At 46.7% G+C, this 576,716-nt stretch overlaps 3 protein-coding genes across 3 annotated transcripts; all 3 read left to right on the forward strand.

Annotated features, from left to right (window-relative positions):
- The first annotated feature begins 8,703 nt into the window (after positions 1 to 8,703).
- Positions 8,704 to 309,549, forward strand: LOC138579492 (killer cell lectin-like receptor subfamily G member 1). The gene is made up of 7 exons (XM_069649814.1): positions 8,704 to 8,971; positions 55,908 to 56,003; positions 132,587 to 132,682; positions 161,967 to 162,083; positions 257,838 to 257,992; positions 290,149 to 290,261; positions 308,765 to 309,549. The coding sequence occupies exons 1-7, from the start codon at positions 8,932 to 8,934 to the stop codon at positions 308,895 to 308,897; spliced, it is 750 nt and encodes a 249-aa protein (XP_069505915.1). The 5' UTR covers positions 8,704 to 8,931; the 3' UTR covers positions 308,898 to 309,549.
- Positions 309,550 to 434,212: 124,663 nt separating this feature from the next.
- Positions 434,213 to 435,163, forward strand: LOC138579758 (taste receptor type 2 member 40-like). The gene has a single exon (XM_069649992.1). The coding sequence runs from the start codon at positions 434,213 to 434,215 to the stop codon at positions 435,161 to 435,163; it is 951 nt and encodes a 316-aa protein (XP_069506093.1).
- A 17,020-nt stretch (positions 435,164 to 452,183) lies between these two features.
- LOC138579759 (taste receptor type 2 member 40-like) lies at positions 452,184 to 453,134 on the forward strand. Its single transcript, XM_069649993.1, has one exon. It carries the CDS (start codon positions 452,184 to 452,186, stop codon positions 453,132 to 453,134), a length of 951 nt encoding a protein of 316 aa, XP_069506094.1.
- The last annotated feature ends 123,582 nt before the right edge of the window (positions 453,135 to 576,716 follow it).

The raw sequence follows: 576,716 nt of genomic DNA on the forward strand, positions 1-576,716 counted from the left end.
ATGGCATTTCCAACAAAAAACTAAAAGAGAACTGCGAAGAGTGGACTGATTTGATTTATGCCCTTTTCAAAAGAATAGCAAAAAAAAAGCAAATTCCAACATCATGGACGGAGGCGTATATAGTTCCCATTTTCAAAAAAGGGGATCGATCTAACCCCAAAAATTATAGGCCAATAGCCTTGTTAGACTCTATTGGGAAACTCTTTGCGGCCATCCTATTAATGATCCTAAAAAAATGGGCCACAAGAATCAACATCCTAGATGAAAGACAATCCGCCTTTATAAGCGGGGTGGGGACATCTCTAAACCTGTTCTTGTTAAACCTTTTGAAAGCTAAGGCTTTGAAAGACAATGTAACAACTTATCTGGCTTTCATTGATCTTCAACAGGCATTTGACAGTATCAATAGAGAGCGACTATGGTCGAAATTGAGAAACTGGGGATGCCCGAACTCCCTGTTGGCAGCAATTCAAGCGCTATATACCAATACCTCAATTCAGGTCCAAATTACTACTAATGGAGGGCTATCTAGAAAAATCTATACCACTCGGGGAATCAAACAAGGATGTGCTCTGGCTCCCTTTCTATTTGTTCTCTATATGGCGGATATGAAGACATCCCAAGAAAGGATCCGTGCGTTCCCTCCAAAAGTGAACGGTATGGATGTCCCGTGGATGTTATACGCAGATGATGCGGTATTTGCAGATCAGACCCCTATTGGTCTGCAACGGAGAATTGAAGCTTTTAACAAATATCTGAAAGAAAATGACATGCAAATCAATGTAAAGGAATCAATGATATTGTGCATGAAATCAAGTCGTGGGAAAAAACCTGCAGGGAAACGACAGATATGGATGCTGGATCAAGAGAAACTTGAAGAAGTGGATACTTCCATCTACCTGGGTATTAGGATAAATAAAAATTGCAATGAACAAGCACAATACACCCTTATTCGAGAGAAACTCGCAGCGTTAACTAATCAAGGAATCCTACTGCACTATAAATATGGAAAATTTTCGATGCAGCCAATTATCACATTTTATAAGCAAAAGGTGGTTGCAATGTTAACATATGGAGCAGAGGCACTCTTGTGTTTGGGATGGGAAAGCTGGAATCTGTGCGAGGCCTACTTTTGGCGAAGGATTCTACATCTTCCGAATTCATTGCCCTTAGTCCTGATAAGATCGGAACTCAGACTACAATCTATGGTTTCAATTACGGTGTGGAAATCTCTTTCATTATTCCGGAAGTGTATTTTGGACAATCCGGCACAGCCATTTAATGTATTAGCAAGACCTGGGCTGCCCAATGAAGATATAATTTTCCAGGAATGGAAGAAGAGATGTGAGGATACCTTAGAACATCTAGGTATCTCACTGGAAATCCTAAAGTGCAATCCTGACAAGGCCAAAAGAATCCTGCGGGAAAAAGACTGGGAGGAAACCCAGGTCACTAAATTAGCAGGAAACTGGGCTCACAACATCGTCTGGGAACGCAAAGCATTAAATATTCTCCCACCATATCTTCAGAAATTTCCATCTAAACATTACAGAGATCTGCTATTACGATGTAGATTAAATATCTGGCATTCCCGAGAGGTTAAGCTGAGAAGAAAGCTCATTGGAAAAGCATCAGCAATCTGCAGGTTCTGTAAAATGAAGGACCAACTTGAATCAGTGCGACACGTGATGCTAACATGCCCGGTTCTGATACCAAAGCGATTAGCGTTTTTGGGCAACTATATAAACAACATCACGAGGGAAACAGAAGAAGAATACTGGGAACGCCTTTTAACAGCAGATAAGGTGGGTCGTACAATTGACGCACTAAAGTTTGTCGAATCCCTAAATCTGGACCAGGAAGAAACGGAATTGGAGGAGAAAATAAGAGCCCAAAAGACTACTGGATGCATCTGTTATGATAAAGGGCTTCCATTGGAAGGATAACTAAACCGATTGGAACTCAAATAAAACTTTAGAAGAGGAATTTTTGAACTTTGAACTTTGAACTCTTGTTTCTTGGACTCCTATTTGAGGCTATTTGAGGCCTGTTAAAGGTTTACCACAATTAACCAATAAAACAATAAAAAAAAAAAAAAAAAGATATGAATTAACCCTTTCCAGTACTCCATGGAAGATGGGGTGTACTGGATCTGTGGTAGATTGACTAAGGAAAGTTAATGGTAACTTTACTCTTTTCTGGGGGACTGTAGTCACATCAGAAATGGAGTCGAGGGAACTCTCAAAGACAACCCTGTGCCACAGAACTGAAGATGCTGTGTGACACAAAAAGAAGGGGGCTACTGAAGTGGTGTACTTCAGAGACCACAATCACAAAAACAGCTAGAAACACATAGCAAAACACAGGAAAGAGTGGGGGAAAAGCTCTCACTCTTACCAAGTGGAAAAAAATAAACTCCAGAAGTCCAGCAAAGCTGCTGGGGGACTCACTAGGTGAGGGAAATTAGCCATACATGAGAATTCTCCCTAACAGTTATGAAAAGCCAATTTAATGAAATGTGCATATTTCACCTTGCTATGCTAATTTCTGGCAATGTCACATCCCATTGCGTTTGTTGATTACTCCCCCAACTTTAATTTTTAGGACTTCACCCCGGCTCTATCCATTATAAAATGATCTGTCTATCCCAAAATCTTGCCGTTCCGGGACCCCCCCACTCTGCTCTTTCGCGATGGCTTGCAAATTTATGTAACAGCGAGGCACCCCCATTCAGCAACCGCCGGCTTACTCACTGTTCCACGATTCAGACAGGTCAAATGGGGTGCCTCCCCTTCTGGGTAAGGGCCTGGGCGGCCAAACTCTGGAATAGAAGCCTCTAGAACTACAAATGATTCTACGTCAAGACTGAGGCAAGCATTATGCTTCATCTTCTTATTTATTAGCTCTCCAGCAGTTTCAACAAATCAAATAAAATGTCCATCTTTCCGATGAAAACCAAACATTTGTTTTTTTTCTTTTAAAAAAACTTCATTTCCCATCAACCCTAGGCCTTGTTCCCAGTGTCCTGGTCATGTGACCTAGTCCTTCCTCTTCCTGTAACCTCCTCTTCTTTTCCTGCTCTCCAGAGATAAGTACCCTTTCACTTAGCATGCGTATTGAGTCAGCATTTGTATTAGGGTTTTTGTGGTAGATTTACAAATAATTGTGTTTACGTGATAACTTAATATTAGGACAGTGCGCAGGGACCGCGCAGCGTAGCGAGGATTGCGTAATCCGTGAGTGATACGATTATTCGGTGGCCCCGTGCTGCAGTATCAGCTCTCCAGGGGCTGGCCGGAGGCCGCGTCAGCTCACTCACATTACACGCAAGTGAGCAAAGAGCCCCCACCTTCATGGGGGCGGAGCAAGGGACGCGAGGAAGCCTGCAGCTGCGGCTTCAGTCGCGGGCTGCAGGCGCGAAGGAGCGTGAGCCCCCACCCTTGTGGGGGCGGGGACAAAGTTCAGACGCGTACGAGCGTCGGAAGGAGAGCCGATCACCCGGCCCCCACCCTCACGGGGGTGGGGCTTAAAGCCGGAGAACCCGGCGAATCAAGTGGGAGAGCGCGAGGCCCCCTCCATTGGGAAGGAGGGGCTAAACGCTTCGCGGGCATTGCGCTCCGGTCTCCCTTCAGTGACAGATCGTAATAAAGCACCGGAGAAGCAGATTATACGCTTCTATGAGAGAAAAGTGCTTAAATACACCACAGCTCAGATTAAGAGCGTAAAGTGAACTCGGTGCTTGCACTGAAAGGAAACAGAAGCTGCTTAGCAGCCAGGTGCAGCCTCAAGAGAGGAGAGAGAAGAGTGGACGTGCCACTACACCTGTTCAGGTACTATCAGGCACCTCCCAGCACATAACATGGCTGAATTTGAATGGAGTGAGGAGGAGCAAGAAGCCACATATTCTGAAGACTTGGCTCAAAGCTTCAAAGACGTGCTGGGCGAATCTCTCGTAGAGGCAGTGGCTCTAAGAGTTAGACCCCTGCAGGAACGCCTGCAGACGATTGAAACATTCCTGAGTCAAAAAGACAGAAGCACCACACCACGAGCAAGCATGTCCACCAGGGCCGCGCTAGAGGGCCCTCAGGGGTGTATCAAGGCCCGGAAGAGCGCGAACTCTTCTGACCCCCCGGGCCTATTTGAAGAGGTGAATCCAAAGGCCCCAGAGGCGACCAACGCTTTCATTATGCTGAAAGAAGCCTTTATGTCCAAGTCGGGGGTGCTGAGCCTCATGACCCCCTACCCAGGGGAAGAAAATATGGGAGACACAGAAGAAGAGGTTCCCCAAGAAGAGGAACCCGCAGAATCTCCGACATCCTCGCAAGAGGAGGGTGATAAGGAGGGAGATGAAGGGAGTTTACCGCCTCCGAAAAAGAGTCTGAGGAAATTGAACCATATTGAGGAGGAGACCCCAGATATGTTTCAACCGGAGGAGATCAGAAACCCAAGATCCTCAGAATGGGTGCCCTCCCCAAGAGTGGCACGATAGACGCAGAGGCTGCGCAAGGCACTGGAAAAGGAAGTGAGGCAAAGGATGAGGGCGGAATGCCCCAGACCGGAACTCCCAGGAAAGGTTGCAGAAGCACCAGAATTGGATCCTAAAATGCTGGCTTTTGTGGCTAAATCGAACAGAGATCCTAGGAAAGGGATCTACCGCTCCTGGAGGAGTTGCCAGGAGAAGGTCCTGGATCTAGCAGGCCCACTGGCCAAGATTATGGACCTGGCAGAGCGGGCAAAAGATACTGGGGAAGAAATTGACCCGGAAGCATTAGCGAACTGGGCTCAAAGAGCAGTATGTCTGTTAGGTAATGCAAACTGTGCGATATCCTCGGAGCGCAGAAGAGGACTAATATTGAAAATAGACCAGAAATTGGGAGACCTATCCTCTTACGAGGCAGGCGAAGCTGCGCAGGGGCTACTGTTCGGTGAAACATTCGGAAAAGAGATGGGGAGGTTCGTAGGGACCTACACCTCATTGGAGAAAGCACAAGCCTCTATAAGAAAGATCTTTCCCGGAAGGGTTTTTGGAGGGACCGGTCGGTTCAGAAGATAAGAAGCCAGACACTTTCTTCCAACCCAGAGGTCGCTTCCCCAGAGGAAGGCGAGGCAGAGGACAAGGAAGAGGACAGTGCGTCCCCACAGGTGAGAGCATCCGCATATCCTGCAGTAGGGTGGAGAACAGCGAAGTACTGGAAAAACTGATGCGCGCTTTCCAGCGACGCTTGGGTGCTGCAGGCAGCCAGGGGCCTACACATACAATTTACACAGATCCCAATTCAGTACAATGCCCCCAGACCGATAGTAGCAGCGCGAGCAGAGTTAGATTTGTTGCAAACAGAACTACAGAGTCTAGCGGAGAAACGGGCCATCGAGCCATGTTTAGCGACGAAGTTCATAAGCAATATGTTCCTCGTCCACATAAAAGAGAAAGTGAGACCAGTCATACATTTGAGGGACTTGAACAAGTGGGTAGTTTACAACCATTTCAAGATGGAAGGGACTCACCAGTTGAGAGACACGCTCAGACAGGGCGACTGGCTCGCAAGAATAGACCTGAAAGACGCATATCTCACGATCCCAGTAGAACAGGAATACCGGCCCTTCCTGGCGTTCGACTGACACGGGCAATTATGGCAGTTTGCCACGATGCCGTTCGGATTAGCGTCCGCTCCCTGGGCGTTTACAAAACTGATGAGACCAGTAGCAGCAACGATCAGGGAGAAAGGAATACGGATCATCATCTATCTAGACGATATCCTAATAATGGCAAGCAGCGAAGATGCACTTCGCTACCAGACCAGCTGGGTAGCGAACCTCTTGGCCTCTCTGGGATTCCTGGTGAACCGAGAGAAGTCGGAGACGGTACCAGCCAGGAGGATAGAATTCCTAGGCTTTATCATAGATACCAGGTCAGCGACCCTGGAGCTGCCGAACAGGAAGATCCGGGATATTCAAAGAGAAATAAGGAACTGCCTCGCCAGTCCATCCGCATCGCTGCGAATGATCGCACGGATTGTGGGCCTGTTAGCTGCATCAATCCAAGCGATATTCCCAGGGCCCCTACATTATCGAGCACTTCAGAGGCTGAAAATAAGACACCTTCAGCAAGGGCTCAACTACCATCAGCTAGTGCCGCTAGACCAAGAGTCTAGAACAGAGCTAGAGTGGTGGCTCCAGAACATGGAGGCATGGAACGGCAGAGCCATTTTTGGCGACCGCCCGGACATGATAATAGAATCGGACGCCAGCAGAGCAAGCTGGGGAGCCCGATGTGGAGAACTCCAAACGGGAGGCAGATGGAGCTCGGAGGAGCTCAAACTGCACATAAACTGCCTGGAACTATTGGCCGGCTCTTTTGCAATCAAGGCCTTCACCAAGGACAAAGTAAATTCATGTATACTACTGAAGATGGACAACATCTCGGCAGTCAGATACATAAATCACTTAGGTGGGACGAAGTCCAGATTGTTAGCGGAGATAACCAAGGACTTCTGGCACTCCTGTCTGGAGTCAGGAACGGCAGTGACAGCAGAATATTTACCAGGCGCTAAGAATGTAGTGGCGGACTGGAACTCCAGACATCTAACAGACTCCAGCGACTGGAGGCTGGACAGAGCAACCTTCCAACAGAAGAGTACATTTTTCAGCTGGAGGCTAGACCCAGCAGCAGCAGGGACAGATGCCTTTCTGCAAGATTGGAGAGAACAGGCACTATATGCGTTTCCTCCATTTATAATGATAAGCAGGGCTCTAACGAAAGTTCGCAGGAAGGCAGCGAATCTGATAATAATAGTCCCGATATGGAAGTCACAAGTCTGGTTTCCAGCACTGATGGAACTGATAGCCAACTATCCAAGAATGTTGCCGCAAAGGGAAGACCTTCTCACAGACCCAGTTGGGTCGTATCATCCTCTGAGAGTGAAGGGGACGATGCCGCTGATGGCGTGCAAGATAGCAGGAGACGTTTGAATCTCCCGGGAATTTCGGCACAGGCTGCGAGTCTCATCGCAGAGTCATGGGCTCCGTCAACTAGAAGGAGCTACGACGCAGCATGGAACAGATGGTCAAGGTGGTGCAAAAGGAGAGGTTTTCATCCCGTTTCTGCCCCTCTAGTAGAGATTCTGAATTTTCTAGCAGAACATTTGCAGGACGGCAAAGCCTACCGCACGATAGGAGTATATAGATCCGCAATATCAGCAGGTCATACGCCTATTGAAGGAGCCCCGGTGGGGTAGAACGTGGCAGTGATCAGACTCCTGAAAGGGATAAGATTTAGAAAGCCACCGCAGCCGAGGTATAAATCTCTATGGGACGTAACAGTCGTGCTACGATTATTGGCAGACTGGCCCAGTAATAGATACTTATCGTTAGGCAGACTGTCGGAAAAGTTAGCAATGCTTCTGTGCATGATTTCATGTAGAAGAGTGGCGGATGTCAGAGCATTAGAAATAGACAGAATGGTATACGGACCAGACGGAGTGACTTTCCATCTGGCCAAGAGAACGAAGACAGATTCCTCATCAATAACATACCAATATATGCAGGATCATCCTAAATGGTGCGTAGACGCATGTATAAGAGAGTCTGTAAATAAGACGGCTGAGCTGAGACCGATGGGGACGACGCAATTATTGATAGCACGCAGGAAGCCGCATAAGGGCGTAGCGACAGCCACTATAGCGAGATGGGTTAGAGAAGTTATGACCCTAGCAGGGATAGACATGGCGAAATTTGGAGCACACTCTGTGCGAGGAGCAGGGGCATCCAAAGCACTGCGGCAGGGTACGACCTTACAAGATATACTGAAAGCAGCCGATTGGGCGAGTGATAACACGTCCAGAACGTTTTACTTTAAACCGATTAACACACTGGCAGAAGCTATGGTAAGAAGCTTTGAACAAGCATAATGCTCGCCTCCGTCTTGACATAGAATGAAGATTCCCCCTGCTAATAGCGCAGGGAGCTCTTGATTCTATTAAAGACAAGGAGGCGAGCATTACTTTCCCACCCTAGATCCACGGGAGAGTTATAGATGATGACAATGTAATGTTCTGTGATATGTACCTGAGTGAATAACAAGTTTTCCTCCTGGAATAGGGTGTGTATCCGCCGCCCTAACATGTACTGTTGTTTCCGTCTTAGGAGAAGATCAGAAGAACGGATGAGTACGTTCAAGAAGAGAACAGGGCACGTTGACCAAGATCGCAAGTTAGAATGCGAGGGATCTTTTCCGCAGAGTTCTACAGTTCAGAGAATTTTCGGAACAAGTGGACAGTTCAATAATGGTTACGATTGCAGTTGAAAAGCAGTCAAAGAAGAGGAGGTTACAGGAAGAGGAATGACTAGGTCACATGACCAGGACACTGGGAACAGGGCCTAGGGTTGATGGGAAATGAAGTTTTTTGAAAAAAAAAAAGAAAAGTTTGGTTTTCATCGGAAAGATGGACTTTTTATTTGATTTGTTGAAACTGCTGGAGAGCTAATAAATAAGAAGATGAAGCATAATGCTCGCGTCCTTGTCTTTAATAGAATCAAGATCTCCCTGCGCTATTAGCAGGGGGAATCTTCATTGGCAAGCACAGGCCCAGATTAAAAACATTGTGGTTTCCTGAGTGGGCCACCTCTCTGCACAGGAACACGCACTTGTCTTTTCACAGCCGTGGCCTTGGCTCGTGCTTTTTGGTGTTGGGGTTTGGACTTTCTGAAAAAGAGGTTGCTGTTTCAATTCCTGAGCGCTCTGAGGTTTTTCTAGACCACGCAAGCCCCCACATGGCATCCTGTCCAGCAGTCTGTGCAGAGAGGGGCCGTCTGTAGGCGGAGTTGGAAACCAAATGGTGGGGTCCTCTTCCTGTCACAGCATCAGAGGCCTCCGGCTGTAACCAGGCGTCCTATGCAGGGCCCCTGCACGTTTCTCATCCCCAGAGTGAAGTCATGGCGCGGGCAGGAGGGGACCCCGAATCGCAGGAGCAGGGTGAGTTGGGGAATCATGACAGGAATGCACACTTCTAAGAGCTTCCGGTGACTGGTGCCATGGGCCTGCTATCTTAAGAACAAGGGGTGAAGTTTCAGGCAGTAGTCGAAGTGTACGAAACGAAGTAGTGGAACTATGTTCTCTGCTGGTCTGCCCCGCTCCCCACAAACCCCATCCCTACACTCCCTCCCACACACAATCCAAACCCCCAAACAAACACACCTGCTATTTATGGGAATGTGCAGTGCAGTGCACTGAAGTGCTAGCTTCAACTTCCTCCCACACTTTTATTTTAAAACAAAAGCATTCCAGAACGGTTTCCTTTTAAAATAAAAGTATAGGAGCTGTACAAGGTAATTAAAAAAAAGTATGGGAACACCGCTCCCGACCGCTCCTGCTCACTTCGACCTCTCGTTTCAGGAGGTCCTGCAGATCCACCCCCATGTGCAAAGCCGGCCATCTCGTGAGTCATGCAAGACAGTTAAGGCAGCTAGAAAGCTTTCCTGGGCGTGTGTGCAGTGCTGCAAATGGAAAGGATGTACTGGCGGAACCCTCTCCTCCTTGGAGGTGCAGGCCACAAGGGGTAGATGAAGAGACGCAGTATCTCTTTAATAGAACCCAATCCTGGCGATTTGCATAAAAGGATCCCGAATTTTACACTTGAAACGTGTCTTATTGTGATCCAGTAAGAAACCCTTTAGAGCGAATATTGAAAGTTGGGCTCTGCAGTTTTGATTGGTCACACTACTCACTTAAGTAAAACAAGCGTTGGCAATGCCAATAGTTTGGGCGTTTACGGTTGCACTTTGCATTTATAGGCACAAGGGTGCAAGGAGGAGAGTGCAAAGTTTAAAAGGAGAATGCGATAAGAATTGTAAACAAGGGATAATATTTTCCTTGGAAGATTATACAGACAATTGAAACTTTGTAACTAGGCATTTGCAATTATGTTGGATAAACTTGCATGCATTCAAAGTGACTGAGTGATATTCAGAGCACTCCCAGTGGTCCCATTTGGATTCAGTTAAAGGCTGTGTGATATTCTTTTGTGTGATGGGCGTTTGACATCAATTCTGCGCCTCCTGTGATTTGGGTGAAATGCTGCCACTGGCAGTGGAAGCATCCTTTCACCCTCAAACTGTGTGCTTTGAACTTGCCCAGACCGATGATCACGCAGCTGCGTGCGTTAGTCATTGCCCCCCTCTTGTTATGCAACATAGCACACTTACACCACACACCGCAGCCTGACCTGCCTCACTGGGAGACACAGTTGGGGGGGGTCCAACATATGGGGCTTCAAAAACAATTGTGTTTTGGAGGCTTAGGTGGTATGGCATTTGAATCAGCAGAGCCAGTCTTTCCAGAATCTAAGTCTGTTTAACTCCAAGTGACTTTCCCCAAAACACCAAAGAAGTGTCAAAAAGTTAATATTAAGGAATTTTGCCGACTCAGCCACAGTGACGTTTTATACCGCCTTCCTCACCAAACTCTTTATTTTTAGGACCACGCTGCTGCTCCCCCTCGTCCCCATCCTCCCCATCCTCCAGGGGCGTCTCTTACTGGTAGGTCCCAGACTAGCGCCTTAGAATTGCTCTGCGTAGCAGCATCACTAGGTTAAATGGAGGAAACTAGAGCAAATCCGAGAAGAGTTTGGAGCGATTCCCTGCCTCATCGCCCACGTGACTGAATCAGTGGTCGAAGTGAGCAGGAGCGGTCGGGAGCGGTGCTCCTCTACTTTCTTAAATTACCTTTTACAGCTCCTATACTTTTATTTTAAAAAGAAACTTTTCAGGAATGGTTTCTTTTTAAAATAAAAATGTAGGAAGAAGTTGAAAACTTGCACTGCACTGAACGCATGGACGTCATTTCACCAAAATGCCAGGGGTAGCGGAAGTGACATCACATGACCCTTGACCCCCTGATGACATCATAGGAAGTGATGTCATTTGACCCCACCCAAAAGTGATATCGCGGGAACCGATGGAACACAACCTTTTACCGTTGACAAAACAGGAAGTAGCATAACATAGCATTGTACACTATGAAAAATATGGTTACGATATCATTATAATGTGATGTACATTTCATACAAGAATGGATCGCCATATGTATCGTTAAGACGAGTGTGTATAGGCCCATATTACCAAATGTGTTATTATATAGCGCTTAAGCGCTTTACATAGAAGAAATATACACACAATATCACCCAACCTGTGTCGGTACTCATTTATGGACCTCAGAAGGATGAAATGCTGAGTTGAGGCGTTTGAGAACAGACTAAATCCGTGACTCACCCCCTGAAGTGTGCCTGCAATAAACCTTTAATGAGTCTAGCAATTATTGTATAGAATTCCAGAAAGACACATTTTTTGTCATTCCTATTCATTCTTATTTAGGTTTAGTGTGGAAAGTGTTAGGCCTGTGGCCCTCATGTTCTTATTTTTCTTCTTTTTTTAAGGGGCCTGAACAAGACAGCCAGCCCCTCCAGAAGTAAAGAGCCACATGGTGCTGGCCACAGCCCAGGAGCTTGCACTGCAATAAATAAATAAATAAATAAATAAATAAATGGTTCTTTCTTTTTTTAGAGGTCCCAAGGGAGACCTCAGAGGTTGCAAATGACGTCCCTGACTGAACATTCCCTTGAACAGCAGGTGCAAGTGTTTGAGGGGGGTGTATTGCGTGTGGGAGGGGACTTGGTGGTGGGGTTTGTGGGGAGTGGGTGCAGGCCAGCAGGGAACATAGTGCCACTACTTCTTTTCGTACACTTCGACCACTGGACTGAATAGTGTATGACGTTAAAAGCAGCTGAAGTTTACCAGGGGTCTACGCTTGATTACATTGGCCAGTGGCCTCAGGAACAGACAGCACTGCAACAGAAGCTCCGTTCCACATATAGAAGCACAGAAGAAAAAAATATCTTGTGTCTATGCATACATGTGTGTGCACACATGCATGCGCATGCGCATGTGTGTTGTGCGAGCATCAAACCTCTGAGAGATGTCAGAACTCTTGATTCCCATCAGTGGATTAGACAGGCATTCTGGCAAGAGGACACTGTAGTAGAGGTAAAGGTCAGAGCACACTTGCCGTGGGGGGGCCATTCCCTGTCCCATTTTCTGTGACGCGCCCAGAGCCTTTGCTGTCTACCATGAATACTGATAAATCAATCCGTCAAACAATGTCCTTACTAAAACTCAATCAAGAAAGGTCATGTCGTCCTTAGAGGAAAAGAGTAAATTAGCATCAAATTAGACATGAAATCATCACAGCGCTCAGTCAAAAATGATAACAGCGCTCAGCACAATTAGAACATGTTAATTGTGCTTTTCATTAAGGTAGTGCTCTTTGAATGTGAGATGAAATGTCACTGGTGTAGGCTGTTAGGGAGAATTTTCATTTTTGTGCTAAATTCCTCCCACCTTAGAGACACCCAGCTCTTTTGCTGCTGGGCTTGGGACTTTTTAATGTTAACTCCTGAGTGAGTGGGACCTTTTTCTCCCTCTCTCATGTGTTTTTACCTGATTTGGATTTTGTGTTTTTCACTGTTTTTGGAGTCTGACAAACTCCATAGGCATCTACTTTTTGTATGGTGACACAGTGTGACAGAGAAATCCTTTAGATTTGAACTACAGTTCCCAAGAATAGTAAAGTGAAATTGACTTAACTTACCTTTTCTCTTTGTAGGTCCAGCACAGCCCATCTTATGTGGAGTGCTGGGGGTTACCTAGTAGCCCCTTATCCTACTCTCTCATGTAACATTTTTATCTTGCCCTCACTACTTTAATTGGCTGGTGGCAGTGGTTTCATTTGTCCTACCCTTGTGCTTTTCTACCACAGGATGAACCATTAACTGCAGTACAGCACCCATGGGTAACCATTTTGTCAAAATGGCTCCTGTCTTTTTTTCACCATTTTCTGTTTGTGCGGTCTTTCTTGGGTTTTACTCTGTGTGTTGACACAGGTTTGAGCCCTTTGTTTGTTCTGCCTTTGGCAGGTTTCAGCCCTGAAACCTGCCCTGTCTCCAGTGTGTCTGGAAGGACAGGATGTGAGAGAGGGTCCCGAAACTCCCCTGTCCTTTTTCTCTAAGAATGCCTGAATGAAACTAGTCCTGATTGGCAGGCTAGCTGTCCTGAAAGGACAGCCACCCTGCTGTGTGATTGACAGCCTAGGCTGTGCATTAATGGGAGAAACCTGCTCAAAAGGCAAGGGTCTTGGGACTACAGGTAGAGGTGACCACTGGAAGAATGAAGAAACTGAGAAGAGAAGCCGCAGCAACCTCCTGCACCTTAAATTGCCTAATGAAACCCTTCTGCTGTGCTGATCTCCTTTTTCACCAAGACATGAGAAGCTCCTGATGGAACAACTTCTCCCCTTTGGTTATTGGGAACAACTATTCCCAAGACAAACTTCTCTAGTATACCATCCCTTACTTGCTGTGCCTCTCCATTGTTGTGGAAGCCCAATGGCAGGGGTCGAGTGCAACTTCTGCCGCGAAACTAATCTTGCTAAAAGCTCCAGGAGCCTCCTAAGGATCTTTCAGAAGCAAGACCTCTAGATCCAGAGTCCCCTCACCGGAGTGCAGGACTGAAGGGGCACAGAAAGTCCAACCAGTGTCTTTTGTTCCGCATCAGTGCTGTTTGCTAAGCGCTGAAACTGCAAAGTGCCACTGACCAGAAGAATACCTGTAGCTACCGACGACGATCCTGAGTACCGCTGCAGTAGCCCTCCAGACATCCTGCCTCTTGTCCCCAGACTGAGGCTCAGGAACCAGGGCCTACTTGGCTGTAGCAAGTCGAAATCCAGCTGGACTCAATTCTTCTAACCAAATGTACTTTTTCAGGCCTGGGGTACTTACCTCCCCGCCATAAGTCATGTGGTCTCACTTGAGAGTTTCACCTGCTTAATTTTTCGAGTTGATTTCCACTCCCTTTGCACAGGCATCCCAGATTGTGTCACTACAAGTGATTTTCCTGAACTCTCTAACTTTGTGCAAGACTTTTATCCAAGAAGTGCATCAGAATCATAGACTTGGTCCGAATGAGTTTGGCTGCACTGCCTCCCTAAAGACACTCTTCTAAATCCATTGACTTTGATATTGCTTGTCCCTCATTGGTTGTAGCTTGTTGTGTACTGTTACTGCTAGAATAGGCATATCTAGACTTCATTGGAGGATTAAGTTGTTCTCACCTGTTTTAAGAAACTGTTCTAACGGTTTGTTACTTCCCTTAACCCTTTCTTCCTGAAACTCAGAATATATAAAAGTATTGGTGTGATATATAAATGCAAATACTATCCTTGTGACTGAAGTCACCTCGCGGTGTAGGAAAAGTGTGTGAAGCATATCCAAAGATTATACACTAGCTTCACTAATTCTGCAAATTAATTCCAAAGTTTACTTGAATTGTTACAATCAATTGCCTTTTTAAAGAATTCTTCTTTAAAACTGATGTTAGACAAATACATAACTATTTATAACTGAAACCTTGAATATAAGTGTTACCTGGCTACCTGTATTGACTGATTTCATCTGTACAGCTATACATCCTATATTTACACCTCTTGAGATATGCCTGGCTGCTCAGTCACACTACCAACGTGTATAGTACAGGCCTATACCAAACGTGGGTTACCTAATACCAAGCAGATTAGACTCGTGTAGTCTCACAGAGTGTGAATGCACCAATTCTTACCCAACACAGGCATCCGCAGAAAAGAAGATTGAACAACTTTCAGTAGACAATGTGCGACACCTTCATTAACATCAAGTATCGCAAGATTGCCGCAGCTTTTTCTTTTCTCACATGAAGTATCAAAGCCATTAACCATTTCAAGTCCCCTCACACTCATTGGCGCTCATTGGCGCTCTCTCTCTCCGAACTGGCCCTTTCTGTGTGATTGATGCTCACGCAGCCAAGGTCCAGGAGAGCTGGCGGGTGGGCCCGGTGAGCATGGAAGAGATAGTGGAAGGTGGCTTTGTACAATATACACAGAACTCCACCCGCCTCCCAGCCCTCAGATAGCAGTTCATGTGATATGCCCACCTCACCTTTTAGAGAGATGATCTCGTGCTGGCAGTGCTTTAAATGAAAAAAATTAAGCTGCCTTATGGAAGCCGCCCGACCAGGCTCCGGTTCCCATTTAATGTTTGTGGCCAGGGGGGCTTCGGCTCTGGATCGCCGATCAGTAGAGATGGGGAGGGCTGCGTCCTGCCCCGGACAATGCTTGTTGTGTCAAGCGGTGGGTGAAGTTACCGGCTAAGTGCGGCGTGCAATGGCCTCCACCCCCTGGTTCGCCTGATGAGCTTCTTGTCTTTATTTTCACGCCAGGCGTGTGCCGGGGATGGCGGCAGTAGCGCCAGGCTGCAAAGATCGCTCCCCGTCAGACAGACATTAAAGATAGTCTGACAGGAGTTCAAGTAACAAAAATCATTACTGCATGAAAATGAAAATATTAACAGGCATATAGTTAAGTGTAGTAAATTTGCTCCTACTTCGGATCATTCACAGCTCCCCAGCAAAAGCAGCAGTTTGGCAGACGTGAGCGAGAGGGTCAAGCCCTAGTGCTTTGGCCATTTCATCTCCCAGGTGTCGGCAAGTTGCCAAACTCCCCTTTACAGTTTTTTTCTACATTAGCAATGTTTTGGAAATATTTTGATGGTTACACCACCAAAAAACGCAAAACCAATAAGTCTCTACATTGAAGGACATATATACCAGTCCGGACAGCTACAAGAAATATGTGAGGCTTTGGCTGTTTCTGTACTCTGTTTCTCATGCCAAGTCTCCTGAAATTGTCTGTTTGTTGAAATGTGGGTTGCTCGTGCATGTGATAATTCGGCTTCAGGACAGATCTTGCTGGGAGTTTCCTGTTCTGAAGCCGAGTTGTCACATGCACGAACAACACGCGCTTCATTGAGCAGTCTGCTTTCAGAAGACTAGGCAATGCTGCAGAGTCTTCTGAAATCCTCCTGCTCCTTGGGTGTTAGTGTGGTGGGCGAGCCCCTGGGCCTGGGGACAGGTTGCCCACGCTGCCGTGTTACAGCCCATTACCTGCACTATGTGTGTGTTCATTGAAGTCTATGGAAGATGAGGGGCTTGTTGCAGGGTGAAAATATCTCAGAAGCATGTAACATCCCCTGGATGAGGGTGAGTTGAGAGGTATGGGAGATTTACAGTGATTTATAATGTGTAGAATACATACAGGACACACAGAGCCTAAACAATTCCTAACTCACTCATGTTGTCAGGATTTAAACATATAGGAGCTCATTTTGCTCCAGGACGAAAAGCAGCATACACAGGTGTGTGCTGCCTTTTCCCCTTGACTTTGTACTCCGCCACCTCATGTCAGGCAGCATTTACTTTTAATTGTGAGCACCGCTTGCCATGGAGCGCTCACAATTACAGTTAACCACTGCCCAACACGCTCACATTTTGGGCAGTGTTTAATTTTCATTGTGAACACTGCTTAACAAGCCTGGCAAGCACTGGTCACAATTACAAATAAACACTCTCTGACGTGCAAACATGTCGGGCAGCGTTTAATTGTAATTGTACACGCTGCCTGCTATGCCTGCACAATGGATCATGTAAGGGTGCAGAATGAGGCGACTGACCAGGAGATGGCATTTCAGGGCTATAGACTTTTATTTCTTAATATCCAAAACCTATCTATCCCTAATTCTATGAGGGGACTCCTGCCGCAACCTAAAGATGAAAGGACACGTCAGAATGTTCGTCAAATCAAAATTCACACTCCTCAGTCAAAATCCTACTCATATCCCTTACATTTTAGCCAAAGTATTATAATCCAAAGTAAGGTTCTGTCACCAGGTGAATGACTCCCTTCTCCTGGTGGGTAGAAAAGTATTTTATTATTTAAAAATTATTGTTATAATTGTAAACAACTTTTCAATAAGAATTTATCAAGATTTACAGAAATGTGAAAATAGAATTACAGGTATGTTTCAAAACAAGTCATACAATAATAACAAATTTAAAAATAACGTATATGTTAAAATGGAAAATAGAGAAATAAATGTCATTGGACAATTGGAAGTTTCAAAGAGGCAAACAATGATGACAAACGAACATAGCACTTAGTAGCAATACAATAGCTTGATCATACATGGAAAAATATGGTATCATTGTTAGAAGATCTTGCAGTGGATTTTATAGGTCGGTTTCTAATTCAGATATCTATTTTAAGAGAGGTTATGAGTTGTGTAATTGCAGTTTGAACAGCAACCATTTTAGCATGGTAGAGTCTTTTCCATGGATTCTATTAAGTTAGTATTTTATACTGTTCACAGTATGGTTTAAACAACATAATCCGCAGATTGAACAAAGCAGGGCATTCAGATAACAAATGTTGGAGCGTTTTGTGATATTCTTGATTGCAGCAAAATGTACAACATTTTTCCTGTTCAGATAATTGTTGACGGACGTCAAGCTTTCAGATCTTGAGTTTTGCAAAGATTTAGGCGGAATCAAAGAAAAATACTACGTAATTTAGAGGTTGGAAATTTAAGAAGATTGGGTTCTGTAGATCTCAGTTTATTTTCTACAATAGGATTCTCTTTGCACACTCTAAATTTTACATAATTCCAACGTATTAATCCAATCGGATTGCCATAGTTTGCATTTGGCTCTTATTGGATTTGATATTAGTCTTTTCTTGAAACAACACATGGTCCAGGGGCATTGACTCCCTTCTCCTGGTTTTCTCTCACCCCAGACCCCTGATAATGTTCAGAGTTCTTTTTACCAGATTAATGACTCCGTTCTCCTGGTATATGTAGCAACTACACAGTTCCTCTTGGAACCACGGGTATGACTCCCTTCCACTGGTCTCTCCACAACACCTGTACTTGAAAGATTATAATCCTTTTACCAGCAGAATGACTGCCTTGGTGGTATTGGCGAATATGATCTGACCCACGGGGAATGACTCCCTTCCCCTGGATGCTGCTTCACAGATGTGACAAAGTTTACTTCATAATAGTCCTCGGCTTTTCTCAGCCACACTTAGTGTCCATTTTCCAAATTCCAGATTTTTCTCTGGGCTTTTTTTGATTATCTCTTTAAGGAATACTTTCTTGAACATTCCCATTTTTCAGGTACGGGTCCCGATTCTTCCAAGGTGGTCAGTGGGCTTGTCTTGGCGACTACATCGAGGGCAATCCCCTCCAGTATCCCCTGTAAACCTTCTAGGGTTCGAAACCCTTCCCTGGTGGCCAGTGGACTTATTATTATATTTATTGAGCCACAGACCTAGCTTTGAGAAGCAACAGAGCGCTTTATAGACGTATACAACAGTACAGATGCATAACAGAGGACTTTTCAGAGGTAACAACAGAACAGATATAAAGTGGGGGGTAGGATACAGAGAGGCACAGAGGAGGGTTATAGCTGTACCGGGATGCGAGGAGGAGAGTGGCGGGCGTCGAGTAACAAGTCAGGTGGCACAGGGGGAAAAGTGATGGCCTAGGTGTTGAGGAGAGACTCCTTGAAGAGGTGGGTCTTGATTTATTTTCTGAATTTTAGGAGCGTGGGGGCGAGTCTGATGATATGATATGGCATTTATAACGCACCTATACACAAGTGTTTCTAGGCGCGACAAGACAAGGAGGGGGAAACAAAAGGGAGGACAAAAGAACGATCTTACTAGGCCATCTGTCATTCAGAACGCGCACGAGCAGGGAAGGGGGGAGGGGAGAAGTGCTGAGGGTGGTGGGAGGGTGGAGAAGGGCAACAAAGGAGAAAAGAGTACAGCCAATGGATGGCAAGTGGAGGTACTCATAAGTGCAGCCAACGGGTGGCGAATAAGTGCTACAGAGGGGACTGGTGGGTTACAGATACAGATCACAAGTGCAGGGGAGCCAATAGTCAGTGTGGGATTGCAGCTGCGCAGACAGGGGCCTGGGCCCGAATTCAGAGGGAACCAGGGGACCAGTGCATGGATCAGGCAGGTGATCAGCAAGGGAGAGGAAGATAGAAGGCAGAAGCAAAGAGAAATGTCTTGAGTTGCTTCAGGAACAAGAAATGGTTCTGCTCAAGTTTCAGAGAGGCAGTGAGGCTGTTCCAGAGGGCGGCCCATGCCGAAGAAAGAGATCTTTATATATAATAATAATAATAATTATTATTATTATTATTATTATTTTTATTATTATCTGCCACCAACTCTTTGCTTGGAAAAGCGACTGACCCTCAGAGAGTTGGAGGTTGAAGAGTAGAGAGCTCGAGAAGGCAGATATTTAGGAAGAGGGAGTTGTAGGTAGTGTGGTCCCATACCCCAGAAAGCCTTGTGGACAATTCAAAGGGTCTTGAACTTGATCCTTGCCGCCACTGGGAGCCAGTGAAGGGATTTCAGCTGGAGAGATACGATCCCTGGGCTTGAGGCCAACGACACGTCTCGCAGTCCTGCTCTGGATGAGTTGTAGAGGATGGAGAGTAGAGGCAAGAAGATTTAGAAGAGGCTGTTGCAGTAGTGATTATTATTCACTATTGGTCCTGATAGTGCCTAATTTATCAAACCAGTTTTAGAATAGTGTTTGGGATTCACTATACAATATCATTTTCTCAATGGCAAATTTTGCACATTAAGGGTATTTCCACTTTTATTTTTTTATTTTATTTTTTGGGAATTTATAATGCACCAAAAAGGTGTTTCAAGGCTTAACAAGACAAGATGGGCAGAGGGAACAGGGATGAAGAAAACAAAAAAAGGTCCTACTAGGCCTTGTGCCATTTGGATCGTGCAAGTGCATTAACGAGAAGTGCAGGGAGAGCTGAGGGGGGAAGTGTCGGTCAGGGCGGAAGGGTCCATGGGTTATGCGAGTGCCATGGCTAGGTCAGGGATATGCAGAGAGTGTGAGGGAAAGAAGGTCCACAAGCAAATGCGAGGGACAGTGCTGGAAGAGAACAGTGGCATGCAGTCCCATCCAGGCTAGTGTAGGGGAGGGACCCCCCTAAGGGGAAGTGCAGGTTGGGGGTACGGGGATGGTCAGGGGACACCAAGTGCAGGGGTACTCATTATCATAATATTTTGAGTCTCATTTCTCTCTTGTAAATAGGTTTAATTATTAATCTGGTCCATATGTTGCGGAGGTGAAATGAAAGGTCTGATACTGCAGGTAAGGGAAGTGAACTTCTTTACTAAGTTCCAGTGGCAAGTTACATACATCAGGTAAGTCCAAGGGTAAGTAAGTAGGAAGATACACTGGAGACATCCACCGGCCTCCTCTCAGGCTGCTTCACTCCAACTGACCTTTATGGAGCTTACAGGGGCACTCACACCCCAACATTGCACAGGCATAACATTCCATCAGGCATTCTCTCAGGAAAGCGTTCACGCAGGACAAAGCAGGTAACACAAGACACAACACTTTGCTCTAGGTTACTGTATGTATGTATGTATGTATGTATGCATGTATGTCATGTGCTACTGTCTTGTATTGTGAGTGTTCTGTCGTGTAGGTTGTCTTGACAGCGATGCAATGACTACTTCCGGCGTGTGCTGCCCTAGCCAAAGAGAACTGCTTGCTGAAGATTTCTCAAGCACTTGGCAAGCAGTTGAAATGTTTAAACAACGTTTCCTAAGCAGTGACACGAATGTCTCTGTTGATTGGCTGTTTATTTAGCTAATTTACATGCTGTGTGCCCTATGCATGTCTGCATAGGGCTCAGTAAATGCTTGAATAGGACATTTTGGGAGCAGTTTGCTCGCTTAGTTAATGCTCAAGAAATGCCTTTCATTTTGACTAGGGGGTCCCCTCTTTCTTTCATGCTGTGACAACATTACAGATAACTGGTATGTGGCTTGTGTGTCAGTATGCACGTCCCCCAATATCATCATATTGATCTTATGCTGTGTTTCAGTGAACACCAGGGAATGCCAAGGCTCTCATTAGTTTGGAAACTGAAACTGCACTGGTTACCTGGCCACCCTCTGATCTCGGGCCCAGGTCTCCTCCCCCGCCAGTTGCACTCCTGCACTGCCTCCCTGCCAATCCCCGCACTTGGGGACTGTCTTCTGTATCCCTACAGTCCCCTATCAGCTCTTGACTCCTGATGTCTGCACTTACCCTTGCACTTGCCACCAGCTGGCCACACTTTCTACTTATTGCTTTTATTTATTCTATTCATCCCTTGTACTGCACTGTCCCCTCCCCCTCCAACCCCCACCCCCACCTTTCCCCTTCCCCTGCACTTGCGTAATCTGAATGACACCTGGCCTAGTAAGATCGTTGTCTCTGTCCTCCCTCTGTTTCCCCCTTCCTTTCCTCGTCGCGCCTTGAAACACTTGTGTATAGGGCAATAAAAATGCCATATCATATCATATCAAAAGATGAAGGCCTTCTTAGGCATATTTGGAGAAACCCACCTTCCTGTGATTCAGTGCTGGAAGTTAAGGAGGTAGTGGGTTGAGAGGCCCACATCTCTCCTGCTGAGGCGAGGAAAGAATAGTTGCCATCACCAAATACAAAGGTCTAGAAGCACGGACTAGGAATCAATTTGTTGTACACCAAGGCAGAACCTTGGTTTATTGCTCCAGGTTCTAGAAACCTTCTAAGGTTACTGGAGAGAGCTTTCAGGAAAAAGCTCATCATTATCCTAGTAGACCTGAAACAGCTTAAGAGCTTTATTGGTGCCCCACAATGAACAATACTTGGGTATTGGAGACTTTGGAGTCTGAAGTATACTGACAAAAAGATGTTCACCCACAAGAGAACCCTGTGCTCATGCGTGCCTTCCAAATTGGCAGAACCATGGGAATTCAGAGTCTGACAAACCTTCTTTTAGCTGCTAACGATGACGGGAAGTTTAGCATGTTTATAGGAACTGCTTACGTGCATCACAACTACTGTTCCAAACACAATCTATCCAAGATAAACGGGCCAACCTGTAACCTTTTGCCGTTCCCGAAGACCTGTACTTCTTAATGTACAGCTTGATGGCAATCAGAACCAGGGATCCATCCATTGAATGCGATTTCTCCTCTGGATCCTTCTGCAGGAATCCATGCCAGGCGCAACGAATAGGAGAATTCATTGACTGGTCAAGAAGAACGGATCTACGTGATCTCTGCGCGCCTCGTATCGGATCCGAAAATGTTGAATCCGAAGAAAATGGTTGTGCGCAGTGAGCACATGGATCGCACTGCGCCGCTTTTCTGTACTTGCGACCCCCTCTCCCTACTTACCTTTGCCTCCTCACACTTACCTTCATTCCCAACTGTTTGTAGTCTCTTCATCCGTCCCCCTGCAATATAAGTCTCCTTCCCCTAAAGTGGGTAAAGTCTTCCGTCGCAGGTTCCTTTAAAACGCGCTGCAGTCGTTGCATTGGAAGCGGGGGACACCCCTGAAACCGCCTAACCCATTATACCAAACACAGGGAGTGGGAGACACCCCCGGAACTCCGGTTCGGTATAATGGGATTGGACATATTCGATCGGGCCGAATGCGCACTAAACGCGCATTCAGCATTTTTTGCCTGGTAGTTTGCAGCAATACCAAGAAGATCTAGAAAGCATGATTGCATCGTCCAGTATTGTGTCACCATAGTTATCCCCATCCCTTATCTTCTCACATTTGACAAAGTTCTTGAAATCATCATAAAGGGGTGAAAAGAAAAGTCCACTCTTGGACCGCTGAATTACGTAGCAGCATACGCCATCACTGCCTCCAGTGTGATGCTGGAAATGCATCGGAGGGACAGGGCCTCCGTATCCTTGTCCTTTACTGCCTTTTTTATCGTGTGTTCTGTCGTGTTTTCCACGCAGGAGTTCATGTGGGACTCCTGGCGGTGCAGCTCTCTCTCTTTTGGTTTGGTGAACAGACCCATGGGATATCCTTACAGCACCCATGGGTGGGGGTTACAAGCCTTTGCCCCTAGTGTATGTTTTTGGGCACCTGTGGGTGGTCCGCAGAGCAGGGTATGGGCTGGTGGCAGCTCCATGCTGAATTTGACAGGTGCTCTGAGTATCCTCCATTTTGGGATACCCAGGCCCTGCCATTGGAATCAGTTGATTCCTGATAGAAAACAAGATGGCCCCTGTGGCCTCTTGCTTTCTATTGCCTGTTACCTTGTTTTCCCAAAGTCCTGGGAAACCCTGACTCTGTCCCTTCCCCCTGACTGGCTGTTGGGTGGAAGTTCCATATATGGTGTTGTTGTGAAGTCCAGTCTAGACTGGCTGGAGCCTTCCCAGTGACTGTATGTTGTGGGTACACCCTGTGGGTGGGACCTGGGTGAATGGAGTGTGTGACCAATATGCACTTCTTGTTGTGGCTGTCTGGTTTCTGGTATGAGAGACAAAGACTGAGACAGCCCTGCCCGAAACTGGCCTGAACAGTGTGTAGTGTTGAATGGCTGGGTACTTGTCCCAATCCACATTCCTTGTTGTGAGTGTCTGAGAGGGAGGAGGATGGCCTGAATGCGCTGTGTGCCTGATTGGCTGATTGACTACATGAATACCCTTCTGTATGATTGGCTGCTGAGTGCGAGCCAGCCGTGTCGATGAGAGACAGTATAGAATATCTGGGGACCTCTCACCACTGGAAATTGTTCAGAAGCTGTGTCTACACTTGAAGAGTAACGAGAACTGCTGTTCCTTGACGCCCATCCGGAAGAAGAAGACTTACTGTTGCATTTGCTTCGACCTGATCTGAAAGCTGCCGAACTCATCAAGGACTGATCCGAGAGAGGACCTGGTAAGGCTCCCTCTTCCCGTGCTCCGAGGGACCATCGAGCACTGCTAACCTTCGCCGAAGCTCCCTGGAAGTCAGACCCTCGGAAGGCTGCCGACCCAAGACGGGACCGCTGAGGAGAACGAAGTGAAGCACCCGGACTTCGCTGCTGTCGAAGTCCATTGCCGACCAACAGGGTTCGCAGGTTTGTGTAACCGCTGAAGGCCCGTCGAAGTTGTGTTGCCCAGACGCAGGGACCGCTTGACGCCACCTGAAGGTCACAAAGACTTCAACGACTCGACGCCCTTGCTGGGCCACAGTTCTTCTGAAACTCTTTACAGTCCTCAACAATCAATCGCCGAGGTGCCCCGCACACCTCATCCTCGCAGGACGTCGCTGACGAGCACTGCCTGGATCGACGTCATGGTCTCGGCACCCTCGAACTTTTCATTGACGCAGTCGACGCCAAGTTCACCCTCTTTGACGCCTCTCGATGATCCCTGGCTCCTGCTTTAAAGGGAGTCACTCAAGAAGGATCCGTCGACGCTTATTCAAAGAACTCTACTCCACCAGGTACATTGGGGGGGTAAAAACATTATAGGAGAGAACAAGACTATTGAGCAATATATGGACTGGGCTTGTGCTATATATCTTTATTTTACAGGTTGCCCAGGTGGGGGGAACTCCACACAGAACTGTGCTTAGCGGTTGAGGCTAGTATTCTGCCTATTGTGTCAACCATCTTGCTTTCCCTCCTATCTCTATTGCTGGTTTCCTTGTTATTGATCTGTGTGACATTCTAACAGTACAGTTGATGCACTTTAATGAGATCCGATAATATTGGTGGTACCACTTTAGAATTGTACATATTTACCATTGTTGATTTCCGAGTACAAAGTGCGTTATTGTGATCGTGTACATACCTTTGAATATTAATTATATAAAGACTGTGTTTTCAGTAATACAGTGTGTGGACATTCCTTTGTGGGGGCTTGGGGACTACACTGTACTTAAGAACCAGCCTGCATCACCTCCTGAGAAGCTAGGCCTTGATTGCTCGACTATGTTACCAAAAATAGAGAATCTTGGCTGGGGTCCTCTGTGCCTCTTCTACCATATAGAGAGCAGAAGTACAGACACCCCCCTCCAGTCTTTACATCCAGGTCTTGCCTTCAAATGCAAAACCTCTTCAGGTACATGTTGAGCCTGGCAGCAAAAAGTCTGTGCCACAGGGATACCATCTGGAATCCTGGGACTGAAACACCCCCTTGTCTGGGTGCAAGTCCCTTCAATCAGAAAGGTATTTGAGTCTTCCCAGGCAAAAATGTAGGACCCGTTTTGCCAACTCTGTCAAAGGCCATGACCATGAGGCTCCTAGAGGAATGATATGTCGCACAGCTGATATACTGCCCATCCCAAGAAGCACAAAACAATGACCGCTGCTGGCCATCAAGCCTTGACTGCGTACAAGCCCGCTAGTGTGGTGAAGGCCCTACACGTAAAGAATCAAGGAGGCTACCAGCGCCACATGTCTGGCCAGCTCCCTCAGAGAAATCCGATCTCGTGCGAGGAGCCAGTCTGACTCCTTGTTTATGGCCAGGACCCCCAAGACTAATTTTGTCTGTCCAGTGTCGGCTATGACTTTTCCAATAGATAAGGACTACTTAAGCAAAAATCCCTCGTTCTGCGGGCTACACCAGCTGGTAACGGCCAAGGCCCAAATTACATGCCCGGGGATGCATCATGTGCTTTTGTACCAACTCCATGACTTACATTCTGAATCCTTCTCTGAAAAGAGGAAGGGAGAGGAAGGTTGCACTTGCGCAGGCACTCTGAAACGGGCTAGGTAAAACTGTGAAATCTCATGCTACCTGTCCAAAAATAGTGCCACCATTTCTCCCACTGCAGGTAGCTTACTCCCTTCTTCTGCTCTCTCCTGCAGTGACATCGAGTTGTTTCTGAACTCCTGTCCACTCTCTGGCCCTGCTTCTCACAGCAAAGAAGAGCTCCATTACCTCTCATAAGGGCCCGCTTTGTTGAACTCTTTTTTACCCTGAAACCTGTTGCTGTGGCCGTTCTAACATCTAAGGGAATGACCCCCGCTTAGCATAGCCCTGCCAAAAATGATTGCTTGTAACATTTGCTGAAGAGCAAGGCGTCGGCTAGTGGGCTGGCTTCTGAGGGAGCTAATTCCCCTAACCTGGGGTCTATTCTTACTAGGATACTTCTCCCTCCTGGGTGTTGGTTCCAGTGAAAGAAGTGATGGCCATCAGGTTTCTCCCATGACTTGTCCTCGGCACTATAAACAGATTCTGTAAAGGTCAGCAGCAGAAGCATCACAATACCAATGGAGGAATAGACTTACTTCCGGCTGCATTGTGTTTACTTTAGAGGAGGTGCCAAAAGTAATTAGTGATCTTTAAGTGGGTAAAGCCCCCAGGCCCTGATCTTATTAGTCCAGAGGCCTATAAATGGTTCCAAGGTTGGTGGGCTCCTATTTTATTGGGCGTTTTAATGTGATTGCCCACATTCAGGTATTTCCGGTGTCATGGACTAAGTGTGTGGTTATTCCTGTGTATTGTGTTGTGACCCTCATTGGTATCGTCCTATATCCCTCCTGTTTACGGCTGGTAAGATTTTTGCAATCTGCCTCGCGGTAAGACTGGAGGAACGGTCGAGGTGGAATAACATACGGCCGATCTACCAGGCCGGATTCAGGAAGGGCTGTTGGGCAATAGACCATTGCTTTGTTTTAAACACAGCGCTAGCGGAATATGTGGGAATTCAACAAGGCAGGAGTTCCTGCTGCTTTTATGGATCTGGCAAAGGCCTTTGACACACTTGATCAGGTAACCCTTTGGAATAAATGATGCAAACTGGGTGTCCCACAGGATTTATTCCAACTGATTATTTGTTTATACTCCAAAACATCGGCATTTGTCCGCAGCCAGTTTCTCTGGACAACCAATAGTATTTGGTACTAACATGGGCGTTAGGGCGGGATGCCTGTTAGCTCCCCTGTTATTTATAATCTCTCGGTCGGATTTTTATCCCAGGGTTCATTAGATCCACCAGTATTAAATGGGTGTAGTTAGCTTGCCCTTCTGTATGAAGATTTATTTATTTGGCTTTTGTAAAGCGCACCTAACCCGTAGGTACCTGGACGCTGGACAGACCTTTTTGCCACAGTATTGCTGGACCTCACATCAAGGGGACTTGGTTCCAGCTTGAGTTACGCTGCAAGTTACTTTGAAACTCATGGCTTGAGTGTGGATTTGTCTAAAACCAAAATAGTTGTTTTTTTTGCTAGAAAAAACCTCAAGCATGTTTGGAAGATCAACCATGTGAGTATTGAGGTTACACATACCTATAGTTATCCAGGGATGGTCTTCGCCAAGAGTTGTAGCTGGGGAGCTCATGTGAGCATGGCAGCGAGTAAGACACGAATGAGACTAGCGGCCTGCCTCATTTCTATCGTAGGTTTGGAGGGCGCAGGCTAGATACGTGCCTTGAGGTCCTTCAGTCCAAAGTTAATGCCGCGGTTCTATACGGGGGTGAAATGTGGGGCCACTCGGACCTCAAAGCACTAGAAGGTACTCGATGCAGTTTTTTAAGCAAGATACTTGCACTTGGCCCCAGCACCCCACATGAAGCGCCGCGGGCAAAAATGGGTGTTCCTACTATTAGTACTCTGGCCCAGCATAAATATTTTCACTATGCAGCAAAAGCCTTTGGTAGTGGTTTAATAAACACGAATATGTGGTCGCCAATTCCCCAGGTAAAATACCCCTGGCTGAAGAATTGTATATATTTGTGTAAATTCTGGGGTTTAGATGTTATGAAGTTGTTTAATAAGTAAATGCATATGTCGGTTTTAAAGAAGAGGTCGAGCCACCTCGAGTATGAAAGAGTGATAAGTTATAGTACACATTTCTCATTCATAAAAATATTTGATTGCTGCTTGATGTGTGGCCCTGGCTGATAGTGTGATTGTACAAATGTGGTCCCCTGAATATCAAAGGATTGTTCTAATGCTGTGACTCAACGTCTTACTTTTGAGGGGGCGCATGAGTTTGCTTGCAAACACTAAGCTCTGTGTGTGTGGATCCGGGGATCCCTGTTGCCCCCCACCCCAAAATGACCCGCCCTACACTTACCTGCGGGACCGGAGGGCAATGCTCCGGTCCCAGCGCTCATCCCGTCTGGCTGCCATAGACATGGTTTCCCATATGCCGGCGTGCACTTTTTTTCTTTTCATTGGCTGCGCCAGCAGCTCGTATCTCAAGATGAAAAATTGTGAAAGCCATTTGCAGCCCGGACGAACTCTGGGGTGTGAATGGCTTTCATGCCCTGGCAGGAGGGCGACATGGCCTTTAACGGCCCACAGCCCAAGCTGAGGCCCTCGTTTCGCTTAGGCCTGCCTTAGCTCAGGCTGGCAGGCCGTTAAGGGCCACATCCGCCCTCCTGGCAGGGCATGAAAGCCATATTCCTTACTCTGCATGTGGAGTGAGATATGAACTCTACGTTGAACCTAGTACCATCTGTCAACCTCTTCTTCTTAATTGAGGAGTTTTCTCTTGCACTCATCAGGGTTCCTGTAACCTCATGTAGAGCATGTACTAAGACCGGATCATCTCGCTTTGGAGGTTACTCAGGAAAACCGAGCCTCGGAATCCTGAACCACTTGAAGTGTCCCGATAGCACAGTTTGGGAACAAGGCATAGCCTGTACTCGGAATAATCCTCTTCTTTTTTTGTGCGGCAGCAGCTAGTATGCTCCAGTCAAGCTAAATATGTGAGCAGGTAATTGAACTTACCCTTGGTGATGGTGCGAAACGTTATTCTGAAGGCAGCTCCTAAGGTATTCATCTGATGAGAGATGGTGTAATCAAGTGAGGTGCAGGGGTTCCCAAATCAGATGCTCACCAGATGTGAAAGTGGAAACAGCCTTCAGTGAACACGCAAAGAATCTCAGTACTACTCAAGAGCAAGGGCTATACTAATGTCTTCTTCACCTAATTTGATCGTTTTCAAGGTAAGCTTTGTTGACTAAGAAAGTTTGTGTATCTGATGACCGGATGTGCTAATGACTTCACTATGAAGTTCACTTGACGTTATTTTAACTGTGCACTGGATTCCTAACTAGGCCCAGGTGTTTAGTTAATTGGAAGTGAATAGAAAATGTTTTTACATACATTAGATGGCCATCCTGCACTGTAGATACTAGAATGAATACTTGCTTGGATTTTTTGATTGTCAGAGGTGTTTTGGCCACTCCCCTGGTTTTGCTTCTGATTTCAACTCTTCACGCTTTGAAGTGTGGTCGAATGTGTTGCTCAGAGATCATGGTTCCAGGAAACAGAAGCCACTTCCATTGCACGCCTTCACAGCGTCTGCAGAGGTGCGAAAAACAGCCCTATCGTATACAAGACACCAAGTGCCCGATTATATATGCTATTTTAGCATGAGCAATATTTTTCGGTGATGGTAGTTGTATAGAATTCCAACTTTGCGTTATGTTATCATTATGTTTCACCATGGCTGTCCTACTCAGACATACACGGTCCATTTCAGGACATTTTCAGTTCTTCTCCTACTCAGGCATACATGGTCCATTTCAGGACATTCTCACTTCTTCTCCTACTCAGGCATACACGGTCCATTTCAGGACATTCTCAGTTCTTCTCCTACTCAGGCATGCACCGTCCATTTCAGGACATTTTCACTTCTTCTCCTACTCAGGCATACACGGTCCATTTCAGGACATTCTCACTTCTTCTCCTACTCAGGCATACACGGTCCATTTCAGGACATTCTCAGTTCTTCTCCTACTCAGGCATACACCGTCCATTTCAGGACATTTTCAGTGCTTCTCCTACTCAGGCATACACGGTCCATTTCAGGACATTCTCACTTCTTCTCCTACTCAGGCATAAACGGTCCATTTCAGGACATTCTCACTTCTTCTCCTACTTAGGCATACATGGTCCATTTCAGGACATTCTCACTTCTCCTACTCAGGCCTACACAGTCCATTTCAGGACATTCTCACTGTTGCAGTAGTGATTATTATTCACTATTGGTCCTGATAGTGCCTAATTTATCAAACCAGTTTTAGAATAGTGTTTGGGATTCACTATACAATATCATTTTCTCAATGGCAAATTTTGCACATTAAGGGTATTTCCACTTTTATTTATTTATTTTATTTTTTGGGAATTTATAATGCACCTATACACCAAAAAGGTGTTTCAAGGCTCAACAAGACAAGAAGGGCAGAGGGAACAGGGATGAAGAAAACAAAAAAAGGCTCTACTAGGCCTTGTGCCATTTGGATCGTGCAAGTGCATTAACGAGAAGTGCAGGGGAGAGCTGAGGGGGGAAGTGTCGGTCAGGGCGGAAGGGTCCATGGGTTATGCGAGTGCCATGGCTAGGTCAGGGATATGCAGAGAGTGTGAGGGAAAGAAGGTCCACAAGCAAATGCGAGGGACAGTGCTGGAAGAGAACAGTGGCGTGCAGTCCCATCCAGGCTAGTGTAGGGGAGGGACCCCCCTAAGGGGAAGTGCAGGTTGGGGGTACGGGGATGGTCAGGGGACACCAAGTGCAGGGGTACTCATCATCATAATATTTTGAGTCTCATTTCTCTCTTGTAAATAGGTTTAATTATTAATCTGGGCTATATGTTGCAGAGGTGAAATGAAAGGTCTGATACTGCAGGTAAGGGAAGTGAACTTCTTTACTAAGTTCCAGTGCAAGTTACATACATCAGGTAAGTCCAAGGGTAAGTAAGTAGGAAGATACACTGGAGACATCCACCGGCCTCCTCTCAGGCTGCTTCACTCCAACTGACCTTTATGGAGCTTACAGGGGCACTCACACCCCAACATTGCACAGGCATAACATTCCATCAGGCATTCTCTCAGGAAAGCGTTCACGCAGGACCAAAGCAGTTAACACAAGACACAACACTTTGCTCTAGGTTACTGTATGTATGTATGTATGTATGCATGTATGTCATGTGCTACTGTCTTGTATTGTGAGTGTTCTGTCGTGTAGGTTGCCTTGACAGCGATGCAATGACTACTTACGGCGTGTGCTGCCCTAGCCAAAGAGAACTGCTTGCTGAAGATTTCTCAAGCACTTGGCAAGCAGTTGAAATGTTTAAACAACGTTTCCTAAGCAGTGACACAAATGTCTCTGTTGATTGGCTGTTTATTTAGCTAATTTACATGCTGTGTGCCCTATGCATGTCTGCATAGGGCTCAGTAAATGCTTGAATAGGACATTTTGGGAGCAGTTTGCTCGCTTAGTTAATGCTCAAGAAATACCTTTCATTTTGACTAGGGTGTCCTCTCTTTCTTTCATGCTGTGACAACATTAAAGGTAACTGGTATGTGGCTTGTGTGTCAGTATGCACATCCCCCATTATCATCATATTGATCTTATGCTGTGTTTCAGTGAACGCCAGGGGATGCCACGGCTCTCATTAGTTTGCAAACTGAAACTGCACTGGTTACCTGGCCACCCTCTGATCTCGGGCCCAGGTCTCCTCCCCCACCAGTTGCACTCCTGCACTGCCTCCCTGTCAATCCCCGCACTTGGGGGTGTTTTCTGTATCCCTACAGTCTCCTATCAGCTCTTGACTCCTGATGTCTGCACTTACCCTTGCACTTGCCACCAGCTGGCCACACTTTCTAATTATTGCTTTTATTTATTCTATTCATCCCTTGTACTACACTGTCCCCTCCCCCTCCCACCCTCACCTTTCCCCTTCCCCTGCACTTGCGCAATCTGAATGACACCTGGCCTAGTAAGATCGTTGTCTCTGTCCTCCCTCTGTTTCCCCCTTCCTTGCCTCGTCGCGGCTTGAAACACTTGTGTATAGGCACATTATAAACGCCATATCATATCATATCAAAAGATGAAGGCCTTTTTAGGCATATTTGGAGAAACCCACATTCCTGCGATTCAGTGCTGGAAGTGAAGGCGTTAGTGGGTTGAGGCCCACATCTCTCCTGCTGAGGCGAGGAAAGGATAGTTGCCATCACCATATACAAAGGTCTAGAAGCACGGACTAGGAATCAATTTGTTGTACACCTGGATGATCTCATTCAGGTGTGCAGCAAAGAAGTTGGGCAGGCGGAACCTTGGTTTATTGCTCCAGGTTCTAGAAACCTTCTAAGGTTACTGGAGAGAGCTTTCAGGAAAAAGCTCATTATTATCCTAGTAGACCTGAAACAGCTTAAGAGCTTTATTGGCGCCCCACAATGAACAATACTTGGGTATTGGAGACTTTGGAGTCTGAAGTATACTGACAAAAGGATGTTCACCCACAAGAGAACCCTGTGCTCATGCGTGCCTTCCAAATTGGCAGAACCGTGGGAATTCAGAGTCTGACAACCCTTCTTTCAGCTGCTAACGATGACGGGAAGTTTAGCATGTTTATAGGAACTGCTTACGTGCATCACAACTACTGTTCCAAACACCATCTATCCAAGATAAACGGGCCAACCTGTAACCTTTTGCCGTTCCCGAAGACCCGTACTTCTTAATGTACTGCTTGATGGCAATCAGAACCAGGGATCCATCCATTGAATGCGATTTCTCCTCTGGATCCTTCTGCAAAAATCCATGCCAGGCGCAACGAATAGGAGAATTCATTGACTGGTCAAGAAGAACGGATCTACGTGATCTCTGCGTGCCTCATTGTATCGGTTCCGAAAATGTTGAATCCGAAGAAAATGGTTGTGCGCAGTGAGCACATGGATCGCACTGTGCCGCTTTTCCCTACTTGCGTCCCCCGCTCCCTACTTACCTCTGCCTCCTCACACTTACCTTCATTCCCAACTGTTTGTAGTCTCTTTGTCCGTCCCCCTGCAATATAAGTCTCCTTCCCCATAAGTGGGTAAGGTCTTCCGTCGCAGGTTCCTTTAAAATGCGCTGCAGTCCTTGCATTGGAAGCGGGGGACACCCCTGCAACTGCGTAACCCATTATATCAAACACAGGGAGTGGGAGACACCCCGGAACTCCGGTTCGGTATAATGGGATTGGACATATTCGATCGGGCCGAATGCGCACTAAACGCGCATTCAGCATTTTTTGCTCGGTAGTTTGCAGCAATACCAAGAAGATCTAGAAAGCATGATTGCATCGTCCAGTATTGTGTCACCATAGTTATCCCCATCCCTTATCTTCTCACATTTGACAAAGTTCTTGGAATCATCATAAAGGGGTGAAAAGCAAGGTCCACTCTTGGACCGCTGAATTGCGTAGCAGCATACGCCATCACTGCCTCCAGTGTGATGCTGGAAATGCATCGGAGGGACAGGGCCTCCGTATCCTTGTCCTTTACTGCCTTTTTTATCGTGTGTTCTGTCGTGTTTTCCGCGCAGGAGTTCATGTGTGACTCCTGGCGGTGCAGCTCTCTCTCTTTTGATTTGGTGAACAGACCCATTGGATATCCTTACGGCACCCATGGGTGGGGGGTACAACCCTGTGCCCCTAGTGTATGTTGTTGGGCACCTGTGGGTGGCCCACAGAGCAGGGCATGGGCTGGTGGCAGTTCCATGCTGAATTTGACAGATGCTCTGAGTATCCTCCATTTTGGGATACCCAGGCCTTGCCATTGGAATAATTTGATTCCTGATAGAAAACAAGATGGCCCCTGTGGCCTCTTGCTTTCTATTGCCTGTTACCTTGTTTTCCCAAAGTCCTGGGAAACCCTGACTCTGTCCCTTCCCCCTGACTGGCTGTTGGGTGGAAGTTCCATATATGGTGTTGTTGTGAAGTCCAGTCCAGACTGGCTGGAGCCTTCCCAGTGACTGTATGTTGTGGGTACACCCTGTGGGTGGGACCTGGGTGAATGGAGTGTGTGACCAATATGCACTTCTTGTTGTGGCTGTCTGGTTTCTGGTATGAGAGACAAAGACTGAGACAGCCCTGCCCGAAACTGGCCTGAACAGTGTGTAGTGTTGAATGGCTGGGTACTTGTCCCAATCCACATTCCTTGTTGTGAGTGTCTGAGAGGGAGGAGGATGGCCTGAATGCGCTGTGTGCCTGATTGGCTGATTGACTGCATGAATGCCCTTCTGTATGATTGGCTGCTGAGTGCGAGCCAGCCGTGTCGATGAGAGACAGAATAGAATATCTGGGGACCTCTCACCACTGGAAATTGTTCAGAAGCTGTGTCTACACTTGAAGAGTAACGAGAACTGCTGATCCTTGACGCCCATCCGGAAGAAGAAGACTTGCTGTTGCATTTGCTTCGACCTGATCTGAAAGCTGCCGAACTCATCAAGGACTGATCCGAGAGAGGACCTGGTAAGGCGCCCTCTTCCCGTGCTCCGAGGGACCATCGAGCACCGCTAACCTTCGCCGAAGCTCCCTGGAAGTCAGACCCTCGGAAGGCTGCCGACCCAAGACGGGACCGCTGAGGAGAACGAAGTGAAGCACCCGGACTTCGCCGCTGTCGAAGTCCATTGCCGACGACCAGGGTTCGCAGGTTTGTGTAACCGCTGAAGGCCCGTCGAAGTTGTGTTGCCCAGACGCAGGGACCGCTTGACGCCACCTGAAGGTCACAAAGACTTCGACGACTCGACGCCCTTGCTGGGCCACAGTTCTTCTGAAACTCTTTACGGTCCTCAACAATCAATCGCCGAGGTGCCCCGCACACCTCATCCTCGCAGGACTTCGCTGACGAGCACCGCCTGGATCGACGTCATGGTCTCGGCACCCTCGAACTTCTCATCGACGCAGTTGACGCCAAGTTCACCCTCCTTGACGCCTCTCGATGATCCCTGGCTCCTGCTTTAAAGGGAGTCACTCAAGAAGGATCCGTCGACGCTTCTTCAAAGAACTCTACTCCACCAGGTACATTGGGAGGGTAAAAACATTATAGGAGAGAACAAGACTATTGAGCAATATATGGACTGGGCTTGTGCTATATATCTTTATTTTACAGGTTGCCCAGGTGGAGGGAACTCCACACAGAACTGTGCTTAGCGGTTGAGGTTAGTATTCTGCCTATTGTTTCAACCATCTTGCTTTCCCTCCTATCTCTATTGCTGGTTTCCTTGTTATTGATCTGTGTGACATTCTAACAGTACAGTTGATGCACTTTAATGAGATCCGATAATATTGGTGGTACCACTTTAGAATTGTATATATTTACCATTGTTGATTTCCGAGTACAAAGTGCGTTATTGTGATCGTGTACATACCTTTGAATATTAATTATATAAAGACTGTGTTTTCAGTAATACAGTGTGTGGACATTCCTTTGTGGGGGCTTGGGGACTACACTGTACTTAAGAACCAGCCTGCATCACCTCCTGAGAAGCTAGGCCTTGATTGCTCGACTATGTTACCAAAAATAGAGAATCTTGGCTGGGGTCCTCTGTGCCTCTCCTACCATATAGAGAGCAGAAGTACAGACACCCCCCTCCAGCCTTTACATCCAGGTCTTGCCTTCAAATGCAAAACCTCTTCAGGTACATGTTGAGCCTGGCAGCAAAAAGTCTGTGCCACAGGGATACCATCTGGAATCCTGGGACTGAAACACCCCCTTGTCTGGGTGCAAGTCCCTTCAATCAGAAAGGTATTTGAGTCTTCCCAGGCAAAAATGTAGGACCCGTTTTGCCAACTCTGTCAAAGGCCATGACCATGAGGCTCCTAGAGGAATGATATGTCGCACAGCTGATATACTGCCCATCCCAAGAAGCACAAAACAATGACCGCTGCTGGCCATCAAGCCTTGACTGCGTACAAGCCCGCTAGTGTTGTGAAGGCCCTACACGTAAAGAATCAAGGAGGCTACCAGCGCCACATGTCTGGCCAGCTCCCTCAGAGAAATCCGATCTCGTGCGAGGAGCCACTCTGACTCCTTGTTTATGGCCAGGACCCCCAAGACTAATTTTGTCTGTCCAGTGTCGGCTATGACTTTTCCAATAGATAAGGACTACTTAAGCAAAAATCCCTCATTCTGCAGGCTACACCAGCTGGTAACGGCCAAGGCCCAAATTACATGCCCGGGGATGCATCATGTGCTTTTGTACCAACTCCATGACTTACATTCTGAATCCTTCTCTGAAAAGAGGAAGGGAGAGGAAGGTTGCACTTGCGCAGGCACTCTGAAAAGGGCTAGGTAAAACCATGAAATCTCATGCTACATGTCCAAAAATAGTGCCACCATTTCTCCCACTGCAGGTAGCTTACTCCCTTCTTCTGCTCTCTCCTGCAGTGACATCGAGTTGCTTCTGAACTCCTGTCCACTCTCTGGCCCTGCTTCTCACAGGGAAGAAGAGCTCCATTACCTCTCATAAGGGCCCGCTTTGTTGAACTCTTTTTTACCCTGAAACCTGTTGCTGTGGCCGTTCTAACATCTAAGGGAATGACCCCCGCTTAGCATAGCCCTGCCAAAAACGATTGCTTGTATCATTTGCTGAAGAGCAAGGCGTCGGCTTGTGGACTGGCTTCTGAGGGAGCTAATTCCCCTAACCTGGGGTCTATTCTTACTAGGATACTCCTCCCTCCTGGGTGTTGGATCCAGTGAAAGAAGTGATGGCCATCAGGTTTCTCCCATGACTTGTCCTCGGCACTATAAACAGATTCTGTATAGGTCAGCAGCAGAAGCATCACAATACCAATGGAGGAATAGACTTACTTCCGGCTGCATTGTGTTTACTTTAGAGGAGGTGTCAAAAGTAATTAGTGATCTTTAAGTGGGTAAAGCCCCCCAGGCCATGATCTTATTAGTCCAGAGGCCTATAAATGGTTCCAAGGTTGGTGGGCTCCTATTTTATTGGACGTTTTTAATGTGATTGCCCACATTCAGGTATTTCCGGTGTCATGGACTAAGTGTGTGGTTATTCCTGTGTATTGTGTTGTGACCCTCATTGGTATCGTCCTATATCCCTCCTGTTTACGGCTGGTAAGATTTTTGCAATCTGCCTCGCGGTAAGACTGGAGGAACGGTCGAGGTGGAATAACATACGGCCGATCTACCAGGCCGGATTCAGGAAGGGCTGTTGGGCAATAGACCATTGCTTTGTTTTAAACACAGCGCTAGCGGAATATGTGGGAATTCAACAAGGCAGGAGTTCCTGCTGCTTTTATGGATCTGGCAAAGGCCTTTGACACACTTGATCAGGTAACCCTTTGGAATAAATGATGCAAACTGGGTGTCCCACAGGATTTATTCCAACTGATTATTTGTTTATACTCCAAAACATCGGCATTTGTCCGCAGCCAGTTTCTCTGGACAACCAATAGTATTTGGTACTAACATGGGCGTTAGGGCGGGATGCCTGTTAGCTCCCCTGTTATTTATAATCTCTCGGTCGGATTTTTATCCCAGGGTTCATTAGATCCACCAGTATTAAATGGGTGTAGTTAGCTTGCCCTTCTGTATGAAGATTTATTTATTGGGCTTTTGTAAAGCGCACCTAACCCGTAGGTACCTGGGCGCTGGACAGACATTTTTGCCACAGTATTGCTGGACCTCACATCAAGGGGACTTGGTTCCGGCTTGAGCTACGCTGCAAGTTACTTTGAAACTCATGGCTTGAGTGTGGATTTGTCTAAAACCAAAATAGTTGTTTTTTTTGGTAGAAAAAACCTCAAGCATGTTTGGAAGATCAACCATGTGAGTATTGAGGTTACACATACCTATAGTTATCCAGGGATGGTCTTCGCCAAGAGTTGTAGCTGGGGAGCTCATGTGAGCATGGCAGCGAGTAAGACACGAATGAGACTAGCGGCCTGCCTCATTTCTATCGTAGGTTTGGAGGGCGCAGGCTAGATACGTGCCTTGAGGTCCTTCAGTCCAAAGTTAATGCCGCGGTTCTATACGGGGGTGAAATGTGGGGCCACTCGGACCTCAAAGCACTAGAAGGTACTCGATGCAGTTTTTTAAGCAAGATACTTGCACTTGGCCCCAGCACCCCACATGAAGCGCCGCGGGCAAAAATGGGTGTTCCTACTATTAGTACTCTGGCCCAGCATAAATATTTTCACTGTGCAGCAAAAGCCTTTGGTAGTGGTTTAATAAACACGAATATGTGGTCGCCAATTCCCCAGGTAAAATACCCCTGGCTGAAGAATTGTATATATTTGTGTAAGTTCTGGGGTTTAGATGTTATGAAGTTGTTTAATAAGTAAATGCATATGTCGGTTTTAAAGAAGAGGTCGAGCCACCTCGATTATGAAAGAGTGATGAGTTATAGTACACATTTCTCATTCATAAAAATATTTGATTGCTGCTTGATGTGTGGCCCTGGCTGATAGTGTGATTGTACAAATGTGGTCCCCTGAATATCAAAGGATTGTTCTAATGCTGTGACTCAACGTCTTACTTTTGAGGGGGCGCATGAGTTTGCTTGCAAACACTAAACTCTGTGTGTGTGGATCCGGGGATCCCTGTTGCCGCCCACCCCAAAATGACCCGATTGCCCTCCTGCCCCCTACACTTACCTGCGGGACCGGAGGGCAATGCTCCGGTCCCTGCGCTCATCCCGTCTGGCTGCCATAGACATGGTTTCCCATATGCCGGCGTGCACTTTTTTTCTTTTCATTGGCTGCGCCAGCAGCTCGTATCTCAAGATGAAAAATTGTGAAAGCCATTTGCAGCCCCGACGAACTCTGGGGTGTGAATGGCTTTCATGCCCTGGCAGGAGGGCGACATGGGCTTTAACGGCCCACAGCCTAAGCTGAGGCCCTCGTTTCGCTTAGGCCTGCCTTAGCTCAGGCTGGCAGGCCGTTAAGGGCCACATCCGCCCTCCTGGCAGGGCATGAAAGCCATATTCCTTACTCTGCATGTGGAGTGAGATATGAACTCTACGTTGAACCTAGTACCATCTGTCAACCTCTTCTTCTTAATTGAGGAGTTTTCTCTTGCACTCATCAGGGTTCCTGTAACCTCATGTAGAGCATGTACCAAGACCGGATCATCTCGCTTTGGAGGTTACTCAGGAAAACCGAGCCTCGGAATCCTGAACCACTTGAAGTGTCCCGATAGCACAGTTTGGGAACAAGGCATAGCCTGTACTCGGAATAATCCTCTTCTTTTTTTGTGCGGCAGCAGCTAGTATGCTCCAGTCAAGCTAAATATGTGAGCAGGTAATTGAACTTACCATTGGTGATGGTGCGAAACGTTATTCTGAAGGCAGCTCCTAAGGTATTCATCTGATGAGAGATGGTGTAATCAAGTGAGGTGCAGGGGTTCCCAAATCAGATGCTCACCAGATGTGAAAGTGGAAACAGCCTTCAGTGAACACGCAAAGAATCTCAGTACTACTCAAGAGCAAAGGCTATACTAATGTCTTCTTCACCTAATTTGATCGTTTTCCAGGTAAGCTTTGTTGACTAAGAAAGTTTGTGTATCTGATGACCGGATGTGCTAGTGACTTCACTATGAAGTTCACTTGACGTTATTTTAACTGTGTACTGGATTCCTAACTAGGCCCAGGTGTTTAGTTAATTGGAAGTGAATAGAAAATGTTTTTACATACATTAGATGACCATCCTGCACTGTAGATACTAGAATGAATACTTGCTTGGATTTTTTGATTGTCAGAGGTGTTTTGGCCACTCCCCTGGTTTTGCTTCTGATTTCAACTCTTCACGCTTTGAAGTGTGGTCGAATGTGTTGCTCAGAGATCATGGTTCCAGGAAACAGAAGCCACTTCCATTGCACGCCTTCACAGCGTCTGCAGAGGTGCGAAAAACAGCCCTATCGTAAACAAGACACCAAGTGCCGGATTATATATGCTATTTTAGCATGAGCAATATTTTTGGGTGATGGTAGTTGTATAGAATTCCAACTTTGCGTTATGTTATCACTATGTTTCACCATGGCTGTCCTACTCAGGCATACACGGTCCATTTCAGGACATTCTCACTTCTTCTCCTACTCAGGCATACACGGTCCATTTCAGGACATTCTCACTTCTTCTCCTACTCAGGCGTACACGGTCCATTTCAGGACATTCTCACTTCTTCTCCTACTCAGGCGTACACGGTCCATTTCAGGACATTCTCACTTCTTCTCCTACTCAGGCGTACATGGTCCATTTCAAGTCATTTTCAGTTCTTCTCCTACTCAGGCGTACACGGTCCATTTCAGGACATTCTCACTTCTTCTCCTACTCAGGCGTACACGGTCTATTTCAGGACATTCTCACTTCTTCTCCTACTCAGGCGTACACGGTCCATTTCAGGACATTCTCAGTTCTTCTCCTACTCAGGCATACACGGTCCATTTCAGGACATTCTCAGTTCTTCTCCTACTCAGGCATACACCGTCCATTTCAGGACATTTTCAGTTCTTCTCCTACTCAGGCGTACACGGTCCATTTCAGGACATTCTCACTTCTTCTCCTACTCAGGCGTACACGGTCCATTTCAGGACATTCTCACTTCTTCTCCTACTCATGCGTACACGGTCCATTTCAGGACATTCTCACTTCTTCTCCTACTCAGGCGTACACGGTCCATTTCAGGACATTCTCAGTTCTTCTCCTACTCAGGCGTACACGGTCCATTTCAGGACATTCTCACTTCTTCTCCTACTCAGGCGTACACGGTCCATTTCAGGACATTCTCAGTTCTTCTCCTACTCAGGCATACACCGTCCATTTCAGGACATTTTCAGTTCTTCTCCTACTCAGGCATACACGGTCCATTTCAGGACATTCTCACTTCTTCTCCTACTCAGGCATACACGGTCCATTTCAGGACATTCTCACTTCTTCTCCTACTCAGGCATACACGGTCCATTTCAGGACATTCTCACTTCTTCTCCTACTCAGGCATACACGGTCCATTTCAGGACATTCTCAGTTCTTCTCCTACTCAGGCATACACGGTCCATTTCAGGACATTCTCAGTTCTTCTACTCACGCCTCCTTCTCATTGCTCAGTGTTCATTCCTATTCCTAAAATCTTACTCCTCTTCACATGCTACGAATAAGAATGGAAAATGAAGAGCGAGGAGTGAGATCAAGGTGTGGGAAAGAGAAATGTCCTAAAATGTACTAAGGTGGTATCCATTGAGGACATTCTCATTTCTTCTGCTCGAGCCTCCTTCTCATTGCTCAGTGTTTATTCTTATTCCTAACATCTTACTCCTCCTCACGTTCTAGGAATAAGAATGGAAAATGAAGAGCGAGGAGTGAGATCAAGGTGTGGGAAAGAGAAATGTCCTAAAATGTACTAAGGTGGTATCTATTGAGGACATTCTCATTTCTTCTCCTCTCAACTCCTTCTCACTCCTACCTCTTCTACTTTAATTCTTATTCCTAACAAGTGGGAATGAGTAAGATGTTAGGAAGGAAAATGAACACCGATGAGTGAGGCATATGGAGGAGGAATGAGGATGTCTTAGAGTAGACACCACTGTAGTTTATATTAAGGCATCCTCATTTCTGCTCCTCACACCTATTTTTCACTCCTCACCCTTCAGTATTTGCTATTATTCCTATTAAGTGACCAAAATATGTTTTCAGGCATCCTCCTTGTACCTCCTTGCACCTCGTTCTCGCTCCTTAGTCTTCCTTCTCGCTCATCAGTCTTCATTGTTATTCCTTTCCTGTCAATGAAGTCACATGACCTTGGCCTCACCCATTTGCTAGTCACTGCTAATTCTTTGGTGTCTTTTTTTGGATAACTTGTTCTTAGTCACTGCCCTTGCTTTCCCGGTATTAGCATAATTGTTCGTTTTTATTTGATCGAATGATACATTTAATCAAATTTGGCCAGTACCATTCGATCGAATAAAAACAAATAATTAGGCTAATACAAACTGAACATGGGTAGAAAGGGTTGCGGGGGTGACCCGCTCCCTATGAACGGTATGTATTAGCCTTGGGAGGTTGCAAGGGTGTCCCCCGCTTCCTCAATATTGGAGGTGGGAACTGAAAAAAACAAAAATAAGAAAAAGGGTTCCTGCGGCGTCAGATCCGACCCGCGTTAGAGGGACAGATCTAACGCTGCAGGGCTGAAGTGGACCAGGTGGCAAGCAGACAGGTAAGTGGGGATGGGGGTGAGGGGTGTGGGTTGGTGTGAGCGCGGTTGATCCTCTGATAATTGATCATATGCGGGCTGTTTCTTCTAACAGTTTGCCGCAATCAATTCTCAGACGATCAAACACAACCAAACCGCTTTCCCGCCTTAAGCTGCATTGCAGCCTATTTTTGTTTGCAGTTGGTCAGCTGCTGCAAGTATATCTAGATTGCCCCACCCACCTGCTTAGCCCTTCCCCTTTCTTTATCATAGAGTGTTTCTGACTCAGCCTCTGGACTGAACAGCAGACAAAGAAAAAGGCAATCCCTTTTGGGTCCTGTTAGGGCCTGTAAAGTGCTGGAACCCCTGCTTCCCGCATCCCATAGAGCAAGTCCATCTAGGTTCTTATTCTATTGGCTGGTTAGGGATTCAGGTATTTATCACATAGCTTGTGTGTTCAAAAACCAGCTCCACTAGGCTGCAGTTCAGTCCAGTCTCCATTGGTCATGTAATCATGGATGCATCACTCCCCCATATCTGTTGGCTTCAGTTTGTTCCTGCCTAGCTTGGGTGTTCAAAAGCCCACTTCACCAGGCTGTGGTAGGGTCTGGCTGCTTTAGTCACTACCGCCCTTCCTGCCTCAAGCAACCTATTTCATCATTCACATCTATGCATCCTCATCGCCAGTGTCATCAGCCAATGATTGACAAAGACAAGAATGTTACCTTTTTAGCCTTCCCACAGAAGCCAGTAAGACATCACCCTGTGTCTCCTACAATGACATATCATCCCCAAGTTCGCTAGGGTTTGTTCCTGCGAAAACAAGCTTGTACATCCAACCTGGCAAACCTCATCCAAGAGCCCCTCATCACCACCACTCCATCCACCACACTCCACTTGCATCCCTTGATGCTTATTAACGCTGACTCTGCCATCTGACATGCAGCCAACATTGTAGATCTCATCACCACTCAGAAGCCAGACACGATCTTCATCATTGAAACCTGGCTCTCCTCAACCTCTTCCATGCCTTTGACATCATCACACTCCCCCTTGTTCACCTTGCTACCATCGGTGAGTGTCTTCTTGTCCCGGACCCTCCTGGGCCATTAATTGGACCAACATTGCTCATTTGTTAATCTCAGAGACCCGTGCAACGTAGATGTCTCTTTCTTCCTCATCCTGACTAGAACCTGCCATCCCGCCCTCCCACCTTCCCTTATTGGTCCTTGCACAGTGTATTCCTGACCTAGTTGCCAGCATTGCAGCCCGCTCCCCCTTGTTCACCTTGCTACCATCGGTGAGTGTCTTCTTGTCCTGGACCCTCCTGGGGAGTTATGCTGATCAAAATTGCTCATTTGTTAATCTCTGAGTCCCGTGCCACGTAGCTGTTTCTTTCTCCCTCTTCCTGACTATAACCCACCTTCCCGTCCTCCCATCTTCCCTGATTGATCTTTACACAGCGTATTCCTGACCTAGTTGCCGGCATTACAGCCCGTTCCCCCTTGTTCACATTGCTACCATTAGTGAGTGTCTTCTTGTCCTGGACCCTCCTGGGCCATTAATCTGACCAAAATTGCTAATTTGTTAATCTCAGAACCCAGTGCCGCGTAGCTGTCTCTTTCTCCCGCTTCCTGACTAGGACCCCCCCTCCCACCTTCCCTGATTGGTCCTTGCACAGTGTATTCCTGACCTAGTTGCAGATGTTGCAGCCCGCTCCCCACGCTCCCCACACTCCTGGGCCATTAATCTGACCAATTGCTCATTTGTTAATCTCAGAGCCCCGTGCTGCATAGCTGTTTCTTTTCTCACTCTTCCGGACTAGAACCCGCCTTCGCCCCCTCCCACCTTCCCTGATTGGTCCTTGCACATTGTATTCCTGACCAGGTTGCCGGCGCTGCAGCCCGCTTCCCCTTGTTCTCCTTGCTACCATCAGTGAGTGTCTTCTTGTCCCAGACACTCCTGGGCCATTAATCTGACCAATTGCTCATTTGTTAATCTCAGAGCCCCGTGCTGCATAGCTGTTTCTTTTCTCACTCTTCCTGACTAGAACCCGCCTTCCCGCCCTCCCACCTTCCCTGATTGGTCCTTGCACATTGTATTCCTGACCAGGTTGCCGGCGCTGCAGCCCGCTTCCCCTTGTTCTCCTTGCTACCATCAGTGAGTGTCTTCTTGTCCCAGACACTCCTGGGCCATTAATCTGACCAATTGCTCATTTGTTAATCTCAGAGCCCCGTGCTGCATAGCTGTTTCTTTTCTCACTCTTCCTGACTAGAACCCTCCTTCCCGCCCTCCATGATTGGTCCTTGCACAGTGTATTCCTGACCTAGTTGCCGGCATTGCAGCCTGCTCCCCCTTGTTCACCTGGCTACCATCGGTGAGTGTCTTCTTGTCCCGACCCTCCTGGGCCATTAATCTGACCAAAATTGCTCATTTGTTAATCTCAGAGCCCTGTGCCGCGTAGCTGTTTCTTTCTCCCTCTTCCTGACTAGAAACCTCCTTCCCGCCCTCCCACCTTCCCTGATTGGTCCTTGCACAGTGTATTCCCGACTTAGTTGCCGGCGTTGCAGCCCGGTCCCCCTTGTTCACCTTGCTACCATCGGTGATGTCTTCTTCTCCCAGATCCTGCTGGGCCATTAATCTGACCAAAATTGCTCATTTGCTAATCTCAGAGCCCTGTGCTGCCTAGCTGTTTCTTTCTCCCTCTTCCTGACTAGAACCCTCCTTCCCGCCCTCCCACCTTCCCTGATTGGTCCTTGCACAGTGTATTCCCGACTTAGTTGCCGGCGTTGCAGCCCACTCCCCCTTGTTCACCTTGCTACCATCGGTGATGTCTTCTTCTCCCAGATCCTGCTGGTCCATTAATCTGACCAAAATTGCTCATTTGTTAATCTCAGAGCCCCGTGCCGCATAGCTGTCTCTTTCTCCCTCTTCCTGACTAGAACCCGCCTTCCTGCCCTCTCACCTTCCCTGATTGGTCCTTGCACAGTGCATTCCTGACCTAGTTGCTGGTGTTGCAGCCTGCTTCCCCTTGTTCACCTTGCTACCATCAGTGAAGTTCTTCTTGTCCCGTACCCTCCTGTGCCATTAATCTGACCAAAATTGCACATTTGTTAATCTCAGAGCCCCGTGCCGCGTAGCTGTTTCTTTTCTCCCTCTTCCTGACTAGAACCTGCCTCCCTGCCCCCCACCTTCCCTGATTGGTCCTTGCACAGTGTATTCCTGACCTAGTTGCTGGCGTTGCAGCCCTCTCCCCCTTGTTCACCTTGATACCATCGATGCGTGTCTTCTTGTCCCGACCCTCCTGGGCCGTTATTCTGGCCAAAATTGCTCATTTGTTAATCTCCCAGCCCTGTGCTGTGTAGCTGTTTCTTTCTCCCTCTTCCTGACTAGAATTCGCCTCCCCGTCCTCCCACCTTCCCTGATTGGCCACATAGGTGCCTTTATACCACCTTCCCAGGGCAACCCTCTGCCCATGCATCCCCTGCGGCTAAGGGCTTAGAGGCAAAGTGCCGCTCCTACAGAGGCGGCTCCAGAAAGTGTCATCAGGTGTCGGCAGGGGAAGCCAGTGAAGCCAGCAACCAGCCGTCAACCAGCAGCAACCAAAAAGTAAGTGTGGCATGGGCGGGGACTAGAGCAATTAATCTACTCCAGAAAACCCTGTCACTCAACATTACCTTACCTCAGAAATGTGGATGTGAGCAATACCACACCTTTTATAACTGTGAACATGCCCTGCAATGCCAAACTTGGTTAGAGTTGTGAACATAGCCTGCTCCAGACCCAGACAGGATTGTGAATGTTAGCAATGCCAAACTTGGTTAGAGTTATGAACATGGCCTTCGACGGACCCAGACAGGATTGGGAATGTTAGCAATGCTGCACTTAGTTAGAAATGCGTAGCATCCCACCCCCATAACCAATAGTGCAATGACAGTTTACTGTATCGAACTCTGTCTCTCAAGACTGTGTCACATCTAGGTATTGTGCCCATTAGCTTATCTCTTATCTAGATTGTTCACTGAAAGTTGAATGTATTGAATTGTGCCTCTAAAGACTGGGTCACATCTTGATAGTATGCTCAAGTGATTTGTATTACATTCCACCCCTTCGCCTATATTACACTGAAAGCTTACTGTGTTGAATCCTGCATCTGAAGATTGTGTCACATTTAGGTAATGTGCTCAAGTCATATTGTGTTGCATTCCACCCCTATATTACACTGAAAGTTAACTGTGTTGAATTCTGCCTCCCAAGACTGGGAGTTTACTGTGTTGAACTCTGCATCTTAAGACTGTGCCACACCTAGATATTGCACCCAAAGATTACTGTGTTGTACTCTGCCTTTCAAGGCAGTGTCACAGCTTGTCTGTGCCCGAAATGGATCACATTCCACCTCCTTAGCCCATTCCAAATCTAGATAGTGCACTGAAAGCTTACTATGTTGAATTCTACCTCCCAAGACAGTGTCACTTCTAGACATTGCTCCCATACCCATAGATTACTGTGTTGTACTCTGCCTCTTAAGACTGTGTCACATCTTCACTGAGCGCTGAAAGGTGTCACACTCCACTCCCTTATCTCAAATCTAGATAGTGCACTGAAAGCCTATCTACAGTTGTACATGTTTCTCTGTGCCCGTGTATCACTGTGAACTCTGCTTTCTTACCCCATGCTGCTACTATATATCCGTGTGCCCCTTCCTGTCACTGTAAACCCAGCTCACAGTCACTTTGTGTCTGTGTGTCAATAAGATGAACCATCATATCATAATCATATCTCGTCATTACACCTACTCTCCACTATACACCATCACTCAACTAGAACACATCTATACCCTTGACAAATTCAGCCTAGCTGTTCACATACAAACACTACCCCATGAACACATCAACACCCTAATAAAACACAGCTATCCGATGACTTTCCTGGCTAGCTGCTCACATAAGAGTCCTTCAGGCCTAACGCAGCCAATCGCAGTCTGGCTGTCCACCCACCTTACTGCACACATTCCAAATAATACCTTCAACACCACACCTAATGCTAGGATGCAGCTACCATACAGCTATTACATCAGCTGCACACAGAACTGGTGCACCCACGCACCCTAAGACACCACCTCTCTCTACTGACCTGAACTGCGGTTCCCAAGGGCGTTCAACCTACCAGCGATTTGAGGTCATACAAATGGTATATAGAGCACTATATAAATGCCAAGGAACATAACATAACATAACATCATAGTACAAGCCAGACACAGCTTCCTACATGTTGACCAGTCAGGGAAGATTGGGGAAGGCATGGCGGTCATGCATAAGATCGAAAGGCCCTGCACAACATTACAATCTATGGCGCTCCATACATGTCAATTTTCACGATTGCATAAGGAGTCCAGCACTTTCTACTTAAGAAGCCAACCATCACATAGGTGTAGCATCTTCATGGATGAAACCACTGACCTGCTCTTGTCTGATTTGGCTGCTCATTCTACCAACATCTTCCAGTCTTTAGTGTAGCAGAATCCCAGCATATACCACAATGGGGCTCATTTTGCAAGTCCCCGTAAATTTGGCAGCGGGCACCTGTACGCATGCACTTTGGCGTGAAAAGGTCCCAGTTGCTAAATGTTCGTCATTTGCACTGCAGGATGCAAAAGTGCAGGCAAAATGTGCATGCACGCTGCCCTTTGCCCTTCAAATTTGCACTGCGCAGTGCAAATAAAGCGAATGCTACCTGACATTCTGGCATGTTGGGCAGCATTCAATTGTAATTGTGAATATTGCTAACCATGCAAGGTAGGCAGTGTTTACAATTACAATTAAACACTGACCGACATGTGAGCATGTCAGGCAGCCTTTAATTGTAATTGTACAATGGATCCCTATGGGGTTCACTTGCTTTATGCTATTGTATAAAGCAGGAGGACCCCATAGGGACCTCCAGCTTTTGCACCGGCATGAAAATCCATGCCTGCACAAATGCTGTAGCATTTGTATATCAGAGAGGAAGGGAGACGGCAGAAATGCAAGTTGCATTTGTTAGGCAGAATCATATGCAGTACCCTTTGGGAACACCATGCACAATTAAGACTACAAGTGTAAGTACACATTCACCTTTGGTACAAGCCCGTACTACACAGTAAAGTGGTAGCGATGGCTGAGCAGCCAGATTTATCTCAAGAGTAAAGTGAGCAGTATCAGAAGTTACACAAAGGACAGCAAAGACTATGGTTCAAGCAAACACTGATTCAAGGTTTCTGAGTAAAAGAATATACATTTATTTACACAATGGGCCTTTTTACGAGGGTGGAGGCAGCCATGGCGCTATTAGCAATTACCGTCCATTCCAAGGCTGGCGGGACCAGTAATTCCCCATTCACCAGGGCCATTCCCCATTCCCATTTGAGCCCCAATAGGACTCGCAAATTTCGGTACCGTTATTAGCTCCAGAGTCCCTTTGCGGGTCCCGTCCTTAACGCCTGGAAAAACCAGGCGTTAAGGGAGGACCCGCAAAGGGAACTCGTAGTAGGGCGGTAAGGGATCACCAGCACCGGTGCCCTTACCGGTGCCGGGAATCCCTTACCGCCCACCTCGTAATGAGGCCCAATCAGTTATAAAACAGTTCACTAATGTAAAGCAGCAGAAAATCACAATCTTAATATACTACACAACACCCAATCAATTCTGGACAAGTTAATCTCAAAATGAAGTGGGAGCAAAATGGCACTCCAGCAATTTAAAAAGGGAGGGAAAGACAAGGTTATTCAAAATAAAGCTGCACCAACAAGTAAGTAGGCAGGGCAATCTAGAAAAGGTTTGCTAAAACTAGGATTCAAATCAATAGGCCTGGGCCAATGTTAATGGTTCAGAGTCTTTGCTTAGGATCACACAGTTCAGAGTAGTTCGCGGTTAAGTCTTTGCCAAGAGTTCGAAACGAAGTTGGTCAGAAGAAAAGTTATTTAAAAGAGTAGACAAGGACAAGCCCTTGGATTCGCGAAAGATTTCAAACACTTTCACCGCAGTCGGACAGAACGAACGACTGGATTTGAACAGTAACTTAGTAGAAGAAGAATGCACATCCGGTCATCATGATACTCTGATGGAAGGACATCCTGGCATTGCCAAAACAGAGGAAAAAATTAAACGACAATTATGGTGGCCGTCCTGGTGAAAGGATATTAAATCTTTCGTGATGTCCTGTGGAGTTTGCGCCCAAAACAAAGGTCAAAAAACAAAACCCGCCGGTCTTCTTCAACCCTTAGACATTCCACCAGCACCTTGGCACACCTTGCCACTAGATTTTATCACGGACCTGCCCTCTTGTAATGGATACAATACTATTCTGGTTGTGGTGGATTTATTTTCCAAGATGGCCCATTTTATTCCGTTGAAAGGATTACCTTCAGCTTTTGTTCTTGCCAAGGAATTCCTCGAAAATATCATCCGTCTGCATGGATTCCCGTCCATACTAATCTCCGATCGGGGAAGCCAGTTTATTTCTCATTTTTGGAAAAAGTGTTGTCAACTGGCACAAATCGACATAAGACTCTCAACCAGCCACCACCCACAGACCGATGGTCAGACGGAGAGAACGAACCAGACCCTTGAACAATATCTACGATGTATGTTGCACCAATCGGAGGGTAATTGGAAGGATATTTTATGGGTGGCTGAATATGCATACAATAACTCGATACACTCTGGAACTGGTCAGAGCCCCTTTTATACCCTATATGGACATCACCGTCGTACTTCAGACTTGGACTCACCTTTGAGCCTCGAAATGCCCGCAGTGGACCATTTGCATTCTACGATTACTCAAGCCTTCAAGGATGCTACTGCACACTTACAACATGCGAAAGGGAAATACAAAAAGAATGCAGATCTGCATCGAAAGGAGGCGCCTCCATACCAAATAGGGGATCAAGTATGGTTGGCTACCAAACACTTATCGCTCAAGGGACCTCTGACTTTTAATCCAAGATATTTAGGCCCTTTCTCGATCAAAGCTATAATTAACCCAGTGGCAGTCAAGCTAGATCTACCAGCTAACATGCGGATTCACCCCGTTTTTCATGTGTCGCTTTTGAAACCAGTGCAACCAGGAACCAGATTAATAAAGCCACCAGAACCAATCCAGATAGATGGGGAGCCTGAATTTGAGGTGAAGAACATTTTGGACTCTAAGATCTCAAAATCAAAACTTTTCTATCTACTTGATTGGAAGGGGTACGGGCCTCAGGAAAGATCTTGGGAACCCAGCGACCACGTACATGCACCTCGGCTAGTAAAAAGGTTCCATCGGAATTTCCCGAACAAACCGAAACCTCCTGGGGAAACGACCTTGGGAGGGGCCTTGGGGGGGAGTGCTGTCATGATGCCTACCCCCAGAGCACCAGGCCAGGCCCAGCACCCCCGGGAGCAGGCATCATGCCCCCGGGTAAAAGCCCAGCGGCCCTTTATAGGGGCTCTTTGGACTCATGTTGGACATCAGTCCTGGCGCCATAGGCGCCAGGCTCATAAGGGGAAGTGTTTGGTGCACTTACCTGAAGCAGACCATGCCGCACACTCACCAGATGCAGACCATGCTGCATGAAGAACCAAGCCAAATGAGGCTTAGGAGGGACTATTTTTCTGAAGGAACTATTTTGTTACTTGGGTGGGGCTGTGGAAGAATACTCACCTGGAACTTCTTCCAAAGCTATTTAAGCCATGCCCGGACAGCCACACGTGCTTCGCGTTGTTCTGCATCCCAGCAGATGAACGCTCACCGTGTCTGCTCCTGCACCTGGACTCCAGCCACGCCCGCCTCGAACCTGGAACACCTGTAAGGGAATGAGAGAAGAGAAAGGTGAAAACCAAGAACTTATTCAATCTTCTTACCTGCATCCAGAATCTTCACTACAGCATTCCTGAAGGAAGACTTCCATTTAAAAGCACTGCGTTGCTCGCTGCAGCGCCGCGCTTCACTCACCTGTTCCCGAGACGCCGCCCGGCTCCATCGCGGCTCTCAGCACTGGTCGCCACATCTCTGCACCTAGGGGAGAGAAGAAGAGACAAAAGGTGAGCAAGGGAAAACAAGAGGAAAGCCGAATTTTCAGCCATATTACTTACCGGCTTTTCTTGGTGAACCATTCCACATCTCGGGTCGGCGGCGTGTCTTTGGCAGGTACCGCACCCCGGCCCCTATGGGGAAAGGACAAAAGACATTACTGGGGAATTATAAAGACATTTAGAGGGGTCGCCCTCATCACTAACTCACCTGATTTTACCACCGGAAATTTAACCCCTCAACGCATCGCCTTTGTTCTGCACCTGAAATAAAGGACAGAAAAAACAACATAAAAGGAGGCTCACACTTGAACTTTTGCATCTTCATACTTACGGCGTATCGCTCAGAAAAGTCAAGTGGATGTGCCAGCGCCATTCTGAAAACCAGTGAAGTAACTGGACGAACGCGCGCCCCTGCACCAGAAGCAGGATGGAGAGTTCATCCTACCAAACCTTAAGGTGAGCTTAAACCAGGGGTTTTGGAGGAAGTCAGAGAAGAACGAAGAGGGAAAGGGGGGAGCAAGCATACTATTCAGCAGACAGTTAATCCCCTTTTTCATCTGCAGAATGATATTCCTACGGGCTAGACAAGCAAGATTTGGGGGTCATGTTCAATCGGTGGTCCGAATTCTGCGCATCACGCTTGAAGAGGCCACAGCAGACCAGACCAGCGCCTCCGTGGGAGCCAGGTGAGCGTTACAGTTTCACCCTTCCTCTCCACCATACAAATGCATGAAAAAGGGGCGGAACATTAATGGAAGGCGTGAAAGCCTTACTCCTCAACATCCAGTCTATCATGTCGCCCCCCAGACCACCTGACTCCCTAGAGGCCACCTGCTCCTCTTCTCCCGGCCACCCTGTACAGCTGTACCCCTCCTCTGTGGCCCTCTGTATCCTATCCCCGCTGTAAATCTGTTCTGTTTCCTCTGTAAAGCACTCTGTTATGAATCTGTATTGTTGTTTACCTCTGTATAGTGCTCTGTTGCTTCTTGAAGCCAGGTCCACGCTCAATAAATACAATAGTAATAATAATAAAAATAATAATAATGATTATAAAATAAAAGGCACTGGACACCTTCCAGTAATGTTACCCTTTGCACCAAAATTAGGCTCAATATGTGCAAACCCCAACTCACATCAGGGGGAAACATTCTCTTCTTCTCCCCTCATCTAATGCTTTGATCCCATCCCACTCAACTGCACAGAACACTGCAGTTCCTTTCACCTTTTCACACACCATTCCTTCCCATGAAGGAGAGGGAAAACCAGCTATGTCTGCACGTCACTCCTTCAAAGGCTTCCTGGGGAAGCATTGGAAATCAGCCTGAGATCCCCCCTGTTACTACTTATTTAAATTCCCTAATGGAAACCTTTAATTAAATCTCAAAGGATCTGCGCCATGCTGAGGCTCCCCAGGTGGGAGTTGTTTGAAAGTGTAGCAGCAGTGCTGTGGGCCGCGCCACACGGTCTCTCCCCCAGGCAGGAGTTAATTTCAAATTAATGCAATGGCATATGCCTTCGCTTCCTTTCTTCTGCTTGTGACTGTGTTGATGGCGAGGCTAGGCATGTTTCTCTGAGGGATGGATGTTGTCAGCGGGCCGGGAGATACCCTGCAGCATGTTGGTGGTCTGCAAAATGTTGGAGATGCTGGTGGCTGTTATCCCGCGTCCCTTGGCTGCTAGACGAGGATAAAGTGTCAGGGAGCTCCCCATCACGCTTGTAATAACCCCGGCCGCTCCAACACTTCCCCCCCTCGAAAGCAACGGCCTGGTGTGCACTTGCCTGGTAGAAAAGCCAGGCCGTGCTGTTAGGGCCAGTTGGTGTCCACCCTCTGGCGAGGGCAGAAGAAGGCAGCAATCCGAGCCGTGCCACTAGGCTATGTAGTGTGAGCACCCAGGCTCTCATTCATACCCCTATCTAGTAACAAACACCACATACCATTTTGTGTGGAAAATAATTTTTGGCCGTAGGCATTTATTTCTTATATACAACCATAATAAATCAAACAATAAAAATCAGGTGTGCTTTTGGGCACACCGTGTCCAAGGTGAGTGATGTCTTGCTTCCGTCGGCAAGTCCTTTCCTTTGCGTACCTGCAAGCTGGACGTTTGGCTCTTTTTTTTGCTGGTTCCTTTCTTTCAGTCCAATTGGCATCCTCTCCTTAGACACGTGCTGCCACACCTGAGTGGATGCCCCAGCTGCTCAGGTTCCCCCAAAAGTAGCCCTATCTGCCGCACCCTATTTTCCAGTGCCCTAAAATAAAATACTGTCTGAATCCACGTGTGATGCATCTGGGACAGTGGTCCTTCTCTTTGATGCACTTTAGCTCTATTGACCTCCCTTGACCCATTTGGTCGGTTTTAGATTTTCTTAAGAATCTAGTTGTGCCCCCCCACCCTGCTAACATCATCCCCTGCTAGGTCATCCCCCGCTGCTGTGTTTCTTGGTACTAGTTCCCCAATTGTAAGAGCCCTGAAGTATGCCAAATGCTATTGCCCCCAATAAACTAAGCTCCAGATGGCCCGCCTCCTCCTTGTTCCGCGTCTGCTGCATCAGCCCTCTTTTCTTTTCTTTATTTATTTATTTTTATTTTTGAATTTTTTTCTCATTCTCCCGGTTGCTAGGTGTATGCCTGATAACCGCCCCATGAATTCTTCCATCAATTCTCTCTTTTTATTACTCCTCTCTCCCAGTTGCTAGGCGTATGCCAGATAACCGCCCCATTGAACTCTTCCAGCGATGTGCCTGGCTCTAAAACATAAATTTAACGCTTTCAATGTAATGGCCCTCTCAACTTGCCACTCCATGCACAACCTGCAGCCATTTTTCCCTTCTGTCCAACCGTACTGGCGATCTACCCATTTTACCCCATCCCTCATGATCGCTCGCCCTCGCTATATTTTGTGTTGGCCATTGCTGCCCTGGTGCATTTTGTACTGCTGTGTTCACCGCTGCATTTGCTACATCTGTGACTTAATCTGCAATCCTTTTGCGAACTACAGAAACCATTCTTGAATTTCCAGCATGCCGCTGGTGGCGCCCGTGCTGTCCATGCACCTCTGTCTCCACCGCCCTGCGCTGTAGGTGGCATTCTACCCTGCCAGCCTCGCTGGTTACCAAACTGCCTTTCCAGAAAATAGTGCTCGCTTGCCCGCTGGTCCCCGTTGTTGTGGTTCCTATCGTTGTACCCGTGTTCGCTGCTATAGCTCTTCTGCCAATATGCCTTTGATAGCCCCCTGAGTTCTGTTCCCACTTTTCCTTTAGTACATTGAACATGTATATATTATAATCCTCCTCATCCATTCTATGTCCGGGTAACAATCCATTTGCATTCTGAATTCGTGGTCGTATACCCGCCATGCATCTCCCCCAAATGCTTTGTGCACCTTAAATACCCTCTGCTTGTATGCCACCAGCGCAGTCCCCTCCTGCGGTTATTTTTGTAATATAATAGTGGACAGGATGTGCCCCTTATATCCCCCTTGCCTTTTGTTATGCTGCCAGGGGCCAGAACCTCTCCCTGCCCCCTGCTGCTTTCTCACACCTTTTCCCTTTTGTCCTTCTCCCCGGCCTGGCTGTTTGTTTGCCATGTTACCATGGCAATGGGCGTGCCAGCGCCTTGCTGCTGCCTTCCCCCTGTGAGGGCCTTCCTCTGCCCCCACCCTATGCCTAGGTCCCCATGCCATCTATCACTCCGTCCCTTCGTGCCGGCCCAGGGCCTGTGGCCTTGCTCTCTCTCCCCAGACGAGAGATGACCCACTTCTTGCCACATTTCAACTCCACGCTGGTGTGACTATAGGCTGCAGCACGCACCACACCAATTGCAAGTTCCCCAAGTAGAAGTTTACTGTTTCTCCAACGGCAGTTCATGCCACCTAGTTTCTGGCTCCCCAATCGGGTGTGTGGATGGCAGCGTCTGAGTCCACGAAGGCCTGCGGTTAGCCGTCCCCTTCGTGCCCTGTGTGGGCTCCCCCATGCAGGAGGTTTCCTTCCAACCAGTGCGGCTGCAGCAGAGGCTGCACCGCTTCTTACATGGCTCCAACTTGTGGGAGCAGACCCAGGCTGGGCAGCACTTCTATTCGTGCCCGTGTTTTACTCCTTCCACTCTTAGCCGACCATGGCTGGCCGGGTAGACCGTCACAACAGGGAGGCGTCACCGCCTAGATGCCATGCTCGAACTCCCCTATCACAGGAGCAAGCTTCACCGTGCCCCCAGTGGCACGGCAGGAGCAGGCTGTGACCCTGGGTATCAGGGGCCCGCATCCCACCTTCATCAGCCGTTGTAATGGGTTCCGGCACCTCCGGGGCCCAGAGCTAATCAAAGCGTCCACACAGAACACAAGGACTCCATTAGCGGGTCAGCAACTGCCGAGTGGGAGACCGCTCGGCCCTTCTATTGGGTAGTTACATGTGATCACAGTCGTTCATGTGGGTGGCGTGCTGTAATTACTTCAAACCATAATCATGTGACCTGTCACGAGCCCTGGCACAACGCTCTAGTAACAACAGCGACTAACAAATAATATAGTTATCATCAGTGCAGGGAGCCATAACCCAAGTAATGTTCAACCTCACAGTTGTGGAAATTACTTTACACTGGAAAAGCAGTTCTAGCGTAATGTCTAATATGACCACATAGTGTCTGCTGCTGCCTGCCGTGTAAGGGGTATATGCTGACATGTACTGTCTGATGGAGCAAACAAGGAGGGCACTGTGGGCTATATTGCACTCCATAGGTGTCAGATGGTGTGTGCAGACAGACGGATGGATGAAGCAGTGATACATTGAGTCCAGACATAGGAATGCGTAGTCTGAGGAAACTGGAGGAGGCGTGGAGTATGATGGACACGTTGAGTGGGTCTCATCGCTGGACTGTAAGTCATGATTGGTGGAGATGCAATAGGTAATATGGGACATGAACTTGACTATTAGATTTTTGACCAACGACTGTCTTTAGGAAACACAAGCCTATTGGTGAGAAGCCTGCAGCACAGCGTGGTACCAGGCAGTACACCTGTTTGTGGGTTTACATCTGACACTCTGATCCTCAGCATCTCCTTTAGTTTCAGCGCACTTGGGGAATGGGTGCATCGTGCAGGCTGGGTGCATCATTTGCTCTGACTGAGGACTGAGCTCCTGCTCCCTGAAGAGCTGCCTGCACCCTTGAAGCCTTGTTTCTAACCTATATTCTTTCAATTTCCAGGGTCCTCAAGGTCTCCAGGCTGTGAGTTGTCTACTACTGTGATGGAGGTTGTGGCGCTTCTGTTGATGGTGACAGCGATAGCCCTTGGGATACTCAGTAAGTTTCTGGATATCGGGCTTGTGGAACACTGACTTGCTTTAGAAAGTTTAACATTTGGATACTGGGGCTTTGCGTCCTCCTGATCCCACAGGGATTGCTGCGGAGAGCTTCCTTAGGGTCACTGAGCAACAATTATTGCCTATTCATCCAGGCACTGAGAATGATTTTGATTTACTGCTTTGAGTCGCTGATGATTTATTTGTTTATTTTTGCATTTGTAGGAATGTGATAAACCTGTAGGCTCCAAGGTGCTGGTTACAGTCCGAAAATCAGGTAGAAAGTAGCAACATTAATAGTCGAATCGGGTAGCAAATAGTAACGGTAATGAACAAGAAGAGGCAAAGGAGTACAGGTAGTTTAAAAGCTAAGTATTTAGTTCTCTTCTGAATTGCAGGGACAAGGGCGGTGAGTTCGAGAGGTGAGTAGCAATGACTGCTCTGCTGCGTTTGAAAGAACTTTGAAGTTGATGTGTTCTCAGATAGGGAGCCAATGAGCTTTTCCGAGAGGCAGAAATGTGATCTCTTTTGCAGAGGTCCATGGCAGCACGGAGCGTGTTATGTTCGATGATCTTAAGTTTGTTGAGGTTGCTTTCAGAGGTTCTCACAAATAAAGCATTGCAGTAATCAAGTCTGGAGCTGATAACGACACAGGCTGTGATGAGGTAGTTGTGGTAGGAGAGGAAAGGTTTGGTGGCGTTTTAACGTGACATGTTGAGAGTGGAATCGAGGTAGACTCCAAGGGTTTTGACAGAGGGAGACAGAGGGATGGTGAATGAATCTATCTTGAAGGCACGATAGGCAGGACCATGCTTGGATAAAAGGGACTGAGAGACAACAATAAGGATTTCTGTCTTGTAGTTATTTAGGCAGAGTTAATGAGATGCCACCCAGGTATGGATGGTGTTGTACATTGTGTTGAGAGTGGTGATGTCTTGGAGATAGTTGCCGGAAAGAGGGAGGAGGATTTGTGTGTCATCAGTATAATTGGTATAAGTGATACCAAGGGAGTCCAAGTGGTCAAAGAGAGGTTTTGGATACATGTTGTAGAGAGTGGGTGAGACACATGATCCTTGTGGGACTTTGCAGGAGACAGGTGTGGGGCGGGCGACGGCGAAGCAGTTCTGTCAGTGATAAATGAGGCAATCCAGTTAGACGCTTCAGAAGAGATGTTTGCAGCGCTGGTGAGATGATGGTGCTTTGAAACTCTGTCTTGCTGTATAGGCGCCTTATAAATGCCCAATAAAATAAATAAATGAAAAATGACAAAAGGGTCTGGTGGTTGACAAGGTTGAAGGCAGCAGAAAGTTCGAGCAAGAGGAGGAGGGCAAGGTTGCCTGTGTCTCGAATGTCATCCAGCTGGTTCTTCAGATCTAGCAAAGCAGATTCAGTGCCATAGCCGAGGCGGAAACTAAATTATCATGGGCTAAGGATGCATTGATGCTCAAGGTAATCTTGGATCTGAAGATATGCTGCATGGTCCAAGATTTTTAAGAGGAAAGAGACAGTGGTAATAGGGCAGGAGTTGGTGTGAATGGATGGATGAATCAAGGGTTTTTGGAGGCTAGTTGGGAAGGGGCAGGACGCAAAGGAAAAGTTGATGATAGCTGTGATTATAGGTTTGTTCACTTTGGCGCAGTCTTTGACGAGAGGGGCTGGGCAGATGTCTCTTGGCAGATGTCTCTTGGCAGTGAGAGGGTGTGAGGCCCTTGATACAGCGTTTCATTTCGGCTTTGGTGGCGGAGCGAAAGCTGAAAGGGTTGACGGAGGTAGGGAGAGTGGGGGCAGGTGGGGATCCGGTTGCTGAGATTTAGTGCGAAAGAAGGCTTGTTTTAATTGGATTTTTTCTTGCAATAAGGGGATATTGTTCAGAGAGCGTCCTGTATTTTGCCACACCAGGTATTACCTTTGATGACGTTGGTGGGAGGAGTGATGGGGCTCTCATGCTCTCGTATTATATTGAAGAGCTAACGTGAGTCTGATTTGGCATTGGAGATTCTGTTGCTAAAGGCGGTGGCTTTGGCGTTGTGAATGGCTTGCTTGTATTCATTGAAGACAGCGATAATCCAAGCTTTGTTGACGTTGAAGGGGGTTTTGCGCCATTCAGACTGTATATCCTGTTTTTTGAATGGAAGATTTTTAGGTCAGGGGTGAGCCAGGAGTTTTTGTGAGAGGATGGTTTGGCATGGCACAGTTTTAGTGGGACAAGTTTGTTAACAGCATGGGCGATGATGTTATTATTTAGATAAATAAGTGTAGTGGGGTTAGTTGTGTGTGGAAGGAATGGAGGGAGGACAGAGGATAGATGAGGGAGGAGGTGGTCTTTGGTGAGGTTTGTAGGTTCATTGTGAGAGTGCTGGGGGCATGGATAGTGGAACGTTGGTTGACTGATTAGTTGTGGCGATGGTGAAGGCAATGGTATGGTGATCAGTCCAAGGGCAGGGAGTTGTAGAGGTGATTAAAATGTTGCAATTGATGTCAGCAAGCCAGTCGAGAATCTGACCGAGTGAGTGGGATGAAGCAAGTGTATGTTGAGTGCAACCCAGGGTGATAAGGGCAGTGGCGAGAGAGAGAGAGAGCATCGTTGTCAGTTGGGTCATTGAAACATAGGTTAAGATCACCCAGAAGGAGAAGTGTGGAGCATGGCTTGAGGTTGGTAGCAAGAAGGTGCAGGAGGTCCTCTTCAAATTAGTGGGATGGCCCTTGGGGGGTTACGGATGATATTCAGGGAGATGCTGGTTTTAGGGGAAAGGGACGGTTGGGTGGTGGGTTAGTGTCAAAGGATCTGATAGAGAGGGTTTCTTTGCAAACGACAGCATAGGCCACCGCCTTCTTTTGGATAAGCGGTCCCTGCAGAGGATGGAATAACCAGGGGATGGCTACAGAGAGGGTAGGGCTGGTGTCTACATGTAGCCATGCTTCTGTAATGGCCAGGAGGTCAAGGTCATTGGATGTGATGAGCTCCCAAATATCGGGTGCATGTGCTATGATTGATCTGGCGTTGATAAGTGCGCAGATAAAGGGGGGTGGATAGGTGAGTAGGGAAGCAGCTGCAATCCGGGTTGGCAGTGTGTGCTGGTGAGGTGTAGGTGAAGACGAGATGGTGATAGAGTTATTGGGGGATGTGGTTTGTGCAGTGAGGGAGAGGGAGCTCTGGTACGGGACAGAGGTGCCCATTCCTGGTGGAGGTGGAAGGAGGGATGGAGGCGGCAATGGCATGTGGGTGCGAGCAGAGAGCCTGCTGAGTCTGGTGTAGCCTAGACACGTGGTCAGGGTAGGTTTAGGGCTGCAAAGGGGTGGGGAAGTGATAGCAGTATGCGTTGTGGTGCGAGCACACAGAGCTGTGAGACTAGTTGGGTCAAGAGAGGGGAGGAAGGCTGTGGGGGGGACTGATGAGGTAGCAGGTAGATGTCTTGGTAGGAAAGGAGTGGCAGGTGGTAAGGGTGGAGAAATAGCCATGTACCTGTGAGAGAGGAGCTTGTTGTGTATGGTACCGTCTATACCGGACAGGGCCACACAAGTGTGGGCCTTATTTGAGGGGCTTGATGCAGGGCCGGCTTTGCCTGCCGGTAATGTTTGCAGTCAGTTCATTATGATCAAGGACCCAATCATGTTCATCAGGGGATGGTGTTCCAGGGCAGACTGGACCCCACTGGCCTGAGGCTAGAGGGAAGGAACAATGTCAGTGGCTGCGGCCACGTTGGTGTGGAGCGCAGGCTCCGGTGTATCTCTTTGTGTCCCAATGTGGCTGAACGCGGCACAGGAGTGAAGGAGGCAGACTTAAGTCTGCATGTGCTGTGGCCATATGATTAATGCAGCTATTGTAAATGGTATGTGTTGAATGGCATGAGACTCTTCCTGTAAGACTATCACACTCATACTTAAACTGGAACTCCTTACTTGGTGGAGGAAGATGTAAGGAAATGACTCAAAGATTTCCAAGCAATAAGTATCCCGCTTTCCAAGAACTCTCTAGGGTTAGCACAGTTCCGTCTTGTACAAAAGGTAACGCAGAGCTTGTGACCAGGAAAGAAGGCTGCATCAGATAGTTTTTTCCTATTTCTTTTGGGAGGTGGCTCCGAAACATCATCTGGCCATGAACCTATGATGTATTGTGAAGGGGAATACATCCTATGTTGTCCTGCATGGAGAGTTTACCTGCGTTGCACATTGCTCAGGATGTTTACTACATTGTCACACAAAGTGTGTAAGACTCTATTGTCGACCGGGAGATGCTGCAAATTCACGTGCATCATGCCTACACACTGCTAGAGCTCACCATCGGTCCAACAAGACATAGGTTTCGACACTGGCACATTAGTTTGAGGGCTCTTAGGAACCCAATAACAACATGGCATTGAGGGTTCCAGAACGTACTATTTCGAGATGAATGAGGGCTCCATTTGCTCAGATGATGCTGTGTCATCAGTCAAAGCTTTTATGAGAGACACAATGTCATAAGAAGCATCACCCAAGAGAAAGGTGTTCAAGGGAGATCAGACTAAGCTGGAGGAAAGCATTAAAACAACTAGAAAGCAACGAAGGCAATTTTGGAATGATCCAGACATTGCAACCAGTGAACTACATATGCACACTTTTATGCTTAGGCACTACTCTCTGTGCAATGTTGATTGATTTCATGAATAGGTGGTAATTCTGCAAGGGAAACCAGGCCCACCCAGGATTCCACATGGTTTTACATCCAGGGTAAAAACCTATCATGCATACTGCCCACCATGTCCGCACATGATTCCCTATGGAATCAAGTCCCACTTCCTACATGTAAAATATAGACAGGCAGAGGCCCTTATATCTGCACATTGTTTGCACTGAGCATATTTTAGAGGCAGATACAAATCTGTCTGCACCTCTCCCAATCTGCATGTAGGAAATTGATCAAATTCACAAAGATCAAGTCTCCGACAGTAAAGTATCCCCTGTCAGCTCCTCGGCATAACATCCAATGCCTTTATAGGCCATGAAAACCGCATTGCACAAATAAATCAAAGCAAAATCTGAACCTAATTAGATCATTTATGAACCGACAGACAAATTATTATCTCCCCCTCAGGCATAAACATTATGAACAAGGCTTTGTGAACCACTCCAGAAGTAGCATGCACCTGAAGTGATGAGGTCTCTTCTCATCTCCTAGCCCTACCCTAGCCGAGCAGCAGCGCACCTGAAGTGATGAGGTCTCTTCTCATCTCCTAGCCCTACCCTAGCCCAGCAGCAGCGCACCTGAAGTGATGAGGTCTCTTCTCATCTCCTAGCCCTACCCTAGCCCAGCAGCAGCGCACCTGAAGTGATGAGGTCTCTTCTCATCTCCTAGCCCTACCCGAGCCCAGCAGCAGCGCACCTGAAGTGATGAGGTCTCTTCTCATCTCCTAGCCCTACCCGAGCCCAGCAGCAGCGCACCTGAAGTGATGAGGTCTCTTCTCATCTCCTAGCCCTACCCTAGCCCAGCAGCAGCGCACCTGAAGTGATGAGGTCTCTTCTCATCTCCTAGCCCTACCCTAGCCCAGCAGCAGCGCACCTGAAGTGATGAGGTCTCTTCTCATCTCCTAGCCCTACCCTAGCCCAGCAGCAGCGCACCTGAAGTGATGAGGTCTCTTCTCATCTCCTAGCCCTACCCTAGCCCAGCAGCAGCGCACCTGAAGTGATGAGGTCTCTTCTCATCTCCTAGCCCTACCCTAGCCCAGCAGCAGCGCACCTGAAGTGATGAGGTCTCTTCTCATCTCCTAGCCCTACCCGAGCCCAGCAGCAGCGCACCTGAAGTGATGAGGTCTCTTCTCATCTCCTAGCCCTACCCTAGCCCAGCAGCAGCGCACCTGAAGTGATGAGGTCTCTTCTCATCTCCTAGCCCTACCCTAGCCCAGCAGCAGCGCACCTGAAGTGATGAGGTCTCTTCTCATCTCCTAGCCCTACCCTAGCCCAGCAGCAGCGCACCTGAAGTGATGAGGTCTCTTCTCATCTCCTAGCCCTACCCTAGCCCAGCAGCAGCGCACCTGAAGTGATGAGGTCTCTTCTCATCTCCTAGCCCTACCCTAGCCCAGCAGCAGCGCACCTGAAGTGATGAGGTCTCTTCTCATCTCCTAGCCCTACCCTAGCCCAGCAGCAGCGCACCTGAAGTGATGAGGTCTCTTCTCATCTCCTAGCCCTACCCTAGCCCAGCAGCAGCGCACCTGAAGTGATGAGGTCTCTTCTCATCTCCTAGCCCTACCCTAGCCCAGCAGCAGCGCACCTGAAGTGATGAGGTCTCTTCTCATCTCCTAGCCCTACCCTAGCCCAGCAGCAGCGCACCTGAAGTGATGAGGTCTCTTCTCATCTCCTAGCCCTACCCTAGCCCAGCAGCAGCGCACCTGAAGTGATGAGGTCTCTTCTCATCTCCTAGCCCTACCCTAGCCCAGCAGCAGCGCACCTGAAGTGATGAGGTCTCTTCTCATCTCCTAGCCCTACCCTAGCCCAGCAGCAGCGCACCTGAAGTGATGAGGTCTCTTCTCATCTCCTAGCCCTACCCTAGCCCAGCAGCAGCGCACCTGAAGTGATGAGGTCTCTTCTCATCTCCTAGCCCTACCCTAGCCCAGCAGCAGCGCACCTGAAGTGATGAGGTCTCTTCTCATCTCCTAGCCCTACCCTAGCCCAGCAGCAGCGCACCTGAAGTGATGAGGTCTCTTCTCATCTCCTAGCCCTACCCTAGCCCAGCAGCAGCGCACCTGAAGTGATGAGGTCTCTTCTCATCTCCTAGCCCTACCCTAGCCCAGCAGCAGCGCACCTGAAGTGATGAGGTCTCTTCTCATCTCCTAGCCCTACCCTAGCCCAGCAGCAGCGCACCTGAAGTGATGAGGTCTCTTCTCATCTCCTAGCCCTACCCTAGCCCAGCAGCAGCGCACCTGAAGTGATGAGGTCTCTTCTCATCTCCTAGCCCTACCCTAGCCCAGCAGCAGCGCACCTGAAGTGATGAGGTCTCTTCTCATCTCCTAGCCCTACCCTAGCCCAGCAGCAGCGCACCTGAAGTGATGAGGTCTCTTCTCATCTCCTAGCCCTACCCTAGCCCAGCAGCAGCGCACCTGAAGTGATGAGGTCTCTTCTCATCTCCTAGCCCTACCCTAGCCCAGCAGCAGCGCACCTGAAGTAATGAGGTCTCTTCTCATCTCCTAGCCCTACCCTAGCCCAGCAGCAGCGCACCTGAAGTGATGAGGTCTCTTCTCATCTCCTAGCCCTACCCTAGCCCAGCAGCAGCGCACCTGAAGTGATGAGGTCTCTTCTCATCTCCTAGCCCTACCCTAGCCCAGCAGCAGCGCACCTGAAGTGATGAGGTCTCTTCTCATCTCCTAGCCCTACCCTAGCCCAGCAGCAGCATTCAAATGCCTGCTCCAGTGCTAGAAGGTAGATAAAGGATGTCCTTTTATTTATTTACTTTATTTCTAAAGCACTGGAACAGTGGCCCGGAGGCATGAGCGCACTGACAAATACAATACAAAACACGTAGATCAGAATAGGCTTAGGGAAACACCCTGAGAGAAGAAAATCAAAGCAAGAGGAGCATTTTATTCACAAAGAAAGGTTTTCAGGTTATGTTTGAACCTGAGAAGACTGGGGTAGAGCCTCAGATCAAGTGGAAGGTTGTTGCATAAATGACGAGTTGAGACTGGGAAGCATCCATTTTGCACCTGCACCAGTTGGGCTTTGGGTGTTAAAAGCAGCCCAGTGTTGTCAGATCTTAGGGGATCTCAGGTTACATCTGTCCTGTGGCCACTTCAGCTGTGCTGCTAGATAGGTTGGGCCCTTTCCATACATGCAAGAGTGTGCAATGCAGAGGGTACGAAACATGACTCTCTTTGCTATGGGGAGCCAATGTAATGCTATCCGAGCTGTTGAAGCATGATCTGTTTTACGCAGACCCATTACGACTCACACTGCGTTGTTCTGAACCACTTGCAGGTGATTTAGTTCTCCTTTTCCCACACCTAGTAGACTGCCGGCACAGTAGTCCAAACGGCTCCAAGTGATTGCCCTGGCCAATGTGGCACAGCTGGAAACCTCATGGAATGGTCTGATTTGTGCCAGAGGTTTGCTGTAGTTTGTTGAGTTTGCCACTAGACAACTCATATGGGGCCTCATTGATAGCTCTTGGTCAATAGTGACTCCCAAGGATTTTACTTTTTTCAGGGTGGGAAGAAGGCAGTCTGCAATTTGAAAGGATGAGAAGGCCTGATCTAAAAGTCCCAGCTTGGAGCCAGTGCCCAAGATAATAATCTCAGTTTTAGAGTTGTTCATCGCTAGGCCGTTATACAGCATCCACAGATGGATTTGGTTGTATGTGGCATTGATAACCTCAGTGTCTTTAATGTGGTCACCTGAGAGAGGGCAGAGATACTGAGTATCGTCAGCATAATTGGCACAGCAGGTGCCATCAACATTAACTTGTTTAAACAGTGTGAGCGTAAATAAATTAAACAGGGTAGGAGACAGACATGAGCCCTCTGGTACTCCACACTACAAGATGAAGCCCTCAGACATGGGGTCTCCTGGGAAGACCTTTGCCAAACATTCTGACAGAAACGAGAGCACACAACTAACTGCTTCCTTAGAAAAGGAGGCCCTTTCTAGCAGTCTGCTGGCTAAGATGGAATGATCTACCAAGTCAAACGCGGGGGTCAGGTCGAGGAGCATCAGCAATGATGTTTTACCCTTGTTCATAGATTGCAAGATGTTAGTCTTAAGGTTCAACAGTGTGGACTCAGTGCTATGTGCACTCCGAAAACCTGATTGTTTAAGGCCCAGAATGCTACGAACACTCATAAAAGTCTGAATCTATTTGTGTGCTATTTTGTCCAACACCTTCAGCAGGAAGGGAGAGTTAGTAATGAGGCGATAGCTGCCAGCCAAGCATGGATCCATTGAGGGCTTCTTCAAAAGAGGAGTGATCCATGCTTGGTTGACATCAATGGGCACAGCCATGTCTCTAAATGATGTGTTTATAAACTTTGTAATCAATGGGGCAAGCACCTGGGCACAGGGCTTAACTATTTTGGCCAGGCATGTATCACCCTTGCAGCTGGTGGGATTTAACCTGGTTGGTAAATCTAGGACCTCAGCTTCTGTCACCTCCGCAAAAGTAAACGGTTCGAACACCAACGAGAGAAGGTGGACGATTCAGATGGACAAGCCTATATTTAATATATATCCTCTCTGATTACGGAGATCTTATTTGACATGAAATCTCATCTTGCTCCCCTCAGCACATTGGCAGGCCATTGCAGAAGCGGTTGCAAGGTTGTGGAAATCGATATAGAATTGTGACCCCAATCGCATTGTTTGAATATATGTTGGCCTACGCCAAGCCGCCAAAAAGAATACTATGTACATAGGTTCCGCGGCAAGGTCTTGACCTTAATGTATCGTGAAAGCCGCCATCTTGGATTTAGCCGCCATTTTAGGTACTCTTGCAGTGTGGAAGTCACCTCGAATCACAAAATGGAGGCCGAATGACATTTCGAGTAAGACTTCGGCTATGGTGACCTCCGCACACGTGAATGAATAATATGTCCACAGGCTACCTGTTAGGGTCATGAACTAAGACCCTGTCCTCTGTTTAACCTAGGTGTAAATATGTAACTGTATCAGCGGAACTGATCTAATACATGGAAATTGCGTGTTCGACCTGGCTACGAACCCTAGCCGTTGTTCCAAGAATGGTTAACTTGCAAGAGGGCTGGCCAATGCAGCACAAAATGTATAAAAACCCGAGCATCCCGATGATCGGTCTCTCCCACTTTCAGTGCGAACCTAACGTTGAAGGTTCGTGTGTAAGTCAGAGGGCCGAATAGCTATTCGCATGTCAATTGACTTTGGTAACTTTGTAACTTTGAAATAAAGCGCTTTGTGTGTCCTTTGTAACCTGTGTTGGTGTGTTTCCTTTTGGGCTTCCCGGCCTCATATCAATTTCTCTGTTTCCACAAGGTAAGAGGAAATGAATGGCAAGAGAAGAAGTACAGCTGATCTGGGCTACTAGCCCACCTAGGGGGTATGTTTACATGTGTGTGTGGGCGGGGCATGATTTACCCGAGAGGCAACATCTGCATATGTTTATTGTACCCTAGATATGGTGGCATGGAAGGTGTGTGTGGATTGGGGCAGAGCCGGGGGCCTCCACCCTCCATGTGGTGTCTGTAACAGGTATAGAAACTATTAATTGGCAGTAGCTGGTATTTTGGAGGCATTTGAGGCTGGACTTGGTAGACGATGGCAGTAGCTGGACATTTGAGGCTACAAGTTACATAGGTGACAGTACCATGCACATAGATACATTATTAACTGGCACTACTGGGGTCTCTGAGGCTGCATTTGGCATGATGGCAGAAACTGCATATGTGTGGGTGTACTATACACATATATGTCACTAAAAAAAACTTTGTGATGTCATCTTTGATGTTCTGGGTGTTAGTGTTAACAGTGCAGAGTGGTGCGGGCAGTTATGGTTGCTTAGGCTACCATAACTGGCAAATTTGAGGGGTTTTTCGGTTTTACTGCAAACCATAATGTCACGTTTTTTTGTGTGAATTTCACAGGTTTTTAGTAGTGCAACTTAACCATAACGTCCCCTTAACCACATTTTTTTAGTGAATTGTACAGGTTTTTTAAAGGGCAACCTAATCATAACATCGCGTGAATAAAGTTTTTTTGCTGAATATACACTATCATCTGTGATCTTGGGAGATATGTAGTATAATTTGCTTACTTTATATACATGTAACATAGAACATACAGAACCCCCTCGCTATTGATAGTGGAAAGGCACGGACTGAGCGCATGTCTGCCAACGAGGTCAACAGTACCCGAAAAGTCAGGGGGTATCTGAAATTGTACTATTGTCTTACACAAAAAATGCTCAACTTTGAAAAAGGACATAAAAAGACATTTAACTACTAGTAAATAAATGGGGAAACCTAAACGTCTGAAACAAAAACCATGCAATTAATGACTATTTAGAATGAAATGGATTATACCATAAAAAAAGTATGACTCCAACGTAATTACGGCACAGAAACTCTGCAGCCAGCACCGACAGTAGACGCACCCACTGCAACGAAGACAAATTACAACAAAATAGTAAGTGAACTTCATTTTTCTTATGTGTGTGTGTACCTTTGTTGGTATGAGAAAGAAATAATTTCTTTCTGTTCTTTTGACACAGAAATGTGCAGTACTTTGCAGTGGCTCGAGGAGAATTTTCCGCATGGGGAAATCTCCGAAGATAGCAATAGTAATGGCACACAGTGCTGTGCATAAGGAAAATAATGATCAGTGTTTTATGGGCATTTAACATATAGATATTTATTTTTAACAGACCAGGAAAAAAAAGAAGAAAGGCCAAGAAACGACACAGAGGAAGACAGGCTGAAAAGGATAGAACTGAAAATGGACACACTCAATGACAATTTTAACAGTTTAAGACCATTTGTGGAGGAATCTGTGAGAGTAAAAATACGTTATCACTGTCCCACCTGCACCTGCCCCCCTTCTCCATTTCCTAGTGAACCGTCCCCAAACCTTCAAGAAGAAAATAGACATTTTGATGAAACATCCATCCCTTCTTCCCCACACAAATCATCTCCTCACAATCAGCCCGTTTTGAACCCTAATTCCCCTATATTTGTGTCAGTATCTGCATCCCCCCATATTTCTCTTGATTGAAGTGTGTGTGTGTTTTTAGAAAGTTTTTGTATATTTGTTGTAGAGGCAGGGTTTTAGGATTTTTTTTTTTAAGAGACTTAAAATGTTCGCAAACAGCGCACCTGTTCGAGCTAGCCGTAAGAAATAGAATATGGATGATCTAACAGCAATACACCTACCCGTACCAATGCCAACCAAGATGGAACTGATGTTAGAATGCACCATCTGTGCAAGTTGTGCGTAAATGAAAAGAATGGGCCTGCTAAGGACATTATACCTCTCCATACCGCTCACAAACGAGATAAAACATGTTCGTAGAACACACTAGGTGTCCGTGATATCTGTAAATGTGCAAAATTGAAGTGTCCTAAGGACACTATACCTGCCCGCATCGTCCTCAGCCAAGATAGAACCGTCCGTAGAACAGGCCCGGTGGTCGGCATGTTCGTAGTCAAACAAAATGGAGGTGTCCTAAGGACACTGGACCTGTCCGTACAGTTAGATCAGGTACGCACATGCACAGTACACCCATAAGTACTGCGAACATCGCGCCTCTCCCTAACTGTCCGTCTCACTTGTGTTGCACTTTTAGTTAGTTGCAGGACCCGAACACTGTCCGTAGAACACTTGCTCGCATGCGCACGTTTGTTAGTCTGCATTTGCTGTCCAGCGGGCACGCATTTCCCTCGCGGATGTGTTCAGGACGTCATCATGTGACCGCACCCACGCTGAGCATGTGGACTAATTTGCGCACTTTGTCTGCTTCCGCAACATTGCAAAATAACTTATACATACATGGGAAATTAATTTTCCGTATAAAATCACCATTTGACATATCCCATACAATAGCTCTACCTGCGAACGTGTTGTTTATAATTTTTTCAGCGCTTTTGAGTGATCAATATGGTCACAAGTCACACCCCTCCACCCCTATAAATGGCCACATCCCCGAGCTCATCTTCATTGTGCTACTGGCTATTGCAGTTAAAGTTGTGCTGCCTTTACTGCTGCAGCGACCATTAGGCAACTAATCCTTATGGCATCCACGGCTACTGTTGCTTCATTAGCCTCAGCACCACCCCCAAACCCTCCACCGCCACCACCTCCCCTAGGGCCTGCAGAGGGATATACGGGCGAGGATGTAGAGATCGAGGAAGAAGAGAAAGAAGAGAATGAGGTGGAGGAACTCCGCAGTACAAACACTCGGCGGGAGTCGTGGGTGTGGCGGTTGTTTTCCGTTTTTGGGAACATACCGAAAACACGTGCAAACCTGGTCAAGTGTAACCAGTGCCAGTTGGTGCTGAGTCGCGGGAGACTAGGTGCGTACAGCTTTGGTATGACAACCATGAAGCGACACCTAACTTCGTTCCACAGTGCAGACATTCGCAAGGTGGAGTTCCTCCACAGCATCCTCCGTGTCCGATCCTCTCACCACAAGAGACACTCATGTAGGGGAGCGCATCCCTTCAGCTGTGATGCTGTTGACCCTTACCTTTCGAGGGTCACAATATTGTGTGTGTACTGTGATGCAGTACTGTGCAGGTGGGAGAGTCTTTGAAGTGCTTTTGAGGCTTTGGTCACTGAGCATCAGAAGAACTGCTCCCTACCTAAGTAAAGCCCACCCTATATCTTTCTCTCTCTACCTGGCTCTTCTTATCCCCGTGGTTTGTGTCCCTTCCTTACCCTCCTTTACCCTCCTCTCCTAGTGTGTCATGTCCTTAAAAGCAGTAAACTGGAAAATAACAAAAATTACAAAAAAGGCTCTTTTCAGAGCCGCCGTTCTCAGTTTAACAATAAAACTATCAAGTGACCGTCGTAGGCCCCCGTGCATTTTTGGAAAAGTCCGTGGACAGTCGTAGGACACACAAAAATGGAGGGTGCAAGCAAATCAAAACCAATGGACTTTTCGCTGGGAGTAAGTGGTGGCTCTGAAACGAGCCTTTCGGGGGTGTTGTGTGTGCTTCAAAAACTGTAGGTTTGAAATAATGGATAGCCAAATAGGTGACTATGATTCTAAAAAAAAGTTGCAATGCATGTTGTACATTGCGAAGAAAAATCTGATTGCTAGCATATGTGAGATGGACTCCATCTCTGCGAAAAATGAAAGAGATGCGAAACAAAATGTTTTCATTGTGGACATGCCAACATCTCTTAGAAAGGTACAAACAGCCTTATTCACATTGTGCCTCGCTTTCTCCATTTGTGGACCAAATGCAGAAGAACTCACCACTTGTGTCTTTGTGCAATACGGGAAAAAACTATTTCGCAGTTTGGAAACATGTCCATGACCTTCGCAAGTCCTTCCTTCATTGCAAATTGCAAAGAAATTCCAGAGACATGGCCTAAACTGTTTCCTCCGCAATGAATGATAAGTATATCAGGATGACGCTCTGTCTGTAAAGTAGCACAGAGAGGTACCAAGTCCAGCCACCTCATTCCACGCACGCCATGCCAGTGCACTTCCACATGAGGAAATCCAAGATCTGCAGATAGACCGCAACGTTCTGCATGCACCTTCAACCAATGTATCCATGAGTCTCCCAAAATCTAGACAATCTGTTTTTGAGCACACAGAGCCATTGCTGTCTGGTCTCCTGTCAGGGAAAAGATGTTCTCACTAAATTTCTCCATACAGAACACACCCACTGACCTTTATTGACCAATCCCTACCTTCGCACATTCTCATTTGCATGTGTCTCCACCCCAGAATCCCTGTTGGTATTATGTGCTGCCTGCAAACTACCGCCATGTTCGCGGACACGTACAAGATCAGAGCGTGACGACTGTACATTTAAATATTATTCCCCTTTTCCCCTTTAAGGTGGGCTCTGAAAAAAGCAGTTTATTTTTTTTTTGGGCAGATGCCTTACAGACACCTGTTGTTATTTTTTAAAATATTTGTTATTCTTACTTTACTCCTACAACCATTACAGAACCTTCCCCAAAAAAAGCCTCATATTCCAAAAGAACATGGCATTTCCCAAAGAAGATAACGCAACACCATCTGCTTCAAAATAAGCCGTATTACTGGGAACAATGTTCTCGTGGCTGCAGAAAAACATACCAATGCGTAACATAACAGCACGCATGCCGCGATTGATGTTACACCTTCCAATACTTTGATCAGGACAGAAAACAGAACTGTTGTCCCATTTTCCTCTAAGGAGTAACCCAGAAAAAAATATTTTTGCAGTTGGAAAGATGTTCATCACTGCTTGAACCAACTGTTCCAAATCGTTCAACAAAGTATGTGAACTCATGTAGCCCAAATGGCAAGCACCATAGTGCAAAAGTACCACATGAGGAGTGGTCATTGTGCGCATCTCGGTGCAAACTTGCAGAATTGCCGCAACATTGCGATCAGTCTCAGCGCTCCACACGACCTCCACTCCTCTCACATCAAAATGATGTGCCACATGCCTACTTTCGGCATAGTGCTGTAAACCGTGCACAAAAATATCTCCAAGGACCAAAAACCTGACCCTCTGCACCTCTGCCATCTTCAGTAAACGCACCGTCTTTCGACACAAAAGAACAATGTCAACATCTGATTGGCTGATGCCCACAGTCCCCTTTCCATGCTGGATTTGCTGTAGAAACCCGTATGTGACACGCCCTACCCGCGGACAAGCGTTGCCTACGTGTGGCATGTAACTCTTAGCCAGTCCTTTTACCCTTTCCACATCACTCGCAAATCCCTTTCCTCATTGGACACAGCTAAGCAGTCACACAACCATCCACCAATCACATTAAACATCCCTACATCTAAGTCCGTCATCAAAATTTCTCACTTCAAATGTACTATTGATCACTCAGAATACAAGTCGCATATCATTGCAAAGTACCTACTTCAAAAACTACTGTGCAAGTGTCGCGGATTTCTACGTACAGCTCCATGCATACCCACATGCATACGTACAAAGTACAGGTATGCATATTTTATTCAGATAACATGTGCAACCCTCATGATTTCATTTAAACAAATGAATGCCACTAAATCTGCATAGCCAATACATACCACCGCTCCCCCTTTAAGTGCAAGATGTCCAATTTCTCATTGACAAACCGCACTACTTCTTACTGTCTCCCGCATAACCTATACTTACGTTACAACCCTCCGTATTTAGTGCAAAACTAGATTTTCCATTAGAAAATGGCATAATTTTTACTGTGTACCGCCTACATAAATTCTACTTCCAATGCGATCGTATGAGAACAAGTAAACGCTCCCGATTGCTGTGGTGACATCTCCCTCTGAGGGTCTCCTGATTTTTCGAAACCGTACTTATATTAAAGTACAGACATTTTTCCCATTTACTATAATGACCTATCGCTTACAAACCTCTCTGCTATAGATAACACAGCTTAAAAGAAACAAGGCATTTTCAAACCTAAAAATTGTACTAATTTCTAAAGCACGTGCAACTGACATACTGCAAATAACATACAAAGGCAGCACATAGTGAAGTGAAATGCACACATGCACTGTGTTGAAATATCAAAGGAGAATACTTCGACAAAAGATGCAAAATTAACATATACAGTAACATCACTGCTTTAAACACACAAAGTTACTAACTTCTTCTTTTTACAATCGCAGTGAAGACTACTCTCCTGAAAATCTACAGCATCTACACTGCAAATGACATATCCGAAGAAACCTGGTCATTCTGCAAAAAAAAAAGTAAGTACAGTACGACCTTTATATTCTAACTATTCCTCAAACAGACTGTGTGGGTTATGTATTTAATTTGCGCACCAAAGCAAACAGTGATTTCTGAGCCATTCTACCCACAAATTCCCTTTTTATTAAACAAAGAACAACAGGCAGAATGGGGCACAAATCCCTGTGTGTTTGGAACTCAAATAACATACAGAACCCTTAGAATGTTAGTACTAGAAAACAAATAGCTGTTCCTATTTTATGCCATTACGTTCACTATTAATGCTTCTCCTCACCACTAGCCCACTTAGTACTCTCATCTGAAGCACATTGTAGTAGTATGCAAACAGAAAAATAGCCTTCCCAAATCATTGTAAGAGGCCAATGCACATTCACACACCACCACAAAGAGCTTCCCCATCAAACTCATGCACGCATGCACACAGCACACATACATTGTACAAAAGAACAAACCACGCCTTCTTTTTTTCAACAGACCCCAAAGAATGCCTACCAAAAAGCAAGTCCGTAGAAAGGAACGCCGAAGTAGAGCAAATAGAAATAAAAGTGTCCAACCTAAGCATCCATCTGTAACAGTGTTTGTAGAGAACGTTGGAACAAAACAGCTAATACAGTCGTTTAGCAAAACAAAGGAAGCTTCAACTACCGAAAATGTTCCTCCTCCAACAAAATGTGGCACGAAACACAAAACTCTTCACAAATAAGCGGCTACCAGTACGGCTAACAATGCTCCTATTAATCTTGATATAGTAACAAGAACCTATAGTAAAAAAAGTATTTTAGCAAAAATGTTTTGCCACAGAGTCCTTCAGAATCTAATAAGAAGAGGACTGAAATCATCCTCAACCCTTAAAACCTACCGTAGAAAATTAATCCTACAAGCTCTCCTGGACAGTGCAATCATTCTCAAAAGGAAGTTGTTCATATTAGTGTTAAATAGAATGAAACCACTAACAAAAGTAAGTACCAAACTACAAAAGAAACTTATCAATAAATGGAATGTGAACAAAAATAACTTCTTACATATTGTCACGACCCGTGACCCAGAACCCCACTGGCATGGTCACATTCTAGGTAGGGTTAGGGCTCGGGGTTCATTTGGGGCCCCAAGGGCCTGGCATTTTCACAGGGGACTCTCCTGGAGTCAGTCCTGGCGCCTTTGGTGCCAGGCTCATATTTGGAATGGGACTTGAAGGGACTACTTTTTATGTGGAGGCCTGCAGCCAACATGGAGGCACCCACACAGTCTAGTGCCTAAGAACCAGACTGTGCGGTGCAGTGTTTTAGGGTGTGGTAGCCGGACTACTGTACCTGGACTACTTTACAGGGTAGGCTATATAAACGACACCCAAGCTAAAGAACGTGCTTCGCATTATTCTGCAGCCAGAAGCGTAATGATCACCATGTTCAGAGACCAGCACCCGGCGTTCCTGGAATCGCGGACCTGCAGAGGAGACAAAAGAACATCATTAGCAGTTCCAGCTTACCTGCAGTCTTCCATCCTTCGATCCCAGCTGCTTGCGGTCTTCCATCCCGTTGGCAGCATCTTCAGGACATTGCGCTCACATAGGAACGAAGCACCTGGGGAGGAGAGAAAAAGGGACAACGTTAAACATTTACTCAAAGCAATCACAGCAGCAACCAAAATCTCCTCACCTGGCTGGGCATATCTTGGCCGGTTCCGCTCCGGAAATCACTGCACGCCCAGAAAGACCATCGTAACCTGAAAAGGAATAAAGAATACAGGTTAGCCCAGAAAGACATTAGCGCGCCGCACTTCGCGCTGAACCTACCTTTATTCATACGCTCCGCGTCCATAAATCCCATCAGGAGCCGAACCCAAGCAGCGCACCCAGCGAACCTCCGCATACCTAAGGGGGGAAACAATCAGGGCAAGACATTAATAGCCCGAAAGAAAGCAAAGGCCCTCAAAGACTACTATAATCGAACCTACCTCTTTAAAGACACTTGAATGGGCTGGCATCAGTGAAGTTAACTCGGTCGCTTCAACCCGCAGAAACTACGTGCCCCTGCGCAGAAAGCAGGACGGAGAGTACGCCAGACATCATAACAAGGTGAGGAGGGAGGCCTTCAGGTCGAGTCCAAGTGGCTGGTGGGAGGAAACGAAATCTGAGCCTAAGCCCAGTCCTCCTGTGTTTTCAGGCCCACCTGTCATAGAAGACATCATCCCGAATTGAGTACATCTAGGGGGAATCCGGCAACCAGGGCATACAGGGTCCCCGTGGATATCAGGTGAGCGTAACACATATTTGTGGTGGTGAATGGAGTAACACAACAACCACAGAACCATATTTTAATGAAGAAGCATACAAACAAAATCAAACAAACACATTTGCCATCCATAGTAGTGGACGAGGGTATGAAAAAATCAATAATAGCATCATGGAACAAGAAACACTGCTTAGAAAATTATCCCCTCAGAATTACCTCTCGATTCGACTGAACCAGACAATCCAGTATACATATGGATGTGCAGGTCAATGTGTGCCATTTCTAACAAATCTTTCAAATCTTTACGTCAGTTCCTCAATCAGTATGTGAAAGGTAAAGACAAAATTAAAATGAAAGTGCTGCAAAATAGGGATATCTGTCCAGTGCGCAAATACACAGGACTACAAGGACGTTCATTAGCCTGCATTTCTGGACCTATTTGCAAAAGCACCTTCCATGATATCAAAAGGATATCAATACATCATTCAAATGTAAGAAATCTAGTTTATAAAATATACTATGCTAAAAGTCCAGCTTCAGAATTAGCCAATTTAAATACCACTCTTCTGCATGGTACACCCAAATATCTACAAGAAGAAATTGACCGTATCCAGAGAAAACCTTTTGGAAGTGAAAGCCACTTACAAAATGCAATAGTTTTAGAACAGACTAGCAACATTTCTGCACATAGCAACCTTCTATTACACACATACAAAAAAGAAATGGTTGCCAGTCATTTGGTCGAAAAAAATTGGTCGACCAGACAAATGGTCGAACCAATTTGATCGAAAACCAAATGGTCGAATTTTTTTATTTTTTTATTTTAACCCTTTTCAACCCCCTTTTTTATATTAAACGAAAACCCGGAAAATAAATATATAAATAAAAAAAAAATTCGACCAAATTGCGTCGACCAAATTGCAGTCGACCAGTTTTTTTTCGACCAGTTGACTGGACACCAAAAGAAATACTAGAATTTAAAAGTGCATCCGCTGAAATACCAAACCATGTGTGTGTGTGTTGCCGCAGAACGTTTTACAAAATGAACGCAAAAAATATAGACATACAATACAAAATAGAAGACAATGAAGATTCCAAATGGTTTGAATTTGCTCTCTATCTTTTAGCCGAAAACAAATATCAAATAAGTGAACCCTTAATATGTTGTAGACAATAATCAAACTCCTTCACGTGCTATCACAAATAATTTGGAATTGTTCCCACTCCCAAACACCGTGCAACAACTCAATTTGTATGAGAGCATCATAATTCAAACAGTTCACCCATTTCAAGCAATTATACGCCTTCACCCAAAAACAGCAAAATTACCTCCCTCTGAATTGGTGAAAGGCATTCGTGGCAAAGTAGTTTCAGTAGTTCAGAAAATGAACACACTCTGCAACGTTCAATAGAGCATTCTTTAATTATCTTGGTAAATGGTGTACCAACAAAAGACAAAGAAATTTGCCAACAACTGGTGGACTTACATAAAGTTAGACAAGCCTTGCAATATCTGAAAGACAATAACGAATACTACAAGGAAATAAATATTGAAGAAAGCTTAAAGGAAACAACTGAAATAATTGAGGAGTCATCAGAAACTGGACAATTCGAACTTCTGGATCTTGCTGCAGTATCCACTCTTTTGGACAAGTACACAATTCAAATTAACAAGGGGGGTCCTGGGAGTCCCTCTGCCAGACAATAGTCCTGGTTACGAGAGACTTAACCAGAGTCTTAAGCTCACTATCTTTCACATTTCAGGACCCCCCCTTGTCAATTTGCATATATAAGTAACTTTGGGTCTCACCCTAAATTACTAGGGGAATCCAGACGTGGACCCCTTGCTCACTATTCTTAGAGAGGCACAGCTCCTCCCTACTGATGAGGTCCAACCAGACTGAAACACGTGTCTGGGGATGCTGTTGGTACTCCTGTTCAGAGGAGAATTGTCTAGCATTTCGGAGCTGGACTGCCCCAAGGCAGGACAAAGACTGATATGTTTGGGATATTTCTTCTCTGTGAAAAGATAATGAGCTAAAGACTCTGGGTAAGTCTCTTGTAACCAGGACTAATGTCTGGCAGAGAGACTCCCAGGACCCCCCTTGTCAATTTCCAGTACACAAATCATCCATTGCATTCCAATGAAAGCATAGATGATTCACTAGAAACTTACCAAATGTGACAAATCAAAGGTTCACCAAAGAGCATATTGGAAAAAATATAGAAGCACATGCTTTTCCACTGCTATTTCCTACTGGCAAAGGAGGAAGATACGATGATAGACCCACTCAGATTACGGCATCAGAATACCGCTCATTACGAATGTATTTGCAAGATCCCAGGTTTAGACAAAATGTGGAATACATATTCCACCTACTCTTGAAAGTGAACTAGCAACCCTATGTTACGGAGTTGCACACACTTTGAAATCTGGAAATCACTTACAAAATATGTCAGCTGCGCAATTAATACAAAAAGTACAAGAAAAAGATAAGGTTTTACAATCAAGTATAACAAATTTGTTTGCAAACATGCGTGGTTCAAAAGAATACTGGTTCAGACGGCACGGAGACGTACGTTGTATGATCAGAAACCTTGGACCACCAACTTGGTTTGTTACACTAAGTTGTGCAGAATATGCATAGGAAGAATTACATGAGTTCCTACGCATATCAAACAACAAACCCAACATACATTTATGAACACCTGGAGAAATTTGCTCTCTAGATCCAGTTATTGTGTCAAGATATTTCCATCCTCGTTTCATTGCTATGCTACACTTAATTTGCAATAAAACTGTTCCTCCCCTCTGACAAGTGCAACACTTCTTTTGGAGAAAAGAATACCAAGCGAGAGGAGCACCACATATTCACATGCTTTTATGGATCAAAGGTGCACCTTAATTTGGTCACGACACTGGTGCCACTGTTTTGGAGTTCATCCAAAAATATGTCACTTGTTTAATCCCTTCACAACGGACACATAGTGACCTGCACGGGCATATTTTACAATTTCAAAGACACAAATGTGGCAAATATTGTCGACGCAAATACAAAAACAAAGCGAAATACTACACCAAATGCCGGTTTGGTTTCCTTAGACCAGTTACATAAACAGGTGAAGTGAACAACTTCATGCCTTCAGTTCGACATAGTGCTAAAGGTAAATCACCTATGAACACGTATTAAATAAAAAGAACCAAAGAATCTAAATATATCAATGATTACAATGCAATCATTGCCCTCTTATGGAATGCAAACATAGATGTGCAGTACATTTCAGACAATTCCACTGCTTTTGCACGATATGTTACAGCCTACTTAACAAAAGCAGAAAAAACAGAGCTTCAAGACCTCTGGGATGACTTATCAGACAAAACACTATCTCAGAAATGGTACAACATAGGAATAAAAATGCTCTCTCAGAGAGAATGTGGCGCTTATGAAGCGGCAGGTCGTTTAACCGGTACTGCTGTGTTTGGAAAATCCAACAATATAGTATGACTAAGTCTTGGTCCTGCTAAATCTAGAAAAAGAGTTCTGAAATCATATGAGGACATAGAAACAATTGCCAGAAATGATCCCAACAGCCAAAACATTTTAAAAAACAATTTAGTGAACACATACTATCCTAACAGGAGTAGCACTTTGGAAAGCATGTGTCTATACCACATAGCTCAAAACTTTGCATACAAAAATAATATAAGACCCGATGAAAGCAAAGCCAGATATAGAGTCACAGATTGTGAAGGCAGTTTAGTGAAACTTACCAAACAAAGCTTAATTAATCATGTTAAATTGTCATTAAGAACTCCTCAACAGAAAGAACTATATTACATGTCTCTGCTACAACTTTTTAAACCATGGAGAAAAGAAGAAGAGATACTAGATAACTATGACTGCTATGAAGATGCTTTCAAAGCAAATGAAAGCGCTATCACCAATGTGAACTTTACGCAGTACAAAACAATGTTGCACAATGAACAGCAACACGAAGACGAACTTCAGGCCCAACTAGATAAGGACTCTTCTGACAGTAGTCATCCTTCTGTAACAGGAAGTCAAGAACCACTAGGACAGCCACTAATAGCAAATGAGGCAGAATTAGCTATGACAGAAGTGGAAAACATCAAGGGCCTGATTCATGGAACGTTTTCCTATGGGCTTGCGCCATTATAAAACACTTCCATGAATCAGCCCCCATGTGTCACTATCAAGAAAATAAAGAAGACTTAACTGTACAACAAGCAAAACTTTACAAAGATCAGCACACCATTTTTGAATACGTAACAAAACAAATAGCACATGGTGTACAACACGAAAATAAAGAATGTACCTGCCAAAATTACAAACCAATACTGCTGTACGTCAGTGGTGAAGCTGGGTCAGGAAAAACATTCTTAATCAAAATCATCAGCAAGTTCCTTCAGCAATTGACAAACAATAAACTGTCAGCTGTTGTAACTGCCCCCACAGGTTTAGCTGCCTACAAATAGGGGGTGTCACTTTACACCGATTACTACTTCTTCCAGTAGAGCACCAAAACAAATTAGACTATTACAAACTTTCTGCAGAAGCTGCAATGGAACTACGCAGAGTATTAAAACAAATGAAAATGCTACTAATAGATGAAGGGAGCATGGTCTCCAACCTAATGTTGGCTTTGATTCACCTAAGATTGCAAGAAGTACTTAAAACAAACTATGAAGAACTCTTTGCAGGGAAACACATTATCGTTTTCGGAGATATTCTACAATTGACCCCAGTGAAAGGTGAACCTATTTTTAAAACTGTAGGACACAAACTCTGCCGTAAAACTGTTAGCAGCATAGGAAATGTCAACCTTTGGCAGCATTTCCAATACAGAGAATTAACAGAAAACTTGCAGCAATCTGCAGATCTCACTTATGCCAACATCCTAAAAACTATTAGAGTTGGTATACTTTCTAAAGAAGCAGAAGGAATATTGAAAACCTGGCACATTCATGCACTTTATGGCGATAATGCATGTGCTACTTATGTTATGGAACAATTAGCGCACAAAAATTTCAATTGTATGGCTTTAATGTCAACTCTTGCAAGCTGTGTTAAATTTAATGAAACAATGTCAAATAAAGAAATGCAACCAATAATTGAAATTTGCGCCACAGACAAACTGGACATACATGGTCTGACACTACCCATGTGTGAGCAAGCCACAACAAGACTAACTAGCTTAGAAAATTCAATCTCCAAAACAGCTGTGTTGGAAAAAATATTTAAATTATCCTTAAATTGTAGAGTAAAGCGTAAACGTAACCTTGACATAGAGCAAGGGCTAGTTAATGGGGCACTGGGTACAGTTGTTGGCTTTCAATCATACCCAACTTGGACCTGTACCCATTCACCTTGTCCCAACCAGTCATCCCTATGTGACCACACCCACGTGGCGAGACAGAAGTGTTCACGGACAATGTCCGTACCCCCGGACAATTTAAAACTGCATTTTTGGCCAATCTAGGGTGTTTCAAGCTGAACGTTTACTCTTGCAGATCTCGTAGACCGTGTCTTAGTGGCTCCATAATCCGTGGAAAGTTGCGCAGGCAGCCTCTCTGAAGGTACCCACCCATTACTGCCCCTCATTCTCAATCTGGCTGTCCAGGAGAGAGCACCTGCTGGTTTTTCTGTGCTTGTTGGAAACCACAATGGCATCTGCTATGTCCACTGCAGCTCCCCCACCACCACCACCACCATCTGGAGGGCCTGAAGAGGGGAACAGGCGTGGTAATACAGAAGAAGATCAAGAGGTAGATGAAGATGAGGTACTGGAAGGCCCTCTCTCCAGCTCCCGTCGTGAGTCCTGGGTGTGGCAGCTCTTTACCACCGTTGGGGGTGTACCAAAGGCTCGGGCAGACATGGTTCAATGCACTGAGTGCAAGGTTGTACTCAGTTGCGGAAAACCAGGTTTGCACTCCTACGGAACCACCTCCATGCTGCGCCACCTCAAGTCCAATCACAAGGCAGCAGTGCGAAAAAATAATATCGTTCGAAGGGACGAGAAGGCTGATGCCCATCACCTCATCCTCATCATCAGCTCCTCCCACCACAAGGGACACACCTGTGGGGCAGAGAACAATGCATTAGACACACACTATCCAAACAGAAGTACTGCTTTGGAAAACAGGTGCTTATACCACATAGCCCACAACTACTCCTACTAAAATAATTTCAAACCAGATGAAAAAACAGGAAAATGCATAGTCTAAGCTGGTGAAGGAAGCCTCATCAAACTTACCAAACCCAGCCTAATGAATCATGTAAAATTATAATTTTAAACTCCTCAACATAGAGACCTTTATTTATTACATGGCTCTACTGCAACTTATTAAACCATGGAGAAAAGAAGAAGCTTTATTAGGTAACCATGACTCATTTGAAACTGTATTCAATGCAAATGAAAGCTGTATAACAAATGTCCATTTCAACTAATACAAAAACATGTTGGACACTGAAAGCCAACAGGAGGAAGACATTCAAGCACAACTAGATGAAGACACTCCTGAGGGCAGTCAACCTTCTCTTACAGGAAGCCAAACACCACCTGGAGATCCACTTATTCTAAATGAAGCAGAAATAGCCATGACTGAAGTAGAAAATACCATGTATCAATAAGAAAAATCCGAAGAAAACTTGTCAGTGCTAAAATCACAGCTGATTGATTAGCAACTTAGCATTTGCTTAGAAGTGACCGAATAAACTGAACATGGTTTGAAGCATGCAAGTAAAACCTGTAGCTGTCAACATTATAAACCTCTGCTCCTCTATGTAAGTGGTGAAGCTGGTTCTGGAAAACATTCTTCATTAATATCATTAGCAAATTCCTCCAAAACCTAACATATAACACCTTTCAGCTGTTGTAGCAGCCCCCACAGGTTTAGTTGCCAACAACATAGGAGGTGTTACTTTACCCTGACTACTGATCCTTCCAGTAGAACACAAAAACAAATTTGAGTACTACAAACTATCAGCAGAAGCTGCTACTGAAGTATGCAGAATCCTGAAACTAATGAAAATGCTTCTAATAGATGAGGTACACATGGTTTCCAACCTAATGTTGGCTTTAATTCACCTCAGATTGCAAGAAGTCCTTAAAACGGACTACGAAGAACTCTTTGGAGGAAAACACATAATTGTTTTTGGAGATCTCCTACAATTAACACCAGTAAAAGGTGAACCTATTTTTAAAATCTTAGGACACAAACAGTGCTGCAACACACTTGGCAGCATAGGAAATGTAAATCTCTGGCAACATTTCCGATAAAGAGAACTAACTCAAAACATGTGTCAGTCTGTAGACCTCACCTATGCTAACATTTTAAAAAGCATTATAACTGGTCTTCTCTCTATCTAATCCATCTTAACTAGTAGAGTCATCCATGAGCTATATGAGCATAACACATCTACTCCTGAAGTCATGCAACAATTAGCACAACAAAATGTAAAATGCATGTCTTTAATGCCAACCCTAGCAAGCTGTACTCAATGAGACAATGTTAAAAAAATGATTGCAACCAATAGTGCATATTAGCTCCAAAGACAAACTGGAAGTGCACTCCCAGTGCACATGTCACTCCCTATGTGCCAACAAGCAACAGCACGACTAAATAGCTTAGAAAAATGTATCTCCCAACACAGCTCGTTTGGAGAAAATGTTATGTTGTGTTTAAATTGCACAGTAGTTCTGAAACGTAACCTTGACATGGAGCAAGGTTTAGTCAATGGAACAATTGGTACAGTTGTTGTTTTCCAGACATATCCACATGACAAGAACATTCAGTTTGTCAACATTCACTTTGACAAACCTTTATAAGTTAAAAGGATAGGATGCTAAACAGTACGATTCCTTCTTTTCAAAGACATGTATGTACGCAGAGAACAATTCTCTCTGTCTCTTGCATATGCAGTCACTATTCACAAATCGCAAGGTCTAACGCTACATCAGGCATTGATTGACAGTGGCAGCACAGTCTTTAAAGAACGTATGAGTTATGTAGCACTTTCACGTCTATGTACACTTGAAGGACTATTTCTAGTAAATTTTGATGCAAACAAAGTCAAGGCTGACATTCCTTGCATCCTAGAGTACAACAGACAACATGCACTCTACACACCCCATCTAGATATGTAACCTGTTCCTCAAAAAGTTACAGTTTTAAAAAGAAAATTAATGCAAACAGAACTTATAAGAGATCTCCCAACAGTACCACCAAAGAAACAAAAAACAACTGCTACTCCATCAAGAAGTACAACCACAAAACTATCTAGTGCAAACACAACTGCGCATCCATCAGCAGATATAAAGACACATATTTCTTCTAAAAAACAAGTGGAGCTCCAGCAAATGACACAGAGACAGAACTCTCTGGTCCATTTACATTTTCCAGCACAACCAATGTAAATTGCTATGCAAATGTAGCAATCAATCTTCTGTTCCAATTGCCACCAATTGTTCAAAACGTTTACTTGAAGGCTCAGACCAGTTGTGTTTGCAAATGCCCATCTTTCATAGAAAAGCCACAAATAATCCTGACAACACATACAGTGTCTCAGGAATAAGGCAAGAATTTGGACTACTGTGCACTTTTTGCAATTCAGACAATCGTTTAATCTTGTAACATAAACTCACACAGCCAATATCTGATACTAATGCTTTTAAGGTACCAAAAACAACTGCAAGCTTACTAGCTTCACACACGGGCAAGTATCACTTGGCAAGAACACCTTCACAACAGTAGGCATAATCTACCACTCTGGTGCCACAACCGCTGCAGGTCACTTTACTGCATACATTTAAAAAATATGTGATTGGTTTGAATGCAACAACACTTCCGTTACTGTAAAAGAGAGATTACAAGAAAATCTAACAAATTCCTACTTAATATTCCTTAACCTTAAATTTAGTCACTGACCTGTGAAACTATCAACAGTTTGTGCACTTTAAATATTCCCTTAAGTACTGCACACTTCAAACAAACATACTGTGAAAGTTACAGTACATTTTTTTTAATGCTGTATAGAGTTTATTTCCCATTGACCCAATGATTATGCAAACAGAAACACAAACTGTGCAGAACACACAGTTATGTTCTTTCAAACATAGTAATTAGACTGTACTGATTATGATGGTCTACAAAGTTCAGACACTGACCTGCAGAACTATCAACAGTTAGAATACGCTAACTCATACATAACTGCATCCATAGTACTGCAATGCTACTTTTGAATAGCAAAATAGTTAGACTATGCCAACAGGTATCTATGTGCTTCAAAAAAACTATAAAACTATCAACAATTAAAATACACCAACTGGTATCTAACTACTTCCAACATATCCTTCATTAAACCTCATTGCAAATACACCATTACAATTCTTCCTACTGCAACACTGCTTGTAACAACAAATACACTTATTTCTGCACTTTAAACTTTCCCTTAAGTACTGCACACTTCAAACAAACATACTGTGAAACTTAGTCACATACATGTAGTAGTTTTTCTTTTTAATCCTGTATGGATTGTTTTTCCCAATGACCCAATGATTATGTAAACATAAACAGCAACTGTGCAGAACACACAGTCATGTTGTTTCAAACATAGTACTTGGAATGTACTAATTATGATGGTCTAAAAAGTACATGGATATGTGACATTTTACGCAATGAGACATTGTACACTATCCTGTCTAACACTGTGTTTTTTTCACAGAGATAGACGCAAATATTCCTCCTTCATTACCATGTACAACAAACACAACCTATACCCCCAATGGTACAGCAATCATAAGTACTATTTGCACTTCAATTGTATTATGTCACCATGTTACAAATACCATATACTGCCCATACACTATCTGTAATTACTATACACATATTGTTATAATGGTTGTATCCAGTGGCCAGATTCAATTTCGATAAACCTATTATTATAATGGTTGTGGCCAGTGGCCAGATTCTTGGGTGCATGGCCGTATTATGCTGTGGTGGTTGTGGCCAGTGGGCAGATTCTTGGGTGCATGGCCATATCTGTAATTACAATACACATATTATTATAATGGTTGTATCATATGGCCATGTACCCAAGAATCTAGCCACTGGCCACAACCACCACTGCATAATACGCCCATGCACTCAAGAATCTGGCCACTGGGCCAACCACCACAGCTTAATTCGCCCTGAACCTCCCAATTGATATGTCGGCAGACATCAAAATGGACCGTCGACCCTATTTTTCACCTATGAAAACATCCCCATATCATCTAGATTGAGCTCCCTTACTCTGTCCAAGCCCTCTTGCAGTCACAATATAACCCCAAATGTGTGTCTCAAGCTGTCCGCCCATGCCCTTTTCAGTCACCAAATAACCCCAAATGTGTGTCTCAAACTGTCTGCCCAAGACTCTGCCCACGAATACCGTGCCACCCATATGCTCTTTTTCCACCTATACAAAGACCCCCATATCATCTTTTGTCCACTCCCCCACCCTTCCCAGCCCCTCTTTCGAACACCAAATGACCCAAAATGTGTTTTCCAGACTTTTCCCCACCAATCTGACCGTGGTCAGTGCGGCTGTCCGTGGATCCAACATGGCTGGCGTTTCGGAAAATATGACGCACCTCACATTTTTTATTGACCAATCAGTGGGTGCGTTTCATGTCCGCGGACCTCTCCCCTGAACCAATCCCCTTGACAAAACCTCACCAAACTTTGCAGAATAAATCTGACGGGGCTGTATACTTTTGTTGCAGGGTTTGGTAAGCATTCGTCCAGGAGGGACAAAGTTATAAACTGGCCAAAAAGTGCTCTTCCTATGGGTTGAGCAACTTAACCATAACTACAGGGCCGCTACCGCAGGCCCTGTAATATATATAGTTTTTATAGCATGAATATGAGACTTTGTCTGTCATTAGGTGGCATTACTAGGGTATTTGAGGCTATGCTTGCAATACACTGGCAGGAACCTGGACACAAGAATCTGTACCTGGCTTATGATGACCATGCCATGCATAAGAGACATTAACAGTGTAATGGATGTAAAGCTGCACTTGTCATATGGTGGCAGCACCTGCACAGGAGGCTGCAACGTCCATATCAACTACACGTCATCAGCAACTTGATCACGGGCAACCGTTAGTGCAGCCGTTACCATATATGAGTACCTGTTCGGGGCCTCGGCAGGCTCCAAATTATACATGGACACCAGCGGTTAACAATGCAACTTCTTTATTTTACTTACAAACTGGAAGTGCCTTTCTCTGCACCCCGCTCCTCCTCTCCACGTCACCTCCTCCCGTGATGTCTCCCTCAAGCGTGGCTTGACTTAAAGGGGCAGCCACTCATAACACCACCCCCGGACGAAATGTCCTTACAAGTAACTTAACCTGGCCAAACTGGCAACAGTGTCAACACTCCTCCACTAGCCTGGGAGGCCTCCTAATAATTCTCTGGGGTCTTCCTCGCGGCTCTGGGTGTGGGCCGCCGTCAGCATCTTGCTTAGGGTTGACCTGACGTTGAACCTGCGGTTCGAGGGGGATCCATGTTTCATCCTGACTGTCCATGCCTTCTGGGTCAGGGTCTTCTGGCGGTAGCTCCTCTTCAACCGGTTTTGTGACACGCTTGAACCTTGAACTATTTCGAGTCACTTCCTGTTCTCCATTTGCCGCTGTTATCATGGTCCCTTTTATTGCAATCACTCAAAGCGGCACAGGAGAGAACTGTGAGGGTTCTATGTGATTTCATCGACAGACTTTTCATCGCAGGGTTTTTTGCAGCAGATTTTTTTTTACCCCCCAAATGCCCCATCCGTTTAATTATTTTAATATTCCCCTCGACACACACCAAATTAATTTAATTTTTAACCCCAAAAAAAAATCAATGCGGCAAAAAACCCTGCGATGAAAAGCCCGACCACTGTGAGTTTGTCTTTTTTGTTGTGGTTCTTTGTACCCCCAGCTCATCTCCTATTTGGAGGTCTTTTGGCTGGTCTGTTCCCGCATCTTCTCTTTGGTTGCTCCTTCTCTTTTGATGACTTCTTGGTCCGCTTCGGGCCGCCTTGTTGGATTGGTGACGAGCCTGGTCCTGACCTGATACTTCATCATGAGCTCTGCTGGAGTTCTGTTCGTGGCTTTGTGAGGCGTGTTCCTATAGTCTCTCATCATTCTGCACAGCGCTTGATGGGGGTCAGTCCCCTCTAGGTGTGCTCTTTGTATGGTCTTTTTAATAGATGCCATAAACCTTTCTGCCATGCCGTTAGCTTGTGGCCATCTCGGTGTCACTCTTTGGTGACGGAAACCCATGTGTTTTGCAAACACCCCGAATTCATGACCACTGAAAGGGGCACCATTATCTGATTTCAGCGTGTCTGGTATCCCCCACTCGCTACAGTCACTCATCAAATGTTGCAGCGACATGAGCAAACACTGTCGATTTGACCCGTTTCACTATGGGGAACCTGGAGTGTTCATCAATAAACAACAGTAAATAATCTCCTTCCTGCCCTGGCCCATAGAAATCGACCGCTACTCTCTCCCATGGATGATCTGGGATCGTGGTTATCCTAAGCAGTACTGGCGGTTCGGGTCTTGCTGTGTACTGGCATGCCGCGCAGTTCTTGACCCACCGGTCGACCATATCGTCCATGAAGGGGAACCAGACATTGCATCTTAACTGTTGTTTCGTGTTTTCCGTTCGACGGTGTCCTTAATGGGCTGTTTTGATGACTTCCACGCGCAGCATGGCAGGTATGACAATTTTGCAACCCGGCACCAAAATGGCGTTGTCTTGGACTGCCAATTCGGTGTGTACCCCCGCCAGTCTTTCAATCTGATCGCGGCACGCACCTTGGTGTCTTTGTACCGCTCTGCGGAAGTCTTTCCACTTGCTGTTTTCTGTCAGGGTGATTGCCAGGGCCATAGATGGGTCTGCAGCCGACGCTACGGCAATTGTCTCGATGGATATGGCAGGCGGTAACCCATTGGCAGTGACGTAGCTGATATATTCCACGTCTCCTTGTCGAGAAGTGGGGCTGCCACCTGGGTGTCTAGAGAGGTAATCTGCTGGGTTGTTTTCACCCCCAGGCCGGTGAACAATGTCAAAGACATATTCTTGCAAACAAATTCCCCACCTCTCGATTCTGGGTGGCATTTTCGTGCGTGGATTGCCGAACAGTGAAAGTAGGGCTTGATGGTCTGTGATCAGGGTGAACTTTTTCCCAATGACAAAATTATGGAAGTGCTTGCACGCCCAGACAGCTGGCAGGCTCTCCTTCTCTGCTTGAGAGTACGCAGACTCTGGTGCGGCTAGGGCCCTATTGGCATAGGCAACTATGTGCCTCGGATGCGTGTCTTGTCCACTTCTTTGCGCTAGGATGGCGCCTAGGCCCATTGGGCTGGCGTCCACCACTATCTTGGTATGCCATTCAGGGTCAAAGTATGCCAATTTCCTCACCTCCGTCAGGGACTGCTTTATGTTGTCGAATGCGGCTTGGCACTCTTCAGACCAGACAAACGCGACCTTCTTTTGAAGCAGGCGCCGGAGAGGTTCAGTGATGGAGGCGAAGTGCGGAATGTACCGAACACAGTACCCAGCCATGCCCAGGAATGACCTGATGTCAGCAACTTGGGTGGGGCGTGTCAGCTGAAAAATGGTCGATACTTTATCGGGGTCAGGGGTCATCCCATCAGCTGTGAAAATGTGACCAAAGAATTTGAGGTTGGCCTTACTGAATCGACATTTCTCGATATTGAGTGTTAGGCCGGCTTCTTGTACTGCCTGACATGCTTCACGAAGAGCAATATCATGTTCCTTGCGTGACTTTCCAAAAACCAAGATGTCGTCGCTGTAATTGAGAGTCCCTTTTACAGGACGTATGACCTGTCTGATTGTTTCATTAAATATTTCAGCTGCCGACGAGATCCCAAAGTTTAGCCGCTTGTAGCGGAATAATCCGTCGTGTGATGCGAAAGTGATTATGGGTCGTGAGTCCGGGTGAAGTACTATTTGATGATACCCTTGCCTTAGGCGACTACCCTCCTTTGGAACAATTACGAGGGGAGAAACCCACGGTGTCGGACCTGTCGCCGGCTCGATGATGTCACTTCGCAGTAGTTGGTCCAGCTCTTTCGACACCGCCTCCTGTAAATGAAACCCTACCCTGCGCGGGTGTTGTGGGACTGGTGTAACTGCTGGGTCTATGTGCAATTTAATCGGTGGGCCCTTCAACCTGCCCAACCCTTGGCATAGTCGTGGGAATTCTTTGATGATGTCATCTTTCGTGATGGCCGGGGTGTCATGAGCGACTATGCTGTGTACCTGTTCCTGCTTGCCGGCTTGTGCCTCCGAAGACTCAATGATGTCTCCGGCTCGGACAGGTATGTTGATTAGGCCCAGGTGTGATGCCGTCCTGTAGCTTAGTAAACATCGACCTTTGGTGGGACATTTTATGACATGGATGGCAGTGTCGGTCGCCTTGCCGTCAAACGTGAGTCTCCTTTTGAATGTCCCTATGCACTGCAGCGGGGCATCTGCTACCCATTGATACATTTTCAAGATGGATGGGCTCAGTGTCGGTTTATCATGAAGTCGCTGAAACTCTGTTTCTCCCATAATGTTCACAGTTGCACCTGAGTCAATCAGAAAACAGAACTGTTGATTGCAAATGTCTATCAGGATCCTCGGTGCTTCTTGGGCTTCCTTTTCATCCATGATGAGATTAAAAAATTCATCCTGGGCGTGTAGGTCATAAGTGTTACCATATTCGGAGTCTCCATGAGCTTCTAGTGATGGGTCATGGCGTGTTGGTGGTGGTCCATCATACTCATCTCTCAATTGTACTTGTTGTCCTTGTGTGACATATCTCCGTGGCCCTTGCTGGTAGGGTCGTGGCTGGTAAGACTGGCTGGAGAATGTTCTTTGGGTTGGTCTGGTTTGCAGGCCTGTGTTAACCCTCGGAGTGGGGAATGGTTTTCCTTCCCTGCACACAGACTGAAAATGGCCTTCTCTGCCACAGTTGCCCCATTTCTGGGAGAGTGCAGGGCAGGATCCTGCATGCGGGAATGCCATTCCACATCTGTAACATTGTCTTTGCATGCGAGGGACCGCTGTGACGTTTCTGTCGTAGTTTTTGAAATGGCCGGCCTGTATTGCCGCTATCATGTCACCCTTGTCAAGCTTTGTAGTGGCGTTGATGGCCATGTGAGTGGCCTGTTTCTCCACTCTCTCAAGTATGCGTGCCATTTCCCTCACTGTTTCAATGGTGACAGGCTTCTTCAGAAGTTGTTTCTGTAATGTGGCTGACACACAGCCCTCGATGACTCTGAGTCGGATTGCTTCATCTAGTGAAAATTGATCGAGCAGACAGTGCGTCCCCTTGACTCGAAGTCTCGTGATGAACTCATCCACTGTTTCTTCAATGCGCTGGGTGCATGGTTAAAGATGTATCTCTCATAGGGCCTCATTACACGGATGGCGGTAGGGATTTACCGGTACCGGTAAAATACCGGTACCGGTAAATCCCTACCGCCTTACTACGAGGTCCCTTTGCGGGTTGGGGGATTTAACGCCTGCTTTTTGCAGGCGTTAAAATCCAACCCGCTAAGGGACCTCGGAGCTAAGTACGGCACCGCAAAATTGCGGTGCCGTAATTAGCGCCTTCCCCATTCCCATAGAGCCCTATGGGGCAGAAATGGGAATGGGGAAGGGCAATGGCGGAAGGGGGATTTACCGCCCCTCCAACCTTGGAATGGGGCGGTAAATCCCCTTTCCGCCAAGGCGGTGCCGGTATTTTACCGGCATGAGCCATGGCGCTAACAGCGCCATGGCTCACCGCCTACCGGGTAATGAGGCCCATAGTCTCTATTGGGGGCGATGACAAGGCGTTTGTTTAGGGCTGTAATGGGACTGTTGAAGTCAGTAATTTCTGTGGGTGGTATGGTTTTAATAAGCGTTTTTATCTCTGTGTCGGCTGTGTTGATGAACATACTGCGCAGTCGTGGAGATGTTTCTTCCCCGGGTGCCTCTATAAAGTTGTTAAAATCCTCCAACCATTCCACCCACCTTGCCCCTTTGTCCACTTGAGGCACCTTGGAGAAGGGGGGCGGCATGCGCCATGCTGTGACGGTGGACCTCGAGGCAGCTGGCGGTGGATGTGAGCTGGACGATGCCTGATCTGGGGTGGTGCTCATGATTAATGTAGTTGACGTTATTCGCAGACTGCAAACTCCTCATACGATTTCACAGCAGACTGACCCGTACCTTGCGTGGGACTAAGTGTTCAGGCGTGCACGTGCTAAATGATCCACAGTACCGTGGTGGTGAAAAGAAGAGTACTGCGACGAGGAAGAAGGCTGCCAGAGGAATGAGGAGTAGTACAATAGAGGATCACCAAAACATTTTTTTTTTCTACTTTGTCCTTCTTGTTGCCAGACACCTCCGTATGCACACAGGGCGTCTCTGGGGCCTTGCGCGTGTCTCTAGCGCTGTTCTTTCCTCAGGCGCCATGTGTTGGCCTCTGACCAGCAGAGCCGCACCTGCGGCGATGCACACAGCGGGATCGCGTGTGTAGGTCTGATGGCTGTGGAGCCCCACGTGGCGGGATCGCCCACGTGTGGGAGGAAGAATGCAGGAGAGCGGGGATCTGCGGGAGGAGGAGGATGTGCGTAGGGATCTCCGTCACTGGAGCGGGAGCCGCTGGCGGTAGAACTCCTCGTCGCCAAATGTTTGGGGCCTCAGCAGGCTCCAAATTATACACGCACACCAGCGGTTAACAATTCGACTTCTTTATTTTACTTACAAACTGGAAGTGCCTTTCTCGGCACCCCGCTCCTCCTCTCCACGTCACCTCCTACCGTGACATCTCCCTCAAGCGTGGCTTGACTTAAAGGGACAGCCAATCATAAGAGTACCATATCTTCTTGCAGGTCCATATCTAGTTGTTACACTGATTGCTATACTCTCTCCTTACATGACTTTGAGATGAAAGGTTTTTCAATAATATTAGTAATGTATTACGTAGCTGCTACTCTGCATCGCTGCAAGTAGAGCGAGAATGCGAAGCAAGCAAGAAGCCAATGCTAAATAATGTACAGATAAAGAGTTTGATGTGCAGGTAATGAGTATACCAGAATGTACCAGAAACTATCAATAATATGCCTATGTTGGTCAATTTATTTTTTGTAAACATCACCTATGGAGCAAATTTGGGCTGCGAAAGAAGACAGACTATCATCCAATATCGGTTTATGAAGGGGAGCCATTGTGCTTAGTCCAGATTGAGCTCAACAACGTCAGACACAACCTTCTGAAGTGTACCTCTGTGGCAGTTTTCCTGCGATTAGAACATTGTCCTGACTTTCTCTTCATCCACCCTGTCTTTGTGAACTGCTACATGTTCTGCACAGTACTAAATGTGCCCCTGTGAGGTCTTACACCTCAGAGAGAGACAGTGCCCAATATGAGCCTGGTTCCTATGCAAGCCTCCTTGCAAAAATGGCTGTGTGGTCTCAATTGTTTAGGTGTGAGAGTTTGCACATGATTATAGTCAAGTGGAGCCTGCTGTCCCCTGGTGGCCCTGTTTAAATCCAGTATAAAGTCCAACAGCATAACAGGGTGTTATATGAGAGTGTCTGGGAGGTGGATATTCCCATATATGGTCAAGGCTTCTGCCTGGCTTACAGAGTGAAGACTGCATTGGCTCAAACCAGATATTGCAGGATGCCACAATCAAGTCTGGATCCAAACCCAAAATCAGCACCTAAATCAAAGCTGGGAATCTTTGATTGGTGGCACCAACTAGTTGCATGGCTGGCAGATCTTCAAATAGATTGAACTCTACAATGATGATCTGAGACACCCTCTCAACTCCTGATATCATATTTAATCTGAGGGTCCACAACCACACAATGTCAATTCTGGCATTGAGTCCCAAAGACTGAAGAAGAAGATACCCAATGAAAAAACATGGATAAGACATGCAGGACTGCATTTTTCCAGGACCGCTTCTGGTGAAGAAGCACTGCCTGTGTTCCATCTTGAGCAGAGATAGTACATATACACGGTACTCTCTTGCCTCGACCCAGATGGCATAGCAGAGTTATCCATTCCCTGAACCTTTGCTTGCTGCTCACACCTTAGATACTTGTCATGAAGTGTTGAAAGCATCACGGCCAAAAGCATTGGTTACCAGAAACGCCGGCAGCTTGCGATTCCTGAAGAAGTAGACTCAGATGAAGTGGGTCAGCTCAGCCCTGCTGCGCCCCGGACGCCTTGTGTGCACCGTACACGGGTGAGGTATTCTTTGTTTTGTGAAGGGGTTCAAGCTAGCATGGAAAACCCGCAATCACCAGGATTTCCATGTCTGATATAAGTCCCTTCACAAAGATTCACACAGAGGGATGCAGACATGCACATTTTACTGGTCACGGTCCTATCTGTGCAATTATCTCCCCATACAAAATGACCCCCACTTAACGAATCCTAAATATATTTCACCCTCCAATATATGTGCATGGACTGCTATTATGTTTATTGTCATTTCGCTAACTGGAGTGAAGCCACCAATTCGTACCTATTGCCATGTACTTGACTGTGAAAATATTCCATGTTGTGTATACCCTTATGGACCCAAAGTACTGCATTGCAAAAGCATGCACAGAGCATGGACTGGTGGGATTGCATTCCCCCAATGCAGTGGGAGAAATACATATACCCTGATAGCATTAACGGTGGAAGTTCACGTATGTATGTATGTATGTATGTATGTATGTATGCATGTATGTATGTATGTATGTATGTATCTAAGGATTTCATAAAGTGCAAACCAATTGGGAATTCAATGGAGCACTATACATGGGGGTGCACCCAGGTGTTGCCAAAGTTGTGACAGCCTGTCAAATGCACAACCTGTCTTAGGCTTCTTTATTGCTCACCAAGTGACTCGTTTTGTCAGCACCTGCACCTTTATTTAAATATCATTATTGGTCACTGGCTAGATTTCAGTTATTGTTGTCACAACCATGCACTCGAACCCGAGGGGCGCTCTTTGTGGACTAGCTGGTACTCACAATTCATTATCATAGCCCGCCCTGAACTATACCCATTAATATTTCTAACTTTACATTCCCTCTGGAACTTCCCTTTTACATTTCACATCAGGAATGCGAGGCTTGGCTCTCGCCTACATTACACCTCAAGAACACATTCTACACCACGGCACTGCATCACCTCTTACGGATACCCCTCATTCCTGCCTGACACCAATAGGCCTAAACCCACAGCAGATGAACCCTCATCGCCAGGCCTATCTAGCTGTTTAACCCCAAGGCTACGTAGCAAACCATGCGTCACCTCAGTTCGTAACCTAAGACTAGCAACCAGATGTCACCATTGGTCCTATCACGTGAACACAGACAATAGGGACAATCCGGCTAACTCCATCAAGAATAATACCTCTACCCTAGCAGCCCCTTCAACGGCAGAGGCCCCCCCAGCCAACACCCCCAATACCCAAGCTAAACTCAAAGGTGCGCTCATGAATGCCCGCTGTGTCCCCGCTCACGCGCTAGACATCGCAGACTTCATTGTGACCGAAAACCTTGATTTCCTGGCAATCACAGAAACCTGGTTACATGCGGCTTCAGGTCCGGCCTTGACCCTTGCCATCCCCTACAACTACTCTATCATTAGGTGCGACAGGGACACTAATCAAACCAAGGGGGGAGGATTAGCATTCATATTCAAGAACTCTCTTAATCTGAGAGCTGTGAACACCTACCAGTTGCCCTCCGCCGAACTGCTCTCAATTAAACTCCCAATCTCACCCAACCATACCGCTTCAGTGCACCTCATCTACCGGCCACCTGGTCCCATTTCCACATTCGTAGAGGACATCTCTGCCATATTAGCAGCTAGCATCAAGCCTAAGTCCCAAATCATTATACTTGGAGACCTCAATTTGGGCTACCTGGATACGAACGATATCAAAGCCTGTGACCTAGCAAGTGTCCTCTCTGACTTTGGCCTCACCCAACATGTCAATGAACCTACTCATATCAAGGGACGCACACTAGACTGGGTTTCAGACTTGAATTGCGCATTAAATATAATCTCAGTGTCACCATATGCATGGTCCGACCATCATAAAATAATATTCTCTATCAACTCCTGCCAACCCATAGACAAACCCTGTACCGCGCCACCTACCTTCACTCGCAACAAGAAGGACATCACTATTGAGAAACTACTCCCACTCATCCTCCCTTTACTGAATTCGGTTTCCTCCACCTGCACCGACCCCACTGTCCTTGTGGACACTTACAACCGAGCGATGTTAAAAGCCCTTGATTCCATTGCCCCTAGCACTCCTCTAAGGCTTTGCTGGATACAAAAGCACAACTCCTAACAGTGCAAAGCCAATGTAAGCATTTGTTAGAGCGTCCCTTGCCTCTCGCTTGTTTAAAGACAGTTTGGGAACCCCATGGAGGAATACCATGGCTCTTCCTGGGCCCCCACACTTAATCATGCTCACCCTAGGATAGTGGCTCCACTTTCTAGGGCTCTTCGCTCTGAGGCATTGGCCTCCCAATATCCTTGGCTCACAGGCCTTCCAATCATCATACTTGCCAGAGGAATTGGGGAATCTACTAACCATGTTGTGCTGCAGCAACTCCTCGCGCTGTGGCTGCAACTGGGGGTGGGTACCTTCTCTTCAGACCTCAATGGGCCAAGGGTAACTAACTTAGTGGGGCATTCCAATGATGGATTTTGGGACTTCATGGTGGCAGATGAAGCACTAGGTGACTCCACCTGGAAGCCCCCTCCTCCACCCTCCCCTGGACCTCTATCAGGACCAGTAACAGTTTTTCTATAACTGCCAGATTGACAAGTACCCTTTCACAGTTACACCCCCGGGCAGTATGATCTTCCTTGAGGGATGAGTCAGAAATGTGTCTAGTGCCCGGGTTGATTAATTTAAAAGCCCTGAATGGGGTCAATCGGAGGAAAGAACTGGATCCTGAGCACATGTGCTGCATGTTCTCACTCCTGATGCTACTAGGGCTAATGGCGAGACTGGCAAGGCTGGGGCAGGGCTTGTCTTCAGGCACAACATCTGTCTCCGTCTCCATGTCTGTCTGATCCAAGAGACTTTGAGCGAGTATAAGCAGAGCAGAGTCTGGGGTCGAGCCGGAGACAGGCAGAGGATCAGGAGCCGAACAGGTGTTCACAAAGGGGGACTTAAACTGCAACCCCCCCGGGTCTAAGAAGGTAACAACCAGCCATTGGGGGGGCTATAGTGTCATCTGCCACTGATGGCAGTAATTTCTCCATTCCAGCTGGAGTTGGGAGCAGGAGACCATTTCCACAGACGGGAGCATTGGCTTTGGCGGTATCTGTGCAAGCAAATTTTCCAGCAGCAGTTGGCAGACTTTCCTCTCTGACTGCTTCTGGTTATTTACCAATGAGGCTTAATTCAGAACTTGGGGCAGGCAGGTTACACAGGTTATTGGGTGTCCCCCCCCCCACGGTAGCCACAGACTGTGGTTGTTGCCCCTCGCAGGACATCTTGGATGGGCCCCAGGAAAGAATGAGTATCTTTGGGCAGGGAGTAATCCTCCCCCGTAAGGTTGAAAGTTCTGTTGTTTTTCCCTCCAAAAACAGAATCAGCATCAGGGGCACATTCCCTGCCATGGCCAGCCCCCCTTTTTTCTTCTCACAACCAGAACAATGATACTGTGTACCAGAGTTCTGGGGACCCAGACACCCACCACAACAACCTCAGCAACCCCACATCCCAGCTATTTCATGCTCTCACCTCACTTCCACCTCGGTCCGGGTTTTTCAAGGGCACACCTTTCCTTGCAGTGCAGCAATCCAATACTTGGTCTCAAACTTTCCGTCACATACCCTGCTGACTCGGAACACCACTGCAGCGCGAAACACCCCACGCCCTTAGGTCCCCAGTGGGCTTAGGACATGGCGGCCATTATTACAGTTTTAAAGAGATAGTGGTGGTAGGGGGTGTGGCCTGGAGCTCTGGTGAAGGCGCCCCAACTGGGACAAATTCAGCAGCACCCCGCGCCCTTATGTCCCCCGCAGGCTTCGTCCCTAGCAGGCCATGATTGCAGTTTTGAAGAGGCAGTGTGGTAGGGGGCGTGGCCTGGTGCTCCGGTGATGGCGTTCCTGCTGGGACAGATTCAGCAGCACCCTGTGCCCTTAAGTCCCCCGCGGACTTTGGCCCTGGCGGGCTATGATTGCTGTTTTAAAAAGGCAGTGGTGGTAGGGGCGTGGCCTGGCGCTCCGTTGACATCGTCCCTCCTGGGACAGCCTTAGAGCACCCCGTGCCTGTAGGTCCCCGTGGCTTTAATTCTCTCCAGACACACCTTTTTATTACGTCCAAACATTTGATCTTAGTAGGCGACTGCTATCTTTGACAAGATGATACCTTCATCTCCTCCAAGGAATTCCGCAACATCTTGACCATGGCTTCCTCTCTCGCTCTCCCTCCCACACCAAAGGCCGCTGCCTCAACACCATCACCACTCACAGCATTCCCTTTACTCTTACTTCCACGTGTGCTGTCAGCTAATGCAATCATTCCTTGACCCTCTTATACTGTGCTCCTTTGCCTCACCCAGAACCAGATGCCTCCATCAATCAACTCCTTTCTCTGATCAACAATAAATTGATGTCATGTATGTTTAAGGATGAAATTGCCAAGGGCTTCCTGAACCTACTCCGATCCCTTCCCCTGAACAATAACATTCACAGCACATTCCCCTCTTCCATCACTAAAATTACTGAATCCTGTGTTCGCCCCAAAAGGGGAAGTAAAGACCTTCCAAAAATGTCTTTGCAGATTTGCTAATAAACATGGAAAATACTGCTGTAAACTAGTACTAGCTTGACATGAATCTACAATCTGTCTACCAAGGAAGAACTTGGGAGCCTTGCTTCATATCATCCCTGCACCCCATTTATGCTGGCTCAGTGTGCTCGTGGGTAAATCCTGCCAAATCCTCCTGGTGAAGATATTTGTGTACTCTGTTGCTGGCTGGGCACTCTCGGATCCAATTAGCAGTGATCTTTCAACTAATAGGAGTGTCTGTCTAGGATAAGCATAAGATTCTTGAACAATTGTTAAAGGAAAGAAAAAATGTGATCAGGAAAGTAGGGCCCACTCTATGGCTCGTGGTTTGCTAGGGGCTAGGGAGAGAGGCAAACAGGTAAAAACCCATTGGAACTAGGCAGCCGCTCACCCTGGAGACAGGCTGGAGGTGGTATTTTACCCCACCCATGTGCATCACAATCTTTGTATATTCTGTGGATGTCTGTTGCCAAAACCGGAACCATCAATCACACCACACAGGAGTATTCTGGCTTCCAGCCTAGCATCACTCACACACAGGGACCAACATTTATTCCCTGTGGAGCATATGAAGGCCTTATTCATGAAATTAGAGAGTTGGACATTCAGGCAAATGGATTGAACCTTCAGGTGAGGAGATGTCCACAATGGGACAGATGCGGCGTGAAGCTAACAAGTGTATTTATCCTCATCTAACCTGGAGAGGTGTGAAACTATGTGTCATTGACATAGAAGCAATACTCAACAGATCACACAAAGAAGAAATGTAATGAGCCAGTATGGCAGGAAAGTGGTTGGTGTCTCTCTGCTTGCAAGCTGGTTGGACACTATGCAAGGTGGTCAGCGGAAATAAATGAGGAATGCTGTGGAAAACCGCTACATGTCTTCTGCATGTCCGCAGATAAATACACAAATGCAATGAGAGGAAGAATATTGCTGCCAGGCAAACATACAGCATGTGTTGATCCCTCAAATGCTTCTAAAATCCCAGAGAAGGCAACAACAGAGGCTAAACTGCCAGGTCTTGAAATCACACACTCTTCGCACATCTGAGGTGGTGTTGGACTCTCTTGGACCTTGAAAGAGGTCTATGCATTCATTGCCTCTAATATGAGCAATGCCACAGGTGTTTTATCTCTCGAAGTAGCATTCTTTCTCTGCAGAAGAAGGGCTGCAGAGCTGAAGGTTTTTCACAAGCAGCAGATACCCCAGAACCCCCGCCTAAGACATGTAATTCGTGCACTTGCGCATTCTCAATGTCACTGGGCCTAGTAAGATCGCTGTTTGTTCTGCCCTGTTCCCCTCTGTTGACTTGTCAGGCTCTGAAACCCTTGTGTATGAGCGCGATAGAAATAAAATATCAATATCAACATCAATAATCAATTATGTTGCCCAATATTGAATGCCTATCTACCCCTGTCCCTAAATGTTCACCTAACAACCAATATTCATAAAAACGAACATTCCTGATAACAGTTAAAGTCAATAATGAGCCTGGAGGTAGGCGGATTAGAAAAGGACTACCATTGGAGGAAGAGGACAAAGAGATACTTGAGAGAAAGAAAGCAGAGAAAAGGAAGAGGATACACTGCCGTTAGGGGAGAAGAAAGGTGGAGGAGAGAATTGGAGGGTGGGAACCAAAGAAAGGGTGGTCATGGCAAGTACAAGGTGAGGGACAAGTAGGAAAAGAAAGCAAGTGGCATACGCCCCGCCACCTTAAAATAATAATTCAATTAAAACGAAAGAAATGAAGAGTAAATTGAAAAGGACACTACAATAATTAAATAATTCATACAAAATTTGGCATGAGCTTAAAAAGCAAATGAGGAACACATGTATTCAATTTGCATTGAAATCAGTTTGAATATAGAAGTGTGCCTAAATATCCCCTCTGTGCAAAATCGAATCTAGAAGTGTGCCTAATATCATCTCTGTGTAAAGTTGAATTTAGAAGTGTGCCCAAATATCCCCTCTGTGCAACATTGAATTTAGAAGTGTCCCTAATATCCTCTATGCGCTAAACTAAATTTAGAAGTGGACCTAATAGCGCACATTGCCCGAATTTAGAAGTGTGCCTAATAACGTGTTCTGGTTGAGTTCAGAAGGGTCCCTAATACCCTCTCTGTACAAATTGAACTTAGAAGTGTACCTAATATCCGCTCTGTGTGCATAACATCCCTCTCTGTGCAAAAGCGTGCCTATTAACGTTGAGTTATTAATTGAATATAGAAGCATCCCTAATATCCCCTCTGTACAAAACTCAGATTTAGAAGTTTGCCTAACAGCGCCCCTTGCTTGAATCTAGAAGTGTGCCTAATAAGCGCGCCCTGAATGAATTTAGAACTACAATTAGAAAGTCCTCCTAAATTCCACTTAAAAGTCCACCTAAAACCATACCTGTGGCGTTGTTACATTTTTTAAAACATTTTTTATTGTGTTTAACCATTTAAGTTTTTTACAACTTTTGACGTTCAGCTTTACTAGTTCATCTATGGTACTTAGAACACCACTTTCGTCTTCTTTAGCGTAGCCCTTTCTCTAAGAAGGCCTGTCTTAGTTCACCGGTATGCTGCTATCCGTTAGCGGAATTAGCCTTTTTGAGTGCTATATCCAAAAGTTTCGCGGCGGCCCTAGACCATTTAGCTGAGTCGCCTGCAATTAGTCGTCTCCAACCGGTCTCTTCGTTTAACACCGACAGGTAGGATATAAGTGGTGCCAAGTACGCCTCTCTTTCCTTGATCATTTCAGGACAAGTCGTAAGCAGGTGTCTTAAAGTTTCTAATTGCTCTTGATTTTTGCAGAGCCGACAAGTGGCTGTGGGAGAGAGAGATCTGATAGCCAAAATTTCCCCTTGTATGGAGCAGATTTAAGCTGGCTCTCATAAAAAGGTTTCTCAGCGCCTCTTTTCATTGGTGGCGATCCAGTCTTGCTGCTCCATTTTGGTTTTCACTCTATCCGGATTGGTAATGAGATGATCTTCGGTGCAGGCTATCTCTCCCAATTTTCCCTGGAGTTTTCTTACCCAGTTGTGAAGTGGTTTGCATCTGCCGTTCTTTAATTCATCAGCTACCACCCGAAACACTGGGAGAGTATTGGTCAGCATGGTCTTTCTATACAACTCCTTGGCACTTTGCTCCACCACTGACGCTAGAGACACCTGGCCTAATTCTCGCCGGATTGCTGCCATAGGTGTTGACTTCAGAAGACCAGGACCGACTTCCACAGGAAACCTTCAAGTTGAACACATATTTCCGGCGGCAAGTTTATATTGACGCTCATTCCGTAAGTCAATGTTGGTACAACTTTGGATTTGTAAAATTGCAGTGCCGGGATCCACTAACATTTTCCAAATGTTTTGTCCACGGCTCTGGTTTGTGCCGTCAGGTTTCTTGTTTTATCCCATAGGGATTTCTGCATGTTGTTTTCTTTCAGGGAGTTATCGATCCATACACCCAGGTATTTATATTCTTTAACTGCTTACATTTTTGTGTTTTCTATGAACCGCGCAGGGCAAGCTTTGCCTTCATTTGTTGATTTGGAGAAGAGGAGAACTTTTGTCTTCTGTTTATTGATTTCCAGGTTGTTGTTTTTCATGTAGGATGTCAGGTTTGCTAGTTGTTGTTGAAGTCCTATTTTGGTCTGATCTATAAGTATCAGATCGTCAGAGTACCACAATCTGGAGACTTTGTTCAGTCCAACCTTAGGAGGGAAATCTCGGATTTTATTTTCGGAGACTTGGAAGTCTCCAATGAAGGCGATGAAGAACGCCGGGGCCAATGGGCAGCCTTGCTTGACCCCTCGTTCTGAATAAATGGTGTATGAAAGTTTCCCTTGTTGGCTCAGTCGGACACGCATTGATGTTGTTGTATGCAAGGCCATTATCGGTTCGAGCACTGGCAAAGGGCAATTCCAGGTTTTGAATTTTGCACAAAGTTTGCTGCGGTCCACCATGTCAAAGGCCTGAGAGAGGTCCACTAGCGCCAGATGTACCTTTTGGCGTGCCTGCTTTCACTTTAGATTTTATTATATTTAAGACTAATAAGTTGACCGCCGTATAGGCTCCCTTCTGAAATCCTGTCTGAAACACATCAGCGGAAGGCGATCCTCTGGCCCATTTTTGAAAATGCGAGGGCAGCAGTGTCGCGAAAATGTTACCAATGATGTCCAGCAGGGCAATTGGCCTATAATTGACCAGATTTTCTCTGCATCCTTTTTTGAAGATTGGGACAAGTACTGCTTCTGTCCACGATTCTGGAATTTGTTTTGATTTTTGACATCGTTTGAAAATTTCACTGATCACTGCCGCCCATTCTTCTGGGTGCCTTTTGAGATCAATGTTTGTCAGGCCATCGGGGCCTGGGGCTCTCGAGGACTTAAGTTTGGTAATTGCTCTTATGATGTCGTCTACATCTGATAGAGATATCTACATCTGATAGAGATATCCATGGTTCCTGACTCATTAGTATTTCCTTTACTTCAGGGGGTGAGGGGGGGGCGAAACAGGTCTGTGAAGTGGGTGACCCATTTTTGTTCAGGAACAGCGTTCGAGAGTGGTGGAGCCTTCTGGCCGTTTATGCTCTTTAGTAAGGTCCAGAAATCTCTTGTGTTTCTAGAGGCCCAAGTGTTTAACATGGCTTCAGCATCGTTTTGATACAGAGTCAGACTGTAGTGTTTAATCCACGATTTATAGTGCTTCGCCCCCTTGTAATATGCGGTCCAAGCCTCTTCTGTTTGATGGCGGAGTGCAGTACTTTTCAAGTTTCTCACTACACGACGCTTGGTGACCACCATGCGATCAAAGGTGTGGTTGTGTCGCTGCTGTTTCCGTTCGTTTCCTGTGTCTGTTATTAGTTTTTCTTTTATAGTTCTTATATTTCCTGAGGTAAGGCGAAGATGGGTTTGCCGCTTGTTTGATTCATCTGCCGATGGATAGAATGTTTTTAAAGGTCCCGGGCCCCCCCAAGACATCAATAGGAGGTTATGGTCACTCTCAATTGTTTTCTGGACCTCAAATGAGATTATGTGGGGAATCAGGCCTTGTGTTATGAAAATGTAATCCAGAGTGGCCGATGCTTCTAGCCTTTCCCAAGTAAGGATCTGGGGGTCACTTGATTGAAGCCACATTGTAGAAGTTTCTGGATTTCATTAGTTTTGACCACGCCAGACCTCTTTAATCAGCTAAGGGGCGAAGAGATGATGCAATTGAGGCTATGTTCGTCGTCCTGCATTTGGCATTCAGGTCTCCACAGATGATGATGTTGTCCACGTCGAAGTCCACGTTAATTGCGTCAATGGCGTTTGCGACAGATTTGAAAAATTATTTTGTGGTTGTTCTCTCGGGATTCCAATAAAGATTGATTATGGCCAGGTCCGATGTGGTCCAAGTGTTGCATTCTGGCTCGAGATGGTGCCATGATGTTCTAGTTCTGGTCGCTCTGACTGTGAAGCTTATCGTCGACTACACTGGTTGATAACTCTTCCCTCACTGGAGAGTCCGAGCCCCAGACCCACTCACCTGATTTCACCAATTAGAACCCACTGGAGACCAGGAATGCCTCCCAGTGATCGCAGATAGTGGTATCCAGTTGAGAGCCAAGCACACCCCAACATCAGACAGACTTTAACTAGGAAGAGGATTGTAAATCGAGGGGGACCCCCCAAGAAGACACATAAGAAGAAGTCAGCCTGTAGAAGTGTATTCGTTTTGAAGGTTGGACCCTAAAGAAAAGTGCGATGGGATCTCATTGAAAGCTGACCCCGCAAGAAATTAAGTCTACAAGAAGACTGATACGATTGTGCATTTAATTGAATGTTGTGTAAATTTAACCCCTGAAGAATTTCCTTGTCAATAGTGTGTAAGTGTGTAAGGAATGAACCATGTCGGGTATGGTATGGATGTGGTATGAAAGTAAGCATGATTTTTAGGAAGAATAAGTGAAAGGTTTTTATGGACTGGGTTGCTTGTCTCGACGATAGAGGTGAGCAACTTGTAGATCCAGGTTAAGAGATGAATTTTTGTTAATTGTTAAATGGTCAACTGTTACATGAGATTAAATGTACACAACGATATTGCATGGTAATGGTGCAGGTATTGTGATTTGCATACTATCAGAAATACTCCTTTTTAAAAAAGATTAAAAAATTGCAACTGTGAAGAAGAAAAGATAAAAGAAAAAAAGTTTTTTACTGTTGAAATATGAAAAATAAAATATTATTTTTTGATACAATGTGGTTTAGTATGAGAATTTAATGGCTATTAACCTCATACTGTAAGGTTCAATCAAATATGGACTTGGGGAAGCAAGGGACCGAGTGAGCATTGTGTATTGTTTAAGAGTTCTGTTTATAGAGGGCTGTTCACTATCGGTCATAGGAAATATTACCTCTAGTCTCTCTTAAGTTTATTGTGGGTGCCATGATGTTAAAATGGCGAGCATGCCGTAGGCTTCCATTATTTGCTGTTTTCGGTGTTATGCCTGAGCCTATGCGAATTGCAGTCAATAGGCCCGAGGTCGGTCAGGGACCTGGATGCAGGAGACAGTTCGATAAAAAACCTATCCAGGGAGGGTTTGTCGGATAGCCAGGTTTCCTGTAAGCATATGATATCAAAAGTTCCCAAATTTACATCGCTCGGGCGGGTTAGATGTCTGTACCCTCTTGTATTCCAGGAAGCCATCGCCGTTGGATTCTTGGAGGTCTTTGCCGTTGATCTTAAAACCTGATTAGCATGACGTTGGGAACTCAATGTTTGCTGCTATCTCTTCTGGTGATGACCGAAAGTGTCTGCTAGCCACTTCCATGGACCTTTTGTTGATTTTGCAGTATATTGTGTCTTCGAATTTTCACTTTCACGGAACTGATCGCTCTTCCATTATGTGTGCCTCCTGAGGTTGAGTCTTCATTTTCTGTTGCCAAAATTCACGCCACCTTGGGGTATCCTACCATCGGTTTTGTTTGAAAAGTGCTTCGGTTCTAGGTGTACATTGTGATTTCCTCGGCGAAACCCTCTTGAGATTTCCCAGATCGATTTGATCTGATTGAGGCTTTTGTATTGCTTGTAGTTTAAAGCCCAAGTGGTGCAGATCTTTTGTGACGTCTGTAGAGATTTCGCGTATTGCTTTGTTTCTTATATAGAGATATGCCTTGGCTCTATGTTCCCGATGGTATGGCTCAATCAACTGAAAATCTTCGGTAGTCAAGCGTCGACGCGTACTGACCTTAGCCAGGGTTTTTAGCACCATTTTTCTGTTCAGCACCATGTAGCCTTCCTTAGATGAGATTTGTTCCAACTTGAAGGTTGAGGTTCCTTTCAGTTTTTCGTCCCACTTCTTGCCACCCGGTGGGTGTTGTTGCTCGATAAGTTGTAGTTCGATGTTCTCCACCGGCACGCATTGCATTTTCCCGATCTTCTCTTTGGCTATGTGGCCTCGTTTGATTGGGACTTTTTTTTTCCGGAGTGGCGACTCCGGCGGTGTTCTTCCGGGACCTCTGTTGTGGACTCTTGTCCGCATCTTCTATTTGGATTGGATCGTCATATTGACACAACAACGGTTTCTTTGAGGCAGAGGAGGTGGCTGCCTTATCATTGATCATTAGTTTTTTTGGTGAGTCCGGAGACTCCTCTGATGTGTCCAAATGCTGAGACAGGTTCATCAGTTCACTATTAGCCTGGAAATCTTCTATAGTTTTTGGTGATTGATCATGTCCGGGATAGGCTATCCTAGTGGCATTTGGATCTCTTATCGGTTCTGTCATCCTTGTTGCTTTGTCTTCGCTGGCACCATTGATAGGTACCAGAAGTACTTGGGCTAGATTTTCCGGGGTTTTTCCACTACATCGGCCATCTCCGATTTTTTCCTCTGAATTCGTTTCTTCAGTGATTGCTTCTGTTGAGGGTCAAAAACCATAGGCCCTTTTTTTGGTCTAGCTTCCGACATTGCGACTGTTTGTCGTGATGTTATTTTTGTAAAGATGGGGGCCAAGTCCTTCTGTTTATGCTCTTCAGTGGTTTGTGTGGACTTGGAGGATAACATGATAGAGTTTCGTGTCGTTAAGATCCTTTCCTTAAGCAGCTCTTCAAGTTTGGCAATTTTTACCTCCATGGAAGATTGAGTCCTGTTGGAATTTGATTCAAGAGATGTTAGGGAGCCTTTGATGAAAGTCAATTTAGCGGTCATTGAGGCTATCATTGTGGTGTTGTCTTTTAAGGCCTCATTGATTGACTCATAAAGTTTCCCGAAAGGGGCTAAAGCGATTGTTACTGCTGACATTAATGAAAGTAAGTCCAGTTTTTTGCTAGGGGAGTCCTTTTGAACAGATGCTGAAATTTCACTTAGCCGGTGTGTGTATACCCCTTTTGCTTGATTGCTGGGAGAGTCTGTCTGGACAACATCTCTCTGGGGGTTATCAGTGGCGTAACACAAGCTCTGGGGGCCCCCCTGCAAGCCATGCTGAGGGGGCCCCCCCAAGTCGGCAACAAATCACGAGTCGCGCCACACTTTGGGCCGCCCTAGATTACCACGCTTGTGCAAAACGCACAAACGTGTTGATGAAGCGGTATGCCACACACTGCATTAGGAGAAAGATATAAATATGTCATTTAATGCAATATATAGCACACTTTCTGAGAAAAATTGACTAAAAAGCCACAGTGTTTGCTATTGTTTTGTACGGTAACAGCAATCCAAAACATGCAAGTCACCAACAGTGCACATGAACATTAATGCTTTGCTATTAAAAATGCCATGCCACAATAAAAACATGTCCAACTGGCTGCACAATGTAGACCAGTGTAGACACGTAACAACATTACAGTAAAGCATGCCAGGCCACATTTAGACATACCTAGACTGGTTGCACCAAAATGCCAGTCGAAGCAATAAGACTCAAAGAAGAGAGCACACATTCAAGCCTGCGTCTCTGCTGCCTCTAACAACACGGCCAAACTCTTTAAAATCTGCAAGGAACTGGTCAATCCTGTTGCGGTTTCTACCTCTCCTGTTCCCTCTACAGGCCCTCTGTACGGCTTTGGCCTCTCGCTTCTCCGCTAAAACGCAGGCCATCCTGTCCACTATTCCCTCTTCCTCTCTCAGAACACTTTGGCCATCTCTCCGTCTCCTCCTCCTTTCTCATCGTTCTCTCTAACACCTGACAAGGTTTCTAGACAAGTCCCATCTATGGAAGTGTCATCGAAACAGGTGCTCGTCTGCTCCTCCAGAACCATCAAGGACCACATTGACACGATCCAGCCTTGGCCGAATTCTGTAATCACTCTTTTGCCACTGGAACTTTCCCCTCTCCCAAATTCTTGGAAAAGCTGGCCAACTGCCAATTTACACTTCGCCCTGAATCTGTTGGTTCTCTCCATGACCATCAGTCTGGCTCCAGAGCTGCCATAGGCACGGAAACTGCTCTCCTGAACACCTGTGAAGATCTGATCTCTAACCTTGATTCCAGCATTGCTTCTGTCCTCATTATCCTGGAACTTTTCTCTGCTTTCGACACGGTCAACCACGCCATCCTGATCAATTGACTCTGTGAGAACCTGGGCATCATGGATCAGGCTCTGGAGTGCCTGACCTACTTCCTCTTGGACCGCCCCTCCCTTGTCCAACTTTGTCCCTTTCACTCTGCCACCTCTCTCTACATGTGGCGTTCTCGAGGGCTCTATCCTCTCACCCTGGTTTTTCAACCTCTACTTGGCCCCTTTGACCCACCTGATCTCTACCTTCTCCTCTAACTTACAGTGTTATGCGGATGACACTCAGCTTTCCTTCAGGCTCCCCTCAGCCTACTCTCCTCTCTCGCTCATTCCTGGTGTCATATTCAACTCCACTCTCTCTTTCTCTCCTCACATCTCGGACGTCGCCAAGAAATCCCACTACCAGCTGCACCTCCTCAAAGGGACTCTTCCATTTCTCACTTTTCCCCAGAAGCTCACTGTCTCCAGAGCTCTGGTTCACTCTAGGCTGGACTACTGCAACAGCCATTTTCTCAATCTGCCTTCCTCTACTCTCCACCCTCTGCAACTAATCCAGAATAGGACTGCAAGACTTATCCTTGGCCTCAAGCCCAGGGACTGTATCTCTCCAGCCATGAAATCTGTCCACTGGCTCTCGGTGGCTGCAAGGATCAAGTTCAATACCCTTTTCATTGTCCACAAGGCTTTCTGGGGCTGGTATCTGCACTACATCCAACACTATCTTCCAAAATACCATCCTTCTTGAGCCCTAAGGGTTAGATACTTCTCCAGGCAGAGAGTGGGGGGGTAGATCCTTCTCCCTTGGAGGCGCCTCCCTCTGAAAAGGCCTCACTGACCCTTCCAAACGTGAGCCGGACCACCTGAAGTTCCGTAAGCAGCTGAAAAAGTTCCTCTTCTCCTCTGCTTTCTCTCTCGCTCCCTAACCTGCTGACCTACCTGTCCGCTGTACCAACTGGTTGCTTGGCTACCCTCTTTCTCAGTGAGTCCAGGATCTTTCTTGATCAGTCACCCTTGCACTGCCTCCAGCCCTACCATGCAGTTATGGTCTGTAACTGTAACCCTACAGTCCCTTGTTCTCCTTGCACTACCCAGATCCCGCTGCCCTGGCGGCACTTACTCAGAGCATTGCTGCCCTGTTTTCCCCTCCCCTCTCCCATGCACTCCCCCCCTCCCTTTCCCCTTGCACTTCTCGTTCTCACACTTGTACGATCTGAATGACACAAGGCTTAGTAAGATCATTTGTCTTGTCCTCCCTCAGTTTTCCTTCTCTTTTCTTGTCGTGCCTAAAAACACTTGTGTACAGGTGCGTTATCTATGACTTATCATATCATAACATATCATTTTATCACAGATGCCCAGAAAAATGTACAGTGCCGCAGTAAAAAAAAGGCTAGACTGGCACAACACAAATGCCAGTCTAGCCAGGTAAATACACTTAGCAGGACTGCTTTATCAGAAATGCCCAATAAACAAGTCATACCAAACTGAGGAATGACTAGACTGGCTGCACCAAAATGCCTCTCTAGCCACTAATACCACATTTCATGCCTGCTTAGCATGGACATGGACGTCCATTATGATTTATTGCACAACCCCACCCCCCACACATCCCTTCTTCCTCCCATCCCCTACTCCAACCACCAAAGTCAGCTCATTGGCCCAGAATTACCTCCACGTCCCTCTTCCTTGTCCCAGTGCTTACGTATGAGGCTCCTTGCCTCACTGGTAAGTACTGGAGGAAGAGTGGGACTAGGAGTAATGAAGATTACAGGTAGCTAAGTCAGGCAATACCTTCATGTACCTCTACCTTATCCCAGTACTTGTGTATGAGGCATAGTTCCTCAAACACAAGTACTGCCTCATACACAAGTACTGGGATTATGAAGAATAGGGCTAGGTATAAAAAAGATTACTAATAATTAATCAAGGCATTAAACACAAGTAGTGGTGCAACACCATTGAGCTGACTGGGCTTCAGCACTAAATTGTGGCCTATGTTGTCTTGACCAGGTTGACCTTCAGAGCAGTTGCCGGACAGAAAAGGACACAGATGTTAAACGGCACCTGGGTTTTGCCATTAAGAAGGGCCCGGCCCAGCATTTACTAATGTACATCATTTCACTGTTAGTACCTGCATTCAAATGCCAAATTTTTTAAGCAATTGAAATTGTGATGTGGGTTTAGTACTTGCATGCCAGGGGAGTGATTGGAAGGGTAGAGCGGAAACAGGAGACAAGTCATTCTTACAGCAGCCCATAAGTGGGTGCTTTCAGACCTAAAGCAGAAAGTTAACTGATTGTAACCTTGAAACTGCACTAGAATAGTATCATTAAAATGTGTAAAGAAGTTAGATGACCCCACACAAATAAGTTTGCTCCTCCCCACCACACGTGAAGTTAGCACCTCTCCCAACATTTGAAAAGTTAGCCCCCCTGAAATGTAGGTTTTGTTGCGCCCCTGAACACAAGCACATACACCATTCACCATATATACACACGCACACACAGCCATCCATATATTTAAGTGTGCACCCTTTCACCATACAGACATACCCAGGCAGCCACCCATACATTTAAGTGTGCATCCTTTCACCGTACATGCACACCCAGCCATCCATACATTTGTGTGCACCTTTCACCATACACTCACACAGGCTGTCACCTATACATTTAAGTGTGCACCTGTTCACCATACCCTCACACAGTCACCTATACATTTAAGTGTGGACACTTTCACCATACAGGCACACCCAGGCAGCCACCCATACATTTCAGTGTGCATCCTTTCACCATGCACTCACACATGCACACGTCATTGGTTGAGGGGAGCCATAATACTTCAAAAATACATTGGGGCTCATTAGGACCCTGGCGGTGATGGTATGAACGGTGCCGGTAAGGCACTAGCACCGTTCAAACCGTCCCGCCGCATTACGAGTTCTACTCTCGGGTTCCTGACAGCCCACCAGGTCTTACCTGGCGGGCTGTTCGGCACCCGCAAGCATAACTTATAATTGCGCCAGCACCGTTATCAACCCTGCTCCCCACCCCCATTCTGCCCTATTGGGCAGAATGGGGATCGGGCGCCCGGCAATACCGCCACCCGCGAATGGGCAATTACCGGCCCATTCATCTTGTAATGGGCCGGTTATTGCCCAATCGCGGGAGGCGGTGCTGTTAGCGAGCATGGCGGTAGCCATGCCTGCCATACAGGCCCGGCTACCGCCATGCTCGTAATGAGGTCCATTGTTTCTTTTTGAAGTCACTCTGACTTCATAAAGAAATTATTTCCTTTAAGCACTGAACCTTTCCCTGAAATAATTTCTTTATGAAGGTAGAGTGACTTCAAAAATAAATAGTTTATTTTTGAAGTCATAGGGCTTCCCCCACCCCATGACATGGAGGCCTCCAGCCTAGGATCTTCATGTCATGGGGTGGGGGTAGCCACCGGACTTTTTGTATTCACTCTGCCTTCATAAAGAAATTAATGATTTCTGTTACAGAAATAATTTCTTTAGAAAGGCAGAGTGAATTCAAAAAGAAAATGTAAAAAAAAAAAAAATCTTTTTTTAAATATTTTTTTTACTCCAAGTGGGGCCCCCTTCAAGAACATGTGGTGGAGGGGCCCCCCGCGCCGCAGGGGGTGCGGGGGCCCCTGTTACGCCAGCGGGGGTTATTGCTTGTGGCTGACCTGTGACCGCAGATTGAGCCAACAAATTTCCTCGGTCGCTTCCCTGTATATGAGGTCGGGTCCATGCATAACGTTCATCAACTTGTTCCTGACCTGTTAGCAGCTGGGCCTGGCCGAGTACAGGTATTGTGGTACCTGACTGATGCGCTGCGCCTTGGTCCTTTTGTGGGACTGTTCTTTTTTCCATTTTTCGATATTTGGGTCAGGGATGCACTTCGGGACCAAAGTGCAGGAAGCTGGTTGCTTAGGAGTAGCTGAAAGTTGGTTCGGGGGGACTATTTCCGATATGACTTCGACTGCAGGAGCCTTCTGTGCTCGGACGTTTTGGTTCGGCCCCTGACTAGATCGGCTTTAGTCTGTTTTGCGTGATGTATTCGCCAGAGGGGACTCTTGTATAGCCTCCAAGATCTCTGCATCTGATAGCTCTGAGTCTTGGTCCAGTTTCTGTTTGTGCTGTTTCAAGAAATATTCTTTTAAGGTGGAAGATATCAGTGGAGTTGGAAAACACTTAGACCCCACCTGTGGTTTGGAGCCTACCTTGCAGTGTTTTTTTATGAGCATTTTGTTTGTTGCAGTTTTTGTTTTGAAGTTTCATTTTGAATTAGTTCCCGTCGATGGGAGATTTACCCTCCCTGTAATGCTGCCAGTGTTCCCTTTTTCGTTGGACAGAAACTCGGCTGGCACGTTTAGAGAGTGTGTCGCAATCTTTGTGGTAGTCTCTGAGGTGTTTCCGAGATTTTCCGGCCCCTCAATGGCGTTTCCCTGATCTTTCGACCCCACTGACTCCCGTGAGGTATCCAGGTGATCGGCCTTTTAGCCATCGCATGTTTCAAAAACTGCGTCATCTGTGCCCCGTGATTCCTGTGCGATAGACTAGTCTTCCTGATCTGAGTTCAGGGAGTCATTTGAGCTGATCCTTATAGGCACTTCCGTGGTGGTATTCGGAGGCGGAGTGACAGTGGGTGGGTTCATACCACTGTGGATCTGTGCTATGGTTGAGTTCCTTGGCAAGAGAGGGGCCTGTGCCTGCATGTCTGATCCCACATCTGAAGTAAGTAGTGGGTCAAAGGTAAAATGTAGATTCAATTTTCCAGCGACTGTCGCCTCATGCTGGTTGGTAGCCTCCGGCCATTCAGGAACCCCGCTGAGGCTGTCCTCCAACAGACTCAGGCAGGGTGCCACTCGTCAAAACGGTGGAATGGCCGGGGGTTGAGGAATGAGTTGGCGTTACCCATTCTTGGTGAGGTGGCGCTTTTGATGGTTCTATGATTGTTAACGCCGGGACCTCATCTGGCGTTGTTGCGGGGCCCGGATCTCCCTCAACCCTGTCCTCGGGTCTAGTACATGGCACAATCAGCGCTGCGATCCGTGATGGATTAGGGGGTAGTAGCGCTTGAAGTTTGTTGTTCATGACTGCGGCCTCAGGGGTTTCTGTGCCTGCCAGGGGCACTGCTGGTGACAGTAACTGGGCGGCGGTAGGCCGTGATGGCTGTGAACCCCTCCCCACCCCGACCTCTGTTGAAGATTTGCAGCTTCTCAAGCAGCGTTTCCCCGACTAAACCTCACTGGGGGAAAGCAGGGCCATCTTGATTTAGGTCAGTCCAGCGAGTTGATGGGAGGAGGTGGCTGAAAGAGAAATTTGTGTGGCCTTTTCCTGAATTCAAATTATACTTGATTAGATACTGGGTACTAGGTAATGAAAGTCACACACGTAGTACAGATCCCTTAATGGAGATCTGGAGAACGTAGTCAAGGGGGGGGGGCTTACTGCTCCTCGCGGACTCTGGACACCAGACACACTGCTCGCACACCACGCATGCGTGGTGTATATTAAGTGTTTTCTAAATGGAAGGCGGACTGAAGCGGACTGAAGCAAGAAGATAGGAAGGCTTCTATGTCAGCGGGTCCACGTAGAATGATCTGTGAAGCTCAGAGAGAGCATTGAACCAGCAGTGTGTCCTCACGTCCTCACACCAGACACACTGCTCGCACACCGCGCCACATTACATTAACATTTCTCCCTAATAGCCTAATAGCCTACGTGTATTCTAGCTTGCTAGAAGAAAGTCTACCCAGCAGCGTAACTGTGCAGTAGTTCCAACTAAATAGGCCGCCGAACAGCATATCCTAGTTACAATGAGTACATTAAAACCTTGAATAAGTGAATAATATCACCCTGCTTAGTGGAACCCAGAAACAAAGAATAATCTCACCCAGCGATATAGCCGAACTTATAAAGTCCAAATATAAAGTGTAATTTGCATCTGAACATATACCTAATAGCAGATACTAACCATGAGTGCACCCAATCCACCAAGGTCTACTGGAAACGACCACCGTGGACCGCCTCTGCCGTCCGGCCAGCCCTGCCTCCCGTCCACCCTCCCCAAATCAACCCACCCTCCACCTCATCCTCTACCCATCCAAACACAAAGCCAGAGGGGCACGATGGCGAGCCAACCACCCTAAGACCACTGCTCCCCCGAACCCACCGATCAGCCTACTTTGATCATACCCACTCCCCTCACTAACATACCGGGCACACCCTGCCCAGCAATCATGCACCTCCCATTTTCCCCACTAACCCCCACCATCATCCGCCCCGACCACACCCCTTCCCCTCCCTAAAAACCACACGCCTGGCCCTAGAAAGAACAGAAGCCCCATCCTGCTTCCCCTCAGACCCCCCTACACTCTCGCACACACCAATCGCAACTAAGACACTAAAGAGGAAACGTACCTGGTCCCCCTCATTCTCTCAGCACTCATCGCCTTCCCTGTCTCGCCCCACCACCTCATTCCCCCAATCACCACCATCCCCCCTTGCTTCACTCTTACTGAAACCCCTCTTCCTCGATTTCTCAACAACCGCAACTGAAACTCCTAACACCCCACACCCCACCATCAAATCCCCCATGCCAAACCCAATCACCCCAACACACGCATCCATCCACTCCCACCCGAAACCCGCCAACTTTCTGCTCGCCCACTTTTCCCATTGATCATCAACCACCCCAACCCTCTCGCTCTCCAGTTTCCACCCTCTCCCCCACACCCCCCATCGCTGCAGCTCCGACACCATCCTCACCTACCAAAATGAATTGCATCTGATTTAATGCCCGGTCCGTAGCAAAAAACAGACACAGCATCTTTGACTTGCTCGCCTCTGACAAACCAGACCTAGTTTTCATCACCGAAACTTGGTTCTCTGACGACTTCGCCCCTATCGCCAATGAAGCCTTCCCCCCCGACTACTCCCTCATCCCACTGAACCGTCCCTCTAGAGGAGGGGGAATAGCATTCATCTACAAGTCTCGCTTCCATGCCTCACAATCATCGACAACCAACCTTCCATTCCTTCCTGCGAATCACTCCTCGTTAAACTATCCCTTTCCCCGTCGTCCTCACACAGCTTCCTAATAATCTACAGACCCCCTGGCTACAATAGACAATTCTCAGACAACCTCTGCGACTTTATTGCCACCTTTCAACTAAACCATCCCAACCTCACCCTTCTAGGAGCCTTCAAAATATGGCTAGACATCCCCACCAATCATATGACACACTCTCTGGTTGACGGTCTACACGCGATTAACCTCCAACCCCACATAAACGGCCTGACTCACTATAAAGGACACACTCTTGATGCCATCTTCAGCTCCCACAACCGGATACATCTAAATCCCCCCACCCCTATCATCTGGTCCGATCACTTAATTGTTTCTTTCGCCATTTTCTTACCCGCTCCGCTTCCCGTACTCGTACTCGAACCTGAGCCTCAGAATCTACGCAAATGCTGGAAAAAACGAATAATCCATCCTGACCTAGCCGACGCACTCCTCCAGTCTCCTCCATCCTGGATCGTAAGAGATCTGATCACATCTCAGATGCTAGAAGGAACCTTCATTGACTTCCTATTAAGGAAGGAATCCTTTTCCGGCTTATGGCGATCTCTTTTAATTGTATGCATAATTCTGACCCAGGGTACCTTAAAGAGGTGTTGCTACCGAAAGCCACTAAATACAATCTGAGATCAAATCGTGTCTCCCTGTTAATTACTTCTGCCTGTGGACTCACGCAAGAAAAAACAGGAGCCTTCTACTCAATGGCACCCATCTCCTGGAATGAATTGCCCGTCAATCTCAGGGAAGAAACCTCCATCAGAGTCTTCAGAAAGGGCTTGAAACCCTGCTTTTTAACTAAAGGCCTCTGTTGTGATCTTGGAACCCTCTGCCTTCTGTTTTGTCGTGATATGTGTAGAGTCCCCTTGCTGTTATGTTCCTTGTTTTGTTTAGTTAGTGCCCTTAAGCCTCCGGGTCAGTGCTGCGCTCTACAAAGCAAATAATAATAACGATAATGATCAACCTGCTATAACCCAGGGTGACTTAAGGTTCACTGAACTACTGATAATAGGGGGTTTCTTTGACGCTTGGGGTATGCGTGCCAGACTTTCACCTTCTCTCTGTCTCCACATTCCACTCTACCCCAGCTTCAGCCTGGCCACTGCATGCATCACCTTGGTTAGGGACCAAGAGGTTTTCTAAGGCCAGGGTTGTGTGGGCCCCATTTACTGTAAGCTTGTGTCCTATTCCCTAGAGACCAGTGCCATCCTGCATGAAGTAATGAGGGCCGATCCAGCATGTGCTGGAACTCCAGATGTCGTTGGACCTCATGTCATCGCGCTGGACAGTTTGCTGTGGGAGTTAAGGCTGTTCTTAAATCTGCCAGATATAGGTTAAATAGCATTGGTGCCCGGATGCATCCTGGCTTTAGCCCATTTAAGGTTTTCATGCTTCTGCTGAGTCCAACCCTGGAATTGGGGCTTTCCTGGACTGGTGTGTCAGTGTGCAAAGCAACCATCATTTTAAGCTGTCCCATTGGAATGCCCCGTTGAGCAAGCCTATTCCATAATATAAAATAAATTGGCAAAGGGGGACTAGCGAGGTTCAGCGCAAGGACCTATTGAGCTTGGGTGTAGTGATGAAAGCTGCAGGTGAATGCAGGGGGCGAGATCTGCCAAATCTGACGCCAGGTAGGTTAAATTGGAAACACATTTTTGCAAGCACTCTGCGCACAGACACTAAATAAAACTAGTTGGTGTAGTGATTTTTTAATTGACAATGAGGTAGCCTAACACGTGTTTCGGGCACTTGCCCTTCCACTGAGGCTGTAGTCAGATGTAGTTCAAAAGTGAACCTTATTGAAGGTAAGTGATTTGAAGGGGATTTCTCATGGGCTCCAATGTCATTTGCAGTTGCAACAAGAAGATATGGAAGCGTTTCCGCGTGTCTGCAGCGTTTCCGCTGAGGATTGAATTTGGAGCCTCTGCCCAAAACATGTGTTAGGCTACCTCAGTGTCAATTAAAAAATCATTATACTATATTTAGTGTCTATGCGCAGAGTGCTTGCAAAAATGTGTTTCCAACTATTCCATAATATGGTTCATACCAGTGAAATAGAAAAGGAAAACAGACTTACCATGAGGTTGTAAACATGTCAAAGGCATGTGAATGGAAACAAACAGCAAATGATAATTGGTTTGCAGCTTATCAAAGCTTGGAGGTGAGATCCAGTGTCATCGTTAGCTGGTCATCGCCAAGATCTTGGCGGTGTTGGAAGAAATCGTCAGTGTTCTTTGGTGTTGAACAGTGTTTCTGCACAGAGCGGTTGTTAGCGTTCCTTATCTGGGACAGGGACGAGGACGAGGACATTTTTCATGTGGATGCAGCATTTTTTATTACTGTGGTAGAAAGCGTGTGACCCCTCACCCTTCAGACTTAAGAAGATTTGAGGAGAGGTGATCAAATTGTGGAAAAAAGGCAGGCAAAAGGTGAAGATAAGATCTCGCAGGTTGTGGAGACAGGTGAGGCAATCAAGTACCTCACACCTGTATTTGGCTATCCATCTGGTACAATCCGATGTCTCTTGTTGGTAGCAGGAGGGATATATGGCAGGCCTGCCAAAAGCTGATCGTATTGCTTTCAAAATAATGGATCACACAGACAGAGTAACATTTGCGAGTGGCAACACCAGTAATGACCTTTAGTTTATGGATGAAAACGATTAACTCAGCTCTCATTTATAGTATGAATCTATGGATTTTTATGTAGAATACTAACAATGGGCCTCATTCCGAGTGGGGCGGTAAGGGATACCGGGCACCGGTAAGGAGACCAGTGCCGGTAATCCCTTACCGCCCTACTACAAGGTCCCTCCTTTAACGCCTGGTCTGACCTGACGTTATGGACGGGACCCGTTAAGGGACCAGGGCGTAAATAACGGGCTTGACATACGCAAGCCCGGTATTTTCACCCTCCCCATTCCCATTTGAGCCCTATGTGGGCTCAAATGGGAATGGGGAATGGCATTTTCAATGGGGACTTACCAGTCCCGCAAAGGTCAGACTACACCGGTAAGGCCCCATTGAACTAGACCGGTGCCGGACCCGTTATTGGTGGCAGTCATGGCGCAAATAGCGCGATAACTACCACCAACCTCGGAATGAGGTCCAATGAAATTATTTTTGGGGATGCCATTTGCAAAGGACAACCTGTTCCCCGTAGTTTCAAGGAACACGATAAGTAGTTAGAGTAAGCTACTATTTGTATTATCTCATAGGGATTCCCCCAAATTGGATAATCTGTATTAAATAAATTAAGAAGACTAGCAATATAACCCACATCAACACTGTTATGCAAGCAACATATGTTCAACACATGGGAAATGCAAAATGTGGCTTTCGGTTGAGCCATCACTGCTGCATAGTGAATAATACTGTTATCTCCCATCCTCCATCTTGTTTCAAACTGTCATCCTCCATCTTGCTTCAAACTCGCATCCTCCATCTTGCTTAAACTGCCATCTTCCATCTTGCTTCAAACGCACATACTCCATCTGGCTTCAAATGGTCATGCTCCTGACAGAAAATGTAGAGTGGGACACCTACAATTAGTTCTTTGTGCAGGAATGTGCCATTTATCCTGAAATAAATTACTAGGCATTGCCTATGTTGTAAAGTGAACTGAAATAACAGAGGTGATGGCTGGAAGATTTAGAATTAATGGTAACCGCTGGACAACCCTTCAGACCATCGTTCTTCACCTGCCAAGCCATTACAAAAGGGAAAAGACCATATGCAAATCAGGATTGGGCCCACCCCAACTGCTAGGTCACATCCCTTCTGCACGAGACCACAAGCATCCCCAAACATATTTCGGTCTAGTTATGCCTCATCAGCGAGGAGTAGCTTGGGTCTCTAGGCCCAGCAGGCACGGGACCCACATCTCGGCACACCGATCCCATTCGGGGTGACTACAGCAAAACAACATAGGTGATGGCTGGAAGGTTTTGAATTAATCCTAACCTCTGGCATTTCTCTGGGCAACCCTCCAGACCACCATTCTTTGCCTGTCAAGCACTTACAAAAGAGGAACAACCATATGCAAATCAGGCTTAGTCACGCCCGCAAAGGAGCAGTCCATCCCAAACTGCTAGATCACATCCCTTCTGCATTAGACCACAAGCACCCCCAGACATGTTTCATACTTTTCAGATATTGGGATAAAATAGTGCTTTTTGCATCACACTTTCCAGTGAAACATTGGGTAAAATGCCACACAATGTGTAAGCGGTTTTGTATGGTAGCACATGAAAAAAAAGAAAACAATAGATTTAAGCCACCAACAGTGGCAGGAGCATTTTCCAATGCCAATTGGAACTTGTGCAATTGAGGACAGTTAGGCATTCAGGTCACTCATGTGTCCATTATGTACCTGCCAAGATTCTAATAGCATCCCTATTTCACACCACCAGGGTGCAGAAATGGGAGGTCTAGTTGGTTACAGTGCTTGCTGGACAAATTAAGTACCTGCTCACTGCAGTGCTCCTGCTCCAAGTGGTGGAGCGGTGGTGGAGTGTTGCTAAGGTAGGCTAGTCTTGTAAATGCAGGTCCAAAGGACTGTTTTATTGATGATTACAGCAGCAGTAACCTTGTTATTCCATGTGCTTACCAGGTGTGTCTAGTTTTTGGGTCTGAGGCTCTCCTGAATGGCCACCTCATTAGGTCAATGTACAATGCACCTCCACATGGCCCAGGCAGTGTGGGTGCAGCAGAGCGTGGCTACTTCTTCTGAATTTAATAGATCTTCATGAGGCCTCCCTAATCTACAGCCTAAATATACACATCCCGAGCTTCCTACCAGGCTCCCCCTGCTGTGCAGAGGCATGTGACCATCCAACCCCAGCCCTTCAGCCTACCGCGATCATGTGCTCACAAGTAATATGTCATGTCTATCTGTCAGAGCAGGCTGGATAGCTAGCTTTTCCTCACTTTCCTGGCTCATCCTACACTGTCATTCTTCTCGCATCTCTTCAGCACCTCCTCCTTCGTGGCCTCCACACAATAGCGCAGAGCAACTGGCGAGCAACATTTTAGGGTGCTGTGAGCAACATATTGCTCCCGAGGTACACGTTGGTGATCACTGGTTTACAACCTTCAAGCCTACCCAGAGAAAGGTAAGAACACCAGAGACTCAAGAGTGCTACGGAAACTCCTGACATGTGAGGCCCACTGCCTACAACCCAAACAAGAAAGACAAAGTGTCTGCCTAATGAAAATATGACAAGAAAGCCAGCCAGAAAGCAAACCAGACAAATCCAACTGCTCTAGCACGACAGAGCTGGAGAATAAAAAGGACATCATAAAACCAAGAACCAACTCCACTCTGTACGGAAAGGTGCATGAAAGCTGGTAAAAAAGAACTCTCAGAGGTCTCTGTTGAAGATGAAGTTGCTGAGCTTAGACTCCTCAATCCAAAGGTCATTGTTGCTAAATAATTTGAAGCAACATCAACAGAGAACTTACAAAAAGCCATTCCATTGTGGGTGGTTGCTAACGAAGCCAGATGTTAAGCAGCAATGCAGAGACAAGCATTCTATATTCAGAAAGCTTAACCCTAGGCCCTCCGCACGGTTGTGAGTTGCTATAACCTTGTGACCACAGCAAGGCCTAATAGATGCATTGCAATAGGAAGCCAATTGACCAATCAATTTAAATGTTTGCCTCAGTCACAAGGAGAACAGCCAGGGCTTTAAAGCTGAGGATAAGCAACACAGACTGTCCTTTGTGCAGGCATGTGAGGAGAGGAGTTTGTTGAGGAATCAGGAGAGCAGCAGAGCAGGGGAGCCTCTTGAGCCCAGAAGAGGAGTGTGTTGCAGTAAGGGGTGAGAAAAGCCCATTGAGCCCCATGCGAGGGGTGTGCTGCAGCAAGGGGAGAAAAGACCCTTGATACTCAGTTGGGGGTTTACCCCAGTGAGGAAGAGGTGAACCCATGAGCCCAGAAGAGGCGCAAGCTGCACTGAGGAAGTGGTGAGCCCATGCTCCTAGAAGAGGGGTGGGCCGCAGTGAAGAAGAGGTAATCCTACGAGCCCATGAGGGGGGTGGGTGCAGTGAGGAGAAGGGTAGCCCATAAGAGGGGTGGGCTGCAGTGAAGAAGCGGAGGCTCTGGGACCCCATCAGATGGGTGTACCCTGGTGAGAGGGAGGTGGTGCCTGTGGTTCCAGTAGAGGGGTATACTACAATGAAGAGCGAGAGAAAGTGGTATGATTCCCAGGAGAGGGGATGTCTCCCTGGACGAGGCACATAAGTACTGGAGAGAAAGAGTGCAGTAAGAAGGGGAGGACTTTTGGGACACTTGGAAAAGGGAGGAAGGCTGAGCTTTAGAAATCGCTGAACCTGAGACCTCCTGCATTAAACATGATGTGTGCATTTTGTTTTGCTGAACTTCACATATGATCCTTAGTCCCAGGACTATGTTTTCGAAGAATCGTTACGTTACAGCCCCCATGAAGCAATTTCCATGCAAAAGTCTTATATTTTACTTTTGTTTAATAATGCACTTTACTTTAAATCTGGTGGCAGCAGTTTTCTGTGATACAGTCCCAGAAAAGACTAAAAGCTTTCATCTCCTGATCCCAAACGCCTGGGATTTCTCGCATTGCTCCATAAAGGGTCACAAGCAAGCAATCCGCGCTGAAATGTATGTGTGCAGAATCCTTGAATGACCATCGCACTCCTTCCGTATTGGTTCTTGCTGATGATATGATATATGATAGTTTATTATAGCTCCTATACACAATGTGTTTCAAAGCGCTTCACAGCAAGGGAGGAAACAAAGGGAAAATACAATGACATTCTTACAGGCCATGAAGAGTAAGGATGTGAAATTAACGATCGTACTCAGATAGTGCAATAGCTAAGACATAGATAAAGAAGGGGGGGAGAGTGGGAAGGAAATAGAAACAGACAGGCGACTACCGTGGTAGAGCCGGAGAGTTACAAGAGGTGAAGGGGGGGGAGGAGAAAGGAAGGAGAGGAACAACACAAGCGACTATCGTTCTAGGCCTGACAACATTTCAGTTAGCGCTGGAAGGGGGGGGACAAGTAGCGGGAGGCGGGAGGATACAAACATGTGCTACTATCATACTAGGTCCAGGGACAATTCTGATAGAGAAAGTGCATAGAAAAAAGTAAAGGAGGGCGGGAAGAGAGAGGGAGAAGGGAGAGGAGGAGAAAACAGAGAATAAAACAGTAAGAAAATAAATAAATATATAAATATATAAAACGCAGGTGCCAACCTTGAAGCTGTATTTCTCTGAGGTTCCAATACATCTGAAATTCAAAACTGCAATGTTCAGCCAGTGGGTCTGCATCACTGTTCTCATCTGAGGCTCTTCCTGGTATGGGCACTGTGGAAGAAGTGCTCGACTTTTTATCCCTTGAATGGCCCTCAAGGCACCAAACCATTAAGTAGCTCCTCCCACATTTTAACCACTCTTTTCTGAGGTTGTCCAATGTCTTCTATTGCACTTATCTGCTTGACTATAATCTTGTACTTGGTTATTACCCTGACCATTTCCAGAGCAGTTGGGAAATGTTGTCAGCCTGGGGTGTGAGGCCTACCAGGAGGTAGATAGTGTAGGGTCAGCCTAGGTTGTCCCTGAGGGAGGAGGTTAGATAGACGAGGCGTTTGGCCTTCAACTTATAACCTGGGGCTCCACCTCTCCTAATGAGAACTTACCTGATCTAGACTGCTCTAAGATTGGCAATGATCAGGACCCCCCTTCATCCCTCACCCCTTTTCCTTTTTTCCCTTTTGTGGCGATATGAAGTGACCTTGTTTGCATTTGATATGAAGTGACCTTGTTTGGGTCTTTTAAATCACCAATAAGTAAACAAAAAAATTAACTTGTGGCTCTGGAAATGAATCCTAATTAGGCTGTGCTCTGTCTTCCTTTTGTGGTTTTGGCAATTTTTTGCGGTGCTTGCGCCACAAAATTGCTGAAACCATTGTTACAGAAGAGAGAGAAGGAATGGGGGTTTCTGAACAGAGACTATCTGGTTGGCATAGGACTTCCAAATAACCAAAATCTCCTTTTCCAAACTCATCCTCGGTACTAGCCAATGAAAAGTTCCCAGCCATATGTGCTCCAATCAGTAGCTTTGTAAGAAGCAAGTCATGTGACACGCTTTCCATTTCCCAGCTGCACAGTGATTTCATATTGGGCTTTTTTGGGGCTATTTTTAGCCCAAAGATCTGTTTTTTTATCTTCCTGTGGCTGCCTTTCTACAACACACCAACCTGCCCCACGACCACTCTCTCTAACCCAAGCCCCACTCTCTCTACCCCCACCCACCCTAACCCCTACCCTCTCTACCCCACCTACCCACCCTAACCCCTACACTCTCTACCCCCAAACCACCCACCCTATCCTCACTCTTTCTACCACAACCCACCTGCCCTACTCCCACTCTCCCTACACCCACCCATGCTACCCCCACTCCCTCTATCCCCACCCACCTTACCCTAACCCCACACTCTCTACCCCACCTACCCACCTTACCCTAACCCCACACTCTCTACCAGCACCCACTGACACTAACCCCAATCTCTCTACCCATACTCCTACCCATCCAGCCCAAGCCCACTCTCTCTACCCCATGCACCACTCTCTCTAACCCCACCCACCCTAACCCCTACCCTCTCTACCTCACCTACCCACCCTAACCCCTACACTCTCTACCCCCAAACCACCCACCCTATCCTCACTCTTTCTACCACAACCCACCTGCCCTACTCCCACTCTCCCTACACCCACCCATGCTACCCCCACTCCCTCTATCCCCACCCACCTTACCCTAACCCCACACTCTCTACCCCACCTACCCACCTTACCCTAACCCCACACTCTCTACCGGCACCCACTGACACTAACCCCAATCTCTCTACCCATACTCCTACCCATCCAGCCCAAGCCCACTCTCTCTACCCCAAGCACCACTCTCTCTAACCCCACCCACCCTAACCCCTACCCTCTCTACCCCACCTACCCACCCTAACCCCTACACTCTCTACCCCCAAACCACCCACCCTATCCTCACTCTTTCTGCCACAACCCACCTGCCCTACTCCCACTCTCCATACACTCACCCATGCTACCCCCACTCCCTCTATCCCCACCCACCTTACCCTAACCCCACACTCTCTACCGGCACCCACTGACACTAACCCCAATCTCTCTACCCATACTCCTACCCATCCAGCCCAAGCCCACTCTCTCTACCCCAAGCACCACTCTCTCTAACCCCACCCACCCTAACCCCTACCCTCTCTACCCCACCTACCCACCCTAACCCCTACACTTTCTACCCCCTAACCACCCACCCTATCCTCACTCTTTCTACCACAACCCACCTGCCCTACTCCCACTCTCCCTACACCCACCCATGCTACCCCCACTCCCTCTATCCCCACCCACCTTACCCTAACCCCACACTCTCTACCGGCACCCACTGACACTAACCCCAATCTCTCTACCCATACTCCTACCCATCCAGCCCAAGCCCACTCTCTCTACCCCAAGCACCACTCTCTCTAACCCCACCCACCCTAACCCCTACCCTCTCTACCCCACCTACCCACCCTAACCCCTACACTCTCTACCCCCAAACCACCCACCCTCTCCTCACTCTTTCTACCACAACCCACCTGCCCTACTCCCACTCTCCCTACACCCACCCATGCTACCCCCACTCCCTCTATCCCCACCCACCCAACCCTACTCACACTCTCTTTACCCCACCTACCCACCTTACCCTAACCCCACACTCTCTACCCATACTCCTACCCATCCAGCCCAAGCCCACTCTCTCTACCCCAAGCACCACTCTCTCTAACCCCACCCACCCTAACCCCTACCCTCTCTACCCCACCTACCCACCCTAACCCCTACACTCTCTACCCCCAAACCACCCACCCTATCCTCACTCTTTCTACCACAACCCACCTGCCCTACTCCCACTCTCCCTACACCCACCCATGCTACCCCCACTCCCTCTGTCCCCACCCACCCAACCCTACTCCCACTCTCTTTACCCCACCTACCCACCTTACCCTAACCCCACACTCTCTACCGGCACCCACTGACACTAACCCCAATCTCTCTACCCATACTCCTACCCATCCAGCCCAAGCCCACTCTCTCTACCCCAAGCACCACTCTCTCTAACCCCACCCACCCTAACCCCTACCCTCTCTACCCCACCTACCCACCCTAACCCCTACACACTCTACCCCCAAACCACCCACCCTATCCTCACTCTTTCTACCACAACCCACCTGCCCTACTCCCACTCTCCCTACACCCACCCATGCTACCCCCACTCCCTCTATCCCCACCCACCTTACCCTAACCCCACACTCTCTACCCCACCTACCCACCTTACCCTAACCCCACACTCTCTACCAGCACCCACTGACACTAACCCCAATCTCTCTACCCATACTCCTACCCATCCAGCCCAAGCCCACTCTCTCTACCCCAAGCACCACTCTCTCTAACCCCACCCACCCTAACCCCTACCCTCTCTACCCCACCTACCCACCCTAACCCCTACACTCTCTACCCCCAAACCACCCACCTTATCCTCACTCTTTCTACCACAACCCACCTGCCCTACTCCCACTCTCCCTACACCCACCCATGCTACCCCCACTCCCTCTATCACCCCCAACCCAACCCTACTCCCACTCTCTTTACCCCACCTACCCACCTTACCCTAACCCCACACTCTCTACCCATACTCCTACCGATCCAGCCCAAGCCCACTCTCTCTACCCCAAGCACCACTCTCTCTAACCCCACCCACCCTAACCCCTACCCTCTCTACCCCACCTACCCACCCTAACCCCTACACTCTCTACCCCCAAACCACCCACCCTATCCTCACTCTTTCTACCACAACCCACCTGCCCTACTCCCACTCTCCCTACACCCACCCATGCTACCCCCACTCCCTCTATCCCCACCCACCAAACCCTACTCCCACTCGCTTTACCCCACCTACCCACCTTACCCTAACCCCACACTCTCTACCGGCACCCACTGACACTAACCCCAATCTCTCTACCCATACTCCTACCCATCCAGCCCAAGCCCACTCTCTCTACCCCAAGCACCACTCTCTCTAACCGCACCCACACCACCTCCATTAACTGTGTTGGTCAGGTTTTGTTTGGGCTATATTGGGCTACTTTTGACAAGTCCTCCTGTGTTCTTCATGTCTGTTGCCCCCAAACATCTGCCATCCACCACCCACCCCACCTCCACTCTCTGTAACCCCAACCACTCACGCATGACTACCCGCCCTACCGCCACCCTATCTACCCCCACTCACCCAATCCCTACCCTCTCTAGCTTCACGGATCCAAGCCCCACACTCTCTGCCCCCACCCCACCCTGTGCACCAACACCCAGCCACCCTACCCCCCACCCTCTCTAACCAATGCATGCCAACATTTTACCACAGCTGGAAGGGAGATTTTTTTTACCTAAATTGGGAGATTTGAATTTTCCCATTGGATTGAGTTCGGGTTAGAAATATTTTAGGGAGGTGAAAGTAAAAAATAGCACAATTTTTGATGAAACAATCGGGAGTCTGCCTCTCTAATCGGGAAGAGTGGCATGTATGCTAACCCCACCCTCTGTACCCTTACCCACCACCCTACCTCTTCTCTCTCTACCCCTAAACCACCCACCCTACCCCCACTCTCTTTACCACAACACACCTGTCCTATCCCCGCTCTGTCTACCACCACCAATCCTACCCCCACTCTCTCTACAACCCTAACTCTCTCTACACCCACCTAACCCCCCTCTCTCTACCCCCACCAACCCTACCCTACCCTCACTCCCTTTACAACAACCCATTCTCTCTACCCCAACCCACCCACCCTAACCCCATCGTCTCTCTACCCCCAAACCACCCACTGTACCCCACTCTCTTGACCACAACCCAACCTACCCCCACTAGCTCTACAACCCCAACTCATTATACCCCACCCACACACCCTAACCCCTACACTCTCTACCCCCAACCACCAACCATAACCAAACTCCACTCTCTCTATCCCACCCCAACTCTACTCTCTCTACCCCAACCACACTTCCCCCATTCTACCCCTGGCCACTGTACCCATACTCTCTCTACCCCCACACTCCCACCCTATCCCACTCTCACTACACCCACCCTCACTCTCTCTACCCCCAACCACCCACTCTACCTCCACTCTCTCTATACCCACCCACCCTACCCAGAATCTCTCTACCCACACCCACCCTAGCCCCATTCTCTCTACCCCACCCACGACTTGCTACCACCACCCACACTACCCCCACCTCCACACCCTACCCAAATGCTCTCAATCAAACCACCCACCATACTCCCACTCCCTACCCACCCACCCTTCCCCCATTAGCTCTGCCCCACCCACCCTAGCCCAATCTCTCTTACTGCACCCACCCACCCTATCCAGAATCTCTCTACCCACACCCACCCACCCCCACTCTCTCTACCCCACCCACCTCTTGCTACCACCATCTAAATTACCCCCACCTCCACACCCTACCAAACACTCTCAATCACACCACCCACCATACTCCAACTCCCTACCCATCCACCCTTCCCCCACTAGCGCTGCCCCACCCACCCTAGCCCAATCTCTCTTACTGCACCCACCCGTCCACCCCCACACACTCTAACACTCTCTCAACCCCCACCCACCCACTCCACCTCCACTCTCTCTACTGCCACCCACCCTAGCTCCCCTCTCTCTACCCCCACCCTCCCACCATAACTCCATTCGCTATACCCCCACCCATACGACCCCAACTTTCCCCACCTCCCTCCACTACCTCTACTCCTACATGTCCACCCTATGCCAATTCTCTCTACCCCACCCACCCAACTTCTTTCTCTCTTAAGCCATCCCACCTACCCTACCTCCAACCACTCAACACCCACCCTCCTCAAATCGCTCTACTGCCACCCCAACTCCACTCTCTCTATCCCACCCCAACTCTACTCTCTCTACCCAAACCCCCCTTCCCCCATTTTACCCCTGGCCACTGTACCCATGCTCTCTCTACCCCCACACTCCCACCCTACCCCGAATCTCTCTACCCACACCCACCCTAGCCCCACTCTCTCTACCCCACCCACCATTTGCTACCACCCCCCACACTACCCCCACCTCCACACCCTACCCAAACACTCTCAATCACACCACCCACCATACTCCCACTCTCTACCCACCCCACCCTTCCCCCACTAGCTCTGCCCCACCCACCCTAGCCCAAGCTCTCTTACTGCACCCACCCACCTACCCTACCCCCACACTCTCTAACCCCCACTCTCTCAACCCCCACCCACCCACTCCACCTCCACTCACTCTGCTTCCACCCACCCTAGCTCCACTCTCTCTACCCCCGCCCACCCTATCTCTGCTCTCTCTACCACCACCCTCCCACCCTAACTTCAATCTCTATACCCCCACCCATACGACCCCAATTTTCCCCACCCTCCACTACCTCTACCACTAACCACCCACCTACCTCCACTCTCTCTACTCCCACTCTCCCTACCGCCACCCACCCACCCACTCTACCTCCACTCTCTCTATCTCCCATAGCTTCACTCTCCATAGATCCACTCTCTTTACCCCACCCACACACCCTACCTCCACTCTCTCTACACCCGAACGCTACATCCACTCTCTCTACACCCACCCACCCTACCTCAACTCTCTCTACACCCTTACACCCACCCTACATCCACTCTCTCTACCTCCCATATCGCCACTCTCCATAGCTCCACCCTCTCCATCCCCAACCATCCACAGACCCTACCTCCACTCTCTCTACCCGCACTTACGCATCCTACTTCCACACTCTCTACCCCACCTATCCTACCTCTACTCTCTCTACCCCACTATCCTACCCTCTCTTTCTCTACCCAAACCCAACCTACCCCCACAATCACTAACTCCACCCACCCTACCTCTACCCCACCCAACCACCCTACCTCTACCCTCTCTACCTCCAAAAATGCATCCACTCTACCTCCACTCCCTCTACCCCCAACTTTCCTCCACTCTCTCTACCCCCACCCTCCCTACCTCTACAATCTCTACCAACTGCCAACTCCCTCTGCTCTCTCTACCACACCCATGCTACCTCCACTCTTTCTACTCAGAGCAACCTTACCCCTGCTCTCTACCGCCACCCATCAAACTCTCTCTGTAACTCCCCCACCTGCGCCCTCTACCCTCTCTCAACCTTCCTTGTACACTCTCGCTTTATTTCTTACCCTCTCATTCTCAACCTTTCTCGTTCATATTTCCTCTTGCTCATCATCAATGGCACCCTCTCTCAATCGATTCCCCCTTACTCTATTTCCCTTCCTTTCATTCTCTTGCACCCACTTACGCCCTTATCGCATGCTCCCATTTTGCATGAACCATAGCTTTTGCTAAACTGGAGACCGTATTATTTCTTTCAGAAAGAGAGTGGGTTGAGATCAAGCGCACGGGAGGTATCCCCGAAGTTATCATTAGTTTACTTTATATATAATGAACACATTTAAGGTGGGCACAAATCTGTGTTGGGTAGTGCACAGCTGAACAGATCATTGTGAGGCCATTGGATTCGGAAGCTAAGATGACGTGTATTTGTATAGCAGCTGGTGTGCCAACTGAAGTGGATCCTGTGTGTGCCCGGAACAGGTGACAGAGATTGGAAGAGGCTGCCAGGTGTCCCATCACTGTTTTGCAAGATGTGGTGTCTCCTATGAGTCACATTCTCCCTGAGACTGCGACGTATGAACTCCCTGATGCAATGCATCCTCTAATTGAGGTTATCATTCTCCCTGAGACTGCGATGTACGAACACCCTGATACATATGCATCCCCTATTTGAGGTTATCATTCTCCCTTAGAATGCGATGCACAAACTCCCTGATGCAATGCATCCCTTAATTGGGGTTATCATTCTCCCCGAGACTGCAACGTACGAACACCCTGATACATATGCATGCCCTATTTGAGGTTATCATTCTCCCTTAGAATGCGATGCACAAACTCCCTGATGCAATGCATCCCTTAATTGGGGTTATCATTCTCCCTGAGACTGCAACGTACGAACACCCTGATACATATGCATGCCCTATTTGAGGTTATCATTCTCCCTTAGAATGCGATGCACAAACTCCCTGATGCAATGCATCCCTTAATTGGGGTTATCATTCTCCCTGAGACTGCAACGTACGAACACCCTGATACATATGCATGCCCTATTTGAGGTTATCATTCTCCCTTAGAATGCGATGCACAAACTCCCTGATGCAATGCATCCCTTAATTGGGGTTATCATTCTCCCTGAGACTGCAACGTACATGCTACTTGTTGGAATTAGTGTAAGCATGAATTTTACTGCAGCTAAACCCCTTATTGTTTTCAAGGCCAAGTATTTCCGGTGCTTTCAATATTCTCTTTTCGATGCAATGCCTCTTCTGCACAGGTTTTCACCATGTGGGTCTTCCCTGTGCTTGCATTTATGCACCTGCATTTACTTCATTGAGGTTCTTGTCTCGCACTGGTTTCCCTCCCAGAAATGTGGGTCCCCTCCTTCACCCCGATCCCTCCATCACATTCTCTTGGAGGGGGGACCCGATCAACCCCCATGACCTCCTTGACCTCCCCTCGCTCACTGCAAGGATCCACCTGTGCCCATTCTCTCAACCACCATCCCAGCTCTAGCAGAATGGAAATCTTGCCACCCACTTAATCCGCACTCCCCTCATGCCCACTACCCACCCCGCAATCCTAACCACGCTGCGGTGGTGACCCACAGTAAAGATTGATACTGCAAATGCAATGCAGCAAAGCCATGTTTCCTTCCACCCCAACACTGTTCTCTTTTACAAGCATTCTTTTGGCTGTTTCCCCAGTGATGTGTTTTATGCAGTTGTTACAGCTTTTATATTGGGGTTCTTAATAAATGGAGCACCCTGAAACTGGTAAAGGTGTCCTTACCTCCTAGTTCCTGGGGCCGTGTGGGCAAGGGAAACTGGTGCCCTTATTCTTTAATAATCTCAAAACCCGCACAGAGGCTTGGTGCCATCACATCGTGTTAGGGAGAATTTTCATTTCTGTGCCAATTCCCCTCAACCTGAGAGACCCCCGGCACGTTTTGCTGGGCTCTGGGATTCCTGAGTGAGGGGGACTTTTTCCCAATCACTCATTCTTTTTTGCTCTGACATGGGAACCCTGTTTCACTGCCTTTGCGGTTCATGTTTACTTGAATGGAGTCATGTTTTCCTCTATGCATGTATCTACAGTCATCTATAAATTAATTGCTGCAGCACCCAGCACCCTATGTGCAGTGTTGCTGGCGATTTCCTTGGGCTCCCCTTTTTATTTTATTTTATTTTATTTTTCCATGATGTTCTAAATGGGTAGTAGTATACTTTTTATCTTACCTTTTCCTTTGTGGCCTCAGCACACACCACCTCATGTGCGGTGCTGAGGGGTTATACTGTATGGCCTTTCCCTCTGCTCCTATAACTTTCTAGTTACAGTAAGAGGCAAACCTAAATGGCTGTGAATGCATTTTTCTACCATTTGTGTGCAACCTTCTCGCAAGCTGTTTCCACAGCGGCAGTATGGCACCCGTGGGTGACCATTTTCCCCAAATGGCCCCTGTCTTCTTTTTATGCCATTTGTGTTTTCCTTCTTGACCCTTATTCTACTGTTCCGGGTGGGGTTGGGTCTTCTTTGAGTTTTGTCTTCGGCAGGAATCCTTTAGGAAGCCCACCAAGGCTCCATTGTGTCTGCTCAGGCAGGAAGTGAGGGAGGATCCTGAAACTTCCCATGCCTTTGTCTTGTGGTATGCCTGGCTGGAAAGAGTTTGAACTGGGAGGCTGGCTGTCATGCAAGGACAGCCACCCACAGTTGATTGACAGCTCCACTGGGTTGAATGAATGGGTTCCTGCATAAATGGGAAGGCTTTTTGGGCAGAAGGCTAAGTTGTCCACTGGAACAGAAACTCTTATGAAGAAGACAAATTAAGATGCCTGCTGCAACTCCAGCACCTGCAGAAGCACTGCTGAAGTACTGCTGCTGTCCTGACCCCAGTTTTGCATCGACAGGGTAGCTCTGCCAAGGAGGAATTTCTCCTTTGGGCTGGTGGGCATAATTATCTTCAAGACTACCTTCAATTTCAGCCATCCCCTGATGTCCTTTGACCTTCCTGGGCTTCAGAACCCCAATACCCAGGGTATCTCGGCCATCTTGGAGTGCATCATCTTGCAGTGATTGAATCTTGCTGGAACTTCAGTCGTATCTGTGTGCACCTCCAGAAGCAAGAATCCTCTCCCCGAAGTCCCCTCGCCAGAGTGCAGGAGCGAGTAACCAAGAGGATTCCAACTGGCAGTAACTGTTTGATCCTGGGTCCTGTAAAAGGGGCCAAAAGCACATACTGGCATGGGAGTATGAAGAATCCTTTGCTGGCTTGTCCCTCTCTCGAGTGCTGCTGATGTGTCCCATCCAAAGCCCCTCCTACCGTCACCACAACCAAGGAACAGGAGACCAGGTCTGCCTCTGTGCATCCATCTGCATCATCTCCATCACTCTGCAGGTACTGTGGGGGCATTGGTAAACCTACCTTGGGCCATTTGTGTCGCTCCTTTGTCATTGGAATGCTGTTTCTACTGTTTGGGTGTTCACCCAATTTCAGTCGCTCAAGCCTAACAGCTTGAGCACCTACAGTGGGGCGTCTCTGAAGTCTCTGTGCCCCTTTTGGACCTACAACTAGTTACTTAACACACAGAGAAGATTTTCACTCTAACTACTGAATTTCCTATTGGCTTGGGCAGTGCGTGTTCCTCTTCAGAAAGCCTTCCTCTTCCTATTGACTTTGGCATTCCGTGTCTTCCACCTGAAACTGAACTGAGTGACTCTTGCTCTAACTAGGGAAGGACAGCCTAAGCCTTCTAAGTCTCTGTCAGAAGTAGTTCTGTGCTGCCCACCTGTGAATGTTGGTTCTTTCCATTCTTTACCGACCTACAACAAAGTATTGCTGAGTTATTCCAATACGTGCTTTTACCTGCCTTTTGAAGTCATTATTGGCAGTTTGAAAGAGTATATTGAAGTTTACTCACCTGTTCTATTTTCCTCATAGTATACTGATGTCTTACATTGAATCTTATTAGTTGATACAGCTTTCTTAATCTTGTGTATATAGAAAATAAATAATTATTTTGATATAACCTTGAGTGTTTCTTTGGATCTATGCATGTTCTAATTTCTTTGTACTGACCTACAGCTCACATTCCTCCTCCTAAGATAAGCCTGGCTGCTCTGCCACTCTACCAACCCTGGGTAGTGCAGGCCTATATTAGAAGTTGGGGCCCCGAAACCAAGGGTATGTCTTGTAAAGTCCACCCATAACTGGACTTTAGAAAAACTTACCTAACACATTGTTTTGACCTCCTCTTGATACATTCTCAGGTTTTTCATTTGACTCAACAGGAGCATCTCAACTGGCCTCCAATGACAAGCCCGCTTCACTGATGATGGGAAGTCGGAAGGATCATGCAGCTGTAAGGCCAGATTCTGAAGAGGCAGGTGAGGGAGAGCTCATGATCTAAAAGGTAGTATAGAGGGGATGTCAGTAACTGGATGAATATTTGCCGTCAAGTCAATTCTTTCTAAATATGTTAACTGCATGCCACATAAATGTTCCAAGAGGATGCAACAGGATGTCTGTCATCCTTAAGAGTGTGACTTTGCATTAACTCTTGACTAGATACTCCCAACAAAGGACTGTGGACTGGAGTGTGGTTGGGAAGTGGGGGAACAGGTAGTACTTTTCATATTGGACAATCTTTCCAGTTGTTACTTTTATTTATTTTATTTATTTATTATAATTGTATATTAGTTCAACAAATGAACTTTTACAATAATAACAATTTACCCAAACCTTACAAATACTTCACATAATTTTTCCATATATATCATTTTCCAATTTCATATACAAAACATTTATCAAAATATAAAATGAAAACAATACATATCAATTTAAAATAATAAAACAAAAAGAAAATTAATTCATTTGTCTGCACTGAACCACTGTCATAATCATCGCAATCCTACACCATGTATACATCAGTCTTCTTCAACATCATAACGACCGAACTCTAAACTCTATAGAGGGCTAACAGTGCAGCTTCTGAAGTACAATTAAGGCAAAGCGTCCAAAACGCATCACTTTTAATATAGTCTAAATTGTGGACAAGATGTTACAGTTGTTGCATGGCGACATAGATTGATTGAGCACCAAATGCCAATCATTCCATAAATAATGTACATGACGTGTTGGCGGTGGTCGGTCAAAATGTCGAAAATAAAAAGTCGAAAGACAAAAATGTCGAAAAATAAATGTCGAAAAAAAGAAAGTCGAATTCCTCTTTTTTAAATTATATATTTATTTTAGGGTCCGGGAACAAAAAAAAATGGGTAAAACAAAAACATTTTTTAAAAAAGGGGGGTTAGGGGGGAACCCCTCCATTTCGAAAAAAAAACCGTCATAAAAAAAAAAATTAACTTTTTTTTCGACCTTTTTTTTCGACATTTTGACTTTCAACCTTTTTGTTTTCGATTTTATCACTATAAACCCGTGTTGGCCAATGTTTGAAATGGGGCAGAGCATTAAATCGAGGCGTAGAAGCGAGGCAAGATGCTGTTACACCTCCATTTAGCGCACTACCCTCTTTTGGAGCACATCTGCAGGCGACGTTACTTTTTCACTAGATAGAGGGGAACATGAAAGGAGGGTAAAAGCCAGTTGGTGGTCCACTGCAAACAATTCACGTTTAATGGAAAAGGAGGCTGTCTGATTCTGTAATATAAATTTGAGCTGCTTCGCAAAATGCATCCGGGTGTCTGTTTTGAATGAAAGAGCTGCATGAATACCAATCTGCAGCAGGGGGATCGTACAATGCATCATTTTGGGAGACGGGCACACAATACACTTTTTTATGCTTCAACTTAATACCTGACCCGCCTCTTACCTGTCTCCAAACCCTGCTTACCTGGGCTTGAGATCACCTTGTTGAGCCTTGAGGTGACATTGAAAGGGGATGGAATTCAAAGGTTAGGGCTGGATGGATTTTCCCAGGAATGCTGGTGTACAGTTTTTTAGTTCTTTGGTTATCTATACTTTTCTCTTTTGGATTTTTGTATTCGTTTTGTAGAAAAAGGGGAAATCACAAGATACTATATGCAAACAATAAAAACCTAAATCTAAGCAGCTTCGTAACTAAAAAACCTTTAACAGTATAAAAGAGTCCCTTTAGCTATATAAAAACAGTGCACTAAAAATATAAAAAGTCCATGTACAAAGTCTCTACAAAGGGCACTGTAAACAAATCGATATATATGCTCCTTATCTGGGAGACAGCCTGTCTAGGGCTGCCTGAAGTTCCTTGCTGCTACTTTCTAATGTTCATCTGTGGATGGAGGCTTCTCTGGTTGTCAAGCCGTTCTTTTGTATAGGCAGGCAGCAGCAGTGTGTGGGGAGCCCCAAAGTCTTGACTTTGGCCGGGCTATGTATGCTATGAGCCACTCACTAAGTGCGAGCAGCGTGCGGGCGTCACTTGTATGTATGTTGACTGGGCTGCGTTGTTAATGACTCCAATCAGATCCAACAGAATTTATATTTCCTGTCAGTTAGCACATCGTATTAATCTGCACAAGTAATAGATCTAATCCAGAATCCCCGGCTACGAGCCCCCACTCTGTCAATGACTCCAATCAAGCATTCCCACTAAGTCAGTGCCTTGTCTGGGATTGCTCAAGGGAAGCCCTTATTTATATATTTTTATGACAAGTTATAATCTGGATGATGAACCCTTGTATAACGCCCCTCTCTTTGAATCCCCCTGTCCTCACTGAGCCAAGAAGTAGGTTTGTTTTGCAATTTAAAATATTTATTGAATAATTAAACAATATATATATATCACACTTTTATAATAAATTAATATTTGATATCACACTTATGAGTATAATGTCGATCAACAATGGATAATGTTATACTAGCACACTTATTTTATTACTTAGGAGTTGGTACGGAAAGAGCAAGGTAGCTGGGAATGCTTTATGGTTTCAAGGAGATGCAAAGATGAATAAAAGGCAGTACAAAAACAAACCTGATATGATTTCAGCAAAAGATAATATGATCACTTTTTCTCTGACAGTTCACTCCCCCCCTATGCAATGTAAGGAGATGGAAGTAACACACACAGTCTTCAGGAATACAATCACAGTACAATCCGAATTCAGTTCCCCCCTAGCAAGCTTAGAGAAACAGGGATGATTTTTAACACAGGCAAAGTACTTTAAAGGTGGTATGCAAAGAAGGGAAAAATATGCTAACAATGATTTTAATTCCCTATAAGAGATTCAGGGTGCGTGATAGCTACTTTAAATTAATTCAGGCCAGCCCTATCAATGATTCAGGGATGGTTATCAGGTTGAAAACGGAATTCTGTAATGGAAGCAAAAGACAAATATTTTACACGTGGCTGAAATGAAGCAAAATGTCAAATCGCGGCAATTTAGTCGCGTGCGTCGAGCGCAATTACGGAGGAACTATAAGGAGTAGCAAGTCGGTTTAGAGCTTGTTGGAAAGCTTGGAATCTCAGCTTTAAAACAAAAATCTTGCTTCTATCACTAACGGTTCAAGAGATACGGACGATTTCGTGAAGGTAGATTTTCAGAAATTAAATAATGATTCAAAATGGCAAAATGACACTTTTACAGGTTTAAAATCGGAGAAGGGACACACGATTCCTATGATGCAGTTCGGGACAGGTTCAAATGTTTTGAATCAGATTATTTTAAGCTAAGAGATTGGTTTTGCACAGTTCTGGCTGAGTACTCACACTATGAATTTGAAATAGGCCGTCAGGGTCTGGTCAGGTTGGGACTGGACTCCAGGCAGTTGGTTCTGAAGTCACAGCTATCTGGGTCAGCTCTGCCCTGCTGGTCTGGTCTGGATCTCTGGTTCTGCTCACAGCGATCTGGTCTGGTCTCTCTGGATACAGCACTGCTTTCTGGATCTGCTACCGGCTCTGGCAAAAGTTCTTGGCAAAGAATCCAACAGCTCGCCCGGCTGTAGAATAGTTTGGTTGGATTGCTGGGTTCTGAAGGCCTGCTGAAAAAGGATTTAGCTGGTGGTCCAGGCCTCTCTGCTTTAAGTTCTGGAGTGAAGTTCTGGATCTCTGGAGTTCTGGATTCTGGAGTTCTCCGTCAGAGTGCTGCGCAGGAATTCAGTTGAAGGTTGGAAAATGAATGTCCCTGTCTGGCTTCCAGTGGCTCTTTTTATGTCTTTTGGGAAGTGGGTGTGAAGGCTATCTTTCTATGCCCAATCCACTCACGATTTGATAGGTCAAGCATTTCTCTTTGACCTGATTTGAGAAGGGAGCAGTGAGTCATCAGGTGTCATCGTTATGGCATACAGAAAGAACACTCCCCTTTGCTTTTACCTTAGAAAATAATTTTCATAACTAAACACATTTCCCAGATACACAGGTGGTTGACATTACATATACACATAATATATCACATAAGGTAGCTTCTGTTCCAACCCTGATGTTTCTAAGAGCTTGGATTAAGAAATGACAACATTTTGCGCTTTTTGGTTGGTTTACCAATATTGGATTTTTACCAAAAATGACACAGATTTACACCGCCTTTCTACACATATTCCAGTAAATTTTCATTTTTCTAGCGTGAACCCCGTATCTGCAATCTCCATAATTCATGGGGTTTTGCCTCAGAACATGGTACAGAGTTCTAACACCTCTTAAAATGTGCACAGAAAAATCACAAGAATAATGATAGTAATTATATAATTTTGACAAGTCTGTACTATGAATTATCCATCTTTTTAAAATTATGCTCTAGCCCAGAGGGGTGTGGTTTCCCAAAGCACATGGTGGAATTTCTGGTTTGTCCACTTCCTCCAGCTCAGGTTGCTCACAGAGGCACTGCCCCTCCCAGTTTCTCTCAAGAGGAAGCCATTTACGACCCCCACCTAATTTAACATGTTTGAAATATGCATTTTGAGCTTGCATTCAGAGAAACAAAGGTGATTTCAAAGCGCTTTTTGAGCCAACCGGCACTGCTGTTGTTCCTTTGGCACACATTTCACTCATGGCACTCCTGGCCCATCACGCTCGCACTGGTGGGTGGCAGGTTAGGCAACCATTTTGGTGTGCGCAAAAACTGTGCGGTTTTCCTGGATTCTGGCGCAATGTGGGCTTTTCGGCCATCTTGGATTTTCTAAGCCCACAGCACCAAATGTTGCAGCATAATAGTCCAAACGTGGGTCAATACCCCTGACAAGCCCCCCCGCCCGACTGCACTTTGATTTCGAGTCGAGGGGGAGTCGGGTGCAAAGGATGTTTTGATCCATGCGCTGGTATGTCCGCATCATCTTCTTCCAATTCCGTAGATGGCACAGTTTAGCATCTTTTCCTCCATCCAGATGGATCTATCGGTTCTCCTCGCCGTTCCTGATGAGAATATTGGGCGGTACCCCAGGCCCCTCGGATCTTTGCTCCCGGTCCCCGGGTCGTCCTCCTTGGTCAGTCTCCATGGTTTCATCTCTCCTAGGATGATAAAGCAAAGCGGCAATACACATTCCTAGACATTTTTCCACCACTATTAATGGTGTGGCGAACATATACATTTTATACATCAGGATACATTTTGTAGTTTTATTTTAAAAACAAGATATAATCCTGAGACATTTTCCTTCAAGAATCATAATATTTTAGAGACCATATGTGGGATATTTTAGGGTTGGAACTGAATTACTCTGGAGCGGCCCCTCTGGGATTGCAGAGGACTCCTCCAGTTGCTGCAGAGTGTGCCTGGGATGGCAACACTTTAGCTGATTGATGTGGACCCACTTGTCTTACCCCTCTGCCAAAATGCCTTAGGGGAGGCGGATCTTGTATGCAACTGGGGAGATCTTGTCTATAATTTCAGAGGGTCCCTTCCATGTAGGCAAACATTTTCGCTGTTTGGCCTGGTTCCTTTGGAAATTGTATAGATAGACCCGGTGTCCAACATTATATTCCTTCCTGGTGGTTTTCAAATCATAGTGCGTCTTCATACTCTCGGCTGATCTTTCTAGATTCCGCTGAGCATAGGCAAAAGCATGTTGGAGGTGTTTCCTCAAATTCTCCACATACTCATGAGTTGTGGAGGCATTGATAAAAGTCTGCTCTTGGGTCCTGTAGAGAAAATGCTGGGGAAGCACCATCTTGCGTCCAGTCATCAACGCAAATGGTGACATTTTGGTTGCAGATGAAGGGGTAGATCTGATGGCCATTAGGACCATAGGTAATCGGATATCCCAACTTGGCCCAGAATCTGCCACAAACTTTTTTAATATGCTCACAATGGTCCGGTTGTAGCGTTCTACTGCCCCAGAAGAAGCTGGCCAGTAAGCAATATGTAGCTTCCTTTTGACCCCCAGTATCTCCCTCATCTTTGTCATTACCTCGCTGGTGAAATGGCTACCTCTGTCTGACTCAATCCTTTGAGGTAGACCAAAACGGGAAAAGATGTGGTTAATCATCAGGGCAGCTGCTGTTTCTGCCTTGCAGTTTGGGGCCGGGAGACATTCCACCCACTTGGTAAACAAGCATGTGACCCTCAACATGTACTTGTTTCCCCTAGACGAGTGAATCACGGGGCCTATGAAGTCGATTTGTAAATCTGCCCATGGAAGTGTCATCCCCCTCTTCTGGAGAGGCGCACGGTGTGTGAGGGATGTTGGCTGAAATTGTGCACACACAAGACACCCCTTAAAGTATTGGCCGAGGTCCTGCCCCATGTGTGGCCAGTATGCAACCTCTCTTAAGATCTCAAGTGTTGTATGAAACCCCCTATGACCGGCGGTGGCCGCATCATGGGCGTGACTTAACATCAGGCTTCGGAATGAGATAGGAATCACTCACTGATCATGGCCAGCTTGGGATTTCCTTACCAACAAACCATCTTGGATTCAGAACATCTTTGGACATTTCATCAACACTCTAAGGTCCTCTTTCCCAATGTAATCGGTATCCGTCAGGGGAAAGTTCTCAGGGTCCTCAATGTGTTGTTAAAACTTACCAATTATTGGATCCCCCTTTTGAGCCGTAATCAAATCAGCATCTGGGGTCTCCTTACTCCATTGTGCAGTTGAAAGATCATTGTGAGCATTTGTCTGGGACCTAGTGATAGCAGTGACCTGGAGTTCCCCCAACAGGGACTCTATTTCTATTAGATCCCCTTGGATGGCCCCAGTTTTAGTCAGCTGATCAGCTAAGTCATTTCCAGATTTGTCTGGTCCCTCTACTTTGGAATGACCCTTGATCTTCTTCCAGTAGATGGTCATCCCATTCGATGTGACCAGATCATCAATATTTTGGATTAACTTCCCATGTTTCAGGGGTTTGTTATTAGCACATAACATGCCTCTGGTTTTCCAGTTAACCAGGTGCTCCACGAACCCGTTCTGTACATAATCTGAATCTGTGATTATGACCAGTTCATGGAGTTGATGCTGGACAGCAGTGAGGATGGCTTGATGCACAGCCATCAATTCTGCCACCTGACTACTTTGGGGACCAATTTTGTACCCAGAGGATGGTTCTGGGGATTCCTTCACCCATGCATACCCTACGCTGGCCACCAGTACTTTCTCCCCATTGTTGTCAACATGCTAAGTGGGCATTCCCTCACACTTGTCTTCTTCAAATACTTTGTGTGGGGAATTAAGGTATGCCTCCATGTTGTCCTTGATTTTCAGACTTTCGTCCTCGAGACAGTTTTCTCTGGCACAATCATGCAAGTCAGCCAGACCTTGTGCGAGGGGACTCTTCTTGTTTTGGCCATATCTGACCTCCACAGGAAAGCCTTGCATTGACAGAATCCAGGAAGTAATTCGGGAATTACTCACATTTCCGGCTCGGATTCTGTCACTTTGGAGGTATTGCAGAGGCTGGTGTGGAGTCTCCACTATGATGTGTTCCCCCTGGATGAACGGGCGGTAATTCTTCAATGCCCACACCGTTGCCAGGAGTGCCTTCTCACAATCGTTGAATTTTTCTTCCACAGAGGATAAAGTTTTGCTCGCATAGGAGATTACTTTATTGACCTTGTCATGCTTTTGGTATAATACTGCCGTGAAGCACGAGTTAGAGAACCCTGTCTCCAGGAAGAACTCCTTGTTTCTGACAGGGTAAGCTAGGAAAGGCGCTTGTGAGAGGCTTCTTTTGAGTTGTCTTACTGCCTTGGATTGTTCTGGACCCCATTCCCACTTGACCCCCCCCTTCAAAAGATGAATCAGGGGTCTAGTGATCTCTGCGTAGCCCTCAATGAACTTTCTGCTGTAATTAGTCAGTCCAAGGAGGCTCCTTAGTTCCCGCAGAGTTGTGGGATCCTTCAGTTTCTGAAGTGCTTCCACTTTCTTTTCTTGGGGACAGAGACCCTGAGGAGTAATCTCATGCCCCAAGAAATTAACACGGGTTCTACACCACTGTGCTTTCTGAAAGGAAAGTTTTGCTCCGGCGGCCCTCAACTGTGTCAGAACATAATGGATCTCTGCTATGTGTTCCTCCACAGATGAACTTTTGATGAGGACATCACCTACATAAGCCAGGTTACCCCTCGCACCCAGGTCGGGCATGGCCTTATGTAGGAAAATGTTGAATTCATTGCCGGAGTTGAGGTATCTGAAGGGAGTTCGGGTCCATGTGTACTGCTGGCCCCCGAAGGTAAAAGCCAGCTTGTATTGGTCCTCCCTACTGACAGGCACGGACCAGTATCCATTGGTCAGGTCTATTGCAGTGAATACCTGTGACCCCTGAATCTGGGCCAGCCCTTGGTCAATGTAGGGCAGAGGCCATCGGGAAGTATGGAACCGTTTGTTGAGCTCCCTAAGGTCGGCGCAGAGTCTCCACTGGCCGTTTGGCTTCAATATTCCCAGCACCGGATTATTGAAGGTGCTGTGTACTGGACAGATTATTCCCCGGTGCTCAAGGTTCTTAATTATTTCAGTAAGGGACTCCATTGATGCGAGAGGTAAGCGATATTGCTTCACAAACACTGGAGTCATGCCAGGGTCCATGGGAATTGTTGTTGTGTGGATGTCGGTGCGACCACAGTCATATGAGTGTACCGCAAAGAGATCTTGGAAACCCAAGAAAACTTGTTTCAACTTTTGCTTCTGTTCCAGAGTCACACAGGCATCAGCTAAGTTGACTCTCTCTTCCACCATCTGCCTGAAGCCTGGAAAGACTTCTGGTTTTTCTATCTCAGCGGCCTCCTCCAGCTGGGTGGAGAAGTCCCTGGTCAGAGTGCTGATTTGGACCGGAGGCTTCGGGTAGGAAAGGCAGCCCTCATGGACCTGGAAAATCACCTCATCCCCTCTGAAGTCACAAGTCACATCTTCCTTACCATAAGGGCAAGAAGTGTACACCAGGAAGTTCCCCCCATGCCGGGTAAAGATCCTGTCTGGTGTTGTATTGTCATCACTGTCACTGTCAAAACAGTCCTTGGGGATTGGTCCTAACAGTTCATTTCCTAAATCAATGGAGAAATGTCGGTCTTCAACCGCCATTCCAATAATGGTGCCCGCGGCTAGAGTAATACTCTTTAAGTTGCTGTTATCCACCTCTATTGGAATGATGTCATGTTCTATGTTGACTAATGGTTTTGGGTTTACCCCCAACCCTTGCTGTTGGAGAGAAGCATTTAGATGAATATAAGCATCACGGTTTTTCAATTTTTGTCCTCTTTTAACTTTCACTTCCAGGGAGAATTGTCGGGTCATTTCTGGGATGGTGACTTACTCTCCAATCTGAATTTCAACTGCTTAAGGTAGCAATTGAGCTGACCTAAATGCTTTTTCTGGATCATCAAAGCACATGGGATTATCCGCTAATCGGAACCAAGCTTTGAAGTTTATTATGTCCAAACTAATGGCAAAGCGATTGAGAATGTCACTGCCTAAGTAAAAGGCGGCAGTGAAGTCTCGCAGGACCCAACAATTATGGACTATGCTCTTGTTGCAATGGAGATTTTGAGCATACACCTGCTTGGCAGGAGATGTTTGGAATTGGGTGTTTCCAGATCCATTTCCCATTTGTCTATCAGTTTGAATGTGGGAATGGCTGGATCTTTTGAGAGTTGGCGGAACATGGCTTCGCTGATGAAGCTCTTACCGTTGTTCACACACACTCGGGCGAAAACAGAGTCCTTCCCATCATTTAACTGAACAGGGATGAACAACTGCTCTCCAATTTGCTGAATATCAGCCAAGCTCTGACCTGATTTCACATCTTTCTGGACTATCGGAGTGGGAATGTCTGATTGTGGATTAGTAAAGAATTTCAGAGTGTTTCCTTCCAGTGTGGAATACCACCTTAAACTGGAAGGAAGGTTGATTTTCAGAAATAGAGAGGACCCCCCCCCCCTCACCATTCTGTTGTCCTACTGCTATTACTGTCATGTCTGGAATTTGGTTGTTCTGGAAGTGAAATTCTACTTGGTCAGATTTTTGTTCAACCATGTGGCAGGTGCCGTTTAAACTAACATGGTTGACACTCTGTTTTAATTTTATTGGTTGGCTAGTCTGGGTCCAGAGGACCTTGTTTACGCAATCTATTAGGGGTGACAACCTTCTCAGGAGGTCATTCCCTAGTAAACAAGGGGTACCCTCTGGAGTCACTACTATGACCGGGTGCTTCACCTTGTGTCGCCCAATTTTGATGTCAAAATCTGCAGTCCCCTCGATGGGAATTTCCTTCCCGTCAAAGTTCTGGAGTTGTCCAGGAAGAGAGGTGAGAGGAATACGGTAATTCTCCCACCTTCCTGCATTTAGTTAATCAAAGGCCCTTTTGGACAGAAGGGTAGCTTGGGATCCAGTGTCCACCAGTGCCAAAATTGTACCCTGCCCCTGTACTTGTACTGGGGCATAGTATCTTCCCTCCTTCTCCTCAAGGGGGCACAGATAATGCACATTTTTGGACAACTGGTGGGCTAATTTTCTGGTTTTGGACATTGCGAGAGAAGAGATTTGGGCAGAATTCTGTGGAGAGTCATGGGAATCTGCAAGAAAAAGTTGGCAACTTGAAATGGTTTTGGGTTCCCCTGGTTCCGGTTCTGGACCGCCCCCCCTTTTGGAGGCAGTCATCAGGATGGGTTTGACCCATGGGATTTTGGTATCGTTGGTTCTCGGATAGAATGATGGGCGGCGATAGATCAATCCCCACATCTACCCAGTCTATTGATGTGGTTTTGGGTTCCCCTGGTTCCGGTTCTGGGCCGCCCCTCCCCCCCCTTTTTGGAGGCAGTCACCAGGATGGGTTTGAACCAGGGGTTTTCGGTCTTGTTCGGGATAGAATGATGGGCGGCGACAGCTCAATCCCCACACCTACCCAGTCTAGGTTGGAATCCCTTGGGACCCATTTTTCCTTGGGAGGAGTTCCCCCATCTCTGAAGGAGAAGATCCTTTTCCCAGGATCCTCTGAGGATCCCTCTCCCTCAAATTGGAAGACCTGTACCTCCTCCACAAAATAGGTCTGTTTGGGTCCTTTGTTTCTCCTACCTCCTCTCTGCTCCCTGGGTGGCAGACTTCCAGGGGTAGGAGATTTTGTCTCCGGTTCCTGGGTTTCCAGGGGTTGTTTACAAGTGGGGAAGGAAGCTTCCTCCGAGGCTTTACACCCCCTTGCCCTTGTGCCTCCTCCCTGAGAACCGGTGGGTTATCGGGGTGCTGCCCCCGTCATTGTTCTGGAGCACCAGGCCCAGAGTTTGGGGCATTCTGTGGTGGCATGCTCATCTGAGGGTTCTGTTGAGCCCTCAGTATGTGACCCAGATCCCGTGCCATATTTTGGACCTGGCGCTTTAGTTGGGAAACCCGCTCAGGCTGATACGGGGTTCTATTTTCTCCCCTGGGCTGATCCCGGGAAGGGTAGCTATCCCTTCTCTGGTAGTACCCTGGGTTGGGAAGATTTGGGTACCCTCCACCCTTGGCCTCCCCTCTCCTGGATTCGGTTGTCTGGGCTCAGGGAATTGGGAAAAGAAGGATGGATGATTTTGGGGCTGGAAGTTGGGTGGATACCTGGGGAACAAGTTCTGCCCAGGATTTGGTGAATTTCTGCCCTCCTGGGGGAAGTGCGGAGGGAAGTTCCCTGGGTTGGGCGCTTGGTTGTATCCCCCCCCTTGGGCCGGAGGAGTCCACACATAACCCAGTATTGGACTGTTTCCCTTATAGCGGGGACTTACATAGTCAGGGGAGCGAGGGACCCCATTTGTGGGACTACCTCTTTGACTCCCTGTCTGTGACTGGCCCGAGGGCCTTCTGGGCTTAGAATGATTTGGTGCAGGCAGGTTTTTAGGCCCCCCATCTCCAAATCTAAAACGGGGGCAACCTTTACCTCTGCCACCTTGGCAGCAGCAGGGGTGCTGTTGGTTTTGGGGTTTTTGGGCAGATTCCTATTTTCCACCGGTTTCTGCACCTCATAGATGCGGGTGGCTTGCTCAATGACCCAGTCTAGAGATCTTTTCTCGTGAAAGTCTCTCACGAGCTGGGCCATTATGTATTTGGCGAGAGCATGGAAAAATGTGTTGATGAATTCTCTGCTGTCCGTGCGCACCCTTCTGGTGGTCTGCGCAAAGGCACGCTTCAATTCTTGCACAAATTCTTGCGGGGCCTGATCCTCCCCACATTGCAAATTGTAGGCTGCCTTGCGAGCCTCTTGGGGATTCCGGTGAACAGAAAAATGTTTCAAGATGGCCGCCCTATATGTGGGCCATCTTGAATGGTTTTGGTCCTCCAGCCCCGCAAAGAAACTGGAGTATTCTGGGGAGAATGTCCATTTGACATACTGAATGCAGCTACTGCTGTCCTTCAAATGGAAAGTCTCCATCATTTTCTCAAAGAGCTCCACGTGTTTCCAAACAGAATACTTGGAGTTCTTGTGATAAGGCTTGATGACACTCCTGATTGCCTTAATCTGTTTTAAGGGGTCCTTAAGCAAGGCCCTTTTTTGCCTTATTGGCCTTTTTGGTTCGGGTAACCCTGGTCCATTCATCCTCTGACTCAGAAGCACTGCTCCCAGAGGTGCCCGTCTGATCTTCCAGGCTCCCCCGGATTCTGCAAGCCTGGGAATGGCTGGCAGAATGTGGGGACCTGGTCTCCTGTGTCCTGGGCCGCTCAGAGGAGTCTTCAGATCCCTCCTTGCTGCCAGGATTTGATGGGTACCCCCCACTGACCTAACTGGGCAGAGGTTTTTAGGATGCCCTTAGTGGGCCTACTCTCCTGGGGTTCCCCACTAAACTGCACTGTACTTGGGTGCCCATACCCGGATGCCCGCCAATCCATTCCTGGGTGGTACTGGCCTATGAGCCCCATACCTTTGTCTGGATAGTAATCTGCCCTCCCTGTGGCCCTGTGCTCATGTGCGCCAGGGGACATGGGGGTGGCAGAGTCCAAGGACTGGGAGAGATGAAAGCCTCTGGTACTAGGGCTCCTGAGGTTATGCTCAGGTGTTTCCCTTTCCCAGCGAACTTCATCTCTATCAGCCCCTGCTCCCTTTTGCAATGCAAGAGTCTGCGCTTTCAGTTCCTCAGTTAAGGCCTTACTAGACTCTATCAGTCTCTCCTGCATGGCTACCTGTTGCTGGAGCCTATCATTGTGCTGACAGAGAGCCTCATTCTCTCTCTGTGCCTCCTGATTGGTCCTGGAATACTGGGCCAGTCTTTGCTGCAGGAGGGTTACCTCCTGAGTCCCATCCCTACTGGCCTGCTCCTTTCTTGCCAGAGCATCTTCCACCCTCCTGGTGTGCTCTAACAAGTTCTGATGCTCTTTTTGGAGGTCACCCAGCCCCTAGAGGGCCAAGTGATTTCCTTCAATTTTTTCTTTTAATTGGCAGACTTCCTGGCCCAAGGTGTCCCTTTCCTGACTAAGAGCCTGCATCTGTGCCGCCAGGTCGTCCCTCTGCCTTTGAAAGGCACCAGCTTTCTGCCGTTCTTGATCAAACTCTGCCTGGATATCCAGGTCTTTCAAAATCAATTTATTGCTGTCCTCTTTCTCTCTGTCCAGTCGGATTTGCAGGGTGGCTACCTGCTCTGTGCATGCCCTGTTAAAGTCTAGTTGTTGCTCCAGCTTTTTCTGGCTCTGCAGTAGGGAGTCCAAACCTTCTTGGTACTCCTTCTGCAAGGCCAGAAATCTGGTATCCTGGTCAGCCTTTTCCTGTTGCAGGATATCCATATCCTCCTTTATTTTAATAATATACTGCCTACTATCATTTTCTGACTCCTGGCTCCTCTGCAGCCTCTGCTCAGAAGAGACCAGGTCAGATTGGGCCTTCTCTAATGCCATCAGTTGCCTATTTGCCAGATCTTGGCCTTCAGCACATTTGTCCTATATGGCTCCCATATGTAAATATAAATATGCCGCTACCCTGGCAATCTTGTTGTGCTCATCCTTGGCCTTAGGGGCCATATATAGTTCACTCAGGGCCACATGTAAGGGACCCTGATCTCTCCATATATCTGACCCTGTTTCGGTGATCTGGGGTGCGATTGCCTGCAACCAGACCGCCTGGTCCTGATGAGCCCACTCACCTCTCACAAATAGCTTATGTAAGAGGTGTTCTCTGGCTATTTTCATATCTACCAAGGTCGTCATTCTGGAACTTGATTTCCTTCCTGACTTACGGAAGTTTGTGTTTTATTTTGCAAAACAGACCGTTTTCTTAGAGCGTTCCTTTGAGGGGTGTTTTTACAGTGTAACACGGCGTGGTGATCCAACAGAATTTATATATCCTGTCAGTTAGCACACCGTATTAATCTGCACAAGTGATAGATCTAATCCAGAATCCCCAGCTACGAGCCCCCACTCTGTTAATGACTCCAATCAAGCATTCCCACTAAGTCAGTGCCTTGTCTGTGATTGCTCAAGGGAAGCCCTTATTTATATATTTTATGACAAGTTATAATCTGGATGATGAACCCTTGTATAACGCTCCTCTCTTTGAATCCCCCTGACCTCACTGAGCCAAGAAGTAGGTTTCTTTTGCAATTTAAAAGATTTATTGAATAATTATACAATATATATATATATCACACTTTTATAATAAATTAATATTTGATATCACACGTATGAGTATAATGTCGATCAACAATGGATAATGTTATACTAGCACACTTATTTTATTACTCAGGAGTTGGTACGGAAAGAACAAGGTAGCTGGGAATGCTTTATGGTTTCAAGGAGATGCAAAGATGAATAAAAGGCAGTACAGAAACAAACTTGATATGATTTCAGCAAAAGATAATATGATCACTTTTTCTCTGACAGTTCACTCCCCCCTATGCAATGTAAGGAGATGGAAGTAACACACACAGTCTTCAGGATTCCATCACAGTACAATCTGAATTCAGTTCCCCCCTAGCAAGCTTAGAGAAACAGGGATGATTTTTAACACAGGCAAAGTACTTTAAAGGTGGTATGCAAAGAAGGGAAAAATATGCTAACAATGATTTTAATTCCCTATAAGAGATTCAGGGTGGGTGATAGCTACTTTAAATTAATTCAGGCCAGCCCTATCAATGATTCAGGGATGGTTATCTGGTTGAAAACGGAATTCCGTAATGGAAGCAAAAGACAAATATTTTACACGTGGCTGAAATGAAGCAAAATGTCAAATCGCGGCAATTTAGTCGCGTGCGTCGAGCGCAATTACGGAGGAACTATAAGGAGAAGCAAGTCGGTTTAGAGCTTGTTGGAAAGCTTGGAATCTCAGCTTTAAAACAAAAATCTCGCTTCTATCACTAATGGTTCAAGAGATACGGATGATTTTGTGAAGGTAGATTTTCAGAAATGAAATAATGATTCAAAATGGCAAAATTACACTTTTACAGGTTTAAAATCGGAGAAGGGACACACGATTCCTATGATGCAGTTCGGGACAGGTTCAAATGTTTTGAATCAGATTATTTTAAGCTAAGAGATTGGTTTTGCACAGTTCTGGCTGAGTACTCACACTATGAATTTGAAATAGGCCGTCAGGGGACTGGACTCCAGGCGGTTGGTTCTGAAGTCACAGCTATCTGGGTCAGCTCTGCCCTGATGGTCTGGTCTGGATCTCTGGTTCTGCTCACAGCGATCTGGTCTGGTCTCTCTGGATACAGCACTGCTTTCTGGGTCTGCTACCGGTTCTGGCAAAAGTTCTTGGCAAAGAATCCAACAGCTCGCCCGGCTGTAGAATAGTTTGGTTGGATTGCTGGGTTCTGCAGGCCTGCTGAAAAAGGATTTAGCTGGTGGTCCAGGCCACTCTGGGATAAGTTCTGGAGTGAAGTTCTGGATCTCTGGAGTTCTGGATTCTGGAGTTCTCCATCAGAGTGCTGCGCAGGAATTCAGTTGAAGGTTGGAAAATGAATGTCCCTGTCTGGCTTCCAGTGGCTCTTTTTATGTCTTTTGGGAAGTGGGTGTGAAGGCTATCTTTCTATGCCCAACCCACTCACGATTTGATAGGTCAAGGATTTCTCTTTGACCTGATTTGAGAAGGGAGCAGTGAGTCATCAGGTGTCATCTTTATGGCATACAGAAAGAACACTCCACTTTGCTTTTACCTTAGAAAATCATTTTCATAACTAAACACATTTCCCAGATACACAAGTGGTTGACATTACATATACACATCATATATCACATAAGGTAGTTTCTGTTCCAACTCTGATGTTTCTAAGAGCTTGGATTAAGAAATGACAACATTTTGCGCTTTTTGGTTGGTTTACCAATATTGGATTTTTACCAAAAATGACACAGATGTACACCGCCTTTCTACACATATTCCAGTAAATTTTCATTTTTCTAGCGTGTACCCCGTGTCTGCAATCTCCATAATTCATGGGATTTTGCCTCAGAACATGGTACAGAGTTCTAACACCTCTTAAAATGTGCACAGAAAAATCACAAGCATAATGATATTAATGATATAATTTTGACAAGTCCGTACTATGAATTATCCATCTTTTTAAAATTATGCTCTGGCCCAGAGGGGTGTGGTTTCCCAAACCACATGGTCGAATTTCTGGTTTGTCCACTTCCTCCAGCTCAGGTTGCTCACAGAGGCACTGCCCCTCCCAGTTTCTCTCAAGAGGAAGCCATTTACGACCCCCCCTAATTTAACATTTGCCTGAGCCAAGGAAGGCTCATTGTTCAGTTTCCTGCAGTCCCCAGCTGCTCCTCCCCTAATCCAATCAGAGAGGTGTCATCTCCCTTTGGTGAGGGCAGGAGAATGCAGGCCAGGCCTGGGAAGAGTGGACGAGCAAGTTTCAACTCCTGTCGGGGGTAGTTGCAAGGCAGAATTCAATCTCTTTAAGCCAGGCTTCAGCTTTGTTCACTTTTGTTCCCAGTTTTTCTTCATCCAAGTCAAACTTACAATTTTTACACATTGTCAGAAAGCACCAAAGTATTAACTGAAAAGGATACGGTACTTAAAAGGATACAGGTGGTAGGGTCTTCCGGATCCCTGTTCACGCGTTTTGATAGTTGTGAAGTCAAGTTAAGACCTTCCAAATGATACAACTCTCTGACTGGTAAAATAGGCAGAGCGATGGATCACTGGAAAGGGCGTGGGTAAGGTATAAGAAGTCAGCCTAGAACAAAATAAAGTATCATGAATAACTGTCCCAACCTGGGTATGATGGAATAGGAAATGTTATGGATGCACACACTGACCTTGAGTCTAGGGCAGATGAATCCAGCAGAGTCTCTTGCGGAATCCAAGGTAGAACAAACGACAAGGAAGGGAAGGTTAGTAAGGGAGACTTATCCCGAACGGAACGAGGCTCACGCTCGATACTGGGTTGATGCACCACAGGATAGCGTCCAAAGTACTGTTCACTGTCACCTTCCACTTATCCTTGAAAGTTTCCTTCCCACGTAGTGTAAAGTATAGAAGTGAATCAATCCCCCTGTTAATAACACAGGTGCAGGAGTTGGAAATAGCGCTCCTTTTAGGGTATAAACAAAGTACACGCGGTTCTGGACAGCCGCGACGAAAAGAGCGTGTGCGTGTGGATTTACACGCGATTAGGATTCAGGCAGTCCAGGCCAGCAGCGCTTGAAGACAACATATGCGTGTGGAGTTACACGCGAGCAGGATCCACGCAGTCCAGGCCAGCAGCGCTTGAAGATAGCATACGCGTGTGGATTTACACGCGAGCAGGATTCACGCAGTCCAGGCCAGTCGTACTTGAAGATAGCGTGCGCGTGTGGATTTACACGCGAGCAGGATTCACGCAGTCCAGGCCAGCAGCGCTTGAAGATAGCGTGCGCGTGTGGATTTACACGCGAGCAGGATTCACGCAGTCCAGGCCAGCAGCGCTTGAAGATAGCGTGCGCGTGTGGATTTACACGCGAGCAGGATTCACGCAGTCCAGGCCAGCAGCACTTGAAGATATCGTGCGCGTGTGGATTTACACGCGAACAGGATTCACGCAGCCCAGGCCAGCCGCGTTTGAAGATAGCGTGCGCGTGCGGAATTACACGCGAACAGGATTCACGCAGCCCAGGCCAGCCGCGTTTGAAGATAGCGTGCGCGTGTGGATTTACACGCGAACAGGATTCACGCAGCCCAGGCCGGCCGCATTTTGAAGACAACGTGTGGATTTACACGCAACCAAACAGCTCCAGGAATCAGCGTGTGGCGGAAAACACGCTATAGAAGGCCAAAAGGTAGCTGTAGTAATCAGCAAGGATGCAGACCGGAGGTTCAGCTACACAACGCCAAATGATTCGATCAGAAGCAGCGAGTGAAGTTTCCACGCTCCTTAAATACGCAATGCCGTAGTTCACGTGACAAAGCAGAATACACGTGAGTTAGCGACGTGAAAAGTGCAAACGTCGTTTTCCCGGCAACGTGTCGAACAACCGCCATTTGGAATAGAACGGTCTAGCTGTTCTACGAGCGTAGGAGGTAGGACCACGTCCAGCATGCATGACACACATGCAGCTAGAATGCTGATTCTAAGTTCAAAACTATGACATTTAACAGTTGCAAACTATGTGACACTCAACAGTAGGTCACTCATTTATTTTAAACATTTAGATTTTAGTGTCTTTCAGTCCAATTTAACTTAGGCTGCTGACATGCACAGCTCAGCCAGTTTCATTATGTACATTATTTTAGGCTCTTTCTTTTCCCAGATTTTGTATGCACACAAGTCTCCCTTCTGCCAAATGTCTGCTGGTGTTCAGTGAGATTTTTGAATATCTTGCAATGTTTGAAATAGGCATTTTGAGCTTGCATTCAGAGAAACAAAGGTGATTTCAAAGCCCTTTTTGGCCAACCGGCACTGCTGTTGTTCCTTTGGCACACATTTCGCTCATGGCACTCCTGGCCCATCATGCTCGCACTGGTGGGTGGCAGGTTAGGTGACCATTTTGGTGTGTGCAAAAACTGTGCGGTTTTCCTGGATTCTGGCGCAATGTGGGCTTTTCGGCCATCTTGGATTTTCTAAGCCCACAGCACCAAATGTTGCAGCATAATAGTCCAAACGTGGGTCAATACCCCTGACAGCGTATGTGGGAAGCATCCCGGCATTGACGGCAGCAATGCATACTTGCCAACCCTACAGATTTAGGCAGTAGGCTACAGCTTTTTAAGCGGTCCTACCGCTACAGATTTGGATGACAGATCCTACTGCTTTTTACAGTGGCAGGTAATGTATGTGACTCTAGGGCAGGCTGCAGGACAAAGCATGCAACCCATTAAGGTCTGTCTGTACAGTGGGCTGGTAGGTGATTACTTTGATTGAGCTCAGACCAATCCACTGACCTGACAGCTACATGAATCTGTCCTGTACTCTTGCCGGTACAACCATTAGGTGAACCTCCAGTGAAGGCAAGTGGCAGAGCATAACACCATCACACAGCATCTGCCTATGAGACTGAGGGGGGTATCAGTCTCCATGTCATCCAGTGTTCAACTTCCACTGCAGGAATACATATGTACTGCCCATGTTGCTGCTACAGAGCAGTAGCAAACGTTGCCTACCAGCTCTGTGTGATTACCTTCTGTGGAGGTAGGTAATTGAATTTGGTGCGAACTTACCATTCAGAATTATACATTTTTAACATTCGAACATATTTCCATGTTATAATATTTGATGGGTTATGTAGTTTAGAATGCTTCAAAGGTGCCAACAATGTATGTTTTGTATTTTCCTGTGATGTCATTGTTATGCAAATTATTATTTTTTTAAATTTGAAAAATCCTACATCTTTTTGGTTACAGAATGTTGGCAAGTATGGCAATGGGGGGAACCCCACAACTCTCATCAACCTGGGTTGTGTCTGCCAGCAGCGGCAAAGGGAGTCTTCTGGAAAGGGACAGCTCCTTTAAATAAATAATATGCAGCCTGGGAGGCGGTCAATATTGGGGCTCTCTGTTGTGGGGGTGGGTGCTAGTAACTAGAGAACCCATTGCTGTGCTGTGTACTACAAAAGTAAAATACAGATGCCAGAAAAAGATGGAGGAAAGCATGACTACATCATAAAAAGACCAAAGGCTTAAAAAGGGTTCCCAACAATAGAGTAAAGGCCTGCGTCAGTGTGGAAAAGGGTCCCACTCACGGGGATCAGACTAAAAACCAAGAGTCCAGCAAAAAGTGCTGTGGGACTCACAGGTGGAGAGAATCGTGCGCAAGGAGTGAATTCTATCCTAACCAATACAAAGCATGATTATGCTACGTTTAGTCCGACCGCCACCTTGCACTCCCTCCCTCCCTCCCAAACTTCCATTGTACACCCCAGAGACTCTATAGCCCCTAACTATCTACAGGATATCCTTCCTTGTTCTGGTTCTTCAGATGTCAGCCTCGTCCTCCCCATCAAACTGCAGAGGAGGCTTCTGTGGAGAAAATAGCTCTCCCTTCTAATGAATTACTTAAACTACATTAAACGACACATTTAGCCCTGGTGGTGTAGGCCATCATGGAGTCTCCTTTGAGAGTTCTAGCTGCAGCTCCTGGGAACACTGTGTGCTTAATAAAAAAATAGTTCCACTATGAAACCTTCTTATTTTAAAAAATATATAACTTCACCTCTTTTTCTTGTCATCTAATGCAGGTTTTGTATGTGGAGGATTGTTAATCACATTTATTTTTGGAATTAATAAAGCACAGAGCTATATTTTGAAAAGGAGCACAGCGGTAATTTTCTATTAAGTGCAAATTGCATGCAGAGGACCGCCAATGCATGCAATTTTCATCTTTTTGCAAAATGAAGTGGAAAGTAGACGGTATAAACAAGCCAAATCACCTTTCCTTTTTACTGTTACTCTCTCTCAGAGATGTTAACTTCTCCCCATGCCTCTGCCATTCTTTGAAAGTAATTAAAAATGGGGCAGAGAGGTCAAATTAGGCATAAAAACATTATGCCGTGCTTTTGCACCCCCATTCACTACTCCCTCCCCCCATTACTCCCCCCTCCCCATTTGAAATGATATTGGCATAAAAGCAGATAACATTCAACCTCATTCTGAAGGGGGTTGAGTGGTAAATTAGGGTGTGAAATGTGACGAGGTCCACTCCGGGGAACATAATCTGTGTGACTCAAGGGGCCGGGTTCCTAGCCAAGCCAGCTAGCACAACATATACTTCCCATAATACCCACCATGTATAGAAACACAATAACCAGACTGGATCCATGAAGCAGAATTAGGGACAGGGGAGAGAGCAAGTCTTGCAAAATACCCAGTCAGGACACTTAAGCCAGGGAGGACATCGGGAAAACGTTCTCAGGGCTCAGCCACAGAAATTGTAAGGGCATACCAACCTCCGATGGACTTCATCCCCCACAATGCCCTTCTCTCTCAACCAGAAAACCTGGAATGGATCAGGGAAATGAATGTACCATTTCACCAACATGATACAATAGGAAAACCCTTGCGAGACAAGAAGATCACGAGGGAATCTTTAACACCCCTATAGCCTCCCTAACGCACTTGCCTCTACCTCTCCAACAACAGCTTAGCAAGATATCCTGAATCCAAGCAGCTTCTCCATGTACACAGAGTTTCAAAATAGCCCCCAGGGCTTTCATACACCTTAAGCCAGCCCCCTCTGTCAGCGACGGGCCTTACCTTGGGAGCTTTCCTGGCTGTAGATGAGAAGAGGTAAGGCCTGTCTTCTCCAAAAGCCACCCTGTTTCCTGAAAAAGTGACAGGAGTAGAAGGGGCTGCCTAGAAGATTGGTCCCAAAAGTATAGGAGGAAAAATCCCTTGTCAAAGGGATGACAAATAAATCCTACAATTGCAGTGGTTGACGATGAACAGCACAGCAGAGAACATGAAGTCCAGTTGAAGGCAGAGAGCAGCTTAATCCCAAATGAACTGCTAGGTGAAGCACAGAGTCCTGGAGAACAGGGAGTTCACAGTCAGCGTAGATGAAACAGGAGGAAGATCAAGGAACAAGAGGAGGAGATTTGCAGGGTAATGCGGCATAGAAGGAGCATGGAAGTCATGCATAAGGCAAAAGGGCTCACAAGGTGCGAGGAGAGACGAAGGAACAATGTGGAAAACAGTAGCACTGTAGCGACGGGAAGGAGACACGTTGCGACGCCCCGCTCATTATACAAACTGCGTCTTTATCCTCACAGAAGATTCCATGCCGGTCAGATCGGCATCATAACAGCTGAGCCGGCATTCCGACATTCATGTGACTGCAACACGTGTAGGCCATCTTGGTATGGGCTTCCAAAGCCTCAAGCGTTGCCATAGAGACAAAGGGCGAACGTGTTTCTGGAGCCCCGTAATGCAGTCAGAAACGCTGACACCCTTAGCATCAATATGACCATCAAGAAGTGAAAGATCCTAGCCAATCCCACCAATCGCACGCTTAGGCTCATAGCTGCAGATCATCACTCTAGTTCTAGTCATGGGGAGGGGGCATGCTAATGTATAAGCCAGGCAGCCAAGTCTAGATTTGTGTGTGACAGGAGCAGATGGCTCTTGTTTGGAGAAGGTTTGCAGTGGAAGACTGCTGGAGAGGTGAAGGGGTTCAGAGACTATGGAGAAGACTGGTAACAGAAGAATGCACTAGAGGGGAGCTGGAGAGGTCACAACAGAAGAGAGGAGGAGATGATGTCTACAGGAGACAAGACAGTGTTGAGAGTTAAGGCGGTCAGAGAGAAGGGAGCAACATCATATCAAAAGAGGGAAGGATGTAAAAACCGGTGTGGATTGGCAGTGTCACGGCTGCTGTCTTCAGGCTCAGGAGTGGCACGAACCAACCATCCCCTCCGCAGTCTGGGCGCTTGCAAGTCTGACCTTACACAAGACACCGATACTCCAGCGGGGAAAGAGGGTTAGGAACACGATGGTTGGATGGGTTCAGCAGTAGGGTAACCAGTGAGAGGATTAGGAGAGGGGAGGTGGATAGGGAAGGGGACAATGGATAACACAATAATCATACACTTCACATCATACAATGCACATCAGAGAGTTAGAAAGAGACTTATCTCTGGGGGTGAGTACTGACCTCCTGCCTGCATACTCTCAGGTCCGGTGTCTGTCTGGAGCGTGTTACCGCTGCAAGAGAGCAATGAGTTACTATATTGTGTGTTACTTCACACACTCCAATCAACAATTTGCCAGCATACAATTGGTTAATTTCACCCTGTTGTGTGCGCTAAGCAGTGCGGAGCACTATGAGTTAGTGCGCAAGTTTATGCCTATAACGAACTGGCACATGCGGAATTAAGCCGCATGTGGCTCCGCACTGTACTGGTGGATTCACTAGGTCATGGACCCTTGAGCGATCCTGTTTATGAGCCTTAGGGTGTGCGGTCTGCCGCACGTGACGTGTGGCGGTATAACCGCACTGTTCTACGCGGCTCCTCCACATGGCTACCTGTCATGCAAAACACATGCACTGCTCTGCGCTCATGGCCTGCCAAGTGTTTATGTGCGCAATTTGCCAGGAGCGTGCTCCGGTGCCCAGGTATGAGACTTAGCTGTCTTGAGGCAGGGGGACAGTGGACTGTGGGTGGGGCCCCCCAGCGCGTGCCCCAGGCTGCCTTCACTGGTCGTGTTGGCACTGCGGTGTGGCGTCACTGCTTTGCGCTTTCTCCCCTGTGCAGCTGGAGTTCCCCTAGTGCGAGCACTACTTAGCTTTCTCCGGCAAGGGGCCTGGGCAGAGGATGGTTGGGGCGTGGCCCCCCGTGCTGATCCCTGTATACGGAGCTCTTCAGGACACGTCCTCTCCCATCGAGAACTCAAGCACAAGCCCCGTGCTCTGGTTGTTCTTGCGCGCATGCGTGCTTGATTCCCGCCCCTTTTGGGCTTGTCCATGTAGTTCTTGGCCCAGAGAAGTCTAGGTAATGTAGTTTCTGTGGCCTTTTTCCTGCAAATAGGGCATAAGAGTCTCCTATAAGGGTGGATTCTGTTTCTTGCGTTGTTTGCCCACATGACCTTTGTGTTCTTCAGGTTTTGGCCCTTTACTGGGTCCCGAATAGAAGTGTTTACACCCTGCCCCATGACAGGCAGGATGTAAAAAGAATACAGTGAATGAGGGAGGAAGTAAAACTTAAGGTGGAGTTGAAGGAAGGCATACAATTAGAAGGCTGAAGGGAGGAAGTAAGACACAGAATGGAGTGGGGGATGACAGTAACTAAGAAAGTGGAGATGACAAGAGATGGGAAGAATGCTGTAAAACCAAGAGAAAAGGAAGAGGCAGTGGGAAAAGGCAAGGAGGCAGTAAGGAGACAGTGAAGGATCCGTAGGATGAGGAGGTAGGTGAGCGAGGGGAGACTGGGGACGAGATGTATTCAGAAGAGGAGAGTGATGAGTAACGGCCAGAGGCTGATGAGGACTGGAGAAGAAATTAAGTGATCAGAACTTTAACAAGGAATTGGTTAGTGAGGTGGAGGGCTGGAATGAGTTAGACAGCTAGTGGTAGGGTATTCTAAAGGCCAAGATCAGACCCTAGGCAGGTCTAATTGGTGGGAGGATGTTCCAGTGGGGGTTAGCGATAGTTTATGGAGGAGGTGGGGAGAACAGAGTCAAAAGGGAAGAGGTTGGTAGGGGGTGTCTTTCTGCCTCTCTCCTGGGTGACCCCAAGACCACTTGTAAGAGAACCCTGAAGGCCCATCAGAACAGCAAGGACTGGCATATTCTTGGAGTATGGGTCCATGAAAAGCGCACACCTGGGCTCAAAGCAGCAGAAGTGTAGGCACTTGCCAGAATTGATCAACTCCACCTCCTATATGACTATCAGTCAGGGTTCCACCCCATGTGTAGCATCAAGACAGCCACCATCCAGGTGGTGGATGATGCCGTCCAAATCATGGATAAGGGTGACTCATGCCTCCTTGTCCTCCTTGACCTCTCAGCTGCATTCCACACCGTCGACAACCGCATCCTTCGCTCCCTCCTTGCTGACAGGATGGTATTTTCTGGCACTGGCCTGAATTGGTTTACATCCTAACGCTCAGGCAGACACCAGGCTGTCCAGATGAACCTGTTGCATTCTAACTGAATCCAGGTCTCTTTCTGAGTCCCCAATGCTCCATCCTCTCACCAATCCTTTTTAACCTTTTCATGGAGCCTCCGGGCATTCGCCTCAAAGATCCCAATATAGCCATCCACCAATACACAGGTGATAGTTGTACATGAGAGTAAATAGCACACAGTACATTATTCATTCCCACGATTACCTAGTCATCCTCCAGTCCTGGATGTCTACCACCTACCTCAAACAAAACCCATCCAAAATTGAATTCGTCATCATCGGTCCGCCCGCAAAAAACAACTTGTCCAACAATGGCTCAATGATATGCACCTAGAAGGATTTGATCTATAACTCTCAGACTCAGCAAAATCCTTTGGCTTCACCATTGACAGCAGCCTGTTTTTCCAGAAACACATAGGCAAGAAGGCTCAAATAGCCTAGCTCAGAATCTCTACCCTTCTAAAAATCAAACCCTTCATCCCACTGCAAAACATCCGGACCATAGTTCAGGCCCTGGTAATCTTGCACATTGGTGGGGGAAATGCTCCCCTGACAGGGCACCCAGCTACTCTCTTGGCTCCCCTTAAAGCAGTCCACCATGCTGGAGCAAGTCTTATTACGGGAGCATGGAAATATGAACAAATCACCCCCATGCTACACAAACTACATTGGCTTCCTCTCCAGGCCAGGATACTGCTCAAGACTGCATGGATCATCTACAAAGCAGTCACCAGTTGCACACTATAGTACCTGGCAGCTAACTAAGCTTCACATATCTGGTGGCACACATTTCTCGTGCAGCAAATCGACCAACCGGCTTGAATCACAACTCGTCTGAAAAGAGAGGACCCGCAGTAATCCTTTTCTTGTCATGCACCCACCCTCTGGAACTTGATCCTGGTGTCGACTCGGAATTCCCCCACAATTCTCCAATTTCGTACATCTCTCAAAGCATGGCTCTTTCAACAACACCTGACTAAGGACTAATTCTAATGGACGCACATACTGATGCACACACCTCACAGTACTACACTAATGTTAAAAGATGCCAGCCAAATGTGTTCCTCTGCTCTCAAGCTAGGTCTGCGCTTTAAACAATAAAATACAAATTTAAAAAGAAGAGCTCAGGACAGCCAAGCGCCTTGTTTCATTAGCTCAAAATGAGGGAACGTCTCTGGGACTTTAGAACAGTGACTGCTGAGATCCGAAAGCCTGACCACTCAAACTGAGAAGGGAAAATCCTGAGTAAGAGCTATTTGTGGAAGAAGGCCATGCTGTGCATAGTTAGCTCTTTGGGGGAAGACCCTGGTTATATTTACCTGGCCCACCCCTGTATGCAGCCCCTAAAAAGCATCTTGAACTTTGAGAACCTGGGGTTGGTGTACTTCTTAATCCTGAATGTCCATTCTGTGACAAAATTCAAGGCCTTACGCCTTGATTTACCTCTCGGTCCCATCCCATGTCCAGCACTGACAAGGCAGTGGCGGGGCACGCATCGTAAATACGATCTCTGCCGTGCTGACCTTCTCCGTCTCGCCAGTAAGCTTTGTTGTACACCTTCATGACATAGACTTTTCATGGAGGTGTACAGCAAATGCATACTTAACAACCCTGCGGATTTAAGCGGTAAGCTACTGCTTTTCAGGCAGACCCGCCACCTCCGGATTTTACAATCGCATCCTACCGCATTTTTAAACTGGTGTGGTCTGTGGCACATTGCATCATGACATTACCCTCTAGTTTCTGGTAACTCCTGTTAGTGATTGATGGGGCCGCACTCTGACAGACGGAGCAACAAAGGAATTGTCATGTATGCACAGAAGCACCACAACCCCTCTAGCTCTCACGTGCTGGCTGGATCGTCTCATATCCGCATCCGTGTTTTCTGAGCGAGGTGGGTTTAAGTGACACCCACTTTTTTCGACAAGCTGACCAAGCTTTCGTTATTGGAATGTAATTACCCTACCTAGTTACCAGGGTCGGACTGGGGCATAAAAATAGTTTTGGACACCAATGAAAAAGTGGCCCACAGTTGCAAATGGCAATTCATTCCTTTTGTAACAGACTGAATCGTACCCCAGGGGAAGTTTATAGATAAAGGGTGCTGCAAATGGTGCTTTTTAAAGAATAAGTATTCAGCAACAATGGCCACTACTACTAGCCACATAGTGAAGTAACTTATCAAACTGGCACACATGGGCCAAGAAAGTGGCCCACTTTAACCCAAAACACTGACCCTCAATAGCATGTTCAGTTTTTGGTTCGAGCAGCGCCCTATTCACCTAAAGGCCAGTTGGAGCTTGCTAGTATCCTGCAAGAAACACCCTGGATGTTGTTTGCAGTGATGGAATGGCAGGGCCTAAATAGCATGCAACAGGCTTCTTTTTTCACAATGACTGGTTTATTGTGGCGCTCTTGATTTTTAGGCTGAAAGGTAAGCGCATCAGTATTAAGGAAGGAGGACATTTGGCATATTTATTTTATTTTGTCTATATTTGTTAAATTCTAGATTACCATGTTTAAAAGAGGCGTGTTTTATACCGTGTGTGTGTGTTTGTTTGCTTATGTGTTAGCGTGTGGATGGAGTACATATTTTATGAATTAGTATGAATTAATGAGGTTACGGCCGACCACAGTAAACTGAATGCCCTGACACTATCCTCTGTGATGACATCTGTGGCTGATTAATAGCACCCACTACCTCTTACTATATATAGTGATGTTTATTCAGTCTGTTGGTTAATTATTTTGCTTAAACTTCTGATAGTCTAATTTTCTTTTCTTATGTACCTATCTTTGGGTCTTTATTCTCTCCGCTTGTAAGGTTTGTGATCTGTATTCTTTTAAGATGTTTGCATGGCTCTATAACGAAACATCCTGTGCTTACATCCATTTCTGTTTAGTGTTTGTATATCGATTCCCTACTAAATGTTTAAAGAAAAGCACTCTAAGGGCCACATGTTTTGGCTTTTCTGTAGGCAGGTGACAGGCACTTTTCAAGCGCTCCCATGATGGTACTAGCACCCATTATATGTCAACAGTTGGAAAATATTAAGAGTGTGGCACACTATGGCTGTGCCTGGCAAATACCACTAACGCCTACACAAAACTCAAAACTGTTAGAAGTGCTTATAAGCAAATGTGTGTCCCAGAATATCTGTGCATTGCACCACACTCCGGCCGAAAACGAGCAATGGCAAAGCCAGGCGTTCTCCCTGTTGCATGCCATAGGCACCCTCCAGGCATTTCCACAATGGTACTGCTGTCTACCATAAAACGTTAACGAGCAGATCGTTATTTTAGTAACCGGGTACATTATGCCTGTGCCTGGCAAATGCCCATAAAATGCCCACAAAAGATCCAACAGTTTCAGCCTTGCCAATGCCTGTCCCCAACAGGAATATAGTGCAAGGAACAGACGCAAGGACACACAAGTCCTTATAAATCAAGTAACTGAAGGCATACTTCGTCAAGACATTTTTCTCAAACTAGGAGCTTATTTACAGCTGCAACTATTCCATTGACTTTCAATAAACTACTTATTAATAATTTTGGATTCACCGTAAAAACACAAAGCTTGCTCGTACCAATTCAATTGATGTGTATTGTGCACAGGGAGGGCACACAATGGGTGTGAATGGGTGGGTATGAAGTCAACCCCGTCGCCCTAACAGGCTGTGCTTCGTCATAGCCCATGTGTCTCTTCAATCTATCTGCACTTCCCTTGCCAATGGTTGACTTATAGGCAGCGCTCACAACACTCTTAATAGCTACTACTAAGAAGGCTTACCACCGTGCTCACAGTCACGCCTTCATTATGTAATTTCTCAAGAAATCCGACGATCCCAGTTAGACATTTCTTGTAATCTGATCAGGGGCACATGTCCTGCGATGATAACATTTTGCTAATGACTATTTTTGAAGCTTGAAACAAAATCCTACCTCTTTTCGATCACAGAATGTTGGCAAGTATTCAAATGGATTCCTACGTAATCCGCCTTGGTTTTGCACCTGCTCCAGAACTGGCACGGTTTACTTTTTACGGTTTACGTTTGCTTAAGATGAATAGGAAAAGGAAAGCGTAAAGGCGCGTTTTCCTCCCCCTACTCTTTCATTTTCACACGCACTTGGTAAATGTTTGCAAATACATGGAGGGGACCCCACAACATGTATGTGCAATCGTTGCTGGTCCCCTAAATCCAATGGATGTTCATTGCAACATGAGGCTGCCAAACAGCAACAGGGAGGGGAGAGACCATTTGTATGTGCCTTCTGTGTCAACATTCATAGCATTTGTGTCTTTCTCTATGGATCTTCACTCTAGGATTTGCCACTAACTCAACAGCAACCTCTCAGATGCCGCTGAACTGCACCTGCCCGAAGAGCAATTACTTGCTGATGCTGGAGAAACTGAGGGAGCATCTTTGCAGTGACCCAGAAGGTGAGGAAATGGGTGCACTGATATTGAAGGTCCCGATCCACTCCACTTTCAGACCATCAGCCAGTTCTTAAGGAGTGCTTAGGTTCTGCTGCACCTTTCTGTCAAGCTCTCAGTATTGGGATTGCTACTAACATGACCTTCTGCACACTGCTTTTCATCAGAAACCCCAAAATTCAGAGTGTTTCTGAACAGGAAACTAAGAAACACGCGTCGCTTTCCGAGTATGGGCAGAGAGAGTTATTAAGTCCAGTATGAATTGCCAATGTTATGCTCTGACACAATGAAACAGGCATTGGCAAAGCCAAATAGATTCGGCTTTTGAATAGGCACTGTATAAGCATCTTTTAGGTATTACCACCTTGTGCTCAGCTACTCACACCTTTTGGCAGTTATTGGCCCCATATTTCCAAGCTCTTGCATCATCACCACAGATTGGCTTCAAATGTCCAGGTACACAAACCAATGCCACGAATTGCACTGAAATGACCAAGTACTCAAAACACTGTTTTGGGTGTGTGTGTGTGCATGAGTGGGCAGTGTTTGGGTGTATGTGTGTGTGTGTGTGTGTGAACAGTGTATGTGGGCAGTTTTTGCATATGTATGAAGTGGGAGTGTTTGCATGCATGTGTGGCGTATCTGGGCATTGTGTGTGTTGTATGTGTGCAGCCAATGTGTGTGTGGGCGTATATTTGGGGGCAGTGGTGTGGGGGCAGTGTGTGTGTGGAAGATGCAGTATTTCTGTGTTTGCGTGAGGCAGTGTCTTTGCAGGGTGATGTGTATGTGGGGCATGGTGCCTGATGTGCAGTCACTGTGTGTGTGTGCGTGGGAGCAGTGTGTCTGCTTTGGGGCAGTTTGCAGTAGCAGTGTTAAATGTGTTTGGGCAGTGGCCTTGAATGGGGGCAGTGTGTGTGTTTAAAGTGTGTTTGGGGGAAGTGTGTGGGGTCAATGAGTGTGAGGGACTGTGTGTGTGTGTGTGTGTGTGTGTGTGTGTGCGCGCGCATATTGGAGGACAGTGTTTGTGTGTGTGACAATTTGTGGGGAGAAGTGTGTGTGTGGGTCTATGCTAGAGGGGGGCTGTGTTAGTGTTGGGGCTGTATGAGTATTGGGGGCTGATGTAGTGTGCATTTGCGGGGAGCAGGTAAGTGTGGTTTCAAAGGTAAGTGTGTGACACATTTTCTGATCATAGTAGACCAGTGGACAAGCTACCCCAAGGTTGAATTTGTAAACTCCACGGCCCTGACATATGTAATACCTGCGATGGAGAACGTTTTTGCGACTCATGGTTTTCCAGAGGTGTTATGCTCTGACAATGGGCCTCCCTTTTAGGGGAGGGTTTTCAATCATCAATGCATGCCTGGGCATCTGCCACAGAAAGATATCTCCAGTGCGGCCTCGAGCAAATGGAGGAGTGGAAAGATTCATGAGGACTTTGAGCATGGCATTTAGGATTGCACGTGGCCAAGGTGCGAGCTTGAAGAGAGCACTCTACCAGTTTCCGTTTGAATACTGCACCACTCCTCACTGTTCCATGTGCACCACTCCTCACTGTTCCACGTGCGTCGTTCTGACAGAGGCGTTATTTCAGTCTTGTCACAGGGGCCTCATTCCAAATCACGAATCTCGTGTTCCAGAGGAAATAGATGACCAAGTGGTCCTGGAAGAAAGGAAGAAAGCCAATGAGAAAGAAAATGAGCAAAGAAGATTGCATGAGTACCCGTTGACAGTAGGTGATGATGTTCTAGTGTAATCTCGTCCTCCCGCAGGGAAACCTTCTACGAAGGACGATCACCAGCCGTTCCACTTAGTTGTTGTTAAGGGTTCTATGGTGACAGCATACAATGGACAAGAGACGGTAACTAGAAATTATTATTTCTTCAGAAAATTAGAGTATGTTGAGACACAAGAAGTGGAGTGGCCAGTGGTCATACATGGGGGGGGGGAGAGAGAGAGAGAGAGGGAAAGAGAGAGAGAGAGAGAGAGAGAGAGAGAGAGAGAGAGAGAGAGAGAGAGAGAGAAAAATGTTTCGTTTGATGTATTGTTCAACTTTATGAATCAGGGGGGGTGTTGTGGTCTCTTTAAGACCTGGACGCACTGAACAAGTCTGTACGCAGGGAGAATAAAAGGAGCGTCACGCCGTGCACGTTCAGTGTGCACAGGGGATTCCGGGACACGCAGAACTGTCTCTTTTCTGATCTCTTAGAACCCGTGGCCACGGATTCACAGCACAGTAAAGCAGAGCTGGCGTGTTTTCATTTTGTAGATGAGTGGCATATCCCACGTTAGCGGTTTCCTTTTGTGTGACACTTGCATGTCTTAAGCGTGACCCTATGAGTGACACTTTTCTCGGAACTGAACTGAGCCATACTGTAGTAAATTCTTATAAAGATGACAGGAGGCTGTCGGTTAGCTTGATGTCCTTTATTAACTTGGCGACATCTGCTGCAAACATATGCACATAAACGTGCCAAAACAACCAGGCAACGTGCCTGTTAACAGCTGCAGGGCTGGGGGGCTGGGGTGCCTTGTGGTGCAGGCCCCAAGCCCAAATCTCGGAGGAGCCGTCCGGACGCGTCCTGATGCGTCCTCTGCCGCTCCCGTACTCGCGCGGCGCACGCGGGGGCGGTCTTGGTGCGGCCGCGAGATCTCACGAGAGTGGGGCTCTCGCGATATCTCTACACACCTCCCCTGGGTAATGCAAAGGAAGTTCATTGCAAGACATAGTCTTTGTATCTCACCGGTCTTCTGTGCTCTCTACTGGGTCGGCCACCTTCTCCGGTGCGGACTTCCGTCTGCTCCTGTTCTGGTTCAGACCTAGGTGTTTCCGGTTCCATCTCTGTTTCTTCCCTCTCTCTGTCGTCCCTCTCTGGCTCGCGTTCTTCCCTTCGCTCATAGTCTAATCCTCCTTCCGCATGTGATCTCTCCGGGGTCCTCGCTCTTTCTTGTCTCTTCTGATAAAGGGCTACTCTTTCCAGATTCCACGTGCGCCCATCTTCCGTGCGAACATGGTTGGTTCTCCTGTGACTCACTTTTATGGGTCTGCTGAACCGCGAGCCTGTGATTTGATCTTTTTTTTGGCAGTCTTATTTTGACCCAATCTCCCCTTCCCATGTCTGATGCTTGCTTGGTTCTTCTTCTTCGGTGACTCCATGTTTTCATGCGTGCCTTGCTGTTTTCAATTCTCCACACCACCTCTGACATGTAAACTGCTTCATCCTCTCTTACTTTGGACAGCCATGGGGGTATGAGCGTGGAGGCTGCACTCCTCCCTCTCAACATTCGAAACGGGGATATTTGCGTGATCCCGTTGGGAGTGAGCCTGTGGGCCGCTATGGCCGCCTTGGTTGTTTTCAGTGGGTCCATTCCAGAGGCTGTGGCTAGTTGGATGGCCCCTTTAATGAACCTGTTGGCCCTCTCTACGAGCCCATTGGCTTGGGGATGATACAAAGCCGCTTTCTTTTGGCCTATATGGTGCTTTCTCAGGAATTGTTCCATGTCTCGTGATATAAGTTGGGAGGCCTTCCCTTTGAAAAATTTCAGTGAGGACTTCGATTACTGTCGCGGTGGTGATGTTCGGGACGAACTCCGCCTCGACCCACTTGGATAGGTAATCTACCAGCACTATGCCGAACCGATGTTCTGGCGCCATCGCCTCCAGGGGTCCTATAAAGTCTATGCCCACTTTTGACCACACCGCTTCTGGTACTTCTGTGGGAATTAGAGGTGCCTGTCTGACTTTTAATCTTTTGTCGCTATTGAGGCACTCATGACACCGCTCTATCATGGTGCGAATCTCTTGGTCCATGGAAGGCCACCAGTAGGCCTCTCTGACTCTGCGACGGGTCATCGTGTTTCCCAGGTGACCCGCATGGGCTCTGCAGAGAATGGTTCTCCTCATGCCTACGGGTTTGATTATCTGGTCCGTTTTAATTATTATTCCGTCCGTTTCAGATATCTCCTCGGCCACCTTCCAATAGGGTCTCATGCCTTCTGGCATTGCTTTTTTCATCGGGCCACCCTTCCTTGATCCAGTCTCGGATTTTTGTCATGGTCGGGTCTTTTCCGTCTTCTTCCAACCAGTGTTTTTCACTGAGTTCCAGGTAATCAGGTGCTTTTATATCACGATGGATGCCACGATGCACTCACCTTGTGGAAACGTGGTGGCCTTGTCTTTGCCCTCTGGCAGTCTCGACATGCAGTCTGCCTGTGAGTTCTTCCATCCTGAGAAGTGCTGCACTTCAAACGTGTACTCCTGCAGTTTTGCTGCAATGCATGCCAGTCTGGGTGTAGACACTTTTGTGCCTCCCGGGCTGAGCATGTGGATGAGGGGTTTATGGTCTGTCACCAATTTGAATTTCGTGCCCCACACATATGTTCTGAAATGTTCTACTGCCCATGCACATGCCAGCATTTCCTTTTCTATGGTGGAGTAGTTCTGTTCCGCCGAGGACAAAGCCTTCGAGGCAAAGGCTACCACATGTTCCGTGTCTCCTTTCTTCTGCGTTAGAACAGCTCCTAGTCCATACGCACTGGCATCCCTGGTGATGACTGTCTCCCACTCTGGGTTAAATGGCTGTAAACACGGCGCTTCCATGATGTGCCGTTTTATACTTTCGACCGCCTTCTTTTGGGGTTCTTGCCACAAGAATTCCGAACCTTTTTTGAGGAGGTCACGGAGTGGTGTCGAGGTTTCTGAGAACTTGGGGATAAATTTGGCGTAATACTCCGCCAGTCCGAGAAATGATCTTACTTCATCTTTGCTGGTGGGTTCCGGTGCTTTAATTATGGCATGCATCAAGTTTTGTTTGGGACTAATCCCTTTTTCTGAGATTTTGTACCCCAAGTACTTGACTTCTTTCGCTTTGAATACGCATTTTTCATGGCGTAGTCTCACACCTGCTTCTTGCAGCTTGGTCAGGACAGTTCTCAGTGTGGTATCGTGTATCTGTTCATCCCCTGCGTACACGAGGATGTCATCCTGAAAATAGGCAACATTTCTGACCTTCCGTAGCAGGACGTCCATCATGCGTTGGAAAGCTGATGCTGCTGACGATAAGCCGAATGGCATCTTGGTGAACTGATAGGTGCCAAACGGTGTGATGAATGCTGTGAGAGGTTTCGACTCTTCGTGCAATTGTATTTGGTGGTATGCGTTTCTCATATCCAATTTTGAGAATATTCTGGCTTCTTTCATCAACAGAATGAGTTCGTTTATGCTCGGTAGTGGGTAGTTGTCGGTGATGACTTCTAAGTTTAAACTGCGAAGGTCAATGCACACTCTCAGCTCTTGTCTCTACACATACATCCATGAAATGTTTATTAGATGTCATGCACCATTTCTTCCGATACAAGTACATATAATCAGCTCTAAAAAAGACCTTCTTACTCCCCTCATGCAACAAACATTGCTGATGATGATGATGGGTTATTTATAACGCGCTTAATACCCAGAGCGCGGACCGAACCTGTGGAGCTCCATGTCACCTTGCTTCCAAGGCGAGCGCATTGCCACTGAGCTATTCTCCCGAGCCTTACAATACTTTAAATACGGTACTGGTAAACATTCATGTATAATGATAGTTTGTAAAGCTCTTCATTTGCTTGCATGTAGGCTTTATAAGCTTGCAATAAATAGCTTTGGGGCCTTCCTATAGTGGCTATCCTATTCCTTTGAAGTCAATCTGTAGCTCTTGGAATGTGACTACACATGGCCCTTGTGGAAGAGGGAGTTTAAAGCCAAATGACGTGCTGCCAACGTTGCTGAAGCGGAAGGCAGTGTTGAAGTTTTGAAAATGTCCCAAACAGACGGCTGGCTCGAATTGGTGCATGCAATTATGGCACTTCCTCCAACTGGAGTCGGCAATTGCCTGAGGAGTGTAAAGGTTGCATGAGTTATTGGGGTTTGTGAGTCCCCATTAAGATTAGAATGTTGGTGCACTGGCAACCTCCCTCTACTTTGCAACCCTATGCCCCCAACCGATTAATCACACATGCACTGCAATTGGAAATATAAAACCAAACTGAGGACGTACCTCTGAGGTCTGAAGCAAAAGCTGCTGGCTAATCTGCGCCGCTCTGTACGAGTCTTAACCTTTATGGAACGTGTGACCGTAACATTCTCTTCCTCACTGTAGCCATTTCTGCTGAGAAAAATGATGAGAGGTTTCGAGACCCGATTTTTGAATGAATGTGTAAAAAATAAATTGATGTCTGAGCCTATCTAGCTGCTTCAAAAACAATGGTTGGGGGGTTTCAACTTGATGGTTGGGGGCCCCTGCTTAGAGTGAAAACAGCCTGAGGCACCCGTGCACTGCATACAGTAGAATGGCGAGAAAAATAAGGTTAATAGCCGCCGATTATCACGAGACGGCCAGCCGGCAGGGAGCTTAAACACTAAGGGGGTAATTCATAGAATCCAGCGCACAAGTGGCGCACGCGGCTGGCGCACGGTGTGGGTGTGCAGCAGCCTGCGCCAGCCGCATGTGCCAAAATCCATTTCCACGCACAGCGTATTCATGGATTTTAACATCTGTGGCATAGAGTGGCGCAGCGACCCTGCAGCAGCGCCAGTTACGCCCCCAACCCCTCCCCATGCGCCATGAACAGTGCACAAATCCCGTACATGGCGCACAGGCCAGCGGACCAGTATACAGCCCCCCAACCACGAAAACGTCTGTCAAACTCCCCGTACACCCCTCCGAATAGACGTACCCCGCTGCGCAGGGAGAATCACACGCAATAGGCATTGTGTGAGCGGGGTACGTGTATTTCGGGGGTGTGCAGGGAGAATCACACGCGATAGGCCCTGTGCGAGCGGGGTACGTGTATTTCGGGGGTGCCCGGGGAGAATCACACGCGATAGACCCTGTGCGAGCGGGGTACGTGTATTTCGGGGGTGCCTTAACACGCGATAGGCCCTGTGCGAGCGGGGTATGTGTATTTCGGGGGATCGTGGGAAGTTTTACAGGCGTTTGGCCTTGTGCGAGCGGGGTACGTGTATTTCATGGGCGCGCAGGAAGGTCAACACGCGATTGGCCCTGTGCGAGCGGGGTACGTGTATTTCGGGGGTGCGCTGGAAGTTTTACACGTGATTGGCTTGTGCAAACGGGGTATATGTATTTCGGGGGTGCGCCGGAAGTCTTACATGCGATTGGCCTTGTGCGAGCGGGGTACGTGTATTTCGGGTGTGGGCGGGAAGTTTTACACACGATTGGCCTTGTGCGAGCGGGGTACGTGTATTTCGGGGGTGCGTGGGAAGGTCAACACACGATTGGCCCTTTGCGAGCGGGGTACATGTATTTCGGGGGTGCGCGGGTAGTTTTACACGCGATTGGCCTTGTGCGAGTGACGTACGTGTATTTCGGAGGTGCGCGGGAAGTGTTACACCCGATTGGCCTTGTGCGAGCGGGGTACGTGTATTTCGGGGGTGCGCAGGAGGTTTTACACGCGATTGGCCTTGTGCGAGCGGGGTACGTGTATTTCAGGGGTGCGTGGGAAGTTTTACACGCAATTGGCCTTGTGCGAGTGGGGTACGTGTATTTCGGGGTACGCGGGAAGTCTTACATGCGATTGGCCTTGTGCGAGTGGGGTACGTGTATTTCAGGGGTGCGTGGGAAATTTTACACGCGATTGGCCTTGTGCGAGTGGGGTATGTGTATTTCGGGGGTGCGCGGGAAGTGTTACACGCGATTGGCCTTGTGCGAGCGGGGTACGTGTATTTCGGGGGTGCGCAGGAAGTTTTACACGCGATTGGCCTTGTGCGAGCGGGGTACGTGTATTTCAGGGGTGCGTGGGAAGTTTTACACGCAATTGGCCTTGTGCGAGTGAGGTACGTGTATTTCGGAGGTGCGCAGGAAGTGTTACATGCGATTGGCCTTGTGCGAGCGGGGTACGTGTATTTCGGGGGTGCGCAGGAAGTTTTACACGCGATTGGCCTTGTGCGAGCGGGGTACGTGTATTTCAGGGGTGCGTGGGAAGTTTTACACGCAATTGGCCTTGTGCGAGTGGGGTACGTGTATTTCGGGGTACGCGGGAAGTCTTACATGCGATTGGCCTTGTGCGAGTGGGGTACGTGTATTTCGGGGGTGCGCGGGAAATTTTACACGCGATTGGCCTTGTGCGAGTGGGGTATGTGTATTTCAGGGGTGCGCGGGAAGTTTTACACGCGATTGGCCTTGTACGAGCGGGGTATGTGTATTTCGGGGGTGTGCAGGAAGTTTTACACGCGATTGGCCTTCTGCGAGCGGGGTACGTGTATTTCAGGGGTGCGCGGGAAGTATTACACGCGATTGGCCTTGTGCGAGCGGGGCACGTGTATTTCGGGGTAGCACGGGTAGTTTTACACACGATTGGCCCTGTGCGAGCGGGGTACGTGTATTTTGGGGGTGCGCGGGGAGCATCACACGCGATAGGCCTTGTGCGAGCGGGGTACATGTATTTCTGGGGTGCGCGGGTAATTTCACACGTGATTTGGTAGTGTGGGTCCTCCCAGGTGTGCCCTGTACCCCCTACCCAGCCCCTGCAGCCAGCCCACACCACAGGGGAATACCCTGCACCCCTGGTCATGTCCTGTAGGCAGCCCATCCACCCTGGCCATGCCACCAGCAAGCCCACATGTCACCATGCACCAGTGAGTACCGACTCATGTCCCCCTGCAACCCCATCATTGACGGGCACCTGCCAGCAGGCCCCGACTCATGTCCACCTGCACCCCCACCCCGCCAGCATTGACGGGCACCTGCCATAAGGCCCCGACTCATGTCCCCTAGCACCCCAACACCCCATCATTGACGGTCAGGCCCTGACTCATGTCCCCCTGCACCCCCACCCCCCAGCATTGATGGGCACCTGCCAGCAGGCCCCAACTCATGTCCCCCAGCACCCCCACCCACCCAGCATTGACGGGCACCTGCCAGCAGGCCCCAACTCATGTCCCCCAGCACCCCCACCCACCCAGCATTGACAGGCACCTGCCAGCAGGCCCCGACTCATGTCCCCCAGCACTCCCACCCCCCAGCATTGACGGTCAGGCCCCGACTCATGTTCCCCTGCACCCCCACACCCCCAGCATTAACGGGCACCTGCCATAAGGCCCCGACTCATGTCCCCCAGCACCCCCACACCCCATCATTGACGGTCAGGCCCTGACTCATGTCCCCCTGCACCCCCACCCCTCAGCATTGACGGGCACCTGCCAGCAGGCCCCGACTCATGTCCCCCAGCACCCCCACCCACCCAGCATTGACAGGCACCTGCCAGCAGGCCCCAACTCATGTCCCCCAGCACCCCCACCCACCCAGCATTGACAGGCACCTGCCAGCAGGCCCCGACTCATGTCCCCACCCAACATGTCATCAAGATGCACATTCATGGGCCTCATGTCCACCAAAATTCCACTGCACGCCACCCCAGTCTTGAGACACAATCAAGTTTACCATCCACCCCACACTGAAAGGCCTATTTCTTGTCACACACCAAAAGTCAACTATGCACATCAACACATGTCAGTCACACGCACACACTGGGTGCCAGTGATTGTGTAAACCCACATTGTGACATGCAGTAAACCAATGAGTAAGTACCACACATGGAAGTAAGAAATCAAAATGTATTCTGGACAAAATTAATCCAATGGAAACAAATTATGAAAAGAAATAATGATGTCACAATCCAAAGTAATCCAAAATAAAGTTAGTCAAAACTCCTTCTCCAACAAAGCAAATCCAAAGGAAACCAAAATTAAATAATCCATTGATCCATGGTGATGTTCAAAAATGTTTTCTTCCAAGAGCCAAATTACAACTATGTACACAGATTGAAACCAGGGTCCATGAGCCCAACAAATGAACTGAAACCCCTAAATAAAACCCTACCTAATTAAAAACTATATACAAAAATGTGGGGCATTGTCCAAGCGTCCCAAAAGAAAAAAAAAAGAAAGGAAACCTAACACTATCTAACTATATACAATGGCGGCGGGCAAGTCCTGCGGCTCACTCTGTGATGTTGTGGGCCAGGGCATCATCGAACTCCATGTTGATGTCCCGGAGGCGGGCTTCTGCCCTGGCCCCGAGGTCTTGCAGGGATGCACTCCTGGCCTGTTCCAACTCCCTGCGAGTTGCCTCGAGGCACTCAGCCGCCTCAATGCCCGATGCATGGAGAACTCCGCCCTGACCATGGTGAGCCGCGCCTCTTCCGCCTGCCGCCACTCCGCACCTATCTGCTGGCCCAACCGCAGCCACACGGAAGACACTCCCATTCCAGGGTCCTCCTGCCCTCTGGCCGATGCCTGCCCCTCTGATGTTTTTGGCCCCGAGCCATCATCGCTCCCACCTAGAGCCTGTTGCTGCTGCTGCTGTCCATGTGCCCTGTCCAATGATGCCTGCACATCCTCCATGTGCTGGTCTCCAGTTTTTGGGGTGTCCACCCCTGCTGGATCGCCGACTCCCGACTGTGGCAGGGATGGGATCTCCACCAAGCTGGCTGTGTTGGTCAGGCCAAATCCACAGGGGGCCCTGGTGGAATCTGGGCCAGAAGACGGCAGGGAGAACGACTGGCACATAGTCTACACAGAGGAGGAGAGGTCCGCCAGAGTGACACATGTAGGAACCCACTGACCATGGCCCCTCCCAACTGTGCCATGTTGCCACGCAGCTCTTCGTGATGGCGTGTGTGGTCCCCCCAGGAAGCACGCACGTCATCATGAATGACACGCGTGCGCAACGCAACACCAATCAGGACGGAGCCCATACAGTCATGGGACTCCTCGTCTGCAGGTAGTGGAGAGGCAGATGACGTGGACCTCCCCCCTACCTGCAGACGGGCCTGGGACGGGGCATTCCTGCTGGTGCATGGTGGTGCAGTCACAGGGTCAGGGACAGCAACATACACAGGCCCCTCCGTGGCGACCTGTGCTGCCTCCTGACCCTGGCCCCGGACTGCACAACTTGCACCAGTCGTACTTCCACCACCAGGCCCCATGTAGCGGGCTCCTCCTCCTCTGTGGAGACCACCATCCTGGATGTCTCCGCACCGTCTTCCGCCATTGCAAGCCCCTGTGGGGGCTCACCCAGCCCTTCCGCTACAGCCGTAGTGGCAGACGCGGCACCAGTCCCCTTGCTCCAGGATGATGGCAATTCCTGGGAGGGTGGCTGGGCATTGCGTCACCGCCCGGTGGAGGCATCCCCGCCGCTTAGCTCCACGGCACCGTCTCCGCCCTCTTCTTCACTCGACGCTGCGTAGAGGGAGACATAGAACACAAGCATCAGGGTACTGTACAATAGTCCCCTAGACAGGAAGCAATAACACATGAGTGGCACTGTCAATCGTCACTTCCATCCTGTCCCTCCACAACACATGGGTCAATGCAGGCAACACACATACAGAAACAGGCATGGCGCATGCAATCAACATCAGCATCCATGTACAAGGGCCTCTATTAACAAAAATGTTGCCTTAAAACTCACATGCATCATGGCTCACACTGATCCCATGCACACACATCACCGGAGGGTCATGCATCATGGCTCGTACACCACAGACACAGTAGATACAACGGTGACCACACTGCATGAGTGAATCTACACATCGTCACAGACATGTGTCATGCATCCATGGCGTTTCAAAGTCACACACACACGCTTCTCAGACACACAGACATGCACACCATACATGTACATGAGAGCAGCACCCATCCCTCACCCCCCATCCATGTCCAAGAACAGGGACTGCCATGCATTCATGTGTGCATTCCGCATGCAGCTCACCATGTCTCATCGGAACACATGCACCATCCATGTGGTTGACGCATTACTGGTCTCACATGCATTACCATGATGTCCCGGCGCACACACATCCATATATGGCCTATGTTACACATACAGGCAAGTAGCTGACTACCAGCACACTGCAACATGCCCTGTTTCACACAGCAATGCACGGCCACTTACTGCTCGACTCCAGACGGGTCTTCCTCCGAAGGATCTGGGCGTGGAGCGCTGGGCTTATGCGTTCCAGGACCCTCATCTGGATGTTGCTCAGGTCGATTCGGCACCCCTCTGCATCCTCTGCCTTCACGAGGTGCCGGGCCTTCTTGACCACGACTTCCTCCCAGATCCTCTCCCGACCTTCCTTGTCGGCGCGTGATCGTGTGAAGAGGGCATCATAATGCCCCAGGACATGCTCCACCAGGACACCAACTTCCTTCTCACTGAAGCTGGTGGCCCTCTGTCTCTCTTGCTGGGGGTCGCCAGTGGTCTTGGATGGTGTTTGCCCCGACATGGCGACCCCCGATGCAGGTGTGGGTGGGCAACTGGGTCTTGGAGCTGGGCTGTGGAGCGATGGTATCCCAGTCGGGAGTCTTCTGTTGCAGTTGGGGTGGACACAGCAACTGGACCCCTGCAGATGGCTGACGTGCAGGCACCAAATAGCAGGGCACATGGACAGCAGGCATGCAGCAGCAGATGGCAGGTGGGAGCGTGCTCGGGGCTCTTGGGGGCAGGAAAATGGCCTTTTGGGCAGGAGCGTGGTCTTCCGTGTGTTTTTGCGTGGCCAGCTTGATACGGAGTGATATGGCACGTGAAAAAAGTGCACGTCAGCACGTAATTCGAGGAAAGGCCCTTAGCACGTAAGTGCGGCTGTGACGTATCGCACACGGGCGTTTCCCTCAACACGGGTGCATAGTGGATCAGCACGTGAAAAAACCACACGTCCGTGTGGGAATGCGTGTAATTCGAGGAAAGGGCCTAAGCGCGTAAGTGACGTGTTAAAGCCTCAGCACGGGTTAAAGGTGAGCAGGGCCAGCAGTTCGTTGTACGTGCCTTTCGTGGAGACCGACGTGTGTGTGGCTACTTCGTGTTGTATCGCTCACCATCACTACTTCACAGCGGATCAAGGACGTATCTCTTCTTTTGGCGGGGGTATTGGCTATGCATGTTTTTCATTATCATGCTAGTCTGATGGTGAGTCGCCCAGCTATTTTTCCCACTGCGGGTGCCCCTGTGCATTGCATACCCATTTTCGAGGTCGAGGTCATAGTAGCCTGCATGTCCCACGCGTATGCGTTTTTCGTGTTCCTGGGTGCCACCGCGTACTGTGGGAGGTTAATTCCACGCACGTAGGCTGCAGGGGTTGCATGCACAGTTTTACAGCAGTTTTGGGGTGCCTGAGCGTTGCGTGACCCGTCACCTCATCACCGGGGTCACATGCAGCCTTGCAGGTGCAGGGGTGCTGATAAGATCTTGCATCCCACCCCAATTGCCCAGGACAATTGCTGTGTACACCTCCCATTGGCACTTCTCCTTCTGTGCCGGCACTACTCCATTTGTGCCATGGTTGGGAGGCCACCAAAGGTGAGGGGCGCCTCAGCTGGGCGTACTCCTCATGGCGGGCATGGTCAGGGACGTGGCCGCTGTGACCAGGGAGTAGGGGGACTCCAGGGTGTCCAGGGTGGCTGCAGATGGGGAAGAGGCAGTGGTGCGCCAGCTCAGGATGATGTTGTGCCACATGTTGGTGCAGTCATGCCACCACCCCCTGCGGCTTCACAAGATGCAGTTCTCGCATCTGGCACTGGCCCCTATGTGACCCAGCAGTCCGTTTCATCGGCTGCCACGGGCCCAAGGGTAGTGGTAGCTGCAGGTGCAGCTGTGGACACCACCACCCAGGCTATGGGTCCGCCAGCGCAGGCTGCGTTGGCACTTGAGGAGTCCATGGAAGATTTCCAAGTGTTCAGGAGGCACACCGTAGGTGCACACAGGGATGCCCAGACCGAGGCCCGTGTCCCTGGGTCAGTAATTCCATCTGCTGGCCCGACCAGCCGGGTGTCGGCAACTGCAGGCGCAGATGCAGCCAACATGACGCCGGTTGTGAGTCTGCCAACCAGGACAGTCCCGGTCAATGACCCTGGCCCAGTGGATGTTGCTGTGCAGGGTCCATTTCAGGGCACCCAGCAGCCACTGATGCAAGTCAGGGCCTCACTCCATGTTCCACCTGCCACTCCCTCGGCTCATTCCACCAGCGCCACTGCCAGCTAGGGTCCGGACCAGCGTCCAAGAGGAGGAAGGTTGCACCTGCAGTACAGGCTGGGACCCCAGACACAGCTACAGCCTCCTGCACGTCGAGGAAGAAGCCTTTCTGCAATCAGGAACTGGACTACTTCGTGGACTACGTGCGGGACCACAACCGTGACATGCTAGTGGGGCCGAATTGTCAGACTATGGCTGCCCATCGTGATACCCACTTGAAGCAAGTTGCGGAAGATGCGGGTGCATTTGGCAATGAGGTGCGCACAGCCCAAGAGTGCAAAAAGCGTTGGAATGACCTCAAACGCAGCACTAAGGCAAAGCGTGCCTCAAATTACAACATGACTGACTTTGATGCTCAGTCTAGTGAGTGTTGCTGCATATTTGTCGAGGCCATGGATGTTTTACTCGTGTCATGTGTTGGGCATGACTGCCACTACATGTCATGTGTACATGGTTCTCATGGGTGTCCTGTGGAAGATTCAACATCAAAAGGATTGAATGATGCAAGGGTCGGGGTAATTGGACCAAAGACAAAAGGGTCAAATTTGTCATACATCATATGTATATGGTTAATGCTTTTTGTATAGTTAAAAATAGAAGTGCTTTTTGCTACAGTAACTGGGGTTGTGGGGGGAAACCACAAACTATTGGGTCAAAAAAATCGACCCTTTGGTCATTCGATCCTTTGCATTCGAACATTTGCCCTAGAACCGTTTTCATGTGCAAGTCATGCAATGCTTCACTGATGCGTGCCTGGTGTGCAGGATGGTGGACATGTTGAGCAGACAGGGACTGTCCTCATCACCTACTCACATGCTAGTCACCCGGATGCCCCTCCGGTCCATGTTCCAGCTCACTGGCCCTTCTGCATGTAGCCTGTGTTGTCCTTCCTCTCAGCACTGGGACTATGTCATTGCATGAGTGATGTGCATGTGTCCCCTGCCTCCATGCAGGTACTCCACATTGGCATGCTCCCTTGCCCCTCCACCCCTCAGCCCCCCAATTTCACCATTCCACTGTTGTGCATCATTTTGCGGTACTGCAATGGCCTGTTCAAGCCTCCTGTGTACATGCTAACTTCCACCAGCCAACCTGCCAGTGTCACAACCACAGGTAGTTGGCGGATATGGAAAAGGTGGAAACTTGGCCGCCATTGATCTGCGCCGTCATGTCTCATTCGTGTACGACGTTTACGGTCTAGTCTTCCTAAACATGGCTGCCACCTAGTATATCACCACTCTGTACTAGGCGGCTTGCTGCGTTGCAACTTCGGATTTCCCTCTGTTGCCATCGCTCCGTTTACGTTTTCCTCTTGGCGGTGTTCCGCCCACTTTCCTCCTTTTCTCCTATTCTGTTTGCGTTCCCTCCTTCCCTGGCATTTTTGTTTTCCCTTCTCTGTGTCTCCCCGCACTCTGATCGCTCCCTGGCTCTGTCTCCCTCGTTCTTGCTGATTCTCCTTCTTCATTGCTACCTGTGCGGCTGCCGTTCATTCCCTTCGGCTTGTCTCACTACGCTCACCATCCTCACTTATCTCAAGTGGATCTGCAGAGTTACTTCATCCTTTCTTGGTTCCGGATCAGTGTGCTTCTTTGCTCCGGAGGGGTTTTTCTGCCACTGGCTTTTCCCCTCACTCCGTTTAGTCCGTCGTGGAGGGGGGTCACCGTGACTCCAGTTTAGGAGCCGCGGTGGATTCCTTTCGAGGCCGACCTTACCTTCTTAAGAAGAAGAGATCACCTGCTCTGCACACCAGGAGAAACAAACTTAACTACTCTTCAACGTCAGGTGAGGAGGAAGGGGTATCGGGAGACGATCTGTGTTCCATCGAAGAGGAGGACATTACCGACCAGCCTGATAAGGTAGTGGGTCAGCCTGTTAACGTTGATAGCCAGACACATGCAGTGGGGTACATCCTCTGTCCTTCATGCAGGGTGTCTCACTTGGACTGTGCACATGGCAGATGCTCCACAGGGACCTGATTGCCCATTCATGCTCCATGTGCATCCCATGCGTCCCCCTATGTGTCCTTGACTGGATGATCATTGTAGTACGTGTCCAGGGTGACCTACATTTCATGGCATTCCACCATCCATCCCATGGCCACTTTGGCCCAGTCCTACATCACACACATGTTTAGGGTTTCACAGTCTGTGTGGGGCACAGTCCTTCCCCAGTTTCAGGCCCACTGACTCTGTCCAACTGGTGTAGTGGGTTTTGCACACATGGGTGTACTACTCAGGGTTCGTCATGTGTCCTGCTTACTGTCCCATCATCATCTGCTGTGTTGTCAGTTGCCTCAGATGATGCCATTGATGCTAGTCAACACTGGCTGCCAATACACAGGTCTCTGGTCACCCTTTTGCTACCATTCAAGGCATCCCTGGATTTTCACTCAGGGGGGGGGGGTTGCTTGTAGCCATGCAACCCATTGCATGCACATTGCACGTGATGCTTGAACTTGCCCATGCACTGCCTTCACGTGTTTTGATACACATCATGAAGTACTTGTTCATGTAGCTAGTGAGTAACGTACACATGTTCTGCACTGCATAAACCCACTTCTGAGCCATGTAACACATCAACATGCTTACTCACTGATGCAATGTCAAAATGACCAGGCATGCATGGCAGGTTCTCTTTTGTGTGTGACATGTCTGCTTCATGTGTTCGCTGTCTGTGTGATGTCCATGTGTGACTGTGTTATGTGCTTCTAACATGTGTACTAATGTTTTTTCTCTCCACTCTTCAGATGATGACGCAATGGAGGCAGAGGATGGTGTTGTCATGCCAGGCACAGGGTTGTTATCACAACCGCAACCCGGCACAAGTGGGGGTTGTGGGGTGGTAGACCACAGGCACCCATGTGTGCTACAGTCCATCGTGTCTTTGGCTGGCCCAGATGACCACTCTGACGACCATGTCGAGTTGGATGTGCGTCAGGTCCATATGTCAGGGGTGAGTGATTCTGATGTGGACACTCCTCTTACCGCGACACCTGCACTGAGGGGCCAGACAGTGGTGGGACCTCTGCCTGTGGTGAATCGGGACACAGGGTCACCCTCCACACTAGTCGCTGATGTGCCTGGGGCATCACGTAGACGGGGGCATGTATTCGTGTAGCCGCGGGCGGTGCCAACCCAGCGAGGACGCCCGGTCCATGGGTCCCGCAGGTGTCAAGCCCAGCAACGTGGTGGCTGTGCGCCACCGAGGTATACTGAGTGGGAGCAAGACATGACTGCCAATTCAGAACGTCAGGGGGCAGCACTTGATAACATCGCTGTGAGCATGGAACGTGTGGCCCAATACGTGCTCCCCCCTGCTAGGCAGGTGCTTCTCCAGCGGCAGGCGGCGCAGTCCACGGCCCGCTCGCTCAGGCTGGGCATGGTAGCCTCTGACAGGTCATGCCAGGCTGAAATGTTGTCTCTGCATCAAGCAATTACTGCTCAGACAGAGGCACACATGGAGGCCATGAGGGCTGAGTATCAGTCCCTCAGATCAACTCTGGGTGCCCTCTTGATGTCCCAGAGGGTGCGGTCGGAGGAGAGGTTTGAGCAGCTTGAGCGTGCCATCTCGGCTGAGCTACGTGCTTGCCGGGAGGTGCATCAGTTGTCCAACCAGACCACTCAGGAAGAACTCCGTGTTACATGTGTTACCTTGCAAGAGGAAGCACGTGTATCACGGGAGGTTCTGCATGCAGACCTGCGTGTCATTGCCGCACAGAACTAGACTCACCCGTCTGGCAGAATTGCTGCCGACGAGGGGCAAGCTGCGCTTAGGCGTGGTCAGGCTCCTGGCCCATGTCCTCCTATTCTGGATGAGGCAGACTTGGGCGACGAAATATCTCCAATACAGGTCATGCTGTGCAGGCGTTGAGCCCATGGAGTTTTTTTTTTTTTGCCTCAACATCATCGCATGTGGGTGTTGAGGTGCACCCTGTACCTCCCCCCTCCTAGGTGCCCGCCCCGGGTCGTATATGGCCATTTTTGATTTTTGATTTTAGTTTAGTTAGTTAATATCAACTATTTGATAGTAATTTTAATTAGGTTATGTAGGTTGTTCATTGTTAGTTTAATTAGTTAATATAGTTTAATATTGTTTGTCTATTGGGCTTTCATGTGACGGTGTGGTGCTTTGTGGCTTTTGAAAGCATCCACTGTCTGTTCCAGCTGGGCCCTTCAAGCTTGTCTTGTGTATGTGTTTGCAGCTTGGGGTCCTGACTCACAAAGGCCACTTCTGCTTCCCTTATCCATGGGCTCGCTAGGATGGTTCGGTGTAACAAAATATTACACAAGGGCTTTGGACTTGCCTCATAACTGTGGCCTGTCTGCTGCTGTACTACTTGTGTTAACACCCCTAATGGGATTGATTGCATTTCATCCACCTGATGGCTGTAATGAATTTGGGTGAGTATGTGATTGTTTTATCCATTAATTGATGTGGATTGTGATGTATGTAATTTTCTTGCCTGTATATGTGCTTGATGCACTTCATGCTGTAGACAGTAGCCTGCACCCTTGGCCTGTCAAAGTGACACTGATGGTGGGAGGAGTTTGGATGTAGCTCTGTAACCTGGCCCTGTGACAACCAGCATGTAGACACACACACAGGGAAGTTTCCAGCCTTATTGCCTTGTTTAATGCCCTTTCTGCAGGAAGATGAGCCTCCAGACTACCTTTGGCAGCAGACACAGGGACCAGTAATCCAGGAAACTGGCCATGTTCGTTGGTGCAGACGTGTGGATGTGTGCGCAAGCAGATGCAAAGGGCTTGTGCTCAGACGTCCGACAGAAGCAGACGTGTTTCCAGGAGCTCCTGGCAAGGTGAGCAACACAAGGGCCCACGCCGCAGACTACCTTCCACCAGGCCACTTGCACATGGATGCTAAGTAGCACCTGTGCTGGGGAGCTTTGCCAGGCATTGTTGGAGAAGCACACAGTACAGCTGACATGCGTTGAGGGCCACATGGCAAGTGCCTTTGCAAGTGTTCAGGGGCACAGGCAGGGGCCATCAAACATATCCTCAAGTACCCCCTGCTCCATTGAAGCAGAGTAATTAGGGTAGCAGTGTTCCTAGCCAGGAACTGATACAGTGCACAGGGCCGACCAGCGAGGCTCAGACTCATGGTGAGTGCACGTCATTTGTATGTTCAAATTGCCATGTGCACTACCTATTTGAATCAATGGCAGCCAGAACACAACTTGTACTGAAGTCGCACCTTGCTATACCCGTCTAGCAGCTCACCCAGGGACCATTGTATCATGTCAGATTATTTACCCATTGGTCTTCCATTTCCAGCGCGGCCACATGCGCCGGTCTTACTGCATTGGCAGTGTATGTGCCATCGGTGGGCCAAGCTAATGTATGGGTACATGGCAGCAGACAGGGGTGTTTGTTTGTGGAGAAGTCACTTACTTTGGGGCATGGATGGGGTTGTGTGTGTGTGTTGTAAACACACATTCAGATTAGTAACTCACGCTCTCTTTGCAGCATTGAAGTGCTCCTGTTACCGAACCTGAGAGTGCACAGGCAGGAGGCCAGCACTCACCCCAGAGATAAGTGTCTCTTTGGCTTGCATTTGACTGATTTGGTACAATGTGCATGATGAACATGTTTGCTGTAATTGAGTATGTGTTTTACTGAATAGTTGTATTTTGCCTACTTTCCCTTACACATCCACATCCACTCTCCTGCCCCTCTTTCTGGTTATCCTGAATACCAATGCCTGTCCATGCAACATATCCCTAACCCTCCTTCCCCGCCGTATGTAATGTACCGTAAATGGTACCCATCCTGTTGGACCATTGTTCAACTGTGCTACCTTGGTTGTTCTATCATTGTGCTTGTACATGTGCTTTGACATTTCCTGCTCCTTCAAGTCATCTACTGGACACTCTTACAGGGTTTTTTGGTGCTTACAGCCTTTTTCCCTGCTTTGTGGGTTTGCTGACTTGGAGTTCTCTGCAATTTGGTATTTTTACCAGTCAAGGTGGGCTCTGAGGGGGCGGGACCCTATTTACACGCAAGCTGGAACATGGAGACCAAGGGGTAGGGTGATCCTGTAGCCAGGTACACTTGAAGAAAGAAGGCTACATACCCCAGAGACAGTTGTTCAGAAGGTCACGGTGATGTGTAACGGAGGGACTTTTGTTGTTGGACAGTTGGCTTGGCCTACAGTGTTTTGGGCACTCTGACATTGTAATTGTGGGGTACTATGTACATGGTGTGTTGTGCCTGTTCCTGTGTTGTCTTTACTTTTCAGGGGATTGGTGTGGTTTGACATGCTGGGGGTGTTCACATGGGCAATGTTCACATGTGATGTGTACAAGGCACTGAGGGTCACTTGATTTCACATGCATATATTGAGTGCATGTCCCTAATGACTCACACAGTTGCACGATGATCTACCATACGTACATCCACCCTTCCATGGCCACAGGTGCACACAGATTGCATTCTCAGACCCGCGGTGTCCATGCAGCACACAATCTATTTCCACTTGGGTACCCTGTGCATGTGTCATTTGGTGGTAGATTTCATTGCTCATTTTCATGTGATGCTCAAGGTGTATCTGCAACACAATGGCTGCTCACTGTGCTGTGTGCTGAGCAGTGTGTTGCAGGAGACACACACAGCACACAGGTTCGGGAGTCGGGATTTTGCCATGCCCAATGTGCATGTGAATGGGCATTAAGTGTTGTGTTCATGCTACGACCGTTGGAAAGCATCTGTGTCTGACTTTGTATGTGTGGGAGGTTGTTGGTCAGTCATTTCATCTGATTCCATGTCCGACATCATTGTCTCATGCCATTTTGTCATGTATGACATGTCACTTTGTATGTTATTGGTCATGGTTTGGCCTTTTGCTATTGCATGCAATGTCATGGTGTAGCAGACAAGGGTGATGTGGTCTGGGAGGGTTTGGGTGACATACCAGGGATTGTGATGGACTGTTTTGCAGGCGTGTGTGATACACACCTTGCATGTGTTCCTTTTGGTCACACAGGATTGGTTATGTTTAAGTAGCTAGGGATGCACACAATGTAGCACTTCCATGGCAACATTCTCAGGGTGGTAAGGTTGTGAAAGTTGACTGTCTCTTTGTCATCATCGATTGTCACCTGGTATGTGCCAGGACTGTGTGCACTCCGCAAGGGTGAGAGTTTAGGTGAAGAATGTGGCCACAAGCTGGGTCCGGGCTGCCTCGTCACGTGCCCTGTCGCCTCCCATGGGCAGCACCTGTGCCTGTGGTTGTGGATGTTGAGGCACCACCATGTCCACCGGTACCTCCCTCCATGTTGCAAAATTGTGCAGGACACATGCTGCCACAATGATCCTGCACACTACTGGGGGTGCATACACTAGCTGCCCAACAGAGCGGTCAAGGGAGCGGAAGCGTGACTTGAGCACTCCGAATGTGCGCTCCACTATGCCCCTGGTTGCAATATGGGCATCGTTGTATCTTACCTGGGGTGGTGTGGTGGGGTTCCGGATTGGCGTCATCATGTGGTTGCTCACAGGGTAGGCACTGTCCCTGTGGAGGTGATAATAGTTGAGATTATTAGGGTTTGGGTATTTGTCTGTGTGTGACTGGCATGCATGTGCACAGGCATTTGTACTCACCTAGGAGCCATGTGTCGCCATGCTGCCCAACTTCCAGGGCCCGGATCAGGGCAGACATTCAGTATATGAAACTGTCATGGGTGGAGCCAGGGTAGTTTGCATAGACAGAGGTGATGATTCCTTTAGCATGGCATACAACCTGCACGTTGATGGCATGCCAGTGCTTGCGGTTTCGATAGATGTGCTCAGTGGCCCTAGGTGGACGTAGGCCACATGGGTGCAATCTATGGCACCAAGCACTTTGGGGAAGTGAGCCACCCTGTAAAAGTCCTGGACTATGGCCTGCCTTTCTGTGGGTGTTCTGGGCATGTATATGTGCCTGCGGACTGAGGGGCATGCAGTGATGCTTGCCAACACCTGGTGTAGGCAGCATGACTGCGTGGCCTGTGAGACCCCACCTACTATGGAAGTAGTCCGCTGAAGTGACCCAGTGGCCAAAACATGCAGGACATTGAGCACCTTCTCCAAGGGGCTCAATGCTTGGGAGCACAGGGTGGGGGATGTAAGGTCATCTTCCCACTCCCTGACGAGGTCTAGGATTATATGAGGTGGAAACCTATACCTCCCATAGACGTGGTCGTTAGGCATCCCAAAAATGCTGGTCCGGGGAAAAAATGCAGGCCCTGGCTATTCTCATCCTCCTGCGGTGTCCCACGATCAGTGCTGCGACAAATGGGGCATTCATTGTAGCTGTATATACGTGTTTGTTGTTTGCGCACACTTTTATACTGTGTGTGGGGACGCTTCCGCCTGCCTTCGTGTGGCGGACGCATTGACGCCTATGCCCGTCTTTTGCCGTGCGCGGGTTTCCCGTATTCGAATCCATGAATATGGGTTGTTCGTGTGCGTGTGGGCGTTCTGTGTATTTCCCTGCAGTACTTCCCCAGTTACGCCTTCTTTTTCACACGTTGTTCCCCATTCCGCGTGTTATGCCCTGTGTCCCGCCCCATTTTTGGTGTGTGCGTGGACATTGTGCACTTTCCCTGTGCGCGTCGTGCACGGCGTTCGGGATGTTGCAATGACGGGTCCGCGCCACGCACGGTTTGGCACACATCCCAAGAAAAACACGCACAGGGACTTCCATGAATCGCACGCACGAATCGTGCACTTCCTTTTTCACGCTTGCGCCTGCTTGCGCCAGCCTGCGCCACTTTTTGTGGCGCACGTTTGCTCCATGAATCGGCCCCTAAATGCCCACTGAAGAGCTATTAACCCTCCTTTGTCAGCAAGGGGCTGATGTGGATGAACAAGTGTTAGATTAGAAGGCAATGAGGAGATAACACTTCTGTATATCCTGTGGGAAGAGAAAATGCAGCTTGTAACACCGCAAAGTGCACATTTTAAGCACCAGAACAAAAATAGAGAAATTAAAATTTGTGGTAAAAAAAACCCTGTTAAAAACATCCTGTGACGAAATGACATGGAGCCATAGTGGATACATTCTTCTTCTTGCCATTTCTTGTAAAGAATCCAGACTTGTGTGAAAAGTTTATGTTTGTTTGTAAACTGTAACACACAAGAAAGAAAACAATAACAAAATTGTGATAATTTGGTTTTTAGGACGGTATGAAATGTCATTCTGGCATACATCCATGTGGTACTAGCAGGCAGGACACTTTCATGATTACCTTTTGAACCAGCTTGTGCACTCCAGGGATTTGGAAAATGGGGCCCTATGTGTAGGAAGAGCCACCTTATGTACACATACACGTGTAACTACACGCTATATATACATTAAGTCACTGTGCAGTGTGGTGAGGGAGGGATGACTGACTGTGCAGCCGCCTATTGTAAGCCCTGAAGTGTACTCTGAAAAGTGAACTTAACTTAGTAATGATGGATACTGTGTCATTTGTATTTTATTGAATTTATATAGCCCTTTACTCCAAAGTGCTGTACATGAGAACAAGTAACATACAGCAAGCATGCAGCAAGCGTAAAATGACAATTGAACCACAAGTCATAACCTCGGTCTTGGTTATCTGTGGTTGGGACGCATGTAGCTGATACAGGGCACGTTGGGGGCTTGAACCCTTTGTGCGGAGGGGACGGACTGTTTTGCATTGGGCCTTCCCTAGAAATTGCAACATTGTGGACTGTGCCTCAGTCCATCTGTTTAAGAGGCAGAGAGGTCGAATTTAGCTTGGAGCGTAGCGCAACAAAATTGGCTAAACTCTGTTCATAATGTGCGCCATAAACAGTTGAAAGATTAATATGAGAACATTTACGTGATTCGATAGAAATCACACATTTATTTGAGCACTTTGGTGATGGCATATATTTATTAGAAAATGTGTGTACATTTTTGAAACCATATAGATGGAATAAGAACACTATTATCTAAGTTACATTAGAAATGTCATTATCACAATGATGTGCATTTTAAAAATGATGTCTCTGTCACAGGAAAGCTCTGCCGACATGGGACCCATGTTTCTTGCGAAATGCATTTTATCAAGGCATGATATTTAAATATATACAGGGCTAAGAAAATCTGCTCACCCTCTATCATAGTCAAGTAGTTTTAAGCAAGTCGAATACTCAGCCCTGTGGTCTAGTGTCCCTTCTGAAATGTTTGTATGGACACATCGCACTGCACATAGTGGCCCTCTAGTTGGCAGCACTGCACAAGGTTCAGCCCAATGTCCTGGAAATCAATCAGTGGCATTCCACCCACCACTCAAGTCCATTGGTTAAGTTGATTAGGTAGGCTCTGGACCAGCTCTGAAGTAGATGTGTATTGAGAACTAAGGAGTGTGCCTGCCTGGGACGAACCTTTTTCTGCTTTCTCTAAGAAGAGGTCATAGAGGAGCACAAGTAAAAGACATCCATGTGGCCTAGAACTTGTGTGATACAGTAAAGAGCTCACATTGCACTGACAGTATGTCAACATACTCCACATTATACCTCCCCCAATATCCACATTAAAACTGGCTGATGTTTTTGACTGCAAACAATGGGCATGCAAAGGATTACCCAGAACCCTCGTAATAGTCTTGCATAATAGTACTTCACATGGAGGGGATCCTGTGTGCTCTGATTGATAGGAAATTGGGTTCCACAATGTCCAGAAGGAGTAGAATATTGGAAAGACACATTAACATTTCTGGTAGTGTTTCTTCATGTGCTATCATGTGCCATCAAGCTCGTGGGCCGAGCTCATTTCTCTTGGGTGGAGTAGATAAAATAAGTTACTTGACCTGCGATCTAGTAGGATTTTAAAGTTTTTTAGAAGCCTAATATAGTAACATGAGAACCTGACTTAATGAAATGAGACATGATAATTGCATTCTGTTCACAGAAACAATACAAATGTGGAAGAAAGGATATCCAAGCGTTGGCAAAGTCAACAGTTTGGGCTCGTGTATTGGTATTAAAAAGTCATTTGCAAGGCTCTGACATCAGATGCCAAGGTACGTACACCCTTTTCCAGCTGTAGCCATCTTATGCCCAGGTAGTACCATTATGCAATGTCTGACAAATGCCTATCTCATTTTTACACACAAGCCATACATTCCAGGATGGTCCAGGACACTAACATCCATATCCTTGTTACCTTCTATATGTATCCGCTGTTAAAAATTAAGGATGAGCCCGCAATGTACTAATTGACTGGGTACTTTTACACTATCACCTACCTATTGCTTGTTCCTTTGCGCAGTGCCACCTCGCGTCTGACTGGGTTTTACCAAACAATTCAAACCCCCTCACACAACCAAAACTAGCCACACATCCAGCCTAACGCAGCAGATCACAGCCAGACACTGCCATTACATATTTTATGATAGATTACAGACTACATGATAGCCAGTTAGAGCATCAGTGCATACACTAATGACATGCAGAGTTGAGAGATCTCATCTGTGTCAGCCTAGTGCTTTACACATATCTGGGTAACATACATTGGCATTTCATGGTCTGTCATCTATTTTCTATAGTCAGTAATTCTTTTACTTTTTTATTTATCAGCATTTAGTTTAAAAATGCTAACCTACCTTTTAGCTTGTATGATCATCAGAAAAAGTTGCAGACCGCAAGTTAAAACAGACATGATATACAAAATAGAGAAAGAAAGGCGATGGAAGAGGAAAAGAAATAACAAAGCCTAAGAGAAGTGCCCGTTGGGTCCGACATTAAATATTATGTTTCATCATATCACAAGGGGTTTTGTCAACACCGAGTGACCCCACATCGTACAACAAATGACCAGTTTCAAACACCTTGAGCACCTTTAAAGTTCTCCCTCCATTCCTTTCACTTGTCAATCAGCATAAACGCGTCTTTTAAGAAAGCTAATAGTGCCAAAGTTACAGACACTTGTTTGCCCAGCATTAACTTTGACCACTGTTCTATCGCTGTTAAAGTTAAGGCCTGGTTAATATATTTTCCTAGCCATTTTGTCCTTGAATGTCTTAGCCCCAGGCATAACAGCATCAGATGGTACAGAGATTCCCTCTTACATTTGCACAATCTGCATTGAAAGTTCTGCTGCTCTTTCGCATTGGTACTTTGGTGAATTTTTTGGTCGGGAACAAATTTAGTCTGAAGTGTAAGAATTGACCACACCTATATTTACACAGATATTTGGAGATGTAGGTTCGGTACCGATCCCCTGGCTCTTATGTCCGGAACGTTTAAGCCATATAACTTGGAGCTGTGTTCCAGTGAACCGATCCATTCCAAGTCATACAACCTCCTCTTTACCGGTACTGGATTAGACCAGAGAGTTGATTCGGACTCATTTAGGTCCGTCAGAATCGTCAGGCAAGCCGACATCCAGGTCTGTAACAGTGAGTCTGGGTTACCAGACATTGCATTTCCTATAGCTTCCAAGCCTCCTTCTCTATTTTCTTCACCACATTTTTGGAAGAATGACAAGGTATTCCTTACTGTGATGGCATAAAGTGAATTTAAGCCCAATTCGGCTTTATGATTTGAATGGGTACACAGTTGGGCAGAGATAAAACTTTTCCCCAAAAGATCCCTTCTAATTTGGCCAGACCTCGGCCGACAGTGTGAAAGAGGCTTCTGCCCCATACGTCAAGATGGGCATCACCGTTAGGTGGTAGAAGTCAATTATTGGGGTCAAGGAGAATTTGCAGTATCTCTTAGTATAACTCTAGCCTCTGCAGCTTGGTTCTTGGCTTTGCTTCACAACACCACTTCCCTCTGTGCATCTACAACACTGTCATTCAAATGTCCAGGTAGGATAGAGATGTCACCTCCAGGATTTTCTCACCCTTAATGTACCAGGCTTTTGTCTTGGGCACCCTTTTCCCTTTTTTTTACGGTGGAAGATGAGGATTTAAGATTTGTGTACAGTCATTCTTAGACCGTTGGCATCCACATAGCTTTCCAAGGCATCCAATTGTCTCTGAAGCCATGCCAGGGTTTGATCCAAAAGGATCAAATCATCGCCATACAGTAGCCGACTGATCGCCACACCTGCCAGGGGGGAGTTGAATCGAGAGCTTTGTTAACATCGGCGATGAACAGATTGAAGATAGCTGGCACCAAGGGGCAGCCTCGTTTTACCCCATAGAATGTTTGGATTGGATCAGACAAATTTTCCTTTCGGTCGAGCCTCACACACAAGGAAGTATCATCATGGAGCAACTTCAGGGCCTCTCTCAGGTCCTCAGAGCATTCCCAAGATTTTAGCCTCACCCAGAGGAGTTGTCGATTGATGGTGTTGAATGCCTGAACTAAATTGATCGAGGCTAGATACAATTCAGTCCCATTCTTTGTTTTTGCTCTTGCCTTTAGAATGTTCAGCAAGAATAAGTTCAGGGTGATCCCCACGCCTTTGACGAACCCTGCTTGCTGCTGGTCATAAGGCTTTGTGGATTTGCTCCAGGCCATAAGGGCATTCAGGATGAGAGTGCCGAAGTACTTGCCTGTCACATCTAATAAAGCAATTGGCCTGTAATTAGTTGGATTTAAGCTATCACCTTTTTTAAAGATGGGAACGATTATGGAACGCTTTCAGGAGTCTGGGATACTTCTCTCCCTTTTGATTTCCTCAAACCAGGCCCACAGCCGACCAGCCCATTTTTCAGGTTCTTTCTTCAGCATGAGGTTGGTAATGCCAGCTGGGCCGGAAGCCCAGTATTTGCTTGCCTTCTGGATTAAATCTTGTATGGCACTCTTTTCCGATGGAAACGTCCATGGCCCTTCCCTTGGCTTTTCCCTACACAATTGACTATTGTCAGGCGGTGCATACAAAGCTGTAAAATGCTTAGACCAAGACTCTGATGGAATCAAATTTATAATCAGGGAATCCTGGGGCACGTGGAGACCGTTCAGAGTTCTCCACATCTCAGCAGTGTTCCTAGTGGCGACTAAGCTCATATTTTTTTCAGCGTCCTGCTGTAGCATCCAGTATTTGTGATTTTTTGACCAGTTTTTAAAGCTTTGTTTCAATCGCCTTGCATTTTATCTCACTTGTCCGTACTATTTTGAAGAGTGGCTTTAACGTGTTTTTGTTTTTGACCTTTTTCCTCCTTGCCACCTCAACATCATAGTTATGCCGATTAGAAAAGCCTGGATTGGGTAGGGTTGTTCTAACTATATCGAAGGCTTTAAGACTTGAAATCGCCCCAACAGGCCCATTTACCCTTGCGTCTAAACGTACCACGGGTGTAGAGGCCAGCTAGGCCCTCAGCCTATTTCTTCCAGACGTCACTTCCAGATTGGGGGTATCCCATACAACTGGTCCCATGGGCCAATTAGAGATGGTTAGTTCAACTCTATTATGGTCGCTAAGTCTGGTGTCTTGAACCATTAGGCTGGTTAAATGCTCGAATAAATTGTCTGACACAAAAATGTAATCCAAGACCTTTTTCTCCCGCCCCCTTTTCCATGCTGTGTTAGCAGGAGAGTCCCCAATAATAGGGCCATTTGCCAAATAGATATTTCTCATGGCGAGTTTGTTTCTCCAGAGCAAACCTATCATTATTTGGGGACTAAGTGATGGAGTATGATCTTCAATGAGATTAAGGTTTGCTTCAAAACAATGAATGTTTAGATCACTGCAAAGTAGGATTGCCAAATTGGGCCAACTGCCTTTTACCTTGTCAATCAGAGCCAAGACTGTATTTACAAACCCCTTTGCCTTTGGAGAGGTTTTCTTCCATTACAAGTTTATTAACAGGATGATCGTGGCCTGGCCCTTAAGATAAGATCCCATTCCTATTATTAGGGCTTGGATCAAAGGTGAAGGTTGACTCTCAGAGATCACTTTGTAGCCCCTGCTATTGTTTAGGGCTATCAGCTAACCCACTATTGGTCTTCCGTTTGGGCCCTTTTCAGTTGGATTAGTATGTATGGTGAACCCATCCAAGAGGGGAGGGGAACAAAGCCACGTCTCTTGAAGATAGACAAGGTCAAAGGCCTGACAATTTAGAGGACCCTCACCAAAGAGGTGGACGAAGCATCTCGTGTTCCAACAGCAGAGACGCGTGAGGGACTCCACTGGAGCCCTCACTGGCCCCATCTTTTCTCTGGGGCGCTATGCCCGGGCACTACCATTGGCCAACACATCCACCAACAAGCTCCAATCTTCATCTATGAAATGGGACCGTCGAGCAACAGGAACCACGTTGATGTCTTTAGGCTTCCAATTGTTTTCCACTACTAAGCGAATCAACCAGTTTTTTCCAGGGCAAAGGTTCCCTCTTGGGTGGGTGGCTTTAAGACGATGGCAGCCCTAATTTTTGTATGTTAGTCACCTGGCGTTTATCCAAAAGACGTTGTCTTTCTTGCTCAGTAATGTCAACCCCCTTATCTCCTGTACTTTTAAACGGATTCTGAATGTCATAGTCGGAAAGAGCAAAGGTCATTGATAACTATTTTTCCCTTTCCCTTAAGAAGGTGTCCTTCTTCTTAAATGAGAATAAATACATAATGATTGTGTCCAATCGGGCTTCCTCAGGGAATTCTAACAAATGTAGATCATTCGCGTAAATGTGGTTTACCGTAGGGATACTATGAAAGAGGCACAATAAGTTAGCTCTATTCAGAATCAAGTTGTCATTAATAACTAGTACTCTTTCTAGTAAAAGTCTAAAGATTTAGTTAGAGATGTTGTGATACTCTTTCAATCCTGAGGCTTCCTTACTGATCGACCTGAAATGCTTGACCTTCTTTTGGTCTTGAAAATTACATTTCTTAGGGGGTTAAGGGCTCGGGCTCCTGTTTTTCCTCCATTTTGTATGACATATTTGTCTTCTTTCCTCCAATGTTTTGAAATGAACATGTCTCTCGTGGTGGGCAGGGGTCTCTGCCACCTCCTTTGCATTTGCGAAGGAATCATCCTCAATAACTTGAGCTTTGCTAATACTTTCGTCACTACCACTCTCCTGGCCATAGCGGTCTGTTCTTTGGGCTGACCGTAGCTTGTGCTCTTGTGAATGTTTTGTCTGTTTCGGACTGCTGGATTGTAATCTCATTCTCATCTTCTATTTGACTCGTCTCGTCGCTCAGACTGCTTTGGGGTGGTGTTCTGCCCGGGGGCTGAAATCTCCTCCCTCTCAACATCTATCGTCATATCATCATCCACCCGGAAGCTGTATGTAGATTCATTCATGAGGTCCCACTGCGCTTCATCCTCAGAGGCTACAACTGTCTGCCTCGAAGAATTATCCCCCATATCACTCTTTCTAGTGATGGCAGAACCGACACTTTCACTCGAGAGAATGCAAGCCTTTTTCTTATTGTTTTCTACAACCAATTGCAGAGGGACGACATTTCTCAAGATCAAATGCTCCCTTGGCACAGGTTTTGGCTGATTGGGTTGGGAATTACGATGAATGAGTTGCACTTTCATAGGATTATACTTTTATTTAGCCAACTGTCTTCTGAAGGCAACTCTTTTAATTGAGACAATTTATTCAGGGTGGCAGTCACCCTTCTCTCCTCTGCCAGTTTGGTGAAGATCTCGTATTTCTTCGTAGGCAGAGCGCTGGCCTGGTCCTTTTTTTCCCCAAGTCAGAAGAGGATGCTACGACCGCTGCTGGAGTCTCCTCCATTGGTGCAAGCTCCAAAACTGAACATTGGGCTACTGGCGTTGTTTCCAGTGGGCAATCGTCGATTGACTGTGAGTCAGGTACTTGACCAGAATCAGCCCGAATACCCTTGACCACATCAAGGGGATTCACAATACGAGATTCGGGCTGTTCTGGCACTTTTGGCCATAGACTCAATTGATCTGCATTGCTGTGCCTCTTACTTTTTTCCCTGTTTGCTGTTTCAATGATGCTGTATAGAATGTGGGTAATTTCGTTGGAGTCAACCTTACCAGGGTACAATGTTGAGCACATTCCGTGGTCATCTTTTTACTCCATAGAGATGGAAGCTCCCAGGCTTCTATTTGCTGTACTGACCTTTTTTGCAAAGGACTCTTTTGGATGGCTGCGTGGCTGTCAAGACCCTCTAGGGCTGATTGACCCAGCAAGGTCAAAGGGCCAGCAGCCTTTTAAGGGCCGCCCAGGGCTCTTCCAGCCACCAAAACACTTTCGAATACCAATGGGATAGGGGTCGCCTTGCCTCGAGAGGCGGCACCACCACCAGTTGTCTCTGTTCCTCGGCTCTGGGTGGAGTCCTCTGCCTTCCTGTAAAAGAAGCGTTGTTTCGAGAGATTTTCCCGGGCTAAGCCTCTCGGTTTCCAAAAGTTTTTCAAGGACTGCTGGTCTTGTTTTTCTGTAAGCATGATTGGATCTGCTTTGCCGAATCTGTAAACAATTATTTCTTGTTCCTCCGTGGTCCTCTGTTCCCTGGCTACATGAGCCAGTGATGACTCTTTGCATGGAATGGACACCCCGGCTAGCAGACTGCTCTTCTTAAATGCACCCTGCAGCAGCGGGAGATCAGGTGGCAACCTCTGGGTTACTGGCACGGATTCCGAGTGCACTTTGGGTATCTAGCAGGTCAGGCGCAATGTTGTGGCCTGCCCCCTCTGTCTCTGGAGGAGCAGAGGAGGCCGCGTTCACTGACAAGGTAGGTGTAATGTAAAGGCATTTTCCCTCTTTTTCCAGAATGTTCCAGGGCCGACGTCGTACTGGCCGCAATTTGCACCCTAATATCTATCAGGCACGGCCTGTGGTCTAGTTGGTCGTCCAATTTTGGATCCGGTTGGGGCCTTTTTTCACCCCCATTTAACCCCTCACCGGCCCTTTCTTCGTTAGAGTTATCCAGACTGGTCAAATCCGGGTCTGTAAGACCCATTGGCAGGGCCTGCAGCCCTGGGCTATGCCCTTGGTCCTCTACCCCACTGTTGAGATTTGACGTAGGGTCTGCCATCACCCTTCCTCAACCCAGTGAGGGGGGAATTAGGGCAGAATTGAGATGTACTGTTCCACAGTGTGTCACACTCGGATTAACTCAGGAGTTAACTGAGCGGCCCTGTGGGTCCACTGGACTTCTCCTGAAAGGGACTACAACCACTCTCTGAGTTGGCCATCTGGATAGCCCCCAAACGGCTTTCAACTGTGATCAGATTTAAGTAATCCAAAAACCCACCGTTTGCTGCAAGGAGTCTTCGATCGGCAAAGTTTGTTACCCAGGTTGGTTAAATGTCAGCCACCAATGAGCTGCAGCAATCTAGTATGTCAGTTGTGCTTTAGCAAAGCAATGACTAAAGTCATGTTTACTTACTGATTCGTGGGCTGCTTTCAAGTCACAGTCTTGGAGTAGGGCTTGACCCCATGGCAGTGGAAATCCTGCAGACTGCCACTTTGTGACCACTTTTCGACTGCTTTGCGGTTCCCGCGATATTTTAAACAGATGGAGGGGGGTGGAGCTCATCTGCTCTGACACAGCATCCCCTGTGCCCAGTCTTTAAATTGATGCAAGACTTGTAGCATTAGCAGGAGCAGCACGGTTGAACAAAACAAAGAATGTCACAGAAAGCCAGTAATATCAATGGAATGTTCCACTCACATTGTCCTTTTCTCATTTGAGAGATAGATGTGGGCTAGGAGCCAGATGCTCTACTGATGACGGGTTCAGATCCTGGCCTGACTAGCCTTTCATCACCCTGGGGTTGATAAAATATGTATACTTCAATGGGTAGTGATCAAAGCAATTATATGATATCCTAGAGACTGTGGGGTTTAAATTCAGCATCCATATTCAAATGAACTGCCTCTGGCTGAGTGGTGCAGAAATGTGAAAACAGGAAAATCCATTTACCAGAGCCATTTCAATAGAGGTTATAATATAAAGATGGGCTTTGAGGGCTTTGATGGCACAGTGCATGTGAAAGATGGACATTGTATGATGCAAGGTTTTTTAAACAGGTATCCATAACACCCTCCCACCCATACCCTCAGCACACCTCCACCCACACCCCCAACATAAACAAACCCCACTTACCTTCATCTTCACGCTGGGTTCCTGCAGCTCCAGTTCCCTTTCACTTCCGTGATCGGGAACCGGCGCTGCAGCGCCCTTTTCTTTTCTTTTTTTTTTGTAACGGAAGGCTGCGGGTGTGTCCCCCGCAGGTCCCGGTCACTATACCTTAAAGTATAGTGAGCGGGGCGATGCGGGAGACACCCCCGCAGCCCCTGTTTCTTTTTTTTGTAACGGAAGGCTGCGGGGGTGTCCCCCGCAGCTCCCGCTCACTATACCATAAAAGTATAGTGAGCAGGGATTGCAGGGGACAACCCGCAGCCCCTTTTTTTTTTTAAACGGAATGCTGCGGGGGTGTCCCCTGCTCAATATACCATGAAGTATAGTGAGCAGGGCGATGCAGGGGACAGCCCTGCAGCCCCTGTTTTTTTTTACAATGCTACCACCAAAGTTTCCAACTTTGGGTGTTGGAACCTTTGGTGGTAGCATTTGTAGAACTTTTGGTCAATGCGACCATTTATTTTTGGTAATTTCGTCCTAAACCATGTTGTGTGTGCGTGAGAATGTATGTGTGTTCGCATGAGAAAAGTGCAAACTTTTGGTAGTTCGCACCTTTCTCATGCGAACAATTTGCTCTCAGTACTTTGAGCCGCGAGCAAATCACTTAGATTCAGAAGATGAGCCGTTCTCAGCAACCCAGACGAGAAGTGAACCACATGTTGCAATGTGGAGCTCACTCTCATAGGCAAAGGTGGTGTTACTACCAGATACATTTGAGACACATAGTCACTTAACATCACCTTGAAGAGGTGCACAGAGGGCTGAGAACCGAAGCAGGTTCCAGGCCTGGGGGGACAAGTTCCAACCAATTAGGAGACATACATCCAGGGGTGGACGGCAGAAGGCAAGGGTCAATGGTAAGTCTGCGACCATGGAACAATGTAATAGATAGTTTCATAGGGAAGGGGTAGACTAGCCACCTGACATAAGAAGGCCAATCAACTAAGCTACCTATAGGTGATCTATAGGGTATACTAATCCAAGCACCCAACCAGAAAAGAGGATAGGTTTTTGGGGGAGGGCCCAGGTGATGATGCAATTTGGTATCAAAACTGTGAAGCACATGTTCTGAAATTGAGAATTACAGGAGAATCGTGATTGTCCTGTATGGTCCCTGTCGTTTTTTTGTAATAAACGACAGTTCTAACTTGCCCTTGGCTGAGTCCTCCATTTATTATGAGGAAAGTGTTGTTGGGCCTTAGCAGCCAGATGGTTACGTTCTTAGCCATCCCCAGATCACTGGCATACCGGGATTATCTCCAACAGCATTTTAGAATTTCTTCAGTGAAGACAAGATTCACATTGGTGCTCTTTAGTACACCTCTTTGATTTCCAAAACCTCTGCAAGTTATGGTGCACTCCTTCTGAATCTCCTTTACCAGAAGGGCAGCCTTCTTTCTACCCTTGTCTCCCCACTTTTTCATTATTCAAATACTAACAATAATATGGTCTGACTTTATCTCTTCTTTTACTTTGGCAATGTGGTTTTTCCCCAGCATCACGTGTGCACTTGTGTAAACATGGGCAACAAATGTTACAACATTTTGGAATTATATTCACTGACTCGTGAATTCGGCAATATGGTTTAGTTTTGAATTGCCTTATTTGAACTTACTTTTGGCTTGGGCAATGGTAGTTTGTATTGGGCTATAGGATTATTGTTACCTCTTGTTGCCTGCTCTCACACAACCCTGTATGCTTAAAGACACAGTCAGTTTGTTTTACAAAATAATGCTTTCTCAGTGTTTTGTCAGTTCAGTATTCAAAATTGCCTTCTTTCAGGGTTTTCTCTCTAGGCGGTTGCTTTTTATTATTCAATTATCTGTTCAGAGCATGCGAGCGGTTACAGAGTGCTCCGGGGTCAGATTTGTCTAGTGAACTCACTGGGCATTGTGTGCACGTCCGTTTCCCCCAGTTCCTCCTTCTCAGCAGATTCTCGTGGTCCGGCAATCTGCAACGTTCAGTCTGCTGCAGCCCGCGCCACTCACACATGGAGTTTCCTCCACTGCAGAGGCTTTCAGCGGCTTGCCTGCCACCAGAGACAGCCTTACCACGAGGAAAGTGCTTCAAACATTTGCATCCCACGGTGCAGCCTCTGCACTTGAGGGTCACTAAGGGACAAGCTTCCCTCCCTGATGCTTCCCCCTGGGTGACCTCTTTAATTCATACTTCTGGAGGGGAAGACTCTCTCAGGAAAGACTACTGCTCGGCACTCGACAGTGGTCCCAGCGTCTTCTTTCTCCTCCAGTCTGTGCTTCTGCTGCAACATGGAGAGTTCCCAACTCCTGCACCTACCACTACTGCTCTGCTCCTTCTGATTTTCTCTTGCCTGCACCTGAGGGGGCCTTTTAAGCCTCCCACTCTTGCTCCGGTGTGGACCATTTTCCTAAACAAGCTGCACTTTGCAGTTTTGTTCCTCTGCAGTCTTCTTCTTCGTCTCAGTATATTGGGAATTATGGGACTTCAAGTCCATGACACCCAAATCATTTTTTCTAAGGAGAATGTTGTTTTCATGTGCATTACTTTTCCTAATTATATTCCTTAAACGAATAGTCCAAATTGGTATTGTTTTCAGACTTTTCCTCACTATTTCTTTCGGGTGTAGGGGAGCCCTGTTTTTAAAAGGGTTTTTGTTTCTTCCAATGCCAAAGGATTGAAGGAGGTTTTCACCCACATTAAGATGTTCAATTGGGGAAGCAAAATGCTCTCTCTGGCAACAAGCCATTACAGACTTTGTTATCATGGGCATATCTTCCCTGAAAAGAAGATAAACACCATGTATCATCCAGCGGAGACCTCTTATTCCCTTGAGCTCTTTCTCCTACAAGGTGATCCTCCCGCAGAACACCACCCTAAAGGTCAGGATCAGAAAGCATCTGCTTTTCACCGGCCACCTGGGAGGAGACTTGAGGTAGGGTTTTAGTGAGGAATCGGCTGGATTCATCACATGGCTCTGTGATTTTCAGTTACTACACAAACGCAAATTGTGTTCAACTTCTTTGCATTGAAGCTTTGTTTTTGTGCCATAGACTGCAGTGTCTTGTCTAATGATAATTCTTGTGCAATATTGATTTTCTCTACCAAATGATAAATATATATTCTTTCTGCATACCGGCCTGATTCTTGGCTTGTCTATTGCAAAAGCATCAGGGATAAGATTGGTGTTTAATGAGTCAAAAACAGTGTTAGTGAAGAATCCAAATATATTTAGATGTTGGTGTAGCGCTTTTGCTCGGGGAGGGGGAGGGGCTCTCTGCAATTAATTGTTACTCCAGTAATATCTCCTACAAGACATTTCTCTTATGGATTGTGCAATGTAAGTGGTCATTGATTCTATAGGTCATTGCTTTATAAATGGTCATTGATTATCAATAGGTAAGCAGATGATATCTAAGTGTCAACCTTTTGACCACTTATGCCAAACAAAGCAAATAGCTTCAGACACAGACGTTCAATCATTGGGCCTCATTCCGAGTACGGCGCTAACCAATGGCGCTATTAACGCCTTGGTTGACGCCGTACCCGGACCGGCAGCGCCTTGGTGGATGGCGGAATTACCGCCCCATTCCAAGGTTGGCGGGGCGGTAATTCCCCAATCCCCATTTACCCTTCCCCATTCCCATTCTTGCCCCATAGGGCATAATGGGAGTGGGGAAGGCGTTAATTACGCCACCGTAAATTACGGTGGCGTAATTAACATCAAGGTCCCTTAGCTCCATGGTTTTTAACACCTGCTAAAAGCAGGTGTTAAAACCTCCATGGCGCAAAGGGAACTCGGAGTATGGCGGTAAGGGATTACCGCCACCGCTCTCGTTAGCGGTGGCCGCTATCCCTTACCGCCATACTCGGAATGAGGCCCATTGTCTCTTCACAATCACCGTCTGCTACTTAGCAGCTCTGTTTCTCCAGAGGCTCTTTATTTTGTGGCATCCCCTTTGAAGAACCTAATTTGCACGCCCGTGCCACAGAAGGTGTATTACCATCCTGAGCTCGGAAGCAGGCATTAGAGGTTCCCAAGCAGAGACAGGGGGCTTAATCAAGTCTGTGAACTTTGCTCTTTCACTTAAAAGGTTACAAAACTCTGAATTGGTACTTCATCCGGATGAAGATCTCTGTGGGCCAACGCAGAGGCTCTACCCATCTCCACAGTCCAACCATTACATGTGTTCACGCAGAACATAAACCAATTGCAGTGAAACAGGGAGTTTATGGAGGAGAGTGAGCAGAAAATGGCTCGCTTCAGTGCTGAAATGAAAGAGCAAAATCTATAAAGGTCACATTGGGTCCTTCTAGAGCATATGGGGTTTATATTTGATAATGCCATTATTAATCAGAGCATATCCTCTGCTTACTAAGCTCCTGGTACTGGATCATTTTGTAATCACAAAGTGCAGCAATATTTTGTAAGAACTGTATTGTTAGTGTGCCATAACACAAAGACTTTTGTTCAATGTAAATGAAGTATATTTTACTTTGTTACACCTTTCTGACAGTCAGTGCTTCCTGGCTTAGCCTTGGTCGGATACACCGCTTAAGGATATTTTGCATTAAAAGCAATCATTGTAAATTAATACTTTTATTTGAAGCCTAGAATTTGAACAAAAGGCTGCTAGACACATCTCAGTCAACTAGGATATTAGGGTATGTTAATGGGTTTTATACCACGCACAGCTGCCATTTGCACAGGCTCTTAGAGAAAATAACAAGCCTTCAGTGCAAGAAACGGATATACATCAATGGCTGAAGGCACACGTTTAGAGGAGTTTTTATCAATAAAATGTATTTATACACCAGTAGCACGGTTTATACCAGCAGTCAAGCCATTGGGCCTCATTACAAGTCGGCCGGAAAATCCGGCACAATTACCGGCATGGCGGGAAGTGCGTGTCCGTGCCCAAAAGAACCCGCTACCAGCAGCCGTTCACGAGTGCGCGAGCACACGCGTCCCCCCATGCCGGTAGTGGAAAAACCGCCATCCCGGTAACGTCCCACCAACCCCCCTATACCGGCATTGTGGCTTGCGTCCACTCCGTAACCGCCTACAATGAACCCCTAAACACCGGCACGGTAACTCCGGCACGGAATAACCGTGTTCGCAAAACCAGACCCGGAAATTACGTCATCGCGCTGGAACGGGAAATGGGCCGGCGGCCATCTTTAAAAACACAATCCATTGCAATCCTCCACAACCAACACTCCTCCCGTGTCGTAGTGTGTCAGAGGAGCATCATCATGTCCAAGGCCAGCAGGAAATCCACACAGAGGAAGAGGAAGCAGTGTTTCTCAGACGCTGAGCTCACCATGCTCGCCAACACCCTGGAAGAGCATGCGGATGTAATACGCAGCACAGACCTAAAGCATGTGGCCCAAACCCGCAAAAAAGAGGTCTGGCTTGAGGTAGCTCAGAGGGTGACAGCAGTGGGGTGCGCCCCAAGGAGTGTGCGCGACTGCCGGAAGCGGTGGGATGACCTCCGCCTCCGTGTCCGGAGGATCATGTCTGAGAACCGGAGAGCCGCAATGGCGACAGGTGGTGCCCCACACTCCCCAGTCCAATTGATGCCATGGGAGGAGACGGCAAGTGGCTTCATTGACCCCGAAAAAAGTCCAAGTAGACCAGGTAAAACAACCTGACCACGTAGCCGCTCTCCGTATATTGTCCCAACTAAAGGGTAATGTAATTCACAGGGATGGTACTGTTATCAGTATTAAAAATTCCTTTTGTAGAAGTATATTTTAGTAACGTAGAATGAATCACTGGTCTGATTCAAGGTTTCATTTATTTTTAAAGCAAAAAAGGATTAAAAGTGATGACTAATATAATCTTAGTCGGTATGCGGCTACCATCTCACATAGTTGTAATCAACCAATAGTGCCAATGCATTTCGGAGCATAACGCTCCTTCATCAGGGCAAGTCTCTGATTGCATCATGTAACATAGAAAAACGAGGTATTAATAAAATCACATAATTAACAAAACGGGGAAACATTGAATTTAGTGACATATATCACATTTGTGCATGAATAAATTCAAAATTAAGGACATAATCATCAAAATGTAATCATAAAAATATATAATGTGTCACATACCCGAACAGGTTTGATTGCAGGTTGCAATAGTGAGATGGTGGAAAAAGAGATAGAAAAAAAGGCAAAATAAGTGAAATGAATGGTGGGTTAACCCAATGATAAATCTATGAACTGTGAAGAGGAGAGATTGCAGTTACCTACAGAGATCGGGGTAGCCAGTGGTAGGAAAGGGGGACAAAAGTCCGGTTCACGAAGGATCGGCAGTCACTGGACTCAATTCGATCAGACGAGAATCTGAAAATGTAACAGTGTATCAGGGGGATAACCAAAGCGTTACATAGGAATGTCAGATGGACGGGTAGTGGTGTGCTTACCTGCGCTCGCGGGGTTGCAAGTGCACAGAGGATAGAAACGCGAATGGCAGTATGGCGCCGGTTCGCATCGCCAGTTTACAGCGTTACCTAGGGAACTGTAACTTAAATAGACACGTGACATCGCCAGTTTACAGCGTTACCTTGGGAACTGTGACTAAGACACGTGACAGTAGATCGTGACCTATCAGTCAAGTAAAAAGCGCGGTATAGATTGTGTGTTGTATTGTGAAATTAAGGGGCCATTAAAAAACAAACAAACTAATTTTAAGTGTTAATGAGTGTGAATCAGCTACTGTGGAACATAGAGAAATGTACATTAGAAGTAATCAATGAACATAGAAAACATACTATGTACAGAAAAAAAGTAATATAGAAAAAAATGGAACAAAGTAAAATGACACAATTATGTGTGCACAAGAAGCTTATAAATGTCAGAAGCAGTTATAGTGTTGCGCAGTTGTATAAAGGTTACAATATTTCTATGGACACTGGTCCCATAGGTAGCGACAACCGTGCTACCTTGGGTCCCAAACCGAAGTTCGGGAGAGGGGAAGAGTATCCAGGAAATAATCCATAAAAATTAAATAGATAAGTATGGAACGACATAAATACCCTCAAATATATTAAAGCAACCCATACCCAACATGGTCAAGGTTGCAATGCACAAAAAGTCAAAAATACTTAATATGAAGAGACAAATAGTGTTTCGCCACAAAATAATAGACCATATGACCATAACAGCTTAGATGTAACAGTGATAATTAATCTCTTCATTAAGGCCATGTGGATAAAGGCTACCAAGTCTGTCTATCCAAAAGGTGTCCCTTTGATTGAGTTGCAGGCCCAAATCCTCATGTGGATTGGTTTTCTTTATTACTTCCAGGATCAGGAACCTGATTTGGTTCAAATTGTGGTTTTTATCCCGCCAATGGCGTGCCACGGATGAATTAAGGTTACTGTTGCGTATACAAGACCGATGTTCATTCCACCGTGTTTTGACAGTTCTCGTGGATTGACCCACATAATATGTCCCACAAGGGCATTTGATACCATATATCACGTTCACACTATCACAAGTTCCAAATGTTTTAAGGAGAATCTTATTGCCTGTTCTGGGATGATATATCGTGTTACCCTTAATTACTAGATTACAATTGGTACAGTGTAAACACGGATATGTTCCTGTGCATGACGTAATCGGTTCCTTCATGGAGGGCCGTGTGTGGACCAGTTCGTCTCGTAAATTCTTACTTCTCTGGTAGGCGAATACTGGTAGCTGTTCAAAAAGATTCTGTACCCTGACGTCATTTTTAAAAATGCTCCAGTGTTTTTTGATGGAGTTCTTTATTTTGTTACTCTGGATGGAGAACTTCGAAACATATATTGGAGTTTTGAGTTCCTTCTTGGGTTTAGACGTACTCATCAGTAGGGTATCACGGTCTAGGGAATCTACTCTACGTGTCGCCAAGTCGAGTTCTTCCCTTTTGTATCCACGTGTGATGAACTTCTCTCTCATTCTGGATTGTTGTGCTAGGCAATCGTCAGGGTCACTCACAATTTTCTTGACTCTCAATAGTTGACTGTAAGGTAAATTCTTGAGTAGACTGGGCTGATGAAAGCTCAGGCGATGCAATAAATTATTGCGATCCGTGGGTTTGCGGAACAAAGAGGTGCTGTAATTACTCTCTCTTTTCTCTATTTGGACGTCAAGAAATGTAATCTTATCTTTGGAGATCTCTCTAGTGAACTGAATGCGATGGTCAATATTGTTAAGATATATGAAAAACTCATTGAATGTGTCTTCAGTGCCTATCCATAGTCCAAAGATATCATCGATGAAACGTAACCATAGATGTATGTTCTTGTTCCATTCAAGATTGTTAAGTACATGATCCATTTCAAATTTATGCATAAAACAGTTTGCATATGATGGTGCCATGGTGGCCCCCATAGATGTCCCAGAGGTTTGGAGAAAGAAACTGCTCTGAAATTGAAAATATGAATTTTCCGAAATGAACTGCAGAAGAGCCAATATAAATTCTTTCTGTGCCCTAATTTCCGGTGCTCTTAGTAATAGCCATTCGACAGATTCAATTCCAAGGTCGTGAGGTATGGACGTATACAAACTCTTCACATCGATGGTGAACATCAGATGGTTTTGTTCAAAGGTTGCTGAGTTTAAACGTTGTAAAAAATGTGTGGTATCTTTAATATATGTAGGAGTTTTTTGTACTAGTGGTTGGAGGAAAAAATCGATGTACACTCCCAACGGTTGTTTTATACTGTTCATGCCCGCCACTATTGGTCTTCCAGGCGGTTTAACAGGGTCTTTGTGAATTTTAGGTAATGTGTAAAAATTGGGAATCCTTGGGTGTGGATTGTTCAAAAATTTGCGAATATGTTCATTTATCCAGTCCAACTCCATAGCTTTATCAAGTAATGTTTCCAAGTTCAATTTGATAGCCATGGTGGGGTCATGATCTAAGGGTGCATAGACTGTATGATCTTGCAGTTGTCTGATACATTCTTTATCATAATCTATAGTATTCATGATGACTAAGGCTCCTCCTTTATCAGCTGGACGTATGGTAATATCCTTGTCACAATAAAGATTACGAATAGTTCCGATCTCATGGGGTTTCATGTTTTTATACGGCGGTGGTTTGTAGCTGATCCGCTCAATGTCACGAGTGACTAGTTTTTGGAAAATGTCAATCGATGGTACTGAGATTGGTGGTATGAATCCACTCTTGGTTCTGAATTCCTGTAAGTCAGGGTTGACACTTGTGTTCTCATGTGGTTCAAGCTCTTCAAAAAATACCTTCAGTTTGAGTTTTCTTATAAATTTATACAGCTCAATTTTCGTGTCGAATAGTGTTGTGCTGTAAGTGGGCACAAAACTCAGCCCTTTCTGTAAGGTGTTTTCTTCTGTTTTATTCAGGATTTTAGTGGATATATTAATAACTAGGTTTTCCTCAATTGGAGTCTTGTTTGTGGCTTGTTTTTGAGATTTCCGCCTCCCCCTGCGGGTTCTTTTGGGCGCGCTCCTAAAAAAGACGTAGATGCAGGTGTTCTTGTGGGAGAACTAACAATTGAGTTGGGATCACTTAATGGTTGTTCAATCCGAACCTCCGATTCTCTCTGTATTTCTGAATCAGAACTTGATGTGTTGTCTGATCTCGATGCGTTATCTGATGGGTATTTGTAAAGTTTTTTTGCTGCTACTGAACCATATTTATCCATCCATGTGTAGACTTCCTCGTTGATGTAACCGTATGTATCCCTTTTAAATTTTTTCACTTTCTTCAGTTCTAGCTCTGACTTATAACTTTCCAATTTCTTGTTAATGTCAGTTAAGATGATGTCATACTCTTCTTTACCCAATGATCCAACTAGTTCCTTTTCAATGTCTTGAATTTCGGTATTAAGAGTAATTAGATTTTTAGATAGTTCATGGATGGTTAGTAATATGAGATCCAATGAGCATTTATTTAAAATGGCTTCCCATTTTTTTACAAATTCTTTACTTTCTTTGCAGAGCGTAGGACGAAGTTGGATACGAAGTCCTCTGGGTATACGTTGGTTCTTAAAATAGCGACCTAATGTGATCGCATGTAGTTTTCGATTTATCTCTTTGCGTATTAAGTATTCTAGTTGCTTGATGCGTTTTGCTGGGTCTTTAGTTGTAGTAGCATGTGTTCCAATCGTTGTTTCACTGATAAGTTCAAGGATGGCCGCCGCCTCCTCGTTTGAAAACCCTAGGGTTTCCGCACATTTATTTGTGAGTCCTTCGATATCTTCAAAGGACATTGTGTTACTGAAAAATGATGTTAAATACTGGATGCTGTTGAGTCAATGTGTGCCTCCACTTGCATGTGTCTCAAAAAAGGAAGGGCAAGATCGTGAGGAAAAATAAGTGGGCACCACTTTGTGTAAATTAGTATTTCTTAGAATCTTTCTACATACACGTTAGAATACGGAAGGGAGATTTAGAAAAAGATTCACAGGAGCTGGCTGCGATGAGTCTGGAGACACCCTGACTCGTATAGCTAAAAAAGTCCAAGTAGACCAGGTAAAACAACCTGACCACGTAGCCGCTCTCCGTATATTGTCCCAACTAAAGGGTAATGTAATTCACAAGGATGGTACTGTTATCAGTATTAAAAATTCCTTTTGTAGAATTATATTTTAGTAACGTAGAATGAATCACTGGTCTGATTCAAGGTTTCATTTATTTTTAAAGCAAAAAAGGATTAAAAGTGATGACTAATATAATCTTAGTCGGTATGCGGCTACCATCTCACATAGTTGTAATCAACCAATAGTGCCAATGCATTTCGGAGCATAACGCTCCTTCATCAGGGCAAGTCTCTGATTGCATCCTGTAACATAGAAAAACGAGGTATTAATAAAATCACATAATTAACAAAACGGGGAAACATTGAATTTAGTGACATATATCACATTTGTGCATGAATAAATTCAAAATTAAGGACATAATCATCAAAATGTAATCATAAAAATATCATTGACCCCGAAACCATTGAGGGGATCGGAGATCAGGAGGTCGGCGCAGCAATCACCACAGAGGAAGGTGAGTGTACCATCACAACCACGTATCTTGACACATGACGTGGCCCAACTGGGGAAGTTAGAGTGAGCAAGGTGATGCATCAACATATCCATAGAATAATCATTGTCACTCCCTGCACCACATGGACGCTGAGTGACGACCCCAATCCCAACAGAGGTTCCACATGACTCAACCATGCCCATGCACCCACCACACAGAGACCAAACTAATGCTACCCCACCAGCCATGCATTGATTCCCCACATACACCCTCAGTACACCTAAAGCAACAAACCAGAAATGAAATGATGGCTGAATGCATGAACATATCCCACCGCAATTCAACATAGCTGCCATTTGACAACATCACTGATTACCTGCATCTCTTCCAAACCCCAGGCACCGATGATGAAGGTGGACCACTGGACAGGGGTGCGAGCACGTCCAGTGCACACAAGGGGACCAGGGACACCCCAACACAACCGGCCAAGGAAAAGACACCTGCCAAAGCCAGTGTGCCACGCAAGGCACCAACCCTGCAGGGGACACCTGCACCCACTGCCCAACAACAAATAACCACAACAGTGGTAGCCCTGCCGCCAGCCAACAGGGACGTTGTGTCCACAGAGGTGGAAGAAGAATCAGACATGATGCCTGGCACACCCACCCCAAGCCACATTGCCAGCCCCCAACCTCTAGCGGAGTCTGAGTGCCTCGATGATCCGTGTCTACATGATTCCGACCTCGGGGAATCAGACAATGCGCTGTTTGAGGACAGTGCCCCGGAGGATGGCTCCGCACAGGCCCCTTCCTCCACTCTGCCTTCCTCCACTCTGCCTTCCTCCACCCTGCCAGCAACCTGCAGACCTGCGGACGACACCTCATTTGATGCCCACCTGACAAGGGTCGAGGCCCGGCAGGAGTACATGCTCCAGATCATGCGCCAGCAGGTGGAAGCAGGCAATGAGGCCATGAGTGCCATCGAAAGGGCAATAGCAGCCAATACTGCAGCAGTGGAGGAATCCACATGTGCCTTCCGGGAGTGCATGGGGAAACTCACGGAGGCCATCCTTGCAGGTAACGCTTCGATGCAGCGGCCACAACTTCACAGAGACAGTCGATTGATAATAGACTCCTCCGCAACTACTAGCCCTACCACCTTGGCGCTATCCAGTCCGGTGCGTCACATAAGGAGGAGCGCACGACAGTCGGCCATGACACCACCCGACACTAAAGTCCGAAAGAAGTGAATACACGGACAATGACATTGTGGCAAAACACATTGTGGAAGGGAGCACTGTCCGTTGCACACATGGGGACACTTTGCATCTGTGGGAGAGGGAGTTAACAGGGATGTTTTGAGGGTTTGTGGGGTGGGAGAGGGAGTTAACAGGGGTGTTTCAAGGGCTTGTGGGGTGGGAGAGGGAGTTTGTTGGGGGATTGTGGGAAGGGGGAGTGGGCACAGTTTTGCACTTTCATATAATACACAAGTTTTCTGGAGAACAATCCATGGCTGGACATTGTTATTTTTGGTGTGCATCCATTTAATGTGTTACGGTGTTCAATGTCCAAATTACAACATTCACTTTGTGCATGTTCACATTGGCCCAGTGTCTGACTGACAAAAGTCATTCATGGTCCCTGTATCTTAAAAGTATTCATCAATTAGTGCTTGGCGTACAGCATGGGCGTCCCGTGCATCACGTACTGGCAGGGGGGCTCCTTCACCTCCGTCTCCATCCCCTTCATCCTCACCCGGGCCATGCATGTCAATGTCAGGTGGCAGTGGTACATTCCTTCGGACGCACATGTTGTGCAGCATGACACAGGCCATGGTGATCTTTGCCACCTTCTCAGGCCTATATAGGAGTGCCCCACCAGACCTGCTTAGGCAGCGGAACCGCGCCTTCAACAGGCCAAAGGCCTGCTCAATCACAACACGGGTACGAGTGTGCACACGATTGTACTCCTCTTCATGGCTGTTCTGCGGGATCCGCACAGGGGTAAGTAGCCATGGCCTCAAGGGATATCCTCCATCACCTGCAAGCAGATACAAATAGGTGTGTGTCACTCTGAACTGACACCTTCAGAGAGCACGGTCATGGCAGCAGCTATTAGGTGTGAGCATGCACATGTCCCTGTACGTGTACCAAATAGTCACCAATATGGAATGTATACTGTAAAGAGGTGTGGAACACTGGATGGGGTTGAATAGATGATGTAGGGTGTAATCATGCATGCTGAGGCAGATGTGCTGTGGCAGTGCGACAATGTTTAGCCTCCAATTCATGCTGTATACTCTTTACTAAGCATGATCACACAGGCCGCATTGGCACAGTTGCCATCCTATTCAGTCATGCATTGCTTGCCATCACCATGGTGCCCCGGTTGTGCCTCTTACTTGTTGTCTTCCATTTGCATTATTTGTGATATGTGGCCCAGTGATGTGTCATTTTCTGTTTGGCTGTGTCAGGTGAGGAGTGTTTAGCTCTGCATTCATTCTCCACTCACTGGCTATTGCCACCCAGGTAAACTATCCCCCCCCTTTCCCACCCAGGTGTACTATCTCCCCCCTTCTGCATCCGCACACATGAGTACCCCACAGCATGGCCATGGGCCTGTTGTGCAACTCACTGAGCAGCCAGGCACGTGGTCCAGCATGTCGCTCCATGTGACAGGGTAGCGTGGAGTTGCGCAGTACCATGGCATCATGTGTGGATCCAGGAAATCGGGCGCAGCAATGGGTGATGATCTTGCTGGAGTCACATACCATTTGCACATTGATGGAGTGGTATTGCTTGCGATTGCGGTACACCGCCTCTATGGCATGGGGGACTACCAATTCCACATGGGTGCAGTCGATGGCACCGACACAATTGGGCATGCCTGCCAGTGCATGGAAGCCTACTTTGGTTTCGGCTATCTCCTGGGCAGTCCGTGGTAGGGATATGTGGGTGCTTGCGTGCTTCAGGAGGGCATCCAGCACTTGGTTCAGCATGCGTGAGAATAGTGGTTGTGAAATGCCATGCAGCTGGCCAACTGTGTGTTGGTAGGTGCCTGTGGCCAGGAAGTGTAGCACAGACACCACCTTCAGTAGTGGGGGGATGGCAGTGCGTATTTGTATGTGGCTGGCAATGTCGTTGTGTATCATGTCCACTATGGTGGTGATGGTGTCACGGTCCAACCGGTACAGGGTGTGGATCTGCTCAGGGGTTAGGTTGAATGGGCTGGGTCTGGTGCAAGGGATTGGTGGCTGCCTACGAGGCACTGGTGGCTGGGCTGGTGGTAATTGCTGGGCCTGTCTCACCCTCCTTCTCCTCCTGCGTCTCCTCTGTGCTGCCTGTTCTTGCAGCTGTAGTTGTTGTTGTTGTTGCTGTTGTTGCTGTAGTTGTAGCAGTATAGGCATGTCCTCCAGCGCCATGATTGCAAATGCTAGTGGTAGCATTTTGGTGTAGGAAGGGGTGTGGTGTGTGGGTGTGCTCCTTTTGTACTGGGCCATTCTGCATTGCCTACACCTGTGGGGGGGTGTGGTGTGTGGGTGTGCTCAGTTCATACTGGCACAGCCTACTTTGACTCCACCTGTGGGGATTGTGTGCACCTGTGGCAGCTGCCTTGTATCTTGGCTGCTGTTTGCGGGTGTTCCGCGATGCCTGTTTTTCCGGCATCATGCAGCCCGTTATTTCCGTGTTCGCAATGCCGGTATTTGCATGTTTGCGTGGGTTGTGATTGCCCCCTATTACCGGCATGCCGGTATTTACTACCCAAAGAGGCGCGTGTACGCGCCTATGCCGCTATTAACGGCACCGTAGATAACGGTGCCGTTAATGCCGGGTTTGCGGGTCAGAATGCTACGGGACGTTAAATGATGCCGGTATTTACATACCGGCATCATTTTTCCCTTACCGGCATGACTCGTAATGAGGCCCATTGTCTCTCAGCAGATTGCTTAGAAATAGGGCATGGTTTGATGTTACTGCTTGAATGAGTTAGCTCAACAAGATCGCAAGAGTATGTGTTTTGGATGGGGAGCGTCAGGAAGAAGCTTTTTTTAATACAATCGACACAAGACATTTTATACCCCTGAAGAATGTCCTATATTCTGTGTGTCTAAGGGACAGAAACTTGTGCAAGCTGGGAACCTATTGAATACATCAAAGAATATGAAACAGCCAGATTCTTCTGTGGTTTAAGGATCTGAGTGTGAATTGTTGACACTGTTATTGACCTTAAAATAATCGTACCATTAGGACCCACTTATACAGATATACTTGTGTTGCTTTTTTACTTTTGTAATTGTTTTATGTGATATGATCATTTTTTTATGATTGTTTTTATTGAGAATTTTCACTACATGTGAGTAATACAATTTAAGCATATGTTAATGAAATAATATGGTATGTTATTGTTTGCTAGTTAGGATATCCTTTCAGATAAGCACTTTCGAATTGTTGAACTTCTTTTTGTATAATATAAGCAGGAAGGGCCATAGGGTTAAACATGGTCCTGGCCAGTCAAAGGGAGCATACATGACATAACCAAACAACATCCTCGAGCTGTTCATCCCTCCTACATGCCATCTCCCTCCTAGCTGTACAATAATGCAATCATTTTTGGCTTATAGCGCTGCAAACACTGGATTGGGGTTCTATGCACTCCTGCCATCTATATGGCAGAGTAGAACCATAGAGCACCCCAGCCAAGATTCTCTAAGCGGTACCAATGGACGAGCAATCAAGGCTTAAGCTCTCAGGAGGTGATGCAGACTGGTTCTTAAGTACAGTGTAGTCCCCAACCACCCACAAAGGAATGTCTACACACTATGTTAGTGAAAACACAGTTCTTTATATAAATAAGGCTTTGATTATGTACACATACAATAACACACTTTGTGTTCAGACTATTCTAAAATGATAAATATATGCAGTTTCTATGTGGTACCACAATTACTTATTTGATTCCATTAAAATGCATCAACTGTAGACAGTTTCCAAATGGCATACAAATCAATTAATAAAGTAGACCACCAATAGACATAGGAGGAAAACAAGGGGTTAAACAATTGGCAGAATACTGAGGCCCTATCAACTAGACACATTTCTGTGTGAGAATTCTCCCACCTGGGCAACCTGTAAATAAAGATATAAAACAAACCAAGTCCATATATTGTTTATCAGTGTCTTTTTTCCTTCTATAAATGTTCTACTACTACAGCAATGTACCTGGATTAGTAGATTCCGAAGATGGGACGACAACGGCTCCTCCTCCAAAATACTCTACTTCCCCAATGTACCTGGTTTAGCAGATTCCAACAACATGTCGTCGATGGATCCCTCTTTGAATGGTCTACTGTCCCAATGTACTTGGTTTGCAGATTCCAACGACGGGTCATCGACGGATCTTTCTTGAGTGAACTCCCTTTAAGGCAGGAGCCAAGGCTCGTCGGTGCTCATCGACAATCGGTCGTGGACGTCCTGCGAGGGTGAGGCGTGCGCGGGACCTCGATGACGAGAGTTCATTGCCGCACAGAGTCAATGAAGAACTTTGGCCCAGAAAGGGCGTTGTTACGTCGTCGTCAGCGATCAGGACTCAACCACAGCTGGCCGTCAGATCTTCGTCGTCATTTGTGTGGTTTTAGGGTGGTGGGAAGCCCACCAGAAGATTCTCCTCGGTTCGTCATCGACCTTGACTTTCTCCCGGAGGGCAAAAGCGGTCGACGGTGATGAGCAAGGGAGTCCTTAATTTAAATGTCTTAGGCAATGGAGCGGTGCGGCTCCAGTCGTCAGCAGCTCGTCATCACACTGTCCCCGCTTCTGGGCAACACAGCTTCGATGGACTTCCAGCGGTTATGTCTGGGTGCTTATCTTCAGTGTCCTTGGTGGTCCCCGTCTCCGGTCGACAGTCTTTCGTAGGCTGACTCCCAGGGAGCCTTGGTGAAGGTTAGCTGGTGCACAATGGTCCCTCTTAGCTCGAAAGGAGGTCTCCTATCCAGGTCCTCTCTTGGATCATTTCTTGCGACAACAGTGTTTGGATTGCGACGAAGGAAAGCCACAGCAAAGCCTTCTTCTTCCAGCTGGGTTTCAAGGTTAAGCATCAAGTTTTGACTTCAGCTTCTGAACGATTTTCATCAGTGAGAGGTCCCCAGATATACTGTTTGGTCTTTCATTCACTCTGCTGGGTCACACTGAACTAACCAATCATTCAGAAGGGCATTCATGCAGGCAGGTAGCCAATCAGACTCACAGTGCATTCAGGCCATTCTTCTACATCAAGACACTCACAACACGGAATGTGGATTTGGACAAGCACCTAGCCATTCAGCACTCCACACTGTATTCATACCAGTTTCGGGCAGGGCTGTCTCAGTCATTGAGTCAATCACCAGAAACTAGACACCCATAACATGAAATGCATAACATACAGTCATTGGGAAAGTTCCAGCCAGTCTGGCCTGGACTTCCCCACAATACCATATATGGAACTTCCACCCAACAGTCAGTCAGGGAAAGGGACAGAGTCAGGGCTTCCCAGGACTTTGGGAAAACAAGGTAACAGGCAATAGAAAGCAAAAGGCCACTGGGGCCATCTTGTCTCCTATCAGGAATCAACTGATTCCAATGGCAGGGATGGGTATCCCAAAATGGAGGATACTCAGAACACCTGTCAAATTCCGTATGGATCTGCCACCAGCCCATACCCTGCTCTGTGGGCCACACACAGGTGCCCAAAAACATACACTAGGGTTACAGGGTTGGACCCCCACCCATGGGTGCCATAAGCGTATCCCAAGGGTCTGTTCACCACAACCAAAAAGAGGAAGTGCTGCACTGCCAGGAGTCCCGCCTGGATTCCTGTGCAGACAATAACACAAAACACACATGATAAAAGAACTACAGGACAAGGACATGGAGGCCGTGTCCCTCCAATGCATTTCCAGCATCACAGTTGCCCCCCCAGACTGAGATTAGGGTGGTCTAATCTCCCACAAGATTGCCACCCTCATCTAGACAGTCAACATACCTTCTGGAAAGGCCATCCGCATTATTATGAGTCTTCCCTGGTCTATGCTCAATGGTGAAGTTTAGCCCTTGCAGGCTAATGGACCACCTGAGCAGTTTCGGGGTTTCACCCTTCATCTGCGTAAGACATTTTAAGGGCTTATGGTCTGTTTGGAACTTGAAGGTAGACCCGTAAGGTAGGGCCTAAAACACCTAAGGCTCCAAACTGATATAACATTCCTTTTCAATAGTAGCCCACCTAAGTTCTCTACCCTTGAGTTGAATATGATAGAATGTTCCATCCCTTTGACATCTAAGTGGGACAAGACAGCTCCAATTCCGGTGTCGCAGGCGTCAGTCTGAACGATAAAGGGTTTACTGAAGTCAGGCACACACAACACAGGTGCCCTACTGTCGTGAATCGACCTTATTTAAAGTCACGAAGACTTGCGATGGCCCCTCCAATCACTTGGAAGATTCCTTGGCATCTGGCTCAACGCCGAAAACACGGCGGTTCTATGTGGACTGCAGCATCCAGCATTCCGTGTTAGTACTCGAGTAAGGCGTTACAGTCACGTGATACGCACGGACCATCATTCACGTCTGTATGCGAGTACTACTTATTCTTGCTGCGCACATGGAACGGTGCTCCTTAACTGAGTTCTACAGCCAGTTTTGTACTGTCCGTTTTCTGCAGTCTTGTTTTCTAGAACCTATTTTGACTCATTGGCCTGTTATTCCGGATTACCCATTTTGAACTGCCCCTGATTTCTGGTATTCGGCTCCTTCGGATAGATTCCTGTTACCCCTGACCCGGCATACGTTACCTGGACTCCCACTGCCTACCGTTCTGTTACGTCGCTACCCCGGAACTCTGCAACTCAGCGTTATCACTTCTGAAACCTGGTCAAGTACCTCCAGCTCCCGCTTGGACCCACTCCTTACCTGTGTTTTCCTCTCTTTCATTTCCATTCCTTTACTCCTTCTATCCTTGTTTATTTTGCCCCCACCTCCATACACAGACTCATTTGCCTGCACCCTGGGACGGTCTGCTGAACCACGAGGATTATTTCATTTGGACACAAGAGTGACTGTTGTGGACGCTCTCCTGTTTTCTTCTTTGGTCATTTTCACTAAATACCTGGATGCTCTGCAGTACGACACAAACTGTTGTCAATCCTTTCCTGATGGGATTACGGGCTGTGGCCAAGTAGGTTTCGGGTCTTGTTCTTCACGGAGCAGGTAAGAGCAGGAAATAGGGGGTGGTGTCGGATACGGTTGGTACTTTTGATCAAAGTAGTAAACAGCTGTTAGTTCTTTCCTCTAGCTCTGTTGCTGCTGCTCCTGCCTTTTCACTCAAGCCCCTAGTCTGTTAGGTGCTTTCTCATACTCCTACAGACTGTGCTCTTGTGAGGAAGGTTTGGCTGCAAATTGGCTTCAGGCAAAGAGGGGGTTGTGACAAAGATTGTCTGGTGTTGACACCTACACAGACTTTCCTTCAAGCCAATAAAGGCCCTCTGACAGTCTTCTGTCCCATTAACCTTCCTCAGTCGTTTGGGCGAAGTCAGAGCTGTCAGAGGGGCAGCTATGGTTCCATAGGCCGCCATGAAGTTATGGTAATACCCAGTGAGGCCCAAAAAGGCTCTCGCCTGGGTTTGAGTAGTGGGAGTCTCCCAGTCATGTACATCCTGTACCTTACTGGGGAGACGTTGGATTCGACCCCGTCCTACCTGATGACCAAGATAAGTGACTTTCCCTTGAGCTATCTGTCATTTGGTGGCCTTGATAGGGAGGTTAGCCCTTTTCAAGGCCTGCATCACCTTATCCAAGTGAGTCAAATGCTCTTCCCAGGTGGAACTTTAGACAGCAATGTCGTCTAAGTAGGTCACACAAAAGGCCTCCAACCCACTAAGCGCATGGTTGACTAATCTTTGAGAGGTGGCAGATGCATTTTTCAACCCAAAAGGCATGACTCTAAACTGGTAGAGTCCCTCAGGTGTTGAGAACACCGTCTTTTCCTTGGCATAGTCCATCAGAGCTATTTGCCAATAGCCTGAGGTAAGGTCAAAGGTGCTCACAAATTTGGCAGCACCTATGGTGTCCATGAGCTCATCATCCCTGGCAATGCGTGAGCATCAGTTTTGGTGACGGCATTGACGCCAATGTAGTCCACACAGAACCGCCAATCCTTGGTACCTGCCTGGGAACTTTCATTGGGGACAAGGACCACTGGATTGGACCAGTGACTGGCTGAGGGTTCAATGATATGATATGGTATGGCATTTATAACACGCCTATACACAAGTGTTTCAAGGTGCGATGAGGCAAGGGAGGGGAAACAGAGGGAAGACAAGAGACAGCGATCCTACTAGACCAGGGGCCTCATTACAACATTGGCGGTAGCCATGCCGCTATTGGCAGCATTGGCTGCCACCAAAACCGGGTCCGGGTTCCCTGAATGGGTAATTACAGGGCCATTCCGAGTTTGGAGGGCACGGTAATTCCTCCTTCAAGGAACCTGGGCCCTGACCTTCCCCATTCCCTTTCCAGCCCCCATAGGGATCAAAGGGAATGGGTGCAGGGAGCTAACAATGGGCCGATTACGATCCCTGGTCCCCTCGCGGGACCCGGTAAGGACGCCTGGCTTTACCAGTCGTCCTAACCGGGTCCCGCGAGGGAACCTTGTAATCTGGCGGAATGGGTTTAACGGGTCCGCATTCATTTGAAGCACCCGTTAACCCATTCCGCCAATGTTGTAATGAGGCCCCAGGTGTCATTGAGATAACGCAAGTGCAGGGGAGGGGGGAAGGGGAAAAGTGTGAAGGTTAGGGGAGGGGACAGTGCAGTACATAGGATAACAGTAACATAATAAATAAAGACAATAACTAAAAGTGCAGTCAGCAGGTGGCAAGTGCATTGGTAAGTGCAGACATCAGGAGTCAAGTGCTAGTCAGGGCTGTAGGGATACCGAACAATCCACGAGTGCAAGGGTTGCCAGGCAGGCAGTGCAGGTGTGCAACTGGTGGGGAGGGGACCTGGGCCCGATATCAGGGGAGAGCCAGGTAAATAGTGCATTTTCAGATTCAGCCAGCAGATCAGCAGGGGAGAGGAGCGAAAGCAGAAGCAAAGAGGAAGGTCTTGAGGTGCTTCCGGAACCAGAGATGGTTCTCTTCAAGTTTGAGAAAGGCTGGGAGGCTGTTCCAGAGGAAGGCCCCAGCAGAAGAAGGAGATCTACCACCAACTCGCTGCTTGGAGAAGCGACTGACCCTGAGGGAGTTGGAGGTGGATGAACAAAGAGCTCGAGAGGGAAGATATTTAGGAAGAGCACGTTCAAGATATTGAGGTCCCAGACCCCAGAAGGCCTTGTGGACAATGCAGAGGGTTTTGAACTTAATCCTCATTGCCACAGGAAGCCAGTGCAGAGATTTCAGTCCTGGAGAGATACGATCCCCACGCTTGAAGCCAAGGACAAGTCTCGCAGTCCTGTTTTGGATGAGTTGCAGAGGGGCGGAGAGTAGAGGCAGGCAGATTTAGAAAGAGGCTTTTGCAGTAGTCCAGCCTAGAGAGAACAGAGCTCTGGAGACAGTGAGCTTCTGGGTGAAGGAAAGGAAAGGAAGAATACCTCGGAGGAGGTTCAGCTGGTAGTGTGACTTCTTGGAGACGTCGGAGATGTGCAGAGAGAAGGAAAGTGTGGAGTCGAAGATGACCCCAAGGTTTTTAGCCTCACAGGTGGGAACAGGAGGAGGGCCAAGGGAGGCTGGCCAGAGAGTGACAGGAAAGGAGGGAGCAGGTTTGCGATGAGGAGAATCTCATTCCTACTGGCATTAAGGCAGAGATCATTGGTGGCACACCACTCCTGGATAGCAGACAGACAACCAGAGATGAGAGAAGGAGAAGAAGTGGCGCCGGGATCCTGAAAATGAGTTGAGTGTTATCCGCATAGCACTGAAAGTTAGGGCAGAGAGCGGCAATGCGGTTTGCACGAAGTGACAGGTATTGGTTGAAGAGCCAGGGAGAGAGGTTAGACCCCTGGGGAACAACACAGGTAGAGATAGAGATATTGGAGAGGAAGTACCCAAAATGGACCTGGGAGGGTCGATCGGAGAGGAAAGAAGTCAGCCACGCCAGGTCCTGATCGCTGATGCCGAGGTTCTCACGGAGACAGTTGAGAAGGATGGCATGGTTGACCGTGTCAAAGGCAGAGGAAAGATCAAGTAAGATGAGGACACAGGGGGTGTTGGAGTTGAGGTTGGAGAGCAGGTATTTGTGGATGTTCAGGAGAGCAGTTTCTGTGCTTCTGGAAGCTCTGAAGCCAGACTGATGGTCATAGAGACAACTAACAGATTCAGTGTGAAGATTAAGCTGGGAGATGGCCAGCTTTTCCAGGAGTTTTCCAGGAAAGGAGTGATGGAGATTGGACAATAGTTAGCCGAGCAGGAAGGTTCAGCAGAGGGTGTCTTAATAAGAGGATGAACAAGGGAGTGCTTCATGGGGGAGGGGAAGACTCCAGTGGCTAAAGAGTGGTTGCAGAAGTCACCAGAGCAGGAGCCAGGGTGGCAATGTGGTCCTTGATGGTTTTGGAGGAACAGGGGTGAACCTGTTTTGACAAGACTTTCATAGATCAGACTTGTCTGAAAACCTCGTCTGAAGAGAACAGGGGAAAGGCAGAGAAGGAGGGAGGAGAGGTGGCCGCAGAAGGGTCAGAGGAAGAGCAGGGGATAGCGGGAGGAGGGGGAGAGGAAGAGAGAGAGGACTGGATGTCCTGAGTTTTAGAGATGAAATGAGAAGCCAGGGCCATGCAGAGGGCCTGGGAGGGGACAGGAGAGGTAGAGACTGCAGCAGGATTGGCCAGCTCCTTGCAGATTTTAAAGAGTTCGGCCGAGTTGTTAGATGCTGCAGAGATGCGGGCTTGGATGTGGGCTCTTTTCTTGGTGTGGACAGAGAGCCGGAATTGCCGTTGGAGCAGGCGGCAGGCCCGTTTGTCAGAGGATGTACTGGAAGGACGCCATTTCCTCTCAGCCACCCTGCCTATGCGTTTGAGGGTGACGAGGTCTGAGTCGTACCAGGAGTTGCACTTGGCTTTGGGCTTCAAGCGAATCCTCATGACAGGGGAAAGAACATTGAGAGTGTCCGATATAGCAGAGTGGAGCATGGAAAGGGCAGTGTCAGGGTGTGAGTCAGCCAAGGGGTAGGAGGGGGTGAGAAAGTGGTGGCGAAAGCATCAACTGACACACGCTTCATGGGTCAGATAACCGTGAAGGCAGGTGGCAGTGCTGGACTTGGCTTGGCTTGAGGGGTAGAGAGGGTGAGATGGGAGGAAAGGAAAAAGTGATCACTCCAAGAGAGAGGAGTAGTGAGAGGGATTGAAAGGGGGAGGTCAGACGAGATCAGAACATCAAGAGTGTGCCCTGCAGAGTGAGTTGGACCAGAGGGGAGAATAGAGAGTTAGAGAGAGTCGCAGAGGTTGCAACATAGTCCAGTGGGAGGACAGGAAGCTTCCATGTGGATGTTGAAGTCTCCAAGAAGGAGGAGTTGAGTAGGTGAGACCACGAGGGAAGAGGAGAGGTCTGCCCACTCTGAGAGGAAGGCAGAGATCTGACCAGGTGGCCGATAGATGGTAGCCACATTAAGGGAATGGACAGGAAAGAGAGAGAGAGCCTGCAGACGAGGCATTCCAGAGCAGAGTAGGCCTGCGTAGGATTGACAGAGGCAGGAATCCACTCGGGGAAGGTCAGGCCTACACCCCCTCCAGAACGGATGGATCTGGGAGCATAGAGGATCTTGTAGCCATCAGGGAGGGGAGTGTCAAAGTTCGTGACAGAGTTGGCTGTGAACCTTGTCTCAGTGAGACCGAGGACATTGAGGTCAAGTTCCTCCAGGTGGCGGCCGATGTCAGAGGAGTGTTTGACAGCAGAGCGAGAGTTTAGAGTGGCAATATGGAGAAGATTGACATCCTTGAAAGACTTCCGGGGAGGGGCACAATTCAGAGGTACGCTCTGCCGAGGTGTTGAAGCAGCCCGAGGGGGGGCAGAAGAAGAAAGAGGAGAGGGCAAGGTAGCCAAGGAGGAGACTGCAGGAGGATGCAAGGAAGCCATGGAGGGGAGAGAGGGAACAGCAGGAGAAGAAAGGAAATTGATGAGGCGCAGGAAGCGTCTATCAAAGAGGAGAAGGTTGGCTTGAGGGCCTTGGATCAAGACGGTGCCATTCAAGTAAACATTAATGTTGACCTTAGAGGATTGGAAGGAGGGCAGGAGGGCCTCCCACCGGGTGCCGCCATTAATGGGAGAGGACGAGAAGATTGAGAGCACATCAACCATATGTAGAGTTCATAGGTCTGGCGAGGGAACGCCAATGAGGATGTCGGTGAAAGTTTGCCTGGAGGAGGCACTGGTGTAGGTGTCAGTGATAGGGAGGCCTGGGTTGGAGACCAGGATGTCCTTTTTAAACTTCTTCCTACCAGATTTAGTGAGGTGAGCAGGATAGTTGATAGAGAAGCAGTTAGAAATGATAGGAGAAATAGAGAGCACCATAGAGTAGGTAGGGAGAGGAGAGAAGAGGAAGGGAGTGGGAAAGGGAGGAAAGGACACAGGGCAGGGTGCAAGCTGATGAGACAGAGAGATGAGACAAGTTGACAATTTGACAAGATGGCCAGCGCTAAGGTTTTAAATACTTACACAATGCAATTTTAAAAAACAGGAGAAAACCGCCTAAGTTTGAGAATCCAGAATAGTGGGCAAAAAAGGCCTACGTTTCACAATGCAATTTCTAAAATACTTTCATAATGCAACTTTGAAAAACAGGAGACAACCGCTTAAGTTTGAGAATCCTGAATAGTGGGGAATAGGACTACGTTTCACAATGCAATTTCTAAAATACTTTTACAATGCAACTTTGAAAAACAGGAGAAAACACGCCTAAATTGAGAGTCTGCTATATGGATAGGTTTGCAGGGTGGGGGAAGGTACTAAACCTAACCCAAGCCAATCCTACCAAGTATAGTTGCTGCTGGTTGAAAGCTGGCCCCTGGCTTCCCCTGCTGACACCTGCAGACACTGGTTGGAGCCGCCACGTGGGAGCCGCCCTTTGCCAAGGGACCCTTAGCCGCAGGGGCTGCCGGGCAGAGGGCTGCCCAGGAAGGTCAGTTAAGACCAGGCAGACACCCAATCAGGGGGGTGGGTCAGCGTGCTGGGAGGCGGGAGGGAGTGGGAACCACGAAGTGCCTGCAAGGGGAGGGGGAGGGAGTACAACGCGCTCGAAGCGTCAACAATAAAAAACAAACACAAATTGGAGACCCTGAAGACCGGGCTAAATTCATACCGGCAAGGAGTTAATGCAGCCCAGGCACAGAGCTGATCACACCTGATTCGCCAAACAAAGAAGTGAGCGGGGAGTGCAGCGTGAAGGTAGTCAAGGAGGACTAAACAATTCCAACAATTAAGGGGGGTGGGCTGTATTGGGAGGCAGGAGGAAGTGGGAACCAGGAAGTTGCTGCAAGGGGTAGGGAGGGAGTACAACGCTCTCGAAGCCCCAACAGTAAAAACAAACACAAATTGGAGGCACTAAAGACCGGGCTAAATTCTTACCGACAAGGAGTTAATGCAGGCCCCAGGCACAGAGCTGCTCACACCCGATTCGCCAAACAAAGATCCAACATCTTGGCAACCTCAGCCTGGATGTGGTTCTTCACTGTGTCTGACATCCAGAAGCATCTGCTTTTGACAGGTACGCTGTCACCAGTATCAATTGTGTGCCAGCACCACAGGGTGAGGCCTGGTGTGAGCGAGAACAGAGGGGCAAACTTCCGGAGCAAAGCCCTGCAGGCCCTCTGCTGCTCTGGTGTCAGTTCTGGAGAGAGATGCACTCCCTCCACTGAGCCATCCTGTGGGTCGCTATGCAGCAAATCAGGAAGGGGCTCACTCTCATCCTCTTCTTGCTCTGAAGCTAGCAAGAGGCATGAGACTTCGGTTCGCCTATGGAAAGGCTTGAGCCTGTTGAGGTGGAATACCTGAGGGGCTACCCTAGGGATCCCATGTCCACCAGATAATTGACTTTGCCTATCTTGGAGATGACCCTGTAGGGTCCAGACCACTTATCTGCCAAAGCTTGAGGCTTGGTAGGCTCCATTACAAGGATCTCCTATCCTGGAGTCCAATCCACTTGTGATGCTTTAAGGTCATGCCAGTATTTGTTCAATTCCTGGCTTGCCTTAAGGTTCGCTGTCGCCTGCCCCATCATCTGTGTCATCCTCTGTCTGCGGCCTAACACATAGTCCCCCACTTTCTTGGCAAGACCTGGATGGGTAGCTTCCAAACCTTCTCTGATCAAGGCAAGGGGCCCCCTCACGGGATGTCCAAAGAGCAACTCAAAGGGGCTGACACCAACACTCTCTTGTGGTACTTCTCTGTAAGCGAACAGCAAGCATGATAGGAAGAGATCCCATTTCCTCCTTATGGGCTCTTTCAAAAAACCCAGTATGTGTTTTGTTTAATCTCTCAACCAGACCATTGGTCTGGGGATGGTAGGAGGTGGAGAAATTTAAGGTTACTCTGCTCTCTTTCCACATGGTTTTCATGTAACTCGACATGAAGTTGGATCCTCTGTCAGAGACAACCTCTTTAGGGACTCCAACCCTGCTAAAAGTGCCCAGGAGAGCCCTGGCAATAACCTTGGCATTAACAGTTTGAAGGGGTATAGCCTCAGGGTACCTGTTGGCATGATCTACCAAGACCAGGATGAACCAATGTCCGTATGAGGTGGGAGGGTCAAGGGGACTGACAATGTCGATGCCAACCACTGGCAACTGCTGCAGTGGAGCAATGACACTGTCTCCAGTCTTGCCAGAAAACTGACAAGTGGGGCAGGTCCTAGAGTGGGACTCCACTTCTACTCCCATCCGGGGTCAGTAGAAATAGGCAGAGAGTCTTTCATTTGTCTTCTTTGTCCCAAGATGACCAGCTAAGAGCACCTCATGAGCCTACTGCAATAGGAAGGGCCTGTAAACCTGGGGTACCACCAACCTCTTTAGGGCACCAGGTTCAGGCTTAGTGGGCTCACTGCAAAGGAGCTCGCCCTCCCAATAAATCCAGAAAGACCTAGGCACTTCTCCTTGTGCCTGGGCCAGGGCCTGTTTCCTTCGACCCTCGAGAGAGTGGCACTCTCTCTGACCATTACAGAACTCCCCCCTATAGAGCCCCCCTTCAGCCAGAAGGCATTGAAGGTCGGGGTGATCCACTTGGTTGAGCACCTCTCGCGCAGTAGTGTCTTCTGGCTCTTCTCCCTCACGGGTTGAGTTTGGGTTTACCACTGGACCCAGCCAGTTCAGAGCATGAATCCCAGTGGGTGCTGTTGAAGCAGCATGAAGAGAAGGAGCCCCCTTCACCGAGGTGGCCTTCTTACTCTTCTGTCTTCTTGCCTTGGGTCGCCCCTTTGGCTTGGGTTCCTGAGTGGCAGTCAAACCCAGTACAACCTGTGACCTAGTGACTGAAGCAGCAGTCAGAAGGGGCCCATCAGAGGTCAACCCCAACCAGGGTCAGACTGAGACAATAAATAGGCCCGGTCACCCAAAAATAGTGGCCCACCACTGGCCTCAAAAAAGTGGGCCCCCCCTCGCCTCACAACCCTTGACCTCTGATGACATCACCAGAAGTGATGTCATTTGACCCCCCCACCCCAAAGTGACATCCTGGGAAGTGATGAAACACGACCTTTCACCCCTTGACAAAACAGGAAGTGGCATCAACTAGCATTGTACCTAAGTACACTAAATTACTGTGAATCCAAGCAGACGTCCAAGGCTAAATGATAATGTGTTATTGTATAGCACTCACGCCTAAGCTCTTTTTTTATAGAACAGATATGCATACAATATCACCCAACCTATGTCGGTACTCATTGATCGACCTAAGAAGGATGAAAGGCTTTTTGAGGGAGAAAAAAAAAGATATATTTTTTCATTTTTATTTACAAACCGGCCCAGGCATGACCAGAAACCGGCCTTCACTCCCCAGGGATGATTTCAGCCCGGCAGCGGGCCGAAAGGCCGAGGGGCCAATCCCCACCCTGACCCAACCACCAAACTCCACCAAAATGTTAGCAGGTACGTTGTCATGAACCAGGACAGGAAGCTTTGCTGTCTTGTCTCCAATCGTAATGTTGACTAAGGCCACAGGTGATAATTTGGGAGCCCGCCAGCTAACCTGGTGGTTCTCAGAGGAGCACCTACATAGTCCTCTGGCTTGGGCAGGGTCCTGTCCACCACTGCCATGCTTCCCCCCGTGCCTCTCACACCAGTATAGGGCTGGCCATTCAGGAGGACACTTCTCAAAAACCTACAGTTGTTCTGTGGAATTGTAGCCAGTACTTCTGCGCACTGGCCCCAGGCTCCAAGGGACACTATGGAATTCTCCAAAGGAGCACCAAATGTGATTCCTGTAGAGGAGGGGATGACACGCCTCCACCTCAGGCATGGGGTAAGGGTAGGTCAGGCTGACAGCCTGGACTCTAAGTATCTTACACTTGGGGTCACCCTTCTTGTGGTCCACAGCCCCACAGTCCCAACAAGTGCCGGGAGTGCGGGGTACGGTACTGGAGCCACTGGAACCTGCTTTGCAGCACGAGGACCACTACTCTTATTCCCACCCACATAGGACTTATCCCCACTAGACTGTTGGATCTGAGGAGAGGAAGGTTTTGGTTTACCCGACTGACTGCTTTTGTGACTCCTCAGACTTCTGAGAGGCCCCATTTTCTTTGTCCTTGTCCTTCCCACTGGGATCTAAAAGGTTCTGGTCAGCAACATACTGACGCCGCTCTGGTGAACAGGTTTCAGAAAAATGCTCAAAAAACTAAAGGTGTGACAATTGAACAAAAGTTTTCACCTTGTAACCATCAATCCACCCCATCATGTTCATATGTGCAGCACTCACCCAGTCAATCCAGAGACACATTCTCTCTCTTCTTAAATTCCCTGAAACTTTTAAGGTATTGGGTAGGTGTCTTGCCAAACTTGGCAATCAAAGCAAACTTAATGCACTCATACTGAATACAGTCATAACCAGTCTGAGGCACTCTGCTTAACAACACTTAGCCCAATCTCTATTGTCAACATCATTGATTCCACAAGCCATCTCAAACACTTCAATCCACTGGAGGTTGTCAGAAGCCTCCACATACACACCAACCAAATCTTTCATAAACCTGGTGGCTGGGGACCTGACACTCTCAACTGGCTGGCTGAAGTCTCCACTCAAGCTTTCTCTAGGTGGATTCTCTGACATTCAGTGTCATTGTCTTTGAGTTCAAGATCCCTATTCTTGAGTATGACTTGTTGTGCCAACTCCTCTTTCTTGAGTTCCTCTTCTGTTTCCAACTTTTTATATTCAAAGGCAAATTTCATCCTCAATAATTCAAGTTCCAGGGGATTCCCTGAAGAAACACTGCTGGGGTTCGGAACAGAGGCAGCAGGAGTGGTGGCACTCCCAGAAACATATTCAGTAACAATCCCAGGGGCAGAGGCCTCAATGGTTTCATCCCCCCCTTCATCAAGAGTATCACCATCATCAGCTCAGCCCTAGACTTATCCACAAAGTCTAACTCCCTTGCTTCACAAGCACTCTGGAGAGCCTCTAAGCTCATCCTAGTCAATTTACCATTTGCAATAGATTCCATTTCTTGTAATGTAGTTATCTAGCACAAAACTAAACCTCAAAGTGGACCTCAAGTGGCTGTTAGGCTGTGTTACTCTCTGCTGCTGCTCTCTGCTGTGCCTGTGCCTGATAGCTGCCGTTGGGGAGAGGAAGTTTGCAACTGTTGGAAAAGTGCCTTTTTTTCTTCAATGGACCACGGACTATAGAGCGTAAATATATTCTTCATTCTTACTCTCACTTGGAGAGCAGACTCTGCGCTTGGGACTCTGTGCTTGTGAGCCTTGTGCTCAGGTCTCTTGTGGTGTGGTCTTTAATCTGTTCTCTTTTTCCCCTGTAGAATCACCTCGCCTTCACTGCAGGCTCCACCTACTATTCCCAGCACTCCTACAATTACTGTCTCCCTCGTGTACCCGTGTGCGCACCCGAAGTGGACCTCAAGTGGCTGTTAGGCTGCTCGGGTGTGCTGGCACGGGTGCGGCGAGCGGCTGTAGCCCATGTTTTTGACTTGAGTAGATGGTAGGATTTTTCTCCTTTTCTTGGTAAAACCTTCCGCGTGAGCCACTCCTTTTTCCGGCTTGTGACAGTGTGAGTTAATACTCGAGTGCAGGAGCAGTAGGGACGCTCCTTGTGGGAGTCGGAGGAGGCAAAGTAATTCTATACATTAAACACTGAGCACGGGTTGAGGCGTCTTAGTACTGGTTTCGGTTTATGTATTTTTTACAATCTGCGCCCAGTACAGGGAGAAGTGTTCCCTTGAGCTTTGCCTGTGCTTAATCTATCAGCATTAGTTTTCTTTTATTTTGTTCAAATTAGGGAGGGTCTCCCCTGGGTAGATTAACTATTCCATGGGGATAACCAGTGAGCTGTAGGTAACTCTGCTAATCAGTATCACCCTCTGACTTTTTTGACAGAAGGAAGGGGCAGGATTTGTGCAGCTCCAGTGAATGTCATGGGCTGTTTTCAAGTTCAGCTCGTGCCCACCTAGTTTAGTTTATGGTTGTTTGTTCTTCTATGTTCATTGAGTTCCCTATTTTGGGACATAAGACCTATAAGTTACACTTCTCATACTGAGCCGGCGCTGTGGATAGAGGGGCAGTCTTCTATAGCCCCTTACTAAAATGGCGGGTTCAGTGAGGAGTAGTAAACTGAGGTCTTCTATACTTATCAAAAGAGAAATGCTTAAGAAAAAACTGCTGAGGTAATGAATGAAAGTATATCAGAATATTCTGATGACAACAGTCTGGACCTTGAGAGCGTGCCTTTTGTGATAGGCAACTCTGCATTTGTCCTCCAAAAGGCAGAGCCAGTGCCAAACTGTAATGAAATAATAGGGGGAGAGCCTCCTAACCCCTTACATCCTTTAGACAAGCTCAGTTTAACATCTCATGGAGTTCTGGGGGTTCACCCCGTAAAACGTACACCCATGATATTCCCCTTAAAACGGTACTGGACCCGGAACTGTCAGTTCAACAACGTTTCCTCAGTGTCCGGGATAGGGAGATATCCGATAGCCCTATTCCCTCAAAGGGGGATAAACAGACTAATCCTCCCACTGATACATCAATGATGGCTCTGGTTGTAACTGCAGAATTGGATAGGCAGATTCGCTTTTCTCTGGGTCCCTCAACACCAATTCAGCTAAGGGCAGGAGGTATTGATGAGGTATATTTTCACAAGTATGACCAGGACTCCTCATTTGTACCAAGATCTGACTTTTGCAACTCACAACAACTGGGGAACTTCCGGGAGAAGTCTACTGGCAATGGTGTAAACATTAATATCTCACCTATGTCTGATTTAGAAGAACCAGACTTTAGAAAGAGGTTGCACTCACGTTCGAGTCCCCTGCATAGGTTTCACCTATTGATCAGGGGTTACCACAAAGTGCAGCTCCCCCCTCTTGCTTCATCATTATTGCAAGAACACCAGGAAGTGGAAATATAATTTCCAGTCCGGACACAGATTTTACATCTCTTGGATAAGGGCCATGAGCGCACCCATCAGGAAATGAAGGTGCTGAGTATGCGAGTAGTGTATTGTTTTGCAATAGTGAGTAAGCTAGAGGGTCTTAATTCTACTCAGGAACTTCTGAGGAATACGAGGCTGTTTTTTTCATCTATGCCAGCCCCACCCTTAATGCTAACCAAGTGTACTCAAACTACTGATTTATTTTTAAATTTCTTTATTTGCATTTATAGTAGGTACAACAGCAGTGTGGTGGTGGGTGCCAACTGCGGCATGGAATAAATGTGTCTATATAAGCCAGTCATTTAGTGAACAATAAACAACTTCAACATGAAGCATTTAACAATAACAGTAATTGTCTCCAAATGGTTAGTAAATAGTTTGTTTTCAGAAGGTCAACACGGGAAGGGAAAGGAAGGAGTTCAAAAGGAGGGGGGACCAGATATATTCAGGCGGTAGTCTATTCAGGTGTCTTGTGATGAATAGGTCGGTAAGCATAGGGGTGAATCATTCAAGGGGGTTGTCGTCATTGGAGGGGTGGAACAGAGCCCATGTGAGGGCCTTCCAAGCATCCAGTGCCTGACTCGCGTCCTCAGGGGACCTGGCAATGCCTTCTTCCCAGGCTGAAATCTCCGCCCTGACCCAGCAATCCAGTTTGTTGCGCCATGCATGGAAATGTGGGCCATCTGGTCGTTTCCACGCCATGGCAATGGTCCTTTTAGTGAGGACGCAGGCCAGGACCATGAGCTTTACAGTGTGCTTAATTTTAGCTAATCTGGGATAAGTCCCCTGAAGGCACTCTCCGGGGGTCCACTCGTACCTGGTCATGTCAGCTCTCCTACAGGTTCGCTCAACTTCGGCCCAGAGTTGTCGGGCCTTGACACATTCCAAGAACATGTTCATTAGGTCCGCTTTATCTCTGTTGCACCATGGACAGTTGTGCTGGGGTTGCTCGTAGATCTTCGCTATTCTGCGTGGTGTTAGGTACGAGCGATACAGTACGTTGAGCTGGATCAATCTGAATCTGGAATTCCTGGAAACCTCTTTAGGGAACGCCAGTGCTCTCTCCCATTCTCCATCGGTCATTTCTCGCCCCAGGTCTATGTCCGATTTGAGTTTGTACTCAAACTACTGATAACATTAGGATAGAGAATTTGTCCCAAACAATGCCATCTGTGGACCTGATTGATCGAAAGTATGTTCTGGTGGTTCAATCCTTTGCATCCATTCAGCCAACAGGGAAATCTGAAGAATTAGACCTACTGATAAAGCTGGCTAGTCACAATTCTGCTCAGCTGCCCCTCTTGGATTCTTTACATAAGCAGTTAGAGGCAGTAGCAAGACAAAGTTTCTCTTTGGAGCCTCCCTTAGTATTGGCCTCAGTAGAAATGGAAAAACCAGATAGCCCAACATTGCTTACTGACATTATGGAGGAGGAAGCTAGAGAACTGACCAGAGAGGCATACAAATTAACAATCAGGAGGGGAAAAAAGAAGTCATGCTCAAATACTTTATTTCACGTAAGGAGAAAAGACTATTTAAGGGCATTAAAATGTAAATCCCAGAAAGAGTCTCAAACTGATATTGAAGGATATTGAAGGAAAAACCTCGGCCAAGGGTAAAAAAACAGAAAAATCAAAGGGCACTCTCCAAAATAAATCTTCAAATGAACATCTCTCGGGGGGAAGGTATACTGGACCTAAGTCAACTTAATGAAGCTAGTAAAAAAGCCTTGGACCTAATAAACAACCCTCCTAAACTGGCTGGGCCACCTCTGGCATAAATTAACACTGAGATGGCTAGGGTAAATATTACATTCTTATGTAATAGGGAGGGGGGAGCCCAGGCAACTGACACTTTCTCTTCAGCATTAAAATTCAAGAGTCATTGCAAAAATGTTGAGGGCAAACAGAAAACACTGCCCTTAGAGCCGATTTCAGTAAGGTCTCAAAATAATGTACTTAATTTTTTTTTTTAATCCAAAGGGACCAATTGAAAAAGAACAATTGAGTGATCATACCTCTATGATCGAAGTTTCAGATAGTGGTGGAGAGGTAAATGGATTCTCAACAGAAGTTCCCACACTAATAGGTACTTCAGTAAAGGCTCATACCCTTCCTTCCAAATGTCCACTGCTAATAATGAAGGCCTAAGTAAGGATATGGTCACAGGTAAGTCCCACATGGACTCCTGTGCAGAAGATAACACAGAACAAACATGATAAAAGGACTACAGGACAAGGACATGGAGGCCTGGTCCCTCCAATTAATTTCCAGCATCACAAGCGCCACCTAATAGCCAAAGCTAAATATGACGTGAAAAAAAGTTTGGGGAGAATGAAGATAGCATGGAAAAAAAACCCAACTATTCCTTATAATCTTTAATTATTTGTTTCAAAATGAATTGACTTGAGTTAATATTGATTGTGTGTAACCTTAATCAATATGTCTAAATACCTAATCAACAATCTAAACATGATCTCATTGATTAGGGTGCAATTCAAAGGATAAAGAACAGGCATCATGGACAGAGCAAAGTATCTGATTGCATTTATGATCTTAAATATGAATTTGAATTGAAAATCAATTATTGTACTAGATGTTGGATTACTAAAGTTTACCGATCAAAATGAAGTTTGAATTACCCTTGGAGAACTACTGCCCAATTTTCACCAGTTATACTGAAGCAAAGTGATCATGTTTACCAAAGAAAATGGTATATAAATAAATGTTTCAGTATACTAACTCCAATATGTGATATACACTCAATCACATTATTGTTCTGGCTTTACTTACCAAAAACATGTGAGTAGAACAAATCAAATGTGTATTTATTTACTCGGTGATCCCTATTATTTCTTGCTTCCTCTTATTTCGAGAAATACCATGTTTATATGTAGGCTTCCAATACCTAGATGTGAAATTGGGATAATCGTGAAAGAATGCATGACCTTACATGTCAATATTATTTAAATTCTACTGTTTAGTTAATGGTATGGCACACAATCATTTTTGACCCATGTTTATGAAAAAATAATTCTATGATTTACATGGACCATTGCATGGTGCTTGAGGGTGTGGTACACAACTAGATTTTACAGGCACTGTAACTGATTAATTCCGTGATTTGCATTGACCACTCTTGGCATAGAAAATGTTAGTATCGTAATAATGTATCTTTTTTTACAAGCAAAAGTAAATTTACATTTTACTCACCCAGACATCCACACATTTGGTCCTAGTGTGGTGGCTTTTGGCATATGGTTTTAAGCTACCATGGCAATGTTGGCTCCTCTACACATGAGTGAAATAGAGAAGGGACAAGGTGCCTAATGGTTTTATTTGGTCATTAGTAGGGGCCATTTTGAAATAAGAACTATTGTGTAAGAAATACATGACCTTTCACTTATATTTATTGTTTAAATGTTGCTGTCGCTTATGGTTGTGGTAAACAGTAATTTTCTATTAGCAAAGTTTATAACAAATCCCTTTTCTGTGGTTTACATAGAACATTGCATAGTACTTGAGGGTGTGCTACACAACTGCATTGTACAGACAGTATAAGAGATTGGTTCAGTGATTTGTGTGGACCATTCTTGGCACAGACAATGCCAATATCATATGAATGTATGCTTTTTTTACACGTGTAAGTAAATGTACCTTTGCTTACCCATATTTACATGTATTCAGACCTAGCATGGTCATGTTTGGCACATGGTTTAAAGCTACCATGGCCATTTTGGCTTCTTGTATGCATAAGTGAAATAGACAAGGGACAAGGTGCCTGATGATGTCATATGGCCATTACTGGGGCCCATCTTGTAACGTTACCATATGTTGTAGTTACGTTTCAAGTCATTGTCATGTACAGCATTTGCTTACCAAGATTTACATATATGTGTGCCTAGCGTGCTCACATTTGGCACATGCTTTTAAGCTTCCATGGCCACTTTAGCTTCTTACATGCAAAAGTAAAATAGAAAAAGGACATGGTGCCTGATGATGTCATTTTGTCATTACTGAGGGCTCTCTTGCAACATTATTTTATTGTAGTTATGTATATTATTTTGTATAATAATTCTGTACTGTGATATTACTATTAAAGTGATATTTATTTTTTTAGAATAAAATAAGTTCTTGCTTTTCTGGTACAAACCTTGTAATTGCAAAATCATATTGCCACATCAGTTATCTCATATATGGACTTATATTGCTAATTCCCAGTGCCGGTTGTCCATTATTTTGGCACATATCAAAATTCAAATGGATTATTTATTTAGGCTGTCCTTATTTCATTTTCACATTATTATTATAAAAGAAGCAAAGTTGAACAGGGATATCAACTGATGGTAGAGTCGTCCATAGTGTGGGTGAAAAATCATATTCAAGTCGCAGATTAAATGGTCAGTGATTCTTTCTACTCCAAAGCCTGAGAACAGGTGAGGAGTGAGGGAGAAGGTCTGCAACACTTCCACTCCAGCTGCCTGTCCTGTAAACCAGAGCCGGGCACTGTGAGAAGGAAGGTTTCCAGGGCTGCCCTTCACTGCACCAGTGTCTGAAGACCAGAAGGGAACGAAAGTTCTCTTGGTCGCTGGGGCACAGCAAGTTCCTTCTCTGCAGGATCTGCCCACCAACTCCTAAATTGAACTTGCCCCGCTAAGTACTGCTCAGATAACACCCATATGTCTCTAAAGGAAAGTGTAGAGAAATAAAGTTAGGGCGAACAAGCCCATGCGTGAAACATCAATATTTAAGATGTAGGTAAATGATAGGAGGTTATTGGGGGCTGATTAAATCATTCCTTATTTGTTTGGAAAATATGTATGTAATTAATTCCACAGCATAGCTACTCTAGGGTACAACATTGCATTTGAATAGTTTCAGATATCTCCGTATACAGAATATCCCCTCCATATTTTGAACTGCTTGTAATTATTCTGCCCCTTCAATATTCAATTGTTTTCCCCATTGTACTGTGTAAATGCCACTTTCACACCAACTCATCCTTGTCATATCATTATCATTTACCTTGCAAATTAGTGTGCCTTTTGTGCATCAAATACATTTACCTTACATGTTATTTTACTGTGTCGTATGTTATTTGCATTTACCCAGCGTTATATTCTGCAAATACATTTTTGAAAAAAAGGTAGTGCTGAAATCCATGGTGTCCGTAGTCATTCTTACATGCGCATAAATTATCCCATTACTTTGTTTCATTGTGAATGTGCTTCATTTGTTACAGATATTTTACATTGGCTTTTCATTGGCCATTGTTTTACAATTAATGCACCAAGGTCTTTCCTGTTCTTAAACCCTACCACTTACTTCCCCGACGCTGCCACAAGAGGTCTTCTTAGTAGTGAATGTAGCGGAATCCAGTCGCGAAAACTTGAAAGAAATGAATGTCACCGATGGCTCAACTACATACATTGGTGTCTCAGGTCTCACATCGGAGAACCAAACCACAGCTGTAGTGGCTATGGATAAGACAAAAGGATATCCTGAGTTCTGGGAATCTCTGTTCCTTCACACGAATAGCGAGAGTCTGGGAATTTAGCCGTCACACAATGTGGTTTTTCTACAAAAGGCTCACAAAAACAAGTTACTACACAAAAGAAGATTAATGATTTCTACCCAGCCACTCACACTAGCACAAAAGCCTGTTTTAACACAATGAGTCTGGTATGTACCCAGGAAAAAAGTAACTTAATAAATGATGGGAGTATTTTAGACCTGGAGCTTTTGAATGAACAACAGGAAACCACACCTTTATAAAGCTCAACCTACAAATGAAAGAACGACCATTGATCATGATAACTCAAAAGATCTTGATGACATGCCTTCTTTAATGACCTAAAATCAGAGTACTCTGGATACCAATTCAAAGTCATCAGGCAATTGTACGCCTCTGCAGGGTTTACACCACACTTGACAGGATTTAGAGAGCAACGTAAAGTTAACATCTCCTTCAATTTCAGCTTTCAATATGGTACTCTCCGTGTATGATAATATTAAGTTAGAATTGACAGCTTATACTATTCAATTGAGCAACATTAAGTTAAAGTTGGTGTCAGTCGAATATCTCTTGTAAACTCCAAAACCTAGTGAACACTGAGGCTCTCGAACCCACGCAACGTCTAACTGTAGTTCCCTGTATAATGGTGAGCCCATAACTGATCTCTTCATCAGTAAACAACTCTCATCCTCTACAAAAGGCTACTAAAATATCTAAAAACTGTCTGAAGACAAAAGCTAACAAGCAAAATTCCAGAAAGTTTCTACGTAATATATATACATCTAACCGAGGAAGCAGCCGGCGTGTGAGGATAAAGTTAGTGAGAAGAAGCAAGACTCTAATGAAGAAAATTGTACAACTGGATTACTCTCGACCCATTGTTCAGACTCAAGGAAGTCTGTAAACCTTTAAAAAGACCAAATATCACAAACGACTGGGAAAATGCTGCGAGTAGGGATTTAGTTTGATCTTTCTCTCCTGCACCTGTAGCATCTTCTGTGCGTTTGGATACGAAAACACAAACCTAAAGTCCTTAACTACCTTTGTTCCTCAAATTTCATTTGAATTACAGATGCAAAGCTGTTGAGGGTCGTCCCTGATGTAATTGTTCCTCTCAGCTGCCATTGTAACTCAGCGAAAGAATAACGATGACTTATGTAATGGACATAATAATAGGCCTTCCTTGGAGCAGGATCCTCCACACAAGTTACAAAAAACGGATGAGTGGTGGTTTTAAATCATTAAACGGTTATAAGAATGTTTCATGAAGTCCCACACTTCCGCCTCCTGCCTTTAGAATATATTGAATTTGTTTCTTTTATGGATGATATCAGAACAGATGTGGTTCAACTTACTATTCCCTCAAAGATAGTGGATTAGATGCTTTGGCTGAAGTGGAGGCCTAAGAGAAATGGGATATGACATCACTCCTTGTCTTTCTGATTTTTGCTATAGAAAGGGGAGAATCGAATCTGACTAGACATAAGGAATGGCCAGGAGAGTTTAAAAAAATATTTTGCCAGAAAGTTCCTTCCCTTACCCACACTGTACAAATAGTGATTCCCCCACATATTAATTCTAAAAAGGGGCAAGATGATTGACTATGGCTCCCCCAAAATGTATTGGGTGATTTTAGGAAGTTGGGAGACAGAGGAACGGGTTTTTAATTTAAAAGTCAGGGATGACAGAATAATTACTCATTTGGAATACAAGGGGTTTCATTCGCTTTTTGAATAATGATAATGTTAAAAGATATTTGACCAGGCATGCTATTATTCTGCTGCAGGAAACATGGCTGACTTCTAGGTGGATATACTACAATTAAGCAATTAGCTATCTCTTCAATGGGGAAGTGGTGTCCATCAAGCGGCCTCCTGAGTTTGATTAAAAATACTATTTTAGAAAAGTTTGAAGATTTTTCTAATACTGTTTATGAGCTGTTCACATTAAAACCTATGATGAAGCATGAAATTGGGTTTAAGCCTGTTCTTTTCGCAAATATTTACTGTATCGAAGGAAGACACCTTTTTGGTTGTCATGTCTGACTTATGTGAACATATTTTGGCTGACATGCAAGGTAAAGACATCCTATTAGCAGGCGATCTTAACCCGGCTAAACGGCCGCTACCCAGGTGAATAATTGCAGGGCAAATGGCAATCAGCCCTCTAATATTATGAGTTGGAAGAATGGGGAAGAATGGGGTGAATTTTTTGATACTTGGAATTTTAGAATTGCCAATGGCGATGTTGAAGGTGAGAATCCAGTGAAGAACACATGGAAAAACAAGAACTCTAGATCTTGTATTGATTATTTTGCTCTCAAGCCCATGTTATTTGACAAATGTGCCTGTTTTAAGGTGGTACACATGACTGTCAGTGACCATAACATGTATGACCCTAACGCATTGGAAAGGTCATTGTATAGCTCAAAAAATTAGTAATGTGAAGGGATTTAATAACTGAGTGCAGCAATTCTTTCAAGACTCAACTCTAGAACCGAAGTTTGTATCTATCCCCCCACATAATTTCTGCTACATTTCACGTGAGAACCATCAACCCCTTGATCCTCACCGACATGGATGGCTCCATAACCACCAGTCGGGTTTCAGGGATTCCAGAGACATGGAAACTGCTTTCTTTTACAGCCGTGAAGACCTGCTCTCTAACCTGGACTCAAACACACCCTCTGGTCTGATCCTCCTCAGTCTTTCTTCTGCCTTTGACACAGTCAACCACTCCATCCTCAGGGCTCTATCCTATAGCCAGGGCTCTTCAACATCTACCTGGCCCCATGGGCCCACTTGATCTCCACCTTCTCCCCTCATTTCCAGTGTTATGCAGTTGACACACAGCTATTCTTCAAGCTGCCATCCTCTGACTCTTTGCCCTCCTCTCTCATACCTGACTGTCTGACTGCTATTCAGGCATGGTGCTCTGCCAATGATATCTGCCTCAGTGCCAGTAAGATGGAGATCCTTCTCATTGGGATACCTTCTCCTTGTCCCCCCCACTCTCTGGCAAGCCTTCTTTGGCTCCCTCCCTTTACCCACTTGTGAGGCAATAAACCTGGAGATCACCTTTGACTCCTCTCTGTCTTTCTCTCCATACATCACTGACCTTGCCAAGAAGTCCAACTTTCAGCTCGACCACTTCAGGGACATTCTACCTTTCCTTACCTTCGCCCAGAAGCTCAACGTCTGCAGAGCCCTGGTTCTCTCTAGGCTGGATTACTGCAACAGCCTCTTTCTCAAGCTGCCTCTTTCCTCCCTTCGCCCCATCAACTAATCCATAATAGGACTGCGAGACCTACCCTTGGCCTCAAGCTTAGGGACTGATTCTCTCCTGCACTAAAATCTCTCCACTGGCTCCTGGTGTCTGCAAGGATCAAATTCAAGACCCTTTGCATCATCCACAAGGCTGTCTGGGGCCCGGGACCTCTCTACACCCAGCTCCCCCTCCCTAAATACCTCCCTGTCATAGTCCTTCAGTCCTCTGGCTCCAACTCTCTGCATGTCAAACATTTCTCCAAGCAGAGAGTGTGAGTTTGATCCCTCTCCTTCGCTGGTTCCTCCTTCTGAAATGGCCCTCCTACCCCGCTTAGACTTGAGCCAGATCTTCTTACGTCCTGGAAACTGTTCAAGACTTTCCTTTTCTCCTCTGCCTCCTTTCCCCCCCTCTCTTGCTTAATGCCCCCTCTGCCGCTGTGACTGGGGCCTGATCCCTTCTGAGTCATACAGGGGCCAAACCACCCCCACCAGTTCCTCCAGCATCCCTTGCCAGCACTTGTCCTCGTGCTCCCATTCCTGGACTAGCCCTAACCTTGGTCCACCATATCCACCGCACTCACCCCCCGACCCCCTCTCTTTCCCCTGGCACTTTCCATTTGGGCCACGCCAGCACTTGCCCATCCCCTTCCCTGTGGGCACCCCACTCCTGCAATCCTCCCTCTTCCCCCCTGTTCTTATTACCTTTGTCATGTACTTGCACGGTAGGTTTGTCACAAGGCCAATATAACGCTTTATGTTGTTTTCCTATGTCCCCCCACCCACAACTTCTCCTCTGGCACCTAGAAACACTTGTGTATAGGCACCATGCAAATGTCCAATACATGAAATAAATAAATCCTTTAACCCTTCAGTGCCAATGGCGAGCTATCTCGTCCTTGGAATTACTTCCGTAGTGCCAAGGACGAGATAGCTTGTCCTTTTTGGCACCTTGTTTTGTGTGATACCTTTGTTAAACTATTTTTTAAGGAACCTGGGATTGGTAACCCTAGGTCTCCTGGGGGCAACCAGACGTGGTCTCCCTCTCACTGTGCTTAGAGAGGCATCAGCTTCACCTCACTGATGATCCCCAACAAGGGTGAAACACGTGTATGGGGTTGCTGGTGGTACTCTCGTTCAGATTGGAATTGCCATTGTATTTCGGTGCTGGACTGCCCCTGGGCAGGACAAAGACTGATATGCAAATGGATATTTTCCATCTGTGAAAGGCACAGTGGGTAAAAGCAGTGGCTGCGAACTCTCAAGTGGTTAATAACCACTGAACAGGTTATCATGTCTGTTCTTGCGAGAGAGGGGCGCCCGCTACCTTTGTTAAACTATTTTTTAAGGAACCTGGGATTGGTAACCCTAGGTCTCCTGGGGGCAACCAGACGTGGTCTCCCTCTCACTGTGCTTAGAGAGGCATCAGCTTCACCTCACTGATGATCCCCAACAAGGGTGAAACACGTGTATGGGGTTGCTGGTGGTACTCTCGTTCAGATTGGAATTGCCATTGTATTTCGGTGCTGGACTGCCCCTGGGCAGGACAAAGACTGATATGCAAATGGATATTTTCCATCTGTGAAAGGCACAGTGGGTAAAAGCAGTGGCTGCGAACTCTCAAGTGGTTAATAACCACTGAACAGGTTATCATGTCTGTTCTTGCGAGAGAGGGGCGCCCGCTACCTTTGTTAAACTATTTTTTAAGGAACCTGGGATTGGTAACCCTAGGTCTCCTGGGGGCAACCAGACGTGGTCTCCCTCTCACTGTGCTTAGAGAGGCATCAGCTTCACCTCACTGATGATCCCCAACAAGGGTGAAACACGTGTATGGGGTTGCTGGTGGTACTCTCGTTCAGATTGGAATTGCCATTGTATTTCGGTGCTGGACTGCCCCTGGGCAGGACAAAGACTGATATGCAAATGGATATTTTCCATCTGTGAAAGGCACAGTGGGTAAAAGCAGTGGCTGCGAACTCTCAAGTGGTTAATAACCACTGAACAGGTTATCATGTCTGTTCTTGCGAGAGAGGGGCGCCCGCTACCTTTGTTAAACTATTTTTTAAGGAACCTGGGATTGGTAACCCTAGGTCTCCTGGGGGCAACCAGACGTGGTCTCCCTCTCACTGTGCTTAGAGAGGCATCAGCTTCACCTCACTGATGATCCCCAACAAGGGTGAAACACGTGTATGGGGTTGCTGGTGGTACTCTCGTTCAGATTGGAATTGCCATTGTATTTCGGTGCTGGACTGCCCCTGGGCAGGACAAAGACTGATATGCAAATGGATATTTTCCATCTGTGAAAGGCACAGTGGGTAAAAGCAGTGGCTGCGAACTCTCAAGTGGTTAATAACCACTGAACAGGTTATCATGTCTGTTCTTGCGAGAGAGGGGCGCCCGCTACCTTTGTTAAACTATTTTTTAAGGAACCTGGGATTGGTAACCCTAGGTCTCCTGGGGGCAACCAGACGTGGTCTCCCTCTCACTGTGCTTAGAGAGGCATCAGCTTCACCTCACTGATGATCCCCAACAAGGGTGAAACACGTGTATGGGGTTGCTGGTGGTACTCTCGTTCAGATTGGAATTGCCATTGTATTTCGGTGCTGGACTGCCCCTGGGCAGGACAAAGACTGATATGCAAATGGATATTTTCCATCTGTGAAAGGCACAGTGGGTAAAAGCAGTGGCTGCGAACTCTCAAGTGGTTAATAACCACTGAACAGGTTATCATGTCTGTTCTTGCGAGAGAGGGGCGCCCGCTACCTTTGTTAAACTATTTTTTAAGGAACCTGGGATTGGTAACCCTAGGTCTCCTGGGGGCAACCAGACGTGGTCTCCCTCTCACTGTGCTTAGAGAGGCATCAGCTTCACCTCACTGATGATCCCCAACAAGGGTGAAACACGTGTATGGGGTTGCTGGTGGTACTCTCGTTCAGATTGGAATTGCCATTGTATTTCGGTGCTGGACTGCCCCTGGGCAGGACAAAGACTGATATGCAAATGGATATTTTCCATCTGTGAAAGGCACAGTGGGTAAAAGCAGTGGCTGCGAACTCTCAAGTGGTTAATAACCACTGAACAGGTTATCATGTCTGTTCTTGCGAGAGAGGGGCGCCCGCTACCTTTGTTAAACTATTTTTTAAGGAACCTGGGATTGGTAACCCTAGGTCTCCTGGGGGCAACCAGACGTGGTCTCCCTCTCACTGTGCTTAGAGAGGCATCAGCTTCACCTCACTGATGATCCCCAACAAGGGTGAAACACGTGTATGGGGTTGCTGGTGGTACTCTCGTTCAGATTGGAATTGCCATTGTATTTCGGTGCTGGACTGCCCCTGGGCAGGACAAAGACTGATATGCAAATGGATATTTTCCATCTGTGAAAGGCACAGTGGGTAAAAGCAGTGGCTGCGAACTCTCAAGTGGTTAATAACCACTGAACAGGTTATCATGTCTGTTCTTGCGAGAGAGGGGCGCCCGCTACCTTTGTTAAACTATTTATTAAGGAACCTGGGATTGGTAACCCTAGGTCTCCTGGGGGCAACCAGACGTGGTCTCCCTCTCACTGTGCTTAGAGAGGCATCAGCTTCACCTCACTGATGATCCCCAACAAGGGTGAAACACGTGTATGGGGTTGCTGGTGGTACTCTCGTTCAGATTGGAATTGCCATTGTATTTCGGTGCTGGACTGCCCCTGGGCAGGACAAAGACTGATATGCAAATGGATATTTTCCATCTGTGAAAGGCACAGTGGGTAAAAGCAGTGGCTGCGAACTCTCAAGTGGTTAATAACCACTGAACAGGTTATCATGTCTGTTCTTGCGAGAGAGGGGCGCCCGCTACCTTTGTTAAACTATTTTTTAAGGAACCTGGGATTGGTAACCCTAGGTCTCCTGGGGGCAACCAGACGTGGTCTCCCTCTCACTGTGCTTAGAGAGGCATCAGCTTCACCTCACTGATGATCCCCAACAAGGGTGAAACACGTGTATGGGGTTGCTGGTGGTACTCTCGTTCAGATTGGAATTGCCATTGTATTTCGGTGCTGGACTGCCCCTGGGCAGGACAAAGACTGATATGCAAATGGATATTTTCCATCTGTGAAAGGCACAGTGGGTAAAAGCAGTGGCTGCGAACTCTCAAGTGGTTAATAACCACTGAACAGGTTATCATGTCTGTTCTTGCGAGAGAGGGGCGCCCGCTACCTTTGTTAAACTATTTTTTAAGGAACCTGGGATTGGTAACCCTAGGTCTCCTGGGGGCAACCAGACGTGGTCTCCCTCTCACTGTGCTTAGAGAGGCATCAGCTTCACCTCACTGATGATCCCCAACAAGGGTGAAACACGTGTATGGGGTTGCTGGTGGTACTCTCGTTCAGATTGGAATTGCCATTGTATTTCGGTGCTGGACTGCCCCTGGGCAGGACAAAGACTGATATGCAAATGGATATTTTCCATCTGTGAAAGGCACAGTGGGTAAAAGCAGTGGCTGCGAACTCTCAAGTGGTTAATAACCACTGAACAGGTTATCATGTCTGTTCTTGCGAGAGAGGGGCGCCCGCTACCTTTGTTAAACTGTTTGTAAGCATTGCTGCTCCCAGATCGGGCACAGGGCGTTCGATCCGGGGGCAGCAATGCCCACTAGACACCAGGGATGTGTTTACAGTACGGGAGACGGGGGCTGCTTACTAGATAAGCATCCCCTTCCCCCTGTAGCCCCAAAGCATGGGGCCACATGTTTGGAGACCCCTGGGGTGGACGGGTGACCATCTGCACCCAGGGGTGGGGGGGCAAAAAAATATATATATATATCATGGCTGGTGTTGGGGTGAGTGCCCCCCCCACTGGACCACCAGGACATTTTTTGTTTATGGAAAGGGGTTGCCCCCCCACCCAAAATGGACTTGGGGTCATGTCATGCAGCCCTCCTGGGGGCAGTTATCTGCTCTTAGGAAGGGGCATGCAACCCCAGGGAGGGCTGCATAAGAACCCCCCCTATTATCTGCCCCCAGGGAGGGCTGAATGAGATGCCCCTCCTGCATTTTGTGTGGGGGAGAGGGTCATCCCCCAGTACATTAGAAAATTACCTGGCAGTGTAGGGTGCCCCTCAGCCCCCACTAAAGGGCAGCCTGACATTTTGAATTATTTTCTTTGTTTACCAAACTTGCCTTGGTGCAGAGGGGCACATTGGTGTGCCAATATGGCCCCAGGGTGCCCAAACCTTACAGCCCACCCACTGGGGAGCCTGTGCCCCTCTGCGCCAAGGGGAGTTGGGTTACCAAAGGAAAAAAGTGAAAATGGTGGAACGCATTTTAGGGGAGGCTGTGGGGCACCCGAAAGGGAGGGGGAATTTTCTAATGGGATGGGGCGTTGACACCCCCACCCGCAATGGAGTGGGTGCCATGTCATGCAGCCCTCCATGGGAGATATCTGCTCCTAGGAAGGGACGCCTGAGCCCAGGGAGGCGTGCAGGACAGCCCCCCTTATCTGCCCCCAGGGAGGGCTACATGAGATGTGATGCCCCTCCAATTGGGATGGGGGTGGAGTGGTGCACCCCCCTTCACATTAGAAAATTCCCCAGCAGTGTAGGGTGCCCCTCAGCCCCCGCTAAAGGGCAGCCTGCCATTTTGAATTATTTTCTTGGTTTACTAAACTTGCCTTGGTGCAGAGGGGCACATTGGTGTGCCAATCTGGCCCAAGGTGCCCAAACCTTACTGCCCCACCCACTGGGGGGGCCTGTCTCACAATTTCTGGGGGCCATCTATCCCCCCACCCCAAATGGAGGGAGGTGTACCTCATGCAGCCGTTTGTAGGAGGCCTAGGGAGGCCTGCATGAGGTGCCCCCACCACCCATTTGGGGTGAGGAGGGAGAGGGCCCCCAAAAATTGTGGGACAGGCCCTCAGTGGGTGGGGCAGTAATGTTTGGGCACCTTGGGGCCAGATTGGTACACCAATGTGGCCCTCTGTCCCAAGGGGAGTTGGGTTACCAAAGGAAAAAAGTGAAAATGGTGGAATGCATTTTAGGGGGGCTGTGGGGCACCCCAAAGGGACAGGGAATGTTCTAATGGGATGGGATGTTGACCCCCCGCACCTCCACAATGGAGTGGGTGCCATGTCATGCAGCCCTCCCTGGGACCAGATATCTGCTCCTAGAAAGGGACGCCTGAGCCCAGGGAGGAGTGCAGGACAGCCCCTGGGGAGGGCTACATGAGGTGTACCGCCCCTTAAATTGGGGTGGGGATGGAGAGGTGCACCCCCACTTCACATTAGAAAATTCCCCAGAGGTGTAGGGTGCCACTCAGCCCCCGCTAAAGGGCAGTCTGCCATTTTGAATACATTTCTTGGTTTACTAAACTTGCCTTGGTGCAGAGGGGCACATTGGTGTGCCAATCTGGCCCCGGGGTGCCCAAACCTTACTGCCTCACCCACTGGGGGGCCTGTCCCACAATTTCTTGGGGTCCTCTTCCCCCTCACTCAAAATAGGTGGCAGAGGTACCTCATGCAGGCCTCCCTGGAGGCAGATATCTGCCCGTAGTAAGGGGCAAATGGGATTTCAGTGGGGGGGGTGAGGTTCAGTAGACCACCAGGGACAGCTTGCAACGGGTGGGGTATGCTTGAAAATTATTTGTTTTTGCTGGTGTGACCATAGGTAACACATGTTTTTTATTTTTTTTACAGCTTTTTCTACGCGAGCAGCTGCAACGTTATGTGAGTACTGTTTTTTATTATTCTATGGTTAGGGCCCACTGTCAGTGAGGTGGGTGAGAATGGGGCTGGATTGTTGGTGGTGTGGGTGGGAATGGGCCGTCTGGGCAGATATGTTGGTGGGCTGGGACACAATTGCAGGGGCAGGCTACAAATTGCCCCCCATGCCAGCAGAACATTGGTGTTTCCCTGGGAGCGGATCCCTCCCATGTGGGTTGTCCGTCTGCAAGACCAGGCTCCACCTCTGGCTGTGCTACGTTACAGATGTCACCTCCGGGGAGGAATGGGGATCCTGCCGGGCCTCACTGGAGCTGCTGCTGTGCTTAGGGGACGGTACACCAACATGGTACATGGATGTCCAAGGCCAGGGACATCACCTCCAACCGTCCTGAAATTGTGGCTGGGCTGCATTGCAGCTTTTCCCTTCGGGGAGGTATTGGCACACTGCCGAGACTCCCTGGTGGGGAGAAGCTGTAATGTAGGGTAGCCAGGGCTCCAGCAAAGTCGGCTGTAATATCCCTGGCCTTGGGCTTCCTTCTCCCATGTTGGTCTTTGCCAGGGGTTCTGGGTAATACATTCTGGGCCGATTTGCGTAAGTCAGACCTCTGTGGATTCCCATGGGTTTCTCTTTTGGGAAATGCATGGCGTTCCCTGTTTTCCTTGCTGGCTTCGACACCCTAGGCCCATATCTGGTGTGCCCGTCTGGAAAAAGTGTAAAATTCAGCTGTCAAAACAGACTTGGGGGTAGGGGTCTTTTAGGCTTTCCCCTTGGTGCCCAGGTAGGTGCACCCACACATTTGAGGTACCATTTTCATCGGGACACCTGTGGGAACGCGGAATGGTAGGCCATGTGTTGTTGGCGGCGTGTTCCGGTGGGTGATCCGAGTGAAATGTGCGGAAAATTCGTTTTTTCCGCCACATTTCGGACTTTACCGGGGTTTCTGGGTAATACATTCAAGGTCAATTAGCACAAGTCAGACCTCTGCGGATTCCCACGGGTGTCCTCTTTTCGGAAATGCATGGGGTTTCCTGTTTTCCTTGGAGGCTTGGAGACCCTAGGCCCATATTTGTATGGTGTGCCCGTCTGGAAAAAGAGTGAAATTCAGCTGTCAGAACAGACTTGGGCGTATGGGTCTTTTAGGTTTTCCCCTTGGCACCCAGGTAGGTGCACCCACATATGTGAGGTGCCATTTTCATCGGGACACCTATGGGAATGCGGGACGGTAGGCCATGTGCTGTTGGCGGCGTGTTTCGGTGGGTGAGCCGAGTGAAATGTGCAGAAAATGCTTTTTTTTCAGCCACATTTTGGACTTTGCCGGGCTTTCTGGGTAATAAATTCTGGGCCAATTTGCGCAAGTCAGACCTCTGCGGATTCCCATGGGTATCCTCTTTTTCATAAATGCATGGGGTTCCCTGTTTTCCTTGGTGGCTTGGACACCCAAGGCCCATATTTGTATGGTGTGCCCGTCTGAAAAAATCGTGAAATTCAAATGTCGGAAAAATCTTGGGGTTAGGGGTGTGTTCGGCTTTCCCCTTGGCGCCCAGGTAGATGCACCCACACATGTGAGGTACCGTTTTCATCGGGACACATGTGGGAACGCGGGAAGGTATGACATTTGTTGTGTTTGTGTGCTTTTCAGAACGTTCTGACCCATTTGCTGGTGCCCTTTGTCACACAACACTTTTATTTCCCAAATGTGCCCTACATTTAGTCGCTGCTTTAGGCACCATACACGTTTGTAACCTGCACATGTCACCTACCCTTGAAAAGGTCTACCTGTGCTCTTTCAAAAAATGTATGCTTGCCGTTCCTCACCACATTGGTTTTCCTGATTTACACATGCTAAGTACGTCTGTTCTGGCCGTAAGCATAAAACTCCTGTGTACCATGGCTCAGTGTTTGGCTTGTGGTATTGCTTGTTTTGTGAAACACTACAAATAATGTGTGCTTTCCTTACTCCAAGAGTCGGGAAAATGTAGTGGAGCATTGTTTTTCTCAAAATTCATAGAAGCCATTGCCATACCAAGCCAACCATGTCCACCACATACCTTTTTCTCTGTCATTTTCCCACTTTTCCCACAATCTATGGCATTTACCCCTACCTAATTGTTGCCTGACCTGCGCAAATCACCCCTTCCTAAACTTGGAATTTTGTCTACTTTTCAGAAATGTATGCCTTTCTGTCCTCCAATTCGGCTTTCCTACCCTTTTCTTCCATTCCGTCCATGCATGTCCAATTAGCAAACATGGCCAAAATCGCCTACCTCTCACAAAACGGTTGATAACCACATCAAAATAATGTTTTGTCATTTCCACTTAACCTGTTCTTGAAAGACAGGAAATTGGGGAATTCAGCACAGCAAACCATTTGTTCCTAGCTCTTACAGGGAAAAAAACACAGGCTTCTTTGTACATCATTTTATTAGAATTTCTTGAAAACACACACAATTTTTACCCTTTTTGGTTATTTTCTCTCACCCCCCCTACAGCAACCTAGGATTCCTGGGTGGCGTTACGACCACCTACATGTGGGAAAAAAGGGGGCCACATTTGGCTGAGATATCTCATGTAACAAAAAAGTTACAAGGCATTGAATGACCACATGCCGAAATCACCAAAAAAGGTCTTGGCACTGCAGGGAAATACCCATGGCACTTAAAGGGTTAAATAAAGGATCTAAACTAATGAGACAGTGTTTTGACCCTGTGATGCAGACTAGAAAGGTTAGGGGTTATCGTCACATTCAACTGCAGAAAGAGGGTGAATATATGTTACGTGCAGTTGTAGCAAAAATATCCTGTGACTTTTGGAGTCTATTTAACTAGCTGACTTTTAACCAGGATGCTTTACAATACAACCCCATCCATGATGGTGCTTGGGAGTTGAATTTTCAGTTGCTTTAAAAAACTGGGCTCAGAAAGTTAGCATACAGGTCCCTGAAGTATTGTGGAAGCTGAATTTTTAAATACAGGGTGTAGAATGTCTTATAAAGAGAGCGTTGAATCGTAGAGCCCCATGGCCCAATAGTCTAAGTAATTATATTTTGAAGATTGATGTGTCTCTTTGGGCCAGCACCATGTACGTCTTATTTAAAAACATCATTGCCACTAAATCTGTTCCAACCTTGTGGAAACAAGTAATCATTATTCTAATATATAAGAAGGGTGATCTGGCGATCCCCTCAAACTATCGTGCAATAGCCCTCTTGGACACAGACAACAAAATATGTGCGTCTATAATCTTTCAAGAACTTGAAGAATGGCCAATTACTACTGGAAGGCTTCATACATTCCACTTTAAACTTTGGTTTTATTGGTACATTTTCAGAAAAAGAAACAATGACAACACCGGGAGCAGTATGAATATCACCTTTAACATCATCATCAAACCCCTGTGGTCTCCTTCCCCTCCCTCCCCCCTCACCCCTCTCCCCAACTCCGCCCCTCCCCCCAGATCAGTGTCCCATCGAAAAACCAATCACAGGAGTCGCCCTCAGTACTCGTAGTTCGGTGCCTTGGAGCTGTGCTATGCGTACCCGTAAATGCTGGCTTAGACGGATCCGCTATCTCCCGGGCCGTGGGTTACACCATTGTCCTTGAGTGGTACTCTCTGGGCTCCATCGCCCTCACGCCCCATGTTGTCCACATAGTGTCAGTGAGCATCCCACCCCCATGCCTGGTAAACCCCATACCAATTTGCCTGGAAGGTGCTCGATGTTCTTAAGTTTTTTGAGCCAGTCTTCCTTAGAGGGGTCTCCGGGCTTTTCCACCTTTACGCTAGGGCCCCTCTTCCTGCTCGCAACATGGTCTCCCACATTCTTGGGTACCTATATATTTCCGCCTCCTCTGGGGGAGGCCCAACAACATCGTCAACGGATTGAGTGGGAGTAGTTCCTCGGTGACCTCCGCCATCCATCCCCATACCTTCTCCCAGAACCCCTGTACCTTAGGGCAGAACCACCACATGTGACCCTCGTCTCCACTTGGCCACATTCTCTTGGGCACCTGGGGGACACCCACGAGAACATCTTGGATAACTTCAACGGGTCTCTGTGCCATCCCTGTAAGATCTTAAAGTTGTGCTCCATGTCCGACGTAAACAGGTTCCCATGGAATGCTATTTTAAATACCCTGGACCATGCGTCCCCCGAGAGAGCCTCTCCTGCAAAGTCATTCCAGAACCCCCGAAACCCTCTCCTCCCTTGCAAGTTAACAGTGTTCAATATGTGGTATATTTTGGATACTACCCCCTTCCTTGTTGTGGCCGTGTCTAGTAACTTTTCAAAGGGGGTCAACTGTCTCCGCAGATTCAGGCCCCAAGTCGGGTCACAGAGGATGCCCTTCAGGCGCAAGTATTCAAAGACTGAAAGAGACCCCCGCCCAAGCGCATCTCGCAGCTCCTCGTATTCGAGGAACTCGCCCTCCTTGAACAGTTGCCCCGCCCATTCCAGCCCACCATCCGACCAGGACTGGGCATTCCTGAATCCCCTGCTACCTAGTTTGAGCGGGTGGCCCCAGAGCGAAGACATCGGGAAGGGCCATGAAGTGAGGTGTGCAGTTGTGGGACCTTCTTTCCAGATTGACCAAAGTATTCCCAGGGTTGGGTGGGTCTGCAGTTTATTTGGGATGTGTCTACGCGGCAACCACAAAAGGTTGCATACTTTCAGAGAGTGGGCATCCATGTCCTCCAGATAAAACCAATAGGTGCCCATCCCCTCCCTCATGTGCTCCAACAGGACCCTTAGCTGGGCGGCCCGGTTGTAGAGAAGGAAATCCGGCAGCCCAAAACTACCCTCCTTCCAAGGTAACGTTAGAATGGCCTTCCCTATCCTCGGGTTCCGCCCTTGGCATACAAACTCTTGGACTGCCCTCTGTAGGTCTCGAAACATCTGGTCAGGGAACCCCCGTTGGGAGTGCCGTGAAAAGATATAGCAGTCTTGGGAGGATGTTCATCTTCACCGCTGTCATGCGCCCGTAACAGGACAGGATCATACCTCCCCACCTCCTCAGATCTGATTTAATCTCCGCCACAATGGGCCCATAATTTGCTGAGGCCAATTTTGAGAGATCTCTCGTGAGGAGCACACCCAAATACCTAATGGAGTCCCCCCTACCACAATCCCTGCACAACTATCCCGGTGGTCCATCCCCGGGTCCTGAGCCCTCATAGGGAGTAGCACTGATTTTGATGCGTTAATTTTTAGCCCTGAGAATTGCCCAAAGGTCGTCATCAGGGACAGGAGGGGGTAAGCGAGGAGCTTGGCTCCACCAGGTATGCTAGAATATCGTCAGCAAACAGGGAGAGCTTGAACTCCACCTCTCCTCTTTTAATCCCTTTAATGTTGGGGTGGGCTCGGACCGCTATGGCCAGGGGCTCCATCGTCAGGACATATATTAAAGGGGAGTGTGGGCATCCCTGCCACGTCCCCCGCGTGAGAGGGAATGAGTCGGAAAGTTCTCCATTCACCTGTACTCTCGCCGTTGGGGCCCCGTATAGGGTGAAAACCCAATTCCTGATGTGAGCCCCGAAGCCCATTCGACGGAGGAGGAGTTGCATGTACCTCCACTCTACCCTGTCAAAAGCTTTCTCGGAGTCTAGGGAAAGCAGACTTGCTTTAAGGTCTGATTCTTGGGCATGGTGGATTAGGTCTATCGTCTTCCTGATGTTATCAGAGCCTTGCCTGCCCCCTATGAACCCCACTTGATACCCGTGAACCAGCTTGGGCATTATCCCCTCCATCCGTTTGCCTATCACCTTGGCCAGGATCTTAACATCTATATTGAGGAGGGAAATCGGGCGATATGAGGAGCATTCAGTGGGGTCTTTGCCCTCTTTGGGCAGAACCACGATTATGGCCCTCATCATGGTATCCGGCAGAGAGCCCCCCTCTAACACCCTGTTAAACACCCTCACCAGATGTGGGGCTAGGATAGCCCGAAACCTCTTGAAGAAGTATACGGAGAGGCCGTCTTCCCCGGGGACGTTCCCACCTTCATCCCACTGATCGCGTGCTCCACCTCCTCTTCCGTCACCCGGCCCTCTAGACCCCCCGTCATTTCACCTGTCAAGGATGGGATCTGGGTGGAGTCCAGGAAGCCGTCAATCTGAGTGTCATCCCCATCAATTCTGACGAGTATAACTTTTCATAATAACGGCGAAAGGCTGCTCCAATGTTTGGGGTGTCGTGATCTAATGATCCCCAATCATTCTTGACTGCCTTCACCGTTCTGTTCCTCTGGATCTCTTTGAGTTTCCAGGCCAGGATTTTGTCAGCTCTGCCCCCCTTCTCATAATATTTCTGTTTCGCTAGTTGGAGGCTCCGCTCAGTCTTATGTAACAGGAGGTCTTTCAACTGGAGTTTGTAGTTTTCTGGGGAGGTAATCTGATCCCTTTCCAGGGGTGCCTCCGGGAGGTCGCCCGGCTGAAGTTGGGCTATCTTTTCCTTCAGGGACTTTTCCTGGGCCTCCCTCTCCCTCTTTTTCTGGGCTCCCATTCTGATGAGGACACCACGTAAGGTCGCCTTGAAGGCGTCCCACAGCACTTGTGTGCCCACCTCGCCATTGTCGTTCAACTCGAAGTACTCCGAGATGGCGTCCTGCACTTCCTGTGCCAGAACTTCGTCCTTCAACAGGGAGTCATTACATTTCCATCGCCCTCTGCTGCCACTCCGCCAACCCCCTGCTATGGTGGTACGGACCAAGTCGTGGTCGGACCAAGGGACCGGGTCAACCATGTGGCCAGAGACATGTGGAAGAAGGGGTTTGTCTACCAGGATGTAGTCTATACGGGAGTATGATGTGTGGATTGCTGAGTAGTATGTGAAGGAGGGGAGCCCTGTCCTGGGAGTCGGAATGGTGTCCACCAGGCCCAGCTCCGCATTGACCCTCTGGAAGGTACGGGCCATGGTTTCATCTGCAGCCCTAGTGGGCTGGGGCCCCAAGCGTTTTCTATCCGTGGTTGGGTCTAGGACCATAGTGAAATCCCCCCCCACCACCAACGTCCCGTGAACAAACAATTTCAGTGTGTCCTTCACTCCCTCCCAGAATTGTGCCTGGCCTTCATTGGGGCCGTACGCAACTGCTAGAGTCAGAAGGGAGCCCCGCAAAGAGCCCCTTGCCAGCAGATATCGGCCCTCTGGGTCCTTCACCGTGGCTTCCACTTCAAAGCCAACATCCCTTGCTAGCAGTATGGCTACCCCCCTTTTCTTGGTTCTGTGGGATGCGCTGAGGACCTCCCCATCCCGCCTCCTCGCAATTTCGGTTCCTTCCCCTGAGCCCAGTGTGTTTCCTGAAGAAAGAGCAGGTCAAGCTTTGTCCTCCTGAATTCCCTGCAGACTAAGGATATCTTGGTTGGGGTGTCAACCCCCGCACATTAAGGGAACCCATGCCCAGGGCAGGCAGATCCTCAGCCATTGTCTAGGATCAACATTTTACTGGATAGCTGACTCATGGCACTTTTCCTTTCCTGCTCCTTTTGTGTTATAACTTGATCTCCCTCGCCCCCTCCCCCCGCCCCCCAGGTGGGCCTTAAACCTGTCCCCAACTGCCCCCTGGTCCCCCCTCTGAACTGAACAACCCCAACTATTCCTTCAACCCCCATCCCCCACCCCGGCGTCCAGCCAAATAATTCCACCATTGCTGGTAATTGGCCGGACCACCAGCCTACCGCCTCCGGCTGGGCTAATGTCAGAAATTACTCCTCCTTGAGCCCGCCTTTGAACTCCCACCCACCCCTAAGCACCCTCCCCCAGGTAGCAGACATACGTGCTGTTCTGGGATGCCCCTTATGTCCTTGGACCCCATGGTCCTGGAAGTCAACTCGTCTTTGAGCCAGGATCGTGAACTAAGTTCTTTGCCCGGTTTCCCCCTACCCCATTTTCACTTCCAGATTGGTGTTTCAGCTACCAAACTACCCCAGGCCCGACCGGCCCGCTCCTCCATGTCCGGGGTCGGCGTCCTCCCTGTCCGTCGTCGGGGACGGCGGGTTCAGTTTCTTAAATTTCCATGGACCCGTCTTGTTTCTCCTCTCTTCTTGTGGCCTGCGTTCTCTGGCTCCTTCCGCTGCGAATCCCGTGGGTTCTCTCTGCGGGGGCGGGTCTGACACATACTCTTGGATGGCTCCCCTTATGTCCTCCTCTGTAATCAGGGTCGACCATTGACCCTCGTACTCGAACGAGAGGGAGAAGGGGTACCTCCATCTATAGCGCACCCCCTTCCCTTTTAGCATTTGTGTTAGAGGGCGGCACATCCTGCGTTTGGCCAGCGTGTATGAAGAGAGGTCCTGGAAAATGGACCCTTGTGCATTGTTATAGGTGATCTCCCGTGTCTTTCTGGCCTCCTCCAGAACCTTCGCTTTCTCGGTGTATTAATGAAAGCGGACTAGAATTGACCGGGGGCCCCCGGATCTGCCCCCCGCTCTGTGGACCCGATCAAACGTTGGTTCGGTCGTCATCTCGTCCGAGAAAAGGAGGGTGATAATGTCCCTCACCACCCGGTTTAATTCTCTTTCCGTTTCTCCCTCCGAATCCGGCACCCCAAAGATTCTGAGATTGTTCCTCCGTTCCCTATTTTCGAAATCGTCCATTTGCCTGGCCCTCTCCTCGTCTCTTTTTTCTAGAGCGGCTATTCTCAGGGACATGCCGATCTTGCTGAGGACTGGTTGGTTTCCAGCTGCAACAGTCTGTCCTCGACCTTGTCCACCCTACGGTCCATGTTCTCCATTTTCTGGGCAATGTCCGCCGGCATGTCTCTGATCTCCTGCAGGACTGAGGCAAAGCCCTTTTCCATTGTAAGGGTGGGTGGGGGTGAGGTCTCGGACTGGGACATTCTGGTCGTCCGTTCCGGGCCGCTAATCTCCCTTCTGGCATCCTGGTAGCGGTACTCCTGGAGTGTGTGGCGCCAGCTCATCCGATCTCCCTTTCTCTCCCTCCGGCCAATGGTCCTCGGGGGCCAAGAGCGATGACCCTGTTGGGAGACTACCCTCTCTCCTTCAGGCAAAACCGCTCCGTGGGGAGCTATCCTTGAGCGGGCACACGCCCCACTGGTCTCCGGCGGGGGCCTCGTACTCTTTACATGCCCTTTTCCCGCTGCTTGTGGTCGTCTGTCCCTGTGGTGGGGAGGTGGCGGCGATGTGTGTCAAATTGTGATCGGATGAGGGTCCAGGCTAGGCCCCCGGGGCTGCTGGTTAGATACTATCGGCCATGTTTACTTCAGAGTTCGTTTCCAGGCGGGCACTCACCCTGGGAAGGAGCCCAGGGGCCACCACCTGCGTGAGTCTCCTCCCGCCTGGGCCTCTCACCAGCCATATCCCGCTATTGTCCGCTGTCCACTGCTCTAATGGCCCTGGCCAGGGTGCGTTGGACGGGGCCTCGGCGCCCCTGTTGCTCAACTTCGTGTTATGGAGACCCGGTCAAGTGGGCTGCCTCTCCTTTGGCAGGTCCGGGGCCGTGGCTCGAGTTGCCGCCGCCTGGGGCTTCCGCTCCGCGCTGGTACCGTTCTCCTGTGCCGCGGGGCCCCGCCGGTGGAGTCCCTGTCGGAGCGCTGGCGTGCTCTGTGACCAGGGCAGGGTGGAGAGGTCAGGCGCGCTTGCAGGCCCCAACGGCTACAGCGCACCATGATTCCGCGCGCAGCTCCAGAGGCGGGCGGGGCCTCTCGTGGATTCTCTCGCTGGGCCGCGAGGCCTCGTTCTCGGGCACCCGAGGGTCTTTCGGCGTCGCTCTTTCGCCAGGGGGGTCCCCCGGGGTTCACCACCACTGAGAACTGCAGATATTTCGTGGGGGGATTGCGGGGGGGGGCTCAATCCCTCAACACGGCCCAGTTTCGGCAGGAGCAGTGTCTTCAGGCAGCCATCGCCTGTGCGCCCCCTGGTGGCCTCCGCTTCATACATTTCAGATGGAATTTCGCAAAGGACTTGTCTCTGTTCTTAATGGGTTTATTATTAATTGTTTCCAAGGAAAAGCATGGGGCAATGATGCGCTTCCCATCTATGCGGCCGCAGATGATTTCTCGCAGCCCTTTGACTCTGTTAACAGGGCTCGGCTCTGGATGAAGTTGAGGGATTGGAAGTTTCCAGGTGCCTTATTGGCTATGCTAATGTATCTGCATGAGGCTACTTCTTTACAGGTGAGGTTGGACAGGCAGGGTAGTCTGTTGAAAGAATTTGGTACATATAAGTGACTTAGACAGGGCTGCATCCTCACCTCTGCCTGTTTAACCATTACCTATCTGATAAGGGAAATCATCTTATCTCCCTTAGCTTTCACTTCTCCCAGAATTAACAGTTTGTCGATATCCTGGTTGACATATGCAGACGATCTTGTCCTCATCGATCACACGCAACTGGGTCTACAGCCAACGTAATTAGTTTTTGTAAGCAAGTAAAACAGCCATATGCATTTACATGGTCTTTTGATCATTTTATTATTTTGCCTGTAACACATCAGAACTATCTGGGCAGCGACACTGTTGCCTCTCACAGTAAGGGTTGCATACTAAACAGATTAAAAAAGAAGGCGTTGCAGATTCTCTATCCTGCCTCTTATTGAATAATATAGACTTAAAGTAGTTCTGGCTTTGTTTTACGGCCAGGAGGTAAGCCATTTATCTGGAACCATTCTTTGGGATATAATCAAAGCCGTAATATGGAAAAAGGCCCTCAATCCACCAGACTGCTTACCAGCTGCGGCCTTAAGATATGGATTGGGCCTAGTTTCTTTAAGTGGGTGGTATAGATGGAACATTTATCATTTTACCGGAATGTATTGGTTCCGTTACCACATGCTCTGTCTACGAGGATTTAAACTCCATTATGGCCGCTAAAAATGTGGGTCCTGTGGCCCCTTTTAGGGCTTTTGCTGAGTCTATCTTAAGCAATAGTAATCTTTCTACAGATACTCTGAAAGATAATCCAGTTTTAGCTAAAAAAAACATATTTCAGGAAGACTGGATTTCTTCTATTGATAGAATGCGTAACTATAAATTGTACAAAAGCCTGTCAAAGGGAGATAAAGCATGGGGTTTTTCCATCATGCTTGCAAAAATGTCCTGGAGGGTGCAGTTCCTTCATTTGAGATTGGGTTTACTACCGACTGGTGAAATTGTGTCAGTTTGTTCTTAGAAATTGCATACATCAAAAAATGTGGCAAATTTTGTGATAAGGTAGGAACTGCACAATCCAGAGACTACTAGATTGATGCTATTTGGTAGGTTCATGCACAATGATTTGTGGTTGTCCCCTCAAGAGTTCTGGGATAGGATCTCGAGCGGCCATTAAACATCTCTTACAATAGCATTATTGAAATGTTTATATAACATAGGCTTGATTTCAATTCTATGGTAAAGAAATATTGAACATTTTAATGTTGAGAACCCCAGGTCTGGTAGTATAAATGAAAACAGTTGGGTGAATGTGTGTGGAACTTAATTGTATTAGGAGGGAATCACGAGTAATGAACCATATGTATCCAAGTGGAGTCAAGTTGCTATCCATGCCCTAGGTGAGGCGGATGTATCCCTTCAAACTGTAATTGACAATCCAACTAAAGTTAAGACCAAAATGTTCACTACAGATTGGATAAAAAAAATGGTACACATTGTTTGCAATTACACAATTTTAGGGGCCCTCTGCAATTACACAAAAACAAGGTGTTATGGAGCCAAACTTGGCAAGATCACCCTCAGTGGCACACAGAATGAATTTCTTTAGGCTGAGATTTAATCTCTGCCCCACACGAGAGATTTTGACAAGGCGTAAATTAATGATGGTGGTAGACAATTACTGTAGATATTGCCAAAGGAAAGAGCAGCAAGAAACTTTACAACATCTTCTTACTGCATGCACTTCCCTTATTCACAAGCATCTACAGTACTTGAAGCCACCTCTTATACAATACACAAAATTGTCCCAAATGTGTTTGTGGCACACGATACTTGAGGGTAAAAACACATCCTTAAGAATTAATGCAATTAGATTTTTGGATGAGTTAAGCCTACTAATCAAACCATCTGATGAAATGGTTGAGCAAGTGGAACACGATTGTTGATTTAACCATGCGCTACTGTAGGACACGGATCAAATGATATATACTAACTGATGTTTAACTTATGTTCACCAATAATTGGATTGGAATTCAATTAATTTTTTCTTTTTTCTTTCTTTCTCTTTCCTTTTCAATGACTTATTTCTATATTGATTTTTAAATTATTCCTTTCTTGTTTTCTCTTCATCTTTATCTTTTTCTTTTGACTTTTGCCCTTAATTTGTAATTTGTAATTTTAAATCGGATGGCTTTGAATCTATTTCATTATGAACAAACTGAACATGTTACTTTTTTGTTTGTTCTTTTATCATTGTTAATCTCAACATTTCTATTGTAAGATACATTGTTTTTAAAAGTTGATTCAATTCAGCTAATAAAAACAAATAAGAAGGGAATCTGGCAGCTTAATGAGAGGTCCTCTTTTTATATGGCATGGTATATTTTAAGTTTTGTCTCTGGCCAGAGCACTCAGCACTTTATTTCTCAGGTAATATATAGTTTCTGAGGAGAGATGAAGGTTTTCAATTGTCCTCTCTATTTGTTATTTATCTATTGTGAATAGCTATTTAATAGATGTATATTTTTGGGATTCATGGCTGATAGTTTGAATGTCATAGAACAACTATATTGCACTGTATTTAAAAATATTCTTCTTCATTTTGTATGGTGTTTCATGTGGAACATTAACTTTGATTAACCAATTCACAATAAAAAAAAACTCAGGAACATTGATCAGGTTACCTCTTGTTCATTCAGTATTCATTTCTTGGAGGCACTTGCTAGTAAGCATGCCAGTTGGACCAGGCCAATAGCTAGCAAGGGACCTTCGAGTAATTTTCCCTCTTTACATAAGCTCATTTTACATTAGCCTTTGGTCCAGTACTTTTGTTTACGAGCAAAGTTGGATGAATGACGATTCGGACATGACTCCTGCATGTAGCACGATGTTTTCATAGCTTGCTGAGCAATCATTTTTTTTTAAAACTCTTTATTTCTTATTTTCAACAAGGTACAATAAAAACAACAGTATCTACATCTTAGGTCATTGAGTCACAAACTACACAATAGCTTAAGACAATTATTATAACAGAATTGCAAATGGTAACTATATTCTACAATATTTAACTAGGACTAACCTAAAACAAAACCATAGGCACTAAACAAATGTCAACAGACAAGTAAGACTACACAAAACAAAACAACCACATAACCAACACAACCCCCCCCCAATATTCACATTATGTGAAAATAAATCATGTCACTCCACTCCATAACCCAATCCGGCATCACCCATAAAGATCAATAAAGCTTCCCCACAGTTCTTCATAAAGAATGTCCTTGTTTTGTTTACTATATATCGTTTTTTCAAATCTTGACACAATTTTAACATCTAAAATCCACTCCTCCACTGTCGGTTTCTTTCTCTTCTTCCAGACCTTTAATATCTGTTTAGCTGCCACCAACAAAACTTTGCTCACTCCACATGATATTATCCATTTTATATCCTGCCCACCACTGGACAATAGTAAGATGACCCACCACTTGACAATAGTAAGATGACCGCCCAGGGATTGTGTGGATAAATAATGTTCCAGATTCGGTCATTCCTGTCAATAACATCCCTCCAAAAACCCACCACCCTTTCACAATCCCACAACATATGTAGTAGATTACCCTTTTCTTTCCTACAACTCCAACACGATCATCATCAACCAACCCCAATCCGCACATACGCACTGGTTTCCAATATATTCTGCCCAATATCCTTTGATGGATGTAACGTAATTGTAGATCCACTTTAGCATTCGTCTGGACTTTCCAAATCTTTTCCCATTCTTGTGGTGTAAGTTCCCTGCCTAACTCTTCCAACCATGACAATCGTAACTTTTCCCATGACGCCAACCATTTCCCATCAAGTTGCATAACCTGCATGAAATTAGACACTTTTTGAAATCCATTAACCAATATATTAAACATTTTCGGTTTCTTCAAAAATGGAGCGTCCATCATTTGTCTCCTTTTTGAGAGTAAAGTTACCAGTATATCATATCTCCTTAATTCCCTATTCCGCAGTCCAAACCTCTCAACCAAACTTCCAAAGGTACCACTCCTTCATCACTCCACACATCACCAATAGTTAAAATGCCTCTCTTAACCCAACTTCTCCAATTCAATACTTTATTATTGAACTGCAGACCAGAATTATGCCAAAGGGATGCCTCCTCATAAATATAAAGACCTTGTCCAGTTCCCATTATCAATGACGACAATGCTTCTTTTGTAGCCAATACTGCTTTCAAACACTGCACCTTCCTAGGTAACATCCCAAAAGAAAACACACATTTAATATTATACAGCAAAAACCGCTGCATCTCAATTTGCACCCAACACGGCACGTGACTCAGATCTCCACAAGTGAATCAGACACTTTTTTCAATAAAAAACCATTACCATAATTCTTTAATATCGGGTACTTGAACTTTCCGGACCATAATGTACTGAGGAATTCCGGCTCTCTTCCTGAATCCCCATTAATAGTCTTGAAACAACCTATCTATACGTGCAAATGCTCTCTTAGTAAAATGCAGAGGCAAAGATTGAACAACATACAGAACATTTGGTAGCAAAAGCATTTCAATTGCATTAATTTTACCCCAAATAGTAAGATTGACACGTCGCTATCTCATAATGTCCCATTTAAGAACCTCAATGATCTTATTAACATTATAACTTACAAACTTTTCAAAATCCTGAGTAATATCAATACCTAAGTATTATACACTAGAATATTCCCATTTACAATTCAATCCCAGCAAATGTTCCCATCCTGCCGAGTTCCTCACCGGAAATATTACCGTTTTATCCCAATTGATCCGGTAACCCGATAACTTTCCCACTTCCTCAACAACACTCCTCAATACGTGACCCCCCACAACAGGATCATTCAAGATAACCACCACATCGTCCGCATAAGCCAATGCCTTAACTTCCCCATCTCCCACACCTAATCCTCTGATACACCCATTTTGACGTATGTATGCTAACAAGGGCTCCAACACGAAATTAAATAACAATGGCGACAAAGGGCAACCTTGCTGTGTGCCTCTATACAATGAAAATGATGTAGAAACTCCCTCTGCTTCTGTTTATTTTTATTGTCTTCTAGGGACGTGAGGCCCATACAATTAGTAGCATTTATCTTCTTGATTTAAACAGGATTTCCATTAGATTGCTGCAGGCACAGCCGTGTGTTGGTAATGGGGGTGGGGCATTGAGTTTGGGATGTCCCTTTAGAGGTGCAAAGGGTGGGTGATTAGAAAGGGGAGGGGTGCATAAAGCTGAATGCTTTGGGCAGCAGTGATTGAAAGTAATGGCGATGGTAAGATGCATTTTCTTTCACTGTGCTCCTGTCTTGATAGCCCAGTTGTGAAACACATTGTTGGTGGGTGTAGTGGAGGGGATTTGAGAAGCCGGCAGGGGCTTGTATTAGGGTGAGTGGGAGGAGCCATGGAGTGCGTGTGAGAGGTAGTAGGGATGGGTGATTGTGGGGTGGTACATACCTTCACTATTGTCTATGTACACTTTGACCCCTGCTAATCTCACTCTCTCTACTCCAGCAATATCTGCTTGTGAACTTTGCCCCAGCGGGTGGCTGCTGACCAGAGGACGATGCTTCTTTTTCTCGCATGTTCTGAGGTCCTGGGAGTTCAGCCGAGAACAGTGTCGCTTGCTGAAATCTGACCTGCTCTCTATCGAAGATGAGGCTGAGATGGTAAAGTATTTGTATGGAGATGTTGGCATTAACAGTGAAAAATGAAGCTGCCTGACAATGTGAATTAAACATGTCAGCAATTACTGCTATGTATTGGTATGTTAGTCATAGTACGGGGAACAAAAATGGAGTACCCATTGCACAGTCTTGCTAAACTGTGTATACGGAATAACCCCACGTCAACATAGTTAAATGTCATTAAACTTGTCTGTGTAGAAATTAAAAAAATATATTAAATATATCACAACATAACGTTTTTAAAACAATTGGCCTCATTATAAGTTTGGCGGTCTGGAAATAAGGCTGCCGGTAGCAACATACCGGCACTCTTTACGGACCACCAAACTAAGAGAATGCTGGTAGTGGCTACAGGACTCCCAGCAGGCCTGACCTACCCGGTCTTCACGACCCTATTGGCACATCTCTCCCTGAACCACCAGCACTGTTAGCAATGGTGCCGGTGCTTCAGTGTCCCCATTCCCGTGGCACAGGAATCAGGGTTTACTGTTTCCACCGCCTGCCATAATATCCCGGTGTCACCGGGAAAGCTGGCGGCGGAAACAGTGTTACAGGGTTGCTGGTAACCTGCCGTCTACACTGGGTTTTACCAGCAACCCCTGTAATGAGCCCCAATGTATTGGTTGTATTTCTAAAGCTATAACACAGCTGAGAAGGTGGGCTTTGATTGCATGCGTCATGAGAATAAAAACTTTTTAAACATTTCATTTATGCAGAGTGAGCAGCAATCCGGCCCACACATACAAACATAGATGTGCTTCTCGGGTTCAAAGTTACAATGAGACTCATTACAAGGTTGGTGGTAGAAGTCGCCAGTAGGTGGCGAGCTATCACCGTCCCCATAACACTGCTGCTGCTGCCTGGCGGCAGAGCAGTTATTACCCATTCACATGGAGTTGGAGTCCGCTAGGACTCCATGGGAATAGGAAACCTAAAACACAGGCACCAGTGTTAATGATGCTGGTGCTTCAGGGGGAAACATTGCTGGTAGGGGCCTGATCTCCTGGCAGGTCAGGCCTGCAGGGAGTTTACGTGCCCCTACCGGCAAACTTGCATTTTGGCATTCTGGAAAGGGTGCCGGTAAGTTGCTACTGGCACCCTTATTTCCGGACCGCCAAACTTATAATGAAGCCCAACATCTCAAGGTTAAGGATCTTAAGGTTTTAGCACTCCTGAGGTTCAAGGCTTTGGCATCTGTCTCTTTGAGGTGTCCTCTGGGTTCAGCGCCCTTCAGTCTCAGGGTTTCACTGCACTTCAGGCTCAGGATTTCAGCATCTTTCAGTTACAGGATCATGTGCTCTAAGGGTACAGCACCCATCAAGCACAGGGTTTCACCAGCCTCAGATTCACTGTTTCCAGCACTCAAGCATTCTTTAGGTTCTACATTTCCCAGGCTCAGGCATTATTTGAGTTCAGCAACTCTCTGGATCAAGCATTCTCTGGGTTCCACATTTCTCAGGCTCAAGTATTTTCCAAGTTTTGCATTTTTCAGACTCTTGCATTCTTCGCATTCTGCATATTTCACTCCCAAGCATTTAGCACCTCTCAGGCTCACACATTTGCCATGTTTAGCACCTCTCAGGGTCAAGCATTCTCTGCTTTCAGCAGCTCTACGGCTCAGATATTCTCAATGTTCAGTACCACGAAGGCACACGCATTTGCCATGTGTATCACCTCCCAGGCTCAAGCATTCATTTCAAGCTCAGGCATTCTCCACGTTTATCCCATCTAAGGCTGAGGCATTCTCCATGATGAGCACCTCTAAGGCTCAATCATTCTCTGCCTTCAGCACATCTGAGGCTCAAGCATTCTCCATGTTTATCACCTCCCAGGCTCAAGCATTCTCTGTGTTGAGCACTTCTTAGGATCAAGCATTCTCTGTGTTCACCGCCTCTCAGGTTCAAGCATTCTCTGGGTTCACCGCCTCTCAGGATCAAGCATTCTCTGTGTTCAGCACTTCTTAGGATCAAGCATTTTCTGTGTTCAGCGCCTCTCAGGTTCAAGCATTCTCTGGGTTCAGCACCTCTGTAACGCTCACCTGGTATCCACGGGGACGTCACTCAGCCTGTTCTGACCTCTTACGACCTCAAACCCTTCCCTGGAGGCTATTCGGAGACTGGGCCTGAAACACAGGATTGTTAGAGTTTAACTCCCTATTGTTTCTGTGTGCTTGAACCCCTTCTTCCCCGGGGTCCAACCCTTCCCGTTGATCCAAAGCTCACCTTGTTTTCTTAGATAGTGTGCTCTCCATCCTGCTTTCAGCACAGGGGCGCGTTGATTGATGCAGGCTCGTTGCTGCCTAGTTACTTCACTGGCAAGAGTCTGACAGGTAAGTATAATGAGTCTTTTGAACAGTTCTCTAACTTCGTTCCTTTCCTTCCTTAGATGAGGGCGGGGATCCGGGGATGGCAGCGTGCTGCTGAGATGAGTAGCACTGAAGGTGAGTGAGAGTGCGATGCGCGATGCACTCCTTTCATATTTGTATTGAACTGAGTTCTTTTTCTGAGTCTTTTAGGTGCCGCGACATTTTCAGCGTGGATGCCGGTTATGAAGACCAAATGCGGTGAGTAAGCGTGGTATGTGGCGCCTCTAGATGTTTCCACGCTAACCTGGAGTGTCTTTTCCCTCTTGCAGATGGATGAGAAGTTCCGGAGACAGAGTTCCCCCAGAGTGGCAGGGATTCAGGTAAGCCTTTGAAGCTCGTACATTATTTAAAAATAAGCGAAGATTTGCAGAATGCTTACTAATGCCTTTTTTCTGTTCTTTTCCCTTTTCCTTAGTAAGCGGCAGGATTTATGTCGGAGGTGACGGTGAATGGACCCAGGTATCTTGGACGGAAAGTTTGGGTTCCTTTAATGGACACGTGTTTAGACGCCAGCCAGACTTTGTCTCCCAGTTGGTAGTTGGGGGCCTTTGCTTGGTGTTGATCAGCAAACTTCTTTTGGTGATTCTTAACTTGAAGTAGGTGTTCAGCTGCCCTTTTAAAGGTTCGAGAAATGGTGGTGTGCAAGGTTTTGACTGCTGGCATTTCCAGGGTTGTAGGAATGTCCAACTCAGAAGTACGTGGGTACCTGCCATACATGGTATAAAAGGGTGTCTGCCCAGTGCTGGTGTGTAGGAAATTATTATAAGCATATTCAGCTATCCATAATAGGTCGAACCAGCTTCCTTCAGCTTGGTGTAAGATGCAATGCAGATACTGCTCGAGCGTCTGATTTGTCCTCTCGGTTTGACCATCCGTTTGAGGATGGTGACTGGTGGATAAGCGGATGTCGATCTGGGCCATAGAACAGCATTTTCTCCAGAAGTTAGATCCTAATTGAGTACCTCGGTCTCAGACCAAAACTGAAGGAAACCCATGGAGCCGTACGATGCCGTCAAGAAATACCTTTGCCAGAGTGGAAGCATTTGGGAGCCACTTAAGAGGAATAAAATGTGCCATTTTTGAAAATAGGTCCATGACCACAAGAATAGTGTTAAACCCTTGACTGGGTGGTAAATCAGTAATATAATCGAGGGACAACGTGTGCCAGGGTGCTGGTGGGATTTCCAATGGTTGTAATAGCCCAGCCGGTTTCTGCTTGGATGACTTGTTTTGAGCAAACACTCTACAAGATAGGATGAATTGGATAATGTCTTAACGCCACGTGGGCCACCAATAATTTTATTTTACCTTGGCTAGGGTTTTAGCGATTCCGGGGTGGCTCTCGATCAAGGAATCATGATAACCGGACATGACTTGTTCTCGTAGTTCTTGGTTTGGTAAGAATAAACGATTCCTGAAGTAGGGCAACTGATCTTTTATCATGTAATGTTCTCCTTGTGCACACCACGCTTGTAATTGCTCCGACTCGTCAGGTTTTGGATTTCTTCATGTAATTCTTTCAGAGTTATGGTTGCTGTGATTCCTAGGAGTTTGTCACTCGGGATGATTGCTATTGGGTCAGGGGTCTGATACCCTTGCTCTTCCACCCACATACGAGAAAGGGGATCGGCCTCCCCGTTTTTCACCCCTGGTCGAAATGTAATCACGTAGTAATCATGTAATCATATTCAGCAAAAAAAAGAGCCCAACGTAGTTGTCGTGAGGATTGGGCCTTTGCCGATTTTAGGTACTGGAGATTCCGGTGGTCAGTTATTACAGTGATTGTGTGTCTGGCGCCCAGGAGGTAGTGCCACCATGCCTTAAAGGCTGACTTAATGGCCACGAGTTCTTTGTCTGTGATAGCGTAATTGAGTTCAGGGGATGTGAATTTACACGACCAGAAGGCAACAGGGTGTAACTGGCCTGTTTCGGGGTCCTTTTGTGAGAGGACGGCTCCCATAGCCATGCTTGAGGCATCCTTTTCCACCAGGTATGGGAGATCAGGGCGAGGGTGGTGTAAGATTGGGACAGATGTGAATCTTGCTTTGAGTTCCGGGAAAGCCTCCTCGGCTTCTGTTGTCCACTGGAACTTTTTGTTGCTTTTCCTTAGTAATGACGTGATGGGATGCATGATTTGCGAAAATCCTGGGATGAACCGGCGGTAGAAGTTTGCAAAAACCAGCATACTTTGAACCCCCTTGAATCGATTTGGGGATGGCCAGTTCAGGATAGCATCTACCTGTGTACATCCATTCGGATTCCATTCGGGCTGAGAATAAAGCCCAGGAATTCCACCTCAGAGATGTGGAAAGAACACTTTTCGAGCTTGGCGTAGAGCTGGTGTTGACAGAGTTTCTCCAATACGGATCGGACATGTTTAACGTGGTTCTGATTTGATGCGGAATATACTAGGATATTGTCGATGTACACTAGAGCACAAACATCAATCAATTCCCGTAGGACATCGTTCATGAAGTATTGAAATGCAGCAGGCGCGTTGCAAAGGCCAAAGGGCATTACTTGATATTCGTACAAGCTGTATTTGGTGCGAAAAACGCTTTTCCATTCATCCCCCTGTTTTACGCGAACAAGGTGATATGCCCCCCTCAGGTCTAGTTTTGTGTAGATTTGGGCATCTTTGACTTGATCAAGCAATTCAGGGATCAGTGGCAGGGGGTAGCGGATTTTTACGGTAATCTGGTTCAGTGCGCGATAGTCGATGCACGTTCTCAAGTCCCCCTCCTTTTTCGGTACGAAGAATATAGGACTGGCTGCTGGGTACTTTGAGGGACGGATGAACCCGTTGGCCAGGTATTGGTCAAGATAGGCCTTCAGGTGCTGGTTTTCTGGTTCTGCGCGTAAATTCGCCCACAAGAGATTTGTGAGCCGGGTATCAGGTTGATTTGGCAATCGTATGGTCTATGCGGTGGCAGGGTATTAGCTTGTTCTTTCTGAAAGACATCTTGAAAGTCCTGGTATTCACTTGGTAGAGTGCCGACTGCCAGAGTCGCAAACGCGGAGGTTCTGGTGTCTATTGGTTGTTTCTCTTGGCGATAACATGTGTGGGCGCAAGTCTTGGGAAAGGCCAATTCTTTTGCTTGCCAATCGATTCGAGGATTGTGAGCTACCAACCATGACATTCCCAAAATCAACCGGAACTGTGGTGCCTTAATGAGGTCGAAAGTGATAGATTCTTGGTGTCCATCCTGGCACAGAAGGGTTAAAGCTGCAGTGCATTGGGATACTGGACCAGAAGCTATTTCCGTGCCGTCGACAGTGGTAAAAGTGTCGGTGGTTGATTTAGGGCGTAACGGAAGCCCCATCTTTGCCGCAAGACCCTGGTCGATGTAATTCCCAACGGCTCCACTGTCTATGTACGCTCTTACTGCGTGCTTCCGAGATGGTTGTTGGTGATTGATCAAGACCACAGATAGTGCAAAATGGGAGGTCTGTAGTTCACTTTCTTTGCTCGACAAGTGGACCCCTACACTTGCCGGGCTGGTGAGTTTTCCAATTCCTTGATGGTATCTTCCTTGTCCGTGGCCCCTACCATCCTCCTTGGTGGCTTCACAGGGCACTCTTTAAGGAAATGACCTGACCTTCCACAGTACAGACATAACTGCTGTTGTCTCCTTTTATCCCTTTCCGCTTTAGTCAAGGGGGATCTGAGCCCCCCGATTTGCATTGGTTCTCCTGAACCTTCCGTTGTTCGGGAAGTATTGTCCTTTGAACGCACATACAAAGGGCGAGGGTCTGGTCTGGTTCGATCTGCCCTTCGGTCCTGCAACCTATGATCCAGTTGAACAACAAGGTCAATGAATTCTGAGCAGTCTTTCGGGGGGGTTCACTACTTGTGCGAGAACATCCTTGAGCTCCCCCCACAACCCCTGATGAAATCACGTGGTTCTCTTCTCAACTGGCCATTCTGCTTCAACTACACGTCTATTGAACGTGGCTATGTATGTTAATAGGTCTTGATTCCCTTGGTGTAGGGACAGAAGTTCATTGTCTAATACCTGCCCATGAGTACGACGGGCGAACAGCTTTTCCATCTCCTGCTGAAAGCCCCTGAAGTCATGCATCAAAAGTTTGTCTTTGGCCACAAAGGGTACAGACCAGTCTGCAGCGCTACCACTCAGGTAGGATAGCACAAAAGCGACCCGTGTTTGGTAATTCGGAAAGGCCCCTGGCCTACAAAGGAAGTGCAGGCGGCACTGGTTCATGAACGTTGCAAACCTCTTGGGATCCCCCGTAAATTGTTCGGGCGGGGCCAAGGGAACTGCCCCAGGAAGGGTTCTCTGAACGGGATTGGCTGATGGTGCTGGCATTGAGGGCACGCTTCCCGGCAATGGTGCATGCCCTGCTTGTGACTGGAGAAGTTGCCGGCTTAAATCATCAGTGCGTTCTTTGGCTACTATCAACTCTCTCCTCAGGGTGTTGGTCTCCTGCCTGGCTGCATGTACTTCGGAACGTAGCAGCCCCAAAATGTGGGCTAACTGGTTGGTTTCTGACGTTTCCATGACGCCCAGGTGGATTTTGATGTGAGGCTTTGTGTTCTGTAACGCTCACCAGGTATCCACGGGGACGTCACTCAGCCTGTTCTGACCTCTTAAGATCTCAAACCCTTCCCTGGAGGCTATTCGACTGGAGACTGGGCCTGAAACACAGGATTGGTAGAGTTTAACTCCCTATTGTCTCTGTGTCCTTGAACCCCTTCTTCCCCGGGGTCCAACCCTTTCCTTTGATCCAAAGCTCACCTTGTTTTCTTGGATAGTGTGCTCTCCATCCTGCTTTGAGCGCAGGGGCGCGTTGATTGATGCGGGCTTGTTGCTGCTTATTACTTCACTGGCAAGAGTCTGACAGGTAAGCATAATGAGTCTTTAGAACAGTTCTCTAACTTCGTTCCTTTCCTTCCTTAGATGATGGCCTGCGTCCGGGGATGTCGGCGTGCTGCTGAGATGAGTAGCACTGAAGGTGAGTTAGAGCGCGATGCGCACTGCATCCAATTCGTATTTGTATTGAACTGAGCATTCTCTGGGTTCCACATTTCTCAGGCTCAAGTATTTTCCAAGTTTTGCATTTTTCAGACTCTTGCATTCTTCGCATTCTGCATATTTCACTCCCAAGTATTTAGCACCTCTCAGGCTCACACATTTGCCATGTTTAGCACCTCTCAGAGTCAAGCATTCTCTGCTTTCAGCACCTCTCCAGCTCAGATATTCTAAATGTACAGTACCTCACAGGCACACGCATTTGCCATGTGTATCACCTCTCAGGCTCAAGCATTCATTTCAAGCCCAGGCATTCACCACATTTATCCCATCTAAGGCTGAGGCATTCTACATTATGAGCACCTCTAAGGCTCAATCATTCTCTGCCTTCAGCACATCTGAGGCTCAGGCATTCTCCATGTTTGTCACCTCCCAGGCTCAAGCATTCTCTGTGTTCAGCACCTCTCAGGTTCAAGCATTCTCTGGGTTCAGCACCTCTAAGGCTCAAGCATTCTCTGGGTTCAGCACCTCTGAGGCTCAGATATTCTCCAAGTTTATCACATCTAAGGCAGAGGCATTCTCCATGATGAGCACCTCTAAGGCTCAATCATTCTCTGCCTTCAGCACATCTGAGGCTCAGGCATTCTCCATGTTTATCACCTCCCAGGCTCAAGCAATCTCTGTGTTCAGCAACTCTAAGGCTCAAGCATTCTCTGGGTTCTGCAGCTCTGTAACGCTCATCTGGTATCCACGGAGACATCACTCAGCCTGTTCTGACCTCTTACGACCTCGAACCCTTCCCTGGAGGCTATTCGACTGGAGACTGGGCCTGAAACACAGGATTGTTAGAGTTTAACTCCCTATTGTCTCTGTGTGCTTGAACCCCTTCTTCCCCGGGGTCCAACCCTTCCCTTTGATCCAAAGCTCACCTTGTTTTCTTGGATAGTGTGCTCTCCATCCTGCTTTCAGCGCAGGGGCGCGTTGATTGATGCAGGCCTGTTGCTACCTTGTTACTTCACTGGCAAGAGTCCGACAGGTAAGTATAATGAGTCTTTTGAACAGTTCTCTAACTTCGTTCCTTTCCTTCCTTAGATGATGGCCGGGGTCCGGGGATGGCGGCGTGCTGCTGAGATGAGTAGCACTGAAGGTGAGTGAGAGCGCAATGCGCGATGCACCCCTTTCATATTTGTATTGAACTGAGTTCATTTTCTGTGTCTTTTAGGTGCCGCGACGTTTTCAGCGTGGATGCCGGTTATGAAGAACAAATGCAGTGAGTAAGTGCGGTATGCAGTGTCTCTAGATGTTTCCACGCTAACCTGGAGTGTCTTTTCCCTCTTGCAGATGGATGAGAAGTTCCGGAGACAGAGTACCCCCAGAGCGGCTGGGATTCAGGTAAGCGTTTGAAGCTCATACAGTATTTAAAAATAAGCAAAGATTTGCAGAATGCTTACTAATGCCTTTTTTCTGTTCTTTTCCCTTTTCCTTAGGAAGCGGCGTGCCGGGATGGGAATGACACCACCGAAAATGCCCGCAGAACACAAGGAGCAATGAATTATGGGCACAAGCGCTGCAAGGTAAGGCTGTTCCTAATGGTGTTCTTGCAGGAGCTGAGCGCAGAAGAAAGATGCAGACCTACTGGAGTCCGATCCGAACACGGTGAGTGTCACGCTGCAGGTGCAAAAAACACAAAGCATGTTTCTCAGCCTGAGCGTGGCTTAAATAGTCTCTGGGTATCCCAGGTGTCTCTGGGCTGAACCACACCCACAAGACTAGACTGCACATGCAGTTCTGGGAACCGAAATATTTGGGGGCATCCATCTTGTCCCCATCAATGCACTACAAGTCCAATCCCCAATGTTATCCTACGGGAGTGAGTGAGTCTGGTGCCACAAGTGCCAAGTCTGACTCCAAGTGGGTCTTTGGAGGGATGGAGAGGCCCTTGAGGGCCATGTAGGTGATTGTGGCCTAGCTCCAGCCTGACATCTTGGAGGGCTGGGGACATGAGAGACATGAATCATGACAGCTCTCAGGCTCAGGCATTCTCCACGTATATCCCATCTAAGGCTGAGGCATTCTGCATGTTGAGCACCTCTATGGCTCAATCATTCTCTGCCTTCAGCACATCTGAGGCTCAGGCATTCTCCATGTTTATCACCTCCCAGGCTCAAACATTCTCTGTGTTCAGCACTTCTTAGGATCAAGCATTCTCTTTGTTCAGCACTGTGATGCTGGAAATGCATCGGAAGGACAGGGCCTCCGTATCCTTGTCCTTTACTGCTTTTTATCGTGTGTTCTGTCATGTTTTCCGCACAGGAGTTCATGTGGGACTCCTGGTGGTGCAGCTCTCTCTCTTTTGGTTTGGTGAACAGACCCATGGGATACCCTTATGGCACCCATGGGTAGGGGTGCACCCCTGTGCCCCTAGTGTATGTTTTTGGGCACCTGTGTGTGACCCACAGAGCAGGGTATGGGCTGTTGGCAGCTCCGTGCTGAAATGACTGGTGCCCTGAGCATCCTCCATTTTGGGTTGCCCAGGCCCTGTCATTGGAATCGGTAGATTCCGGATGGAGACAAAATGGCACCCATGGCCTCTTGCCTTCCATCACCTGTTACCTTGATCTTCCCGAAGTCCCGGGAAGCCCTGCCTCTGTCCCTTCCCCCTGACAGGCTGTTGGGTGGAAGTTCCCTATATGGTAGTGTGGGGAAGTACCGACCAGACTGGCTGGAGCCTTCTCAACGACCGTATGTTGTGGGTACGCCTGTGGGTGGGACCTGGGTGAATGGAGTGTGTGACGAATATACATTCTATGTTGTGGCTGTCTAGTATCTGGTGGTTGACACAATGGTTGAGTCAGCCCTGCCCGAAACCGGTATAAATGCAGCTTGATGTGTTGAATGGCTCTGTACTTGTCCAAATACACATAACTTGTTGTGAGTGTCTGGAGAGAAGTGAATGGCCTGAATGCCCCGTGTGCCTGATTGGCTACCTGCCTGCATGAATGACCGTAGTCATGATTGGATGCTTGAGTGTGACCCAGCGGAATGAATGGGAGATCAACAGTATATCTGGGGACCTCTCACTGCTAGGAATTGTGTTCAGAAGCTGAAGTCCACTACGAGGAGTAACTGGAGTAACTGAAGCTTGATTTTGAAACCCTGCTGGACGAGAAGAATTGCTGTTGCTCTCCTTCGCAATCAGAAAGCTGCTGTGCTTCAAGAACTGACCCAGAGAGGACCTGGTAAGGCGCCCTCTTCCCGAGCTATGAGGGACCATCGTGCAGAGCTGATCTTTGCCTAAGCTCCCTGGTAGACAGACCTTCGACAGGCTGCCAACCCGATACGGGGATTGCTGCAGAACTCCAAGGAGAAGCGCCCGGACTGTTGTCCGCCACTGTCGACGACCGCCGTTGCCGACTGGAGCCGCTGTGCTCCCGTTGCCTAAGAACTTCATTGATCCAATGATGCTCTCGTCCGCATCGTCGCCGCTGTATCCTGCTGGAGAAGGCCTGACCGTCGATGCGCTGAGGAGCATCCACCGGGGTTTTCCACCACCCAAAAACCATAGAGACGGCGACGACTCGACGCCCTTGCTGGGCCACAGTTCTTCAACTCTTTGCGGTCCAGAACTATCGACACCGAAGTGCCCCGCACGCCTCTTCTTGGCAGGACGTTTACGCTTCCCCGTCAACGAGAACCCTAGGAACGATGCGGCCACTTCACCGTCGCAGTTCGACCTGTTCTCCGTCGGACGTTCGACGACCCGTGACTCCTGCCTGAAAGGGAGGACACTCAAGAAGGGCCGTCGATTCCCCGACACGGAACGCTACAACGCCAAGGTACTTTGGGGTTGCAGAACTATTGGAAAGTCTAGTGGGAACAATATATGGACTGGGCTTGTATCTTTCTTCTACAGGTTGCCCAGGTGGGGGGATCTCCACACAGAACTGTGTCTAAGTATCGGGGCCAGTATTCTGCTAATTGTTCAACCAGCTTGCTTTCCTTCCTCTCTCTACTGCTGGTTTCCTCTTTATTCTATCTGTGTGTCATCCTGACCGTATGCACTTTAATGAGATCTAATAACGTTTGTGGTACCACTTCAGAAACTGTGGCCCTCATTACAAGTTAGGCGTTAAGGGTTTAACGGCGCCGTCGGCGCCGTTAACCCTTAACGCCTGATTAAGAGGTCCCGGGTTTTAACGCCTGCTTTTTGCAGGCGTTAAAACCCATGCCGCAAAGTGACCTTGGTGCTAAGTACATTGCCCAATTTGGGAATGCCTTTCCCCATTCCCATTATGCCCTATGGGGCAAAAAAGGGAATGGGGAAGGGCAAATGGTGAATGGGGAATTACCGCCCCACTCACCTTGGAATGGGGCGGTAATTCCGCCATCCACCATGCCGGAGTCCGGCATGGACCATGGTGCTAATAGCACCATGGTCCACCGCCTTACTCGTAATGAGGGCCTGTGTATATTTACCATTGCTGATTTTCAGAGTACAAAGTGAGTTATTGTGATATTGTATATACCTTTGAACATTAATTATATAAAGACTGTGTTGTAACTGATACAGTGTGTGGACATTCCTTTGTGGGTGCTTGGGGACTACACTGTACTTAAGAACCAGCTCGCATTACCTCCTGAGAAGCTAGGCCTTGATTGCTCGACCACACCTACCAATACTAGAGAATCTTGGCGGGGTCTCTGTGCCTCCCCTCTACCATATAGAGAGCGGAAGTGCCGACCCCCCCTCCGGTCTTTACAAACACCTCTGAGGCTCAAGCATACTCTGTGTTCAGCACATCTGAGGCTCAAGCATTCTCCATGTTTATCACCTCCCAGGCTCAAGCATTCTCTGTGTTCAGCACTTTTTAGGATGAAGCATTCTCTGTGTTCAGCACCTCTGAGGCTCAAGCATTCTCTGGGTTCAGCACCTCTCAGGCTCAAGCATTCTCTGGGTTCAGTACTTCTTAGGATCAAGCATTCTCTGTGTTCAGCACCTCTGAGGCTCAGGCATTCTCTGGGTTCAGCACCTCTCAGGATCAAGCATTCTCTGTTTTCAGCACCTCTGAGGCGCAAGCATTCTCTGGGTTCAGCACCTCTCAGGCTCAAGCATTCTCTGTGTTCAGCACCTCTGAGGCTCAGGCATTCTCTGGGTTCAGCACCTCTCAGGATCAAGCATTCTCTGTGTTCAGCACCTCTGAGGCGCAAGCATTCTCTGTGTTCAGCACTTCTTATGATCAAGCATTCTCTGTGTTCAGCACCTCTGAGGCTCAGGCATTCTCTGGGTTCAGCACCTCTCAGGATCAAGCATTCTCTGTGTTCAGGACTTCTTAGGATCAAGCATTCTCTGTGTTCAGCACCTCTGAGGCTCAGGCATTCTCTGGGTTCAGCACCTCTCAGGATCAAGCATTCTCTGTGTTCAGGACTTCTTAGGATCAAGCATTCTCTGTGTTCAGCACCTCGGAGGCTCAGGCATTCTGTGTGTTCAGCACCTCTGAGGCTCAGGCATTCTCTGGGTTCAGCACCTCTCAGGATCAAGCATTCTCTGTGTTCAGCACCTCTGAGGCGCAAGCTTTCTCTGGGTTCAGCACCTCTCAGGCTCAAGCATTCTCTGTGTTCAGCACCTCTGAGGCTCAGGCATTCTCTGGGTTCAGCACCTCTCAGGATCAAGCATTCTCTGTGTTCAGCACCTCTGAGGCTCAAGCATTCTCTGGGTTCAGCACCTCTCAGGCTCAAGCATTCTCTGGGTTCAGCACCTCTCAGGCTCAAGCATTTTCTGGGTTCAGCACCTCTCAGGCTCAAGCATTCTCTGGGTTCAGCACCTCTCAGACTCAAGCTTTCTCCATGTGTGGCATCTCCCAGACCGCCGTGACAGACCTTATAACACATGTACAATGTTGGATAAGCACGTGACAGACCTTATAACACATGTACAATGTTGGATATGCCCGTGACAGACCTTATAACACATGTACAATGTTGGGACAGACCTTATAACACATGTACAATGTTGGATAAGCCCGTGACAGGCCTTATAACACATGTACAATGTTGGATAACCATGAGCCTCGACTCCTGTCACCATGATGTTGGCCCTCATCCCAGTTTGGTGTTTACTGAGAGGGAGAGCAATTTTGACACCACAAGATATACAAGTGCATGTTTTCAAGGCAGGAGTATAGCTCAGCGGCAAGGCGCTTGTTTTGGAAGCATGACAGTATGGGTTTGAAACCCGGTCCCACGTTTAAATATTGGACTCCGACATAAAGCAAAGATATAAGATCCCTATTTAATTTTTGTTTTTGTTCTCAGCAATCATACAGACCTGCATGCAGAGTAGCCTCATTGTTAAACCAAGTGGCTTTCTAAACAGTTATTAATCTTGGGTTATTAGCACTTCAATCATATACGCGTATTTTTCCTCATACAAACATCACCGAACCTCACAATGTTGTAGCACAGACAAAACAAGTAATGTCTTCCAACTACATATAGTCCTATAATCAGGGCTCAAAGGCCTATTATGCGATTCTAGTCAGCCTCTTTGGACCTTTAAACAGTTACATTTCTTCAATGGCATTGAGCCTTATCCCAAGTTTGTCAGTCCAGTGGTAACGGGTGCTGGTAAGCTACCGGCACCGTTACTACCAGACCGGCAAACTACAAGTTGTGCTCGCGGGGGCAGACGGGCACTCGCGAGCACAACTCGACGGATGCACCGGCACTATTCATGAATGGTGCCGGTGCATCCGGCCTCCCAATTGCCATATGGGGCTCAATTGGGAATGGGGATGAATGAATTCCGGCGCCTTGCAATGGAGAAATACAGGGTCCGCCAGGGTTGTAATGTGTCTGTATTTCTCCATTGCCAGGCGCCAGAAAAATATGCAAGTTTTGCGGGAGCCTGCCGGTTTTACAGGCAAGGCTATCGCCGAACTTGTAATGAGGCCCATTGTGTTAAAGTGAAAGGAACTCAAAATAAATGCACCCAAACCATCCATGCGAATTGGGGGATAGATGTTGTCCTTTTAGGAAATCATAAACTCGGGTGCATGTATAGTATAGATACATTAATATTCTGTGCAATTTAAATTGATAGTGCAGCTTTCCTAAACACAAGGCTGTAGATTGTGGTATCACGCATCTTGTCTTGTATTTCCATGGAATGCAAATGATATGAAGCCTCTGCACCATTTTTACTTGGGGGGGGAAGGGCTTGTTGCAAATGAAGCATGTTGCGGTTAATGCAACCTTCTCCAGTAGCAATACTTCCTATTGACATCGGAGAACATAAAGTTAGGGGACCACCTTTGAATTGGTTTGTTACTTTAACAAAACAAAATCTTGATTCTTAATACATCCAGTTTCTTGTCCCAGAATTGTGGGTGGGATTGTATACAAATGGAGGTTACATCAGAGGTAGCTACTTAGTGCAGGACAATTGAAACATGGCAAGAAATTGCAGCAGGCAGGGCCATCTGGATGGAGCCCTGTGGGTACTAAAGATGTTGCTTTGCCTGGCAGCAATGTTGGTGCTTCAATGAGTTTGACCAGAGGATCTGCAGGATCAGACCTATTTCTTCACTCATGGATTCTCTAAAACTCTTTGTCCTCGTGCCAGCTTTGATAGCTTCTAAAGGGAAAACCATAAGCAGGGCAAGCATGTATCATTGAGCAGAGTGGCCCTTAAATAGCTAGCAGTGGCTCACCCGAAACAGCCGCAACATTGCCCATACTCCCAAGGCATGCTGCTAACGTGCCACCTGACAGTTTTGCATTTTGGACCAGCCAATCACCCAAAGTGGCAGGGGTAGAGGAGTCTCATAACAAGCACCCTTGGTAACAGGGATTTCCAGGACAGCAGGGAGTACAAGGACAACAGTTACAACCAGGACAGCAGGGCTGCACACGGCCACAGGGTCATTACGTTGACCCCTCTGTCTCTAACTACTTCTAACAGACTGGACATTGGAAGAACGAATCCCCATATAGATCCCGGCGCAATATGTTTCCCAATCCACAGGTTCAACGGTTTAACCTGAACCCTGCGCCAAGTGCCTGTGTTTTTCCAAATCAAGCTGCCATTATGCAGGAACCTTTCCACAACCCTAATGCTCCGAAGCGTGTCCCCAGTCAATACCACCACTTATAGACCCGGATCCCTTCTGACTCAAAGCAAAGAATGGTCTCTGTATTGACCCCTTGATACCCGTAGATAAGAAAGGCCTGTAAGCACACTGTTAGGGTCGAGGGAAGAAGATACCCTGTTTAGTCGATAACGGTGCCAGCAGGTCTGCCCTGTGCTTTGAATGATTTGTTGACATCCTTGTATCCACTGATACAGCGAAGGCAGTGGGAATTTCTAACTTCCACACGATATATCAGATAACAGAACCCTTCACTGTCACATTGGGTCCTATAACTGATAAACATGCGTTTCTCCTTGGCCCCACCGCTCTGATATATTTGTTGGGTAGCTATGTATTATGCAAGCTCAGGTGTATTATCCATTGCAAACCAGAAGGCGTCTTCTTAAGTGTTCCTGAAGAAAATGCCGAAGCAGTTTTGCCGGTGATCTAAAAGAGTATACAACAAGATGCACAGTGTGGGAAGGAGAATGGCTTATAGATGTGATACTGCAATCCCTGTGGTCAGCGCATGGTTATGAGGTTGGATACATTCATAATTCGGAACCACTAAAGATGAAGGTGAATCCTTCTAAGAAGCAGCCTCGCATTCCCTAATGTAGCCTTACAGACTGAGGCAGGGGTTGTTATGGTGGGATAATGACCCGCCACCAAGTTATGGCCCAAAGCTAAGCCGAGGTCTATAAGGCTATAAGCACATGGTTACAATAGCAATACAAGTTTCGGAGTCTTTGTGGTAAAGTCAAAAATGGTGCTTTAAGAGTGAGTAAAGTAAATGGACAAGCTGAGTTAGTAAATTTACTGTGGTTATATTATTATATTGATTTTCGGGAAATAATGATGAAACCCACGGGTTGCAAGAAAACACAGTTTTGATGCAAAGTAATGCATAAAATAAAGACGGCCGGGAGGTGAGTCTCGTGAGACTGAAAGACTCTCAACATGCCCACATTAGGTTTCAGTATTTCAAGACAAAACCACAAGATTAGCATACAATACAAAATGTCAGGTGCATTATAATTTCTTCACCCTCATTTGTTGTCACCTATATGAGTATCTAACAACAACATATATTATCACGTTTTATTGTTTAGGTCAGTCGCAATGACGTAGTGAGTGCATCCCCTGCAGATTGTGTAGTCAGCAAGAAAAGTGAAACTGACCCCTGGTGGCAACACATTTGGAACAAGCTTCTCTCCCATGAGACCTGCCAGGTTGGCAATCCCCTGTTTCCCAGACCTTGCAACCCCTCAGACGGTAACATACTCTCCTCCCCCAGCCCCTCCTTCACCTTTTGTCAATCTCCAGCATTACCTGAAATGTCATAAGGCCTAGTATGATAGTCGCTGTCTGTCTCATCTCCTACCTCCCCCTCCCTCACTCCCTCCCCTCCTTATCATTGTCAAAGCTATTGCTCCCTCCCTTTCCTTGAAGCGCTTTGAAACACGTGTGTATAGGCACCATACAAATAAACTATCAATATCAAATATCTTTGCAACTATCTTATTGTAACACGTTGCTGTCTCCGGCATACAGTCTTCTAGCCAAGGCCCCATATCACTTTGGGAAGCAGGTGATGTCATGAGAAGTGCAATTGAGGCCCCACTCTAGGAGAACGAATGCTTCATATCTATGTGTATTCGCAAGCCACTTTACCATGTACCCAGCAGTCCTAAGGTTCGATTGGGGGAGGTAGCACTACAGCCTGGTTCAGTGTTCTGGCATCATCTCTACACACGGTCCTTGCTCACACTTGAAAGATGCCCTTCAGTAACTCTTGTGTTCATCTGCTTTGTGCCCAGGGCAGAAAGTATTACTTTGTGGGATGCTCAAATGTGCTGGGAACAACTTCATGACAGGGGCCATCAGGGTCCGATTTCTTCAGACAATAGCAGCTAGCGCAAGTCCCGCCTCCTGTCCCCCACCCCCACCATGGGCTCTGGACTCAAAGCTTTCTCTTGATTTTAGTAAATGACTGAACGTTCAGAAATGACCCTAGTGTCATGCATGGGAAAATCTATCAGCAGCAGGCTGCAGACCCTGTCATCTTAGTGTTAGAAAATAGGCCTAAAGTGATAGAAGGGCGCACTCAGTGGTGTGAAGGTTCAATACAAATTGCCTTGCCTTGGACAGCTTGTCAGAGCTCTTCATGCGGGTAAAACCCTCTGAGCCTCTGAGCTGATTCTTCCTGCTACGTTTGGTTTGTTGATAGTGTATCCCTACTTCTACAGTGTATTTAAAAAACATGGTTGTCTTCATAAGTTAAGCTTTTTAATTGCAACTTGGTTGAACTGAAACAGGTTTAACATGGGCAGGTATTAGATGTCATGTACAAATACATGGTTTCTCTATAGGAAAGTGAACACATTTTCTAATGTTTTATTTTTCTCTTGTGTATTTTAAACAGCATTTTGCAGAACAAAAAATGTCCTCCGGGAGAGGAATGGTCTTCTAGGAAGAAATCTGGAAATTGCATTTTTGCTTACACGTCCGCATCAGAAGACCGAATGTTCCGAATGCAGACACTAGCCATAGTTATTGACTGCACTCTGAACCTTCTGATTGGCTGAGAGGAGGACGCTAACAATTTCCATTAGCTAATATCCTTTAAAGCCCAAAGCTGAGGAGGGTATTCCCTTTTCTGACAAGGTATTGTCCCAACTTCCAGCCCTTGAAAGCACCACTAACAGATGGGGAGACCTCCAGAATGGCCATGGCACCCCCCTGCCCACTTTTCAAGGTGCAAATGGGGGGTGGCGCATATGCACCGGACCGGAAGGCCTGTGCTTCTGATTTAATAATATAAAGAATGGCATGAGAAATAGTATTCTTGACTTTGTATGTGGAATAGCCCAGTGTAGATGTGGGAATTCCTGTATAGGGGGGTTTTATCGAGGGAGAATTTGTTTATTTTTGCAATGTTTTTGGCTGCAAATATGTGTGGGAGGGTGGGTAATGGTAATAAAAAAGGTTTAGGGAGGGAGGGCTGCGTGGGGTCAACTCTGCATATATTTGAGGGCAAAGGGAATACACCGGGGGCCCGATTCTCAACATGGCGCAGTGAACGTGCTAAATAGCACGAGTCACTGCGACATTTTGTGACGCCCAGGCACCACTGCTATTCTGAAGTGGGCCTGGGCGTCATCGCAAAGCACGACAGTGCTTTCGCTGTAATCCGCCTGTTTCTAATGGAAACATGAGGACTGCAGAATCTCGGCAGCATTTTCGTTAAATAACGAGGGAATCGTTATATAATGAAAATGCTGCCGATCCTATACACCAAAGTGAGCAGCTTCAACATTGCAGGAAAATGTGCAGGAGAGAGACTGAGCAATATACAGAAGACACAGGCGTGTTGTACCAAACACAGAGAGACACAGAAAAATTTGCCCTACTGTACCAAACACAGAGATATATTGGATAATGTACAGGAGAGACACTGAGCAATGTACAGAACGCATAGCACTGCTGTACCACCAAGAGACAGAGGATAATGTGCAGGGGAGACACTGAGAAATGTACAGAAGCCACAGCACTGCTGTACCAAAAACAGAGAGACAGAGGATAATGGACAGAGGATAATGTGCAGGGGAGACACTGAGAAATGTACAGAAGACACAGCAGTGCTGTACCAAACACAGAGAGACAGAGGATAATGTGCAGGGGAGACACTGGGAAATGTACAGAACACATAGCACTGTTGTACCAAACACAGAGAGACAGAGGATAATGTGCAGGGGAGACACTGAGAAATGTACAGAAGACACAGCACTGCTGTACCAAACACAGAGAGACAGAGGATAATGTGCAGGAGAGACACTGAACAATGTACAGAAGACACAGCAGTGCTGTACCAAACACAGAGAGACAGAGGATAATGTGCAGGGGAGACACTGGGAAATGTACAGAACACATAGCACTGTTGTACCAAACACAGAGAGACAGAGGATAATGTGCAGGGGAGATACTGAGAAATGTACAGAACACATATCGCAGCTCTACCACCAAGATACTAAGTCATTTTACACTTGTACAGATGCAGCAACGCAAGTAGCACAAAATTATCATAAAGGCTGACTCCGTAGTAAAATAGATTGTGGTGATGTGCCAATGTATATATATAGGAATTCATGAACTATGGATATTCCACAACGCACTTTAGCAGAGTCTGTACCTAGTGAGCAGAAAGGCTTTTTCAGTGTGGCGTAGTATGAAAACAGCTAATGAACGAAGATGAATCCAAGAAAGGCTTGCCTGGCCCAGCACCAGGAAGTCAAGGCCACCGTGAGCCTGGAGGTTCATGCAGATCCTACAATTAACGTGTGAATAGAGGTGCAAGAACATTGAAGACGTCAGAGGTTCATCATTTCATAGAGTTTAATACAGTAAAAGGCTCTGAAACATGGTCTACAGCAACACGGTCAGATTCAAATAGACACTGAGGTGAGCTGTATCGAAACCAAGAGACAAGTGTGCCTACACTCCCTTTTATTCTCAGGCACAGTGAACATTCACAAGGCCAATGTTCAAAGGCTAATTGACTGTCAGACGGCAAGAGTGATGATAGATAGCAGGCTAATGAGGTGAGAAGCTATGGTTATGACCAGCCCACCAGCACCTGGTGCATGCTGCTAGTGTGTGTGGAATATTACAGAGGGGTATGAGGGTGGCAACCAATTATAGAGGGTCATGTAATGAAGAGCCCTATAGTTTGTATAACCAATGGGACATTGTGTATTTGATGACGTTCGTAGTAACTTGCACTAGAGGAGGGCTTAGTTGCCCTCCTGATGTTAGAAACCCAATCACTTTCCCGAAAAGTATGGAATGTATTCAGGGGCGTGGCTTGGCAGCAAAGGGGAGCCCGCCGAAGAGAATAGCTGCAGACTTCGGGAGGAATCTTGCAGGCAGAGATCCCACCCGAATGGCCAAAATGGTGGATGCGAGCTCTGAGGCCAGAAGAAGGGCCAGCACATTCCGGACTAGAGGTACACCTGCTGTGTGTGGAGGACGCAGAGCGGGGCTGGTGCACATTGAAGGAGGCACCCGAGCAACGAGGATTGCATGACCCCGGAATGACAGCAGGCCGAGAGCAGACGGGAGAAGCCTTTCTGCCGAAACAGAGACTGCGGGACCGGAGCGCTGCCCGGTCCGCAGGAGACAGAGAAAAAGGCAGATCCCGGATTGCTCCCCTGGCATCGGTGCACGCAGCCCTGAGTGGCCTTTTAGCCCATGCAGGGATATGGAAACTAAGCAATAGCACGGAGCATGCAATAAAGGCAAGGAGGCAGTGCCCACAGCGGGCGGGCATGGAAGGGACTAATACGCTCACCCAAGATAGCCCTGATGAGTACCCATGACTGGACAGACAGGACATTCATATGGCCAAACAAGATAGGGGCCTGAGTGAGAGACACCAGCAGTAATTAAGAGGCACAAGGGACAATCACCAGAGGAACTACACCCATGGCGCACAATACTACAGTGGGGTGGCAAGAGCGGCAATGCAGGCATAATCCACTCACTGCACAGGGAGTCGGGAGTAGAAGATAAGACCATCGTTTGAGAGACCCATGGCACAAGCAGAGACGAACACCGGCCACTCTGTGATGTGCAACAAGGATTGCGGAGGCGGGTCGAAGGGGGAGACGGCCCCCACCTGCTAAGCAGAGAAGTGGGGTACAGGTCGTCGGGAACAAGAAACGCCGGCGGGACTCCCAAAGGACACACCGCCCAAACAGGATGAGGATTAGTGCGGTACCCCGGACAAGACCGGCATCACCTGAGCAAATAAGATTGGCAGCGTCTAATCGATGTGAGAGGACGCAACCCACTCGCTGAACAATATAGGCGAACAGCAGGCCCAGATATAAAGGTGATATCGAATGTTGGAAGGAACAAAACTGAGCTAAGTACGCAATCACGCAGCAGGAAGCAAAATGGCATACTCTGCAAGAACCCACCCAAGATCGCAGGAAAGGAGGACATACAACCCACTCAAAGGAGGAATGCCAGGCAAAGCGAAAGGGAGCAAAGGTAAACAAACAAGCATTGAACCCTTTGCTAGGAAAACAAACAAGGGCCAACCCACACCAGTCAGAGACAACCATGGCTATGACTAGTGCAGCGCAGCAGGAAGAGAGTGGGAGCCCTATACTGGAAGCTATAATGGCCCTGAAGGCGTCTTTGGAGAGTAGGTTGGACACAACCATAGCGGCCCCAAAGGCGTCCTTAGAGAACAAAATGGACACAGTGATGGTGGTCGTGGGCCTTCTTCGACAGGACGTAAGGACTTTGGCGACCGAATAGGCACGGCAGAGCAGCAAGTGCAGCAAAACACCACGGATGTGGCAGCAACCCAGAATCAAATGTTGGTTGTGCTCTGGAGAGTCAAAGTCCTGGAACAGAGGGCGGAGGACAGAGAAGGAAGGGCAAGAAGGAATAACATCTGGATAGTTGGACTACCGGAGGGAGAGGAAGGACAGGACCCTACACATTACGTCGAAAACCTCTTGCTTCAGGAGATTGGAGCGGGGGTACTATCCCAAGGTTTCTCAGTGGAGAGAGCACATAGGGCCCAGACCAGCAGGCCCCAACCTGGAGCTCCCCCAATATCAATGATTGCAAAGATCATGAACTTCAAGGACCGATAAAAGACCAATAAAGACACATGCTGCACTGGTGTGCCACCCGCTCAGAGGTAGCCCCTCCTTTTCCAACGTGCTAGTGCTGTGTGCACCGTTGACGTCACACAGGCGGAGTCACTGTACACAGTAATTTCCTGGTCTGCGTGATTCTCGATCGCAAGTTTTAATGCCAATAATTCTGCAGCTTGTGTTGAATAATGGGATGGCAATCGAGTACTAACGAGCACCCGAAATTCTCCATTAGCTATGTGCTTTAGTACAGCGGCACCTGTATACCTTTGTCCATCATTTTGATCAATTTTTGTAAGAACCGTAAATGAAAAAAATCTCTCACCCTGCTAATGCATTGTCCTTTATTCTAGGGATTTCATCATAGAACTCTTCATAGTTCGCGCAATCGTCGACAGGCTCTCCATCTGTCATTGGCTCAGCTATAAACATAGCTGGATTCACTATTTTACATCAGACTATTTTGATCGCTGGATTTGATATAACTACCTCGTAGGCAGAAGCCCTTTGAGATGTCAACGTACCCTTTGGTTTTTCTAAAATGGCAAATAGTACGTGTTCAATAAATAACATCATAGAGCATCCCATCACTATGCTTGTAGCCTTTTCTATGGCGAACACGGCAAACGCCAAACTTTGTTAGTATGGAACATGACCTCTCATTACTGGGTCTAAGATACCACTGTAATATGCATGGGGCTTGTACCCCAACGTGGTTCTCTGTGTGAGTAGTGCTGTCATAACAGTGCCATCTGTATGCAAGAATAAAATGAATTCCACATAATTAGGAATCCCTAAAACTGGGGCTGTGCACATTGCTTTTTTCAATTCATCGAACTCTTTTGCAGTTGCCTCAGTCCACACGATTTTCTCTTGAGCTGCCTGTGCTTTCTTCAAGGCCTGTAAGAGAGGCCTTGTATACGACCTGTAGTCAAAAACCCATGCTCTGACATAATTACATGGTCCCAAAAAGCTCTGCATCTGTTTTATCGTGTGTGGCTGAGCTGTTTTTAAAATGGCCTCAGCTCTTTCAGGAGTGACCTTCTTTCCTTCATGTGAAATCAATTGGCCTATGTACAATACTTCTTGTTGACAATATTGTAACTCTTCCTTGTCAACCTTATATCCTTTGTCAGCGAGTACAATCATCAGCTGAACAGAATCACGTCTGCACTCTTCCTCTGTGGTGCTGCAAACTAAAATGTCATCTATGTATTGCAGCACAACGCTTTCTAAGGCAATATTGCTTAAGTCCATCTGAAGGACTCTATTGAAAATCGATGGGGACTCACAGTACCCCCGGGCAAACACGTACTTTTCAGGCAAACTTGTCTGAAAGTAAACTATGTCAGATCTTGTGGGTCTTTATGCAATGGGATTGAAAAAAACTAATTTTTCAAGTCAATCACTGTGAAATATCGTACGTCAGCAGGTATATTACATAGAATTATACACAAGTTCGGGACTAGAGGGAATTCGGCCTCTACAATTTGGTTTATCGGTCTTAAATCTTGAATTAGTCTCCAAGACCCCCCCTTAGATTTTTTGATAGGATACACTGACGTATTACATGGTGACTCTGACGTCACTAAGATACCCTGGCCCATCATGGCAGAGATCATCTTAAAAATACCTTCATCTGCCTCTCGAGACATGGGATATTGTCGTGCTCGAGGTAAAATTGCTCCTGGTTTTAGTATTTAATCTTCACTTCCCCAACACCCTTTAGTAGGCCTACATCATAGGGGCCAGTGGTCCATAGTGAAACTGGTACTTTCGCCATGTCTTCGTCAAAATATTCAGGACACTTCTGTGCTAACATCATTCTCTGAGGAACTTCTCTTTTAATTGCTGTTGCCCAATAAGTAATGCACATTTCAAAGATTACTTTGTCATCAGATGGATGATCTTCAAACAGATCCTCATCAGTTACGTCAGTCAATCTGTATCCTTCTCTGCTGGTGATTACTGCACACCATTGCAGGGATGTCATTTGGGGGTTGCCAGAGGTCGCAACTGTGACTTCTGAGGGCTCCCTTGCAACCTATGTGGACTCCCTTGCGACCTCTAAAAAAAAAGTTGAAAAAAAAACGTTTTTTTTTTTAATGAAATCTTCTGGGCTGTGACCTGCACCGTGTGGCTCTTTACTTCTGGAGTGGCTGACCTTCTTGTTCAGGTCCTTCAAAAAAAAGAAGAAACGTGGCACAAGTCTAACACTTTCAGCACTGACCCTAAATAGGAATGCCAAATAATGTGCCTTTCTGGAATTCTATGCAATAATTGCTAGACTCATTAAAGGTTTATTTCAGGCACACTTCAGGGGGAGAGTCACTGATTTAGTCTGTTCTTAAACACCTCAATTCAGCCTTTCATCCTTCTGAGATCGATAAATGAGTAACAACACAGGTTGGGTGATATTGGGTGTATATGTTTTTCTATATAAAGCGCTTAAGCGTTAGTGCTATATAATAACACATCATTATCATTTGATCATGGACATCTGCGTGCATTCACAGTAATTTGGTAATATGGGTCTATACACACTGATCTTAACGATACATATGGCGATCCATTCTTGTATGAAATGTATATCACATTATAGTGATATCGTAACCATATTTTTAGTAGTGTACAATGCTATGTGATGCCACTTTCTGTTCTGTCAATGGGTGAAAGGTCGTGTTCCATCTCTTCACGCGATATCACTTCGGGGTGGGGTCAAATGACATCACTTCCTGTGATGTCATCGGGGGTCAAGGGTCGTGTGATGTCACTTCCGCTACCCCTGGCATTTTGGTGAAATGATGTCCCTGCACCATTGCCTGCCCTCATCATCACAGCCATCAAGCAATGCCATTTCTCCTCGCACTATGGCTGCTTGTATCATCAAGGGAAATACTCATCTCTTTTCTTCGAGCATAGATATCCTTGGTCTAAACAAAAACTCATAAGGAGTTCTCATTGTTTTGCCTGCTGGTCCTGGCAGCCAAGACAACAATATGCACACCCCATATTGAAAAATCTCTGGTTCTAATGGAATTGCTCTGATAGCCATTGGTCCTGCGAATGCCATAATCATTTCGCACATGTTTAAGTAATGCATTCTTGGTGTTGAGCATATTATGCCTGTCGTCAGTAAACGAGATTGTCATAATTAACTTTTTCATCAAATCTCATCCTAATATATTAACAGGTGTTTGCCTAGTATAACATAGTGACACTTGCATGTCACACTCTCCTTTAGAGACTGGTAATTCTTTGCTGAAAGGAACTCTGCTCTTTGCTCCTGTGAAACCTTGAGTATTTATGGCATTGCCAGACATTGAAAATGCACCCTCGCGTATACATGAGCGTGCTGCACCCGTGTCCACTAAGAACGAAAGATTCTTGCCTCCTATACTGACATCCACCCTTGGCTCCTCATGAGGGTTTGGTGTCACGGATAGTATGGAACACATCAGGTCTCCCAGTGAGCTGTCCTATTGTGGGTATAGCCTTGTCCCATTATTCGTAAAATAATTCCCCCCATCAACAGTGACACTCCCTACTCCACCCCCTTCTCTTTTGCTGAAGCTGCATAGGGGACTGCTGTGATTGTCCTTGAGGTGGGTTACCTGCTGTCTGCTGTGTTTGCAAGCTTTGCTGCACTCTCGGCTCTTGCTGCTGCACTGTTTGGTTTTGCGCAAATCCATCTCCATTCTGCTGCGATTATGCAGGTGGATTTGACATTCCCCCTCTCGTAAACTGCCCATTTTGTACCATTCCTTGACTTCTACATGTGTGAGCAAAATGTCCTGTCATTCCACACGTCCAACATATAGGTGGTGGTCTCCCAACCTGCCCATTTTGCATGCTCTGAAATCTGTTTTGCATATTCTGAAACCCACCTTGATTATTTTGAAAGCCTCCCTGATTATTCTGCCACTTCCCTTGATTACCTTGCCAACCTCTTCCTCGAAATCCCCTTGCCCGTGGAGCATATCCACTATTGTTTTCATCAAACTGTCTTTGGTTATTCACCTTTGGCACGTTTATTGCCTGCTGGGAGTTTGATCCGTCTACGCTAGTTAACATTGCCCCTTCAATGGCATACTTGGACAGTTTTTTCTTCACCAACTTTGCGTCCTCGCCTTTCCACGTATCATCTTTTTTGCGATTCTTTTCCTGCAAGTGTCTGCTGTAAAGCGCAATGGTCAGCTGGATCTCCGACCATGGTTTCGCTTCCATACCAACTAATTTCATGAGCTGCTTCTGTACATGTTCTGACAGCCCTCGGCATAATATATGATAAAATACTGGTATAGATTTTCCCCAAGCCTCACAAGTCTCGAGTGCCCATGCTTCCTGAAAATTGTGAATGTAAACTAACGGATCATCTCCTTCCTTCATCTTTTTCATCATTATAGCTCCCATATCAGATGTGTCCGGATATAGTACTCAAAGCGCTTTCCAAACTGCCGCACTACAGTTATTGAATGGTGCTCCATCATGCAGGGTGTTGACTGTGGTCACACCAGGGTACCCTGCTTGTGTCTATACATCGTCAGCTCTCTCACCAAGTATGGTGATTAGATGACCCTTAATATCCCTTATAGCCAACATATTACCCCATGTCATTTTTTCTAATTCATGTATCCATTTTCCAGCACCGGAAGTTAAGCTCAGGAGTTTGCACCTTCAATTATCCCTGTACATTTGGGGCATCGGTATGTATTGGGGCCTCGTACCCCCTTTTTCTAACAAGGGAAACTGTGAAGCTCCAAACTCATTCTCATCTCTCATCATTTGCCTATCCACCGCCTGGCGGATATTCCCACATCACCGTCTACCTATGACTCTGAAGTCTTAGACATTGGTATGTTTAAATCCAACCATCTTACTCCCTTGTCCATAGAAGAACATCCCTCAGGACCACATACGTTATCTGTCTCTTACCCCTGGAAGGTTTCCCTCTCTTCGTCTGACATTTCTTGTGTCCAACTCGTTCAACTTCTCTCTTCTTCATTTCTATTCCGAGTCAATCTGTCTAAAGACAGCTCCTTATGTCTCGCACTACACAAGGCTTCCTCCTTGTCACACAACTGAGTGCTCTCGAGATGCTCATTTTTTCCCTTCCCCTGTGATTCCTTCTGAGCTCTCATGTCATGGTATACCTTGTCGATAGCTTCCCCAATGCTCATCGAGTCAAACCCGTCTTCTAGATTTGCTCCAGACGTGCCTGGTAATGACTCGCATTCTCAAAGAAATTTCTCTATGTCTTCCCATGCTACCTGTGGATTAGAATTTCTCACTTCCCTTTTAAAATAATCAAGATCGCGTTCTCTCTGCCTTCTTTTACATTCCATGTCCTGATCGAATTCCTTGCGCTTTCTCGCTTCCTCTCTCACTCTGTCTTCCTCTTTCTTTTTCATATCCCTTCTTTCATTTGCCCTTCGTATCTCTTCATCCCTTTGTCTCTGTATTCTTTTTCTCTTATCCTTTGCTCTTCCTCTTCTATTCCTTTCCTTTCTAGGCTCTCTTGCTCATCCATTGTTCTTTGTCTACAGTCATGTTTTCCTTGCTCTTATTTTTTAGCTTGCTTGTCTTGATATAACTGTTCTCGTTTCTGTCTGTCTTTTCTTCTCGCTCCTTCATCTTTCAATCGTTCTTCTCTTTCTTTGTCTTTTTTAACTCACTCGTCTTGATCTCCCCTTTGTTTTACGTCCTCGATGCCTTTATCATCGAGTTTAAGTAAACTCTGACCTCCCATGCATTTGTTCTGTAAGAGCGCTATCTCATCAGTTTTATCTCCTTCTCCTTTCCATCTCTTTATTTCTCTTGCTATATTTAGAGATGTGCTTGCTCGATCACTTGTCTCACGTCACCCCTTGTCCCTCAGGACTTTGGAGGTTACATCTTTCTTAGTATTTTTCTCTGGGCCCTCGTCACTACTTTGCGTAGGTGACTCATATGATGGATTGCTATATCCTGCCGCTGGTTTAAGTTCCCTTAATGGGTATAACTCATCGTCTTTCTTAGTCTCGTCTTCTATTTCAGATGGGGCGGACGGAGTAGGAGGCTCTAAGTATCCAATCTAAAGGAGGCTCCTCCTCCTTCTCTTGTTGATACATCTTCCAAAGCTCTAGGCTCGGTAGGCATTTTTCTAGCGTTTTCCCCATATACTCTGCATGCAAATATGTTGTTTTATGCTGCAGGACTTCCTTCGATAATGATCCCACTTGTGGCCACGGCATAAACATTTTATCTGCGGTTCCTTTAACCCATTCTACACTGTATTGTCTAAGCTTAAGCGCATGTTTCGGTAACTGCTTGCAGAGATGCACTAATGGAGTAACCTCTTCCATTCTTAACCCTTCACTGTTTTTCTCTTTTCTAACACTCACTTGTTTTCAGTCATAGGTTTTAAAACACGTCTCAAGGAAGGAATACAATATGAGCGAGCACCAATCGTTGCAAGCTCTAACCCCGTCAAAACACAATTTTTACTTTAATCTTGCTAAAAAACAACCATCAAAATTTTAAAACAATCAACTTCCTTGCTCTGAACTTCACGCTTCTCTATCACAAAATGTTTTCTTAAACTATGACATCATCATACCTCAAGACTCACATAAAACAAACAGACAGACCTGACCGGTCACATGAATTATTTACGATCTTCCCTTAACATTTGTCTTGTCCTCTAATAAAATGCTCATCACGGAACATAGACCTATCTCTTTCTGGACTGTCTTTAACCAGTCCTGTATCCTATGTGTTCCACATGTGGGACTCTAGATTAGGTTTCTGCTAGCACTCTTTAAAGTTTGGGAACAGGGCGTATCCTCTTATTGTGGCCTCACTCATGACTACTCTTTTTTATATTTTGCTCGGCCACACTCAAGTCAATGGGCCTCATTACGACCCAGGCGGTAACCATGGCGCTAGTAACGCCATGGTTGCCGCCGGTATTTTACCAACTCCGCCATGGTGAATGGCGGAATTACCGCCTCATTCCAAGGTTGGCGGGGCGGTAATTCCCCATTCAGCATTGGCCCTCCCCTATTCCCATTTTTGCCCCCATAGGGCTCAATGGGAATGGGGAAGGCAGTAATTACGGTACCGCAAATTGCGGTACCGTAATTACCTTGAAAGTCCCTTTGCGGGTTCCTTCCTTAACGGCTGGTAAAACCAGCTGTTAAGGTCGGGACCCGCAAAGGGACCTCATAATTAGGCGGTAAGTGTTTAACGGCGCTGACACCTTTTACGGCGCCGTTAACCCCTTACCGCCTGGGTCGTAATGAGGCCCAATATCTCCTTTCTCATATACATATATATTATACTCTTACTCTTATGTTATATTCATCCCACCTCCCTCTGTTACTCTCCTTTATTTGCTATACATGCATTACTTTGCCACACTCATTTTTTTTTTCTTCGGCCCCTCTGGATCATTGCCTTTGTTACCGCCTCATTTGAGCTGCCTTTCTATCCACTTTGTGTAGATGTGGGAGGGGTTCCTATGGAAATTAGGGTTCTCGTCAAACCGTCCTTGAAGGAATTTTTGGAGAAATACTATCCACTATCTACGGGGAGCTTCACGTCCTGTCAGCCGAATGGCAAAGGTTGTGCGATATTGCTGAGGCTCTAAAGTTTACTTATGTCAATGCCCAATGGTTTTTATCTTATCTAACCATCCTCTCTCCACTACCGAGTGAGCTGGGTGTTCTCAGACAGCCCTTTAAGATGAGTAGCAATACCCTGGAGATGGATGGGGATGCAGAGTATATTCATACGTGAATAATCAATACAACTCAAATAGTTTGGCAAAGTGAGTCCGTTTTATTTACAAGTCTCTAAAACAGGGAGTACACCGAACATCAGCAATTGCTCCATCCACTTACTCACATCACTTTATAAAAAACTGAGCTTTTATACCCAGAATTGGTCATCACTGACGTTTAACCGACATTGAGACCAACGTCAAAAACTTAACAGAGGTAGTGATTGGTTCTAAGTGAATATCTAAATATAAATTCCATAGCAGTATAGAACAGTGGAGGAAGGTGATAGGATACTTAACATCTGGTGGCGTAACTAAGCCCTCCCCTCAAAATGGCCACTATGAACGTCACTAAATACTCGATGTCCCATTGGCTACATAAACTATAGGACCCTTAATTACGTGGTCATCTATAATTGGTTGGCTTCTAACCCCCGTCAGTACTTTTCCACCTACATCTAGCAGAAGCAGACTGCACAGCCAGGTGCGGGTGAACTCGTCTTAACACTAGCTTCCCACCAATTAATGCATCCATCCATCATCACTTCAATGGTCCAGTGTCAATCAGTGCTTTGGAGATTGGCCTTGTGTTTGTATTGTGCTCTAAGAATTTTAGGTAGTGTGGGCACAACCGGCCTTCGTGCGTAGGTGTGACCAACTCAACCGTCCAACTTCCTTCTACCACGTGACTGGACACCATGAAATCGAACTTTTCATGTATTTGATTTAATTTTTCTAATAGTACTCTGACGTCTTTTGTTCCTGTCCAGGTCTTCAGAACAGGAGCTTCTGTTCCTTCACGCGATTTGTATCCAATGCCAGCAAATTCCAGTTTGATAAGACCTTGGCTTTCTTGGCTCAGTCTACTCCTTTAGCTGAGATTAATTTTGTTAATTCAATTGCTTTGTTAACTGTGAGACACTGAAATTTGAGGCTTTTTTGATTTTGTCCAGTACTGCTTATAATACGTAGTGGAAACATCCATCCTTTACTTGTCTATATGTTATGTATATGTATATGTTGGCGCTTACCGCAGTCTATCTATTAAAAGCATAAAATAGCTTCATGATTGCTTTGCTGCTTGCGTTTCTGTTGCATCTTTAAACTAACTAATTATCTTCATCGGTTCTGTGGCATAAGCTTCTTCACCTTGATCCCAAGTTGTCACTTATCTTTGGTGCTTCCTTGATATTTTATAGATTGTCTGAATTCTCTGGTCTCTATATCTCTCATATGGGCGTCGCTTCGGTTTTGTGTGACGTCACCATTCATCTTCGTCATTCATCTTCCTTGCTTCTTCAGGAATTTCATTCAAATGGCCATGGCCATCATATTGTCTTGTATGCTGGTATGGTTTTCTCAATTGGTACTTCACCTCCCAGATTCTCTTAGGTATGGGTATTCTTATGGGTACTGCATAGAGTCCACGCTCTGCTCTTTGCTGGTCTAACTGTTCTGTATACGTCACATACTTTTTCATGTAATAGAGGCGGGGTAGTTGGAGTAGGGGTACTTGGCTCCTCCTCTACACTAGCTTGCATAGTCAATGGTGAGGATCATGGCAGTCATGGTCCAAAACATCTGGAGAGACACAGGTGGCAGACCCTTGTTTTAAGGGAAAGATAAAAGAGAGCAGAAGATACCTTTATCAGGCGGCCTTCAAATATTTGCCTTCTAACTACATGGCCACATTTGTCTCTTCCTAAATGCACAATTGCTGAAATGTATATCAGTATTCAATCTATGTATACAATGCCATCTCTTACACAGTTGGACCTCTGCAACCCAATGCACAATAGCCCTCAAGACAGATGTTGGTGGCATATGGCCATAAAAAGGCTTGATATGTATAACAAACGACTCATGACAGAAACACTAAGCACTACCAAAGAAGCAAGTACAAATCCATATTGTGCCCTGTGGATATTGATACCAGTCTATGCTCATTGTACTTAATCCTGCAGCTGAAATATGGAAAGACAGCCATCCTTTCAGCAATTTAGTTAAGCAAATCATTTCCAAATCCCTGGCATTTCTCTTCCCACCCATTTCTATTTGCATGCTCTCCTCTATTGCCATATTGTCTACCGAAGGAACCGGTCAGCCCTGATCTCATTTCCAAGATGAGGTGTGCATGTGGGAGGCCTGTATATTGTGAACTTTAGGCTCGTGTGTCGTGAGTATATTACTTACCAAGGTTGTTTTTGTCACTTTCAGGATTTACTCGACCGGAAGCGTGATGAGGCAGATTTCCTATGGACAGCCTACCTCTACGACGGAGATCAACGGAATTGGTTTTGGCCCAATGGTTCTGTGGTGCAAGGAAACAAGTAGGTCATGTTGAGTTCATTCATCAAGGTTGTGACCTTTTTCAGATTATCTCTCAGTAGGATGTGAGCATCATAAACCCTCTACATGATCATTCAGGAACCAGCACTTTATTACATACCCTTACCTGGCGATATCTTACTATCACTGCAGTGACTTCATTAGTTGTAATTCTGTATCTGTGGGTAAGGTGTATCTCAGTCATCAGTCATTCTCAGAAACGTTTTGCCTCCTACCCAGAATTCCACAGGACACTCTCCAAACCGTCCTCACCACTGACCAAACCCTTCTACCAAAGATGGTCATGCATGAGATAAGAGAGAATTCAGTCTCTGGTGAGCACTACATAAATGGTACATGTTATAATCTATGGAGTAATACTGTAGTCAATTAAACCAAGCACAAGCACATCTTTTTATGTGTAGGGCACACTTGTAAGAATCACTTCCTGGAGAGCCAGTGTAGCTGACGAAAATAAGGCACATAGATGTACAATGATGTGCAGGGGATCACATAGTTTGGTGAAGTGAGGAAGTTAGGATTTTTTTAAAAACATTTGCTTCCCATAAAATCTTTAGTTTTGCACTTGCATGTAAGGTTTTCAGAATAGCTGTATTATAAAGTTTTAAAGTAGTACTCTATGTTCTATAAAGCTTAATTACAAAGCAGCAAACCACATGGTAACTCAACCTGACAACATTAGGAACTCTTTACACACACATGTCTCTCTTTATAACAATTCATTATATCAATGTATGCTTAAAACTAAAGCTGACGTACCTTGTTTGGGTGAGATGTACCTCTCCGTTCCTGCTTTGGCAGATGATACAGTCTTAATCACAAGAACCCCATGGTCATTAAAAAGGTTGATTAATGCCTACTCAGAATGTATAAGACACCTTGACTTAACCATACATGCACCTTCAACTGCCACTATGATATGCCAAACTGGAAACAAAGGAATTACGTTTCATTTTTTTTAAAGTAGGAAATGATGTAATTGATGTTTATGAGACCTTCAACTACTTGGGTTTTAATTTCACCACCAGAATTCAGGGAAACAAACATATTGAAAAACAAGAATTAGGGATGACGGACGTTTTGGGGTATTTCACAGTTTGTGAGACTTTGCAAGGTTCAGGCTATGGATATTCTGCTAAGAATATAAGTTACTTAACAGAGTTGACCAAATATGGAGCTGGAATCTGCTTTTGCTGATTCCACAAAAATGGAAGTGACAGAGAATACAATCCTTAAATCACTGATTGAGCTCTCTGCCTTGGCTCCAATCTTCACTGTAGATCATAAATAAAATAATTGCTAATGGAAAGGGGAGACTATAGAGGTCATTTTCCAACAAGTCCATGTGGGAGTATCCCTTGTAGTCTAAACACAAACATGAAAGGTTGTTCATTACAAGAGCAAGATTTAATCTGATTCTATTAAGAGCAATTACTAATAAGTGGGAAGATGCAGCCATTACTGAGTCTAATTGCCTGTTCTCGAAGATGTTTCAAAGGATTTATAGCATTTTATTTATTTTCTCCAGCTACTCCTCAGTCGGAAAGTCTTTGATTATCCACCTTTTTCATCATCTAGGATTTACTCAATGTAGAGCTGCTGTACCCGTTTGACCTCTCAATAGCCTGGACCTTGCTGACCTACTTGAGGTCTGTGGTAAAACCGAGATGCGCTTTAATTCATTTATAAAATGTTTCTTGGCTCTTTGGGAATTGAACAGTACAATAATGTACATGGCACTTTAAGGTGTATGGTTCGGTGTCTGACCTCACTTTGTTAACATCCTTGTCTGAAACGTGCAACCAATGGAGTCTTCGGAACATACACTCTCATTCCCTGGAGGAACATAAAGGATACCTCACCCATTCATTAAGAGAGCGAGCCAGCATGAGAGCAATACACAAAGGCCTGTGCCACAGCACACTGCTTAGGAGGGGACATCTCCATTCCAGGAGGAGCCTGGAGGCAATACTACGCAGATGGCATGGTGGGTGAAGTAAGCAATATGCCTGCAGAACCCTGCCAACTCCAGGAAGGAGGAGAGTTGGGGAGCTCAGAGCCACCAAGAGAACATCAGATAGAGGTGCCACAGTCGTAGCACATGGGCGTCCACAAGGCCAGACAGAGTTGTGGTTTCCACACTGAACAAAGAAGCTGCCTCCTGCGACAAACACCACCACCAAGAACTGAGCACGGGACTTAGAGTACTGAGATACCCCACAAGGTGGTGAAAGCAATACCAAGCCTAAACCACTGCAGAGGCCAAATAGCCCATACCGGGCTGTTCCACACGATACCCCACAACGGGTGAAAGCAATACAGAGCTCAGATGGCCCACGTGGCCAAATAGTCTATGCCAGGCTGCCCAATGAGATACCCCATGAGGTTGTGAAAACAATACCACGCCTAGATGGCCTGAGAGGTCAAATAGCTCATGCCATTATGAGCCATCAGCTGTCCTACGAGGGTGTGAAAGGAATACCAAGCCTAGACAGCCCGAAAGGGCAAATAATCTACGATGGGCAGAGCCAAGAAATACCCCCACAATGGGGTGAAAGTAATGCAAAGCTTACACGGCTGACAGGCCAAATAGCCCATGCTGGGCAGACCAACGAGATCTACCACAAGGGGGTGAAAACAATACCACGTCTAGATATGGGTCGAGAGGCAAAATTGCCCACACCAGACTGACCAATGAGATACCACTTGATGGGTTCAAAGCAATACAAAGCCTAGATGGCCTAAGAAGCCATATAGCTTACAGTGGGCTTAGCTGTGAGCTACCGCACAAGGGATAAAATCATAGACAACCTCCATAGAGAGGCCTCCTCAGCCACACAGGGCTGGGAAATGAGACACTCCACCAAGGGGTGAAAGAATTGACAACTTGAGACAGGCTGAAAGGCCTGTAAGCCCCCTGGGATAAAATATATTACAATCCGCACAGGGATGTAGCACCCAGCATGGGTGGATGGAAAACTGATTCCAAATGCATCAAGATACCAGAGACTCTGACCCGGGGCACCAGACATTTCCAGGTGAACCAAAGGGAGCCAAGAAAGGCTCACAAAGAATGTCGTATCAGACAAGGAGCAGAATCAAAAGACCAATTGTTCCAATTGAGAGTTTAACTGTTTGAAATGATAAGAACGCTGGTGTGGGTGTCGGATTAACCTTCTCTATGAAGAGAGGAAGAATCAAGGAACTAAATGTGAACTGTGCTAGCATGCTGGGACATGAAACAGAGAGCCAAGGACACAACTGGGTGGGGGTCAGAAACCAGCCAAGAAAAAGGTGGGACAACTGTATGTTGTGTTCATTAGTGGTATGGTCAGACAGATGGGGTCCTATCCAATAGGTCATAATAGGTTTGGATGAGCAGCCGTCTACTATTTTTCTTTGAAATGTAATGTTATCTATCATTCTCATAGCAGCGTGGATAGAAGAGGCATTCTTTTCTTTAATAAAACAAATACGTTTAACCCATGGCTTCTTGTCTGTCTCCTAAATCTGACTTGCCACGAATGGTGTCAGTTGTGGGATTGACGTGACCTGAGACAGAGTCAGACTCCTACAAATCTCTATATACCTAGGTCCATAGATAGTTATCCCCTATAGAGTCCTTGGGTATTAAACAGTCCTTGGGAGCTATCAGAAAGCAACCCTCCATAGTCCAAGGGCATCAAGTACGAACACCTCCAGTTGCTCCGCTCACTAGTGAACTCCCCGGAGATTCGGGGGAAGAAGACGCACTTGGCGCACTTGGCGCACCAGTGATAGTGTTGTTGGGGACCTTAGCCAGGAGCTCTCTGGCTTAGATATCTCCCCCATCTGTAGAATTTCTTAGAGACAATGATAAATAGTTAGGTGCTAGCAGTTCAGTGCCATCAAGAATCTCAACCAACCTGGCAGGGGTCAAGTAACCGGACACTTCCCCATGCAGTATTACAACTATATCAGGAACGGGAAGATCTGGCTGCAGTTTTTGTAAATTCTGAGAGGTTTGTGACCCAATTCCACTTGGACGACTCTCTTAAGACATGCTACTTGTCCCCTTTACCAAAGCGGGAGATACATCTGTTCCATCAAATAATCAATGCAAGTGGGATCACCCTTTTTGAATAAATAAAGACAGCTCTCCTGGGGAAGGTCAGAGAGATGTGGTATTTCTCTCAGAAGAAGCTCCAGAACTTCCAGGTGCTCCCAAATGAGACCCTGATGGAATTAGCAGGGATAATCCACAATCTTGTGAATCAATGGCTGGGAAGACCAATCCTACAAAAAGCCCTAGAAATCCTAATTTTGGAGCAATTCACTAATGCTTTGCCCACCTGTCTCCAGAGAGCTGTCTTGCAACAACCTCAACGATATCAACCATGCCCACTTGAAGACTTCCAAATTTTTTAGGCAACTTCATGGAAAGACTCTCGACCAAGAGACATTAAAACCACTGCTAGGGATATTCATCCTACCCTCACCAAGGGTCAAGAAGCCCCACTCTCCTTTATCATGAAAATGAATGAAGGGGTGATAAGGAAACCAGTCACCTTCCTCCCCTCCAAATCCCGTGGGAGAGCAGAAGAGGCTATGAGTAGGGCAAGACCTATTCCTTCTGTAATACTCACCTATTTTTCCTGTAGACAAAAAGGGCATTTCGCTGCATATGTCCCAAGAATCAACCCAAGAAATGCATAGGAGTAGGTTGAGTAAACGCAGAGGAGTGGTGAGAATGGGAAGAAAATGGGGAGGAACCTACTGAGGAAGCGGTTATCCATTTATGCAACAGCATTCTCTTCCAAGCTGGCAAACAGGCACGAGTGAATGAAACCAGGATAATTCACTGTGATTCAGGTAGCTGGCAGACTGCCACCTGTTTTGATGTATCTGGTTTATCCAGAGAGCTTAGGCTTGGAAGATGCTGTGAAAATAACCTGGATCCATGGGGACGCTGAATTATATCCCAAGGTCCCATTCACCTTAGAAGTCAGGGAAGTTCTAACAGCCCTGAATGTAGCAGTTGTTCCGAGGCTGCCCAAAAAGGAAATTAAAGAGGCAGATTTCCCGACATTTCTTGACATCCTTCTCCAACCCACCCCCCAACAAAACCCCTGGAGAAATACTCCCCTCTGTCATCCTGGTAGGAATTTACTGAAGAAAGTCAGGAATCACCATGTGCTTGGGAGAGTAAATCTTTACCCAAATGGAAACCCAAGAAAGGGGGCTCGAAACCAATGGGAGGATTATGTGACCAATCCAGGGAATGTGTCCCTTTTCCACAAAGGGAAACCACCACCTTTGGCACTTGGGAGGTGAGCCCCCTTAGCTTAACACCCACTAGGGGACATGGCAAGCAGGATCCTACTCGGGGTGACCCTGCCCAGGGGGACGAGGAATTCCAAAGTAAGTGTTTTACTACAACTCCCTGTAAATCCCAAGTGATTCTTGGCTCTATGGGTATTCAACAGTACAATAATGTACAGGATGCTTTAAAGGCGGATGGTTTGGTTTCCAACCCGACTTTGTTAACATCCATGCCTGAAGTGCGGTACCAATAGAGACATATCTATCATTCCCTGGAAGAACATAAAGGACTCCAGACCCATTCGGAGAGAGAGAGAAAGAGAGAGAGAGGGAAAAAGAGGGGGAGAGAGAGAGAGAGGTAGAGAGAGAGAGAGAGAGAGAGAGAGAGAGAGAGAGAGAGAGAGAGAGAGAGAGAGATCCAGCTTGAGGCAGAACCACACAGACGTTTTGGTGGCAGAGGAAGCTAGAATCCTGTGGAACGCTGCTGAGTCCAGGAAAGCGAACAGCACAGGGAGCTCAGAGCCAATAAGAGAACATGAAACATAGCCACACAGACGTGGCACACCAGTGCCCACTAGGCCCAACACTGAAGTCCTCTCAATCGCAGACAGGAGGAATTGAAGCAGGAGATCAACTATGAAAATGTCAGAGTCACAGTTACACAGGATATGGAGAATCTTCCTTCCGCAAAGGGCACCACCACCAAGAACCAGATACGTGGCTGACAGAGAGAGGAGGGAGGCTGGTGAAAGCAATACAACACCTAGACAGCCATGGATGCCAGATAACCCCCGCCAAGCTTATGAGACTTCCTGGGACATCATGTTACAGAAATTCTATTAGCAACAGATTGTAATGTAGAAAAATTACCTGATCGACAATGTTTTGAGACACGTTTTCGAATCGTGTCCTGCGAGAGTGAGAGAGAGAGAGAGAGAGAGAAAGAGAAAGAGAGAGAGAGAGAGAGAGAGAGAAAGAGAGAAAGAGGGAGAGAGTGAGAAATGATGCACGAAACATCAACAGGAGGATAGAGGAGGATTAGAGAAAGTTAGTCATTTCAGTAAGTTTTGAGATTGGGGCATGGCTGGCCTTTGCAGGTTTTAAAGCTGAGCCCCAGGTTTGAAGGTATGAACCTACAGTTGATGGAAGAACAAGCATGTGGTAAATGCGCGAGGAGATGCGAGTGAAGCACAGGTGTAGAGAGGCCTTTGTATGAAATAACAACAGGAGGCTGGTAGTAAGCAGACCCAGTATGAAACTGGGGTTGCTCCTCCTACTTGGCAGTAGTTCAGAGAAGCTGAGAAGCTTCAACTGTACCTTAGCCTGATAGTTGAGGTCCAGGGATGGCTGTATATTTGTAATTATGAAGGAGCAGCAGTTGTATCCCACTAGCAGAGGATAGGCACTGGGCAGTAAACTGATTATGAACAAGAGAGACTGGGAGTGACGGGAGGAAGAGCATATTTTACCTTTTTTTGAGGAAGTTTTATGAGGCTTGGTGAATCTTACTATTGAAGAGAAGCCATTTTGTTTTTGTTGTTGGAAGAAACACTTGCAATTTGCTTAAACTTTCACTATCCCAAGGCATCATTTTTAAAGATAATCTCTGGTGTGGGCTTTTTGTGAATGCTGTTTCATGATATCACATAACACATTTTTAACAGCAAGGACAACACAATGAAGGAATAAGAACATCAGATAATTAGTTAATATGAGAGATTAAATCACCTGAGTGGACAGTCAATGATGTTCCAGAATTTTTGCCTAATGGAATAAGGCAGAGTATCTGTCATGATTCCTGCCCCTCATGTCCCCAGCCCTCCAAGATGTCAGGCTGGAGCCAGGCCACGATCACCTACATGGCCCTCAAGGGCCTCTCCATCCCTCCAAAGACCCACTTGGAGTCAGACTTGGCGCTTGTGGCATGAGACTCACTCACTCCCGTAGGATAACATTGGGGATTGGACTTGGAGTGCATTGATGGGGACAAGATGGATGCCCCCACATATTTCGGTTCCCAGAACTGCATGTCCAGTCTAGTCTTTTGGGTGTGGTTCAACCCAGAGACACATGGGATACCCAGAGACTATTTAAGCCACGCCCAGGCTGAGAAACATGCTTTGTGTTTTCTGCACCTGCAGCGTGACACTCACCTTGTTCGGATCGGTCTCCAGCAGGCCTGCATCTTTCTTCTGCGCTTAGCTCCTGAAAGAACAAGAACACCATTAGGAACAGCCTTACCTTGTGGCGCTTCTGCCCATTATTCATCGCTCCTTCTGTTCTGCGGGCATTTTCGGCGGTGTCATTCCCATCCCGGCACGCCGCTTCCTAAGGAAAAGGGAAAAGAACAGAAAAAAGGCATTAGTAATCATTAAGCAAATCTTCGCTTATTCTTAAAGACTGTACAAGCTTCAAACGCTTACCTGAATCCCAGCCGCTCTGGGGGAACTCTGTCTCCAGAACTTCTCATCCATCTGCAAGAAGGAAAAGACACTCCAGGTTAGCGTGGAAACATCTAGAGGCGCTGCATACCGCGCTTACTCACCGCATTTCTTCTTCATAACCGGCATCCACGCTGAAAACGTTGCGCCACCTAAAAGACACCGAAAAATAACTCAGCTCAATGCAAATATGAAAGGGTCGCATCGCGCATCACGCTCTCACTCACCTTCAGCGCTACTCATCTCAGCAGCACGTCGCCATCCCCGGACACCGGCCATCATCTAAAGAAGGAAAGGAACGAAGTTAGAGAGCTGTTCAAAAGACTCATTATACTTACCTGTCGGACTCTTGCCAGTGAAGTAACTAGGCAGCAACAAGCCTGCATCAATCAACGCGCCCCTGCGCTGAAAGCAGGACGTAGAGCACACTTTCAAAGAAAACAAGGTGAGCTGTGGATCAAAGGGAAGGGTTGGACCCCGGTGAAGAAGGGGTTCAAGCACACAGAGACAATAGGGAGTTAAACTCTACCAATCCTGTGTTTCAGGCCCAGTCTCCAGTCCAGTAGACTGCAGGGAAGGGTTCGAGGTCGTAAGAGGTCAGAACAGGAAGAGTGACATCCCCGTGGATACCAGGTGAGCGTTACAGAACACAAAGCCTCACATCAAAATCCACCTGGGCGTCATGGAAACGTCAGAAACCGACCAGTTAGCCCACATGTTTGGGCAGCTACCTTCCGAAGTACATGCAGCCAGGCAGGAGACCAACACCCTGAGGAGAGAGCTGATAGTAGCCAAAGAAAGCACTGATGATTTAAGCCGGCAACTTCTCCAGTCACAAGCAGCGAATGCACCATTGCCGGGAAGCGTGCCCTCGATGCCAGCACCATCAGCCAATCCCGTTCAGATAACGCTTCCTGGGGCAGTTCCATTGGCCCCACCTGAACGATTTACGGGGGATCCCAAGAGGTTTGCAATTTTCATGAACCAGTGCCGCCTGCACTTCGTTTGTAGACCAGGGGCCTTTCCGAATGACCAATCACGGGTCGCTTTTGTGCTATCCTACCTGAGTGGTAGCGCAGCGGACTGGTCTGTACCCTTTGTGGCCCAAGACGATCCTTTGCTGCATGACTTCAGTGGCTTTCAGCAGGAGATGGAAAAGCTGTTCGCCCGTCGTACTCATGGGCAGGCTTAGACAACGAACTTCTGTCCCTAAGCCAAGGGAATCATGACCCATTAACATACATAGCCATGTTCAATAGACTCGTAGTTGAAGCAGAATGGCAAGTGGAGAAGAGAACCATGTTATTACATTGGGGGTTGCGGGGGGAGCTCAAGTATGTTCTCGCAGTGAATCCCCCTATGGATCATAGGTTGCAGGACCGAAGAGCAGATAGAGCCAGACCGGACCCTCGCCCTATGTATGTGCGTTCAAAGGACAATATTGCCCGCACAACGGAATGTTCAGGAGAACCAATGCAAATTGAGGAGGTCAGATCCCCCTTGACTAAAGCGGAAAGGGATAAAAGGAGACAGCAGCAGTTATGTCTGTACTGTGGAAGGTGAGGAAATTTCCTTAAAGAGTGCCCTGTGAAGCCACCGAGGAGGACAGTAGAGGCCACGGACAAGGAAGATACCATTAAGGAATCGGAAAACTCCCCAGCCCAGCAAGTGTAGGGGTCCACTTGTCGAGCGAAGAAAGTGAACTACAGACCTCCCATTTTGCACTATCTGTGGTCTTGATCAATCACCAACAACCATCTCGGATGCACGCAGTAAGAGCGTACATTGACAGTGGAGCCATTGGGAATTACATCGACCAGGATCTTGCGGCAAAGATGGGGCTCCCGTTACGCCCTAAATCAACCTCCGACACTGTTACCACTGTGGACGGCACAGAAATAGCTTCTGGTCCAGTATCCCAATGCACTGCAGCTTTAACCCTTCTGTGCCAGGATGGACACCAAGAATCTATCCTTTTCGACCTCATTATGGCACCACAGTTCCGGTTGATTTTGGGAATGCCATTGTTGGTAGCTCACAATCCTCGAATCGATTGGCAAGCAAAAGAATTGGCCTTTCCCCAGACTTGCGCCCACACATGTTATCGCCAAGAGAAACAACCAATAGACACCAGAGCCTCCACGCTTGCGACTGTGGCAATCGGCACCCTACCAAGTGAATACCAGGACTTTCAAGATGTCTTTCAGAAAGAACAGGCTAATACCCTGCCACCGCATAGACCATACGATTGCCAAATCGACCTGATACCCGGCGCACAAATCCCTTGTGGGCGAATTTACAGGATTTTCACAAATCGTGCATCCCATCACGTCATTGCTTGGGAAAAGCAACAAAAAGTTCCAGTGGACAGCAAAAGCTGAGGAAGCTTTCCAGGAACTGAAAGCGAGATTCACATCTGCCCCAATCTTACGCCACCCTCGCCCTGATCTCCCATACCTGGTGGAAACGGACGCCTCAAGCAGGGCTATGGGAGCCGTCCTCTCACAAAAGGACCCCGAAATGGGCCAGTTACACCCTGTTGCCTTCTGGTCGTGTAAATTCACACCCCCTGAACTCAATTACGCTATCACAGACAAAGAACTCCTGGCCATTAAGTCAGCCTTTAAGGCATGGCGGCACTACCTCTTGGGCGCCAGACACACAATCACCGTAATAACTGACCACCGGAACCTCCTGTATCTAAAAACAGCAAAGGCCCAATACTCAGGACAACTACGTTGAGTGACGTCCCCATGGATACCAGGTGAGCATTACAGTATCCCAGAAAAACACATCCTCTCGCTCCAAGACATTTGTCACACATTCCTACTTTCTGATATCTAGGCTACTATAACTTAGCCTCCTTGATACATCACAAAGAATGGCTAGGCTGTTACCATTCATCCAGGTTGGCTAAGTACAGAGAAGCAGCTCTACTAAGCATCTTCCAGAACTGGGTCAAAACACAACCTTTATTTGCAGTAGGCCAGGCCAGAGACATGACATCTGAGCTACAGAATCATTATATAACATTTCTGAATGGTTTTGGGTGGCTTGCAAATTAGCTAATAACTTATTGCAAATGCCCAGGCACCTTACACGCAAACTGCAATTAGGACATTGCAGTAGCCTGGACCAGGAGGATGTGATGACCAACCTTAAGCCAGAGAGCCACGCTCTAAATGCTATATAGTTAATAAAAAACTGACAAGCAAAAGATGTCTGTCTGTTAACTATGTACAGCACTCTGTTTCTTCCTAAATAGGTGTGTGCTTCATAAATGGCATACATACATACATATGAAACCCAGATTCCTAACCAAATCCACAGGGAAGACACGATGAGCTATAGGAGCTAGCATGGGGAGAACAACCCAGAAGCAGGATTTCTGTTTTAGCAGCGTTAAGGTGGAGCCAACTGTCCTGCATCCAGTGCTGCACCGTACCTGGACAATCACCCATCATCACGGCATCTATATCAGTATAGGGTCCTCATTGGCTTATCATTTATAGACCGAATATGGATCGATGATAACATATAGACATGAAATGAGATAGGACAGAAAGAAGAACCCTGAGGTACCGCCAAAGAAACAAAACAGCCAGGCGTGATTTTGGTCTTTAATTGTGCCTTTCAGCTTCTCTGCCTCACAAAATAGCATATCCAACATAATTCTGATCCTTTAATTACTGTGTGTTTTCTAGGCTGTGAAATAGGGATTCAGAATCCGCTGTGTCATTAAAGCCGTTGCTCTACTCACTACTCTACCCCCCTAGACTGATCAGTGTCTCCCACAACAGGACAATGCTAGTTTCAGTACTCATTGCCAGCACAGAGTCAGGTAGATGTCCTTCTATTGCTGTACCCCCCCCCATTCTAAACTGTATAACCAAATTAAGGGGAGGTTAGAAATAGAAGAGGGGATACAGGAGTTTCTTCTAAGCATCTGGGAATGAGTCCTCACTGCAATGATGCATTTACAAAAATGGATAAACCTTCAGCTACAGTCAAAATGCAATCACAAAGGAAGCCAGCTTGATAAGGGTCACGTGAAGAGGTGGAGGGAGTTAGAGTTGTAACCCTACTGACTGCAGAAAAGAGAATCTCAACATTTCCGAAGCCTTTAGAAATAATGCTCAGAGATGGCAAAGGGTTTTCACAGCAATAGAGGGCTGAATTGCAGAAAATTCTGATATGAAAAAGGAAGTTAAATAATCACATAAGGCTTAGGACGGAACAGCAGAATCAACCTTCCCTCGAGAAGCAAATTCCTTGAACTACCACTGCAATAGTAGATGAATACTCTGAAATTCTTCAGTGTGTTTTGCTCTCTTTGTTGGACCTCTCATCCACCCTTGACCCAGTGGACCACAGGTTATTGCAGGATTGATTAAACACCTCTGCTCACATTCTGCCTTGGCCTCCCTCTGCCTGGGTCATTTCCTTCCTGAGGGGACGATCCCAACGGATTGTTATTGGTTTTGTTTGATCCCCTCCCACCCTCTCTGATGTCCCTTGATCTCACCTCTATCCCCATTTCTATGTAGTCTTTAAATTCTCCCTTTGTCTCAAGTTGTTAAACAAATTAAAAGCTGCTCTCAGTCCTACCATGATAGACACTGATGACAGATAGCAATGTATTCATATTTCCGTCCAATCTGCCAAAGAGCTTGGCATTTGCATGATGGCTATCCATCCATGGAGGTCTGAAAACTGGCTCCAACTGAATTAAGGTTACACTGAGTCTTCTGTTGTTGGCCCCTTCCAGTTGTCACTGAGCCATTCTTTCATTGCTGTTCTCTGCCACATTTCCTCTCCATTATCTAAGTAGTCCATCACTGAGGACTACTTTCATTTAAATGTACTAAGATACATTCTGCCACCGATTTATAAAGAGTGTAGAGCTGTGGTCATTGATACTCTAGTTAATTAATGCCCCAGCTCCGAAATATCTGCTATGCAGGTTTACCTGCCAATTCATGCCAGGTAGCCAAGTTTTGCCAAGTAGCTAAACATATTGCTTTTTAAACAGGTTTAGGGATCTCTAACCATACTTGTGCAGTGACAGTCCACATATCCTTGCACAGGCAAACATGTTGCATATAGAATTCTTTCTAAAATCCAGTGTGCACTTCATAAATCTGAAGGTACGCCACTCAATGCTCACACCAGAGAAAATACAACCCGCTAGGGAAGAAAGGTCCAAGTCGATCTTTTAAGGATAACAAGTTTTAATCTCACACAAAGAAGAGAGCAACAGCAAAGAACTCTCCTGCCAAAAACGTTCTGCTGAAAAAGGGTACAAGCAGAGGCTTAAGAGGAGACATATTTTCATCATGACGCAATACCATAAAAATCGTAAAAACCCACACGGCTGGTGTGCACCTATGCAGGATCTGCCTTCCATCATGTGGGTGCTTGTCAGAATCCACCTAGATGTTGTCCACGAAGTGTAGACGACGAATTCTACCTAACAATATAACCCTGTGTATGAGCTAAATAACCAATACCCAGGGATCTATTATTCGGAAGAATGGACCCAACACAACCAGCAGATCACCTAAGAAAACCATAAAGGAAAGGGCAGGTTAGATAAATCCTTTCACAGATTGCAAGAAAACAAGAACGGTGCACTCTTAACACCAACCTGAGTATAGACAAGTACCGACAAATGCAGAGGTTTTGATGGTAAGTCTAACCAACAGACCTGGACTGTATTCAGGATGGATCTGGAATTTCTAAAAGTAAGGATACAGTAGATCTTAGTGCTCAAAGCAATAGAGAACAGGGTACAGTATACACAAAGGACCTAAGGTCTGGGCTGTTTTAGCGTGTGTGAGATGGGAGTTTGTTCTTGATGCACTGCAGCAGGAGAACACCGGAGGCAAACCCACAAAGCACAGAGGGATCAGGAAACTATTCCCGACGGCACGAGTACGTCTAGGGGCAGGAAGTCCTTTCTTTACCCGACGGCATGAGGACGCTCCTGGACACCCCCAAAGTCCTTGGAAGTCTCTAGTCTGTGCAGGGCAACACCAGGAGAGGGCTTCCGGGTTTACCATAGGTGAATTCTGATGGCAGCGCTTCAATGAGAACAGTTAGGGATTCAGGCAGTAATGAAAGTAAAATCCAGGAAACGTGAGCAAGATGAGAAACAAGAACGCAGAATCCAAAGAATCAGGTAGGCAGTCCATGACGAAGTCTGGGTCGATAACGGAGCGGGCTTGAAACAATCCGAGGGTAGGCAAAGCAATCCGAATGAGGTCCGTGTCAGCTACCAGAAGTATTAAGCAAGAAGAATTCCAAACGTCGTAACAGGCAAGGATGAGGCAAACGGAGTCCAATAACAAAGCAATAGTCAAGACAAATCGCACTTCAACAAATTCAGAAGCACTGGAGCAGCGTTCGGGAGGAGCTTATGAAAGGACACGAATCACGTGATTAGGACGTATGTGTAAGCGCCTGGAGAACGCTACCGTGCCTGTCCTAGTCTCCATGGAAACCACCATCGCCGGCTAAATACGGCCTGTCTTTTAGCGGTTACATGCTTTACCCATCAAGATTTATGCTGCAATGATGATCCTTTAATGTTTTTAGGCAGGGTGAGGAAATGGGTTCTTGGATAGGAATCTGAGGGATCAGAGCGGCGGTGTGGTACAGAATGGAGGAAAAAACCTGATGCAACGTCTTCATTCCTGACAGTGCTCCAGAGATCATCTTCTTCTCACCGACGAAGGTCAAAGAACACATTAGCTACAGTCCTAACACAATGCTACTTCATAATTATACTGTGCCTCTGGCATGCTTTAAGACAGGCATAAAGGTGGTTCTGGGGCACTCTGACCTGCACACACATTTCACTCACTCCCCTTTACCCTCCCAACACCTCGCAATACACATCACATGATTGTAGCTCACAGACGTGCAATGTCTGTTTCTTTCAACATTCAAGACTTGTTACTTTAGGGTTGGTGGTCAACGGTCACCTGGTGCCATGGAATTCAGGGATCCTGGGGCTTAGTCAGTTATATGGCCTATAACTCATGGTCGCCTGGGGGGTCGGTCGCGTCATGCTTTTGCCATTGTAAGATAACATGCACACCAGGCGCCGGTCTATGATCGCAGCCTTGTAGGGCACACATTCCTTTCAGGTAGAAAAACATCCTTGCAACACTGTTGAATGAGCTTTATGACGTTTGGGGGTTTGGGTTGTCCTCATGGGAGCTCGGGCATGGTTGGAGGTTACCCTTGTCTGACAATTAGGGCCTAGTGCATGAAATGCTGCATTCTCCACACATGCCTTGTCTCCTATATATGATTACTAACATCTACGCAAAATGTCAGTCTTGTTCGCGCCCCTGCGCTACAGTATGTGGGTTGATTATATTGGGGTGGGGTCTTACCACCATCCCCGGTCCCCCTGGCCCATCATAGGTCTTCAATGCAGCTTACCTTACTCTAAAGCACTTAGGGGGATGGGACAGGGTCGCCCCTTCCCAACAAATCTCTATGGGGAGCCGGACCAGGGTCCTTTGACATTGGTCCCTTCAGAGTTGTCTCTGTTAGCTTCAAACATTGGGTGGCTGCATTCTCTCCGTTTCATGTACCAAGCAGGAGAATATGCTTCCCTCTCGCATAGGTTACCACCCAACCATGAGTCCTTTTAGAGCTATTATTCAGATCCACTTCATTCATGGTTAGGAGCAGTCTAGAAATGATTTAGCTTGCAGTGTTACGCTGTACAACAAATGATTTCACTCACCCACCCAATCACCTCCCAGGGGGACAAAGGCAGTCCTATTTATAGCTTTTTTCTGTGAACATAAAAATGAAAGCTATTAACCAGTAAAGTAATGTAATGTAATTTAACATAATTCCTAAAGTGCAAAAACCAAGGCCGTAAAGGCATCTGGGTGCTAGCAATAAAACGGTAAGGAGAAGAACAGCAAGGGAGAAGAACAGCAAAGGGAGAAGAACAGATCCTGCCAGCTCTGAGATGGGTGGAAAATCTGCTGGGAATTTGCCAATTTTGGGCGCTATTGCCGCACATTAATAGCGCCGACGCTAATTGCACCGAAAATTCCCCATTGGGTCCAATGGGGAATGGGGAAGGACCATTCCGCCAAACCCGTGGTCCGGCCCTAATAGCGCCGGACCATGTGGCAGTAGCGCTATTAGTGCGGGTGGTATCCCAGCGGGAATACTGCCGGGATACCGCCCAACTAGTGATGAGGCCCAGTGTCTTAAACTTAATCCGACTCTTAACAAGAAGCCAATGGAGTTTGGCTAGCAATTGTGAGGTTGACAACTGGAATGGGGCGTTAAGTATTTTGGAGGGCTTGAAACGGTTGACCTAAAATTCAGGTTGGCCCAGATAGATGCCATTTCAATCGTCTAAGGCACACCTAATGGAAGCTCTGACTATCGATGCCCAAAGCTGCAAAAGCACAAAGGAGAGCATTTTCCTAAGAAATTGCAGCTTGATGGATGAATCCCAGCTTGGTTTTCAACTACCTTCTTTTCACAAAAACGTCCTCCTCACATCCCACATGTATTTGCAATTAATGACAAACATTGGCCCTCTCTATATATCCACTGAAGTCCTCACAGTCCATATACACCATCAGTCAAGCTGTGTAGAGTAAATACCTGGACTTAAATAATGGCTTAACCCAGAAGGTTGACACATCCTTTCAGAAGATCTGACTCACAAAGTCAATTACTGATAATAAACTCTCAAGTGACATTAAGGAGTGTATTGTCAATTTCACCCTTGGTTCACAGTTTCCTCAATATTCTGAAAGCTAATGCAATTTGCATGGGCTACTGCCTCCAGCAGACACACATTGAATATAAACACTTTATTTCCCATGTTGAATGCAGTTTCTGAATAGTGCTTCTTCCAATCAGACACAAGTGACCACAAATTCTTAAAAGCATTATCAGTTTCCAATATCAACTCTATGGGTGAAGTGCGGCATGGTTTGAGTTTTTCCCTGGGGCACGTCTTTGCGTTCTCTTCTAGCACAGCCATTACAGCTGCTAGCACAAGTAGACCTTTGACAGGAAACTTGCTCTTCTGAGGGAATTGGAGCTGCGTGAGAGCTTCCCGGTGTCCTATGAGAGCTGGAAGGGCAGCAGGAAGATGTAGCTCTGCATGGTACTTTGCGCCCAAACACCCTAGAAATTTGAAGATGCTAGTTTGGAGGTAGGCGATATTCAGTTAGTCTAAGTGACCATCTACAGATGGGACCATTACTGATCAGGTGGGCTAAGGTATGCTGAGGAGTGACATTGTGGTATGTGAATGGATCCTGGGAAGACATTTCTGAAGGGATCAGAGTTAACGCACTATGACTCCTGTTACAGAGTGATTCGCCTGTCAGCAAAGGTTCACTGAGAATACGTCTCAGTCTGCCCCAATCATCACAGGCTTTAAGATTTACCTGCCCTGTTGATATCCAAGAGAGTACATTGAAGGATAATTTTCTTTGGCCGGTTATCCCTGGGCATAAATGTGACACCACACCTTGTAAATGAAGACACAAGTTTTGGGGATCATTACGAATTTGGTGCTAATCCAGCAGTAAATCTGCAGAATTATCTTCAAAATGATTTACCGTTACCACCAGTCGGTCTCGCGCATTTACCACAGAATTAGAATTGGGAATAAAGCAGCCTAATTCCCCATTATTGGAGTCTGCATGACTGCTGTGGAAATTCGGACAAATTGGAGAGTAAACTGCACAATCTACCCCCGCAATATTCTGGGGGTAGATCCTCCCCTTTACCTTCATGCCTCCTAGTATAGCTGTGCGGTAATACTGGCAAAAAGTGGTGGTAACGGAATTACTGATTACATTTTTACTGCACCACCATAGTCGTAATATGGCCCTTTGTTTGGTGGATATTTTTCTGCTGGTTCTATCTTATTTAAATGTTTGTATGAAAATCAAGGTTTGCCATGTGTGGAAACCTGGAGAAATACACAGGAGCATACTATTCAAAGCTGCCTTGTGAATCCATTAAACAATACTATAGAAAATGGTGGGAACGTTTGGGAGATGTTGCTTAATGTCTTGCCAGCTTCGGGCTCCTCCAGGGTGATTGGCACAGCAAAAGCTGTGAAAGATGTTGCCAGAATTCCCTATCAGTGCTAGGTCCCCCCAGTAGCTCATAGCAATGTTCCTCACCTCAACCCAACCATGCCGGTGAAGAAGGTGATCAGAGGGTGAAGTTGAGTTTAGGGGAGAGTTTACGCCAGGAAGAAAGGAAACCCTTGTTGATGAAGCCTGGCGTGAATGTATATGGTTTCTTTCCACTGGGGCTATTCGAGATCGATGGAGGTTTAGGATTACTTCATGGGGGCTTCAGGACTGCCGTCTAGGACATCACCTCGAGCATCTCCACTCCAAAAGCCACGGAACACGCTAACAAGGTTATTAGCTTGAGGAAGGCGACCGTATGGCATCAAGGCATGAGGGGAATGGAGTCCATTGACCAATGTGCCTGGCACTGGCCAAGGAAGGGTCCGAACCACCCACGATCGCTTCCTCCAATGATGCAATATTTCTAAGTTCTGTAATAAGTGGAAAGTGTTCAGTATTGGACTTCGCTTGTATTTGTTCTGCTGTGTCGCCAATCGGATGAGGGACGACTAAAGGGCTACTGGTGCTTTCCTCATGCCTACAGTAACACAACCATATCAGAGCATTTAATTGTCTGTTTTTTGTTTTTTTCAGAGCAAGAATGCAGAGTTCATTGAAGCAAGAAAATGGCTGTGGAGCCTACAGGGCCCGAGAAGTACACCATGTTTCTTGTCGCAAATTAAACCAGTGGATATGCGTGAAAACAGCCTTTCAGTTTAATGTGTGAGGCAAACGTACATATGTGTAAGAAGCAGTCACAAAGAGCGGACATTGACCTTTGAGAAAGCACATGCATGACTCGAGCTTCACTGGGATTCTAAAGCTGACAAGCCCTTCTTCCATCCTTGGGTACCCAAGGACAGAGTTGCCTGTGCATGGAATGATTCTGTGGTCCTCAAAGATAGCTTTGCATGGTGACGGCATGCCACATGAACGATTTTGTCCAGTGGTCCCGGCTACCTGAGACTTGATGGGCACATGCCCACCGCTATCTGGATATATTTATATATAATACATATAGACACTCAAATGGTTCAATCAACTGTGAATGTACATCAGTGTGTGGTTCACGGTACACACCTAATGTATTGGGCAAATTCCCCAACAGACCATTTGATATCGTACAAAATATCAGCACCCTAGAGCTGCCGTTTTGGTTGGATTGAAATTGTGAAGCAGAGTTCACGAGAGCAGCAGTCAAACAGAGTTGTGATTTAAATGACATATTAGGATCATGGCATTGGATTCCGGTAGACCACTTTGCATGGATTTATGTTTTACAATGAAAACCCCCTTTTATAATTATTATGTGGTGAGGTGCCCATGCCTGTATAATTATATTGTGTTTTGGTATTGCAGATTTGTTAAATAAATGTGGAGCAAACACTCCTTTATTAGTTATATTTGTTTAATCTGTTGGCTGTGTATATTGACTGATCAAAACATGTTTATGTTATTTGGTTATACTGCTACATTTCTATATACCACTGTATTATTTTCGGTTTGGGGTTGAATGACAGAAGATAATTTTATTGATATAACCTTCGGTCTTTTCTCCCCTGAACATTTCAGACTTGGCCAAACCCCTGCCCACACTCCCAACACACACCCCAACACACCCTCACCCCCGCCCCCAGCCTCCTACTTACCTTGCCTCTGACATCCGTGATCGGGAACCGGCGCTGCAGGGTCCTTTTCTTTTTGACATTTTTTTAAGTCTACTGCCCTTTTCTTTTGGGGTGGGGCTAGCGGGACAGCTGCAGGGGACACCCCCGCTTACAGTATAGGAAACAGAGTTTGAGGGGACACCCCCGCAGCCCATGGACGTCATTTTCACCAAAATGCCAGGGGTAGCGGAAGTGACATCACTGTGACACGCCCCAAGAGTTACATCACAGGAAGTGGTGTCATTTGACCACACCCCCACAGGAAGTGATGTCATTAGACCACACCCCACATGATGATGCGGAAGAGGAAAGAAGGTGCCAGTGTGAGCGATGGTGTGTGATGGGGAGGAGGAAGGAAACGCCAGGGGCGCTGCTGCAATGAGCTATCACAGCACTGTCTGCAGCAGCGGAGTCGACGGGCAGGATCAGCTCAGCTTCAACCAGGGTGAGCCATGGGCCACACACCACATCTCTGTGCACATGTACTGCCCCATCCCTCAAAACGTGGTCCTCTATACCTGAATATTGCTGCCTCCAGGGATGCCATGCCTAGAGACATCCAAGCAGCTAAAGGTGTGTATCTGTTGTTATCAACTAAATGCGTTTGCTGTGAAGTCATTCACCTTAACACTAACTGCAGTGATTTTCATCTTAACCGAGATATTATGGTTGGGTGTGTTTTATCAATTCACCCACAGCAAATTATAATAAATAAAGATGTGATCCTGTAGAAAATAATCCAACAAAATTAAAACAAACACTTGATAATCACCTAAGTGGGAATCTGTGAATGTATCCACCAGTGCTGCATCAATAAGGTATTTTTCCAGAACAAGACATCACATTTATTTTTAGAATAACCCTCAAGCATGTTTCCAACTGCTGAAAACAATCAAAGCCGCACACCACAAACAATTCCCCTACCAAACACATTCAGTGCAATGCAATAATTCAACATGCCTTGGGAAAGCCAGCAGTTTGGGGTTTTGGTTTGGCATGTGATATTTGCCAGGCAATGCCATAACAGTTCCACCGGCATATAAAATGGTATCAGCTGGGAAATTGTCTAATTACCAGTACGTGGCAAATACCTATGGAACACCTAAACGCAAGCCACAACTGTTGGCTTTGTCATGCTTGTTTTTATCAGGACTTTAGTGCAAGGACAGATAGAAACCAAGTGGCTGAAGGCACACCTGGTTAAACATTGTTTTTATACCATGAGCTCATTGACAGCTGTACCTATGCCATTAACTCTCAGCAGATTGCTTAGAAATAACACTGGCAGGTCAAAGTTAGATGTTGCTGTCTGACAGAACCATTTTGAAGAGATCCCAGTAGGATGTATTTTGTGTGGCGAGGGGCTGGTGATGGGTGGAAATGAACATAGGGATTAGCATGGCCCTGGGCAGCAAATAGATAGGCAAATAACCAAACACACACAAGCTGTGTATTACTCCAAGCTGTACTTTAGTGCAATAGATTCGGTTTATAGTTCACGCTTAAGCGCTACCTAATAGCCAAAACCAAACATGGGGCTTTGACAAGCATGACAACGTGTGCAAACTATATAATCCTTACGCATAATAGAGGTTTGGTTACACAGTGCCGCCACCTTGACAAGGTTGTATCCTCAGATATGTTATAATGTTATAGGCTATGTTATCGGGTATTATATTTTGCACGTTCTGATATTTGCATAGCCTCTTGGCGCTTTGGGTCCTGCGAGAGGGGATGTGATTGTTACTGCGTGGCAAGAGAAGAGGAAGGCTGTCATTGCAAATACAGTGATGCACAGCAGTTCAGGTGGAACTGTACTCCGATGCCTGGTAAACGTATGAGCATACATAAAAAACATGTATGAAGAAGTTGCAGGATAAAATCTCAGGGTGGTAAAGCTGCTTCATGTTAAATGGTATCCAGAGGTGGCATCTTGACCTGCAGGAGTATAATCGTGGGCAAAGTCGGATTGATTGTAATGTGTGTGGCACATGTGAATACTGGGATACAGTTTCAGAGCGCATGGTAAATGATAACCCACAAAATCCACAATATCAGGGTATTGAAGGAATTTCACACAGCATCATCATGTTCCCAAGGCGATCGTGTTGCACTTTAGCTATCCTCCCAGATGGTAGGTGCTAGCCGTGGAAGCCGCCTGCAGTGCCGGGTAGGGGAAGGTGTGTGTGGCGGTCAAGGTATGAGGCTTATTCCTGTAAATGGCCACATCAGAGCCAAGGAGAGGGGCACAGGGGGAATAGATGTACTTGCTCTTCTCTCCTATTTCACTACCCATCCTTGCCAACGCACTTCAGCGCCCGCTCTCCGTTACCACCCCCCTCAGAAAACCCCTCCACCAGTCCTCTGCAGACATATCCATTTTAATAATCATTTCTTTCAACCTTTTCTTCTCTTTTTTCTCTATCTCACTCTCTTTTCTCTCCATCTGAAGATACACATTATGAGTGCAGCAAGGAGATGTCAAGTGAATGGGAGACGTGCAGTGCTTAAGTTGCCGAGCAAACATGATATCAAAAGATGTTTTTGATATGTGTTTAAATGGTTTCATGTTTTAATGTTTGCCGTGACCAAACAATCTTTATTCCATGTGAATTGATGCAAGACCTGTGTGCTCACTTACTTTTTACTAAAGCAGCAGGCTGAACAAAGTGTGACATCGATTTGCACCTTTTTTTGCCCTTGTTTGATCCCTACGTGATTTATCACCATTTCAGAAGAGTGGGCTGACTTTTGAGTGCACTGAAAGAATCTACCAGAAATTACGCGTAATGAAACACACCACATCATTTAAAATGTCTGCCCATTTTCGACTGCTACTGGCATGAAAGTATGTACAGTATGGGCCTCATCACGAGTTTGGCGGTAACCTTTAAATCTGGCTGTAGCGCTATTACCGCCGGATTTAACGGTCCGCCAAATCACGGGCTTCAGCGGATTTCTCCCCAGCTCTGAGCTGGGGGGAAATCCGCCGAAAATTCACGCTATTACCGCCGGCGGGAAATCCGTCGGCAGTAAGAGCGCGAAAATTCCCCATTGAGCCCAATGGGGAATTCCCAAATGGGCTCAGTGGGGAATGGGCAATACCCGTTCCACCAAACCCGTGATCCCGCGCTATTAGCGCCAGGGGGGGTTGGCGGTAGTGCTATTAACGGCGGCGCTGATAGCGCCGGCGTTACCGCCCAACTCGTGATGAGGCGCTCTGTGTGGTACTGGCTGCATCTGAGCATTGCCTCGGTATGCTTATTTTTAAATTAATTGTTGAAGGAGGAAACCAATTTAAAGCAAGGAAATGGTGACATAGAGAACTGCTCTGGATGTGCTGCCATTTCCCATGCAATGCTTATACAGAGCCAAAATACTGAGCTGAATCGATATATATCCCTACTTCCCAAGAGCTAAGGGTTCTATGAGGCACCCTGCCTTACGTAGGAACAATGCCAAGTGGAGCATCAGGGGACCACAGCCATAATACTAAGAACATGTTTCTTGGGGGATTGAGGTCGCACAGATTTACTCCCAGGGGTCTAGTGTCACATTGTAGGGGTTCAAAAGCAACGGCGCCTCACCAAACCCTATGGAACCAAGTGTGGGATGAAGCTTCTCAAAACCCCCTTACCTTGGATAGCAGAAAGACAAACATAGGAGTCTTCGTGCTGCACATTTTCGAGGAAAAGCTGAAAGAAAGAGCACAGTCGTCACTTTCTCATTAGTCTCCTCTTTAGCTGAGCCTTTCAGCGTCTGAGCACAGTGCACACCCAGGCTCATAATCGACCTACCCAGTGAAAGTCTACCCCCCGCCCCCAGGCCGAGGAACTGAAGCAATTTGCAAGTTGCAAATTGCAAATGCAATGCACTGGGTGCGTTTTGTTAAAAAGTAACACTTGTGTGTCTGGGTTCACCTGGTGGCTGGCGCCATGGTGTCTCTGCAGAGAAATGCAGAAGAAGGCACAATATTTAACAGAAGCACAGTTAGGGGAAACACAGAAGAGTCTGCAAACCTCCCAACCAGGCAGCAGAGGAGGGGCATATGTCAGCACTCAGAAAACATTGTTTTAAGGTTTCATGGATTCAAGGTCAACATTTCTTTTATGCCGAGCGTACACAAAGGAAATGCCTGTCTTTTTAATGGTGTTATCTACTCAGACTCCACTAATTGTGCCTCTGCAGACAGTAAATCCCTCGTCATCACGATAACGTTACTTATCTATCATTCAGGCCGACTTGCAATTGTTTCTTAGGCAAGCATTACAGAACAAAATGAAAATAGCAGGCCTTAGAAAACCAATGTTACAAACAGGCCCATGACTGCTTCAGAAACTGGCCCTCGACTCTTTCCCAAGTGATTTTGTATCGGCCACGGGTCGATTGGCCGATGGGCCCAGTCCAACCCTGGGTGTGTCTCATCATTGCTTGGTTGACTACAAATCAAGGATGCGGTGCTGGCATTGTGAAGACAGAACTGTAGCAGTGGGGCAGCTGCTGACTGGCTTAAAGGAAGTTGCTGCTTAAATGGCTCATCATTGCTTCATTGACTGGAAATGAAGAAGAGCCAGGCGGGATAGCAAATGTTTTCATAACACAAAACTCCAGCTGTGCTGCAGCTTCTGGCTGACTTGTCAAGAAGATGCTGATGGAGGCTACTCAAATTCTAAGAGACTGGCGGTTGACAGATTCTTGTGGCTGTGCTACTAGTAGTGCCTGTCTGGCTTTACAGGAAAATGCTAATTGAATGTCTTGCTGTTGCTTAGACTGAAAATCTGTAGGATGCCGGCAGTGTGGCAGATGCTGCCATTTTAAAGACACACATGATGTTTCTGAGGTAATGGTCCATTGTTGCTTAGCTCACTGGTAAAAAATAGGATGTTGACAAAACTCAACAGCATACCATGCAGTGTTTTGAAGATAAGACAAACTGATTGTAGTACATGAGCGATGTATCATGGCCGACTTCATGAGGAGAAGAGGCTGGTAGTGTAGGAGAGTAGCAGATGGTTTTGAAGACTGTATGTGGTGATGATTAGGTCTGCGTGACTTGAAAAGAAAGACCTAACTGGAAAATTGAGCTATAATCTAACAATGTCAAAGAAGATAATGGTTCATCTCATCAGAGGATACCTCCTTGTTAGGATTCCGACAGCCTTGATCACCGTTGTTTAGCCGTGGAATTCCTCAAGACAATCTACCAATTGGGTGTAAACAATACTAAACACACCAAATGGGAGATTGACCAGAAGAGGGAGATCAGCGGGACATCTGGACCTGTGCAACGAATCAGCAATGCTCCAAGTGTAGGATGTTCTGTTAAGCGATGAACCAAACTTTTTCTGAACGTAGCATTGACCTAAAGGAATATTTAAAAAGATCACCACAAAAGTAGCAGAAAAACAAGGATAACTTATAACCATTCAGGAAATCTGTCCTGTGGAGATACAGGATGATAGGAGGAACAAATGCAGGTAGAATAAAATGATACCACTAGCAGAATATCCAAAAGTGTATGAACAAGAAAAAAACAAGGCTTACCACTGTGTGGATATCCCAATGTTCTTCTCTGGTCAGAGGTGGAAAAGCTACCCCGACGACACTCGGACGCCTAAGCCCTAGGATGGCCAGTCTCAAGTCCCAGAAAGCCACCAAACCGACGACACAAGAACGTCTACTGCTGAGGTGACTATTCTCTAGTCCCACGGAGTCACCGGGCCCAATGCACGAGGACGCCTAATTAGGTGAACCTCCGACCAGAGAGACTTATCACTGAAACCCAGACAGAATGATGGTCCAATAGTCAGCAGGTGGGGTGAGGGAAAAACAATGTTCAAAGAAGGACTCTGAAACACTCTGAAACACTCGCAACTGTTTAGACGTCTTCTGCTGATTCAGGTGGAAATGCAAAGCTCCCGGCAAGTCAGCCGCCAAAAACGATGAGCACAGAGAACAGGTGAATTGAATCCAAAGGAAGTCCGTAAAGCAGAAAAATGAGGACGGCAACTGGCGGTCAGAATCCAAACAGACAAGGGCAATCCTGAAGGAGGTTCCGTACGGCAGGCAGAGTTCAAAATATACCAGGCAAGGACGTAAATAGCAATGGCAAGATCTGAAACAACTAATCAAAAGGGCTAGACAGAGGCAGAATCCGAGAGACAGAACCAGAATCAATAAACCAGGTAACGTGACTAGAAACAGCTTAGTGCAATGAAGATTGACTCAACTAGAAGCGCCGGGCTTCTTCCTGAAACCGCTTATGAGCCGTATGTCACATGATCGCGTACCACGCTGCACGGGAAGACGAAAAGCGTCCTACTTTCCAAGACAACCATACGCGTTCAGAGAAACGGGTCTGGGCTGTAACAAAGACCTGATGTGCCAAGGATACAGGGCATTGTCGGGAGCGGGCAACCCTGGACGTATCAGAACGGACAATTTCTCTGTTCTTAGGAGTTTGTGCATGTGGGAACTGGCCAATTTTGATAAGTCGTTTCTTAACACTCCTGTGTCGCATGTCAGAAAATCGGTCTATGGCATCACTCAAATTTACCTCGTCAAACTCCATGGGTTCACATGCCATTACCAACAAATCACTAAGTCTGTTGTCTCCACATCTATTTCGCAAATAGTTTTTAACTCTTTTCAAACAGGCGAAGAACCTCTCATTTGTTGCAGTTGTAATCGGCAATGCAAGAACCAGATCCAACAGGTTTAGGACCTCAGAAAAGCCTCTTGGAGATTCATTGAGATAAAACCTGACAGAGTGAATACCTGCTAAAGTCTTGTCAGATAAATAGCTCCTAGCAATGTCAAGGCTTGAATACAATCCAGCATAATTTACTTGGGGCCCTAGGTAGTGGCGAGCAAGAAAATCGGCAGATGAGTCCTCCAAGAAATTTTTAGCCCTTGGATTGAACATGCCGGCAGCTTTGATAAGCCCCATGTTATCTATATAACAGGCATCCAACTCTCTTACAAACCTATCGAAGGTGGAGAAAAACACCTCTTGCTTTATCCATTCAGTCTGTGGCATTCGATCCTCAGAGTGCTCATAATGTCCAGGCCTCTTCCCTACAGTAGTACCAACAAGGCATTCTTTTAGTTTGTTGCTCAGTTGGTGCTGCCTTACTGGTAAAGCTCTGCGGTCGTGGTCTTCAACTGTTTCAATACCACATTTTTCTGCCAATTCCATTGCATCATTGACGATTTTCACCCAATGGGATTCTTGTCGAAGGTTGACGAGGGCAGTTCTTGTCACTGGAATTAGGTTACTCGCATCTAGCAAATCAAGATTCTTTCTCTGAAGTTCATCAGATAACACACTAATCTTTTTCAGAATTGCTTCCATACTTAACAAAGTTAGCAAAAACTCAAAGCACTGCATATTTCGTCCTTTGGCTTCTGAACAAGCCTGCTTGTCAGGTTTTTGCAATGATTCTATTACACTGGGAACAACTATAATGCTTTCAAATCGAGCCCGATTTTTTTTCAACACACGCGCTCCAATAGAACCATCTAGTGCCACAAAGTCTTTCTAATTCTTGTACTGCCAGACCGCTTTCTGTTTGAGCTTTTACAAAGAGTTCGTGCCGAGGGGAGAACTTTGTGAAAGGAACACATACACAGCCTGCAAAGTTGAGAACAAATCGTTCACTGTTTGTATGTTAGTGAAATTTCACACTAACGCAAGGTTTAGACGATGTGCATGACAGTGAATGTAAACTGCCTGTGGAGCAATTTCTTTTATTTTCGCTTGCACTCCATTTAAACAGCCACTCATAACTGAGCCACACAGTTCTTCCAGTCAAAGCCAACATTGCGTACAGATTTGTCAATGGTTGCAGCTAAACTGGAGGCATCCTACTTGTCCATGTGGTAACATCCCATGGCTTTTTCCTGAATGTTCCCATCTTGATCTACAAACCGGATAACAAAGCCCATCTGTTCTTTATGTGAAATGTCTTTGGTTTCATCAACCAACACTGCCAAGTGCTTTGTCACTTTCCTAACGATATTTTGACATTTAAGATTTGCCACAACCGCGATCATGTCATTTTGATACTCGGGAGATGTGTAGTGCCCATATCTTCTAGCCATTTTTACCAGTTCATTATTATCAGACAGCAAACGCAATATTGCTATGAAGTTTCCCTTATTGTGGGAGTCTTGCGATTCGTCTGTGGCTCGGAAAGCAAGTCCTTGACGACCCAAAAGACACACAACCTTTAGTAACTGCTGCACATGTTGACGATTCTCTTCAATCTCTTGGTCCCCAACCTTTTCTAGCATTGAAACAATTGAGTGTTGAGGGCCTGTACTCTGTTGTACACGCTTAAAGTCTGCCCAAGCTACAACCGAAGGCTTATGCTTAACAGAATCTGAGTGCATCTTTAAAGAATGACGTGTTTTTTCCCATTTAGCGAAGCCAATGTCAACAAATGGAACATTGCCATGTGCACGCCCCCTCCTCCAGAATTAGAACCAAAATGTCTGCATGCAAAGCAGTATACTTTATCTTTCAGAACTGAATACTCCACCCAAGGATATGTTTGGTGGTCTCCGTTAAAACTTGCGGGAACCAGTTACAGGGTATATAGGAAGTTTTGGCTGTACAGGGTCACTGCATGGATTTGGTGACAGATCAGTCACCACACTGTCATCTAAATTGGGAGCTGAAGATCTTCTTGGAATGCCCTGCTCAGTTAGACACATCTGTATACTGTTAATGCTCTGCAACCAAGAGCTGCATGTGCTCTCCCCGAGGAGTGAAATGTCAGGAGAGCAAGCAACAGTGGGTGATCATCAAACATGCCAATATTGGAAGAAAAATCCTCAACATCAGGGTTGAAAGAGCACTCCGCGCAATCCAGGAAAGTTGAAGTGTTGCTTAGGTCATCAGCATCACGTGAAACCATCACAGCAATGTCTGCACGTGAACAAGAGCCTTCAGTGGCCCCACAAATGAAGGAGGTGCTATCTCAGCCAAGGAAGGTGGAACTGTAGACAAAGAGACAGCATGTGAAGATAGTGAACCAATGTCAGGACATGTAGATGCACTGTCTGCACCTGAAGAAGCAGCTTCGCTACCGGCAAGAGTTGATGTGCTGGCCGGTGGCTGGTCAACATGTGCAGCTGTGTTTGAACTGCCACTTGAGGTATCATCAGACCTCCTGCACTTGCTTGAATCAGAGCCTGGAGTAGGGCCAGCTCCTCTTGCTTTTGGAGAAAAAATATCAAGGATTGACCTCTGTTTTGGATCCTTGGGTTTTCCTGTAGGTGTAGACATGTTCGTTCTTTTAGTACTGGTAAATCAGAAGCTATTTTTCAAGCAAATGATGGATTCCTCAGTGTCTTCCCGACTTCTTTTGTGCTTCACTCTTCTTTGGAGGACCACTTCCGCTGAATACCAAAGAGGAGACACATCTGAAATGTATTGCTTTGGCTTACAAGTTATCACTGTACTCCTTGAAAATAAGCGAGTACTCCCCAAAAAGAAAAACGGATTACAACTACTCCCAACAAAAAATAGGAAACAAACACTGAAGACCCTGAGCCCCTGCTTTCACGCACACAGCTCCATGGATGTTTGGAGAGGTAGCGCACGTATTTCCAAAGGAAGAAAGTACTACTAGTAGTACTGTATATATACTAATAGTACTTTAATAGTACTCATACAGTTTGAAGTTCATTTTGTGGTATTCTCTGATTAAATGGAACAGACAGCCATCTTTAATGTTGGAACAACTAGGACAGGGCTGCAGTGCATAAATAGATATGGACTAACAGATCAGATATTAACATATGCTGTACATTTTCAATATGTTGCTTCACGTTCATTTACCTCCCACAGCGGTCACAGATAAGGCTGGATTTCAGCTGCTCAATCGTGGTACTGTTTGCTGGCGTTGAGAACACAGAAAGGAAGGAACTCTCACGCGAAGATGCAGGTCTGAAAATAATAACAAAATTTCAGAAAGATTCATTTGTGCAACACCAGACCATATTCATTTTTAATAGAAATTTAAAATTATAGAAGCCCTGTTTAGCGAGTTAACTGAGGAGTACCAGCATTGCCCCATTTCAAATATGGCAGCTCTAGTAGAAAATAGATTACAAAGCCCTGCTGAGAAGTGTTGTTACTGTCTCTTTAAAAATATAGAAGCCCATTAACTCTGCACCATTAGGCCCTACAAGTACTATCCCATTGCATGCTATTACACTGAACAAGGTCAACAGAATGGCAAGGTACATACTGGGTTCTATGTGATAATTCTGCATTTTGAAGAACAAATACAAAAAAGACCGATTAATTTTAGCCAATTTGTGTGGTCTTCAAAAGGCTGAATTATCACATTCTACTGCCCCGCCCACCCTGCTAAACCCCCCACCCAAGAAGGTGATCCCACCTCATCCCACACTCCAACCCTGTTACCTTCATTAGAATTCAGGGGAATTGCCTCCCTCAATGCCTCAGTTCCCCACCCATAGCATAGCATTCACCCTCACCACATACACACTCAGAGACATGCAGTCGCGGGAGGATAGCTCAGCAGCAACGTACTCGCCTTGGAAGCAAGACGACACGGAGCCACATGGGTTCGATCCCCGGGTCTGCGCTTAGAAACCTCTGGGTATTAAGCTTGTTATAAATAACCTATCATATCATATCAAATAGCTCATTTGCCCTCTCCCTGCCACCTCGTTTCACAGTAGCAATGCAAGAGGGGCGCCAAAAAGATTTTTTAGAAATTGAGGGACAGACTTGCTTTGCATCTGTGCCTCCATTTCTAAAAATCGTTAGATCCCAACCATCGGCACTACCCATCTCACCTGATCCCGACCCTTGCGCATACCCCTCTCACCTCACCTGACCTACATCCTCGCCGGCCCCCCTCTAACCTGAACCCACCCTCGCAATCCCCCCTCTCACCTGATCCCCACACCCTCTCACCTGATCACAACCATCGCAGGCATCCCTGATCCCTGTCCTCACCAGCCCCCATCTCACCTGATCCCAACCCTCGACCGCACCCCTCTCACCTCACCTACATCCTCACCAGCACCCCACTCGCCTGATCCCCACCATTGCAGGGACCCCTCATCTGCCCTGATCCTCGCCGGCACCAGATTTGTTTTTCACGATACCCCTAAAAGGGGAAATCAGATAAGGAAGAAGAGAACCAAAAGGAAAGCTTGGAGGTATGTAACCAGGTCACATTTATGACTCTGTCAGTGGGGTGATGAGTGCCCCTGCGACTCAGGGGTAGGGGCCAGGGCAGGATTGCTACTCTCCGAATTGTATGACCTCCTCCCCCAATGCATTCATTGAGGCACTGGAAGCAGGGTACAGTCAGCAGCATGTCTCAGAACCAGGCACAGACAGAGGATGTGGGCTGGGTGAAGTGACGCAGCGGTTAGTCGTGATGTAGCACTGCAGAGAACAAGGGTCTGTGCAGCTCCTGCCGGGGCTACCAGGAGATTGTGGTCCATTAACACCTGGCAACTGCACGAGTCACAAGGCTGGAAAGGCAGGGAGTCTCACACACCTTGTGCAGCCTTTGCAGCTGCTTTTTCTGGGAGGCTGTGCAGTTTCAGACAGCTGGAAAGACTTTCCAGTGTTATGTTGTGCTGCCTGCAGGAATAGATAATGGTTTGTCACTCCAGCTCTTAAAGCTCTGTATGACGGCAGTCCACATCACCCCGGATGCACTGCACTTGGGATTAAAGGTAGTAGGTTTGCCACAGTGTTTGCCTGTGTATAGGCTCTATATAAATAAACATTACCATTAACATTCTGCCTCACAGGGAAATTGCTCAGGTGGGCAGAGTTTTTTAATTTCTCACTCTCACCTCATCTTCTTGTTAAGTTTGATGTCCAGACGTAAAAAGGTTCATAAGTTCTTTAATGAGTCAATACATGCAGACAGCAGGCACCCCCTCTAGAGGCAGGCTCCAACTGACCACCATGGAACATACAGTGAAGCAAAACATTCTCATTAGAATTTCATGACATCACAATTACTCTGTTTTGTCAAGACTACATATGATGAATAAATGACCATTTTAATAAATGGCCATTCGGTTATACTTGAAAACACCTTCAGGAGTGATGAATGCAGTCAGATGTTGGCACTCTTTAGACAGCGGAACCTGATGATAGGCAGCAGAGAGATCAATGATGGAAAATAACTTAGGTTCTCCTAATGTGGACAAAACTTCTGAAATATTTGGTAATGGGTGCCTCTCCACCACTATATTCTTATTGAGACTGCGTAGGTCGACACACAACCTTATCTTACCATTAGCCTTGGTAACCAGAACAATTGGAGACAACCATTCAGTAGCTACAACTGGTTCAATCACCCCTTTGTCAACCAAACTATTAAGCTCCTCCTTAAGTTGTGCCCTCATTTTCAGTGGTACTTGACGTACCTTGTGTACCACTGGCTGGGCATTGTTTTTAAGCTTAATGCAATGCTCAAACTCTTTCAACCTTCCTAGACTCTCAGAAAACACTTGTGGAAATTCCTTGGTCCAGGAATCTCCCACCTCGGCAATGGTGACAGGATCTGGTGCACTAGCCTGTACCCTTAAACCCAACTTCCTCTGCTCCTCCCAGTCTAACAGAGAGGTCCCTTTTTCCGCCACAAGGAGAATGGCCTGGCAGTCCCTTTCCTTATAAGTTATTTTAGCAAGAAATTCCCCCAGGATGTTTATATCAGAATCTGCATATCCACACACCCTGACATTGGTAGGACGAACAACAGCATTGCTCTTCCCCAAAACATTCATCAACGTGTCTTGAGATATAATGGTCCAAGGGGAACAAGTATCTACTTTCATCACAAGCTCAATACCATCAACTTGAAACTTATCCACAGGACCTTTGGTCATACCCGACATCTCTGAAATTTCAAAAATGTGTCTTGGTGTGAATTCTTGTGTACAGGATACTTCATGAATGTTGTACCCCTTCCCAATGCCATCTTCACCATTGTCCATTGGCTTGAACTCTATACTACTGATAGCATTACCCTTGCAGACGTTAGCAAAATGCCCTTTATTCTTGCACTTGAAACATTCTGCATATTTGGCGGGGCAGGAAGGATAATTCACACCATGTCTTGTACTGCCGCAACGAGAACACATGTTCTTTGCATTGCCACTTCCTCTCTTCACTGTGGAATAACCATTTTTTTTCTTTTGATTAACAACACATACAGAGGCCGATGGAAGATTTGGTTTGTCAATCCTAAATTCTTTAACATACTCAGATGTTTGCTCGATGCTTCTGGCTAATTCCACAGCCTCATCCAATTTCATATCTTTTGCAAGAAGTTTCTCCTGGACTCTCACATTGTTAGTGCATCTAACAAGCTGATCTCTGATTAGAGAATCAGTTAAATGTTCAAACTCGCAAGTATAACTCAGGCATCTGAGGCAAGCAATGTATGATTCCACAGATTCCGACTTCTCTTGAACCCTCTGGAAGAATTTGGGTCTCTCAAAACTAACATTCTTCTTTGGTTGAAAGTGATCACGAAGTTGGTTAAGAGCAAACATGTATTCATCCATGTCATCAGCATCTGGAGCACGATGCCTAGACAGTCCATCATAAATCCTGCATCCTTCTATGCCAAGGTTGTGAAGGAGTAAGGCTCTCTTACGCGCAGAGGGAAATCTCTCTCCGCCCATGGCCACCAGGTAGTTCTCAAACATGTCCCTCCACCTATCCCAAGCAATTGGAGGTCATCCCGGTTCACCCAGGAAGGGGACAGGTGGTGGAATAGAAGTAGCCATTGATTGCGGCTGCAGCAGGGCACACCAAAAATAGGACTGTTGAATATCTTCCTCGTATGCCAATGAGCAACAGAATTTTCTTTTATTTTTTTTTTTTTTTTTAATTTACATATGTATGTTCTAGGCCCCCATCATCATGAGACCCATCTTGCCATAATGGGCTCCTGTCCTTCCTGCAGGAATAAATCAAGTGCTCTCAGTAGTGGGAAGATACTGTTGCTAGGCAGTATCTGCGTCACAATGGAAGATCCGGGGCTTGGTCAGTCTGGCAGATCAGGTTCTGCGTTCTTTCTTCCGCTCCAGGCGTCAAAGGTCTGTTGCTGGGCAACCGACGTCACAATGGGAGGACCGGGGTTCCTGGAGGTCCACGCGCCCTCTGCAGCGTGTGTCTGGAGGTGCGCGCTGGAAGTGGAAGCTCGCTCGGGAGCTCGCGCTGTGGCTCGTGCTGTGGCCTCCTTAATGCCCCGATCCCCGCCGGGGCTCGCATGCAGCAACAACAGCTGTGAGGAACCTCGCGCCGGCGTCCGCACTGAGGGCTCGTGCAGGGAATGGCTCACGCTGGCTCTCCGGCGGCTCTGGGCCCCTTTACAGAAGTGTTTATTAGAGGCGGCGCCAAACCAAAACGAACAGCAACTATCGGCAGCGCCAGACCAAGCAAAACGCGATTGGTGCACAGGTGCTCACCTCCCTACGCCTGCCTCCTGCCTGCTGTCTTCTAGGGAGGGAGAGCGGGGGTCCGGGCGGCGCCACCACACGGGGACAACAGAATTCCACGGTGAGTTGTCCAGCAATCCTCGTCGCCAATGTTAAGTTTGATGTCCAGACGTAAAAAGGTTCATAAGTTCTTTAATGAGTCAATACACGCAGACAACAGGCACCCCCTCTAGAGGCAGGCTCCAACTGACCACCATGGAACATACACTGAAGCAAAACATTCTCATTAGAATTTCATGACATCACAATTACTCTGTTTTGTCAAGACTACATATGATGAATAAATGACCATTTTAAATGAGCATAAGAAAAGTATACACCAGAACACATCTCTTCCCTTTAATTTGTGGCAAATTTAACCTAGGTAATAATCATTCAATCTGACAGGTTTGTTTCTGACTCTGTTTGCATTCAAACTGCTGTTGTAACTGAACGCTGTTCTCACATTCGGTTCAATTGGTTCAAACCTATGTTCATCCTTTCCATGCTCACCCGAAACCTGCTCCTCTCTCTCTCTCTCACCAACATCATTTTCAAACTTATTGCACTTAACCAGTTTGCTCATTGACCAACATTCTCCGCCCTCCATCATGACAACATTCCCCCTGATCACAGCAATTTTCTTAGGTCCAATGAATTTACTCTCAATACACTTGGGAGAAACCCTGGGATTTTTAACATAAACCCAGTCCCCCACTGACCATGGTATCACCTTGAAACCCCTTATTGCATCAAACCTCCCTTTGTACTCATCTTGGGCCTCTTTGATGAGATCCATGATCCTTTCCCTGTTTACATGTACACTCTTTGCTAAATCCAACCAGCCCGGACATAACTTTGTACCGGGTTGTCTACCCTTGAGAAATATGAAGGGTGAAATGCCAGTGACAGAGTGTGGAGTCACGCAGTAGTTCCATACCATCTCCCTGAGAACTGTCTGCCACCTTAGACCAGAAGCCATGGCTAATTGTAATCCTCCCTTTAGGAATCTGTTGGCTCTCTCAACAAGACCATTCGCTCTAGGCTGGTAAAGTGCTGTCCTGTAGTGTTTGATACCAAACCTATTAAGAAACTCCACCATTCTGTCCGAACAGAATTGTATTCCATTATCCGAAACAAGCTCTGAGGGGAACCCCTCCCTGTAGAACACTTCGTCAAAAAAATTAATCAATTGTGAAGTGGTTGCTTCTCTAATGGCTTTCCACTCAACCCATTTAGAGTGTTAATCCACCAGGACAATAAAATATTTAAAATCCTCTCCCAGTTCCTGTATAGGCCCTATTAAATCCACTGCTAATTTCCTCCATGGCTCTCCCGGAACACTGACAGGTCTTAAGGGGGCTTCTTTAACCATCTTGCTTTTGTCACTTCTCTCACATTCTTTACAACTCCTCAGACACCTCTCTACCTGCCCATCAATTCCTGGCCACCAAAAAGATTGTCTGATATGCCTTTTGGTACCCCCCCATACCTAGATGGCCTTGGTGAGCTATATCCACTCATCTGGGCCTGATATCACAGGGAGGTATAATCTTCATACCTTTTCTGAGTTGAGATCCATCCTCTGATATGCTCAACTCCTCTTTAATGCAATAAAAAGAATCACATTTCTTCTCAATGAGGTCTTTCCTGGGCCAACCTGTTTTGGTCCACAACTTGACTTGCCCCAGGGCCTCATCATTAGCATCCGCGGATTCCCATTCCCCTTTGCTTATAGAATTGTGTACGAGTTTGCAAATGCCCACAGTACACTCTGCACTCACATCCTTGAGGCTATCATTCTGTGCAGGCAATCTAGAAAGACAATCAGCTACCATATTTTCTCCCCCAGGTATGTACACCATTCTAAACTCATATGCCAGCAAGTCAATCCTCCACCGAGAAATTCTAGGTGAACCTTTAGCCCACTCTGCACTGCCAAATAACTGGACCAGCGGTTTATGATCTGTTTTTACAACAAACGACTGGCCCCATAAAAAAAATTTGAAATGAGACACGGCCCATGATACAGCTAGGGCCTCTCTCTCCACCATGGAATAATTGCTTTCTGCTCCCCTCAGTGGTCGGGAGGCAAAAGCTATAATGTGTTCAATGTTACCATCATACTGAAAAAGAGCAGCACCAAGCCCTAACGTGCTTGCGTCTACAGCGAGCACAGTTCGCCTACCAGAAACAAACCCTCCTAATGAAGGTGCCTTCACAATACTATCTTTAATCTTACTAAAGGCAGTTTGGCATTCTTCCGACCACACATATTTGGTGCCCTTTTTCAATAGATCTCTCAAAGGAGACGACATGGTGGAAAAACCTTCAACAAACTTGTGATAGTACTCTGCCAACCCCATGAACAAGCGTAACTGATCCTTATCCAGGGGTTGGGGAGCACCCACAATGCTATCTACTAGCGACTTCCTGGGAGAAATACCATAGCAGGAGATCTTATGCCCCAAGTAATCCACTTCCGTGACAGAAATTTTGCATTTCTCCCTTTGTACCGTCAAACCCGCATCCCTGAGCCTGACCAACACTGATCTAAGTATCCTATCATGTTCAGGACCATCCTTGGCAAAAATGAGAATGTCATCTTGGAACACTGTTACTTTTTCAAGACCTTTGAGTACTGCTTCCATTACTCTCTGAAATACCGATGCCGCAGAGGCCAAACCAAAGGGCATTCGGTTATACTTGAAAACACCTTCAGGAGTGATGAATGCAGTCAGATGTTGGCACTCTTTAGACAGCGGAACCTGATGATAGGCAGCAGAGAGATCAATGATGGAAAATAACTTAGGTTCTCTTAGTGTGGACAAAACTTCTGAAATATTTGGTAACAGGTGCCTCTCCACCACTATATTCTTATTGAGGCTGCGTAGGTCGAAACACAACCTTATCTTACCATTAGCCTTGGTACCCAGAACAATTGGAGACAACCATTCAGTAGCTACAACTGGTTCAATCACCCCTTTGTCAACCAAACTATTAAGCTCCTCCTTAAGTTGTGCCCTCATTTTCAGTGGTACTTGACGTACCTTGTGTACCACTGGCTGGGCATTGTTTTTAAGCTTAATGTGATGCTCAAACTCTTTCAACCTTCCTAGACTCTCATAAAACACTTGTGGAAATTCCTTGGTCCAGGAATCTCCCACCTCGGTAATGGTGACAGGATCTGGTGCACTAGCCTGTACCCTTAAACCCAACTTCCTCTGCTCCTCCCAGTCTAACAGAGAGGTCCCTTTTTCCGCCACAAGGAGAATGGCCTGGCAGTCCCTTTCCTTATAAGTTATTTTAGCAAGAAATTCCCCCAGGATGTTTATATCAGAATCTGCATATCCACACACCCTGACCTTGGTAGGACGAACAACAGTATTGCTCTTCCCCAAAACATTTATCAACGTGTCTTGAGATATAATGGTCCAAGGGGAACAAGTATCTACTTTCATCACAAGCTCCATACCATCAACTTGAAACTTATCCACAGGACCTTTGGTCATACCAGACATCTCTGAAATTTCAAAAATGTGTCTTGGTGTGAATTCTTGTGTACAGGATACTTCATGAATGTTGTACCCCTTCCCAATGCCATCTTCACCATTGTCCATTGGCTTGAACTCTATACTACTGATAGCATTACCCTTGCAGACGTTAGCAAAATGCCCTTTATTCTTGCACTTGAAACATTCTGCATATTTGGCAGGGCAGGAAGGATAATTCACACCATGTCTTGTACTGCCGCAATGAGAACACATGTTCTTCGCCTTGCCACTTCCTCTCTTCACTGTGGAATAACCAATTTTTTTCTTTTGATTAACAACACAAACAGAGGTCGATGGAAGATTTGGTTTGTCAATCCTAAATTCTTTAACATACTCAGATGTTTGCTCGATGCTTCTGGCTAATTGCACAGCCTCATCCAATTTCATATCTTTTGCAAGAAGTTTCTCCTGGACTCTCACATTGTTAGTGCATCTAACAAGCTGATCTCTGATTAGAGAATCAGTTAAATGTTCAAACTCGCAAGTATAACTCAGGCATCTGAGGCAAGCAATGTATGATTCCACAGATTCCGACTTCTCTTGAACCCTCTGGAAGAATTTGTGTCTCTCAAAACTAACATTCTTCTTTGGTTGAAAGTGATCACGAAGTTGGTTAAGAGCAAACATGTATTCATCCATGTCATCAGCATCTGGAGTACGATGCCTAGACAGTCCATCATAAATCCTGCGTCCTTCTATGCCAAGGTTGTGAAGGAGTAAGGCTCTCTTACGCGCAGAGGGAAATCTCTCTCCGCCCATGGCCACCAGGTAGTTCTCAAACATGTCCCTCCACCTATCCCAAGCAATTGGAGGTCGTCCCGGTTCACCCAGGAAGGGGACAGGTGGTGGAATAGAAGTAGCCATTGATTGCGGCTGCAGCAGGGCACACCAAAAATAGGACTGTTGAATATCTTCCTCGTATGCCAAAGAGCAACAGAATTTTTTTTTTGTTTAATTTTTTTATTTTTTTTATTTATATATGTATGTTCTAGGCCCCCATCATCATGAGACCCATCTTGCCATAATGGGCTCCTGTCCTTCCTGCAGGAATAAATCAAGTGCTCCCAGTAGTGCGAAGATACTGTTGCTAGGCAGTATCTGTGTCACAATAGAAGATCCGGGGCTTGGTCAGTCTGGCAGATCAGGTTCTGCATTCTTTCTTCCGCTCCAGGCGTCGAAGGTCTGTTGCTGGGCAACCGACGTCACAATGGGAGGACCGGGGTTCCTGGAGGTCCACGCGCCCTCTGCAGCGCGTGTATGGAGGTGCGCACTGGAAGTGGAAGCTCGCTCGGGAGCTTGCGCTGTGGCTCGTGCTGTGGCCTCCTTAATGCCCCGCTCCCCGCCGGGGCTCGCATGCAGCAACAACAGCTGTGAGGAACCACGTGCCGGCGTCCGCGCTGGGGGCTCGCACAGGGAATGGCTCGCGCTGACTCTCCGGCGGCTCTGGGCCCCTTTACAGAAGCGTTTATTAGAGGCGGCGCCAAACCAAAACGAACAGCAACTAGCGGCAGCGCCAGACCAAGCAAACAGCGATTGGTGCACAGGTGCTCACCTCCCTACGCCTGCCTCCTGCCTGCTGTCTTCTAGGGAGAGAGAGCCGGGGTCCGGGCAGCGCCACCACACGGGGACAACAGAATTCCACGGTGAGTTGTCCAGCAATCCTCGTCGCCAATGTCAAGTTTGATGTCCAGACGTAAAAAAGGTTCATAAGTTCTTTAATGAGTCAATACACGCAGACAGCAGGCACCCCCTCTAGAGGCAGGCTCCAACTGACCACCATGGAACATACAGTGAAGCAAAACATTCTCATTAGAATTTCATGACATCACAATTACTCTGTTTTTTCAAGACTACATATGATGAATAAATGACCATTTTAAATGAGCATAAGAAAAGTATTCACCAGAACACTTCTCTATCACGTCACTTACACACTCTTCACTAATAAATATGGCTATTTATGATAAGGTTTTCCGAATTTCCGTTTTCTCAGACACTCGGCCTGAAATACAGGCAATATTGAGATATTTGATGTTGGCCAAATTCTCTTGTACCTGTGTTGGGTTGCAGGGGGACCAGCAGCAGTGTTGATGTGACTGGGCACGGACAAGTTTAGGACCCGCTCCTGGCCCCGGGCTATTGTTCTGGGGGTCGCAAGGATCGGCGTTGTCCCAGTGGTAGAATGCCTGGGATGCCGACATTCAGTCGGCAGGGCCATGTGGTGAAGTCCCCCTGCCTGTGAGGCGGCGCTGGCGCAGCGCCAAGGAACACACTGAAGGCAGGAGTCTGGCGCCAGTGACTGGCACACGGAAAGCTGTGCGCCCCTTTTATTAAAAGCATGACAGGCATACCACGTGTCACTGCGCAGGTGAAATGCCACAGGCCCTAGGTGGGGCTTCAAGTGGCAACATCCGATGCCAAGGGTAAATGTTAAACAATGACATGATGCGACCCTTCATTACAGTTTTTAAGCACGAGCATGACAAAACAGTCCCCTGTGTACAATTGTAAACACATTGTTATCAGGCAGTTGGTCACAGGATGTCAGACAAAAATCACACACATTTAAAACCCAGCCAGTGGGGCTCTGGTCATTACACACATACAACACACTTTATTAGTCCAGGAGAGGTGGTGCAACCGGGACATGCACCTTTACTGGATACATTTTTAAGCTCGGAATATTAGCAGGATCACAGCTTCAAACCTTCCTTACTGCGTCCCCTTTAAGCCTTGCACCTTGGTGGAGCCACAGTTTTGGATGCACATCACAGTTCATGGCGAAACATTGGGTCACCCACACTAGAGTAATAGTTATTGTCTAGTTCCACTCCAGGGAGAGGCTTCTCTCTGTCCACAAGCAGGCAAAGCCGCACCCGGCAATACCGGAGGCCACATCTGCTGCATGGACGCAAGTTGGTCCAGGCAGGGAGGGATATCTCCTACTTTAGTGCAGCAGCACGCCGCTCTCCCAACTGTGGCAGAGGCAGCTCATTCTCTCACCCAGCCAGGAATCACCATGGGGAGGCAGCAGGCAGCCAGCCAGGCAAAACGAAACCACCTCCCGCGGTGAGTGCGCACCGGTGGCCTGCCCGCCACCCCCACACACACAGATAACACCTGCCTCCCTCGACTCAGGGCCTGTACTCACCACCAAGTCGCAACGCTGCAGCTGGCCTAGCCTGGCCTTCTTCAGTGGGCAGCACTGGGCACTGGATGGAGCTCAGCAGCAGGAACCGACGGATCAGCAGCAGGCAGCAACATGCATTTACATGTGCGCAATCACATTACAAAAAGGCAAAATCAAAATGGAGGACCAAAAGCGTCACAGCTCGCTGTGGCCATACCCCCTCCTCCTCTGATTGGTTGACGGCCAGAGGTCGCAAGAGATTGTCAGGGGTTGCTGGCCAATTAGCAGCGGCCGCTCTTATGACCTCTGGCGACCCCTAAATGACGTTCCTGCCACAGCCCTAGACCTAATTGAAAAGACCTACCCAAACAAAAGTTGAAATTTTAGAAGGTAGAACATTTGGTAGTACCTAATTTCGGTCTTTTTGGATGAAACCTTATTTTCATTGCATCACTACCACAATAGCAGAGATGTGTATTGCTTGGCTTTGTCACGTTACTTGGCACTATTAACCAGTCATGTGAGTTGGTAAACTGCTTCCATATTTACCATCGCTTTACATATTCGGTATGTACCATTGGGAATAGATGCACCATTCAGATAATTGCAATATACTCCTTTCCACAGCATTTAAATGAGGAAAATAAGCAGAGCTCTGTTATCAAGCTAATTTTTCTTGCCATCTTGGCATTATTCCTGAGCCTGCCAAGAAAGCACAATTGTTGCATCATTTCAGATTATCATATTTGGGGCGCCAATGGAAGTTACCCCCCCCCCCAAATGGCTCATTGAACCCTTGGCGCTGAAAGTGGTGCTCTTTGGTACAGTCCTTTTGTGAAGAGGAGAAAGGGGAAGGTTGTTTTATTGTCCACCAGTGATTATAGGTTAGCAAATGTGAAAGGATGAGATACATATGTGAAGAGAGGTGCAAAGGAAAGAGGACTAAGGAAAGAACCTTGAGGGACTCTTACTGGAAGGCATGAGGAAGAGGAGGCGCCAATGTCGCAGAAGATAGACAGCAAGTAGTGAGATAGATGGGAGGAGATCAAAGCAAGGGCAGCATACTGAAATCCAGCATCTGAGATAGAGCAGGAAAGATGGCGATTGCCAGCGTCAGACAGCCAAGAGATGAAGGAAATTGGAGATGGAAGAACGGTTGGAGTGCGGGGCAGAAATGGTGCTTGGTGCACCCGCATTAATCAATGATGGCACAGCGAATGCCGAGCTGGTCATATTAATGCTGGAGCACCTTCTGTATGGATCAACAAAGCGGTATCTGAGTCCACAGCTCCGTTTAATCTTGCAACGCCACTCCAGAGAACCTGCATTCTTTCATGGTAATGGGGCACCAAGCTTAGTTATGTGCCTGACATATCCTGTGTGAAGTGCAAGGTTCACCGTACGACTTTAGTATTTCAGCACCAGGTGTACATGTGTGTCAAATAACTCATTCTGTGGGTTTTTCTGGCGACATACTCGGGTCTTTGTCATGTCATGGTCATCTCCTCTCCCCTTTCCCATCTAATAAAATGGTTTCAAACAAATATATATATATAAATATTTTTTTTGACATCGGTTAAACGCGCTTAGCCTGGAGGCATGTGGGCGCTGGTTACAGAAGCGTGGTGGTTGCAGTAGTTATCTTGGGTTACATTCAGGTTACAGCAGGTGAAAGTGTTAATCAACAGTTTTTATATAGAGAGAGAAGTTTAAGTTTATCAGTTTCTATGAATCGACTCCACTGCCCAGTCTCGGTTTTAAAGAGCAAAATGATATGTGGGAAATTTCATGACTAGAAATAGGCATTGTGGCAATGCCCCACCGTGCCGATGGTGAACCCTCTACCTGTGCTCTCAGAAATAAAGCCAGACATCAAGATACATTTCAAATGTTTGTTTACAAGTGTTCAAACATATTGTGCCAGAATACCTGGCAAACTAAATACTGTGTGTGTCAGGACGATACAAAGTAAAGGCTGTAATAACGTTTCCAATAAGTCTGTCCCTAAAGATAGGATTTGGACCAATGGGTTTCCTAGCAAAAAATATCCAAAGTAATGTGAGTTGCTCTCTTGCATCAAAGGTGGGTGTCTTTCTCCTCTGCCTCCCGCCTTGACCTATGGATAGTCCTCTGCTGAACCTCCACGGCTCTTGGGCAGACAGTTGTTTCAACGGTCTGCCAGATCTTTAACTCTTAGGTCTTGTCCCCAGTCTTCACTCAGGATTTCACTCGCCAGGAAGTCTTCCTGGTTCTGGTAGGGTCTGCTGGAGAAGTGACTCACACTGCTCCTAGCTGCACACTTCTACCCCTTGTGTTACTTGCAAGGTCAAACTCCCCTTCGTAGTATCTCATTTGTGCCCCCTTGTGCTCTCCCACTCTTCCATGACATTCAGAAGGATTAACTCACTGGGATTATTTCAGTGATGTCACCATGAGGTGATCTGTAGAAAATGTGCTCATTGCTTCAAGTTCACAAATTCTCAAGTAGCAAATTTGCTGTTCATGCCAATTGCTACTTTTCATGCGGACGATTAGTTGGTTGTTTTAATATACGGCCACTGTATTGACTATAGGTGCACTCTGAATATAATCACTGTACTGAATTTAGGTGCATCTGAGTATAGCCACTATAGTGAATTTAGGTGAATTCTGAGTATAGGCACTGTAGTGAATTTGGGAGCTTTCTGAGTATAGTAACTGTAGTGACTTTTGGTGCATTCTGAGTGGTGCATTCTGAGTGCATTCTGAGTGCAGCCACTGTGTTCACCATTGCTGCACTTTTACAGTCACTGTACTAAATCCAGCTACATTTTGAGTATACCCACTAGATGGAATCCAGCTGCTCCTTGAACATAGCCACAATGTAATATTCTGAGGATCACCCCTGGGCTGAATTAACTACACCTCAAACGTTGCCCACATTGAACCCAGCTGCATTTCGAGTATAACAACTGCACTTGAGCATAGCCTCACTGTCATAATTAGCTGCATTGCGCACTGCCACCGCTTAAGAAATTGTGGGAAGCCAGGTGCCTTTGTCTTTAAAAGATTTAATCTGAATTTCCTGCATCAAAGTTATTTGCTGCTTGGCAGCTAACTCTTTTTCCAATTGTAAAATATGCTCTGTCATTTCCACAGTTTTCTGATGCATTTTCCTAGAGGCATGCAGGAGGACCCACCCCCGCCTGCCCAATGCAATGCATTCCCGTCCCCTTTCTACTGAAATTTGCTGTAAACAAAGCATTACTTCTGACAGAGCAGCTTCTCCCAAACTAGAGTCCCATGTTTCGCTCAGACCCGCTCTGCATGGCCACACCTGGGCTAATTTATCATATGGGCTTTTAGCCCAAGCTGGAATCATAACCTTGGGTTCACCACCAGCGGGAACACCCTTTTTCCTGAACAAACTATTCATCATTACAGTAATTTGCAAAACTTCTTTACATTTTTTTTTCTTTCCACACTGCAATCACTCGCGCAGCCTCGCACACACACAAAAAAAACAAAAACAGATTAACACAGTCCAACACTCACTGCCAAATGAAAACAAACTTTTGCTTGCAATGAAAGCAAAGCCTATCTGCATTCAAACAGATTCTTTAATATTTGGAAAAAATTCATCACAAACATCCTGCTTACAGTGCCAAAATGTATTGCTCGCCAAGAGTGCACAGACATTTATTTATCACCAGTACATTTGCAGAGCAAAGAAAATACTTGGAACGCAGGTAGACGGAGCAATCACTCACAACCAGATACGCAGTTAGCAAAATAATGAGCACTTATACGGCTTCATAGCTAAGAAGCAACAAGAGATAAAACAGAAATAAATCACAGAGAAGATAGAGAATTCAAAAGAAAATACATCACCATGGGTGTAACTGAATCCCTCATCTCGCCAGAAAGGGCTGGAAGACCCCGGTAACAGCCAGGCAGAGAGCACAACAGCCCACAGGAAGATTGGAACAAGGCGTCCCCCCTCCGACTGAGGTCTTTGTGTTTTTTCCTCACCTGACCTTTCCAGAGCTTCCCATATATACATGCCCTCCCCTAAAAGGGGTGGCAATTTCTCAAACCTTCTGGCATTAGCACTTGCGCATTGCTGAGTGACCATCGGTTGCCGGCCGGATCAACCGACAGTAACTCCCAAGGAGCAAAGCTTGCCTCTTCTAAAACACCACGGAAAACAATTCCGTAACTCATAGCAAGACATAACAAAACCAGCTTTCCCACCAGAATCTCCTTGACTGAGGTCTGCATACCAGGCTCAGCAACGAATGACATTGAAAGCATGTCTTTTAACAAAGCAAGTACAGTTTTCACTGAGGCATGAAATAAATATCCCTTACAGCTCTGAGTGCCCCCAGAATACACTGCGCATCAGCACCATGTTTTAGCTCAAGCATAACAGATACCCTCTGGAGTTTGCCACTGCTTTAAAACTTACTGTACTCAGAAGTTAGCCAATGTGTTGAATCCAGGCGCCATGTGAAAATTGTGACTGCTCTACATCTTCCTGTGCTGAAGCATGTCATTGTTGTTTTTTCATTAAAGTCTTTTATGGTTAATGGCTGGTTTATGGCTGCCATTGTACTGAATTCTGCTGTCTTAAGAACGCTGCCTCTGCTTTAAATCCTGATGCGTTCTGAAGCTGGCCACTGTGTTTAATCCATATGCCCTGTGAAGTTTTCCACTGTCCTTCTCTTCCAGTCTTTCCCCCAGCCCATCTCCCTGCCCCACTCCCTCTACCCCTTCCCTGACTGGTTAATCGTAACAGTAAGCAGCCGTATTGAGTCACAGGTTAGCCTGCCTGGGCAGCTATCTAGGGGCAAAGGCAAAGGGAACCTCACCTCACCTAAATAGGACACCTCCATCGCCTGTCTGCCTGTTCGCCCAAACATCCCTTCCGACAACGTATTGATGTGGCCAGCTGCAGAGACAAAGAGCTAAGCGACTGAGTCACAGTGGTAATGTTGCATTCTGAATCTAGATGACATTGAGTTCAACCACAGTACATTCTTTGTCCATAACAGCTCCTAAATCAGGATTGCTTTCATTTAATTCTAGCTGTGTTGAGTTACACCACATTATAGTATATTCCCTTCCACAGCGTAGTCCTGGTGTAAGGTTGGTTACATTTTGCAGCTTACTACTACAAGGTCAACACAGGAAGGCTTTTGCCACTGCGAACCCGATACAACTACAAAACCCCAGTAACCTGAAGCTCCCAAGCTCCACGAGAGTCTGTGACAGAACACAGCAACCACAAAGAGGCATTCACCACTTTGAAGCAGAAAACTATTCAGGACCTCACAACGAAAGATCAAACCACAGTGAGGCTTTTGCCACTGTGAACCGAATACAACTGTGAAACCCCAGCAACCCGAGGCTCCAAATCTCATGAGACTCTAAGACTGAATACAACCACCACCATGGGACCTTCATGACTGTGAACCAAAAACTTATACTGGACCACAAAAGGGAAGTTCAAATCAATGGGAGAATAAAACCACGCTACGGCACTCATCAATACAAGGAATCAGGAGCCATACCACATGAAACTCTGAGACAGAGATACAACCACCACAGAGAGACCTGCACCACTGTGAACCAGAAAACTATAAAGGACCCCACAAGGGAAGTTAAAATCAACGGCAGAATATAGCCACACTAAGGCACTCATCAATACAAGGGATCATGAGCCATAAGACAGTAAGACATATCACTCAGTAATTGACAATATTCCAGCCTGGGAACAATTCCAGCCTATGCACAGGAATATCTTAGTCCTTAGATTACTCTGCCTGAAACATTCATGGCCATGAGACAGTTCCGACCCTTTGATAGTTCAGACCCTGAGACAGTTCAGACCCCTGCTCCTGGGAAAGCTCATGCATCGGGGAGAAACTCCAACCCCAGAATTGAACCTGACTCCTGGGATAAAACCCAATCCCAGGAATAAACCCTGACCACCTGGGCTAGTCTCCGACTACCAGGGTTAGTCTCTAACCACCAGGGTTAGTCCCTGACTGCCAAGGTTAGTTCCTGACCACCAGGGTTAGCCCATAACGCCTTGGGTTAGTCCCCAACTCCTGGGATAGCCTGGACTCCTGGGAAAAACATGTTTCCTGGAATAGGTTGAACCCTGTGACAGTCCCTGTCCCTGACATAGACCCCTACTCTCAGAATAGACCCAACCACAAAATAATCCTCACCGGGAAAGACTGAAACACAAGGGATAACCAAAACAGAATTACCCATTTGGAAATATCTGTAAAGGTGCACATGAAGGCAAGTGACAAGGTACTTTCATAGCTTTGGCTAAAGACGTTTATCGTGCTCACAAAAACCTATATATCCCTAACTCTAAGAGGGGTTGCCCTGCCTCAAACTGAAAACTAAAGGAGTTGTCAAGATGTCTGTCAAATGAAAAACCACTGTCCGGTGTCAAAAGCCTAAATCCTTCCCTGACACTAAAACTAAAGAGTCTTTAGCAAAGTAAAGTTCTTTCTCCAGGAGAATGGATCCCTTCTCCTGGCATGATGAAGAAACAAAGTCACTCCAAAGCAATCTTCACCAGGAGGAATGACTCCTTTCCCCTGGCCTTTCATTCACACACAAGTCGCTCAAAATACAATCTTCACCAGGAGGAATGACTCCTTTCCCCTGGCCTTTCATTCACACACAAGTCGCTCAAAATACAATGTTCGCCAGGAGGAATGACTCCTTTCCCCTGGCCTTTAGTTCACCCCTGGATGTTAAGTTCACATAAGTTTGAAATAACACCTCATGTTTAACAAGGTCCCAGACGCTTCTCAGCTCTCCACCTTCTCACTAGGCCTACTTGGCTCACTCTTCCACCAAGTACTGTCAAGAGGGAGATGATTGGTATAGTTTGGCTCTTCACATATGTTTGTTACCCTGACCCTGGCTTCTCTTCTTTAACCTACCTGGTTCCCTACCCTGCCAAGTACTGCCACGACCCTTGGTTATCAGGATCAGTTTAGACCTCTATGTGTTGCACAATTTGATACGAACAAAGACAAAAGACAAAGATTTATCTTTTGTTGCATAGGGGATCATAGACCTTGTACACCTTGATTCTTGGCTGGATCGGTTGGCGACCATTAGTAATTTAGGCTGGGTTTCTAAAACGACTTTCATTGCCTGGAGTTTTGGGGAACCAGGTTAGACGGTCTTGGGTTTGCGCATAAACACTTTTACTTCGCTCATGCGTTTCTAACTGGCATTCTTGCAAAAGATTATTGCCAACAGAAGGAGAGCAAAGACTCTGTTCTCCTAGTCGGGCCCTCGTGGTTCTTACCAGTGGCCTTGACCATTCTTTCTGTCTTTGAGTAGATAAATCCACAAACAGTGTTTTGGGAAGTGTTGGGGTGTTTACAACTTTGACAGAATCATTTTCCAACTCCAAAGGTGATTGTTATCTGCTATTTTGATTCACAGTATGTTAGTTATGTCTGCTCTTGCCTAACACAAAGAATTGAATTTCCCTTCGGCTCCCCCTGGACTTTGCCAACTCCTGTGATGTGTTCTTGGAGTCAGGAAACTTCACCAGTTCTGCGGGGGAATCTTGGTGACGGTATTGGTCCCCTCTGTACTCATATGGAATGGAACCATCCTTCTCATACCAGTCTGACTACCACTAAGACAACAGTCTCCTCTTGCTTCTTCGTAACAGGCCAAATATAGTGATCGTGGTGCCTTTGTTGGACCTTGCGGTCCACCAACTGAAAGTCATGGCATGGCTGGAAAGTCTTGGTTTTTCTGCAGGGCCAAATCCTGGCCAGATAATGAGATGCTTTCCGGGCATCTTGCCCAGAACAAGTGCTTGTTTGGTCAGGGCAAACTGTCAGGCTTCCTCGATAACGGCCTTATATTCGGCCATCGACCAGCCAGCGGTAGTCTGTAGTGTGTCATACGGTTTTCAGGAGGAATGTTTCTTTCGCTCTCAGGTTCTACTTCTTAAACGGTCCTCACCTGGGCTGCACTTCAGATGTCTTTTTGTTTCCTCCGAACCACACCCTCCACAACTCGATTCTGCTTCAGATTGAGGACTTGGACCCACCTGCCAACTCTCTCCCTCTAAGAGTCACTCTGTCGGTCTCGACCTTTGTCTGACCCACCACCTCTCCAGGGATCTCTTTCACCTTCTGTGTCTCAAGGTCTTGAGCATTACCCAGATCTCAGTCTCAGCCTCGTTTTCACTCTCACTCGCTGTTGTTTGTTTCTGGTAGCCTCATATAGCTGGGCTGGTGCTAACATACCATCCGTTTGATAAGTTACAGCTGGGCGAGAATCTTACTCATCTTGTTCTTTCATTTTCCAGTTCTTATTTGTCTAAGTAACACTGACAGTGTCAATGTTACAGTAACAGATAGAAGTACGAACATAGGGGGGTTGGTGTAAAGGTGGCAAAGCACTTGGGAAGATTAGGTTCAGGGTGTTGTGCCAATTCCTACCTCCTGCATTAAACCACTGCTAGGGGGAAAATGTAGTAGCAGCTTCACCTCCTTAGCATCTTGGGAATAGTCTCCCTTCTGTGGAGAAGTGACGACACCTAGTGATGTGTCGCATATCTTATAAGACCACACCCGGGAAATAACCTACACCAAGAGATGTCACACATACACGTGCAAAGCTAACAAGTCCCTTTGCTAGATCAAGACCACAATCACTTTACTTATTGCCCTACCTGTCAACCTACCACTCACTTGGACAACCATCTATCCACTAAACCCATAAGCACATAAGGAGGATAACTGGAAAACCAATGGAAAGACAGGAAACCACAGAAACAAAACCAAAGGAAACACCATTCATCACAAAAAACTGACGTGACAAACTGAATCATCAATGTCAGCAGAAAGACGACCCTTAAGAATACATCAATCCAACACAACACCTTGCTGAACTACTTGACAAAGAAACAGAAACAACAAGTCTAAATACACAAACTAGTGGAAAAGTGACCAATACCAACACAATCACCAAAATACACAGCTAAAGATCAAACAAACCACAGGATACAAAAGGTTACCCTGCAACCTAGTCAACTTGAGATCAATATCAAAACACACAACAGAAACATACAAACTGCTAAGCAATGGAGGGACAGACATCCTATTCCTCACTGAAATCAGGCTAACACAAAACTACAAGGTAATAGGGCATGATTGCCTACCCAACAGCTTCAAACTTAAACAAGCCAACAGAGAAGACAAAAGAGGAGTAGGTCTTGCCATAGCATACAAAGACAAGATAAAAATAACAACAGCACCACCATTAAACATTCCAAATTGTGGAACACTCCTTCTGCACCTAGACTTAGATCTCCAAACCAACCTAACATTTCTACTTACATACAGTCCACCAACTTACAACCCTATCTTCATAAACACTTTTGTGGATGATATCACCAACATCGCCATTAAACATGATCACATGATCATACTGGGAGACTTCCACATCTGGTTCGAAGAAGAGAACATCAACTCACCCGAAACCTTCACCTACCAACTAGCAACAATGCATCTGCAACAACTGGTGAAAGGAGCGACAGACACAGCAGGCCACACACTAGATGCAATCTCCTGCAACAAAAACCTGGTCATAATTGCACCTCCAATACAAATCCTCTTGAGAGGCCACCTCATTATACCCTTTGTGATCCAACCTCCAGCATAGATACTTGCCAACCTTACAGAAAATCCTTCAATTCTGAACATATACTGGAAATCCATTAACAGTGTGGACCGAAATGTGAGAGTGCACCATCAATCACCCTTCTAGACTCAGCCAGCACAGAAGAAAGAACAGACACAAACCAGACACAATCCAAAATGGATTGCAAAAACAATGGATGACAAGGCACCAGAAAAACCATTCACCTGACAGCTCTAAAGAAAACCATGGCAAGATAAGTCACACCCCAACTTAGAGCAACTTAGAGCACTGAAAAAACCGAAAAGAAAACTGGAGAAAGAATGGAGGAAAATCTACGACACATGGAAAAAAGCTGCATACCAAAGACAGATATGACCATACTAAGCTAAAATACTCAAAGCAACAAAAACAAAATCTACAGTGAACAGGATCACAAACTCAAGCAACACCCAGAAAGAGATGCTCAACATCATAAACGTGTTAATAAAGCCAGCAGCATGCCACAACACACCATCCCCTTCACAAAAACTATGCAACAATCTTGCAAACCACATCAAAAACATCCCGCAAATCATTCAGAGCAAGCTAGAAAAAGCACCATCGACCACCTCAACCATCCAAGACCAGAACAACCGACTAGACTAACCACCTCCCGCAGATCTCGACAGAATCATTCAACAGTGTGGTGAGCAAAAGCAACATAGCTGGCTCGCCAGGAGTGTCCTCCCCACCAGACATTTACAAGACTATTCTCACCCAGAGAACACCTGCGCACTAATTCCTCAACCTCTTCAACCACTCACTAGCATCAGGAACCATGCAACAAGTCTTTACATTGGTGTACATCAAACCACTCCTTAAAGATCCATCAGGAAACACAGAAGACCTAAGAAACTACTGACCATTATCAAGCATCCCATACACAGTGACACTACTAGCAAGCTACGTCTCTGAACAAATCCTGGAATATGTAAAAAAACAGTTGGATACTAAACCAGACTCAAATAGGGTTCAGACCCATAAGAGGAATGGAAAATGCATTCCTATCTATATTGGATCACCTAAAAACCAGCATAGATCCCTACGTCAAAACAGCACTAATACTACTCAACCTGTCAGCAGTCATCAACATGGTCCACCACAAAACACTCATCAAAGGTCTTGAAGATATTGGAATCGGCAACACAGCACTTTTCTGGCTAAAATGCTTCTTCACAGACAGAACGGAAACAACTTAAATAGCACCATTCAAGTCAGCAACTCGCAAAACAACGTGGAGTCTCGCTGGGCTCATCGTTATCACCACTACTCTTCAACATCTATATGCCCCCTTTGATTAACCTTGTCAAAACGCATGGCTTCACCTACTAAAACTTCACAGATGACACACAAATCATCTACAAAATCAACGCCAGCGAAGAACAAATCCAACACTCTCCAACTGCCTCACTGAACTAAACCAGTGCATGAGCATCAACAGCCTCAAACTTAATCCAGAGAAAACAGAAATCATGGTCGCACCTAATGAGCCATTGAACAACCACCACATCCCATGGCATACCAAACTTTGAAACACACCAGAACACCCCACAATCTTGGAATACTATTGGACAACAGACTATCACTAGAGCCACAACTCAACACAGTAGTTAAGAAATGCTTCTTCCACTCACAAGCAATCAAGAGGATACTCCCCTTCTTCACCTTCCCACACAGAACACTCGCTGTCATCTTTCTTGTCATGTCAAGAATAGACTATGCCAACAGCATATATCTCGGAATGCCAGAATACCTTTTGAGAAAACTACAAGGAATACAGAATGCAGCAGCAAGACTACTTCTCAGACTCACCAAGAGAGAACAGATCACACCAGCACTGAGAACACTACATTGCCGACAAGTCACACATCAAATCCTCTTTAAAACACTCTACATAACACACTGAGCAATCCACAGCAAAAGAGTGGAATTCATACAGGGAAAGATCTCCATCTTCAAACCAACATGAACACTAAAGTCCACCAATGACATTCATCTCGAACTGAAACAATAGATAAAGCACACATATGGGGTATGAGAGACTTTGGAACTCTCTCCCAAAGGAAATAAAAGCAAAACAATTTTACCTAAAACTCAGGAAACTGTTAAAAACATGGCTCTTTTACTTACTCAGCTAAAGAGGGAACACCAGCGAAGGAAAACCTCCAAAGCAGCACAATAAGAAAATCCAAAACTGGATCACCAGAGAAACAAAACACTCTACCCCTAACACCATAGAATAAATTTAAACCAGCGGATCAACCCAACACAGAGAAAAAGAATGTGATGACCGCCGACTAACCCTACTAAAAACTCTCTAATACTCTGCATGCCCACTCTCCAACGCTGAAAAACCAGACATATCCCTTTGCCACAAAAAACAAAAACACAGCAACCTCCAAGCACTCTACTGACTCTCCACAACACCCAAGACACATAGACCACCCATATACAACCACCCACCAAACAGCACACATCGATCATCTAAAAACAAATCATCACACAGTGACTGGTTTATCTGAACTGAAGCTACCAACAGTAGATCAAGGCTCTCTTGCGCTTTTCCCTCTCAATCCCACTAACTAACCAACCTCCAACCCCTTTCCAGATCCGCTTGGGCACATGTGGACCATGAAAATGTCAGCGGTGCGCGGTACAAATCACTCACAATAACAAGACATAACATAAATCAATCTTTACATATTCAGAGAATGAAGCCACAGTGTGCTATTGTGGCAGAGTTAAATAGACATCCCCTTTCTATGTCAACAAGGGTGGGAGACCAGGGTACGTATTGGTAGCTCTGCTCTTTAGTGTATGCTTCCAGGAAATCATAGACGCCTGGTGAGGGAGTGTCCGGACTGTCCAAAGATGGCCGCAGGGAGATATCCTGCATTGTTTTATTCAGATGATGCGGTCACCCTAGCAACCACTCCGCAAGGGCTAAAAAATAACCTGCAGCATTTCATGTCCAAGTGTAAAGATCTATTCCTTGGCCTAAACACAGACAAGTCCAAGCTTATGGTTTTCAAACCACAATTTGTGAAACATTGCCCTGTGGCATTGGAAGTAAACAAAACCTTACTTGAACAGGTCAAATACTTTGATTATCTGGGTGTAAGGTACCAAGAGCAGGGTGGATGGACAGTGCAGGTGGAAAAGTTCAGGAATCATTCTGTGGAAATACAATGGGGCTATTAGGCTATTTTCCAATAGGCATGTCAGTGGTGAAATATCGCTGGCACTAGACCTGTATAAAAAACAGGCAGTACCCGTATCCCCTTCTGATTCCTCGTTATGCGGTCATGTTAATGCAAAGAAGATGGGCATACATGATCACAAGTTTCTGGTTGACCTCAAACCTGCCTTGTATTGGGTAAGACTTTGGCAAACAAAGGGATTAGAGAAATATTGGGATGTCCCAATCCATTTTATGTCATTAGATGGGGGAAAAGTTCCAAATGGGGTGCACATGCAAGGATAGTCCTCTTTGCCCTAGGAGCGAGCATCTCGTGGGAATCCCCCCTCCCCCAGGGACAAAGTGGATCGGCCGCCAAGAGCCTGAAAAAAAATGTAAGAATGAGGGAGCAGCTGGAGGTGAAAGCATTGTCCCTCAATTTCAGGCCAGATTACCTTGCACTTCGATCAATGTTTGGGTCTAAATCCTACCTTGAAAAATGACACCTGAATATGAAAGATCTTTATATGTCCATTTAAGACTGAGGATATTACAAACAACATCTTTTACAAATTCTTGCAACAGCACAGAGATATGCCCCTTGAGTAGGGCAGCAAGCGAACCGATAGTGCACTTTCTGTTGACTTGTCCCATAACTTTAAATGTGATACTCATTACCTGAGACCTGTCCTAAAGGAGGCTTGGGTTGGCAGCTCAGATGATGCCATGAAGTTCCTTAGGCAATCTATGTGGCCCTACGTTTTTTTTGTGATAGCACGCTATGTACATAGGGCGTGGCTGCAACAAATGACTGCTCCAAGCCAGACCATTCCAAGGAGGGCAGCAACAGTTGATGAACCCACCAAGGATTTCCATTTCTAATCTCGGTTGGATGTACTGCTGAGAAATTCTGGAGATTTGTCTAAGGCTGCGAACAATGCCCTACTCACGAAAAAGCTCTTTTTACTCCATATTTAAAAGGAGATATATGTAAAGCGGGGAGATGTGGTTGCTATAGTAAGAAAACCTGTACCGATTTATTAATTCATTGATCTTTTATCTTTGCTTTTTATAACAATTATAAATCATGCTCTTTCATATTTAACTGCAACACTTTTAGAATAACCTGCACCAACATTTTATATATACACCATGTTTTTTTGTTAAAAGTGTGATTTTGTACTTGAAGGTTTTTATTCTGAATAAATGTTTGTTCAACTGACTGAAAGAAATAAATGAGCCATTATAACGTCGGAAGCAAAGCTAAAAATGGCAACATTCACCCAATACCACCTTTTGTACAGCCTTACCAATTCTGTGTCGTGCTGGGAACAGCACCAGCGGTATTTTAAATGGGATTTTCCAAATCAAAAGCCAGAAATTTCAAGACTAGAACACAATTTCCTGGCCACTCAGTTGATTTAACCTGTTGTATTATCCCCTGATCTTGTTCCTTGTTTGTGTGTTAGTCAGTTGTTGCTAAAAAACAATGTTATGTTTTATGTAATGTCATGAAACAGAGTGGATTTCACAACAAGGTAAAAACTAAAGATAGGGCTTCATTACAAGCATGGTGGAGGGGGTAAAAAACATCAGTAATGCTTCAGTAATTACTTTTCTGTCACATGAGCGTCACATTACTGCACGGCCATTCTACAAATGTGCTGGTAACATGGAGGATTTACCTAGAGCAAAAAGCAGGAGGTAAATACTGCACCTTACTGCCAGAAAGTGGCATAATTGGAAGACATATCGATAGTGGAACTACCACATGCAGTAATTCCACCGAAATCCCCATGGAATTCTATGGACTCTGAAAATGGGGATTAACACCGCCCTACCACCACTTGAAATCGCACGGTAAATCCACAGGACCAAGTGACGGTAACAGCAATTGAGTTTTGTGATAATTTGCCAGATTTGCCGCTGAATTACCACCAAACTTGCAATGAGTTCTTTAAGATGAATTCCCTGCGATAGGCACATTATAAATTGTAACTCATACACAGACCTTTTCTAGGGTTATTTACGCACAGCGGGGAAAGCTGTTTTAAATGAAGACATGAGGGCTCCCAGTTGCCCACCCTCTTACGACCTTCCAATTCAAAGCATACAAGTGCATTTAAAAAATCCACGATGGTGGAAATGGAGGAAAATAATTTGAAAAAAAAAAAATTGGCATTGTTAGAATACTGCCTGCCATTACTACTGGGCCAGTGACACACCCTGAAATGTGAAGATTTTTGGAAATACCACCAGCAATGGAGGTAATTACCTCCAGTGGTATTTCTGTTGTCAAATCCACCTATCGCATAATCAAGTCCATAATCTTCGTGGAGGTGTTGCTTTCCCTCCCGGGGCACAGGAGACGTGAAGGCAGGATTCCAATGTCAGCATGCCATTTGCATGAGTCAAATGAATGCCGGCGTTCCAAGACATATCATTTACCTGGAAATGCCCCATTGAACTCAGAGTTACCGCCTGTGCCAAACCACAGAATCCATAGTCTCCAAACCTCAGCGTCTGTCGGGAATACAGGAGGACAAATCAACAGTGGAGTACATTTGCTGAAAATGTTGGGGGGACATGACATCTAAAGAAAAGTGCCACAGCCAAATGAATGGGGACACAATGGTGTGCCATGAAAGTTGGGGGGGGACAAACACCCCTGTACCCCCCTAAAATTACGCCCATGCAAATTAACATCTCAAATATTAGAAATATTAGCAAATCTTTAGAGGCTTAAATACAGACACCCATAAACATACTAACGTTAGCTCTATTAAGGCTTGTCCGAGTGATCGGACTGAGGGAAAACTGCTTCTTTATTATGTAATCAGTTCAAAGCCCTTTATAGGCCAGGCCAGAGGACTAGTGCAGGTGACTGCCATGACAGCACATATTCCACTAACCAGAGATCAGGGGCAACACTCATATCTTTGAAATAGGTGCACGAGAGATTGTGACTTCCGGGGAACAGTGTGCTGAGGCGAGAAAGCTTGCTACATGTTAATGGGGACTTTGTTCCTGTTATATTGAAAAAGTCCAACTGGAGGGAGACTGGTGAACTAAGCAGGGAGTCCTACTTATGGACTATTTGAGAAACAGTTACTTTTCTGTGCTCAGTAAGAGCGATAGGGTGGTCCGGGTGGACGGCCTTGATTGGGGTGAGTGGTCTCACACAAAGTCCATTTTGCTGTTCTTTTATTGAGAGTTAAAAGGACAAAACCGCAGAATAATTCACTGTACCAGATAAAATGCTGGATAAAATGCCAGTCATTCTGGCATTCTCATTTTTTTCCTGACCGGGGAAGTACAAGTTTGCCGGTGGGAGATCTCATCTGATGAAGTAAATGGAACGGATGAAGTGGATCGAACGGATGGAGTGAATGGTTTCTCCATGAAGTAGATGGAACGGAGAGGATGTATATCTCCTTTATATGCTATGTACCTGTATCCCCATGTTATCTGTATCACATGTTTACCCCTATCCATCCTGTCTCTTTATATACGTGTGCCGCTATGTACGCCCCCCTGTCCAGCTCTCGTGCCTGGTCGCAGGTGCTTTACTGATAACCACCATATCGCACTAATACGCTTACTCTCTCCTATACACCATCATTCAACTAGAACACAGCTATACCATGATAAATTCGGCCTAGCTGTTCTTCTACTAACATCACCCCACGAACACCTCATCATCCTAATAAAACACATGCTGAGCTGAGCACATTCCGGCTAGAATAGGCGTCTCCTCAGGCCTAACGCAGCCAGAACTCAGTCTGGGTGTCCACCCTGCAGACTGAACACATCCAACTGATTTCCTCAGCACCAGACCTACCGCTAAGAAGCAGCTATCATGCAACAACCACACCAGCTGCACACATATCCGGTGCGCCCACGCACCATACTACACACCCTCTCTCTCTACTGACTTGAACTGTGGTTCCCGAGGGCGTTCAACCGTCCAGCGCTTTGAGGTCATACCAATGATATATAAGGCGCTATATAAATGTCAAGTAACATAACATAACATAACCTGCCAGTAAATCAGGCCCCTACCGGCACCCTAACTACCTTAGTAACGGTATGATTCCAGCAATCCCATCCATGGGAATTTACTGCCGTCTCTGCCACCGATAATATCCTAATATCCGCGGAGTCTACAGATGATCTGCTCATTTGGAAGGAGCCTGACCTATCACAGAGTGTTGCACAGTTTCATAGCGGCATTATGGCTCACTGACGTGGACGATTGGTTCCGCTTCCTTGGAGCCATCCAACATAATGCGTCAATATCTCATCAACGTATCCTTTTGAAATTAAGGGAATGAGGTGTGGAATGCTCTGCGCGGTACAAGACTTCTTTATTCTCTTTCAATCATTCCCTGAAAGTGAGAAGCAATGAGCCGCGTATTTATTGTGGTATCTATTATAATAAAGAAATTGATGCTGGGAGCCGCCATAAGCTCCTAGAAACACTTGTGTACCGGCGCTTTATACATGCCATATCATGTCATGTGGGTGGATCATGATTTACTGGTGGAGAAATGATCTATGCCAGTAAATTACCATGGATGCAATACTCATGAGCTGGTAATTGAAGTGTTTACGATTCCCTTATCTGATCCATGCAAACACCACATGGACTCCATAGGATTCATGTTAATTTCATACACCATGCACGCACATGGTGTGTAATATTATGGCATGTTTTTGTGAAGTTTTGTGAACACAGGCACAAAAACCAGGGACATCTTGGATTTGTATGTCTCCTTTACAGCCCCTCCCAAAAATAATCTAATTTGTGGAGAGGTAACTGCAGACATCCCAATCCATGCAGTCGTAGCAATTGCCAATGTTGATAACATGAGCCACTATGTGTTTTTTTCAAAACATATTCCAGTACCTAAACTCAAAAAGAGTATGGGCCTCATTACGACCCAGGCGGTAAGTTACCGCCTGGGCCGTGACTTTACCACCATGGCGTAAACTATGTTTACTCTATGGTGGTTGGCGGACTTACCGCCCCATTCCGACCTTGGCGGGGCGGTAAGTCCCCAATCCCCATTTACCCTTCCCCATTCCCATTTTTGCCCCATAGGGCATAATGGGAGTGGGGAAGGCGTTAATTACGCCACCGTAAATTACGGTGGCGTAATTAACTCCATGGTCCCTTAGCGCCATGGATTTTAACACCTGCTAAAAGCAGGTGTTAAAAGCTCCATGGCGCTAAGGGACCTCGTACTCAGGCGGTAAGGGTCGGCGCTGTTTACCCTGCCGTAAACCCCTTACCGCCTGGGTCGTAATGAGGCCCTATGTGTGTTAAATGTTAAATGTTAAAGGTATTTGTACCGCACACCGTCACCAACGGAATTGGTCCCCAGGCGCTCAGGCAGATCTGTAAACGATAAAGGTGGGATGGGTTAGTAAGTTGAAGGAGGGAGTATGATAGTTAGAGGAGTGGTGTTCTGTTGGCAGCTTCAACTCAGTATACACTGGGTGCTGAGCTTTGGTGGGGCTATCGGATCGGAGTCAGTCCACGTGTGCTGTTGTTCCGGCTTATGTGTTGTTGCAGTGTTGTGAGGTGCGTGCGGCTTGTTGTGCGAGAGATGGTTGTGTGAGTTTTTTGAGTGAGATAAGTATGCAGAGTTTGAGCTTATATTGGTTAGTGGGTAACCTGACCTTTACCATGCTAACATTCATAGTTCTGTCTGAGTGTGGCACATGTTGGCCCTCACATTCCCATCTAGACGCGGCGCCGGCCAATGTTTAGGACTCCATCCAGGTGTGGTCATGCCAACCCTCACACCCCCATCCAGATGCGGCGCAGGCTAGTGTCTAGAGACCCGTCCAGGTGTGGGCATGCTAACATTCACAACTCCATCTGAGCGCCACGCAGGCTGATGTTCACAACTCTAGGTGTGGCACATGTTAGCATTCACGTTTTTCCTAGGCATGGGCATGTTATCCTTCAATCGATCCTATCCAGATGCGACGCAGGCCAACGTCTATCTAGATGCGTCTGCCGGTCTGGATATGTTCGTCCGGTACGTACGAGTGGGAGTGTCACTTGGGGCTTTCGTCTGGGTCTAGGTATGTGGTCAGTCTCTGCAGCCTTCCTTTGTGGCTTTTTTCCATGATGTCTTAGGCTCTGTCGAATGGTTGGTTATTTGGTTTCAGTGTTTGTCCAATTTGAGAGCGGTCGAGGTTGGAGTTATTTTCATCATTGTTTTAATGTCTGGGCATTCTAGTGCGTCTCCGTTGTTGTTATGTTTTGAAGAGCCATGATTTGAGGAGTTTCCTGAATGCTAGGTGGTTTGTTGTATTCCGTGTTGTGTAGATATCCTACATACTTCACCACATCGATGTTGGTATGCCATTCCCAGGTCCACATCACCGGCTGTGTGCAGTGAAAGTGTATCCCCAGGCATAGACCCATCCATTATGGAGCAGCCAACCAGTGAACACTACTTTTCCCATAATTCCCTTGTGAACAGAAACAAAACCCTGACTGGATCTAGGAAAAGGATATCAAAAAAGTAATGGGTGGAAGGTTTTGAAATAATCTGAACCACTGGCATTGCTCTGGGCAACCTTCCACATTTGTGGCCCGTCTGCACCATTGCAGGCATATGCAAATCAGTCAGGACCGCCACCAATGGGAGCAGCCCTGATGGAACTGCTAGACCAGGTCCAATCTGCACGGAAACACAAGCAACCACAGACATGTTTAGGGCTTGTTGGGCCTCCTCTGTGAGGTGCATCTTGGTTCATATGGTGCAGAGAGCAAGGGACCCACATCTGGGCATACCCTTGCTCACATAGGAGACCAACTAAATCCCAAGTGATGGGTGGAAGGTTTTGAATTATCTGAACCACTGGCATTACTCTGGGCAACCTTCCACACCATTGTTTTTTAGCCCGTCTGCGTGCGCCATTGAAAAAGGGGTCCAGCCATATGCAAATCAGCAGCTACTGCCTCCAAGGGGAGCAGCCCTGTTTGAACTACTAGGCCAGGTCAAATCTGCTCGGAAACACAAGCAACCCCAGGCATGTTTTGGCCTTGTTGGGCTTCCTCAGGGAGGTGCAGCTTGGATCCAAGAAAAGGAACTGTGGACCGGGAGGGGTAAAAAACATGCAGAAGACCTAGTTAGGCTAGAACGCATTTCCCTGGTCCAGGCCACCACAGCCCTGTTAACCAGCCAATAGAAAAGGGATTCATATCCTATAATACATCTTTCCCACCAGACAAAAACCAGATCAGACTAATAAAAACTCTTTTTAAAGATTTGGAGTCAGAAAGATCATGGGGAGTACCGGGGTACCCTGAAGTAGTGCTTTCCAGCTCTACAAAGACTACAGTGTCAGGACATGTAAACACCTGGCTCAACCAATATCGAGAGTGGCAGAAGGGAGCACAGCCCTCATCCGTACAGTTAATGGACACACAGACAGACCCAACATCCTTCCCACCCTACCAGGAACAATAGCACTCATGTTTCTCTCACAACTGCCAACACAAGGAGACAGAAAAACCTGCAGCCCTCCCTCCATTAAAAGTCAAGGGACAAATACCAACACGGCAGCAAACAAAGAAGAGGGACTGTTTCTAAAACCGCCATCCCACAGTAGAAATGTTCAGTACAGAGACTGACACATTTACAAGGGGTGGTCACCTAAACACAATTCAGAGGGAGGACCCCTCCAGCCTGAGACAGGGAAACAAGCCAATAGCTACCCAGCAACAAACACAGTCTAAAATAGGATCCAAAATGGAGGCTGCATCATTTAACGTTTCCTCCATGTACTCAGGACTGCAGAGTATCCTGCCCACGTGGGTCTTGTGACCACTGCAGCCAATAAGAGGAAAGCTATTCAGTCCAAGTACTATATAAACACCAGCGCACAGGACAAGAGTTGAAGGGTGTGGTGCGGTGTCCTGTGGTTGCTTGGCAGATTGGAAGTTCCGGCTAGCACCGGAAGATTGCAGCCCTGTGGTGCAGAGAAGAGGTAAACAAGTGCCCTAGAGGAGTGGAGGAGAGGACAGCCACTACAGGGAAGGATGAAGAGAGAAGGTGTGAAGGTGGTGGCCAGAAGTGGCCCTAAAAGGGAGTAGACAGCAGCCCTGACTGGAAGTGAGGTGAATAGAAACCTGACCACGACCCTTGGCAAGAAATGTGCAGAGAAAGCAAAGGGGGAAACGACAGAGAAAGTAAAGCCTGAGGCTCTGACCAAGGGGAAGGTAGAGCTGGAAAGGGCAGAGGCCCTGACCAGAGAAAAGACGAAGCGCCCACTGAGAGGGGAGCCAAAGAAAGGGCCCTCATCTAAGAGGAGATGCACCAGGAAGAGGGCAGAGAACCAAAGAGCAGAGACCCTGATTCTGAAGTCAACGGAAGCACCTGAGAAGAAGGCAGAAGGTGAGAAGTTGGGAGACTCAACCAGGAAGGCAAAAAGACCAAAAGGTCCCTTGAGGCCTAACCCATGAAAGAATGCGAGAAAGTATCCTTGTTTAATGGCAGGGGCACTGTAAACATCCCCACCCATTCTGATATACTAAATGAAAGATGTGGAACTGAAGGTTCATGTAGCATAGCTTGTCGCGACTTGCGACAAAGGGCGCATCTATTGCTTTCTGCCAACAAGGCTGCCATCGTGTACACAGATCTTCCCTCTAGGCACCTTCTGAAGGCATGCAAGCTGCTCTTCATCCTTTTGCCTCAATGTGCCCATATTTAGGGTAAGCTGTGTACTTCATCCCCAGGCTTAACTGGCAATCGATTAACTGCTTAAGCCACATTCCCAAATGTCAAATGCCAGTGTATGTCGCTTGTGATGTCCCACCTTTCTGAAATATCCGTAATGCACAGAGTGTTCGGTGGAGTCTTTTATTACTCTGTTCTATTTTCAGGAACAGATCAATGCACTCCAGTCCAGTTGTGGCTCGTCCATCAGGGGCCACAGGGCATCGGCACTAACTCATTATGGACGAGCAAAGCAGCTGATGGAGCGATCCTGGGCTGCCTTCAACTGAACAGACAAAGGGACGTGTTGCTTCCCCAGCCTTGCAGGGCTCGTTGGGCATGCAGGCAGAGGTACTGCAGGGCGGAGTGTGCAAGTGGGGGCGGGGGCAACGTGATGGCGGTGCTCCGGGTTCACCGTGCTTGCACAAGAACCAGGAAACACTCTCTGCATCCTGTTTTCTGTAGCATGCTGTATTGGAGCTGGAAGGCCTGCATCCTGTTTTCTGTAGCATGCTGTATTGGAGCTGGAAGGCCTGCATTATGCTGGCAAAATAGCTCACTGGGTTGAGCACTCGCTGCTGTGATCTGTGTGTGTGATCTGCAGGTTCGAATCCTGGGAAAGCCAACTCGGCCTTTCATCCTTCCGAGGTCAATAAATGAGTGCCAACTTTGGTTGGGTTAAATTGTATGTAAATATGTTCTATGTAAAGCGCTTTGTTGAAAGTGCTATATAAACAACTTATAATTGTAGAAGGCATAGTAGACTAAATCTGGAGCGGGGGCTCTCGGGAAGAAAGTAACTTGGATCCTGTTTATGCAAGGCCATGTGTTTGTAAGTGTGTGCATGACAGAGAGTGTGTGTTGTTTGAGTGTGAATATATATGAATGCTGTATGTGTACAGGAGAACGGGAGACTGATTGAAGAATGAATGTTGTATGAATTCTGATGTGTGTGTGTGCCAGGCTGGGCAGTTTGACTATGACCTATGACTGGGAGGGAGGGATGGCAGCCAGGAAGACATTTTTATTTTTGGGTCCAGTCTGGACAAATCTTCACTGTAGTTTGGAATTTGTTTTACTGAGCATCAAGGCTGAAGTCAACATGATGTGTTTTCCAATGGATTGTTTACTGGGCATCAAGGCTGAAGTCAACATGATGTGTTTTCCAATGGATTGTTTACTGGGCATCAAGGCTGAAGTCAACATGATGTGTTTTCCAATGGATTGTTGTTAGGTAAGATTTCCACAGGGCTGGTAAATCTTCCTTGCCTGGTTCAACTCCAGAACTTTTTACTTTTCTAGTGAGATATTTTCCATTAATACCTCAGTGAGTGGGAACCTTTTTCCACACTCACCTGTCCTTAACTCTTTTTATGGGTGTCATTTTTAAGACTCTCCATAGTGTCTTTTTAAAGTTATCATGTCTAACAACTTATTGCCAATAAGTGCCTGTTGTTGCTGGGTTGCCCTAGGGGCTCCCCCTTTAACTTTCTTGTGCTAACCTTGAGTAAACTACAGTTCCCAAGGGTAGAAAGGATCTTTGGATCCCTTTTACATTTACTTCTGTGAAACCAGCACACCCCACCTTATGTGGAGTTCTGGGGAGATACAATGTATCCCCTTTCACATTTAAACTGTAACAATTATGTTACAGTGACAAGCTTACCTTTAATGGCTGGTGGCAGTGATACCTTTTACTAATTTGGTGCACCTTTACCGCGTGCTGTAATCACAGCTGCACTAAAGGCACCTAAGGGTGCTCATTTTTACCAAAATGGCCCCTGTCTTCTTTTTCTGCCATTTTAGTGTTTCTTGTCGTTTCTTGTTCCTTCCCCTGACATCCAGGGTGGGAAAATCCTTTGTTTGAGTTTTGTCTTCGGCGGGAGTCCCCTGGACACCCCGCCCAGGCTCCAGTCAGTCTGTAAGCACAGGAAGTGGGGGAGGGGTCCCAAACTTCCCCCTCCTTTGTCTTAGGTCTTCCTTCAACTGGGCCAAATCCCAGTGGGGGGCTGGCTGTCCTGATTGGACAGCCAAACGCCCCTTTCTTGTAAAATGCGGGGAGAGAATGCAGAGGTTGTGTTGCAGTTCCTGATAAATACTGGAAACCTGGAAGCTGAAGTCATGTCGACCACTGGAACCGAAAACCGAAGAGGTTGACGAAGGAAAAGCGGCGGGAATGATTTCCAGCGGCCGGAGAGCCTGCTTTGTAACCGGAGCCTGCTGCAGCCCTTCCTTCCGATCGACCTGGGGTCTCCGAAAACGACGACCCGAACCCAGAGCCTAGTGAGACCCACTAGACTCAAGACGACCTGCATTTTGAGCCATCCCACGGGTTCCTGCGACCTTGCGTTCTTGCAATACCCCAATACCCTGGGACCTCCTGCCACTGTGCGGTGCATGGTCTTCCGAATTCCGAATCTCGCTGAAACTTCGTGGGCATCTTGGTCTCTCTCCAGAGACACGAATCGAGTCCAAAAAGTCCCCTCACAAGAGTGCTGGACCTTTTAAATGACGAGAATTCAACTGCAATTTTCTGTCTTCTTCTGTGCTCCTTGAAAAGGTGCCAAACCCGCAGAACCGCATTCAGCCGTGAGAGAAATCTTGCCTAGAGCCTTCTTCATCGATCCCTGCTGCAAAGTCCCTTCTGAGGTCTTGTCTTCAGTCTCCAGGACAAGGAATCCAGTGACCGGGTATTTGGCTGCAGTCCCTGAAGTTCTCCTGCTGCAATCTCTTCTTCATTGCTGAGGTACTGTGTTGGCTTGGGTATATACTTACCTTAAGCCTGTTGGGATTTCTGTGTAGTCCTGGGGTGTTTTCTGTGATTGGGAGGTCCCTCGTCCAGTACACCCAGTCCCACTGCTAGAATCCTGCTGGGGTGTCTTCTGTGAAGCCCCTGGACCCTCTTCTAACCCTAGAAGTAAAGTACTCACTTGTTTGCCCAGTTTTCCCAAGGAAACTCTGGCTTTTGCTACTAAAGAACTGATTCTAACACTGCCTGTTGGTCACTAGTCCTAGTGACCCCCCTTCTGCCACTGAGAACATTCATGCTCTAAGGGAAAGACTTTGAAGGGATTGGGACTTCTGCCTAGAAAAGAAATCAAGTGTTTTTACTTACTTGTAAAGAGTTGGTTGGTAACTGTAATTCTAAGAGTGAACAGTTACAAAAGTTCTTACTGATCTTGGATGTGTGATGCACTATTCTTAAAAGTATGGTTAACATCTTTCCTTCCTTAGCCACTGTTTTGCCAGTCTAAAAGAAAGTAGATGTGAAGGTATTTTACTTTCCTGTGATTAGGTGTGCCTCTTTACAAGAGTAATGTGTTGGTATCACCAGGTTAGTCCTGCTAGGATAACTGTATGAGTGTCCCCCAACTGGGTCTTGCTTCCCCTGACTTGCTGCTAGCCTGTCTTTAATAAGTCTACAATAGGTTGTTGCCTACCTAGAATATCTATTCTGTAAAGTGTGACATTGGGTTTTACTTTCCCCTTCATTGTGAAGTTAAAGTAAGTGGGTTTTACTTGTGTTAGCTGTGTGCCATCCAAAACAAGTTACAAGAGTTATTGCTTATCTCCATCTGGGGTTCCCTGATTTCCAAAGCATCTGTAATTGTACATTACATCCATAGGTATTACTCACCTGGTATAACTGTGTGTTATGACAAAAGTAGTTATAGGTTTTTACTGCACCTAGAATAAGTGTTTCACTATTCACCAAAAGTATATTGTCCAGTTGACTGTTTATGTGATTTGTTCCAAGAGTCACTGTACAACTGGAAGGGCCTACTGTCCTTGTATTACCACAAGTAATCTAAAAAGTAACCATTGGTCTTTTACTCCCAAAGAATAGGCTTGACCTATACTAAATGTGTATAACAAGGTTTTGACTTCCCTAGAACTACTGTTAGGTGTTCCAAATAAGGTCTATACTTGGGTCTGTGTACTTTCAAGTATAGTGTTGTGTTTTATATTGTGATTTCATATAATGTTTCAGTATTTACTTAACCCCTAGATTTATCTGGGCCTACTTGTATTTAAATAAATCCTTTATTTTTATAATACATAGTGTTTCAGTGTTTCTTTGGATCATTTGTATTACAATTTTCACTTGTACTGTATCTACTGCCCTCTCTCCCTCCTAAGATAAGCCTGGCTGCTCTGCCTACGCTACCATGTACTCAGGTGGTACAGTCTTATACTAAGAGTGGAGTCTTGTACTGCCTCAGTTGAATGGTTTTACTAGGCCCTTAACTGGACTTCAGAAAAACTGTCCTAACAATTGTTTACTGGGCATCAAGGCTGAAGTCAACATGATGTGTTTTCCAATGGATTGTTTACTGGGCATTAAGGCTGAAGTCTACATGATGTGTTTTCCAATGGATTATTTACTGGGCATCAAGGCTGAAGTCAACATGATGTGTTTTCCAATGGATTGTTTACTGGGCATCAAGGCTGAAGTCAACATGATGTGTTTTCCAATGGATTGTTTACTGAGCATCAAGGGTCAAGGCAGCATGATGAGTATTTCGTACATGGGTACAATCAGGAAACATCTTAACTGTGGCAAAGCATTTTTTTTTTTACTGGCGGGGATCAAGAGTAAGGCCAGCATAATTCATGTCTCTAAGTTGTGCTGGCCCACATTGGTGGGTCCAGTCTGGACATATTTCCTTACTGTAATAAAGCATTTTTGTACTCGGTTTCAATAGTGAAAGCAACATAATCAGGGCTCCTATGTGGGACTGGCTCACATTGGTGGGTTTAATCTGGAAACATCTTAACTGTGGCAAAGCATTTTTTTTTTTTACTGGAGGGGATCAAGAGTAAAAGCAGCATAATACATGTCTCTAAGTTGTGCTGGCCCACATTGGTGGGTCCAGTCTGGACATATTTCCTATGTACAAATAAAGAATTTTCGTACTCGGTTTCAATAGTGAAAGCAACATAATCAGGGCTCCTATGTGGGACTGGCTCACACTGGTGGGTTTAATCTGAAAACATCTTAACTGTGGCAAAGCATTTTTTTTTTAACTGGAGGGGATCAAGAGTAAAGGCAGCATAATACATGTCTCTAAGTTGTGCTGGCCCACATTGGTGGATCCAGTCTGGACATATTTCCTTACTATACTAAAGCATTTTTGTACTCGGTTACAATAGTGAAAGCAACATAAACAGGGCTCCTATGTGGGACTGGCTCACATTGGTGGGTTTAATCTGGAAACATCTTAACTGTGGCAAAGCATTTTTTTTTTTTACTGGAGGGGATCAAGAGTAAAGGCAGCATAATACATGTCTCTAATTTGTGCTGGCCCACATTGGTGGGTCCAGTCTGGACATTTTACTTTACTGTAGTAAAGCATTTTGTACTGGGCATCAAGGGTGAAGGCAACATGATTAGTTTTCCTACGTGGTGTTGGCTCACATTGGTGGGTCGAGTCGGGACACATCTACCCCTTGGCATGATATTTGTTACTGGCCATTGAGGGTGAAGGCAACATGATGAGTGTTCCTACCTGGTACTGGTCCACATTGGTGGGGCCAGTCTATACACATTTCGCCGCTGTGTCTGGGCATTTTATATTGTACTCCAAGTGTGAATGCCACGTGATGTGTGTTCCTCAGTGTTCTTACATGGTACTGGCACACATTGCTGGGGTTAGTCTGCACATATTTATTTACTGTGGAATACCATGTCTACTGGGCATCTATCAGTCCCCAAGAAATCCCATGGAACTTAGACATTATTAATGGTACCGCTCTTGATCTCCCAATGCCTTCCAATACAGTTTCTGTCCAGAGTCATCTTTTTTCCATTTCACAACTTCATCTCCCACAATCCACCCAGGAGCAACCAAGAAGATGTGGAATGGGATCAAACAAAGGAAACAAGCGAAACATGGCAGCCAAGACATCCCTGAGCCTGCCATGTTTGCCAATGGCAGCCCGGGATAGGAATTACCAATGACAGAGTTTGCAGTTTGGTGAGAACGAGCATTCTCATTGCTGGTTTGCCTTGAGCAACATTACTCTGGCCCGGCATTCACAGCCACACCTCTCACCACTGGGTTACATGTTCCATCCTCCACTGCAAGGAATTGATATTTCTGAAATGGCAAAGACAAAACACTGGCCAGCATGTTGCATGGCACCTTTGCGATGATCAAAAGTGGTACTTCCTACTTGCAACCAGGCACATGGGTGGGCAACAGAGATCGAGGCTCCCCCAACTTCCTCACCGCACCACTGGGGCAGGACTGGCTCTTGCAAGCACACTGCCAGTGCTCCGGACCCACGTTTAGAGGGGTCACCATCCTCCCTGGTAGGGTCAGGTGCCTGATGCTGTCAGAACACAGATCAACCCCACTTGATCTTTATCTTGTAGTCATAATTGAGCAGTAAAGGGGGAGGATCTTTATCCCAGTTCTCTGTATATATCACAATGTATGGAACAAATGCAGAGCAGCAGAGAAACTGTCTTTTATAAGAGAAAAATTGATAACTCATCTCTGAAATGTTGAAAGATAAATTTGAGAAGTCACCCAGGCCTTGTTCTTGGCCAAAACCCACAGGTTTACTTTATTTCATTTACTTTTGATTTATTTCCAAAGTCTTTGTTCAAGCTTCATAAAGGTTCATCATATGAGAGCTGTATCCTCACCAAACCTAAGAGTTGTTTATGGAAATGATTTGAGACTGCTTTCTTTTATGAGTTTATAGCAATCAGGCCAGACATCATGCATGTATAAAGCATCATTATAATGCTGATCTGGATCCTGGGAGGGATGGATTGTTCGATGTTAGGTCAAACCATGAACACTAATCCTGGGTTAAGTAACTTAATAAAATTTCACCAGCTGAAGAATGGGTCAGAAGTCAAATTCAGAATGCTGTCTCTACAGGAAATAGATGAACAATAGCTACTTGGAAACCCCAGAACATCAAGGTACTCTGCATCCCCTGTGAGGACTTAAAGGGCTGGGGGCTACAATTCCCGCAAAGGTCAACCACTCCCATTAAATCTGACAAGACTACTAAAATCCACTGAGACTCAACTCCTGGCAGGAACTTTCTATTACACTAAATTCCAAAAAAGGGACCATTGTTCCGAATCATGACCACCAGTCCTCCAAACTGTATGGTATCTGCATGCTGATGAACACCCAGGTCTCCTGGAAATAACTGCACACCAGGCTCTTTACAAGACCCTCAAAATTAATTCCTCACTATTCATTTAATTGTTTTTTAATAACACCATTAATACCTGAATTTGGTTTCTAAGCGCAGATCCGGATTTCGAATCTCTGTTTCTCTGAGTGATCTTGCTTCCAAAACCAGCACATTGCCCCTGTGCTATCCTCTGTTCACAATGCAACCATAGTCTGCCAAATACCAACATCAAACCTCCTCTGAAGTCACCCCAGAAATATTAAAGGATCTAAATTGGCCTTGCATTTGCCCAGTGCCATTAGTTTTGACTTACTTGTGTTTACAGACAGACCCCCCTTTGCTGCATAAAAGCCACATATTGGCCAACTTGAATCTGAATGACTTTCGGGGTAAAAGCCAATGAAACTACATCATCAGAATATAATAAAAGATTTCAGAGTGCTCATAAACTGTGTGGCCATCACCACCATCTGAAAGGTATTCATCAACATCATTGATATATAACTTAAAAACACTAACTAGAAACAAAACTCTGCAACAAGCTGAGTGAAGAATCTACATTGACTTAGAGTGGTGAAATTCTGCACCCAACTCATGGACTTCATTTGGGTGTTGCCAGGAGTACTAGATGCTACTCCTGCCGACTGCTTTGTCTCCTGTGGCTTTGCCGTTTCCACCACTGGTACCGGAATGGCAAGGGCAGTGATTCTTCTCACCCCCAATTCATGTGTAGGACATTGTGTACGCAGTGCAAACAGGAAGTGGAAATAACTGGAAGAAGGACAAGACGTGAGCAGAAATCACAGTGAGTTGGTGGGAGCCAAGAACCAGCCACTAGGATGCAAGGCCTCTAGCAAGGTAACTGTGGGGATGTGTGCATGCAGAAGTGCAGGCTGTTGGGGGGAGCACATGTATATGTATTATAATCAAAAAAGAAAAGAATGTCCCAGCATCCACAATGCTGTCTCCTATCTCAAGCTGTGTTACATCCAGCCTCCCAAATGCTCAGTGTTACGGGACTGCTCGACATCAGTACCACAAACTCCCGTCCCCCTCACTCCAACCCTATGTTGGCACGGAACACCTCCCGAGACTTTGTTCCAGAACTCTCCTAATGCCCGAATCAATACATGGACCTATGTATCCCATCTTGAGATCTGCAAGAAATACTAAACGCTCTTCCCTCACCAGCCCCCCACCCATTCTCCGTTCTCCTCCCCTGCCCAATCCACCTTCTAAAACACGCGTTCACTGTGACTTCCCTCCATGACAGGCAATTACCACAAAAAAAGTAGAAAGACTACCTCGCCAGGCGAAACCTGTCCACCAAAGGCTTCGACTCAAGCAACTCAGGTGAGGAGAGTGTGGAAGCTAAGGGGGAAGTGGTAGAAAAAGGGTCAGAGAAAGGACAAGGGTATAATATCATATAATGATTATATACCTGGTATGTGAAGATTTGACTGACATGTGATGGTGGTAACTGGCTCTATGTGACTGTACTGGGACAGCCAGGCTAGAACTGTTGCAACCACTTTGGCAAACTTAATTTCAAGAGCTTCATAACAATCTCCTTACCATGAAAAAGTATTAGCGGAACAATGGGTCATCTACTTTAATGAGCTGTAGGAGCTTGTACAACCTCACACATGGAGAAGAGCACATGTATGAGACCATAATATCTTTGTATAATAATAAGCTGTACACTCTTACCTGCCTCTAACGTTATAAAACTCTTCTGAGACCCCAAAGACCCCAAAGAGTTTCAGCACGAAAAATAGCAACAGCGTCAATCTTCAGAAAGGGAGACAGATATCGCTGGTGATCAAGTGGGGACACGCTATAATACCAGTCTTTAAGGTCGGTCTTAATTTAAGGTTGACACAGCACAATATACTGTTCTGATTATAGAGTAGACACACCAGGTCAGTCAACTCTATGATCACTTCTGACCTTGCAGTTCCGGTTAACCTTGCATTTCCTGATTTTGTTAATTTCCTTTATTTTATTGCTGGTGTAAATGCTTTATTTGCTTGGAGTTAAAAGAAATATTCTTTAAGGAATTGTTCTAAAGACTTTATTTCTGATTTTGCAAGAAACACTGTTCTGCCAGAGCCTCCCTCCAGGGGCCACCAGCGCATGCTTCCTTTGGCTCATGCAGCCCTATCACAGAGCTTGAACTCATCAAGGAATTAAGATTTATGCAGGCTTTATCCAAGGATAACTCTACCCACTGAGCCTGTTAAGGGACCTTATCTCAGGTATAAGGCCTACCCTGCTGAAACACAGCTACCAGCCCGTCTGGCCTTTAAAATCCAAGCACAGCACGAGAGGCTCAGTTAACCTCTGCCCAATTTAGAACATACTTTCATAAGCCATAAAACTGGGGAGCATCCCGACAACCCAAATTCAGAAACACATTGTAGCTAAGTCCCTGTTCCATGATCATCATTAAGGTTGGGGGTTGCCAGGGGGACTGAATAGACCAATCAGAATATTAGAGAAGAGTTGCTCAAAGGAAATTAACATACATGTGCTTCCTGCTGAACCTATAAGCAACCAAACCATGACAATAACTAGGAAATCACTTGAATAATGGATCATGTCCTTTCTTCAAGACTTGGCAGCATAAATGATAAGTGATAAGCAGATAATCATATGAGTCACACTCACACTAATGTGCATTGCACCACAATGCTCAGTCTTGTCACCATGTCTCCTCGATGAGCACACCAGACCATTAGCTTCCATCACCAAATACTTCTCGAAACTATCCCAGTTCTATATAGATATCCCTCATTATGTCTAGGGTTGATTATGCTGACAGCATATACCTCGGAATGCCAGAATAGCTAGCGAGGAAACTACAATGAATACAAAGTGCGGCAGCCAGACTCCTCCTGAAACTCAGCAGAAGAGATCACAATAGCGTTCGGGATGCTAGATTGGTTCCTGGTCAAAAAGAGAATCTCCTTCAAAGCCCTCTGCATAATGCACAGAGCATTACAAGGCCATGGAGCAGACTTTATCCAAAATAAATTCTCCATCTACAAACCAGCTACAACCCTGAGATCCTGCAACGACATCAGTCTTGAACCCAAATGGTACTGGAAAAAAAACTGGATGGCTCAGCATCCTCCTGCTTAGCCGTGAATCTATGGAACTTCATTCAGAGGGAAATTTGAACCTTGTAGGACCATACAAAATTCAGAAAACTGCTGAAAACCTGCCGCTTCAAATCCAAACACAACAAAGCCGACTGAACGACGTCCACACCCCTACCGATCAACCAAGCATAAGAAAAAAGAGAAGTAACCAGGAAAAACAAGATTGAGGGATAGGACCAGAAAGAGAAGCTCCCCGCCCACCTCCCCGGCTAACATAGAATGCCGGAAAATAGAGGGTGATAAGCCAGAAATGCTAGGGCCATGGAAGTAGGCCAAGGAAAACCCAGGGATGGATATCGGAAAGTGAGGGTCTCCCCAGGCATACCACGAGTAAGGGCAACAAGAGGGAACTGGACCAAACACTAAATACGCCCCAAATAGAACATAACCTTGCAAGGGAATCCAGTTAAAGAACTCCCAGCCCCGCTCGGCTAGGAATGGGCATCTAATCAGAAATAGGGACTGCACTCAGAATTTGGGCAACAGACAGAAAACCTGGAATCTAGGTGTCATCTTCAAATCAGACAGATTGGTCATCCGCTATGTATATGCAGCGCAAGAAATAAGCTCCATTTGTGCAAAATCCTACTGATAGACTTTCTGCATACGGTGGACGGAGCCAAAGCATTCGTGTTAACGCATCGATGCTACAGCATCAGCACACATGGAAGAGTATTACCCACGTATCGTGGACTTTCATTGTCTTCATTCTTGGACCACATACATTTCTTTACTGAGTTATGTATGTGATAACTCTATATCTGCGACTGGAATGTGACTGACTGTCTTGCAGTGAAAGATGCCTGACCCTTCCTCTAAGCCTCCCTCTCTGCCTTGACTATTTCAACCACTGCCCCATACCAGTCCTGCATGGCACGCTGAAGTGGATCAATCTGCCTGCAGTGTGTTATAAAATTCCAATGGATTGATTAATAACCCCTGCTGCCCCTACATCTGTCCTCAACTGATGATGCAGCGTGCCATGCACCAATAGTGCCTGGCATTTCAGCAAAATGGTTGTCGATGGGCGCCACCATCGGTGCCTCCCACAAGAACATTATCCTGCCACTTTTACATGGCAGGTATTTTAAATCCATACTTGGTAATGCTCAATGTTGCAACTGCAGTCACCAAGGCCATTGCACAGTGCTTGGATTTGGGCCCAGGTTGCAAGCTTAACATTTGATGCAACAAGACACAATGATGTAGAAGTTCAGTACTTCCATAAATATCTCCTATGTGAGCACATGTAGCTCCTTGCCTGTACATATGTTTTTTCTCTTCATCCTTCATGGTAGAATTTCAGATTTTGTCCTGTGTTGTTTGCCCAGAAAGTGCCATGGCAGTGGAGGATAGAGGAAAACTAACTGTAGGGTATGCTTATATGTGGACCTTCACTAACACATTGATGAATTTAAGGCTGCTTTGGAACTACGAACAGTATCAGCTGTAAGGTTGGAATTCAATGCCAATTATGTGCACTGTCGAAAGCTGAAACATTAGCGAAGTAATCTTGTTGGTTGCCCACTGAAGATGGTTCAGGTAGTGCTAGCAGACTAGCAATCGAATGCTGCTTGAATAATGGGCAATTGGGTTCCTGTGGTTTGTCACTGAAGGTCACTTGAAAACAGTGCTTTCAACACCAGGGCAAAGCTGGTCACCCGTGGCATGCTGCTGGCAGATCCTCGCTATTTGCAGGTAGTTGGGGCACATCGTTCAACTGCCAGGTGTGCTATTTGTCTGTGAAAGGTTGGCAGATGTGCTGGCGTACAATATGGCTGCCAACAGCATCACTTCAGTCTCGGGTGTGACTCTCATGCACAGCAAAAGTGATCATTGTTACTCATTTTCAGTTTCATACCTATCAAGTCAGCTTTTTAAATCAAGCAATGCCTATAGGCTGTATTAAGAATCAATCTTTCCTCTAATTTGCCCTTTAATCTGGTAAATTTGTTCATGAATTCCCTGTAGTTCACGTTACAATATGCCCGGCAAACCAGGTGCAACATGAGAACATTTTATTCAGTGTGACTCCTTCTCTAGAAATCCACATCTGTATTCTTATCCTCTCCATGTGAGCTGGCAGTAGCATTCAAATTGAAGAATCAGAATTTGCATAGACGCCAGACTTTTTAAACAAATGAATGTACTTTAAAATGCTTTATGGAGCGGAGGGCAATCATCTATGTAAAACCAAGTAATCTTCACCGGAAAATCTCAGGGTCTAGCGAGAACACAGAGGATCGCACTAACATGCCAAAATAAGCAAACCAATGGCAGGTTTCCAAGCGGCTCCAGTGCCGACATCGATCAAAATATTAGCTTTTCTCCTTAACGGGATTATCTGTGTGGATTGATTTATGGAAATCAACTGCAATCGGCTTCAAATTTATTTAACTGGATCAACAGTGATAACGATCCAATATCTGTAACCTCATCATCTCCAGCCTTGGAATCCTCAAAATGTGTATCCTTTGTGTATCTTTGCAGGTGCTCTTGATTACATTGGGTGAACGGAAATCCTTCTTCTGGATCTTGTCTGCTGGAAATACAGAGAGTCCTTTTTGGTGACCTTCCACATCAAGTGGGCATCCTGACCATTGGTCTACTTCTAGTTTGATCTCCTTGGTCATGACAATTTCTACTAGCTGTGATTTGCTTCCCTTAGAAATATGCAATTCACAGGCAAATATCTTTCTAGTTTGCCAAAAAGCATACTTTGACTATGTAGGCCAAGGCAGGATGTTGGGATTGTTCTTAAGAATTGAGATGGAAGGTTTGCACACTGCGCAAAACAAGAGTGTGTTGATCAGAAGCTTTTAGAGCATTTTATCTCCCAGCTCTGCAATCATCTACTGTCTAGCTATGTAGGAAGGAAATGATTGTCCACACATGAGACAGCGATCACAAAGGTACACAGCCTTCAGAACATGCATCCCAATGCTAATTTTGGAGCACTAAATTGAAAATGCTCATGGTATTCTATTTCTTCTATAGTCTGAAAAAGAGCCAGAGGTTTTTACAACTTCTTCAATTCTGCGCACCATATGCATCTGTGATTTAAGCCTTTACTGTTCTGCAGAACTCGATCATCCAAACCCTTTGAAAATCTAGCCTGAACAAAACCTCTTGTGATATCGATTGGCGGCAGAGACATTGCTCTTAACGACATGTACTTTAAATGTAGTTAAATAATTTACATTCAGGGACATAGCTCAGCTGACCATGAATGTAACCCTGGCCGCAGTCTGTCAAACATTTTAAAAGATGAAATGTGCCCGTATGGAAAGATTTGCCACATTGAACATTGAACGTCAATAAACCACCTGGAAACCCTAAGCTATAGGCATTCAGGATCATCACTTACATCTCAACACACAGTGCTGCAAAGACTCGAGTATACAACTAGTAGGATTAAACATCATATGCAGTTAACCAGCAACTGAGTGTGCTGTTACTTTCACTACTGTCGCCATCAACATGTCATTTCTGTTCATCGCAGTAAAAACATATTAAAAAACACAACATTGCAGTTGTCAAACTAATGAAACATTCTCTGGAGAGGTGAGGAGTGATGAGGATGGGATGGGATATGGCCTTAAAAAGCCCAAAAAACAGGTGCTTTTCAACTCTGATGTCCGTGAACAGTTCGGGGACATCTGAGCTTATTTCTGCATTACAGGGTTGGTGAAAAGCAGTTTTTGGGTGGCTTATAACATTGGCGCTAATAAATGAAACTGCATGAAATCTTGGAATTGCATTCTAGACCTGACTCTGAATGGTTCTACAAAGTGTGGTGCTGCTTTGTCAGGAGGGAAAAAATTAGAGGGGAGGTCCCAAAATATGTTTTTTTTATGGCTTATAGATGTGGTGCCCTTTAATGAATCTGCATCCAAGTTTGCAAAACGATTTTAGACCCAGATATGAATGTTGTAGCAAAGATTGGTGGGATTTTGTCAAGAGGGGGCAAAATTAGAGGGGGGGGGCTCGACATTTTTAGATGGCTCATAACTTTGTTGCCATTTGAAGAATGTGAACAAAGGTTTTCAGAAAGATTTTAGACACAGCTTGAATGTTTGTTCAAAGTCTGAATGGATTTTGTCAAGTGGAGCTAAGTTATACAACTATTGTAGGTATGCATATTTTGACACTTTAAAAAAAAATAAAACATGGGCGGATTTGCATCAAACTCGTGTAAGAAGCATTGGCAAGGACCTGAAAGCATGCATTGAGGGAGTGTTACAAATATAACATAAAAAATGGTAGAGGGACTGCCCTGTACAATGGTGTGCATGTGACATCTGGGTATTTTAATGATCCATGGCCTGGAAAGGGGTTATAAAGTTTCATCGATTATGATACTTATTGCATGCTAGAGAAAAGTATGTGGGACAGAAAACTGTTTCTGTCCTTTTATATGTTTATCTAGTATACAATTGTCCATCAGCTACCTGGGCACGGGAGCCAGCCAATCACGCTGGTACAAGCCTGTGTTCCAAGCCACCTGATGGCCATCTCTCCCCACCACCATCTCCTCAACCCACCGACTGTCCCATTTATTTTTGACTGCCATCCCCCCTACTTACCTTATTTCAGCTGCAGTGGGTGCCGCCGCCGCATTTGCTCCTTTTCTTCACCTCCTGTAGGCTGCCATGGAAAGGGATGAGGCATTGCGAATGGAGCCCCGCCTTCCCTTTGTTGTGGTTGAGACTCTCCTGGGGGGCCATCCACCCAAGAACAGGGCTGTATTTGTGCCGTTAGAGGGACTCCGGCCATTCTTTTGCATATTTTTAGATACTTTGGGTTCTCACCCTAAGGTACCAGTGTAACCCAGACATGGAACCCCCGCTCTCTGTGCTCAGAGAGGCACAGCTCCATCTCACTGATGAGGCCCGACTTGGCTAAAAAATGTGTCTGGGGTTGGGCTTATTCAGAGGAGGTTTGCCTAGCATTTCAGTGCTGGACTGACTTTGGGTGCGACAAAGACTGATATGCATATTTAAATGGCTCCTCTGACCCTGTAAATGTATCAAGGTACTTTCATCAACACTTCATTCCCATGTTGAATTTTATCTGAAATACCACTACCCCTCCACTCGGAGAAGTGCAACACTTCTTTTGGAGAAAAGAATATCAATCCAGAGGAGCACCACACATTTGCATACTTTTGTGGATTAAAGATGTGCCAAAATGTGCTCACAGATAGTGACCTACATACATAAGTGCTATGCTTCCAAAAACATAAATGTGGCAAATACTGCCAACGTATATATGATATGATATGATAGGTTATTTATAACGTGTTAATACCCAGAGATTTCTAAGAGCGGACCCGGGGATTGAACCTGTGTTGCTCCGTGTCGTCTTGCTTCCGAGGTGAGCCCGTTGCGCCTAAGCTTTCCTCCCAAGACAAGATAGAAAAACAAAGGGAAATAATATACCAAATGTCACTTTGGGTTCCCGAGAGCCAGTTGCGAGATATGTCACAGCCTATCTCACCAAAGATGAGAAAACACAGCTAAAAGACCTTTCGGATGACATCTCATCTGGCAAAACATTATCACAGAAATTGTACAGCTTCAGTATAAAAATGCTCTCCGATAGAGAATGTGGGTGTTACAAAGTTGCAGACCGTTTAACCGGTATGCCCTTATATGGGAAATCTAAGTACATTGTCTGGCTGAACCTTGGACCAGCTTCATCCAAAAAAGAGTACTAAAATCCTACCAAGAGATAGAAAACAGCCACAAATTATCCCAACAGCCGGGACATTTGAAAAAGAAATTTTATTGACACATACTACCCAAACAGAAGTACTGCTTTGGAAAATATGTGTCTGTACGACATTGCCCAAAACTACACATACGAAAACAATGTTACACTAAATGAGACAACTGGCAAATATTCAGTCTCAACTTGTGAAGGAAGGCTAGTGAAACTCACCAAACCCAGTCTAATTAATCATATAGTATTATCATTTAAATCTCCACAACATAGAGAAATGTATTTCATGGCGCTACTCCAACGTTTTAAACCTTGGAGAAAAGAACAATAATGATTAGGTGACTATGACTCATTTGAAGCTGCATTCAAAACCAATGAAAGCAGTATAACAAATAACAATTTCAAACAATACAAACAAATGTTGGACAATGAACGCCAACAAGAGGAAGACATTGAAGCTTTACTAGACAAAGACACTCTTGACGGCAGTCAACCTTCCCTTACAGGAAACCAAGACCTACTGGAAAACCACGCATTCTAAATGAAGCAGAAATAGCCATGACAAAGGTAGAAAATACCATGTATCAATATAAACTATCTGAGGAAGACTTCTGGAATCAGATCTAAATGATGAACAACTCACCATTTATCTGGACGTCACTCAAGAAATTGAACATGGTTTTAAACATTAAACTAAAACCTGTAGCTGTAAAAATGCTAAACCTCTGCTCCTGTATGTAAGTGGTGAAGCTGGTGCTGGCAAAACATTCTTGATTAAAATAATCAGCACATTTCTACAAAACTTAACAAACAACAACCTTTTGGCTATAGTAACAGCCCCCACAGGTTTATCTGCCTACAACATAGGTGGTGTAACTTTACACCGACTTCTACTCCTCCCTGTAGAACACCAAAACACATTAGAATACTACAAATTGTCAGTGTTCCTGATAGATGAAGTAAGCATGGTTTCCAAACTCATGTTCGCTTTAATTCATCGCAGAATGCAAAACATCCTAAAAAACAACTACGAAGAACTGTTTGGAGGAAAACATTTTATTATGTTCCCATTTTCAAAGCATTAGGACACAAAGAATACCCTCGGCAACATTGGAAATGTAAACCTTTGGCAACATTTTTACTACAGAGAACTAACTCAAAACATGCGCCAGTCTGCAGAACTCACATATGCTAACATTTTAAAAAGCATTAGAACGGGGCGTGGCTAGGCAGCATGACATGTAGCTGTGTTTGCACTGAGCTCCGCGACAAGGTGCTCAAGTCAAGTGATTTTGATGTGTTAAATTGGAACTTTTCGATCGATTTTTACCCCCGGGGCGAGACTAGGAGATTGGCAATGAGGACTGAAGGTTTGCGAGCCTAACACATCCCGAGTTTGAAACTATTTTGGGGAAGCAGCGAGGGGAGGATGAAGAAGAAAATGGCGGTGCATGCCAATGGGAGCAACCGTTGGTACATACTGGCACTGGCTGCGCTGCACTGACACAGTGTTTTCGTTGTTTGTCCCTCTGGCTGGGCGGTGTGGGGGAGAGTGTACTGTCATCCCCTGTGGAGGCTATGTGGGGCCTGAGGGGCTCACCGGGAGAAGAGTGTCCTGCGGTCTGGCGGCTGTGAGGGGAAAGCGGAGCGGAGGTTTGCGCGCCTGCCGCCTGACAACGCTCCATGGGATTCCAGCATGTCTGGATCATTGCTGTTGCCAGCACTGGAGCTGAGGTGGTGAGATGTGGGGGGAGCTAGGCCGCCGAGGTGTGTGCGGGGACCCTGCCCTGCCGACTCTCGCCCACTGGACATCTGTGCCTCCTGGACGCCCGCTTGGAGCGGCGCTCCTGCTGAACGCACCGGAGAGCCGGAGCGGAGACCTGCTGGTGGCAAGGCGCAGGGGAGGAGACCTTGGAGCCACCCGCTGGAGCTCTGTCTGTGGGGGACTTGAGTGGAGGGGAGCCTCCCGCTGGCCGACAGCAGTGAAGAGAATGTGGAGCTGAGGACAGAGTGGCCGCTGCCTGCAGTGTCATCTGAAGCTGCAGTGCTTGGACCTCCCTGCCGCCGTACCGGGGCCTGGGTTGTGGGGCACAGGGGGCCGGTGCCCTGTTGGTGTCTGCTTGGAGGGTGCCTGCTCCGTGGCCCGCTCCGTGGTGTCTCTTGCTGAAGATCTGCTTGACCCGGAAAGGAGATCTGGCGCACAGGGCTTGTGGTCTCCAGTCCCCAGCCCCCGGTTGGCGGCTGGCACGTGAGTGTTGGGGGGCGTCCGAAGCTCTGTCCGGGAAGGCCTGATCATACCAAGCCTTATTGTTGACATTGTGAGGGGAACGGGAGGACTTGGCTGCAGACTAGAATTGGGATCCATATAGTGAAGTGCAGAAAGCCCTACAGCCATTAAGTGCCCTAACTGCAGATCTAAGACTAGTGCACATGAGCCTGGTCCCTGCCTGCCTTGGCTACTTCAGCAAAGCCCTCTGTGTTGGATACTCACCGGTTCGGCCCTCACTGGCCTTTTTAGTAATGCCTAAAGTGTATGGAAAGAAGAAAACACACGGCATACAGGCTTTCCTGGTGCTGCAACCTGCAGCCTTATCTTGCACACATACGTTTGCAGCGGAGATCCACCCGGCCCCAACCCAAAGTCAAGATTGAAACATGGCCCTGTCTAGAGAGGATCTGGAGGGAATGCTTAGGTCCCTCAAACAAGACATCACCCAAGAAATTAAAAGGAAATTAAAATCTCTAAAGACTCCCTGGCCTAATCACTTGCAGACTTAACCTCGCATATTGGGGGTTTGGAGACCAGAGTCAATGAGCTGGAAAACATAACCTGCGAACACACGCACAACACTGAGTTTCTCGCAGAAAGGGTGAAGGTCATTGAAGAGCACCTGGAACATATCTGGGCAAAACAAGCGGACCTGGAAAATAGATTGAGAAGAAATAATGTGCATTCCCCGCCAGGTCTCAGACCAAGACATGCCCGATTTTGTCAAAGCGTTATTCAGATCCCTCCTGGACCTTCCATCAACTAAAGACCTGAAGCTAGACAGAACTCATCGGGTATACTCCTCAGCCCAGCTCAGAAGGAACCTGCTACCGGACTTTCTCACTCGTGTGCATTTTTTCCACCAGAAAGAAGGGATCATGGCGGCAGCCAGGAACTCAGACTCAATACAGTTCCAGGGAGTGAAGATACAGCTTTTTCGAGACCTGGCCCCATATACCCTAGCGAACAGACATCGACTGCAGGGGGTGACAACTTGGCTAAGAACTAAAAAGATCTGTTACCGCTGGGGATTCCCATGCAAGTTGATCTTTGATCTCCACAATCAGCATTATGTAATCTCCTCTGAAGAAGAGGCAAAGGAACTGATGTCAGAAACACCCAGCGAGGATCGCTGGAAACCCCATGCCCAAGACTCGGATGGGACCGCCCTCGTCCCCATGCCAAAGGATAAACGTAGAAAGCCCCGGGGTTGCCACCAACTGGAAGCAAACCCACGCCAGGAATCTGAAACAACAACAGTACCCAAGGAGCCGTGGGAGTCTGCGTCCCTACTGGCGCCAGAGGGAGAAGGCAAAATGGCTACCTGGCTGAATCGCTGTCTATTCTAACAATTTCGGTGGGGAAGATGGACACCTCGTCTGTTCTCGTCTAACTTTTGATTCTTCTATTGAGGTGCACCCCTATGCCACTGATCGGGGGGGTCAAACTCACAGACTCACCTCCTCCCTCTGTCTTCTGCGTTGCCCAGGGCGTGACCCGCCTTCTCCCCTGATATTGAGGAACCTGTTGGGGGCCCCAAACCTCCTCAAGGTAAATTCGTAAAGTACCACAGCACTCTATGGCTTCTGAATACCTTACCTGGAGCAGACTAAGAACAATAGAAGTTCCCATAGTTTGGCAGACTTGGGCGCCTGAGTGGATGACTCCCGACATGGTTTACAATTGGTTAAAGTCGACTTTGGAATTAGGATTGACAAAATCCTCATTGAAGTTAGTTTGCTCACTTTTTTCTGATTGTCTTAGTATTGTTTGTCGTTTTAAGTTTAATTTGAAGCCACTGGGCTGGTATTATTTTTCCACTCACCACAGAATACCTGTACTTGATCATGCAGAGGGAGAAGTGATTTTGGGCGGAGACTTAAATGCTGTCATTGATCCATTAATTGATAAGACCCTGCCGCCAACAACGAATGATAGGAATCACTTCAGAGCTCTTACCACGCTATTGAGGGAGCACTCCTTAACTGAGTTTTGGAGGTACTGTCACCAGAATGAGAGGAATTACACTTTCTTTTCAGCGGTCCATGGGGATTGTCAAGGTTGGATATGTTCTTTGTCTCAGATTCACTAATCCCATTGGTTATAGATGTAGATGTACTCCCGGAGGCGCTGTCAGACCATGCCTCTGTCCGTTTGACAATGGCTCCCCTTCGACCTTGATCATATAAAAGAGACTATGGAATTATACTACAGGGAGAACGACACATGTGACGCGAACTGGGGCGTGATCTGGGATGCTAGTAAGGCAGTAATTAGAGGGCACCTGATCGAGCAAGTCACACAGAGGATGAAGGCCAGGAGGTTGTTACAGGAACAACTAGAAAATGAAGCCCGCAGACTAGAGGATGTACACAAGAGGGAAGCCTCCCGGTGCTCATTAAGAAACCTGCGGATGGCTAGGAAGTCACTTGAGGCGCACCACACGGGGAGGGCGGCCTATTGCATGATGCGAACCAAGCAATATTTCTACACGAGGGGAAACAAGGCCAATAGACTACTAGCAGCTAAACTGGGGAAACAAACAAAACAAAACAGTATACATTTTCTATGGGATGATGAGGGCAAGTGCATCTCCTCTGAAGAAGGTAAGCTTCACATTATTGGGAAATTCTTTAGGGAGCATGCGACCCCGCATGGGGGGGAGCCACAAATCGTCAACGACTTTATAACCAAAGCAAACAATCCACAGCTGCCGCAAACCTTGCGGGAACCTTCAGAAGACCCAATATCTGCAGAAGAAGTTGAATAAGCAATCAAGTCCCTCCCCCTGGGTAAGGCCCCGGGCCCAGACGGGTTTACAAACAGATTTTAAAAAACCTTTTGCACGGAGCTCACACCTCACCTCACAAAATTGTTTAACTTCCTATGGGAAACAAGCTCAGTCACGCAGTCCATGGCAGAATCATCTACAACTCTAATTCTGAAACCGGGGAAAGACCCAGCAGAATGCTCGTCCCATTGGCCTATAGCTCTGCTCAATACTGATACAAAATTGTTTTGCAGGGTTATAGCACGGCGACTGGGGGAGGTCTTACCAATAATAATAGATAGAGACCAGACTGGTTTTATCTAGGGCCGTTCTGCTCATGATAATATACGTAGGGCAATAGATCTGAGAGCTCTCGCCCACTCTACCTCAGGCCCCCTCTCACTGCTCTCTTTAGACGCCTACAGGGCTTTTGACAGCATGTCTTGGGACTATTTGCAGTTGGTCGTAAAGGGCTTTGGTTTTGGCCCGAAATTCTCTAGACTGGTCTTGTCAAATTTCCAGATTCCCTCCACCCGAGTACGAGTCAACTCTCAACGGACACCCAGATACCCCTAGGTAGGGGAACTAGACAAGGATGCCACTTATCCCCATTAGTTTTTGCGTTGGCGATGGAACCTTTAGCCCAACAAATTTGCCTCCACCCGAAGATTCAGGGGTTTGAAGTTGGTAACCAGTGTCACAAAATTGCGTTGTATGCAGATGATGTGCTCTGCTTCCTAAAAGAGGCTCAAACCTCGGTCCCCTCGCTTATAGGCCTGCTTGCCCGGTTCATGGAGGTCTCGAGATTCACGATCAATATGGCTAAATCATCAGGCTTGAACTTATCAGAAGCCCCAGACACGCTTAGCACCTTGCAGAAGGCGTACTCCCTTAGCTGGATGAATACAAAGATTATGTACCTTGGAGTGCACCTCACTCCTACTTTCCCGGACCTGTTGAAAGATAATATTCCGACCTTGCCAAAAGACTCAAAAGAATCCCTACTGAGGTGGGTTCTGCAAGAAATATCTTGGCTTGGACGCATCAGCGCAAATAAAATGACCCTGCTCCTTAGGCTTCTATACATGTTTCAGGCCCTCCCTGTTGTGATTCCTGAGCAAGACTTACTAGGTCTGCAGAAAGAAATAAACCTCTTTGTCTGGCAGCGGAAAACACCAAGAATTCAGCGTAAGGTCCTTACTCGGGTCAGGCAGCTGGGAGGGCTTGGGGTCCCTTCCATCTCTAGATACTATCGAGCAACCCAGATTGCTGCCATCCTGAGCTGGACTAACCCAATAGAACCCCCCAAATGGCAGGACATTGAGCAGCACTTTTCTCGGGCCCCTCTCTCCCACCTCCCTTTTCTCCCACGGGAGCGCGTGTCTCCTGGGGATCCCTTCTTCCAGCCACAGGGACCACTCTTCGCTGTTGGGAGAGATATTGCACGATAAGAGGACGCCCTCTGGGCCTAGGCCCCCTTTCTCCGGTTGCGCAGAACCCAGCCTTCCCTCCTGGGCTTCAGCCCAACTCATACCAATTGTGGTCAAAGGAGGGTACCCTGAGACTACAAGAGCTTTAGGCAGAAAGTGAGCCCCTGACCTTTACCCAATGTAAAGAGAAACGTAACCTCCAGGAGACTGAGAGATTCAGATATATACAACTTCGGCATTGGATAACAAATCCAAGCACTAAAAAAGCAGCTGCTAGGTCCCCGTCAGGCTAAGAATTAACGGCCTCAGAAGGCCGCCATGCCAACAGGATAGCTACTTGCTACTGCCTACTGGAAAACGTCCCAGAGGATGAAAAACTTCCCTACATGCTGGCTTGGGAGAGGGAGCTGGGGATCAAGGTGTTCCGAGAATCCTGGCAGAAGATCTGGGATAGAGCCCATAGATCATCAAGGTGCACGAAAGTTAGGGAATGCGCACTTGAAATCTGTTTCCGATGGTATTTCTCCCAGTAAAAGTTACATTCGATGAATCCAGATCATCCTGATTCATGCTGGCATGGCTGTGGAGGGAGGGGGGACCTGGGCCACTTGTGGTGGCATTGTCCTATCATCCAGTCCTACTGGCTGGAAATCAGGTTGAAGATCAAGGATATATGTGGAACCTTACTCCCCATAGACCCGCTGATAATGCTGCTGGGGGATGTACCAGAGGACGGGTCATACCCGCGGGCGGGCTCCAGAGCTAGCTTGATTACTCAACTGCTTATGGCTGCTCGCCTTACACAGGCCCAATTCTGGAAAGAGGTGGAGGGCCCCCATGTAGCTTATTGGTGGGTGAAGGTTTGGGAATTCCTCGGGATGGGTAAACTAATGGCCACAAATGAAGGCTAATTGTCTAAATTTTCCCGCATCTTGGGCCCATTCCTGGAAGACGTAGCAGAAAAAGAACACATGTTTTTTCAGCCTATAATGGTCAGGTACCTCCTTCAACCATGACAAGCTATGTGTGCGGATGATGTACCCTGCATACAGAAATCTGGTTGTGGAGGCAATATGGCCCTCAACGGGTAAGATTGCAAATGTTGATAGGCTTGGTGAGCGTAACTTTCTTTTTTCCTAACCTTTTCGATGGCGTTATGAGATATAAAGTTGAGCTACTCCTTTCCTTGAGCATGTTGAAGACGTTATGTACAATAGGTGAATTATAATGGTGTTAAAATGAAAATTTTGATGCGTTGATCAAGAAAATGTGATGAATTCTATGTTTAATCAATGGTTCAATAAAAAGATGTTGACAAAAAAAAGCATTAGAACTTGGCTACTTACTAGAACTGGGCTGCTTACTAAAGATGCAAAATCCATCTTAAATAGCAGATTAATCCACAAGCTATATGGATGAAACACGTCTGCTCCTGATGCCATGGAACAATTAACTCAACAAAATCTAAAATGTATGTCCTTAATGCCAACCCTTGCAAGCTGTAGTCAATTCAATGTGACCATGTTGAAAAAAGAAATGCAACCCGTACTGCATATCAGCTCCACAGAGAAACTAGAAGTGCACAACATGACACTTCCTATGTATCAGCAAGCAACAGCACGACTAAATAGCATAGAAAAATGTGTATCCAACACAGCCGGATTGGAGAAAATGTTGACTTTGTCTCTAAACTGCAGAGTCCTTCTAAAATGTAACCTTGACGTAGAACAAGGTTTAGTCAATGGAGAAATTGGTACAGTTGTTTGCTTGCAAACATAGCCACATGACAACAACATTCAGTTTATCAACATCCACTTTGACAAACTTGCAGAAGTTAAAAAATTGTGGATGGACAATAGGATGTTTCCTTCTTTTCAAAGACATGTATGTACACAGAGAGAAATGTTCTCTATTTCTTGCATAATTGTAATTGATTATTTATAACACATTTAATACCCAGAGGTATCTAAGTGCGGACTCAGGGTTCGAACCTGTGTTGCTCTGTGCCATCTTGCATCCAAGGCGAGCGCGTTGCCCCTGAGCTAACCTCCCATGACATATGCTGTCCCTATTCACAAATCACAAGGTCTAACCATAGATCAAGCATTGATTGACATTGGTAGCACAGTCTTTAAATACGGTATGAGTTACGTAACACTTTCACGTCTGCGTACACTCAATGGTCTATTCCTAGATAACTTTGATGCAAACAAAGTCAATGCTGACATTCCTTGCATCCTGGAATACAACAGGCTACAGGCACTATACACCCCCATATAGATATGTACCCTGTACCTTCAAAAAAAGAAACCTTTTAAAAGACAAATAATAGAAACAGAAGCTACAGCAGATTTCCCAACAATATCACTAAAAAAAAAACAACCAACTCCTTCTGCATCAAACAATGCTAGTACAAAATCAACTGCACATCCATCACAAAAGAAACACACACATCTCTCTTCTCCAGAAACATCTGTAGGCCCATCAAACGATCCACACACACAACGCTCTGGTCCATTTAAATTCAGAAACACAACTAGAGTAAATTGTTATGCTAATGTGACAATCTTCTCTTTCAATTGTCACCAATTGCTCACAAAATGTACTTAAACGGCTTGGCCCAGTAGTGTTAGCAAATGCTCGTCCTTCACAGATATGCCACAAATAATCCTAACAACACTTACAGTGTCTCATGTATAAGGCAAGAATTGGACTACAGTGCAGGAATGGTAAAATCTACCATAAACACATCCCCTTCCAGATTTCATACACATGGAAACATACATTCACTCTCTGCAACCATGTTTCACAAGGCCACATCCCTAATGAACGATTTGTATATGTATCCATACCAAATTCTGAATCCATTTCATTTGACCAGATTCTGCAGAATGCAAATCGTGGAATAGTATGCCCTTTTTGCAATTCAGAGAATCGTTCCACCACACAAATGAACTCACATAGCCAATATGTCATACTAATGCTTCTAAGGTACAATGCAGATGGTACCAAAAATAACTGTAAGCGTACAGGCTTCACACATGGCCAAGTATCTATTGGAAAGAAAACCTTCACAACAGTAGGTTTAGTATACCACACTGTTGCCACAACCACTTCAGGGTACTACAGTGCGTATGTAAACACAAATAAGTGGTTGCTTTTAATGTAACGATACATCCATTACTCCAAAACGTAGGTTACCAGCAAATTTAACAAATGCCTAATTAATATTCCTACAACCCAAATTTAGTCACTAGACTATAGCACAATTAACAGTTAGAATATGCCAGCAGGTATCCAACTACAACCATAATACTACAATAGCACTTTTGAAAGTCAATATAGTTAGAATTCACCAACAGGTATCTAACTACGTGAAAAACACCCTTCATTGCCAAGCACTTCAAATACGCCATCTCGATTCTTATACGACAAAACATCTTCTAACCTCTAATGTTGTAAGATTACACCACCAGGTATCTAACTAATTCAAGCATTACCTTAAGGACAACATACTTCAAACAAACATATTATCACCCTTACACTCATGTAACTGTAATCAGTTTTTTAATATCCAGTACGGATTTTTTTCTCCCAATGACTCAATAGTTATTTAGGGGCCGATTCATGGAACAAACGTGCGCCGAAAATCTACGCGCAAGCAGGCGCAAGCGGAAAAAAAGAGGCGCACGCGCACGCGTGCGATTCATGGAAGTCCCTGCGCGTGTCTTCCTCGGGATGTGCGCTAAACCCGTGCATGGCGCACACGTCACTGCAACATCCCGAAAGACGTGCGCCACGCGCACAGTGAAAGCGCACAACCTCTGCGCATACACTAGAAAGTGGGCGGAACACGGGGCGTAACGCGCAGAATGGGGAACAACTCGCGAAAACAAGGGCGTAACTGGAGATGTACTGCAGGGAAGCAGACGGAACGCCCACACGCATCCGAATCACACGTATTCATGGAATCGAATAGGGCAAAGCCACGCACAGCGAAAGACACGCACAAGCCCAAACACGTCCGCCACACGAAGGCAGGCGGTAGCGTCCCTGCGCATTACAAAAGTGGCAACATACATCAATAGTGCCTGTGCGAGCGGGGCACGTGTATTTCGGGGTTGCGCGGGAAGTTACACACGCGATTGAGCGGGCTACGTGTATTTCAGGGGTTCGCGTGAAATTTCTCACGCGATCAGTCATGGGGGAGCGGGCTACGTGTATTTCAGGGGTTCGCGTGAAGTTTCTCACGCGATCGGGCCTGGGGGAGCGGGCTACGTGTATTCCAGGGGTTCGCGTGAACTTTCTCACGCGATCGGGCCTGGGGGAGCGGGCTACGTGCATTTCAGGGGTTCGCGTGAAGTTTCTCACGCGATCGGGCCTGGGGGAGCGGGCTACGTGTATTCCAGGGGTTCGCGTGAAGTTCGTCACGCGATCGGGCCTGGGGGAGCGGGCTATGTGTATTTCAGGGGTTCGCGTGAAGTTTCTCACGCGATCGGGCCTGGGGGAGTGGGGTACCACTCACCGTCTGCCTTGCGTGTAGTAGAACGCGTAGCCAACACCCGCTGTGAAGTAATAGCGTGTGAACCCCAACGGATGGAAAACACACGCACCGCACGAAAAGCACGTACAGAACATAAAGGCACGCGGGATCTCCAAGCCCTGCCAGGGCAATGCCCGTGCGCAAAACGTCACAGACGTGCTTACGCTGTAAGGGCCTTTGGTCCAATGAAATCGCGTACGCGTGCTGACGCGCTTACGCGCTAAGGGCCTTTCCTCGAATTACACGCTGACGTACAGATTTTTCACGTGCCAAATCACTCCGTATCATGCTGGCAACGCGAAAACACACGGAAGACCACGCTCCTGCCCAGAAGGCCGAATCACTGCCCCCCCAGTGCCCCGAGCAGCCTCCCACGTGCCATCTGCTGTTGCCTGCCTGCCTGCCTGCCTGCTGCAACCGTGCCCTGCCATTTGGTGCCTGCACATCAGCCATCTGCAGGGGTCCAGTTGCTGTGTCCACCCCTGCTGGTACAGAAGACTCCCGACTCGATTAACATCGCTCCACAGCCCAGCCCCAGGACCCAGTTGCCCACCCACTCCTGCCCCTGGGGTTGCCATGTCGGGCACATCCACATCTGACCCCAGTGGCAACCCCCGGCCAGAGGGGCAGAGGGGCACCAGCTTCACTGCCACCGAAGTTGGTGTCCTGGTGGAGCAAGTCCTGGGGCAGTATGATGCCCTCTTCGGATCGTCCCGCGCCAACAGGGAAGGACGGGATAGGATCTGGGCCGACTGTGTGGTTGCCATCAACGCGGAGGGGGTGGCAACCCGCACCATCCAGAAGGTCAAGAAGCGCTGGGAGGACTTGAGGTCCAGGACCCTCATGAAGGCCCGGCGCCTCGTGGAGGGGGGCCGGGGCCGCTTGAGTTCCATCCAGTTGAGGGTCCTGGAACGCGCACACCCAGCGCTCCACGCCCAGGTCCTTGAGAGGGAGACCCGTCTGGAGTTGAGCGGTAAGTGGCCAAGCATTGCTGTGTGAGACAGGGCATGTTGCAGTGTGCTGGTTGTCTGATACTTGCCTGCATGTGTGACATAGGCCATGTACGCATGTATGTGTGCAGGGACATCATGGAAATGCATGTGCGACCTGTAATGTGTGAACCGCACGGTTGTTGCATGTGTTTGAATGCGACATGGGGAGCCCTGTGCAGATTGCACACATGAGAGCATGGCAGTCTCTGTTCCTGGACATGGGTGGGGGCGAGGGATGGGTGCTGATGCCAGATACATATGTGGTATCCATGTCTGTGTGCCTGACCTGCGTGTCTGTGACTTGTGAGTGCCATGGATGCATGACACATGTCTGTGACAATGTACAGATTCACTGATGCAGCCTAGTCATCCTTGTATGCACTGTGATTGGGGTGTACGGGGCCAGATGGATGTGACTGAGGTGAAGTGTGTGCTTGTGATAGGCATGACCCATGATGCATGTGAGTCCCATTACATTGTATGAATCGAGAGTCCATTGGACATGCATTGAAATGTCCATGGCACGCACCATGACTGTCACTGTGTGTGTTTTGCCTGGACTGACACATGTGTTGTGGTGTGACATGATGGAAGTGTACTTTGACAGTGGCACTCATCTGCTATTGCTTCCTGTCTAGGGGACCATTGTACAGTACCCTGATGCTTGTGTTCTATGTTTCCCTCTACGCAGCGGCTAGTGAAGGAGAGGGCGGAGACGGCGCTGTGGAGCAAGGCGGCGGGGATGCCCCCACGGCTGCAGCGGAAGGGGTGGGTGAGCCCCGACAGGGGCCTGCTACGGCGGTAGACGGCGAGGAGCCATCCAGGTTGGTGGTTTCCACAGAGGAAGAGGAGGCCGCCACTGAGGCGCACATGGGGCCTGGTGGGGGCATCCCTGCTGGTGCAAGTGGTGCAGTCCAGGGGCAGGGGCAGGAGACAGCACAGGTCACCGTGGAGGGGCCTGTGCATGTCGCTGTCCCTGAACCTGTGGGTGCACCACCTTGCACCAGCAGGGATGCCCCGTCCCAGGCCCGTCCGCAGGTAGAGGGGATGTCCATGTCATCTGACTCCCCTCCACCTGCGGACGAGGGGACCCCTGGCCGTGTGGAGAAGGTCCTGATTGGGGTCGCAATGCACACGGCTGTGATTCGTGATGCCGTGCGTGCTTTCCAGGAGGAGCACGCACGTCATCACGAAGAGCACCGTGCCGACGTGGCCCAATTGGGATCGGCCATGTTCGGGGGTTTCCTGCATGTGTCGGCCAATCTGGCGGCCCTCTCCTCCTCTGTGGAGACTATACGCCAGTCGTTCTCCTTGCCGTCTTCCGGCCCAGATGCCACCAGGGCCCCCTGTGGACCTGCCCTGACCAATGCAGCCAGCTCGGTGGGGATCCCATCCCTGCCACAGTCGGGAGTCAGAGGTCCAGCAGGGGTGGACAACACAGCAACTGGACCCCAGCAGATGGAGGATGTGACGGCATCAGCGGGCAGGGCACGTGCACGACGGCGTCAGTATTTTCCATCATCCTGGATGCCGTCATGCTGGCAGAGGCAGTGGCGTCGGAGGCAGCAGCAGGCTCGACGTGGGAGGCATCATGGCTCGGGGCCATCAAGATCAGAGGGGCAGGCATCGGCCGGAGGGCAGGAGAACCCTGGGATGGTAGTGTCTTCCGTGTGGGAGCAGTTGGTCCAGCGGATAGGTGCGGAGCGGCAGCGGGCGGAAGAGGAGCGGCTCACCATGGTCAGGGCGGAGTTCTCCATGCGTCGGGCGTTGAGGCGGGCTGAGTGCCTCGAGGAAGCTCGCAGGGAGTTTGAGCTGAACATGGGGTTATCCCTGCGAGACCTCGGGGCCAGGACAGAGTCCCGCCTCCAGGACATCGACATGGAGTTCGATGATGCCCTGGCCGGCAACATCACAGAGTGAGCCACAGGACTTGCCCGCTGCCATTGTATATAGTTATATAGTTAGTGCTAGGTTTCCTTTGAATTCTTTTTTTTTTTATTTGGTTGCGATTGGACAATGCGCCACTTTTTTGTATATAGTTCAGTTTTTAGTTAGTTGACATAGTTAGGTTTAATTTGGTTGGGCTCATGGACCCGGGATTGTCTTGTATATAGTTCTTCTATGGATTTTTGGATTTTTTGGATTTTTTTCATGGACATTCAACTTCTTTTTGTTGTTTTGCTTTGTGGTTTTTCTTATTTCATTTCCATTCTTGTTGATTTTCAATACATTTTTATTTTTATCCTTCAATGTGTCGTATCATCTCATTACTTTCATGCATGTCATGTTGGGTGTTTTAACATTCACTTGCAGCCATTGTGTGTGACAGACATGTGTTAATTTGCATTATTTACATTGGGTGTGTAACATGTAATTGCCTTTGATATGTGGGTGGATGTGATAGTTGGTTGGGCCTTTTGGCAGGGGAGGATGGCCATTACGGACATGATTGGGGATTGTTGGGACCCAGGTGCAGGGGGGCATGGATGGGACATGGGTGGGGGCCTGCTGGCAGGTGCCCCACAGTGTTGGGGGGTGGGGGTGGTGGGGGCATGGATGGGACATGGGCGAGGGCCTGGTGGAGGGTGCCCCGCAATGCTGGGGGGTGGGGGTGGTGGGGGACATGAGTTGGACATGGGTGGGGGCCTGCTGGCAGGTGCCCCACAGTGCTGGGGGGTGGTGGGAGACATGGGTGGGGGCCTGGTGGAGGCTGCCCCTGGTGACTGGGGGGGTGGGGGTGCTGGGAGACATGGGTGGGGGCCTGGTGGAGGCTGCCCCTGGTGACTGGGGGGGTGGGGGTGCTGGGAGACATGGGTGGGGGCCTGGTGGAGGCTGCCCCTGGTGACTGGGGAGGTGGGGGTGCTGGGAGACATGGGTGGGGGCCTGCTGGCAGGTGCCCCGCAATGCTGGGGGTGGGGGTGCAAGGGGACATGAGTTGGTGATCATTGGTGCAAGGAGACATGTGCCTTTGCTGGGGGGCATGCCCATGTTGGGTGGGCTGCCTGCGGGACATGACCAGGGATGCAGGGTAGTCCCCTGTGGTGTGGGCTGCCTGCAGGGGCCGTGGAGGGTGTACAGGGAACACCTGGGAGGACCCACACTGGCAAATCACATGTAGGACTCCCCGGCACCCCTGAAATACACGTACCCTGCTGAAATCGCATGTAAAACTTCGTGCGCACCCCTGTAATACCCGCACGCAGCCCAATCACGTGTGGAACTTCCCGCGCACCCCTGAAATACACGCGCCCAGGCCAATCGCGTGTGGAACTTCCCGCGCACCCCTGAAATACACGCGGCCAGGACAATCGCGTGTGGAACTTCCCGCGCACCCCTGAAATACACGCGGCCAGGACAATCGCGTGTGGAACTTCCCGCGCACCCCTGAAATACACGCATCCAGGCGAATCGCGTGTGGAACTTCACACGCACCCCTGAAATACACGCGCCCAGGACAATCGCGTGTGGAACTTCCCGCGCACCCCTGAAATACACTCGGCCAGGACAATCGCATGTGGAACTTCCCGCGCACCCCTGAAATACACGCGGCCAGGACAATCGCGTGTGGAACTTCCCGCGCACCGCTGAAATACACACGGCCAGGACAATCGCGTGTGGAACTTCCCGCGCACCCCTGAAATACACGCGGCCAGGACAATCGCGTGTGGAACTTCCCGCGCACCCCTGAAATACACGCGGCCAGGACAATCGCGTGTGGAACTTCCCGCGCACCCCTGAAATACACGCGGCCAGGACAATCGCGTGTGGAACTTCCCACGCACCCCTGAAATACACGCGCCCAGGACAATCGCGTGTGGAACTTCCCACGCAACCCTGAAATACACGCGGCCAGGCCAATCGTGTGAGAAAGTTCACGCGAACCCCTGAAATACACGTAGCCCGCTCCCCCAGGCCCGATCGCGTGAAAAAGTTCACGCGAACCCCTGAAATACACGTAGCCCGCTCTCCCAGGCCCGATCGCGTGAAAAAGTTCACGCGAACCCCTGAAATACACGTAGCACGCTCCCCCAGGCCCGATCGCGTGAAAAAGTTCACGCGAACCCCTGAAATACACGTAGCCCGCTCCCCCAGGCCCGATCGCGTGAGAAAGTTCACGCGAACCCCTGAAATACACGTAGCCCGCTCCCCCAGGCCTGATCGCATGAGAAAGTTCACGCGAACCCCTGAAATACACGAAGCCCGCTCCCCCAGGCCCGATCGCATGAGAAACTTCACGCGAACCCCTGAAATACACGTAGCACGCTCCCCCAGGCCGGATCGCGTGAGAAACTTCACGCGAACCCCTGAAATACACGTAGCACACTCCCCCAGGCCCAATCGCGTGAGAAACTTCACGCGAACCCCTGAAATACACGCGGCCCGCTTGCCGTGTTGGTACAGGGTTAGCGCAGCCCTTTGCGCTGGATTGGGGATTTTGATGGCTTTTCCCTGCGCGGAAGGCGTTCTTGGGGGCGTAACTGGCGCTGCTGCAAGGTCGCTGCGCCACTGTGCGCCACGGCTGGTTTTGGTGGCTGGAATCCATGAATACGCTGTGCGCGGAAATGGGTTTTGGCGCACGCGGCTGGCGCAGGGATTGGCACGCGCACACTGTGTGCCAGCCGCGTGCGCCACTTGTGCGCTTAATTCTATGAATTACCCCCTTAATGTCATTACATCAGTGTGTCATACACTAATGTTGTACCAAACATAGTACTTAGAATATAATGTTTACAAGGGTCTACAAAAGAAAATGTATATTTGAATGTGTATACAACTACAGCTTTTGAACTATCCTGCTTAACCAATTGTACTGTTTATTTCCCACAGAAAATACGCCAGAGATTGCAGCTTCATAATGCTAGCACACTATGGGGGTAATTCATAGAATTAAGCGCACAAGTGGCGCACGCGGCTGGCGCACAGTGTGCGCGTGCCAATCCCTGCGCCAGCCGCGTGCGCAAAACCCATTTCCGCGCACAGCGTATTCATGGATTCCAGCCACCAAAACCAGCCGTGGCGCACAGTGGCGCAGCGACCTTGCAGCAGCGCCAGTTACGCCCCCAAGAACGCCTTCAGCGCAGGGAAAAGCCATCAAAATCCCCAATCCAGCGCAAAGGGCTGCGCTAACCCTGTACCAGCACGGCAAGCGTGTATTTCAGGGGTGTGCGGGAAGTTCCACACGCGAATGGCCTGGGCGCGTGTATTTCAGGGGTGCGCGGGAAGTTCCACACGCGATTGTCCTGGGCGCGTGTATTTCAGGGGTGCGCGGGAAGTTCCACACGCGATTGTCCTGGCCGCGTGTATTTCAGGGGTGCGCGGGAAGTTCCACACGCGATTGTCCTGGCCGCGTGTATTTCAGGGGTGCGCGGGAAGTTCCATACGCGATTGTCCTGGCCGCGTGTATTTCAGGGGTGCGCGGGAAGTTCCACACGCGATTGTCCTGGCCGCGTGTATTTCAGGGGTGCGCGGGAAGTTCCACACGCGATTGGCCTGGGCGCGTGTATTTCAGGGGTGCGCGGGAAGTTCCACACGCGATTGGGCTGCGTGCGGGTATTACAGGGGTGCGCACAAAGTTTTCCACGCGATTTCAGCAGGGTACGTGTATTTCAGGGGTGCCGGGGAGTCCTACATGTGATTTGCCAGTGTGGGTCCTCCCAGGTGTTCCCTGTACACCCTCCACGGCCCCTGCAGGCAGCCCACACCACAGGGGACTACCCTGCATCCCTGGTCATGTCCCGCAGGCAGCCCACCCAACATGGGCATGCCCCCCAGCAAAGGCACATGTCTCCTTGCACCAATGATCACCAACTCATGTCCCCTTGCACCCCCACTCCCAGCATTGCGGGGCACCTGCCAGCAGGCCCGCACCCATGTCTCCCAGCACCCCCACCTCCCCAGTCACCAGGGGCAGCCTCCACCAGGCCCCCACCCATGTCTCCCAGCACCCCCACCCCCCCAGTCACCAGGGGCAGCCTCCACCAGGCCCCCACCCATGTCTCCAAGCACCCCCACCCCCCCAGTCACCAGGGGCAGCCTCCACCAGGCCCCCACCCATGTCTCCCACCACCCCCCAGCACTGTGGGGCACCTGCCAGCAGGCCCCCACCCATGTCCAACTCATGTCCCCCACCACCCCCACCCCCCAGCATTGTGGGGCACCCTCCACCAGGCCCTCGCCCATGTCCCATCCATGCCCCCACCACCCCCACCCCCAGCACTGTGGGGCACCTGCCAGCAGGCCCCCACCCATGTCCCATCCATGCCCCCCTGCACCTGGGTCCCAACAATCCCCAATCATGTCCGTAATGGCCATCCTCCCCTGCCAAAAGGCCCAACCAACTATCACATCCACCCACATATCAAAGGCAATTACATGTTACACACCCAATGTAAATAATGCAAATTAACACATGTCTGTCACACACAATGGCTGCAAGTGAATTTTAAAACACCCAACATGACATGCATGAAAGTAATGAGATGATACGACACATTGAAGGATGAAAATAAAAATGTATTGAAAATCAACAAGAATGGAAATGAAATAAGAAAAACCACAAAGCAAAACAACAAAAAGAAGTTGAATGTCCATGAAAAAAATCCAAATAATCCAAAAATCCATAGAAGAACTATATACAAGACAATCCCGGGTCCATGAGCCCAACCAAATTAAACCTAACTATGTCAACTAACTAAAAACTGAACTATATACAAAAAAGTGGCGCATTGTCCAATCGCAACCAAATAAAAAAAATAATCATTCAAAGGAAACCTAGCACTAACTATATAACTATATACAATGGCAGCGGGCAAGTCCTGTGGCTCACTCTGTGATGTTGCCGGCCAGGGCATCATCGAACTCCATGTTGATGTCCTGGAGGCGGGACTCTGTCCTGGCCCGAGGTCTTGCAGGGATAACCCCATGTTCAGCTCAAACTCCCTGCGAGCTTCCTCGAGGCACTCAGCCCGCCTCAACGCCCGACGCATGGAGAACTCCGCCCTGACCATGGTGAGCCGCTCCTCTTCCGCCCGCTGCCGCTCCGCACCTATCCGCTGGACCAACTGCTCCCACACGGAAGACACTACCATCCCAGGGTTCTCCTGCCCTCCGGCCGATGCCTGCCCCTCTGATCTTGATGGCCCCGAGCCATGATGCCTCCCACGTCGAGCCTGCTGCTGCCTCCGACGCCACTGCCTCTGCCAGCACGACGGCATCCAGGATGATGGAAACCACCGACGCCGTCGTGCACGTGCCCTGCCCGATGATGCCGTCACATCCTCCATCTGCTGGGGTCCAGTTGCTGTGTTGTCCACCCCTGCTGGACCTCTGACTCCCGACTGTGGCAGGGATGGGATCCCCACCGAGCTGGCTGCATTGGTCAGGGCAGGTCCACAGGGGGCCCTGGTGGCATCTGGGCCGGAAGACGGCAAGGAGAACGACTGGCGTATAGTCTCCACAGAGGAGGAGAGGGCCGCCAGATTGGCCGACACATGCAGGAAACCCCCGAACATGGCCGATCCCAATTGGGCCATGTCGGCACGGTGCTCTTCGTGATGACGTGCGTGCTCCTCCTGGAAAGCACGCACGGCATCACGAATCACAGCCGTGCGCATCGCGACCCCAATCAGGACCTTCTCCACACGGCCAGGGGTCCCCTCGTCCGCAGGTGGAGGGGAGTCAGATGACATGGACATCCCCTCTACCTGCGGACGGGCCTGGGACGGGGCATCCCTGCTGGTGCAAGGTGGTGCACCCACAGGTTCAGGGACAGCGACATGCACAGGCCCCTCCACGGTGACCTGTGCTGTCTCCTGCCCCTGCCCCTGGACTGCACCACTTGCACCAGCAGGGATGCCCCCACCAGGCCCCATGTGCGCCTCAGTGGCGGCCTCCTCTTCCTCTGTGGAAACCACCAACCTGGATGGCTCCTCGCCGTCTACCGCCGTAGCAGGCCCCTGTGGGGGCTCACCCACCCCTTCCGCTGCAGCCGTGGGGGCATCCCCGCCGCCTTGCTCCACAGCGCCGTCTCCGCCCTCTCCTTCACTAGCCGCTGCGTAGAGGGAGACATAGAACACAAGCATCAGGGTACTGTACAATGGTCCCCTAGACAGGAAGCAATAGCAGATGAGTGCCACTGTCAAAGTACACTTCCATCATGTCACACCACAACACATGTGTCAGTCCAGGCAAAACACACACAGTGACAGTCATGGTGCGTGCCATGGACATTTCAATGCATGTCCAATGGACTCTCGATTCATACAATGTAATGGGACTCACATGCATCATGGGTCATGCCTATCACATGCACACACTTCACCTCAGTCACATCCATCTGGCCCCGTACACCCCAATCACAGTGCATACAAGGATGACTAGGCTGCATCAGTGAATCTGTACATTGTCACAGACATGTGTCATGCATCCATGGCACTCACAAGTCACAGACACGCAGGTCAGGCACACAGACATGGATAACACATATGTATCTGGCATCAGCACCCATCCCTCGCCCCCACCCATGTCCAGGAACAGAGACTGCCATGCTCTCATGTGTGCAATCTGCACAGGGCTCCCCATGTCGCATTCAAACACATGCAACAACCGTGCGGTTCACACATTACAGGTCGCACATGCATTTCCATGATGTCCCTGCACACATACATGCGTACATGGCCTATGTCACACATGCAGGCAAGTATCAGACAACCAGCACACTGCAACATGCCCTGTCTCACACAGCAATGCTTGGCCACTTACCGCTCAACTCCAGACGGGTCTCCCTCTCAAGGACCTGGGCGTGGAGCGCTGGGTGTGCGCGTTCCAGGACCCTCAACTGGATGGAACTCATGCGGCCCCGGCCCCCCTCCACGAGGCGCCGGGCCTTCATGAGGGTCCTGGACCTCAAGTCCTCCCAGCGCTTCTTGACCTTCTGGATGGTGCGGGTTGCCACCCCCTCCGCGTTGATGGCAACCACACAGTCGGCCCAGATCCTATCCCATCCTTCCCTGTTGGCGCGGGACGATCCAAAGAGGGCATCATACTGCCCCAGGACTTGCTCAACCAGGACACCAACTTCGGTGGCAGTGAAGCTGGTGCCCCTCTGCCCCTCTGGCCGGGGGTTGCCACTGGGGTCAGATGTGGATGTGCCCGACATGGCAACCCCAGGGGCAGGAGTGGGTGGGCAACTGGGTCCTGGGGCTGGGCTGTGGAGCGATGTTAATCGAGTCGGGAGTCTTCTGTACCAGCAGGGGTGGACACAGCAACTGGACCCCTGCAGATGGCTGATGTGCAGGCACCAAATGGCAGGGCACGGTGGCAGCAGGCAGGCAGGCAGGCAGGCAGCAGCAGATGGCATGTGGGAGGCTGCTCGGGGCACTGGGGGGGCAGTGATTCGGCCTTCTGGGCAGGAGCGTGGTCTTCCGTGTGTTTTCGCGTGGCCAGCTTGATACGGAGTGATTTGGCACGTGAAAAATCTGCACGTCAGCGTGTAATTCAAGGAAAGGCCCTTAGCGCGTAAGCGCGTCAGCACGCGTACGCGATTTCATTGGACCAAAGGCCCTTACAGCGTAAGCGCGTCTGTGACCTTTTGCGCACGGGCGTTGCCCTGGCAGGGCTTGGAGATCCCGCGTGCCTTTATGTTCTGTACGTGCTTTTCGTGCGGTGCGTGTGTTTTCCATCCGTTGGGGTTCACACGCTATTACTTCACAGCGGGTGTTGGCTACACGTTCTACTACACGCAAGGCAGACGGTGAGTGGTACCCCACTCCCCCAGGCCCGATCACATGAGAAACTTCACGTGAACCCCTGAAATACACGTAGCCCGCTCCCCCAGGCCCGATCGCGTGAGGAACTTCACGCGAACCCCTGGAATACACGTAGCCCGCTCCCCCAGGCCCGATCGCGTGACAAACTTCACGCGAACCCCTGAAATACACGTAGCCCGCTCCCCCAGGCCCGATCGCGTGAGAAACTTCACGCGAACCCCTGAAATGCACGTAGCCCGCTCCCCCAGGCCCGATCGCGTGAGAAAGTTCACGCGAACCCCTGGAATACACGTAGCCCGCTCCCCCAGGCCCGATCGCGTGAGAAATTTCACACGAACCCCTGAAATACACGTAGCCCGCTCAATCGCGTGTGTAACTTCCCGCGCAACCCCGAAATACACGTGCCCCGCTCGCACAAGCACTATTGATGTATGTTGCCACTTTTGTAATGCGCAGGGACGCTACCGCCTGCCTTCGTGTGGCGGACGTGTTTGGGCTTGTGCGTGTCTTTCGCTGTGCGTGGCTTTGCCCTATTCGATTCCATGAATACGTGTGGTTCGGATGCGTGTGGGCGTTCCGTCTGCTTCCCTGCAGTACATCCCCAGTTACGCCCTTGTTTTCGCGAGTTGTTCCCCATTCCGCGCGTTACGCCCCGTGTTCCGCCCACTTTCTAGTGTATGCGCAGAGGTTGTGCACTTTCACTGTGCGCGTCGCGCACGTCTTTCGGGATGTTGCAGTGACGTGTGCGCCATGCACGGGTTTAGCGCACATCCCGAGGAAGACACGCGCAGGGACTTCCATGAATCGCACGCGTGCGCGTGCGCCTCTTTTTTTCCGCTTGCGCCTGCTTGCGCCTGCTTGCGCGTAGATTTTCGGCGCACGTTTGTTCCATGAATCGGCCCCTAAGTAACCACAGCAATTATCCTCAATTGTACTACAATTATAAGTACCATATAGCATTCAATTACATCACTCCTCAATATTACAAACACTTTGTACTGCCACTACATTACCTACAATTACTGTACACATATTGCTACTAAGGTAATTCTGGTAATATTCCTACTACATTACCTATAATTACTATACACATATTACTGCTGTGGTGGTTGTGCCCAGTGCACATATTCTTGGGGCCATGGCCTGCGGTCATGCTCCCTAGAATCTGGCCACTGGTCTCAACCACCATAATACAATTAAATATATAATAAGTACGTACCATACACCGTCAACTGATAAAACTCACCCTGACCCCCCTGCAATCAAAATGTTGTCTGCGGACACTGAAATTGGCCGCAGACTCAGCAGCATTTCCAAACCCCTTTTCACCTATAAAACAGCTGCACGTTACCCTCATTCCACTTCTCTACCATTTCTATGCTCTCTTCCAGACATCAAATAACCCCAAATGTCTTTTCTAAGCCGCTCGTTCACGGCGTTGTGTGTGAACTACTGCAGTGTCCGCGGGCAGGTACGACACCTACCCAGCCTTTTTCAACCTACAAAAATAGCCCCTTATCATCTTTTGTCCACTCTTCTACCCTTCCCAGCCCTTCTTTACACCACCAAATGACCCAAAATGTGTTTTCCAGACTTTTTCATACCGCGCTTAGCTGCGGCTGTCTGGGGATCAAACATGGTGGGCGTTTCCAAAAATGTGACCCACCTCACGCTCTTCACCATCCAATCAGCAGGCTGTCCAATGTCCACGGACTTCATGGCAGCCCCTGGGCCAATCGGAGGCCAGTCCGCGGAGCGATCAGAGAAGTGAGTCCAAGGACTGAACCCAGATATCACAAATTTTATTTTTAACCTGATTTTTGGTTGTTTTAAAATAAAACTACTGGGTGGTTTTACACCAAATTTACAAAAGCACACTTTCAGGGCCATGCCGCTGTTCCTGCCTCAAATTTGGGGTACATCCGTCCAGCGGTTTTGGGCTGTAGAAGTGAGCAACGTTTTGTTTCCATTGCGTCTATGTGAAAAACCACACATTTTGGGACCCTCCCTATAACTTTGCCCCCCCCAATTCATAAAACCACACCAAACTTAACAGGCAGGATCAATCGGATGGGGCCATATAATTTTTTGCAAAGTTTCATAAGGATTCTTTCAGGGGGCAAAGTTATAAGACACCCCGAAAGTGCTCTTCCTGTAGGTTGACAATAATTTCGCCCCTCCTTGACGAATCCTCACTTTGCAAACAAAGTATATTACCCTATCAAATTGACCCTGCATAGTTTAACAAGGTTTCTTGCAGGTGGTGCAAGGTTATAGGCGGGGTTCCAAAATAGGTGGTTTTTTCGCATAGACGCAATGGAAAAAAATATTTGCACACGTCTACAGACCAGAACGCTGAACGGATTTCCAACAAATTTGGGGCAGGAGCATAATTGGTCCCAAATGCATGCTTTTGTAAATTTGGTGTAAATTCGTCAAGTTGTTTAAAAAAAAAAGGTAAAAAGTAGGTACAAAAATAGTGATATATAGGTTTGGTCCGCAGACTCACTTCGCTGTTTGGTCTGCGGATGGGTCCCTGATTGGTCCAGAGGGCAACATGATGTCTGTGGACATCAGACGCGCCCGCTGATTGGTCAATAAAAAACGTGAGGTGCTTCAGATTTTGTCAAACTCCTACCATGTTGGAATCGCAGAGAGCAGCCGGTGTCCACGGATATCACGGTAAAAACATATTAAAAAACACAACATTGCACTTGTGAAACTAATAAAACAATCTCTGGGGAGAAGAGGTGGGATGAGCATGGGATGGGATATGGCCTTAAAAAGCCCAAACGTGTGCTTTTTCAACTCTGATGTCTGTGAACAGTCCGCATGTCCGGAGTAGTCCTGTGATGTTCGCGAACATTTGAGGTGTTCTGTGACATCTATGCCTATTTCAGCATTACAGGGTTGGTGTTGAGCAGTTTTTGGATGGCTTATAACATTGGCGCCACTCAATGAATCTGCATGACATTTTGGAATTTCATTCTAGAGCTGTCTCCCAATGGTTCTGCAAAGTGTGGTGCTGTTTTGCCAAGAGGTAACAAACTTAAAGGGGGTGGTCCTAAACATTTTTAAAGGCTTATAAATGTGGTGCCATTTGACGAATCTGTACAAATGTTTGCAGAACGATTTTAGACCTAGATATCAATGTTTTCACAAAGTTTGGTGGGATTTTGTCAAGAGGGGGCAAAATTAGAGGCGGTATCTCAACATTTTTAGATTGCCATTTGACAAATTTGCAGAAAGGTTTTCAGAAAGATTATAGACCCAACCTTGAATGTTTGTGGAAAGTCTGAATGGACTTTGTGAAGTGGGGGCTAAGTTATATGACTGTTTAATATACGTACCTTTTGACACTTTTCAGAAAATAAAACATGGGTAGAGTTGCAGAAAACTTGTTCAACAAACATTGGCAAGGACCTGAAAGCATGGTTTTGCAAGTGTATCTGTGTTTTATTTGTTGAAAAGTATCATAATGTAGGGATACAAAAAGTGATATACCTTTGGTGACTGAGGTATAGCCTGTGGCCATGGGCAGTGGCCAGATTGTCTGGGTCATGGCCTAAGACAATGACCCGGACAATCTGGCTACTGGCCATGACCACAAGAGACTATCAAAGCGGTTAAAGGGGGCATGGCCACCAGGGACTGTGGTAAAGCTGGGTATGTGGTAAAGCTTTTCAAAACTGGGACAGATTTAGTGGAAAAGAATATTCTGCTTGCGGGTACACATTGAAATGCTGGATGATTTTGCAAATACATTGTGTATTTTTTTTTGTTGAAAGTGAGAAAAAGTACACTAAACAGTGATATAACATAGTGTCTAGGCAATGGGCCTGGCTGTCAGCAAGGAGAAATGTGTACTGCACTGGTGGACTAGACTACCACAAACGTGCGCGACAAGCATTAGCAAGGACCTGAAAGCATGATTTTTTAAAAATATATCTTGTGTTCTTTTTTTCCACCCCGCTACTTACCTTATTTCAGAGGCGGCGGGTGCTGCTGCCACATTCACTCCCTCTCTTCGCTTCCCGCAGGCCGCCATGGAAAGGGAAGAGGGGCTTCGTACGGAGCCCGCCTTCCCTTTCCATGTCAGCCATCTTGGAAAAGAATGTTCCTTCCTACAGTGAGACGCTGCACGTGTCCCACTGCTGGAAAAAAACAACTTTTTTTAGCACCCTGGTTTACAGTTTTGGCAACCCGGGGTGCTAATGGCCTTCATCCCCAGTTGCAGGGGCTGGAACAGGTGAAAATGGCCCAGAGCCCTCGTTATCCGTCCTCACTTCACTTGAGCCAATAACTTGGGCTGCCAGGCCGTTATCCCCCGTTCCAGCCTCTGGAACGGGGGATAAATGCCACATGCCACATTATTTCCATTAGCCTAACACAATAAATGCTAATGGAAATGTTGGAGATTCTTATTGAGCCTATCTACTTTATTGAGAAATGTAAGTATATGGAGTCTACAAGATAAGGAAGATGAGGTGGAGGAAGTCACTTAACCAGCTACTGTATATAATACAACACACCGCTCTGCAGGGGGAGCAATTTTGAAGTGCTTTTGAAGCTGTAATCAAAGAGCATGAGAAATATTGCCACCTACCTTAGATGTAACACACAAGCAACATCTTACCCTGTCCACCTGCCCCTCCATATTTGTGGTTGGTGCCTCTTCCCTCATTTCCCTCCCCACCTTGCTTTCCGACCTCTCCTGCAAAAAAAAGAAAAATCGAAAAATGTTACTTTATGAACCACCGTTCGCTGTTAGAAAATAGACCTAAAAAATAATCTTATAGACTCCATCTACTTTACATTTCTCAGTAAAGTAGTTACACTCAATAAGATTCTCAAACATTTCCAATAGCATTTTGTGTTATGCTAATGGGATTAATGGTCAATTGTATACTAGAGGGAAATGTAGAAGGACAGAAACTGTTTTCTGTCCCAAATAGCTTTCTCTAGTATACAACAGTACCATAATCAATCAACCTTTATAACTATCCGCGTTCTCCACAGTCTCCTTTCCAGGCCATGGATCATTAAAAGGCCCGGATGACACATGCACACCATTGCACAGAGCTACCCTTTTGAATTTTATATTTGTAACACTCCCTCAATGCCTGCTTTCAAACAGTCATACATCCATCCACCAATCACTTCCAAAAACTGTACATATAACCCTATCAACATATTAAGCTTCCACACACCAACTGCTACTTCACAATCTTCTACAAATCTTTTGCATCTGCATTTCTCTTACTTATACAAAAAATTGTACACAGTTCTCCTATAAATGCACATATGCTTGTGCAGTGAGAGAAGTGCATACATAGAAGGGGCAGTGCGGGTGCAGTGCGGATGGGCAAGTGCTCATGAGATCCCAAGTGCCAAGGGATGCTAAGGTGGGGTGACACTGGCTAACTACTGGAGGAGAGGAGACCCAAGGATGGGATGCATCTTAACCGTAACATCCCTTTAACAATGTTTTTTCTGTCAATTTAATAGTTTTTATAAGAGTAAGGGGCCGATAAATGGAACAAATGGGCGCTGAAAATCGTGGCGCAAGTGTGAAAAAGAAAGCGTGCGACTCATGGAAGGGCCTGCGTGTGTTTTCCCCGGGATGTGCGCCAAATACGTGCGTGGCGCACACGGGCGCACACGTCATTGCAACATCCCGAACGACGTGCGCAATGCGCACAATGTTAGCGTGCACACCAAAAAGGGGGCAGAACGGGGGCGGAAAGTGCAGAATGGGGAACACCGCTTGAAAAAGAAGGCGTAACTGGGGAAGTACTGCAGGGAAATACACGGAACGCCCACACACACACGTGAACAGCACGTATTCATGGAATCGAATACGGGAAACCCGCGAATGGCAAAAGACATGCATAGGCGTCAACACGTCCGCCACACGAAGGCAGGCGGAAGCGTCCCGTCGCACATTATAAAAGGGCGCGCAAACAACAAACACGTATATACAGCTACGATGAATGCCCCATTTGTCGCAGCACTGATCGTGGGACACCGCAGTAGGAGGAGATTAGCCAGGACCTGCATTTTTTTGCCCCGGACCAACCTTTTGGGATGCCTGATTACCAGGTCTATGGCAGGTATAGGTTTCCACCTCCTATCATCCTAGACCTGGTCAGGGAGTGGGAAGATGACCTTACATCACCCACCCTGTGCTCCCAAGCATTGAGCCACCTGGAGAAGGTGCTCAATGTCCTGCATTTTGGGTCATTTCAGCGGACTACTGACATAGTCAGGGGTGTCTCACAGGCCACGCAGTCACGCTGCCTACACCAGGTGTTGGCAATCATGAGTGCGCATCCCTCAGTCCGCAGGCACATATACATGCCCAGAACACTCGCAGAAAGGCAGGCCGTGGTCCAGGACTTTTACAGGGTGGCACACTTCCCCAAAGTGCTCGGTGCCATAGATTGCACCCATGTGGCCCTACATCCACCTAGGGCCACTGAGGACATCTATCGAAACCGCAAGCACTGGCATTCCATCAACGTACTGGTTGTATGCAATGCCCATGGAATCATCACCTCTGTCTATGCAAACTATCCTGGGTCTACCCATGACAATTTAATTTACAGAATGTCTGCCCTGAGCCGGAACCTGGAAGCTGGGAAGCATAGCGACACATGGCTCATTGGTGAGTACAAATGTCGGCGCACATGCATACATGTCACACACAGACAAATACACAAACCCAACTAATGACAACCATCCTAACCTCCCTAGGGGACAGTGGCTACCCTCTGAGCAACCACATGATGATGCCAATCCAGAACCCCACCACACCACCCCAGGTAAGATACAACGCTGCCCATGTTGTAACCCGGGGCATAATGGAGCGCACATTCGGAGTGCTCAAGTCACGCTTCCGCTCCTTTGGCCGCTCTGGCGGCCAGCTACTATATGCACTCCCAGTAGTGTGCAGGATCATTGTGGCAACATGTGTCCTGCACAATGTTGCAACATGGCGGGACGTACCGGTGGACATGGTGGTGCCCCCACATCCCCAACCACAGGCACAGGCGCTGCCCATGGGAGGGGAAAGGGCACGTGGCGAGGCAGCCCGGACCCAGCTTGTGGCCAGATTTTTCACCTAAACTCCCACCCCTGCAGAGTGCACACAGGCCTGGCACATACCAGGTGACAATCGATGATGACAAAGAGACAGTCAACTGCCACAACCTCACCACCCTGAGAATGTTGCCACGGAAGTGCTACATTGTGTGCATCCCTAGCTACTTAAACATAACCAATCCTGTGTGACCAAAAGGAACACATGCAAGCTGTGTATCACACCACCACCTGCAAAAGAGGACATGACAATCACTGGTATGTCACCCAAACCCTCCCAAACCACATCACACTTGTCTGCCACACCATGACATGGCATGCAACAGCAAACGGCCAACACATAACCAATTACATACGAAGTGACATGTGATAAATGGAAAGAGGCCCGAGTCAATCACGCCTGACATGTAATCAGATGAAATGACTGACCAACAACCTCCCACACATACCAAGTCATACACAAATCCTTGCCTCTAGTGGTAACAGCAACAAAAAACTGAATGCCTGTTCACATGCCCATTGTCCAAGACAAATCTGCTAATCCCTAACCCGTGTGCTGTGTGTGTCTCCTGCAACACACTGATCAGCACACAGCACAGTCAGCAGCCATTGTGTTGGGTATACACCTTGAGCATCACATAAAAAGGACAAGCAACAAAAATAACCTATAGACGCATGTACAGGATCCCCAAATGGTAATTGATCATGCGCTGCAGGGACACAGCGTGCCAGAGAAGGGTATCTGTGTGCACGTGTTGGCATGGAAGGGTGGTTGTACGTGTGGTGGAGCATTCTGTAAGTGTGTGTCAGTAGGGACATACACTCAATATATGCATGTGAAATCAAGTGACCCTCAGTGTCTTGTACACATCACATGTGAACATAGTCCATGTGTACACCCCAGCATGTCAAACCACAAAAATCCCCTGACACCTGAAAAGTAAACACAACACAGGAACTGCCATTGACCAGCAGAACACATCATGTACATAGTACCCCACAATGACAATATCAGAGAGTGGCCAAACACTGTATGCCAAGCTTACTGTCCAACAACAAAAGGCCCTCCCTCATGTACACATCACCATGACCTTCTGAAGAACTGTGTCTGGGGTCTGTAGCCTTGTTCCTCCTAGTCTACCTGGCTTCAGGATACCCCTACCCCTTGATTTCCATGTTCTACCTTGCGTGTAAATAGGGTCCAGCCCCCTCAGAGGCCACCTTGACTGGTAAAAATACCAAATCGCAGAGAACTCCAAGGAGCCAAACCCCCACATCAGGGAAAAAGCCTGTAGCTAGGAAGAAACCCTGGAAGAGTCTCCAGTAGATGACTTGAAGTTGCAGAAAATGTCCAAGCACATGTCCAAGCAGAATGATAGAACAACCAAGGTAGCACAGTTCACCAATGGTTCAACAGGATGGGTAGCATTTTCAGTACACTATATACAATGAGTATGCAACAACTGATGGGTAGTGTCACAGCTCCGGTGTACAGGTGCAGGCGTGGCACGAACCAACCACCCCCTCCGCGAGCTGGGCGCCTGCAAGGTAAAACTTACACAGGCCTCCGAGACCCCGGCGGGGAAAGAGGGTCAGGGATCAGGATGTTTGGATAGGCATTGGTATTCAGGATTACCGGAAAGTGGGGCAGGAGAGGGGAGTTGGATGGGCAAGGGAAATCAGACAAAATACTAAAAACAACTATTGACAATAACACATACTCAATCAGAACAAAACATGTTCTTCATGCACATTCTACAAAATGGTTCAAATGCAAGCCAAAGAGAGACTTATCTCTGGGGTGAGTGCTGGCCTCCTACCTGCGCACTCTCAGGTCCGGTAACAGGAGCAGTAAAATGCTGCAAAGAGAGCGTGAGTTACTCATCTGTGTGTGTTTACAGCACACACACACCACCATTCATGCCTCAAACTAAGTGACTTCTCCACAAACAAACACTCTTGTCTGCTGCTTTTTTCTTATACTCGTGATGATTCATACACTGTCAATGCAGTGAGGCAGCCGCACGTGGCCCTGCGGTAAATGGAAGACCAATGTGTTAAGAATCACACATTATAGAATGGTCCTTGGGTGAGCTGCTAGATGCGTTTGGCGAGTTGCAACTTCAGTACAAGTTGTGTTCTGCCAGCCGCAGATTTCAATAGGTAGTGCACGTGGCAATTTGCATATGCAAATGATATGCACAGCACTCGAGTCTGTGCGTTGCTGAGTGCCCCCGTGCACTGTATTGGTTTCTGGCTAGGAACGCTAATGCACTAACAACTCAGCTTCCATGGAGCAGGGGGGACTCGAGGATATGGGTGACGCCCCCTGCGTGTGCCCCTGACAACTTGTAAAGCTACTTGGCATTTGTTCCTCAACGCGTCTTAGCTGTACTGTGCTCTTCTTCGCCAATGCCTGGCCAAGCTCCCCAGCACTGGCGCTACTTAGCATGCATGTGCAAGGGGCCTGGAGGAAGTTCGGCTGGGGTGTGGCCTCTCATGCTGCTCACCTTGCCTGGAGCTCCTGGAAACATGACTGCTTCTGTCAGACGTCTGAGCACAAGCTGGAAAGTTTCATGTGTGTGTCTTCATGCTGGTTGACACTGGGCCATGTTTGAGACCTACATCCAACCTCCTCCCACCATCAGTGTGACTTTGACAGCCCAACGGTGCAGTCTACTGTCTACAGCATGAAGTGCATCAAGCACATATACAGGCAAGAAAAGAACACACATCACAATCAACATCAATAAATGGACATATCAATTATGTACTCACCAAAATTGATTGCACACATGCGGTGGAGAAAAATGACATTATCCCCACTAGGGGTGTTAACACTAGTAGTACAGCAGCAGACAGGCCACAGATATGACAAAAGTCAAATGCCCTTGTGCAAATGGTTGTAACACGGAACCATCCTTGCAAGCCCATGGATAGAGGAAGCAGGAGTGGTATATGTGAGTCAGGACCCCAAGCTGCAAACACATACACAAGACAAGCTTGAAGGGCCCAGCTGGAACAGACAGTGGATGCTTTCAAAAGCCACAAAGCACCACACTGTCACATGAATGCACAATAGACAAGCCATTTTAAACTGTATTAACTAATTAAACTAACTATAAAAAACGATTTTAACTAATTAAACTAACTATAAAAATCAAAAATGGCCACATATGACCTGTGGTGGGGGGGTACCCAGGAAGGGGGAGGTACAGGGTGCACCTCTATACCAACATGCGATGATGATGAGATTAAAAAAAAAACTCCATGGACTCAACACCTGCACAGCCCGACCTGTGTGGGAGATAACTCGTCGTCCTCCTCGCCCTCTGGCTCAAAAGGTTGACGTGGCACAGTACCCTGACCACACCTGTGCACAGCTTGCCCCTCGTTGGCAGCAAGTCTGTGGGATGGGTGAGCCTGGTTCTGTGCGGCGATGACACGTAGGTCAGCATGCAGAACCTCCCGTGATACGCATGCTTCCTCTTGCAAGGTAACACGGTAACACAGAGTTCTTCCTGCAAGGCCTGGCTGGACAACTGATACACCTCCCGGCAAGCACGTAGCTCAGCCAAGATGGTATGCTCAAGCTGCTCCAACCTCTCCTCTGACCGCTGCCTCTGGGTCATCAAGAGCACAACCAGAGTAGATCTGAGGGATTCATAGTCAACCCTCATGGCGTCCATGTGTGCCTCTGCGTGAGCAGCAATTGCTTGACGCCAAGACACCATTTTGCCTGGCGTGCCCTTTCTGAAGCCGCCATGCCCAGCCTGAGCGAGCAGGCCATGGACTGTGCCGCCCGCTGCTGGAGATCCACCTGCCTAGCAGGGGGGAGCACAGATTGGGCCACACGCTCCATGCTCTCAGCGATGTTATCAATTGCTGCCCCCTGGTGTTGGGAATTGGCAACCATGGCTTGCTCCCACTCAGTATACGCACGTGGCGCGCAGCCACCACGTTGCGGGGCTTGACACTTGCAGGGCCCAAGGATCCGACGTCCTTGTTGGGTTGGCACCGCCCGTGGCTGCAGGACTAGACATTCCTCTGTTGACGTGATGTCCCAGGCACATCAGCAACTGGTGTGGAGTGTGACCGTGCATCCCGAACCACCACAGGCGGAGGTCCCACCAGCGTTTGGCCCCTCAGTGCAGGTGTCATGGACAGAGGGGTGTCCACATCAGAATCACTCACCCTTGACAAATGGACCCGACGCACATCCAACTCAACATTGTCGTCAGATTGATCATCCGGGCTAGACTCATTGCCAGCCCTAGACACGATGGTCTGGAACACAAGTGGGTTCGCGTGGACTACCACCCCATGAACCCCACTTGTGCTGGGGTGCTGGTGTGATGCTGGTGTGATAGCAACCCTGTGTCTGGCATGACAACACCACCCTCCGGCTCCATTGCGTCATCATCTTAAAAGGGGAAAAAAAGAAACATGAGTACACATGTCAGAAGCACATAATCCACACACCCATAGACATCACATTGACAGCCAACACATGAAGCAGACATGTCACACATAAATGAGAACCTGCCATGCATCCAGTGGCCTTGATATGCAAAGACATCCCAAAAGCAGAAATGGATGTGTATGAATAGCAAAGCCTACACAAGTACAAAAAGTAGTATATGATGATGATGATGATATGGCATTTGTAACGCGCCTATACACAAGTGTTTCAAGGCGTGACGAGGCAGGGAGGGGGAGCAAGGGGAAGACAGACAACGATCCTACTAGGCCAGGTGTCATTTAGATCGCGCAAGTGCAGGGGTAGGGCGAAGGGAAAAGTGCAAGGGGAAGGGGAGGGGGGAAGTGCATTACAGGGTAAGTAGAATAAAAAATAAATAATAGAGCCAGCTGGTGGCAAGTGCAAGGTAAGTGCTGGGAAGGGGGGGGCTGTAGGGATACAGAGACAGTCCCGCAGTGCAGGGGTTGCCAGGGAGGCAGTGCAAGTGGAGAGTGGCTGCGCCAAGGACCGAGGTCGGAGAGAGTGGCCCAGTTGCAGATTCAGTGCAGTTTCAGTGAAGAATTTAGCAGGGGAGAGGGAGAGAGAAAGCAGAAGCAAAGAGGAAGGTTTTGAGGTACTTCCGGAACCGGAGATGGTTCTCCTCAAGTTTCAGGGAGGCAGAAAGGCTGTTCCAGAGTGAGGCCCCTGCAGCGGAGAGAGATCTACCCCCAGCTCGTTGCTTCGAGAAGCGGCTGACCCTGAGGGAGTTGGAGACGGATGAGCGAAGGGCTCGGGAAGGAAGATATTTAGGAATAGAGAGAGTTGAAGGTATTTAGGCCCCAGGCCCCAGAAGGCCTTGTGGACAATGCAGAGGGTTTTGAACTTAATCCTCGCAGCCACTGGGAGCCAGTGTAGAGATTTCAGTCCTGGAGAGATACGGTCCCTGGGTTTGAGGCCAAGAACAAGTCTCGCAGTCCTGTTCTGGATGAGTTGCAGAGGGCGGAGAGTGGAGGCAGGCAGATTAAGATAGAGGCTGTTACAGTAGTCCAGCTTTTATGAGAACCAGGGCTCGGGAGACAGTGAGCTTCTGGGGGAAGGAGAGGAAGGGAAGAATACCTCTGAGGAGGTGTAGCTGGTAGTGTGACTTCTTAGAGACATCAGATATATGAGGAGAGAAGGAGAGTGTGGAGTCGAAGATGACCCCGAGGTTTTTTGCCTTGCAGGTAGGAGCAGGAAGAGGGCCAAGAGATGCTGGCCAGAGAACTGCAGGGAAGGGGGGAGTGGGTGTGCCGATGAGTAGAATCTCAGTCTTACTGGCGTTAATGCAGAGGTCATTGGCGGCACACCATTCCTGGATAGCAGACAGACAGTCAGAGATGAGGGAAGGAGAAGAGGAGGCCGAGGGTAGCCTGAAAATGAGCTGGGTATCGTCCGCATAGCACTGAAAGTTGGGGCAGAGAGCAGCTATGCGGTGGGCAAGGAGTGCCAGATACTGATCGAAAAGCCAGGCAGAGAGATTAGATCCCTGGGGGACACCACAGGTAGAGAAAAAAGATGACAGAGAGGAAGGACCCCAGTTGGACCTGGGAGGGTCGATTGGAAAGGAAAGAGGTCAGCCAGGCCAGAGCCTGACCAGTGATACCCAGGTTATCACAGAGACGGTTGATCAGGATGTCATGGTTGACAGTGTGAAAGGCAGAAGAGAGATCGAGCAGAATGAGAACACATGGAGTGTTGGAGACGAGGTTCGAGAGCAGGTCCTCACGGATGTTCAGGAGAGCAGTTTCCGTGCTTCTGGCAGCTCTGAAGCCAGATTGATGGTCATGAAGACTACCAACAGATTCAGCATGGAGGTTAAGCTGGGAGATGGCCAGTTTCTCCAGGAGCTTGCCCAGGAAGGGAGTGATGGAGATTGGGTGATAGTTAGTCAGGCAGGAGCGGTCGGAAGAGGGTTTCTTAAGAAGCGGGTGCACAAGGGAGTGCTTAAGGGGGGATGGGAAGACTCCAGAGGCCAAGGAGTGGTTGCAAAAGTCAGCAAGGGCAGGAGCCAGGGAGTCGATGTGGTCCTTGATAGTTTTGGAGGAACAGGGGTGAACCTGTTTAGAAGAGACTTTCATAGATTGGACTTGTCTGGAAACCTCGTCAGCAGAGAAAAGGGGAAAGACAGAGAAGGAGGGGGTGGCTGCAGAAGGGCCGGAGGAAGAGCCAGGAAGAGAGGGAGGGAGGTGATAGGAGGAGAGTGAGGTCAGAATGTCCTGAGTTTTAGATGTCCTGAGTTTTGGAGATGAAGTGAGAGGCCAGTGCAGTGCAGAGGGCCTGGGAGGGGACAGGAGAGGTAGAGACTGCAACAGGGTTGGCAAGCTCCTTGCAGATTTTAAAGAGTTTGGCCGAATTGTTAGATGTCACAGAGATGCGGGCTTGGATAAGGGCTCTCTACTTGGTGAGAACGGAGAGACGGTATTGCCTTTGGAGCTGGCGGCAGGCCAGTTTGTCAGAGGATGAACATGAAGCACGCCATTTCCTCTCTGCCACCCTGCACTTGCGTTTTAGGTTGATGAGATCCGAGTCATACCAGGAGTTGCATTTGGCTTTGGGCTTCAGGCGGATTCTCATGACAGGGGCAAGGATATCAAGAGTATCAGATATAGCAGAGTGGAGCGTGGAGAGGGTTGTGTCAGGGTGGGAGTCAGCCGAAGGGGGAAGAGGGGGCGAGAAGGTGGCAGCGAAAGCCTCAACTGACACGCGCTTCATGGGTCGGATGACCAAGAAGGTGGGTGGCAGTGATGAGGGTGGCTTTGCCTGTGGGGTAGGGATGGTGAGGTGGGAGGGTAGGAGAAAGTGATCACTCCAGGAGAGAGGAGTGGAGAGAGAGACGGAGAGGGGAAGGTCAGAAGATATCAGAGCATCAAGAGTGTGCCCTGCAGATTGAGTAGGCCCAGACGGGAGAATAGAGAGTGAGAGAGAGTCGCAGAGGTCACGAAAGAGTCCAGAGGGGGGACAGAAGGCATCCAGGTGGATGTTGAAGTCACCGAGAGAGAGGAGTTGAGTTGTTGAGAACAGGAGTGAGGAGGAGAGGTCAGCCCACTCAGAGAGGAAGGAGGAAATTTGACCAGGTGGCCGATAGATAGTAGCCACGGTAAGGGAATGGCTAGTAGAGAGAGAGAGTCGGCAGACAAGACATTCAAAAGAGGAGTAGGTCTGCGTAGGAGTGACAGTGGCAGGAATCCACTCAGGGAAGATAAGGGCCACACCCCCCCTGAACGGTTGGGCCTGGGCACGGAGAGGATCTTGTAACCGTCAGGTAGGAGTGTGTCAAAGCTGGTGACAGAGCTGGCCATGAACCATGTCTCAGTGAGACCGAGGACGTCAAGGTCCAGTTCCTCAAGAAGGCGACAGATATCAGAGGAATGTTTGGTGGCAGAGCGAGAGTGGCAATGTGGAGAAGGTTGCCATCCTTGAAGGACTTCCGGGGAGGGGTACAGATCAGAGGTATGCCCTGCGGAGGTGAAGAAGAAGGAGGTGAAGAAGGAGCAAGATAGGGGGCAGGGAGGGAGGGTAGAGGCAAGGTAGCTGAGGACAGAGGAGGGGGGACAGCAGGAGAGGAAAGGAAGTTGATGAGGTGTGGGAAGCGTCTATCAAAGAGGTGAAGGTTGGCCTGAGGGCCTTGGACCAAGACGGTCCCATTAGCGTAGACATTAATGATGGCCTTAGAGGAGTGGAAGGGGGCCAAGAGGACATCCCAACGGGTGCCACCATTAATGGGAGAAGAGGAGAAAGGAGAGAGCACAGAGACCATATAAAGGGTCCATAGGTCAGGCGAAGGCACGAAAAAGAGGATTTCAGTGAGAGTTTCTTTGGAGCAGGCACTAGTGTAGGTGTCAGCAATAGGGAGGCCTGGGTTGGAGACCAGGATGTCCTTTTTAAACTTTTTCCTACCAGATTTAGTGAGGAGAGCAGGATAGTCAATAGAGAAGCAGTTAGAGAAGATAGGCGAGATAGAGAGCACCATGGAATAGGAGGGAGTGGGGGGAAGACAGACGAGAAGAGAGCACACGGACAGGAAGTGAGCGGAAAGCCCAAGTTTAGCACATTTCAGAGAACAACAGTAAATGCGTATTAGGTACCCACTGGAGAGGCCACCTAAGTTTGAGAATCCTGCGAGGGGAGAAAAACCCTAGTTTACCACATTTCAGAGAACAAAAGTAAATGCGTACTAGGTACCCAGTGGAGAGGCCACCTAAGTTTGAGAATCCTGCGAGGGGAGAAAAACCCTAGTTTACCACATTTCAGAGAACAAAAGTAAATGCGCATTAGGTACCCAGTGGAGAGGCCACCTAAATTTGAGAATCCTGCGAGGGGAGAAAAACCCTAGTTTACCCCATTTCAGAGAACAACAGTAAATGCGTATTAGGTACCCAGTGGAGAGGCCACCTAAGTTTGAGAATCCTGCGAGGGGAGAAAAACCCTAGTTTACCACAACTGTGGAACACAGTGTGGTGTAGACACCATGCGAATGAAGTGAAAAGGTGTAGGTGGGTGGGCCGGCAGAAATGGAGAAAGCAATGTGAAAACTGGTGCCTGGCATCCCCTGCGGACACCTGCAGACACACAGGGAGCTGCAGCGGTAGGAGCCGCCCTTTGCCTAAGGGGGCCCTTAGCCGAGGGGGTTGCCGAGCAGGGGCCTGCCCAGGGGGGTGGGAATTTAAGGCAGAGGAGAGGAAGGGGAGGGGGTGTGGGCGGGCAGGGAGGCGGGAAGGGAGAGGGGGAGAGGAGGACCAGGAAGTGAGGTGGAGGGAGGGGGCAGGGGGCAGCACAACCGTGCACGGAGCGCTAAGGAACAACAAAAACAACAGTGCTTGGTAAGATCTTAACTGAAGGCCCAACGGGGCCTGGAAGGCAGCCTCACAGCAGGGCTACGGGCGACCGCTCGATCCCGCTCCGGCTCAACAAAGAAGCGAGCGTGGAGAGCGGTCGCCGCGTAGTCCTGGAGGGACTACGAGGACAGCCAATTAGAGGGGGGTGGGCGGTCAGGGAGGCGGGAAGGGAGAGGGGGAGAGGAGGACCAGGAAGTGATATGGAGGGAGGGGGTAGGGGGCAGCATAACCGCGCACGGAGCACTAAGGAACAACAAAAACAACAATGCTTGGTAAGATCTTAACTGAAGGCCCAACGGGGCCTGGAAGGCAGCCTCACAGCAGGGCTACGGGCAACCGCTCGATCCCGCTCCGGCTTAACAAAGAATATGAACTCCATCAGACACCATCTCGGTCAGGCATATGTCACAGGCAGAAAAGACAGATGGCAACAAAGAGATGGCACATACCATAACCATAAACATGTCTGAACTGCAAATTGACCACTGCTGCAAGTGAATCCAAACACACAATGACACACGTAATATGCATGAACACATGCATCACTAAAACATCATCACCAAAATAGCTCCATCAATCTGCAGCTCTGCCCAAGCAAAGCAAGTGCCTGCAACCAGGCATGAGGGACCATAACGCACAGTACGGTCTGAGCTGCAGGACATGAAGCCTCCACAACACCCCTCAGGGCCTGATTGAGCACATTGTGCTATGAATGTGCCCTATTCCATCATTCCTTGTGTAAAAACTCCCCAGCCAGGCACCACCATATCAGCTAAGGGGCCTGGGCGTACACATACAGCACCACAGTGCACCTTCAGGATCATGCAAGTTGAACATAGCGTGTACATTGCAGAAATCTCACCAGCATGAACGTCAATCAACTACATATTAGTCAGTCAACCAAAAAGCTGTGGAAGACACATGTGTAAATGAACACTTTCACACACACATAAGTGAGCAGTCGCAATGTTGCACTACACAACATTGAAGCTGCTTGCATTTGTACATGTGAAAGCGTTTAAAAACACCCATTTACTGGTACACCTGTATTGTGAACATGAACAGCATCCAAGACAGCAAAGCAAGCAGCTACAATGCTGCTTGCTTTGATGTATGTGGAAGTGTACACATACACACGTGAAGGCAGCTACACAGTTATTACAACCCGATTGGCAGGCTACATTCAATCTGCGCCCTATGCCAGTTGGTATAGGCCGCAGATTGACCAATCAACTTTACTAAACAACCACTAGGGAGATCCATTACTGAGTACATGTGTCACAGGATGCACCTGTGCCCGTGCCATTCATGGCAGAGAAGGGATGGAAATCTGACCATACATGCCAGGTCACTTTGACATTGCATCAGTGAGTAGGCATGTAGAACGGTGTAACACGGCTCAGAAGTGGGTTGTTGCAGTGCAGAACAAGTGTACTTTACACACTATCTACATGAACTAGTACATTATGATGTCTATCAATAAACGTGAACGCAGTGTAAGGGCAAGTTCAGGCATCACGTGCAATGTGCATGCAATGGGTTGCATGGCTACAAGCAAACCCCCCCTAAGTGAAAGTGCAGGGAGGCATTGCATGGCAGCGAAAGGGTGACCAGAGACCTGTGTATTGGCGGACAGTGTTGACTAGCGTCAATTGCTTCATCTGAGTCAACTGACAACACAGCAGATGATATTGGGACGGTAAGCAGGACACATGATGAACCCTTAGTAGTACACCCATGTGTGCAGAAGCAACTAAACCAGTTCAACAGAGTCAGGGGGCCTGAAACAGGGGGAGGCCTGTGCCCCACACAACTGTGACAGCATAAACATGTCGGTGATGCAGGACTGAGCCAGAGTGGGCATGGAATGGATGATCATATGCCATGAAATGTGGGTCATCCTGGACACGTACTACAATGATCATCCAGTGAAGGACACATAGGGGCATGCATGGAATGCACATGGAGCATGAATGGGCACTCATGTCCCTGCGGAGCATCTGCTGTCTGCACAGTCCGAGTGAGACACCCTGCATCAAGGACAAAGGATGTACACCAATGTATGTGTCTGGCAGGTTGGCAGGGGGAAGTGTGCATGTACACAGGAGCCTTGAAAAGGCCATTACAGTATCCAACATGGCACACACCAGTGCCATGGTAAAAATGGGGTGCAGGCAGGTGGAGAGGCAATGGAGCATGCCCACGTGGAGTACCTGCATGCAGGCAGAACACACATGCACGTCAGTCATGCTATGACATAGTCCCAGTGCTGAGAGGAAAGACACCACAGGCTACATGCAGAAGGACCAGTGAGCTGGAACATGGACCGGAGGGGCAGCCGGGTGAGTAGCATGTGAGTAGGGTGCAAGTGTGGTGATGAGGACAGTCCCTGTCTACTCTACATGTCCAGCATGCTGCACAGCAGGCACGCATCAGTGAAGCATTGCATGACTTGCACATGATAACCATGTACACATGACATGTAGCGGCACAAGCAAAATCACACATGGTCTGGACAAACACGTGACAACACTCACTGGACGGGGCATCTAAGTCCTGCATCTCTCCCACTCCTTCGACCAATCCTGCCGGTATGAACTCCGCAACGATTGACTCATGCGAAGTGAGGTCTTCCTCCTGAGCTGATGATCCACCGCCAGTCAACTCAGTCACGGCATAATTGGAGGCATGCTTCGCCTAAGCACTGCGTCGGAGGTCATCCCAAGGCTTTTTGCACTCCTGAGCTGTGCGCACCTCATGTCAAAATGCACTCACATGATCCGCTACTTGCTTCCAGTGAGACATATGATGGGCAGCAGTAGTGTGACAATTCGGCCCCACCAGCATATCATGGTTGTGGTCCCGCACGTAGTCCACAAGGAAGTCCAGTTCCTGCTTGCAGAAAGGCTTCTTCCTCGACATGCCAGAGGCCGGAGCTGTGTCTGGGGTCCCAGCCTCTACTGCAGGTGCAACCTTCCTCCTCTTGGACTGTAGTGCGGACCCTGACTGGCAAATGCCGCCCTGATCAGTATGGGCAGTGGCGCTGGTGGATTGAACCAAGGGAGTGGCAGGTGGAACAATGATGGAAGCCCTGACTTGCATTGGTGGCTGCTGGGTGCCCCTGACTTGACCCTGCGCAGCAACATCCGCTGTGCCAGGGTCATTGACCGGGACTGTCCTGGATGGTAGACTCACAACCGGGGTGGTGACAGTGCATCTGTCCATGCACTTGCCAACACCCGGCTGCTCGGGGCAGCAGATGACAATACTGCCTCAGGGACACATGCCTCGGTCAGGGCAGCCCTGCGTGCACTTACGGTGTGCCTCCTGACCTCCTGGAAATCTTCCTGGGACTCTTCAGGTGCCAATGCAGCCTGCGCTGGCAGACCCTGAGCCTGGGTGGTGGTGCCACTACCCTTGGGCCGATGGCAGTCGATGAAACAGACTGCCGGGTCACACGGGCGCCAGTGCCAGATGCAAGAACTGCATCTCCCGGAGTGGCAGGGGGTGGTGGCATGACTGTACCAAAACGTGGCACAACATTGTGCCAAACTGGCGCACACCTGCCTCTTCCACCTCTGCAGCCACCCTGGACACACTGGAGTCCTCCTACTCCCTGGTCACCCTGACCACGTCCCTGACCACGCCCGCCACGTGGTGTATGCCCACCTGAGGCACCCCTCACCTTTCATGGCCTCCCAGCCATGGCACAGATGTAGTAGTGCCGGCACGGATGGAGTATTACCAATGGGAGGTGTACACGACAATTGTCCTGGGCAATTGGGGTGAAGGGGGTGGGATGCAAGATTTTAACAGCACCCCAGTGAACCTGCACGGCTGTATATGACCCCGGTGATAAAGTGACAGGTCACGCAACGCTCAGGCACCCCAAAAATGCAGTAAAACCGTGCACGCAACCCCCGGTAGCCCACGTGTGTGGAATTAACCACCCGCAGTACGCAGTGGCACCCAGGGACACACAAACACGTATGCGTGGGACACGCAGGCTACTATGACCTCGAAAATGGGTACGCAATACACAGGGGCACCCGCAGTGGGAACAATAGCGTGCGCGACTCACCGTCAGACTAGCGTGATAATGAAAAACTTGCATAGCCAATACCCCCGCAAAAGAAGAGATACGTCCTTGATCCGCTGTGAAGTTGTGATGGCGCGCGAAACAACACGAAGTAGCAACACACATATCGGTCTCCACGAAAGGCATGTACAGTGAACTGCTGGCCCCGCTCACCTTTAACGCGTGCTGAGGGAAACGCCCGCACGCGTCAAATCACTTACGAGCTTAGGCCCTTTCCTCGAATTACACGCATTGACACGCGGACGTGTTGTTTTTTAACGTGCTGATTCACTATGCACCCATCACGAGGGAAACGCCTGCGCGCATTACGTCACAGACGCGCTTACGCCCTAAGGGCCTTTCCTCGAATTACACGTGCCAATTCACTCCGTATCACGCTGGCCACATGACAAAACACGGAAGACCACCATCCTGCCCAGAAGGCCATTTACCTGCCCCCCAAAGCCCCGAGCCTGCTCCCACCTGCCATCTACTGCTGCCTGCCTGCCTGCTGGCCAGGTGCCATGCTATTTGGTGCCTGCACGTCATCCATCTGCAGGAGTCCAGTTGCTGTGACCACCCCTGCTGGAACAGAAGACTCGCGACTGAAGTTCCATCTCTACTCAGCCCAGCCCCAGGACCCAGTTGCCCACCCACACCTGCCTCGGGGGTTGCCATGTCCGACACAACACCATCTGGCACCAGTGGCAACCCCCCAGCAGAGAGGCAGAGGGCTGCCAGCTTCATTGCCAATGAAGTTGGCATCCTGGTGGAGCAAGTCCTGGGGCATTATGATGTCCTCTTTGGAAGTTCACGCGCCGACAATGAAGGGCGGAAGAGGATCTGGAAGGACATCGTGGCTGCCATCAACGTGAAGGGGGTGCCAGCCTATGACATGCAACACGCCTGGAAGCGCTGGGAGGACTTCAGGTCCAGAACCCTCAGCAAGGCCCGGCGCCTCTTGAAGGCAAAGCATGCAGAGGGGTGCCGGGTCTGCCTTAACAACATCCAGATGAGGGTCCTGGTATGCATATTCCCAGCGCTCCACCTCTAGGTCCTTCAGAGGCAGACCCACCCGGAGTCGAGCGGTAATTGTCCATGCGTACTGATTGGACACAGTGCATGTTGAGGAGTCCCAGGAGTGTGCCGGTTGGACATGTCTTGAAAGGCCCATGTATGGATGTGTATGTACAGGGACATGAGCCTGCCGCATGTGAGTCCAGTCATGTGTGAGGCACATCAATGGTGTATGTGTTTAAATGCATGATGGACAAATGCATGTGTAAGTGCACACATGTATACATTTTTGTGTATGAACTGTGGCACGTTTGTGGTGTGACACATGGATGCTGGTTCCACCTTCATGTATGTGCACAATGTGCGTGTGTGTGTATTTGACATGTGTGCCACTGTGATACACCATGGATGCATGTGACACCGACATGTAGGAGGCTGATTGGCAGATGTGACATAGGTGCCCATGATTTCGCTGTGACAGGTGGTGCAGATGTAGAGATGCATGTATGTCTGGTGCCGTGTGTGCATGTGTTTGGCACTCCCCGTGTTGCATGTGACGTCAGACTGACCTTTGTATGCTCATGCTGTTGTATGTGTATGTATGGTGCTGCCTGCTGCATCATTCCTGTCATTTGCGCATGTGTGTGGGTACAAATGATATGTGTGCTGCGGAGTGTGATGCCATCTGTGAAGGTTGAGACTGCCATTCACGTGCAACTGTCATGTGTGTATCAGACCATTGTACAGTGCTCTGATGCCTGTGTTCTGTCTCTCCCTGTCTGCAGCGTCAACTGATGAAGAGGGCGGAGACGGTGCTGTGGAGCACAGTGGCAGGGATCCCAGCCGGAGACGCAAGGCCCAGCTCTCCTCCCATGTTGTCATCTCTCCGGGCAGCTGAGACCCCACAGGGGCCTATGGAGGAAGATGGCACGGAGTCATCCAGGTTGTTGGGGGGTTTGGTTGAGGAGGAGGCCATGAAAGGCCCACGCACAGGGCCTGGAAGGGGGGATTCCACTGGTGCTAGTGGTGCAGTCCAGGGGCAGGGACAGGAGGCCGCACAGGCGGCCGTGGAGGGGCCTGTGTGTAATCCTGTCCCCGATCCTGTGACTGCATCATCCCACACCAGCAGGAATTCCTTCGTCCAGACCCGTTCTCAGGGAGGGGATGCGTGAACAACAACTGGCCTTCCTCTCCCTGCGGATGTGGCAATCCGGGACCGTGTTGAGCCTGTCCTGGCTGGGGTGGCATTGCATCAATGTGGCATTCATGAAGACGTGCAGGGTTCCCGTGTTGACAATGCACATTTTTACGGATACCTCGTTGACCGCGTTGACCTACTAGGACGGGTCACCAGGGCTGGGTTCCTCCGTGTGCTGGACCTTCTACCGACCCCCTCCTCAACTGAACCCCCTATGCGCCAGTCATCCTCTGTGCCATCTTCTGGCCAAGTATCACCTGGCCACCCTGTGGAGCTGCCCCTGACCCAGCGGCCTGGCTGGTGGAGGACACATCCCTGCCACAGTCGGGAGTCGGAGGTCCATCAGGGGTGGCCACTCCAACAACTGGACCCCAGCAGGAGGAGGACGTGCAGGCATCGACAGGCAGGGCACATGCACAGCAGCAGCAGGCTCAAGGTGGGAGCGATGATGGCTTGGGGCCATCAACATCACAGGGGCAGGCATCGGCCAGAGGGCAGGAGGACCCTGGATTGGGAGTGTCTTCCATGTGGCAGTGGTTGGGCCAGCAAATAGATGCGGACCGGCGGCGTGTGGAAGAGGCACGGCTCACTATGGTCAGGGCGGAGAACTCCATGCGCAGGGCGTTGAGGTGGGCTGAGTGCCTCGAGGAAATTCGCAAGGAGTTGGAGGTGGACATGGCTTTATCCCTGCGAGACCTCGGGGCCAGGGAAGAGGCCTGCCTCCAGGACGTTGAAGAGGAGTTCTATGATGCCCTGGCCCGGGACATCAACAAGTGAGCCGTTGGACTTTCCCGCCGCCTTTGTAAATAGTTCTGTAGGTGTAAATTTCCTTTCTATTTTTTTTTCCTTTGGGGCGCATGGACTATGCCCCGCCTTTTTGTATATAGTTATTTATTAGGTAGGCTTTTTGGTAGGTTTCCTTTGGATTGTTGGGCTCATGGACCCTGGATTTTTACATTGTATATAGTTCTGGACTTGGACTGGATTTGACGTCATTGATATTTTTTAACCATGGAGCAATGGTTTTCTTATTTTTTAAACTTTGGATTTGGTTTAATGGACAAACGCTTTGGAGCCATTTTAATTTGGATTTAATTGGATTCAGCATTCACATTTTTTCATTCATTTTGGACATCCAGGCTTTTGTTAATTATTTCTTTTCTTGTGTGATTTTCTTTCATTTCTTCAATTTTGTATATAATACATTGTCATTTCATACTTCATTTGTTGGTATTCTCTCATTGGTTTCGTGCATGTCACGATGTGGGTTTTGTCATTCACGTGCCCCCATTGTGTGTGTCTGACGGACATGTATTGATATGTATACTTGTCATTTGGGCTCTATCATGACATGGGGATTTCGAAAAGGAGAGGATGGAATGCTTGGTCGGAGCCTGCTGGCAGGTGCCCGTCAATGGTGGGTGAGTGGGGGACATGAGTCAGGGCCTGCTGGCAGGTGCCCGTCAATGGTGGGTGGGGTGGGGGGACATGAGTCGGGTGCCTGCTGGCAGGTGCCCGTCAATGGTGGGTGAGTGGGGGACATGAGTCAGGGCCTGCTGGCTGGTGCCCGTCAATGGTGGGTGGGGTGGGGGGACATGAGTCGGGGCCAGCTGGCAGGTGCCCGTCAATGGTGGGTGGGTGGATGGGGGACCTGAGTCGGGGCCTGCTGGCAGGTACCCGTCAATGGTGGGTGAGTGGGTGGGTGGGGGACAGACATGAGTCGGGCCTGCTGGCAGGTGCCAGTCAATGGTGGGTCGGGTGGGGGCACATGAGTCGGGGCCTGCTGGCAGGTGCCCGTCAATGGTGGGTGAGTGAGTGGGTGGGGCACATGAGTTGTGGGCTGCTGGCAGGTGCCCGTCAATGGTGGGTGGGTCGATGGGTGGGGGATACCTGAGTCGGGGCCTGCTGGCAGGTGCCCGCCAATGGTGGTTGGGTTGAGGAGACATGAGTCGGGGCCTGTTGGCAGGTGCCCGTCAATGGTGGGTGGGTGACATGATTCTCGGGCCTGCTGGCAGGTGCCCGTCAATATCCGTGGTTTTGGGGACTTGAGTCAGGGACTGCTGGCAGGTGCCCATCAATGGTGGGTGGGTGATTGGGTGGGGGACATGAGTCGGGGCTCACAAGTGCGCTCACAAGTGCATGGTGCCATGTGGGCTGCCTGCAGGTCATGGTGAGGGTTGTAGGGTAGTCCCCTGTGGTGTGGGCTGCCTGCGGGGCATGGGGAGGTGGGAAGCTGCACACCCGGGAGAGCCCACGATGCCAAATTGCGTGTGAAAATCCCAGCGTACCCCTGAAATACACATACCCCGCTCTCGCCAGGACTGTCGCGTGTGAAACTTCCTGCGTACCCCCCAAATACACGTACCCCGCTTTCACCTGGAGTATCACGTTTGAAATTTCCTGCGCACCCCCGAAATACACATATCCCGCTCTCGCCAGGACTATCGCATGTGAAACTTCCCGCGTACCCCCCAAATACACATACGCCGCTCGCACAAGGCCTATCGCGTGTGAAACTCCCTGCATACCCCCAAATACATGTGCCCCGCTCTCGCCAGCACTATCGCTTGCGAAAGTTCCCACGTACCCCCCAAATACACGTACCCCAATCGCACAAGGCCTATCGTGTGTGAAACTCCCCGCGTACCCCCCAAATACATAACCCCGCTCTCGCCTGGAGTATCGCATGTGAAACTTCCCACGCACCTTCAAAATACACATACCCCGCTCACCCAAGGCCTATCGCGTGTAAAACTTCCTGCAAACCCCCGAAATACACGTTCCCTTCTCGCCCAAGGCCTATCGCGTGTGAAACTTCCCGCGCATCCCGAAATACACATATCCCGCTCTCGCCAGGACTATCGCATGTGAAACTTCCCACGTACCCCCCAAATATACGTACCCCGATCGCACAAGGCCTATCATGTGTGAAAATCCCCACGTACCCCCAAATACACGTACCCCGCTCTCGCCTGGAGCATCACATGTGAAACTTCCTGCGCACCCTCAAAATACATGTACCCCGCTCACCCAAGGCCTATCGCGTGTAAAACTTCCTGCAAACCCCCGAAATACACGTTCCACGCTCGCCCAAGGCCTATCGCATGTGAAACTTCCCGCGCAACCCCGAAATATGCGCAGGCAGCCCATCCACTCTCCCCATGCCCCGCAGGCAGCCTATTCACCCTCCCCATGCCCCACAGGCAGCCCATCCACCTTGGACATGCCCCACAGGCAGCCCACACCACAGAGGGGACTTTTTCCGCGTAATTTACCTGGCGCGAGTGGGGTACGTGTATTCCGAGGGGTGCGCAGGCAGTTTTACACACGATAGGCCTGGCGCGAGCGGGGTATGTGTATTCCAAGCAGTGCGTGGGGAGTTTTACACGCATTTTTGCTGGCGCGAGTGGGGTACGTGTATTCTGAGAGGTGCACGGGGAGTTGTACAAGCAATGGGCCTGGCGCAAGTGGGGTACATGTATTCTGGGGCGTGCACGGGGAGTTTTACACACGTTTTTGTGGTTGGGGGGCTGTTTGCTGGTCCACTGGCCTTTGAGCCATGTACTGGATTTGTGCGATGTTTTTGCCGCACGGGGCGGGGTTGGGGGCGTAACTGGCGCTTCAGGGTCGCTGCGCCACTCTGTGCCACGGCTGCGTATGGATTTATAATTCCATGAATACGCGGTGCGCCTAAATGGGTTTTGGCACATGCGGCTGGCGCAGACTGCAGCACACACACTCTGTGCGCCAGCCACGTGCGCCACTTGTGCGCCGAATTCTATGAATTACCCCCTAAATGTGTCATGGTGTTACATCACTGTAAGTAAGTTACTAATAATTCCTCTTTTCATATGTATGAAAGAACTATAAACCTCCTTTCAGAAACATATTTTTTGCAACACATACTTATGTCTGTCATTATCAGCAGCGCATGCTGAGGATGCAAATCATCGCTCAATTGCCTATGGCATAAGGCACCACCATGACTCCAGCCGAACTAAACCACTCCCATTATTCACTGCACCTACCCTGCATCCTAGCTAAGTGCCCACTATACCCTAATAATGTAACCAATGGCTAGTGCCATGGCCATTTTCCAAATACATGGGGCATGGGCTTCCTCTATGCCGCATTCCCTAATGAGCAAATCAGAGTACACATTTGCGTTTGCCAAGGGCCATGCCTACTACCCAGACAAAAAATGTATATCACTAGTTTTTCTACTTGCATTCTTACACTTTGGAAAAATAAAACAGAACAAATATTTCCTAAACATGCTTTCAGTTACTTGCTAATGCTGATTAGCGCACGTTTGTTGTAATCTAGTCCACCACGTCATGCAAGCACAATATTTTTTCCCATTCAAGCCTACCACTTCAGACATTACAATATGCATTTCTCCTTGCTGACGGCCAAGCCCATTGCCAGACACCAATGTTAATCACTGTGTTGTGTACCTACGTTTTCACACTTATAATAAAAAAATAAAACACACGACATATTTGCAAAACCATGCTTCGAAGTTCTTGCTGACCCTCCTCATGAATATCTGCTGCAAATCCATCCAGCACTTCAACCTGTACCCACAAGCACATTTTGTTTTCCATTCAAACCTATGCCAATTTCGAAAAACTTTACCACATACCCGGTCCCTGGTGGCCATGCCCACTATAACCCCATTGCTGGTCCCTAATGGTCATGGCCAGTAGCCAGATCTGGCCATGCTGCAGGCCATGACCCGGACAATCTGGCCACTGGTCATGGCCATAGTCTGTACCTCAGTCACCAAAGGTATATCACTTTCTTTTGTTCCTACATTATGATACTTTTTCAAATGAAGAGGGAAAGCATGAATATACATTCCCTCCTGATGGACCACCTACCGAAAGAAGCATCCACGACAAAACGACCACCGATTGTATGAGTTTGCACTGATTCCCGCTGCTCCCACCATGAGCATGCACCATGGAAGATACCCGTCTAGCCGAACATACAACCCTGCGGCGGTACGAACCTTACCCAAAGTGAGCGAGGAGTGACAAGACCGATCTGGAGACGACTACATGGACCGAATCGAATGACAACACCACAAAGCCAATGCCGCAAGCCACGTTAGACAGGAAGCACACGTGCACTCCGCACATTCGGGACATTCACACACCAACCTACACGAAGAATACATGCATACAGTTCTATGAGATAGAGGACAGTAACACATACATACTGTCTGCACATTTGTTATTTTGCCACCTAGGCCGCTAGAGCACAGCAGAAACGCAAGATGCCAGAAGAGCTTGTGTACATGCTTTCAGATGCCACTTGCTACTAACCCTGTGGAAGGACAGGAGCACTCGAGGGACCTGACCGACCATGACACATATTAACCTATGGACAATATGCAGAATACATATGCAGAGCCAGAGTAGGCCTTGCTAAAAATCCAGCAAGCCAGGATCCCCTCACGGACAACTCAAGCATTAAGATGCTGTGCAAGCAGAATATCCAAGGCAGAAGCAACGACCGCCAAGGCCACGATGTTGAAATGACATTCCACACACCAAGCGAAAGTGATAACGGTCGCAGCAGGGACTCGTCCATGCAAAATACAAAACAAATCAAAGTAATTCAGCCTCACACACGGTCGCCTCCCACGTGACCCAGCCGAAGCTGATGTGATGCCAAGACCTACAAGCTGGGAAAGCACAGCAGTTCCACACCTAAGACCGAGCTTGCAACAAATCACAACATATCAGCAACACTGTACGATGGGACTGGGACTCTCTCATGGCAATAGTATACACACACTATTGTTACTTGCTGTCACATAGTCACACATTATTGATACACATTGTACATGACCAGGTGTCTTGCGGGCTGGGAAAAGAGCTTGCCCCAGGCTTGGGGGGCCATGGCCTGACCAATCAGGACCCAGGAGTCTAGGGGCAGGTAGCTGGGATTAGCAGCCAATCACAGGGTTCGCCAATGTAACATTGATCAAGTAACAATTTTAGGGGATGATCCAAGCATACCACCTGACCCAGCAGCCTCCACTAACATTGCTCAATATACGTTCCTATACAGGACCCACCACTCAGGGAGCCAGCCAATCATGTGTGGTGATAGGTTTGGGGTCGGAACTTGCTGAGTGACGTAGACAGTGATGTCACTCGTCTACAAAACTGGCCTGCGAGCCAGAACACAATGAGAAAGTGCCTGGAGTGCTCCATGTATCTGATCCCTGTTAGTTTACTGTAATAAACAGCAGCAGATATTGCTTCTTGTATGGACCTCGACTTCTTTGGGACAAGGGAAGGAGTTAGGGCCTTCCGTGAGCCAGAGGTCCGCGGGCCCCAGGTGCGGCTCTGCCAGCCCCCAAAATAACCCGAACACAAACAATGAAACACAGACACATTTGCAAAACCATGCTTTCAGGTCCTTGCCAATACTCCTTACACGAGTTTGCTGCAAATCCGTGCATGTTTTATTTTTGCAAAAGCGACAAAATATACGTACATAAAATATTCATATAACTTCACCCCACTTGACAAAATCCATTCAGACTTTGCTAAAACATTCACGGTTGAGTCTATAATATTTCTAAAGACCTTTGTCTTTAAACGTGAAACGGCAACAACGTTATAAGCCATCTAATAATGTTGAGACCCCCTCTAATTTTGCTCCCTCTTCACAGAATTCCACCAAACATTGCACAAAGATTCATATCCAGGTCCAAAGCCTTTTTGCAAACATTTGTGCAGATTTGTCAAATAGCACCACATTTATAAGCCATTAAAATATTTTGGCACATCCCCTGTAATGTTGTTCCCTCTTGACAAAACAGCACCATTCTATGCAAAACTATTCAGAGTAAGGTCTAGAATGAAATCCCAAAATGTCATGCAGTTTTCATTGAGTGACGCCAAAGTTATAAGCCATCCAAAAACTGCTTTCACCAACTCTGTAATGCAGAAATAGGCATAGATGTCCCTGAACATCTCAGATGCACCTGTTTTTTGGCTTTTTAAGGCCATATCACATCCCATCCTCATCACTGCTCACCTGCCCAGACATTGTTTCATTAGTTTGGCAAGTGCAAAGTTGTGTTTTTTAATATGTTTTTACTGTGATGTCCGCAGACTAAAAAGCCCAGAAAGTGCTGTTCCTTCCTATAGGTTGAGCAACTTTACCATACCTACAGGGCCACTACTGCAGGCCATGTAATATTCAGTGAAAAATCTTTGTTAAAGGGATGTTATGGTTACATTGCACTAATAAAAACCTATGAAATTCATTGAAAAAACTTTGTTTAAGGGACGATATGGTTAAAAATAAAACCAAAAACACCCAAAATATTCCCCCTGTCTTAAGACTGGGACAAGGAGGAAAAAACTAGGAGTTATGCCCACTCCCCTGCATTCACAGCACTTTGATACTGAGGCGAGGAACAGGGCTTTTGAAGGAAAAAACTACTATAGCCAGGCATATCCCACTAATCAGCTTCACCAAAGTCAGGCAAATAATGTGGAGGACTTGTACCTGCAGCCTGTTAACAAGCTCAGGTGTATAAAGGTGAGAGGGCGAGAGGGCAAGATGGCATGGCATAAAGGAGCTGGCTTGTGGAGACAGAGCTGACTGGAGAGGAACCGGCTGCAGGGAAGCAAGAGCGTGAGAGAGACGACAGGGCCAAGATTGGCCATGAGATGAGACTCCTGCCATTCCTCCTCCCCAGTGCCCACAACCGAAGCTGTGAGGTACAAAGCCTCCGAAGTGCTGCCGGCCGCAGAGAGAGCAAGAAGGGCTCTTGACAGCTCCCGCTGGGGAAGAGCGGGGCTGTGAACTACCAAGGATAGTGAGCACTGCTCACTGGGGAACCCGCAGGAAAGAGGAGCAAAGAAGGGTGACACGAGAAGCTTGGAGGAGCGAACGCTTACCAGTGAGCGCAGAAAAATAATCACTCTTTCTGGGTGGCTATAGGGCTCAGAATGCAACATATCGGAATGCCGAACAAACTGAATCATATTGCATATTCTATGGATGGTCACATTAGATATTTGTGAATAGTGAACACGCTATCCAGTATAATGAGTACTTTTGAAGGGTACAACGAGCCCTGTTGAATACCGAACTAACTTAGGGATATATTGAGTATGTTTTGAATATGTCAACAAAGTAAAGCAGGTGCTGAACCATTATAAGCATTTATGAATGAAGTGAAAGCAAGGAGAAGTGAACGCTAGGCGGTGAGAAGGGCTAAAAAGCCACAGAGTGAATTGAATGAAATACAATATGTAGCAAAACCAAAAAAGAATCCCAAGAAGAATGTGAAATAAGAATTGATCCAACCTGTGTTTTCCTAAAGAATACAGAAGTACAGCAAAGTGCACAGGGTTATCGGTTGTGTGACCTGTGATGTGTGGACCCTGTGGTCTGATAACTGCGCCTAGACAGAGTAACCCCTACATGAAAAGAGCCAAGGAAAGCAGGGCTATCGGTTGAGTGACCTGTGCTTGGGTGGTCCAATAAATGCCCCTTGACCGAGTGGCCCATTGAGAGTGATCAAGAAGTTAAACTGATATTATTTTGAGACAGCAGATTTGAACTGAGTTTTGATTTCTGCAAGCTGGAGAAGTTGTCATTTTAGGGATGGATCCCCCAACACTATATAAACTGTGTTGAACCCTTGAGGCAGGGAGACCCTGAGGTCTTTGGGGAACTGTTGAACTGTGTTGAAAGCTTGGGGTAGGAAACCCTGAGGTCTTTGTGAAACTGTTTTGAACTTGAGGAAGGGGAAGCTGAGAGAAAGCCAAAGAGCAGCAAGAAGGTTGAACACTGTTTCTTTTGTTGCTAACATCCCCACACATTGTATAGATTTAGTTGTGATGGCAAGTATAGGTTTTGGACACAGACAGACTTTTTATTTGAATTTACGGACACTGACTATCCTGCCATTTAAAGAAAATATAGCTTTGCTTAGAAAGTTGAATCTGTTGTGTGTCTTGCTTCATGATGCCTTCATAACACACACTCGCTATTGTTTCCAGAATTGGGCCCTGACTGCCCCTTCTTATTAATCTGTTCCCTGGACATTTGCACATTCCACAAAGTAATAGTTTCTGTCCTTGGTGCAGGGCAGACAGACACAAGACCTTGTGTAGAGATGGTGCCAGAACACTAAGCCAGGCAGTGGTTCAACTTCCCTCTACCGAGTTTTAGGCACATGGTAGGGTGGCATAGAAACATACATAATTATGAATAATTGGTTCACCAAGTGCAGTGCTTTAGTTACACTTCTCATGAGGCCACCTGCTTCCCAAGAAATAAGTTCCAGTTTGGGGGCTGCAACGCCTGAGAACGAGGGGGTTGCAGACATGACAGTTTCCATGGGAGAGAAGCTCGCTGTTTCCAGTTTGTTGCCACAGGGTTAGTTTCACTTTTTCTGCTGATTATGCAATTAGGGCGTCTGCAGGGGGATGTACTCACTGCATCACTAGGATGTTGCCAACCAATAAAATGTGAGAATGTATGTTGTGTTTAGGTACTCGTGTAGGTGGGCCAATGGAGATGAAGGGATATTGCATTCTAATCTTGTGGTTTTCAACTTTAAATTCTGTAACCCAATGTGAGCGGGTTGAGATTTCAGTTTTTCAGTTCCACAGAGCTGACTGACTCTCCCAGCTGTTTTAATGCAAACATTAAACCTGTTTTCCTTGCAACCCATGCCTCTCATTATTGTTTCCTTTGATTCATTTTTTGTGTCTAAACCACAACTCCCTCCATCCACACTACTTCCAAAGCATTTTGCTTGGACTCCTTCCATCCACAATATTCCTGTGACAAATAAAATTACGGGTGTACCTCTGGTCCAGGAGTGAATATCGGTTTCTAAACCATGGATCCGAACAGATTGGAATAAACAATCATACAATTAAAATTATGAACCTCCTTGTCAAATTTCGGTAACACAGACGGAACAGCAGGCTTATCTGCTGTAAAGGTCGCGAATCGCCGATTAGTTGCAACACAAGGAAAATACAATTATTACCCAATGACAAAATGAGTGTCCAGTCAAGATTGTATAAAAATAGCTACTTTGTTATTATCACTATAGACATTCTAACAACACCATGAAATGCAACCCACTCTGTAATGAATGCATAGGACAGACTGTTTCAAAGAAGGAAAATGGATGCATTCTGGATACTGACAGGAGAGTAGTCGTTATGGTTAATAACCACAACAGTTTGTTAAGGTTTCTTGGCTACAACACACAGGGGAGAAAGTGTCTTAAAATGTCTCTATTGGCCTACTGGGAAGAATCAGGGGGACAGAACCACAGTGTACCTTTTTCTGTAGGTGTTCTTGGCTCAACAGGGTCAAGTCGGCTTCAGGATGATTTGCAGGATTCTCTGACAGAACTGAGAGAGTTTGAGACGGGAGTCAGCTGCAGGTATCAGGCGGCAAGACAATTCAGTGAGCAAAGGTAAACATGGCGGCTCAGGGTCAGGAATTATTATCTCAGTGCTGATCGGCAGTCCTGAAGCACTGGTCAAGACGTCTTGGATATCTTTAAGCGACTGCAGCTTGACAACAGTCAGCGTTGCAGTCAGTTGCATATTGAGGAACTCGACTGGCTCGAGAAAATGCCCTTTAAGGTGGACGGCAGTAGATGCTTGTTGAGGCACTTCTCCCAGCTTCTTCAATGGGCTGCTGTTGTCTTTTAAGGTGGACGACCCACAGCTGTGGAGTGTGTTGCAGGCAGCTATCTTGTCCTTGGTTGTAGGTTCGGAGACTTTCTGGCACTCCCTATCCAGGAAGCTTGCTGCAGAGCTTAGCAGGGCACGCTGTGCGCTGGATGGGTACCTGTTATGGAGTAGCTGGAGGGTCCCCTGAGTTCTGTTTCTCCCTCCCTCAGATCCCTTGGAGAATTTTAGGGAACGGATCATACTTTCCTCGTTGGATATCCTGTCCTTCCTTCACTGGCGGAAGATGTAAGGCAGACTGTACGTGAAGCCAGGGTGCAAGGTTGAGTTCTTCTTTCTTATTTCTTGTGAAGTCTTCAGATGAACTGCCAAAAGAGGTGCAGAGCCGTCTTTTAAAGCCAAGTGGGCCACAGTGAATGGTGTAGGCTAGGCTTACCTTAGTGAACCAATCCTGGGGTCTCTGACAACAATTTTATGCATGCGTGAGCTCATAACAAGAGTGATTTGCAGCAGGAAAGGTAAAATGGTGAAAACAGGAACAAGGTGTGCCCCAGAACTAATATGGTGGAACCCTTCTCTCAACAGAAAGAGCTCTGGGCTCACTCCCTTGTGCTACTACGTCCCATCCATCATCATGTCTGTTGTGTTCAAAGATTCTCTCTGGTTAATGGTCCTCTCTGTGTGGTTCCTGTTAAAGCGACAGGTCTTCCTTGAAGCTGCTGAGAGATCAGACTCTCTGGCAAACCATATTCTCGTACTTTATGAATGGCATCCCCCTAGCGGAGTGGCCTACTGTACACAACAGTGCCAGACATGGCAGTTCACTGCTATCGATACTGAGAGGCGTGAGCTGGCTTCAGGTTTACACAGTTGGATATTAAAGGTTGTTGGGGATTACTGTCTATCCTGTATCCTGTTATCCTTTGCAGCAAGGCCTGTGTGGGCCTGTTTGAAGTACCCTGTGTTGGTATGATAACAGCTGCCATCAGCTGCAGGGCCTAACAAAAGAGCAGGGTGTATCGATTGAGCCTTTGTCAGTTAATCAGGCTGACGATGGCAGGGTGAAGGTTGGTCCTCCCCATCCTCGGATGAAAACTTGCCCTTTTTGGCTATCACATTCCAACTAAATATGACAGGGGTGGACGGTGCCTGTAGGGGGTGTCCAGCCCAGAGTACACAGGTCTATGCTTTTGTCTTCGTGTGAGCATAGGAAAATGTGTGTGGATTAGCCCCAAACATTTTCCTGAGGTCGGTCTACCATCATTCCATTTAATTAAACATTTCAAAAAAACCCAGGCGAGCTCCCACCCACCATGTGGATGATCCAATTCCTCACAATTCGAAAGCCCAAAGGTGGGACTTCCATCTTTGAAGGCCAAGGTCCATGCCCAGTAAACCGGGCTCCATGTTCACATCCTCCTCTAAAGAATTCTATCTGAAGCCCAGTGGCACAGTTCCAGGAAGCAGCTACAGCACATGAGGACAAGAACAAGTAGGTGCCGTTCACGAAGCATAGTGTTACGCTCACCTGGTTCCCACAGGGGCATCGATCGGACCCGGGCAGCTGCGGTCTCCACCAACGTGATGCGTAGTGAAGAGATGGCAGTCTGGACTGGCCTGCCTAATCTTGTCTGCTGGACTCGTAGAAGTATTCTCCTGCAAGTGGAGAAAGGGATTTAGCCACCCGTGGACTTTAATGATGGCCCCCCAACAGTTCTCGTTCTCCCCACTAATCGCCTCCGATATCCCCTTTTGGTAACCTCACCTAATGTTTTTAAATGATGAGCTCTCCATCCTGCATGGCATGCAGGGGCGCGTAGATACCAGTTACTTCACTGGGTTGAAGGTACTGGAGGAGTTCCGGAGGAATATTGACTCCAGTGTCTATAAAGTTCTAAGAGTTCAATATGTCTGATGTTCACTCTTGTTCCATTCCCTCGTTAGGTTCAGCTGGGTCCAAAAGAATATTGCCTGGAGGCAGCTGATGGCGTGCATGTAAGAGTCTGTATTACCAAACACTGTCCGGTGAAAGTTGCATGAGTTTAACTTGCTGTTTTCTTTCCCTTTATAGGTGCGGCATAGGAAGATGCGGCAAATTAAAGAGTAATACCTCCGGTGGTAAAGCAGGTAAGCCTATGGTGGCAAAGAGATTGTCTTTGTTGGTTTTCTGGGCTCATCTTGTTATTCCTTTTGTTTTCCCCCCAGGTGCTGGATTTCGATGAAGAAAATGATGGAGGCAGCGCTGAGTCGAAAGATGCGGTGGACTGGTGAGTATAACGCGGCGCTGCTGCTGGAGAAGCGACGCGTGCTGAAATAATGTCCTTTCCAGGCTCGGAGATGTGCTGGGTCCGGAATCAGGTAAGGAATCAAATAATGTCCGTGATCTAACCTCTTCTCCTTTCTTTTCCTTTTGTCTAGGAGCTCCGGATTCGAGGCGGGCGTGGCAGAAGACTGGATGCTGACTTGCAGACACGGTGAGCGTCACACTGCTGGATGCAGAATAACGGGAAGCATGGGCTGCTGTTCGGGCGTGGTTTAAATAGCCTGAAAAGTAGTCCCAGGTAAGAAATTCCCCATAACCACACCCGAGTGAAAAATAAACCCTGTAATAAAATAGTCCCATCCAGGCCTCACGTTGGCTTGGACTCATTTGCAGCATGGTCTGCATAACGTAAGTAAAGTCTATGAGCCTGGCGCCTATGGCGCCAGGACTGATTTCTATGATGAGCCTGGCGCCTAAGGCGCCAGGACTGAATCCAAACAACCCCCAGCCGGGGCTGTTGGGGTTTTAATGAGTATCTGGATGCCTGCTCCCGGGGCTGATGGACTCGATCCGGATGCCCGGGGGTAGGCATCATGACACATAGGGAAAGGGAGGTCACCACATCCAAAATACATCACAAAGAGTCTGGCATAAGGGTCAGTAGACACGACTCATAAAATTCAAGCTGAACATGTCGTACCACCTCCATCCTCTTCTAACAGGGCTGTGATCTTAAGAAAACCTGTAACTTTTGAGCTAACACCACAAAAAGACAGAGGATCCAGATGGTCAAAATGAGTGGAGGATTTTGAAGACTTTTTCAAAGCAATGGGGGTTTATGAGGTGGCTGACAATATGGAAATGTTTACAAACCTCATGGGAAAAGAAGTTAAATCTATTATCAAAACACTCAAGGAAACAGATAAGCAAGACATTAATAACAAAACTCAATGAAAGGTTTCTGGCCCAGCGAAATAGAGACTATGACCAATTTACATGTATTCAATGTAGCCAAAGAGCCCACGAAAACAGTGGATGAGTATGTCCTAAACCTACAAAAACAGGTGGCACACTGCCAATTGGATCCCTTTTACAAAGAAGAAGCCATTATACCATATATCATTGAGGGGTTCACATCATCAGCTTTCAGGAAATAACTGCTGAAGAAGCTTCTCCCGTTAGCTGAGATACTTGACCTAGCGAGTGTGCATAAGAGTGTAGACTCACAAGTGGCTATCATGGAAGCTCAGAAGAGGACAGCAGGAGCAGCAATAATGAAAAAAACATTCAACGAGTGCATGCCGGGGCGAGACAACCTCAATCCACGACCCATGACACAGTAGAGACCTGCAGGAAACACTAGTGGGCCCAAAAGAAAGAGATTGCTGCAACACGTACAGAGGACATAGCTAGTGAGAAATCAAGAAACTATGCAACATGTTCGGTCATGGCCATGGGCCATTGCTAAATGCCATGGCTAGAGGGCCCAAAAGAAAACCATTGGTACCACATGCACAGTGGCCTCGGCAGAATGCCCTGGCGAGTGGGCCTTTAGGAAACTAAAGTATCGCAAAACCTTTGAAATTCTGAGAAAAGACATTTGTTAAGAAAGAGTTAAGGTGATCAGAGTTAACGCAACGAAACCCCTGAAATTCAGCATTCGCATTTCAATGAAGTTCACCTCCGATAAAAAAATGCAGAAGATAAACAAAACATTGCTAGATGGTAATGGCCAGGGTGTAAAAAAGCAATTTGGTGGAGTGGGGATCCACGAAAACAGGAGGAGGGCACTTGGACCATGCCTGTGAGGTTATGGAAGAGTTTTGAATTTTCGAGCATTATCAAGGGGATACCGAGGGAATCCTGGGGCATGGGTAGTTCAATGCCGCTCGATATGTAGTTTGTGGCCATTATTGGGGGAATATCAGTGGAATCCCGTGGGAATGAGGAGAGAGTGAAAAAAACTATTTTCACACCTGCAGTGATGACATCTCCAAGGCAGGTGGTAATGGGTATCTGTGCCAAAGGTCATGGCTAGAGGACCGCCAAGAAACCTATTGATGTAACATGTACAGAGGCCACGGCAAAAGGCCATGGCTAGTGGGTTCCAAAGAAACCTATTCGTGCAACATGTACAGTGACCATGACCAAAGATCATGGCTGGTGGGCTCAGAAGAAACCTTTTGCTGCAACATATACAGTGTCCACGGCTGAAGGCTGTGGCCACTAAAATTGGCCAAAGACCATGGCTAGTGGGCCCCAATGAAACCTATTGGTGCAACATGAAACGTGTCTACAGCCGAAGGCCATGGCAATTGTGCCTGAAAGAAACCTATTGGTGTAGCATGTACCGTGGCAACGGCTGAAAACCTTGACTAGTGGGCCTGAAAATAACCTATTGATGCAACATGTACTGTGGCAATGGCTGAATGCCAAAGGCCATGGCTAGTGGGCCCCAAAGAAACTATAGAAACAATGAGATAAAAGATATATCCAATGCGCAGATCCAGAAAATACGCAATCACATCAGAATATGGAACCAAAGGTCATCTGCCTGTATGCAGGGTTTATTGGTCATAAACAGCCAACACGTGTTTCGACCAATCTGGTCGTTATTGTAACGCTCACCTGATTCCCGTAGAGGCCCGGTCTTGACTGGGCGTATACCGTATCTTCAAAGGTGATGTGTAACACACGGCTGGCTCTTTGGGCTGGACCTCTGTGCACTGTATGTTTGACTCGAAGGGTAAGATGTCTGCAGATAGAAAATATGGGATTAATGAACTGGGTTATTGAATGTCTCTCTCTTCTTCCCTTTCTCTTCTCCTGTAGAACCCCGAAGGTTAACGCTCTCACCTTAGGTAAGTGAACGCCGTGCTCTCCATCTGCCTCGGGGCAGGGTGCTGTAACCAGTTTCTTCACTGGATAAGGGGAGCAGGCCTCTTGACTTCAGAGGACTGCTGTCTGTCGTTTACTGCACGAACGGTAAGTTTCGAGTAATTCTAATGTCTTTAAAGTCTTTAGTAATGATGTCTCTTGTTTTGCAGGGTTCCGGCGATGGTGGATGACGGGCTGAAGTGAGTTGAAGATGGAGCCCGTGTGATGAATAGAAGCGCCTGGAAGCGCGTAAGTAAGCGCTTGTTGCCTGCTTCACGATGCGCTCTAACTGTCTTTTTATTTTGCAGGTACAAGTTCGGAGCGGCTGCAGGGTGCTGGAATACCCACTGGGTTAGATGTGGAAAGGAGTAATGGCACGTGAGTATTAAAGTTCCCCAATGTCTTTAAACGCACCTTGTTTTGTCTTTCAGATGCGGGATGCAGCGCCGAAGGCCTCCGGAGCGTGCGAAGAGTTGGTAAGCTTTTGTCTTTCAGATGCCGGAATGCAGTGTGAAGACCTCCGGAGCGCACGAAGAGTAGGTAAGCCTTTGTCTTTCAGAATGCAGCGCGAGGCGTTGGTGACAGCCGATGGCCCAGGTAAGTGAAGAGCTGTCACTTAAGACCGTAATGCTAACCTGTTCTTTCTTGTCTTTATAGGTGTTGCTGAAGACTGGATTCAGGATAGTAAGCCTTTTTCCTTAGGCCCAGGATCAGATGCAGAAGACACGATGAGCGTTCTGCTGCAGAGGATGCAGAATAATGCAAAGCAAGATTCATCCATCGGGTGTGGTTTAAATAGCCTCCTGTAGTGCTTAGGTGTCTCCTTCCACAGCCACGCCTAGGTAAGAAAAGAGTTCCTGCTTTCCAGAAGAGTTCCAGTGTTCTGAACCTAGGGAGTGGCTCCTGCCCCACCCAACAGGAAAAGTAGTTCCAAACAGAAGAGGATCAGAGGCTCAACTGGCAGGCAAGTAAGCAGCATGGTCTGCTGCAGGTAAGTCCACCCAAGCATTATGAGCCCGGCGCTTCCAGCGCTGGGACTGGGCATATTTATGAGCCTGGTGCCACTGGCGCCAGGACTGGGTCCAAAAGGTCCCAATTGGGACTGGTTGGCACTCGGAACCTGGGTTATGAATCTGCTTCCAAGGGAGTTGGGAAAACCCTGACCTTTTGGAAGCAGAGATCATGACAGTTATCAAGGCGTGGATCCAGTAATAAAATGAGCAATTGCTCTAAATGATAAGAAATTAGTAAAGCAGGATAAATACCAACAATTGGTAAAGAAAACTATAGTAACAAAACTTTGAAAAACATTGAAAAAAAACTTTGGTTAAGAGAGAGCACTCTAGGTGGAGAGCATCACTAAACTGTTGAGCGAATTGCAGCTGGGACCCAGAGTCATGCCACTGCCAACCATCCTTTGTGTGCACACGTAACTGGAGACTAGGGCTTTGGAGAGCCACACTGGTGTTAACTCCCTCAGCCCCACTGAGGGTTGACATTGAAAAATCGGGGGGAGTTGGATCTTGGCTGTATCCAAACTACAGATACCAGAATCCCCTGCTGAAACATCCTGGGACTTACCAGAGGGATTCAAACCCTGCACACCTCAATCCAATCAGCCTCCCTGAAGTTTGCTGAGAGAAGAAAGCGAGGAAGGAGGAGAACATTACTGGTATGTTTAGCTAATTGCAGCTGGGACCCAGAGTCAGGCCCCTGCCACCTGACACCCCTCCTTTGTTTGTACATATATATAATATAGTTAACTTGAGTATAATTTCTAATAGTTTTTGACTCTCATGACGGATTTGGCTGAAATTTTGCAAACAAAAAAGTTTGTCATGCCCAGTGAAAAAGAAATATATATATATATATATACAGACAAGGGACACTTCTCACGGTAAATAAATCAAAAGAAGTTGACCAAGAAAAGTTTAAATATAAGAGCACAGGGTAAATGTTCAATGTAATCCATACCCATCTAGGGAGAGATGCCCAAGGTATTGCATTGGGACATATCCCCACATGGATTTGCCATTGATATCAACACAATCCTGGGTCCACTCATTTCGATGTAGATGTCCTCAGTAGGTGGAAATTGAGTCAGGCACTTAGAAGTGTGAGTCTCTACCTTTCTGGCTGGGTGGCGTGTCAAGGATTGCCATCTGGCAGTGTGTAGAAGCCCTAGATTTTTGAGTTTTATTAATGATAAAATGATTTGGGTATTTTTACCATCTCAGAAAGGATGGTTTGCTAACCAAACCCACTTTCCCTAAACGCAGGCCCAAAAGCATAGCATACACCGGTGCCCTGCTGCAGTAGTATCCACATCTGCAGCCCCTGCTCTCCAGCGTTGCACAGATCAGGTTCAGAGGTCAGAGGCTGCACACCAGAAAGCATTTCAAGCTGCAGGTTGGGGAAGTGGCGTACTAAGGATAGCCAGGGAACACGGTGGGCTTCAGAAAGGATTCCCCCATTTTACTTTTCTGGGGCTTTTCTCTCCTTCCTGTCCTCTCCGCTTCCTGTGGAACATAGAACTCTCGGTATGACATCAGCAGGCAAGGGACACTTCTCTCAAGGATGGTGATTGGACCTCTCTAAATGAGGTTTACTTTTCTCCAATCTCCTGTGTCCTTTTGCGCACAAAAGGGGGTCCTCCACTCCTTCTTTGATTCACTTTTGGACCGTCCAGGACATATTAAAATAATTCATTTGGACAGATTTTGGGAAAATTGATCTTTAAAAATCACTCACTCAGTAAATTGAAGACGTGCTCCAAGGCAGAGGCAAGATATGACCCCAGTCCCCTCCCAGTGCACATTGGGGGTGACATTGATGAGGCATGCCTCTCTGTTTGCATAACTCTCTAAGCTGGGAACACAGAACCTGAATGGACACACCTTTTCCGAGTGTCTCACTGCATCCTGAGAGCCAGAACATCCAGGATCCCTGATTTCGCCACTCAAACGGATTTTAGCTCATTTCGAACCATGTTCGACACCTTCAAACCAACGAGACCCATTGGTTCTGCCTTTGGGACTCACACGAACTTTGCAGCACTGTTGCTTGCAACCATCAAACTGGCTCGATGTCACATCACTCCAGCAGAGCCTTGTTACCCATCCAGTTCGAGCGCCAGTACATGATGCAGATAACTTTGAGCCACTGTGCCATTAAACCAAAGATCGGACCGCCTGTACTTCACATTGCAGCTCAACTCAAACCACTGGATCACTGCCTTATTCATTGAATCGAAACAGCAGTACTCATCTTCACGAACCATGCTCCATCGTTGAACCATTTCTGGTGGCCCATTGACTTGCATCTCTATACACAGCCTTCGATCACTAGAACCTAAATTGACGCTGACTCGCCACCTGGCATAAAGTTGACTGAATGCCTTCAAATCACAAAACACAACAGCTTGAAGTCTGGTCTGACACCATTGAGCCACCTAAGCATTGGAATCAGGTATTGTCAAGAGACCCTATCTGTATGGTCCACCTTTGGGGTCCTAGTGACTGGTTAAATCCCTTGTGCACTTGTTTCTACCACAAACATAGGGGGTCATTACGACCCGGGCGGTAGGGGGTTAACGGGGCCGGTAGAGCTGCCGGCCCCATTAACCCCCTACCACCTCATTAACCAGGCGTCCTTAGCGGGTCCCGTGAACATTCCAGGATGCAAACAGCGGCCCGTCATTAACGGGCCCGTTGTTTGCATCCTCCCCATTCCCATTGAGCCCTATGGGGGCTCGAATGGGAATGGGGATGTACAGGGTCTGGGTTCCTGGAATGGGGAAATACTGTGCCCTCCAAGGTCGGAATGGGCCGGTATTTCCCAATTCCAGGAACCCGGACCCAGTACCCGAAATGGGGGTAGCCATGCCGCAAATAGCGGCATGGCTACCTCCAGGGTCGTAATGACCCCCATAGTCTTTTAAATACCGTTGTTGCATTTCTTTCCTTTCTCTCCCCAGCCAAAGTATCCAGAGAGAGATTATACCTTCCTGTTCTGCATTTTCTTTCTTCATTTACAGAGGATTGTATTGTGTTTACAATTGTTGTATAATTGATTTGTTTGGTTAAAGGATATATTGTTTGATAATCTTAATTTGACTTTCTTTTACTTTCGAACTGTTTTGCTGCTGATGTGTGTGTTGCTATTGTCTCACATTCACGCACCTTGTGAGAATGTAGCCTTCCCTCGGACCGCATTCGCACAAAAGGCGACGCAGGTGCATGTCTTGGCTGTGCCTGTTCTACATGTATGATTGGAATCAATGTTGATTTGTAGATGGGTGGGACTGTGTAAGTGGGTTAGCCCCTACTCATCCTTGCACTGGTGTGCTGCAAGAGTCTTTTTGTAACACACTTGCTCCAACATCGTTTTTAAAGTGTTCCAATTTATGTCATTTATGATATTGTGCTGAGCTCTTATAATGTGAGCTGCTATAACAAGGCAACAGTGCCCCAAGAACCCCTCTGGAACCAATTTGTACAAAAGGAAAGCGCTTTGCAACAGGCGAGCATCACTTGACCCTGGATTGTCTGCTTATCATTTGCCAAAACCTTTTCTATGGCAGCAGCAGGTACCCTCTGCTGCCTTTTTAATGACCCTTACCCATACCCTTCTTTCTGGCTGCCTTGGATCTGACACATACAATCTTTCTGCAAGGAACCAATACCAGAGCATTGCACCCAGCTAGGTCACTGGGGGAGGCTTGCATCGAAAGGTTTATGTGCATTGAACCATCCCACCCCTTGGTGATCTATATTGATCTGGTGGTTTTCAAGCAATGTTTATTGGAAAATCCCAATGTACAGACTCTCCATAATATGCAAAGATATCAACAGAAATGTGCCTGTGATTTCCCTTCATTATATTTGCATCGTGGGCTGTGAATTTCAAGGTCCACAAGCCATGTGCATGTACCTCAATAAGCCACTGCAGGCTGTTAGAATTCAAATGGTGGCATCGCCATTTGCATCAGTCAAATGAATGCCCATGGTTTAGAAATATATAAGTTAACCTAGAAATGCCCCGTTGAACACTGGGTTGCCGTTGGTGGCAAACCTCCTAATCCTTTTCCTCTGAATCTGTTTGGAATACAGAGATCCGCTCTAAGCAGCTAATATAGGAGCATTGCTTGAGGCAACAATGATGACATCTGCCGATGTATTCGAGCTGGCTTTCAGTGGACTCTTCTGCTTGACTGGACTGTTGGGAAACACCTTCATTGTCGCTGTGAATATAATGCCCCGGATCAACAGAGTCAATGACCACCACTCCACTAATGTCCTCATCTCTAGTCTGGGAGTCACCAACATTTGCCTCCATTGTGTATTTGCTTCAGGCACTGTTCTGTTTGTTTTCTGGAAGGAAATGTTGCTTTTGGATACAGTCTTCAAGTTTTATTTAACTGCGGAGTCAATTTTGGGAGCCTCCAGCCTCTGGTTTGCCACCTGGCTCTGTGTTTATTACTTCATGAAGATTATCAATGCCAACCACCCATCATTCATCCGTATAAAAGCCATATTTCTGAAGAATCTGCACTTTTTCCTCATTGGCTCAGTGTTGGTCTCCGTGGCAATCAGCCTCCCCATTAACTGTGGTGCGCACATGGTACCCCAGTACAACCCAAATTCGAATCTTTCAAAAGACATATCTTCTAATATCTCTGGTGATGGTGAAATGTTGGAATTGCGATTAGGAGATGGATGCTTCATCCTGATCATCATTCAAACCCTTTCAGCTTCTGTTGCCTTCCTGATATTCTCCTCCACAGCCGGGGCAATCATCACCTCCCTTTATAGACACATGAGGCGGATGGCACAGAATTCAGACACCTTCCAGAATCCAGATCTCAGGGCTCACTTGGGGGCTCTGAAGACCGTGACCATGCTCCTGCTCCTCTACGTCTCCTTTTCCCTGATGAAATGCCTGCTGTTTTTACAGGTTTTCCGTGTTCGCAGTTTAGGGTTTATAATTTGTCAAGCAGTCACCTTTGTCTTCCCTGCTTTGAGCTCCATCATCCTCATTCTTGGAAACTCTGCTCTCAAGAAGACCCTGACCAAGACTTTGCGTCATGTATTTTGCTGTAGAGCTTAAGGTACCAGACATACGCCTGGCACTTAACAAGATCATTATTTGTCTCTCATAAATGTAAAACTGGTGGATGTCACCTGTAGATGAAAATGACTCCCTGTCCAAAATTAAACGTATTTCAAGAATGTATAACCAATGATAAAGTCTATTCAGTATCTAAAATATCTGCATGAAACACCTTTAAGAGAAAAGGATGTAGACTTGCTCAGTAGCTTCAGCTGTTGAAGGAGGTGGGAGGGCAGGAGGAATGCCCTTCACATGTTGAGAGTAGTGGGGGGGCTAAAAAGTATCATATATGGAGCCTCATTGCAAGTTTGGTGGTAACTTGGCAGCAAATCTTCCCAGATGCCACCAAACTGTTTTACGGTTCCTGCCACTTGGTCTGGTGGTATTTCTGCTGGATTACAAGCGGCGGCGCTGCTGTAAATCCCCATTTTATTTAGTCCTTAGAACTCAATGGGACATTTTCACCAGAATTACCACAGCGGTAATTCTACATAATTTGTGACCAGAGGATAGCACAGGAGCAACTTGCTGGTCTTGGAAGAAAGACCACGCAGAGCAACAGAGGTTCGAATCCCAGACTCAAGCGCATTATAAAGAAAAGAAAATCAGCATTCCATCCAAAATGTGGCAGAAAGCTCAGGGTTTTACCTCCAGCGCATGGCTCGAGGTGAATCTTCCAACTTTCCTATAGTTGGGTGATGCGTGATGTAGCAGTATACGGTAATTCCGCGGCATTGAGCTGCACCACCCAACTTGTAAGTACAATTTGAATGTATTTGGCATTAGTTGTATATGCAAGGCAATGCCACATTTAACATGCCTCACTGTTTACACTGTTTTTGAATGTGTTGTTTGTAGAAGTAGACCATTCTGACAATTGAACATTTTGATTTGCATGCCATTATCTTTTTTGTAGCACATATTTTTAGTTTCTGTAAAGTTCTGTTTATTAGGTTAGTCACGTGTTAACACACACATGCTATGGAGGAAATGGTATTGGCGGCTATCTTCAAGACTTGGCAAACAAGATCCTATGAGAGAGATAGTTTATTGCATGAACACATGCTGTGTTCATGCACCCTAAGAATGGTACACATGGTTCATGCTCGTTTCTGAATAAAAGCTTATAAAACATTAACATGGAAATGCACACACCTGTATATAATGAAGGCTGTGTATGGGTGCTGCTGAATGTCCGGTACGCGCATATCACCCCACATGATTACACTGGGCTTAGCCTCTGGCTGGCTCTGACCCTGTGTTCCTGCCATCTTTAAAAATAGAAGAAGAGGAGTTGGGAGGAGGAGGAGTGCACCTATAGTGCAATCAGAGTCGGGCTCAAATCATGTCCAACAACAATCAGGCATTGCTGCCACTCCTTGTGGTGTTCCAGGGCTACCCCTCTACCTCTCTTGTGAACATGTGCCAGCAATTCACAAAAGAAAGTTTTGCAAATGGGATAATATGGCAACCGTGAGCAGCTGGAAAGTGCCTCGCTGCAAGTGCCTACTGCATGCTGACTGCATCAAGGCACTGGCCACACTCTATAAACCCAATGTCTTCAAAGCATTAACATCAGGAAAGACAATGTCTCTGGCTATGGACGATTCCTTTTTGAGACTGGTGTGAATTTGGACTCCCAGATTTGGTGTTTTCCAGCATCTTCAAGGTGACCTACACATCTGGCTTGCACACTCACAACGTCAGAAGTTCACCCCAGAGTGAGAATGCATTCCAGACTAGAGGTGCAGCAATATTCATGAATTCAAGTATCATGAGTCTTGCAACTACATGTTCACCCAAGGTACCCTTCCAGGCGGAACACAGACAGGTCCAAACTATGTGAATATCTATTTTCAGCATCCATAGAGCCATCAAGGTTTTCCTTCTTGTATACTATGGTTATGCAAACTGTTTGTGGTACCCATTTATCTTGTTAAGTTCTGGATAAAGTTTAGCACACATTAAGATGAAAAGGCACATACTTGTATGAAAAAAGGTCTATGCCATTACTTGTCTATAGACATTTTAGTAAGTGTAATCCCATGGTGTATGTTAGCCAATGGCCAAGCATGTTATCAAGTGACTGTCAATTATACTTAAGCTCGTTATTTCTATGTGATGAAAAAACACTAATAGATGTATTGTAGTTTCCATGCCATTTTCAGATGCAAAAATAACTAGAGCAAATTATATGTAAAGTATAAAGCTTTTCAAATAATTAAACCTTTGTTGCACTACAGAGAAGAGTTCTCTTTCCTTGGTGCTGTTGGCTATCTTTCCATGACTATTGGTTCTATGATCTTCAAGTATTCGGGTGTAACCAGTTGGGTCAATTTTTTTAATGTTAGGATTTTAATAATGTCTTTATGCCAAGGAGATTTTCACCGGCTCGTGTAGCCTCTAGACAGTTCATACCTTCTCAGCTGCCTTTCTCCTAAGAGAGCTCTGGGTTTAGCTCCTTACACTAGCTATGATGTGAGCATCAGTGAAAGGGAAATGGATCATTGGCAGATTATTTCCTACACCGGATGCTTGGATGACATGTTCGCCTAGCCCATCCTCCACGCAGGTTTCTTTTCATCACAAGCATTGTGCAATAATGTCTCTAATGTACATATGTTTAGGTTTTGTTGTAGCATTTTGTATCAATAGCTTGAGTTAGGTTATGTGGCGGGGACATAACACCGGGGGTGTAGAAGGTCTGTAGAAACTGATGCTTCTCAAAATTATATTTTCCAAAATGACGTAGTTGCTATGAAAAGGATGCGGGTGATAGATAATTATACTTTGGTCAAAAGACAAGGTGTAATGATGGGGATTGAAGAAGAAAAGGAATATGATCAATATAAAGGGGTGGTGTTTGATACAAAGGAAGACGTGCACCATCCAGAATTCAGCAATGTATGATCCAGTCACATGCACTCATTGGGGAAGCAGAGGTCAAATGGGAGCCGTTATGTTTGCTCTCTCATGCATCAGGGGCACCCAAGATGGTAGTAGCTCAAGATATGCCACCTTTGGTAGCCCAGTGTTTAGTCCATTAGGCACTGTGTCGGGTACGAAGCATGTTCCAGGGGCACGGGGTAAGAATTGCACTGATGGACAAAGATGATGAAGAATATGCGAGGGACGAGAAGGATCCACAGTGCAAGGGACGCCCATTGCTAAAGGTGGAAAGAGTGCTGTTCGTACGCAACACATGGGAGGAGGCAGTAGTAAACCCTGATGCATTGGTGTAGGCGGGGTTCGATGAAGAAATAATAAGGAACATAAACAAGAAATGTTTCGCCTTGTGGGCCACGTATGTGTCAAGATTAACATGGATTGAGACAAAATAGACTCCAGCAAAAGTACAAGCAGCAGACAAATATGGGATTTGCTTTCAAAGACATGGCACTGTTCCCATGGAAACTAACAGCAAGTCCATCAATGCACTGTTTATTCCTGACCTCAGCCAAGGCAGAGCTGCTCTTATGGACATCTTCTGAGTGTGGCTAGTGAGCATACATGCACCTTTCACCATCATGGAGAGGAACTTGTTCACTCACAACCTTGCACTGTGCTATTCTAGAGGTTCCTGATGCACACCTGGCTATAGCAAACACGTCAAGAGCACAGCAGAAACCAGCCAAACACCAACAAGAAAATAGAAAGAAACGTTCAATTAGAAGACAGAATCAATCAAATTATTTGTCTGAAGAATCCTCCAAACTATTGCAAATGGCTACAAACCGTGAAGTGGGAAATAATTGAGGTGGCAAACGACACAGAGCAAGGACTAAATTCGATAAAAAGGGAGCTGCGTGCAATACAGCTGATGACTGCAAAATAGGTACCTCTTGGAGTTATTGACAGGCAAGGCGGGTGTGCAAGAAAATCGGACTATCAGGTTGCACGTACATCTCCCCAAATGATGCAGAAAATGGGTCTTTGTTGCATATAATAGGGGCCCTACAAAAGTTGACTGGCATGCAGACACACACAGGAGTGGAAGCTGAAGAATGGTTTGATGCATGTTCTATTGGAACCCAACTTGGCTAGCAGTAGCAGTGACGATACTGGTGCCTATCGTGGTGTTCCTGATGTTAATATTGTGCACCTGCCAGATGTTGCACAAAGACTCTGCGAAACAGTGCCATGATGATGGTTTCGATAAAAGCCGGTGGAGCTCCTCGTATCACAAAAGACAAATAAACACAAACAGATGATCCCAATAAACCACACATGGTGAGAGTTGACTGCCCTATAGACCCTCCCATTAACCTAACCCCCACCGGACCCAGAAAATTATGTAGAACACTGGGTCAAGCTAGCTGGAGATAGTGATTCCCTCTATCTCACATGTTCCCCGGAAAAGTGTTCCTAAAATGGGGGATTTTACATCACATGTGTAAGGTATGGGTGCCCAACAATGATGCTCATAGAAGAAGGGAAGCTGTTGGGTTAGTTGATTGAGGAATAAATAAAGGGGGAATGAGGGGGGTGCTGTTGTGCGCCGAGCAAGATGGTCGCCTAGTCCGTGAGCTCTGTGGCTAAAAATATCCTGTGGATCAGTGGAACTGTCGTGTACCTGAGATCAGATTAGACAGCTGACTGAGGACTTCAGGAATAAACAGTTCAAATCCTGGGTGAAATTGCAGCCCCGATCCCTGATAAAACCGTCTGCACTGCTGGGACCCTTCCCTAACGGCTGAGCGGCAGCACACCAAAACTATACCCTGACTGGCGTCCTCGCATCGGAACAGAGGAAGAGCGCGGCCTGCCCTGCTACTGACAGCGCACTGACAGCAGAGCTCTGCACTAATCCAAGTGCCTACATACTGCCTAACGAGACTGCTGAAACAGAGCTCCCCGTCACGCTGCCAGAGCACAACATCTCCCAGACCGCCTGAGTTTTCTGTGCCGGACCGTCAGGCAGTTGATCCGGATTCCCACCACTTGGCCGAGCATAGGCAACTGGAGCTCAGGGACCGGAGAACTGATCTGTGTGACGGCAGAGGCACGGCGCGAGGGAGCGCGGGGGCTGCGCCCACATTGCCTCGCTCCCCGGCACTGGAGATCAGCCAAAAGGGTACGAGAACACACCACCAGGATACGTGGAGGGAGGGCCAATCCGGCGATCTGTTGGTGGCCGCTGGACGTCACCCCCCCGCCCCCGTTGCTCTGACTACTAAGCAAAGACTGTCGGGGTGGTGGAGACGTCGATGGAGCTGTCAACCCCCCCTCCGACGAGACACAGCAGCAAATGCCATATCATATCATATCATAGCACCCAGACGATCTGTGCATCCTGGGCCGGCCCCTCGGTCCGGATGTGTGACCCGACCCTGTCCTCTGCTGGAGCCCAAGAACTTGGATTCCACTCCAGGTGGCAGCGGGGGCACGACACAGCGAGGTGTGGAGGCTGCGCTTGCGTTGCCCCGCTCCCCGGGTGCAGTAATTATGTCATGATGCCCGCTCCCGGGGAGCCGGTTCAAGCCCTGCGTCCCCGAAAGCGGACATCCAGTCCCCAAGGAAGGACCCAGCAACCCCATATAGGGGCCCTTTGGACAGTGTCCTGGCGCCTATGGCGCCAGGCTCATAAAAGACATTTAGCTGGTAAGGACTTTTCCTTCTTCTGTTCTCTTCTTCTCTTCCTTTGCAGGTGATCCAGGATGCTGGCAGGCGTGGCAGAAGTCAGGATGCAGGAGCAGACACAGTGAGCGTCCAGCTGCTAGATGCAGAACAACACTTAATTATGGAAGTGCTTGGGTGCACTTACCTGATGCAGACCATGCTGCAGGATTCCGGCCTCCTTGAGGCCTGAAAGGAACTACTTTACCTGTGGGACTAATTTACCATCCGGGCGTGGCCGGGGAAGGATACATACCTGATTGGAGGAAGGATACATACCTGGAACTTCTTCCAAGGCTATTTAAACCCCACCCGAACAGCCACACGTGCTTCGCGTTGTTCTGCATCTAGCAGCTGGACGCTCACCGTGTCTGCTCCTGCATCCTGACTTCTGCCACGCCTGCCAGCATCCTGTATCACCTGCAAAGGAAGAGAAGAAGAGAACAGAAGAAGGAAAAGTCCTTACCAGCTAAATCCGCATCCCGGAGACATCTCGCTGACAATCCTGAAAAGGGAGACTTTTATTTAAAAGCTCATCGCGTCGATCGCTGCAGCGCCGCATTCCACTCACCTTTACAGGGTGCCTCCATGTTCAGCAGCGATCATCCGGATTCGCAGTCACGCCCCAGTGCCTAGGGAGAAAAAGATCAGAACAAAAGGTGAGAGAGAGAAGGGAATAAGGAAAACTAAATCTCCATGTTAAGACTTACCTGTTGATTCATTCCCTCTGCATTTCGGGTCCGCGCCGCATCCTGGCATTTCCGGACCCCGGCCCCTAAGGGGAAAAGAGACATCAACGTTAATGAGCGAATGAAAAGACATTACCAAAAAACGCTCATTAAAGACTTAACTGATTTCTACAAGGATTTCACCTCTCATCTCGGGTCGGTGCCTGTTCCCCGGCATTCCGTACACCGGCCCCTATGGGGAAAAAGACACTAGCATTAGTACATTAATGCATGGACACACGGGGAACCTCTTATCAAAAAACTTACCTGGAAGCCAAGCAAGTTTGGTTCTCACCAATCCGAAAATCCAGTGAAGTAACTGGATACCAACGCGCCTCTGCATCAGAAGCAGGATGGAGAGCTCGTCCTTCCAGACCCTAAGGTGAGACGCTACGAGGAATCACAGAAGGGTTTCGAGGAGGGTGAGAGGGGAAAGTGGGAGGCTGATTGCATTACCCCGCAGACAGTTAATCCCCTATTTTCGCCTACAGAAGGATACTTCTGCGAGCCAGACAAGCCAGATTTGGGGGCCTGGTCCAGTCCGTCTTCCGAACCCTGCGCATCACCTTAGAAGAGGTCACAGCAGCGCGAACCAGGCCAGCGCCTCCGTGGGAGTCAGGTGAGCGTTACAGAACGCGAAGCTTCCTACAAATTCCCACCCAGGCGCTATGGAAAGTTCTGAGACTGATCAGTTGGCCCAATTACTGGGGGAATTACGGGCCGAAGTACATGCTGCTTGTCAAGAGACTAATGCCCTCAGGAGGGAATTAATAATATCAAAGGAAAGAACTGATGACCTGGCCAGACAGCTTTTGCAAAGTCAAGCTGGGCAAACTCCTCTACCCGGTTCCGGAGGGAACCCCGCTCCTGTGGTTTCCAGTAACCCTGTGCAGATTAATCTACCTGGAAACATGCCGCTGGCCCCACCCGAACGCTTTGCTGGGGACCCCAAATGATTCGCTGTATTCATGAATCAGTGTCGTTTGCACTTCCTATGCAGACCTGTGGCCTTCCCTAATGATCAGACCAAGGTAGCCTTTGTATTGTCATATCTCAGCGGCTGCGCTGCCGATTGGTCAGTTCCACTGGTTACTCAAGATGACCCGATTCTCCGTGATTTTCAAAGGTTTCAAGCAAGCATGGAAAGGTTATTTGCTCGACACTCTCAGGGGCAGGCTCTGGATGACGAACTTCTATCCCTGCGACAGGGCAATCAGGACCTCCTATCCTATATTGCAACCTTTAATAGACTAATTGTGGAAACGGGATGGCCAGAGGATAAAAGAGTCACGTTGTTTTATCGAGGCCTACGCGGAGAACTTAAAGATGTCTTGGCCCAAGTTGTAAATCCGCCCCAAGAATGCACAGAGTATATAGACTTAGTGGTCCAATTGGATCACAGACTTCAAAACAGAAAAGCAGATCGGTCCAGGTTTGAGACCCGGGTGTTGGTCAAGACCCATGCTAATCCCAAGGGAGTTGATGTCTCTGAGCCTATGCAAATTGGAGGGGTTAAAGGACCCTTAACTCAAAAGGAACGTGAAAGGAGGCGGCAGTTAAAATTATGTCTTTATTGCGGGAATTTTGGTCACTTACAACGAGATAGCCCGGCAAAGTCACCCCGAAAGGCGATAGGAGCCGTTGATAAAAACCATGAAGACTCTGTTTCGGGAAACGACTCCGCCCGACAAGTGTAGGGGTCCGCTTGCCGAGCTTGAAAACTAACTCTCAGACCTCGCATTTCATTGTGCCAATGGTTCTCGTAGATCCAGAAAGCCTAAGCGGTTGCATGCAATAAAGGCATACATCGATAGTGGGGCAATTGGAAACTATGTGGATCGTGAATTGGTCTCTAGGATTAACCTCCCTCTCCGTCCTAAAACCAGCAAAGATGTCATCACAACAGTCGATGGAACTGAAATTGCCTCTGGACCGGTAACACATTCCACTACTGAGGTGACTCTTATTGGTCCCGACGGCCATCGGGAGGGTGTTGTGTTTGATGTAATCAAGGCTCCACAGTTTCAGGTTATTCTTGGAATCCCTTGGTTAGAGACACATAATCCTCAAATTGATTGGCGAGCTAAGAGAATAACCTTCCCGGATTGTACACAAACCTGCTACCCAGAAAACCTGAAGATTAATCTAGCATCTGTAACCTCTGCCTCCATGCAACTACCTCCGGAATACCAAGACTTTCAGGATGTCTTCCAAAAGGAACAGGCCAACACGTTACCTCCTCACAGATCGTACGATTGCCAAATCGATCTGGTGCCCGGTGCACAACCCCCTTGTAGCAGGATTTATGCCCTTACCGAACCTGAGAATCTGCATTTGAGACAATATTTGGATCAATACCTAGCTAATGGTTTTATACTCCCGTCAAAGTCCCCGGCATCCTCGGCCTTGTTCTTCGTGCCCAAAAAAGAAGGCGACCTTAGAACTTGTATCGATTACCGCGCATTGAACCAGATAACGGTTAAAACCGTTATCCTCTGCCTCTGATCCCTGAACTCCTTGACCAGGTGAAGGACGCTTGCATACACACCAAGTTAGATCTCCAGGGGGCTTATCATCTGGTACGAGTTAAAGAAGGCGACGAATGGAAAACTGCCTTCCGTACTAAATACGGATTATTCGAGTACCAGGTGATGCCTTTCGGATTGTGTAATGCGCCGGCTGCCTTCCAATACTTCATGAATGATGTCCTTCGGGAACTCATCGATGTTTGTGTTATCGTATATATCGATGACATCCTGGTGTACTCCTCTTCGGAATCTGATCACAGAAAACACGTCAGGGCAGTACTTGAAAAACTGCGCCAACACAAACTATTTGCTAAATTGGAGAAATGTGTTTTCCATACCACAGAAGTCGAGTTTCTAGGTTTCATCCTGACACCCAAAGGAGTCCGAATGGACTCAAGAAAAGTGGATGCCATCCTCAAATGGCCATCACCTAGCTCTGTAAAAGGGGTTCAAAGCATGCTCGGCTTTGCCAATTTCTATCGCAGGTTTATCCCGGAATTTTCACGCGTGGTACAACCCATTACTGCACTCTTGAGGAAAAATAAACGTTTTGAATGGTCTGAAGAAGCCGAGCAGGCCTTTCAGGATTTAAAAGCTAAGTTTACCTCCGCACCTATATTGAAACACCCGCATCCAGATCTCCCTTATGTCGTCGAGACTGACGCATCCAGCCTAGCCATGGGAGCTGTCCTGTCCCAAAGAGATCCCGAAACCAACCAACTGCATCCCGTAGCATTTTGGTCCAGAAAATTCTCGCCACCCGAGGTTAATTATGCAATTACGGACAAAAAACTGTTAGCCATTAAGTCCGCTTTTAAAGCCTGGCGGCATTATCTGCTTGGCGCTCGACATACCATCACAGTGATCACTGATCACCGGAATTTACAGTATTTGAAAACCGCCAAGGCTCAGTCATCACGGCAGCTCCGATGGGCTTTGTTTTTCGCTGAATTTGATTTCGTGATTACCTATCGACCTGGCTGCAAGAATGGCAAAGCAGACGCCTTATCCCGAATTGGAATGGGAGAATCTGATACAAAGTCAGAACCAGTACCAATAATTCCCAAACAGAGGATTCTAGGCATGACTTTGTTACAGACGCTTGAAGACATTCAAGCCAGAGTGAAACAACTCCTGGACCCTACAACCTTACAGGATTGGATACAAAAGGGATCAGACTTTACTATGGATAATGGTTTACCTTATTTCCAAGGACGCTTATTCCTGCCACATAAGGAATTACACAAACTAGTTATTTCCGGTTATCATGATGCATTAATAGAGGGACACACCGGTATTGCCAAGACAGAGGAAAAGGTGAAACGACAATTTTGGTGGCCCTCTTGGCGAAAAGATGTTAAATCTTTTGTGATGTCCTGTGGTGTTTGCGCCCAAAATAAAAGTCAAAAGAAAAGACCAGCCGGTCTCCTTCAACCTCTAGACATACCACCAGCACCCTGGCACACCTTATCAATGGACTTTATTACGGACCTGCCTCCTTGTTCGGGGTACAATACTATTCTGGTAATTGTGGATTTGTTTTCCAAAATGGCCCACTTTATTCCTTTGAAAGGTTTACCTTCAGCTTCTGTCCTAGCCAAAGAATTCCTCGAAAATATTGTTCGGCTACATGGATTCCCATCTATACTAATCTCTGACCAGGGAAGCCAATTCATTTCCCACTTCTGGCGCAAATGTTGTCAAATGGCGCATATCGTCGTAAGATTATCGACCAGTCACCACCCTCAGACCGATGGTCAGACCGAGAGGACAAATCAGACCCTTGAGCAATACTTACGGTGTATGTTACAGCAATCTGGAGCCCGAATTCGAAGTGAAGAACATTTTAGACTCAAAAATGTTTAGGTCAAAACTGTTCTACCTAATTGATTGGAAGGGGTACGGACCTCAGCAGAGGTCGTGGGAACCCAGCGACCATGTGCATGCACCTCGATTAGTCAGGAAATTCCACCGAATCTTCCCAGACAAACCAAAACCCCCGGAGGGAACAACCTTGGGAGGGGCCTTGGGGGGGGAGTGCTGTCATGATGCCCACTCCCGGGGAGCCGGTTCAAGCCCTGCATTCCCGAAAGCAGACATCCAGTCCCCAAGGAAGGACCCAGAAACCCCATATAGGGGCCCTTTGGACAGTGTCCTGGCGCCTATGGCGCCAGGCTCATAAAAGACATTAGTCCTGGCGCCATAGGCGCCAGGCTCATTATGGAAGTGCTTGGGTGCACTTACCTGATGCAGACCATGCTGCAGGATCCCGGCCTACTTGAGGCCTGAAAGGAACTACTTTACCTGTGGGACTAATTTACCATCCGGGCGTGGCCGGGGAAGGATACATACCTGATTGGAGGAAGGATACATACCTGGAACTTCTTCCAAGGCTATTTAAACCCCACCCGAACAGCCACACGTGCTTCGCATTGTTCTGCATCTAGCAGCTGGACGCTCACCGTGTCTGCCCCTGCATCCTGACTTCTGCCACGCCTGCCAGCATCCTGGATCACCTGCAAAGGAAGAGAAGAAGAGAACAGAAGAAGGAAAAGTCCTTACCAGCTAAATCCGCATCCCGGAGACATCTCGCCGACAATCCTGAAAAGGGAGACTTTTATTTAAAAGCTCATCGCGTCGATCGCTGCAGCGCCGCATTCCACTCACCTTTACAGGGCGCCTCCATGTTCAGCAGCGATCATCCGGATTCGCAGTCACGCCCCAGCGCCTAGGGAGAAAAAGATCAGAACAAAAGGTGAGAGAGAGAAGGGAATAAGGAAAGCTAAATCTCCATGTTAAGACTTACCTGTTGATTCATTCCCTCTGCATTTCGGGTCCGCGCCGCATCCTGGCATTTCCGGACCCCGGCCCCTAAGGGGAAAAGAGACATCAGCGTTAATGAGCGAATGAAAAGACATTACCAAAAAACGCTCATTAAAGACTTAACTGATTTCTACAAGGATTTCACCTCTCATCTCGGGTCGGTGCCTGTTCCCCGGCATTCCGTACCCCGGCCCCTATGGGGAAAAAGACACTAGCATTAGTACATTAATGCATGGACACAAGGGGAACCTCCTATCAAAAAACTTACCTGGAAGCCAAGCAAGTTTGGTTCTCACCAATCCGAAAATCCAGTGAAGTAACTGGATAACAACGCACCCCTGCATCAGAAGCAGGATGGAGAGCTCGTCCTTCCAGACCCTAAGGTGAGACGCTACGAGGAATCACAGAAGGGTTTCGAGGAGGGTGAGAGGGGAAAGTGGGAGGCTGATTGCATTACCCCGCAGATAGTTAATCCCCTATTTTCGCCTACAGAAGGATACTTCTGCGAGCCAGACAAGCCAGGTTTGGGGGCCCGGTCCAGTCCGTTTTTCCGAACCCTGCGCATCACCTTAGAAGAGGTCACAGCAGCGCGAACCAGGCCAGCGCCTCCGTGGGAGTCAGGTGAGCGTTACAGATTAGCCAGAAAGGACTGCAAGGCTTGCTCGGCACCATCAAGGTATGTGGGGGGGAGGGGCCGACGATCCACTGGGGGCTGTCAGGGCTCGCCAGCATAATTGTACTCCTATTGATTGATGGAGTAACATGGGCCCTACGTTCCACCTGCCTAGCTGGCAGGTCAGTAAGCTTACATCCATACCATCACCAGACTATGCCCAGGAGAAAGACGGGGGCACACTAAAGCCCATGCAGCTGAGGACAAAACTACATAGTCAATTATCTGAACTCCGGCTGTAGAACACATAAGTACAGTACCTATAACCGTGCACAGCCTGCAGCACACAGAACACAGGTCCTTATCGCCAACCAACTGCTAGGAACACCTCTGGGCACGGGAGCCTCAGGACTCCAATGTAATGATCCGAGACATCACCTCAGTACCACTGGGCAGGATTGCCCCGACATTGACATCCGTGAAAACACACACTGCGGCCAGGACCTCAGATGCCCTACTTTGCACTCCATAGCCACCCTCCCCCCTGTGGTACAGTGGACCAAGGGACCAGCACACAGGCATGATGGGAGGATCAAAAAATACGAAAAGGGGACCCATGGACGCATTCGCTAATACCACCACATCGGACCCCGATCCTGATCCAGCATCTCTCCCTAAGGGATCCGCATCAGACCCCTCTGAACAAAATATGGTCCCCTACATGGCAGCAATGGAGAGAGGGTTCACTGCAATTAACACTAAACTAGACGACATTGGCGATAACATCACCTCCATCCGAGCTGATATATGGAAGGTTAACACCAGAGTCGCCGAGGCTGAGGACAGGGTGTCCACTCTGGAAGACACGTCTGTCACACAGAGCAAGACCATAGAACAAATCCAAAAGGATGTCAAAACCCTCCAGAACAAATGTGAGGACCTAGAATCCCGATCACGCCGTAACAACGTAAGGGTGGTCGGGGTGGCGGAGCGCAAAATCAACACCTCCATGGAGCACTTCCTTGAAGATACACTTCACTCCTTATTCCCGGATGCGCAGTTTTCTAAACAATTTCTGATCAAAAGAGCAAACAGGACACTTACCCCTCTGCCTAAACCAGTAGCTCCGCCCGAACAATCATAGCAAGATTACTCAACTACAGTGATCACAATCTCATCCTACGGCTGGCAAGAGAACATGACTCTAGCCGCATCCACATATATCCAGACTTTTCAAATGAGGTCCAGGCAGTGAGGCACTTCTTTGACACAGTGAAAAAAGCACTAAGGGAAAGGAAAATAATATACGCGATGCTATCTCCGGCCAAGCTGCGCATACAACACGCTGGCAGGACACATTTCTTTGAGACACCTGAAGATGCCATGTGATACCTAGAGCAACACATTCCAGCAGTGCAGAACGAAACCTGAACTCAGAATTCCATATGACCAGGCTCGAGAAGATGACAAACACACAAGCATCGAGTCAGAAACAGAACGTCAGTAAACCATTCCGATAAACAAATACAGCTGCGACTCCGGAAAGGAGCAGTGGGCCATACAGCTCCCTCACTTTGCAAAGTTGCAGATGGTTCAATGGGATACACCGCCCGATTGGGGGGATGGTGAGGGTGGGGGGTGGGACTGGATACAGGCCGGTTGCCTGGACAGAATCAGATCATCATTGATTCATATATTTGCACCCATGAATGTAAACAAAGGATCATGCTGGGGGCGAGTTACTACAGTTAACTGTTATGGTTGTAAAGTTTAAAAAACTGGCATCAACAGAAGGGAAAGAAAGTCATTTCAAAACCTCAGGTGCAAAACCCATACGAACAGCTATAACGAATGATGACACAACAAATGAACAAAGGCACTAGTCTCTTGTCATGAAAGTCAGGGGACTGATCAACCCGATCAAAGCCAGAAAAATCCTAGCATATGCCAACAGGCACAGGATAGACTTTTGTCTACTACAGGAGACTCATGCTACTGAACGAATATCTGTTCACTGGGCCGCTCCTGGGGTCCACAAACATATGCAACAGACTGCTCAACACAATCAAGAGGGGTGCTAACTGCGCTCCACCACAGACTCGGATTCCTTGTGTCAAAAATCAAAGTGTACACTGAAGGCAGATACATAATACTATGGGGATCACTACACGGGCAAGACGTAATTATTGTCAATACATATGGCCCCAACATAGACTCTCCCGAATTTTACCAGCAAATAATTACATTAATAATGCCAACAGATGAGGCAAGAGTGTTTTGGGGAGGCGATTCCAATACCATTCTTGCCCTTTCACTCGACAGAAAATCCACGGCCCAGAGGGCTGACTCGAAGGCAGCATCCACTATCAAGCAAGCCATGACCTTGCTACCACTTTTGGATGTATGGAGGGAACTTCACCCCCTTACCAGAGTCTATACATTTCACTCACACGTCCATGGGTCAAGCTCCCGTATCGATTACTGGCTCTGCTCCACTGCCTGTATCCCTGACATGGGGGAATGCACAATACTGCCATGAACCTTATCAAACCACTCCCCTATCGGCTTGGAGATCCAGATAGGGGTACCCACACAGGTCCACCGCACATGGAGAATGCCCCCAGATCTCCTACAAGACAAGTCTTTACTAGAACAGCTGTGGATTGAGGTGACGGAATTCTTCGAACATAACCAGGATTCGGTCAGTTCACACTCCATGGTCTGGTACACTGAAAGAAATACGCACTCAACTGTCCTGGACTGAGGAATACATCAAGAAGGTGGAGGAGTCATACACTGCATCACCAGGACCAAGAACCCTAGCCCCGTTACATGAAGCCCTGGCCGAATTTGCGTCCCTGGCAGAACGAGAGGTCTGGTACATGACACAACCTACTAGAGCCAGAAAATATGGGAAGGAAATAAGTCCGGTAGGATGCTAGCCAACCTAATCAATTCGGAATACGGACACCGGCAAATCAACAGCATAACGTACAAGATGGTTGTGACTCACGTGGATCACCTGAGAGTGAACAAGGAGTTCCAGGGGTTCTACACAGAGCTTTACACAAACTCAGACCAAGTTTCAACGGAAGAGTTGCAACAATACCTCGACTCCTTCCCTCTCCCCGCACTGACCCCAGATGAAAGAGCCGCCATCGACCTTCTGCTGACCCTGGAAGAAGTAATACAATCAATCAAGGACCTTAGGGCGGGTAAAGCGCTTGGATCAGACGGCCTACCCACAGATCTCTACAAGACCCTCATCGAGGAACTCACTCCAAGGCTGCTGGAGGTGTGGGAGGAGTCCCTGGAGAGGGCCATTATCACGGTCCGATTGAAACCTCTTAAACCTCGTCAAGATCCATCCTCATATAGACCATTATCCCTAATTAGTGTTGACATCAAAATCTTCGCTAAAGCCATAGCCAATAAATTGAACTCACATATGTCCAAATTAGTACACCCGGACCAATCTGGCTTTATACCAGGCCGATCCACTGCTCTCAACCTGCAGAGATTCTTGGCCATTACCTCCCAGATGGACCACCAAGCGAAGACAGTGGCGGTTATCCTAGACGCGGAGAAGGCGTTCCACTCCATATCTTGGAAGTTTATGTACGCCATACTGCAAAAAATGGGTTTTGGCGTAGGCTTTCTCTGTAGCATAAGGTTGCTGTACTGTAATCCCACCGCCAGAGTAAGGACCAACAAGACGCTATCACCAAGCTTCGATCTACAAAGGGGCACCAGAGAAGGCTGTCCCCTCTCCCCTCAAATTTTTGCACTAACAATAGAAGGAATGGCAGCATACCTACGTTTCAGACATGCCTGGAGAGGGATTCGAATCATGGGGACACCCCAGTTCATTTCTCTCTATGCGGATGATACAAAGTTGTACCTCAGAAATCCTGACACTAATCTGCCACCCGTTATGCGAGACATTGGAGACTTCACAAAATACTCTGGATACAGGATAAACCAGGCTAAATGAGAAATAATACTAATGTCCAACTCTACAATCAGAACCGCAACCATGGATGGCTTCCGCTGGTGCCCCACCACCAAGGTTTATGTGCATTGAGCCATCTCACCCCTGGGTGCTCTGTATCGATCTGGTAGTTTTCAACCAATGTGCACTGTCTCAATTCACAAATTGACTATATCATTAGTGTCTGATTGTTGTAAGATTTATTGGAAACTCCCAATGTACAGAGTCTCCATAATATGTCAAGATATCAACAAAAATGTTTCTGTGATTTCCCTTCATTACATTTACATCGTAGGCTGTGAATTTCAAGGTCCACAAGCACTGTGCATTTGCCTCATTAAGCCACTGCAGGCTGTTGGAAGAGCTGACAAATGACACGTGAATACTACAAACAATTGCATTTTGCATGCATTTAGAATTTAACTTTAGGAAGCCTTCTTCGTCTTCATTAATTTGCTTGCTGGACAGGATACTGAAAGGGTTAAAAGAATGTGTGACCTGCCAGCTGGATTCAAATGGTGGCATCACCATTTGCATCAGTCAAATGAATGCCCATGGTTTATAAATATATGCGTTCCCTAGAAATGCCCCATTGAGCAGCGGGTTGCCGCGAGTGCCAAACCACATAATCCTTTTTCTCTGAGCCTGTTCGGAATACAGAGATCCGCTCTAACCAGCTCAAATAGGAGACATATTTGCAGAATTGCAAGTGGTCACAATGCTGACATCTGCCGACCTATGGGAGTTAGCTTTTAATGGAATCTTCTCTCTGATTGGACTGATGGGAAACACCTTCATTGTCGCTGCGAATACAATGTCCCGGATCACCAGCGTCAACAACCTACAGTCCACTAATGCCCTCACCTCTAGCCTGGGAGTCACCAACATTTGCCTCCATTGTGTATTTGTTGCAGACTCTGTTATTTATAGTTTCCGGAGGGAAATGTTTCTTTTGGAGCCTGTCTGGAAGTTTTATTTAACTGCTGAGACATTTTTGGGAGCCTCCAGCCTCTGGTTTGCCACCTGGCTCTGCGTTTATTACTGCATGAAGATTGTCAATGCCAACCACCCAACATTCATCCGTATAAAAGCCATATTTCTGAAGAATCTGCACTCGTTTCTCATTGGCTCAGTGTTGGTCTCCGTGGCAATCAGCCTCCCCATTAACTGTGATGCGCACATGGCACCCCAGTACAATCCAATTTCTAATCTTTCAAAAGACATATCTTCTAATATCTCTGGTGATGGCGACATGTTGGAATTCATGTTAGGAGATGGATGTTTTACCTTTTCCATCATTCAAATCCTTGTAACTTCCATGGCCTTCCTGATATTCTCCTCCTCCGCCGGCGCAATCATCATCTCCCTTTACAGACACATGAGGCGGATGGCACAGAACGCAGACAGCTTCCAGAATCCGGATCTCAGGGCTCACGTGGGGGCTCTGAAGACCGTGACCATGCTCCTGCTCCTCTACGTCTCCTTTTTCCTGATGAAATGCCTGCTGTTAATACAGGTTTTCTGTGCTGACAGCTTAGGGTATTCCATCTGTCGAATAGTGACCTTTGCTTTCCCTGCTCTGAGCTCCATCATCCTCATTCTTGGAAACTCTGCTCTCAGGAAGACCCTGACCGAGACGTTTCATCATATATTTTGCTGTAGAGCTTAAGGTAGATGACATATTCCATAAACCTGGCACTTAGCAAGGTCGAGAATTCTGCCGAAATTTGGCAGAAAGCTATCGGATTTACCCCCAGCTCATGGCTGGAGGTGAATCCTCAAACTTTCCGCCAAACCTATAACTGAGCGCTGCGTGATGTGGCGGTTTATGGTAATACTGCTGCATTTAACCTGCACCACCCAACTTGTAATGTGGCCCTAGTCTTTTATATAATTTGAAATATTTGGCTGCTAGGCAATGCCACATTTAATATGTCTCACTGTATTTCAATTTGTTGTTTGTGTTTTTGCTGACTTTGTAGAAGTACATCGTTCTGACAATTGAACATTTTGATTTGTATGCCATTATCTTTTTTGTAGCACATATATTTAGTAAAAGTTTTGTTTATTAGGTTAGTCACTTGTTAACACACACACTTGCTATGGAGGAAATGACTTTGACAGGCATCTTCAAGACTTGGCAAACAAGATCCTATGAGCGAGAGAGTTTATTGCATGAATAAACGTTGTTCATGCATCCTAAGAATGGTACCCATGAGTCTTGCTCATTTCTGAATAAAGGTTGGTAAAACCTTAATATGGAAATGTGTACAGATGTGCAAGTATGCTTTGTTCATGATTCCTGATGGTGGTACCCATGGGTCTTGCTCATTTGTGAATAAAAGATGGTAAAAAGCTGGAAATGCACACACCTGTACATAATGAAGAATGTGTATGGGTACTGCTGAATGTCCTGTACAAGCATATCATTTTATATTTTTTTTTATTTGATTGGACATTTGTATGGCGCCTATACTCAAGTGTTTCCAGGTGCCACAAGACAGGTGGGGGTGTGGGACGCAAGGGAAAGAAGTACAACAAAAAACTGTCGTATTGGTCATGTGACAATCCTACTGTGCAAGTGCAAGACAAGGTGGTAAGTGCAGGGGGAGGGGGACGAGGGAGTAGTGCAGGAGTGGGGTGCCAAAGGGAGGGAGGTGGGGAAGTGCTTGGGTGGCCAAGGCAGCAAGTGCCAGGGGGAAAAGAGGGGGCAGGGAGGATGAGTGCAGTGAACAGGGAGGACCAGGTTAATGCTAATCTGGGGAAGGGAGCCTGAGGGCAAATGCTGGCAAGGATGCTGGAGGGACTTGTAGGGGGGTGGCCTGGTACCTGTTAACTCTAAAGGGACCAGGCCCCAGTTGCAGCAGCAGAAGCAAAGTTAGCAGGGGAATGAAGAGGAGAAAAGGAAAGTCTTGAGAAGTTTCCGGAACTTAAGAAGATCCGGCTCAAGTCTGAGGGGGGGCAGGGAGGTCGTTCTAATGTGAGGAACCAGCCAAGGAAAGGGATCTTCCTCCCACTCTCTGCTTGGAGAAACGTTTGACCTGCAGAGAGTTGGAGCCAGAGCACCGTAGGACTCTGGCAGGGAGGTATTTAGGGATGGAAAACTGGAAGTAGAGAGGTTTGAGGCCCCAGACGGCCTTCTGGATGATGCAAAGGGTTTTGAATTTGATTCTGGATTAGTTGAAGGGGGCGAAGGGAGGGAAGAGGCAAATTGAGGAAGAGGCTGTTGCAGTAGTCCAGCCTAGAGAGAACCAGGACTCTGGAGTCATTGAGCTTCTGGGAGAAGGTGAAGAAAGGTAAAATGCCCCTCAGGAGGTGTAGCTTAAAGTTGGACTTCTTGGCAAGGTCAGTGATGTGAGGAGAGAAGGAGAGAGGGGAGTGTTTGATGATTCCAAGTTTTGTTTTTGGGGGGGACCCAAGGAGGCTGGCCATAGAGGCGCGGGAAACAGGGAGAAGGCATCCCAATGAGAAGGATATCCATTTTACTGGCATTAAGGCAGAGATCATTGGCAGAGCACCATTCCTGAATAGCAGACAGGCAGTCAGGTATGAGGGAGGAGGGGGAGGAGGTAGAGGATGGCAGCTTGAAGGAGAGCTATTTGTCTTCTTCATGGCACTGGAATTGAGGGTAGACAGTGGAGATCAGGTGGGCCAGAGGGGTCAGGTAGATGTTGAAAAGCCATGGCGATAGGATAGAGTCCTGATGAACGCCAAAGGTAGAGAGTGAGGTGGAGGAGTGAAAAGGACCCATTTGTACTTGGGAGGGACTGTTTGAAAGGATGGAGGTCAGCCACACCAGTGCCCTGTCCATGATGCCTAGCGTATCAGGGAGACGGTTTATGGGGATGGAGTGGTTGCCTGTGTCAAAGGCAGAAGATCAAGGAGGATCAGGACAAAGGCAGTGATTGAGTCCAGGTTAGAGAGCAGATCTTCACGGGTGTCATCATACATGGGCCCCACTACCCTGCCCATGATTACACTGGGCTTAGCCTCTGGCTGGCTCTGACCCTGTGTTCCTGCCATCTTTAAAAATAGAAGAAGAGGAGTTGGGAGGAGGAGGAGTGCACCTATAGTGCAATCAGAGTCGGGCTCAAATCATGTCCAACAACAATCAGGCATTGCTGCCACTCGTTGTGGTGTTCCAGGGCTACCCCTCTACCTCTCTTGCCAACAGGTCCCACCAATTCACAAAAGAAAGTTTTGCAAATGTGTCAAATATGTCAACCGTGAGCAGCTGGAAAGTGCCTCGCTGCAAGTGCTTACTGCATGCTGACTGCTTCAAGGCACTGGCCACACTCTATAAACGCAATGTCTTCAAAGCATTAACATCAGGAAATAGAATGGCTCCGGCTACGGCCAATTCGTTCTTGAGAATGGTGCGAAGTTGGACTCCCGGATTTGGTACTTTCCAGCACGTTTAAGGTGACCTACACCCCTGGCTTGCACACTCACAACTTCAGAAGTGCACCTCAGAGTGAGAATGCATTCCAGACTAGAAGGGCAGCAATTTTCAGGAAGTCAAGTATCATGAGTCTTGCAACTACATGTTCACCCAAGGTACCCTTCTAGGCGGAACCCCAACATTACCTAATTATGTAGAAATCTATTTTCAGCATCCACAGAGCCATCAGGGTTTTCCTTCATGTACACTATGGTTATGCAACCTGTTCGCGGCACATGTATCTTGTTTAGTTCTGGATAGAAGTTGGTACTTCATTAAGATGAAAATGCACACACTTGTACATATAAAAAGTCTATGCATGAATGTTCTGTACATACACATAAGCACACATGGACACCACTGCCTCACCCCATGTTTCCACTGGTCTTAGCTGTGGCAGGTTCAGACGCGGTGTTTCTCCCATCTTTAAAAAGAGAGGCGCTGGAGTTGGGAGGAAGAAGACTGCACCTATGCAAAGCTGGAACTTGTCTCAAAATATGTCCATCAGGTCACCCCAACTATAATCAGGCACTACTGCTGCTCTGAGTGGTTTTCCAGGCCTACCCCTCCACCTCTCTGCTAACCAGGCTCCAACCGTTTACAAAAGAAAGTTTTGCCAGTGGGGACATATGAGAATCTAGAAAGTGCCTGGAGGCAAGTGCCTACTAAATGCTGACTGGTTAAAGGCACTGGCCACGCGCTATAAACACAATGCCTTAGCAGCAGTACTTTCCTTTACTTTATTATATTTAATAGCGCACCATAAAACCGGGGGGCGTGAGGGCACACAAAAAACAGACATGGGTAATACTATGGTATCCAATACAGCAGCCATAGCACATTAATTATTTGAACAGTAAGGTCTTGACTCCTTTCCTAACTCATTCCAAGGAATCAGTCTCTCTGAGGTCAGGCGGGATGTCATTCCATGCCTTGGGAGCTGCCATGAAAAATGCACCACTTTCGACCTGAGTTAGGTTACATTTTGGGATTTGTAACTGGTTTAGTGTATTCAACCTAAGTCTTTTAGTATTTTTCCTTCTTTGGAGTGTTTCATTAAGGTACACCCCCCCTACCTAAGGCATTTATGGGTAATAGTAAGTAGCTTAAACTGGATCATAGACACAACCGGGAGCCAGTGCAATCCTTGTCTAGCTTTTGTAACATGATCTCTTCTTTTTAAACCTACAACCATTGTATTTTGAAGGGTCTGCAGGCATGCTATATGATTTTTAGCTGCTCCTACCTACAGAGTACCACAATAATCGATTTTAGCGACAACAATTGCCCTAGCAATTGTTTCACAGTTTGTTTGGGAGTTAAAGGTTCTAAGCTGTTTTAAGCATTTAATGTGGTAGGTCATAGAAAACATAATACTGTTTACATGTGCCTTCATGTTCAAGTTTTGATCCAGGATTACTCCCAATGTTTTCACTTTCTTTTGTGTTTCTATGGTACACCCAGCTATTTTAAAATAGTTATAGTCATCAGCCAATTTGTCAATTTTGTTTCTTGCACCCATCACCATCAACTCGGTCTTTTCTTTGTTAAGTGCAAAGCCATTTTCCATCTTCCAGCAGTTAATGATTTCATAGGTTTTATTTTAATCTTTTTTGATACTCTTCATATTGACTTGTCTTGGGAATGATACAGTAAGTTTGTGAAGCCAATATTATCTTCCTCCAACAGATTAAAGAATGGTACTGTGAAATACTTTATAAAAGAAGGGCGATAAGCATCCACATTTTAAGGTTAGGGGGGTTGCTTTTGCATCTCCACTCCAAACTCTACATGTTTGTTGATGTACAAATGTTTCCACCCACTTAGCTGCATTTTCTGAAAAACCTGCTACATCCCTCAATCTTGTGAACAGTTTATTGTGATCCACCAGATCGAAGGCGGCAGACAGGTCCAACAGCATTAGAGGCACTGCTTGCCCTTTGTCCATACATTGTTGGATTTGTGATTTTAAATCTAATAGGGCTGACTCTGTTCCGTCTGGAACTTGATTGCCATTTATTTAATAAGTTATTTTCCTTCAAAAATGTTGACATTTGTATGTATGCAACCCGATCTAAGATCTTTAAAATAAATGGTGTGTTTGAGATGGGGCGGTAGTCTAGAGCAGTCTTTTGGCATAGTTCAGGTTTTTTATTAGCGGGGTGACCCATGCATTTTTTAAATCATCAGAAACATCATTTTCTGAGAATTATGTATTTATGAATTTGCAAAGGGCACCTATCAGGTGTAGTTCTCACTCTTTATTGACCATAGCTGGGCATGCGTCTCCTTTCCAATTTGTAGGTTTAAGCTTGCCAATCGTTTCCATTAATTCAGTTTCGCAAACTGGTTTGAAGCTATACTGATATTTGTGGCTTATCTTCTGCTGTTTAGTTTGATTTTTATCTTTAGGAGTTGGACTTTATGATTGGTTTCAATCTTTTCCCATATAGTATCACTTTTTTTGGTCATGGCGATTTGTATCTCATTGCACCACTCATCATTTTTATCAATGCTGTTTGAATTTATTTTACAAGGTTGTTCCAGTTCTTTTAGCATGTTAAAAAGTTCTTTTTGGCGCGATTGGGCATTATTAATTCTGTTATTAATTCTGTTATTTTTTGCTGTAATAATAGCTTGTCTGTATTTTTTGTTGCAGTTTGCAAAACACTCTTTATCACAAGCATTTTGTGTTAACGTCCATGCGTTAAAATATTTTTTTTTATTGGACTTTATTGGAAAGTAACACCTGGAAAGAGAATTGCTCTGACTGCTGCCAAACCATTGTTGTGACTGGTGTGAAGTTGGACTCCCAGGTCCCTGGACCTTACACTTGGGACTTCAGATATGCACCCCAGGGTGAGAATGCACACTGGACTGGAATTGCAGCAATTTGCATGATCAAGTAGCAACCATCTTGCAACTAAATGTTCACTTTTGTGTCTAATAATTCTATTCCTTCTTGCTTGCAATCAGGATTCCGCCATGTTCACTCCACAGAAATTCCTCTTCTTCCTGTCTCTCTATCACTAATTTCTGCACGTTACTCTAAACAGTCATATTTGCGTATTCTTTTAGACTTATCTGCTGCTTTCGCTACTGTTGATCACTCTGTGTTACTTTCCTCTGTTCTTTTGGGTTCTCGGGGTCTGTTCTCTCTTGGTTTCGGTCTTATCTATCCCAATGGACCTTTTCGGTCTCTTGGACTGGGTTAACATCTGATACTTTTTTTGATCGTCCGTGGTGTTCCCCAGGGTTCTGTACTCAGCCCATTTCTCTTTTCCCTCTATACTTCCCCACTGGCTGAAGTAATTTCATCTCTGGGTCTTTCTCACCACTTTTACGCAGATGGCACTCAACTTTTGTTATCTTTCACTTCCTTCACTCCTGAAATTCACAATGAACTTTCTACATGTCTAACAACAATCAATTCCTGGACGACGGAACTCTTTCTGGTATTAAATACTACCAAAACTGAAGTACTATTTTTCCCTTCTAATACTATCCCACCACCTCTTCTTCCTTCCTCAATCTCCTTCCCTCCTTCTCAGCTTCCTATTTTTGCTACCTCTCCTAACTTGGGACTCTACTTTGATTCGGACCTATCCTTTATGCATCATATCTCTTTATCTTCTCGAGCCTGTCGCTATAAGTTGTATAACATCCGTAAGGCTCGTCCTTTTCTAACGCTTAACGCTACCAAACATTTGATTTTTGTTCACTGATTTTGTATCATCTTTTCTATTGTACTGTTTCCCTATTTGGTCTCCCTCCCTCTCATCTTGCCCCACTGAAATCAGTTTTCAATGCTTCTCACTCCATGTAACTCTATTATTCCTTCCCTTTCTACTCTTGGTTGGCTCTCATTTCATTCATGTCTAAAATTCTACTTTCTGGGCTTAGTCTTTAAATCTGTCTAAGGTTTTGCCACAACCTATCTTTCCTCGTTGGCACCTTTTTAGACTCTGACTCGTTCTCTACGCTCCCACTCTCGATTTCTTCTTGCAGTTCCTCGTTCTCCCTGTGCTAAATCCTGTTTTCTTTCCTTTTCTTTAATTGTGCCTTTCATTTGAATGATCTCCCACTTTCGCTTCACTCTATTTCTTTATACTCCTTATTTTGTTCTTCTTGATATTAATTTACAAGGTTGAGTGTTTTATATTGTCATATGCATTTTAATTTTTTTGTACTCGTTATATTACCTATGTACAGTGTTTTGGCTTAAATTAAAGCGCTTTCTAAATTCCAAATAAAATACAAAAAATACTGTTTCACACTGTACCCCAACATTTCTTCCTGAGATGCAAAATGGATTTCCTGCATTGACCAGGGCCAATCCCATTTCTGATCCTCCACTCAAGTGATGCAACGTCTCAGAAAACAGCCTATATCCACATTTAGAATGATGGAAACCAAACCTTCAGATCATTTCAAGGTTTGTACAGTGGTCATGTTATTGAAAGTTTCACGCTTTGATATACGACCAACATGCCCAACCCCTTCATCCAATTGTTTTGGTCCAGAGTGGACTAAGAGTCTCTGAATTGCATACTCCCTGCAGGAGTCTCACACACCGGCCACTGAAATAGATGTGTATTGTGATCAAGTGGAGATAACCAAAAAAATGGGCAACCTCTTACATCTGTAAATGTTGCCGATATCCTAAATGAAAATTTGTTATCACTTTTGGCGTGCATCAACCCGATCAAGTGTGTGAAACCGGATATCAAGGTGATAAACTTAAGAGATCTGCTGGACGCGGAACCAACAAATCAAGAGATTCCTTCAACTGAAACCAGGCTGGACGCAAGATCAGAAGTCCCTCTGATTCATAGCGATTTCCACCAAAGGCTAACCAGTCCCCTGAGGGATCACATATCGAGTAAACAACCTTGAGCTCCTGTGAACCTGTCTTTGCCCCTCGGCAATCAAGAGGGAGGTTCTCCTAGACACCACACAAAGAGCAAGAACGCACAAAGAAAATCGGGTAACGATGTGTTTAGTCAGATGTCAGTAGTAACAATTGTGATGGCACCCTTCATACATTTTCTGAGGCCCTTAATGACACCTTAAAAGATCAAATGACCCTGCTGGCAATCCGTCACACAAAAATAACCTACATAGAAGGCTTTCTTATGGCATCTAATCAATCGGGAGAATGGAGAGACCTTGATGAGCAAGTTCAATTAAGACCTGATAAAAGGTGGTCAGACGGCGGAAAAACTTCTGAGGAATTGCTCCCTTTAATCACCTCAGAGTATAGTTTACCAGGGGGGGACTTGGAATGTGTTAATACCGACACAGATCCTTCCAGACATCCCCTATAATTGGTGGTTCACCAGGATCTTGCAGTAAGTGAGGAAGTACTGACAGACATGTTTCTGCAAAATAAATAAATGACTCAATACTCGGGGAACATGGTGGAACCAAAAATGCCACTAAAAAAGGCAACGTTAAAGGCTTTCCCGGTTTTTGTGAAAACCAAGAAAGCCCCCCTGTCGACAAGGCTAAACAATCCAAGCAGCACATGATGGTGCATTCGAAAGATTCAAGAAGGTTCCTGAGAAAAGTCTCTTTCTTGCACCAGGTACACACAACAGTGATCAACTCACAGGATACAGATGGAAAGCTATCTTCTGATTCAAATTGTGAGGGAAAATGAGCCCTAATATGGCATTATTAATAGATCTTACTACCCATGCCTTGCAGGAGGACGATGAAATTGTATATGTTGAACAACTTGAATCTCCCGGACGGAGTCTAACATTTGCTACGACATCTGGATTAGTGACTACAAACGGCCCCCTACCACTATGAAGGTTCATGACCCTTGCGGAAAGAAGAGAGATTTCCATAATGAAACATGACTTTGGCATCGTTCAATTTGACCCATGTAGAGTTCCAAATGGAAAGGGGTCAAGAAACCATAATGAGCCCTCAACTGCAGGGGTAATCGTGCAGCCTCCTTAGCCTCCGCAAGAAGAAGAAGGCAGGGGTTTAAACACCCTCCAATTGAAATTGCCAATGTTCTTTATATCAATAAGCCAAAATGGTACATTCCGGAGACGCTTTACAAATTAACAAAAAACTGGCCGTAATACATCTAAATAAAGGAATATTTATCCAGTGTGTGAAGCAACCTAACAACTCTAAATTCAAAGTGGTGACTGCACTCGGCATCTCATGTTGGAGAGAGTGGTTGACCAAGGAAAGGGGTGCATTTTACACAGGTATAACGTCCTAAAACTTTGTGACTGCATTCCACCCTTGCAACAAATTATGTCAGATGATTTTGAAGTTATCGAGTTCCTGCAAGATGATCACATGGAACTGGTGCACCTCCACCTTCACTCATTTGTGGTTAAAAAACTCCTATTGGCTTTAGCAACAAGCCAGCTGCTACTCAGTTTCGATCTAACTGAAGCAAGTGAGCCACTGCAGGAATGCCAAACTAACTTGGCTCCAATCGAACTGGTTCGTTCAACCTGCACAGAAAAATCCACAAACTTAGTGAAACCTTACAATGAATACTAGGAAGGGAGATTCTGGGCTAAAGGAGCTACTAAAAGGGTTGTTAAATGATTGGCTAGACCCGACGCAGACAGGTGACAGCTGCTGGTAAAAAAGCCAAATATAAACTTGACAATAACCCACCTGGGGAACATAGTTCTCGGCAGAAAGATTGAATTAGAAGCAACAAAGCCATCTGAACTACCGGAGGAGATTTCCTAGCATTGGCTTGCAGCAGCCCTGGTCTCTGACGCCTCAGAATAGCTAAAAGAAGAAACCCTAGAAACAACCTATTTAGCTCTCATTTCTTGGAACACGCAGGGGTTCTTAAACTGATGACAAAAGAGAAGACACTTTGGGCAGAAGCTTACTTTATTGCCTTCAGACTTTTTTGCAGCAGTCTTAAACCCGGCAGTATTAACCGACTTAGGATGTTCAACTGCGGGTCTTCTGACCCTCGTCAGGTCGGGAAGTAACTATGATGTAGTTGAGTCTACTAACCGTGGGTCATTTATCCAGAAAATCATACTCAGGAAAACCCAGTGCGATGGGAAGGCTCTGTCAACCTATAAAAACCATCTGTATTTAATCAATACCTACTAGAATCCTGCGAAGACCGAAACAAAAGAGATGGTCAATAGTATCATAGAAGATATTGATGAAGCCTACAGCCAGGAGAATCCTTCAATCATTGTGTGTGGTGACTTACATTCATTGTGTGGTCTGGGAAAGGATGAGAAGCAAAACCAGATCTCGACAGCTCGCTCCCAACAGATACAGAGAGGCCAGAAATGGAACTCACTAATGAAGTCTCGGAACCTCCATCTTTTAAATGGCCACTACGTAAAGCAAAATCATTGTCATCCTACCTGGCATCTGTAATTGGTTTTGTCTTTGTGTCAAGGAAACTGATTGACTTTATCACCTTGTTTGAAGTTACGCTAACCAAGTCGAGTGATCACAACTTGCTTAAAACGTGCTGGAGGGGGTTGGACGAGACCTGTTCACTTCCACCTATAGAAATTGCAAATAAGGGATGTAGACTGAAGATGTCCAAGCTAGACGTAGAGAAGCTGGGTTCGACTCTCTCGAAAAACACTCTGACAAGAAATGTTCTTCCACAACATCCGACAATAGAATGCGTCCTGCTGCTGGCCAAATACCTGATCCAGAACTCGCAGATCGTTGCACCCAGAACAACTACAATAAAGAGGTAGCCCTCAAAAAGAGAGCCTTAAAACAAGACCTGGGTGTGCTAAAACAGGCTCAACCTGCAACTGTACGGGAGGATATGGAGAGACTAAATAGAAATTATAACATAAGAAGGAAATGATTCAGAAAGATTCACAGATGACTATGAGAGCCCTAGAGCAAACAAATATATCTGAAACCTGGTCCATCATCAACTCAGTTGGAGCATGCAGGAACTTACCATTAATAAACAGAGTCATTGAAAGCGTGTGGGTCAGTTTCTTTACGGCTCTGTTTGCCTAGTGACACATAGTGGAGGAGATTACCTCTGACCAGCCGTCCTGGCATCTCCTCTATGATCAGGCCGATTTGGTCAACCTGATAAAGCGATCTAAACCCTCTTGCGCTCCTGACCTAGTTGGTCTTTTAAATATGACTCTTAAAAGAAATCTGGATCATTGAGCAACGGTCTTGGGCCAGATCCTGAAAAAATATTTTGGTAACAAGAATCTTGCCAAACTTGTGCAAAGAGTCCAACGTGGTCCCGATCTTCAAGAGCGGTCAAAGGGGCTACCCGAATGACTATCACCCAATTTCTTTGTTGTATGTAATGGGAAACTTTACTCCTCTTTGCTGGAAGGAAGCAGCTTTGGAATAATCTGTTGTTGTGGAACTGCCCTGTAGACCTGGTTGACCCGATAAAGGCCCTGCACATGGACTCTTCTTACAGAATCCGACTTAACATCTCTGGCCTCCTGAGTGATCAGATCCTGATAGGCAGAAGTGATAAACAAGGATGCCCGTTGATCTATACTTCTCATACCTGGGAACCTTTATGGATGACATTAGGTGCCTCCCCCCAAAAATTAGAGGGGCAAAAGTCCGCTGACTGCTATACGATGATGATTTGGTCCTCCTTAATACTACTCCCATAGGTTTACAGAGACGGTTAAATCGATTGGAAGAATATACTGCCCTAAATGACCTACAGATAGATTAATGCAGGGAAAGCAAAGATCCTTGTCCTACAAAAAAGCAGAGGGAAATGGAGGACCAAACCAAGTGATCGGGGGAAGCAAGTAATTCCGCCGGAGTAAGGAAATAGTGAATGTTCTAATGCAGAGTGTTAAAGGATCAGCAATCCTTTGTTTGTGAAGTCTTAAAACCAGGGGAAGGGCCTCACCCCCCCTGGTGAAGAACTTTCAACCAGAACAGTGCCATACAGTCCAGCTCAAATACCAGGAGAATGAGTTCCTTCTCCCAGCCTTGCTTGGCTTTCTGCTCAAAGTTCACAACACCAGCGGGAATTACACCCTTCCCCTGGTCCTTCTTGACTTTATTTTCACAGTTCATACCACCAGGGGAAATGACCCCCTTCCCCTGGTCTTTCTTTCCCTTGGTTTCACAGATTAACAACACCAGGGGAAATGATTCCCTTCCTCTGGCCTTTGACCAAAAAAATCCAGTTGTGGTGATGGTCTCGGACCCTGGCTTCTCTTCATTCACGAGGAGCACTTGGTGCACTCTCTTTGCACGTGCTGTCATGAGAAAGATGACTTGCAAACTTCTTTTCTTTTGGGTGCGGGTCACAGACCCATATCTTTCTACTGCTTTGATTTGGCAGACCTGGGTTACTTTCCTGCCAGGTACTGCCACGAAGAAGATTACTTGAGTTACGTTTTTGTTCTTGGGTTTGTGACCCTTCCGTAGTGGTCAGTGGCTTAACTTGACCCCCAGCACGATGGAGCTTTCCTCTGAATCTCTCTGGGTTAATGTGCGGGTCCCAGACCCTTCTCTGGTGGTCAGTGGTATCTCTGTTCCCACTGGGATACTGATATTGATATTGATATTTTATTTCTATCGCGCTCGTACACAAGTGTTTCAGAGCGCGACAAGGCAAGGGAGGAGAACAGGGAAGAACAAAACAGCGATCTTACTAGGTCCAGTGACATTGAGAACGCGCAAGTGCATGGGAGAGGGGAAGGGGAAAAGTGCATGGAAGGGGGGAGAAGTGGAAAGTGCAAAGCAGAGGAGAAACAGATAAATGACAATAAATAAATAATAAAGGCAACAAACAGTGGTAGTGCAGCCAGCAATTTGCAAGTGCTAGGTTTAAGGCAGCAAACAGGGTAGGTCTGATAAGTGCAGGAACAAAAAGGGTGGGCTGTATGGGTACAGATACAGACCCCAGTGCAAGTGGTAGCCTGGAGGCAGTGCGGGAGGGTGGCAGGGTGAGCAGGTACCTGGGCCCGGAGGACAGAGGGTGGGCAGGTGCACAGTGCCAAGAGAGAACAGATCAGCAGGGGAGAGGGGGAGCAAAGGCAGAAGAAAAGAGGAAGGTCTTGAGGTGCTTCCGGAACTGGAGATGGTTCTCCTCAAGTTTTAGAGTGGCAGGAAAGCTGTTCCAGTGGGAGGCCCCAGCCGAAGACAGAGATCTACTCCCAGCTTGCTTCTTTGAAAAAAGACTAACCCTGAGGGAGTTGGAGGTAGAGGAGCGAAGAGCTCGAGAGGTGAGGTATTTGCAGAGGGATAGCTGAAGGTATTTTGGACCCAAGCCCCAGAAAGCCTTGTGGACAATGCAGAGGGTTTTGAATTTAATCCTTGCATCCACTGGGAGCCAATGGAGAGATTTCAGAGCTGGAGAGATACAATCTCGCAGTCCTGTTCTGGATTAGTTGCAGAGGGCGGAGAGTAGAGGCAGGTAGATTTAGAAAGAGGCTGTTACAATAGTCCAAGCTAGAGAGAACCAGAGCTTGGGATACCATGAGCTTCTGGGGGAAGGAGAGGAAAGGCAGAGTACCTCTGAGGATGTGCAGTAGTAAATTTGACTTTTTGGAGACCTCAGAGATGTGGGTGGAGAAGGAAAGGGTGGAGTCAAAGATGACCCTGAGGTTCTTAGCCTCGCAGGTGGGGGTAGGAGGAGGGCCAAGGGAAGCCAGCCAGAGAGAGATGGGGAAGGATGGTGAAGATGTGCTGATGAGGAGGATCTCCGTCTTGCTGGCATTCAGACAAAGATCATTGGCGGCACACCAATCTTGAATGGCAGTCAGGCAATCAGAGATGAGAGAGGGAGAGGAGGTGGCAGAGGGCAGCCTGAAAATGAGTTGACTGTTGTCAGCGTAGCACTGGAAAATTGAGCAGAAAATGGCAATGCAGTGGGCGAGAGTTGCCAGGAATTGGTTGAAAAGTCAGGGCGAGAGGTTAGACCCCTGGGGAACATCACAGCTAGAGAAGAAGATAGATGGAAGGACCCAAGTTGGACCTGGGAGGGTCGATCTGAGAGGAAAGAGGTCAGCCAGGCCAGAGCCTGATCAGTGATACACAGGTTTTCACAGAGACGGTTGAGCAGGATGGTATGGTTGACCGTGTTGAAGGCAGAAAAGAGATCGAGGAGGATGAGGACAGAGGGAATGTTAGAATCAAGGGTAGAGAGCAGATCTTCACGGATGTTCAAGAGAGCAGTTTCCGTGCTTCAGGCAGCCCTGAAACCAGACTGGTGGTCATGAAGACAGCCAACAGAATTGGAATGAAGGTGTTTGGATGAAGGATGAAGGCAAGGGTGTAGGAGACACATAAAATCTGGGGGGGACAGGGGACACCTTGGGGACTTTGCTTTTTAAATTTATTTATTATGTTTTAATCAAAGAACTCGACTTTTTACAACATTAAAATTAAAACAGCAGTACGTATTAAATCACAAATATCACTGAATAAAACAAGAGAAAAGAAGAAAAGAAAACAGAAGAAAATTAAAGGGTGCAGCAGCAAAGAACATGTCTTTATATGTTGCATTTCTGGAATTGTCATCTGACTATGAGCTCATGGTAAGAGAGAGGGAATAACAATTACTTCCAGTGGACCACAGCTAGGACGCCAGCTTGTTAAGAGGCAGATCAGCTGTAAGTGGATTCCTGCCAAATACAGGAGTTGCAGCCTTTTCTACCAACTGCAAGTTGCTACTTTTTTGTGTGGGGAAAGGAGACGTGTGTGTCTCTTGGAATGGAAGGATGGGGTTTCAAAGAAAGAGGAAATCTTGCTTGTACCTTTGAGTAAGCCCTGTTATTGGAGTAGAGGGACCAGATGTGTGATGTTGATGCTTTGACTGTCCGCCGGGGGCTGGGGGGTACAGCAAACTAGGAGGATGAGCAATCGCAAGCCCACCCCCTAATAAGCACTCACCAGGTCCGCAGCTGGATGCGTCAGACCCGGGGATGCCTAGTAGGTGGGGTGTATGTGGACAAAGGGTTTTGGCCAGAGGGGTAGCCCGCTATGTGGGCTGCCCCTCTAGCGCTCCTGGGAGGGCCGGGCCAGCCTCTCACGATGAGTCTGGTATCTCTTATTCCATCTCATGCTGGCTTTAGAGCCTAGCCTTTCTTTGCCTTTGTTATTCTGAATGCAGAGCTGGACTCTGTTCCTTTTTCATTTAGCATTTGCTGCAATGCGTGATCTATTTGCTTTTTTCATATGTTACTAGGACGGCGGAGCATGGGTCCTCTGCCCTGTTACACTATTCAAAGAGCCCCTCTGGCCTTTCTTTGCCTCTCCCTTGCCCCACTGCTTGCTTGCTTAATACATACCTCCTTGCTTGAACACTCAACATATTCTCTCTAACACAGCAATGGCAGCTGCAGTCTGTCTTAACTGCTATTTGTTCCGTGTCTTGAATTGGCCTCTTATTTCCGCTTTACTGTCTGCCGGGGAAAGACATTTGCCAGCCACTGCTATAACGGTTCTACCTGGCCATGAGAGGGCAACAGCTAGCCAATATTGGAAGAACATGGGCATATTATGCCAGAGGCTGGCAACTGCCTTCCTAATGCCTACACAAGAGACACAACTCTTGCCTTTGTTTCTAACAGAATTTCAGTGGATGAAGAAACGCGAGAACACACATATTGCTTATAAATGAAGGGGATGATGTCACACTTGGTTAAGACATTTTGATCACGCCAGGAGCTAATTCCCAGCTGCAATTAAGCGATTAATTTTTAGATTTCTGGTTTTAAATAATGTTAGTATCACCTGGAAAGCACAGAGGTTGCTCAACAGGTTCCTGGAGCACGAGGGGTACCCTACGCGCGGGCATGGATGATTGGAGGGCATTCTTGCCCTGGTTTGGAGCCTGGCCCTTAAAGCCATGATGGGGGAGGGGCCTATTACTTTTGGTCGTACGTACCCTTTGAGGGTGGGCAGAGGTTGCCTCCTGCTTTAGCCCACTAACAGCTCTGCTTTGCAACTTTATCACACATACCTGTCAGGTGGCATGTAACTCAATGCTATTAATGTTATCAGCCTCGGAAGTCTGGAACCCTTTGCCACATCAACTAGGGTACAGGCTTGCCACCTGAGACTTACCCATGTCTGAGTCTGCATCTGTCGCCCTTTGGGGAAGACACACCCATAAAGAGCAGGGCACAGTGCCCTTGTGGGTTTTTCACACTTCATCCTCGGGGTGGGCACAAATTCACTCCACAGAGAAAGTGGCACATTCTGGGCAATCTAGGATCACTGTGTCATCTTCATGAGTTAATCACACAATATCCTCCCCGCCTGTGCAGTGGGTGTTTGTGTGCCCTACTCAAAAACTGTGCAAAATCAGCAGTGTACCGATTGTGGGTCGGAGGTGCCAGAACGCACCCCTGCTTCAGACCTACATTTGTGGGAAAAGAGGCAGACAGTCCTTCCTCTTGCGACAGTCTTACTCTCACACAATTCCATCCTATTAACACTATCGAAAGTGGCTTGATAATCCACAAAGCACAAGTACAAAGAGGACTCTGTGCAGCGATAAGTATCTGAAATTAAATTAAGGAGAACCCTGATGGGGTGCAAGAGACTAAGTCCCTTTCTAAAGTCCATTTGGTGAGTGTGCAACAAATGCTGAGAGGAGGACCACTCTGTGAGCATTTCTAAAATATTGGTAAATACTTTAGCACTACAATCGGGCATTGTAAACGATCTGAAGCATTCAGGGTCACCGCGAGATCCTTGCTTATAAACATTGATTAAAATCAATTCTTTACATGGCACAGAGAATCTGCCGTTATTACAGATTTCCAAATACAGTTCTTTCAATAGGGCCACCCAATAAATAGGATTTTTATTGATTAATACAGTGCATAACCCATCCGGGCCCACCGCCCAGGATGCTTTTAATTTTGTAATAATACCCTCCAAAACTGCCTCTCTAACTTTTTAAATGAGTGATACCATAGTGATACGCTTTGAAAAATAATTTGTGAATTGAATTTATTGCAAATTTTATTTACAGCAGTACGGATTTTCTTGTTATAGTACGACTTGTGTACTCGCAACCATTGTTTATATTGCTTTTTGATCTTGATGCTTGGGCTCTCTTAATTTTACATAGACTAAGGCCGAATTAAAGCTGTCAATGTTGCACGAGGTCCATTGTAGCCTATTTCCTTGGACATTTACCGACGGATTACACAGCAGAAAAGGGGGAACCCTCACTCTCTCAATCAAACATCTCATATGCAGCATGTCATGATCACTAATATGAATATCATCCACCTTAAACTCGGATACCAATTTCAGGATAACAGAGTTAACAAAAATTAAATCTATAGTGCTGTGCTGAGCACCATTAGACCAAGTCGGTTTACTTACACTTGGTCTAAGGGTTAAAGGATGGAGATCGAATTCAGCCAACACTGGCACCCATCCCGTCCCTTATTATTTGGCCAAGTGTTGGACCCTCTACCATTCACAGGCCTATACGCAGGAGGGCAATCTGCATTAAAATCTCCCGAGATAATTAGGCCTTTTTTCTGGGGGTATTCAGAACATAACCTTAAGGTATTGTCAGGTCTCCTCCTTTATTATTACTGTCAGGTTTCTTTTATTATTATATTACCCCTTTATTAGAGGTTTTTAGTTTAGTCTGCTTGGGTAGGAAGTTTTCTATTGTGGTTGGTTTGGCCTTAACTTCTTAATACAGAATCCTGGTTCTAGCCCAAGGCAAGATGGAGTTTCTCAATGACCGCTCTGATTGGCTAGAGAGCACAGCAGGACAACAATGAACATTCTAAACTGTCACTCTCTGCCTTTCATCATCATGGCCCCAGCTGAGAGGTTGTGTGTAGTAGCTGCTCCTGCTGAAGAATTGGGCCTTGTTGATTTAAACTTTCTGGCCCTAGCAGTCGAGCGGCTACTATTCTGGGGTTTCAGGAGAAAAACCTAGTTTGACAGGAAAATGATTTAGAGACTGGAAATCCTGAAGTTCATTGAAGATTCATTCAAGCGATAAGTAACTTTCATTTGGATTTTGAAACTATTGCTTAGCAATTCATCTAGAGTCATTTCAAGTGGAAAAAACGTAAAATTTGTGCTTTGAATTGTAACTCTGAACTGTTTATTAGAGTGCGTGAACTTTGGGGTTTGTTTTTAACGTAAGCGCACGATTTGACTTGTGAACGCTTCGTTCGTAAAACATTTGACGTGTTTTCCTTAGGCGCGCAGTTAGTCTCCTGCGCGTGCATAACCTCCTCTACTGCTACGAGTTTTCTTCAGCACGTGCACGTGTCAGAGATTGCTACGGAATTTCCAGCGCATGAGTTCTTCAGCACGCGGGACCTACTGTACGTGTGTTTTCTGGCACGTGTGTTTTCGAGCGCGTGTGTTCTTAGCGCAAATGTTCCAAGCGAGGGATTTTCAGCGCGTGTGTTCTTTGGCTCGCGGGATCTTCAGCGCGTGTGTTTTCCCAGCGCATGTGCTTTTTAAGCGCGTGTGTTCTTCAGCGTGGGTGTTTTTTCCAGCACGTGTTTTTTCCAGCGCGTGTTTTTTAGCGCAGACGCTTTTCAGCGCATGTGGATTTCAGCTCGTGGATTCTTCATAGCGTGTGTTGTTCAGCGCAGGTGATCTTCAGCGCATGTGTTTATTGTGCGCGCGTTCTTCAAGAATCCAAGTACACAGTGGGAACTTGTTTTGAACTCAAAAGAAAATAAGGAAGAACAGAATTCATTAAAGACAATCTTTACTGGAACTATATTCAATTTAAAAAGACAAAGGTCAAGGCTTTCCAGGTTTGCTAAAAATAAGGAAGTTGCTGCTGATTTCAAGAGACTCAAGTAAAGAGGTAGAAAGAATTTCAGCAACTTCAGCAATCTTCTCTAAGAAATTTTAGGAGAAGAACCAGGTATGATTCTTTACACTTTAGTTATGGATTGAAAGTCTTTTACATCACGTGGTTAAGTAAGTAATGTGAGGATTTGTGTCTGTTTATGTATTCACTGCAGGTTCAGCTTCGGCTAGCCCTGAAGCCATCAACCGGGTGTTTTTATGTTATCCACTTCCCCCTTTCCCTTAGTGGTGTAGTTAACAGACCTGAGTTTTATTTATCTCTGAGAATTACATTTCAGGGGGATTGTTGGGGGTTCAGCAGCGTCCGCGGACACAGGAATCATCTCAGCCTGACAGGTATCCGTTACAACAGTTTTTTAACTCCTGAGAAATGGTGGATCATATAAGGTGGCCAGCAGCGTGCCGCCCATGACTAAGGGAAAATCTGGGATCACAACAGACAAGAAATGACTAAGAACCCTCACACTCGGCCTGGTTAGTGTAGAGAACTCACTTCTAACTCTGATGCATAGCCCCCCCCCCCTTGAGGCGACCTGTAATGGGCATTGATAAGCAAAAAAACTAAGAGAAAAAAGCCAGGTTTCATGTAATAGAAAAAACTGTGCCTGGCATAACTGCTCACAACCCCTGGGGTTCAACAAAAAAGCTAGTGGCCCCTTGAATTTCATGAGTTGAGATGCATAGATATAACCTTGTCCCCGTTAGGGAGTCGACCCACTTAATTGCTCATTTTAGACCAATTGCCAAATATTCTAGGTTGCTCAGATGTCTCCCCTTGCTCCTTACCCAGGCAATGGGGTTTATTTTTAATGTGTGCGGCCTTCCTTGGCCATGGGCCCCCATTGCTCCAGGCTGTGGTCTGAGCCCTTCCCACTATTCCAAAACCTATGGATGGCAACAATGATGGCTGAAAAATATATACTTCAAATCCCATCTTAGCCAAACGTTGTACATTTTTCCAGATTCGTTCCACTACCATAGCAGAGGTGCAAGTTACCAAAACCTAATCGTTGGTGCTATGCACAGAAGGCAGTTCCAATCTCACAATATCGTCAATAGAAATAATAGCAAGATCCAGAATGTGATCGAAAAGGTCAGGCAACCTAGATCGGTTTAATAAAGGACTCCCAGACATAGTATTGAGCTCCCCAATTTTGACACATTTAGTGCAAACATAACCATAAAAATCCTGTGCTTATTCCGTCCTTGAGAAAAAAGATACTTGAATTTTGGTTTGGTTGATTATCCCATGTCAGCGTATTTGGGTTTAGCGCTTTCTCTTGAAAAATGGGCTGGTTGCAACTCAAGGTCAGATTGGTGGCCAGTTTGGCCATAGTTGATGCGACTGAATTTAAGTAAGGTCTCAAATTCGCCTCCATCCTAGGTGTAGCTCGGAAATCACTACTGGATGCCAAAGCTGACATGGATCCAACTGGACATGGCTTCTCCAATTCCAATACACAATTAGTCTCAGGCTGAGTAAATGTAGACCTTAATTTGAGTAAAGGACCCATGCCAGCGACACCCATTTCTCCAAGAGTCACTTGCCGAGAGGAACCGTCTCATAGCTCATTGATTACCGTATATTGGCCTGCCTTCACATTATACTGTGGGACCAGAAAAGTTCTCTGCTTTCTCAGGATGTGAAGATTTAGCAGAAGGAGCCTGTGTTCCTTGATTGTGCAGTTGATCTTTTCGGTTAGTAGTCTTATGCTTCGTCTTACTCTTACATTCTGGTGAGATAAGCATAGATTGCTCCATACGTAAAGCCTCCAAAGCACGCTCCTCTGAAGCCGCTATATTTTAAGGGAAGCCTGGGAGCAGTTTTCTTTCCCACATTCCACCTCCCGTACTGGTCTTGTGGAGCCATCACTTTGAACAGACTGGCTCATATTAGACATTGTGTGAAGCCGCTTTGTTTGCTCACTAGGTAGGGGCCTTACAGGTGGAGAGATCCTAATAGGACCCATATCAGCACTGTGGAATGAGCTCGGCACCGAGCTAGAGGTAATAATAACATCAACCACCAGAGCCAAAATACGTTTGGTCTCCAATTGCTCTTCACCCAATTCTGTGCACCATAATAACAAGGATTCAATTTTTGTAGAAATCATGTCCAAAGAAGAGGCAATGGCCGAGGTTTCCACAAGGTGGACCAACAAAGAACCATTCTACTGTACTGGAGCATCTTCTGGGCTGATGCTATTATATGTGGAGTACTCAAAATGGGATACAAGGTTTTCCAGGTCAAGGCAGGCCGATAAATTAATACCGATTATGTTGCAAATGAAGGCATGTCCATTTTAATAAACACTACAAAGTGAATACAACCCTCTAGGGAAATAAGCCAGGAGATAGCTTGCAATGATAACAAGGTTTAATATTGCAGAATACAAATAACAGCAAAGGACTCTGCTGCGTGAGAACGTTCTGGTTCTCCTAGCACAAGCAGAAGCTTAAAAGGCCAAGTAGCATCATCACAGACAGTGCAAGTACAAACTGGTGCCACTGATTGGTTGAACCCTATACATTCTCCTGCTCCATAGCGGATACCAGGCTACAATTGGTAGGTTCTTCCACGTGGGTCAGCTGGGTTCAGTTCGGCGAAGGTTGAGGCACTCATAAAATACAATGTTGCTTCTAAACTAACAAGCTAATTCTACTTTACTATATCACTGTGGCATGCACCTGGGCGGCTCGGGAATTGATGACAGCGGGAAGTAAGGATAAAATACAGTCACACTGACGCACACATTCTGGGCTTCGTTGATATCGCACCTCCCGCACTCAAGATCTCCACCCTGGGTTTGATCTTTAATTTATCCCTCCCTGTACCTTGTGTTACAAAGGATGTATTTCATGCTGGGGGTAAAACAGTCAAACACACTTAGATCTTTTATGGACACTTGATTTGTACTAGGACAGGGGTTGCTTGCTTTCTTATGGAATGCAGGAGGGCGTGGGTCGGGTCAGTGGCTTGGGGCTGGATTTTGGCTGGCTGGGTGGGGGTTAGAGGCCTGCTGGCAGCTAAGTGGTGATGAATGGGCGCTGCGTGGAGCCTGGTGTTGTAGCACGCTCTTGTAGGGAGCATTCCTCTGCAACAGTGAAGAAACATTTGGGAAATGGACTTCCGTGAGAACTGGCTGCGCAGATTCATTCTGCCATAATGATGTTGGGCCTAGTGAAATCTTTCCATGGAGCTCAGTTGGTGCAGCGTGGTTATAAAAGCCTGTGTTTTCGTCATAATTACAAAATGGCGTTTCTTTCTATGTGTCTTCTATTGCCATGCATCTGCTTTTTGTGCAATATTGCTTTCGCACCGATTTTCATAGTGCGGTTTTCTCCCCCCCTTATACACTACACTATCTCATAGGGAATCACCTCACCTGAAAGCGCTTAGGGTGGTGGGATATACTCATTTCCATCCCAACAATATACACATAGTCAGCCGGATACAAAGAATTTTGCTGCAAGTTCAGGAACAATTTAAGTAGGGAACCATTATTGTCAATCACTGGAGATCCGGATAAAAAGCTCTTATCAGTTTCCCTGATGTTTCCCACCACGGGTCCTGGAATCATACCCACATGGTCCATTGTGCTGTCCCTTAGAGGCGGCGGCAGCGGAGCAACCAAATTGTAAAAAAAACACTTTTCAGATGGGGGTGTCCACCCGGCCTGTCTTCTCTTTTTGACTTTTTTTCATTTTAAGCTTGGTGCTAGAGCGTGCTGGACCACGAGAGGGGCTCCGAGTACGTTTCTTCGAGGCGGCAGATATACTCTGCAGCCCATATTTAGAATTTGTATTTGCATTCATTTTGTAAGTCGTTCGAAAATAAAGGGCACACTTTGGCACAGGGCTGCAGAACTGTGATTAATCCAACAGAAAGGCAGTCTACAGGGAGAAGGAGCACTACATAGGTCCTAGTAAACAAACTCTGCGTTTACACCCTCTCCACCCCTGTAGGTAATTCAAGGACTCACTCTGCTCTAGGTGTCCCGGTAATACCACACCGTCAATGCTAACAGCCACAACACGTGGCAAGGCGGGGAAGCGGAAAGCTACAGTGTTTACAAGCACTGTCCCAAATACTTACCTTCGCCGAGGCTTCCAGGCTTCCCGCTCACTCCAGCACCATACTGCCCAAGACTGCAGCTCGCACTCCACTGTGCTCGGTGGCACTCGTCTCTTGCTGGGACCTTGTGTCTTTCCGGGAGAAACTTGGAGCAGTATCCTGGCATAACGCGCAGTACTAAGAGCTACCATTCCCGTTCCTGACTCTCTGTACCACCGTGCAGAGCTTTTGACAGCACGGACCATAGAACCTTCAGCAGTCCGCAGCTGCCGCTGGGGACCAAGCCCAACTAGGCCTTATGCAGCGTACCGTAGCCCTGATGCTCTATAGTATAGGGGAGATGAAAGGATCTTTCTACGTTCCGTTGTACCAATACAAGCCAACACCAGCTGTGTCAGGCCGCACCTGTTGATCTTGTTCACTCACACTGGAGGCTGCGTCCTTAGAGGCTGCTTAGTCAATGTGTCGCTTGTTTAGTTTGCACTTCTCTTTGTATAATGACAAGCCTGCTCTCTTCACTTTTTCTAACACATATTTTAGTCTTTCATTGTGCTGTACATTCTTTTCTCCACACATTAGAATATTGTCTTGGAAGAATAATATACCTGCATTGAAGATCCTATACCTGATGTTCTGGAATAATGGTGGAGCTGACACCAGTCCAAAAGGCATCCTCACTTATTGATACAAGTGTTCTGGTGTGATAAATGCTGTGAATTGCTTGGACGTTTCATGTAGGCGTACTTGGTGGTATGTAGCAGTGAGATCTAGGATCAGAGAATGCTCTCACCGTCCCAATAATTGACAATCATTCATGAATATTTGGTGGTGGTCTGGTATTAGACACTTGTTTAGAGATCTTAGATCAACACATATTCTTAGCTTACCTGACAGTTTTCTCACGACTTCCAAAGGAGATACCCATTCTGATGGGTGGATCCTTTATATTATTCCTTGCCTTTCAAGTTTCTCCAATTCTTGCCTGACTTCATTTCTCATTGTGATGGGTACATTTCACAGCTTTTGCTTGAAAGATCTTGACCCCACTATCATCCATATCTGGTATACGTACCCAGTCAGACACCACAATCAGTCTGATTTCTTTATTATGGTTTCATCTACCCACATGGGTACTGCGTCTTTGTAGTTGGGATCCAGTTTCACATTCAGCCTTTTTTGGTGTGCCTAAATTAGCAGTGGCATGTCGCCCTTTTCTGTCAGGTACATGTTTCCTTGCGCAACCCGGTTTATTGAATTGTAGGTAGGCATGGAACCACCACAGCAGATACATTTTCAACGCCCAATACTCTGACAGCATAATGTCAACTCTGTGCACTACTCTTGTGTTAAATACTTAATTGAATTTCTTTGGCAATAGGGAACACCCTGCTGTAGAGTCCACCATCATGGTTATGGGCCTTCCATCTACATGTACTATGGCTGTGGGGCTATCCAGGTTTTTTTCCTCATTGATTATCACTTGTGTGCTTTCCTCTACTTCCTGGCTATATTTTTCTTCTATGCAGTGGACATATTCCGTAGACAGGGCTTTAAGTGGGCCGGGGTCTGCCGGGGCGGGCCCCGGCAGGCTCTGAAATTTCGTTTTGAGGTGGGGCCCTGCCGGGGCCCACTAATCTCCCCTGGCAGCCCCGGCCACTACACAAAAAGGCATTTTTTTCTACAGCCTGAAGCTCTCGCTCGTGTGCGAGAGCTTCAGGCGTCAGAAAAAAATGCCTTTTAGCCATAATGGTGGCGCCGCACCTGCGACACATCCCTTTAATCAAGTGATGCACGTGGGCCGGCACCACCATTATGGAGAAAACGTGAGGCCGCTGGAAGCAGAGGCCTTGCTTTCTAAATACTGAAGCTCCCGCGAATTCGTGGGAGTTTCAGTCTTTAGGAAAAAGGCCTCTGCTTCCAGTGGCCTCACCCTTTCAGCTTTAATGGTGACGCTGCCCCTCCCCAGCTGGCGAGGGACAGCACCACCATTAAGGCTGAATAGGCGAGGCGCTGTCCCCTGCCAGGCAAGCCTATATAAAATAAGTGCAGAGATCAGCACCCTCTCCCCCACAGTGGAGAGGGTGCTAATCTCTACAAAAGGCTGCCTGGCAGGGGTGCCAGTAGCCTATTGAGCTGGGGCTTGTCAAGGGGGCGTGGCCTAATGGGCCATCAAGACCCCCGTTGTTAGGCCACGCCCCCTCGATGAGCCCCGGCTCGATTTGTAGTGCCACTTAAGGCACTGTCCGTAGACCTAGAGTACCTACTATTACACTTCCTGCATATTATTTTTCCAGCAGGGCAATTTGGGATGCTTGCCCAGTGCGTATCACTGTCACATTTGAAGCTCTGTTGTTTCTCAATGAGGTTGGAATGCCATCTGTTGCTTCTTCCTCTGTTCATCCCTCTTCTGCGATAACCACACCCATGATCTGATTTGCAATTTGATTTAATGGCTTGTCTCTGACGTTCTCGACCTTGGTGTGGATTGCACCACTTCTACCAAGCTCATCAGAGCATTTGAGCTTTCCTAACTATAGGAAGTTGCATCATCCTCGCCAACGCCTTAATACTCTCCAAACTCGACTACTGCAATGCCTTGTACTTGGGAGCTAATAAATACATCATTGACAAAATGCAAACCTTGCAAAATAATGCCCTTATAACTGCCCTTCACTTACCCACGTGAGAACACATCTCTAATATAAGAAGAGAACAACAGTGGCTAAACATTTGTGACAGAATTTCACTTAAAACAGTCTCACTAACCTTCAAATGCCTTAATAATGCAGCTCCCCCCTACCTTGCAGAGAGAATAGTAGGAAGAACATCTACCCGCCCTACCAGAGATGCAAACTCCTACTGCCTACAGATACCAAGGCAGTCCCAGGCAGTGCATCAGTAGGGATTTCTTCCTTTCCTCCTTTATTTGCATATTTTGTGCCAAATACCATGGTAGAAAAGTGCTCATTCTTGCAGTGGTCCCATAGTATGGGTGCCTTGCCAGGAACATCATGGGCGGGTTTATATTTTGCAATGTGATTTGTGGCCTCTTGCTTAACTTACAATGTAATTGTTCATCAGAGATTTGGTCAGGTGGTGATGGAAATGGTGTTAATGTGCTTTCTTGTGTTCAACCATACACTCTGATAGTCAGTTCGGGTTGGCCATTGTGCTTTTTTTCGGCTTTGTTGTGTTTGAACTTTTACTCTGTTTCACCTGCACAGCGTCTTTAGCACCCTTTTTTTTGTGAGTACACTGCTTCATATTTCTTTGCCTTTGTCTGGTCCATCGCCTTCTCGCACTCCCTGTCCCTCATGGTTTTTCCTTTTATGTCTTGTTATCTTAGTCTATTGTTTATTGGATATAATTCTACGTAAACTTAAGCTTTTTATGCTTACTTTAGCAGTGCATCACTGCTTGCCTGCCATGGAGCAATGCAGTTCGTTGCACACAGAGCGCTTGACCAGAAACCCACCCACATGCTAGTGATCCATCCACGCTTCCTCCCTGCACAGTGCTGCATAGGAATGGAGGGACAATTTTAGATTGAGTAAACGCTTCAAAGGGGATAAAGTTTGAGATTGTAAGATATTTGTCATTGTCTTATAGTGTAGCTTTTTCTTGCATTTATTAAACCCACTATAATAATGATGGTGTTTGATAAACATGCGTCAGGTCTCCAATCACAACAATGTCAAACAATACTACAATTATATTCCCCAATTAGGGGAACATGCATATGTTGATGTTGGATCCTTGAGAGCTTTTGGTTTTGGGGTGCTAAAGCTGCGTATGTAAGAGAGCTGTTCTGTGGGACAATGACATTTATCACACATTGAGCTAAAATTCTAGCTTTCCAGTTAATTTGCAAATCCTAAATGCACTACTCTGTGCCTCTGAACCAGAGGTGAACGTCCAAGGATAGCTATTAGGTGGTTCAGTGACTTGTTTGTCTTGTTAACTGAAATGACCTTTCTATTATCACATCACATGTAGAAGAGTGTTTCTTACTTTTTTAAACTATCATAACATTTCTGGTGTATGTTTAATAACTTAGTTAGAGGAGTTCCTTAGAGATTTCTTCCAGCACCTGTGGTATTATGTAGTCTTGAAAATTGCAACACACACACACACACACACACACACGCACCCACGCACGCACGCACGCACGCGCGCGCGCACACACACACACACACGCGCGCGCACGCACGCACGCACGCACGCACACACACACACGTGCGCGCGCGCACACAAACCACACACACACACACACACTTATTTGTGGAAACGTGTTCCTTCATTATTATGTTGCTTGAGAGATTTCTAAAGCATGTGACAGAGCTAAAATGTATGCTGAGCTAATATTTATGCTTTCTTTGCTTGGTGGTGTATTTCATTTACATATGCTTTCCTTTTTCTTTTTTTCTGTGTTGCTTTCTGTAATAAGTCCTGTGGAAGAAAAAAGTAAACAAATGAAGGCCATTTTCAGCCTCTACCTACTACCTGGTATTTGGGGTGGCATCCTTTGAACTGATCTGACCTTTGCCATTAGCAGAGCACTTGATTCCTGGATATCCTCTGGCCTAATGACCACTAGAACCATAGTTCTATGCTATCCCAGATCCTGTAAATAAAGCACGTGTAAGCAAGGAATCAACAGAGAGCCAGTGTCCTTCATGTCTGTGATATGCCTGTCCCCATATTCAGAGATGAAGTGAGAGAAAGATATCCTTCCTTCATTGCTGTTGCCTGTGGCTACTCATGCTTTCAGCAAAGAAAAGGAAAACTGACATATTTCTTGGCTGCTTGGCTGAGAAAACAGACACTCCATGGCCACACTGCCTGTTACCTACTCCAATTATCCATGCTCATGCCTGTGCCCCATCAGGCAGAAAGAGTTGCCCATGACTCTCACAGTCCCCTTACCGAATTGGTAGAGTACCACAGTATAAGCGAGGCTGCTTGTGAGTGTCTCCACCTGCATGCCTGCTCCAGATGATATCCATGCTCCAGCACAAGAAAAAGAATAACATTCTGAACCCATATTGCTCCAGTGTCCCATACCCTTTTTGTTCAGGGTCACACAAAGAAAACAATGAAATATGTGTCTAATAGACAGCACCAGTCAGAGTGGGATCACATGTGGAAAAAAGGCAATTAACTGTAAGCCCATCCTGGACTCCCGATGCTTGGGCTTAATTAAATTAAATGAAGCAGTCTGTATTAGGTGTTTCTCAAATGATTATGAAATCTGATGGTTGTAAAGAGAAAATATTAATGCAATAAGGAGAGGTAGCTCTGGGTTCATGTGTAACGCACCTCACAATATACTGCAAATGTGTGTTTCACTTCAAGGTAGGAATAAGCTACTAGTCTAGCCTGGGCGTAGCAAGCCATGCCCCCTGGATCATCATAAGTAAATAACTGCATCCAAAGGAAGAATTAAGTGATATCTCAGAACTAATAGGAGATTTATCTGAAGATGAGGATTTTGATATTGCACATGAGTTAATTTCCCATCTGATAGCTAAATACAAAGGTTTGGACATATGGCCAATCTTATTACAAGGGGTACTACGGCCAGTGAATGGCCGATTCATTGGTGATAACCCAGGTCATGTTATGTTTGAAAACAGCAGAGTAAGAAATACAATACATTATCTTTTTGTGTTCCTATCCCAATGGAAAGTGATTACAATGTTTGTGGCTGGAAACAGAAGTGAGAATTACCATAATCCATTCATATCGACATTGGAATATAACAAAGAAGTCCCAGGACAGAAGTAAAAAATGTCCTCCTATCCTGTTTTAACAAATAATCATAAAAATATGAATATTAAATGCATGATAGAGAGGTGGGACACGTTACACTTTAGGATAGTCAAGTACACTGAGAGTAGACTGTCTGGAAGTGAACAAGCGAAGGACAGAACATTTAAGAGCATCTAGTGCATTAAGCAGTGGGTCTGGCCCTTTATTGACTAAGGGGAAAAGTATGCATGAGTTCCAAGAAAAGTAATCCTTGGAATAAGGAATGTAAAAATGAAAAAAAATGGTTTCTACTAGAAACCTCAAAGGCATGCCCAGCAGACAAACAAAAGATCAACGCTTGTAGAAAGAGCTACAAATGTGCTCCTAGATAAAGGAAACTCATCTGCCAAGAGGGAAAATGGGACAAGACTGAAGCAGCAACGAGGGTAAATGATTCATTCAGCTACTTGAATTTGGCAGCTGAGTACACCCAAATAAAAATGCAAACCATAGAACTCCCAGCGCATTTAACCACAGAAACATAGACGGAAAACCGCTCCAGAGTAAATGGCACACGTGGCACACATAGGGGGGCATTAGTGTTCACTAGAGTCGGAGAGGATGAGAAACTTCAGGATATCACAAGCTGGGAGTGCTTGATTATGAGAAATTATAAATGTTCAAACATCACTGTAAGGGACTTAGAGAGGCATTAAGCCCTCAAACGAGAGGCAAGAGTGTTGGGAAGCGGGGGCGATCTTCCCAGGCCCCCAAGAGTTTCCAAATGTGGCAGAGGCCTGAGAGTGTGTTGTAGATGCTTGGGGGGTTATAGGGGGGAGGAGGGTGTTGATTGAAGCTGCATTGTGGGTAGGTTATTATGCGATTGGGTGTGGATTGCACTAGGAATGAAACGCCACCTTTTGAAAATTGCAGCCATATTGGAATCGAGGTCTAGTGCCGCGTTACAGCCAAGACATAGAGATGCATCTGTGAATCCAGGGTCGGTTTTCAGCCTAGGTGGCAGTGAGAAAGGCCAAACCCCCAGAGATTCATAAACCTCTCATTGTCTCATACTATTGGCACTTGAAACCCAGAAGGAATGCACCCTGCAAGGCGATGAGGGGGCTGAGAGCTCTCTGTGAACAGTTATCCGACGAGAAGGAGGGAACAAGCCTCCACCCTTCACCAGTCCAAACCCTAAGTTAGAGTGCTCAGATGCCCCTGTCCCAAAACCCCAGCATTCCAAGGTACCAGACAGCGTCAGACAACCGACCATAAAAATGTGAGATTGTAAATCTATGCGGGAGATCGCAGCAGAAACATGATTTCTCAATGTCCAGGAGCCCTGTTATTTGTGTTTTGAGGTGCCAGGGGGAAAGTAACAAACCTAAAACCAGGGTGGGAAGATTTGGGAATGCGCTGATGCGTCTGAGATTGATCTGGGTTTTAGCGTGGCCTCGAAAGTATCCTGTGCACCCATGTCTGCAGTACAAGGTCCAAATTGGACCATAGCTAGGGAATGCTATGATTTGTGCTTATAATTGCCAATTCGGAGCTTCACGTCTGGTGACGTACCAAGAAGAACCCAACGTGGAAGAAGATGGACAGGACAAGCTGGAACCAATGGCCTAACATCCCCTGTGGAGCAGGCGGCATATGTGTAGGGTCGCACCGACCAGACCTGTAACCTATGTAACCTCTGTCACTTATGATACTGTGTGCCTTTATAACGTGTTGCTTATGCCGTTTTTGTCAGAGTGCTCCGTGGCAGCAGAGAATTCTGCTGTTGTGTCTTGGTCTTTATTATGGAAATAAACCGTGTTCTTCTTGCAAGAGGTGTGCTGAGCCTTTTATCCTAGTGAGTTCTATTTTTTTCTGGTGTGAACGTTGAGCGGCTTCTCTACAAGAATCACGGCCAGTAAACTGTACCTCTAGAACTATTGAAATATATGCCTTCGTTATGCGGTGGTACCCTGTTGATGTGTTGTTATTGCGATTATAGAGGATTATAGAGCGTAATAGGATTCCAGCAGAATGGAGCACCACTATTATAGTGCATATAAGAATGGGATGTGTACAGAATCAACATCATATCTTTCCATGTCATTAATTAATGGAATCACAAAACAAATAATATATTGGAGACTGATGGAATGTCTAGAAATAAACAACATTCTATCAGACATAGAATGTGTCTTTAGTAAAGCTCTGGGGACGGTATAATAGGGTTTTATCCTGTTTTTTCTATGTGCAAAATATGTTTGTGGAGATGGTGTTCCAGTGAATCTTGCATGTGTGGATCTGACCTCAGCATTTGTTAATGTAAGAAGGAAAATCCTACGGGAAGAACTGAGTACGCTTGGTATACCAAGGACCTTCTAGCAATTCAGATTGCACTCCACTTTGAAATAACAACAAGCGTAAGGTGTGGTGCAGACAAATACAGTTGAGAGAAAATTAGTGTTAAAAAAGTGGTGCACCAGTGGTTAACATAAAGTTGGAAATGGGTTTGTTGGGATGTGAGTTTAGTGTGTGGGTTGAAAGGGACCTGGTCACCTGGGAAAATGCAGAGGTCTTTTACCTTTGACAGAAGAGGTTGTATAAGGTGGACAGTATCGGATGTCACCCGAGTGCAACATTTTAAGGATGCCAAAACAGATGATCTCGATTTTGTCAAAATTCCTGTAGAGGTTGTTGTCATTTCCCCAATCTTTAATTAATTGCACACAGAAAGAAACATTAGTGGAAGAATTAGCAGCTAAAGGGAGAACATTTCCTCCAGCTTGAGTGGAGAAACCAACTCTAGCTGGCACTGCTTGCCAGAACTACCAAGAACAGTGTTTGGAAGAACCATGTTACATTTCCCTCCACATTGAAGGCTTCTGTATCTGCCTACCTATTGATATCCCTGTGTAGGGCACAGCTATGCCTGTGTATATGCAGGTTTCATAATAGAGGGTGGGACATCAGCCTCATTGTTGGCGCATGATGTCATGAGCTGTGAGCCCTTTATGATTAAATACATTGGCTTCACAATAGGACACTTTTGCAACCAGAAATATCAAAAAACTCTCAGCAGACAACCTCTCACCCGCCCTGAGTGCAGCCCTAGCCACCACCACCCCAGACACTAACAATCCTGCTTACCTAACAGAACGCTACCAACAAAGCCTCACCCATACTATTGACTTACTAGCCCCTATCACAATTAAATCTATAAGGCCAGACAAACGTTCCTGCTTCTAGTTTAATGAGGATCTAGTCTCCCTGAGATGCACAAAAAGATTGCTTGAGCACCTCCACAGAAAAACCAACACCCCAGGCTCAGCGAAAGCCTTTGATGATGCCAGCAAAACGTACAAAACAGCTATAATCACCCAAAAAGCTAATGCCTTCAATCTTCGTATCACCAATGCTACCTCTGACAGCAAAGAACTGTTCTCCATCCTCAGAGAACTAGAGAATCCCTGCCAAGATATAGCGCCCACTATTGCTAGCAAAGCCTGGTGCACCACAATACAAGACGCCCTAGCATCCAAAATCCTACTACTACAAAAGAGAATTGACAGTAAAAAAATACTTCTAGTGGAAATAACCCTACCCACCATCTCAGAGAACCCTTCCAATACTAATCCCGGCACTCCCTTTCACTTCACACCGGTCTCACACAATGAAGTGCTAGACACCATAGCCAAACTCAAAGCATCTAATTGCAAAGAAGACCAATTCCCATCCCACCTAGTTAAACTCTGTGCCCCCACCCTATTCCCTTTTATTAATGAATTTGTAAATGCCTCTTTCAACACCAACACGGTCCCTACCAGCATCAAAAAAGCATGGGCGACTCCCCTCCTAAAAAAACCAACCTTAGACCCCTCAATCCCTACAAATTACCGACCAATTACAATGGTCCCATTTCTCTTGAAAATAATTAACAAAATAGCATACTCCCAATCACAAAGCCACCTAGGACAGCACCAACTACTGGGAGACCGACAGTCAGGATTCCGCTCTAACCACAGCACTGAGAAAGCTCTTCTCGACCTGAAGATCCAAATGGATGCCTCCAGAGAAGCAGGCAAACTCTGTCTCCTAATGCTGCTGGACCTCCGGTGGAATTCGACTTGGTCGACCACGACAAACTTTGCGCCACACTAGCTAACAAATTTAACCTTTCAAAGGATGCCACTAACTGGATCAAATTCTTCCTGGCAGACAGAACCTCACGAGTCTCCATTGGCAAAGAATCCGCCAACCCCATTCCAGTTCCAGTAGGCGTCCCGCAAGGTTCATGCCTATCCCCCACACTTTACAACGCCTACACCAATTTGCTATTCGCAGCTCTGGATGCCATGGGTGTCATCTACACCAACTTTGCAGATGACACCCAGATCCTCATCCCACTATCAGGCAACCACAAGCAAGACTCACTGCTCATCAACCAAATCTATTCACTAATCCAAAACTGGATGGCCCATAACAGCTTATGCCTCCACGATGATAAAACAGAGCTACTCATGATAGGTTAATTCCCCCGAAATTGACTCACTACAGCCCGCCTATACATCTTTCATCATAGACGGCACCACAATCCCAGTTCTTAAACAAGTCAAAACACTTGGCGTCTACTTAGATGCCACCTTAACCATGTAAAAACAAGTAAACACCCTGTCCTCATCCACTTCCTATACCTCCAAACTCATCTCCCTAAGCCGCACATTCCTCACTACTGACAACTGCATCACATTAGCAAGAGCACTAATACTATCAAAACTAGACTATTGCAATGTTCTCTTCGTAGGCACCGCCATCACCAACATATCCAAACTCCAACTTCTGCAGAACAAAGCCTTCTGAGCCGCACTAGGTATACAAAAGTCTGAACATATCAGGGGAGACAACCACTGGCTCTCTATCAAAGTAAGGATATTATTCAAAACCCTCTGCATCACACATTCATGCATTGCCGGCAAAGCCCCTAAATACCTTATCAACACAGTCATGAAGAAATCTCACACTAGACTCCTTAGATCTAACAACAACTCACACCTCGAAATCCCATGATACAAAAGAGAGAAAGCGGGGGGCTACGCCATGATACCTCCGGGTCTGGGCGTATAACAAATGTAATAAATAAATAAAAATAAAATAAATAAATAGGTACTAGGTACATTTAGTTGGTTACATTCAGAGCCCCCAGCAGGAGAGAGCAGACATCTGGGCAGAGAAAACAGTCAACAGCTTGTAAGTAACCCCAAGGTCTACATGTCCTTTCATATAGAATATTTTTGGGAATCAGATGTGTGCCCCTTCCCTTTGCGGAAGGAGATTAGATGTTTAAGTTAGATTGACTGTGCTGCATCGCTTTCCACAGGTTTTCTAAACATACACAATGTTTCACTGGAGTTAGTTGGCCTGTGAGAAAATGTCTCTGAGTCTTGACAAAGTTCCCTTTGATGCCCAAAGCTGTTGGCTTGCCAATGCTTGTTTTCTGGATGGGGCAGAGTGAAGGGCTTGGAGACGTATAGGCATTTCTGATTTCCATTATGGCATATTCAAGGAATTCTATTTAAAGGGTCCAGAGCCACATCCCACACAGTTTGGAGGCGCTGGTAAATATTTTGAAGTGTGTTTTCAGATATTGGGAAAGGAAAAAGGAGAAAAGCCAAAAAGGTAGCCAATTGCACAGTGACAGTCCCAGGCAAGTACATTAATAGGCAAAATGAGAATGACAAAAACCAGAAAAGTGCAGGCCCAATTAGTTAGGTGGCATCCTTGTTTTGCTATGGCTGTTGACAGAATGTGAGTAACTGTCACAATTCGTGCTCAAAGGCACCCATTCCCCATACTGTAGTAGGAGCCTTTAAACATTCCCTGGGCCCCACGCTAAACAGATCTTGTGGTGCCCCAAAAGGAGTTAACTGGACTCAGTTCTGGCGCCTTTGGCACCAGGCTCATAGGAAACAGGAAGTGCTTGTCCCTATTTCCAAGATGGTGGGTTCTTGAGTCACTGTTTCTGCCTGCATGCAGGCTAGTCTTTTGGGAGTAGCAGGGCATGGCCGAGTATTTAATCTCCATCCCTGCTGAAATCTGTGCTTCGCGTTACGCTGCACCCAAGCAGCAAGACGCTCACCGTGACCCGCTATCTGCTCTTCGCAGCAGCGGGACCAAACTTGACTCCAGCTACACCCCAGCTCCAGCTGCAAGAAAGAAGACAAAATAAACACGATTAGAACAACACTTACCCGTTACCAGACGCTGACGTGGAACTCTAAACTTCAAACCCTGCGAGCCACACTTACCGGGTGACTCTGCAGGCGGTGCTCAGCGCTCCATCTCTCCGAGTAGCACATCCATGTCGGAGTAGGTCTGCGCATTCTGCCCCGTGGACACCAGCTCACCCAGCACCTGCGGAGAATGGCAAAAACACGTGAGTGAATGGACAACACGCAAAACTAATGCTAAAAGCAAGGACAATGCTAAAAAACATTTAGAGAAAGCAAGCAAGAAAGCAGAAGGGATGACAGAGCAAACAACAGGAAAAGTCAAGAGAAAGACAGACAACAAGCAGAAGACAAGGAAAGGTTTGCCTTGGCAAGACAGGGCAGGCGAGTCTTAGCCGCAGCCGGACTGGGCAAGAGGACCAGTGGCGTAACTTGGTCCATCAGAGCCTGCGCTCTGCAACAGCAACCCTGCATGAATAAGCAGGATGGATAGCTCACCAAACACAATCACCTGGTGAGGAGCATTCAAGGGAAGAATTCAGAACCCCGGGAAGGAATAGAGCGGCACGGGAGGGAGGTGTGGGCGGACACACGTACTGGAAGCCCACAGTTAACCTCGCTTTCCCATCCTAGGAGCAGATCCAGAGCAGACTATACCCCCCAAGCTACCAAGTCCAGCAGTCCTGCAGACAACCGTTCTCCCAGCAACGCCTGACGTCCCCGCGGAGACCAGGTGAGCGTAACAGAATGCGAAGCCTCCTCTGAACCTCTACCTGGGCGTCATGGAAAACTCAGACACTGACCAATTAGCGAAGTTACTGGGAGAGTTACGAGTGAAGGTACACGCGGCCCGACAAGAAACTAACGCCCTGAGAAGGGAATTGATTGTGAATCGGGATCGTACCGATGACCTAGCAAGACAATTACTAAAGACACAAGCCGGTCAAGCCCCGCTGCCTGGACCGACTCCATCCTCCATGACATCACAGCCCGCGCCGGTGCAGGTCGTTCTGTCTAGTGCTGTCCCCTTGGCCCCACCTGAACGTTTCTCGGGCGATCCCAACAAATACACAATTTTTATGAATCAGTGCCACTTGCACTTCCTTTGTAGGCCTGGGGTGTTCCCCAATGACCAATCAAAGGTCACATTTATGCTCTCGTATTTGGTTGGAAGCACCGCAGACTGGTCCATCCGAATGGTAAACAGAGACGACCCGATGCTCCATGACTTCGGGCGGTTTCAACACGAACTCGAAAAGCTATTCGCCCGGCACACCAGAGGCCATGCCCTGGACAAACAATTGTCGCTCTGACAGGGCATCCAGGAACTATTGATATATATACCCACCTTCAACAGGTTGGTGGCCCAATCCAACTGGCCTGAAGAAAAAAGAAACACACTTTTTTACTGAGAGCTAAAGGACGTTTTGGCTCAGGTAGTGAACCCCCCCGATGGGTGTGCAGAGTACATCAACTTAGCCGTGCAGCTTGACAACAGGCTGCAGGATCGCAAGTGCGATCGTGTCTGGTCCGAGGGGTGTACATCCGGTCTAGAGAAACTCAGTCCTGGCAACCCGAAAGCCATCCTGAGCCCATGCAGATTGAAGGCTTGCAGAGCCCACTAACCAAGGCAAAGAGGGAAAAAAGAAGACAGCAGCAATTATTCCTGTACTGTGGGAAGGCGGGTCACTTCCTCCGAGAGTGTCCAGTAAAACCACCAAGGACGACAGTGGGAGCCACGGATAAAGGGGATGTTGAACCCGATTCGGAAAACCCCAACGCCCGGCAACCCTAGAAGTCCACTTGCCGAGCATTGAGAAGGAACCTTCACAGACCTCGCACCTAGTTATACCAGTGATCCTAATCAGCCACAAACAACCATCTAGAATGCATGCCTTGGAAACATACATAGATTGTGGAGCAATTGGGAACTATATAGACCAAGATTTGGTGGACAAGAAGGGCCTTCCCCTTCAAAAAAAGATGATAACAGAACATATCACAGCCGTCAACGCACCCAGCTGTCTTCTTGCCCTGTTACAAAATGTAGAGAAGAAGTAAATATGCTTTGTCAGGACGGCCATCATGAAGACATCATCTTTGACCTTATCAGTCTCTGCAATTCCAGATGATTCTGGCGATGCCCTGGCTGGAGGCCCACAACCCTCAAATCGATTGGCGAAACAAGGGTCTTAACCATCTCGAAACAATGTTGCGGTTCGTGTTACCAGGCGGAGTCTCTCTGGGGAGGAGAAGTGAAAACTCTTCCAAAAGAAGAAAGGGTGCTGGGCCTAATTGGCACGCTCCCATCTGAATACATGGATTACCAGGATGTTTTCCGGAAGGACCAGGCAAATAAGCTGCCTCCGCACAGGCCCTATGACTGTCAGATAGACCTTATACCGGGAGCCCAGATTCCCTGTGGTCGGATCTATGCACTCACCGAACAGGAGAATCTCCACATGAAAACCTATCTCGACCAATACCTAGCAAACGGCTTCATCCGCCCGTCAAAGTCACCTGTAGCATCACCCCTCTTCTTCATCCCCAAGAAGGAGGGGGATCTGAGGACATGTATTGATTATCGTTCACTGAATCAGATAACGTTCAAAAACCATTACCCTTTGCCCCTCATCCCAGAACTCCTGGACCAAGTCAAGGATGCCCAGATTTACACCAAACTGGATCTCAGAGGGGCCTACCACCTGGTACGAGTTAAAAAGGGCGACGAATGGAAAACTGCCTTTTGTCTAAATATGGCTTATACGAGTATCAGGTCATGCCCTTTGGGCTTTGTAATGCCCCTGCAGCGCTTCAGTTCTTTATGAACCACGTACTCCGGGAGTTACTTGATGTCTGTGAACTTGTCTACATTGACGACATCCTGATATATTTGGCTACCAAGGAAGACCATGTCAGCCATGTCCGGGCTGTTCTTGAGAAACACTGGCAACATCCTCTATATGCCAAGTTGGAGAAATGCTCCTTCCATGTAACAGAAGTTGAGTTCCTAGGCTTCATCCTCACACCACAGAGCATCCGTATGGATACAGGAAAGGTATACGCCATCCTCAATTGGCCTTTACCATCATCAGTAAAGGGAGTCCAGAGGGTTCTTGGGTTTGCGAACTTTAATCGCTGGTTCATTCCAGGATTTTCACAGATTGGTCATCCAATCACCTCATTGCTACGAAAGAACAATCGCTTTCAGTGGTCTGTAGAAGCGGAAGGAGCTTTTCAGGACCTGAAACGGCAGTTTATTTCAGCCCCGATTTTACAACATCCCCGGCCTGATCTCCCATATGTGGTCGAGACCGATTCCACCCATATAGCTATGGGAGCAGTCCTTTCGCAAAAAAACCCAGATGCTGGTCAACTGCATCCTGTAGCATTCAGGTCACGTAAATTTGCAGCTCTGGAATTGAACTACGCCATTACAGATAAAGAACTTCTGGCAATTAAGGCAGCATTCAAGGCTTGGAGGCACTACCCCCTAGCGGTCCGGCATACAGTTACCGTGATCACGGACCATCGTAACCTGCAATACCTAAAGACAGCAAGAGCGCAGTCGTCTCGTCAGCTCCGGTGGGCTCTCTTTTTTGCCTGAATATGACTACGTGATTACCTGCCGCCCAGGAGTACGTAATGGCAAGCCTGATGCTCTGTCCCATATGGGTGAAGGAGAAGATGCGTACGCAACACCGGATCATCCCAGAAGAGAAAATTATGGGGGCACTTACGATAACTTCACCCCTGGATGACTTAAGACTTGTAGTCCAACGTCACATGAACACAGAGGCACAACCGGCGTGGATTTTAAAGGGGAAAAGACACACGGTCACCAACGGTTTACCATATTACCAAGACCGCCTTTATATTCCGAATAAGGACTTACAGAACCAGGTCATTGCAAGTTATCAAGAATCATTAATTGAAGTACACCCGGGAGTGACCAAAACACTAGCCAAGATCAAGAGAAGCTACTGGTGGCCGACCTGGCGGAAGGACGTATTCCAGTTTGTATCAATTTATGGGATCTGTGCACAGAACAAATCACAAAAAACAAAGCCCGCAGGTCTCCTACGTCCTCTAGAAATTCCTCCAACACCCTGGCACACACTATCACTCAATTTCATCACGGATCTTCCCCCCTGTTGAGGCTTCAACACCGTTCTGGTCATGGTAGACTTGTTCTCTAAGATGGCCCATTTCATTCTTCTGAAAGGCATCCCAACTGCCATCACCTTGGGGAAGGTATTCCTGGAACAAGTTGTCTGTCTACACGGATTCCCATCAGTCCTGATATCTGACGCGGCAGCCAATTTGTTTCAAAATTCGGGAAAAAGAGTTGCGAACTCGCACAAATCGATGTCCGACTATCCACAAGCCACCATCCCCAGACCGACGGCCAAACAGAGAGGACAAACCAGACACTGGAGCAATACCTGAGGTGCATGTTGCACCAAACAGAAGATACCTGTAAGGACATGTTATGGATAGCTGAGTATGCTTATAATAACTCCATCCATACCAGTACCGAACAAAGCCCTTTCTATACAATGTACGGGCGACATCCACGAACCTCTATCTTTGATCCACCTGAAGAACTAGAAATGCCAGCAGTAACAAATGTACATACCACAATCACTTGTGTTCTTAAGAAGGCAGCAGAACACCTGGCCAAAGCCAAAGAAAGACAGAAAAAATGTGCAGACCAACATTGGAAAAAGGCACCCGTCTACCAGGTCGGAGACGCTGCATGGCTAACCTCTCGGCATATACCCTTGAAAGGACCAAGAGCATTCCAGCCAAGGTATCTAGGCCCGTAAACCATCAAGGCAATAATTACTCCTGCCGCCATGATGCTAACTCTACCTCCTAATATGCTAATCCATCCTGTGTTCCACGTTTCGCTCCTGAAACCCGTTCAGCCTGGTACATGAGTCAACGCACCTCCAGACCCCATGGTTGTGAATGAGGAACCGGAATACGAGATCAAAGATATCCTAGACTCTAAGGTGGTCAGGTCCCAGCTGTACTACCTCATAGACGGGAAAGGCTATGGCCCGCAAGACAGAACATGGGAACCCAATGACCACATCCATGCACCACGGCTGGTGAAGTGTTTCCACCGCAGCCACCCAACTAAGCCAGGCCCCAGAAGAAATTCGACCTCGAGAGGGGCCTTGGGGGGGAGTACTGTCACAATTGGGTGCTCAAAGGCACCCGTGCCCCATATTGTAGTATGAGCCTTTAACCATTCCCTGGGCCCCACTCTAAACAGATCTCGTGGTGCCCAAAAAGGAGTTAACTGGACTCAGTCCTGGCGCCTTTGGCACTAGGCTCATAGGAAACAGGAAGTGCTTGTCCCTATTTCCAAGATGGTGGGTTGTAAAGTTACACTGCACCCAAGCAACAAGATGCTCACCATGACCAGCTATATGCTCTTCACAGCATCGGGACCTTACTTGACTTCAGCTGCACCCCAGCTCCAGCTGCAAGAAAGAAGTCAAAATAAACATGATTAGAACAACAGTTACCTGTTACCGGACGCTGACGTGGAACTTCAGTGGAGGTCGCGTCATCAATCTTCAGAACAACAGCTACCCGGCATCTGGAAGAAAAAGCAAGAAAGACAACCGGTCAGAACGGAATCAAAAAGACTCACGCGCATTCTAAACTTCAAACCCCCGCGCAGCCACACTTACCGGGTGACTCTGAAGGCGGTGCTCAGCGCTCCATCTCTAAGCGTAGCTCTTCCATGTCGAAGTAGGTCCGCGCATTCTGCCCCGCGGACACCAGCTCACCTCGGCACCTGCAGAGAACGGGAAAAACATGTGAGTGAATGGACAACACGCAAAACTAGTGCTAAAAGCAAGGACAATGCTAAAAAAACGTCTAGAGAAAGCAAACAAGAAAGCAGAAGGGAAGACAGAGCAAACAACAGGAAAAGTCAAGAGAAGGACAGACAACAAGCAGAAGACAAAGAAAGGTTTGCCTTGGCAAGACAGGGCAGACGAGTCTTAGCCGCAGCCGGATTGGGCAAGAGGACCAGTGGCGTAACTTGGTCCACCAGAGCCTGCGCCCTGCAAAAGTGCCCCTTCATGAAGAAGCAGGACGGATAGCTCAACAAACACAATCACCAGGTGAGGAGCATTCAAGGGAAGAATTCAGTACCCCAAGAAGGGATAGAGCGGCAAGGGAGGGAGGTTTGGGCGGACACACATATTGGTAGCCCACAGTTAACCTCTCTTTCCCATCCTAGGAGGAGACCCAGAGCAGACTATACCCCCCAAGCTACCAAGTCCAGCAGTCCTGCAGACGACCGTTCTCCCAGCAATGCCCGACGTCCCCGCGGAGACCAGGTGAGTGTAACAGTAACAACAAAACAAGACTTACAAGATTGCTGAAGTTCTGACAGCAGTAAGGTCAAAATGCGTGGATAACATTCCATTGTTAGGTAGTTTTAAATGATGGAGTAATGCAAGTTACATTAATGGACACATTGACACAGGGGGTCTGAGCCTGTAATTTGATGCTGACATGCAGGTAGGAGGGGTATGAGGATAATAGTGATTTGAGGTGGATTTTATTTTTCAATGAGGTGTCAGAAGAGAGCTTTAATTGAGGGGAAAATGTTTCCTTGAAACCCATGGTTTGAAGGAATCTAGCTGAGTGAGACCTGACAAGGTCTGGCATGTTTATAAAGTGTCTAATATTCTTAAACATGAAGTTGGGAATGGGTCAGTTTGGATGTGAGTTTAGTGTGTGGGCTGAAGCAGATCTGGTCATCTGGACGCCAAAACAGATGATCTCAGTTCGCCAACATTCCTGTACAGGTTATTTGTTGGGTTAAGTTATTTCTTTCGCTGTGTGTGATGTCAGCTCTTCAGAATGTTAGTCTGGAATGTGTATTTGTGAGAAGGTTTACACGTTCTAGAAAGAGTCAGTTGGGACCTGGAGAGCTGTGAATAAGGTGCCAGTGGATGTCTCCCTCTGTATTCACCTACTTACTCCTTCCTCTTTATGCACTTACCCTTGTAACTTCAGCTTATAACTGGTAAATATTTGAACCCATCTTGAACGGCTCGCTGCACTTATTTGACTTAAGCATTAAACTCAACTTTGGCGACGAGGATTAGTAGAGCTGGAAGTGGAGGACAAGCTCATATTAACAGACTACTGCGTCTGCGGTTGTGCAGAGATCTTAAACATTAAGGGGAGGAGTGCTACAAGGCTTAAGGGGTAGTATTAACTGGAGGGAAAGCCCGAAACAGATCCAGGACAAAGGGATATAGATGAATGTGTACAAAAAGGGAGTTGTGTCCTGGGTGTGAGAGTCTGAGCTAGTTGCAATTTATTTAGTGCAAACAAATCTGTTGTGTATTCACTACCCATCAGTGGCACTATTTATGCATATCCTAGGGTAGGTGTACATGAAAAAAGAAAATAATAATACACATGCACTAGCTTGTTTATAAGAAGAGGTACAGCTTTTATTAAGTTGCTGTCCTCATCTACTTATAACACTTTTTTAATATAAAACTATGAATTCAATGTGAAAAGGTGCAATTATTCCGCACATATAACAAACAACAATGCATAAACAATATGCGGTGAGCATAATCAAAACAAATTGATGCATGAATATACTGCATGGTAACAATTGTAGAGAGAAATACTTATACATGAAAAAATGCTTCTAATACATTCTGTACTCCTCATCATTTACCATGTTATAACAACAGGTTTGAACATGTTTTCCTAACCAAAGTAAAACTAACATAACCTGTTGTTCTTCTAAGATGAAGACCTTGGATAGGTCTAACATAGCCAACTCCCTTTTTGTACACATACAAGGCTTAAGGGTTGCATCATACATAGCTTAATAGAACATTAAGTTTAGCACCGGCGGGAGACATCCAGCGGTACCCACCTGTCCCCAGCGGGAAGGATTACATTGCCGCCCTTCCTATATTTGACACGCTTGATTGAGCTGCTGTTCAGCTGACTGTAGAGCTTCTTATATGCAAGCGCCAGAAAGAGCCACTTCATTTACAGCAATGTTGGGTGATCACGAATTAAGGAAAATGGAGAGTGAAAGTAAACTGGTATTGATCCGGTGTGAGAAAAACAAAGTGCAGCGAGGATCCCAATGGGGTGTTGTGCGGCAAATGTGGCTGGCACTGCCCGTGCATCGCCCCTGGTCACCATGTATTGAGTGGGCGGTCCCAGTGAGGTGGACCAACGATCATCACCTCCCAGGGAGGCGGGCCAACAATCATCACGTTATGGAAGCCAAGGAGAGAGTGATGACATCTGGATCTGGTGAGGTGGGGCCAAAGAATGTTGAGAGCGACGGTTGGCTCTCTGATGATTGCGTGTGTTTCGGGAGCATGCGTGCCTATCTCAATGGCTGCGTACGTTTGGTGAAGTATACGCAAACGACGCAGGCATGGAAAGAACTGTTTCCGGGGATGTGAGCGACCAAAATGAATGCAGTATTGAAGTTGTGATCCTGCGGTCGCTTCTACAAGAGAAATGTCAGATCAACAATGGCACCTGCAAATGTGAGATCAACAACGATACCGGTAATAACGATCGAACTGTTAGCAGAGGTTCTGAATGTATTGCAGCCAAGAATGAAATTTCGGAATGCATTCTTGACCCTATGTCAGAAGGAGGAAAGTTGTCAAAGGAGCAACTCAGTAGTGACCTAACGATGTTAGAATGGCTGGACGAAGTATTTGGTAACTTCCAGGAACCTCTGTGAAGGAGGGTAGACAGTTTGGTTACCAGTCTATAGTGGCTGGATGATTTGTTTGGAAAATTTAAGGAGCCGACCAGGAAAAGCATGTTTGACTTTCCACCATATGGGGAAAGTAAATAACGTATGGTGTTGAGCCACAGTGTCTGGTTAACGTTATCTGCTGTGGTCATGGGGGAGAAGTTCCCTGCACAACAATTTCATGTTACAAGTTTATCACAAATTGTTGACAGAGTATATTAACATAGTGTCTCCACAGGAGATGCATCATCTGGACTCTGCAAGCATTTAAATTGGTATCGTGTAATGGTGCTTACTTTTTGGTCAAACCATTTGAATGCTCTATTTGTCAATTTAGTGTGTGGGTGTGGTATAGTATGGTTGTGTACTCATTAGTGAAGTTGATGTGTGTCAAGCTTTGTTTAGGTTTCGGGACCTATGAGCAATTGTGTATGGCGACCGTGTTATTACATGGCTTATGAGGGAACTGTGGGTTCCCGGATTTTTGGTAAACCATGTTGGTACACGGGTTACGGGGAAACTGAGTGTTCCCGAATATTGGCAAACTGCTTTGGTGTGACTGTGTTGGCACATGGGTTTTGGGGAAACTGTGTTTTCCCAGGTTATGGCAAACGGTTATGGGGACTGTGGTGCTACAAGTCGTGTAAGTGGTAGTACACGGCTATGGGGGAACTGTGGGTTCCTGGAATTGCAAACTACCAGGTGTCTGTGGTCCAGCGAATTCATATTGTGTTAGTGCACTGTTTATATGAGTTTGGTATGTCCTAAAGTTGGGTTCAAGTATTTTGGATTCAGTTGGCAAGTATAAGTGGGATGATGTGCAAATGTGGCTGGTGACTGGAAATTCGATTAATGTCCATTACTTTATTATCCAATGTTCAAAATGAGAGTGTTAATGATCAATTTGACTGTTATCTTGCATGTTATATTTTCTAACATTTTTATCCACAGACACACAGTGAAATCAACTCTGCAGGCTAAAACCATGGACTTGGATTAGGGCGCTTATGATTTTATGGTTACATGCTTTATGCTCAATTTGTTCACTGTGTGTCGTGGATATTGATGGGTGATTAGTGTTCAAGTGTGTTATGGAGAACGTGTTGGTGTTAGATCATTCATGTTGGGTTCGGTCTGATTTGTGGACATTTTGGCTTTTATCGTAGGGCACCAATGGCGTCAACAGACACATCACTTAGATTAAATACTATTGGGTTAGTGTATCCTAGCACTGACTTTTGTTGGATGTGCCAGGGCTTTTAGCTCTGGTGCGTTGCTTTTGTTTGAATGTTCTTGGGTGGTTAGTTATGGTGTGTTGTTAGTTAGTGGGCTTTTAGTCCCAAAATAGTGTTCAAGCTATTTGGTTTAAAGGTGAATGATGATGGTGGTCACACAGTTTGTGTTGGTGGTTTTGGATCAGTGTAGCGTGATAGTAGGACTGGTCCCTTCTCCTTTGTATGGTTAGTGTGTTAAGAGCCTACCACACTTTAGGAATGTTTTATGAGTAGTACCTGCCTTAAGCTATTGGTGGATCAGTTGTGTGAGCTATATGCTTGGAGCTTACAGCTTGGTTGGTAGGGTTTTGATGGTGATAATTTATGTCAATTTTCTTCCCTAATTTTTTGTTTGTTTGGGTGTCATAGTAGTTTGTGTAGGGGGGGAGATGTGTTGGGTTAAGTTATTTCTTTTGCTGTGTGTGATGTCAGCACTTCAGAATGTTAGTCTGGAGTGTGTATTTGTGAGATGGTTTATGCATTCTCGAAAGAGTCAGTTGGGACCTGGAGAGCTGTGAATAAGGGGCCGTGGATGTCTCCCTCTGTATTCACCTACTTACTCCTTCCTCTTTATGTACTTACCCTTGTAACTTCAGCTTATAACTAGTAAATATTCGACCCATCTTGAACGGCTCGCTGCACTTATTTGACTCAAGCGTTAAACTCAACATTATTGTCATTTGTCCAATCCTGGATTAAGCACACGCAGAAAGAAAAAGGAGCCACAGAATTAGCAGCCAAAGGGAAACTTATTTCATCCAGCTTCAGTGGAGAAACCAACTCTGGCCCCACTTGCCAGAGCCCCCTCCCCCTCCAATAGGACTGTTTGGGAGAACCATGTTACATTTCCCTCCACTTTGTAGGCTTCTGTATCTACTTACCTATTCATATCCCTCCTGTGTAATGGTTGCTACCTGTTACGTTTGGTCTTATTACATCAGATGTGAGCGTGTCTCTGAATGGACTGCTTGTGTGGAATGTTTACTGTTGGGTTGAAGGGAGCATTCTATCTATTACAGTTAGGGCTAACTTGTCTTGCTGGTCAGACCGGTTGATGTCTTTCTCCCTGTTCACCTACAACCTAATCCTGTGATTGTACCATTTTCACGTAACATTTTACAAGTCGCATTGAAGCACTTTTACTGCTTCACGGACTTGTACTCTTCGTTCAACCCGTAAACCCACGATTCAACATTAGCGACGAGGATGGGATCTACAAGGCTATAGATTGTGACTCTCAAGGGCTTGATTTTGCCACAAACCTGTGCCCGAGGAAGTTGGATGGTGTTAAGTAGTTTCTTGATGTGAACGATGATGAGCAAGAACAGGGATGTTGCAGCGACGTAAGCAACGGAGCAGAATTGGTGCTGCTGCAAGCATCAGGTGCCTGAGTAAATGAGGCAGAGCTGCAGGAAGACATTCACAGGGTCTGTGTGGTGCCCCCAGCTGAAAGGTCTGCGTTGGAAGAAGCGCACCGCCCCTCCCACTGTGTAAGCACACGTATGATGGGGTGCTGTGCTGGCAGAGGTGACTTTGAGCTCACTCAGATTAGTGAGATCAACGAAGTGGAAGCGCTGGTGTTCCTGCCTCCCGACCGATGATGGGAGTAGTGCCAGGCGAGCGAGCGGAGGCTGGGAAGTTGTCCGGCAGACGTGGGTGACACGGTGGGTGTCATGTGGCGGTTGGCCCGGTCGCTCATCGGGGCCGAGAGGAGGTCCACAGCAGTCGAGCGGAGCATGGCCAATGATGACAACAGCATGCAGAGGAGCATCGTCTTCCAGCTTGGAAGATGATGGTTGGCCTGGTGATGCTGTCTTTGTAGATTCAAATGCTGGTGGACTACAGCGATCTGTTTCTGAAACAGATTGCGCTCATTTTCAGGAAAACCTGAGTGTGCGCCCAGCGGTGATATATGAGGAAGCAGACTTCGGGCTGGTGTTGACAACTCGTGTTGTTGTTCTCGCACGGATGTGATGATTCCGATCAACAATGATGACAATTTCGGTGTTTATTTCTCGAGTTAGAATGTCGACCAGTTTTGAGAGATCATCTGGATATGTCAGCTGATCATATCGGAAGTACTGCAACCAAGTTGAGAGATAAATCGGGGGAATCAGCTGAGCATATTCTAAGTACTGCAGCCAAGTTAAGTCAACCAATGATTGGTCCAGTTGTGCCAGATGTAGTTGGCACTGAGTTCGACGTTGTTGGTGGGATGTCCATTTGGGATGAAGAGCCAGCAGGTAGGCGGCTGGACAACAGTCCTATGAATTGGGACTGGGTTGACATAGTGTTTGGTTATTTTCAGGAACCTCCAGCTAGGAAGATGGACACCATGGGCTCCAAATAGTCGTGGGTTTATCATTATTTTGGTAACTTCAAGGAGCCGTCCAGGAGGGTGCTGTATGAGTCATCACTCTTTTGCTGGAAAGTTTTAGTGTTATGCTGGTTAGGCGACACTTCAAGGTTGGTGTGTTAGATTGTGGCTATTAGGGTGAATTTTGTTTGGCTATATGGGTGAATTTTGTTATAGAAGTGTAATGCAAGTGTTTGTGTTGCAAGTGTTGGTGTACTTAACCATCATTTTTTTTCCACAGGTTTACCAGTATTACTCTGCGGGCTTAATGTATTGGTATCGTGAGGCAGAGTTTATTTTTCTTTTAAACCATACTTAATGCACAATTCGTATTCTGGTTTATGTGTGTGGTAGGGCAGCGTGTGGCACTTGCATTGCTGAGTTTTTCATAAGGTGGCATCATTGTTTAAGGTTGGGGACCAGTTGTCCTTATTTGGTGTGTTGTAATAGGAGCTTGGTGGGACGTGATCCCTTAGTAGCTGGCCTGGGTAGTGACAGCGTTATTTTTGAACTAGGTTGCTCCTGGTTTTGTGGTGCCTGTGTTTTTGGCATGTGTGGTCAGACTTTGTGGTTCATTAGTGTAAGTCTGACGGGTTGTTGTGTGATGTTACCTGATCCAATTTTTTATTCTATTTTGTGTGACTATGTTTCCTAACCTGACACTATCTTCCACAGTTTCTTCGTTTATCAACCCTGCAAGTTTGAACCATGGACTCTTGTCTGGCGTTACTGTTCTTATGTTTAACCATGTTTATGCTAAATTAGTTGCTACGAGTGCTGTGGGTAAGGATGTCTGTGGATGGTAGGTGTTATTCTAGTGGATGGCATAGTACTTTGTTGGATCTACTAAGGGTAGTTGTGTTTAGATTGGCATAAATATTTGCTGTTGCAACTGTGGCACCAACGTTCTGGGATATTTTCTCAGTGTTGTGGTAGTGTTAGTAACTGTGATTATATTGGCATTACATTCGGTGCTGCAACTATGGCATCAAAGTGCTGATATCCTATCTCAGTGGCCTGAAATGTAATGTTTGCTGTTTTTAATTTTAGTGTTACATCTGTGACACCAATGTGATGAGACCTTTTTCACAGTTGTGACAGTGTATTATTTGCTGTTCTCAGTGTGAATATTGGTGTGCTCCAGTGGCATCCATTTGTTGAGGCTAAACTGTTTAGGTTAGAATGTATCCACACAGTGGTTCAATGGAGTATGTTGTCCTGCGAGCAAACACCTGAGTCCTGACAAAGTTCCCTTCAATGCCTAGGTGTCAGCCCCAAGCTGTTGGCCTTGTCAATCAATGCTTGTTTCTGTATGTGGGCAGAGTGATGGGCTTGGAGCTTGTGCCATTGGTGACAATAATCCATCGCATTTTGGATGAAATGTGTAAGCATTTCTGATTTCCATTATGGCCTATTCGTGGAATTCCATTTAAAGAGTCCAGAGCCACATCCCACAGAGTTTGGAGGCGCTGCTGAAGATTCTGAAGTGTGCTTTCTGATATTGGGAAACGAAAAAGGATAACAGCAAAGAAGTTATCATTTTCAGTGACAGTCCCAGGCGATTAGTTAGGTGGCATCCTAGTTCTACTACTGCTGTTCACAGAATGTGAGTAACAACACAAGACGTATAAGAGATTGCTGAATGTCTGAAAAATGGGCCGATAACATTCAATTGTTAGGTAGTTTTAAATGATGGAGATAGAGTGAAATTAATACTCGAAACGCGTTGGGCCAGATCAAATATTGAATGTTCCTTTGTTATAATTGCAATAAATAAATGTTTTTTTGATAAACAGATGAATTGTCAAAGATTAATTTGGGCATCTCAAAGGAAAACAATCTCCTGCTAATGCAAGGAGAATAGAATCACTACAATGACCTCTCCTATAAATCAAATAAGGGAAATTTTAGTACCTTAAAATCACATACAGGCCTAGGCCCATGTTGATAGTGTGCAGGGGACGCGAGTTTCCTTAATTAGGAAACCATTTGTTCTATGTATATTTGACCAGCCTGGATACCAAGGCTGAGCACTTCTCCCCTGCACCTCAAATTATATTCACCCTTAAACTAATAACTTTGAGTTTTGTTAACTTATTGTGAACCAGGTGTGCATGGTGGTTAAAAAACTGTTGCCACCACATACTGCACACAGCTGTGCCTATGTATGCACAGGTTCCATAATAGGGGGCAGGGCATCAGACCTCATTGTGTACAATGGTGTCCATTTTCTTTCATATACCCCTAATCTAGTCAATCCTTTCCTTCAAGAAATGTTTTTGGAATCAGATGTGTGCACACTAGAGCTCAAGTCGAGGTTACACGGGGGTGGACTGAGTCCCCCCACCTTTTTCACAGGGCACCTTGATATGCTAATTCCTGTGACCCCCACATTCAATTGGTATGTAAATGAGTCTACCCACTTTTTTTTTAGGACTTGACCTATGGTGCACACCCTCGATGTTGAAGGGGATTACATGTTTAAATTAGATTGCTGTGCTGTCCCACTTTCCACAAGGCTTTTAAAAATACACAATAATCTACTGGAGTTTGTTGGCCTGTGGGAAACGCCTGACAAAGTTATTTTGTCTCTGCATCAACCAAAGTTGTCAGCATTGGCAAAGATTGTTTTGGTTGGGGCATCATGGCGGGCGGAGGCTTGTGCCATTGATGACAACAATCCACAGGAACCTAGGCAGTTCTGGTTTCATTATTGCAATTTCAGACTTTGGAGGGCTGCCAAAAATGTGAAAGCATTTGTTTTATGATATTGGGGACAACAAGTTAATACAAAAGCAGTGCATGTAAAATCTAGAGACGGAGCACCACTTGCACAGCCTGGGAATCTATTACATTGTTTACTGAGTGCCAGCAATATTTGGACAACAGACCTTGAACTATCAATTATTTGGGAAATCATACAGGTTTAAGTTGGTAGTTTCGTATAGCGCGAACAATACAGGAAGCCCTTCACAGCGCTTATGGAGAAGAGAAAGGGAAGAGCAGTCCAAGACCTGTACAGTCATAGGTATCATGAGCAATGTTCCCTCTAATTTTTCTGGGCTGTGTGCGCCAAAGAATAGTTGTGTGCGGGCTGTTTTTCAGTCATGTGCGCAACTGAGTGATGCGCTGTCAGAGCGGGGGTGGTCAGCGGTGGCGCAGCGGCTGCGGCGGCGCAGCGCCCCACCAGTGAGCAAGGCTTAGTGATCAGATTCCACAGTGTGCAAGCGAGGAATGCAAATTTGCGGCACAAAAAGCTCTACTTCAAGGGACATTTGGGTGCTCTATTCTCCTCCCAAGACTTTAGCTCATCTCTCAGGCTTATCAAAAATCTGTTCCCTCTCCATCCATCCTCTCCTCCTATTCTTTGTTCCACTAATCTGCAGACTGCAGCGACTGCGCCTGGGCCTTAGGGGTAAAGAGACCTGTGCAAACAACAACACATACTGACCAAGTTCCCACTAAGTTGCCCAAATCGCCGCTAGTTCCTAGCCTTCCTCAACAAAATTGAGCCCAGAGAAAACATATTGGGGGCATGCATGTGCAAACGTGCTCTGCTACAGGGATGGCCATCGCACCCGTGTGAACAGATCCGAATAAAGATACCCTGACCTGGAGCTAAAAGCAGCCACTGGGACATTTTCCGCCCAGCATATGCATTCATGTGCTGAAAAATGACTTCAAGCAAGCAACTATACCAATTGTGTTCATTGTGTGTCTGCACATCGCCATAAATCAGAGCATTTTTGTATGGGCCCAATCACTGTGCATTCTATGTCTTCTGTTCAATAGGGGACAAATACAACGAGAAGCATATACGTTTTGTTGAGCTGATTTATTTAAAGGTATATATACTTTTTTAATTGGTTTTGTATTTTCAAACCATTTCCAAATGCTTAAAAGCCAAACATACTTTTTTGAACAACCTCTGTTTTGTATTGCCTAAGCAGTACAAAACACAAAGTTACAGCGCTACTCAACTATTGCATAATGCAAGAAAACTGGCAATGTCAAACATTTTGACTTTTGAGTAGGCATGGGTAATGCATTTGCCAGGCCATGTCATGGTGGTGTTACCTGACCATTGATGGTAGCAGCTGCAAAATGGTGAGAGTGCTCGGGTATATAATAGCAGTCCCTGGCAAAGTCTAATATTTATCCACAAGCCAAAACTGTTGGCTTTGCCAATGCTTGTTTTTAACAGGACCTCATTGAGTGGCTGAAGGCAGACCTGGCTCAGACATGTTTATTACATCAGTAGCAGTTTACAGCTCCAATTAAGTCATTATGTTTCAGAAGACTGCTTTAAAAAAAAACGAAAAAAACTGGCAGGCACTTGGAGCTCAAAGCAGACAAGGCATTGGCGGTTCTGTGGGAGGCCTGGTTCGATTCCTGGCCAATGCAGGCAGTTTCTATTGGGCGCTTTGAAACACAATGTACTCACTCACTGTATAAGCGGCTAACAAATGCACAATAAATAAATGTGTGTATGGAAGGGGCACACTGCATTGTTAACATTTTATAGTTCATTTTTTTTAAAAGTTTGATTTCTTTTAATGAATACATAATATACAGTGCAATCCTAGTACGTGGTTACAAACCCCAAACATCCTTCGATTAAAAAAAAGAAAGCAAAACCATTTATTTTAGCTAGACCGATCTTTTCAACATGATATCTATATGGATTCACACTTATCGTATGCATCGCTCTGTCTGTCTGTGTGTCATGCACGCTCTAGTGTAGAGCATGCTGCCATTACAAGGAGACCAATTAAAAAGGTAAGTGGATTTTTGGTTTGTGAAACTATGTGTGATGTCTGTATATTGCCAGTGTGTGTATACTCCGTGGGCAGAGCATGTGAAATTGGAATGTATTATGCTTGACAATCAGCTTAAGGACGAGTGACGATTGGACCTGATTTTATTACAAACATTGTGTTAGCTCAGGCTCTTCAGATTTTGGATGCACTATTTAAGTGTGTGTCATTATTTTCACCCGAACCCAAAAGGTGTTGAGGAAAGCAATTCATCATTTTTTCAAAGCCTTTGGGTTCGGGTGCAAAAACACTTTCCTCCTATTGCTCCAACTGATATGTGCTCCCACCCACCGCCCCTACACATATACCAACCAGAGTCCACGGCTAACGAGTCGACCCCCCACACCCTGTGTGAGAAGCTGTTCATTTTAAGCGCTGATAAGCGGAACAGGCTGCAGGACCTTTCGCTGGCCTTTCAGAAAGAACGCATAGCACAAATAGTCTTGCTGCTCACTGAAAGCATGCGTGTATTGGAGGATATACGTAAAAGTGTTGCCCTGCGCCCAACTAGAAAGGTGCATGTTATTGTTCAATCTACATGTTGTAGGTTTTCCTGCTATTCCTGCTATTGTATATCTTTCTAAATCCAAAATATCAAAGCATGCCATTACGGATGTATGCACTGACTCATTGGCTCGATTATTTTGAGGGATTGAAGAGGGGCACAAACAAACGGCCGGACAGACAAGGGATCCCTGCACCCTACTCATCCAACAGGCCCCATAAAACCCTGTGCCAAGAAGCGTATCTACAACGGTGACTGGCATATGTGTGGGTTGATTAGTGCCATGCCCCTACACATCTAAGGTTCAATGGGCAGGGGTTGCTTTAGCAATAAGTACACGTTCAATGCAGTCTTTGGGATCTTCTCTGTGACACAGAACATAAAGTCCTCTGGAACAATTTATGCTAGTCATGATGCTCTTCAATTTAGAAGGAAAGAAATGTCTGCTGTGCATTTTGGGATAAAGGCGGCAGTATTGCTGATGAACCAATACTCCGGATTTAAATAACTGTGTAATAACAACATTAGCAGCGAGCGACTGTAGAAATAGCAGTATTTGTAAACTGAACCCCCGCCTCTGTGCCCTCTGCTTTTCTGCTTCCATAAAGAGATAAAGGTCTGTGTAATTAAGTGTAGTGCTAAGATTTACGACAAGAGCAGCACTTCAGGGAGCTGGTAGCAGACACATGAGAACCAACAGGCCTCTGATAGAAGAGGGGCAGACAATTACCAGAGCACAGCTTCGGCCAACAGCAGAGAGGGCCTCACTGGTTCCTTCCATGTAACGTCAGGGACAACGGAAGGAATAAATAATTCATTTTAGATTTGGAAGAATATATGTACTAACCAACCTGTGCAGCAGAAAGGAGAAAGCAGACAAAATCGTCACCATCACGAGTCTCGGAAGCCACAGCATGCGTTGCTGCCTGCTGGCTTCCGATTCTGAAGGTGAGAGGAGGAGGCTGGCAAACTGCGCAGAAGTGCACTGCGCACTCCAGCCCAGCCTGGACTGGCACGTGCCGTATTCCCTGGGGGTGGGGGAGGAGGGGAACGCGAGCAAGAGTTGTCAACAACTCTTGCTCGTGGTCCTGCTTCGTTCTCCTCCCCCTCCCCCACTGTTGTACAGTGTGAATAAAATCAATCATGCCATGGGGAATCTAATCCACAGCGTTGGGCTGCGCCTGCTGCGTGTAAACTTCAGACAGAGTCTGAAGTTTGCACGCACCAGTGCACAGACTTGATGGACACAGGACACACAAACTGGGGGGGATGAAGGCCATTGTATCTCCCCCACTTAAAATTGTGGGGGGGATTTGTCACCCCATCCCCCCCTGTATCCTACGCCCATGCCAGCAGGCCCCTTCCTGAAGCCCTAGAAACCGAAGCAGACTCATGCCGAGTGCTGCTGACAGGGCCATCCTCCTCCTAGTCGGACCCTAGTTTGTTCAGCACATTACCAGCCCAGCCAACGGGCCCCCCCAAAAAAATGTGTTTTATAAAAAAAAAATTGGAAACATTTTTAAAAAAATGATTTGCAGCAAAATTAGCAAGTGCGCGGTAAAATGTGCAATATGCGCGGCTCCCAAATCAAAGATGCGCGGCCGCACAGGCGCGCACCTTACAGGGAACGTTGATCATGAGAATAACAAAACCCAGAAAAGTGCAGTCCTGATTAGTTAGGTGGCATCCTAGTTCTGCTACTGCTGTTGACAGAGAATATGAGTAACCACACAAGATTTAAGGGTTGACAGTGGCAAGATCACAATGAGCAGATAACCTTCCATTGGACAAGGTAGTGGTAATGAATGAGTAATGCAAGTAACATTAATGACTGAAGGTCTTGGGATATATTGGCACAATAACAAACCAAGGATTGGGATGAGCGTTACCATGTTCATGTCAGCAAAGCTGACATGATGTCAGGTTTGCTGACATGAACATGGTAAGTCCAGCAAAGACCTGAACCAAAGGAATCTGGAAGGAAAGCTAATGCAGCGACTAAGAATATATAAAATCATAGGATTTTGCATTGTTTTTGTGTGCACTCTACTGAAACAATGTTCCTAGGATTGCCCAGAAGGTGAGCGTCATAGAGTGCAGTCCTCCCAGTTACCACTCTTTGTTAGTAGAGAAAGGGCTTAATTTGGGGTTTCGGTTTTCAGTCAGTTGTGGGTGTCCACCCATAGTATTGTTACAAATGGAACCATAATGTGTTTCTTTAGTTTAGGGTTCCCAATTTAAGCATATAACTGTGATACTTATCATGTGAAGTGCAAGGGATGCTGTAAATCCGTTGGAAGATTAAAAAAATGCATCTTGGTTGTAGGTGATGGATAAAGTAGAGCAAATACCAGAGTTGGGGGGCAGGTGCAGTTTAGCACTTTATTAATCGAACACTAAGGGGATTATATATGGATGCCGTGCAGGATTTGAAAATGGGTGATTCGTAAAGATTTATTACCCATCAACATCAGGTTGAAAACCATGTGTGGAGACTTCCAACAGCTTGTTATTTTCCAAACAGTCATGAAAATCTGAAAAGTCATTTGAGAGGATTTGACTGTTGGAGAAAGTGACCGGAAGCTCAATGGTAGGCCAGTCTCCATGCTGGACAATTTACTGCACTTTTATGTATTTGGTGGTCATGGCTGAGAGAGAGCTGTAAGGAATATGTATCCCCAGTCCATGTGTGTATGAAACCGAACTCCTACCCTCTGGCTTGCTCTAGAGTGAAAGGTTTTTGGGTATGAAACTAGTTTTTCAGGAACGTGCCACGGAGATCGTTTAACTTACAATGCAAACATGATAACACCAACGGCTGATGTTATATCTGCTTTGCTACGGTAATGAGGACACACCAGCTCCTCTATGAGCACTCCATGTAGTTAGTGTTTCTTTTACATGCATGTTGCAGAGGGTTTGCGGCAAAAATGGACACCACGCAAACTCAGAGGGCCTAGGGCACAGCAGGTGCTTTACCACAAAGGAGTATGGGTGTGAAGGCTGCATGGATTGAAATCAACAGCAAGCAGGAGGGTTGAGAGGGAGATGAATGGGCTTCAATCCCGATTGTACTTATTCTAAGCTGTTGGAGGGCCCAAGATGATAAGTGGACCAAAGCATGAAGGAATACTGATGTAGAAAGAATGAGGTGGTACTAAGAAGCAGCAGATGGGGCAACGTGGTGGATAAATGCACCTCCCCAGGTTTTCACCAGGATCATGACGTTCACAGTGGCTCTGGAGTTTGGTTGGTGACCTGTTTTTTAAAAAAATCTGGATTGTTGGCTGGAATTGCATGAACCACCTCAGAGGGCATTAGGGCAGTATTTCTCTTGCCATCCTCATTCCCAGGAAAGGATACTATGCAGGTTCCTTGATGGAGAGCGGCACGGAGGTGCAACTACAATTCCTTCAGCATGCTGAGTGCAACATGAAGGTGTAAGGACCAGAACAGACCTTGTAAGCTGGACAGGATGCTTATGGACAGGTGTATCAGTAAGGGCTCAATCCATATGGCTCAAAGCCTTCCATATGCTGGTCAATGGACAAAGGGGACTTTCCATTTGTTTTGCTTAGAGTCGGAAGAACACAAACATTTGGAAAGGTCATTGCTTTGTCATCTGGCCACCTCCTCCACATTCCAATGGAGAACACCTATGTGACATTTAAAATAAAAGCGAATTCTTGGTGAACTGTACGCTTGAGCTACAGCTCTCTATGTTTGGACAACTTTGTTTTAAGATATTCGGAGAGTATTCGACTGGAGGGGCTTCAATTGACTATCTTCTGCTCTGAACTGCCTCCCCCCTAGTTGCTGGTAGATCCCTTTCTGCCAATTGCCCATCCTCACACTCCCCTTGTAACTTACTGCTCTCTTTTTCTCTGCTTCCCTCTCTGTGTTCTTCCCCCTATGATTGTAAAGTGAACCATTGCTTCCTGAAGCTAGGTGTGTGCTTGTGTCAGTATATCGTTGCACCCATTGAAAGTCCCTCCAATCTCTTAAACACATTTTCAGCATTCCCAAAGTATAATAAAATTAAACCAAGATGAGCATGAACACCACCACCCAAAGTCCTGTTCTCCTTTCAAATTACTATCACTGCCAATCTATATACAGACTCCCACTCAACTGCTGCCTTGCTCCTGTAACCACCACACATTAATTACCCTTAAGGAACTTACATCTAAATCTCACTGAAAAGCCTGCAACATCTTTTGCTCTATTACATACCCCCTTCTTCCCTACTAATGCCTTTCTCTGTGTCCTAGCATTGGTAGCTAATCAGTGTTGGGTTTCCTTGACCAAATATAAATAAAGAATATACACAAGTGTCTCCACCACACACTATGTATAATCATACAAGCACTCAGGGCTCAGGTGCTTCTGGTTCTACACCACTAACGCTTGCATCAACTTTTATTCCAGAACCATGTGCATTGGGCCACCAAAATGGTAGAAGTGCTCTATGCAAAACTGCATTACCCGACATTACAATAATATGTCAACACTCATCAGGCTCCATGGCAAACACAAAACACAGGTAGATAAATTGAGTGGAACAAATTAAGCGGAAAAGTTTAAACCAATCATTTGCCATGCTGGTTTTTACTGTCTGATGCGTACTGAACTTGTAGTATACATACTGGATGCTGGTCTAAAGCCAGCAGATTTGAAGTCTTTCTTGAAATGAAGATAGTTGGATTCTGCTCTCAGGCGTGGGTCACAGAATTGTGGGTTCTATACCCGAGTTGGGATACATGACTTTGGGTTAATGAATGCCTTCCTCGATGTATATTATCTCAGACTTCAAATTCACAACTCGGGATACGTAATTCTGAAATGTTCTGGCCAATTGATGCTTCATCAGTAGAGAAACTAAATATGTATCCTCTTGGTACTTGAGATTCAATAGGTAGTCCAAGGAGGGGATCAAAGCTGCTAGGATACCAAGGAGGCAGACTGCAGATGGATGTTAATGCTCTCCTCTTTGGCCAAGTGTACAGATTCATGCAAATGGCACAGTGGTACAGGGCAGTCAGTTCATCTTGTTTAATCCTAGAAAATGATGGTGTGACATGTCAGGTTTAAGAACATAGGACAACATACACATAGGGAAATATGTACCTATATTTTAAAATCACAAAGCACAAAACAGACAGGAAAAGAGTGAAAAGGTAGTTTACAGATTTGTGTTTCATGTTATCCTCATTAGTTTTGTTCCCTGAAATGAGAGGCACTGCTTTACATCTAGTAGTAAAAGAGAAATTGATTACATTATTCACATGCACTCCATTTACTAAATAGTTATGCAGACAACGGCCTAGCACGAAATGAGATCTCAAGCAGTAACCTGTTACTAGAACATACCTTACTTTTTAGTGGTGTTGGCATTTCAATGACGTTTGTAAAACAAAGTACCGTTGCCTATGTAGGCGCCTATAAGACTAAACATTAAAAAGCATATCTACAAACAGACCTGTTAACTCCATCTTCATGGATGAACAATCAGGACGCTTTTAGGCCTTTGAGACTCCCTTATTTTGTAGAATAAGCGCATTACTACAGACTGAATCTATACTAAAGACTACTGTTCTGATGCTCAGACTCTGAGGAGACAGAACAACTTAAGTTACTGAAAATATGCATTGACTAAGGACCAATTTTGTAAGAACCAAACCCAGATACTTGCAACCATTAGAGGTTTAAGCAAAATGAGGCATAAGAACAACTTCACTTGATTAAGAGAAAGAAGGTGTAAGAACCACTTCAAATAGCAAGTTCCAGACACTTCGAAGCATGAGATAACCCCATTAGCCTGATGGCAAATCTTGAGACTAGCAAAGTTTTTACAGGCAATTAATTTAAATAGCCCATAAACTAACCTGTTTAAATGCCAGCCCTGCAAGAAACGATACATTTCATTGGAAAAGAAAGGCTTGAATGTTCAATGTTACCAGAACACTGATTTGAAGTCAATTCATTATACGTAGCCGATGATAAATAAGTATTTGGCATTCGATTCAATATTGTAAAAGTGTGGATTTTAAGGCAAAGAGGAGTAGCACTGACAATAATATTTTGTGGGCAAATCAGTGGTGTTAAGCAATATCCAATGGCATCATGTCTCCCTTCATATTTTCATTTTACACATAAAGAATGTTTCCTCACATGAAAACACAGGTCATTTACTACAGTGAGAACACTGAGGATACATTTAAAGAAAAGCTACCCTTATACGGTTCCAGAATTAAGCACCGTTGGCGTTAACATTTTCATTTAAAATATAAAGACTTTACATAACATAGGTAACATATTACAGTTAGAACACTGCTACATTTACAGATATACCACCCTAATACAGTCCATATTAAGTAACTTTGAGCTTTATTTTTTTCATTTCTCATACAAAGACTTTTCACTCTCATAAAACATTACATTACATTTGGAACACTGCAAGGGTACATCTATACCCTTGACAATTCATCCCAATTGAGTACCAAGTTAAGCCCCAATTGTCCATTACATTTTAATATCACATAAAGACTTTTTACTCGTACACAAAACACAAATAATGTATTACAGTTAGAGCACCCGAAGGGTTCATTTTCAGAAAACCCACCCTAACAAAGTTCCAAATTGAGCACCATCGCCCTTTATATTTTCATTTCATGTATACAGACAGTTTACTCCTATTGTCCCGGGAGGATAGCTCAGGGGCAACATGCTTGCTTTGGAAGCAAGACGACACAGAGAAACACAGGTTTGATCACAGGTTCGATCCCCGCGCTTAGAAACCTCTGGGTTATAAGTGCATTATAAATAACCTATCATATCATATACAAAATGCAGGTAATGTATTACAGTTAGAACACTGCATGGGTAAATATACAGAAAACCCACCCTGATACATTTTCTTTTCACAAATACATACTTGGTACACTTACACAAAAAACAGGTAATCTATTACAATTAGAACACTGAGGGTACATTTACAGAAAATGCACCCCGAACCAGTTCCAAATTAAGCCCTGCTGCCCTTTTCATTTCCATTTGACAAATTCCCATTATCCCTGCGCTTTCTAGACCATATGCGTGGAAGCCAAAAGACCCAGAGTATTTCTTCTAGAGGGTGTCTGATGGAAAGGGCTTGCAGCAAAGCAAGATACTAAGCAGACTTATGACAGGGCACAGGGTACACCAGGTACCTCGTTTACCTTATATACCTTAACCACAAGCAGGGAGAGGTAAGGAGGAGATGACTGGTTTTCAATCTTGGATTTTATTATTCCAACCTGGTTCAGGTCTGAGGGCCATGGGGGAACCCAGGCACGAAACGGGCACTTCTATGTGGGCAAGTGAAATTTCATGCAGAAAGAATACTGTGACAATAAAAAGTGGAAGATGCGGAAAAGAGGTGATACAACTCACCTCAATGGGTTTTCACCAGGGTCACGAGATTGGCAGGGACCCAGGACACTTGGGCTAACGTCCTTTTTAAAAAAGAACTCTGGCACCATTCACTGTCATATATTTTTTTGATATTGAAAAGATGTTTTACATGCACACGTATGGGTGCTTATTTTGCATTACACAGACATTCGAATTATTATAATGTGCTGCGTATCGAAGGGCCTCCTTAACATTAAGTGGGGTCCCACCCAGTTCCCTGCATGCACTGGATGCCGGGGCTGCAACTGCTCTCTTCATGGTGCTGCATTCGTGAGGCACGGTTTGGGACCTGGTATTAAAGACTGCAACAGTGCTCTTTAGAACTTCCCTTGCTCCCATGCTAAACTCTGAGCCATGCAAAGGGAATGTAGCACCTGCCAGCAACGTGGAATCATTAGGTTCCTGGCATGTCCAGTTTGATTCCAAGAAAGCCTGGTTCATGCCTCTGATGGGGGAGGCTGGTTGACCTCTCAGAAAAGCACGAGGCTTGGCAGTGACAATAGGGCTTCGAAGTAGGGGGACTTGGGGCTCTCCCTAGCATGGCAGAAGACTGAACATTTAAAAACATTGCTCCAAACAGATCTGAGAAGCCCACCCAACAATCGGGAATCGTTTGGGACCTTTGAGACTCCTTTTATGTAGATGGAATGCATTACTACAGACTGAATCTATACCACAGACCAAACATCTGATGCTCAGAGTCTGGAGAGACAGAGCAAATCTTACGTTTATTGAAAATATGCCTGTACTAAAAACAAATTCTGTAAGAATAAACTCAGCTATTTGCAACCATTAGTAGCAGCCACTTCCACGCATGAAATAACCCCACTAGCTTGATGGATGGCAAATCCTGACACTAGAAACATTCTTAGCGACAAAATGCCCAGGCCGGGGACAATCATTTCCTAAAACTTGTAGGGTGTTCCACCTGACTGATATAGCCCATGAAGGTGCATCTTTAAATGCCAGCCCTGCAACAAAGCATATATTCTATTATTGAAGAGGAAGGAGTGAATATTCAATGTTTACTGAAGACAGATTTAATACAGTGGCCCAGAACATACTATATGGAACTAAGTTCCATACTGTAAACATTTTGATTTTAAAGCAAAAGGGAGTAGCACTAATCAGGAACTTTTGTGGGTGAATCAGACTGGCACTGAGCAATATCCAAAGACATCATGCCATAAGGAAGAGCACATAATCTCAAAGTCTTAAAACCGATCGGTTTCTGGCCACAATAGCCTTAATGGCTACAGATCCTTAGACAAATAAGGACTTTTCTTTCTACTTTCCCTTTTTAAGATTTTCCTCAGTGAGAACACTTTTTTCTTTGGTCGAGGGTCCCTTTGTTCGTAAAAAAAGCCCCTCCTCTTACTACATATAGGTCATGTTTGTTCTTGCAGTTTATTTTTTATTGACATTTTCTACCTCTTATCCATCCTGTCTTTTATACTTGTATTTTATATAGCCTTTTATGTTGCCAAACCCAGCTCATTGGTGAAGTTTGTTACCCAAGACTTGTAGTTTTCGTGAACTGATCTCTCTACTTACTGTTTCTTTTATCATGTCCTCTTTTGTTTTTAATCCTTTGCATCCTTTGCAATTCTAAGATGGTGGTCATTTCATCTATGTGCCAGTCTCTGCCTTCAGGTGTCTGAACTGCCCTTTATGTGGCCATATAATGAGCATCTCCAGTACAAAAGGAAATTATGCATTTGGGATTTATGTTACTAGCTTGTGAGTTTGGTTCTCATTTTCACTTTCATCTTTTCGTTTCTTTTTATTTGGGATTTCATCATCTATTTTTACTCGTGTTTTGTTCCTTGTACTTGGAGATTGCCTGGTCTCCACTTTCTTCCAAATGTATTGTTTTATTTTCCATATAATTTTGATAATTTTTCACACTATTTCAATTTCTCACCACTTTATTTAACTTTATTTCCTTGTATCTGGATTGCCTGGACCTGATGTTGTCCTATTTTCTTTCCTTGTACTTGGAGTTTGCCTGGAATCCCCCTTCCAACCTGTTTTTATTACTTTCCAGTATGTTGCTGTTCTCCCTTCTCTTGGGCTCAAGCCCTTACCATTATAAGATGGAAGGATACTGAGCAGAGCCCCAGTCGTCCTTTTGTTCTTATCAATGAAACATCCTTAATGGCACTGTGCATGTGTTTTGCCAGTGCACGTCCCACCACACAAGGAAATGATGCAGCTGGCTGATTTATCCTTGAGCACCATGCTCATTTTCATTTTAGTTCCTACAATTTATTTGGCTCTCTGTTTGCTGTTGCATCTTTATTTGATTTTTAATATTAAATATATTAAATTCTCATGTTCTGTTTTTTTAGCTGGCATTTATTTCCTTGTATTTGGGATTGCCTGGATCCACATTTACCCAAATGTTTTTTTCCCTTGTACTTGGAGGGTGCCTGGACTCTACCCCCCCCCCGTCACCTTTGAGAAAAAACTGCTTCAGCTGGCTGCTTTCATTTTGAAACACCTACCTACTCTACATTTGATTTGAAGTTTTTTTTTACCATAGCCTATTTGATTTTCTTTGTTGGTTTGTTATTTCAACTTCTATTTCCTTGTAATTGGGGTTGCCTGGTTGCATTTTTTCCTTGTACTCAGATTTAGGAATGGTCTTACTGCCCTTTGTATTTTCTTTAAGTTCTCCACCGGTTTTGCTCTGAATAATCCTCTTCTGCACTGCTTCTGTGGCTAAACGGGGTTTCAGTTTCCACTTTTAATCTTTGAGAATTGCTGCTGTTGGAGTGGCTATTGAAGATATTCTGCATAATGCCAAATATACAAATTTCACGCTTTACAACTAGTGAAATCTCCATTATTTTCTAGTAATTCCTTTATTCATTAAATGCTTTGAAAAGTACCAAGACGTTGTCAGTTATATATAGGGCTCCCAGTTTTCTTATGTTTCTGATTTTTACACATACAGATGGAAATTACTGCTTCCTTTCAGCATTTATTTGTAAATAAATAGAAGCAGAATTTCTTGCGTATCTCTTCCGTTTGCCAATTATGCCTTACAAGCCAATAATGGCTGTGCAACGTAACACACAGGAGAGGCTAGAAAATGGATACATTGACCTTTGAAATAGCTTGATGGGCTACATGGAGCAGGTGTATGTTTTTAAGGTGTAAATGGATCTTGGCTTGATGTGTAAGAATCCAACAATCCAGGTCCACGAGCTTCCCGTTACAGGCATCAAAGTGCTACTTTTAATTTGAATACATTCAGAAAATCAATAGTTGCAATTCATTTTTTTTACAGAGAAAATATATGTGTGGATAAATATGACATGACTAAAACATATGGATAAATATGGATGACATACTACGTAACTGGGATCCCCTGTTGCAAATCTCCCTTTAAGATGAATATCAGGTAGAACAGCCAGGCCGCAATGCTGCAATTAACACTAATACTAGATTGGCCAGGAGCAAGAAGAGAATGGTTCAATTGCAGGGATAACATTTCATGTATAGTATTTTCCATGCAAGGGAGAGTTATACAATTTTCAATCCAGTCTTCGAAGATGACCCCTTTAAGGCAGGTCTATCTCTGGCTGACAAAATGCAAAATAATCAACACATTAGATTGGCATTATTCTAAGCCTTTGTTTGCAATCCTTGGCTGTAAAAAGGGGGGTTTCTGCCAGGACTTGGAGTACAATATCTCAATAAGAGGACACAATTGACTGTGCCATGTATAGATTGTAGTGGGTGGTCTATCTTCTTCATTGCAATGGAAACAATAAAAAGGCAAAGGCAGAATCACTGGGCTAGCTCGTTTTGTTTTTATTTATTTTTAGTGGGTAGATATATTTTCAGAAGTATCATTCAAAATGGATTTGCTATTGCTACTTCCACAAACCATGTAGAATCACACTTGCACACAGAATTCGGCTACTACTGGCACTCACCCACCAATAACTCACATTCCACACCTGTCTCTTTCTCCTCCCACCCCACTAAACTCTACTTCCCTCCTTTTATGACAGAACCATGTGCTGGTAGTCAGCCCATAAAAGAACAAATGAGCTATGCAAGAACACTTTACAATGACATAGCTAAAACAGTCACCTTTAATATATGAACCTATCCACCAGCTACTAAATGACATGTATTTATTCAAATAAAACATCAACCTTTCATTTGACTTTGCCTATCAAAATATATCCCACTTACATTAGATTCTTGACATGCACCAATTATTTAGTTTTACAAACCATGAAAAAGTGATTCACATATGTACTATTGGAAATTGAAAAGGCAAGATTCATGGAATAAAGTAGGAACATTAAATACACTTAGTAAATTCTTCTCAGACAAATCTGTCACATACCATACTGATTCTACAGAAAGAGAACCCTAATAAATTCACTAATACATCAAAAATCACAAGATATTTTACACCACCAGAGTGCTGCTTACCAAACAACCTTTCATATAACAGATGAACAGGTGATAATTGAAAAAATCTGCTAAGAGGATAAAAAAAATTGCATCAGTTATTCCTCTAGACATAGATTCATGCTTTAATGGCATATCCGGTAAAAAAATTAAATTAAACAAAACCCAATAAACTAAGTATTTGAAGGCACTCTACTGCTGGACCACTTTTCATAAAGATTATCCATCCGCTCCCATGTACAAACAAATACAACCTCAACCCAGACCACACAGAAAAAAGTTACATTCTGATATGAACCCACCACAACACAGTGTCTCCCAGAGTAATAATTACATTTCCACCCCTGGAATAATAAACCTCAATAACACGTGAAACATTATGAAATGAAAGCATTAAAACGTGAATGGACTTGGGTAACACATAACAAGCATAAGCGTATAAATAAACGCACCCATTCATCTGTAAACATCAACACAACATGCTGTGACCCAAGCACATGCATATATGCTAACATTAGGCGGGTACCGAGGATGGTGAAAAACCTGCAAGTTATGTGAGAAATCTGCCCTGGAATCAGTGTTGCAAGCAAAGAATAGTTGTACCAGAACTGGCAAACTAGCCCTCCCGCTTGACTGGAATGAAATGACTAGCCTTAATTAACTGTGACCAGTACATCTGGATATCCCTTATCATTAGAAAAGTCTACTATGAGGACCATTGAAAAAGTATTTCATAGTCTAGATGGTAGTGGCGATCGGGGTAGCAAAAGCCAAGTGGCTTGATTCTGTCTGACTTTGTCCTCACACACACTTCACAGGAGTCACCTAGCTCACTATGTCAGAAAACATGGTTTTCTAATGTTCACTTCTTTGGATGAGGTCTGAAGTCTCAAAGTATTGCAGATGGAAAGCCAAAACGAGATTCTTGATGCTCATCGAAAGCTCTGATTGGTTTATTCGACCAGCAAATATTAAGGTGATCCCAAAAGTCTAACCACCTCAAAGTTGTATCTTGGGGTCTTACACCTCACATTCCCGCATGTCTCATTGCAGCCTTAATGGAGTCCCTTTTACTGAAACTTTGTCCACAAATTTATTTTTAAATGTGTTTATTAACATTTATCAATGTTATTACAGTAGCTTGACATAGAAATGTGCATAGTTAAAGGATGATGTGAATTTCGTAATAGAACATTAACATTAACAAATTAACAATTCATTATTAACTGTCTCCAAGTGTTCCGTTCGTTACGATAGCATGGATTGTCAGTTCGGGAGGGGTCAGGTAAGCCGGTGATAGGGGGGGTGTGGGGGCTTGAGCTTGTAGGAACCAAGTAAGGTAGAGGTTAGTTGCTCTTGGGGTTCAGTGACATTGCTCGTAGGGCTGTTTTCCGTGGGGTTGTTCCTTTCATGGGGGCTTGTCGTCCGAGGGGTGAGACAGGGATCCTGTGAGTTCTTTCCAGGCCACTAGGGTCATGCTCGAGGCATCCGTTGATCTGGCTACGCTGTCTTCCCATGCCTTTGTTTCAGCCTGTACCCAGCGTTCCAATTCCCTGTGCCATATTTTTTGTTGGGGTCCTGCAGGTTTTTTCCAGGACATTGCAATGGTTCTTTTTGCCAGTATGCACATAATATCCATTAATTTGACTAGATGCTTAAGTTTGGCTGGCCTGGGGTACGTTCCCAGAAGGAATTCGTCTGGGGTCCATTTGTACCCAGTCGACCCAGCTTTCTTGCTTGTCTGCTGTACAGCGGTCCACAGGGCTTGCGTTGTGGTGCACGACCAGAACATGTGGATCAGGTCTGCATCATTCGCCCCACACCAGGTGCAGTCAGAGTGCAGTGATTTGCTGAGCTTCGCCAACCTGGATGGGGTTAAGTATGTTCGATGTGGGAGGTTCAGTTGAATTTGTCTAAATCTGTGATTCCTGGAGACTGTTTTAGGATGCGCTAGGGCCCTCTCCCATTCTCCACTTGTTCTCTCCCGGCCCATGTCCGTTTCCCATCTGCTTTTCAGATCGGCACTACGTGGGTTAGGGATGTCACTCAGTTGAGCGTAGATCTGGGACACTGGTTTCCCCCCCTCTCCTAGGTTATACAATAGTGTAATTAGGGGGTTTGATTCCGGTTCCTCCGGCCATATTGTCCACTTGTTTCGTGCTGTAGTTCGTATCGACTTTGTCCACAAAATGGCCAGAAGGTATCATTGGTCCTAACTGCAACTGCTCAACTTAGAAACTTCCCTGACATTGACATGATACTATACCATTCTGCCTTCCTGGCGTGTTCCTAAATGGTCTTGTCAAATGCTTGGAGGTTAATGTGCTGACAGAATAAAGATTCCAGTAATCAGTAAAGATAGTGTCTCTATACCTGAAATGCAGCCTTGGTCAGGAGCAACTTGTCCAACATGATTTAATTAACCTCTGCTGCAGTTTGCATTATTTTTAAGCCAGCATGTTGCAACTGCCTTCATTGCTGTTTGTCTTCGAGAGAGCATCCTCTACACCCAAAGTGGAGGCATCTGATTAATCAAAAAATGGTTGGTGATTACAGTATTGCTCCAGAACAGAATCAATACTTCAGGAATCCAAATGGAGGATCCGCTTTGCCAGACCAACAAAACTTCAGACCTTTTTCAAAAGCCTGATTATGGAGGATAGCAGTCTTGAAGTCTTAGTGAACTATCGATTGAAGTCGGCAAATAGAACATTTTATGCATATCTTGCACACTTGCCCCAGAAGACCAATCAGTGCCTGACTCAGCCTTCCGTTCATCCATTTGCACTTGTGACGAAACAAAAAAACCAAAAACATTCCACTGCTCTGGCATGAAACTGACATCTGCTGATGAAAGGGAGAAGGCAAAGGTGTGAGTTTTGCAAGAGAGGAGAGCAGGCGGAGGAGAAACTCCTAGATTGGAAGGAGAGGACATGGAACAAGAAAAACACTTAGATGAAGGTTGGAGAGGAGGAACACCTAAAGAGAGGTTGATGAGATGACAGAAGGTGTATAGGAAGAAATTAAGGCATAGAAGAGAGAACTTGAGGGAGCCAGGAGAAAGGGATGGAGGAATAAGTAGAGATTTTTACAATCTAGGGAAGAAAGGTGCCTCTAAGCTGGTGGAGGCAGACCAACATATAGGAAATTGACAACAAGCGGAAAGAGATGACGTAGTGTACCACAAGTGAATGTCCATTAAAATCTTCATTGAAGGGGGAAGTTGAATTTCATGGGGTTTGGCAGTTTCTGCCATGTGTAATTCCATACCCCTGTCGAATGATGCAGTGGTACTGAGATAGCGTTATCTGGTAGGAGAATCAAGAAGGCCCACTGTTCATTCTGCATCAGCGAATAAAGACCTGGACCATGAATGGTTGGCTCGGGACTATAATGAAGTCCCAGAGACTATGCGTGGCTGTTTACCAATCAAGGTCAAGCCCCTGACCCAAAAAGAAACAGAAGCACTGACAACCCTGTTCCTAAAGTGCCAAATTAGAAAACACTGGTACATGTTGCTGAATCTGCACCACAGGCATCCCAAGAATATAGAAAGTTGAAAATAAATGTTTGGAGTAGACTGCTAATACTTCAGCGTTAAAGGATGCACATTCCACATGGGAATATGGTAAACTAGTCTTTTTGTATTGCCAAGCAGGAACACTAAAACAAGCAGCAAAGCTGTTAACTGCCAAGCCTGAAGACCTCCTTATTTCAGCTGTAGCATAGTTTCAATGAAAGAATGTGCATCTCAAGAAGGCGCTGCCTTCACCAATAAACATAAGTGTCTGAAAGGTAGGGAATCAGAACTAAACTTCATTTAAGGTAAGTAGTTTAGTCTTTGATAACACCTGTGTACAAATGCATTTGGAATGTCAAATCTAAGTTCAATAAAGTAACCCTGTTCCAAACAGAAATGTGTACTGTCTACTGTCGTTTTTCCCAACCTCGGGAGTTACCTTGTCGTGGTGGTTGGGCTTAACTGCGATTTCATTTCAGAAGCAGCAGGACCACAAAGACTCCCTCTTCGTAACAATCGGAAGTATTTGCTTTGAAAATGAGCTGGTTATGGGAGGACTGACATTTTCTCTTGGAAACCTCATACCTTTCATAACTCTCCGTACTCTTGCTACTGGCCGTGGATTGAGCTTGCTTAGTTGGCAAGATGTAAGGTAAGCATTTTTTACAATGTATGCATTTCCCAGACCTGAAGCAGGGGCTGATCAAAAAATACCTTCCAGCCCCTGTCATGAGGATCCGATTGAAGCACAAATGGCAAGTGCAACTCCTGGTTTGACTCTGAACTTGTCACCCTTAAACGCAAGTGCAGGGTGGCTGAGCGGAAATGGCGCACTTCAGGTACATGCTCTGATAAACTGGCCTGCTGCCTCCTCCAAAGGCAATACTGGCCTTCTGTCCTCGCCAAGAAGAGAGCCCACATCCTAGCCAGCGTCTCTGCGGAATCTTACAACTCGGACAAACTCTTTCAAATCTGCAAGGAGCTGGCCAATCCTGCTCCAGTCCCTACCTCTACTGTCCCCTCCCAGGCTCTCTACATGGCTCTGGCTTCTAATTTCATCTCTAAAACCCAGGATTTCCTTTCCACCCTCTCGTCCTCTCCTCCTCCCTCTACTCCCTCCTCTACATCTGGCCCCCCTGTCGCCACCTCTCCTCCCTCTTTCTCTTCCTTTCCTCTGTTCTCCCCTGATGAGGGTTCTGGACAAGTCTGATCTATGAAAGTCTCGTCAAAACAGGTTCTTCCCTGTTCTTCCAAAGCCATCAAGGACCACATTGAAACCCTTCCTCCTGCCCTGACTTCTGCAACCACTCCTTCGCCACTGGAGCCTTCCCATCCCCCCTGAGGCACTCTCTTGTGCACCCTCTTCTCAAGAAACCCTCAGCCGACCCCTCCTGCCTGGCTAACTGTCGCCCGATCTCCATCGCTACTTTCCTGGGCAAACTCCTGGAAAGGCTGGCCATCTCCCAGCTTAATCTTCACACTGAATCTGTTGGTTGTCTCCAGGACCATCAGTCTGGCTTCAGAGCAGACAGAAGCACAGAAAATGCTCTCCTGAACATCCGTGAAGACCTGCTCTCCAACCTTGACTCTAACACCCCCTGTGTCCTCATCTTGCTTGATCTCTCTTCTGCCTTTGACACGGTCAACCATGCCATCCTGCTCAATCATCTCTGTGATAACCTGGGTATCTCCGATCAAGCCCTGGCCTGGTTGACCTCGTTCCTCTCTGATAAACCCTCCCAGGTCCAACTTGGGTCCTTCCTTTCGCAGGTCCAACCTGGGTCCTTCCGTTCCTCTATCTCACTCTCTACTTGTGGTGTTCCCCAGGAGTCCAACCTTTCTCTCTGGCTGTTCAACCAATACCTGGCACCTCTCGCCCACCACATTGACGCTCTCTGCTCCCAACTTTCAGTGCTATGCGGATGACACTTGGCTCATTTTCAGGCTCCTCTCTGCCACTGATTCTCATTCTCTCATCTCTGACTGTCTGTCTGCTATCCAGGAGTGGTGTGCCGCCAACAATCTATGCCTTAATGCCAGTAAGACAGTGATTCACCTCATCTGCACACCTGCACCTTCCTTTCCTGTCACTCTCTGGCCGGCCTCCCTTGGCCCTCTTCCTGCTCCCACCTGTGAGGTTAAGAACCTCAGGGTCATCTTCAACTCCACACTCTCCTTTTCTCCTCACATCTCTGATGTCTCTAAGAAGTCAAACTACCAACTGAACCTCCTCAGAGGTATTCTTCCTTTCCTCTACTTCCCACAGAAGCTCACTGTCTCTGGAGCTCTCGCTCTCTCTAGGCTGGACTACCTCAACAGCCTCTTCTAAATCTGCCTTCTTTATACTTTCTGCCCTCTGCGACTCATCCAGGACAGGACTGCGAGACTCGTCCTTGGCTCAAGCCCAGAGATCGTATCTCTACAGCACGGAAATCTCCACATTGGCTCTGGGTGGCTGTAAGGATTAAGTTCAAGGCCCTCTGCATTCTCCACAAGTCCTTCTGGGGCCTGGGTCCTCAATACCTCCAACTCTCTCTTCGCAAATACCTTTCTACTAGAGCTCTTCACTCCTCCACCTCCAACTCCCTCAGGGCCAGTCGCATCTCCAAGCAACGAGTTGGTGGTAGATCTCTTTCTTGAGCTGTGGCCTCCCTCTGAGACAGCCTCCCTTCATCTCTGAAACTTGAGGAGAACCATCTCCAGTTCCGGAAGCAGCTCAAGACCTTCCTCTTTGCTTCTGCCTTCTCACCTCTGCTGATTTTCTGTCTGATACTACACTGGTCACCTGGCTACCCTCTGATTTCAGGCCCAGGTCCCTGCCCAGCCAGTAGCACACCCGCACTGCGTCCCGGCAACCCTTGCACTTTGGTCTGTGTCTGTAACCCTACAGTCCACCTACCTGCACTTTAGGAAACCTGCTGTCTGCACTTACCCTTGCACCTGCCACCTGCCCTGCTGGCCACACTTCTTGTTATTGTTTTGATCCCATGTACAGCACTGCACCTCTCCCCTTTCCTCTGGCACTTTTCCCCTCCCCTGTACTTGCGCGGTCTCATTGTCACTTGGTCTAGTAAGATGATTGTCTCTGTCCTCCCTCTGTTTCCCCTTCCTTGCCTCGTCGCACCTTGAAACACTTGTGTACAGGCGTGTTACAAATGCCATATCATATCATTTTACAAATCTTTTCCCTTCAAGAGCCTTAATGATTCTGAAAAAACTATAAGCAAGCACCTGTCTGCAATCCTGGATCCTCTACCATACTATGTAAAGGCAACTTCCTCCAGTGAGGACATTATTACCCTTTTTTATCTGATGGGCTTTTGTTTAGCTGCTTCTTCCTGTACGCTGAGGATGCAGCCATTTCCTTTTCTCTACAGCTATGCCCTCAGTGGCCAGTCACATTGCCTACATCTGACTTTTTCTCAGTTGTTTCAAAAGCAAGTCTCCTGCTGGAAGGTCCTCCCCCATTTCACTAAAAGCACCCATTTCCTCATGCCAGCTCTTAGTCTGTTGCTAACGAAAGTTGCTTCTAGCTTTGAAAATGTACCACATGCCTTGCTTTCTCATTTAGTTATCTCAATGGTGTCTGATTCCCTAATTACTCATGTTTGCATCCCTAAGGAATTCTTGAGCACTATGTCCATTCCATTTGTGAATGTTGCAGGCCCCCAGGAGCTGGGGGTAGGATTTGTGTTGAGACATTCCTCATAATGGTGCATGGTGGCAACGAACATGTAGGAAGGTAAAGTATGGCAGGAGTCTGGGGAATTATGTAGCGTCATTTGTCATGTGAACAAAGCCTGAACGTTTTTTATTTTTTTATTTGCAATCCCATCAGACATTGGATAGGGAAACCTCACCTAATGGATTTTGTAATACTTTTCTGTGCCCAGGGAAGTCCTCTGCCCAAGCATGCGCAGAAGGACTGCTGAGATATCGCTTTGATGAGCTCTCAGGGGTACTGGGTGAAGACCGCTAGGCCCTCCATCTTGGATCCAGCCAGTTTGGACTAGACAAGATAATGGCTTCTTATTCATTTCGGGAAACACGTCAGGGGTGGAGGATCAACGCCCATCGTCCAAGAAGTTGGATGCTAGATATCGTCAGGCCAGAGCGACATACCCGGAAGACCACGTGATGATATTTTAGATCCACCATTCAAGCACTGGTCCTATCCCACCTGGATGGGGGCAATGCACATCTTGAAGGTGCCCCGTCTTCCTTCCTTGTGCCCCTGAGAAGGGTCCTACACGCGGCTGCATGCCTCATCAAGTGTATAGAAGAACAAGTTAGTTACCAACTGTAACGTTCTTTCGACTGGATGTTCCTCCCACGTATTCCTCATCTTGTGATATTCGTATCCAGCAGCTTCGCTTTTTTTCGGAAGAGGGCGATGCGCACAAAGTCATGGCGTTGATGTCCCTCGACGGGCTCCGTACCGAGTCGACGTCACCATCAGTATAAATAGCTTGTGCTGCGCCCGTTGGCTTCCGTCCTGTTTTTTCAAGGAAATATTCGAGGAACACCCAGGCGTGCCCCGTGACTGATAGACTCTTCGTGAGAGGAAGAGGAAAGAGGAAAGAGTAAGAAATGCAAACTGTACTGCGGGGTAGGATGGGAGGGTCGATGAGGAATACATGGGAGGAACATCCAGTCCAAAGAACGTTACAGTTGGTAAGTAACCTGTTCTTCGAATGGATTGTGTCCTCCCACATATTCCTCATCTTGTGATAGAATCCCATAGCAGTGGTAAATTTGGAGGTGGGAGTACTAGTTATTGTTCGATTGGACGAAATGAAGTACCACGTTGGCAAATAAATCTTCATTGGAGGAGGAGGCATCTAAGCAATAATGCTTGATGAAGGTATTCATTGATGCCCATGTTGCAGCTGAACAAATATCTGCTGCAGGGACTCCCCTCTTCAAAGCTGCAGCCTAGTGGAATGGGCTTGTAGCCCATCCGGTGCGTCCTTTCCCGCTAATCTGTAGAACTCAATTATAGCCAGAATGATCCAGCAGGATATAGTTTGTTTTGTCACTGCTAATCCCAATTTATGACCTGTTTAACCTACAAAAAGTTGGTCCTCTTGACATAACTTTGACATTCTTGAAATGTAAAAACTGAGGGCCCTTTTAGGGTCCAGTCTATGCAGTCTCTCCTCTTCTTTGCCCAAATAAGGAGGAGGATAGAATGTTGGTAATATTGTTTGTGACAAATGGAAGTCAGAAACTACTTTTGGTAAGAAAGATGGTTTAACTTTAAGAACTACCTTGTCCTTGTAAAATATAGTATATGGGGGTTTACATGAGAGAGCCTGTAGTTCACTAACCCTGCGGACTAATGTTAAGGCTACAAGAAGGACAGTCTTTAGTGTTAGAAGCCTCAAGGCACCGGAGTGCAGAGGCTCAAATGGTATACAAGTTAGAAACTTAAGTACTAGATGTAAATCCCAAGTTGATCATAAAACGGTACTGGAGGGTATACATTAGTAAGCCCTTTCAGGAATTGAATGATTAATGGAATTTTGAAGTAGCAAACCTCTTCCGAGGAGCGCTTGAAAATGGACAGTGCAGCAAGATATCCTTTAATTTTTCCGATCTAGAGCCCCAGATTGGCTAGATGCAATGGGAAAGAAAGCATCATTGAGATGCCACATTGAAAAGGGTCCACATCCTTATCTTTGCACCAGTTACTGAACTGTTTCCAACGACATCGGTACAAAGATTTAGTTGCTGGCCTTCTGGCCAAAAGCAAAATCTCCATAACGTCATCAGGAAGATCCCAATCCTTGTATCTCAAACTCTCAGAAACCATGCGTGAAGGTTGAGTCTCTTGTCCTCTGGATAGAGAACCCGAAAATTCCTCTTGTGAGTGAAGATCCTCTCTTTGCGGAAGACTTATTGGAGGGCAGATGGACATGTACAGAAAGTCCGGGTACCACGTCCTCCTGGCCCAATCCGGGGCAATTATGATCATGGCTTTCCTGATTACTTGAGGAATCACAGGGACTGGAGGAAATGCGTACAGAAGTGGAAACTTCCAGTCCACCACGAACGCATCTCCTAGAGCTCCTCTCGGAGGAAATTCCCTTGAGCAGTACTGTTCGCACTTCCAGTTTATCGTGCTCGTGAACAGATCCACTTGAGGGATTCCCCAAAGGGCGAAGATCTCCAGAAGGATTTCCTGAGCTAGCTCCCACCCGTGAGAGACTGTGCTCTGCCTGCTCAGAGCATCTGCCGCCTTTTCCGCTCTCCGGCTAGGTGAACTGCCGATAGAGAGATTCCTTCTCATATTGCCCAGAACCAGAGCTGCATTGCCTCTCTGCACAGTGGTAGTGGCCCTATGCCTCCTCTCTTGTTGAGATAGTACATGGCTACCGTGTTGTCCGTCATTATCAGGAAATTCTTTCCCTGTAAAGATGGCAGGAAGGCCTTCAGCGCTAGTCTGATTGTCCTCAGATCCAATAGATTGATGTGTAGTTTGGACTCCGATGGAGATCAACGACCGCTGATTGTCAGATCGTTGGCATGGGCTACCCCACCCCGCGAGTGAGGCATCCGTTACTACTGTTATCTCCGGCTATGGTTGCCAAAAAGATTCACCTTCGAGGATGTTGTCGTTGCAAGCCCACCATAGTAGATCCTGAGCAACTGCGCTCGGGACTTGGTGAAGATCCGACATGTTCCCTGAGAACTGGGACCACTGAGTTCTGAGGGCCCACTGAAGGGATCTCATTCTCAATCTGGCCTCTGGCGCCAGAAAAATGCAGGTTGCCATAAGGACAAGCAACCTCAGAAAATTGAAGGCCGGCAGATGCTGGGCATTCTGGAACTTTGTTACCATTTGCAGAATGTGGAGAGCTCTCACCTCGGGAGGTGATGCTTTGCCCGAGAAATGTCCAAAACTGCTCCGATAAACTGGAGCTTTTGGGATGGTATCATATGGGACTTCTTGAAATTGAGGGAGAAGCCAAGTTTGTAAAGGAAGTGACAGGTGATCGACGGATGTTTCTGAGCTTGTTCGGGAGAACGTGCTCTGATCAACCAATCATCCAGGTATGGGTAGACGTGAATCCTCTCCTGAGACTCACTGCCACCACCGCCATCAGTTTGGTGAAAACCCTCGGGCAAAGGTCAGTCTGAATGGCAGAACTCGAAACTGATAGTGAGAACCGCCAACTGCGAATCTCAGGTACTTCCTGTGCTTGAGACGGATTGGCACATGAAAGTAAGCATCCTGAAGGTCCAATGATACCAACCAGGTTTGGAGTTGGAGAACCTGAAGGATCTGAGAAAGGGTTACCGTCTTGAACTTGTCCTTCCTGAGGAATTTGTTCACATTTCAGTCTCAATCCTCCGTCCTTCTTTGGGATGAGAAAGTAAGGGGAGTACCAACCCTTGTTCCTCTCCGCTACAGGTACATGTTCTATTCCACTTTTCTCGAGCAGGGTTAGAATTTCCTGCAAAAGGAGCGGGTCTGGAATTTTGGAAGAGTTGGTTCCCTGTGGATGATCCTGAGGCCTTTTTAGGAAAGGAAGGGAGTAACCTTGAGCTACTGTTTCCAGTGCCCAAGCATCTAAAGTAATGCCCGCCATTCTTTCAGATGTTGGGAGATTCTGCCTCCCACTGGGGATTTGTGTAATAAGGCCTCAGAATGATTTGGAGGCGGCTGCAGGAGTGGGTGAGGGTAAAGATGGCGTTCCTGAGGATGGCTTTGCGGTCTTTCATCGCCCACCACAAGTGACATTTCTTTTGCATCTTTGAAAGGCCTGTCCTCTTCGTCTACCAAAAGAGGGGTAGTGCCAAAAAGGATGACCCCTCCAGGAAGATGAGCCCGAATAGGGTTTCTGAGGCTGTCGTATGGAGGCGCTAAGAGATTTAGCTGCCGCTTTTGAGGTTTGTAGTCTTTCTAGGCTTTCATCAGCCTTACTACCAAACAGCCTCAAGTCATCAAAAGGAATGTTGAGAAGTCTGGCCTGCACATCTGGTGCAAACCCTGACTTTTTTAACCACGTAAATCTGCGTAGCACTGTGCTTGCAGCCATGGACCTGCTGATACTTTCAGCAGTGTCCAGTCCAGACTGGAGACATTCCCCCATTGCCTCCTTTCCGTCTTTGACAATATTCAGGAAGCCTTCCCTTTTTCTCGCCTTCCGGAATGTGCTCAGCTGCCGCCGAAATGCAGTTCCACAGGGTATGTGTGAACCTGGCCAGGGTACAGGTGACGTTAGTTGACTTTAAAGCCATGCTACCCGAAGTAAACATTTTATTTACGGGCCCAAGCATCTACCTTCTTATCCTCTCTATCCGGAGGGATAGTTGGATATGCAGTCTGTCTTGAAGTATTCGCAGCCTAAATAACCAGACTTTCTGGAGTGGGATATCTGTTCAAATACTCAGGATCAGAAGTAGAAGTTCTATACTTCTTAGGAAAATAACTGTTTACCGCAGCAATGTTGTCAGGAGATTCCCAGTTCTTTTCTACTGTTCTCTGAAGTGCCCTATGGAAAGGGAGAACTGGATCTTTCTGAGGGCCCCGATCTAGAATGAAAGGGGCCAGACCATGTGGGGCTGTAAGGGAAAGGAGAGTTGGAGGTGGGTTAGGTTAGACTGGGTGGTGGGCTGGTATTCATTTTCCAAACTCTGACTGAATGTCTTGCATTGTCCATTCTATCAAGTGTCAAGATGTCCCAAACAAAAATGTTGTGTTTTCCGAAATCCTATCCTAGACGTCACATTCTAAAACTATCTCTAAGGAGTAAAAGGGGTATTGTCTTTTGTTAAATGTTAACTGTTCCAAAGGGGATGGGTGACTCCCTCTCCCAGGATTCCCTGCACCAAAGCAAAAGTTCAAAGAATATCCAAGTTCTAATAATCAAGAGGATAACTTTCTCCTTGTGTTGCAATTCACTCCAGGGGAAATGACTCCCTTCCACAGGATTCCACACTGAATGCAACTCCAAGATAACACAACTTGGGTTAGGGTACCAGACCTGCAATACTACCCAGCCAGGTTATCTTTCACAGTTTCTCATAGGTGTGAATCCCCACTCTTCACCTGGTATACTCTCCTTCCAGGACTTTACAATGCAATCTCTCTTCCCACTCAAACGCCTGGTATACTCCCCAGCCAGGGGAGTGTGAATCCCAGATCCGCTCTTCACCTGGTATACTCTCCTGTAAGCAGTTTACAATACAATCTCTCTCTCCCATTCAGCACAAGGGGTAATGGGTCATTGCACAGTTATTTTATGGCAAAGTACTGTGACTATGAAGTTGACTGTGATTCCAATGAGGGAGTGGGTATCCCTAAAAGGAAAGGGGAATACCATGTCCCATTTGATGATTCCTGATGGATCAGGTTGTTCTATTTCTGAATTGATTACAATGTCTGGAGAGAGGCTTCTACGATTGACTAAACTGCATCAAACAGACTCAAGACACATTGCAAAGTGTGCATTTGTATCGTTGCCAGTCTTTAGGGTGATCGCAACAGTGGTGCTGTTTCCAGTACCATGAAATCCAGACAACAGAAATAAATCCTTAAACTTCTCATTGTTTCCAGACTGCAAAGTATTCAACAATACAGGGGCTGGTTGGGATGCCTTAAACTCTCTTTAAAAAAAAATGTTGCCTGCCTAAAGAAACTTGGATACTGGTCCATCATTTGAGCATTTAAACATATCTCAATTCTCATCATAACATTTCAGACTACTTTGAAGGTCCCGCTTTGGCATTTCCTTGTGGAGACCCTTGTTTTTTTTTTTATCACAAGTCCTAACTTAACAATTCAAAGAGATGCTTCTGAGTACTTTTAAGCAGTGGCTTTAAGCAGTGGCCATGTTGGTTTGTTTATTTATTTATAATGCATGCCAGACCTGAAGGTATCAGTACAACACATTGTGATGCTCTTCAAAATACCCATTCTTTGTCTGTTGACTTCGATATTGAAGTACCTCTGCGAGTCTGGAAACTGCTCCCACCCACAGTGGCACCTTTACTATTTAGCGGTGGGCTCATGCTCTGTTCCATGCCTTTCAATGCGAGTGATGGGAAGGGATCCTTCGTCACCTGTGTCACAAGTGTGTCACAAGTGTTCCTCACTTGGCACTTTGGATGCTTCAGGCCACCACTCAAAATTCTCGCCTCAAAATAACATGCCAAATGGATATGATGTTATTAATTATATATTCTTGCAACTACTTTTTTTACTAGCACTTAGAAATTGAAGAGTTAACGGGTTTAATAGAGATGCCACAGCATCCAAACTGCCCTGGCACCTTTACTATTTAGCGGCGGGCTCATGCTCTGTTCCATGCCTTTCAATGCGAGTGATGGGAAGGGATCCTTCGTCACCTTTTGTGACCTTGGGCACCACCGGTCAGTGTTCCCAAAAAATACTGACTCTCAATTGACAGCATAGGACTTGTAATTTAATTAATTCCTGTTCAGAACATGGTTTACCACACCATAGAACACTTTTCAGCTTTTCATTGATGCTTATATGTATGTGTGTAGTGTAGGAGTGTGCCCTAATAGAACTTGAGAGTGACTTTTATGCTCTAGAAGAAGAACACAAGTACTTATAGACCATGGAGACCAGTAGTTCATTAACATGGTAGTGTTGTTCTCTGTGACTGAATTCACAGCTTTGAAATGGACACTAATGGAGCAGTTAGTGCTAGAGGTTGGAGTCAGAAAACCTTTGGATCAAATTGTAACAGAGTGTTGGCTTGTGGCCACCAGAAACACAGGTCCATGTTAAGAATATATCAAAATAATGCTTATTGACTGGGCTGTGTGCAATTAAATTTTCCTGTAGAGCAGCTCTGGGCTCTTCTTGGAATGAAACATTTATAAAAAGGTCTTGGTGTAAGCAAGATGTGGGTAGATGTCAGGATCCTAGCTATTTATGTAGGAATGTGTATATTATTTAATGGGACCGACATATGTTTCCTTAACTACTCATTTCAGTAAGATATGTATAGCCCAAGGCAGGATGGGGCGAACAATTGAAGCAGCTTGGAATTCTGATGCTGCTAGGATTCCAGAGTGTTCTGAACTGCCTTTCATTGATTTGAACTTAAGTGATAGCACATTAATTTCTGCTTCTGGTTTTAGATGTTTTGAGAGTTGAGAAGCCATTAGATCTTTGTGGGTGTGATTGATCTTTGTTTTGAAAATATGAGCAAGTTGTTTTCTGAGAGACAATAACGTTTAGAAAGAAAGACTTGACATATTTCCTTACTGTTCATTCTGCCTTTTAGACCTAGAGTTTAAAAGTTAAAGTACTGTTTGGGGGAGTGGAGTGCTTAGCACTCATTTTGAAAGTAAATCAGAAGCCTGTTCAACTCTGTTTGGAAGATGTCAGTGTGCATGCAAGTGAAAGAAGGTGCGTGTAATTGCAGAAACACTAAAAATAAAATAAGACACCTGGCTGAATGCAAAATAGTTTGTGAAGGTAGACCCACCGAGATGGCATCTGATTCCGGCGGCATGGAGGCACATACCATCGTTAGTGAGGCAGAGTGATTTAGGAGAGGATGTGTGAAGTGGCATTACGCGGAAGGAGGGTTTCGTTTGATTCCGTCTCTGCTTGGCCCTCTGCCCACATGGAAAATTGACTTTTCGCATCAGCGGTCATGCAGACCTGTTAGAGTGAGAGGAGCCAGCACTGTTTCGCACAGCCTAATCCTAGCATTTCTTTGTTAAAGTTTAGGAAGCAGCATTTCTTTGCGCTCGCCACGATGAAAATACCAGCTGTGTTAATGTTAAATTACAAATGCACATTAATTCAAAAGAAAAACCAGTTAAAAATCTATTAACTGAAAACTCTTAGGTATAGCAAAAATAAAACTGTCAATATTTCATAACCAGAATTCATTTGTTTCCAATTTAAATATAAATAAACCAGCCCCCGTTGCGCTAACATTTTTAACTATAGATTGATAAGGAAATCTGCACAAGAAGTCTTTCAAGGCACACAGGTACTTCAGCACCAAAGGTTCTAAATAATCAGTCTACTAGGACTCAGTCAAGGATTGAGGAGGTCTGAACGTTTGACCAAGAAGTTACTTTTCTGTAAAGAGTCAATAAAAGATTCAAAGAAGAAGTTTCAGTTCTGGAAGGTTTTCTAAGAGTAAGGAAAGGGAAATGATGAAATTGATTTTATGAACTATTGTTAAGCAGATTTACCATAAGAAAATTACAATATGTTAAATTCTATGTTGATCTATCTGTAATTGAAAAAGTTGTGTGCAACGAAACCAATTTTTTTCAAGAAATAAAAGGAAAAAAAAAATTGTTTAATAGTGAAGATAACTCTTCTTTAAGCAACCCCTAAGAATCTAGCAGGGGTTTCAGGTATGCAATAGCAGTAAGCGGGGGGGGGGGTCTCTTTTGGAAAGCAGGAGTTAGTGAGCAATTTAAATAATGAGATTTCCTTCTCATTGCATGTCTCAAGAGTACTTCAGTTGTAGAAGATATGGACCAAGTTTATTATTTTGTCCCATTCCCCTTTCCCTTTGGGGTGAGAAGTGCATTGTCTGTTTATACTAAGACAGCCATGGACCAAGTTTACTATTGTGTCCCATTCCCCTTTCTCTTTGGGGTGAGAAGTGCATTGTCTGTTTATACTAGTACAGTGGGCTGAACACTTCAGAGAGTTTCTGGGGCCAGCAGCTTCTGTGATTCTTCAGGATCTTGACAGAATGAATGGCCCACAGTAAATATTACCACGTGAGCTGCAGTCATGGACCCTGCAGAAATTCCTGCAGGGTACTTCGTGGTTCTGTTGAGGGAATTAAGGGGGAGTTGAGTGAGTCCTGAGAGAGAACAAGGTCCTGAGTCAAAGGTTGGAGGTGTTGAACTTACAGTTTTAGGGGAAGGTGGTAGGAAAACCTTCTTTTAATGAGCCACCTGAGTTATAGCCAGAAGTGGAGATTGCAGGAATGACTGGTGGAGTAGGGAGTGTTGTTGGGAAAGTAGATATGTAGGTCTTGGTCATGCTTGAACGGGACGGCCAGCGCCAGTGCGTTTTGGAGGTGATGCAAAGACATTTTGAATATTTTGGGCTTATTGTGAGCTAGATTTTTTATGTCATCCCAAAGCTTTTTCTTCAGATGCGGCCAAGGAATCATTCATGTTATCATATCTATTGGAGATGCAGCTGCCTGGATGGTTTCTCTGGTGGCTCAAAAAAATAAAATGTTAAGGGATTTCAAGCTTTTTCAAGTTGAGTTTAGACGAATGTTTGATTGAAGACAGGTGACCCAAGAGGAAGATGGTGAACTTTTGGATTTGAAGCAAGGCTCAAAGTATTTGATTAGCTATGTTACACAGTTTAAGACCCTTGTGCTAGAAAGTTGTTGGCAGGAAGAGAAATGGGCTTCACTTTTTTATCATGGGTTGAAGGAAGAACTAAAGAATGCTTTAACCTTGGTAGAAGGTAGGCTAGCTACTTGTGAAGAATCAATTGATTTGGAAATGCAGCTTGATTTAGGTTGAGTGAGAGGTGAGTAGAATGCAGATGAAATAAACCAGAGTCAAGCCAGTGGGTGAAGGGGGATTTTCCAACTGGGGAGTCAGTTTCTTTAGAAAAGAAGTTTCCGGCTCCTTCCTCTAGTCTGCATCCTCCTTTGGGTGTGGAAGAAAAGGAAAAGAGAAGGAATAATAAATTATGTCTCTATTGCGGCAAAGAAGGCAATTTTTTAGGGAATTGTTCGCAGTGCCCCAGGAATTTCACGCCCCTCTAAAATAGGAATCAGCAAGTAGCTAACACGCTGCAGATGGCTGCCCACATAACTCTAACTCTAAATGTATCCTTATTTTACGGTGAGGAGTTGATTGGTGAATGGCCAGCTGTGCTGGATTCAGGTGCTACAGGCAATTTTTTGGATTGGAGGTTGGCAAGGTCTTTGGGCATTTCGTTAAAATCCGGAGAGCTAAGACAGCCTGCTTTCACCTTCAAACTGCTTAAAGCAACATCCAAGCACACTTCAAAGATGCCAAGACAACAGGAACCAACGGTTCAAACTTTGGCACACGCTTGACTCCAAGCAGCATGGCTCGCATCACTGAATCAGCTAGACGCTGTAGCATTGCAGCAAACTGTCGTTACCTGACCAGCTCAAGCACGAATGCCCCGTGAAATCGTCTCCCGATCATGCTATCGACCAAAGCATCGAACCACCAGGACTCTGCCTCGGAACTCGACTTGTACCATTGGATCAACGAGTAATGCATTGAACCGAACCAGCAGTATTCATCATTTCAGAACATGCTTGATTGTCAAACCGGTGATCCCTTCATCCTGCACTGCGCTGGACCACACTGAGCACCCGCTCTTCCCAACATGGCTCATTGCCTGGGCCAACGTGACTCTATGCCTTTGACACAGATTTGACCCACAGACACCACCACTCGAATTCTGGCTGAACACCGTCGACCACCAGAAATTATCCTCCGCCTTAGCCCACCTTGTGGAGCCCTAGAGACTCGCTATGTCACTTTTTTACATTTTTCCACTGAAAGAATTATCCTTTCAAATTCACTGTAGTTGTTGATTGTCTTTCACCCGTGTTTCATTACCCAGAGTGCTGCATATTTCTAGCTTTTACATATTCTGTGTTCTTTCCACAGGGATGGGTTTTTGATATAGGGCCTGATTCATGGAACGTTTTCCTATGGGATTGCGCCATTATAAAACACTAATAGTCATTTGCACAGTAGAGTGTTTAAAGTGTATTTGTTTTGATATTAACTTGGTTGGACATTCCTTTATTTTAGACTGTTGTACTCTGCTATTTGGGCTGCTATTGGGTCACATTCACACCCCCTCTGAGAGTACAGCCTTTCCTCAGCCCACTTTACCAAAAAAGGCAAAGGAGGTATATATCCTGGCTATGCCTGTTGTGCCTTTATGAATTGGATTACTGGTTTATAGAAATGCAGGAGCTGAGTAGGGGGTTTAGCCATTACACATTCTTGTATTCATGCAGAACAGAAGTCTTTTTGTCACAAGGAGGGCCCTAGACCCTGTCCATTCCCCATGTGCCGGTTCACTTGAGGGATTCCGATGATTAACTCAAGCCTGCACAGCACCATTCAAGCCAGTGTCTTTCTCTTGATCTCATTGGATCTTCAATATCAGCAACTTCAAAGAAAGGGATCAGGCTTAAGACCCCTTTTGAATGTTTTCATGATTGGAAGACCACTCTGGGGAAGAGAACAGGCAGCTATTGGCACCAGGACCTAGTAGAGCGAGAGAGTCAATAGAGGGGCAGGTGGGAAGATAAAAGGGAGGACAGGAATGAGAAAGGTGTGGGTTGTTTGGGTGAGGTCAAGGGTGAAGCAGGACTTAGGGGCAGAGCTGGGGAAGCACAAAGCAGATGAGTGTGGGGAAATCTGCAGAAAGAGTTTGCAAGGGGAAGTATTGATTCATGGGAGAAAATGGTACTTAGGATTAAATGTGAATGAAAGGTCAGTGAGATTTATAGAAAGATAATAAAGAGTCAATGAAAGGTGGCTGGGGAGGCAATACAATAGTAACTATGTGAGGTGTGACTGGAGTGAGAGTAGCAATGTGAGAGGGAGAGTAGTAATAGAGTGGAGAGGGAAGAGTTGCAGTGCAACAGAGAGGGGATAGAGAGTAGTGAGGAGTAGGATTGCAGAGTGGAGGTAGGTAGTAGAATAAGAAACACCAGATGGACAGAGAAGGGAGAAACAGTTGGTTCAGTAGCAGAGAGGAGTTTAAGAGGAGAAAAGGGAAAGTGAAAAAAAGGCATAGGGAGAGGAACTGTAGAGCGAAGAAGGATAATACCAAGTGGTGCCCGAGCCCTTACATAACACACCCTGGGCATCTTAGAGGCCATCGGTGACAATGGTTATTCTGAAGAGAGAGAAGGCACAACGAAAGCAGGCGGTGAAAGTTCATATCTGGGCGGCATCTTCAAGAAAGGCCCAAGCCTCATAGTCATGTTTGAAGGGAAAATGGACACAGCCTTCTTCAAGTTGCACATTGTCTGTGGGGCACTGTTCTGACGCGTGCAAAGTCTTTATCCCTAAGACAATTACAAACGTAGAAAGGTACAGCACAGTAGTCAAAATATACGCCGGCTGCAAGACTCACTGAGCTCCAGGGATTTCATTGGGACCAGACTCCACCTGAGTCAACAGACCTAAATCAGATCGGAATATTGTGGGTGCACATCATGGCATATCTAACTCATGAGCACGGCTGAGCGTATTGATGATATTAAGGTAGTTTTGGTTTTAATTACTTTCACAATGCATTTGCTGCAGAACAATTGCCCAGGTTAAGAGGTCCTATCAGTGGTCATCGAAAGGAATAGCGCAGCAATGAAAAGGTGAAGGTCATGTGATGCCAATGATTTAGGTCTGGAGGCGATTTGTGAAGCCTCAAGAGCATTCAAAGGAGGTTGAAGTAATTGTACGAGACTGGAGCGGATTTGTGGATTTTCAGTGCATTCAGGATTAGGAATAGAGTCAGTTCTCTCATTCAGGGTGTGAGGGTCACTCCGAGGCTCTAATGATTCTAAGGCTGCCTTGGAGCAGCTTAAAGGAGAGGAACCTAGATCTATGATTTCACTAAATTTATTATAGAAGAAATGTACGTTATCAATGCCTCCAGCACTTGCCGCTACTGGAGTAGATAGACCAATAGAAAGACTCTGTTCTCCAATTCCGACATTATGGCAAGAACCAACATGGAAATGTCAGACGATGGTTGGGGAGGTATCTCAGAACTAGGAGAAATAAAGCCAGTCTGTGGCAATTTTTCCTGAATACTGAGAAAGCTCTGTTGGATAGAAAAGTCCAGATCGTGAGCCTCTTTAAGGGGGAAAGAGTATCTTTTTCGTGTTTCATCAAGTGGAGTGTGAATTTGTGCGCGCATGTAGGCCAGAGCTCCATCATGAGCATGCCCAACTTGGTTTCTCCTCGGCTGAATACTAGCCTGGGCATCACCCATTCCAAAGCAATGAGCAACTGGAAAAGAAGAGATTACCCCAGATGAGAACACTTCTAGTGTGGGAGCAGCTGCAGGGAAGATTGTGCTATGGGATATAATATCACTTTTATTGGGAAGCACTTTGCTAATCTTTGCTGCTTCTGAGCCTGCCCACCATACTATGGCCTACAGCCTTTTCTATTTACTGATGGGCAGGTCCACCCTGTACTTGCTACAAACTATCCCTCAGAACAAGGCCCAAAAAACGTGGCCTTAAAAGATGAGGTGGGCTGCAAGGTCTCGGTTCATAGAGCTAGCAATTGGCAACAACTATGATAGTATAGATCAGTGAAACTGACCCTCAGGACACCCCGAAGGCCCTCTTACAGTTTACCAATCCATCGGTGGGAGGCAACCATTTTGACCAGAGACAAAGAAGTGTTACAGATACGTGTTTTCCACACCCAACGAAAATAGAGGAGTAGGGGGATCTTCTGTGGATGGAGCAAGTTGTTTCACATAAACTGTGAAATCAGAGTGTGTGGTGTACGATAGTGAAAAATATAATCATACAGCTATGCTTTCATTCTCGAAATTGACACTGCGTACTGCTCATAGCATTTACCCTAACTCACAAGCAACAACAAATAGAAGGAGCAGTTTCGTAGCCAACGTGTTTAGTCACCATAGACACTCGGTGGCTAGCATCAACCAAGCAAAGGTTAAACTACCTGTAGCAAGCTACAAACCACAACGCAAAGAGCCCAAGTTCTCATGTACTTTTGTGGTGAATGTCTTAGGATATAACATTTGTAGTCAAATTAAACTCCTAGTTTCACTTTTGGGCAATCGTATGACCTATAGAGCGTAAAAAAGGTGCGCTACCTGTCACCCGCACTAATACCTTGGTGTGCGATGAACAAAATAACAAGTCACAAAACAATGTTCACAATCACTGCGTCAGCACAATGTACTGCTCGCTGCATTTACACTCACTCAATGGCTGTAGAAATGCTAGAAGCAGTTTCATAGCCAGCGTGTTTGATCATAGTAAACAATCGGTGGCTAGCATCAACCAAACAAAGGTTAAACTACCTGTAGTAAGCTAAAAACCACAATGCAAAGAGCCCAACTTCTCATATGCTCGTGCACTAATGACTTAAAATGTCGAAATAGGATCTTACTTGCACATTTGTGGGTGATCGTATAACCAGCGGAATGTAGGAGGAAGAGCGCCACCTGTCCGCCGAACAGCCAAACAGCCAAACAGCCAACAGCCAAACAGACAAACAGCCAAACAACCAAACAGCAAGTGCACCGTGCGCACGCCTGCAGCTGTTGTAGGCTTGCTGGGAGGAGGTGGGCGGGGCCAGTAGGAGATGCTGCGAGTGAAGAGTAGAGAAAAATGTAGCCGTTAAGTGAGGACAACACACAAGTCCCAGTACAAGTCTCAGTGCAGAGGTCCAAAAAGGAAAGTCAAAATGATTACTTGAAGGAAAGTAGTCAGGTAGATTCTGCCATGCTTCAGCACAGGCAATCACTTCTCCTTGAACACGGAGGACCGATGATGAAGCAGCAAGACCAGTACGACCCGCCAAACAGCACACTTATGGTGCACTTCGGCTTTGATCATTCTAGTAAGCTAAAGGCCTGCAATTAGACGCATTATATAGTACTAATACTTCACACCCATCCAGATGCGCGGTAACGCGTCAGTTAATACCGGCCTAATCTACTGGTGATTAATATGTTCCAATCTTCTGAACCATGTTCTATGAATAAAATGTGCCACCTTGCATCATATGATATGATATGGCATTTATAATGCATCTGTACACAAGTGATTCTAGGCGCGCCAAGCCAAGAAGGGGGAAACAGAGAGAGGACAAAACAACGATATTACTAGGCCATTCAGATCGCGCAATAGCAGGGAAATGGAAGGGAAAAGTGTTGAGGGGCAGGAGTGCAGATAACTCAAAATGGCAGCCAGGGTGTAGCTGAGTGCAGGTAAATCAGAAAGTGTAGCCAGTGAGTGGCTCATAAGTGCAGAGAGAGAGATGGGACTGTAGGGTTGCAGATACAGACCACGAGTGCACAGGGTTAGAGCATCACGTGGATTGCAGATGTTTTTTGAATTAAGGATGGTGTTCAAGAATCTGACCCTGAGGGCCCTCTGGAGAGGCGGCTTGGAATCCTCTGCACGCACAGAGAATGTTGAGATCATGCCACAGGGGTCACTAAATGAAGGAACATCCCTGTGCGCCCACGCCAGAAATAACACAACCCGCTAGGGCAAAAAGGCCCAAGTCACTCTTGCAAGGATAATAAGAATTTATTCCACAAAGTGGATGAAACAACAAAGAACTCAACTGCTCCTAAAATGCTCTGCCGAAGAAAGGTACAAGCAGAAGCTTTAAAAGAGATACATTGTCATAATTACATCATCACATACAGTAGAAAACAGTGCGGCTGGTTGGTGTGCGCCTATACATAGTCAGCCTGCTCCATAATGGATGCCAGGTCACTAGTTTCAGCCCGTTCCGTCCATCTTCCTTCAAACAGGGTCAGCTGGGCTCATCTCTTCCATGGCACCAAGGTCGATCCGACAATTAGTTACATTCTACAGACAATGCTACTCTATCATTATACCATGCACCTGGCAGGCTTGGGGATGGACACAGGGGGAGGGTGGAGTTCATTCTGACCCGTACATTCTTTATTCGCTCTTGCACACATTGTGGGCTCTGAGGTTTCCACCCTCGCTTTTGTGCTATAATGTATCCCCCCCAGTATCTCGCGTTACAAATCATTTGCCTGTAAAAATGTATCCATGGGTTCAGATATTTTTTATGTATTACTTTGTTGGAGTGAGTGATAAAATAAATGAATGTACTACATTAGCAATATGTGAGAAACCTTTCTATTATGATAAATGCAATTTATATAATAGACCTGTGGTTGATCCAATTACTGGAATAATCACACAAGCTGATGGATCGTTGCCAAACTATGAATGTAGGGATAGTACTGTAGATAAAAGCTCAAATACATCCAAAATGAGTGAAGAGATGGCAATTTCCTCGTCTAATCTAAGTTTTGTCTCTAAAAACTCTGATGAAATTCTAGAAGCCCTAGAAATGACATTAACGAATTTGTTAGATAAATGTGATACCATTGAACGTAAAACTAGATGGAAATTTGTTGCTACTAAATATGAATATTAACAAAGTCAAAAAAACGTTAAGAGACATCGGAATTAATACAGATGCTGAAATACAAAAAAAACAGCCTATGATAAATAAAGATATTCTTAGTGCATCTAATAAAGAGATTGATAGTTATGAGCAGACAGCTGACTATACAATTCCTGATATGGCTAAAATGGTACACTTTGGATATGCAGTGAAGAAAATAATAAAGACGAGACCATCTAAAAGGAAAGTGACATCTCAGGCTGCTATGTATAACAAAAAAGTTATATTAAAAGAAAGAAGATAAAAAAATGGATGTATAGTTAAAACAATGTCTGGCGGATGTATTGTAAATGAGCCCATGCCAGCCCTCTCCATTGTACCTACTAATACAATTTATCAATTTATCCACCTAGACCCACTCCACTTACGAAAGAACCTAACTTCGTAGGAGATCACATAGTGGCAATTCATGAACACCCTGGCAAAGTATCTTCTAAAAAAGCAATACGAGAACCCAAAAAAAAGACTGCTAGACAAAATTCTGTGGAACAAAGTAGTGAAATAGTGAACGTCTAAAAAGAAGAAATTAGTAAAAAAGAAAGAAATGAATCAAAAAGATATAGAAGATGAAATACTACATGATATGCAAAAACTATTTGAAGATTCGAAGACCACTAACCCTAACTATAAGAAACAAAATATAGATAAGAGAAAAAAAGTGGAAGTTCCTAATACCAGGTCTGCTCAAGTCCAAAAAAAGATTTTGTTAGACGACAGCTTTTCGATGCAAAAAAATGACTATCAACTATGTCAGAGCCCTACAATTTCAACCGATTGTGGAGTCAGAGAATGTTGAATTATTAAATAGGAGACGCCTACTTGAAATATGCTCTAATATAATGCCACTACCAATGATATTGTCTAGAGATTTTAAGATAGTAGATCAATTGTTGACTCATAATGTAGCAATTACCAATGTGTGGTGTACAGATAATATTACGTTTGAATATATACTTATACACAGTGATCTATTCATACAACTTGGATATTCTTGCAAAGAAACCTATATGCCAAAAGTTAAAAATTATGAGATCCAGATTATGCCCAAATCTAATAGATTTACTCAAGAAGTTAAAACTATAACCAAATCCACACAGGAATCTAACAATAGGATAGGTTCTACCTGTGGAGTAGGTAAATCTGAGTCTACCTTGGTAGGCAAGATAACAGATATCAAGTCCAACCAGGTAGATGCATGTATGAACCCTGAAGAGACCAAGCGATACTGGCAATGGTTACCCATAGCATTCAAATCCATTCAACGTCCCTAATGAGATGGGAATAATGCTATCCTGGAATACTAGAGGTAACCAGCATTATATAGCAGAAGATGGGCTACTAGCGAACCTCAATGCTCTAAGCCTGAAAGCATTGCAAGAAATCGCGTGTAAAACTTCTCGCGCACCCCTGAAATACACGTACCCAGGCCAATCGCGTGTGAAACTTCTCGCACACCCCTGAAATACACGTACCACGCTCCCCCAGGCCCGATCGCGTGTTAAACTTCCCACGAGCCCCGGAAATACATGTACCCCGCTTCCCCAGGCCCGATCGCGTGTACAACTTCCCGCGCACCCACGAAATACAAGCACACGCGGTTATTCACACAGCGGGTGTCCGTGTTTGTCGCGTACCCCTTTGCACGTCATTTGTCCTAGAGGGCCACAGTATGGGACTTTCATCAGAGCTGTGGATATGTGCTTTTTGTTAGCGCACATTTTGGCGCACATTTTTTTCATGCGCAGGGACGCTACCGCCTGCTTTCGTGTTGCGGACGTGTATGGGCCTGTGCGCATCTTTGCCCGTGCGCTGGTTTGCCCTATTCGATTCCATGAATACGTGTTGTAGGCGAGCGTGTGGGCGTTCCACGCACTTGCCTCCTGTACTTCCCCCGTGACGCCCATATTTTCACGAGTTGTTCCCCATTCCGCGTGTCACGCCCCGTGTTCCGCCTACTTTTGTTATGTGTGCCACGCTATGTGCGATTTTGCTGTGGCCGTGGCGCACGCCATTAGATGACCTGTGCGCCGGCGTGCGCCGCGCACTTTTTCAGCGCACATCCAATATTTTTCTCGCGCACGGACTTCCATGAATCGATGTGCGCTGGTTTCCCTGCGATTTTTGCAGTTGCACTGTGATTTTCGCTCTTTCACTGCAAATCGCACGTTTTTGCACGCTTGCGCCATTAATTCCATGAATCGGCCTGTTGATGTGTAAATGTGAAAGCCTTAATGCTTTAAGACTTAACTACGTGAAGTGATATGATAACTCAAAGACTACTGAAAACTTTAAGATAATATGGCAGAGGCTCCTTGACGGCGATGAGATCAATCTCATGTATCATATGATGACATTTTTGGAAATTATTTTATCTATTTTGAGAGAATTGTCAGCTGGTATTTTATTCTGAAAAAATGATGTATAATTGGTTTTATGTACCTTTTGATGTTTTATAATCATTCGTTTTAGATTGTAAGTGAACTATTGTGTGTAATATTTAAAGCCAGTAATGGCTGTATGCATATTTAAATTAAATAAATAAATAAATAAATAAATGTATTACTTTATGGTGGGTGGTCTGGGGTCACTGGTGTCTATGAGTTCAGGGGTCTTAAGTCAGAGACCTACTTCTTCTCGTTTGCGATAAATTGTGCACCAAGGCACCTAGCTCTGTATTGTGGCCTTGCGGGGCACTTACTTCTCTGACTACAACATGTTTATAACATCTCCTAACGCAGGGAAGTGTTTCTGTGGAAACGTCCGTGTGGACCTTTCTCACCAGCGATTAGGCCTAACCAAAATCCATTGCGAGATAGCGGTCTGCGTTTGCTTCAGCTACTGCTACCTACATGAAATGGAGTCTGTGTACATGCGCACACTATCATTTATAAGTCACCCAATGCATGCAATAATGTAGTTATGCAGACCCCTGCCCAACCACCAGGGCCATTACAGTGCGCTGAATGAGGTTCTCCTTACCCTAAAGTGCTTGGGGGTGCGGGAGGGGTACGTCCTCTTCCCAACAGGTCGTGACATATTTCATAAATGTGGTACCCATCAAGGTCATTGTTTGACTCCAATTTACCATGGGTAATAGTTTCCTGTAGAGGACAAATGACTCACTTTCCTCAATTAAATATATTTCATGAAGTTACAACCAATGACACAGTCTAGTCAATTTCCCAACAGAAACCTGAACAATTATGACTGCCACCATTATGGTTAGATGAAATAGAATTGTTTAGTAGCTTCAGGTGTTGAAGGACTCGACAAAATTAATGCCCTTCAAATTCGTTTAGAAGTAGCATACACAGACTTTTATGTAATTTGAAAGTATTTTGGCACTAGTGGTGTCAGCTGCAAAGCAATTCCACATTTAGGAGGTCACACAGCTTGAACTTCTTGTTTGTGTTTTTGCTGTGTCTTTGTATAAGTACAACATTCTGACAATTGAACATTTTGATTGGCATGCCGTTATCCTTTCTGTATTACATATTTTGAGTTTCAACAAAGTTGTGTTGATTAGGTTAGTCTCTAGTAAACACGTGATATTGAGGAAATTACTTTTATTGGGAGTATAATGTGATGTGTTAGCGGTTTGTGAAATGTAACCATGAATCCTCTGAAATAAATTGGCTTGTTTTCAAGGCTTTTGAAGAACACCCCCATGGGTTGACATTGACATTATTAGGTCAATTCATAGAATTCAGTGCAGAAGTAGCGTACGCACCTGGCTCGGAGAGGAAGCGTGCGCCACGCATGCGCCAGGCGCAGCGCAAAACAGCATTTTGGTGCACCATGTATTCATGGATTTCCCAAGCCATTTGCAGCCGCAGCGCAGCGAAAATCCAGCAGTGCCAGTAACGCCCCAAGAATGCCCCTTGCGCCAGAGCCATAGAAATCCCCAATACGGCGCAAAGGGCTGCGCTAACCTTGGACCAGCATACAGCCCCCCTACACCGTATTCACGTGAAAAACAGCACGTACCCCGCTGACGACAGCCAAACTGTGTGAAAAAGGCATTACGAAACCCTGCAAAATTTTGTTCCAGGCTCGCACCAGCAAAATCATGTGAAAATCTGCTTGCGCACCCCCTTGAATACGCATACCCCGCTCACGCCAGCCAAATCACATGAAAAGGGCCTATGGTAACCCCGCAAATACGCATACCCCGCTCGCGCCAGCCAAATCATGTGAAAATCTACCCGCGCACCCCCTTGAATATGTGTACCCCTCTTGCGCAAGCCAAATCGAGTGAAAAGGGCCTACCGTAACCCTGAGAATACACGTACCCCACTCGCGCTAGCCAAACTGCGTGAAAACTCCTTGTGCACCCCCTTGAATACGCGTACCCTGCTTGCACCAGCCAAAACGTGTAAAAATCTCCCCGCGCACCCCCTTGAATACACGTACCCCGCTCGTGCATACAAAATCGCATGAAAAGCACCTTGAGTACCCCGTGGAACTCGCGTACCCTGCTCGTGCTTGCTGAATCGTGTTAAAAATGCCTTGCGTGCTGGCAGCACCCGCAAACACACCCTGCAGGCAGCCCACACCACAAGGGATCCCCCATCACCCGTGACAATGCTTGCATGTAGCCCACACCACAAAGGATCCCCATCACCCATGACCATGCCTGCAGGCAGCCCACACCACAAGGGATCCCCCCATCACCCTTGACAATGCCTGCAGGGAACCTGTAAGCAGGCCCCGACTCATGTCCCCCCACCCCACCAGTGACGGCAACCTGCAGGCAGGCCCGACTTATGTCCCCCCACCAATGACGGGAACCTGCAGGCAGGCCAACTCATGTCCCCCCACCAGTGACGGGAACCTGTAAGCAGGCCCCGACTCATGTCCCCCCACCCCACCAGTGACGGGAACATGCAAGCAGGCTCCGACTCATGCCCCCACCGCATCAGTGACAGCAACCTGCAGACAGGCCCCGACTCATGTCCCCCCACCCCACCAGTGATGGCAATCTGCAGTCAGGCCCCCACTCATGTCCCCCAACAAACACATTGTCACAACATACAATCATGCAGCAAATGTCTACCCAAATGCTATACCACACTGCCCCTCCACAGTGCAATTCCACACCCATCCATTGGCCCCACTCCCCAGTAGAGGCCCCATGGCATGTTATTCACAAAAGCACACATGCATGCACCCAAAGACATGCCCAACATGGCCCCACAGCAGTGACACATGACTGAGACAATGACGACTGCCACATGGGCCAAACAAATGAGATCAGACAACACATAGATTGACATGCGTGCAAATGTATTAACAAAAGGTAAATACACCGAATGAAAATCAAACATGAGAATGAAAATGAAATTAATGCAAAGAGAAATGAAATCCAAATCCAAATCCAAAAAGAAAATCCCAAAATGTGAAAATCCATAAAGTGGTCCTTGTCCAAAGTAATGTCTCCCATTCCAAACGTTAACCAAAAAAGCCCATTACTCCATGGGTAAAAAATAAAATCTAAAAATACACAAAAGTTGGAAGGGTCCATGATCTCAAAACCAGATGAAACATCCAAGAAACCCTATAAAACACCAACTATATACAAAATGTGGAGCTATGTCCATGGACTCTAAAGAAAAAAGAAAAAGAAAGGAAACCTAACACTAAAGAACTATTTACAATGGCGGAGGGCTAGTCCTACGGCTCACCGTTGTTACCAAGAGTTTTGGCCAGGGCATCATCGAACTTTGTGTCTATAGCCCAGAGGTGGGACTGTGCTCAATCCTCGAGGGCTCACAGGGATGCCGCCATGTTCTCCACCAACTCCCTATGAGTCTCCTCGAGGAACTTCGCTTGGCTATCTGTCTGCCACATGGAGTTCTCCATACTGACCATGGTGAGCCGTGCCCTCTCTATCCGCCGCCGCTCTGTCAGCCTGTTGTGGTTACGGGTGCAGGGTCACGCTCCACACCAGTTGCTCCTGTTCTTGGGGCAGCAGATCGATAAAGGAATGCAGTCCTGCAGCCACAGGCAGTGCCAGCACAGCAAGGACCGCGTCTCCTTGGGCCCAACAGTTGTGGTGTCCAGCAACGCGGTGGCTGTGCACTACCGGGGAACACTGGGTGGGAGAATGTCATGTATGCCATTGCACAGCAACAGGGGGCAGCAATTGAGATGTTGGCTCAAGGCATTGAATGTTTGGCTGATTCCATTCACCCCCCTGATAGGCAGGGGGTGCTCCAGCAGCAGATAACGCAGTCCACGTGCCGCTCACTCAGGCTGGGCATGGCGGCCTCCAACAGGGCCCGCCAGGCTGAACTGGGGGCTCTGTGCACAGCTATTGCTGCTGAGGCACAGGCCCACAGGGAAGCTATTAGGGAAGATAACACCTCCCTCAGAACTACTCTGGCTGCACTCATTATGAGCTAGGGGACACAGGCAGAACAGAGGATGTAGCAGCCGGAGCACACCATCTCGGCTGAACTTCATGCAAGCCAGCAGGAGGTCCGTCTGTCACGTGAGGCCTCGCAGGAGGAACTTTGTGTTTCACGTTAGGTGCTGCATGGGGACCTCTGTGCCATATTCCTGCAGAACCAGGCTTAGCAGGACCACATGCTTGCTGCCGTTGAGGGGCTTGCTGGGTCTATGCGTGGTCAGGCACCTGTACAACGTGCACCTCCTGATGTACAACCAGAGGGTGACAACAACGACGTATCTCTCACTCAGATCGGGACGTCCAGACCATGAGCCCATGGAGGATTTTTTTTTAGTCTCACCATCAACGCAGGTGGGTGTTGAGGTGCACCCTGCACCCCCCTTCCTGGGTGCCGCACTCCCTTACCACCAGGTCGACTAGGGACATTTCTTTTATTTTTTATTTTTTATTTTTTTGTCTATTGTGCATTCATGTCACAGTGTGGTGCTTTGTGGCATCCAAAGGCATCTACTGTGTGTTCCAGCTGGTCCCATACAGGATTGTCGCGGGTTTGTGTTTGTGGATTGGGGTCCGGACACATATGCCAATCCTACTTCCTCTTTACATGTGCTCACAAGGATGGCACTGTGAGACGGTAACTTACACAGAGGCATTGGGCTTCCGTTATATCTGTGGCCAGGCTGAAGTCCAACATGTGTATACACCTCTAGTGGGGGTTCATGATGGTTTCTCCAGTGCATGGTTGGAGTGCATTTTGGTGAGTATATTGTTGACTGTGCATGATTTCATGTTGCTTATTCATGTGTTGCCTTGACTGTATACATTGTTGATGCACTTCATGCTGTATGTGGTCCCATGCCCCCTTTGCTGTTGAAGCAACTCTCATGATGGAAGGGGGACGTGTGGTGGCAATGTCACATTGGGACAATTGTGCTATGGTGATTCGTCACTGCCTGACATTGTCACTGTTGGGTACTGTGTTCCTGAGATGTTATGCTGGTAAATTGATAGTCCTGTGTTGGTTTTGCTTATGATGTGTCACGGGATCGGCAATATGTTTCCGTTGCAGATGTGTCTGTGACGGAGTACTTCACATAGAAAATGAACGTAACACTGAAGGTTCATGCATTTCCCATGGTAACGTGCATTGAATAGCCCTGCAAACACACCCCCACAACACACACAACACACCCCAACCCCCACCCTCGACACCACCCCAACATCCACCACACACACACTACTTTCCTTCGGAGACATACTGTGTCCCTGCTGCACAAGTTCACTTTGATTTTCGTGAACTGGCGCTGCAGAGTCATTTTTTTCCTTTGTTTTTTATATATCAGCAGGGGTTTCCAGGCTGCAAACACCACTCCCTGTACTGTGTTGTGTTGTGTAGTGAGCGGGGTGTTGCGAGGGACACCCCCGCAGCACCCGCATTTTCTTTTCCTTATTGGAATTTCGTGAAATGCATGCCACCAAAGGTTCGAGGTTTTGGTGTTCACACCTTTGGTGGCATGCATTTACGTACTTTTAGTATAGGTTGGATATTTTTGCTCACTCTTTTCTTCACAGTCCGTGTCTGAGGGGATTGTCTGTGGCACTTTGTGACAGTTGTGTCATGTGTGTACATATTTTTATTGAAGTTTTTACATTGCATGCCATGGCATGGTGTGTCGGATGGGTGACATCGGGTTGAGGGAGGTTTAGGTGACATACCAGCATTTGGATGTGCTATTTTGCGTAGGGTGTGGAATCTGTAGCTTGCATGTGTGCCTTTTGGTCACACGGATTGTGTTTGTTTAAGTGGCTAGGGATGCACACAATGCTGCAATTCCAAGGACACATTCTCAGGGTGTTAAGGTTGTGACAGTTGTCTGTCCCTTTGTCATCATCGATTGTCACCTGGAATGTGCCAGGCCTGTGTGCACTCTGCAGAGGGTAGAGTTTAGGTGAAAAATGTAGCCACAAGCTGGGTACGGGCTGCCTCGCCACGTGCCCTTTCCCCTCCCATGCTCAGCAGCCGTGCATGTGGTTGGGGATGTGGGGGCACCACCATGTCCACTGGTATGCCCCACAGGGTTGCAACGTTGTGCAGGACACATGCTGCCACAATGATAGTGCACACTACTGGGGGCGCATATAGTAGCTGCCCACCAGAGCAGTCAAGGAAGCGGAAGCGTGACTTTAGCACTCCGAATGTGCACTCCACTATGCCCCTGTTTGCAATATGGGCTGCGTTGTATCTTACCTGGGGTGGTGTGGTGGGGTTCCGTATTGGCGTCATCATGTGAGTGCTCAGAGGGTAGGCACTGCCCTGGGGAGATGATAATGGTTGTCATTAGTTAGGTTTGTTTATTTGTCTGTGTGTGACATGCATGCATGTGCACAGGCATTTGTACTCACCAATGAGCCATGTGTTGCCATGCCTCCCAGCTTTCAGGTCCCGGGGTAGGGCTGACATTCTGGATATGAAACTTTCATGGGTGGACCGGGGATAGTTTGCATAGACAGAGGTGATGATTCCTTTGGCATCGCATACAACCTGCACGTTCATGGAATGCCAGTGCTTGCGGTTGCGATTGATGTGCTCAGTGGCCCTAGGTGGACGCAGGGCCACATGGGTGCAATCAATGGCACCAAGCACTTTGGGGAAGTGTGGCACCCCGTAAATGTCTTGGACCACGGCCTGCCTTTCGGCAGGTGTTCTGGGCATGTATATGTGCCTGCGGACTGAGGGGTGTGCAGTCATGATTGCCAACACCTGTATGTGGCAGTTGTCCGCTGAAATGACCCAGTGGCCAAAAAATGCAGGACATTGAGCACCTTCTCCAAGGGGCTCGATGCTTGGGAGCACAGGCTGGAAGATGTTAGTTCATCCTCCCACTCCCTGACCAGCTCTAGGATGATATGAGGTGGAAACCTACACCTGCCATAGACATGGTCATCAGGCATCCCAAAAAGGCTGGTCCTAAGTAAGAAAATGCGGGGCCTGGCTATCCTCCTCAACCTGTGCTGTCCCACGGTCACTGCTGCGTGAAATGGGACATTCATCATAGCTGTATATGCGTGTTTGTTGTTTGCGTGCACTTTTATGCTGCACAGGGGTGCTTCTGCCTGCTTTCACGTGGCGGACGTGTTCCCAACTTTGTGCGTCTTTTGGTGTGCACGGGTTTGCCCTGTTCAATTCCATGAATACGTGTTATTAGCGTGCGTGTGGGCGTTGCAGGGATTTCACTGCTGAACTTCCCCCATTACGCTTACATTTTTGCATGTTGTTCCCAATTCTGCATGTTCTGCCCCCTTTTTAGGTGTGTGCGCTGGACGTTGTGCGCCTTCACTGGGCGCTTCGCGCACAGCTTTCGGGATGTTGCAGTGATGTGTACGCCACGTGCAGATTCAGCACAGGTCCCAGGTAAGCCACGCGCAGTGCCTTCCATGAATCGGGAAACAGGCACACGCGTGCGCTGCGTTTTTCATGCTTGCGCCACACATTTCGGCACACAATGATTCCATGAATCACCCTGTATATTTAGGAAAACAGAACAGGATGGATCAGTCGCATGGATACAGCCGTAACTTGTCTGAATATATGTGTAGAACAGAATCAATTTACTGTGCTATAATGATGTCATTTACACCATTCACCATTCCATGGAACCCTGAGAATGGGTTACATATTGGTATTTATAGATTTATGCCGCAGAAGATGTATAATAGCATATGTTAGCAAGATCATTTTACAACGATGAACGTTGAGTGCAGTCCTTTATATATTTCTGGGAATAATCATTTCTGAACAAATTAAGACACCATCTAGTTAATTTGACTAGGCAGTATTTCACACTCCTTTGATCTAGCTATCCCTTAATTACATGGTGCCATATTTAGACAGTATTCACACATGAATGAGCGGTCTAATTAGATGACAGATAGACATTTAGGAAGTAGGGGACTAGTGTTTTCCCATGGATCATTTCAGAATGAGTAGGGAAGGCCCTTAATATCAGATTACGTGGTCACTCAGTAGCATAACAGGGCATGTCTGAGAAAGAAATCAATATTACTTGTCCAAGTGCGGTCGCATGAAACGCTGCTTTTAGCCGGTGGCATCTGACTGATCGCCTAAGATATCTGTCCAGGGTGGGACCATTGCGCAGGATGTGTACCAAGTTGCCCGCAGTTACGCCCGCCCGATGTTGATTTTCATAGGTGGAGTAGTTACTGAATATAAATGTTGGCAAATAAACCCCTTTTAATGTCCAGGATAGCGTTCGCCTGCTGTTTTAACATGTTCTGTACATGTTTTTCCAGACCTGAAATTGAACACCACTTCATATGTTCACTATTAGAGCGGTTTTAGGGACAATTCTCAACTGTGCTAATTTCCCTTACCTTTTGAGACCCCCAACAACTTTGCTGGGTTTCTAGGATTTGATTTTTCTACCTGGGAAGAATGAGAGCCTTTATTTCCCACACTTCCATGTATTTTGATGTGTGTTTTACTTTTTGTGTTCTTTGGTTATGGAGTTTTCAAACAACTCCATTGGCATCATCCTTTTCTGTGTCACACAGCACCTTCAGTGCAGTGGCACAGGGGTGTCTTTCAGACTCCCCAAGGTTTAAATACCTTCTCTGGGACTGACTACTGTCTCCCAGAGCATATAAAGTTAAGTTGGCTATACTAGTCTTTTTAAATTTACTGACCCAGCACATACTATCTTCCGATAGAGTGCTGGAGGGGTTGCCTAGCTTCCCCTGAGTCAAAACACTCATGTAACAGTCAAATGTTACCTTTTCCTTCTTTAAATGGCTGGTGGCAGTTGTTTAGATCAACTACCGTGATTTTTCCCGACCGCTAACAAGGGTAGCTAAAAATCGGGTCAGCCATGTTTTTCAATATGGTGCCCCAGACCTGTCTGTAAAAACAGACTCCGGTCATCTTTTTTCGACATTTCTTTTAGGAAAAGTCCTTCTTGTGTTTAACTCTGTGCTCCGAACCAGGTTTGGCCCCTTTGTTCATTGGCCTTTGGCAGGCTTCAGTGCTGAAGCCCTCCTCTGCCGCTTGAGTGTCTGGGGTGGGCAGGATGTGAGGGAGATGCCTGAAACTCCCTGTGCATTGTCTCCTAGGAGACCTGAATGCACTCTGGCGTGATTGGCCGGCTGGCTGTCCGGCAAGGATAGCCACCCTGCAGTGTAAGTGACAGCCAGGTTGGAATGAATGGGGGAAAACTCTTTAAAAGCAGGTCTCTGGGACTTGGAAAGCAGGGTCGACCACTGGAACGAAAGAACCAAAGACGAGCTGAAGGAAGAGGACTGCTGCAACTCCTGGGCGACCGGTGAAGCCATGCTGCAGGTCTGAATTGCCTGAAACTCCATCGACAGAGAAGCCCTTCAAGGTTCCCACCAAACTCAATTTCATTGAGTTTGGTGGGAACAACCAACTCGCAAGCCACCTGGACACCGTCCCCATCTGGTCGAATTTTCATCAGAGTGCTGTTGAAAACCAGATAGCCAGAGGGAAGGAAACCAGCTTGTGGACTTTAAGGCACTTACACCTTAAAACAACGTCTTGCTAAGCTTTTGTGCAGGAACCTCCCGACGTCCTCCTTGTCCCAACGACTGAAGCTCAGTGGCAGCGAGATCTGCTCGAACTGCCACAAACAACTACCTCAGCTACAGCTCTCATTAACAAGGTACTGTACAAATGAGGACCGGAAACCTTTTCAGCCATCGAGAAAGTGCGTGAAACTTTCCTCAACTACGAAGGCTCGTCCTTCCTTAAAAACAGTTGTCAAACTTTTTGCCTAGCCAAATTCTTCTAAACTACGTGGCAAAGACTTAACCGTCATCTACCAGAACTGTGCTATCCTATACGAAGACTCTGAAACATTGACTTTGGCCCAGGCCTATTGAGAAGAGCTGCTGGTTGTAGTTAACTGAAACCCTTTGCCCTGCCTATGAATGTATTTGGGCTGTCTATTCTAATAACCTTGTCTTTTTACCCCTTTATTAAGGTGCCATTTTGCTCCCACATCAGGGGAGCTAAACTTGTTCATTTACTTACCGGTTGTATTTTTGTGGTTTATTAGTGTGTGATATTGAGCTGCTTATGCTGGTGTAATGTTTTCTAACTGACAGAGTAAATAAATGTATATACTTTTACCAAGAAACCTTGAGCAAGTGTTTGTTTGAATCTCTGTATTAGTTGGTCCTTTGTGTAACCTGTTCTACTGTTCATTTAAACTCTTGAGATAAGTCTGGCTGCTCAGCCACCGCTACCAAATACTGTGTAGTAGGGACTTGTACCAAAGGTGAAATTGTGCTTACACTTGTAGTCTTAATTGCATGTAGTGTTCCCAAAGGGTACTGCAGGTGACTCTGCCTAACAAGAGGTAAAATATGTTGCTTCACATTATGGATGGAAAGTACATTTTACTTGTTTGATTTGACCAAGAAGAGACTAATCCCCTTATAAAATCATGAAAGCAGCAATTGCACGTCGCCCAAAGAGAAAATATAATTTCATGAAGAGTGTTGTATGCTTATGAGAGGGATACATTATTAGATTCCTATACTTACTGTGGAAGAGAACTTTAGGCATTAAATGCAAGTAAAGTTTTTTGTAGGAGCAATTTGTATTGCAGGAGGTGGGCTTACACTGCATTACTGCTTCTCAGACTCAACCCTTGTCCTGATTAATGGAGTGTCTCAATGAATGCGGGAAGGAGTTCTTTTCACTGACCCGTTGAGGCCAAATAAACATAAGAGGGTCTAAAGGATTTTCGTTTCAAGAATGACCCACAGGGTCATAAAGCAGAATGGGCCTCATTACACGTAGTGCGGTAAGGATTTACCAGTACCGGTAAGGGCACCGGTACCGGTAAACCCTTACCGCCTTACTACAAGGTCCTTTTGCGAGTTGGTACTTTAACGCCTGCTTTTTAGCAGGCATTAAAAACCAACCCGCAAAGGGACCAGGGTGCTAATTACGGTACCGCAATTTGCAGTACCGTAATTAGCGCCTTCCCCATTCCCATAGAGCCCTATGGGGCAAAAATGGGAATGGGGAAGGGCAATGGAGGAAGGCAGAATTACCGCCTTCCCAACCTTGGAATAGGGCGGTAATTCCCCTTTTCTCCAAGGCGGTACCGGTAAATTACCGGCATGAACCATGGTGCTAATAGCACCATGGTTTACCGCACTACGGGCCTCATTACGACCCTGGCGGAACGGATTAAACGGCGCCGTAAAAGGCTGCGGCGTCGTTCAACCCGTTCCGCCACATTACAAGTTCCCCTCGCGGGACACGTTAAGCACGCCTGGGAAAACCAGGCGTGCATACCGGGTCCCGCGAGGGGAAGAGGGAGCAAACAACGGGCCATCTCGTAATTGCCCGTTGTTTACTCCCTCTCCCATTCCCATTCAGCCCTATGGGGGCTGAAATGGGAATGGGGGTGAACCGTGTCCGTGTCCTCGAGTGAGGAATTACCGGGCCATTTGAACTCGGAATGGTCCGGTAAGTCCTCATTCCGAGGACACGGACACGGATGCGGTTTTGCCGGCAGCCATGCCGCAAATTGCGGCATGGCTACCGGCATAACTTGTAATGAGGGCCTACGTGTAATGAAGGCAAATGTCTTTTACGGTAAATAAACAGGCAATAGACAACCCGAATGACATTAACTCGGTTGTCACATCTACTCCTGCTCGTGCGTTGGGAATAATAATTTAGAAATTGAATGTGACCTCGCTTCTAGATTAAAGATGCAAAAATGCTCTGTTTTTTGCACTATGAGCCTTTTACCCTACCATTTTTTAATGGGTTTTTTTTTACGTGCAGTGTTTCTTTAACATATAAACGTTGTGTTTGTGTAGAGATTGGGATATGTGCAGTCTGACTCCTTGAAAATGTCTATGTTTGTTTGTTTGTTTGTTTATTATTTATAGCGCGCGCCAGACCCGAAGGTAACCGGGTGCGTTGTTCAAGGATACTTTAAACTTTACAGGTTACGCATGTTTACAAGTAGTGGTTATACATGGTAGAAATTACATAATGCAGGACAGTAAGGAGAATATACATTGTGCATAATGTATCCATATAACATAATATATACAGGAAATATGCAGTAGGAAGATAGAGAGTATATAATTATGTACATAGTACCCTCTCATACATGCTCTATGTACCCTCTCATACATGCAGCCTCCTTGCTTCTGATGCGTATATTTTGATACCAGTGGCCAGCGTGGGTGGGAGCGCTGATCCTATAGGTTTTTTTTTTTTTAATTAGGTTTAGAGTTTTATTTTAAAATAGAAAACATTCCAGAATGGTTTCGTTTTAAAATGAGAGTGTAGGAAAAAGCTGAAACGTTCACTTTCCGTGCACTGCACTGGGCGTTCCCTTAAAAGGCAGAAGGAGGGAGCGTGGCGATGGGGTTTTGTGGGGAGCGGGGCAGGGAAGTAGGGAACATAGCTCAACTACTTCTTTTTGTACACTGATTGATAGTCCCCATGCAAGTGAGCTCGTGTTTTGGAGTCTGGCCCTTTTTTGTGACTTTCTTTTTTTTGACAGGTTGGCATGAATATGTACAGTCATTCTCCAAGCAAGCAAAACTGTGCCAGAGCAATGCACCCAGCCATGGTCAGCAGGGGACACTGGCATCTAAATGGCTATGCACTTTGAACCAGCCCACCCCTGCGTGCTCTGTATCAGGCTGCTGGTTTTCAAATGATTTGCAAATTCTTAATTCATTAATTGACTATCGCTTCAGTTTCTGGAGTAGGGTTTATTTGTAAACACCAATGTACAGATTCTCTGCACTATGCCAAGTCATCAAATGAAATTCATCTGTGATTTCCTGTCATTCCATGTCCTGTGAATGGAATGGTCCACAAGCACTGTGCATGTATTGCTACCTGGTGATAAAAAACACGTGAACACTAGAACACAATTAAAGAAAGAAATGTGTCTTTAGAATTCATCCTCTAGAAGCCATCACTTTAGCTCATTCACTTCCTGGACACAGCACAGAAAAGGTTAAAAGAATATGTGCCCTGATAGATGGATTGAAATGTTGGCATCACCATTTGCATCAGTCAAATGAATGCCCATGGTTTGTAAATATGTTCATTTACCTAGAAATGCCCCGTTGAGCAGCGGGTTGCCGTCAGTGCCAAACACCATAATTCAGCTTCTCTGAGTCTGTTCGGAGTACAGAGATCCTCTCTAACCAGCTCAAAGAGGAGACATATAAACAGTATTGCAAGAGGCTACAATGCTGACCTCTGCTGACCTCTCAAAGTTAGTTTTTAATGGAATCTTCACCCTGATTGGACTGATGGGCAACACCTTTATTGTCGCTGTGAATAGAAAGCCGCGGATCAATAGCGTCAATGACCTCCACTCCACTAATTTCCTCATCTCTAGCCTGGGGGTCACCAACATTTGCCTCCACTGTGTATTTCACACAGACACAGTTTTCATTGTTTTCTGGAGGGAAATCTTTATTTTGGACACAGTCTTCAAGTCTAACTTAGCTGCTCAGTTATTTTTGTCTTCCTCCAGGTTTGGTTTGCCACCTGGCTCTGCGTTTATTACTGCATGAAGATTGTCAATGCCAACCACCCATCATTCATCCGTATAAAAGCCATATTTCTGAAGAATTTGCACTTGTTCCTCATTGGCTCAGTGTTGGTCTCCGTGGCAATCAGCCTCCCCATTAACTGTGATTTGCAAACTGTGTCCCCAAACATCTCACATTCTAGTCTTTCAAGAGACACATCTTCGTATATCTCTGCTGATGGTTATGCGATGGAATTGCTGGGAGGATATGAATGCTTCACCCTGTTCTTCATTCAAACCCTTGCATCTTCTGTGGCCTTCCTGATATTCTCCTCCTCCGCCGGGGCAATCATCACCTCCCTTTATAGACACATGAGGCGGATGGCACAGAACGCAGACAGCTTTCAGAAACCAGATCTCAGGGCACACATGGGCGCTCTGAAGACGGTGAACATGCTCCTGGTCCTCTATGTGTCCACTTTCCTCGTTAAGTGCCTCTTGTTATTACAAGTTTTCCAAGTTGATAGCTTAGGTTTTTGTATCTGTCGAGTGGTGACCTTTGCCTTCCCTGCTCTGAGCGCCATCATCCTCATCCTTGGCAACTCCATTCTCAAGAAGACCCTGGCCAAGACCTTTCGTCATACCTTGTGCTGTAGAGCTCAAGGGCCCTGACATAATTCATAAATTGGTACCCATCAAGGTCACTGTTTGACTCTAATTTAACAATTCTAATAGTATCCTGTAGATAACAAATGATTCACTTTCCTCAATTAAATATATTTCATGAAGTTACAACCAATGATAAAATCAACTCAATTACCCAATACAAACCTGAACAATTATGACTGCCACCATTATGATAAGATGAAATAGAATTGTTTAGTAGCTTCAACTGTTGAAGGGCGTGGGAGGACAAGATGAATGCTCTTCAAATTGTGAGAGTAGTGTAATTGCTTAAAAGTAGCATACAGAGGCTTTAATATCATTTGAATGTATTTTGGTGTTCGTGTTGTCGACTGCAAAGCAATGCCACATTTAGGAGGTCACACTGGATGAACTTCTTGTTTGTATTTTTGCTATGTCCTTGTATAAGTACAACATTCTGACAGCTGAACCTTTTGATCGGCATGCTCTTATCCTTTCTATATTAGATATTTTGAGTTGTGTTGAGTAGTCTAGTCTCTTGTAAACACGTGATACTGAGGAATTTACTTTGGCAGGCAACGTTAAGCCTTGGCAAACAATATCTACTGAGGGAGATAATTAATTACAAATATAAAGCGGTTATGCAAACTGTTGATGGTACTGTTGGATCTTGCTCAGTTCTGAATAAAAGTTGGTAAAATATTAGCATGGAAATGTACACAGCTATACATAAAGAAGGCTATGTTTGAGTGCTGCTGAAGGTCTTGTACGTGCACATTTTCATACATGGCCATTAGTACGCCACACCATGATTACACTGGGTTTATCTTCTTGTAAAGGTTGGTGTGCTCCCAAAAATACCCCAAATCAGGGGGAAAGGGAATCCAAGCAACTCAAGAAAAAGGAGTGCCCCACTTGCAAGAAAAGTAAATGTATTCAAACATCAAAGCCGGGAAGATGCACCGTGCAAAGGCCAACTCTCGACACACCCTTCACAAACAGAACAGTTTATACCCCCAAAATGCATGTCACAATATTATTTTTCACACACAAATGATTGGTTTCCCCCTTTGCATTTCCAAGCATCGACCAGCCCTCAGTGGTCGGCATTTTCTGGTTACAATCTAAAACACCACCCATTTCACATTACCCCCCCCCCCTTTGGTCAGCAAACACACAACAATCCCATTGCAGCAAACATCAGTTGATAGAGCTTTTATTGGTCCATGATATCTTGAGCAACAGGGGCTGCAACTTCACACATCTCCGACCAATCCGGAGAGAGAGAAGTACCTCATCCGTCTCCAACTCTCCTAGGGTCAGTCGCTTCTCCAAGCAACAAGTTGGTGGTACATCTCTTTCTTCGCTGGGGCCTCCCTCTGGAACAGCCTCCCTGCCTCCATGAAACTTCATGAGAATCATCTCCTATTATGGAAGCACCTTAAAACCTTCCTCTTTGCTTCTGCTTTCTCTCCTCTCCCCTGATGAACTTGTTGCTGAAATTGCACTGGTCACCTGGCTACCCTCTGATCTCGGGCCCAGGTATCCTCCACCACCGGTTGCACCCCTGCACTGCCTCCATGGCATCCCCCACACTTGGGGAGTTTTATCTGTATTCCTACAGCCCCTTACCAGCACTTAACACCTGATGTCTGCACTTACCCTTGCACTTGCCACCAGCTGCCCGCACTTTACTTATTGCTTATTTATTCTATTTATTTAATGCACTGCGTCCTCCCCATTTCCCCCACCAGGCCTGGCTCCAGCAGGGAGAGCAGGGGGGCCAGGACCCCCCAAGACCACCCCATGGCCCCCCTAGAAAGTAGGCCTTGAATGTGGGACCCGAGGGAGTGGGGGCATTGTGGTGTGGGGGGTCATTTTGAACTAAATGTGGAGCAGAACGTCAGAGTGATGTTCCATGTAATAAAGTCACCATAATAATTCCTGCAGTAAAAAATGCTGAATTATTTTCATTTTATTTTTACTTTTTTCACATATATATCCGGGGGAGACTCCCTGCACCCCCTCGCCCAACATTCCCCAGAACATAAATACTTACCATTACCCACATCCCACATATATATGTGAAATAAGTGCATTAAAAAAATAATAATCTGCATTTTCTACTGCAGGATAATCTCTGCAACTTTATTGCTGGATACCAGAGAGATTGGAATTCTAAGGGGCTACACTGCAGTAGGCAGAGACAGGATTTGTTTGCTTGCCCTGGACAATGATCTATGCCCCACAGTCATGAAAGCACACATGACCAGAGAGATGAAGGGCCATTCACACCTCTTAATCAAGCACACTTACTTAAGCAGGTCTACAACTATTTTATCAAACCTTAAATACCAAAGTTGGTTTCTGTAATTTAAAGTATGTTTATTTTTTTTGGGAATGTAGCGTTTTTTCACACCATGCTTAATAAAATGCTTAACTATATCAAACAATAAATGACACATGATGTTGCTTGCACACAGATATCTGCAGAAGCTGCATCCATAGACTGGGGCCTGTACGGGTGTGGAAGAAGGAAGCTGACACAAAGGTGGCATGGTAGTGATTATTTGTGCATAAAAAGGCCTTCACTACCCCTATCTTCTAAGCAGGGTTTCCCTGCATCAAAGCTAATACTAGAGGGTCCATCAGAATGGTTCGTCACATCAAATTCCACCGTCCTGTGTCACAATCTAATTCTATCCCTCACACTAAAACTAAAGGATAATTTAACAGAAAGTTCCTTCTCCAGCGAAATGTCTTCCTTCTCCTGATGCTTGGATAGCATTTTAAAAGAATGTTCTCTTGCAATAAGAATGCCAGGGCGAATGACTCTCTTCCCCTGGTTTGATGGTTTCACACAGCCTTTATTTAATTTCCACGTCCAGGAGAATGGCTCCCTTCTCTTAGGATAGGTCAATAGAGTTTCACTTAAAGCCAGGGGGAATAATATTAATAATAATTTAGCATTTATATAGCACTACAAACCCTCAGGCATTTGAACGCTGCTTATTATTACCCACAGTGTGTGGTGCTCATTTATCGACCTCGGAAGGATTTAAGGCTGAGTTTGGCCTTGCCGGGATTCAAACCTGCGTCAGCAGACTCTACACAGATGTCAAAGCGAGCGCTCTACTTGCTGTGCTATCGAACTGGCTATAACTCCCGCTCCGGAATTACTCCCTTCCCCTGGCGTATCTAGAAAAACTCCCAGTTCGTGGCTAGGAGAATGACTCCCTTCTCCTGTATTTCTTGGCACTAACAAGGTAAGGGTTGAATAACTCCCTGGCATCTTTAGAGTTTGTTCCCGAGAGCTTTAGCCCCTTCCCCAGGGGAATGCCTCTGTTCTCACAATGTTCAGCTTGATGTACACTTTGCCACTCTGTTTTGGTGTTAGCAAAGTCCCAAATCCTTCTTTGTTGATCACTGGGCTTAGTGTCACCACTGTGATGAGGAGGTTCTCCTTGCTTGCTCAAGTTCACTTTTGTTGGGATCCGAGACCCTTCTCTGGGGGTCACTGGGCTTATTACTGCCACTGCAACAAGGCAGCTGTCCCCAGATGCTTGGTTTCCAATATTTGGGGTCCCTGAACTGTCTCTGGTGGTCAGTCGGCTTATTGTCTCCACTACGCTGAGGAAGCTGTCCTTGGATGCTTGTTTTACAATCTTTTGGGACTCTGACCCGTCTCTGGTGGTCAGTGGACTTGTTGTTGCCACTCCGATGATGGAACTCTCCTTGGCTGCTTGGCCTGTACCAATTAGAGTCTGCAATCCATTTCTGGTGGTCAGTGGGCTTATTGTCGCCACTGCAACAAGCAAGCTCTCCTCAGATGCTTGGTTTTATACTGGTTGGGGTATTTGACCTGTCCCTAGTGGTCAGTGGGCTTATTGTCACCACTGTGATGAAGAAACCTTCCTCGGATGCTACGTATACAAGTGTTAGGGTCCCTGAGCCGTCTATCTTCCACCCCGTGACCTCTCTGGGTCTCTCGCATCTCCTATTACCTTTTGAGGAATTTTGACATGCCACTGCGACTTCCTTCGACTGGAGATCTTCTCTCCAATGCACTGGACAAATCTCTCTGGTTTCCACAGCAGACTCTGGTCTGCCAACAGTGTTTGAAACTCCCGCTGGTTTCTGCACCTGTTGCCTCTCTCGGCTGGGTTTGACAACAAGGTAAGTCTTTCTTCCATTTTTATAGGAGTTTTCATCATTGGACAATTACACAGTCTTTTGTCTGTTTTACTGAGGAGATCTCTATGCATCCTCAGGGCTTCCTCGTCTTAGTTTAGTTTAGTTTAGTTTAATATTTATAATGCGCACCAGACCCAGGAGCAACAGGGCGCAGCAGTAAGGATATGTTAAACTTAGTTACATGGCCAACAGGCCGACATATATAATAACACATCAGTATATACAGAGTAAATTACATAATCACAAGAGAATGCACTGAGATTACATGGGTACAGGAAATACAGGACAAAATAGACAGTGGCATATCAATATATACAATGTAGGTTGCATGGTTAGGTGGCGTAGAGTAAGGTGGACGCAGTACATTAGGAGAGTTGTCCAGGTGGACTTGGTGCAAAATAGGTGACTCCATAGGCAGAGGATAGGAAGCAGAACGTCGAGAGGGTGTTAGTCCGAGTTTATTTGTCATTTTCTTTTAGCCAGTTGGTCAAAATCTGTCTGAATTTGGCATAAGGCTGGGGGGCTCTAATACCTGGAGGTAGGGAGTTCCATAGTTGCGCGGCCTTGACTGGGAAGCTATGTCCCCCAATAGTGGATAGTCTAAATCGTGGAACTTGGAGGCAGTTGGAGTTAGCTATTCTCGTCGGTCTGGAGGATGTTTTTTTGCAAATTCTGTCTATAAGGTAGGGTGGTGCATTATTATTGAGGCACTTATGGGTAAGGGAGGCAGTCTTGAGTTTGATTTTATCAAGGGTAGATAACCATTTGTATTCTCTTCTAGTAGAGGAGATATGCTCACTTCTATTGATCTTCAATGCTGCTCTCAAGGCATTGTTCTGGAGAACCTGTATTTTATGGATGGTTTGTTTATTCGCTCCGATGTAGAGTGCGTTACAATAATCCAATTTGGAAAGTATGAGGGCTCTAGCCAGCGTGAGGCAACTGTCAGTAGAGAGGAATTGTTTACTAGCTCTTATGATTTTGCATGTGTATGCAGTAGTCGATGCAAGGGAGTTAACTTGTTTAGAGAAGTTCATAGTGGCGTCGAGGTAAAAGCCTAAGGTCTTCACTTCCTTTGCTACTTTTATGTTATTACCATCAATAGCGAAATTGGCATAATCTGGGCTAAATTTGGCTAAGAGTGTCGGGGTGCCTAGGATAATGAGCTCAGTTTTGTCATCGTTCAAACATAGGCCATGAGTGGCCATCCATGCCTGAACGATACTGTAAATTCTATTCACCAAAGCCAGATCAACGGCGTAATCTCCTGAAAGCGGAAGGAGGATTTGGGTATCGTCTGCATAGTTAGTATAGGCGATACCCAAATGGTCCATTTCGTCGAAGAGGGGCTTGGTGAATACGTTGTAGAGTGTGGGTGACACACAGGATCCCTGTGGAACGCCGCAGGTTATGGGTATAGGGTCTGCTGAGGCAGAGGGAGAGAAGACTCTCATGGTCCGGTTACTCAGAAAAGACTCGATCCAGGTTATGGCCTCCTTAGAGAAATGGGCTGCGGAATCTAGGTGACTACATAGGACTTTATGGTCGACCAGGTCGAATGCAGCCGAGAGGTCTAGAAGGAGGAGTAGTGCTGCTTGGCTTTTGTCTCTAAACTCATCTATTTGGGCCTTAAGGTCAATTAAGGCCGTCTCAGTGCCATGTTGAGGGCGGAATCCAGATTGACGAGATCCTAGGAGGAGGTTAGATTCCAAGAAATTCTGAATTTGAATGTAGGCCACTTTATCTAAGATTTTTAGAAGAAATGGCACAGTCGTGATAGGTCTGAAGTTTGTGGGAATGGCAGGGTCAAGTGTTTGCTTTTTCAGTAGAGGTAGAACCCAGGATTCTTTCAGGTTATTCGGGACAGTACCGGTGGTGAATGACGAGTTGATAAGTTTGGTTATGAAAGGAGAGAGTTCTCTCGCGGCATCCTTGATAAGTTGCGCCGGACATTGGTCTCCTTTGCAGTTGGACGGTTTAAGTCCCAATATGACCTTCTCCACCTCGGTTATTGATACTTTGGAGAAGCTGAAACGTGTTTCTTGTTTGTAGTGTGCTAGGGGAGCTATGCTCTGAGGCGTTTGGGGTGCTAGAGAGGCTTTCTTGTGGGCAATTTTGGTCTGTAGGTTGGCTACTTTGTTGGTTAGGGCGTGTTGGATACTGGAGCACCACTTCTTGTCTTTGATACAGTTTTCTTGTGGTACAATGGGTGTTTCCAGTTCTTTCAGGATAATGAACAGTTCTTTAACGCTGGACTTGGATTGGGATATTCTGTTGTTATAGGTTTCCTGTTTGGCTAAAAGGATGTCTTTTTTGTATTGAGATGAGACTTTGGAGAGGTTTAGTTTATTTTCTGCTGATGGGGAGAGTCTCCAAGCCGTTTCCAGCTTTCTTTTGAGTAATCTCAGGTTTTTTAAGTGTGGGGTAAACCAAGAGTTGAGGTGTTTTTCGGGTTTGCTATTCCTTAGTTTCAGTGGTGCAATGTTGTCAAGGGCTGAATTCATGACTTTGTTGTAACGTTCGACTAGAGCGTTAGGGTCCATATTGTCCGGTATAGAATTGAGTTTAGGTATGATATGGGGCAGCAGTTTTTCAGCTGTCATAAGTTTTTTATTCCTCGTAAGTGACGGAGGGGTGATCGAGGGCTGGGCCGTGGCTGGGTTAGTGGCTAGTGTGAATACTAGAAGATGGTGGTCTGTCCAGATCTGCGGAACGATAGCCGTAATAGTTACCTCACAGTTATATTCTGCAATCCAGTCGAGGATTCGACCTTTGTTGTGCGTGGGTGAGTTGACTTTCTGGGAGAAGCCAAACTCTTGCAGAGTCATAGCAATAGCAGTAGAGTTGGTATCCTTAGTATCATTATAACCTAGATTGAAATCGCCTAACACTAGTGTTTGGGTAGTATTTTTTAGGTTGTTAGACAAGGCCGTAGAGATGTCTTCCGAGAAGGTTCCAATGGGACCTGGTGGCCTATAGATCAGGAAGATGTTTAGAGTCTGTGAGTTGGCCATAGCGACTTTGATCGACAGGCATTCACAAGATTTCATGGTTGGTGTTGTCACCATTCTCAAATCTAAGTTGGACTTGGCTATAATTGCTATTCCTCCACCTCGAGAGGTGTGTCTATCTACTCGCAGGATAGTGTAATTTTCAGGGACTGCCAGCGATAGGGCAGGGCCTGCTGCGTCATGTAACCAGGATTCTGAAATGGCCAAGAAGTCTAAGTTGTTTGTTAATAAAATGTCAGAGATTTCAGTTGCATGGGCAACTAGAGATCTAGCATTTATGAGGGCTCCTTTGAGGTTAGGTTGGTGGCTGTCTGGTATGTAGGCAGTGCTAGGACGATCTTTAGGCTTCTGTTTAGTACGGTTCAATGTGGGTCTTTTGTGGTTAGAGGGACTGGAGCTGGAGTCCTTGGTTACTTTCTGGGGTGGGCATTTTTTTAGAAGGTTTAATTGTTCAGTTTTCTTCGCCGGTAGCTCATATAATTTGGAGAGGCGGGCACGCAATCTTAGGTTTCTGTCGGTAGTATTGCATGGTAGCTGTGTGGATGAGTATTCTTGGTATTGGCTGGTTTTATACTTTTGTGTGACTAGTGAAGTGGGGCAGAGGGGAATGTTAGGAGGGGCAGAACAGGGGAGCATCGTGTCGCTAGTTTTAATAAGCAGACTGTTAATCTGTAATGCTAATATGAGGGCAGAGGCAATGTGAAGCGTTAACCAAGCTATCTTAGTAAGGGTACCTGATAGGTGTTTGCTCAGGCTATGAGTGTGCATCCTGGTAGTAATGGTTAGTACTAAATGAGCCAGGAGGGCTACTAGTCAACTGATTCCGGGGAAGGCTATAAACTATGCGGCTAGGTAGGCAGTGGCAAGTTCCTGCGACAGTATCAGATTCAGTCTCAATGCAGCTTTGCTATTGTGGTCAAGAGTAGGAAGGTGCTAGCTAATTACATACAGTCAAGGTGCGACTTTGCTATTATGGTCAAAAGGAGGTTGGCTAAATGCTAATGCAGCTGTAAAAACAAACTAGGTACATTTTTGCTCTTGTGGTCTAACATAGATTAGTAATAGCTGCTACCAAGCCATCTAGGTGTAGTTTTGCTATTAGAATGCAGATCAGGTACATCAATCAAGTTAGCGCTGTGAGGCAGCATTGACCAAAATGCAAATCAGGTACAATCAATCAAGTTAGCGCTGTGAGGCAGCACTGACCAAAATGCAGTTCAGGTACATCAATCAGGTTAGCGCTGTGAGGCGACAATGACCAAAATGCAAATCAGGTACATCAATCAAGTTAGCGCTGTGAGGCAACATTGACCAAAATGCAAATCAGGTACAATCAATCAAGTTAGCGCTGTGAGGCAGCACTGACCAAAATGCAGTTCAGGTACATCAATCAGGTTAGCGCTGTGAGGCAGCACTGACCAAAATGCAGTTCAGGTACATCAATCCGGTTAGCGCTGTGAGGCAGCAGTGGTCGAGTGTAAGGTCAACAGCAGACATCAAAGATAGGGAATCAGGCAGTGGAACACAGTGATAGGGCTGTAGTGTTAATGATAGGGCATGCAGCAATATGCTAACATGATGGAATAACGTCTGGATTGGTTGTGCGAGCGCATAGTTTCATGGGTGACTTACTGAATGGTCATAGGATGCAGCATGGTGTGTGGAAGAGGGCCGTGAGCACTGTGGGCAAAGGCTGTAGGAGCACAATAGCGTAGGTGCGTTATCTATGCACATGCATCTGCCAGATTACGCAGTGGGGAAAGTCATAATGTTAAGCCAGGATAGCTTACCTAGTAGAGACGTGTTTTCGTCTGGATCCTGGCCCTGGGCTCTGTCAGCTCTGGACAGGCTCAGGACAGGAGCTTGCCTTGGGACTGTGTGCCTTGGATGTGGGCCGGCGCTCGCCTACCGGCGAGATTCGATTGGCTAAGGCTGAGGCTTGGCCAATCCGGATGCAGCCTCTGGTTCCTAGATGCAGGAGGCAGTCAGGCGATTTTGAGGGCAGCCATCTTCGCCTCTGTTCCTCCTCGTGGTGAGCAATGGAGGAGAGTCGGAAAGTAGGCAGAAAAAGTGCAAATAAACGTTTTTCTCCGCCGGTGACAGGATATTCCCTTCTTGTACGATTTTAGGAAGGTGGATGCAAAGGGGGAACGGCATGGAAGCGTGCATGTATAGATGCACGGGGGTAGCCAGCAATAATGCTCGGGCTTACCTAGGAGCACTCCAGTGCTTTTTATGGTAGGCACTGCTCCAGCAGTGCCTGCAGCTACTGGACCTTAACAAGTTACAATATAGCATCTGAGCACAGTAAGGCATATATGGTGGTGTACTGGTATGTTGGATGATCTGGCTAATAAGGTGGTTGTGGCCCAGAATATATGTGCTCATCCCCAAGAGCTGGCCCTCCCCTGGAAGGCCCTCCCTCATGTTATGACCACTAGGGGGAAGATTGGTTAGCGGCCACACCACCCTAGCCTTACAGGGAAGGGCTCCCCCATGTGGAGAATTGACGTTATTCAAAGATTCATCACAGGGCCCTTACAAATTATATTGAAAATATATATTCTGCTGCATTAACAACATAAGTATAAGTGAAAAAATAAGGCTGGTGGTAACAAAAATGTAATTCTGGAGAATAGTAAAATCAAAAAGTGATAGACGCAATGATTTCAATGAAACATTACCACTATCATTGTTCTGCACAACATCCCATGCCATAATTCTTTAGTTTGTCTGTGCCATTACAGAACGGGGCAGTCCATTAGTAAATGACTCTTGGTTCTGCCACCAAAAGGTGCAGTTCAGTCTGAATTGCTAGGCCATGTACCCTCTGCATTGGAACACAAGCAACCACAGGCACGTTTAGGCCTTGTGGACTGGCAGTCTAGCAGTTTGGGCACAGCTGCTCACATTAGTGGCAGGGCTAAGGCTGATTTGCAGACAGTGATATGGAAGGCTGACCAGAGCAATGCCAGTAGTTATGATTGATTCGAAACTTACCTCCATCCTTTTTTTAGAGTTGCCTACTAGGTGTAAGCCAGAACTTTTGCAGTGGAACACAGACAGGATTGAGACATGATGTGAGGTGAAACACACATCCTACGTGCGTGTTTGGTCATTTAGCCACCAAATGACTAGACTTTGCTATGTGAATGTCTATACCATTGCTACCAACTACCTGCCCCTCACCGCCAAAACGTACCGTTTGTGAACTCATTGAGCAAGCTCGAACACAAAGTAACACCAATCTTTGACCTGTATAGGACCTGGCAGTGTAATATCTAAGCATTCTTTTGGGTGTTTAATTACTTAATTCCCTCTGTAAATGAGCTACTGGTGTGATACAAATCTCTTGATGTGTGTCTTCAGCCAGTTGATTTTATAGGCAATATATGTGTCAATGTCTCTATTCCTTGCACAGGAGTCCTGTCTAAAACAAGAAATCACAAATCCAGCAGTTGTGGCTGGTGTATAGATATTAGACAGATATTTTAAAGGCAATGTCATCATATGCCCAGGTACTCGCACAAGTTCCCCTTCTGTTCACATATTACAGCCAGGTGATACTCTTATGGCAGTGCCTAGCCATGCCTAATCAAAAGCCGAACCTGTTGGCTTTGCTAATTCATTTTTGATTCAGTTTGTCTCCCTAAATGAAAGTGTATCTGGCCAGATGTGGGTGCTTTGTTTGCTATGCCTAGGGATTTAAGTTGCACCTCACTGAGTTGGTCCAAAAAGGCCCTACCTGAAAATGACATGGCTAGGATGGCACGTATGGACCAGTTTCAGATCTTCTTCTCATGAGTACCTGCCAGTGCGGTTCCGACCTGAATTGAATGTATCTTTGTCTGTGTGGAAGCCTTGCCTGAATTGCCGGAACTTTCAATGATTCAAACTGACATGTACTGACTTGATAACCTCATACTGTTTGAGTAACTTGCCAGAGTGTGCATGCAAACAGGCTATGTCATGTGTATTGTGGGTCTTGTTTGGAAAGTTTGGTGTAAATCCTGGCTGCTGGGTGGTTAGGCTGTGTCTGAAATGGAAATGATTTGCTGTGGGACCCCACCAGTTATGGGGAGGGGAGCAGGTTGGGAGGATTGCCCACGCCCCAATAACATTTCCCTCTCTGAAGATTATCCTGAATACCTGGAAAATAACACAAGAGTCTCTCCTTTAATGTCACGGGCACAGTATGATACGATATGATATATGATATGATATGATATGATATGGCATTCATAACGCGCCTATATATATAGTGTTTCAAGGCGTGAAAGAGATACGTCTTTTAAAACTAAAATACAGTATTTAAATATTTCCTAAAGAATGCAATTAGAGGTGAATTTAACATTTGGACAAGGGACAAATGCCCATGACCACCCGCCCCGCTCACCCCCACCCTTACTCTGCCTCTTGCCCCTCAAACACAAACAACCAGGGCTGCACAGGCCCCCAGTAAGGCCCTAATATATAATGTCTCTCAGAAGCAGATTATTTACAACAGGAAGTGATTAGAGATGCAAAAAAACTGGCAGTGACCATTGCTGTGACACTTTCTTCTTTAAATGATTTAAGGTGTGTGTGATTGCTGGGTGATTCGAAATTAAGGGGATGCAGAACAAGCTGTATGAAACAATGACCTTGTCATGCATCACATTTCACTTAGGGCCTCATTACACGGAAGGCGGTAAGGGTTAACGGTCACCGGTAATGGTAGCGGTGACCGGTAACCCTTACTGCCTCACTACGAGGTCCCTTTGCGGGTTGGTACTTTAACTTCTGCTTTTTAGCAGGCGTTAAAAACCAACCCGCAAAGGGACCAGGTTGCTAATTACGGTAGCGCAATTTGAGGTACCGTAATTAGCACCTTCCCCATTCCCATTATGCCCTATGGGGCAAAAATGGGAATGGGGAAGGGCAATGGGGGAAGGGGGAATTACCGCCCCGCCAACCTTGGAATAGGGCGGTAATTCCCCTTTCCTCCAAGGCAGTGCCGGTATTTTACCACCATGGACCAAGGTGCTAATAGCACCTTGGTCCACCGCTTACCGTGTAATGAGGCCTTTAGTCTCTTATGACTTGTTAGTTCTCATTATTTTCTATTCTGGAGCTTGTAGGCTTCATTCAGGCTTCATTCATGAGGAAAATAAACTTACAATCATATGGGGTCATTTTCCAAGTAAAGCGGTGTGGAAAAAGTGGCAATAAAAGCATTAATCACCACTTTTTATGCACTTTGGATTTTGTATGATTTGGCAGGTGAAGTTAGAGAGCAGATCGGACTTAACATGTTTGCCTGTTCTGACATGTCCCTCTGCCAAATCCGATTGGTTTTCCACCAGCATGTATAGCTTGGTAGAACACCAATGGATTCCTATCGAATCCGTCTAACTTTTACATGCTAGTAAAAGCAGGCAGATTAAAAAAGAAACCCTTATGGAGTGCACCCACTATCGTTAATTGCGGGAGGGATTTACACTTTTCCAGACTCATATTGGAAAGTGAAGATTAGAGGGGATATTTACCAGTGTTTTATGGTTTACTTTACCAGTACTTGGCAGAATAAATTCAAATTGCATGGAGGGGCCCTTTTGCAAATCATTTTAAATATGAGTGGTCCCCTCTGCGCAATTTAGGATTCAATGCCAATTGACCCCTTTACCCTTTTTCATCAACATGTTTCTACAATGATGTATACATTTTCGGTTTGGTTTATCATCTGACTTTTTAAAATAATTGTTTACAATTGATCATTATTTTCAGTATTCAAAACCAAACTTCAAAACATATTTTCCCCAACTTGAGCTTGGAAGATGTGTGGTCAAGTATCGAAATGTCACGTTAGCCTTGAATTCTGGCTTCACCACTTAACCAAAGGTTGTTATCCTGGGCAAATCATTTAATCACACTGTCCCTTACATGCAAAAATCAGGTTCCTCTAGAAGTGATTTCATTCACAGTACAAGCTATTTAAATAAAAGCCTCACTCATGGTTTAATAGATGGGCAGTACATATTTCAGGACCTGCCATGTACACACACACACATGCCTTTCTTTGAAAATATCAGCCCACATTATTGAACAAACACATTAAACAAAAAGCCATCATGGATAATTGCATATTATAACCAGTATATAAACAGTATATGCCAGATAATGATGCACAGGGGCATTGCAGGGGAGCAAGGGCCCCTCTTCTCTGCCAAGCCCCACCGGGAGTGATACCAGGAAACCAGTAATCCCTCAACCTGCACTGCCTGCCTCCTAATCCCCCCTAGCTCTCTCCCCTGCATGCTAGCACTCCCTTGAGCACTCAACTCAATTAAAATGTTATGCAGAATGTTATGCCGAAATGCAACAAAAAAATAGAATTTTGTGCTTCGAATTGTCATTTTGTATGAAACAAAATGTCCTATTCCTTGCTTCAGTATTCTGGAGTAGCTGCTGGGTGTAGCCACAGTATTCAGGGTGGCATTGTTGAGCGCACTCCATCTGAGATGGAACAATGACTGGGGGCTTCACTGCTCAGCCCTCGCAGAGGATGAGGAAGCATCACCCTTGATTCTTCCCAACCAGGCCAAGAAAGACATGGTGTTGATTTTTGGTGTAAGTGGGATTGGAGGTAAATGGGAATGGTGGTCAGGGGGACCTGACCTGATTGAAGGTGACTAGGGGGCGACAGGTGAAGGAGAAGTGGTTATAATAGAAACGGGAGGAGCAGATGGTAAGGAAAGATAGGTAGATTGATGATGCAACATTATGGATCACGGATCTGGGAAATCAGGATTAATGCCAGGACTTTGTTTAGGGTACTCATACACTCACACCCAGTAGAAATTGGGCCCCCCTGATCACAAACCTGGCCCACCCAGATGAAAATTCCTGAAGCCGGGCCTGTCCCCCACACTTTCCCCGTCCCACTTCCCCTGCACCTCTCAATGTCACTTGGGCTAGTAAGATTGTTGTCACTGTCCTCCCGCTGTACCCCCTCCCGTGCCTCGTCGCACCTTGAAACACTTGTGTATAGGCCCGTTATAAATGCCATATCATATCATATCATCCGTCCCTAGTTTGGAACTCCTTACACCCTGTCATGATTCCCACCCCACTGCTTCATTCCCTGTTCCGGTCACTTGTCACATTTGCTTTGTTGTTCCTTAGTTTGAAACCTGTTGCCATCTCATGCACCTCTGCTTCCAGCAATCTCCCTGTGATCCAAGGGCCTTTAGAAAAAAACTGCAGCTGATCCACCATTGAGCTCTACTGCTGGGCCATAATTGCAGCTTCATTTTTTATGTTATTCAGCCAATTTCACTGTTTATTGCCTGGGAACTGATCTCGCCCGTCACGGCGACACTGTACAGTCTTCTCTATCCTGCAAATCAACCTTTGTCATCTGAGACCAGGCTTTCATTCCATGGAAAATGCTGCCCCTCGCAGAATCAAGCTACCACCCACCCTATTCTCTTCCCTGCTTCTTTCTGATTGTCTGGCCTGTTAATGGGGGACCATATACCCCTTTATGTTCTCCTCTGTTCCCCCAGATATCATCATTATAGCTAATGCTAAGGCCGTAAAAAAGGACAACACCCCCTGCCCATGTCCAACCATCTCTCTTCACTGTAAATGCTGAGAAACAAAGTGCAAAACTGCAAAGGTCATACTCATGTTAGTGCATTTCCCTTCGTGTTATATCATCTGCCAAGCCATGTGCCATCCACTATGTGTTCACCAGAAACACCCTCATAATATACTGCTCATTGCTCTAAACTAAACATCCATCAGGCTGTCGTATTGGGTATGTGTGTGCATGCGTGCCCCTGTGGAACAGTGGAGAGGATATACTGTGTCCCTGTTAAGAAATGTGGTGTGTGCATACTGAAAGGCCATATTGGGCTGAGATGAAATACACTATGACCACCACTTAAAGCAAGATAACCACCATGTTAACACTATACATGCAAAACAACTGCAAACAGTCACATGATGGCCTGTGCCGCATTACAGTTACCAATCCAAAATGCATGAATATTTTGGCAAAAGGTCCCATCTCTTCAGCCATGGAACTAGCCCCTGCCACCAATTCTACCGCTGTCGTCATACCATGTGACCACTGCGCCATAAAATGGGGCCTGACACCCTGCTAAGTAACCTCTCTCAGGGAGTACCTGAGCTCATGTTTTGGGCGATGCACCTGCATCTGGACACTCTCGCTGGTTCTGACCCTGCGCTGTGTGTCCCCCGTCTTTAAAAGGAGAAGCACTAGAGTTGGGAGGAAGAAGATTGCACCTAGGGTACAAGAGAGTGGCCCAAATCATGTCCATCCGGCCCCCCAACAGATGTAAATATTGTGCCTCCTATTTGCAATGTTAAGATTGTAATCATTTCTTTGTGCAAATGAGAGTTCCACTAGCTCAAGTGGCCTCTACAGAGGCTTTAGTTGGTTGGAGTTGAAAAGAGGGCAGTCCCCTGCGCAAACAGGACAAGTTAGTTGGTGACTGTAATGAGAGCTGCGTCCTGGCACATGGTTTGTCGGGGAACCACAACTCCAATGTTCCCAGAAGTTTAATTATTGGAAGAGATGACAGACCTTGCTTTGGTATGGGGCGGGCGGTTGGTTCTTGTCCAGAGGTTGTAGCCCTGAGTTACTTGACTTGACGGATATTTGAAATAATGGAGAAAGGACTCCTGACTTGTTGTCATCAATGAGGGTTTAATATAGTAACACACATAATTCAAGGCATGCTAGGTGAAGGTGAAACAAAAGCCAACGCGCGTTTCGACCGTAGTCTTTATCAAGGCAGAAACATTGTAGTTGATCCTGAATAAGAGTGTAGTGTCTGGAGACAACCTCCCAGTAATAGTGGCTGGTGAGCTGCTTAGCCAATCTGCTTCTGGACGTGGGTTGTGACCTTTGTTTAGTAACTCATGTAACGGTGGGCAACTGGTTAAGCATTCCTCCTTAAATATGATTGAGCCCTCAGAGCGCAGCTAGAGCCCACCAAAACCTCAGGAAAAGCATATCTTTACTTTAATTTAAAGGATTTATGTAGCGCAAACCTTGGACCCTAGAGCATTAGTGCGCTGGCGGATCTTTATCATATCATGCCTTTTCAGATCACTGTCTGCTGCAGGGCCATGCTTCCTACAGCACTTTCATGCCATTACACATGGCTGGCAGTGCAATGCAAATGAAATATAACGTAACATAACTGCTGATTGTGATTGAACAGGGGCCTATGGGATATTTCACACATTAGATCTGGTTTCTTACTCTTGTTCACTTGTACTCTTGTTGGTACAAGGGGAATATAAGTGGAAGGAGAGGTCATTGTGAGACAGGCTTCTTGAGACCCAGGCACAAGTGGTTCTGTTGTGTCTGTCATATTTATGAACCCAGGTGACATCATATTTGTCCAGTCACATCCTTTCTTTTATTTTTTTTATTTGTATATGGTTTTATTAAACCTTTACAAAAAGTATAAAAAGATAGAGATTTTACAGTACATACACATAGTTCATACACAGCAAAAATGTAAAGCAATGCCGGATAAATATCAGCCATACAACAGTCATCGTGTAGAAGATAATGGCTTATTTAAACAGACCGATAAAACAGCAGAGAGAGAATGAAAAAACAAGCCAAGAGACAAAAACGGGAAACTAATGGCAAGAATGACCTATGTATATACATCCCCAAACAGCTTATCTAGAAGGGTCCAATTGAAGGTTGCATATAAAGCCAGACAGTGCCAATCCCTCTTGCGTATTTTGAATACATAGGCAACGTTGCCATACCAACTCAGTAGGTAGGCCCAAATACAGAACCTTCAGTGCACTCAAACAAGAGTCTCTTAGAGTAGTAAGCTGCGTACAAAACAGAACTAAATGTTTAGCAAATTCAGGGACTGACTGGCAAAATCTACAAAGGCTATCTTCCACCGTGATTCGTTTTTTGACGCAATTTAATGTCCAATGTTGGAAGAATATTCCAGCTCAATCTTAACAGTGCATGTCGATGATTTTGATTTGGAAAAATGGTGAGTATCTGAGAGAGAGAGACCCCCTTTTCTTATGTTCATTTGAAAGATGGAGCATAGATTTATATGAGTGAAAACAGTCAATGGTGAGACATCAATCATAGTCCAGCAATTTCTTTATAGTTTTCATTGGATTGGTTGTTAGTTTTTCTAGATCAGAATCAATGTTATGAAGAATTGGTTCACAGGAGTTGCAGAAATTAGTTAAGAAGCCCGAATGTTCAATATTCTTTCCAACAATTTCATATAAGGTGTTGGGTAGTGGGACCTTAAGTTTCGCATGAAGCGTAAGCATCCTCCAATGGACACGAGACTTTAGAGACAGATAGCCTAATTCATACCGAATTGCAGCCAAAGGGACTGCATTTGGTAGGAGAAGAACCCGTCCCCAAATGGCACCTTTGATCACATCAAGTTTAGAGATGGTAGACACCGTACATAGCTCCAATCCATATGTCAGTTTGGGGGCTATTTTCCCTTCAAAGAAGAGAAGGGCAGGTTTAATCGAAAATCAACCGTATTGCGGTCGATTTTAAGGATCTGGTTTCCCAGTGCCTTAGCTTTGTACAGGAGCATATCTATCTGCCCTTTCGAGCCTCTACTTGCCCCAACATAATAGCCAAGATTGGTGAGGCAGTTGGAGGTGGATAACCCCCCCCAGATTCCAGGAAATGGTTACTTTCCTATGAGATCCTTTTGATAGGGCAAGGATTTTAGTTTTAGAGGGGTTGATGGTCAAGCCATCTAACTTGGCATAGTTGGCAAAAACATCAAAAGGACGCTGGAGCCCCACCTTAGTTTAATCAAATAACAGAAAATCATCTGCATAAGCCAACCATACAATTTTAGCGGAACCGAGTTTTGGAGCTTTTAAGCCCTCCATATGTAAGAGTTCAGCTGTGTCAGAAGCGTACTGGTTGAACACCCAAGGGACTAAAACACACCCCTGTCTAACCCCACAGAATGTACAAACAACAGCTGACATATCCCCCTTTTGGTTTAAGCGTATTCTAACACCAGTGTTGTTATAAATCCCCTCCAAAATACTCAATAATCCCCTTGGTAGGCCCCAGAATGCTATTTTACGCCACAGCCTTTCGCGGTCAACGCAGTCAAAGGCTGCCGAGAGGTCCACAGAGGCTGCAAAAATAGGGCCCCTGTCGCCACTCCAGGCAACAGCCTGGATGCACTTAACCACAAGTCCGTTGATGTTATTGGAATGAAATTTACAGACACCAGTTTGGATCGGACTCGGGGGATGGCAGGTTTTTCCCAGTGCTTGAGATGTGAAACGAGTAAGGCAGAAAAGATTTTACAATCTGTGTCTATCAGCGCAATGGGCCGATAGTTTCTTGGGTCGGACCTGCTGCCACATTTAAAGATCGGAATAACATTAGCTAATGACCACAAATGTTGGCCCATTCCAGATTGAAGGATCTCTCTAAACACAAGGCATAGGAGATTGGCCCATAAATTAGGGTCATCCTTAAATGTATTATTGGTTAGCCCATTAGGGCCTGGTGCTCTAGATCTTTTGCACTTTTTAATTAGGTCCAAAACAGTGTTAATCTCAATGGGGGTTTCCCATTTGGGGAAGGAGCTTATAGGTGTACAGTCACCAAAATTATCGTCACCCTGCAGTGGTTTAAGGGCAAATCTATTGGCATAGAAATTCAGCCAGCCTTGTTCCAAGATCAGGTTTAATAAGGCAATGGA

This window comes from Ambystoma mexicanum, chromosome 3p, assembly GCF_040938575.1.
Source record: "Ambystoma mexicanum isolate Mex_15411 chromosome 3p, UKY_AmexF1_1, whole genome shotgun sequence".
Taxonomy (NCBI): domain Eukaryota; kingdom Metazoa; phylum Chordata; class Amphibia; order Caudata; family Ambystomatidae; genus Ambystoma; species Ambystoma mexicanum.

Excerpts from the sequence above, each read along its gene's own strand:
- LOC138579492 (XM_069649814.1), top strand. The coding sequence starts at position 8,932 with ATGGCGCGGGCAGGAGGGGACCCCGAATCGCAGGAGCAGG. Across the intron at positions 162,084-257,837 it reads TCTTTGCAGTGACCCAGAAG|CAATATCTGCTTGTGAACTT; the intron begins GTGAGGAAATGG and ends TCTCTACTCCAG. Across the intron at positions 290,262-308,764 it reads TCTGTGGTGCAAGGAAACAA|AGCAAGAATGCAGAGTTCAT; the intron begins GTAGGTCATGTT and ends TGTTTTTTTCAG.
- LOC138579759 (XM_069649993.1), top strand. The coding sequence starts at position 452,184 with ATGCTGACATCTGCCGACCTATGGGAGTTAGCTTTTAATGGAATCTTC.
- LOC138579758 (XM_069649992.1), top strand. The coding sequence starts at position 434,213 with ATGATGACATCTGCCGATGTATTCGAGCTGGCTTTCAGTGGACTCTTC.